Here is a 541439-nt window from a genome sequence, read left to right as displayed (position 1 = left end):
AAAGCCTTAATGACAGTGCTGAGGAATTTACCTCACTCAGGGTATTGTTACTGTGATGTAGCAGTTTTGCTGTCTAGGAGCACATAGATCATCCCACAGCATAAGTGCCACCATCACTCAGTGTAGACAACGAAGCATAATTTACAAATGTCATGGTGTCTGACATGTGGCTCACAACTCAGTGTGCCAATCTTAGGTCAGACTGTCAGAAAACAGGGCAGACACCCCAAACTGATGGTATATTCTATAATTAGATTCCACCAAGCCAGTAACAAATGTGCACTGCTGGAGTACCAGATTAGTTTTACCATGGAGCCACTCACAGTCCCCTTAGGCTCTCCAGCCCGCCTTGCCACTCAGACAAGCTGGACTTCTGTGATGAAAGGTTATTAAAACCAAAAATCGCCACACATTAGGTTACTCCCAGCCCCAAAAGGCCAAGTCCATGGATGCTCTGGATCTCACACCAAAAACAAACACCAATAGCCAATCCTTTAGTAAACTAACTAAAGATTTATTAGCTAAGAAAAAGAAATGGGGGTTATTGAGAGGTTAAAGCAGGTGAAATACATAACAGGTGAGTCAGAGTTTGTAAGTTCAAATGATAGCAGTGATGTGGTATCTACTAGTTTCCCATAAGTCTTTCAGGGTTGCCCAAAATAGCTTGGGGGACCTCTGTCTTGTATCTGGAACGCCTCCCGACAGCATCCAAATAGATCAGAGCTGCAGAATCACTCCCAGAGTTCCCTCTTATAGTTGAAAACAGTCTGGCAAGCTTTTCCATCACAGCACAGGTCCCTAGATTTACCATTGTTGAACACACAAAGACCAACGCTTTGAAGTCGACTTGTTTCTTCATTTACATTTCCAAGGTTCCAATCTCCAATGGGTATACATAATGTAAACACAATGTGATAGCCAGAAACAATTCTTCATTGGTTTTCATGCAGCTTTACACATCAAGTCAATTCACATTTAAACACTAACACACATTTCAATCAAAGACTAATTAAGTACAGGATACAGACAGATGGAAACAATACAATCAACCTCTTGATTTCTATCAGCATAAGTGAATTGTTCTGAATACATATTGATATACTTAACCCTTCTTTGGTATTCATATACAAGTGAATTGCCCTATTGTCATGATCTGAGTTGGTTTGTCTGTGTCACACAGCTGGTAACCTGTTTAGACAGCATCAGAACAAAATAAAGGCATTAACCTTCCTTCAAAATATCAAGACAGTACTTTTCTTGTCCATTAATCTATGTTATAGCAAACCCCATTCAACTATTATGAGTCAAATCCTTGGTCCACAGGGAGCTTGAGTGGCTAGGATGGGTAGGGGGACTCTCTGTGGGACATATGTTTTGGGGGGGGAAGGAATCTTTCCCCCAGCCTGCTCTGCAGACACTACTTCAGCATCGGGGCTCCATTACCTGGGGCCAGTGCATTTCCCATCCATAAGGAGGAAAAGGACAAGTATAATAGTGGGTCTGTATGGGGAGATTTTGGCAAACCAGTAAAGTGCCTGAAACCACTATTGCTTATTGCTTAAAGTAGTCAAGTCAGCAGGCCATAAATTGGCCATGCAGTGGCCTTAGCATAACCAAGGCAGGTGGGAAGGGGATTTGGGGTGCCACAGACCAGGCAGCTTGACCCCACGTCCTTCCTGTTAAGAATGTTGAAATTGCAGATATATGTATTTTAGGAAAACAGGAAGCTTGTCTATAACATACCCTGAGGAATGTGTCTGTCAGGGTCCCAAGGCATGGACACTCTGAAAAAAAACAACAACCCATATCCGGTTAATATCTGGTTATAAGGAAATCTCTTGCTTGACCTTTAAAAATTGCTTGCTAAGCAAGTTTTCTTTAAGGGATATGTCATTGTATTACTAATGTGGGGGGAAAAGTTTGAGGTAGCGGAACTTCTCAGAAGGGGCTCTTCAGGGACTCTCCCTCTGGCTGCATCTTGTGTTCCCCACCAGCAGACAGGCTGCCGCTGTGCCACGGGAAAGCCACGCTCAGCTTCGGTAATTATCGAGGGTTGGGGGTGTTTTACTAACCTGTTGCGGACATGTGTAAGTGCTTGAGACTAAGTAAAGTTTAGCTTTAAGTGAAAGCACTCTTGTGTTGTTCTGTTTGTGCCAGCCATCTATCAGTCGGACGGCCATGTCTGCCCTGATTTATTTCCTGACACCACCTTGCACAGAGTAAAAGTTACCAAGAGCTTTGGATTGAAAGAACCCCAGGTAACAGATCCACTGGCTCTGTCCTCACTCTCCCCAAAACAATCCCTTTCTACTGGGATGCAGGGTTCTCCTGCAGAGCAAACTTCATGTATGATTGCTATTTGTATTACAATAGCACCCAGAGGCTAGGTGAGGGATCAGGGTCCCGTTGAGCTAGGCACTATGCACTCATATATCTAGTAAGAGCTAGTCCCTCCGCAAAGACCTTACAGTTTAAATAGACCAGACAGACAAAGGAAGAATTCTTAACCCTATCTTATCAGATCACAGGCAGTCTGTGACAGAGCTTGGAAATCATCACTTAGGCTCTTGTTCAGTGCCTTATTCACAAAAAGCCAGCCTTCCTCAATTCTTCTGAATCCTCCTACTTCCTTCCTGCAGTGGGTCTGGTGGTTAAGGGCTCTCCATGCCCTCAGAAGAGTAGGCTTGACTGGACATTTGCTATGTAGGGGGTATCCATTCAAGGAATGGGGATAATCAGAATAGCTAGATTAGCTCGACATTGAGGTTAAATGTCAAACTCAGACCTATTGAAAATATAGGGACATAACCATTCCAGTGGGAGAAACTTCAACACTTAGGCTATGTCTATGCTACAGCGTATGTCGGCAGAACTTATATCGCTCAGGGGTGTGAATCCCCCCCTCCCGCCAAGTGTCCGACAGAAGGGCCAATGTGGACTGCACTATGTCGGCAGGCGAGCTTCTCCCACTGACATAGCTTCTGCCGCTCACATCGGTGGTTTTATTATGCCAACGGGAGAGCTCTCCTGTCGGCATAGAGCGTCTTCGCCAGACACGCTGCAGCAGCACCACTACATGTGTATGTGTAGACATGACCTTAGTCTACAGAGACTTCACACCCCATCATTCAGAACTGCTGAATGCCTCCACTGTAGAGCTAGCTATATTCACTGTAGAACTGGCTGTTTTGACTACAGGCCAAATCTTGCAGCCCTGACTCAGTCCGGAGTTCACCAGGAGTTTTACCTGAATCAGGATGGCAGGATTTGACCTTAAAAAAACATTTTCATGCTGTGCTTCTGAGCCATGAAAATATTTTAACAGGGGAAATCATTTAACTGACATTTAAGATGGTTGCTTTGGATGAAACTGTGAAATGAATCAGAGGCAGTTAGGGAGCCCACAGCAAGAGGCCCGAAATAAACAAACATGAGATTAAACAGCTCTGCACTAGGCTATAGAAGATGAAAATGGAATTTTGGAAGGAAAGCAGAGGTTGGGTAAGATGATATTTAACAGCTGGCAGTGAGCACGGAGAAGTGGTGATCATTCATCTTCATTAAGGATAATAGTCACTTAGCACTTCAATGCCACTTTTCATCCATGGATCTCAAGGCACTTTACAAAGAACAGTGATGCCAGGTCTACACTACAGACCTATATTGGTATTACTACGTCTTTCAGGGTATGAAAAATCTATACCCCTGAGCAACGCAGTTATACCAACCTAACCCCCCATATAGACAGCACTATGTCGATGGGAGAGCTGCTTCTGTTGACATAGCTACTGCCTTTCGGGGAGGTGGATTAACTGTGCCAATGGGGTAAGCTCTTTCCCACTGGCATAGGAACATCTTCCCTTAAGCACTACAGCAGAGCAACTGCATCAATGCAGCTATGTGGATGCAGTGTTTTACGTATAGACCTGCCCTTTGTATCATCACACCCACTTTACAGGTGGGAAAATGGAGGCAAGGAGAGATGAAGGCCAACAGTTTCAGAACTGGCCACTGCTTTTCGGTGCCTCTGTTTTTGGGTGCCCAGATTGTGATAGCAGATTTTCAGAAGTCCTTGGCCCCCAAAGCTTCCACTGACTTCATGCAGCGTTGTGCCAGCTCAGCACATATGAAAATGAGGGTCAAGGTGTCTCAAGTTGGGCACTCAAAATGAGTGGCCATTTGTGAAATGTTGGCCTACGTGACATGCCCAGAGTCCTTACTGCACTTAAGAAAAACCACAAATGGGGACCATGAAAGGAGGTGTGTAACTCATTAGTAAAGTGTCAGACTTTCAAGTATCCAGGACAATCACAGATGTTAAGATTAATTAGCTAATTTGCCCCTCTTGAAGTGATCATGTCCATCATATGGGAAAACAATAAGGAAAGTGTCTTATGGTGAAAATGCTAGAAGAGTCTCCAGTTTTTGTTTTAAGTTTGTATTGTGATAGCAGGTGGGAACCCCTGTTAAGGTTGCATTGACTTTTGCACTTAAAGCATCCATTCAACATCTGTTTTATAAAGACATGTTCTTGGTTCTGTTTTGAAACATACCCACAGTTTCAGGGTACAGTAGGAGAAACTAACAGCATGAGTCAAAACTGATTTAGTTAAATCAGTACAAACACCTCTGTAGACACTCCTTTTTCGGTTTTAGTTAGGCTTACCTGGTTTAGTTTACATTGACTAGGAACGGTTTTAAACTCAAGCAAAATAAGCCACTGTGAAATCAAAATAGCAGCTACTCAGGGGTTTGCACCAGCTTCATTAATTGGCTTAAAAAGCAATCTAGTTAAACTGGTGCAACTTCTGTATTTAGACAGAGTCTGAGAAATAGTATGACATTTAATCCAAAGGAATTCCACTGATTAACATGGAGAAGTAGGTGAACTTCAGTTAGAGGAAGCAAATATTAAAATCAAAGGCCAGATTGTTATTTTATAAAAGTGAAAATGTCCCAGACGAAAACAAAACATGATAGCTCAGATTTCCTACCATTCCTAACATCAGTTCAGCTCCACCACCAGTGGTACCAATGGGCCCAATTCAGTAAGATACTTTAGCATATGCATAACTTCAACCATTAAAGTCAATAGGGCAACTCTTATGCTTAAAGTTATGCACATGCTTAAGGACCTTGCTGAACTGGGTCAATGACGGGAGCCCTAATGTGGACAAGACATGTCATTGGAACCTGCTACTTTAAAGAGGTGAGACACAGGAAAATTGGATGCTACTATAAACGCACTTCTAATGCTTATTGGTGTATCTGCGGGAGAACCTTCAGATGAGGTTTCTTTGAGAAATCTTGGTGAGATCTAGTGCACCAGACAAAAGCAGCGAGGTTAGAAAAGAGATGTAGCACTGAATTAGGCACGTCTGACTAGCATATCAGAATCTGGCAAATGGAATGCAATTTCGAAACAATAGCTTTAAATAGTGCCAGGAATTTTGCAAGAGACATTTTACAGATAAGCTCCCCATAAAGGGGAGCAGTCAATGAATTTCACATATGTTTGATAAAATACACCTCAGAGACAGTCATGAAAGGTAACAGACTGCAAAGTAGTAATGTGTATAACAAGAGGTTCTGCCGCAGATGGAAATCCATACACAGAAGGTCTCTGCCCCCTAGTGTGAGTTCTAAGCATCTCTTATAGGATACAAAGGGCCAGATGCAGAGGCTACATCTACACAGCAACTGGGAGGTTGCTTCCTAGTGCCAGTAGACAGACACACACTAACTTGAGCCGAGCTAGCGTGCAAAAAATAGCAGGGTGACCACAGCAGTATGGGCTCTGTGACAGGTTGGATCACAGAAACCCCCTTGGGGCTGCGAACTGATGTGCTGAGACTACCCCTGAGCCCGCTTTCCCTGCCAGCTTGGGAGTTCAGTGCCCTACCTGGTTTGAGCCAGACCCGCTAGTCTGCTGCAAACCCAGACCCAGGTCTGAACCATGTCCCCCAACAGCTGAAGGCCTAAACTGAAAGCAGCTTAAGAAGTGTTCCTGTCTTTAACACTTGGATGCCCAATTCCCAATGGGGTCCAAACCCCAAATAAATCCGTTTTACCCTGTATAAAGCTTATATGGGGTAAACTCGTAAATTGTTCACCCTTGATAACACTGATAGAGAGATATGCACAGCTGTTTCCTCCCCCCCCCAGGTATTAATGCATACTCTGGGTTAAATAATAAGTAAAAAGTGATTTTATTAAATACAGAAAGTATAATTTAAGTGGTTCCAAGTAGTAACAGACAGAACAAAGTGAATTACCAAGCAAAATAAAACAAAACATGCAAGTCAATGCCTAGTACAGTAATAAAACTGAATGCAGATAAAACCTCACCCTCAGAGATGTTTCAATAAGCTTCTAACACAGACGGGTAGCCTTCCTAGTCTGGGCACAATCCTTTCCCCTGGTACAGCCCTTGTTCCAGCTCAGGTGGTAGCTAGGAGATTTCTCATGATTGCAGCCCCCTTTTATAGCTTTGGCACAAGGCAGGAATCTTTTGTCTCTTTAGGTCCCGCCCCCCTCCCCCTTCTATATGGAAAAGCACCAGGATTTAAGATGGATTTCAGTACCAGGTGACATGGTCACATGTCCTGTGAGAGCCCAAGCCTTCATTCCCCCCAGCCTGACTCACTGGAAGGCCTGCAAGCAAACAGAGCCATCCACAGTCAATTTTCCTGGTTAATAGGAGCCACCAAGATTCCAAACCACCATTAATGGCCCACACTTTGCACAATTACAATAGCCCCTCAGTGTTATATTTCATATTTCTAGTTTCAGATACAAGAATGATACATACATACAAATAGGATGACCACACTCAGTAGATTATAAGCTTTGTAATGATACCTTACAAGAGACCTTTTGCATGAAGCATATTACTGTTACATTATATTCACACTCATTAGCATTTTTTATAAAATCATATAGAGTGCAACGTCACAGGCTCACTGCTTGAGTATGTACCCAGGGCGCTGGGCAGGATTGCGTGTGTGGGAAGCCCCTCCCAGCTGCTATGTAGGCGTTCCCCAGAGATATGAATACTAATGGATAACTTGAATTTCTAGGTCCAGACACTCCACTCCATTTCTGTGCGCAGAGGGCACTGTGACCAGACAGATCCCACCTGAGAAGGATGGATCCCATCCATATCATTCCTAAGAACTTTTTTTTGTATAAAGTGTATATTTTAAAACTTTTACTTTCTTTTATCCCAAGGTTGATGCTGCTCCCATTAAAGACAATGGGAGTTTTGCCATTGATTTCAGTTGGAGCAAGCTTGGGCCCAAAATCCTGCTTGCCCTACTCATGTGCACAATCCTGTCAGCTTCACTGGAACTAAGGTACACAGGATTTGTCCTTCAATCAGCAAAGCCAAGAGGAATCCCAGAGCTTCAGAGGGACAATACTGATTTTCCAGTCTATGATATTCACCTCTGAAGGAGTCATCTGATTTCTGACCAACATTCAGACACGCTGCTAACTGGTTAATGTCCTACTAAAGAACAAAATCTTCAAGAATTTACAGAAAGTCTTGCTGTGGGCATTTAAAAACAAAAAATTCTCTCTCAGCCAATAGTTCCCATGAGTGAGCCTTTGATTCTTAGAATCAAAACAGCTGATGGGAATCAAAACAGAAGGGCAAAAGTAACTTGACAACTCCATTTCGCATGCTGTGATTTAAAGGATAGAAATGATCTAGTCGAAGTATTCTTAGCTTTGTTACTAACACCTTACATTAGTAAAACTGAGGGCAAGACACTCTCCTGTGCCCAGATCAACTCAATGCAGAGAGCAGGGTGGGCAGTCAGGGTGTAGATCAGAGGTGGGCAAACTATGGCCCGCGGGCCACATCCGGCCCGCAGGACCATCCTGCCCAGCCCTTGAGCTCCCGGCCAGGGAGGCTAGCCCCTGACTTCTCCCCCGCTGTCTCCCCTTCCCCGCAGCCTCAGTGTGCCATGCCGCCAACGCTCTGGCCCGCTGCTACTGCCGGGCAGCACGGAAGTGCGGCTGGCTCCGGCTGAGCGGCAGGGCTACAAGCTCCTGCTGCTCTGAGCGGCATGGTAAGGGGGCAGGGTGTTGGATAAGGGGCAGGAGGTCCAGGGGGCAGTCAGGGGACAGGAAGCGGTTGGATGGGGCAGAGGTTCTGTAGTGGGGCAATCAGGGGACAGCAAGCAGGGGGTGTTGGATAGGCGTGGGAGTCCTAGGGGGAGTCTGTCAGGGGGCGGGGGTGTGGATAGGGTCTGGATAGTCAGGGGATGGGGAACGGGGGGGGGGGGTTGGATAGGCATGGGAGTCCCCGGGGGGCTATTAGGGGGCGGAGGTGTGGATAGGTTGGGGGACAGGGAGTAGGGGGGGTTGGATAGGAGGTGGGTCCCAGGGGGGTGGTTAGGGGTGGGGGGTCCTGGGAGGGAGCAATCAGGGGACAAGGAGTAGGCGGGGATTGGATGGGTCAGGGATTCTGAGGGGAGCGGTCAGGGGGCGGGCAGTGGGAGGGGGCGGATAGGAGGCGGGGGCAGGCTGTTTGGGGAGGCACAGCCTTCCCTACCTGGCCCTCCATACAGTTTCGCAACACCGATGTGGCCCTCAGGCCAAAAAGTTTGCCCACCCCTGGTGTAGATGGTATTGCCTTGATGGCTCTTATTTAAATGAGAACCACTGAAATGAGTACAGTGCCCCAAACAGCTTGCATTCCATTATGTGAAACTAGAGTGTCTAGCACAGTGGTTCTCAAACTCTTTTACTGGTGACCCCTTTCACATAGCAAGCCTATGAGTGCAACCCCCCCTTATAAATTAAAAACACTTTTTTATATATTTAATACCATTATAAATGCTGGAGGCAAAGCGGGGTTGGGATGGAGGTTGACAGCTCATGACCTCCCATGTAATAACCTTGTGACCACCTGAGGGGTCCTGACCCCCAGTTTGAGAACCCCTGATCTAGGAGGACTGACCTGTGAGGATCATTTAAAGGAACTTGGTGTGTGAACTGTAGCCTGGCTAAAGTACAGACGTGAATGTTTATAAGTATCCAAAGGGTATAAAAACCAAGGAGAGGAGCCTTAGGCCAGACTATACCTCCCTGTACTAGCCTTGCCAGTTGTCTCATTATTCCATACTGGTAAGTGAGGCTTATTCACCTTTGCAAAACACTTTGATATCCTTTGGTGGAAGAAGCTCATGAGTGATAAGTGTTAATTAATGTGATACTGCATTATCAACTCCATGTTGTCTGTTTTCCAATCCATTCTTGCGGTCCTCGTGTCTAAGAACCTTCTATAGCAATAGTTATTTATCTTAATCCTGAATACACTTGCCTCAAACAAAAAGACACACACAAAGGACCTAACAAACTTCTCTGCACTCTGTTTAGTGGCCTCTATTCTCACCTCTGCAGGAATACCCAGCTAAGAGGAGTGGGAATTAGTGGGGAAGTAGGGTTTGCTCCCCAGGCCCCTTCAGAAGAGGCATAGGGCTCTGCCCCCAAACACTGAAATCTCAGGGGATTCATAGTGAACAAGGAGTTTATATAGGGATGAGCTTTGCCTCCCTACTGTTGACTGGCCTCTCCAGCTCACTGAAACCACTGTTCATGGTTCCAGGATTTCCCCAACCACCTGGTGCCTCAGGAAGTCTCTTGGGTGGGCAGGGTCCACAGCATGTAGGGAAAACAGCATAAATTACCACAGACCATCTGCAGCAGTTTGCATAGCTGTGGTCCTCATGTCTGGGCAGAGTGTGAGAATCCAGTGAGAGTTGCAGGCCATCCCTTTCCCTTCCAACTTGGGGAGCCCGGGTCCTCATGGAAGGGCTTTTCCTTCTGTACCGATGTGGTACTTGCCTTTCCTGCACTCCTAAAGGTGGATCAGCAGGCACATTCTCCCCGGTGCTGAGCGGCTGCCAATATGGAGTTCTGTCCGCTGGCCCCTGCCAGCCGGGGTCCTGGCTGCCGGCCCGGGGTTCCGTCCATCCAGGCCAGCACCAAGCTGAGCGGGGCAGGCGGCCGGGACTCCGGCTGACAGCAGAGTTCCACTAAAAATCAGCTCGCGTGCCAACTTTGGCACACGTGCCTCAGGTTGCTGACCCCTGGTGGAGAGGTTCTTGTAGGGGAGAGCAGGAACAGAGGTGGTTCTGGGCTTCTGCAGGGGTCTCCTTTGCCAGGGATACTGTTTGGGAAGAGGGGCCGGGGGAGGAGAGGAGGGGAACAGGACAGATCAAGGAGCCTTAAGACAACAGTGGATGAGGCTCAGACTTTCTAGGTTCAATGCTGTTGCAGAACACTAGGGGGAGCTCCAGCATGCAGGGGATGCTGTTTCAATAGTCTGTATTGCCTACTTCAAAATCAGGAGTCAGGACCCCTTAGCTTAAGCACCACAAGGTGAGTTTTGTTTTTTTAAGCTACAGTTTGGGTTCTTTTTTTTTTGCATTCTGGTTTGAGTCTTTAGAGTACACTCAGGTCATGCTTTCCAGCTTTTCTTCACAACCATGAGAGCCGAATTTTTTTTTCTCCCCAGTGAAAACAGATTCTCACAGTCATATGATTCCAGGAGCTGGTCCTTTAGCAGAAACACCAACTATCATGAGACTTGCAATAAAATTGCAAGAGAGTTGATAACACTGCCTATTCTCATAGCAAAACAGTGGCTTTTGTTGGTGTTTTTGGAGGGTGAGGAGTAGCCTGGAGAATGTGCCTTGAACACAGTAAAACAGAGATTAATTCAAAACATTTAGAAACTAGAGAACACCGGACACCCAGTAATGCCTATTTTATGACAAATGAAATTTAGGAGCTTAACACTTTTACTGCTGGTCTGAGTCCTTTCCTACTGCCATACCAATTCCAAGCATCGGGCTGTAAGTGGGGTTTTCATATTTTGACAGGTTCTGGATAAGAGTAATGTTTATCAGTTCTAAAACATTTTAGATCTTTAGTATCATCAGTTCAATGGGTTGGTCTGAATTACTGTTGGCCTCCCTGGTAATTGGGTATTGTTGCTTATCTTGGATGGGATTACTGCTTTGATACACACATGCAGACCTCAGCCTAAGTAAATTGCTGATCCTGTAATCTAATCTGTGTCAGCTGATCTTTATGTCTGTGCAGAGTCCCACTTAAATCAAACCTCCACACTGGTGCCAATGTCTGAGTGTGTGGCTCTGGTTGTAATACTATGCAGGGGTCTCCTGTGATTAATTTTCTATCTGACACGACACTCCACTCCACCACCTTGGGCCCATGCCACTTCAACTTGGTTTAGGTCTCATATCTTGCTTGGTTTGCTGCTGTCTTTTGACATCCATAACCACAGTATCTGTCATGTTATAAATATGGAAGTCAGTGGAACATTAGGTCCTACCTGGTATATGTATCAGTACAGTGTGGATGATCAGGGAACATTCAGCCAACTGTCAATCAGTAAGTGCCCCTTGAAAGTAGATATGGCCCTGAACAAAGTTCAGACTGAATGCAAATGTCCCTAGAATCTTGGAGTGTTTGAATCCAGATTTTAGTTCTGTCCATTATAATAATAGGGGCCAGCCATACTGTTCAGAGCTGGATCCCAAATTCAGAATGAGGGGTTGGATTTGAAGCCACACAGCAGCATCTGGCATGCATACTAATTCAAGGAAGCAGCAAAGGAATAGGTTTCCTGCTGTATGCCATTCCATGCCTGTCACCTGGTCAGCATCTCAGAGTTTGCAGTTCAAAAGGATGCAAAGTTCTTAAAGTCCAACAAATGTGCAGACCCACCTCAGTGTCAGCCAGTGTTTGTATGAGAAAGATGTGCACCTTGATGTTACATGACTCCCCATTCTTCTCACAGCAAGACCCCCGCTGCAGTGCTCTGCCTCAGTTTCCCCACTACATTCCTTAGCCTACTACAGCTGAAGAGGTGACTTGCTGAAGTGATTTCACCCTCCAGCTAAGTCATTAACAAAAGTCCACCCCTTCTGGGGTACTCCTAGTCCAAAAACCAAAAATAAAAAAGTCTTTGTCTCAGTCTCACACTGACCCAGGTCCTCCTTTCTAATTCCAGGTTTGGCCCTTCCCAGGCTCCTTTCCCAAGCAGCCATACCCAGGTCTTCCTACCTCAAGCCTTCCACGGGCCTCTGCCTGCCTCATGCTTTCCTCCAGCCCCACAGAGCTTTCTGCTCTCCCCTCCAGCCAGCTCTCTACTGCTGGGCTGCCTTCCTCTTAAGTCCAATTTCCAGCACAGGTGTAGCAGAGAAAGGCTAGTTGATCAGGGCTGACTGACCCAAAGCCTCCTGGCCCTTAGATGGGCAGACCACCCTGTTACACTTCAGTAATTACTTTTCCCAGAGGGGTTGCAGGTTTCCAGGCTATGACAAATCTACCAAGGCTCTTGAGCAGGGGTGGCCAACCTGTGGCTCTGGAGCCACATGCGGCTCTGCAGAAGTTAATATGCAGCTCCTTGTATAGGCACCAACTCCGGGGCTGGAGCTACAGGTGCCAACTTTCCAGTGTGCCAGGGACTGCTCACTACTCAACCCCTGGTTCTGCCACAGGCCCTGCCCCCACTCCACCCATTCCTGCCCCCTCACCTGAGCCTGCCATGCTCTCGCTTCTCCCTCCCCCAGCCTCCTGCATGCCAGGAAACAGCTGATCAGGAGGTGCAGGGAGGGACGGGGAGGTGCTGATCAGCGGGGCTGCTGGTGGGCAGGAGGCACTGGGAGCAGGGGTGGGAGAGCTGATGGGGGGGGCTGCTGATATATTACTGTGGCTCTTTGGCAATGTACATTGCTGAATCCTGGCTCCTTCTCAGGCTCAGGTTGTTCACCCCTGCTCTTGAGGAACACGGTCTGTGTATTCTAGAGTAAATGTTCCAGAAACCCACACCACAGACTGATCCTCTTGCATGTCATCTAGGTATCTGAAGAGGCCTTTAATGCTATTCTGATGGATAGTGTTGTGCCTACTGCCACTGGAGAGCCAATGCAGCACCTCACTGTTTCACTTCTGTCAGAAAATCATGCTTCCAGCTGTTATTTATACCTCCTGACATTAAATAGCCATGACTCACTGCATACACGTGGACAACTATAACAGTTTAGGCCAGATCAGTGTGGTCCAACTTTTGCTCTCTCCCATGAGGGCAACCCCTATGAATGTCTCTCTGTGTTTAGAAAAAAGATCAGTCAGCTGATATTAGTTTCTGGAAAGAGAATGTGACCTTCTGTGCTGGAAAGCTGAGGTTTTGTTTGTCAGATCTTCTTAAGAGCCGCTTCTCCCTCTATTATTTATGAAAAGTGCTTTAAGGAAATGACTGCACAGATTTGTTTGTTTAAAAAAAAAAAAGCAGCAGAAAGCCTTTTTCCGGAGTACGCACTAATATGGATTGGGCAGTTAGTAGAAAGGCTTCTTTAGCTTCCCCTAAGGTCAGATGCTTCTCGAGGGATGTATTCAGAAATAGCATGTGAAGGGACTCCCAGGCTGAAAGCTCCTTAGCAGGCACCCTCAAGGAAGGGGTCTGACAGTCCACATTGTCTTAGAATTATTCACTTACATACTGCAGACACATAACTAAAGCAGTTTTTTTCCCCCTGGAAACCAGATATAAACAGACAGAACATATACTTGGAGGGAAGCAGGCTGAGCCTTACATGACCACAGTCCAATAGTGTTGCTAGTTAGGGTTGCCACCCTGCCCAGGTTTTCCCAGGATTGTCCCTTTTTTGAGGTAGCTGTCCTGGAAAAATCTGTAAGGGTGCTCAGCACACACTGCCAGTTGTCCAGTTTTATGGGCTCAGGAAATCCCAGTTTTTAATACTTTGGAGGTGGCACCCCTATTGCCATCTTGCAATTTTATTGTCAGTCTTGCAATATTTGGCATTTTCTTAAAGCCCCAACTCCTGGAGTCATATGAATACACAAGGTTCTCAGCTTTAGTGTAAAAAACAAAGTAAGTTTCTAGTTCTGATAGTTGCAGGGGGAAATATGAAAAAGTGGCCCAAGTGCACCCTAGAGGCTTAAAAAAACAGAAGGCAAATAAAAAGCATCCCACATTTTTATTTTAAAATCTCAATTTTTAAATTAATCTTGTGCTTTTAGGGGGCCTGTCTCATAATTTTTTAGCACTTATATTTGGCAATACTGCAGTAGTCTTTGTTCAATCTCCCTTCTCTCCTGGGAGAGACAGACTAGAGCTTTGGGAGTGCTGGTGTTGGGGAGAGAGGTAGACACCTAGTTTGATATAGATACTCCAAGGTGCTTCCTTTACTCTGGTGACTAGAACCCGACAGAAGAAAGGAAGTCAAAGGGTCAGTTAGTCCAGAAAGATAAGCCAAGAAAGCAAAGGAGTCAGCAAGGGGCACAGTTTTTAAACTGTCAGACAGTACTGTGATCGTTTAAGATATATAGCTAGAAATGGCCCAAGTCAGAAGAAACCAAGAGTGAGGCAAGCAAGGTGACAGGGCTCCGGGTATATATACTATAGTACCAATTACCATAATAGCTAGCAATCATTTCTTATGTAAATTAAATCTGCACAGTGAGGTCCTTGGTGAACTTAATGGAGTTTTCTTCTCTAAGTTCTCACTTCCTAGGATAAGGAGACTGCTTGGGAAATAATCTTTTTTTAAAACTCACTATCTTGCTGATTAGGGTCCAAATACTTTGTCAAGGAGGAGAGTATTGCAGGATCTCCTGAAAGCGGTCAGACTTACTGTAGAGTGAATTCTTCCAGTTCTATGGAAAGTGAGCCCACCTGCTCTAATGGAGAGTGAATTACTCCATCAGTTACTTTTGTACCTGCTAAAAACAAAACAGATTGGGATTGTTTTTTTAAAGAGAAAAGCCAATGCCATGTCACATGGCAACTTGCAGTGCCAAGGAAGATCTAACGTGCTGATACTCTTAATAGTATAGCAGATGCTCAGATTAATGACAACACTGAAGCAAAAGCTTCGGACCACTCCAAAATCCTCTGAACTGCCTGGTTCCTTGCGCCGTCGTTTCACAGCGAAGCGTGAGTCAAACCGCAAGAATTCCTTAGCTGGGCTAAACCACGGGGACCCAACAGCCCGGTCTCTGGAGTTGCGCTAGACCAGGCAAGCGAATAAACTACACAGCTCCAGAGCTCCATCACCCTCACGCGCCATATGACCCAGCCGCCAGCTGGGAAACCAGGGAACTCCGCCCACGCCCGCACGCCGCCTTCCCATTGGCTGGTCCTCGGCACCCTTCCCCTCTATTGGAGGAGAGGCTTCGGGGTGGGAGGAAGCAGGCAGTGGGTGACAGCCGACTCGGCTAATCAGAGGCCGCGCTAATCCTAAATCCGTGTTCGGAAAGGGAACGCGGCGGAGCCAATGGGAGCGGAGCGGGGTCGGGTTGTGCCGGGGCTGGGTAAACAGGCTCACGGAGCTCGTAGTGGTGCGGAGCCGGGCGCTGCAGATGTGGCTGGCGGAGAGCGCTGCGCTGGGCCGGGTAAGGCTACCCGGGGCTGCGGGAGCCTCTGCGGCCTGGGCCGCCCGAGCTCTCCTTGCACCGGCTTCCTGGAATTGCTCCCCCTCGCCCCGAGATCCGCTGGGGCGGGGCAGGGCCGCAGGCGGGTGGGTGCCTGGAGAGCGCGGGCGCTGCCTTGAGAAGCCCAGCTCTGGGGGGGCACCGTGTCTTTGCGCTCCGGATGGGCCCTTCCTCGGACCCCCGCTGAAGGGGCGCGACAGGGACAAGGCAGGCGGGGCGGTCCTGGTGTTGCAGCTCGGGGCCTCCGTGGGTAGCGCCCCCTTACAGCCCTCCCTGCTGAGGAGGGCTTGCGGGTGACCCCTGCCCAGCGTGTCACGGCCCTGCAAGTCCACCCCCTCGCTGACCGACCTGTGTCTCCTGCCTCGTAGCCGGGGCGGTTGCAGTTGGGTTGTTGGGCTCAGTTTTCCAGGCACTTTCCTGGTGTCCGTCCCAGGCTGGGGCTGACTCCTTGTCCCTGCGTGCACACTGGCAACGTGAAACCGCTGCCTTGGTAGGGAGAATGTGGACTCACATAACGCTTAACCATAGGTGCTGGAACTGGGGGTGTGGCAGTCCTCCCTGGCTGGAATTGGTTTCCATGATAGACAGCGTTTACAGTTTTGTTCAATGTCTCTCAGTACCCCCACTATCAAAATTGTTCCAGCACCCATGCGCTTAACCCCCTACGTATTTGCTGTTAAAAGCCCTATTGGAAGGCCCTTACCCCTGGTTTCTAATGATACCTTTGGTTAAGGCCAAAACAACTTTAAAAGTCTCTGACTCTTTATACTGTCAGTTCAGATCTGAAACAACCAATGAATTAAACTAAGCCAGTCAGTTTCACACTGGTGTTAGTTTTATTTTCTGTTTCTGATGCCCTAGTCTTGTGTTATGGTGTTTGGCTTGAGAAGACTGCAGGACAGCTACTGACAAATTGTTTTAGAGGAATTTTTTTGAAAACACTGGAGCTAAAAATTTGTTTTTGCATAGCCCCGTTCTTCCAGAATGAACTGATGTTAACATTGTTCCTTTCTGAATATTCCCTTTTTCATGGACTACCGCTACAGCATACCATCATGTTTGTTCATCTATAGGTCTGTGATTTAAATTGGAGTGAACCTGGGGAGTTAACAAGTTAATCTTCTTGCTTTATAAGTATTTCTTTTCCCTTTTTTTAAGCACTGTTCGTCTGAGGATCTCCAAGCACTCCATGAACGTCTAGCCTCACATCTTCCCTGTAAGGAAGGTGAGCATTTGTCCCTATTTTCTAAATAAGGAAGATGAGTGATGAATCTATTTAGTGGCTGGCTGCTAGGTCCTAGGGTAAGACTGAAGCAGAGCAATGAATGAAACCCAGGTCCTGATTCTTAGTACTAAAACAACAAGGAGTCCGGTGGCACCTTAAAGACTAACAGATTTATTTGGGCATAAGCTTTCATGGGTAAAAAAACTCACTTCTTCAGATGCATGGAGTGAAAATTACAGATGCAGGCATAAATCTACTGACACATGAAAAGAAAGGAGTTACCTTACAAGTGGAGAGCCAGTGTTGACAAGGCCAATTCAATCCTGGGGATGTGGTCCACTCCCAATAATTGAGGAGGAGGTGTCAATACCAAGAGAGGGAAAATTGCTTTTGTAGTGAGCCAGCCACTCCCAGTCCCTATTCAAGCCTAAATTAATGGTGTTAAATTTTGCAAATGAATTGTAGCTCTGAAGCTTCTCTTTGAAGTCAAAGGTGCCATCGGAATCTTTGTTTGTTTTTTTTTGTGGATCAGACTAACATGGCTACCCCTCTGATATTCTTAGTACTGTGACTTAACAATAGGTAACCAAAGCTCATGCTCAAATAAATTGGTTAGTCTCTAAGGTGCCACAAGTACTCCTTTTCTTTTTGCGAATACAGACTAACACGGCTGTTACTCTGAAACTTGCCCATAGTTGTAGAGATGAGCCCAAGATACAGCCTTGTGGTTAAGATACAGGATTATTATTCCTCCTTCAAATATTTATCACTATTACCACTTGGTATTTGTTTGGAATGAACGTTAGTGATCCTCAAATGAATGGCCTAGAAAAATTCTCTGGCACATGGTTCTCAGAATGTTTCATAGTGTGAATCAGCACCCAATACGCTTACTAGCAGCCTGCACATTTGCAGTCACATAAAATGATGTAGTGACAGTTTTGTGTGATAGGCTCTGTTACTGGCTGTGGTGACCAAGCTGTATAGGAATGTTGTATAAACTTAAGGCTTTGAAAATGTTGCTGTGGATCACACTGAGATGACGACAAGTGAGACTTCCTTGGCATTAGAAATCCAGCAATCTTTGCAAAAAGAAAGCTAGACCATAGCTATAGCTAAGGAGTTATTGCACGTCTGAGAAGGGTTTAATTGAGAGCCTGAATTTGGGTATACCTCCCAGAAGGGGAAGGCCTGAAGGGTTTCCCATGATGACTAGTGACAGCTTTACCTGACAACGTCCCCATTCTCTGTAAGTGGTAATTGCAATAACTTTCAGGGAACTATTGTAGATATCCATATGCATCCTCTAGCATCCCTACTTGAGGGTGGACTTTTTTCACCTACATGATCACTACTCTTGCGTTCTGCTCTCATACTGGAATTTCCAGAAATGTAGGGAGAGTGGACTGCCACAGCCGACAGAGTTTACTCTGTGGATATGAGACAGGGATTTTACCCTTTAAAAAATCTACAGAGTGAGGAGGGAGGTAATAGGAGGATGGGGAAAATCTGCTCTAAGTCATGCATACATCATTCATCTTATCAATATTTGAATTCATATCCTATCTGTTGCAGCAAATGTCTGTCAGACTTTCTACCTGAAAGGAAGCATGTTTGGTCAAAGCAACAAGACTGAAGTGTTTAGATTCCTTGGAACCACAGAGCCAAATCCAGGGGTGGATGATGACAAAATATTTTTTACACCTTGGGGCCCTAGAAGGTATTGGAGTCCATTGTACCACAGCAGGGATAGTCTTACTACATGGTTGGCTGCCTGAAGAGTTTACAGTCTAAATAGACAAGACCGAGGGTATGAGAAAGGAAGCATTGTTGTTCCAGTTTTACAGATAGGGAGCAGAGGCCTACAGACATGAAGTGCCTTACCCAAAATCATCTTGGAAGCTCTGTGGCAGAGCTTTGAACTGACCCCAGAATTCCTGAGTGCCACTCTAGTGCTTTCACCACAAGACTAACATTCCTCCCCTAGAGCTGACTTCTTAATACCAAGGCAGATGAATTCTGTACTGTGTATGATTTAATGGCAAGGTTAGGGTGGGGCACCTTTGGCTGAGTCACTAACATTAAGTGTGGTCTTCTCTGCTTGGTTGTTTAAAAATCTTTACAGAATTTCCTAGCAGACACATTTACTTCATTCTAGGCCAAGATTTCACCTCTCCTCACTCTTTAGAAATATGCTGGTTGATAACTGACTATGTTGCTGTTGGCATATGTTTGATCTAGCACTCTAGGTTTCTTGGGATGAAAGACACACTGTTCACCCACAGTATTTATCACCTCTTCTATTAGGGCTCAGAAACAACTATAACAGTGTAACTGAAACTGGGATGTCTATGCCAGTCCATTGAGCCTGTAACAATAGTTCTGAGAGGTGTGAACTGCCCCAGGTGTTAACTCCAATGCCCAGTAGTGATGATTTAAATGTCAACATTAAGGCCATGTCTACACGAGAGAGCTTACAGCTGTACCGATGCAGCTGTGCCACTGTAAGATCTCTTGTGTAGCTGCTGTATGCTGATGGGAGAGAGCTTTTCCATCAACATAATTAAACCACACCCAACGGCGGTGGTAGCCATGCCGGCGGGAGAAGCTCTCAATTTACTATGATTGATATCTCATTTTGATGCCATAAGTGGGTGGTGGTTGGGAGTTGGGGGACACATAGTAGTGTCTCCTAATCAAGAAGGAACCAACCCCAGGGAGCCCAGCAGAGCACATGGATGTAATCAGGCCCTGCTGAAGAGGGGCCCAGGCATCACTCAGTTTCATGCTTTGAATATCTACACAATTTACCGTGAGCCTCCTGTCATTTTGGTGACTTGCATAAGTGAGGCTTATTTTTGTGGGTGGAGTTTGTAAGAGTAACATCACCTCTGTATTTATTTTTCCAGTTATTTTCTAAAATCTAACCCCCCCCCCCCCCCCGCCCCCGGTGTGTTTACCAACAGCAGTGACCCTTGCGATCTAAACTTTAAGGAAAACCTGTTTCTGTTGCTTCAGAGTGGCTCTGCCCCCCCCCCCATCTAAACATAGCTAGAAAAAAAAATAGACCCCTTCACCTAATTACCACCAAAGAGAACTGTATAAGTAGGTCTCAACTTTCAAGTCAATGAGTAAACCTCCTGCCAGTGTAGACCAGCGATTCTGTCCCCTATACATACTGATATTATATTTTAATTTCCAATGGATAAAACAAGGTACAGTACTCTTGTGCAATTCAAGGGAGCTTTAGGATGTGCTCCTGTGGAATAAGCCTACAAGGAAAACTCTACTTGTTGAAGTGGGATAACGTCACAGTGGGTCACATCCTCAGCTCTGTTAAAGTCAGTGGAGCGATACCCAGCTTGACCCACCCTGTGAAATAGATAGGAGAGTTAGAGCCAGGACTACTGGGTTGCATCGCCATCTCTGCTACCTACTAATAGCAATTACTTAGTACCATAGGGTCATCATTCCATTTCACTTTTGTCCTACGGGTCTGCAGGATCAGCCTCTTGACTCTGTTTGCTCTTTTTTTATATAAACTTAGAGAATTGTAACAACCCCTGGCTCCGCAGAGAAGTAGAAAATGATGTGTGATTTTGTAACTGTTAGGATCATATTTAAAACGGGTGTTGGTCTTCCTTATTCACAGGCTCATACTCGAGTTGTTTGAACAATATGAAAATGCAGACTTAGCCTGCATTTGTTTGTTACATTTTTTTTTTTTTAAGCTGCTATCACTAGTGCTATAAAGGAAGTGTGTTTATCTCAACCTTTCCGGCTTACTTTCCTAACTTCCTTTTCTAAAGTGTCTTTCCTTCTTCCAGCACGAGCCTAGGAAAACTCATTGTCTATACACAACTTCCATTTGGTAAAATGGACAAATATATCTGGCTCTATGGAAGAAACTTTCTTTGCTTTCTGTTGAGTGGAACTCCCTTGCTGTACTTGGGAGCCAGGAACCCCCTCTTGGTTCATATATACCTCCTTACAGTCCACTGCTTCCATGAGGCCTGTCAACACTAAACCACCAGTCAAAGTGGTGCAGAAACAAACTCTAATAATTTGACATCCTTTTCCTGGTCAGCTGGTGCTTTGTATCTCCATTGTATTTCTGTTTGAAGTTTGAGCTACTTGAGCCAGGGGCCCGATCTTCCTCTGCTTTGCACAGACTTAAGCACACTGACAATGCTCAACAAATACATGAGAGAGATCAGGTTGGATCCTAAAGTCTTACTACTCCGAGGGAGTGCTCACTTCAACATATGAGATGTGTTGTAGCAGACTCTGCTTGAGCTGCTAGACCTGAAATTTGACAGTCCAGAGCACAGCGTTTTAGAATCTGTTAAAAGAAATAGCGGTGTGAGAGAAGCTGACTACCACAGTCTGTGGAAAGGGAGTGTGAATGTCCTTATTTATCCCCATTTTGGGACTATTTACCAACCCCAAGGGGTAAATTCGCATAAGGAAGATGATGCAGAAAGAAAACGGCTTTGCATGGAATTGATCATCTCTGAGAGTGGTGACCAACTGAAGGGTCAGTTGCTAGTAGGGATCTAGACTAGGCCCTGTAATACTATATTGTGATATCAGAGACTTTACACCAACACACCGTTAACACAAAACTTAATGAACAAGGGAAGGGGGGATTAGTAGAACTATATGGCTTGGTCTGACCTTATTAGCATGATTGGGATAGAATTACTCTGTCACATCTCTGCATTTCTCCATGGTTTCTTTTATTCCCCTTTCAAAGAGACGCTGTCAAGCTTTTTTAAAACCTGATTTAAAATACAAAATGTCCTTCTGTGTTGTATTACTAGCCCTAAGATTACTGAAACTGCCAACCCCTAAGGTTAGTGAAAGTGGAATACATTTTGAGAATGTAACTGTTACTTCTGCTGTTTGTTTAACTTCTGCACTTGGCACAATTTCACTAGTGAAAACAGGCTATTTGGTGTCCCTTCCTGGATCCTGTGCAGTAGCACCACATTGTATTGTTCAGGTTGCAGAAACTGCAGAGGAAAGCTTATACCCAAATAACTGGCTTTCACGTACGTGTGTGTGGGATGTTCCTGACAATATTTGAGCTATGTAAAACCTAAATTTGGATCCAAACTGCTTGAGACTGGCCTCTTGCTCTTCCCTTGGTTCTCTGGCATATACAGAAGCTGTGTGGAGCCACCTCGGGTACAGTGGTCAGAAGGTTAAATATTTATTATGATCTGGGGGCATGTGTAACCTCACCTTGTCTCACTTTACTGATTCAGAAGTATGTAGTGCCTGGATGATTGCTTACACAACATGAGCCTGACTTCGCCTACGCTATACAACACAAGCCTGACTTCGCCTTTAAAGACTCAACTTCATGTATTCATAACTTGCCTGGTTTCTAGAAGCTTGAGCCTAAATTTTCAAGAAATGTGATTGCATATGCACTCACAATTGTCTGATAAGCACCCATCAGCAGGTGACTTGCACATGCAAGATGGACAGGCACAAAAGTGAAAAATGCTCTTGAACTTGGGTCATTAGGTTTTATTCTACTGAGTGAGAACACAGCACTATTGTGAAGCAGATAGCCCAAGACTGAGTGCTTCTACCATCTCTTCCACCTCTGAACTGTATTGCTTTTATTGATAATGCAGGAATTACACTGATACTTCAGGCTTTGAAGGGAAGGTAGGGAAGACTCTTCTGGAAAGAGTATATCACTTGGGAGATGGATTTTCTTTCTGAAATTTCCTCTTTGTGGGGGAATGGACAAAGTGAGTGAAGATCAGGAGTTGTGGGGGAAAGGGAATTGCTTAATTCCTCCTAAAACTAAACACAGTGAGAAGAAAGTGGAATCTCCCAGGTATCTTTCAGGTGACCACGTCTGAAACTCTAGGCTATGCTCTCTCCCAGGAGGTCCCGCTGTTTGGACCATGAGTGTGAGAGTCAGGACTTGTTCTGACTCTTGATTTAATCTGTGACTGTGGCCAAGTCACTGAGCTTCTCTGTACTTCCACTTCAAGTTTAAAAGGGAGACAATATCTACCTCTTGGTCCATGTTGGGCTCCTTTGTCATGATCCTTGGATTAAATGCTCTATAGATGTCATGGGGAATCACATGCTTGGAGCTTTTAAATGAATCGGTACAAACTGTCCAATGTCTGAAAAGTTTGGTTTTGCCCTCACTGAGAGTAGCCTGAAAAATGAATTTTGTCACTTCTGGTTAACTGCCCCTCTAAGCTGAACTGTGAAATGCTAAAATGAATTCTCCTGGATTGAGTTGTCCTGAACCTGATGGAGTGCAAAAGCCTCTGATAGGGATGAGAGGGGCGAAGTAGGTGCATTCTTAGGGTTGACTGAAATCATGGTATCCTTGGCTAATGCAGGCATGCAAGGGCAGTGCACAGAGTCTCTCCAGTGGAAAAAATAACGTTGTTCCTCTTGAATCTTCTCCATGTCACTTGTTATTTCTGAGTAGCAGCGTATGGAATCCAGCCAAAACAATGAGATCTGTGCTGTTAAACTCCAAGTTGTTTCCCTTCCAAGTGTCTTGCTCTTTTTTTCTATGAAACAATACAGCTGGGACAATGCTGGCTAACTTACAGTGAGAGAGAGCTCCTCTTTCAAGAAACTAGTTTTCTTACCATGCTTGGTGTGGGAGGGGAATCATTCCCTAGGAAATTCATAAGGCTGCTAGATACAGTAAAAGCTTTATCTGGCATGTTGGGGGAGTGCTGGTAACTGGAATTTTTTTTTTTAAACTTAACGGAGAGGGTGCGGGGTTGGGGCATGGGAGGGGGGTGGGCTCTGGGAGGGAGTTTGAGTACAGGAGGGGGCTCAGGGAAGGGGGTTGGGGTACGGGAGGGGTTTTGGAGTGCTGGATCCAGGTGGTGCTCACCTCTGGCAGCTCCATGGAAGCAGCGACCTGTCCCTGCTGCTCCTAGGTGTGGCCAGTGGGAGCTATGGAGGCGGTGCCGGTGGGTGGAGGCAGTCCACAGAGCTGCCTGCTGCACCTCTACCTGGGAGACAGCAGGGAGAAGGTCACCGCTTCCAGGGAGCCACACAGAGCCAGATAGGGAACCTGCTGGCCCTGCGCCAACCGGACTATAAACCGAACTTTCTATGAAGATTAGAAATGCCAGGTTATAGAGCTTTCCTGTTGGTACAGGGCCAGATAACACAGCTTTTACTGTACTTACATTTCAACAGATTGGCTTAACTATAGCCCAGGCTCTTAGTGACCAAAAATTTACCGCTGTCTGGCTGCTGCTCATTGATCTATCCTGTGGGCATTGGACGCACTCTCCTTTCGAGCAGACAAATGACGGCTCACGACTGGCAGTTGACAGAGGTGAAGCTTTGGTTAGGCCATGGCAATTGAACTGCTTTCTAACCTTTAGAGGTGCTTCTTCTGTCTCAAAGTCAAGGCACCGTGGCAAGGAGGAGAGAACAGCTGCAGCAGCCATGCATGCTGTGACTAAAGAGAGGACTTTACTCTCACTTGGCTGCTAATTAGGCACTGAATTTCACTTCCCCATCCAACTGCTTAAAAGATGAAACAGGAACCCCCCCCCACCACCACTATCTAATTTCATCTAGAGCATGATGCATTTTTCAATATGCAAGTACTAAGATAAGTAGTCACAACCCCTGCAAGAACATCCCCATTACAATTGCACTTCTTGCCCATATCTCCAATTCTGTGGCTTTTAGTTTGTATCATGACTTTAATGTTTTCTCTCTCTCCTCTTGTGTTTTGGTTCTAGGCACTGTATGAGAGACTGATGATGATCACATTCATGAACAGTTCAGACAGTGAAGAGGAAGCCTGCAATGAGAGAACATCGCTGATATCAGCAGAGAGCCCCCCTGCAGCCTCCTACCAGGATGGGCTGCAAGCACCAGAAGCAGCAGAGACGCAGACGTACAGGGTAGGTCTGCAATGCGTCTAGAAAGAGAGAAAATGTGGTATGATGCCGTTGCTGCTCTGCTGAATAGATCACTTAGTGCCTTCCAGTGTATCCTAGAGTCGGTCAGGCCTCATTTCAGAGGTACTGCAGTGTGTGTATTTCTTAAATAACAGCAATAGTCACTTCTTTCCCTGTCTCTTCATGCCCCTCCCCTCCCAGTTGCTAGAGCTGTGAGTTTTAAGCATGATCTGATACTCGTGACTTTCCTGAGGGATGTTCTCTCTGGACCTTTAATTAAACAACAAGGAAGCTAAAACTAGCTGTCTGAGCTATTCTCCAGAGCTTCCTCAGTACTGGGCAAACAAAACAGATGTTAAATAGGATCTTATACAAGTAATAGTGAAGCAGCCATGTAATGCAAGGACAGGATTGCTGAGAGAACAGATTCAAATGGCTGGGCATCAGACTCTTCAGCTAGAATTTCCTTCAGTTCAAATTGTGTGCACTGCCCCCTCCCCATTTTAAATGTCTGCAGACTTATGCTTTACACTTTATTTAAAAAAAAAAAATCCAGTTCATAGCATGTCTGACGCAGGTGATGTTTGCATCGCTAGTCATAGGGCTTACATGCTCACTTCCATGTAGTGAGAGCTTTCTGCTATTTTATAGGGTGTTACTGTGTGTCACCAGGAAATGAGTGAATGCTTTGCATGGAAAATAAAAAGGGTCTTATGCATACTCTAACTTCTCTTTACAGAAGAGGCATACTGGTGGCAGTTGTAGCCCTAGTGATGCTGACAGCGGTAATTCTGACTCAGGACTTCCAGTAAGAGACATTGCTGTGGACAATAAGGAAGAGGAGGAACTGACCCTGAAATATGGAGCAAAGCATGTGATCATGCTCTTTGTGCCTGTCACGCTGTGTATGATTGTTGTCGTTGCCACCATAAAGTCAGTGCGCTTCTACACTGAGAAAAATGGGCAGTTGTAAGTAGGTTCCTAAAAGCAGCATGTGTGTGTGGCTGTGATCTCTTGCATTACAAACACATTCTTTGTCCATATATGTAGAGATGTGTGCACCCAGAGGCCTTCCACAATGGGATGAGAGAACCTTTACCCACTCAGTTAAAAACCTAACTCTGTAAACAGGCAAAGACTTCATTCTTTTGAACTGGGCTAAAGATACTAAGTTCAGCTGACGGGAATGGACCCTAATGTATCCGTTACAAACCAGTGGTGGGGACGGGGGGGAAGGGCACTGGAAGTTCAGAGTGTCATCTGGGTAGGACTTAAACTGATTTAACTCTGGCTACTTCAGAAATTGTGATGAGGCTGCTTCCCACTGTATTGTAAGAACTCAGGTTGGATTCCACCCCCCCACCCTTTTTTTTGTTTTGGGTTTGTTTTTTTTGTTTGTTTTTTAGGCACCAGCTGGCAGCAAATGTGACATAGCACACTCGGGTGGACGGAAAAGTGTGTCTCACTGCTGAACGATCTCTGTGGCTTTTAAAGACTTGTGTTAATAGGCACAGAGTTCCATCCAGCCCTCTTGACCAGGACCGTGACTGAGGGCATTCTTGGGGCTGGAGGATGTTTCATAAGGGGATTAAAAGGGGACTGGCATTTCCCTTGAATATAGCTGAAGGAAGCAATGTTAGGATGTGTGGAAAAACAAGAGAGACTAATACTCTAGAAATCAATGGTGCAATCTTAACCTTTATCACACAAAACGTACAGCAGAAACAGAAGGGTCCAGAGACAAGCAATAAAAATTACTAGTGGCCTGGAGAGACCTCCGTATGCAGAAAGAATGAAAAGTCTTTTAAATAAAGATGCTGAAGTTAATGGTCTCTTCCCTTATAAAAAGAAAAGGAGGACTTGTGGCACCTTAGAGAACAACAAATTTATTTGAGCATAAGCTTTCATGAGCATTGGATGCATGAAGTGAGCTGTAGCTCACGAAAGCTTATTCTCAAATAAATTTGTTGTTCTCTAAGGTGCCACAAGTACTCCTTTTCTTTTTGCGGATACAGACTAACGCGGCAGCTGCTCTGAAATCTTCCCTTATCGTGATTCATAGGGTTCTCTGCTGTGGGTGCTCTCTAAGCACACTCTGGGGATTAGGGCTGGGATTCCAGTGATCATGGGAGTCACACATGGACATTGGAGGACACAGTTTATCTTGGTGGCGGTGTAATAGCATAGTACGTACCTGTCTACTACGCTGCGTCTCTTTGCTTTGCAGGATCTACACCCCTTTTAGTGAAGATACACCTTCCGTGGGCCAGCGTCTCCTGAACTCCGTGCTGAATACCATCATAATGATCAGTGTTATCATCGTGATGACAGTGTTCCTAGTTGTGCTGTATAAATATCGTTGTTACAAGGTGAGGTATTTATGCTGGACAAAATAGAAGTCCTATAGTAATCAGTGAAGCATCCCAAACTAGTTTTGAGAGGACTTGTGTGTTGGTGAGAGACGTATGGGCATTGCATTAGTTCTTCTCCTAGATTTTACACAGAATAAGAATCTCCTTCTAGAGTAGCCATTACCAGCAATTATGGACTTTATTATCCTCTCTCTTCACAGCCAGTGGGCATTCACAGATAACTAACGTGAGGCTGGCTTTATTTTTTTTTTTTTTTTTTTTTTTTTAACGTGGGAGCTCATAGCTAGATGGGTTTTTTTTGTTTTTGTAGAGAGTAAACTAAAACCTAAAACCACACAGGCCCCATCTCCTGCACTCTTGTGTAACACCTGTGTGACTATGCAACAGCTGTCTGAGTTTTAGTCAGTTCTACACTGAACAGAGACTGCATTTTTTCTGTCTCCATTTCTTGCAGTTGGTTTTGAGATATGGTCAGTCTCTGGAATTTTTTAAGTACTTGAGAAAGTACACTTCCCACGTAACAGAGCTGTAAAAGTGCTCTGTCTAGGCTCCAAGTTAACCTGGAGCCTAATTTATTAAAACTTGTGGATTTTTCTACTCCCCCCCCCCCCCCCCCAGCTATCCTCTCCTATAAGTAAAAGGTCTGTGACTTTTTTTGTACTATAGTCTCCATTTTGGCTTGAATCCTGTAGCTTTGAGTGAAGAGGTTTCAGAGATTAAACTCTGTCCTGACTGATATTAGCAAATGAAGATGTTTTGATATAGCTACACTGTCCCATCAGTTTCCTCCTTTTCAAGAGTGTGAGACCAGCTTTCTGAGGAAGTGGATAGTTCCTGGCTGTGAGGATTGGTTGGAGTTGTCTATGGTGGGTGGGGTGGGGGGAGAAAGAAGAGTTGTTTGAGGAAAAGGCAAATTCAGTTCTTGTCTTGTGTAAAGTGGCAGCAGGCTGCCCAGGAAGAGATGTGAGATTTCATTTATGGGGTAAGCAGGAGGCTAGAAATTGTGTGTGTGTGAGAGAGTGTGAAACTTGAACACACTAGTAGCTGAATGTCTTCCCAGAGAATAGAGAGGGAGAAATCGATCAAAAACAGAACCCTGTGGGGACACCAGCAGGCTATGGGGGAGGAGGGGAACTTACTAAGAGGTCAGGTGTGGAGGCAGGACAATCTGAGCACAGTTGTGAAAGCCCAAGGAGGAAGTGATCAGCTGTGAAAGCAGAAGATAAGTTTATCAGGATAACTGCTGATAATAGGAGCTCTCCTCTGGCTTTGAGGAGCCAGTCATTGGTGATTTGAACCAGATAACCTACCTACCTACTGTATTTTCCACTCCATGCATCTGATGAAGTGGGTTCTAGCCCACGAAAGCTTATGCCCAAATAAATGTGTTTAGTCTCGAAGGTGCCTCAAGGACTCCTCATTGTTTTTATTGAACCAGGGAAGTTTCAGTGTTGTGGAGAGGTTGGAGGTCAGACTGCAGTGGATCCAAAAGGGAGTTGGTGGAGAGGAAGTCCAAAGCAGCAGGGTGCAGGCTCAAAGCTTGGAAAGAAAGATAAGAATAGAGAGAAGGTGAGGTAACTGGATAGCCCAGGGGGATCCCTCTCCCTTCTCTATGGCGTGTACAGTGTATTGAAGGAAAGAGGAAGACTGTCAAAGGCTGGCAACCTGTGGATGTCCCTGACCACACTGGTGCACGCAACAGTACACCATGAGGAAAAAGCTATCCAGCCATGTCAGTTACTCTCTTGTCTTTCCATTGAACAGTTTATCCATGGTTGGCTGATTCTTTCATCACTGATGCTGCTGTTCCTTTTCACCTACATCTATCTAGGGTAAGTGCAAACATTCTGCTTGTACTGTAGTAATTGAAGAATTCATTAAACCCTTGTGTTTGCAGTAGACAGTAAAACTTTACTAATTTGTACCAAGAAAAACAATGGTCTCTCCGTCTCTCAGCAAAGACTGAAGAGTACTTGTAGTGAGGCTGCCTGTTGTTCAGACTTCATTGTCTTTACAAAATGTGCTACGGTCCATCAGCTAGCATGCTGACAAAATATTGTCAAGCAAACTAAGCCTCAGTGGACAGTAAAAACTATGACAGGTTTCAGAGTAGCAGCTGTGTTAGTCTGTATCCGCAAAAAGAAAAGGAGTACTTGTGGCACCTTAGAAACTAACCAATTTATTTGAGCATAAGCTTTCATGAGCTACAGCTCACTTCATCGGATGCATTCAGGGAAAATACAGTAGCTCACGAAAGCTTATGCTCAAATAAATTGGTTAGTTTCTAAGGTGCCACAAGTACTCCTCTTTCTTTTTTTAGTAAAAACTATGGTTGCCTTATCTTTGCTTTTTAAAAATGGTTTATTTTGCTAATTTGCAACAGGTCTCCCAGTCATTAGTGTGAAGTGCTGAGGTTCTGATGTACCCTCCCCCAGAAGGCTCCCTGTTTGGAGAGGGTGCTGTCACTGAAGTTTGCCACTTGAATAGTGAGCTCTCAAAATGGGCTGTTGGTGCAGTAGTGGTACCTGAGAGCTGGGCCTGAGAGGTTGTTGTTGTTTGTTTTTGGTGGTTTTTTTCCCTGATGTGGGGTGTGGGGGATACTCTGACTTGAGAGTGTGCCTTATTTTACTCTCTAACCACATCTCTGCAAATTTTTCTTTCCCCTTAACTTCAGTGCTGGGTCACACCTCACATCTAGCTTGCTAATGATATATTTATTTTGTCTTGAAAATTGTACCTTGCACAGGGCATTTCTCATTTGCCATCTCTACTAAATGCTGTCCACACTGCTGCATTCTTATTTTCAGCTATGTCTGGAAATTTTGCTCACCTGAGTGAGCAATCCAGTCTTTGGTGTGTCTCGCTATCCACCCCAAAGTGTAAGGCAATGCAGTACTTGTGTGCTATCTAGTGTCCACCCTACTGCCATAAAACTATAGAGAACTGGAAGCAGCCATTGTCTGCAAGGCAAGTGGGCAATTAGTGATGAGGAAGCAATGATGGCACCTTCTGCTGTGGGTGAGAGCAATGAGTTTGTGGAACTGTTGCTGCTTCCAGCTGGGCCGTGTGATTACCCATCAGCCCACACTTGACAGCATGGCCTTCAGTTTCTGAGTGGCCAGCTATGGCCCTGTAGAGGAGTCTGATGCTGGGAATGGGGAGACTCATCTTACCAATCTCTCACAGCCCTTCTCTTGGGCAAGTGGAATTTTTTAATTCAGGACCTGACCTGCTTCATCTTAGTCAGGCCTGAGATATGCCTGTCTGACTAGTGCCATGAAGGTGTCTTGCCTGTCAGCTGCATATTACTTAGCTAAATCACCTTTTGGTTTTGTTCTGCAGCGAAGTGCTGAAGACCTACAATGTGGCTATGGATTACCCCACCTTGTTCTTTGTCATCTGGAATTTTGGAGCTGTTGGGATGATTTGTATCCACTGGAAGGGTCCCTTGCACCTCCAGCAGGCCTATCTCATTATGATCAGTGCGCTGATGGCATTGGTTTTCATTAAATATCTACCCGAATGGTCAGCGTGGGTCATTCTAGGAGCCATTTCCATTTATGGTAAAAAAGGCTTGGATGTGACTGTTATAATGTGTCTTTAACTAACATGCAGAACCTGTGCAGGAGGAATGACTGAATTTATGAAACTCCTTGGTGTGGGCAGTGGGCTTTACCAGGAGTAACCTGGCAGTAATACAAAACTCATTAGCTTGTTATTGGGAAATCCCAGATTTTGGCATTAAGTAAAGTGTGGCTGTACCTGCAGAACTGGGGGAAACTTACCCCAGGTGACATTCTAAATGGTTTGGAGCTTTGAAGAGGTTAAGGTGGCTCACAGGAATGAAATGTACAAGTGACATGAACTATATAAAAGACAAAATAATAAGGGTCTTGAACCAATGGATCTTGAAACGTGAATAAAACTATCTGATCCTGTACACCTCAAGTACACTATAGTCTCATTTTAAGGAAATGAAGGCCTGTCTGAGGCCACTTATGTTAGCATGCTGAAAAATCTTATAACATTGAACTGGGAGACTGTATTTCAGCAAAGGGGATCTTCAAGCAGAGACTAATTATGAGATGGTGTTATGGTAATCTTACCAACTTTACATCATGACTGTTGTGCGTGAAATATCTCTAGATGCCATTTTGAAGAGAGATGGGGGGCGGGGGGTGGAAATGTACAGAACATGTGGCTTGAGATTGGAGACTCTGGCCCTTTTCTCTTCACAGATCTGATCGCTGTGCTGTGTCCCAGAGGGCCACTGAGAATGCTGGTAGAAACTGCACAGGAGAGAAATGAACCTATATTTCCTGCACTAATATATTCTTGTGAGTAATCACTTCTAGATTTGAATGCTAATGTTTTAACTGGATTTATATCCATTCCAAGCTTATAGCCACACTGTACCAATGAGCAGCATTTTTCTTAGCTCCTTGCTCTCAAAACTAGTATTTATAAAGGTGTTGGCTAGTTCAAGTTAACTAGTGGTCAACTAACTAAAACTACAGTATGGCCACAAACCTTAGTCTAGACATACCCTTAGAAATCCAGTTGTTTAAATGCTGATTTACCAGTTTTTATCACTTTAAATAACATTGGCATATGTGTTGTGTGGGTTATAGTCAACATCTTTCAAGATAGGAATCAGCCTATTGTGGTATTAAACACAAGCTATGTCAGAAGAACATTAAAGCTGCAAAGTCAAGCACTCCTATTTAGGAAATGTCAAAATAAAGGGTTCAGAGGTTACCTGTGTACTTTGCATTATGTAGCACTTCCTATGTTCAAAGCACACATCCCATTGACTTCAGTTGCAGTTATGAGTGCTCAGCACTTCTGCAAATCCGACTGTAGGGGTCTCAAGTTGGGCATGCAGAAAATGAGGAATATACCATTTAGCTTTTCACAGGTGGTCACTTGGTTTTAAGTGACTTGCCCAGCATGCTGCAGGCACTCTGTGGCAAAGGCACGGATAGAATCCAATTCTACAGGGCAGCATTCAGCTGCCTGAATCATGATATTGTCCTTTCTCTTCCTGCAATCCCCTCCCTCATTCACCACACACCTTCTAACTCTGCAACAAATGAAGCAGGGGTCCTTTGACAACAGGCTCTTCCACTACACAAACCTTGATTCATCGTTGGTGCAAGTCCATCTTGTGCACTGAATGAAGCAGGGGTCCAACAGGTAAAAAGTGATTATGTAATTAAAGACCATATGATGTATATGCACAAGAGGGTTATGCTGTAAGGTGCTGAAGCATGCCCACTGTGCACACAATATGCAGAGACTTTAGCTGCTAAATTGTAAGAAGTCTTCACTGAGCATGTGCAAGCCAAGATTTTTTCAAAAGCTTAAAACTGGGCCAAAATTGGGCAGATGTTCACATGAACAGCAAAATTCACCTCCTTAACACACAGGCTACCCTCTGCTAAATTTCAAGTTCATGCTCCAAAGCACGGTGGTACTAGAACTTCTCTCAAAGGTCACCAGATTTTTTTTATTTTTTTTATTTATTTTTTTTAATATGAGCGAATAACATTTTTTCTTAGCCTCATCTTGTGAACAGCTACAGTCTTTTGGTTGATGCGTTCCAAAAAAAATTTCAACAATAGGCATGTGCCCAGTGTGGAAAATTCAGCTCAAGCTGTAAAGTTTGGTAACGTTTATAAGCAACTGAAAGCAGGGAGTTATGGGAGATGTCAGGCAACCTTTGTAATAGGTGGTGCTACCAATCCCACTTAGAAGATTTCTGCCTTAAAAGGTGGTATGCATGAGAACCAATGTCTCCCTCACAGAATCAGAAGTTCTAGAGAGAAACTTAAATCATCTGATTTGCACTAATATTTTAGCAGGTGACCACTGGACACAAAGGAAACCCATTTATGCCTGTGTTGATCCCTGTATACATCTCTGAACTGGTATCTTTAAGGGTATGGTCTTATATTATTAGCCAGTACAGGGCAATAGCTCTTAAAATAGTCTCCCAGCTACCTTCTTCTTTGTCATGTCCAACGCCTTAGAGAAATTTGGCCCGCATGCCCCAGATGTTGCATTGATATGACCACACCCATGCCTAAGAAACCTGTGTGCAACAGTCCTGACAGCAGAATTACTCTGTAGCATTCCTACAGTCAGCCTCTGTGCTTTTTCTGTCTTGTGTGGGTAAATCTCTACCATTAGCACACTGGTATTTGAGCACCTTTCAGTAGTGCATTAAGCAACATCTGTCACATGGCTGGTTCTTTCTCATCCTCCCTCCAGGGGGAGAATTGCAGGTGCAGTGTAGCTTCTTGTTGGTTGTTACCCACTTTCATGCGGAAGCGGAGGGTAACTTTTTATTGGTGCAGTGTTTTCCCCTGCTCCCCCATTTTTAAAATATATTCTTCAGAAAAGGCACAATTACTTCAAAGGGCTTAGGACCTGTGCTGTTTAATGGTCTCACACCTTAACTAAGACATTAAACCCATGCTGTGGGGTTTTTCTTTAGGTATGGGGATTTTCTTTATCTCTTATTAGCCTACCCAGATTTCCTGGGCTGACAAACCTCTTACCAGGTTCCACCCTAAAAGGGAAGTGAAATGCTTATGTTAATAAATCCCTAAGATAGGGGGCTTATTATGAGAGCAGTGATGCTATGGCTGGTACCACAGTAACATTGCTGCAGAAGTTATCTGACTGGCACTGAATGTATGAGCATCCTGTATCTAAAGAGGTTCATCAGTCTGGCAGGTGGAAATTGACATAGGCTAATATAGCTGCTCTTTTAAGCCTTTTTCTGGTTCATCCTGCTGCCATGGAGTGATTTGGAAAGGACTCCTTTGGGATGTTTTGCCTTTTTTTTTTTTTTTTTTTTTTTTTTTTTTTTAAGCAAGGCTTCTGTTATGCTGGGGGAGTGAGAGAGGCAGGGGGAAAGGTCTGGATAAAGTCGGACTCTCAGCACAGCTAATAAATCAAGAACTTCTTCCGTTTGGAGAAGGAAAAAACACAGAAAACAGTAACTCAACAAAAAGTTTTGCCTGACATCCGTGTTTCCGTTGTAAGCCCACAGTCCGTGGAGGCTTCCTTGCCGCAACTGAGCCTCGAATGGAATCTGTCTTTATATTTGCCTTGGCACTCTCAGAAACCATAAAGAAACCAGAGTCCTAGTGCACATCTCAAGTAAACTTCTGCTTCTTTTCTGATCTTAAAAAGGTCCCTGCCTTCCTTATTTTAGGGAACCATCTCAAAAGTAAACCCCAAACCAGCCGCTGGCTGGCTGCCCTTGGATATTCCCACTTACCTCCCAGGAGGCTCCCAACATCCCCCTTACAGAAAAACAAGAGGGAAGGGGTGGCCAATCAGAAATAAACAGAAAAACCTCTTGCCACCGTAGGTAAGTGGGTTGCAGCATTCTCTCATTACCAAAGAATGTTACAGAAAACCTACCACTATCCCTCCCTTAGTGGCACTATTTCCTGGGCCACCTCTTTCCTTTAGCAGATCAAGTGAAGGAGATGAGGATCTGCGGCCTTAGCTTTCTGAGAGCCATAGAAAACAAAATGGCTTCCTTGCATGCAATAACTTGTGGTCTGAGTACTGATACCTGTAATATGCTGCCTCCTATCTTGCTAAGTAAATGACTAGGTGTCAAGGTTTACCCTTCCCTTTATATTTATGACACGCCCCCCAAATCTCAGCTAGGGTGAAACACTGGCTGGGATTTCTTCCTGGAGCTCTAGGAAAACAGAGTTAATAAGACACATGCATCTCTAAATATACTACCAAGTATATAAAGACTAACAATATTTTCCACATCTCAAGGACGATTTTAACCAGTTGATTCTGGGAAACTTTCACGTGAGAGTGCATCAGCCACTTTGTTAGAAGCTCCTGAGATGTGTTGGATGTCGAAATCAAAATCTTGGAGAGCTAAACTCCACCGAAGAAGTTTTTTGTTAGTTTCTTTGACGGTGTGAAGCCACTTCAGTGCAGCATGGTCGGTTTGCAGGTGGAAACGCCGTCCCCAAACATATGGGCGTAGCTTTTCCAGAGCGTAGACAATGGCGTAACATTCTTTTTCAGTGATTGACCAGTTGCTTTCCCTTTCAGACAGTTTTTTGCTGAGAAACACTACAGGGTGGAATTCTTGATCAGGTCCTTTCTGCATTAAAACTGCTCCCACACCACGCTCGGACGCATCTGTGGTTACTAGGAACTGTTTGTCAAAGTCTGGGGCCCTTAGTACAGGGTCAGACATGAGTGTCGCTTTAAGCTTGTTAAAGGCCTTCTGACACTTTTCAGTCCACTGCACAGCATTTGGCTGTTTCTTTTTGGTTAGGTCTGTCAGTGGGGCGGCGATTTGGCTGTAGTGCAGTACAAATCGTCTGTAATAACCGGCCAAGCCTAAAAAGGATTGAACCTGTTTCTTTGACTTTGGGACAGGCCACTTTTGGATAGCATCCACTTTGGCCTGTAGGGGGCTGATAGTTCCTTGACCCACCTGGTGTCCAAGGTAAGTCACTCTGTTTAGGCCTATTTGACACTTCTTAGCCTTAACAGTTAGTCCTGCCTCCCTTATGCGCTCAAGGACTTTTTGTAGATGTTCCAGGTGGTCTGCCCAGGAATCCGAAAATATGGCCACATCGTCAAGGTAGGCGACTGCATATTCTCCTAATCCCGCTAGGAGACCATCTACAAGTCTTTGGAAGGTGGCGGGTGCATTTCACAGCCCGAAAGGGAGTACATTAAATTCATACAGCCCGAGATGTGTGGTGAAGGCTGACCTTTCCTTGGCAGATTCATCTAGCGGTACCTGCCAGTACCCCTTGGTTAAGTCCAAGGTAGAGATGAACTGGGCCCGTCCCAGTTTCTCTAATAGTTCATCTGTGCGTGGCATTGGATAGTTGTCTGGGCGAGTTACAGCATTTAGCTTACGGTAGTCCACGCAAAAACGTATTTCCCCATCTGGTTTGGGAACTAGAACCACTGGAGATGCCCATGCACTTTCAGAGGGGCGGATTACACCCATCTGTAACATATCCTGGATCTCCCGTTCTATAGCAGTTTTAGCTTGAGGAGACACTCGGTAAGGTTGGACTCTAATTGGGCGAGCATTACCTGTGTCAATGGAGTGATATGCCCGTTCAGTCAGTCCTGGGGTGGCTGAGAACGTTGGCGCGTAGCTAGTGCACAGCTCCTGGATCTGCTGTCGCTGCATACGCCCAAGGGTCATGGAGAGGTTCACCTCTTCCACACCACCAGCACATTTCCCTTCGTAGTAGACACCTTCAGGCCACTCAGCGTAGTCTCCTCCCTGGGCTGTAAACTGACAAACCTTTAATTCTCTGGAATAAAAGGTCTTTAGAGAATTAATATGGTACACCTTAGGCTTTCGGTTGGAGGTGGGGAATGCTATGAGATAATTAACAGCTCCCAGGCGCTCCTGGACCGTGAACGGCCCTTCCCACGATGCTTCCATTTTATGGGCCTGGAGCGCCTTTAAGACCATGACCTGGTCCCCTACTTTGAAGGAACGCTCTCTGGCATGTTTATCATACCAGGCTTTTTGCTCTTTTTGAGCATCCTGTAAGTTTTCTTTAGCAAGGGCTAAAGAGGTTCGGAGGGTGTTTTGTAGGTTGGTTACAAAGTCCAGAATGTTAGTTCCTGGTGAAGGTGTAAATCCCTCCCATTGCTGCTTCACCAACTGCAATGGCCCCTTAACCTCACGGCCATATACAAGTTCAAATGGGGAAAACCCTAAACTGGGGTGTGGTACAGCTCTGTAGGCAAAGAGCAACTGCTGCAACACTAGGTCCCAATCATTGGAGTGCTCATTTACGAATTTACGTATCATGGCCCCCAAAGTTCCATTAAACTTCTCCACCATGCCATTTGTTTGATGGTGGTAAGGAGTGGCAACCAAGTGATTTACCCCATGAGCTTCCCAAAGGTTTTTCATAGTTCCTGCCAGGAAATTAGTCCCTGCATCTGTGAGGATGTCGGAGGGCCAACCTACCCTGGCAAAAATGTCTGCTAGTGCCTGGCACACACTGTTAGCCCTGGTGTTGCTTAGAGCTACTGCTTCCGGCCATCAGGTGGCAAAATCCATGAAAGTCAGTATGTACTGCTTTCCTCTGGGTGTCTTTTTCGGAAAAGGACCCAGAAGATCCACAGCTACTCGCTGAAATGGAACTTCAATGATGGGGAGTGGCTGGAGAGGGGCTTTGACCTGGTCTTGGGGCTTTCCCACTCTTTGGCACACCTCACAAGACTGGACATAGGTAGAAACATCCTTGCCCATTCCCTCCCAGTGGAATGACCCCCCCAAACGGTCTTTGGTCCTGTTCACCCCAGCATGGCCACTAGGGTGATCATGGGCTAAGCTCAAGAGCTTGGCCCGGTATTTAGTTGGAACTACCAACTGTCTCTGAGGATGCCAGTCTTCCTGGTGTCCACCAGAAAGAGTTTCCTTGTATAAAAGTCCTCTTTCTACAACAAACCTGGATCGATTAGAAGAGCTGAGAGGCGGTGGGTTGCTCCGTGCCGCCGTCCAAGCTCTCTGGAGGCTTTCATCTGCTTCCTGTTCGGTCTGGAACTGTTCCCTCGATGCTGGAGACATCAGTTCCTCATTGGATTGTGGACCTAGGCTTGGTCCCTCTGGAAGCGATATAGGGGATGGAGCTGTTTCTGTTGACTGTGAACCGCTCTCCGCTGGTGCACTATGTTGGGGTTCAGGCTCCGGCTGAGCCTCTTGTGTCGGGTTATCGGCTGCTGCCAGTTCAGGGTCGGTGGGGCCCTCTGGTGTTGAGGTTGCAAGTACTGGATTCAGTGCTGGCAATGGGTCTGGTGTTGGTTGTTCGGCTGGTTCCAGTTCTGGGACTGGTTCCGTCTGGGTCTCTGGGACTGGATCCACTACTGCTGTTGCAGACATTGGTCTGGGGTCCGGGTCCATCACCTCTGACCAGGTCCTGATAGAAGTTTTCGGAACAGAGCTAGGCCTCACGGCTTGTTTAGCCTGGCTGCGGGTGACCGTTCCCACCCTCTTGGCCTGCTTCACATGATTGGCCAAGTCTTCCCCCAACAGCATGGGGATGGGATAATCATCATAGACTGCAAAAGTCCACGTTCCTGACCAGCCCTTGTACTGGACAGGCAACTTGGCTGTAGGCAAATCGAAAGAGTTGGACTTGAAGGGTTGAATCGTCACTTGGATCTCTGGGTTGATTAAATTGGGGTCCACTAAGGAAGCATGGATAGCTGACACTTGTGCTCCGGTGTCCCTCCACGCGGTGACCTTCTTCCCGCCCACACTCACAGTTTCCCTCCGCTCCAAGGGTATCTGGGAGGTATCTGGGCCTGTGGACCTCTGGTGTGATTCCGGTGCAATGAACTGTAATCTGTTGGGGTTCTTGGGGCAGTTGGCCTTTACATGCCCCAGCTCGTTACATTTAAAACATCGTCCAGCTGATGGGTCACTGGGGCGAGGAGGGTTGCTGGAGAACGGGGTGGTGGGACGATAAGGGGTCTGGAGGGTTCTTTGGGAGGTAGGTGGGGCTTTGGGCGGCCCCCGGTAATAGGGTGTGGTCTGGGGTTGTCCCTTCTGGTCTCCGCTCCAACTGCGACCAGTTTTTTTCTTCTCTGCCACCTCCACCCATCTGGCTCCAATCTCTCCTGCCTCGATTACAGTTTTGGGCTTCCCATCTAGGATGTATCTTTCTATTTCCTCAGGAACACCCTCTAAGAACTGTTCCATTTGCATTAGGAAGGGCAAATTTACTGGAGATTCAACACTTGCTCCGGATATCCAGGCATCCCAATGTTTCACAATGTGGTAGGCATGTCGGGTAAATGACACGTCTGGTTTCCACCTTAGGGCTCTGAACCTCCGACGAGACTGCTCGGGTGTTATCCCCATTCTGACTCTCGCCTTGGATTTAAACAGTTCATACTTGTTCATGTGTTCTTTAGGCATTTCAGCTGCCACCTCAGCTAAGGGTCCACTGAGCTGCGGCCTCAGCTCTACCATGTATTGGTCAGTAGAGATGTTGTACCCAAGGCAGGCCCTTTCGAAGTTTTCTAAGAAGGCCTCAGTATCATCACCTGCCTTGTAGGTGGGGAACTTTCTGGGATGGGGAGTGGTACCTGGAGAAGGATTGCTAGGGTTTGTTGGTATATTCTGCTGAGCCTTTACCTTCTCCATCTCCAGTGCATGCTTCCTCTCTTTTTCCTTCTCCTCCTCCACATGCTTCCTTGCCTCCATTTCCCTCCTGTGGGCAGCCTCCTGTACCTCCTTTTCCAGCCGCATGAGTTCTATCTGTCTTTCATGTTTCTTTTGTTTTTCCTCAGCCTGAAATCTGGCTAATTCCATCTTTTGTTGTGCTGTGGATTCTGTCATCCTAACCTCTCTGTTTTTAACTAACTTTACACCCGAGGTTTAGAAATAAACAAACAAAACTTGGCTGTAAAATTTTGCTGTGCTGGAATAGAATACCTATTCTCTGATAGTGATTGTCAGCCTACAGAAAAAGACAATTCCCTTGTCTCTGCTCTGGGCCCAAATCAAAGCAAAAACTTCCAACTACTTTGAAACCTGTTTACCCAGCCCAAAGAAAAACCAAGTTTCCTTTTTAAACTTGTGCTCCTTGTAAAAAATCAAAATCCAAAAAAAAAAAAACCCCTGCCACTTTTGTCTCCAGGCAAATGGGTAGAACACCCCCCCTTCTATTTACTTTTAGGGGAAAAAAAAAACTCTGGGTTGGAAGACTGTGAATTTCCCTGCAGGAGTTAAGTACCCTGCCTCCAGGCAAAGAAAACCTGCAATTCACAAAGATAATCCCCTTTTGTCTCTGCTTGGCCACAAAGCAGAGAAAAACAAGCTGCTTTCTGGACTTCCTTTCCAAAGGAAAAAAAAAAATCTCCTTTTTTTAAAATCTGTATTTCTAGTTCAACAAATCTCAACTGGATCTCAAAACGATTTCAGGTTAATCCCACCACTCTGCCACCATGTCAAGGTTCCTCCCCCACTCTGAACTCTAGGGTACAGATGTGGGGACCTGCATGAAAAACCTCCTAAGCTTATCTTTACCAGCTTAGGTCAAAACTTCCCCAAGGTACAAAATATTCCACCCTTTTGTCCTTGGATTGGCCGCTACCACCACCAAACAAATACTGGTTACTGGGGAAGAGCTGTTTGGACACGTCTTTCCCCCCAAAATACTTCCCAAAAACCTTGCACCCCACTTCCTGGGCAAGGTTTGGTAAAAAGCCTCACCAATTTGCCTAGGTGACTACAGACCCAGACCCTTGGATCTTAAGAACAATGAACAATCCTCCCAACACTTGCACCCCCCCCTCTCCAGGGAAATGTTGGATAAAAAGCCTCACCAATTTGCATAGGTGACCACAGACCCAAACCCCTGGATCTGAGAACAATGAAAAAGCATTCAGTTTTCTTACAAGAAGACTTTTAATAAAAATAGAATTAGAAATAAGAAATCCCCCCTGTAAAATCAGGATGGTAAATACCTTACAGGGTAATTAGATTCAAAACATAAAGAACCCCTCTAGGCAAAAACCTTAAGTTAAAAAAAGATACACAGACAGAAATAGTTATTCTATTCAGCACAATTCTTTTCTCAGCCATTTAAAGAAATCATAATCTAACACATACCTAGCTAGATTACTTACTAAAAGTTCTAAGGCTTCATTCCTGGTCTATCTCCGGCAAAGACAAAATATAGACAGACACACAAACCCTTTGTTTCTCTCCCTCCTCCCAGCTTTTGAAAGTATCTTGTCTCCTCATTGGTCATTTTGGTCAGGTGCCAGCGAGGTTACCTTTAGCTTCTTAACCCTTTACAGGTGAGAGGAGATTTCCTCTGGCCAGGAGGGATTTTAAAGGGGTTTACCTTTCCCTTTATATTTATGACACTAGGGAATAGGAATATGCCAACCAGGATGTGGGTTTTGAGTGTGAGGGTGATTTAGTTTCTTTGCCTTCTGTGTAAAATTCCAGATGAAAGTAGAGCCACTAAAATACTGTCTAGCTCCTCTGAACAGTCGGTGACCTATAATTTTCTACACATTATTTCTTTTCCCTACAGCTGCTATGGTGTGGACAGTAGGAATGGCAAAGCCAGACACAGCATCAAGGGACCTTACTCAGCAGACGTGGGATTCAGGTCCGTTTTGCTCTTAATGGAGAACTATGTACTGTAGTTACAGTGTCTTTGGTTTTCAAATTGCAAATCTGTGGCGCAATAAGCTTGTGCATGTTTTGCAGTTTGTTTCTATTGCATGCTAGACAGGACTGTAGTAAAACCTCACTGATTTGTTTTCTCTCTCAAATCCTCACCTGGCTTGTCAATAAAGATTAGTAGAGTGCTGTAGGGAGGTCTGGTGTTAAGGCTTCATTACTTTTTTATAAAAGTGTTTTCTAATATGTATTAAAGTGCAGCTAGTAAAACCCCAATTATCTAAGTGCTTGGGGCACTACTGGATTTTTCACGTAGTTGGGGCTGAATAATTAGTTTGCTTTAGACTGTAAGTTTAAAGCCAAACTACATATCTTAAAAATGAATGAGCTAAACCTGATGTGTGATGTAGTCTTGGGGCATGAGTGGGTTTTACTATAAATGGTTTTCCCAGTTAATCACTAAAAATAGCTGCTTCTGTTGTGCTTCAGAAGCCAGTAGTAGCTCTCTTAAACAGTGTTTCCTTTTTTTAAGAAAGGAAACAAAACAAATGGACCTTAAGGCTTGATAACTAGGAACACTTTTATATTCAGAATAAACCAAGCTAAACTAGATTGCTGCTCTACACTTAGTTAGTACATTGACCCATCACGCCCTGGGTATGATGGCGTCTTTACTATTTCTGATGATACTGTAGGGGGCATGCACTCTCGACAAAGCCATTTAGAATCTGTATTTAATCCAGTCCTAATGAACACTACAGTTTGTACACTGAGACTTCACCCACTCATCCCTGATTTGGTATGGAGAAGCCCCTTCATAAAGGCTGCTTACTTCATGTTTCTCAAAACATGTTAATGTAGATGCCTTCGTTTTGTCTCTTCTTTGTTGTGGTGTTTGGTGTCTTTTTTGGGGGAACCCAGCTGAAGACATGAGAGAGATCAATGACAATCCTGCATACGTGGAGTCCGAAATCTCCGAGGCCAGGAGTCCAGCTCCAACCCATCCAACCACTTCCTTATTAGAGGAGCTGGAAGAGGAGGAAAGTAAGGCAAACAAGTCATGAAAACTTGCTTTTAAATGGCATCCTGCCATACACAGTAAAGAGTCAAATTCTCCTACTCACATTGGGAGCACCTTGCTCTGAGTAGTTCTATTGAAACGAATGGGAGTATCTGAACAGTAAGATAATGACTGAATGTGAGTAAGAAGGGTATCTGAATCTGACTCAAAATGATTTTCATGCTGCAATATCTATTCTAACTATGCTTAGAACAGGAGGCTCTTATACCTAAGGGCTGGTCTTCACACAGTTGTTTGTGTGGTTTTTTGTTTTGGTACCAATTTAATCATATCAGTTTAGAAATTGATGTAAGTATATTGCTTTCTAAATGGCTGTCGTCAGGGGAACGCCCCTAGGGTGGATGCAGTTATAATTAAAGCTACTTTTAGTCATGGGTATTTTTAATAAAAGTCATGGACAGGTTACAGGCCGTGAATTTTTCCTTGCTGCCCGTGACCTGTCCATGACTCTTACTACGTACCCCAACTAAAACTTGGGCCGGGGCGCTGTGGGTGCTCAGGGGGTGGGAGGGCTGGCAGGCTCCCTACCTGGCTCTGACCGGCATGTCCCTGTAGCTCCTAGGGGGAGGGGTGGCTAGGGGGGCTCCATGCACTACTCCTGCCACAAGCGCTGCCCCCGCAACTCGCGTTGGCCAGGAACCACAGCCAATGGGAGCTCCAGGGGTGGGTCCTGCGGGTGCGGGCAGCATGCTGAGCACCCCCCCCCCCCCGGCTGCTCCACCTAGGAGCTGCAGGGACATGCTGGGAAAGCCGGGGAGACACCTCTTCCGCCACACACCCCTGCCCCAGCCCTGAGCCCCCTCCCACACACCCAAACTGCTGCTGCTAGTCCAGGGGCTGCCCCTTAGACAGCACCATCCGCTGCAGATGTCACAGAGGTCATGTAATCCACGACCTCCATGACAGACACGCAGCCTTAGCTCTGGTCTACGCTACAAGCTTAGGTTGAATTTAGCAGCGTTATTTCAATTTTAACCCTGCACCCGTTCACTTAACGAAGCCATTTTTGTCGACTTAATGGGCTCTTAAAATCGATTTCTGTACTCCTCCCCGACAAGGGGATTAGCGCTGAAATTGACATCGCAGGGTCGAATTTGGGTTAGTGTGGACACAATTCGACGGTATTGACCTCCGGGAGCTATGCCACGGTGCTGCACTGTGACCGCTCTGGACAGTACTCTGAACTTGGATGCACTGGCCAGGTAGACAGGAAAAGCCTCGTGAACTTTTGAATTTCATTTCCTGTTTGGCCAGTGTGGCAAGCTGATCAGCACAGTGACTATGCAGATCTCATCAGCAGAGGTGACCATGGAGTCCCAGAATTGCAAAATTGCTCCAGCATGTACCAAACAGGAGGTACTGGATCTGATCGCTCTATGGGGAGACAAATCCGTGCTATCAGAACTCCATTCCAAAAGTCGAAATGCCAAAATATTTGAAAAAATCTCCAAGGGCACGAAGGACAGAGGCTATTACAGGGACCCGCAGCAGTGCCGCGTGAAACTTAAGGAGCTTAGGCAAGCCTACCAAAAAACCCAAGAGGCAAACGCTCGCTCAGGGTCAGAGCCCCAGACATGCCACTTCTATGATGAGCTGCATGCAATTCTAGGGGGTGTCCCTACCACTGCCCCACCCCTGTACGTGGACTCCTGCAAGGGGGAGTCTCCTGCAACAGGGATGAGGATTTTGGGGACGAGGAAGATAGCGCACACCAGGCAAGCGGAGAAACCGTTCTCCCCAACAGCCAGGAACTGTTTATCACCATGGATCCAATACCCTCCCAACCCAGGCTCCCGACCTTGAAGGCGGAGAAGGCAGCTCTGGTGAGTGTACCTTTTGTAAATATAATACACGGTTTAAAAGCAAGCGTGTTTAATGATTACTTTGACCTGAAAACTTGGGATGCATTTGTGGCCAGTACAGCTACTGGAAAAGTCTGTTAACGTGTCTGGGGATGGGGCGGAAATCCTCCAGGGACATCTCAATGAAGCTGTCCCGGAGGTACTCCCAAAGCCTTTGCAAAAGGTTTCTGGGGAGGGCAGCCTTATTGCGTCCTCCATGGTAGGACACTTTACCATGGCAGGCCAGTAGCACATAGCCTAGAATCATTGCATAAGAAAGCATGGCAGCATGTGGTCCCGGTGTTTGCTGGCATTCAAGCAACATCCGTTCTTTATCTCTGTGTTGTCCTCAGGAGAGTGATATCATTCATGGTCGCCTGGTTGAAAAAGGGGAATTTTATTCAGAGGTGGCTGTTCCTGCTGGGCTGTTTGCCTGTGGCTGAAAAGAAATCATCCTTGCTGTTAGCCACGTGGTGGGGGGACGGGTGAAGTGATCATCCCAGCGAATTGGGGGTGGGTGTGTGTGTGTGTGTGTGTGTGGGGGGGGGGGGTTAGTTGGGTTTGTGCTGCACGTTAACCTGAAAACATCAGCCCCTCCTCTTAAATGGCCAATGTCTCTTTTTTTTTCAATTTTAATCTCCCTTTTTTTTTTCTCCCACAGCTGCAAATGTTTCAACGCTGCGACTGGCATCTCTGTCCCAGAGGTTAGGGCAGATAAGAAGGTGAAAAAAACGCACTCACTATGAAATGTTCTCTGAGCTCATGCAGTCTACCCAAACTGAAAGAGCCCAGCAGAATGCATGGAGGCAGACAATGGCAGAGTCCAGGAAATCACAAAATGAACTCAAGGACAGGAGGGACGTGCGAGAGGCCACGTGGCGGGAGCAACAGGAGAGGTGGCGGGATCAAGAGGAAAGGTGGCAGCAGCATGATGAAAGGAGGCAGGATACAATGCTGAAGCTACTGGAGGATCAAACTGATATGCTCTGGTGTATGGTTGAGGTGCAGGAAAGGCACAGACCGCCACTGCAGCCCCTGTGTAATCAACTGCCCTCCTCCTCAAGTTCCATAGCCTCCTCACCTAAATGCCCAGAATGCGGGGGGGTGGCCCCCTCCAGGCACCCAACCACTCCACCCCAGAGGACTGCCCAAGCAACAGAAGGCTGGCATTCAATAAGTTTTGAAGTGCAGCGTGGCCTTATCCTTCCCTCCTCCCCCACCCCTCCCAGGCTACCGTGGCAGTTATCCCCCTGTTTGTGTGACGAATTAATAAAGACTGCATGAATTTGAACCAACAATGACTTTATTGCCTCTGCAAGCTGTGATCGAAGGAGGGAGGGGAGGGCAGTTGGCTTACAGGGAAGTAGAGTGAACCAAGGGGGTGGGTTTTCATCGAGGAGAAACAAACAGAACTGTCGCACCGTAGCCTGGTCAGCCATGAAACTGGTTTTCGGAGCTTCTCTGATGCACAGCATGCCCCGCTGTGCTCTTCTAACCGCCTTGGTGTCTGGCTGTGTGTAATCAGGGGCTAGGCTATTTGCCTCAACTTCCCACCCCGCCATAAACGTCTCTCCCTTACTCTCTGATATTGTGGCGCACACAGCAAGCAGTAATAACAATGGGAATATTGGTTTCACTATGGTCTGAGCAAGTCAGTAAACTGTGCCAGTGTGCTTTTAAACGTCCAAATACACGTTCTACCACCATTCTGCCCTTGCTCAGCCTATAGTTGAACAGATCCTGACTACTGTCCAGGCTGCCTGTGTACGGCTTCATGAGCCATGACATTAAAGGGTAGGCTGGATCCCCAAGGATAACTATAGGCATTTCAACATCCCCAGCGGTTATTTTCTGGTCTGGGAATAAAGTCCCTTCCTGCGGCTTTTGAAACAGACCAGAGATCCTGAAGACGCGAGCGTCGTGCCTTTCCTGGCCATCCCATGTTGATGTTGGTGAAACGTCCCTTGTGATCCACCAGTGCTTGCAGCACCATTGACAAGTACCCCTTTTGGTTTATGTACTGGCTGCCTTGGTGGTCCGGTCCCAAGATAGGGGTATGGGTTCCGTCTATGGCCCCACCACAGTTAGGGAATCCCATTGCAGCAAAGCCATCCACTATAACCTGCACATTTCCCAGAGTCACTACCCTTGATAGCAGCAGCTCAGTGATTTGCATTGGGTACTTGGATCACAGCAACCCCCACGGTAGATTTGTCCACTCCAAATTGATTCCCGACTGACCGGTAGCTGTCTGGCATTGCAAGCTTCCAGAGGGCTGTCGCCACTCGCTTGTGGACTGTGAGGGCTGCTCTCATCTTGGTATTCTTGCGCTTCAGGGCTGGGGAAAGCAAGTCACAAAATTCCATGAAAGTGCCCTTACACGTGCGAAAGTTTCACAGCCACTGGGAATCATCCCAGACCCACAACACTATGCGGTCCCACCAGTCTGTGCTTATTTCCCGGGCCCAGAATTGGTGTTCCATGGCATGAGCCTGCCCCGTTGCCACCGGGATGGCCAAATTGCCGGAGCCTATGCTTTTGAGAGAAGTCTGTGTCCGTGTCCTCATCGCTCTCCTCACCGTGCTGCCATCGCCTCCTTGCCTGCTTTTGCAGGTTCTGGTTCTGCATATGCTGCATGATAATGCACGAGGTGTTTACAATGCTCATAACTGCCACAGTGATCTGAGCGGGCTCCATGCTTGCTGTGGTATGGTGTGAGCAGAGTGGCAGCGGAAGTGGTCGTTCAGTGACGATGGTTTGCAGACCTACTGCACCGTCTGCTGCCAGGACACAACAGCTGAGTGGGCTGCATGCTTGCCGTGTTATGGCGAGACAAGAGCAGCCGAACAGACTTTCAGTGGAAGTGGTCCTGTGAGACCACCAGGAGAGCAGAGTCGCAGCAGAAGCGGGAACCCATGAGACACAACATGGAGAAATTCACTATCAAGACAAGAGCAGGAAAACAGAGTGGCAGCGGAAGCGGTGGTTCGATGACAATGGTTAGCAGTCCTACTGCACTGTCTGCTGAAAGCAGTATGGCTTCTGCACGGAAAAAAGGCATGAAACGATTGTCTACCATTGCTCTCACGGAGGGAGGGGCGACTGACGACGTACCCAAAATCACCTGCGACAATGTTTTTGCCCCATCAGGCATTGGGAGCTTAACCCAGAATTCCAGTGGGCGGCGGGAACTGCAGGATAGCTACCCACAGTGCAACACTCCGAAAGCTGATGCTAGCCTCGGTACTGTGGATGCACTCCATTGACTTAATGCGCTTAGTGGGGACACATGCAATTGACTGTATAAAATCGGTTTCTAAAAATCGACTTCTATAAATTCGACCTAATTTCGTAGCGTAGACATACCCTTAGTTATAATTGGTGTAAGGGCGTTTAAAGTCTGGTAATCATAAGAGATGCTGATTTAAGCACTTTTTTATCCTAGTATAACTGCCTGTGCTAGGGAGTTGGACCCATTTTAACTATATCTGTGTCTAAACCAGTATAGTTAAACTGGTACAAAATCTATACGTAGAGCTGCCCTTACCATGCAAATGTTTCCGATTTTAATGGTGCTCACTGAGCTTGAGAAAGTGTCATGTTGTGTGGGATCCAACAGGCCAAACAGAGTAACGCTGTAGCTGGTTGGAGATTAGGTTTGCAGAGGGTGGGAGAAGAGAGGAAATTCTTTCCAGTTGAAATCTTCCAACCAGCCCAAGATAATTTTGACAGAGGAAATGTCCTGGAGTTTTGTGCCTCTATAGAGGAAAGTCCATTGGCTTCTGTGAAGTGAAAAAGTAGGCTGTCTGTACAGGGAGGATGCAAATAACTGTGCCACGGAACGCTTTAATGTTGTCAGCATGGTGGTCTGAGTTGCTAGTCAAGAGTAGAAACTTTGACCAGTTGCAATGAAGGAGGGAGAAGGGATGGGCGTAAAGCAAGAAAAACAGAAAGAAAAGGAGCATTGATGCAAAAATTTTTCACTTTTAACAGGGGGTGTCAAGCTAGGCCTTGGAGACTTCATATTTTACAGTGTGCTTGTAGGGAAAGCAGCTGCCACTGCTAGCGGAGACTGGAATACAACACTGGCCTGCTTTGTAGCCATCCTTATAGTAAGTAAAACTGTAAAAGTTCTCTCTCTCTCTCTCTCTCTTTTTTTTTTATATATACTTCATGGCATTGTACCATTGATGGACGTATCAGTAACTGGTCAGTGTTAAATATTAAACTACTGCTGTGTAATATAGGGAGAAACCCACACACGAATCTACCCATCGTACTGTATGTAAAGGTGATCAGCATAGGCGGGCACTCTGATATCTCTGGGACAAGAAGGTGATCAACTCTGGACTGTGCCTTTGGGCAAAAAAGTCCTTAAAGAACAAATAAGGGCTAGTCTAACTAAAGCGCTACAGCGGCACAGCTGTGCCTCTATAGCGTGTCTGGTGAGGATGCTCTAAGACTATGGGAGAGAGCTCTCCCGTTGACTTAATTACTCCACCTCTGTGAGAGGTGATAGCTGTGTTGGCGGGCAAAGTTCTCCTGCCAACATAGCGCTGTCTACTTAGGTTGGTGTAATTTACATCGCTCAGGGGTGTGGATTGTAAATGGTAGTGTAGACAAGCCTTAAGATCCACATCAGCTGCCAGGTGGAGACCATGGGGCAGAGGAACAAGGGTCTGGGAAAAGGAGTTAGAATTGAACTGCTGGTGTTCTTGTTTCAGTGCCTAGAGATCAGGGACTTTTGTCACATTTAAGAGTGAGTACTGAGATCTCTGGGCTTGAATGGCTCAAAAAATCTGCCTCTGGACAACAGGAGCTGCTTCATGAGGATAGAAGAGGTTTGTGCTTCTTTTGTATTAGTAACCCCTGACAAGTTGATGAGCTTTGTCAAGATAAAGAACCCTCATCAGTTTCAGGCTATCAGACAGAGGTGTGTTCTGTTCCAGTGTTTGCTGGGAAGCAACAGAAATGCCAGAGACTAACTCCTCTGAAACAGTCCTCTTCATTGTGAAGAAATTACCATATTGTAGCTGTCATAGAACCCAGCCCTGCCAGGAGCTCAGCACCTTGCAAATCAGATCTCTGTGTGTGTTGAAGAGCACTGCTACATGCTCTAATATTGTCACTCCTGAGTCTGTAGGGTGGTGATTTTGAAGCTGTCAACATTCTAACGAAAGGTGCATGCTGGGCAATGGAAATTTAGTGGGCAAAAGATGCAACTAATCCTAGTGTATCTAATGTAAGTGGAGTATGTGAGCCTAGCTTTAAACACAGCTTTCAAAACCTCACAGATGGGGGAGGGGGAAGTCCTATTAGTCATCTAGTCCATCCTCTGGGCTGGTCTGTTCCCTACAGCAAGTGCTCTCCAGAGTCTGCCCATGAGACTATCTGCACTGCACTGTTTTCCCTAAAATGTACTTCTAATGTGTTCTGGTTCCATCTGCTTGCTTCAAGGTCCTGTTTCTCTGACTTTCCAGCTCCAGAATGGTCTGTGGTGTTGTAGTGCTAAGCCATCCTTGTACAGACCTGCAGAAAGAAACCACACCCATTGAGGAGGGTGTGGGGCCTGGTGCCAGCCCTGATGTATGTTTGTCCAAAGACTGTAGAGAGCTTGTGCTATCCATACAGAAGTGGAAGGGATATGGGGATTCATGTGGCTGTAGTAGTGGGCCTTAAACTTCCAGTTGCCTTAGATAAAGAAGTATTTTAGTTTGATAAATGTCAGTATTTTAAGTAGCCAAGCTGAAGCCCCCAAGTACTCCCAAGCAATCTAGATCTAAATTCTGCAATAAAGCTTTCCCTGGTTTCTGTAGCCCTTTGGTATCGGTATAGGAATCCCAGTGTGGCAGTCTCTTATCTCAGTTCTTTTAACACACTTTGGCAGTGCGACAGAACTACATTGCAGAAATCATTGGGGGAAGCTGGAGGTTTTGGCTGCTGGACTGGTGGGGGTGGGGGAAGGACTCTTTGGGGTAGAATTCTCAAAGGAGCATAAGAGGGTACACCCATTTGAGAGTGTTAAGTGTTGGTGCTTTGGTACCTGGGAAGATGTTGAGTTGATTGGAGACTGTAAAAGCACAGTAATGATAATCGCATTAGCTGGATGTTTCTGCCAAAAAGATCAGTAGTGAAGTAACTAACAATGGTAACATTTAAATTTATCTTGGGGTTTCAGAGTGAATGCCACATGGGGATGGATGGGATAGTTCAAACCACCTCAGGAGAACTTTGCCCGCCAATACAGCTACCACCTCTCAGAGGTGGAGTAATTAAGTAGCTATTGTTTCAGACTGCCTGTGGGTCAGGAAGAAAACAGTGAATCAATTACTCTTTTCACTTCCTTCACAACCACAATGGTTAAAATCATATTTTTCTCTCGCTCCTCGTCCATACCCCGCTCAAGCTGGAGAAGCTAATGATCCAACCAGCAGATCAAATTCGGCGATGTATCCCGGTCACGTGCCACCTGAGGCATGTTACGCATACACTAAGAAGTAGTACAAAATGAAAGCTTGGATTCTGGGCTGTGTTTCTACAGCAAGGAGTTGATTTTGTGTGACAGCCTGAGGCATGGGTTGCTGAGGCTTGCAGTAGTGCAGGGCTCAGCAACCTTTCAGAAGTGGTGTGCCGAGTCTTCATTTATTCACTCTAATTTAAGGTTTTGCGTGCCAGTAATACATTTTAACGTTTTTAGAAGGTGTCTCTCTATGAGTCTATATTATGTAACTAAACTATTGTTGTATGTAAAGTAAACAAGATTTTTAAAATGTTTAAGAAGCTTAATTTAAAATTAAATTAAAATGCAGATCTTATCAGTTTAGTGCAGTGGTTCTTAACCTGGGGTGCACGCACCCCCTGGGGGTGCGAGATGCCCTTTCTGGGGGTGCAAGACGTGCGAGATTTTTTTTTTTAGAACGTAAATCATCGAAAACACAAATGAAGCACAGGCACATAAGTACAACTACTTTGTTTCATCAAACCTATGTATTTATTAACATATACTTTTTTTAACGATTACTGTAATATACAAACAAAGTTTTCAAGTTTTTAAGCTAATTGTAGTGTAATTTTTGATGAGGGCTGCAGAGCACTGGGCCCAGGCCAGGAGAAGAGCCCTGGGCTGGCTGCCGGTACCCCAGGCCGGCAGAAGGGCTGAGCAGGGCCGGACTTGAGTGGCTCAGCTCGGTACCGGTCTGGGATTCTGTATGCTGGCTCCTCCCAGCTGGGGTCCCAGCCGCCGGCCCTGCTCAGCCTGCTGCTGGCCGGGGGTTCCGTTCACCCAGGCTGGCAGTGGGCTGAGTGGGGCCGGCGGCCGGGACCCCGGCTAGCAGCAGCGTGCCAGTAAAAGTCGCCTCACGTGCCACCGGTTGCCGACCCCTGCAGTAGTGCTTTACCTGTCTTCACTCCACTAATTTTCATTTAAAACAAATCTTCCCCTAAGGTCTACTTCCTGTCACTGAAGTGAAGTTTCAAACTTGGGGGAAGCAGTGGAAATTTCACCCCACCCATCGCTATATAGTGAGGTGAAATTGTCCTTGCATAGGAGTGGACTTCCCCCAAAGAGCCTGCCATGTGGGTGGGCAGGTTTGGAGCTTTCTTCACTTAGCGATGCTGGTGGTGTGTGGGCCTATTGTAGTTTCGAAGCACTTAGATATCTTTTTTTTTCTCTCCTTCTCTCTCGCTCAAAAACCTCCCAAAACTACAACTTTTGGCTCTGATGAAGATGCTCCAATTAAAACTGAGACCTTGGCCTGCTTTACAGCTACCAGTAGTGTTTACCTCAGAATAAGGAGAGAACTCATCTGAGAGGAACCAGGGTTTTTTTTGGTTTTAGTTCTTTTCCATAGACCGTGGCAGCTGGAAAGGTGTTAAAAACAGATCTACTGTGTGCTAATCCCTGTATGGAAAATGAAGCTTGTTGTTTGTAGCTGACTATAACTTGGACGCTTATCTGTAACTGATCAGTAAATGCTACATAATGGTATCGAGCAAAGATTTGAAATATGTAAATAAATTAACCCTTTCTATGTTAGTTGTAGATTAACAAGGACGCTTGTTACCTCTCGCTTATCCTGGCTGAGAGAGCTTGTGATCGAGATTGCCGAGGGAATCCCATGTCCGCTCAAACTGTGGGTTAGAAAATAGGCTGCCACTGTGTGTGAAGTGGGGGACGACACCCTATCCCCTCTCGCCCAGGCAGACTTCCCTTTCCTATGCAGGACATAACATATTATTCATGTGATCTGGTTCCTACAATGAAAGCATTTCTGGGTCTCTTCTTATGTGTAATGTCTTTGTTCCCTTCTATGGTAGGGTTTGTGTCTGACTCTTTTATTGCTGGCTGTGTTCAAGAAAGCCTTGCCTGCTCTTCCCATCTCCATTACCTTTGGCTTGGTATTCTACTTCTCAACAGACAATCTGGTGCGACCTTTCATGGACACCCTGGCATCCCACCAGTTGTATATTTAAAGATGAAGAAAGATAAGTTGGAAGATTTTTTTTTTTTAAAGCCTTGCCGTGAAGTATGGCATTTTAAATGAGGAAGTTGTATAGTTTTACACTTAGTGCCATATATTTTTAAGAAAACTTTTTAAAACTATCATGAGATACTTAGTAAAGTCTAGTAGCTAACATCTAGGGCTTATTCAAGGGAGTTAGGTACCCAACTTCCTGTGAATTTCAAGAGGAGTTGGGTACCTAACTCACTTGGGCTCCTTGAAAACCCAGCTTTGGCATTGGTACCTGAGCAGTACCTGAATGCACTTGATCTAAATATCGCCTGGTGTAAACAGAGAGAGTCTGTATATAGTACAGGCTGACCTAGAGATGAAGAACCTTACATGTGCATGTAGGGGGAGCCTAGGACCTGTGTTTACGCTTTGACCTGAAGTTGCAAAGAGGGTTAATTGTATTCCAATACTTTGCACAGCACTTTGAAAGTGAAAAGTGCTAACACTAATTACAAGTAAGTCACAGAATCATAATTGGACAAGTGAGGTGGTCAGCGTACATGCAGGAGAGTAAACTAATGTAATTGACTGTGAGTGTTAGAAAGGGAGACTGCTATTCCCACAGGGATGTTTCCAACACTTTGGGCTCAATTCTGGAAGCCTCACTGAAATCCAAATCTGGCCCTTTGTCTAAAAAAGTTGCTCATTAGTACCCTAATGGGATGTGGCAAATGAAGTCTTGCTTTGTAATAAGATGTCCTTGGGTCAGATCTAAAAGCATGAGCCTCTACTGGCTGAGCTAAAAGCTCAAAGGCTGTGTACAAACTCATAAACCCCTAAGCCACTCTGGAAGTGAGAGTTACATTTTCCTATCTTTTTCTGGCAGCTAAAGTGTTAGGAAACGTCGTCTTTGTTCACCATTACAAACCTCAGATGACCAAAAAGGTTGGAAATATGACAGAACTTCAATTAAACTAATTGACCTGTAGCTTCCTGTGTGTATTCTTGGTCTGATTCCTATGTGTAATGTAATCACTATAGGGAGAACTGTTACCTCTCCTTTATAAAGAGATTCTTACACTGACCTAGGCTTGACCTATCTATTTTTTTTTTGTATTGTTTAAATACTTTTTATGACAAGCTTAAAAAAAACTATATAAATATTTAATGTAAGAGTGACTATTTTGGAAATACATTGCTACAGTTTGTATCAAAATGTGGATGCGACTTTTTTTTTTTTTTTTTTGATCTGCAGTCTGTTCTAAATATGGCATGATTGAAACTGAAAATAATTACAAGGCTAACATGACCCCATAAAAACTACAGCGCTTGTTGCCAGCTAAGATCATGTGTCTGACTCAAGCTTTCTGTTAGATGTGTTAATCATTCCATTTTTCAGTGTGTTCTTTTTCTTCCAAAAGTCCATTTCTAAGAAATAGAACTCCTTTTATCTAGCTTGAGTGTCAAGTGCATAAACAAGCTCTTATTTTTCTTCGACAGTTAATCAATGTGCAAAATATACCATTGTGAAAGGCTTGTGTGAATGAATGTGATATGATCCACAGGAGTAAAAATTAATGTCTGCAGATATTCTCTTTAGAAGAGGCACTGGATAATTTATTTTTAAAATTGTTTTTCCAATAGACTTGTTAAATCTAACCTACTTTGATATTTAAAAGAATGCTCATTTAATATCAATATATTAATAAAGATTCATTCAAATTGTTTAAAAAAACATTTTAATTTGGGTGTTTATAAGGATTTTATGTACCTCAGCTTGGATAAACAACTCAATTCTGCTTTTTGTTGTCTGTGTCGCTGTCATTTTTCTCACTACTGCTATGTGTTGGTTACAAATGCTACAGCAGAGTAGCTAATTGTTACTAAAAGGTGTTTCCATGAGAATCTAAAAATAATGAGCATATTTGTTTGGTTTTAAGGTTTGTGTAAGTGTTTTTGGTCTTTTAATAAAATCTCTAAATTTTGGGTCAGATTTGAATGTGATCACATCTAATATTTTTAACTAGATGAATTTTTTTCCTCAGATAACATAGTGTGGAGTGGGTATAAAATTTTTATATACAATGAAGAAAATCCTGTGGGCTACACATGTTTGTGGCCTATTTATGTGAGAACGAACTTATTTTAGGCAATCTGAAATTGTAAATGAAGGAACAAAGGGGTAACTCATCTGGTGTAAATTGACGTAACTCCACTGAGGCTGATAGTGCTGTACTGGTTATATCAGCTGAGGATCTAGCCTTGAATGAGCACGTCTGCCTAAAATCTTTCTTTTGAATATAATTAAAAGGCAACTTATACCAGACTCTGTTAGTTGCACTGACAATATTATCCTGGAGGTGTGGTGGTGGAGTATATTGTGTGTCTACTGTAGAGCAGGTTTAACTGTGCAAAAGTTTATATATAAACTTATGTGTACAACTTTTAAAGTGACCTTGGCTTATTCTTATGTAGTATGAAGTTCTCTGATGTGCACATGTGTGGCACAAAAGTTAAAGTTTGCTCATGATATTAATGTGGTGCAGAAAACTTGAAAAGGGAAAGGAGAATGGATAACCTGAGCTTTTTCCAAGCTGGAAGCTGCAGCACAGTGCCTAGTATGTGAAACCTTTTACCTATGCACTTGCAAGGTAAATCAGTTCTGTGACCCAACATTTTAATATTTTTAAGTAAGTGGTTTTTTTGTTTTGGTTTTTGGTCTTGATCCAGTAAAGCACGTAAGCATGTGCTTTAAGACCCAGCAAAATCAGTGGGATTTCAGCATATGCTTAAGTGCTTTGCTGAATTGGGATTTTAGTGGCCTTGCTAGTCAAGACATGGACTGTCTCCTACACTGTGTACAGCACATGTCACACTGGAGCCCTGCTATGAGTAGGTCTCTGGCTGCTGCTGTGCTATAAATAACTAATATCAGTAGGAGGGAACAGGACTCTACCAGGCACGGCACAGAGGCCAAGATTCTGTATCTTAACTGTGATAACATTCTTAAAGACAAACTTTTAAAAACTAAGCCAAATTTGGGTGTGTGTGGTATAACCGAGCAGGATTTGGCCCATTCTCTCATGAACAAGTTTCAGAGTAACAGCCGTGTTAGTCTGTATTCGCAAAAAGAAAAGGAGTACTTGTGGCACCTTTGAGACTAACCAATTTATTTGAGCATAAGCATAAGCTTTATTTGAGCATAAGGATGCATCCGATGAAGTGAGCTGTAGCTCACGAAAGCTTATGCTCAAATAAATTGGTTAGTCTCAAAGGTGCCACAAGTACTCCTTTTCTTCTCATGAACAAGTTAATCATCCACCAAAAAAAGCAGCCATCAGTAATTCTCTATTCCTTAGATATTTCTGCCAGTGTTTTAATGTGGTGAAATCTTACGGTCCTGGATGATGATGATAAAATCAATCACATTTTCAGCTGCCGTTTCCTCCTCTTTCACCCCAGTTTGAGGATCTTCAGGAGGCACTTGCTGTTTAAACTTGACAGTACTACCCTTTCACCATAATTGTACCTGGGACTATATGTATCTGTAGAAGGCCAGAAGGAGCTTGCAAGCTTACAGTCCTGATCCTGCAAGCTGCTGTGTAACTGGTTGCTTCAGTTTGTGTCAAGCCTTCAGGGAATGCCTTACAGGGTCTGAGCCTTCATTAGATTTACTGCAGGGGAGCCATGCCACTTGCACTAGCTGAGGATGAGGTTGATGGTATCTAAGAGGAAAGACTGTTCCAGGCATACAGCATCTGTCTGAAAGGTGAGAGAAAGGAAACACTAAAGCAAGTGTAGATGCTGGATAATTGTGCATTGGAGGCAGAATGAAAGTGGAGGATGTGGTGAGAATAGCAGAAGGTGGGTTTTGGGTAAGGGAAAAGGATAGGAATGGAGCATGGGAGGAGACTGGTCTAGCTAGTCTATTAGGACTTTGGTAAGCACCCAGTTACCTAGGGCCTGGATTTCAGAGGTGCCCAGCACCAAAAACTGCAGTAAATGGGGAGCTGCAGGTGTTCTGCCCTTTGCCTCCTTACTAGCTGGTATGAGGTGCTGTAATGCTGGCTGTAGGCTGGGTAGAGAGGAAAGACTGACAAACATAGTGACTGGTACTGACTAGTCCTGTCTGTTCCCATGGATGTGATGAGAAATCCTCAACACTAATTGATCCCACTGCATGAGATGCCTTAAAAGGGATCACTGGTTTTATTTTCAAGCTATGAGGCAGAGAGGAGTGATACCTGTACTGAATGTGCCATATCTCAGCTATTCCTATGGAAAATTCCGGTTTCCTGACCACGTGAAGGGAGTGTGTGGGGGGGTATCTCTTTCTTTCTATTCTGCCTCCGATGTGGATTGGGGCATTCTGGTCACTTCTGCTTCCTTCCCCACCTAGCAGAGAGACTGAAGGGTCTGTCCAGGGGAAAACTGCTGGTGAAGGTGGCTGATAAAACTCCAGCAGCTTCACTTGCAGATGTTGAAGGGTCTCCTTGTTACTTGGAGCATTTACCGCATCATTCAAAAGAGGGCGGGAGGTCTGTTGAGTCTATTGACCTGTCACCTTTTACCACTTGCTGCTGTCTGCTTCAGGGACGTTTTGAAGGGCCAGTGTTGCACTGAAATCAGGTTTGTGATGCCTTTTGTCCATGTATAATGTACCTTAAGCAGCAGCAAAGCCATAAACGAAGCTGGCATTGAGGGATGTGTACAATGCTGCTGTGCCACCTCTTAGCTAAGTCTCTCCAAGTACTTTATGACCATACATTCATTTAAGGCCCCTGACAACCCATATGAGCTCAGTGCTGTTATCCCCATTTTCAGATGAGGAAACGGAGGCACAAAAGGTGTAAGATATTTGCTCACTGTAGCATGGTGTGTCACTGGCAAGGCCAGAGAGAGAAGCCAGCAGTCTTGATTCCCACTCCCCTGCTTTAACCACTAATCATCCAGTCTCCCTTCTACTACTACTAGCAGGGATTAGTTTGACCATATAGTTTGACCACTAAAGTAAAAAGTCTACAACTCAAAACAAAGCTCCCAGTCAATTCTGTCTTACTCTTCTCAACCACATGATCTGTAATTTAATAGCACAGACTATTCCTAATATTCTGTTTGCTTCTAATTTCATCTGCATTTTAAATTGAATTTGGGTAAGTTGTTTTCTTGATTTCCTGTTTTCTTCACTTTCTGGACTTAAACAGCTATTGGAACTAGAGATACCCTAGGATCACCACCAGAGGGCAGCACGTCTATAGCAAATAGCACCAACCATTTTAAAAGATCATTTTTAGGACCCTACCAAATTCAAAGACCATTTTGGTCAATTTCACGGTCATAGGATTTAAAAAATTATAAATTGCATTATTTCAGATATTTAAATTTGAAATTTCAGTGTTGTAACTATAGGGGTCCTGACCGAAAAGGCAGTTGGGGGGGGGAGGGGGTGTGTGCGCCAGGTTATTGTAAGGGGCGGGGGTGTCTCGGAATTGCCACTCTTTCTTCTGTGCCCCTGCTGGTGGTGGCGGCGGCACTGCCTTCAGAGCTGGATGGCTAGAGAGTAGTAGCTGCTGCCAGGGAGCCCAGCTCTGAGCACCAGCACAGAAGGATGGCATGGTGTGGTGTTTGTTACCCTTACTCGGCCAGCAGCCACCCTTCTCTGGCCACCCAGCTCTGAAGGCAGCACAGAAGTAAGGGTGGCAATACCATGATCTCCCCCTGCCCTCCACAATAACTTTGCAACCCTTCTTTTGGGTCAGAACCTCCTGTATGAGAAATGCTGGTGTCCCCCATGAAATCTGTTTACTATAAGGTAAAAGCACACAAGACCAGATTTCACGGTCCATGACACATTTTTCACAGCCGTGAATTTGGTAGTACCCTAATCACTTGGCTCTCCCTTCATACAACTTTTTTTTTTCTCTCCTGTTGAAGTTAAAGCCTTTTGAACCTACCCTATTGCAACAAGATAGCAGGCCAGCTTTGGTTTCCAAACATTCCAGAGTTCTGGCACAGCTGGGGACAGATATGTGAGCTGATTCTGGTGGAAACTGTTTAAAATGTGCAGCCAGCCACAGTTCTGGCTGCATGTGCTGGGATATTGCACAGATTTTAATTTTTGGTTGTGGGTGTGGCTTGCTTTTCTTTTTAAGCAAAGCTTGAAGGCCCTGCCAACTCCTGCTGTAAGTTAAAGGAGCCTCAAGTTTTCTAAAAAGAAAAGGAGTACTTGTGGCACCTTAGAGTGCCACAAGTACTCCTTTTCTTTTTGCGAATACAGACTAACACGGCTGTTACTCTGAAACCTGTCAAGTTTTCTAATGTGCATTCTGCTCTCCAGGGGTCCTGTAGGTTCAGGGAAGCAAAACAGTAGCCACAGTGCTTTGTGCTCTGTTCACACCCCTGGCCTGTCCCCTTCTCCTTTCCCCAATATGCCCCATAGGCAGGTGTTGGGGACAGCCCTTATACTAGCTGTAGATGGGCCAGGAGCCCCCCTGTGCTTTTGTGGCTCCTCTATGGAGTGGTGAAAGGGGCCTTTTGTAACTGCGCCTAGGCCCAGTATGTGTTAATGAGGAAGAGTGGTAGTTCAGTTTAATAAGGGCTTTTTTTTACATGTAATAGAGGTAGGAGGTTTTGTGTCCTTACCAAATTTCTCACCTAAGTAACTTACGTGGCTCCCATTACTACAGTACCCAAACACCTCACAATCCTTAATGTCTTTATCCTCACCCCACCCCTGTGAGATAAGGCAGTACTCTTATCCCCATTCTTCAGAGAGTTCCTAAGTGACTTGCCCAAAGTCATGCAGGAAATCTGTGTCAGAGCAGGGAATAGAACCAGTGTCTCAGGCGAAGGCCCTGAAGGCTAGGTCATACTTCCTCTCATGCCTCATCCTTCACTGTGGCCTTACTGTCATGCATCTCGTATTGTGCCCTAAGTCAAGCTGCTGTGCATGCTCTGGGTACTGAAGGAGTTAACCAAGTCTAAGCAGTGGGTTGTTTATCTTCCACAACGTACGGCATGTTTAACTGTTTTGACTGGTGCCAATAAGTGCATGGTTTGTCTGCACGGCTGAAGGTGTCCATGCTCAGCACTATTTATGGTATAATAAAAAAAGATATAAATAAACGGAGGCTTTGAAATGATGGCAGCTGGAGTCCTTTATAGCTGAGCTAGGTACAGGGCTAAGCAGCTGCAGTGGAAGTTTCGCAAAACTGGGAGGTGCATGTGTCAACTTCAGCCTGGACAAAGTAGCAGCTCCCGAGGCCATGTCAGGGTTAAGCTCGTGCAGAAATAGTGTAACCTGCATGATCCCAGCATTCAAGGTATGTGCAAAATGAATGAGCCACGTAAGCCACAGCCATCAGAAGAGGGCACAGCAGGAATAGCAACTAAGCAGAGGCTAACAGATCCCCATGCTCAGGACCTGATCCTTGACTCACTTACATCAGTGTAACTAAGGAGTAACTCCACGGTTGTTCCTAATTCCAATGGAGTAAAACCATTGGCATTGGAACAATTTGTATAGTGGGGGTGCTGAAAGCCATTGAACAAAACTAATTCCTGTTTATGATGGAAACCACTTCAAGCCTGGGGGTGCTGCAGCACCAGAATCATCTCTAGTTCCAGCACCCTTGAGTAAAACCAATGCATGTGAGAGGGGAATCAGGTCATGTCCTTTAACATATCCCACACCATCCTCAACTCTTCCAAGGCTAAACTCAGACCTGCTGCAGCTCCCAATGAAGTCAGGGGGAATTACATCTCTTTACAGAAGGGTCTAATTTTGTTGCCCACAAAATATCAAATTGGTGTAAATCACACACAGGAGTCACCAGATAATTGTGAGTTAACAGGATTTTTTGCCACTTATGCCACCCCGTAATTCATGCCAGTATTTGGTTGTGGGTCAGGAAAGTACCATACCACCTTTTAGTGCTGAATTTATTTTATTCACATTTAAATAATAAAAATCTCTCCAAGGCTCAAGGTGCCCTGAGACCAAATTAGCAGCACAATGAAATCATTAATATAATTTCAAACAGGAACTCAGCCAGCTACCCACAGAGAGTCATTTCCAGCCTTTCATCATGCTAGGAAGCATGCCTCAGCCCTCTCCAAAAACCCTATCAAACATGGCTTTTGCAGTGTGCCTGGAAGATTGACATTGAACCCAAAATAATTAGTAACTAAGAATCATGGATTGTGTGATCTTTTTAAAAACAACCCCCCCCCCACCCTCCCCATGATTTGTCACTGTGTGATTCTGGTGGGTGGGTAGGTAGGTGAATGAGATGGCAAACATATCAGTCAGTTTCAGAGAATGTTTAGTGCTGCCAAGTCAAACTCTGGGTCATACAGGAAGCTAATGCAGAGCAGGAGTGCTCAGCAGCCATGCTCTGGCCACACAAAGGCTTAAAGCAGTGGACTCCCAGTGAGATATTCATTTTCCTGTCTGGAAAGAATTCAAGGTTTTAAAAAAAAAAAAAAAAAGGCTGAAGACCTATAAAGGTCAGTTCTGAAGTGACAGTTCCTTTATCTAGATCTGCCCACTGTTACCAGTGCACATGCAAAGTTCAATGGACTTAAACAAGGCTGGGGAAATAAAGGTTATTTAGGGCATGAAACAATGCCAAGACACCTGACTTTTTAAACTATTGCCAGGAGTTTTGCCATTTCCCCCATGCCCATCCTGTGATTTCTCTAAAGCAATGCTATGATGAATGAGTCCCTTTCCTGGGAGGCTTACTCTGCCCAGGGTTTGAAAGCAGATTTGACCTTTTATGTAGATTAATCTCAAGCAGCCCTATGTGTGGGTTTGTAGTGTGGACAGTGCAGAAATGAACCAGCTTGCAATGTGTAGCCATGGGCTATCTTTTGAGAGAAGTGAGTGCAAGGTGGTACCTTGGGCCTGTCCCACCTTGAGCCATTGGAGGCTAGACATCCAAGATGATCTGTCATGGTCCCTTCCAGTCCTGCAATTATATGATTCTATGGAAAAGTCTGGGATCCATAAGGAGGGTGAAATTACACTATTTACAGGTAGTTCCTCAAACATCAGACCCTGAGGGCAGAGTCTTTTCCAGAAAAGCAACTAGGGAGAGCTTTATGGTTAAACTAATAGCTTGCACTTCCCTACTGACTTTCATCCGAGGCTGTCAAAGCATGTTCTGCAGTTTAAAGGATCAAGCTTCATAACAGCAGTGTGAGGCAAAGGATTATCACTCAGCCCTGTTGTACAGATCTGATAAGTTAAATGGTTTGCTCAAGGTCCCAGGGTGAGTCTGTGGCAGAACCTAGATATGCTGACTCCTATGCTTGTGTCTTAACCTCAGGGCCAGTCATTCTTTTTCAGTGTCTTTAGTTTGCTGTTGAGCTCTTTTTTGGCTGACTGATGTGTGTCTGAGCTCAGCCAGAGATTTGCCACTAGTTGGTCTTTATCTGCACAAATACAAACATGGAGGTAGAGCCCTATGGCTGAACTAAACAGCCTTCCCTGACTGACCTCAGGAATGGACCATCCGCTACCAAACAGCAGTAAAGGGGCCTTGTATAGCTCAAATGTGCAGATATCGCCTATCGTCCACCCCCAAAGGACTGGCTACTGGTAATGGGCCAATCACTGGTACTGAGCTGAATTCTCCCCAAACTGTGAACCCCTGACAGACTAGTGACTTGCACCTGGAGCACGTCCATTTAAATTTAAACATTCCAGCATTTCAGTCTGTTAGAGGGATAGAAGCTCATTTCCATGAAGTTGTCCCCTCTCAGCTGGCTCTGCTGCCAGTATCATGAGAGAAACCCAGACGTTCACCATTGGGGCAGCCTGATTACAGAGAGCAACCTTCAGCAATGTAGAAGAAAACACATTATCTTATGAATAATACTTTCAGATTGGAGTAATGCATCCCCAGTGCTTCTCACCCTCCAGCGGGAATAATTTAGAATGAATCTCTGGGAGTGGGTAGTAAACTACTGAGAGCCAGTGCAGCTGGGGTCTAACCAGCCCCAATTTCTAAGAACCTGGATCCGGTAGGATTGTCCACCTTTTTCTCATTATTGGTAACTGTGATCTTCCCTCTGAACAAGCCTGACACAGAGCCAGAATGTAAGACCTCCCCTTGCTTGTATGTAACTTGGCACAATGGTGGTTCTTCAGTATGCATTAATGTGGATACCACTGTTGATGTGCATGCATCTCATGCACAAGGCCAGGGGAGTTCTTTTACCTACCAGTGTCTGTTGGGACCATCCAAGCTCCCTGTGCTTCCTTGTGCTCTCATATGAGGGCATAAATGACAGGGCAGACACCAGCCTTCCTCATTTCCCTCTGATCCCGCCCCCAGACATGTTGGGTAGGGAGCCACCTAAATTAGCCAGTGGGAGACACTGACACCATTGGTGTGTGCTGTGCTAAGCCCCACCCCAGCTTGGAGATAGGCACCTAAATCCAGGCTGGAGCCTGCCTCTGCTTAGCACTCCATGAATGGGAACCAGCTGCCTAAGACAGTTCTTGTGGAAATGAGTTAGGCACTGTAGGATAAGTATAAAATTAAAGAATTAAAGTTAGTTTAAGTTTGGTTAAGGAAATATATATGTGTTGTAAAGAAAGGTTCTGACTAGCAAGTAGAAGGAAGGCCTTGAAAACAATAAATTATAAGGCCAGATGATATAAAGTAGGGAGGATGTCTGGTTCAAAGATTAACTAACTGGATAAGGGGAAGTTTCTAAAAAGAAGGCCTCTGACCAACAGGGGTGACTACAGATGGTTTTAAATCAAACAGTGAATCTGTCTTAAAATGAGCTAACACAGCCCTTCCAACCCACACAGCAGTGGCAAAGCCTGTGTGAACCCAGGTGCAATGGGAAACTGTTGCACAGCTAAAAGGAGGGGAGTAAATGCCTTGGGAAGAAAGGAGGTTGTAAACCTTATCTGATTAAGACAGGAAATAAGGGTGAATTGTCTCAAATTGGTTGCTGAAGTCAGTAATTGGCAATTACATCACTTGTTAGTTAAAGGGTATAAAAAGTAAACTCTTAAAGGGGTCACTGCTAATATCTGACCACTTTAGAGCAGACTAATATGGGTCTGAGCAGCACCCTTGTGGTTCACAGATTTATAAGTATCTTGATAAAATGCTTATAAATGTTTTGTTAATGTTTGGATGTAGTGAGTTGCTTATTAGTTAGACTTTTTTAGGCATTTTTAGAGTAACTGCATAAAAGTACCATTTGGCTTTGGCTTTAATAAAGGAATTTACAATTTCCCATATTAATAATTTCAAATATTAATAATTCCAACAGGCACCTGCCTTGATCCCATACAAAACAGCCAGCGGGTTGGGAGCCTGAGGAGGCAGCAGGGGTCAGGGATGTCAAAATACAAGTTTGACCAGGATGCCATTTTCCCTAAGGCCACTGAGCAATGGGATATTCTGATGTATTCTCCCACAGTCGCTCCTGTTGAAACTGTTCCACTGTGGATAAATAAAGAAAGAGTAACTGGAGCAGGGAGACAGGACATACGGTCTCCCACCTCCCATCCTAATCCCTGGACTACAGAGTTATTTTCTTACATACATACAAACACACTCTCTCTCTCTCTCTCTCTCCCCACATGCCTATTTTACTACTGGGGGAATTCTGTGCCACTGCGCATGTGTGGAATTCATGTCGCCTCGCAGAATTTTGTTTGTCTCTTCAGAAAATACATTCTGCAGTCACTCACCAGGGACTGCTGTGGTTCCAGAACAGAAGGCAGCTGCTCCTGGGTGGGAGCAGTGAACTGCGGATAGGGAGGAGAAAAAGCTGCATTCCTCACAGCGCCCTGACTGCAGAGCCAGGTGAGGAGATATGGTGGGGAGGGGACAGACAGAGTGGGGCACATGAGGCTGCTGGGAGGTCACAAACTGGGGTTTGGAAGGGCTAGTGGGGGGGACAGACTGGGGCAGGGGCTGAATGGAAGTGGGGGTGTAGGGCCACATGGGGCTGGGGGGAAGAAGGGGCTGAGTGGAGGTGCAGGGCCACATGGGGACAGGGAAGGGGGTGACTGAATGGGAGTGCAGGGACAGAGGAGGAGGGGTGGCTGAATGAGGGTGCAGGGAAACATGGGGACGGGGGAAGGAAGTGAATGAATGGGGGTGCAGGGACACATGGAGACGGGCAGATGTGTCTGACTGAATGACAGAGGTTAAGGGTCTGCATGGGGGAGGCTTCCAAACTCCCTAACAGTCCCTCAGCTTCCCCCACACTCCAGTGATGCAAGCAGAAATCATTTCTTGCTGGTACTGCACTCATAGGAGGGACACAAGGAGGCACGTGACCCTTAATGTGACTCCTCCCCAGCCCGGGACCCCACGCTCTCGCTATCCCCTCCAATAACCCCCCTTACCTGTCTAAAATTTTATAATTGCATCTGTTGAACAGATGCAGTTGTAAAATGATGCTTTGGGCCCCTGGTGCCACCTGTACTTCCAGGTGTCATTGAGGATCCAGCAGCACCCCAAATTGAAAACTTTTAAATGAAAGGATAGGAAGGACAATCACTCAACCAGGCACTAGGAAAGCAAAGTATTGCTCTCCACCAGGCACTAGGAAAGCAAAGATGCTGCACCATCTGGGTTTGATGGAAAAGAGACATAGAACTGTGTGTGCCTTGTACATCTTGATATAACTACAGCCCAAATTGTTTTATTATTTTCCTCAACATGACATACAGGAGGGGCAATCAAAATCAGCCTGGCAGAACGTGCCTGAGAACGGTCTCTGGACAGATAAGCAATTGATTAAAATCACGTTCTCTGATCTCTTGGGGCCAAATCCTGTTCCCATTTTGTTCAAAAGGAGTTTCTCTATTAAGTTCAACGGGAACAGGCTTTGACATTTGGAGAGGAAAGAACAAAACCACTCAAGCAAGGGCTATGTTGCTTATACCACAGGTATCAAAGCCTGCTGACTCATTTGAGAAAGTCAGCAGACCTCTGATCTTTGCAGATTTCTCCCTTGCAATGGACAATCAATGAGGCTAGAACAGTTTCTGTACCATATCCAACTCATAAATCCATCTGCAAGGAAATATGAAGGCTCCAGATTACCTTGAAGTCCACAGTCCCTTGGTTAGAATGCTCCCATTAGTATATGTTCATAGTCCAGAGGCCGGAGCAGGAAAGAGACAAAATGGAGATGTTTCCAGGCCAGGGTCTTTTCGCTTCTGCCAAGTAGAAGGAACATCTGTTCTCACTGTGAAAGATGGTGTTTGGAGTCACATGGGCAAGTTATATGTCCATCACCTCCACCCATATTCTAGTTAGAATGTTCACAAAAAGTCCATTAGGTGTAGACAGGTGTCTTCCAGGGTCCATTGTGTGCTAAGTGTTCCTGAGTGGGCCATTCAATTTGACTTGTCCCTTCATGTGCTGGCTAAATACCTTGTGGGCGTTACCACAGGAGCAAACTGAGTAAACACAGCTAATATTCATAACTTCAGATACCAAGATGAATACACATACATAGAAATAGCATAATCATAAGTACCAGCTATTTCACATACATGACTATTCCCAAAAGAGATTCTGAAAAATCACACCACATGCCTGAGACCCTATGTGCCAGCACCATGCCCCACTGGAGTTTTGTCATCTGTTATGTAACAACAGGGATGGAGCCAGTTACATGACTCTGTTTAGCCTAAAAGGACAAGATTGATTTTTAGCTGTTCAGGTGTCACTGCACCTTTAGTCAGTGAGGGCATGGCTGGCACACAATCAGGTTAAAGGGCTTCAGTGTTCCTTTGCAGTTAACTTTTTAATGTTCATAAACCTGGCATGTGCTGAGGTGGTTTAAAGCATAACACAGGGTTTTAGGCATGCAAATCTGTGAACCTCTGCTGCTTTGAGATTTTGTTGTTTGTTTATTTTTGCTGGTCATAATATGGGAGGGTATCTTCTCTGCCCTCTGCTCATTAGATTATGTATGTGTCTTGTAGCACTCTTCTGAACACCAGTTGGAAGGAATTTTTTTTTTCAGTAAGTGTGGACTGATGCTTTTCTCTTAGAAGGCATGTAATTTTTTCAGGCACACACTGATTAATACAGAAAACAATTGGGGCTATTAAACTTTCTTCAAATTCCTTAGAAAATTAAGTTCGACTATATTTCCCAGTACTTTGATGAAATGGGTGTTTCTATATACAGATATCAACATGCTTAACTACTCGCTTTCCCCTAAAATATGTAGTATTTCAGTCTGTTTATACGGAATATGGGAATTGGGTGAGGAGCCATTTCAGCACATGTATGACTTATTAAAAGACAAATTTTAAGTAGAACTGTATCCTAAACTGCATTATCGTAGGGTACCCAAACATTGCATTTCAATGGGAGATTCAACTTCCTTTAGAGGAACAGAACAGACTCCTGAAACTCTTACCACAAAAGTGGTCCACAGTCATGTAAATAGTCCCATTGTCTTCAATAGGATTGATCAAATGATTAAAGGTTTACAGGATTAGGTTCCAAATTTGTAAACTTTTCTGGATGAAACTGACAATGCCTGAGCTGTCAGATCAGGAGCTTCATTCGAATAAAGGTGGGCAGATGTGTGGTAAGTCTTGGGTCCATTGCTAAGATGAGGAACATATTTTCAGCAAAGTTCCTGGCAGATTCCTGAGGCAGCTGGTTTAAGTCCATCAGTGTCCGGCATTATAATCTTCACTTACAGTTCTCTCACTTACGAAGCTGGAAAATGAGGCATTTGTTTCCTATGTTTTGCTGCTCTAGTTCCAGTTAACAAAATGCATGTTAGACTAGTTTGGCTGCAAAGAAGAGTTCTATGTACACTGGGGACAACACCTGATTCCCATCAGGCTGCAGAATTGGACTGATATCAGAATCCAAACATCCTCTGGTCAGTGCAAGCAGAGGCATTCCTCTAATGATCTGGACCTGATGTGACGCAGTATGAATGTCATGGATAATTCAGACCAATGGGGAGAAACAGAATCAAAAACACTTTTTAAACACACACCCTACCCCCCTCTTGAGGACTCCTGACCATCTTAACAACGCAATACGTACACTAACAAACTTAAACAAAACCTTTGTGCTGTTAAAATCATATAAAGAATGAATGCCCTCCCTAGCCATGATATGTTCCTTTATAGAGGTGGGGAGGGGCTAGCCCCAAGTCTTTCCGGTACCTCCAGTACCCACTAAAAATCTTTTGCCGGTAGTGCATACTGGAGAGTACTGCCCTACTTGCACTCCTCCCCCCCAACCAAAAAAACCCCCACTGTTCCATACTTTTCCCACCCACACCTAACAACCCTTCAAATTCACTCCCAGGTTCCTTCCCAGCAATGACTTCCCTCTCCCTCAGCTCCTGTATTACCCAAGACTCCTTGCCCAAGCCTTTGCACTGCTTCTGAGGGGTGTGGGAAATACATTTCTGTATTGTAGTTAAAAAATGAATTATGACTCAGAGTTCTGTATTAATATGCCTAGTAAGGAATCTATTTGTCAAAAAACATTTCCTGAATCTTTTTGGTTGTCTGTATTGTTAAAGACATATTTGCTGACAGGTATTTACCAAAATAATTGAAACTGGTGTTGTGTTGTTTTGACAAATAAAATATGCAGATTTTTAAAATACTGTGGGCAGAATTTTTAACTTTTTGGCACAGAATTCCTCCAGGAGTACTGTTTAAGTATTTATCCACAGTGGAACAGTCGCTGGGCCAGAAACTCACAGGGCATCACAAAATCGGGAGGTATTCTCTGTGCCTTGCACAATAAGTAAGAAAGATTCTTCAGGGGGAACTCAGATGACATAGGGTAGGCAACCTTTCCGACAAAGGGAGATGCCTCCCTTTCATAGAACTGGCATCCAAATTCAGTATAACAGTAGGCTAAATTAAGATAAATAGCCATTTAAAGGAAGAAATCTGAAATAGATTTATTCTAGGTGAGAGTAAAGAAAATATTTCTGATACAGAAAATATTGTGGAATTAATCTTAAACAAGAGATGTGAGTATTGAAAATAAAAAAAGTTTAGAAATCTTCAGATAGAAAGCTCTTCAGGACAGGGATCGTATAGAACTATAAATCTGTACAACACCTAATACAAAGGGGATCCGGTGTTGATCCATCTGGTTGAAGATGTCATGTTTGTCTACTCAGTTTCAGAGCCACAACTATTTTAGATACAGTCTGTACATAGGGTAGTCTCACCTCTATGGTGTAGTTCAAATCCAGCCCCTCCTGGCACTGACTGAAACTTGTTACCCCATGCACACGATGAGTTAAATGTTTTATAGGTCTCTGTTCAGTTCCTAGTGGACAAAGCACACCAATATAACTGGCAGTCTGAGCACGGATTAACTGAATATACAAACTGATTTATTCTTAATAAACTCAGAGACAATGTGCAACCCTTCTAAAATGCTTTACATGTTCCAAAGATTATCCAGTTAATCCTCATACCACCACTGCCAAGTAGATTTATAAATATAATCCCTATTTTAAAGATGGGGAGACTGAGGCAAAGAGGCCAGGAGCCTCCAAGCTATTTAGGTACTCAGCTCCCATTGAGATCAATGGGAGCTAGGCACCAAACTACCTTTGAAGATCTGGGCTAGAGAAACTAACGCCAACATTTTCTAATATGGATGCCTAAAGTTAAATAGCTGCCTACATGTGGATGAAGGTAATTTACAGAGCTGCTGAGCACTGCATCTCCCACTGATTTAAATTCAAGTACTGATATATAAATTTAGGGGCTTATCTTTATGCAATTGCATTTGAAAATCTGGTCACATAAAGTTGCTGACAAACGGTGGATAAAAACCAGTTATTTTTAAAGTAACAGATTTTAAAATTTAAATATTTAAAATGATTTTTTAATTTAAATTAAAAACATCTCTTTTAAAAAATAAACCTATTTAAAGTGATTTAAATTAATTAAAATACTAAGCAATGTTTGCTGCCAACCAGACTATGAAGAAAGTATTTATTTATTTTTATTAACACCCCCGCCACCCCCCAGCAGTTACTGGAGCCAGTGCTTTGGAAATATTTTGTGTGTGTGTGTGGTTCTATTTGCAATATATATCCACACACCTTGACAATGGTAATGATTCTATATTTTAAAGGTTGACTTTTAAAAAATTGCTATTTACAGTAACGCAGTCAATAGCAATCTTCCTGGTACAGATGGCACCACAAAATGATATTCCTCCTATAGCTTGGTGCTTGCTTGGACAATGGTTGGTATATCACTCCTTTTACAGCTTCTCTGTTGAAATTCATTCTGTTAGTTGGCATGTGTCATGTCTGCCGGTTTGTTTAATAAACTGTTAGCCTCCAGGCCCATGTCATGTATATAGCAGAAATGTTGCAATTCCATGCCCTTCCTTTCCTTTCGGACAGTTTTGCCAAAAGAATTACCTTAGTCTGTCCTAGATTAACAAAGTAACGCTCTCAAAACAAGACAGGCAGAGCAATTCAATTACATCCATGTCTCCCTGGCCGATAGTTACACTCCCCATCCATATAGAGTAGGTGGACATCCCCACTTTATGCCCACTGTACTGACATCCCTAACATTGCCATTTCTTCTCCAGTCCCAGTTAGTCCTTGGTATATCTTGCCTCAATGTCACTCACATGCACTGACATCCCCCTATCACTGCCATTCTGGCGCTGATTTTTACCCCCTCTCCCCTATTCACTCCTCAGTCTTTTTCCCCTCTCCCAAGAGTAGACCAATTATACATGCGAATTTCAGCTGTTTGTACCTCATGATATTACCACAGGCACTATATGAAGGTGTAAGATGAACACAGGTATAAGCTAGGCCTGGTCTACACTGGAAAGATGTATAAGCATTATTCAGCAGGTGTGCACCGGGCTCCATCCCTGCTTCCACTAGTGACACCTGCTTTTTTACCACTTTGCTCTCTCACCCTCGCTGCACTGATCTAGAATAACAGAACTTCCCCCCGTTTCAATCCATCCATAGGCTCTGTCTACATTTCAGCATGTCCCAGGGACCGGCTGACCAGCACCTGTCCTCTCGACCTGGTGCTCAGGGGGGTAAAAACACCAGCAGCGGGGCTACACTAGAGCGCTTGCTACCAGCGGGGGGGTTGAGGAGGGAGCTGCCCGGGCGTTACCGCTGGTGGTGGGGGATCGCCTCGCCTACACACGTAGCCGGAAATGCAGTGCCCGGGGGGCGGGCTTGCAGCAGTCCCCGGCTCCCCCTGTCCGGCCCCACGCCTGTGGCAGGGGCGGGACGCGGTCGGAGAGCGAGCCCTGCACACGCGGCAGCGGCACAGGGGCAGCAGCTCCCGGCCGTGCGGAGGGTTTGGGGAACGAGGGAGTGGGGGTGGGCTGCAGGCGCCAATAGTTCGCAGTTCCATGCGGTGACCGCCTCCGCCCACCCAGGCGGCAGCCCTGCAGCCTCCTGCCAGCCGCCAGGGAGGCCCGCAGCAGAGCGGGGATTCAGCCAGCACCGCCTCCCCATTGGCTGGGGCTGCCCCCGCCCCTTCCCCCTATTGGCAGAAACGCGGGGCGCACGGGCCCAGCACGCTCCGCTGGGAGTGGCTGGGGGCCGCCTCGCGCGCCCCCCAAGCCGCTGCGCCGGGGAGGCGGCCGCAGCGGAGCCAATGGGCGCGCGGGGTGGGGGCGGGGCTGCGCCTGGCCTGGCGCCGCCAAGTTGGTAAACAAGCCCCGCGCCGCATGGGGCGGATGGGCAGGCGCGCGCGGCGGAGTCGGACGTGGCGTTGTGCGGGGGCAGGTAAACGGACGTCACCCTTTCCCTCCGGGGCGGTTGTTTGGGGGTGTCTCCTCGCAGGGGGCGAGCGGTTGGGGGAGAGGAGGAGTTGTGCCCCACCCCCGCTCAGCTTCGGCATCCGCCTCTTCTGCCCCGCAGCCGCGGGGGGAGGGGTGCGTAGGCCCTTGGCTGTGGGGGTGCCCGGGCCGTGCGGCTGTTACCCCCCCGTCCCTCCTCCGGGCGGCCCTCCGGCCGCTGCAGCCGCGGGCGCGCCCTTCACGCCGCTCTCCCGCTGCTGCGGCCGCTCCCCGCCCCAGGCCTCCTTGTCCCATCGGCTTTTTCGTTTCGTGCCGCGGCTTCGCAGCGTCCTGGGCCCGCGACGGCGGCTCTGTGCCAAGTGCACCTCCGGGCTGTGCCAGGCGGGCGGGAGCCTCTGCGGGGAAATCCAGCGTGCGGGGCCGCGGCCGTGAGGGGCCGTGACCGTGAGGGGAACTAGTTAAGCAGTGGGCGGGTAAAAGCAGCAAAGCTCCATCAAGACCGAAAAGGTGGCACCATCATGAGGCTGCAAACAGCAGACTCCAGGAAAAGGGGGGACGGGACCCAAAGCCAGTAATGTACATCCACAGCCGTGGGTCTTCAAATTATATCGAATGTAAGTGGGAACATGTCCTAGCGCTGCAAACAGTCATGGTGGGAAACCTTGAATTCTTTCAGATTCACAGAATACCCTTTCGCAGACATACGTGATTTTTTTTCTCTTCCCTTTGCAGCGGCTCTGCTCTCTTTCCAGTCCTCCTCCTTTCCCTGTGCGCCCCCTGTACAATTCAGTTGGTGTGGGGTGTGTTTGACCTTTGCGTGTTCTGGGGGCCTGATCCTACACATTTCTGACCTCTGTTCCTGGTTCTGAGCACCCTCAGATCCCCTTGACTTCAATACTCTTTGAGTACACACAAGACCTTGTTCTTAGTCTTGATGGTTGTATGAACTGTATTTTAGTGTAGAAAGAAACTTTACCTTACTGGGGCCATAATAAAGTATGACTAGTGTCACAAGTGGTGTTTTGAAGCCTTTGTGTTGTAGCAGCTTGGCCAATTTTGACTTGTTTCTGGGGTTATCCAGTGTGGTACCAGTGGCCCTGGGGCTGGTAGTCTGCAGCTATGTTAAGTCAGTTACAGATTTGTAATGGAAATAAGAGATCTAAGGGTTAAACTTTTTTCTTCTATTGGGTGTGTATCCAAGTAGAAGCAAACAGATTCTGATATGGCTTTATGGAAATGAGACTTGGGAAAATAAAACAAACACTAATCAACATTAGTTCAGAGCTCTTCATTTTAGAAGAGTGATGATTAAAGAACTGGGTTAATGTGCAGCATTAGCAGTATATATATCATTTGCCTCTTTATTAGGTAGAGGCTGAGAAATTATAACCATAAACAGTGTTTAAAGCTATCATTCTTGACTGACTGCTAGTGGTAAAAAGGACCACACTTGGATATTGGACCTTAATGCATAGTGTTGCTTAACATGTAATGCAATTCAGAATTTGCTCAATGTTTGGCTTTTTGTATGATGCATTCTTTATTTTTATATATATATATATATAGACACACACACACACACACACACGCTGTCAAATTGGTTTACGAGGTTAACCTTTGTGTTTGGGGCCCTATCTATGAGGTGCTGACTTCTGTTGCATGTGTTCAGCAGGGTTGGGTGGTGATTTTATTGTAAAGATTCTAGTGAAAAATGGCTTTTTTTTTTTTTCTGTGGGAGATTGTTGTCCAATTAAAAGAAGCTTGTATGTTCAGCCTAATTCCTCACATCTTCTTTTTGGGGAAAGAGGAGAATCTGGTATCTCACTTCATATAGTATATGTTCTGGCACATTACCATTGTCACCACTATAGAAACTTGAACTTGCATCTCTTGCTGTATAAGTGTAACAGGGAGCCTTAGAAACCAGCCTATTTGAGGGTCATGATGTAACTTGATGAAGAAACTGATCCCTCTTTTGAATGATTCAGTGTAACAAGTTGCAAAGAGATGTAAAAAAATAATTACTTTGTATTGGTGTCTGTTAGTTGGTTTAATGTGTCTTCAGACCAAAATGTGAATGAAAATATAGGCCATTCAGTATCTATAAAACTTGCAAGAAAAATAATCCTATTTCATATACAAAGAATCTACATTTCTTTGGGATCTGTTATCTTGTGTAACAAAAATAAGCAGGAATTAATAGACCTACACTGATTTCTTCTGATAACCTTTTCAAAGGCGTTTTGGATATAGATTGTTTGCACTGTTGTTGTATCCATGTTGGTCCAGAATATTAGAGACAAGATGGGTGAGGTAATATCTTTTTATTTGACCAACTTCTTTAGGTGAAAGAAACAAGCATTTGAGCTTGCACACACAGGTGGTGGTCAGGTCACTAATTTGGATGTAGACCAGGGGTGGGCAAACTTTTTGGCCTGAGGGCCACATCAGGGTTGCAAAACTGTATGGAGGGCCGGGTAGGGAAGTCTGTGCCTCCCCAAACAGCCTGGCCTCTGCCCCCTATCCTCCCCCTCCCACTTCCCACCTTCTCACTGCCCCCCTCAGAACCTCCGACCCATCCAACAACCCCTGCTCCTTGTCCCCTGACCGCTCACCCCTGGGCTCCTCCCCCCCCCCCCCCGTTCCCTGTCCCCTGACTGCCCCGACCCCTATCCACACCCCTGACAGGTCCCCCGGGACACTCACGCCTATCCAACCCCCCCTTTTCACTGTCCCCTGACTTCCCCCTGGGATCCTCTGCCCCTTATCCAACCACCCCGCTCCTAGCCCCCTTACCATGCTGCTCAGAGCAGCAGGAGCTCGCAGCTGCCTGGCCGGAGCCAGCCATGGTGCCCAGGGGCTGGGAGCTCAAGGGCTGGGCAGGACGGCCCGACCGTAGTTTGCCCACCTCTGATTTAGACTAATTTTGTTTGCTCAGGGTTTACTTGAACTGTAAACATTCGGATAAATGGATTGAAGTGCTGGCTATATTCACACTAGTTATTGACAGTCTATTCTAAACTGCTGAAATCTATGCTGCTGAGGCTGTGTATACACTTAAAATGCCATGGTGACAGCTGCTGTTGCATTTCAGTGCAGACACTCACTACAGTGGTGGGAGGGGTTCTCCTGTCACTATTGTTAATCCACTTCCCTTAGGTGCCATGTCTAGCACTGTCTACACCAGTATTTAGGTTGGCTTAACTACGCCCCTCTCGGGTATGGATTTTTTGCATCCTTGGGTGACGTAGCTGGATCGACTTAAGTTTTCGGTGTAGACTAGCCTGTTGTAACAAATACAGTTGAGTTTTTTAAATGATTTTTATTTGATAGTCTCTGATAGTCCTTAAAATATGTGTTATACAGTACCTTAAGTCTTCTGCCTTTCAGTAGCAGCCTTATGGAAAGTGTTTTGTACTCTTGGGTTCTTTAACTTTGCTGGGATGCAGTTCTTCAGTATTTTACAGTGCCCAGCAGTGAGCATTGGATTAGGTTTTAAGTATTGAATCCAAGAACCCAAAATTATTACTTTGGTATGGCACGGTGCTTGAATATCATTGACTTCAGGATAAAAGAACTATCAGGTAGACTAGAAACATCCTGAGATGGAAAAGTTGATGACAAAGTGGTATTTGTCTCAGTATAAACAAAATTCAGTGGTGTTTCTTGAATTTGTCCTTGATATAGCAGGTTCTTTGACTGCTGCTGTTTCTGAGAAGATTGATGGAAGGAACAGTTTAACTGAAACTGATATAGTTACCACTGTGTGATTTTAATTACTATCAGAGCAAACAACTCAAATTTCTTTTAATATGTCACAGATGCTGTTTCTTTTACACTTTGTGTTTACTGGCAGTGGTTTTGTAACCTTGAAAGCTCAGATAAAACCTGATTGTAGTAATTCATAGTACATTGTCCTCAGATATGCAGGAGAAAAATAGGTGACCTTCAGGGCTGTAGCACAAAGGGCAAGTGGCAAGTAGTTTCTGCTTTGTTAAAATAGTGTGATAAGGACTAGAAAAGGTCAAAAGAGAAGGAGAGTTCTTTGTTTACCCTTTGACCACTAGTCACTTCGTTTTATTACTACCAAGAAGAACTGTTTGTATGTACAATCAGACTTCCAGCTACTCTGTGCTATGCAATGCAGTAGGGAGTGTTTCATTTGCAGTATTTAAAAGCAGACTAAAAATAGCCGAGTTTGAATGTGTGCAAAATGAGGAGAATTTTTTGGGGGCTTGCAGTCCGTCAAAATAGCCCTCCAAAAGGCAGGTGGCAGTCTGTTATTTCTTATCTTTTATTGGACCAACTTCTGTTGGTGAGAGAGACAAGCCAACAGAAATTGGTCCAATAAAATATATTACCTCGCCCACCTTGTCTCTTGAATATCCTGGGACTAAGGTGGCTACAACAACACTGCATATTTCTTATTATGTCTGTCAGATTGTGTGCTTTTTCTTCTTGTGGTTAACTCTTGCTGAGGATTTGTAGAAAGTGACTGAGGGAGAATAGTTGGATCACTGCATTGTAGCTTCCCCAGAATTACCTAGCTGGTAGTTCACTCAAAATTTGTTAGTAGCTATTGGGTCAAGTTCATTGTGGGTGTCACTCTGACTTCAGTAAAGCGGCACCAAGTATGGCTGTGGTCCAGTGTGTCTTCATGACCTGTTGTGTTAGTGTAGAATTCTTCTGTCAACCTACCTACTACCTCTCAGGGAGGTGGATTACCTATGCCAATGGAAGAACTCCTCCTGTTGGCGTAGGCACTGTGGCAGCGCAGCTCTGCTTCTGTGGCATTTTAAGTGTAGACAAACCTCTACTTTGTAAATGATATGAAACTCTAGCAGATTGCATTTAGACAAATTGACTTTGTCTTGAGCCAAGTTAAGACGTGACATGGCATGCAGTTTTGCCCTCTCTGCCCATAACCATGTGTCACCCGCCCCCCCCTTTTTAAGGCTTTTGTTTTTTAATTGAGGGATAATCAATGAACAGATGCATGTTGATCTGCGTGAGAAAGATATTTAAATTATTTATAGAGCACCTCAAATGTGCAAGGCACTTTACAGAACATAGAAAACAGATGCTCTGGAGAACTGTTAGGTTTTATGATTACAGAACTTCTTGTTTAGAAATGTTATAAACTTAAATTTTGGGTTTTTTTGAATTGTTAGTTCATCCCTGAAACTGCTTACCTAACCAAATCAGAGTTTATAAGTAACTAGCACCTCTAAGAAAGTGTGGAGATCCAACAACTTAATCTAGTCACCCTAGAATATAACCGTTGAAACATAAAAATAAAGGCCTGCACATCACCCTTAGAACATGCAGATTCAGTACATGCAGACACAATGTATATAGTCTGCTTGCACTTGAGACAGTCACAGGGCTGTTTTGTGGTGCTAAAGGATGATGCTGATGTACAGTCAACATAGAGTTCTTCCTGTGTTCACGTCTCTCCCTGCCCTTCCTTTGCCCCTGCTGTTACTCCATTTTCTATGCCCAATTTAGGGCTTAATTTATTCAGTCTCACTGCTGTATTTAGATCGCCTCAGCTGTGTCATCTTCTCCCATCCCTTACCTGGGTCTCCTACCTGCGGCTCTGGCATGCTCTAATAAGCTCTCATCCAGTATTTGTAACTTTCATACAGCTTCTGTTGTCTTCATTGTGGCAAATCCCAGCACACTGTGACATAAGACAGGTTTCAGAGTAGCAGCCGTGTTAGTCTGTATCCGCAAAAAGAAAAGGAGGACTTGTGGCACCTCAGAGACTAACAAATTTATTTGAGCATAAGCTTTCGTGAGCTACAGTTCACTTCATCGGATGCATCTGATGAAGCGAGCTGTAGCTCACGAAAGCTTATGCTCAAATAAATTTGTTAGTCTCTGAGGTGCCACAAGTCCTCCTTTTCTTTTTGTGACATGAGTACAAGTACATAATGATCAGGGCTGTGAGAAAGGTGGAAGAAAAAAATTGTGGTGAGGAAAAAAAACTAAGAGCAAAATGAGAATTTCTTTATATCTTTTGTTTTTAAGGCACTCTCTGGAAATAAAGACTCTCCACAAGAGACAGTCATCTGAATTAATCATATGTTTTATGCATATGGGCAAAGCTTATATTGATTGCAGGTGCATAGAAGGGAGGAGGCACAATTATAAACTCAACCTTTTTGAATATTTTAGAATTACAAGACAGGAGTTTTTCAGTCTTGGCAAATGAGCAGTGAGATTCTGTGCTATGTTTCTTGGAGGTGCAGCATACAACTTGCGGCTCAGGGGGAAGAGGCATTGGAACACAAATGTAGCTTTTTGCCATTTTGGCAGCCTTTGTATTCTGGGCTGCTCCTGGGGCCAAAACAATTCCTGGTGTAAAGTAAACAGCCCTGGAGTTATTCTAAATTAAAGCAGTCCATCCTAGGCTACCCATGTGCAGCAACACTGACCAGAAGTCCTGTAGCCCTACCTGCTGTAGACCTAACTGTTGCACTGGAGCTTGTGAAGAGGCCTTCAGTGCCTGCCATTGGGGAGTTCTCCCCTGGCCACTATAGCGGTTTTACAGCAATATGTAAACTATTTTGGTATTAATACATAGCACTGAAGCTCTCTGTCTTCTAAGTGTTTTGTGCACGCTAATGCTCAAGACGCCCCTGTGATTATATTCGTATAAATGAACAGGGAAACTAAGACAGAGAGGTTAACTAACTTGTCCAAGGTAAATATCAGAGCTGGATTGCCACGCAGGAATTTCTGGTTCCAGTAGACCAGATTTCCCCCTCTAAAAAGACGAAATTTGAGTATTTAGTTGGGCATTAAAACTGTGACTTATTTGACATGCAGGACCCTTCGGGCTTCCTTTTGACATAGCCCTGTATCCTATGCTTATGGTAATAAAGAGAACTTGTAGCAAAAACAGAACTGTACATTTATTGTAGGAGCTAGGACACCAGTTTGCTAACTGGCCTATAAATAGGCAGCAGATCTTGTATGAATTATAAGAGGCTAAATTTGAACTTAACCCTAGCTTATGGGATAAGTCTGGTTAGATATATGTACCTCCTGGATCGATAGTGAGAGGCTGGGGTAGCTGACCTCCTGTTCAGAATCATGATAGGATTATCTTCACCACATGGGCAGAGAATGTGTGCACTCCTATGAGTCCAACGCAGTATGTGCATGTAGGGCAGGTGACTATATAAATTAGTAACGTATGATAAGATGTGTGGCTCTATCTTGTATGTCTCAGGGGTGTAGGCACAAGATCAAAAACAAAGTATCTTCCTACATCTGGTAAATGTAGGTGCCTGGTGCAGCTGCACATGACGTATAACTGCTCTTCATAAGTTACAGAACTCCAACCTGCATAGTTACACCTGATACCTGGGTAATCAGAGCCTTCAACCAATCAGAGGCTTCCTTTTTATAGTACCATTGGTGAAATAGCTAGCAATTGACCTGTTCTGTGGTTAATTTTTTGCTCTGTGGGTGGGTTATTACTGTACATTCAGAGATGTATTATGATTAATCAGTTCACAGAGCAAAAGCTCCTATTTTCTCAGCAACCTATAAATTGTCTCATGTTACAGGGTATTTATTTCTTGGGTCTGAAGAACTCCGGGCTTGCTTCTGAAGTGTGCGTATAATGTATTAGTTTATAATCCCCATCCAGTACTGTGTGCTTTGACAAAGTTAAAACTCCCACCAAAAGAGAGCTTCTTATAGTATAATACACAGCCCCCAAAACATGAATTACCAGCTAATTAAGGAAAAATCCCTTGGTTATAAGCTGTATCCCACAACTTGGGGTTTGAATGGCCCTTCTGAGCTCTTTGCTACATGTTTGGAATTTAGTACTCTGTAGATATGCAACTTTCCGTGTTTGCTGAAGATAGGGAACTGAACTTTGATAGACCCTAAGTAGTTGGTAAAGAGATTTTTGTGGCTGGATAGAACTGATTTGCAAGGGATTGTTAAGCAATTTTTATATGAGAGGTTTGTGCTCTTAGCTTTATTTGAAATGTAGCTCCTAGGGTCAGTAAGCAGATCTTTCTCTTGAAACTTTCATTTGAAACAAAAATTAATTGAGACATTATGGAACAATTTCAATCAGCGGTGGTTTATAAAAAATCATTATTTTTGGCTGTAAATTATAGTGTCTGAAGCCTTTGTTCTCTTAAATTCTAGGATGCATAACTGACAAATGCAGAATAAAATCTTCATTTTTGTATAACTTTGCCTTAAATGTTACTGAAGGGACATAACTTGAAATCTGGTCAGTGTCAGAAAATGTGATAGTTTCAGGTGCTACTCCTGGGTCCCCCTTCAAATCTATGTGGTTTAGCAGTTGTACTTTCCAATTTTTTAATGTATTCCCTTCCCTGTTGCTGCATGAAAGAGCCACAAAAATGGGGGAAACTGATGAAAGACTGTCTTGCAAACACATGTGAGTAACTTTAATCATGTGAGTAGTCCCACTGAACTCATTGAGTAAAGTTACACGTGTTTGCAAAATTGGAGCCTTAGCTTCCTATACAGTGGAAAGTGAATCAGACTATATATATTTCAGCGAACTGAAGAAATAGGAAAAATATGCTGTTTTTTCCCCCCTAATCTTTGGTGCTCTCTACAACAGTAATAGGTACCTAAATACTACAGTGACAGCCATACAGCTACCTAGATAGAAACTTTCAGACCAGAATGTGTGTGTGTGTGTTTTTTTTTTTTTTTTAAATTGGAAGTGCCTGTTTAAAGTGATAAACCTTTCCAGTACCCACACACCACTTCAGTGTAGCTAGAAATTATAGTTCCTGGGTAGGGGAGTAGGCAGTTGATACACAGTAGTGCTCCCTAAGACTTATAGGGACAGACTGATTGCTTGAGAAATTAAATTACTGGCCCCGCTAAGCAATAGAGTGCTGTGACACACAGCCTTTGTCATGTTCTCAGCAGAATTGCTATTTCGTGATTGGGTTAAGGACTGCTTTCGTGGTGGTGGTGGTGAAGTTCCTAAAATGTGTGGTGAAGTTCTGGCTGTTGAAACACGAAATGGTACAAATGATTTTGTTGGTAAACATACAATTACAGTACATGAGGCCAGTTGGAAAGTGAAGTCAGCCCTCCTTAATGGAAGGAATCAAAGCTTGTGAGGCATGACTGGTCGAGATTTCAGGTGCAGGGCTCCTACCTTTTAGAAGGGAAGGGGAATAGATTTCTTGTGATAGCCTCCTATCTTCTTGCCTGGGGAAGCTGCTGCTGCTGCTGCAGGGCCCAACTGATGTGTGAGATTCATACAACTTGTTTTATGGATTCCTGGAGAAACTGGGAATAGCTTCAAACTTTATCTTTGCAAAATAGTCTATTTTAAAATCTTGATTAGAACAATAGAAGCACAGAACTATTCATGTGTCTTCCCAGTGTGAAACTTTGAACTTGGATTGGATTGAACTTTGAACTTGAATTTGGAAACAAATGTGTTTGATGCATGGGCCAAATTCTGTGTTGACTTACACACCTACTGAAATCAAATGAGTTACACCAGATTTGTCCCAGTGGAACTGAGAGCAGGGTTTGGGCTGTAGAACTTGTATTAGCAGGGTACGTGCAGTGTGTCAGGATGTACTGAGTGCAGTAAGTGGCCTATAATGAAGTGAATGCAGTCTCACATTAGTATCTTAATTGATGCAAGTGAATTATTTCTAGATCCCTGACCAGGGTAGAAAGAGGTTTAATCTATTCTGGGCACTTCGACCATGACTATGTTTTTGCATGTCCCCAGACAATGTCTGACCTAATCCGAATGAAGTAAATAAAACCGTCAGTCTAGAACATTCATTTTGCACTGATGTATCTGTGCCTAAAATAAAGTAGACCGCACACTCACTCAGTGTCCAAAGCCAGCATCAGACTTTTTTTTAACCCCTATATTGTGTTTCAAGCCATGTAGGGGGAAAGCTGCTTGTGCAGGCTTCCTAGCCAGCCTATACTAGTCAAAATGAGCACTAATCTTGAAATTTTGGGGAAGGAGAATGAGTTCTAGCTGTATTTGTTGCTTCAGTTTTAAATGTCATTGGTAAATTTGTGCAAGGATGTTTAAAAATGTTCTATAGGTTAATTAAATTGTATGTCTGGGCCATCCTGCAAATATATCATGACTCCTAAAATAGAAGGGACTCGTTGGCTCTAAAACCAGTCAGTTCTTTAAACAAACCTTGTTGGGGGTTTTAGTCTATTATATAAAATCCTGCTCTTTTTATTGACTGATTTGATTCCTTTCTTGAAGAGGAAATGGCCATCCTCCCTTAAGTGTTACTGTTTCTTGTGCTCCTTGTTCATTTGAGATTTGGATGAGTCTGGACACAAGAAAGCCAGTTAATGAGCACACTTCTAAGGAGGGCAGGGTGTTCTGCTTTGCGGGGTGTAGGTGTGCAGAACTTGGCTGTAGGCTGTAAATGAAACTGCCACTAGTGTAATATGGAAGGGTGGACATGGAATCAGATATACAAGGAGAAGTAGAAATAATATTGATATAAAGCACTCTGTAAGAGCTTGGTGGTATTTATTTCCAGATTGTAGCCGGCTACACTTAATTCATGGTCACACAAGGAGTTTATTGATTAAACTACTACTTGTGCATTGTCTCAGTTAGCGTTTTTCTCCAAAATACCTACTGCTGCTACCACTAGTGGAGTTCCAATACTGGTTGCCATTGGGGAGACTATCATAGATTAAAGAAAAGGAGTACTTGTGGCACCTTAGAGACTAACCAATTTATTTGAGCATAAGCTTTCGTGAGCTACAGCTCACTTCAGAAGTGAGCTATAGCTCACGAAAGCTTATGCTCAAATAAATTGGTTAGTCTCTAAGGTGCCACAAGTACTCCTTTTCTTTTTGCGAATACAGACTAACACGGCTGTTACTCTGAAACCTATCATAGATTAGTTTCCAGCATCCCTAGTCTCTTCTTGTTTGGATTCGATAACAGTGGCTGCAATGATGGTAAATTTGGAAAAAAACTGTAATGTAGACCCAGGTCTGGTCTACATTTAAAAATTATGGTAATGTAGCTACTGTGCTCAGGGGTGTGAAAAATCCACACCCCGGAGCTCCATAGCTGTGCGGTCCTAATATCTGGTGTAGATGGAGCTAGGTTGACAGAATGCTACTATCTCTTGGAGAGGTGGAGTTTCTACAGTGACAGAAAAATCTCTTCTGTTGCTGTAGTCTCTGTCTGCACTACAGGACTGCAGTAGCATAGCTCTGTGGCCATAGCTATACTACTTTAGTGCCTGTAATGTGGATGTGATCCCAGTCTGTGAAGTCTTTCACAAGCATGGAATTGAATTCCCTGCCTTATTGCCCCCATCAAACAGATATTCTTTGTCATGTGACTTTTTTTTTAAGGGAGACAGTTACATATAAGCAATGATTTAGGAGGCAGTGTGCTCTAATGGATAAGACAGTAGGTAACACTTGAGTAGTCAGATGGGAGGCTTCTTTACTAGTCATTTCTGAGCCTACAGGTTTGACAAGCACATAGTTTACCATCACATTTTTACCAGGTTTAAAAATTAATTTTGGGTGCATTGCTCTTCATACTGTCAAAGTCAGATTCAGGACTTGCATAATTTGTCAGACCACTCTGTTTATTAGCAAAGCGCTTTGCTAATGCACCCAGATGTGAGCCCCTCTCTAAGGCTCAAGATAACTTATTTATACAGCTAAGCCAAAGCCAATTTAACATAAGAGACAAAAGAAAGCAGAAACTGACAAATATACATACATATCTTATTTGCATACTAATGTTTACCAATCTCCTAGCTCAGTAGGAGCTCTAAGTTAATTAGTTTGAGGACCCATTGTCTCACACTCCTTAATGTTTCTCTTCATGACAACTATATTTCAACAAACCCTTCAAGTAGCATTTCTTTAATGAATTATAATTTCAATATAATTCATTCTACTTTCACAATACAAAAGTGGAATATCTTTCCTCTGGTCATGGATAAACCTGGAATTATGAAGTAAAATTAATGGCACCAAAGTGTCTGCCCAGCCCAGGAAAGGCATTCTTGTGCACCAAGATGCAGCATTTCAGAAAGCAGAAAGCTTCTTAAATATCTCCATCCAAGGGCATATAGACTTCTGATCCTATTGAAGTGTGTATATATACTGGGGGCTGTATTACAGCACTCTGCTGATTCAAAATACTGTTGCCTTAAAATAATGAAAACCATGGAGGGAGGAATTTTACTATCTGAATTTGACTGTGTGGGTATCTGGTAGAACCACATAGGGGTCAGAAGTTGACCAATTGATTCTTTTTTTTTTTTTTAAACTGTAGAAGGGCTGGTATAAATGCAAGAATCTAAGTTGTATCTGATAACGATTCTTGTTCAGTGGTTATACAGCTGGACTTTGATCCCATGCCTCACCAAACACTCAGAGTGCCTTGTTATAACTGCACACTTCTTGTGTGGTACTTGCTTTAAACCATCATTATAATGTTGCAACAACTCCTCTGAAGAAAAAGTTAAAATACATTTTGGCTCCCTGCATGTTCTTAATAGCATGCCATGTTCTGCTTTATTCCTTGGTTTAGCTTGCAAGGTTTCAGCTGGGTTTGAAATTCAGTGAAGAGGCAGGAGAGCAGATTACTCACTGGTGTGGTATGTAGCTTAAAAACAAAAAACCCTACCATGTTCACCTTGTTATATGTCCTAGAGTGACTTGATTCCAGCCTCATCAACAGCATTCCCCCATATTAAGAGCTGTGGGACTTTTTCCAGGTATGCACTGAGCTATAAAAGGTTAACTGACCCAAACACTGTGGCTCTGACTATACTAGGAAAATAACCCATGGTTGATGTCTGTCAGCCAGCCACAGACCCTATTCTAGCCAGGCTAACAAACCATCTGACTGCTAGCATAAAAACAGGACTTGTTTGTCAATACCTTGGATGCAAAGTGTACTAGTCTCTGCCTGCCTGTCCTGACAATGGCATAGGCAGGGTACAATGTGGTTAAAATCGTTTCTGAAAATTTGAGGCTGAAGCCACTCCTTAAGAAAGTTTTATGTTGAGAGTTTGCTAGCACAGTCTTTTTAGTAGTGTAGGTGGAGTCCTAGTGGAACAGAGTCCTTGTAGAACAAAGCCTGCTTGCTGCAGTGGGTGTTCACAAAAGTTTGGCCCCTCTGCTCAATAACTGCCAAACCCTCTTCAACCCAGTGTGGCAGCTTGATGTGCTTCCTCTTTCTCCCCCCCTCCATTTTCAGTTTAACAACTTCGGTCTGTTCTCTTTCTGCGTCCCTCACTTGCTCTCATTAAAATAAATCTTTGTGTTTCTTTTCTTCCTAATTACCTGTTCCTTTTTTTATGATTGTTCTCTTCCATGCTTTCCTCTCCTTGCCCTGATAGTGTCACTGACTTCTGCTTTCCACATCCCTTCTAGACAATGAGTTTTATGTGCTCTCCTGAGCATTGAGCTTGAGTTTTTTTTAAGAGGGGAAAAACCTGTCCTCCTGGGGAACATAATTCTGATGAAGAAAAATTTTAATGTTCTTTGCTTATAACTTCTGCCTGATAGGGGTAGGTGCTTAATTTCGTACCTTATCTAAGCTTTAAAGGGTCATTCATTGCTACAGTGCTGTTTTCCTTTGCCCCGCTGCCCTTACTTTGATACTGACCAACGTGTGGCAAGCAAGGGATGGGGAATGTAATGGGAGGGAGTTTACAGTAACAGTTGTATCAAAATGCATGATGGTGTTGTCTGTTTGAGACCTACTTCTGTCAGCCTTTGTTCTTTGGCCTCCTTAGTACTGATATTAACAAAAGCATACCAGGAATATTCTGTATTCCCTGTATACAGTTAAGCAAGCAAACTTATTTCCAATTTAGCCATGTGTGGAAAAGCCCTTTTCCTTCATATGATCTATTTTTTGATGTTTGTAATTGGATTTAATATAGGAGATTTGGAGCCCTCTTTCAAATCTTGCTTCACAGTGGATTCTGGAACTATTTAGTGTGGTGGCTTCTGATCTGATACCCTAAAAACATTGCACAGAAAAATGTAACAATGATTATTTTAAACACTTTTGTGGCCTTCCTCCCCACCTCTTTACAAAGGTGAGCTCACCATGTCTCTTTAGCAGAATGAAGGAGTACCAGATTTTATGCCTTGCTTCCAGTAAATTGTCCTTCTGCAGCTCAGGACAGGGGCACATCACTGAGGCCTTTGAATTTTCAAATGGCAGACAGTGCACAGAGTGGTGGTAAGGTTAAATTTATTGCAGGCATAAGTGGATGTAATCCCACAGACATCAGTCGTGGTTTGTCAGCAGCAAATTTGGCCCAGTATCTGTGTTCCAGCTAAAACTAAGAAAGGGGAACTGGTCATATTTGCTCATTTGATATATTTAGCTGTGGAGGATGAGGGCACATTGAGCAATATATGATTTCCATTTGTGACTTTAACTTCTCTATTAATTTGAAAATTAATAAGTCTTCCAAAATAAAGTGTCTTATCAGTCACATTGTTTTATGGTATGATAACAGAACCATTTCATGCACTCTTCTTCCTCTCAAATATGGGATTAAACCCTAACTGCTTCATAATGGTGAATTTGTATACTTAGCATTATTGTCCAAATTGAAATACTATAGTGGCTACTTTTCCCCCCTAAGTCTGATTTGCAGGGATAATGCTGCAGATACTTTAAGTTAAGACCTAGCAAAAACTTCCGGTGGTTAAGGATGAAAAAACCCTTCTGTTGGTAAACCTCTTTCATTACCTAACAAGACAGTTTTTAAGTTTAAAAATACATAAAGCAACGTTGCATTAATATTAAGAGGCTGACTTTAAACTCTTCAAAGCAGAGAGATTCAGAAGTCAAGGTTTTATTTGGTCTCTTTTTTTTTTTTAAACCATTCTGAAGCCTATAGACACATCATACAAAGTGACCCCTCCAAAAAATGGCATGCATAGCCTTAATTCTAGTTCTCATATATTGGTTTCATTGTGACACAAGTACAGAGTCAGCACCTATGTTTCTGGCTGTGTGACTTATGCTGTAGTTAGAGCATGGCCCACATAATTTATAATATTTCTTTGTTACTTTGGACTAGAGATAGCTACCCTTTGTCTTAGGCATTGATTATTCTGCTGTGTTAAACAAATACTCCTGTAACTTGAGTTACAGGAACAATTAGATTTCCCTGGAATTCAGCTCTCTTAGTGTAAGGAATCACATGCCACTTCTATGTGATTGATAAATGGAGCTTGCTTACAAGAAAGTTCTTTGCATTTGCTCAGAAAATATCTGGATTCAGTCATTCATGTCTTGCAGTAGGGTGTAATACCATATGTACTGTTGTCTGAGTTTATAGCACTTGAATGTACTAGCCGTTTATAATCATTGTGCATATATATGTGTTGACAGAACACACTCTAAAAATGAAAACGTGCCTTTGCAGTTACCAAGGAAACAGTTTAAATACACAGTGACTCTCGCAGTGCCCAGTGGAGTCTGCAGCCAGAAGTGTTAAGGACATTGTCTGGAGGCCAGTATAGAGAATTCTCCTCCAACTGGGGATCGAGCCTTAGGAGGCATCCAGTGCCCAAGTGTATGTTCTCTGTCAGAGTGGGTGTGTGAGCCAGCACTGGATAGGAGACATTTCAGAGTCCTGAAAACTTGTGGAGGACCATGTGTACAAGGAAGTTGCTGGAGATGAAAGTGCAATAAACTGAAAACACTGTTTTGCCTATAGCTGCAAACCTGCTCGGCACAACACACAGAGAGTAGTGAGTGTCCTGTTTACGTTGCACTCATGGCTCTTCCAATATGAGGAACAGTTATGCTCAGAAGAAATCACTTTTGGCTTATTTGTTTGTATTACTGTAGCGCCTAGGATCCCTAGTCATAGGGCAGGACCCTGTTGTGATAGGTGCTGTAGGAAAGAGTTGCACTAATTGAGTTTATTATTCTAAACTAACATATCTCTAGCAAGCACCCAGCAAATCACTTTAATATGCTGAAATTACATTATCTGTTTGTTACAAACATAAGGCAGTCTGCCTTTCAAATGGACACATGGTCCAGCATTCATTTGCTAATACTCTAGGAGGATTTTGAAATCAGTGTCTTTTACATTCAGAATGCCCTAAGATGTATATCACAATTAGCTGAGCTTGAAAAATCCACTAGCTCAGGGTGATCCATCCCATAAGAACAACCATACTGGGTCAGACCAAAGGTCCATCTAGGCCAGTATCCTGTCTTCTGACAGTGGCCAATGCCAGGTGCCCCAGAGGGAATGAACAGAACAGGTAATCATCAAGTGATCCATCCCGTAGCCTATTCCCAGCTTCTGGCAAACAGGGGGTAGGGACACCATCCCTGCCAATCCTGGTTAATAGCCATTGATGGACCTATCCTCCATGAACTTATCTACTACTTTTTGTACCCTGTTAGTCTTGGCCTTCACAACATCCTCTGGCAAGGAGTTCCACAGCTTGCCTGTGTTGTATGAAAAAATACTTCCTTTTGTTTGTTTTAAACCTGCTGCCTATTAATTTCATTTGGAGACCCCCTAATTCTTGTGTTATGAGAAGGAGTAAATAACATTTCCTTATTTACTTTCTTCACACCTGTCATGATTTTAAAGACCTCTATCATATCCCCCCATAGTCATCTCTTTTCCAAGCTGAAAAGTCTTATTAATCTCTCCTCATACGGAAGCCTTTCCCTACCCCTAATCATTTTTGTTGCCCTTTTCTGAACCTTATCCAATTCCAATACATCTTTTTTGAGACGTGGCGACCATATCTGCATCCAGTATTCAAGATGTAGGAGTGCTTTGGATTTATATAGAGGCAATATTATATTTTCTGTCTTTATCTATCCCTTTCTTAATGATTCACAACCTTCTGTTTGCTTTTTTGACTGCTGCTGCACATTGAGTGGATGTTTTCAGAGAACTATCCACAATGACTCCAAGATCTTTCTTGAGTGGTAACAGCTAATTTAAACCCCATAATTTTATATGTATAGTTGGGATTATGTTTTCCAACGTGCATGACTGCATTTATCAACACTAAATTTCATCTTCCATTTTGTTATCCAGTCACCCGGTTTTGTGAGATCCTTTTGTAGCTCTTTGCAGTCTGCTTGGGACTTAACTATCTTGAGTAGTTTTATATCATCTGCAGATTTTGCCACCGCATTGTTTACCCCTTTTTCCAGATCCACTTATGAATATGTTGAATAGGACTGGTCCCAGTACAGGCCCCTGGGGAAAACCACTATTTACCGCTGTCCATTCTGAAAACTGTCCATTTATTCCTACACTTTGTTTCCTATCATTTAACAATTACCAATCCATGAGAGGACCTTCCCTTTTATCCCATGAGAGTTTACTTTGCTTAAGAGCCTTTGGTGAGGGACTTGTTAAAGGCTTTCTGAACGTCTAAGTACATTGTATCCACTGGATCCCCCTTGTTCACATGCTTGTTGACCCCCTCAAAGAATTTTATTGGATTGGTGAGGCGTGATTTCCCTTTACAAAAAACATGTTGACTCTTCCCCAACAAATTATGTTCATGTATGTGTCTGACAATTTTGTTCTTTACTATAGTTTCAACCAGTTTGCCTGGTACTGAAGTCCAACTTACTAGCCTGTAATTGCCAGGATCACCTCTGGAGCCCTTTTTAAAAATTGGTGTCACATTAGCTATTCTCCAGTCATTTGATACGGAAGCTGATTTAAGTGATAGGTTACAAATTACAGTTAGTAGTTCTACATATTCACATTTGAGTTCCTTTAGAACTCTTGGGTGAATACCATCTGGTCCTATTACTGTTTAGTTTGTCATTTTGTTCCAAAACCACCTCTAATGACACCTCAATCTGGGACAGTTCCTCAGATTTGTCAACTAGAAAGAAGTGAGTGGAAACTTTGTCCATGTGAGCATGGTTGAAGGGCCTGCTGGCCCCTACTTAGGAAGGGGGAGGAAAACAGCAGAATGGTTAAGTGCCAATAGTTTTTTTCAGAAGGCAGGAAAGAGAGGCAGCAGTGCTGCTCCTAGAATGGGTGGGGAGAGAAAGGAAACAGAGCACTGCAACCATACTTCTCATTTAAGAAAAAGTATCAGCGGAATGGCCCACATGGAAAGTTGGAGTTGGGAGGCTGGGTACTTCTTTCATGTCCAGGAGGTGGTGCAGCAACAAAGCTCTGAAAAGAGGTAGGGACTTCTAGAACTCACTTGTTGCGGATGATTGGAGGGGGACAGTTGAGAACAAGTCTATCTTTGTGTGTCTGTGAGCCAAGAATTGACCCACTGGGGTGCAGGTGTTGCAATGGGGGCTAGCAATACTATTTTTGGAGGGACAGAATTAACTGACTAGAGTACTGTGTTAGGGTTTACCTATTGGTGGGGGAGTGAAGATGTGGCCATGTAAATTAATTGGGTGAGATGTGTGTGCAGGTGAGAGAGCATGGCAGTTACAGGTACTCTTCAGTCAGACTAGCTTCGTCCTTGGGGAGGTAGATATTAAGGAAATATTTCAAACCTTGATAATCAGATGTCAAACACATACACTGATGCTTGTTTCAGAGTAGCAGCCGTGTTAGTCTCTAAGGTGCCACATGTACTCCTTTTCTCTTTACTGATGCTTGTGTGCATAGAGTAGGAAGGGAAGTGGGACTATATGCCTAAGGTTATTGGTTGTACCTAACTCTGCCTTCCCTAGAACAGTTCTGTATTAACCTGAAGGTATGCAAGTTCTGAAATAGTGTCCTTTGTGTACATTTGTAGGAACAGGGCTTCTTTCTGGCTGGCTTTCAGGTTGGCTGATTAGCTATTGGATCTCTAAGCAGAGATTCCTAAGCAGAGCAGTTGCCCAAAGGGGGTGGAGGGCAATTTGCTCCTGAGGGAATTACATGCCAAAAATTAAAAATTATGTGCACAATATTTTAAAATTCTGCAAATTTTATTTGTCAATAAATAAATGTGGCTCCAGCATAACAGTGGGGAGCACAGGCCACTGGCTGCATTGAGGTAGATCACCCTGAAGCCCCCACCTCCTCCAGTACAGGGACTTGGCAGTAAGGCTGCACCGACACAGTGCAAGGGCTGGGCCTGCCCCTCTGCGCCAGGTATACCAGGCGGGCAGGCTCAGCCCAGCAGGATCCACGTTGTAGAGGGGCTCAGTTTGGGGGGATCCAGGTGTAGGGTGAGAGGTTTCTGGGTGCGGGCAGCTCAGTGGGAGATCTGCACGCAAAGGGGATGTGCAGGTGTATGGGGTCTCTGCAGGGGTTCCAGGTGAAGGTGGTTGGGGCTCGGCAGGGAGGTGTCTGGGTGCTGGGGGAATGGGGCTTGATGGGGTGGGGGTCTGGATGTGGGGCTTGTCAGAGGGGTCCGGTGTAGAGAGATGGGGCTTGTCGGGTGAGGGTTTGAAGGGCCTGCTTACCAGGGGAGCCCCAGCTGCTGCTGAGGGGACACCACATGCTGGGGCTCCTGCTTCCCCCCCATGATTCCCCTATATCCTCTTCTTCTCCATCCCCCTCCCCTCACTCCCACATTCCCTCCCCCTGCCTTATTCCACTCACTCCCTTCACCACTGCCTCTTCCCCTCACCCCACCTTACCCAGCCCCACAGCAGGCACTCACTGTTGCACAGAAAACAGGAAGGCTCCCAGCACACAGAAGGGTAGCACAACCGGCGCTAGGAACCAGGGGGCGGCGTCCAGCTGCAGTGTCAGTGGAGCCCAGATGCAGCCTCCTTCAGCTGGGAAGCTCTGTGCTTGCAGAAATGGGGGGTGGCACATAACTGCGTGTGCCCCCCATGCCTTTTCATCAACACCCCCCCCCACCCCAAGCTTACTTGCCATTTTCTGCAGGGAAGCACAAGAATTCTGCAGAGGGTGGGAGGGGTGTTTTCTGCAGGTGCAGAGTCCCCCAAGGAATATCAATTGGAACATGACATTGACTCTCATGAGCAGTTTGATAAGTAGTTGATTTTCTCTTACTGTTGCTATATTCCATGATTCTCTGTGTTTTTCAGCGCTGAAAGGGGTCAGTCATGGCAGGTGATGCCATCATGCTGATCAGAGGCTTGGCTAAGCTCGGTAAGGCCATTATAGAAACCCAGGCAGGACAGCTGCGGCAAGCAGTTGTTGGTGGCGATGCAGTTATCGTTGCAAGGACCTTTCAGACCACTGTTGAAGAGCAATTCAGTGCTGCCATGGGAAAGATGCAGGTAAGGAAAACTTTGTGTGTGTGTGTGTGTGTGCGTGTGTGTGCGCGCGCATGTGCCATTTCCCAGGAGTAAGGCATCTTTCTCCCATAGGTTGTATGTTACTTGTCTGTGAAAGGGGTCATCTGTGTCTAAGAGGTAATGGGTGGTTCTCTGCACATAGTGCTCCTGAGGGCATTCTGCACCCAAAAAAAAAAAAAAAAAAAATTCTGCTCACAATATTTTAAAATTTTGCAAATTTTATTTGTCAAATAAATGTGGAGGCTCCAGCATGGTACTGGGGAGCACAGGCCACTGTGCAGCTCCCCCCTGAGACAAGACTCAGTGGTGAGGCTGCACCAAACCCTGACAAAGTACAAGGATTGGGCCTGCCCCAGAAACACCCCAGAGCCCTGCCCCTCTGTGTGGACAGGCAGGCTCAGCAAAACAGGATCCAAGTGTGGACTAGCTTGGTGTGGGTTAAGAGGGATCTGTGTGGGGCAGTCTGGGTGCAGGCAGCTCAGTGGGAGATTTGGAGGTGTGTGGGGGAATCTTGGATGCACAGGTGCTTGTTGCGGGGTGGGGTTCTGGGTGCAATGGTAATGGGATTCTGCAGGGGAGTCCAGGTGAAGGTGGTTGGGGCTCAGCAGGGAAGGTCTGGGTGGGGTGGGAGGGATAGAGCTTGGCACGGGGGTCTGTGTGTGAAGGGCTCAGTGATGGTGTTCAGATGCTGGGGGAGTAGGGCTCAGTGGGACGGGGATCCAGATGCAGCTGGTTGGGGCTTGGTGGGGCTCGGGTACGGGAGGCTTGTCAGAGTGGTCTAGGTGCAGGAAGAGTGGGGCTTATGGGTTGATTTGATTGCCGGGGGAGGGTGAGGCTCGGCGGGAGGGTCTGGATGTACATGGGGTTGGGCGGATGTACATGGGGTTGGGCAGATGCAGGAGTAGCTCCCTGTACAGGGATCCCTTCCCCTGCAGCTGAGGAGTGATCGGAGGGGGGCGGGAGGGAGGGGGTTTGCAGAGCTTCCTGCAGCCAGGGGAGAAATCTGTAGGTGGGTTTGATTCTGCCCCAGATGCTGTGCAGGGGATGAGGAAGTCCCATCCTCCCTAGCCCAGCCACGACTAGCAGCTGAGCCCAGTGCATGGAGGAGCCACCAGCTGGTCTTCCCTTGTCCTGACTCCTGCCCCACAGTGATTTACCGCTCTGATGGCTGCCCTAGTCACCCAAAACATACTGCCGTGGAGGATTGCATGACCGCTTCTGTGATTTTCCCTTTGCTTCCCTGTCAGTCATTTTTCTGCTGGGAAGCAAAGAAAGGGGACATAAATTCTGCACAGAATTCCCCTAGGAGTAACATAGGGTCCTCCCAGCTACTGCAGGATGCTGAGACAATAGACAAGGTCTGCTGGTATTCTGAGGCATGGATTGTTAATGCTACACCATGAAAATTCAGGTGATAGCTTGTAGAATATTGAAAAAAATTATCTTAAATCAATATTGTCAAAACTGATTCTACAGTTTGGGTGGGGGATCTTTTTTCTTTTTAAAACCCTCATTCTTCAGTATTCTTGAAATACAGCATCTTTGACTGACTCACCCACAACCAGACCAGAGTGCTTGGGTTACCTGTCTTTCAGTTGGGTGAATGGAATGGGCAGACATCTTCCTGTTTCTGTGCACAGGTGAAGGGATTGACATATGGATGAGTTATGCACTGTGAAGTCCTTTGAGAGCAATGCTCTTGTGAGCAGGCAAGGTACTGAGATTCAAGCACAAAAGGGCAGCATGGTGCGTTCCAAGTGCGAAGGCATACCTGGGAGGCCTGCTTTTCATGGCTGCTTTTTTGTTTTTCCAGGAGAGAGTTGTGAGGTGAGGCTGAGGATTTAAGGTTTAGAGGACTCTTGAGACTGTGGTATGAAAACACAAAGCAAATGGGAGATCATGTTCTCCATTAGGATAAATATCCAGTAGGAATTTTTTGTTTCGTCAGATAACTTATTTGTATTGTGGTAATGCCTGGGAATTCCGATTATGGACTGAAAGCTTTCTTGTCAAGAGTTAAGGTCAGGCTAAGATTGAAAAGGGAAAAGGTCAGCAGCTTAGATATTTACAAACTTCGGTTGCCAATGGTTACCCCTCTCATTTGGCTGTGAGAATGGACTTGTATAAGGTGAATTTTCTTTCTACCTTTGCACTTAGCCAGTTCTTGTTTCCTCTGTGGAATTCTGCTGCTTTGCAACTCGTCTGCCATACCCCATGGCAGGTAGTATTTTCTGAAGAATTCAGGGCCAGATTTTTAAGTGTTCAGTGCCCACAATTGGGCTGGAATTTCAAAGGTGCCATTTTCCCATATAGGAGCCTAAATAAAGGCCAGATTTTCAAAAATGTTCAAGAGCTCCTATTGTGATCCTTATGGCCAGACTTACATAAGTGCTCCACACCTAGGGTGCTGACATCTCTTGAAAATCTGGTGCTTAGTGCCCTGGGAGGACATGAGTCTTTAAATCAAAACTTGCATGTCTTTCTAAAAGATGTGTTATAGCTGAAACACAAGTTATGGGCACGATGCTGTAATTACTGGATGAGATTCTATGGCCTGCATTACACAGGACACCTGAGTACATGATCATTCATAATAATGGTCCCTTCTGGCCTTAAAATCCATGAATCTGTCATTTTTGGTTGAAGTTTGCCATGATTTTGATGACCTGCAGAGCCCCCTAAGTGTATCTGGTTGTTGGTGCTTGTGGCAATAACTTTTTGGCTGCCGTTACCTTAATCTTAGTTTTTCCTTTTGCCATCCCAGGTTTGCAATATTTATTTTAAAACTTTTCTTCAATCTCTCTGGTCCCAGGGTCTAATACGGCAGTACTTTGTGTTCTGATCAGCTTTGGCAGGAGAGAATTAGGGAGAGCTCTGCTCAAACCATGGCAAATTTCTATAGCATTTTTTTATGCACTTCTCTGCAAAAGTGGAAGATCGTATTTATAGACTTGAAATACAGCTCGCTGTCTGAATCATTGTATTAGTAGCTGCAGCCAAAACAAGAGTATAAGAATGTGTCGGCAGTCTGGGGCTTGTCTGAAGAAGAGAATGTATATTACTAGATGGAAAAAAGAACCTTCTGCAGTAAATGAAACTCTCTCCATCCCTTGCCAAATACTGACTATTTAAGACTTAAGTACGAAGAGAAGAAATTCGCTCACTTCACACCCTGGTGGGAGGTGGGTTGCTGCTGCTGCACTGATTAAACCTGCAGAGATATCCCCCCCCCCCCCCCCCAAATGTTGGTGCTGGAAATTGCATGAGACCTGCCTGCATAACAGGAAGGGCTATGTCCTGCATTTCTTCCTCAAATAATTAGCATTTGGGTAAGAGCCTAGAATATGCTGCTGTCTGCCTGACTGTATAATGATTAAAACATTGATTTGGTTGCAGTTCTCAGCAGCACCAACAGGGTCTATTTATGACTGAGGCAGGTAACGGGAGTCCCAAGGGCACTAGACAGTTCATTAACACTCTGTTTCTTGCTTTGATGCTGCCAATCAGTTTGCGGTATTCGCAGATACCTGGAATAGCAAGGTAGGTATCACAAGACAGGACCCAAGTGCGTTGGTAGAGCTAGGTTGGAAAAGTTTGCCTGGCAACACCTCACATTGAACTTAGCTGTGAGGTCACACCCTTGCTTTAAGCACAAAATAATCATGCTCGCAATGAAATGTACAAATACTATAATAACTTGTTGGCTGGTTAAAGAAATACTATTTTCTTTTGTTCGTGGGGCTAAGCTAAATTGCTCTATGATTAGACATTCAATTAGCACTTCTGAAAGAGTTTAAGGTGTAAAAATACCTAAACTATGAATAATGGGGAAGAGTGCAAGAAGGATAAAAACTGAAGTCTTCAGTGATGTGTGAGGGAGTACCAGGGGAGGGATGATAGCAGATAATTTCTGTCATCAGGTCTATAGAACCCATCGCTGTAGTAAAGTACTGTGTTCAATATAAATGGTCTCCAGAATTCTTGTACCTTCCCATGTACCCAGACTGTGTGTATGATGTGGGATTGACTGGATATACCTAGGAGTACCTCCCCTTGAAATCAGTACGACCTAGTTACACTCACAGGTGAGAGGATCTTTGTTTGGTGTCCTGTGGGTTTTTTTAAATTTCTGATTTCTGACATATTCCAATGTTACTTGCAGGATCTGGGTAAACAGCAAGAAAACTTAACTGATCTCGGTGAGGATTTTGGGAGTGATTACAATTTCTCGGGGCCAGAGTCGTCAAATGCTACAAAGGACTTCTCATCTCCACGTCAGCCCGACAAAGGTAGTGGTACAGAGGGTCCAGCTTACAGCTATGCCACAAACGGACCTTTTAGAAATTTCAGCGAGATTGGAGATGCAAGCCCAGGGCAGATTCCCTTCTCTGCCAAAGTGAATGCAAAGCTATTTGGAGGCTTTAGGGACCCTGGAAATCCTTTTGCTGCTACTTTTGGGCAAAACAGGGCTTTTCACCAGGACCATTCCTCTGTCAGTGGGCTAACAGCTGAAGATATTGATAAAGCCAGGCAGGCCAAAACCGATCCAGAACACAAACCTCACAAACAAATGGTATGTGTTTTTATTAATGATTTCCAGTCCTCTGCTTTAGCCACACAATCATCCTTTCTCACCCTCTCCTACCGCTTCTCCTCCTTTGAATTTGGCTTATTGCTACGTGGGTGGGAAGGGGGATGGTATCTGTTTTTGTTTTTAATTGCAGTCTATGCAATGTTGTTCTGTCACATCCCTCCCGCCCCCCAATTCATCTTCTGTCAGAGGATGGTTAAAATGTGTATGTGAAATTAGAATTGTTCTCTACTAACAGCTGCTCACCTGTCTTATGTGTGCCACTGCATGCTTAGGATAGTTAAGGGTCTATATTTACTCTTAGTTTGCAGACTGAGACATGGAACAGGTGCAGACAGCTGTAGGCTTTGGCAGTGCAAGGAATGTCCTCTGAAAAAATCCATTCTGGTCTGGAGGGGACTGTACTGGCTAGATGGCAATCTCAGTAGGGGTGTGAAAGATTGAGTGGGCAGTATATGCTGAAAACCTCTGAACTGAGAGTGTGATCCCTCCAGGTCAGGCTTGCCCATAGGATAGCATATGGGAAGCTTGCACTTCTACCCCAGAGTATAAACATACCTAGGAGTGGCATAATCTTGCAAATACTGACCGGGTCACCATGCGCTCATGTGAAAGAGGGAGGAGAGACTATAGTGGAATGAGAGAGTGCACAGCAAAGAGATTTGCCATCATTGGTCTGGCTCTCTCCTTCTCCAAACCCACTCCAGATGTTTCCAGGGTTTGCAGTTCATTTAACCCACTGGGCTGCTTTTAGTAAACCCGCTTGTGCTTGTACTACACTTGTAACTGGAGGAGTAGTCTATAGTGCTGTGAACATGGTAACTTTCAGGAGCGCTAATTTCACTAATGCAAGGTGTGTTGGTTTTATGGACCCTACTATATCACGTAGGTCAAAGGGCTGCCTTGTTAGCTATAGACATGGGCTATTTAGACATGAACACAAACCCTTTTATCCCTCTTGCTTCCCTCTCTGTGGCTCCCCCAGTATTTGTCACTGGAGATGTTCAGTGTTTGCTTCAGTTTACAGTTTGCATGATACATTGTGTTCACTTGGAAAAACATGAGCTTCTAGAGGCTATAGGGACCAGTGCCCTAGAAATACCTAGAGTGGAATTTGTGGGATGCTGATTTCTAGCACGGTGAAGGTTTTCAGGCATCAAATAAGTTATGTTCTTATTTTCTTTGGTAGCATCAACCTCTCCTAGCTGAGTTTCACTGTGGATTTTTTTTTTTCTCCCAATCATGCAGCTCAGTGAACGGGCCCGAGAGCGGAAGGTGCCAGTCACAAGGCTTGGGAGACTCGCTAACTTTGGAGGTGAGGGGTGTGTGTGTGAGAGAGAGAATGGAGGTGAGGGGCTGGCACTTGTGCATGTATTTTTTGTATTAGTCAATGGCCATGAGGGTGCTGACGGTGAGGCATCAGGGAAGAGCTGAGTGCTGCAGTAATGAACACTAACCACTTCTGTTCTAGTTAAGGACTCCATTAGCATGTGCCTTACTACAAATGGGTGGTTTGGATCAATGCTAAGCTCATGCTGCTTTATTATGGTTACAGATCTCCTCCACTGATCTCCTCCACTGAGTGGAGTTGGAGCAAGGATGAATCTGACCCACGTGCAGTGGGACGCGTTGCAGAGGCCAAACCCCCAAAGTTGTTATGTGCATGTTCTCAGACCTGGCTCTGTCACTTTGTTCTCTCCTGTATTCTCTGGCTACCATGCAGCAGTCTGCCTCTAGTGGAAACACATGCTAGTCTTAGAAGTTCTGTGTGGAGGATTTGGTAGGGTGCTGCTACTCTTCTTGGTAATACTCTGTTTCTTCACCTTTCTGTTTTTTGTTTAGTTACCTGTTAGCCAATAAAAATGCCTCTGCTCCTGCAGACTTGCATCCATTTTTTTTTTTTTTGAGGGAATCCTTCCTCTGGTTACTTTAACAGCATGAAGTACTCTACAGTAGCTTGCCTTAGTTTGAACTGATCCATACTGTTCACTTGACTGGTGGCCAGATGTTATGAAATGTATTATTCTGGTGGAGGGTGGGGAATTTATCTGCAGAACAGACATGGACAATGTATTTATCTCATTAGTAAAGTACTTTCTAATTGGAAAGTATGAAGGGCCTGATCCTACAAGCTTTCTTTGTGAAGAATTCTCATTGAAATCAGTGGGATTTCTGTGCATGAATTGCTTGCAGGATTGGGCTCATACTGAAAGAATTGGTGCTTTTTAAGATAGACCTCTTTATAGCAGTAATAGCTGGCACTTGCATAACACGTTGCATCTGAGGATTTCAAAGGGCATAACAAATGTTCATGAAACTACACAGTATCTCTGTGAGCTAAGGGAAGTATTACACCCAGATTATAAATGGGAAAACGCTCATGGAAGTGCATGATTCCCAGTCTCCTATTCTATAATCATTAAACTTGCAGCCTTTTTTTTCATTTTGCTTAGATGTGATCATATTGTTTACAGGTAAATGCAGCATAATTACATTGTGAGTTTTCTCTCAAGTAGTGATTTTAGCACCTGTCTTCACATGTGTCAGGACTTCACAAAATCTGCTTGAAACACACAATCTAGACATCCCCAAATATTTAATACCGTGAGGTGGTCTGCCCAATACTGTTCAGACCTGCCAGTGTACAGGAGTATTTCCTTAGCCTACTTATATTGGAGAGTTGCGTAATATGCTTGCTGGAAAGAGCTGGAAAGGAACAGTTCCTTACAGTGTAGCTTTGCTTAGGATAAGCAACGCTTAAATTGCAGAATGCGGGGAGAAGACTCCTACCACCTTCAGGGAATCTGAACTCTGCATTTCAGTGCAGGGTTTCTTACCCACCTCATTCTGCTCTGCCGCATAAAGAGGACAATGCATCACGATCCACTTCTTGGAATAACAGCATCTCTTTAAAAACAATTTTTTTTGAAGCTCTGAGAGCATACAAGCCTCCTCAGATTTGAAGCACTGACATTGGTGCTTCTTGCACCCTAAGCCATGTTTTGAGGAAAGCATGTTGCATTACTGCTGTCTGTTCATTTTCCACATAACCAGATTTATCCTAGCTGCCTGCTGACAGCTGCTTGATGTGAAATGGCAACTGTCCATGCTGTCTGTCTCTGGACTTTCAGTACTGTAGGCATACAGCTCCAGTTCTTTGCATCCAAGACTGTCTCATGAGGAATGGCTGACTCCTGCTTCAAGCTGGAAAGTTACCCTGAGAGGGTGGGGAGGAGAGAAGTGAAACTTCTTTAATAATAAATAATAATAATAATAATTAATAAAAGAGTGGGGGTGGGGAATACGTTGTTTACAGCCAGGGCCATTTGGAAAACATTCTTCTCCATACATCACTCTCTCTTTTCTGAGGTGCTTGAAATTGAGGTCAAGAACAGCTGGGCTGTTGCTTTCAGCCTGTTCTTGGTTCCTGGTTTGCTTTTTTGGATCTTGATGAAGGAACAGAGGGGGTTTTGTTCAGTTTCCCCAGGTTCATGCCTTCTTCCTTGATAGTGTCAGGAACTGATGAGCCTTTTCTGCAACAATAGGGAGAGAAGTATGATCTTGTTAGCCTCTAATAGGTGTCAAGCCTCAGGTGGGTTGATTCAGTACCAAAGCCTCTCCTTTGGTGGCTGGGTGGGATGACTAATGTTTGAAAGGGTCTTTCTCCTCTGAAGTAGTGAATCAGAATCAGGGGAATGATGGATCATCTGGAGTAAGAGGGAAAGCTCTTTAATTAAAGGACCTGGGTATTGGCTGGCTTGAGAGATATAACTAACTTCAGAATACTTCAGGCAAGTGTGAGGTCTGTTATGTGTGGAGACGTGGCTCCGTTTACAGTTAAAAGCAGCTTCTGTACATTATTTACTCTAAGTTTAGAACTGTTTTTGGCCTGCACATGTACTTAATAATAAAAACAGTATACTGTAAATCCATGTCTGGTAACTCTAGACAATGGTCTTACTTGGCTTGCTTTAATCTGATGAGGTGAATGCCCTCTTCTAATTAAAACTTAATACTACATTTTAAAACTCTGGTGCTATGTACACAGCACCATGTGAGATTCCTTGAGCTGCTCCGCAGCAGTAATCACAGTAACTTCAAAGCTCAGGGTCTAGTTATTGGAGGTGCTGAATGCTTACAGTTTCCATTGAAACTGTTGTGAGCTGAAGAATCTCTTCACTTTGAAATTGTCCCTCAGTTGCTTAAGAGAATTGGTACAGCATGTGGCTTTGTGTATGGGAGTTGTGGCAGGAGTAGATAACAAATAGAGAGCTTATTAACTGGCTAGAGCCAGTCATGTTTCTCAGATCTGTGTATGCTCCTATTTAATATCTGTGCAGTAACACAGGTCTTAAGTAAGGGGCAGCTGCCAGTAAGACGGCAAAACAGTCACTGCTGATCCAGGGTAAAATCAGTAGGGAAAACTGTTCACCTACTAATGTGTCTGTTACAAATATAGGCTTTTTAAAAAAAAGATATAGGTAAAGACTTGTTAGTTGTCCTGATTAGGAGTTTTCTTCAAGAAGACATGACCAGCTTAGGGCATGATCCGCTGTTCACTTTTGCCTTGCTTGTAAATGCCACGTCGGCTCCAAACTGTAGATGGCCTTCTGCAGGAATTGTAGTATTCACAGAGCAGAACCAGGCAGAAGTGGCAAGCCAGGTCAGCCTGTCTGCTGTTCAGAGAATTAAGTGTGACCCACTAAACCAGGGGTACTCAATATGCGGACAGCAGGCCAAATCTGGACTGCCAGAAGCTTTTGAATGGACCGTGGAATCTTTTTATTTACTTATTATCATTGTTGTTTTCATATTTTCTCTGGAGTCTGGACCTTGACTATATCTTGACCAAGAAATTTGGACCTTGACAAAAAATTGTTGACCCCTGCACTAAACCTTCACCAATAGCTGAGGTCAGCAAAGGAGGCCCACAGTAGCTGCTCCCATCTCCTTGCACATGCCCCTGTCTCTATGGAGGTTCTGAATGGCTATTACTAGCCTTTGAGGAGAGGGCAGCAAAGGTCTTACATAGCCTTCATCACTAGTACTGGATACCTCACAAGTCTTCTGGATGTCATCTCCTGTCTCACAGGAGTGTTGTGAGAAGTATTACTCCTGTTTTTATATGCAAGGAGCTAAGGCACAGGGCACATTAAGTGATTTGTGCAAAGTCGCAGAGGAAGTCTGTGACTGAGATGGAAATAGAACTCTGCTGAGAGTCCTAGACCAGTGCCCCGTCCAGTAGACTAGCTTTCCTCTCAAAGAAGGCAGAGTAAGCATGAGGCAAAATAAATGCCCCACTTCAGAGCTCAGACTAATAGATCTGCTGAAGAGTTCCTGTAGCTACATAGTGTTGTCTCCCTCTACATTTCCTTTCAGCTTGCACTCTCAATAGAAGATGTGCTAGAGACAGGAAGACTGCACCTGGGGTGATCTAAAGAGAGGTACCAGTTACACTGCTAGCGGTTGGGAACTGCTGCAGAAAGGAGTCTGAGCTATGCTGCAGAACAGAGGCAGGGCAGGAGAGACAAAATGTTGAACAGTGAAGGGGAAGCCCGAGGGTGACTATACCTCACAGATTAAATAACACCACATCTACTTTGTTCTTATATTCCTTAGAATGTTGAGCGATCAAGATTGTGTGAGAACAAGAGTGCAGTGATCTGGCAAAAACACTTGGCACTGGGATATGATCCTTTTCTGTTCCATCAGCTGCCTGTTACAATACTTAGCGGTGGTAGTGGCTTTGCTATCCTTGTATAGAAGGATCATTGGTCTTGTCCATTGGAGTCTAACCTGAATTCTAAAAGCAAGGAAACTATCAATGAGTTCTGAGTTGTTTGTTCTCCCTGAACTTTGAGAGAGGTCTTTACATGGCAATGATCTCATTTGAAGATGCATATGGGATGGGGAAGAAATTTTTAGAGTATATTTTTTAATAGGTTTCTGCTAGAGAGATGAATATGGATTAAAAAGATGTGGAGTCTACAGAGTGGCATTTGACCTTTCTCTAACTTTCTTGAGGAGGGACAGTAGCAGTTTAGTTCTCATTTTATTATGAGATGGGGAAACTTCTGATTTATTAGGGAAAGATGGGTGGGGAGGTAAAAACCTAGGTTAGATTTCAACTCTCCCTAGAGCAGTGATTCTCAGCCTATTTACCATTATGCAGCTCTCTACATAAAATGTGGGCCACATCCACACTATATACTACTTGTATGGCACTGAATATGTCTCACAGGCTGCAGCTGTGTGCTGATTGGGCCGCGGGTTGAGAACCTCTGCCCTAGAGTATACTGAACTGAGTACCGTTGGAACTGCCACTTTTCTTTAGTCTCTTCCACAATAAACCAGACAGGTGCCTTTCTTTTCACCCTTGTGAATTTTTGAACAAGTTGGACATATTCTGGAGAACATACTGGTCTTCCAGCTGTCTTATTGGAGCCCTTGTGCCGAAATGGGAACACTTGAGGTTTCCGTAACAGAGGGTGTTAAGTACGTGGTCTGTTGCTGTGAGCTTGCCTGGAATCACAGCCTTTCTGGGAGAAGAGGTGTAGACTGCCTTAAAGTTTGAGGATTCTTCCCTGCAGTGTGTGCATAGAACGCTATGAACTAATTGGAATTTAATGCTGACTATAAGTAAATTCCTTCATTGAACTTCGGTCTCTCCTTGCATACATTATACATATATTGGTTCTGCTGAGCTTAGTGTGTTATTGAGGCTATTAAATGCTAGAAATGTCCAGTGGAGTCATTCTAGCTGTAATTAGTTTCTGAGCAACTTGCCACAAAGTACAGGTGCAACCATAATATATGGGGTCTGTTCTTTTTATTGTAATACAGATATTTCCAGGACTGATGATTACTTTGTTTACATTTTTGGGGGGTGAGTTTAGTGCTCAGGAAGCTAGTAGGAATGAATGCCAGTGGCTAGATTCGTGCTGTGCAAAGCTGTCTCACGCAGATGGTCAATCTGTCCTGCATTGCAGCACACTGTATAATGCTTGCAGTGTACAACATGACCATACCCAGAGCACATGCTGCTAGAGAGGAAAATACCTTTCACTTTCAGAGCTTGGCAAGCTGTGCATAGTAGTAGCAAACTGTTAAGCATCCATCAGCTTTGTTATGTCAGTTGCTCAGTGAGTGCATTCCTTTTGAACAGACCTGCTTTCAGGATGGCTCATGTTTTGATTTCAGTTTGTAGCATAATGGGAACTAGCAGACACCTGGCAAATGTTTAAAACAATACACTGGTGGAAAAGAAAGCTGTAGGCTGTAGCCCTGAAATTACCCATATGCCTGGCTAAAACATAGTTGACAGTTACACTTTATATTTTTCAGAGTGGAAGTTGCGTTAGTCTGTATCAGCAAAAACAACGAGGAGTCCTTGTGGCACCTTAGAGACTAACAAATTTATTTGGGCATAAGCTTTCATGGGCTAGAACCCACGTCAGCAGATGCATGGAGCGGAAAATACAGGCGCAGGTACAAATACATGAAAAGATGTGAATTGCCTTACCAAGTGTGAGGTTAGTCTAACGAGACAGTTCAATTGACAGCGGGATACCAAGGGTGGAAAAATAATTTTTGAAGTGGTAATGAGTGTCTGAAATGGGTCACTCTCATTACCACTTCAAAAATTATTTTTCCTCCCTTGGTATCCTGCTGTCAATTGAATTGTCTTGTTAGACTAACCTCACACTTGGTAAGTTTCAGAGTAGCAGCTGTTAGTCTGTATCCCTAAAAAGAAAAGGAGTACTTGTGGCATCTTAGAGACCAACAAATTTATTAGAGCATAAGCTTTTGTGAGCTACAGCTCACTTCATTGGATGCATGCAGTGGAAAATATAGCGGGAGATTTTATATACACAGAGAACATGAAACATGGGTGTTACCATACAGACTGTAACAAGAGTGATCAGGAAAGGTGAGCTATTACCAGCAGGAGAGCCCGGTGGAGGGGGAAACCTTTTGTAGTGATGATCAAGGTGGGCCATTTCCAGCACTTTACAAGAACAGTGGGAGGGAAAATAAACAAGGGGAAATAGTTTTACTTTGTGTAATGACACATCCACTCCCAGTCTTTATTCAAGCCTAAGTTAATTGTACCCAGTTTGCAAATTAATTCCAATTCAGCAGTCTCTCGTTGGAGTCTGTTTTTGAAGTTTTTTTGTTGAAGAATTGCCACTTTTAGGTCTGTAATCAAGTGACCAAAGAGATTGAAGTGTTCTCCAACTGGTTTTTGAATGTTATAATTCTTGACATCTGATTTGTGTTCATTTATTCTTTTACGTAGACTGTCCAGTTTGGCCAGTGTACATGGCAGAGAGGCATTGCTGGCACATGATGGCATATACCACATTGGTAGATGCACAGGTGAACGAGCCTCTGATGGTGTGGCTGATGTGATTAGCCCCTATGATGGTGTCCCCTGAATAGATACGTGGGCACAGTTGGCAACGGGCTTTGTTGCAAGGATAGGTTCCTGAGTTGGTGTTTTTGGTGTGTGGCTGCTGGTGAGTATTTGCTTCAGGTTGGGGGGTTGTCTGTAAGCAAGGACTGGCCCATCTCCCAAGATCTGTGAGAGTGATGTGTCATGCTTCAGGATAGGTTGTAGATCCTTGATTCGATGGAGAGGTTTTAGTTGGGGGCTGAAGGTGATGGCTAGTTGCATTCTGTTATTTTCTTTATTGGGCCTGTCCTGTAGTTGGTAACTTCTGGGTACTCTTCGGGCTCTGTCAATCTGTTTCTTCACTTCAGCAGGTGGGTAATGTAGTTGTAAGAACACTTGGTAGAGATCTTGTAGGTATTTGTCTCTGTCTGAGGGGTTGGAGCAAATGTGGTTGTATTGTAGAGCTTGGCTGTAGACAATGGATCATGTGGTGTGGTCTGGATGAAAGCTGGAGGCATGTAAGTAAGTATAGCGGTCAGTAGGTTTCTGGTATAGGGTGGTGGTTATGTGACCATTGCTTATTAGCACCGTAGTGTCCAGGAAGTGGATCTCTTGTGTGGACTGGTCCGGGCTGAGGTTGATGGTGGGATGGAAATTGTTGAAATCCTGGTGGAATTCCTCAAGGGCTTCTTTTCCATGGGTCCAGATGATGATGTCATCAAAGTAGTGCAAGTAGAGTAGGTGCATTAGGGAACAAGAGCTGAGGAAGCGTTGTTCTAAGTCAGCTGTAAAAATGTTGGCATACTGTGGGGCCATGCGGGTACCCATAGCAGTGCCGCTGATTTGAAGGTATACATTGTCCCCAAATGTGAAATAGTTACGGGTGAGGACAAAGTCACAAAGTTCAGCCAGCAGGTTTGCTGTGACGTTATTGGGGATACTGTTTCTGACCGCTTGTAGTCCATCTTTGTGTGGAATGTTAGTGTAGAGGGCTTCTACATCCACAGTGGCTAGGATGGTGTTTTCAGGAAGATCACTGATGGATTGTAGTTTCCTCAGGAAGTCAGTGGTGTCTCGAAGATAGCTGGGAGTGCTGGTAGCGTAGGACCTGAGGAGGGAGTCTACATAGCCAGACAATCCTGCTGTCAGGGTGCCAATGCCTGAGATGATGGGGCGTCCAGGATTTCCAGGTTTATGGATCTTGGGTAGCAGATAGAATACCTCAGGTCAGGGCTCCAGGGGTGTGTCTGTGCGGATTTGATCTTGTGCTTTTTCAGGGAGTTTCTTGAGCAGATGGTATAGTTCCTTTTGGTAACCCTCAGTGGGATCAGAGGGTAATGGCTTGTAGAAAGTGGTGTTGGAGAGCTGCCTAGCAGCCTCTTGTTCATATTCTGACCTATTCATGATGACGACAGCACCTCCTTTGTCAGCCTTTTTGATTATGTCAGAGTTGTTTCTGAGGCTGTGGATGGCATTGTGTTCTGCACAGCTGAGGTTATGGGGCAAGTGATGCTGCTTTTCCACAATTTCAGCCTGTGCACGTCGGCGGAAGCACTCTATGTAGAAGTCCAGTCTGTTTCGACCTTCAGGAGGAGTCCACCCAGAATCCTTCTTTTTGTAGTGTTGGTAGGAAAATCTCTGTGGGTTAGTATGTTGTTCAGAGGCGTGCTGGAAATATTCCTTGAGTTGGAGACGTCAAAAATAGGATTCTAGGTCACCACAGAACTGTATCATGCTCGTGGGGGTGGAGGGGCAGAAGGAGAGGCCCCGAGATAGGACAGATTCTTCTGCTGGGCTAAGAGTATTATTGGATAGATTAACAATATTGCTGGGTGGGTTAAGGGAACCGCTCTTGTGCCCCCTCTTGGCATGTAGTAGTTTAGATGGTTTAGTATCCTTTTTCTTTTGTAGAGAAGCAAAGTGTGTGTTGTAAATGGCTTGTCTAGTTTTTGTAAAGTCCAGCCACAAGGAAGCTTGTGTGGAAGGTTGGTTTTTTGAGAGTATCCAGTTTTGAGAGCTCATTCTTAATATTTCCCTGTTTGCTGTAGAGGAAATAGCTCACCTTTCCTGATCACTCTTGTTAGTCAGTATGGTAACACCCATTGTTTCATGTTCTCTGTGTATATAAAATCTCCCCACTATATTTTTCATTGTATTCATCCAATGAAGTGAGCTGTGCTCATGTAAGCTTATGCTCTAATAAATTTGTTAGTCTCTAAGGTGCCACAAGTACTCCTTTTCTTTTTACACTTGGTAAGGCAATTCACAACTTTTCATGTATTTATACCTGCTCTTGTATTTTCTACTCCATGCATCTGCTGAAGTGGGTTCCAGCCCATGAAAGCTTATGCCCAAATAAACTTGTTAGTCTATAAGGTGCCACAAGGACTCCTCGTTTTTACTTCATATTTTGACACCAGCGAACTATCTTTTTCTTTTCCCTCCCCCCTCCCCGGAGGTGCTGAGCAGCTTCAGCTCCTGTTGACTTCACTGGGAGCTCTGGATGCTCAGCACCTCTGAAAATAAGCCCAGGAATGTATGGATTTTGTTATAGAAGGCTGCCAGCTATTCAGAGGTAAACAGTCATGTAGTGTAGGTCTAAAACCACAGCCTTTGGGGTGGGTGGGTATGTAGAAGTTTGGAAAAGCGAATATTAATAGATTTTCTTGAAATTAGTGTCTTGTTAGGTCTGATCAGTCAATCCCATGCAGTATTTGTAGGCTTGGCAAGATTCAATATTTTTTCCTAATTGTGACTGTTAAGATAAAATTTTTATTTTTTAATATTTACAGTTGCTGGAAATTAAGTAGGGTGTAAGATTGGGGGTTAGGGCAGTGTTGATAGCGGGGTACAGGCAGCTCCTAGTGGCTCCCTGTATGGCCAAGGGGCCCAAGACACCTGGGATGCAAGGTGTTGGGGAGGCTGTGGTTTGGGCATGGCAAAGCAGAGACCCCCAGCCAGGATGCAAGGAGGAGGGTGGGAGCCATCCCTGGGTACTGCTGAACGGTTCCTGCTCAGGGATGGCTCCCACACTCCTGGCTGCTGAGTGAGTGAGCAGGGCCTTCATGGTGGAGCTGCAGAGGCTCTCTGTAGTTGGCTGGTGACATCAGATCCCTGCAGGCACAAGGGGTAGGGAAAGGTGGGGAAGGGCAGCCTGCGCTCTTGGCATGGTAGAGCAGAATCCTAGGGCCATGAGGAGGAGGAGGACTTAGCCATTCAGCACCAAGGTGGCCTCCCCTGTGGTGGGCGCTTTGTCCTCACAGTCCTGGCTGCGGGGTCTCTGTTCTGCTGGGCCAGGACAGTAGCCATGCGCCTGCAGGGATCCATTGTCACTGGCCCTGCAGAAGCTCTGTGAGCCCATTGCAGTCCAACTATCACATGAATGAGGGAGTGGGTCCATGATAGCAAGGACTCTGCACTGCAGCAAGGCCAGTGACACCTGATCCCTTCAGGGGCAAGGAGGGGAGGCTGCACTCCCACCAACTGTTACTGATCCATATCGTTTTGTCGATTTCAGTCTGTCAGCTGATCTTTACCCACATCTATCTGTTTATATCAAATCCTGCCAAGCCCAAATATTTGCAATATTTGCTTGGTCATGTTCCCCATAACCCTTGTTGTGAGCTAAGAAATACCCTAAAGAGCCCGTAAACAATGAATGCTAAATGAGTTTAGTGAAAAAGGAAATGTAGTGTTTTAAAAATAAAGCTCAAACTAGTCCCTAGTGTAATTCTGTTGTAGTCAATGGAGTTGCACACCAGTGATGAATTAGGCCTGTGCTCTTAATTTTTTAATTTTGCAACTTTCCAGTAAATAACACAGGAAGGGGAATAGAGAGAGACATGAAACTGTGAAAACTCAAGATTTAAAAAAAAATGGTGTAAGCCTCAAGGACCAGTGAAAGGCACCAGGTCTTGAGGAGTGGACTGCCTGATGTGCCTTTCATGGGAATACGAGTCTTCAAGTTATTTAAAATATTTTTACTAGGTGGTTGCTTGGCTTGTTTGCTTTCTTGATGAATGGAGTGGGTTTGCAGTACAGTCAGTTACTGACTTTGCAGACTTTGTTGCTGTATAGCAACAATCAAAGCAGCAGGATCCCCCCACCCCAGGGGCACTTTCTTCCCTTCCCCACTGTGTTTAGACCAGTTTTGTATATTGTCTTATTCCCTGTTACATTTCCAAATAGTTCATTTTATCAGCAGACCTGCTGTGGGGTTTTTGCATTGAATTTCAGTATAATGCTCATAGGACAATAACTCAGTCAGGCTCAGACCACCACAGTAATGCTTTTATAGCCTTTAAGTCTTTAGGGGCTGGAGAGGCTGGAAAGAACAGCTAAGGCTTAAGCTTGCCTAAGCCTATGTGTTTTGTTTTTTCCTTCTCCTGTTTTGAGCGGTGGTTGTCTGACACTTGTTAGTTGTTTTCTGCTAGAAAATCCCACAGAATTTTCCAATTTAAGAAGAGCTACCTTTAATAAACTCCTTTTTAATCCCTGGTTTCAGAGTAACAGCCGTGTTAGTCTGTATTTGCAAAAAGAAAAGGGGTACTTGTGGTACCTTAGAGACTAAATTGGTTAGTCTCTAAGGTGCCACAAGTACTCCTTTTCTTTTTTTAATCCCTTGCTCTATACAGTGTAAATCCTTGCAGCCTTTTCGCAGGGTGAATTGTTGTGTTGTACTTTTTAAAATTTAGATTAGAAACTCTTTAGGGTGTGGGGTGAAGAGCACTAGGCCAGATTCTGATCTCAGTTGTACTATTGTAAAGCAAAAAATACTTCTGTGGGCTAGAATTGCTCCTGATTAACACTGGTAACTGACATAGAACCTGGTCCCTAGTCTTTCATTTGAGTGGGATACTGTAGAGACAAGTTAGAGCCAAACTAGTTCAGAATTGCAATAACAATAAAACAGAGCTCTTAATGGGAGTGTTACCAACAGATCTGGTGCTGAATGAGCTATATCTTGGAGCTTGACATCAGCACTCATTCACAACCTAGAAAATTGCCTTTTGGTAAGGACTTTTTGCTCTCTTTAAATCTTCCTGTCTGATTCATTTTCCTTGGTACTGTTCTGTAATATAGTGCTTGCTATTTTAGGTGTATCACCTAGAGAAGGAGGAATTTTTCAAGGAAAGGTTTTATAATCAGAAAATGCTGATTCATCAAGAAAGTTTCTCAGGTCCATGTTGGGAAGGAGGCCATAGCCGATAACTCCCTCTTGTCTTGGACCTCAGAAACCTTCCCAATGAATTGGCATTTTCTGATTTTTAAAAAACCTTTCCTAAAAATTCCTCCATCTGTAGTTGGGAGACCCAGGTTTGAGTCCATGCTCTCTCTGATTCAGAGGTGTCTTTTGTTTGTGGTTTCTCTTGTGGAAAAACTTTGAAAGGTCTCCATCTTGTTCCAGTATGGAATGAAAACAAATTCTGAAACAAGTATTTTTCATGAAATAGAATTCTTGTTTTCTGCCCATCACTAGTGTCTGCACTCTACTGGATGGAGTCTGACATGTTTGAGTGTCTTCATGTTGTCCTTCAGTGGCTCTAATAGTGTTCCCTCTAATTTTTCCCACACCTATATGGAATAAATTTTATGTGCACCAATATGGAAGTGATGTGTCATATTGGTGCAAAAATGTGACACATCACTTCCATATTGGTGCACATAATAAAATTCCTGGGGGTGGGGGGGCGCAAGGGATTTGGATTGTGGAAAGGGGCTCCGGGCTGGGGGTGCGGGTTCTGGGGTAAGGCCGGGGATGAGGAGTTTGGGGTGCAGGAGGGTGCTCCAGCAGGGAGAGAGGACTCCCACCAGCTCTCCCCACAGCAGCACCTGGACTGTGGGGGGAGAGGAACCTCTCCCTGCTGCAGCAGCTTCAGGGCTGGAGCCCACCTCTCCCTCAGCTGCGGCCGGTCTGGGCCAGGGCTGGGGAGGGGGAGCAAGAGGGGTGCCCCTCCCCTGGCTGTGGCAGATCCTGGCCAGGCGGGTTTCCTGAGCGCCTCCGCAGTACTAAATAGGCTGCTGCGCTGCCATGCAGCTTACAGGGAACTTAGGCTCTAACCTTTATTGTCAAGTTGTGCCTGGTCGGGTATGTTTGGTTGTGGGAGCAAAACAGCCTTGGTTTTATTCCCTGCTATCAGCTGCTGAGGCTTTATGGCTACACAGTTATTCAGCATGAGGAAGGTTATTGTCCTGTAACTAATTATCTGAGAAGTTTATTACTGTTTATAGCTTCAAAATGCTTACCTTTTTAAAAACATGTTGAGATCCTCTAAAAGATGCTATTAAGTGCAGAGTTTTATTATTTAACTTACGTGCTTCATATATTATCAAATCTCAATACAGGAGGTTGAAAGTTCAGTTTGAAAGTGAACTGCCTTATCAGAATAAAATATGTAAACAGAAATGAAATCAGTTAAAGAAAAATAGTGACTGCTGGTTAATGTTTAGTAATAAGCCACTAATGTCACTGGAGCTGCTTGTGGCGATGCCTAAACTTGCACTGGTATTTAGGTTGTGGAGAGGTTAATGTGTGAGATAAAGGTGGAGCTGTGTTCCAAGTGGAGAGTACATATGATATCAGTTTAAAATCTTGCAGGGAATTAGAATTAATTGGGAGGAAGGAGAGAGACCCCTTATGCCAAGAGTGTCAGCTGGTTTGTGCCCATGTTTGTTAAACTGGTGCCACAGAACTTTTTTATTTTTGATACACAAGTACCCTCCTTCTCCCAGCACAATCGTATTAGTTGTCCTTGTGTGTCTGTACGTATGTTGTCTGGCTGTTTTGTATCAGTGCATTATGGGAAACTATCCCATGGTGCTCAGCAGGGGCTAGAGTCCTTGGAGGACATGCATATGGAACATCTGCTAGCAGTATGTGGGGCAGTGCATTCTGGGATATTCTGATTTGCAGAGCTGGGATGTAGGGCTGGCTGGCTTGGTTAACTTAATACCATTGGAGTCCCGATTTACGCAGCAAAATAAATGTTACAATCTGAAAGAATGAAGGAAGGAAGCCAGCCTATACCCCTAGCAAAGGTAGTGTGCGGTTATCACCATAGCTCTTGAAGTCCCCCTTAGCTTATGGGGGGGAGCACTGATTTAAGTGCTGCACAAGCTCTTGAGGAGACAATTACAGTGCAGGTGGCATTCATAGATTCCAAGGCCCAGAAGGGACTGCTCTGAACATCGTAGCATGACCTCCTACATCAGTGGTTTTCAAACTTTTTTTTCTGGCGACCCAGTTGAAGAAAATTATTGATGCCTGTGACCCAGCAGAGCTGGGGATGAGGGGTTTGGGGTGTGGGAGGGGCTCAGGGCTTGGGCAGGGGGTTGGAGTGCGGGGGGAGCTCTGGGCTGGGGGTGCAGGCTCTGGGATGGGGATGAGGGGTTTGGGTGCAGAAGGGGGCTCTGGGTATGGGGGTGGTCAGGGCTGGGGCAGGGGTTGGGGTGCAGGCTTATCTCGGGCGGTTTCCAGTCAGTGACACAGAGGGGATGCTAAGGCAGGCTTCCTGCCTGTCCTGGCATCGCAGACTCTGCTGTGCCCCAGAAACAGCCAGCAGCAGGTCCGGCTCCTAGGCAGAGGTACCAAAGCAGCTCTGCACTGCTCTATCCTGCAGCCACCACCCCCGCAGCTCCCATTGGCCAGGAGCCAGTGCTCGGGGTGGGGGCAGCACGAGGACCCCTGTGTTTGAAAACCCGCAGTTTGAAAACCACTGTCCTACATAACATAGGCCAGACCTTGTTAAACCATGTTGATGGCTTGGACACAATTGGCATTTAGACCCAACAATGTTGCTACCTGTTTGAGTGTGATTGGTTGTCTTGTTGTGTAGATTTGGCTTAAGCCTCTGCCGTTACTATTGAAACTTCGCTAGGAACCTCTGCGTCTGAACGTTTGCAATTTCCTTGATGCATGTGAACTGTTATCAAAAGCAGTATTGTAATCTACCTTCTCAAATAGCCTTCCTCCAGGGTGATGTTTTAAAGCCTAGCCACAACTGGAGTGTGGAACCCTACTGCTTCACTCTTCTGCAGCGTGCTTGTGAGCTGAGTATCTTAGAACTCTTAAGTCAATAATAATATAGCTCTGACATGCCAGAGTGAATGAAGAGACCTAGGAGAAGGGTGGGTAATTGTTAGCTTATATTGTCATAAAAGCCAGACTCTTGTAATCAAGTTACTTTTGTACATTTATAAATGCTAAAGTCTTGTCTCCCCTATCTGTAGGGAAAGCTAATATTTCTGCAGTCCATGCAGTCGGGGCTGATTACAAAAGAGCTCCCTCTCAGTATCGTCTGAATGTATCAAATGGCTTAAGCATATACAGATGGCATTTTTGTGCTCATTAACCACTGACTTGTTTGTTTTTTCCTCTTGTTTTAAAGGACTAGCTTTTGGTCTTGGCATTGGGGCCTTGGCAGAAGTTGCAAAGAAGAGCCTTAGACCTGAAGAACGCAATGGTGAGCTCTCTGGTGTGCTTGTTTTGAACAGAAAACCTAGTTGCTTTCTCTTTTTAGGCATTCTCTACTGTGTAGAAGAATAAAATCATGAGGTCTGTAAAGGCTGTGACTGATGCAGTATGTGAGGAGTGGAGTTTTTTTTTCCCCCCCAGTTTCTTTTGGTTGAGTTAATTTCTTTTTAACCTCATAAGGTTTGTCTAAACACAAGTTGTACCGCTTTGCCAACCTACCTTGTATGGACACAGCTAGATGGGTGGAAAGGCGCTTCAACTGATATAGCTTATTCCATAAGGAAAGGGGAGTAAGCTCTTCTGATATAACTATTCAGGTTAAAAAAACCGAAAAAACACACCCCTGACTGAAATACTTATACCAGTACAAAAATGGAGAGTAGACCAGGCCTTAATATCTGAAACCATGTGGTGTTAGTGGTTGAAGTAATAAAGACTTGCTTGACCTTCAGCAATATTCTATCTATTTGATATTCAGGTGATGACTGCTATAAAAAAACATGGGAAAATAATTTATTCAGACACTAAATTGGCATTTCACTTCTTTCAGTATCTTTCTCTTGACTATTCTATAGACATGCACAAAGAAAGGGCTGTGTGTCATACAAGCAAGTTTATACCAGACTTTGCATTTCCTCCTGTCTTCCTTGTCTCATCCCCAAATTTAAGAAAAGGGATGCTGTTTCTGGGTATGTCTCCTTTGCCCACTGGCATTGGTCTGAATTAACATGTTTACTGCTTTTCTGCACCTGTAATCTAGCTGGGAGAGTTGCTGCCTCACGTGATGGTAGGGAACAGCTAGTGCAATCCATAGTACTGAGGTGCAGAAGATATGAACATGATATTTTTTCCTTCTATGGAAAAAAGCAGCTTACTCAGAGCTTGTGGCTAGGTAGATATTCTTGTTGGGTTTCCTATCCACAAAAATTTGGATCAGATGCAGCATCACTTTCCATGAAGTTCCTGCCTGCCACCCAATATCCCTGCTCTTATATTTGATTTGACACAATGGGTGTCTTGGTACCACTCAAGTTAACAGAGTTGATGGTGTAGCCAGTGTTGGAGCTGAGCATCTTTCTGGCTCTTGCCCTTTGGTTCCGACCACCATCCTTGAAATCCTGGCTTTTGTAACTGGAGGCTCAGTATTCCTAGAAGGAAATGAGTCTGTGAGTCTGCTTAGATCTAAGATGCTTGGGCAGTTGCGTGTCATATCAATAAGGAAGTCATATCTATAGTGTGTTTTTTTTTTTTTTTTAAATTGAGCGGGGGACGGGAATGAACTGGACATTGGTTTACTTGCAAGTTCCATTTCATGTGATAGGGAGGGAAGGATGGATGGATGGGGGACATAACTAAGAAAATGACGCCTGATCCGTGTGTGTGCGTGAGCTTCCCTTTGTTAGCTATCAGTGACCTCCTATATAAAACTCATATGCTGGCATAGGGCAGCACCATCCCACCCAGCAGTGAGATGGCCCATTCTGGGAAACCACTCCAAACACCTCTTTATTTTCTTAATCGCCTCAGGAGCTTCTTCATCTCAGATTTATTTAATACACTTAGCATTACAGCAGTGCTCAGAGGCCCCAGTCAGATCAGGGATCCCATTGTGGTAGGTACCGTGTGAACAGAGTAAAAGATATTCCTTGCTGTTAAGAGTTTACAATCTGGAAGACAAGATGCAGCAAGTGAGTGCAACAGTGGAAGAAACAGGGAAGAGGTTCATGATTACAGATCATAGTTATGTAGCTTTGCACTGTAGCTAGTCCTATATGGATTCAGTTCAGTTAAATAGTGGATATTCCTATTGACGAGGTGGTAGCTTTCAGTGGGCATTGTGGCAATGGTGGATCTTGAGGGATTTGGAGGACAGGATAGTGGTGTTATGGATTAATTTGGGGAGGGTGCATTCTTTGCACCAAGGCACTTGTGGGAAGTGGAGGGGTGGTACAAGGAGGCTGCTATTGCTGACTGAGAATTTGATCTGGGGAGGGGGACAGGAAAAGTGATGCAGTAAGAAACTGAGAGCAAATGAGTAGATGGGGACTAAGCTGTAAAGGTTCTTGAAGATGGCAAACAAGAAGCTTGTATTTGTTCCTGTGGTGAAGAGGGAACCAGGGCAGGGATTGAAAGAAGCAATAACCTGGTCAGAACAGGCCAGGATGAGGTTAGCAGTAATATTTTTGAATTGAGTGGGGAAAAGTTAGTGTCAGGAAGTCAGAGATAGGGTTTCAGTAAAAATTGGAAATGAGGACCAGAGTGCATGCTAGTTTTATGGGCAGTGACGAGGCCAGGTATTTAAAGGTGTACCAGAGAAAGATGAAGCCATTTCCAAATCTTCTAGATGTGCAGGTCTGGAGAGAGGATGGTATCAAAGATTATTAGACTCAGAACTCAGTGCCTCCCCACAGCCCTTCTGAAGTCTTGCTTATATGGATCCTCCATGTGTCTTAAACAGTCTCATGAAGCTGAATCTCTTCATTCCCAACCTCAGCACTGTCTGCCTCTTAAAGTGATAGAATTGGAAAGTAAACATGTGATCACGTGGGGGCAGGGAGGTGAGGGTGAAGAGGGGAAGGCTTCCACAACCAGGTTTGATTTATGTTGTTGTTGTGGCACTGGCAGTTTCAATAAGGTAGATTTCTTATCAAGGGCAGTTGGCTGCAGGCTGTCACATGGAAACCACCCACATCCTTGCTGGATTCTGCATGGCTCTAGAAGGAATTATTTTGTACAGGGGATCTACAAACTAATACAGCAGCCTCATGGCCTCTAAGCAGTTAAACAAATTCATACTCCTTATATCTGTTGTTGTGGCTTGTTTAAGGAGTTTAGAGGAGGTCAGATTCATGGTAACAAAACTTTCTTTGGACTTCTCTACCAGTTCTTCCACTTTAACCTTAAAAATATAAGAAATGTCATGTTCTTGTTTTGCCATAAATAGCTCTTTTGTTTGCCTTACCTTGGTGTCTGGCTAACCATCTGTCACTGAGGTGAAGGTTACAGAGTAAGTTAGATATGGGAAATGCTTTTAACCATTGCAGGCTCTGTGCAGCGGGTCACCCCTGGGGCCATATCGTAAGCTCGCTTCCACAATATCTGATCGTTACCTGACCCAAAGGTGGATTGGGTGCAGACTGTCAGAAAGGAGAGATGAGGACAGGACTTGCAAGCCCTTTTATTCTAGGTCCATTGTTTAACTTCCCTTGCTCAGTCTAATTTGAGGTGCTTTGAAACTCCCCATGAGGATGGCCAGGATTGTCACTGTGTGGGGATAGATTCCAATTCTGCCATGTGCCTTGCTAGGATATATGCCTCTGATATTCTTCTATTATAGTCTCTCCCTTCCTAAGCTTTGAGACAACATGGAACTCCACTCTGTCTCCAAAGTTTTCTGACCTTCCTCTCAAGCAGCCCATGAAGTTAGTCACAAGTAGAGTCCAGGTTCAGAGGATTGACTCCCTTGTCATATTTCACTCTTGTGTAGACTATTTTTTGCCCTCCCTCCTCCTCCTTTTTTTTTTGGTTAGGCTGCTGCTTCTGCTTCTCCTTCCAGAGCCTGTTACTTAGGTTGAGAGGCAGATTGCTTTCTCTGCCCAGTTGTGGGGTTGTGAAATTGATAACATGGAGGTGCGGCAAGAGAGACTTTTGATTACAGTGCACACAAAGCAATAGCATTACTTGGATCTTGCACAACTGCAGCCACAATAAACATGGCATCATTTCAGACCCTGCATCCTTTCCAGCTAGTGCTTGATTCCAGTGTTGTTGATGCTGATCATATGCTACATGGATGCCTTCTTTTGAAGAGTGTTCAGATACCACGATGATGGGGGTGAGGAGGGCTTGTAAGCACAGACACGAGGAGTTTCTGCAGTAGCATTTGCCCAAAGCTACATCTAAGAAACAGACCAAATACTTGCCCACTCAGCTGTGACCATTTCTTGTGATGCATTCAAGTGTGTTTACTTTGGCTTTTAAACAGACTTGATCACTTCTTAAATCTTTCAGATGTTGCCATTTCAACTTGGTCTCCACAGAAACATCACTGATGTAGACTGCCTAGGAGCTGCACATTAATCTGCATGTACCCTATCCATAACCTCTCTGGCAAGTGCCACTAATCTTTGGTTCCGTTATCTGGTTGCAAGCTATGAGATAGAGAAGGTATCATGAACTCCTTTGTCTTTGGGCCTTGTACCAGCATATCACAGGGCTGAATCAAGTACAGAGTGTACTAAATGCTTCACATAGCCTAGCTGCTGGGGCCTTCAGCACCTGTTGGTCTGGTTTGGGGTGTGTGTGTGTGAGGGAAGGATGGGGGTAGTGACTTTAATCCCTTTTTCAGGTGGTTCAGTCTAGGCTTTGTCCTTCATGATGAGATTCTCTTGTATCTGAGACTCTTAGTAACTCCTTGTTTCAGCATAAGCTTCTGAAGCTTGTATGAATTGGTGTGGAGGAAAATGTATCTCTTATAGCAGGAGAGACTGCATATAGACACATCGATATGGCACACAATGCCATGCTGTTACGAAGGCCTGGATTTATCCTCCACTCCAGTACTACTGAATTCATCTGCTATGCTATCAGTGTGTTGGGTACAATGGGCAACCTCTCACTACTATATTGTGATTGACTGTAGTGGCATCAGTATGATGCTGTAAATGCTTCTTTCCCAGTATAAATCTTTCTCTCTCCTGCTAGGAGGCACCTGCTGCTCTGCCAGGCATACTCGATATATTCTGATCTCCTACTTAACCCTCTCTCTGATGGTTTCCTCTTAAGCTCCTTAACTGGTAGAATAAGTACAGGAAACGAAGCCAAAGTGCTCCTAGTTCAGAGGCTTTGCTTTGAAGCGCATATTTAAATCTGAGGGCTCTGATTTTTTTTTCATTTTAATATCCCCAAATATTGCTATGCTTGTTGGACCTACAAGGATGTTGATGAGTGCTGAAGATTGAATCCCTGTCCAGTCAGCTGATGCTAAAGTGTGAAGATGGGCCAATCTCTTGGAGACAGAATGGACAGTCTATAGCAAATTTCTCCATGGTATGGTGGTCACTTTCCATCTGTGCTCATCTGTAAATCTCTCATTGCATCCTCTCCTGCTTTCCTCTCTCTATATAAAGGTTTTTTAAAAAAGCAAACACCACCACAAATCAAAAACTAAAGCCTCGTGCAAAGTCCTGAGAGTCCTTGATCTGTGAAAGCAACAGTTGTCTGCAAGGGTTAGTTTTTGGTTGCTCTGACCTACGTTGCACGCAGGCACTATCTGGAATATGTGAACAAACTTGGCTTGGCTTGCAGAATCCTTGAAGGCTTTTGCTTGCAGCACTCATCACCTTGTCCGTCAAGCTGCTTGTATCTGCTGCGAGGTGGAGACTATCTCCAGCTTTAACTGAGGAAGGATTGCACTGCTGTTTGTTTATATTTTTCTCCTTGCCAGGCACCTGCTAGCTGGGCACTTGCCAAAGTGAAAATACAGACATTGCAGAATTATGAAACTTGCTGGAGATAATGAGCTTTGAATCTGTTCCTTAAAGTGAGAAGGGGAAGGGATTTTTTTAAAGAGAAATTGATACTTTTCTGCAACATGCAGAAACTGCAGTTGAGATTTTTTTTGGAAAACTCTAATATTACTTGTAAATTCTAAATGCACTGTCCATAGCCTGCTCTGTAGTTTGAGCCAAGTACTGATAGTTGTAAGAGTGTCTTAAGCTGGCCTTGATGGAAAATGCAGTGATTGAATAAGGTGGTGATACTTAGGCCTGGGCTACACGTGGGGTGGGGGGTGGGTTCAAACTAAGATATGCGGCCTGAAATTGCATAAGTATCTTAGTTCGACTTACCTGGCTGTCCTCATGGCGGCGAGTCGACCGTGATGGCTCCCACGTCGACTCAGCTTACTCCTCCTGCCGAGCTGGAGTACAGGTGTTGATTCGGGATCGATTTTATCGCATCTAGACGAGATGCAATAAATTGATCCCTGATAGATCGATCACTACCTGCTGATCCAGTGGGTAGTGAAGACGTACCCTTAGTGACTAGGGCATTTGGACCAGGCATCGAAGATCTGGGTTTTTACCCTTGGCTCTTCCATAGACCTGCTGTGTGACTTTCAGGAAGTCATTTCACCTTTCTGTTCCTCTTTCTCCTCTTGCCCTGTCTGTCTTACCTTCAAGGCATTGATTATCTCCCAGTGTGTTGACAGTGCATAGTGAAATGGGACCTCAATCCTGGTTGTGCCTCTAGGCACAACTATAATATAAATGATTAATGATCAGAAAAGTGACTCTAACATGTCTCCATGCCTGTTTTCTCGTGTTCCAGGTCAGAGACCGGTACTGCTTGAGCTAAAGATCTTGCCACCAGCCAGTTTGTTTCCTTTTTTATGTTCATATCTTGCTGTGTTCCTACCACTAGTAATCCTGTTCATTTATCCACGTGTTTGGGTCATACATGATCTCTGCCCCCATCCTGATTAATTTAGCACAGTGTTTCTCAACCTATTTGCCATTGGAGGCCTCATTCAGTAATACCTGTGTGGCCCCGAGGATGTCCCATGGGCTGCAACTCTGTGCTGATTGGGCTGCAAGCGGCCCACGGTCTGCAGGTTGAGAATCGCTGATTTAGCAATTATGCTAACCTCTTCAGCAGAGCTGTACTCCATTTTTTTTTCACACCCTTCTCTGTTCTTGGTTTCTGAGCCCCTGTTCCATCACACACACTCTCCTCAACCCCCTTCTTTCCGTGTGTGTGTGTGTGTTGTAGGTTAGGATGTGTAGGGCCTGGGGACTCGGCAAAGGAGTCACTTTTTCCCTCGAACCATGAACTTGTGCTGATAAAGGCACTATCTGCCTCCTGATGCCCAGGACACATACTGATGCTCTCCACTGCTGAAACCCTAGTTATAGGAGTAGACAGTGAGGGCCTCCAGGCTTTAATGCTGCAATTCCTTCAACTTTAAGGGAACCACTTTATAAATAAAATCTTGGCTCTTCTAAAAAGGGAATAACATTGTTATTTCCAGTATGGAGCATGGATGAGTTTCACTGTCTTTGTCAAGCTAGCAAATTAAAAATAGCCCCTTGGGTCACCACTGACCTTCGCAGCAGTCTCACTATCGCTGCACACTGTGTGTATTATTTAGAATGTGTATTTAAAGCACAAGGTTGGCATAGGTGTTGGAACAAAGTTTTCAGGAATAAAAAAAACTGAAACGCTGCCTCCAGACAAAATACCCTCCATTGCTGGCAAAGGAGACCTTGGCTTCAAGGTCAATTTTACCTTTATTAATGGCTTAATATTACAGTGGTGCCTTCATTGTGCTAGGTGTTGGGCAAACAAAGAGCTGCTTGTGGCTCTCTGCGTAAAAGGCTAGCAGTCAGCCTTTCTCAGGTAGAGTCAGTGGTGAGCTGAACTTTGTCTCTGGAAATGCTCTCTTCCTTCAGATGGAGGGAGTGACAACATAGCTAAGTTCTAGGCTGTGTCCCCATGTCCCAAAGCTGATGCAAAGCAGACAGTCCTCCAAAAAGAAAAAAACCAAAACTCCCTGTGCAGTGACTTGCTCTGAGGGAACAATCTGTTATCCATTTTTAAATCAATCTAATTGTAAGGAAAAAATCAGCTGTGATCATTTAGGATGAGAACAGTTATGCAGCGGAGACCAACTTAAATTTGGAGGCAGCTGGGCTAATTCTGGGGTTGGAATGGTGGTTTTAGAATTCTTGGGAACATGTACTCACATGGCTTGCATAGAGAGAAGCTTAGCAGTCAACTTCTGGGGGAGTTGTGTGGTCTCGTGGTTGGAGTACAAGGCTGGGAGTCTGGACTCCATGTTGTCTTCCTGTCTCTGCCCCCAGACTTTTCTCTGCATTTTACCATCTATGAAACAAGGGTGAAGATGCTCACAATCTTCATGACCTGCTTTGAGATCTAGAGATGAAAAGCTGCGTATAAGAGTACAGGGTTATTTCTGTCATTGAGAAGAGCTAGCCTACCTCTTCCATTTTTGCCTCTGTATGAACTGAAGTGGCTTGAGGGTGTATTCCATGAAATGTATTCAATCGTCCCTTTAAGCCTGCTTTTTCCTTTTGTTGTGCCAATGATTGCCTTTCACCTACTGTTCACATAAAGACAGGTTTCAGAGTAGCAGCTGTGTTAGTCTGTATCTGGAAAAAGAAAAGGAGTACTTGCCACAAGTACTCCTTTTCTGGTCACATAAACTATCTCCCCTTTTCAAGTCACCTTCTGGGCTATGTCCATTTTTAGCACAGTGCATAAACAGGCAACACTTCATTGCTAATGACAAGGCTGACTTATGTTCAGGTTAGTGTTTGTGTGGTTTTTATTTGTTGGAGAGAAGCGTGCCAGGAAGAAGTGATGGAGTGCTATTGTTGGGGATTTTTCTTTCTCTGATAAGGTTGTTTTTAAGCTACTAGGGTTCATTAGCTTCTTGAAACCACCTTAATCATTAACTGTTTTCTTAGCCTGCTATATGCAAAAGGGGTGTGTGTATGTGATAAGAAAGGGTGAGATTCAGACACACACAGGGATGATTCAGTTTTCATGGCTCAACTGTATTTTGAGCCACTTATGTGCTGGATTATTTACCTTCTTACCCTCATGGCTGATGATTTAGAAGCACTTTCTGGCAGGAACAGTCAAAAGCCAGTGATCTTTGGGAGGTGGAGGGAAGGGGGAGATATTTCAAATTTATCTGAAAGCAGATCTAAAAAAACTCCAAAACTAATACTAAATCCTCTTGGATTGGGCAGGTCCAGGAGACCCTGCTGTCTTTCAGGAAAGAATCATTGAAACCAGGATCCTGAGCAGTGTTAGATTCTAACTCCTCTTCCTGTGCATGCAACAAATGACTGCATGAGCCCCAATTTAAACCTGAGCCTGGTTTCTCTCCCTCCTCCTCTCGGTTCTCTTTCCTGTTCAGTCTGCTACTCTAGTCACTCCTCTTTCATTCCATGTCCTCCACACGTGCACCCTCCCACACTCTTACTCTGTTGGGGCAGAGGGCTGAAGAAGTCCTTGCCTCCTTTGCTGCTCCCACTTCCATTGGCTGTTTCTGCTGTTGCCAGCTGAGTCCAGAAGAGGGCAGTGCCAGGCACCTTCCATGTGCATGTTGCCTGCCAACATTATGCACCGCTTAGGGGGAATTCTGATCCTGACCACTTGTGCCTTTGTCTTCAGCAGCCACTCTTTGTGGGCCTTAGGCATGTTGACTGGGGCTATGTGAAGGAAAGTAGCTGACTCTGATTGTGCAAGTGCCTGTGTATTTGGATAGCAGGTGCAGGTTTGTGACCTGGTTCTGGCTTCTAAACTGGACAATCCAATGAAAAAGTTCATACCAAACCATGTTAAGTCAGCAGAGTTCATTATGGAACAGCCAGACTTGTCTGGATCTCACCTCTCCTCCAGCCAGCCTGGATTCCCTCCTCTGTCTAGTTACCTTTGCTCGGCACTGGGGGAGAAGCCTCTCACCCTGCTGTCATTATATACTACACTGAGTACATAGTACTCCTTTTTGGCTTCAGCAGCTGGTAAGTCTGTTTTCTCCCCCTTCTCTCCCACCAGTGTCCTCAAGTAATCTTTCTGTCCAAAATTGGTGTGGTGGTGTGTACACATTCCATGTGCAGTCAGTGTTGTCTAAACAAATAGCTCATTCTCAGGGAGGAGAGGCAGTCACATGCACAGACCTTTGTAGCTCTGTGCACAGCCCTATGTTACAAACTTGACTTGCAGTACTTCACTGTAACAAACCTGCCTGTCACTTGGCTATAGGAGATTTGACTGGTAGGTTACCCTTTGATCCTTGTTGGCACAGTCCATCACACTGACAGGGGGCTATGCTTTCAGGGAAGTAGACAAGTTTGGCAGGAGCCGTTGCAGATCCTGTGTTCCCAGTCTTGATGTCCTAGACAGAACTGCTCCTTCTTGGCATTTTTTGGCCTCTGGAAGGAAACCTGGGGACCGTGACTTGAGCCCTTAAGCCACTATCTCCCCCTCCTCCCCCGTCCCAAAGGAGGAGTGTTCTCATGGTTTGTAGCAACTAATTGTTACAAACTGAAGGCTTGTCACAGGTGTCTGTAGGAACCAGCAGTGAGCCTGTCCAGTGGCAGGTTTTGCCTGCTCAGTGGGAGAGCTAGATCATGTTGACATGGGGCCTAATCCCTTATGCTTTAATGCTGGTGTAATTGTGAGAGTAAGACCAACAGGATTTGGCTTATCTGTAGAGGAATGGGTCTTAAATTCAGATAGGACAGTGAGATCTTAACTAGCTTGAGCTGTTGCTCTGTTTAAAAAGCATAGTAGAAGTGACAGAAATTAAAGCTAGAGTCCCCAGTTAAGGGATGGCTAAGTTGGCCCCCATAAGTAAATGCATAAAGGAACTGGCACCATAGTGACTGGAAGACATTCCTCCTCCTACATCATTCTGGGGTCCAGCAGGCCCAGGACCTGAAGACTACATCTCCAGTAGAATAAAATGCATGTTGTAGAGTGAATCAAATGAATTCAAGAATTTTTGAGTCTTAAAATAAAAATCAGCTTGGGGTGAAAAGTAGGTAGAACTGAAACATCCTGCATAGTCACAAATACCCGGAATGATAGCAGGCATCTGACTAAGGAATCCTTTGCAGTGAACATCACTGAGTGAGTGACCTCAATAACAGCATCTTAACCAAACCCCACAGAGCTGGAATTGAGATGCAGTTTTTCTTAGTTGAAAGGAAGTTAAAGCTGCAAGTATGTACATATTGTCATCTGTTGCAAATTACTTGATAGTATAGGGTGGGGACAGACTTGGTTCTTCTGTTGTATCTGATGGCATAATTGGGTCAGCTTGCACGGGCATTTTGTTCTAACCTGGTCTAGGTCCCAAATGAAGAGAAAAGGTTGACAGTCTCTGCTGTTCACTAGTCCTAGCGGATGCCAACTCTTTCTCTGCTCTGTTCAGGATGGCAATATCAGGGCGAGGTGTGCTGGTGAAGTGCAGGTGAATTGCCACAGCTTTGTGGTGTGTGCCTTTGCCTAGCTCATAAAGCACCACTGGACTTTTAACAAGGCCCATATTTGTCTTTGCTCACTTGTACCCTGTGATGTTTTGGGATCACCCAGGCCAGTAAGGGGTTCTGTCACCGCCTGCCTTGTAACTTTGGGTGCCTTAATGCTGTGCTGCTGTGACTCAGCCCTGACTCCAGTAGCCATCCTACAAGTACAAGGTCTCACCCTGGCTTCCGCCCGCTCAGTTACTCCTTGCAGGCTGACCCCAACAGTCCTTCCAGTCCCAACTCTCCCCAAATCCATCTGCCCCAAGCTCTTAACTACCAGACACTTGGAATTTTTCCTTCTGGTTTTTCACCCCTGAAGGTGTGAAAACAGCTCCCAGTTATCAGTTCATTTTGCCATTCACACTTCATGTAGTTTGCACACTGAAGACCTGCTAGGGGTAAAAATAAACAAGTTTTATTTAATAGAAAAATCACATGTTCAAAGATTAAATAATAAGGGAGAGCATATGCAAGTTACACAGAAAAGAAACCTAAAGATGCAACCTCAGGCTTTACACTTGCATATTAAACAAATTCTCTTTTTGAATATAAATTACCTATTGTCTTTGAACAGTTTCCCTCTGTAACAAAGGGCATGCAGGGAATCGGGAACAGCTCTCTGCTTAGAAGCTGCTCCTCAGTTTCTGGATATAAAATCTCTCAAGCCTGTTCTTTTAAAAGAATTTTTTTTGTCTTGGCATGGTGACTCGTGGTTATTCAGAGTGATGGGAATTCCCATTTGTCTTGATGTCTTTCTATTAACACTAATGGTTAACCATTATCTTTTTCTGGGCTGGACAATGGAGGGGTACTTGAAGTTGGTTTTGTGTAAACAACTGGCTGGGGCCTAGGTTACCCCTCCCTGCTTGATTCCTTCACCGCCTTGTGAGATAGTTGCACTACAGTTGGTTTTCCTTTATATATTTACATGCATACATTCATAACCATGACTGTGTAATCTCATAATGACCAGCAAGCTCAAAGCATTAGACTTTCATAAAAGACTGTCCAGATCCCTCTGTTCTCCCCTTGGGGTGTCTGGACCCTGACTGTCACACATGCCTCAAAGCTGCCTCTGTGAGGAGTTCTGGGAATGGCCTTATGCTAGATGGAGGATAAATGGGTATGCTGGCTTCTTGAGAGAAGGGGGTGTAGGTTAAAATAGGATGATGTGGTGGGGTGAAATCACTGGGATCCATAAAGCATTAAAGCATTTTAATCTCTCTTCCCGCCCTCAGGAAAGAAAGCAGTTTTGGATTCCAGCCCCTTTCTGTCGGAGGCCAATGCAGAAAGAATTGTGAGAACTCTGTGCAAGGTGCGGGGAGCTGCACTGAAGCTAGGACAGATGTTGAGCATTCAAGGTAAGTAACAGGTCTCTGGTGCTTCTCAGCTTTTATTTAGTGACACTCACCTGGGGCAGTCCGCTTACTGTACACAGAGGGCAGGAAGGATGTGAAGTCATTGCTAATAAGAGATACTGGACATCAAGATCAATTAACAAGCCAGCAGCACAGCAGACTGTCCTCAGTCAAATAGCTTCAAATGAATGGTACAACAGGTTAGCTGAGCAGTTTTCTCATAGGAGAATGAAGATTTAAAAATTGCACAGTTCACTCTGATTAGTTCAGTTCCCTTTGGTTTCCTGAAGTGGTAGGGAATGTAGTTGTCGGACCCTTCTCCTTAGTACACACATCCATCCTCCTCCCACAGTGTTTATACTGTAGACATGAATTGAGTCCCATATAGCCAAAGTCCAGTAACTACCTGAAGCCTAGTTTACCCTTCTGCAATTGTCCTGAAATAAGATGGCCCTATACCATGAGGATGAGTGAAGGCAAAAATCAAATCCTGAAACTTAACACAAGTGTTAGACTGAGTTTGGTCAAATTGAACAAGTAAACCTACCAGCCAGACAGAGAAGGCAGGTGAGAGCACAGTCCTGCAACACAACACAAGCCTTTAAAGTACACCTCCAAATCCTTGCACTGTGCAAAGGTACAGATTTGTGCAGTGATGGTGTGAGTAGTTCTCCCTGGCTTGTTCACATGGTTCACTGGCTTGTGAACTCTCCTGGTGGCGAGAGACTGCTGCCGATGGTGACCCCAAACTTAGTTGGGTGTAGTAGGGAAATCTGAATTCCTGTCTTGGCAAGAGTGATTGAAAAGTGAATGTTCCACCACCCTGGCTAATACTGTATCTGGGAAATGGTCTTCTGTTTTGTGTAGGGGTGAGTGTGACCTCATTTAACTTCTCTCCATGTACCAAATGCCTGATGCCCTCCTCCAAACCCTTTATTTTGCTCTGTCTTCCTGCATATTCACATGTACATCTGCTATATTGAAGCTGGGTAGTTTTGGGTGACTGGATTGGTAATGAAGCCACAGAGACTTTAACTGTGAGATCAGTTTCTGGGAACATATTCTGTTCAAAATCTGTCTCAGAGCAGTGTTGACAAGCCAAAGGGCATGTCTTGTTGGTTGTTTCTCAGCGAGAAGAACCGTATTCTTAGGGTTAAAATGAGGAAAAGTGGGGACTGGATTGGTGGAACAATAGAACCTTTCATTTTCTGTTTACCAATCAGTTTAGATTGTAGACTGTGATCAGATCACCTCTGAGGGATCTACTTGGGGAGAAGATTTGATAGTAGTGGGTTCTTTAATTTTGCAGACAAAGGCATAATGACATCTGTGGCTGGAGGTTAAAGGTAGACAAATTCAGACTAGCAATAAGGTCTACATTTTAAGTGCAGGTAATTACAATTGGAAGAGCTTTCCTAGGGATTTGACAGTTCTGTCACTTGATGTCTTATTTGGATAGATACACAGTTGTAGCAGCTTTGGTTTAAATTGACAGTAGTCCCTAAAATGCTTATCTTGCTATCTTAATATTGATTTTAAAAATATCAGTAGTAATGTTCCTTTTAAAGGTATTTTTAACTAGTTTTTACTCCCTCTATGCTGTAAAGGCAGCAGCCAGAAGCTGAATGGGTGGTGCCTGTATGTTCATTCTGAGTAGTGACAAAACAAAGCTCAGATGAGTCAATTTAAACCTCTAGAATCTTTTCCCCCAAGTGGAAAGGCTCTGAGTTAACTGAAATGAATCAGCTGGAAACGAAATTCAGGATGTCCTTTCGACTGAATAAACTGGAGAGATAGTGATTGCTCCTAATATGGAGCCACTTGGCTGGTCAGTTTTATGCTGCAGCTCGAACTTTGCAGATGTTGACTTGCAAGGTTGGTTCCCAAAAGAGAGCTAGATACTTCGCATGACTAGTAATATAGCAAGACCAAGGTCACTTCCCCAAAGAGCTCCCAATCTATAGAGCCAAAACAACAGAAAGATGATGTGGTTACTCAGTGAGGTCATGGGCAATTCCAGAGTGCTGAATTACATGTTGAGTTTGTATTAAATAACTGACTTGCTTGTGAAAGTTAGTGTTTGGAAAGATTTGAACAGAAAGGGTAATGGCTTGGGAAAGGTTCTGGGGAACAAGGCTACCTGCAGTCAGAGAAGGGACCCCTGAACTGCAGTGTCCTTGCATCTTTCAGGCAGTGGTCTGAAGTGGAGCTCTGTGTAGCTCTAGCTTGTGTCTCACCAACAGAAGTTGGTCCAATAAAAGCTATTATCTCACCTACCTTGTCTCTCTACAGGTTCCTTCTCAGTTGGGCTTTTCTAGCACATGAATGAGCCATAAACTCATACAAAACTGCTGGAGGCTTTTAAAAAAAAAAAACAAAAGGGTGAAGACATTGCTAACAAAGGCAGCTGAGAGGTGGCGGTTCCTCCTGGGCTTTTCCTTTCCCTGACTTTTACCTTCCAGAAATGCCAGAGTAGATTTTAAAGGGCCTCTGAAGAGAGCACAGGCTGATGGGGAGACGGGTGGTGCTGAACAGAATCTATTTTTATAGAGTGATTCATTCTGAGCTCTTATCTGCAGCAGTTGATTCAATTTTACAGGCTACCATCTGTTTTCAGTTGCCTCACCTTCTGGAAACCCACTACCTTCTGTGGAGAGGTGCCAGGATGGAAGTAGAGTAAAGAATGGTATCTTTCTCCTCAACCTCTGCTCTGGTGCATGTTCAGGAAGAACTCTTTAGCCCTTCGCCTTGTGCAGCCAGTGATCCAAATGTCCAGAGTTGAGTGAACCTTGATTCAGTGCATAGTCCTGAAGCCAGATTATTTGCCGGGGGGGATACGCTTAAAATACTTTATACGTTAGAATGAGTTGCAATGGTCAAGTGCTTAGTCATTGGTCTGTGTGCACTCTGAAATCATGGGGACAAGGGAGGACAGGTGCTGACCTCTGGATCTGAGGAGCAGAAGCACTCTGGATTTTCTTTCTCTTTCCTGCCTTCTAATAGAGTTAAACATTTACTAGCTGACTTAATTACTGTCTTTAATACTTGTAGGCAGTGTAGTTGTAGCCATATCTGTCTCAGGATAGCTCGAAAGCTTGTCTCACCGACAGGAGCTGGTCCAATAAAAGATATTACCGCATCCACCTTGTCTTTCTAATATTTATAGACCTTCAGGCATTTTCATGGAGTGGTTGCTATATTGTTACTGTGGGGGAAGATAGGGCTGCAGTAACTTTGTTGCTGACAATGGTAGTAAAATGTAGGTGCCGCCATCCTGTGATGGATCTGATTCTTGGGCTGGCTGCTGAGATATCAGAGCTAGTGCAATTCCTGCCACCTTGTGGTCTGGCAGGGTCACATGTAAGGGCTAGTAAGCAGATCTACTCTGCCTTTTTTCCTTGATTTTGTTTGTTTTTTTTCCAGGAAAGCATTAGGTATCCCCAGGAGAATAACTTGCATGTATGTCCTGGTATACCACACTTGTTTAAATCCCCTGGCCCTGGTTTTAGAAGTTGGCTGAGTTAGCAGGAACTGTTAGTAGCTCCTCTGAAGATTCAGGTGTGTGTGCACATGTGTTAATAAGCACTTGGGACCACATTGACCACAAGTGCGTGCATTGAAGTCAGTGAGATTGCAGCTGCTTATGCCAGGGGTGAATTTGTCTCCCAGCCTGTATTGCTGGACTTTACAATGGCTTTGTTTAGCTTCTGGACAGTCTCATCAGTTGACCACTTAGTGGCTTAGCCTTGTTCAGCAGCACGTTTGTTAACGTTGTAACATGGTCCTTTTTCCTGCAGTATTGCTGACTTCACTGCTGGCACTGTATTACTCTGCAGTCGTATCTGAGCTGACATCTTTGTTGCATGGTTGACAGCACCATGCTGCTACCACAAGACAGTGGCTATCAAGCAACCTCAACTACAACCTATTTATGTGTAAATGTACAAAAAAAATTGTGCATTTCTTGGACATAAGTAATGATTGTAACACTAATGAACTAGAAGTACCTGTTGCATGTCCAGCTCTCTTCAGGCATACAACTGCTGGGAACAGTGTCAGTTGTATGAAGAACCACTGTCCTCTTACTGCATGGACATCTCAGGAGATGCCAGGATTATTTGGTACAGCATCTGATAAAGTGTGCCAGTGTCTTGTCTTTTTGAAGTACCTTTCTTCCCCCAAGAGAGTGCACTCTTAAGTGACAGAGATGGAATCTCATTTTTTTCAGCCAAAATTTGGTGCTTGGGCTGAGACTGGGTATTAAGCTTTAGTATCACACAAGCCTTAGAGAAGTCCCAAGCAGCCAGTATTACGATTGAACACTTTATGGTGTAGTGACTGTATCTGGAAACACATGCTGTGCTAATTTTGGACATGTGGCGGATGGACCTGTGCAGTACATTGTGTGTTGTGTTAAATGCCATTTCATTGTTTTGGATTTGTCCCGAACTACCACAATTCTTAGTGAGGTGCAGCACCACAAATAATTCCTTCCCGCATTCCTGTAGCAGCAGGATTGCCATGGAACATGCTGCTGATTCATCAGCATCTTAGTGAACAAAGCAGACAAACATTGGAAAACCAATAGTAGAATATAGTGTGTGCCAAGAGATTTTATTCTTACAAGTTTTTATGCTTCAGTTTGTGACTGTGATGGGGGTGGGAGGTGTGGAAAAGTACAGTACTGATCTGTTTCTGCAATGCTGCAGCACAGTCCTGGTCACTTTGTTCTGGTCTGGAGAGATGGGGACAAAATGCAAGCTGTGTTGTCCCAGCTGTTCTGTCCCCAACCACCCTTTGCTCCTGCCACTTCTCTTGTCACAGGATTTGTGCAGGTGTTGTTGGTTTTTTTTTTTTTTTTTTTACTGGTTACCTAACTTCCCAAATGTAATGCTCAGCGTGGGAGAGTCTAGAATGGCATTTTTTTCAGTGTTGGGAAGAATTTCTAATCATAATACTGACAGTGTAATCTTGGATTTGGCTTTTGTACTTGGCAGTACCCCGAAGAGTGGTAATTGACGAGAGAGCTTTGGGCTACAGAGACGTATACACATTAGTCATTAGAAGCATGTTTATAAGTGTGTTTCTGTGAGTGTAGTTCGCTCTTTCTAACCAGCCTGAACTTTCCTCCTGGCAGATAACGCCTTCATCAACCCTCATCTCCAGAGGATTTTTGAGCGTGTACGTCAGAGTGCAGACTTCATGCCAATAAAGCAAATGATGGTGAGGAATATTCTGTCCTACTTAACGGGGCGAGGGTATAGGAGTGGAATAAACACACCCTGTGACTTGCCCCAGGTGAAGGCAGGGACTGATATTTTTAGAGTACTCTTTCAGTAAATATTTTGACTTTTATAAGACATGGGTGCAGCTAGTGGAGCTGAAAGGTTATACAAAACTTGATTAAGTGAGCTTTTCTCTTCCAGTAACTTAAACCATCCACAGGAAATTCAGTACTGTGCTGAGTATTCTCTGTATTAGTGCTGGGACCCACCACCCCCAAAGCTAAGCTGGCATAACTGGGGCTGTTTATGTACATCACATTTTCTGTTTGTTATGCTTTTTTTTCCTCTGCTTTTTTTCCCAGCCTCTCCTAAGCAGGAGTGGGTTAAATTGCCAAAAGCACCTAAGTCCTATTTTCAAAAGTGACTTGGACACTTAGGCGCCTCAGCCCCATGGAAAGTCAGTGGATGAAAGTTGAGAAGGTCAATATGGCAAAATGAAGATTTTAGCTAGTAACTTTTCAAGGTGAAATTTCACCCACTTTCAAGCAAGGTCAAAATGAAGCAAATTAGTTTTTTGCCATCCTTGATTTTTTTTTTTAAACTACAAAGATCAGTAAAGGGGACTGAGGCAGATTAACCCATGAAAATTGTTTGTTCCCCATAAGACTCTGACCCAAGTAAGTTTCCACACGTGTTTGGAGTGGAATGTGAAATAACGGGTTGACCGTGTATCAAAATGCTATTAAGAGTAGATTACAAGTACCGTTCTATATCCTGCACCTCCCTAGAGTGGTTCTGCCTGAGCCTGGGTTGCTCTTGTTCAGACTGGCAGCATGGCAGAAAAGGATGTATAATGATAAAGGGAATATCCCCTTGCCCTCTTCCCCACCTCCCCCTCTTTTTCTGGAAGATGGTGAAAAACAACAAGATAAAAGGCATTGATACCCTGATGATCAACTCCTTCTGTAGCTGTGTGTTTTTTGTTTTAAGATCTTGGCCCTCTACTTGCATGTCTCTAGCTTGAGCAGGACTGTGGCTGTTTGGCTTGAGCCTGCATTTATTTGGAGGCTGTGTTATGTCTGACTAGATTTGCTACAAAGGGAAGATGATCTAGAAAGCATGGGGGCTTTCAGACTCTGAGGCTCTCCGAACCTTGCCAGGCATCTCAGAGGAACCGGGTGGTTTCATCAGAGGGAAGTAAAATTTTGGCTCATATCCTAGCTTTCCTTTATCCTGTTTTTTTTTTCTGTGTCTCTAGAAAACTTTGAACGACGACCTCGGTCCCAACTGGAGGGATAAGCTGGAGTTCTTTGAAGAACGTCCCTTTGCTGCCGCTTCCATTGGCCAGGTTCACCTGGCACGCTTGAAGAATGGTAAAGAAGTTGCCATGAAGATCCAGGTGGGTTTGCAATTTCTCTTAGTTCTAAGATGGGCACCATGAACTCCTGTTTGGGCCCTAAATCCCCTCCAGCTCCATTCCCCTCTACATAGACGTATCACATTTACTATACAAAGAGGGGTTTGAAGTGTTATGAATAACACGCATGCCCAGGGCTGTGTTAATTAGGTGCAAGCACTTTTGCACCACTGCGTGGGTGCAGAAATTCTGTTGTCCACATATTTCTTTGCTTCCCCACAGAAAAAATGTCTCCTGAGGGGAAGCAAAGGGAAGCTGCAAGAGCAGTTGCTTGCTTCTCCCTGGCAGCCCAAAGCAGCCAGCGGAGATATAAATCAGTGTGTGTGGGGGAGGGATGTGGGGTGGGAGGGTTAACTGTGCACATATGCATGGAGAGATGTCGGTCACTGCGGGGAGGAGTAGTGCTGGGCAGGTGTGCAAGCAAGTGAATATGAGACTGTCCCTCTGGCTTGTTATTGCAGTGTGCCTGGTGTGGAGGGACTCTGTCCCCTCAGGCAGAGCATAATGTAGTAGCCTGCCTGCTTAGTTGTTCCCATTCTTAGTGAATTTCCGCAGGAGCATAAAACAAGTATAAAGGTTTTAAGGCTCCTTTACATTGCTAGAGTGGTGTAAAGAAGCATTATTGTAAATGACAATATGGCCATATAAATACTTATGGTGCTTTTAGTGATTAGAACTGGTCTAAATATTTGGACTGAAAAATTTTCCTATCAAAATGTGGTTCCAGGAACTGTTTACTACTGACCTTTCTGAAGATGATCAGTAGCCAACATAAATTGAGTTTGATTCCCCAGCCGTCACTTGCTCTTCAGTTGCCTCTTCTGTCATACTGAGCATATGGCTGTGTATATTTGTTGACTAATAACTAGAAATAAAGGGTCAATACTAGCTACATTACTATTAGATGAAGCGGGGTTGGGGACTTTCTCAAATGCTCCCCATTCTCCATCCATTGTATTGTAGTTTAAATAAAATACCAAAATAATTGAAAGTGGCATGATTGTTATTTTGACTAATAAAATATGCAGAATTTTGTAGAATTTTAATTTTTTGGTGCAGAATTCCCCCAGGAGTAAAGCACAGAGTATTGGAAGGACAGGTTTCACGTCTTAAACCAGTCTCTAGCTATCAGGGATTAGGATGAGATCTTCATAGGGGACAGACTAGCTCACTTCAGTCTGTTGTTTTATACTTCCTCTGAGGAATGTGGATCTGGCTGTTGTCAGACGACAATACTGGATTAGTGGACCGTGGGTCTGATCTGGAATGATAGTTTGTATATTCCTAATAGCATAAATGACAGTTGACTAATAGATCAGAATCCACCTGTAAGTGACTTATCTCATGAAAACAGTCGTCCTGACTAGTGCCCAGTGGCTGTTTTAAAAATCTTTGACTTGTGGCAGCCTGGTTGTCAGTCAGATTTGAAATGGCAGACGCTCAGCCACGTCGCAGCTCTCATGCATATGAACAGTGTCTGTCAGAACAATACACAACATTGTTTACCTATGCACAATAAAACTGTAATTAAAACAGTAAACAGGGGCAACACAAACTCTGTGTGTGTGTTCAAACTGGTTTCAATGTTGACACCAATTTGGTGCTTCTAATATAAATAAATTCTGTTGGAAGCGCTGGCTTTCACTGTCATATGTTTGAAAACCACTGATCTAGATTACAAACTTCGAACCGCGACCTAGTACTGGGTCGCGGAATGCAAGGCACTGGGTTGCCTGGCAGTTGGCCAGTAAAAACTAGTAGTTCCTACCTGTTCTGACACCGAGCTGCATCATGGAAGTGGCCAGCAGCAGGTCCGGCTCCTAGGCAGTGGGGCCACGAGGCTCTGCACACTGCCCCCTGCCCTGAGCACTGGCTCTGCTCTCCCATTAGCCTGTTCCCGGCCAATGGGAGCTGGGGGCGTGGTGCCTGCGGGCGAGAGCCATGTGGAACTGCTTGCATGCCTCCGCCTAGGAGGTGGTCCTGCTGCTGGCAGCTTCCTGGGGGCAGCACAGTCTGCAGTGCCAGGACAGGCAGGAAGCCTGCCTCTGCACCCCGGCTGCGCCGCTGACCAGGAGCCGACAGAGGTAAACCCGTCCCCAATTCCCTGCCCCAGCCCTGAGCCGCCCCCCAAAGCCGGAGCCCCCTCCTGCACTCCAAACCCCTCATCCCTTGCCCCAGCCCAGAGCCCCCTCCCACACCCAAACCCCTCATTCCCAGCCCTACCCCGCAGCCCTCACCCCTGCACCCCAACCCTCTGCCTGAGCCCCTCCCACACTCCCCAGCCCCAGCCAGAGCCCTCAACCTGCCGCACCGCAACACTCTGTCCCAGCCCTGAGCCCCCCCCACCCCAACCCCTCATCCCCAGCTCCATTGGGTCGCGGGCATCAACAGTTTTCTTCAACTAGGTCACCAGAAAAAAAGTTTGAAAACCACTGATCTAGATGAATTAAATGTCCTCTTGATACAGATCTTAAGCCATGTGTGCAAGTCTTGATGTTTCCGTCTGTGATCTGTCTCCACCTGGGTTGGTCGTTGTGTTTGTGGGCTCCTTTTGTAAGCAGGGGATATTTTGTGGATACTGGCTGGCTTAGAGGATTGGTGATGTGACCTAGAGTCTTTCATTTCTAGGACATTTGTTTGAATTCAGGCCAAGTTAATAGTGATGGAAGGTTATCATGGTATCATTTCAACTCCCAGTTGACAGGTGTTCAGATCACAAAAAACAGTGTAGAATTGGCTCCCTTCTTGACAGTCCTGTGTAGAGAAGTGAAATGTTGAACAGGTGAGGAAACTGATCCAGCCTCCGCCAGTTCAGGGTTGGGGCACGTCAGCACACGGCATATTACGCTTACCCTGCTGCTCTCCATGCACTTCTGTTCTGTGGATAAATAATGGACTTCAGTAAATCCTAGCTGGTCATTTTACTTGCAGGGAGATTAGGGTAGAATCTAACATCTCTCTAAGGTGTTTGTTCTGTTGCCCATTGTCATGTGTCTGAGTACCTTCCAGGTAATAGATTTACATAGTGAGGTCCGTAGTGGACTTCTTAGTCATTAGTCTTCTCTCTTCTGGTGTTATAGGAAGGTTTCAGAGTAACAGCTGTGTTAGTCTGTATTCGCAAAAAGAAAAGGAGTACTTGTGGCACCTTAGAGACTAACCAATTTATTTGAGCATAAGCTTTCGTGAGCTACAGCTCACTTCATCGGATGCATACTGTGGAAAATACAGAAGATGTTTGTTTTTATAAACATCTTCTGTATTTTCCACAGTATGCATCCGATGAAGTGAGCTGTAGCTCACGAAAGCTTATGCTCAAATAAATTGGTTAGTCTCTAAGGTGCCACAAGTACTCCTTTTCTTTTTGTTATAGGAAGCTCTGCTTGGGTGTATTTTTGAGGTGGGAGGTATTGGTGGCTATTGTAAGTGATATTCTGGTTATGGTAGAGAGTCCTGCAGTAGCCTAAAGATGCACTAATCCTGGAATGGTCTGACTTCATTGCTGTCCTTGCCTTTCTTCTCCTGCAGTACCCTGGTGTAGCCCAGAGCATCAATAGCGATGTTAGCAATCTGATGACTGTCCTGAGCATGAGCAACATTCTTCCAGAAGGTAAAGTAACTGGCACACTGGCTGAAGCTTTCCAGGGGAGAGACATCCCTCAGGGTCCTGTGAGGCAAGGTTGGGAGGAGGAGAGATGGTTCAGACACCTACTAGTACTTCTCCTTGGTTACATAGTCACCGCCTTAACAATCAGCATCTGTGCTGGGCCTCTTTGCATCGCCTCTCCCCACCACCTATTCAGTGCTGCACCATCAGAAACATCAAGAGCTTGGGCCACTCCAGACCTGTCTTCTCACTGTGGTTGGCACAGCCAAGATCTTAGTCATGCAGGCATACGGTTTAGAGCCCTGCAGCCTGACCCAAACTCGGCTACAAATGCCTAGTCTGGGTCAGGTGGGAAAAGAACCAGGGGCTTTTGGGCTTGGGTTGGTTCTCCTCTTCCTGTCCGTGGGGAGGTGTCGCAGTGCAAATGCAGTGCAGCAGAAGGCGGTGCATGTCAGGAGCGGAGTGTGTATTTGCTGTTGCTCTGACCTCACAAACTGGAGGCGGCAGCAGTGACAGTGACTTGGTTTCACAGGGGTTGGGTTGGGTTGGATTGAAAAATGTGGTCAAGTCCAGGAGGTGGACGTGGTCGAGTCTGTGGCATGGTAAAAACTAAGGTCTGAGCAGACTTCTAGGATAGTTACCCCCCAAAAAAGACTGAGCTGACCTTCACAGGTCATTTTCTTCCAGCATCCTAAACCGATTGTGGGTGAGAACAAACTCTTCATTTAAAGGGGTGCCCTTCCTAGGTCCCTTACGCCAAAAACAGGCCCTGTGGAGCCCTTCGGAAACCTAGCGCTCCCACAATCAGAGCCTTAGCCAAAGAGGCAGATTATGTAAAAGAGAACATCCCATCGAGCTCTTTCTGGGTGGGGAAAGGCCATGGCACGTGGTACTGTTAGTCTCTGGACGCAGATTTTTCATTCTCCAGAGAAACTGCCAATCTAGACTAGGCAGCAACAGCACCTGGGAGGAGGACTCCATTTGGAAATGCTGCATGCTCCAGAAGAGAGCACTGCATGCCCATGTGCAACAGGCATGAGTCATTTCACTAGCATCAGCACAGGGAACTCTCCCTCTGCCCAGCTTTCCTGGTGTGGAGTCTGTGCCTGATGGGTGTGTGTTTGCCATTAAATGCTTTAATAATCAAATACCTATTTGGCTGGGGAGCCCCATGTAGAAACCGTCCCGGGCGGGGGTGCCTGTGCCAGGGGAGGGATGTATGCTTAATAGGGAGTGTACAAGGCCACCCCTTTCTCTGCCTGTTTGTGCAGGGGGGACCTGCTGGGACTCTTGCCTGGCTTGAGCAGTGTCTGGGGGAACTTGCTTCTGGTGACTTCCTGGGCCTGTGTGCGTGCAGCGTAGACATTGGCTTATGGAGTGTCTCTTTAATGCCTATTATTTGCCATCACAAATCCCAGGGTTCAGCAAAATCCATTCTCCTTCATGTCCTACAACTCTGAGCTCATTTCCTGCTCTCTCCAGCTATGGAGGTGAAGATGGCAGGGATGAAAATGACCATGGCCAGACCCTTCTCCTGAACCTGAAATACAAATGTGTGATCCCTGACAAGGGCATATGCATTCCCCCCCACTGTTGCAGTAGGTGGAGAGCTGGGTGAGATTTCTGTACATGCTGCTGCTGTTGCTGCTACTAAGTGTATTTGAAAGGGTTGCTGCTGAGTGAGAGGAATTATCCTGTCTGGCACCTGGGGAACAGGGTCCTGCATACGTGGCCACAATACAATCCCAGCCCTCGCTGGCCTGGTGAACATAAGTTGCTTTTTCTGATCAGAGACTGAGGAATGAGAATGAAAACTTGGTCACTGATTAATCATGGAATCCGAAATGTGAGCCGCTTGGGGAGGCTGCGTTGCCTTGGCTCCAAGCTGTTTTGCCTTGCAAGTTCTTTTCTCAGCCAGTGGCTTGCTCCTTACTGAACCACTAAGCATTTCCTATGCCTGATAGTGCCTAAAGATCATCTTCCTTCTGCAATTCTGTTTCTAGGTCTGTTTCATGAGCACATGATTGAAGTTCTGAATAGAGAATTGGCCATGGAGTGTGATTACAAGAGAGAAGCTGCCTGTGCTAAGAAATTCAAGTGCGTTCACAATGGTGCCCTCCGACGCTTCTCCCCCCGGTGCATGATGTTGGGAGGAGGGGCCTCATTATTTAACTCCTGGTGCTAGGGCTTCTGCAGTGGCCTTGACTCCCAGAAGTTCTTGGGTGTGCCATGGGGGCAGGAGATGGGTGGGCATAGGGGGAAAGGGTAGTTCTTTAAGACTGCAGGAGTGTAAAATGCTCCCAGTCATCCCCAATGTAGCTCCCTGCTTTTGGAGCTGGTTTTGTTGGTTGGACACCCAGTGGTGCCCAGCTAGGAGCAAGGCAGCAGCTGATGCTCTCTCTGATCCAGGGCACAATTGATGAAACTGCCTGTTGGCCACCTGGGGACGGGTCCTGCCAGCTGCTGAGGCAGGACTGAATTGCTCTTTTGCCTGCTGGGCACTCCTGGCCTGGTGGTAGAAATGCGCTCGTATTCTTTGACACAGTAAATGCCTCCCTTCAGACTTCTCAGCCCAGTGCGCATTCAGGTGTTTGATGCTAAGAGCACAGCTCTGCTTCCCTTGTCTCCACCTGCCCTTCTGTGGAGTGCACTCACTGTTTTATGTGGAGGAGAGATGGGAGACAAGCTCCTCTTTCCCTTGGTCCCCCGCTTTGTCCCTGGGAAGAGCTGCTGGCTGGCTCTGCCGTGTACACTGCATTTGCCAAGGGGGCCATCTGGGCTCCTTGGGGTAGCTAAGGTTTAAAGGCTTGTGCCCTCATGACAGTGTCATCTGGTTCTTTTTTAAATTGCCCCTGCATTCCCTGCTCTTTTCAGTCCTGTGCCTACTTGGTACCCCTGCAGGGGGCGCCCTCTCCAGGCACCCTGCTGCGCTACACATGTGCTCTCCTGTTGGTGGGGGGGGGGGGGGCAAGTTCCTAGTAATGAGATGTTTCCATCCCCAGTGGCGGCAGGTGTCACCCTTATTGCCTTCACTGCCAGCCTTGCTTCTGCATGCAGTCTGAACTCTATCAGGCAGAGAAAAGAGAATTTGGTGGGTTCCCCCATTTCCAGGGAGCTCCGAGCAATTCTAGTAACCACAGTCCTGGCTGGGATTAGATGGAGTCTCCTTTCAGAGCCATCAGTGGCTTGAACCAGCTGGAGTGGTTTCTACTGTTGAATGTGAGGGATTCCTCTCTCCCTATCCCACATTGCAGGAGCTGGGGACCCCAGGTGGTGCCGGTGCAGGGCGTTTGGGTGACCTGTAGGCAGCTGGTCTCTGCTTGTAAGGAGACTTTGTATTTGCAATGCTGCAGAAGTGACTGCCTCCTTAGGATCTCCTAACTCTTTCCTTGCTGTCCCCAGGGAGCTGTTGAAGGATCACCCTTTCTTTTACGTCCCTGATGTAGTGGATGAGCTGTGCAGCCAGCATGTCTTGACCACGGATCTGGTGTCTGGGTTCCCGCTGGACCAAGCAGAAGGATTGAGCCAGGAAATCCGGAATGAGGTATTACATCAGCACTACTGTCGCTGGGAGCTGTGCAGGGAGCCGTGTTTGCTTGGTCACTGTCTTGGGGCCTTCGTTTGTGACAGTGACTTGGTCACTACAAAGTGCAAGGTGGAGGGAGAGCTGCTAGGGCAGGGGAACACTGATGACTCTTTCTGTGGTCTCTTGAGAGAGGCAGCTTTCGATTATAATTGGTGGGGCTTGTATGGATTGTAATGGTGATTGATTCTTGCAAGTTCTGTGATTGAGTTTAGGCCCTGTAAACTTTATGCATTATTACAAAGAGAACGGTCCTTCTCTCTGGGCTGGGGGAGTAAATGGCAGTAGAGCCTTGATTGTCCAAGACGACGTCTATGGGCATGTTCTGGCCCCCCAGCTCTTCTAGACTTTCTGTTGTGCTGTGTATCACTATACAGTTGAAGCAGCATGCTGTATTGCTACCCTAATGAGAGGCAGCCCCTCTTCTCTACCTCTCAAGGGGGACCTGACCTTGGGAGAGGTTCCCTGCTTGTTGAGAGGGGCTCTTTGCTTGCAGTTGCTCTCTTGGAACAAGAGCACAGAAATGCATCTCTTCCCACTGCATTAGCAGTCAAACATAGCTTCCCTGGCTGGATTGGCTTGTGTAGCACAAGGGTATTGGAAAAGTACCTTTCAGTAAACAAGCAGAGGGGAGGGGAAGCGAGGGATGTGAAGGCATCAGTGCTGAATATAGCAAGGGATGGAGAGTTACAGCAGGGCAGGCAGCTCTGGCTGCTGCTCAGTTAGCAGAAATAACTGCCCTGGTATTTGGATTGAGTTGTTTATGGGCTGGTGTGAGCTATCAGCTGTTAGCAGGTCACTGAGGAAGTGCACAGAGTATGTTCCTATAGATAAACAGATCCCAGCAACACACTGTACTTGGAGCTGTGCCAGATCCAGTTGCCTGGGCTGTTTGGTTGTTGAGCTTGTCATTCGTGATAATGTGGCTGTTTGGTGAAGGTTTTTTAATAGCCCACCTGACAACAGTGCATTTCCCACTTACAAATGGAGATGATGTGGGGTCTGTCCCTTACTCTGCACAGTGTCTAAGTGGTTGACTTAGTGACTCTCTAACCCATGTCCTCTTGGCCCAAATATGACTGTCTTGCACTAGTTTCGGCTTGTGTTCAGTGTTGCATTATTACTCTTGGATGGGGTGTTTAAAACCTGTTGCCTTCTATCCAGCACTGGACAATAGCTGGATGCAAGTTAAAGATTTTCAGAATAAGCAGGTGGTGATGCTGCCATTGTGACTAGAGGGTGGTTCTCTGTTAAACGGGCTCTGACACAATTGCCTCTTTATAAAAGAATCCTGTAGGATTTGAGAGCGAGACCCTTTCTGTAGGTTCTTTTTGAGCAATTGTATAGAAAACTCTATATTGCAGCATTCGACGTAAGGTTCATAACGCTGATAGTCTCGTTCCCTATTACTTGCCTAGGTTTTTAAGGATAACTTCTTGAGAGCCCTGTTAAATTTCTATAGAACTTTGTAGATTTCATCCTGACTAAGCTCTACAGGATTCTTTCACAAGGATGAACTATAATTGCTGCTCCACTGGCCTCCCCAGTCTCTGCACTGTTGGATCTCCTTGCATTGTGAAGAGCTCCCCTTACTGCCCTGGGGACACCAGGGAGAGACTTCCTGTAAGAGACCGTAAATCCTGTAAAAGCTGGGCAGGCCAGCAGAACTGAAAGGGACGGTCTATTCACGTACCTGCAGTGATGATCGATCTCTCCCCACCCACCCATGTTCATGCCCTCTGGAGGCTGCTGTCTGCAACTACCAGTTAGCAAACTTCCTTCTAATCAGCAAGGAAAGCATAGTACAGATATTGTGTGTGCTGTGTCCTGAGCAAGAGGAGCATATCTCACTACATGGGGACTGGTAGGGGGCTGATGCTAACCTCCAGTCAGCCAGAAAGTCTGTGTCTTACAGTTAGCACTAGTGCAGAATTTTGCATCGAGGTTCTCTGACTCCAGCAGTTAGCAAGGGATCACCACACCTGCGGAAAACGAGGACTTCCTTTCATTGTCTCCTGTGGAGCCTTTGGGACTGGGAGCAGCTAGGTGGGGGATAAATGCTCATGCTGAGTTTTCCATAACTTTATTAAAAGCTTCAGGTTTTTTTAGGAAAAAGAGGGGCCTAAGTAGACAAGAGGGGCCTGGTCATGTGTTGGGCATGTATGCTTGCACATGCTACCTTTGACTCTGAAAGAACAGTAATCGGCACTTGAGGGAGATGAGAAATTGCCATGAGGAGTCAGCAGTAATGGGGCCTCTATCCTCTTGTCAGCAGTCCAGCTAGACAAGTGCTAGTGTTAAATGAGGCATGTGGTTCTGTAGCAGCTTCCTGCACAGAACTCCCACTAGTGGCTTGAGGTCGGTGGGTGTTCTGTGCCTGGGGGAGAATAGGTCAGATGTATCTCAGCACCAGTAGAGGCAGTGGTACCACACTGTTACTCCCTCAGCACCTGCCCTGGCCAGTATGCTGATGTAGTTCCTGTGTGCTTAAATCTGGGGCGGGTGGTGTGTCTGACTTTGATAGCTGTGACTTGCTGCTTTCCTCACCCATTTTCTGTCTTCCTCATTGTGCTTCCAAAGATCTGCTCCAACATTCTGATTTTGTGCCTGCGGGAGCTGTTTGAATTCAGGTTCATGCAGACTGATCCGAACTGGTCTAACTTCTTCTATGACCCTCAGCTGCACAAGGTAAGCCCAGCAACCAGCTAGTCCTATACTAAGCAGGAATTTTTGTTCGACACTCTCCCCGCTCCCAAAGCTAAATAGTCTCCTATTGAGCCTCTTTTATAGATCCTTCTCTTTCAGACCAAAGGTAGGCGCAGGGGCTGTGGTGCCATAGTGGGTTATCTTTCAAAAAGGGGTGTGAGGTCTTCACAACACTGCAGTCTGTTGGGGGAACAAGTAGGCTTATTTCAATGACCTCTAAAGAGCTGGGACTCTGGCCTTTTGTTACACTGTGTGAAGCAATGTTGTACCATGCTCCTCAGTAGCAATATGCTTATGCTGGAGTCTAAGGCTTTCTAGTGGGAGGAGGGAGTAAGATCTTACATACCCCAGTTCCATTGACCACTGTCTCCTAAAAGTGAAACTTCCAGTCACAGTAGGCAGAGGTGCCAGCAGAACCAGCTGTCTTGCCAGCACCCTCAGAAGACCTCTGCATAGGTAGGGCACCAGTTTTTACATGTCCTCCAGCTTCATTACAAACAGGGAAGCATAATGGGCTATATCAAAGGATGTCTCATTTTGCTTCCTCAAAGGGCTGAGAATGAACATTGCTGCCATCCAGCCATGCTGATGGAATGTGCCTCTTTCGTCATTCCTCATCAGCTGATGGTGGGGGGAGAATGGGTTCCTTTTACTCTGGCTGCCCACCCACTCTGCCCCGTACCCAGGACCAGTCTCCTAAGACTCTGGGTCTATTCTGACTTTACTAAAACCTGTCTCTGAAAAATCACAACCATGTGTATTCTCTACCATAAGAACAGTTAAGGTATTATTGAGCAAGGGACACCTCAGTCAAATGCTTGCCATTTGTACTATGCTAAACATATTGATATCTAGTGCGGTGATCCTGTATGGTCAGAATTTCTTTCCTCATGCTCCAGGGGTCTGGCTGCTGCATATATCTGTGCCCTTGTCAGGTAGGTTTGGAAATGGCATTGGTGCTAGGGGCTGTCTAGGAAACGTTGGGCTGGCTGAATTCCACGTTTGTAAATGCTTGAAGCAAGGTTCTCTGCTGATGTGCTCCAGAGTAGAACCCATTGGTATGGGAGGTACAAACCCATCAGATATCATAGGTGCTGCCTCCTCTGCTGTCTGAGCATATGTATGTGCCTAGGAATGACTCTCTAATGTGCCATATGCTGTGAATATGTTACTGGGTTTAATGTTGCCAGTCATAATCAGTAAGGAGGGAGTTAAGTGGAAATTCAGATGCTTTGGACCGACCTCCAGCCACAGGTGACTTGTGACAATTGAGCTAAATGAAACCACTGCCATAGGCTTCCCATGCCAGGCTGCGCTCTTTTGCAGTGGTTTCTAGTGTAATGCAGAAGCATTTATCCATATCCAGGTGGCCCTGCTGGACTTCGGCGCATCTCGTGGGTTTGACGAGGACTTCACTGACCTCTACATTGAGGTGAGGACTCCAGCTGCACACGCTGCCTTGTTGCGCTAGGGAGAAGTGTGTTACTTGCACAGCCCTGCTTAACTCAAGGCTCTGTCGGGTCTCAAGATCTTGCATGTCTGAGGTGCACTTCTGTTTGCAGCTGAATCTACTCTTGGGAGGAAACCTGGCCTGGGGCAAGTTGAAGGAGATCATGACACAGCTTTGCCCCCTTCTCTTAGATTCACCTGTCTCCCTCACAAACCTGCTGATATCCCAGTTGTCCTGTTGTAAGTTTACATCACAAACAAGGAGGCTGAGGCTGCTGCTCTGTAAAGGTCCAAGTCCTGCCCTGGGTTTCCCCTGTGTAACTCCACTCTACTGGGGTTTTCTTGAGAGTGGAATTTGGCCCCACAGGTCTCAGGGAGGAAACAACACCTCCCCATCCCTGTTACTTTGTGCTCCCTGCACTCTTAGTCTTGTCTCTCCCCAGCTTGGGGAATGGGGGAACCTACAGTTGGCTACTGCAGACTAGCGTGGCTGCAGTTGAGCTGCTGTCCTGCTGTGTAATAGTTATGTGATAAGGACTTGGGTGCCACAGTGACTTCTCTCCTGAAGTTCCAGTCTCTTTAATTGATTCCTCAACATGCACAAACCCTACTGCAGTGAATTGAAATACTGCTTTCTGGAAGATCTGAGCAGTAGTGCTTATTTTAAAGGACACGGTACCTTTCTGCCTGCTGGGAATTCAGCGATATGGGTGAAATGCATGGACTTGGAGCATTTCATACTCTGCTCATCTCCTGTAACTTCAGCCTGCTTATAAATTGCGTGACAAAGCCAATTAATATCACTAAGCCACTTTAATTACATGTCCATTCCTTTATCAGAGCACTGAATTCTGTACTTCATAAAATAAGTCCAAATAGCTGGGGCTTGCCATCTCTCCTGAAACTGCTAGTGCCCCAAGCAAGTTTTGGTTCTAGAGTTCCACAGGAAGCCAGGCCACTTGTTTTGTGGGCCACTGAGTCCAGTCCTGCTAGGAAAGGCTTTTTTGCAGCAGATGTGTTTATGCAAATAATTCTGAAACTGGTCATCTTCCAGATTGGTGCCATGCAATCTGCAAAGCAGTTGGGGGAGGGGCAAGGAAGAGCGTGAACCTAATCAGGCTGCTTGATAGCAGATGCTGCTGCAATTGCTTAATAGCATAAAGGCATGTTGAATGCAAGACTCCTGTCTCCTTGTTTGATGGTGTTCTTCCTGTTCAGGTAATAAAGGCGGCTGCAGATCAGGACAGAGAGACAGTTTTGAGGAAGTCGATAGAAATGAAATTCCTTACTGGTTATGAAGTCAAGGTATGGAATGGAATCCTCCCCTATTATTGCTGGCCGGCTGCAGAGCTCTTGGGTCTGATGTTCTGTGGATCCTGTAATAGGGAAAAGCTAGCGACAATCCATGAAAGCTGCTCTCTTGGGGTTGGCAGCGGGAAGGAAAGGATACAGGATTTCTGTGACACCGCTAATTCAGCCTCTCTTCAAATCGAGCTAGAAATGAGGAAAACTACAGCACTGGCTATATAGCCAGGATGTATTTTATCCAAGCTTCTCCCTTCACTTCCTTTGCTGCAGCAAAGCCACTTTCATGTTTTATATCTGTGCACCACGGGCTTTGATAAGAGCCTCACACACATGCCCAAGGGCAGAGTAAGAATCTGTATCCCTTTCCCCAGGGCATGAATACACCTGTAAATAGTGTCCTTAGTGCACAACTCTGCATTCCTCCTGGTGACTCCCTCCCATTATCCCAGCTGAATCCTCCATGTTGCACAGTCTCTTGAGCTCTTGTAACTCAATGGCCAGAGGTCTCCTGTGAGACTCTAATACAGCTGTAAGTGAACCACTCTAGAGTTTCTCCGGGTCTCTGTGCTGGAGACTGAACTTTACCTCAGGCAGGGCACCACCTTTCCCTTGCCTACTGCTGAGTGCTAGCCCCCTGGTCTTTTTTCCTCTTTTCCTCTATGTTAAAAGCAGCTGGCGCTGGAGTCATCCTTGTGTGTTATTGACTCCTCTTTGTTTTTGGGCAGGAGATGGAAAATGCCCACTTAGAAGCTGTTCTCATCCTGGGAGAGGCTTTTGCGTCTGAGGAGCCATTTGACTTCGGCACCCAGAGCACCACAGAAAAGATCCATGGTTTGATCCCGGTCATGCTGAAGCATCGGCTTGTCCCTCCGCCAGAGGAGACCTACTCTCTCCACCGGAAGATGGGGGGCTCTTTCCTCATATGCTCCAAACTGAAGGCCAAAATCTGCTGCAAAAACATGTTCCAGGAGGCCTATAGCAAATACTGGAGCAAGAGGGCCAAGGAGCAGGAGCAGTAGTGAAGATGAACTAAGTGTCTCGTTCTTAAGGCCCAATCATACTGTATCTAGCAAAGAGCAATGTAGTCTGTCACATCCCCACATTCTCATCTCGAGATGTAGCAGCCTGTGTGCTGGAAGTTCAGTGTTTGTTTCACAAGGACAAAGTCTTTCTTTAACACAGCGTCTGTCCTAGACTCTGCCATTAGATTCCCATGGCTTACAGGAATTGTGTCCTCCTGAGGTGGTGGGGCTTAGTCTGCTGTGTTCTTCCACACTGTTCAAAGCACCAGCCAGCTATCTCTAGTGCATTTTTAACATTGATGGTGGCTGCATACTGTGGTTGGGTTTTTATAATGTGTTGGGTGGGGTTGAGAGGAGAGCTAGAACAAAACCAGGACTAGTTTGTATTGAAACCTGTTTATAATTCTCTGAAAATCATTTTAAAAAATACTCCCCCTCACCCCTTTCTTTTTGCTAAGGTGGAATTTGAATGGTTTTCATACTGTGAATTATAGAGTAACATACCTGGTAACCTACAACAGACTCCTGTTTTGTAAGATGAATGGTGGCAGTCGGAGAAGCCTGGATTTTACTGACAGGGATATAATGTAAGATGTGTACACATTGGATGAAATTTTATGCCTTCTGCCTCCCTTGCCTCCCTTTCTGTCTTCGGCTTGCAAGCTAAAACTAGGAAGCAAAGAATTAAAATATCTGATGCAAGGGCTGCCAACATTTATATTTAAATATATCCACAGAGAACGCCTGCTCAAAAGTCAGTCAGTTGTTTTTTAATTTTGAGTTGAATGTATAAGCAAAGGAGCTGTGCATAAGCACAGATAGTGGGAATCTTCCCTCGCTGGTATGTATCAGCTCCCCTGATGGCCAAAGCCCCGACTCTTCTTGGCTTGTTAGAGTCCCAGCAAAGAAACTAGTCTCTTTGCCTTCCTGTCTGTGCCCTCCAATGCAGAGTTTGAGGGAAGGGGGAAACATACTCTGGGATTCTCTTATCCTCTTATGGGCATTTCAAGCTTTTGCTGAAATGTGTACTACATGTTTATAGCCAAATGCACAGTTTTAAAGAATTGGAGTCAGACTAGCAAACTTAGCTTGTTAGGGTTTTGTACAATTCTTGTATCTGTATGACTTACTGATTTCAATAAAAAAGTGCTTGTGCAGAGGGCTTCTGCCTGCAGTTATTCCATCTCCTCTGCTTCCCATGACCAGGGTAAAAGAACAGCAAGTGGCAACATGCAATCAGATAGATAGACTCTCTTTTACAGTATGAATAGAAGAAACTGGGCCTGGAGGAGAAGGGTCAGAGAACCTCTTCTAGTATTTCTTCCATTCTTTCCTGGAAGGGCAATGTCATCTTGCAAAAGAATCACTTCTGTCAGTGCCTATTTCAGTCTCCATGGCCTGGTAATGGATTTGAATGTCACCTTATTACCAGCCTCTTGGAGTGGACACATTCCATCCTTCCTTCCCAGACACCTGGAGGAAAAACTTCCCCTTGTATTAATGCTTTAACTAAAGCCAGGGGTGCAGTTCTGCTGTGTCTGGATGGTATTGGGTGCTGAAAGGGAATTACTTCCAGCAGGATCAAATGGAGTAGGGTCAACACTGAAACTGAACAGCTGTTAGCTCGCTGGTCTGCCCAGGATGGGAAGAGGCAGTGGGTGGATGTGTATTTTAGACTTTCAATACACTCGGCTGACTGTTAAACAGAATTTGGCCTATCTGCTAGTACTTCACAGGCACTAAACGCAGAATTCGTAAACATGAAGATGGAATATGCCCCGTCCCTCGGTTTTGCACTTATCCAGTCTTCTGTAATCTGGTAAGTGTACAAAGTTGACCTCTCCTGCAGACTATAAAAAATAGTGTGTAGGAGTTTAATTCCTATTTGTGTCTAATTTAACCTTTTTTCCAAGCTCACAGACAAAATATGGAAATTGCTTCACATGGAAGTTATAGCCTGCTTGATTTAAAAAAAAAAAAACCTGATAAACCAGTGAGTTTAGAGGACATACTAGAAAAGTGTAAATCTTATTGATTCTGTTGTCTGCTGGCCAGTGCAGTAATCTTCCTGTACACAAGCCAACAGTGATTAACCCCTGCACACTGATATAAACAAGAAGACTGGCTTTTACTCTAGTTCTGTAGCATGTAGTCCTTTTTCTTTTATCACTGATGGCAGCAGCCCTATGTACAGAACAGATATTCCTACCATAGTCTTCTGTACCCCTTATCTCCAAATCTTTCTTCTCAACTGTCTGAATTCACTATATGTGGCTATGCTTGTAGTTTGCTGAAGTGTCAATTGTAGGTGGTAGTGTGTGGAGAGAAGGAGAATTTTTAACTACTGAAGGCTTTAAAGCTCATGGAAGTCGAGACTGGCTCTTCTAATATCAGAGGAAGTGAAATATTTAGATGTTAAAGGCTTATATTAGCATTAAGAAGTACAAAAAGCTCACAAGGAACTAGGACCAGGTGACCTTGTAGAGGAGAATGTTTAAAGCAACATTCAAGCAATACAGTGAGAGCTAATGCATTCAGGTTATGTGGTGAATTGGCTCAAAAGTCAACTGTTATAGGTGATTTCTTTAACATATTGGTAGGTACATTCAGAATGGAGTTTGATCAGATTCTTGTACTTGTGACTGTAATTAGGGACCCATTGTCTATTACTACACGTAATGCTGGAGGTGCTCATGTCTAGCTTAGAGCAAAGGCAGTGTCTCCTGTGGGATACCTGGGCTAGGACAAGGTCAGTAAGTTAGAGAATGCAGGATAAATTCCAGTAGAAGGTGAAACCTGGCTTTGTTGGAGCACTGATGATCAGAGCTCAGGCTCTAGCCCTCCTGGGCTCATTCACTACTCAAGTCCCACAGCAGCATCATGGGATTATATATCTTGACTGTTGTAACACAGTGCCCTGGAAAACCCTCTTGACACAAGGGTGACCCAGTGTTCATGTCTGACTTCAAGCCCTGGCCAGAAGAAAGTCCAGGCTATTTTATACTGATCTGGAATTTGTATTGGTGCAAATACAAATTTGACTGAAATTCAACAAAGACAAGTTCTAAGTACTACACTTAAGAAGGAAAAATTAAATGCATCACTACAGAATGGGAAATAACTGACTAGCTGGTGATACCGCTGAAAGGATTGGGGATGATTAAAGTGGATAAATTGCACACACAAACGTTCTAGAGTGTATTCTTGGGCATGTTGTATGTAAGACATAATTGTCCCACCTATTTGGCACTGGTGAGGCCTTAGCTGAAGGACTGCATCCAGTTCTGGGGACCATACTTAAGGAAAGATGTGAGGCTAGAAGGGAGCAACAAAAATGATAAAAGGTTAGTCTTAATAAACCTATGAGGAAAGGTTAAACTTGGACATGTTTAGTCTTGAGAAAAGAGTGGGGAGGTAAGACTTCAATTATGTTAAGGACTGTTACAAAGAGGACAGTAATCAACTGTTCTCTGTGTCCACTGAAAATAGGACAGGAAGTAATGGGCTTAATTTTCAGCAAGGGAGACTTAGGTTAGCTGTTAAGAAAAATGTTCTAATTACACAGGTGGTTGTGGAATCCCTATTCCAGAGCTTAACTACCTTTAGAAGCTTATCATTGGAGATTAAGTACAGGTTGGACAAACAGCTGTCAGGGACGGTCTAGGTTTACTTGGCCATGGGACTGGATGAATTCCTTAGGTCCCTTTGAGCCCTGCTTTGGCCATATCAGCAATGAACTGTGCCCAGGTGGTAATTTCTGGGAGAGACCCAGTAGGTGCAGGTTTACTTAACCCATCTCAGGACTTCACTAGGGGATATTGATCAGCATTCATGTTGTGCTCCCTGTCAGTACTCACCCTAGGCCAGGGAAGGTAATGATCTAACCAATGGACCAATTCAGTGATGAATCCTCGTCATGTGCCAACTGAGGCTACTGTCAAGATAGGAATACAAGTGTTTAGTCACCAACCTCCACCAGGAACAGATTAGAGCCAACAGGCCAATCATCAGAATCCAGCATCTTCACCAAGTTAACTGCATGAGGATATGGAGTTCAGCATCCTTGAGAAAATCCCCCCACTAAAGGACAGACCTGGTGGGCTGCATGCCAAATTTGCAGCTTTGCTTGAGATGAAGATCTAGAAGGGGCAAATGCCCCCATCATAGATGCAGGTCAGAAAAATAGAACCCTATACCCCTGTTTCCAGGAGCCTGCCAGTTGCCCCACTGAGACTGTTCAGGACACCTCACTGAAAAGCAAGGAAGTTAGTAACTGACTACTGATGAAAACAGGTTTAATTACAGTGGAACAGACTGAACTAATCAAAAAGCTCAGAGGCACTGTAGCTGATGCCATTCAATATACTGAAGTGTAAGGTGGCTAAAGTTCAACAGAACTCAACTCTAGCAGCGAGGGTGAATGTCTAAAGGGAGCTTCATCTGTGTATGTCAATATCACTTAGTAATGGGCAGGTTTACCTGATGGTTATACTCAACAAGAATACAAAATTCATTCCCTCTTCCAAAATCTTAACAGAGGGAGGGACTGGGAAAAAACACAACACGTCAATCTTTCTAACAGTTCCCTGTTTTTATTGCAATACATCAAAGTAGGTTAATATTAAGTGTTACCAACATAAAATATTGGTGTCAAGTCATTTATTACATTGTTGACTGTTCCACCTTAAATATTTCTGTGCAAAAGAATCTACATCATTCTGTAGCAGAGAATCTCTTACAATGTCCCCTACCACAGTGAGGGCATAAAACAAAATAAAATAGTGAGAAGAGGCAAAAAGCAGTCTTTTCCCCACACGCACACTTGTCAGCTTTTCTACTCTAACACAAAAAGTGATCACACCTATGCCATGCAAACCTGTACAATAATATTACCATGAAAAAACCTCAAAAATATTTTTTTAAAAAATAAATGATATGAAACTGTCATACATAAAAAAGCCAGTATAATTGCTCTGAAATACCAAGAGTGGTTTTGCGAGGATTTCTTCCCCATGAATGAAGTTGGTCTCTCTCTCTCTCTTTTTTTTTTTTTTTTTTTTAAACTGTGGCTGGAAAGAAACAAGCTGTGGAATTGCCTCACTGCACAACAAGGTCTTGGAGATCTGCAGCAGATTGGCTCTTTGGGGGCTTTTTTCTCAAATAGGATTTGAGTACACAAGTCCATTTCATCTTCTAGAACTACACTGGTGCCTACAGCCGTCGGGTGAGATTCGGGTCAGAACAGAGCGTCTGTACCAGGCTTCTGTGTAGCAGGCCTGCACAAAGTCTACATACTACTTAAGCCCTTTACACAAGGGTGAACTACTTTTAAAATTTTTCAAATTTTGTGAACATGGTTGAAAGAAAAAAAAAACTTCCAACAACCTAGAAACATCTGGAATTTTAAGAACTCTTGTTATGATCTACCATTCAGTGGCTGGGCCTGTTCTCTTTTCAGTCTAACCCATCCGAGTTCCTTGATGTACAAAACTTGTATTATTAGGGTGCACTCATTTGTCAGAAATTCTTCTGACTGCAGTGTATCCTTCTGAAAGTCTGACACAGTTCTAAGAATGTTTTGCTTAAGCCCAAGGTTGTAGTAGTAAACTACATCCACCAAATACATTATCTGTGCTTTTGTATGCAGAGAACACTGCATCCCTCTGCTGTGTTGTTTCATAAACCATATATCGGCATGCAACACGTGTTTGTAATTTTATCAGAATCAAGATTATTGCTCTTAACAGCACAAGTCAGAACTGCAAAACTGTTGAATAATAAAAATCCACATTTATAACAAACAAGCCAGCCACTAAAGAGACTGAGATGGAGAGAAAAGCGGCCTAAGTGATAGAACTATATTTTAAAACTAGCAAATGCAATCGGTTTAGATGTGGTATGTGAAACAGACAAAGTGCTAAAGCTTGGTTTGGGAATTATGAAATGTGGGAAGTAAGTGTGATTTTCTTTTTTTTTTTTGGGGGGGGGGGAGGGCAGGGGGAGCTTAAATTGATTTCCTGCACCTTTTTTCATTCTGGAAGCTATGGTCCTCAGGGACATGCTTAAATCTATTTGGAGCCTTTCAGTGACTGAAGCAAAGGCATTTGCTTAAGCAGAGTATGTCCTGATAAGTGAAGAATGTTTTCAGTCTTAGCCCAAAAAAAAAAAAAAAAAAAAAGAAGATATATATGTGTACACAGAACATATGCTAATATATTAGTCAAAATTCAGTTGGAGATTATACATTGCCTGGATAAATGCAACCATATATAACTGGAAACTTTAAACAATGCCTAGTAGCAAACACCAAACCTTACAAGCCAACTGCCTCTGAGATCTCAGACAAGAGTCTTATAGTTCAAATGACCAAGGTATTTTTCTTATCTCAATGAGAATTTAAAAAGCACCCTGCAACATCCATGTTTTGTAACAAGTGTTCATAACAACAAAAATTTCAAGTGGCCTACACTTGCATGGACCCATCAGAACCGATTTCTTTTATAACTATAATTCCTAGAATGCTTTTTCTTTTCAAATAATGTATGTGGACAATTGCTGTTTCTCCCTCTTTTAAACAGGTATGATTTGTGTAAAATGTACAGTACCAGATCAAATACAATTATTTTGAAAAAGACACTGCCAAGGGCTAGAGGCCAACATAGGTACTGTATTTAACAGGATAGGTCTCACCTTCTGAAATTCAGCTCTGTAAAGTGAAAAATCTATGCTCCATCTGAAAATGTACATTTAAACAGGTTCATATTCACCATAAGAGGAGAGTAAGCAAATGTACTGGTTTGTTTAGGGTTAATTTAAAAGTAAGCTGTATCTTGGTTCTTTGGTTCCATTTTCAAATGAAGCAGAGATGAAGCAAAAGGAATACACAGTTTGATTCCCGATAAACTGACCCTCCCATGTGGGATTATCACACAGGTTTTTGCTAGCAGCCTCGAATCTTCCCTTTAACAGGTTAACATCAAAATATGATTAACGTTTAAATACAACATACAGTAAATACAAAACTAGTCTGCAACACTTTGAAACGTGTGGGGCCCTGGTGTGCTACACCAGGAGGAGGAGGAGGCGGCAACTGTAGGAAGAGAAGCCTTTGGTGCACATGGAACAATATACAACCTTTAAGAAAAAGGTGACACTGGACTTTAACAAATGCCAGTCCCTCTGACATTTCTATTTGTGTCTCCTGCAAAGACATGAAAAGCTACCATACTGGGAAGGGACTCGGTGTTTGCCTGTTTGGTATAAATTTTACTACTAAATGCTAAGTTTATTTGTGACAATGAAACACACGGCACCAACATGATACCAAACAGGACAGGCAGGATTTTGACATGATACTTTATAGAAATTTTTGTATTCCCCCTCCTCCCGGTCCCAAAAAACCAGCCAAGCAACCAACCTTTGAATGAGAGGTTTATGTGCGGACAATCCATTCAATGCAGAATAAAGCACAGAACTAGCACCTAGGAGACTCTGCATGGTTACACAGTAAAGGCAATGCCTGTGTCTTACTTGTGTTTTGGCTGTGCCTGTAGATTAACCTAATTTGTCTGCACCCTGCTTGAACTTACCCATAAATTCCTTCAGTGAAGGGAACCTGGAAAATTCCCACTCATTTCAGCATCTATTAATGTGAATGAAACATGTTACACTGCTGACTGTAAGCACTTGGAATGGTTTGATAGGAGCCATAAAAAAAATTCCAAATCATAGGAAAACCAGCTTTCTAAATACAAAAAGCCTTTTAGATGCTTGAGCGGGGTCGTGGCGTAAAGCTAGCAATGATCCCACTGAGAAGAGAAGCTCACACTGGAAAAGGGAATGGATGATCTTCCTGCTTGACATTGGTTTGCTTTTTACCTTGCCTCCTCTTTATTCCTTTGATTTAAATGTCAGGCTCTTTGCTGAAAGACAGACCTGCAACTTCTGCTGAGCCTGTCCTCTGGTGGTGTGTTTCTGCCTGCAACCTGCATGGCTGTTGGAATCAAACAGCAGGGTATTGTATAGAAAAAAATTGAAACCACAGTCCAAAATGATGGGGGATGGAAATGATTAACCTCATCAGCATGGCAGCTCTGGGCTACCAGGTGTCTTAAACTGCCACAGCATGAACAGTATTAGGTTCTTCGCTATGCTACAGCAACAATATATTCCACAGAGGCTCTTTTTGGGCTATCAGGACTCACATTTGACTGATGTAGATTGATTATCAAATGTTAGCATACAATGTAACAGCTTTCTAGTTAACATATGGCCAAGGCGGCTCGGAAAACCATTTCCTTCATCATTAAACCAGGTCAGGCACTGACCTTCTTGAGAAATGGTATCCCCTATGATTTCTTCCGCACTGTTCCATTATTGCCGTAGGGCGTATACTGTATCCAGCAGAGATCCATGAGTGCCAAGGGTGTCAAGCTGCACAACTAGTGCCCGCCTCACTGAAAACCATGGTGACAACATGGCTGAATGTTGCTCTTTGTTGTAGATGGGAGAGTGGTTCACTTTCATATCAACGTTATTCTTGCAGATGACAGGCAGGGTCATCTTCAAAATGAGGATTACAGCTTTAGTTCTGCTACTGACAAGAGGAATAAAGGTCACTGAACACACTGTGGGGGATTTCTCCTAAAACAGTGCAGTGTCACCCAAAGGGAACATTCTGCTCCTGCATATATATAGGCCAGGCCTCCAATGTGTGTGTTACTTAGCATGAAAACGGGAACAACACAAATCTTTTTAAATTAAAGGTTCTCTTAAATAGGCATCCATCTTCTTCTGCATACACGATGCTGCTTTTTCTCCTTGAATATATACATACGTATTTAATTCTTAAATTTGCGTATTTATTTAAACTCTGTACTGTAGTAAAATATGCATCGTTTTAATAAGGATTTGCTGGCGACAATCAGATTGACATTCAAACATGGTGGCTAGCTGAAAGCTTTCATGTGCTTCCAACAGACTGGTTGCTCCCCACCAGAAGTGGGGTCTCTGTGCTACTCTTGTACAAGATAATTAGCTCTTGTATAGAAACAATCCATCTGATTTATTCTTTTAATTGATATTGTTCTGGTCTATTTAAGCTACTTTTTTTTCCAAGTTGAGGTGGGGTAAATATATTTATAATATCGGAAGCAGCTGTAGCCACATGAAATGAAACCAGTACTAATACAAATCTACTGCATCTGCTGTTTACCAACACCCTAGGTTTGCTTGTTTGCCGCTGCTAAATCTGGGGAGGCCGAGGCAGCGCTGAATAGTGCTAGAGAAGGCAAACCTTTTATCTTCTTCCCTCCCTTCCCCTCACATCATTTTCAGAGGGAGTGGGCAGGGTGATGAAAGTGAGAACTGGGTTGAGTGAAGGGGGAGCCATGGGAATAATAAGCCGCAGTGATGTTGGATCTGAATGCTGAAGCAGTTCATGAGTCCCAACTCACGTGGTCAGAGCTCTCCAGGGAGAGACTCTTGGTCTTGTGAGGAGAAACTGGGCTGGGAGGACTGCTTAGGTTGGAACTGTTAGAAGCTGTAGAATGCCTTGGAGAATCAGAATCCTGCAGCCCAAAAAATGCAGAAGAATATCAATAAGCAATAACACAACAGGAGTAAATCAGTCAGACCGAAAGGGACATACATTTGACCAGCAGTTGGGTGGAGCTGAAGGTCTGCATATATTTCCCCCCTAAGTTTTCTGTCCAATAACACTCTTAGCTCAATATTTGCTTTTTTGTGCATTCGAGCAAGTTGTCTAAAGCCCACTTCACACAAGGCTTAAGTAATGATGGTACACTGAAGAAGCATCTGCCCTTGTTACTGACAAATGATGGGTATATCACCTCAGTGAGGCTTGCAACATTGGGTTGCTTCTGGACCTCTAGCTGCTCTTGGACTCCCATATAGCAGTGGTGGCTGGAGACATTTTGTTTCACCCCTGGGTTTGGTTAAGTCTCCTTTCTGATGTGGACCTTGCCAGAGTTATCTGTCCCTCTGTAACTTTCAAAATGAATACTGATGCAAAGCACTCTACATAGACTACCCTTGAGATCATGTCAAAGCTTCAGTTAGTGTAGAATGCACCTGCCCACTCTGCAGTCAGAGCTGGCACTTAGTTCACTTTCATCTACAACTGTAAGTGTTGATTTTGATCTATAAAAGCCCTGGCAGCTTCAAAGCCTCCATCTCTCCCTACATAACAATGCAGAGGATGAGATTGGCTGGGGCAGTTTTGCAGCCATCTTCAGTTTGAACCAGCAGGAGCATGTTGTTCCTTGTGAAGGGCTCCTGACACTGGAATTTTCTCTCTGTTAGTCTGACCTTTATGCTCATCTGTTTACTCAGGATTCTGCCTGAGGGGCATGAAGGGGGGGTTGCAGTGAGGTGGTAACTTGGAGAGGTTGTATTTGTACGTGCACCTGGAGATGTAGTGAAAGGCGTGTTTTATAAATGGTGTAACGGATGAAACAATTAACTTCTCTTATCTCCCTTTCAGTATTTTGGTGGAATGCAGATAAAACTTGTCTGAAGAGAAAAGATGATTTTTTGAATTTTTACATATTAACTGATTAATTCTAGGTATTCAATGAACACAAAACCAATGTGTCTTTTTTATGACTTATCTGCTTATGACCTAAAGCTTTCTTGCTGCCAAAAGACAAAAGGAGTACTGTCTCTTTTAGCTACAAAAGGTCAGTATCAAGTTTGTGCAGTTACTTTATCAAGCTACTACATTCATGAGCCTTATTGATTCCAGGGTACTGAGTATACCACCTCAATGCATTTTCTACACATCTGCCCAGATGTTTAAAGCTGACATAGTCTGACCAAAATCCTGTCAACAAGTCTCAAAAGACAAACAATAGAACATTTTGTTTTGAACAATGATTTCTAAGCTTCCTAGGGCCAAATCCTGCTCTGTTGCAGCTGTGTTATTCCAGATTTACACGAGCAAAACTGAGGTTAGAATTTGGGCCCTATCAGTATCCACAGTTTGCAGTTTTCTTCCCTTTGCTCTTGTTACTCACCTCTCGTTCATAGTCCCTTGTTGGTACATCACTGCCTTGGTCTAAACCACCAGAGGATAGTGAACCATCTGATGGTGATGCCATAGGCTGACGCTTGGCTCCATAGCTCCCGCCTGAGAATTCCCGCCGCAAAGCACTGCCGTTCTGTGCAGACGATCCTAAAAGGTGTGGGTGAATAAAACTGCATCATGGATGTGTGTGCAAGACACTAAGAAGTTGGCTAGCTGTTACTTTTAGTTTTGTTTTCCTACAGAACCTCCCTTTACATAATCTTTCTTCCCTGTTTTCCATGTACTCCGGATTAGATGGTGGATGTGCTCATGCACTGGAACCCTGCAATATCTTGGCAGGATGGTGGGAATAAAATTTAACCCTTCTAGGTCAGCAGCCAGATTTCCAGTGCTGTTACATACACAGAAGGCTCCAAGTAGTTAACTCTAACAACAAAGTTAAAAAAAACCAAAACATTGGGGTGAATGGACAATTTGCCTCTGACTTCAATGGGGGCAGGATGAAGCCCTTAAGTAGCGGTCAAGAAGTCATAGTATTGAGGAATACAGTACTAATTCTGATATCGTTATAATACCATAAAGATATATATGTTTTAAGAAACAGCAAACACCATGTGGGATTTTCAGAAGTTCTCAGCATTAGTCCAATTGGTAAAACTCTCTCGTTGGCTTCTGTGGGAACAGAGCTGGGCCACTGCTGAGCAACTCTGAAAATCCTGCTCAACAAGCACAGCTGTAACGTTCCTGCATGGGGCAGTGTGAAGTTATAACGTTTCTGCACAGGGCTTGTGGCAAGCCAGAGACACTCACTTGCTGCCAACCCGCTGCTGGCGCTCATCGATCGCCCTGGTTCTGTGCGGGATTTTGTGATAGATGGGATACTGACAGAGGCACTGAACATGGTCCGACTCTCCTGAGGCCGAAGGTTCTGCAGTGCAGGGAGACACAAAGAGAGAAAGGTTTGTGTTCATTAATTCATTTACTGCTGAGTCAGCAGTGGATACTATAGGGAGGAGGTACCAAGTTAAACAAAAAAAACCCAAATGCCCTCACCTTCCCAGAGCTAATTTTCTGGGTGACAGGTCAGCAAATTTGCAGGATACTATTTTGCACCTAAGTGCAGAGACTGGAAGAACACACAGCATGAAAGTGAAGTTTTGAATTACATGGACATATGTAGACAACTGAAAGAACATTCTAATAGAATCAGAATTTTCTTGCTGATGTTGACAAGGAGCCTGACAACTGGTACCAGTTTAGATAATATAGTCAGTTAAAAAAAAGATGCTTAATGTAATGCATTGTTTCTAGCTATATCTTTCCAAGTAGTATTTCATTGAAATGTATCTCTTTGATGCCATAATTCGTGGCTTGTATATATTTTGTATGACACTGTTATCTAATCAGCCCCTGATGCCTACAGTGTATTTCTTGCAGTTATACAGACGTATTAGGCCAAACTCTGCTTTCAATTATGCGCGAGTAACTCCACTCTAACTGGCGGAGTTACTTCAGAAATTCATGGGAATAGTTGAGGAAACTTTGCCCTTCTGTTTTCAGATTATATTGCACAGACAAGAATATTTTAGTCTGAACGCTAATCAGATGCTTTTGGTTTTCTAAGAGTATTTTCATTTATTGTCATCCCAAATTAGGGCTCACTCTACTGTTTCCAATGTGACTGCCTGTCTCTGGAGCTTTAGCCAAACATAAGCATGGGCTTATCTTGCTCCTCAGATGGTTTGTATATAGAACTCATTCGCATTAATGGGAATTAGGTATATCAAACCTCTTCACACAGAGGTGGAAACACAGCCCCTTTGTAAAAAAAAACAGATGCAAACAATTTATAGCACTGAGCAATTTATAGCACTCATTCCATTTCATCTTTAAAATACACCCTCTCCTTATACTTTTTTAAATCACTAATACCCATGAAATCTTCATTATACTAAGATAACGCAGTTCAGTATGAAAGAAAATTCACAACTGCAGCTGCCTTCTGAAGCAAGAATGTTACTGAAATTTAAAAATGCAATAAAAAGGTTGGAATTGGCTCAGTCCAACCCTCCTATGGGTATTTTCTCAGAGAGAATCAGACATGTAGCCATCTGTTACCGAAATATCCTGTACCACAAAAAATAAGCAGCTCAGCCAGACTCACACCACGTTTATGGCAGGGAAAAGCCTTAACCCAGACATTCCAGTGCTGTCATGCCATTTTCAGGGGGGTTTTTGCACACTTTGAAGCCCTTCCCCTCGTGCACATCATGTTCCCAATATGTAATTTATAACCTTTTATTATTAGATTTTAAAACCATTTCTCTCACCTATACTATATTTATTTCTACCATTACTACATAAGAGACACCTTAGCTGCAAGGGATCTCAAATCTACCTTTAGGAAGAAGATATGAGGAAGAAGGCAGCATTACACTGCCACTTTTAGCCCCCACAGTGAGAGATGTTAAAAAGATCTGAACACACATCTAGTGCCACACCATTTTATTAAACAATACTTTTTTTTTCTTTTATAGAAGAATCATATTAAGTTACGGTTTCTTATTGTCTAATAGCATGTCAGTAATAATACAGGCATATCAAGTCAGTATGTAAAGTCAGTGTACAGGGGAAAATGTGAGCTTGAACTATTTCATACAGTGTGCATCACATCACACTTTGTAGCTCTCATCAGTTGATAAATAGGCGTATAAAACATCTCCATATCTATACACTTATGTCTCCTCCAATAGATGGTAAGAATATGTACAATAATTTAAAGTATCTATTGATTTCTCTAGGTAGGTTACAGCTAAAAAGAGGGTTTCTAGATAATTAATAGATTAAAGTTAGCAATGCAATTAGAACATGTAAAGTGCTAAGAATTGTTTGTTACTTTCCTTTTGTTTGTTTCCTTTGCCATTGTTTCTAATGCTACACTTACAATCAATCCTTCTGAGTTAATAAGAGATACCCCCTCCTCATACTTACATGTGGAGAGAAAAATTCATTTTTAATTAGCAATAAGCAAACAAGAATTGTGAATTTCTTTCCACGATCTCTCTTAGTTACCACCATAAGAGAATCTGAGACGCTAGGGGTGGAAAAGCCCTACTGATTATCCAGTCTGTCTCCCTGCCAAGGTTGGATTGTTCCCAACAGTACTTTAGCAAATATTTGCAGGTTTTAAAATGTGCCTCTCAAATAATTCCCAAGAATATATTATCCTGCATTGTTTGTACACTCTTTTTTCAGAAAGCAGTGAACAAATGAAATACATTTGACAACAATCTTATCTCACTTATCACAGAACATTAAATGGAGTATCTAGTGCTTGTTCTTGTGCCATCCAGCACATGGCAGGCAATTTTGATATAGTTTACAACAACATGAGCATATGGATAGGACGGCAACAGCTAAGACTGCACAGAATGATAAGGTATTAAGCACTCAAGGGTGTTCGGCTATTGAGGTATTCTGAGACACACTAGGGAAAGCCAAATACAGCACTCTGAATTATTATATATTGTGATTAATACATTGGAAATTCAAAAAGGGGCTTTTATGCTTGTCAGATGGTTCTTCAAAGAGAAGTGGTATGTTTAATGATAAGGTGGCTACCCTCAACAGAAACTAAGCAACCTCAATCAACAAAGGGGGTGGGGTTGGGAACAAAACTTTGGTTCTTGGAAAGAATACATTAATTTTAAAGAGATCAGCTGTAACACATTAAACCATTAAAGATGGCAGGCACAAAACTTGAGCACCATTGTTTTCCCCTCTATCTGTTTGGAAAGTCCATGTAATCCTTATAAATGTTTATCCCTTCAGAGCAAATGTTCCACTCTTCTTTCTTCTAAAAAAATCAATGCCAGTAAAGAACAGAAACAATGGTAACAAAACAGCATGCACACGACACAGACAAAGAATTCACATAAGGGAACAAACAGCATCTGAAAGCAGTGGTTATAAAACAGCAAAGAGCAACAAGTTAAAAGTCATTATGAAAAAATAGCTCTGAGACAACCATTTAAACACACAGAGATCAAACAATTCAAATCCCAGCATATAAAATCCATCACCAGCACTGAACCAAGCAAAAATAAACAAACAAACAGTGAATAGACAATATGCCTTTGAAGAGGAAATAATTGCAGTGGAGACCTGCTTGCAGAGCAGTCTGAGTTAATTGTAGTGATGGAAGGTGAAAGTCCCTTAGTTCAGTGCATCAGAATGCAGATCATGATCTCAGTCAGAGAATGAAACAGACGCGAGGAGGGTTGCTACTCTGCACAGATACAATGGTTGGTAGATCTGTGTAATGGTGGATCTACGCATTGCTCCTGCTCCTCTACCATGTTGCCCCTGATCTACCCCCAAACCATACCTCCATGTGGCCTTCCTTAATTCACCTCTTTACGCAATGAAACTACACCAGTCCTGCTGCACATGGGCCTTCCAGAGCCATGGGTGATTGGTGAAATTTGTCTCTATAGGAGATTTCCATTGTATTTTCTAAGCAGCCTCCTACTGGGATTTATATTTATCTATCACTAAACAAACCTTGTTTTACTATTTCCCACTGTACAGGGTTATTTTGATCATATGAAATCACAAAGCAATATGAGAGCCCATGTGCATTACAGACACATTTTTTAACTCAGATTGTTGAATCCATCCTATTCAGGTTCTTATAGTGTGCCCATTGCTTTGGTATTGGCGCAACTCCCGAGTTCCATGAAGAGTACTAGTGTCCTTAGGCTAAGTGGAAAAAAACCCAAACATCCCCTGGTTTACACAGTACCATTTCTCTCCTCCAGCCACAGCAAAGCAGGGAAGATACATTCCTTCACACAAGCCAAGCGTCTTATGCTCTAAGGAGCTTGAGCTGAGCCCCACACAGAGGGCTCCTGAGTCACTGGTGTCACTCCAGTTTTACACTAGTGTAACATCACTGAATTCAATGTAACTGCAATGTTAGTACTGCGGGTGCTCTATTTTTACCAGGATTTTACACAGCAAGGGCCCAATCAAGCAGCCCTCAGTGATTTCAGTGCGGTCACTCACAAGAGTAAGGAAGCGATGTAGGATTGGGTCCTGATGTGTAATCACTTACTGAAATACACCTGCATGTTTTAAGTATGGAAAATAATGGGTGCACCAAGGGGGATAGTCACTGATGCAAAGTGGGACTTCAGTGGGGCATAAGCCTTGGGTTGGCCTTTGCACAAACCATGAATTTCAATCCTACTTAATAAGGATTTTGTTATTTTTGCATTAAGTTGGGTATTCTCATATATTCCACACAACTCTTCACCCAGAAAAAGCCACAAGTTTAAACAGATTGGACAAACCAGATGCAGATGACCACATATAGACCATCTTCTCCAAAATGCTGTTGCTTTGTTTTTGCTTATTTTGTGGTTATGATGGTCAGGACTTTTCTGACAGTGACAACTGACCATGTATTCAGTCCTCGGGATTTAATTGTGCATGGCTGGCCTCTTCTGATTCCCCCAAATTTTCCTGTTGACAGGCTGGACTCTGTATTGCAGTTTCCTCCCCTTTTATGTGAAAAGAGTAACTTTCCCTGAGGGGTCCAAATTCTTGCAAGTATAGTACATAGGCACAGACCTGAAAACCCTATCCAGCAACAGGAATCTGTAGTGAATTCTGGTTTAGGTTACCCAAACCTGCAGAAACACTGCTGTATAAGCCCTCTGCAAAAGAAGCAGTGAAAGGGCATTCCAAGCAGTCTAGCAGTCAAGCTTTTGCATATAGGCGCATAAAGGGCCTGAATCCAAAGCACACTGCAGTCAACAGGAGTCTTTTCTTGGAGTTCAGTGAGCTTTGAATCAGACCCAAACAACCCTGATCAAGCAATGGCATCTATGAACAATCTCCCTTGCAGATTATTCCTGGTCCTACTGGAGATAATCTGGCAGGACAGTGTATGGCAGAACTGTAGGCCAGAACACAGTGCACGGTAACAATATGTTTTGCAATGTATGTTTGTGAGCATTTTATTATTATTCATTATTTGTATTACTGTAGAGCCCAGGATTCCCAGTGATGGACCATGGACCTCTCAGTGCTAGGCGCTATGCAAACATAGTACGAAGTGGCTGTCACTGCCCTGAAAATTTTACCATCTAAGTCAAAGTGTCTATTCATCGTCTCTTGTCCTACCTTAGTCTCGGCTTAAATATAGTTATAGGATTTTCTTTCTCCGTAATGAAGCGCACACTATTTTTGGTTTTTTCCTTAGTTGCTCCTTTTGTCTATCATCCTGTTGTAGGTTTGTCTAATTTAGGCTGTAAACTCTTCAGGGCACAAAATGAGCCTCTCTTTTAACTCTTGTAAAGGGCATACAAAGTTCTTGCACTACAGAAAAGTTTATTTTTAATAAGCAGCTCAAAAGTTTGGCTCAACATAGGTATATCCTGAGCCCTTTTCCAGCTCAAACCTATCAAGAATACAGAATATCTTTCCATTGCTGACAGCTAGAGGATGAACACTGTGGAATATAAAGCTCTATAATTTAATCTTCCACACCCTTTTTAGTAATTTAAAATGGAACATTATTTTCCTAGGAAAAAGGGTCAGTCCAATAATTTTGCTCCTTAATTTTTTAAGTTATGAAAAATTGTTTCTTCATATGTCACCAACAGTGGAAAACATCAGGATGGAATGAGAATACAAAACAGCCAGGGGAGAGTTAAGAGGTGAAAGAAACCATTCACAAAGTTTTGTTTCTCCCATGTTATTAGCTAGGCAAAAGGAAAACCACACAGTGTTAGTACAGTGAACACCCAACTCAGCCGTTCATACCCTCAGAGTCACAAAGGCTGGTGTACCAGGGACAGAACGCAGAGATGGGGAGTATGCAGGGTTTATGGAATCATAAAAGAGGAATTTTTCAGCTGAATTAACAGTCATGTGATAGATGTGCTTGAAGTTGCTCGGAGAGGAGATCAGACTGAAGTGATGATGAGGGGATGGATATGGAAAACACAGCTATCAAAGACAACAGAGAGAAAAAGATTATGAGGGATGGTTTCACTAGTTATACAGGAGGCGAAATGACTAGCAAACACCATCTGCAGGGATAAGCATAATTTGAAAGACTGGATCAAATTCACTGTAAGTATCCTGCTTGCAAGAAAATAGGCAGATCCTTAGATTACCCTCCCAATCCCCTTATCAACTTCTTTACATTGTATCCCATGTCCCTCTGACCTGGCTACTGCCATAAACTTAAAACAAATCAAACTTATAACTCATTGGGAATGGATTCTAATATTTATTATTATTTAATACTTCAAACAGCACCATACTTCAAACAGCCTGGTGCTTTACAGACAAAGGAAAAGCATCAGATCCCTGCCTTGAGGAGCTTACAATCTAAGTTAGACATAACACAAACAAGGGAAGGTGAACAAAGATGAGATGGTAAGGGAGGGAAGATTGGGGAGTACGACAGTGAAAAAAGCATAAGACCTGCTTCTTGTTACGCAGACATTTTGAGGATTTTATTTAAAAAAAAAAACAGTCAGCATAAGGATATATTATATTTATAGTTTCAGGGAACAAAGGGTGTCAGCAGGGCAGGAATGGAGGTGAGCATGGGAAGGGGAACTGGTTAGTTTCAGGCTAGTGGGGTGAAATTTCACCCCACGTGTAGGAGGACAGGGAAAGACCTATGCATCAGCAAAGACCAAAATAAGTCCTATGGGACTTTAGGCCTTGTACTGTCTCTCTGGGCAGCAGTGAATTACACCCTTAGTGCATGAGGCAGAAAGATACTCATAAATGCAAGTATTTTGATAGGTGAACTCAGCATTGTTGGGTGCTGTGCTCCCAAAATGTAAAATATAGACAAAGGAAAAAAGTGAATTAAATCTGCAAATTAGACAAAACCAATTTATATTTAGTCTCCAAAGAATGTGCTGACACAGGTACTTTTGTGATTCGAAGACATCTACATCCAGGAGACTTATTTGAATATTTTTAAGTCTCATTTTCCCTCCATCTACAGAATCATTCCATATGTGCATATTCAGGAGGTCAGTCTGCTTTGGGCTGGAATGGCCAATGGCAAACTAGACCAGTTTTTCCTAATCTTCAGCCCTTTCTCCTTCCCTTGTCCAACTGATCTCACCAACTTTTGGAAAAAAAAGAATCTGAGCAATGTTAGGACTTTAAAAACAAAATATGGTGCAAGACAGCTGCAAATCAATCAGCTGACTTGTCTGCTAAACCTAAGGCAGTACATTTTACCCAAGGAATTTATAGAAGTTCAGGGAAACAAAGTGACAGCCCAATATATATTATCTCCAGTCTCAAACAGTAGTTATTACTGTTCTCTACTGTTCCCTCAATCTGAGCTGCTAAGATCCCAACAATTTGCTTTTTTACATATTTGTGTTGTGAAGCATTGCACGGTCAATAAAGCATCAATTACTGATTTACAGCATTTGGTGTATAATGTATACTAATTGTTATTAATATGGGTAGCAGAATCTAGGATATTAGTACTATCATCAGTGTAAGGGAAGCCACTTTTCTGATAATGGTCTCAAGTGGAAAGCAGAGATTGCTGAGCCATCTGTACAAAATAGTGTGCTTGCTGCAGAATGAAGGTATGTTTTAAAAAGCCAACAAGGAAGGGAAAAAAATCTTAACACTACAAGCTTGGAAGCAGACAGCAGGCCCCCAGCAGACCATAAAAATGTTTAGCTAGCATGCACTAATATGGCAATGCCAGGATACAGCAACACTTTTGGAAACCAATCCTCCCTCCAAGGATCACAGTATGTTTTCAAATGTAGGGTTCCCACTGGCTTTACGTAATACTAAAAGTACATAATAATAATTACTCCGAATGCCTCTGCATGTAAAATTCTACACGTTTCAGTAAATCTGGTTGGTTACTGAAATATAATGATTTATGCATCATGAAATCAGATTTAAGTATAATGAATACAAGTTCAAATATAATGGCTGTCAAGAATAGTCCTGTAAGGAAAATATCAGGCATGCAGAGTATGAATGTAAAATCAGTCCTGCATATCCGATGGACACAGGTAGTTGGTATGTGCTGCAGTAAGTGTAATTCCAGAATTCAGATCTTCACTACAAGGGAGCATCCATGATATAGTGGCTTCAAGAGTCAAGAGGGCAGAAGGGAGACCAAAAAATGTACTGAATTGCCAGGACAAAAGTTCACGTGTTTTTAATTGGTGACAGGCTGCTAGGGGAAAAAAGTGTAAATACATAAGTCTGGGGATACTAATAGGAATGATTCTAAATAACACAAATCAAGACAGTGATCCAGAACTAGGTGTATATAATATATATAATTACAGCTCTATTAGTGGCAGATAAGAACTTTTGTTCTTTTAAGAAAGTGAACCCACTTACCACAAAGAGACTCAAACTAACCATTAAAATATTATGAAAGTATAGTTGTTAGAAACTTTACAGTTTTCATTGCCTTTTGTATTTTCACCATGACGGCTCCAATCCTACACCGAGCTCTGTGCAGACAGAGCCTACTCGGATCCCCACTGTGTATGTCTACACCACAGCTGGCAGAGAGTCTTCCAGTTGGGCAGACAGACTCACACTAAAAATAGGAGTGTGGATGTTCTGGCTTAGGCTGGAGCTCAGGCTCTGAAGCCAAGAGGACTGGGTGGGCTAGAGAGCCTAAGTTCCTGCTCAAGCCAGAATGTCCACACTGCTAGTTTTAACATGCTAGTGCAGGCCCTGTAGTGCGAGTCTGTTGACCCATGCCAGGAGACTTGCTCCCAGCTGCAGTGTAGACATATCCATGGGGCTATGTGCAGATGCATGGGTAAATCCACAGCGAGTACAGCATAGGATTGTGTTAAAAGGCAGCAATTTACTCCAATCACATCCAAGAGTTTGACTTACTCCTTAAACAGGCAACTTTTCAAAAACAGATGTCTGAACTGTGCTCACACACTACATGTAAGCACCAACAAACCTGCAAACTGCACACAGAAAGCAATGACATCTTTATGAGCATATTGTTACACGCATAGGCAAATTCAAAAATACATGGTGTGCATTTCCATGTTCATGTGCTGGCATCTATTTTGGAGAATGTGTCCCACAGTTTGGAACAGCTAAAAACTCTCAATTTTACTAATTATTATTTTATAACTTAAAGGTTTTGAAATTGAAATCTTAAAATTGTAATTCAGTTTTAAATTAGTGCTGTACAAGACATATTTACAGACAGTCCCTGGTCAGAGAGTTTATACTCCAAAAGGAACACACAGATAAAACACTGAGAAGAGGGATTAGCATACAAAACTAAGCCTGTTTCCTCCTCCTCCTCCTCCCCACCCCTCAATTTTTTAAAAGTGCATTTTAGTGCTCATGAAAAAATGGGTACAGCATGGGCATAGACAGTACAAGATTTCCTCACACACTGCCCTGCCAATGTACCTCAACCTGGATCTGGAGGATCAACTCTAGGAGTTTAAGCTCTATAGTTCAGTCAGTCTTTGGCCTTGACACTGAGAATTTCAGTTAGTACCAACTGTGATAGTGGATTTGTTTGTTGTAGGGACAGTTCTCCACTAGAAACTCAACCCATTTGACAGCGGTCACCAAGCAGGTGTTAGACAACAGTTATTTTACATTACTGTCATCGTGAGCTAGATACAAACCGTAGACCCAGAGATAAGTCTCCATATCTCACAATCTCATCTAATCCTATGATTAAATATCTATCCTGCCTCAGGATCTACTGGCAAGGACCCTTCTGTTTGTGCAGCATCCCATTGACTTCAATGAAATCTCATACTGGGTATATGGGTCCATGCTAGCAGATCCTCATGTAAGACTGGGGTAGCTAAGGATTCACTCACGTGAATAGGGTGGAAAATTAAGCCCTCTTTTTCTTCTTCGTATTTTCAGCTTTTGTTTTTTTAACATTTTTGCATTATAACATTTAAAGGACACATTGTTTACTTTAAATATAAAACTGTACAAATGCAATGCTTTGACTTTTCTCAAATAAAAAGAAAAATTAGAGCTGATAAAAATAGTCTGACAAATGCATTTTAGCTGTGAAATGATTAACCTGCACAGTTTGCACCCCCGAGTGGTAGAAACCTTGAAATGTAAAAAGTATTGAGCTTGTCCCTGTCTAGTTCTGCTTTAAAAAGGAGTTCAAAAAATAAAATGTTCCAATCTTTTCCATATTTCATGGAAATAATTTTCATGAACACTATTTTCTAAGGCAGAAAATGCAATCTGAGCACCATGAATATAAAAATCCCAAATCAGAATTATTACGCACTCAGACATACACTCCTATTTAAATTTTCATAACAAGCTGCGAGCTTGTGAAATAATTTCAAAGGCATTTCCTTTCCTTCAAAGAGGAACTATCATACAGGAAAAGCATAGAGATGTATCAGACTAACACTCTAAGTCTCTTCACCTTTCTTTTTATTTTTGTACCTCGTGTTCTAGTTCTTAAAAGTATTTTGTGTTTAGATAATGGCTTGCCCACTCCCAGCCTATTTTCTATTCCCAACTGATCCTTGAGTGAAGTCATTATAAATTATATTTGATTTGTAACATCACATTCAGTTGTATGGTAACAGAGTGTAATGCCAGAAATATGGTATTTGGGCTTCAAAGCAGCAGGGGAAACAGCTGCCTGGAGAAGAATCCTTATCCAGGTACAAATTCTGAAATTATGCAACGGGAGTGCAGAGAATTACTGTCTAGATTTAAATTGCTCTAAGTACAGATGTCCCGTTTTCCTTTTTGCTTCAGTGTGAACAAAATAGACTAATAAAAGGTCTGTCTAGTCCGGTACTGTCTCTCTCTCAAGAGGAAGCTGTAAAAGAACCCCACGTAGTGCAATAGCATTTCTTAGGGGAAATTTTCTTCCTGACCCCAGGTGATTAACATGGTGATTGACATAACTCTTGTCATTTTTATCCTAAGTCGTGTAGCACTGCAGGCACAACTGTAATAACAAATGTGAAATCCAGTCTAACTACAGTAATATATCCTAACATTGAGGTCCATATGTTAACCTATAGCAGTGAGTACTTAAGGCTAACTTCAGTACTAAACTATAGTAGTGAAGAAGTCCTACACTGTATATAAATTTAATGTCCTTTAATCCATTCTAAGTGAAAAGTGGAAATCACACATTTTCTCCAAAATTTCATATTCCCTGGTGAGAATTAGAAAACTAATCCTAACTCTAAATGTGACCATTTAATTAAAATAAAGCCTGTTTAATCAGAATGAGTTTAGAGCTAAAAGTCTTTTAGAACTGGGGACATTGAGGAAAAACAATGGCACTTCCAAAATGTTAATGCTGTATTAATGTATTTTTATAAACTAGCTCAGAAAGGGACACTTCACACTTCCACTCAGTTCAGTTTTGCTACTAGGAATGGGGCTAGGTCAACAGTCTTTGCAACTATTGGCTCCCATTCACTCCCTTTCACTGAGGGTGACTAACAGTATTGCTTTTTGACCCACCTCCAGGAGAAGCAGGTATTCGTTCCTCTAGAAAACTCGTGCTTTTTTTCAAGTTCCAGCTGAAAGTGGAAAAGTCAAAGGAAACGTTCTCCCATGTATAGCTTTAACCCTAAACCCTTGACCTCCAAAAATTATTACCTTCTTTTAAAATAACTGAAGTTGGGATCCAAAACTAGCCCTTTTCCAGCAGTTCTTTATTAGTAAGATAAATGCTGGCTGTTTGCCAAGTTCCCTTAGATCTGCTTCAGGCACTTCACTATCCGGCTTGTTCTTATTCGCCTAATAATTACCTTGTTGTTGTTTATTGCCTATTCTCACTATTAATGCTGTCAATACCAGGATTCTCAGAGTGTTCCATTACTGGTTAGAGAGCCTTTATTCTCTGTACATATAGTTTCCTCAGCTGATGACCAGTAGTTAATGTTCAATAGGCAGGGCTTTATGGTAACGTGCAATGTAAAAGTACCATCAGCTGCAAAACTGAGGTAAAACGAACATCCTGAGGTCGGAAATTATGCCCCAAACCCTAAGTAGCGCAATACCATTGTACACATCCTTTTTCTGCCTTACCACCATCTTCTCCACTTTTTCTCAAGGACCATTAACAGTTGCAAACATTTTCTGCTGCCTTAGGCCCATAAACTTTAGTTAAGAGTGATGATCATTTAGTTTAGAGTGATGATCATGCCCATTGTATTTATGATATATGCCTACAAGTTACACGAACAAATCCTTATTCAGGCCACAGCCCCTCAGAACTCATTCACTTCAGTGGGTGTTTAATTATTTAAAAAAAAAAAAAAAGTAGTTTTCACACAAGCAGCTCTGTTTCAGTGATGCCAGCAGACACAGCAGCCTGGCTAGAGAGAGTGGAAAATGGGAACTTCAGCATGGATGAAACCTGGGCCTAAACATAGTAGAACTGATATGGTTCCACTATACAAGGGGAGCAGGCTGCAGAGAGACCAAGCAGGGGGCTCTGCATATGGCGATGAAACATTGGAGTTAGGAGAAAGATTCACTGGCCATTCCATGCACGAGTCAAAACCAGGCACCACAGACGCTACTGCGTTCTGAGAACACAGTAGCAGTGCCAAAGCTGCTGTGTGGCCTTCAGCGGGGGAACCCATCTCTCTGGATTTCCACAGAGAACCAGAGTCCAAACCCTGTTAATTTGGACCGTGAGCAGGGGCTGTTGTTTCCCCCCATAATGTGTGCTGTATGAACAGCTCATGTGAGTGACTGCGCATAAATTAATGGCGGCTCGTGACTTTCTTGACAGGTGAGACTAATGACAAAATCGTTATTTCCACCTCTGCCCAATGTATAATGTAATAGCTATTAAAAGCTTACCTTACTTATAGTGAAAAAGCAGCAGGTGGACTTGGGAGCTGGAGCCGCTGCTACGTGGGCTGGAGCAGGGGGTGGAGCATGAAGCAGGCCTGGGACACAGCATTGGCTACTTGTGCACATGCATGAGCCCCACCAAAAGGGGGAGGGAGCTGGGGAGGTGCAGGGCACAGGCTCCATCCCCACCTACTCCCTACAAACCCTCAGCAGCCCAGCCTTAACTGCATCACCTCACCAAGCTGTGGTTACCACAGCAATGCCTTCATAAAGTGACTCCTGGAGATGGTAAGTTGCTACAGTAAAAAGGCAGCTTCTTGTGGCACAATTAGCTGTACCAAGACTTGAGCCTCACGCAGCACTTTCTTCAAACTTTCTGGTGTTGCATTTCACTACTGGAGAGAGTGAGTCGTGACATTTAAATCAAATCACAATTTGTTCTTAAAACTGCATATGTTTATCAATTACATAAAAAATACGGAAAATGTATTTTGTAGTTTTTGGGAATTCTTGTTTAGGCTGAGCCTCACCTGTCTGGGCTGACGAACTGGCCTGGTATAAACTCAGGCGTCACCAACGAGCTGCCTCTCCAGTATGTAATTGCACACATTCCACCTTGGACAGTACCACTTTATATCCATTTTCACTAGTTACTTTGCTGCTTGTATGAAAGATGGTAACATTTTGAATATATATTTAACACTAACCAAATTTTAATTTCTCTTTTATATGCAATCGCAGATATATTCATTCATTCATTCATTCATTCTCTCCCACTTGCTTACCATAGGCAGGTCTTTGAGGATCTGTATTCCATCTCCTGGACCCATGTGTGCTATGTGGTTAAAATTAGTTGGATTAGAAATTAATTTATTTCTCATTTCTGGATCTCGTAGCATCTCCCTGTAAGAGAAAATACTTAAGTTTAGATATTTTATACATGAGAAAGATGGACATTAAAAAGATCAAATAAATATAGTTTCATTATTTGTTACTTTAAAATGGAAATTGGTAAATTAAATATTTGGCCATGTTAAACAGAAGGATAACCCTTGCTGATCTATTCCAGCCCCCAGCCTGGGGAAAGGGGGCAGGAAGAAAGGAATGTTATTTTGCAGGCTAACAGCCCACACCCGTGAGAATCAAAATAGTTACTGAGATTCAGAGACTGCACAACCAGTGTGAGCTGAGACAGTACTCAAGAAAAGATGCAGAATCGGGCTCATTGGTGACTTGGTGCTGCAAAGATGGAGGCAGAGATGAAGGACAGAAGATAAAAGAAGAATTAGAAGAATACTGCACTACCTTTCACATTCTATGGTCAGATTTACTTTAAGAGCTCTCTAAAAATGGCACAGATGCATTCATTTCAGAATTCAAAATATTTTTTTTAATAAAAAGACAGAACCTCAAGCAACTTGGAAAAGATAAAGACAAGAACTATGGCATTTTAGCATCACTGTACAACTGCTATTCCTTTTCTTAGAGCCGAACAGGAAGCAAAGTGGAAGGTCAACCATGTTTTCCAGTGGAAAAGTTGGTAGCGAACAAAAACATTTATTTCTTCAGATGTGTTTTAACACAGTTGCTGGCAATCTTTTGTGGGCAAAAGGAACTCAGGTAGCTGAAGTGGCCAGTGACATGAAAGTTAGGTTTAATGTGAACTCTAAAGGTACTTCTGGACTATTTTGATTGACAGTCCTTTAAAGACATTTATATTTCATGTACATGTCTTGAAGCACCACCCTCCAGGTGACTTCTCTTGTGATTTAGAGCATGCTTATGACAGTTTTGTAAGACTCATCAGTTAAGTAATACATTCTATAAAAAAGATGCCTTGGAATACTGTTGAGGATGAGATGGGTATTGCCCTAAACAATAAAAGGCAGAACCAGAGTCTGAAAGTAATTAATCCATATGCATAGCTAGCAATGTAATCTCCTTTTGTAAAATGTTTATTATAGATTTTTATATATACAGAATATGCGCGCACACACACATATATGTATATACAGTATGTGGGGGCATGCATTCCAAATTACAGAAGCTGTTTCACACAAATATTTTATTAAAAAGGAATCAAAGTACTGAAATATTCAGTGCATATTCATATCCAGACTAGTATTAATACAAATTATACATCAAGGATAAACACAATGGTGAAAAGACAAATGTCTGAAAACAACTCTCTCTAACAAATGAAATACTACACTGACATCAGACAGACATTCCTTCAGGGCCTACAGGCATGTACAGAAGACAAGTACAGGTTGAATACCGACCTCCTCTGCTGCATTCTCTCCTCCTCTGGTACTCTGAATGAATAACGACGCTTATTGTTGATGTTTCGAACCATTTGCTTCCGGCTGTTATCTGATGTCTCAGGAACTACCAGTTCATCTCCCTCTAGAAACAACATCAAAAATATCCAACAGGTTGCTTACTTGGTAATTTAATAAACCATTTAGAACAAATAATTTTATTTAGCTTTTGTACCTAAATCATCTGACAGCTGCCCTGTAAGAGAGCATAAAAAGCTGGTGGGTGTTCAGAAGCCCAAATAGGAAAACAGGAAGGTCACAAATAAATTAAAAAATCCTCAGTGGTGGATCAAAATACATTGGCTCTCTGGACACTCGGTCAACTCTAGAGTCACACTGGAGGATTCACCCCAGAAGTCACATCCTCTCAGGAAAAAACAGAATGCAAGTTACGTCTGAGCAACCAGAAATACTATGAACAGAACAACAAAGCTTGTAAAAATGTAGTTTAATCAGTAACAGCCTGATTCTGCAACATTTACAACTGAACAGTCCCACTGCAGTCTCAACGCTAAATATAATCTCATTCTTCCCCCACAAACAGAATACACAGCATGTTTAACCCATGCATATATACGCACGCTGAATATTTGCTAATATTGATCAGGTTGCAATTAAATTTGTGTATTCTAGTGTGGGGGAGATCAATGTGTCATGACTAGTGTGTTTCCTTAACAGTTGGAGGCAGAAGGAAGTTCCTTGTGAAAATATGGAGTTTGTCATTGCCAGTAGAAATGTGCTGTGTGGACAATAGGGTACAGTACAGAAAGGAGTATCCCATGGCTTCATATTTCCTTGCTTTAAGAGTTTGGGGGCAATACAAACTGAAATCCTTTTAAAAGTAATTTTTGTTTATGGAATAACACGAAACAAGTCAGTTTCACATCACCTTGTCCTTCCTTCACGTTCCCCATTTCTTGGTTGTTTCATGTACCGGCCTTTTCTCATATGCTAATTTTTAAAGTCTTTAGGACAGGAACTGCCTTTATTACACGTGTACCCTATCTAGCACAATGGGCCTTGATCGGGGGCTTCTAGGTGCTACAGCAATGCAAATATTGATCAATAATTAAAATAACTGGGTAGAAATTGAAAGAAAATTGCTTATTACCATAATCACTGGGGAAAAGTCTCCTATTCAGACTACCCCAAAAATTTCTTTGTTTCAAACCCTCTTATACTGAATACCCCTAAATGCATGGAGAAAATCTATTGTGTTACTCAATTTCAATGCCTTTCTCACCTCGTTTTTTGGCAATTTCAGATAACCCCCATTTCCTACCAAGGATAAATAAAACTTCTTTGGATTTATGGGGTGTGTCAGATGACAACAGGCTCTTCTAATTTTCACAGCAGAGCTGCAACAAATACACTCCATTCTCAAAATACCTTTCTATAATTATTTCAAATAAGGCACTGTATAATGACAAAGAAAAGTCAATGCCCTTGAAAATCTACAAAATATAGAATTTATTTTCTCCACACCAACAAAATCCACAAGGTTTCATCATACAACTTTTTAGCAAAGAAGGCTAGAACAGCTCAAAAATATTCAGAAGGCCAGAGAAAGGACCTCAGGCCTCACACACTAACTTTCTTTAGCAGACTTTGCTTAAAATCACTAGAACATCATACTCCTGCCAAACATCTAGAAACTCAATGCAGACTGCTTCTCCATTCATATCTTGCTCCAAAGAGACTATTTCTTATGGAAACACTCAAACTCTGATATTTTTTGCCACAACTGTGGGAAAGGGGGAGATCCTCCCACCCCATGTACTGGTCATGCCTAGTCATGTCTTAGTAGAGACTCATAGGTTCATAGACTTTCAGGTCAGAAAGGACCATCATAGAATCATAGAATATCAGGGTTGGAAGGGACCTCAGGAGGTCATCTAGTCCAACCCCCTGCTCAAAGCAGGACCAATCCCCAATTAAATCATCCCAGCCAGGGCTTTGTCAAGCCTGACCTTAAAAACTTCTAAGGAAGGAGATTCTACCACCTCCCTAGGTAACGCATTCCAGTGTTTCACCACCCTCCTAGTGAAAAAGTTTTTCCTAATATCCAACCTAAACCTCCCCCACTGCAACTTGAGACCATTACTCCTTGTCCTGTCATCTTCTACCACTGAGAATAGTCTAGAACCATCCTCTTTGGAACCACCTCTCAGGTAGTTGAAAGCAGCTATCAAATCCCCCCTCATTCTTCTCTTCTGCAGACTAAACAATCCCAGTTCCCTCAGCCTCTCCTCATAAGTCATGTGTTCCAGACCCCTAATCATTTTTGTTGCCCTTCGCTGGACTCTCTCCAATTTATCCACATCCTTCTTGTAGTGTGGGGCCCAAAACTGGACACAGTACTCCAGATGAGGCCTCACCAATGTCGAATAGAGGGGAACGATCACGTCCCTCGATCTGCTCGCTATGCTCCTACTTATACATCCCAAAATGCCATTGGCCTTCTTGGCAACAAGGGCACACTGCTGACTCATATCCAGCTTCTCGTCCACTGTAACCCCTAGGTCCTTTTCCGCAGAACTGCTGCCTAGCCATTCGGTCCCTAGTCTGTAGCTGTGCATTGGGTTCTTCCGTCCTAAGTGCAGGACCCTGCACTTATCCTTATTGAACCTCATCAGGTTTCTTTTGGCCCAATCCTCCAATTTGTCCAGGTCCCTCTGTATCCTATCTCTGCCCTCCAGCGTATCTACCACTCCTCCCAGTTTAGTATCATCCGCAAATTTGCTAAGAGTGCAATCCACACCATCCTCCAGATCATTTATGAAGATATTGAACAAAACCGGCCCCAGGACCGACCCCTGGGGCACTCCACTTGACACCGGCTGCCAACTAGACATGGAGCCATTGATCACTACCCGTTGAGCCCGACAATCTAGCCAACTTTCTACCCACCTTATAGTACATTCATCCAGCCCATACTTCTTTAACTTGCTGACAAGAATACTGTGGGAGACAGTGTCAAAAGCTTTGCTAAAGTCAAGAAACAATACATCCACTGCTTTCCCTTCATCCACAGAATCAGTAATCTCATCATAGAAGGCGATTAGATTAGTCAGGCATGACCTTCCCTTGGTGAATCCATGCTGACTGTTCCCGATCACTTTACTCTCGTCTAAGTGCTTCAGGATTGATTCCTTGAGGACCTGCTCCATGATTTTTCCGGGGACTGAGGTGAGGCTGACCGGCCTGTAGTTCCCAGGATCCTCCTTCTTCCCTTTTTTAAAGATTGGCACTACATTAGCCTTTTTCCAGTCATCTGGGACTTCCCCCGTTCGCCACGAGTTTTCAAAGATAATGGCCAATGGCTCTGCAATCACATCCGCCAATTCCTTTAGCACTCTCGGATGCAACTCGTCCGGCCCCATGGACTTGTGCACGTCCAGCTTTTCTAAATAGTCCCTAACCACCTCTTTCTCCACAGAGGGCTGGCCATCTACTCCCCATGTTGCGATGCCCAGCGCAGCAGTCTGGGAGCTGTCCTTGTTAGTGAAGACAGAGGCAAAAAAAGCATTGAGCACATTAGCCTTTTCCACATCCTCTGTCACTAGGTTGCCTCCCTCATTCAGTAAGGGGCCCACACTTTCCTTGGCTTTCTTCTTGTTGCCAACATACCTGAAGAAACCCTTCTTGTTACTCTTGACATCTCTTGCTAGCTGCAGCTCCAGGTGCGATTTGGCCCTCCTGATTTCATTCCTACATGCCCGAGCAATATTTTTATACTCTTCCCTGGTCATATGTCCAACCTTCCACTTCTTGTGAGCTTCTTTTTTATGTTTAAGATCCGCTAGGATTTCACCATTAAGCCAAGCTGGTCGCCTGCCATATTTACTATTCTTTCGACTTATCGGGATGGTTTGTCCCTGTAACTTCAACAGGGATTCCTTGAAATACAGCCAGCTCTCCTGGACTCCTTTTCCCTTCATGTTAGTCCCCCAGGGGATCCTACCCATCTGCTCCCTGAGGGAGTAGAAGTCTGCTTTCCTGAAGTCCAGGGTCCGTATCCTGCTGCTTACCTTTCTTCCCTGTGTCAGGATCCTGAACTCGACCATCTCATGGTCACTGCCTCCCAGATTCCCATCCACTTTTGCTTCCCCCACTAATTCTTCCCTGTTTGTGAGCAGCAGGTCAAGAAAAGCTCCCCCCCAGTTGGCTCGTCTAGCACTTGCACCAGGAAATTGTCCCCTACGCTTTCCAAAAACTTCCTGGATTGTCTATGCACAGCTGTATTGCTCTCCCAGCAAATATCAGGAAAATTAAAGTCACCCATGAGAACCAGGGCGTGCGATCTAGTAGCTTCTGCGAGTTGCCGGAAGAAAGCCTTCATCCATCTCATCCCCCTCGTCCGGTGGTCTATAGCAGACCCCCACCACTACATCACTCTTATTACTCACACTTCTAAACTTAATCCAGAGACACTCAGGTTTTTCTGCAGTTTCGTACCGGAGCTCTGAGCAGTCATACTGCTCCCTTACATACAGTGCTACTCCCCCACCTTTTCTGCCCTGCCTGTCCTTCCTGAACAGTTTATAACCATCCATGACAGTACTCCAGTCATGTGAGTTATCCCACCAAGTCTCTGTTATTCCAATCACGTCATAATTCCCTGACATCACCAGGACCTCCAGTTCTCCCTGCTTGTTTCCAAGGCTTTGTGCATTCGTATATAAGCACTTGAGAGAACCTGCTGATCGTCCCTCATTCTCAGTATGAGGCAGGAGCCCTCCCATCACAGACGTTCCTGCCTGTGCTTCCTCCCGGTATCCCGTTTTCCCACTTACCTCAGGGCTTTGGTCTCCTTCCCCTGGTGAACCTAGTTTAAAGCCCTCCTCACCAGGCCAGCCAGCCTGCTCGCAAAGATGCTCTTCCCTCTCTTCGTAAGATGGAGCCCGTCTCTGCCCAGCACTCCTCTTTCATGGAACACCATCCCCTGGTCAAAGAATCCAAAGCCTTCTCTCCGACACCACCTGCGTAGCCATTCGTTGACTTCCACGATTCGACGGTCCCTGCCCTGGCCTTTTCCTTTCACGGGGAGGATGGACGAGAACACCACTTGCGCCTCAAACTCCTTTATCCTTCTTCCCAGAGCCACGTAGTCCGCAGTGATCCGCTCAAGGTCATTCTTGGCAGTATCATTGGTGCCCACGTGGAGAAGCAGGAAGGGGTAGCGATCTGAGGGCTTGATGAGTCTCGGCAGTCTCTCCGTCACATCGCGAATCTTAGCCCCTGGCAAGCAGCAGACTTCTCGGTTTTCCCGGTCAGGGCGGCAGATAGATGACTCAGTCCCCCGGAGGAGAGAGTCCCCGACCACCACCACCCGCCTCATGATTATCTAGTCTGACCTCCTGCGCATTGCAGGCCACAGAACCTCACCCACCCACTCCTGTAATAGACCCATAACCTGTGGCTGAGTTACTGAAGTCCTCCAAGCATGATTTAAAGATTTCAAGTTAGAGAATCCATCATTTACACTAGTTTAAACCTGCAAGTGACCCGTGATCCATGTTGCAGAGAAAGACGAAAACCTCCCAGGGTCTCTGCCAATCTGACCTGGGAGAAAATTTCTTCCTGACCCCAAATATGGTGATCAGGTGGACCATGAGCATGTGGGTAAGACCCACCAGCCAGACACCTGGGAAAGAATTCTCGGTAGTAACTCAGAACCCTGCCCATCTAGTGTCCCATCACCGGCTGTTAAGAGATATTTGTTGCTACCAGTGGCAGACTGGCTACATGCCATTGTGGGCAGTCCCATCATACCATCCCCTCCATAAACTTATCAAGCTCAGTCTTGAAGCTAGTTAGGTTTTTTGCCCCCACTGCTCTCCTTGGAAGGCTGTTCCAGAACTTTACTCCTCTAATTGTGGAAACCTTCATCTAATTTCAAGCCCAGACTTGTTGATGGCCAGTTTATACCATTTGTTCTTGTGTCCACATTGGTGCTTACCTTAAATAACCCCTCTCCCTCCCTGGTATTTATCCCTCTGATGTATTTATAGAGAACAATTATATCTCTGCTCAGCCTTCTTTTGGTTATGCTAAACAAGCTAAGTTCTTTGAGTCTCCTCTCATAAGACAGGTTTTCCATTCCTTGGACCATCCTAGTAGCCCTTCTCTGCATCTAACCAGTTTGAATTCTTCTTTCTTAAATGTGGGAGACCAGAATTGCACACAGTATTCCAGATGAGATCTCACCAGTGCTTTGTATAATGCTACTAACATGTCCCTGTCTCTACTGGAAATACTTTGCCTGATGCATCCTCAGTCTGCATTAGCCTTTTTCACAGCTGCATCACATTGATGGTTCATAGTCATCCTGGGATGAACCAACACACCCAGGTCTTTCTCCTCCTCTGTCACTTCCTTCTGATAAGTCCTAGCTTATAGTAAAAATTCTTGTTGTTAGTCCCTAAGTGCATGACCCATTACACTTTGCGCTATTAAATTTCATCCCATTTCTATTACTCCAGTGTTCAAGGTCATTCAGATGTTCTTGTACGATATTTTGGTCCTCCTCAGTATTGGCAATACTTTGTGTCATCCACAAATTTTATTAGCACACACTCACTTTTTGTGCCAAAGGTCAGTAATAAAAATGTTAAATAAGATTGGTCCCAAAACCAATCCCTGAGGAACTGCACCAACCTCTCTCCAGTCTGACACTTCACCTTTCAGTATGACCTGTTGTAATCTACCTTTTAACTAGTTCCTTTCATCACATTTCAATTCTCATATTAATCCCCATCTTCTCCAATTTAACTACTGATTTTCCAAGTGGAACTGTATCAGATGCTTTACTGAAATCGAGGTAGATTAGATCGACTGCATTTCCTTTGTCTAAAAAAAATCAGTTATGTCAAAGAAAGTGATCAGGTTTTTCTGGCACAGTCTGTCTTTTGTAAAACCATGTTGTACTTTATCTCAATTACCGTTTACCTCTATGTCCTTAACTACTTTCTCTTTCAAAATGTGTTCCAAGACTTTGCATACAATTGAGGTCAAGCTAACAGGCCTGTAGTTTCCTGCATCACCTTTTTCGCTTTATTAAACATCGGTACTATATTAGCAATTCTCCAGTGATAGGGTATGACCCCTGAGTTTACAGAGTTATTAAAAATCCTTGGTCTTGGGCTTGCAATTTCATGTGCTAGTCCCCTTAGTGTTCTTAGATAGAAATTATCCAGGCCCCCCGATTTAGTCCCCTTAAGATGTTTAGTTTGACTTCCACCTCGGATGTGCTAATTTCTACTTCCATATTCTTCTTCCCATTAGCTACCCTGCCACTACCCACAAGCTTTTCATTACCCTTATTAAAAACCAAGGAAAAGTATTTGTTTAGGTGTTGGGCCATGCCTGTATTATCTTTAATCTGCACCCCATCCTCAGTACTTAGCAGTTCCACTTCTTTCCTTGTTTTCTTTTTATATATATTGCTATAGAACCTTTTACTATTGGTTTTAATTTCCTTTGCAAGGTCCAACTCTATTTGGCTTTTGGCAGCTCTCACTCTATCCCTATACTTTCTGACCTCCAAGAGGTAGCTTTCCTTGCTGATTCCTCCCATCCTCCATTCTTGGTAGGCTTTCTGCTTTCTCTTAATAACCTGTTTGAGATGCTTGGTCTGCAATTCTTCCCTATGAATTTTTTCCCTTGCTTGGGATGCAGGCTTCAGATATTTTAAGTCAAAGTTGCAGAAGCTAACTCCAAGCCTCCTCCACCTTCAGATCCTTGAATTCTTCAGTCCAGTCCATTTGCATTAATTTTTTTAAGTTTGCCCTTTGAAATTAAGAACCCTCGTTGCAGGTCTGTTTTTGTTTATCCTTCCATTTAGTTTAAAGTGAATATGATCACTAAAACCAAGGCTGTTTCCTACAACCAACTCTTAGGCCTGGTCTACACTGGGGGAGGGGGGATTGATCTAAGATACACAACTTCAGCTACGAGAATAGTGTAGCTAAAGTCGACGTGCTTAGATCTACTTACTGTGGCGTCTTCACGGCAGTGAATCGACTGCTGCTGCTTCCCTGTCGACTCTGCTTGCACCTCTCGTGGTGGTGAAGTACAGGAGTCGACGGGAGAGCGCTCCGGGATCGATTTATCACGTCTAGACTAGATGTGGTAAATCAACCCCTGATAGATCGATCGCTATCCTACCTGGCCTTAGGGATTAGATCTTTAGCAATGTTAACCAAATAACAGGAACCTCACTTTCAAACAAGGCTAAGACTGCTTTTTGAGTTTTGAAAATATGGATCCTACAGACATGTACCATGCATGAACTCATCCAACAGCAACTGCCCACTGTCATACTAGATTTTGCATGTAACTTTGCATATAACTCCTTCTTTCCTTAAGGTTAATGGCTGGTTTCATAAAGCATGGTCTATACTAGTAATGAAAAAAATTACAAATCTTAAAGGAGATAAACTTGCAGAATACCTGCTGCTTGGCAGCCTTTTTTGGAAGATGCTGAGATGTGTAGAGGAGCAAAAAACCTGTTTCGCTCACTTTTCTATTGGGGTAGTTTCGCTCCTGATCTAACCCACAGCCCTCATTTAGATCTGCAAATTCTCTGTACATACTCCCACATATTGTTCCTCTCTACCACTTCTATCCCACTTAGAGTAATTTGCTCGTCAATAACTGGATCTCAATAGATACTTAACTCTCTCTCTAGAAAATTATATTCCTGTTAGTTTAACTTTTAGAGGCCACTAGTGGCTTTTTGGGTGTATAGTTATAAACTTACATACCATGGCAATCATTCTGTTTATTCCGCCTCTTGTGCATTTATATTTTTATACTCACAACAGTAAAATTACTTACTTAAAGTAGTTACTCTCTTTTCTCTCTATGGATCAATTTTATATATTTAACTGTAAAATCTGATGATGATACTACTATAACTATTGTTACTATTACTATTTATATAGCATTTGTCACATTCTATTAATTTTCCAATAAAAAGAAAATTAGAAAAAATCCTCACACACCAACCGTAGAAATACTTTAAAGTAAAATAACAAAAAAAATGTGTCTGAAACATATATTTTAGCTGATCATTTTTACTGAAGAGAGCAACACAGAAACATCTCATAGCAACGTGCTATAAAGCAGCATAAGAAATTGTCAATATTTCAAAGCCAACTCTTTGGCACACAAATGCAGATGGCCTTTGTCAGTATGTTATGAAGAATGGTACTGCACTGCTTTCTGACACTAATAGGTTCTGAGTCGCAGGGTACTGTTTTGGGGGAAAGGGTTGGATATGTGTAAACCTGATTTTAAGCCAGAATTAGAGAGAACCTTATGGAAGCCTACATTTTCCCTATTGCATTTTTAGAAACCATATTTTGGCAGGAATGGATTCTGGATTTTAACAGTTTTTTAGTTGCTCTAATCCTTTACTTTATCACCAAGAAATTAAAGACCATAACTAAGATTGTGGCATTGGGCTCTGAACACATCAAAATACAAGAATCAGATTTTGAAGTAAAACATAATCATGGATTTTCCAAATATTTAAGGTGACGAACCTGGGCTTTTGGTGGGCTCTATTTTCTAATCTCTTTGAAGTTAAGTTTAAAAAAATCCTACTCTTCATTGCAAGTTTAAAAAGAGAAAAGGTTCAACGTAACTAAAGTAGGCTTTTATACCTCTCCAAATCATTGTGGTATCTCAGTGCCTGGTTTGCTTCCAAGTTAATAAATACAGATGGGTTTGAGATATAATAATCCACAACTCAAATATCCAGGCCAGAGCAAGGTGCTATTTCAAAAGAAGCAATAGCAGTTGTAAAATCTGCTCTCTCTTACTTACCTGCCATCTTATTTTTGAAGTATATTAATCTAATTGTCTCCAGCCCTAAAAGGTTTAGTGATCCTTCTGTATTCAATGGTCGCACCTGAAACGATTGAAAACAAATACCTTAATAATAAATCATATTTATATAGTGCCTCTCATCTTGAAAGATTCCAAAGAGCATTACAAACTGTATAAAACAAGCTTTACTAAGATACAGCCATCTCAGAGGTGCACAGGAGGGAGCCAATTGGTGCAGAGTATACAGCACAACAGTAGCATAAAAGCAATTTTGGCCAGTGGCACATGGGAATGCTCTAGGGTCACCAGCTGTCCCGATTTTGGGGTCTTTTTCTTATATAGGCTCAGATTACGATCCCCCCATCCTGATTTTTCACACTTGCTGTCTGGTCACCCTACAATTCTCTGCTCTTGTGAGGAATGACAGTGCATCTTTAATGATCACCCAATACAGAAACAATCCTGGTTTTTAAGGCTTCATCTAAGTAACTTGCCCACAGTAAATTGCATAAAACAATTTAACTAAATGACGGAGGGCTAAATTCCCAGGATTCAGACATATGGTTCTGCAATGAGTCTATTTTTTTTCCAGACCTTAAGCATAGAGAGCACTAAGACACACCTCTGTCAGGGCATTAGCATCTTGAAGATGCTTTTGCAACTTGATGTTGTGCGGCAGTGTCACGACACACAGATTTTTGCAGTTTCAAATTTCAAAAGATGAAAATCATTTCTTACTATATTTAGACTGTATATTCTATTGAAAAATAAAATCTTTCTATCAAATCACCATTTTTGAGTCTCCTACATACAGCAGCTCCCCTCTTGCTGAAAAGTGGCTTCATTTGTTACACTACCATTCTGTGTTTACCAGTAATCAAAGATAATAAATTTCACCTTGAAAAGCAGGAATGAAATTTTTTAGCCGTTTAAAACTGGAGTAACACATTGGTCAATCAAGCCCAAGGTGTGACAAACAGTTTTCAACTCTTGAACATTTGAGTGCCGAAAAATACAGTATTTAGTAATGAAGTGACAGTTTTCTCCCAGCAAAAAGATTTTCTTTGCTGTGTTATGCTGTATTTTTGCAATGAAAATATTTCCTCCTTATCACTGATGTAGGACCAGTGTTCCAAAAAGCATGTTAGCTCTAGTAGTATTTGTGCTGGTCCCACCAAAGTATTTCTAACCATAGCTGGTTATAACATCCTGAAATTCCAAGCGGGGCACGACTTGTTCAGATCTTTTCAATCTGTAATATCTATTAGGTTATGGCAATAACACAGAAACAATCAGTTTCTATGACATTAATATTCTATTAAAAAAACCAACAAGTGCAAAAGACTTTCCTGGGTATTGATTCACCACTCATTTATCTGCAATGATGAAATTGTAGCCGAAGCAGACAGCAGATCAAGGTGCACATTAGTCTTTCTATTAGCAGCTCCTTTCAGTTCAAGTATATTCTTTAATGATGTCCCATATCCCAGCTGCTATCAACTTTTTAGACACATTTGTTAGGAGTATCATAGCCTGGCCAAATTGGTTTGCTGCCCAAAGCTAGTTACCTTCTTGAGTGGAATAGTCTGTATCCATTCCATGGAGTTCACATCAAAGATATCGACCGCATTTTCACTGTATACTGAGAGGCATGGTGCATTGTAACCTGAGAGGGAAGGATTAAATACATTGTCATATGCATTTAGCCAACACAGGATTCATAGCACAGAATTTCTTAAGGATAGTTTAACTACATTCATTGAAATATACTCCAAGTATTACTGATACTTCTGAGAACACTGGGCTAGCATTCCAATTCTAGAGAAACAGAAGCCTTCTCTATAGTTAAGGATGCAACTGACTTTCATCACAAAACTGTATTTTGGCAGCCCTATAACATGTGCTTGGAAAGTCTGATTGACCTCAAAACTGCCGAAAGATTTACTATGAAGGCAAAGAAGAATGATTAATTTTCTTAAGACTGCAGAAACAAACTATTTTGAGCTATAAATCATAAAATATTATTCTGATTTGAAAAATTAATTTTTGTTTAATGTTTCTCTCTCTCTTTCTATGGTACCCTTAATTATTCATTACCTTGCTTTTAAGTGCTTAGGTTTTGTAAATGAAATGATGTGGTAGACAAGTACACAGTGACCTTGACTGGATTTTGAAACCAAGCTGTTCATTTCTGGAACTCTATACTGAGCAGCAATTGGAACCAGGAACTGAGAAGACAGTCCTCACATTTCCCCTGGTTTCGATTTTCATTTCCTATTTTCTAGATTTTAACAGAATTTAGTGCTAGTGAAATGTGCAAGATTGACAGCTCTAGAGAGATAAGTCCTCCATTCATCCACAGATCAGATTCAGCATGGAAGAAATAGCGTACTGCCTCTCTAATGTGCCTCAACTTAGTTCTGCTGGGACTAAATCTAACAGTGATCCATATCCAATAAGATTTGACCTTTCGGCTGAATTTACTAATGAAGGTTTCAATTTGTGATGATTGTGATAGTGGTTTCTGAGACTGGATGTACATTCATTAGGAATTGGAATTAGAACATCAACTTGCTTCACATAGGCAACCAAAAAGTCTTAAAAATGGTAACGACCAGGTTGGGTAGTCTTTGAACTGGTGGCCTATTAGTGAAACTCTCAATCCTTTGCATAGGCAGTCCACATTTCTCCTTGTTTTGACCCATTCATTTTCAAGGCCCTAAGACTGTAGCCACTATCCTTTCGAATGAGAAATAGCTGACAGGTTTCCCTTTGGATCCTATCAGTGCTTCTCCTTCAAGAGCCAAAAAGGGCTACACTCAGGCAATGTGAAACCCTCCTTCTTTCCCGAAGGCTGCGTATGCTGCTTTCGCAGCAAAGAAAGAATTTCAATTATATATTAAAAAAAAAAAACAACAACAAAATCCAACTGGAAATATAATACCAGGCTTATTAACTGGCAAATTTTAGGACTTCTGTATATTTTAAACTAATTTTAAAATGAATTCAGACAGTCTTTTAAAGGCATAAGAAAAGTATGATAGGGTTTTGTGTTTTATTTTGTTTTTTTACTCTTGAAGACTGAAAGTCATGTCCTTGAAAAATGTGGAATAAATATTTAACAGAGTACTTCTTGGAATAAGAAATCTTGACATGTTTTGATAAGGAAGATGATTTTTTCTTAAACTCATGGCATATATGGTCAATACTGTCTGTTTGCCAGAATTTTTTTCTTTTCTTTTTTTTTTTTTGGAGGGAGAAGGGGAAGAGCAGAGGAGTTGGGTGGGGGGGAAAGAGGAGAAAATGGAGATGATGGAAGAAAGGAGTGAAAAGCACAACAATATTAGAGATAGGTATAAACCAAACCACCAGAACTGAATGGCCCTGACAGCTCCAAATGTTGACCAAAATTTTCACTTTTGGAGTCCTAAATTTAGACTCCTCAATAAAAGTGACATTTTTTTTAGAAACGCTGAATGCACGAAAATCCCATGAACCTCAGAAGGAGCAGACAGATCTCAAACACTCTGAATATTAGGCCACTTATTTAGATGATTTTAGGTATTCAAGTTTGAAAATCCTGAGTCTCTACTGTTCTCTCATTAACAGCAGCATAAGTCAGATACACAAGTGTAAAACGAGGCCCTCTGACTAGATTTGGAGACACAGGGAAAATTTTAGGTAATACATTCATGAAGTGCCCCCTGTGAGTGCACCTAGGGCACTGCACATGCAGTTCAAATACAAACAGTAGTAATTAATAATTATATACACACCCAGTTTTTTATATATATATATATATACACACACACACACAGAGACACTTACAGCAAGAGGATGGTGTTGCAGGCCACATCAATTCCTGTTGTCTAGATCTTCGGCCCTGACAGTCAACATAAACCCCAACGCTGCTAAAACACAGCAGATATTCTTTATTTGAGATTTCGACTGCGCAGATGGCATCAGTTGGCTGTTGTGCAATAAATGATAGGGTGTGGTCATCTGGGTGGAGCAAACTGTATGGGTTCCCTTCTCCATGCAAGGGATATTTTAGGAATCCTGACTGGTAACCCACACAGAGCCGCTCACTGAAGACCGACATCCACTGGACATTTCCCAGGACTTGGATCTCCTTCATCTTTTTGTGACGCGTCTTGCTCTGATTCAGTTCATAACACAGGACCTGTCTTTTCATAGCCACACACAGGCAAGTAAGGGCTCCATGGCGTACCTGTCCAGAAACTATTGTCTGGCAGCCTTTTGTCTCTGCCAGCTTATAAAACTCAGTTTCTCTTCCATCCAGGGCTGCCATAGGGAAAAGCCGAACATGACGGTTTCGTCCTGAGATCACTGCAATGAGCTGTTCATTATGGATGAGCTCAATCTGATGAACTTTCTTATTGTCACCAACACGAATAATTTCTACAAAGCAAAAACCTGAAGTAAACCTATCTTAAAATGCATTCTGATTTAAAAAATTCTTTCAAAAAGGATTAATTTAAAGAAAACCCTTTACTGCTTTCTTAGGACATATAAAAACACTGTCTCAAAATTACAACACAAATAAAACCATTTTTCCACTTGTTTTTATATTAGAAATACTAGGTCCTGATTTTCTCCTTCCTCCGCTTGAGGACCTGAGTAGTGATCTCAGTCAAATATGCTGTTCTTCCTCCCAACAGCTATGCGAGGGAGGAGAAGTGGATTTTTCTTGCAAATCGATTAAAGCAAATTCCATGTGAAAACCATTAATTTAAAGAGTGCCTATAGTGCCTCTGATGAAGTGGGTTCTAGCCCATGAAAGCTTATGCCCAAATAAATTTGTTAGTCTCTAAGGTGCCACAAGGACTCCTCGTTGTTTTTGCTTATAGTCAGAAAAGTGACTAAGTAAAAATTTACTCAACAAGAAGGTATGCACCATTGTGGTAGGTTTACTTACTTTACAGAATTTACAAATTTTTATTTCTGTTATATCTGCAGAGACCATTCTGCTTAATGCAACAAAATCTTGCAAATATAGCAAAGAAGCTACATTTCAGTTGCAGAATCTTTATTACCGGCAATGATGCCAGAGGCAGAAACAACACAGAACAGCTTGGTTATCAGCTCCCATGTGGAAGCTACACAGCTGGCAGTTATTAAAATCATCTTTGGAACTGTAAACTTAGAAAATTCGATCTAGGAGATACTGAAAGAGAACAAAGTTTAGAGTGTCATTTTTCTGACTACTCAAACTGAACATTAGTATAATTAATACAATTCATTATATCTTACCATCTTTGGTGACATGCAGAACAAACAACCCTTCTTCATTGCCCAGAGCTATTCTTTCATGATCTAGGATAGTAAAAAAACAAAACGAAACAAAATTAAAAGAAAAACAAATAAAAAAAGGTGAGGCATTTCTCTTTGGACACTGCTTCAAAAGAGGGACATAAAGCAGATACATGTTAATACATGAAGTTCTGTCACTTATAGAAAATCATAAAATTCTAGAAATGTAGGACTAGAAGGGACCTCAAAAAATAATCTAGTCCAGTCCCCCGCACTGAGGCAGAACTAAGTATTATCTAGTATTACCCAACAGGTGTTGGTCTAACCTGTTTTTAAAAACCTCCAGTGTTGGAGATTCCACAACCTCCCTAGGTTATTTGTTCCAGTGCTTAACCACCTGTACAATTAGGAAATTTTTCCTGATATCTAACCTACATGTCCCTTGCTGCAATTTAAACCCATTGCTTCTTGTCCTATCCTCAGTGGATAAGGAAAACACCCTCCTCTTTATAACAACCTTTTACGTATTTGAAGACTGTGATCATGTCAGTCTGCTTTTCTCCAGACTAAACAAACTATTTTTTCAACCTTTCCTTGTAGATCATGTTTTCTAGACCTTTAATAATTTTTGTTGTTCTCCTCTAGACTTTCTCTAATTTGTCCACATCTTTCTCAAAGTGTGGTTCCCAGAACTGGACACAGTACTCCAGTTGAGGCCTTATCAATGCTGAGTAGAGTGGAAGAATTACTTCTTGTGTCCTGCTTACAACATTCCTGCTAATACATTTTTTTGCAACAGTTTTACATTGACGACTCATATTTAATTTGTGATCCACTATAATACCCAGCTCTCCTTCCTAGGCAGTCATTTCCCATTTTGTATTTGTGCAACTGATTATTCCTTCTTAGGTGTAGTACTTTGCATTTGGCCTTATTGAATTTCATCCTATTTATTTCATACCATTTCTCTAGTTTGTCAAGATCATTTTGAATTCTAATCCTGTCTTCCAAAACCAAAACAATTATATGAAGACAAAATACATTGGTAGCCTCCCTTTTTATTTCTTTCATAAGAAAAAGCTGAAAGACACATCACAGCCTGATTCTATTTCTCATGCTAGTAGAAATGTCACTATGTAACATTATACAGAACAACTTTTCAGCACACTTACGCACAGTACTGACTTTGTAGTAAACAAATAAAATATCAAATTTAAATAATCAAACTACAGATGCTGGGCATTAGCATGTAATAGATCCAGACTGAGTCTCTGTCCTAGGTTCTTACTTACAGAGAACAGGAGTGCTAATGGAAGCTGTATCTTCAGTCCTGAGATGATAAAGTGGTGAAGGAAGTTCTGTATTACTCACTCTGTAGTGCTACTTTTGGCTAGGTAAGGAGCTGTGGTCACACAATACAATGTAAATCATGCCCACTCCTTAGCCACAAGGATGTTAATTATGAAAGAGGGTAGGGAGGAATGCTCTTAAGGATTTCCCAGAAACACTGAACATCCTACCACACTTCCCCATAGTACCATCCATACTGCCATATGGCATAAAATACTCAACAAATGTGATTCAGTAGCCAATAGAGAGGGTTATTGACCTCATTCTGTGGGTAATTCTTCTATCCAAACAATATTTCACGCTGTTGTTTAACCCAAGATTACTTTTGTGCTGAACTGCATACATTAGGATCCAGAGTCTGAGCAGGCCTCCTGAAGGGCCAAATCCTAATGTTCTAACTCAGATTTCCTTAGTCCGCTTTACTCTGGCAAATTCCCATTTGTTTCATAGATTTTGCTGGAAATTTGCCTGAGTAAAAACTGAGTAAGGGAGTCTCAGGATTTAGCTTCAATTGCACAAATGGGATTTACAAGCACCGCTATTTTGAATGTGCAAATCCATTATTTGCACATGTGGCTTTTGCTCATGCAATTACTCATTTTGCATGTGCAAAACCAAGTTAATACATGTTGAGGGGCACAATTAATAATAAACATAATAAATGGGAATTAATTATTTGCAGCTAGAATCTAAAATTTTATTGACATTGCTTTTAAGTAAAGTGTATGAACATCTATCTTGGAATAGCAGAAGTCATAGACAGAAGCTTTATTTTTCTTAGATTTTCAGAGGGTGGGAGGAAACAAAGGGACTGAATTGATCTCTCTTTTGTTTAGAGTGAGCCAATATTGCTAGCATTTATGTGTCAGAAATATAGATGGTCACAGGTAGGATCTGAACTCAGCCCTTCACGGGAGAATGCAACCTTAACACAGCACCTTAGACTTTTTGGCTTGCCTAATTTACAAACCAGCTTGCTCTACATTTTAAAAAAAGATCTAGATGCACATTTATGGCTCATCATAATTTCCTGAGACAGAGTTTTGTTGCACTGCCTAGGAAGAAAGGAGAGTACAGGAAGTGTTAACATTGTAAACTGTGTCCAGTAACACCCAAGATGTGTTTATGGCAGATTATCAACTTCATACCTATGATTGCTGCTGACTGGGTTGTTTTGATGAGAGGGAGTGTGCTGTCATAAGCCTCTTTGGGAACATAGACTGATCGGTCTTTGAGCTTGTTCTTCTTCAAAATCCTATGCAATTCATTCAGCACTCCCACCCATTTGCTCTTTTCATTCTCACTGTCTGCTAGAATCAGGATCGAACACTTATTACTGGATGCAGAGAGCTGGGAAGCTGTAACCTGAAAAAGTTTTAAATGGATATGTTTAAGAAACAAAGGAAAAGCATTAGTTATTGAAACACAAGTCCATGGCTATCAATATCCTTTTCATTAGATGCTGACTTGAGTTGAATTCAATCAACTGAAAACCTGGGTTTCTGCATCAGAAATCCATGCAAAAATAACCTAGTGAAGGTGACTGAACCAAGAAAATTTCATTTTAAGTGGATTTGTTGCTAGCGATATAATTCAGAGATTTCCACTCTAAATTATTTAGGGTATCTATGTCTTAAGACATTTTATAAACGAAAAACATGCTTACCAAGTATTTCTGAAAGTCTATTCTGTACTTGGTACACACCTACAATTTTTGTTAACATTAATGTAATGGGAACGATGCATGAGCAACCCAGACCTGTGAAACTTTTCAAATAGCTAGACCACTTGATTACATGTAAAAGTGAAAAACCATCTCTGACTTGAAACTGCACTCAGTATCAAACTCAACCTTTTTAAGAATTTAACTTCTTTAATGCCAGTGGCTGTTGATCCAGCAGTCGAATTCTAAATTATATTAAAATATTCACTATTATTTGTTTTTTTTTTCCTGCTTTGACATGCTTTCTGTAAATGTTTCCCTGTAGAACAAATCCTATTGTCACTCACTAGACTGAATGAGAGAAAGTTCTGGAAGATCTTTTCTAAAAAGTATTTTATGATTCACTCTATCTAAATCACTAAAAAGTCAACCGTGAGAATATCACTGACCCCATAGAAGTATGGAGTTGCTAGTTTACTGCTAGAGATTGTGACTTGAAGAGACATTGGAGAAGACAAGGAGACACTAATAAAAAGCGTGAGAGTAGAGATCTCAGATAAGCAAAGTATCTTGTATTTCTTTATTTATTTTTGTTTGGGGTCGGATCAGCTGAAAACTTGCATTTGACATGTTCCGTTTTAATTGGGCTGTTTGTAATGGATTTAGAGTAGCAGTTGTTGATGTTACTTTGTGAATTGCTGGAGAATAAAGTAAGAAAAGCCCTAAGAAAAAGTCTCCACAGAGAAGTATACTTTTGTTTTATGTTTTTCTCTCCCAAGGAAGTGGGTTTGTTTAGGAGACAATGCCTGTGTGTAGTCTTCTGTGATTCCTTCTGAATAGCTGAATCTAACTTGATTATTTGTTACCCTAATCTAGCTCATTTTATTTATTTTTTTCTTCTATTTCCTGGTAACACTTTCTTTTTTGTATTGAATAAGAGTACTTGAAAAGAATTTGACCAGCCTCAAAGAGAAATATACTTATTTAATTCCTCTACATTCCCAGTAACTGTGAAGTTTAATCCAAATGATACTCACGTAGTCATGAGAGGGAGAATGGCAAATGTGGGAAGGACCCTGTAATGTATTACCTATCTTTACTGTGTTTTTCATGTTCTTTTTCAGTTGCTAAGTACAAGCTTTCTAAGAAGGACTCTCCGAAAGTAGGCCGGGAACCATGACATAATGAGGGGGGTACTGAACACGTGTTATTGAAAACTGAACAATAAAAAGGAAATGTTTTACTACCAGGAAGCAAGGGGGAAAAAAAGGAAGGAGAGGAAAAATGCAATGCTTCTGTTAAATGCATTCTCAATTGAGGGAGAAATTGGATTTTGACAAAGTCAGCCCCATGACAAAGGGTAACGAAGTAAAGCCTTATGGCACCATGGAACACAGCACAAACCACGATGAAGGACAGAGAACGGGTCACAGAAAAAGGGCAGACAGTAATGCTGGGTTTCAGTACTTAGAAATGGAGACTGTACAGTGTTCAGTCATGACTCTGAATCTTGCATGGTTTGTTGCCTTCTGCATCCCACTGTAGGTGACATCACATCCCAGGTGGACCAGCTGCTGGTAAAAATTGAAGAGCAGCTCGTAGTCTTGGTCCATGCTGGAACCAATGACACAGGTGGAAGCAGATTGGAGCTCCTGAAATTCACGTTTGAAGATTTAAGTAGTAGGATGAAGTAACAGAATTTAAGAGAAATATTCTCTGAAATACTACCAGTGGCATGATCAAGGCCAAGTCATTCAGTGGCAGATTAGGAATCTAAGCATCTTGTTGACACTTTAGCCCTGTGAGACATGGGGGATGTTAAAATAATAAATACAGTAACTCCTCACTTAAAGTCGTCCCGGTTAACATTGTTTCGTTGTTACGTTGCTGATCAATTAGGGAACATGCTCATTTAAAGTTGTGCAATGCTCCACTCTTACTTTGTTTGGCTGCCTGCTTTCTCCACAGCTGGCAGCCTCCCTACACCCCCCCATCCCCACATGCCTCCCGCCCCCCGGCAGACCCCGTGGTTCAGCACCTCCTGCCCGCGGCAATCAGCTGGCTTGCGGCGTTTAGGAGGGAGGGGGAAGAAGCAAGGACTCTGCGCACAGGCTCCCCATCCCTCCCCTGCCTCCTGCCCAGGGCAATCAGCTGGCTTGCAGCATTTAGGAGGTAGGAGGGAGGAGGGAGGAGCGAGGACTTGGCTCGCAAGCTCTCCCTCCATCCCCTGCCTCCTGAACAGTGCAAACCAGCTGACTGACCCGGGCAGGAGGCAGGGGAGGGAGGGGGAGCCTGCATGCCAAGTCCTCGCTCCTCCCTCCTGCCCTGCAAGCCAGCTGATTGCCCCGGGGGGGGGGAGGGGAGCGAGGACTCAGCATGCCTCCCCCCTCCCTCCTGCCCACGGCAATCAACTGGCTTGCAGCGTTCAGAAGGGAGTGGGGAGGAGCGAGGATGCAGCATGTGAAGTAAAGGGGGAGGAGGTGGGGAGAGAAGAGGAGGGTCAATGGTAGGGGTTTAGGGGAAGGGGTGGAGTGGGTGGGCCGAGGGCTGAGCCCCCTGCCCCCGGCAAAGTCAGTGCCTGTGCTTGCAAGAACAGCAAGAGGAGCAGCCGGACAATCCATGCTCTTCCACCATCTGACTCCACCATCTCAACCAAGCTTCATACTCAGCAGTAATGACTGTAGTATTAAATTGTTTCTTTAAAATTGTTTAAAACTTACACCTGTATTAAATTGCTTGTTTAAAATTATTTAAAAATGTATATAATGCCTTTTGTCTGGCAAAAAAAAAATTCCCTGGAACCTAACCCCCCCTATTTACATTAATGCTTATGGGGAAATTGGATTCACTTAACATCGTTTCACTTAAAGTTGCATTTTTCAGGAACATAACTACAACGTTAAGTGAGGAGTTACTGTAGAACTACACAATGGAATGGGCTACATTGGACTAAATACTGTTTGGTCCAATAAAAGATCTTACCTCACCCACCTAATCTCTTTAATATCCTGGGACTAACACAGCTACAACACTGCAAACAATGTACTGATTGATAGGGATGTGAGCTTGGGTGAGAGTTTTAATTTGTAGAGAGATGGCTAGAGACAGAGACCAGCACAGAAAAGAGGAAGCAATTTAAATAAAACAGGAAAGATTATTAGGTAATGAAAAATATTAAAGTGAAGAAGAAGTGGGCTAAATATCCAGACAGTCTGACGATGGCCACATTAGCAAAGGGTCAAGTTCTGCAGTCTTTTATCAACCAAAATTCTGACTAAAGCCAACAGGAGTTTTGCTCAGTGAAGGAATGCAGAATTTGGCTCAAAGTTTTAACTGCAAATTTACAAATTAAAACATTATATAAAATAGAAAGAGTAAAGGAATATGTACATAGATGAGAATTCAGGACCAGGACCATGATTAAAATGGACTGAATATCAGGAGAGGCTAAGTACAGAATCACAGATAGAGGGCCAACTCCCACCCAGACCATTAACTCATTTAGTCTAGTCCCATGCATTTTACAGGACCACTCACTATAGTATTTCCACTAGCACTAAGGAATCTAAACTGTTTAGAATTCAGAGACTGAGTAGAAAACAGCTGGAGAGGAGTAAGGCACTCATCCAATCCTGAAGTGATCTCTGCATAGATGCAGACTTCAACAGGACTCCATATGGGTGTGGGGGTCTTACCACTGGGAGGTCACTGCAGGATCCGGATCTAAAAAGGAAGATTATAAAGGAAAAAGGGGGCACAATCATTATGCCCTGAAATCAAAGACAACAAAGGGAGCATACTTTTTAAGGTATGAATCAGACTTGAATTGCCTAATTAGAAGGAGCCATGAAGCTGAGGAGGTAGCTGAATTCTAAAAAGTTTGGAAAAAGGCATAACTAGCAGTAATGGGAGATTGCAGCTCCTGGTCACAGAGTGAAAAGTATACATCTAGCAAAATGTTTCTTGCCATGGCATGGGACTGCTTCCTTCCATACTATGCAAAAAGGAAATCAGAAAGGAAGAAATTCATTACTTGGTTTTGAATTAAAGAAAAGACTTAATTTACTATGCGTACAGTAAATGGGCCAGAATGTGAGCATTGAATAATGATAATGTAATCTGTTAGCACTTGGAGGACCCTAAATACATGGAAATGTAGATGCTGAGTTTCAGCAAGAGATGTACCTTTACGTCCAAATCTGGGATGAAATCCTGGGGCCACTGAAGTCAATGGGAATTTTGCCATCAACTTCAGTGGGCCCAGGATTTCACTCCTGATCTTCCCTATAGTTCTGGATCCAGTGTTGTGGTTCAGGCTTCTCTTTTGTTCCAGCACAATGAACAAAAGAAGAGGAGAGAAAGCATGGAACAAAATGGAATGGAACAACAGAGCAATGATTAGGAAGTTAATAAGAGGGGAATCAGACAGGCAACAAAGATAAAACAATGCATTGTCGAAGTTTGTGGGAACCATTTAGGAAAAAGGGTAAGAATATAAGAAAAAAACAATGAAGGTAAGCTCCTACTTTCAGATCTACAATCCAGATCTCATGTGTATATTTTGCACTCAATTCCTATCCATTGACATGAATGGGAGTTTGCAGGGATCAAGCCCATATGTTCAACGGAGATATGCACATATACAATAAATGTATGCATTATGGTTCAAGGAATAATATGAAATACAGATGTGGGGGAAGATTAAGGTCAGAAAATGTAAATGTAGAAGATCATTGCAGAACTAAAGAATAACAAAGAAAGAAAAGACACTTCAAGAAGATTAACAAAAATAAGAGCTCAGTGAAAGGGAGACCATAGAACCTCTAAAAGGTACCAAACGTAGTTTTACCATGAGAATAAGGTGCAAGTATATTCTTGAAACATTACTTAGATTGTAATCTCTTTGGGGCAGGGACCATTTTCTTCTCTTTTACAGTGCCTAGCACTCTCGGGTCCTGGTCTATGGCTCAGGCTCCCAGGCACGATGGCAATACAAATAATGAATAATAATTCTATGCACCACTGCTACCACGGTGGAGCTGGATCCGTGTTAGCAATGGAGAAAAAAGTTCAAAAATGAAGGGCAGTGTGTGTGGCTCAATCCCATTGCACCATACTAACAAAGCTGCGCCTAGACCAATCAGGTTTAAACATACATACTTACTCTAAAGATACAGGGAATATCTTTTCGATTTGCATGGATGACATCAGAGGCCAAGACAGAACTCACTGAGAATTCTTCATCCCTTACAGAGACAACAAATATCATTTAGAAGGGAGCAAAAGCCTGACATTTTACTTGTGCTTGCACAGTAAACGTAGAGCTATTGTCTGAAGCACACAATAATATAGCACCCAGACCTAATTTTTAAAATAGCTTGATTTTCCATCCTCCAGTTAGCATCAGCAGAAATAACTTACAAGTGTGTTGTAACCAATTTTTGGCTACACAAACAATCACAGAGATAAATCTAGCCAGCTATTCTGCATTAGGTTTCTACTTAGGTTAAAAAACGCCAACAAAAACCCAATTTCCCCCCTTCCCCTAACCCCGGACTGTTGGTGTCAGAACAAACTCTTGGGTATAGAGATATAACACCACACTGGATTTTTATACAGAAACGCATACACTGGTTATTTATACAGCCAAAGAGACAAAGTTTCAGCTACAGCCACTAATCACTATCGGTTGTTATAACCACATTTGGTATAAGAACAACAACAAAAGGTTTATTTAGCTCCCTGGTTGAGACCTTGTGTGGTAAGTTTTATACCAGAACAAATTTTTGTGGTGTCTTAACTAGAAGTTTTCAATAGCCATGAAGTTTACTGGAAAACGCACTTCAGTTTAAAATACTGCTCAGGGATACAGAACCTTCCTGGATGTAACCTTCATTCCAAGGAACTCAAAATGAAGAATTTGCTGTCTCTTGTTTTCCACAGAAAACCCCACTCAGCACTAAACAGCTTACCTCATGTCAATAACCTGACTCACTACCACGCTGGGCTGGGATGCTTTTCCTTCTGCTATATCATACAGGAAGAGTTTGAAATCACAGACCACGGCCAGTGCTCTCTGCCAGCCTTTCTTTACTCCAGCTGGTTTAGGAACCTATAGTAAAATAAATAGCACTGATTAGCTTTTCATGAATTGGTGTTTTCAAAAGAGCATAATGCAAGTATTGGGTCCGTCAGCGACAATGAAGAGTAGCATCAATAATAGAAGAAGCGTACAGTGAAAGAAATGAGAGCCAGCCCAGCAGCCTGTCCAAGTGTCAGATGTGAGCGCTACACTATATTACAGAAAACCTGTAACATCCTGGGTTCTGTCCCTATCTCACCCTTCTACACCCACAAACTCATAACAAAGGAACCGAGGGACTGATACAAGAAGAAACAGAATCTTGTACATCTCTAGTTCACCTGCTGGAATGCAGCCCAGATAGTGAAGTAACATTTGATGGCTGTTGGGTGATCTCAGTACAATGCCCACACACCTCAGAAGAAACCAACACCACAGCTGACACTAGTCTCAATAGAAGGGCTGAAAGATTGACTGGACTTGTAGCTGAACTAGCCTCTTACTCTAGAAGCAGTCTCTCCAAAACAGGTTCAAAGTACATTGGCGTAGCAGAATGAGAGGAGCTTGATTGCCGCTACCAATGCTATAACTGTTCTGTGAATAATCAGAGGTCTTCAGTCTCCAAGGCTGTAACTTTAAAACAAAACAATATACAATAAAACAATTCAGAGCTAGACTTTAATTCCCTGACAGATTGGGACAACAACAAAGTTAACACCAGGCTACCAATTCCAGTTTCCTGATACTTACTCGAACATGACCTTCGTATGCAGTTCCTATGCCTTTCTGTGGATCTATCCCCAGAGGGCCTTTGGTCTGTTCAGGAGGGATTGGGCACACTGCTGGGGCCTTGTCTGCACAGGTCACATGGCATGAGAATCCACATACTTATCAGAGGAGAAAAAAGGCAGTTAATATTTCATACAAAAATCTTCTCTCTTTTGTAATGTGAAAGCTGTGGTAATAATACATGGAAAGCACATTGAAGTGTACTCCATTGCCAATAACTGAATTATTTCAATAAAACTTGCTATACTGAAAGAGGGGGAAATAAAGTTACTCATAGGAGCAGAAAATACATGGCCTTGAAAAGCCAGATTCTGATATGAATTCAAACTTCTTCAAAGTTCAGAGTGCCCGGTTCCAACACTCTGGTTTGGAATATAAAGGAGAAAGAGGTGTCAGTTGTGAAGTTAGGACTGAGGCACTTGCAAACTTCAGATCTATTATTTTGGCATAAAATTGGGGTTGAGCGTCAGCTTGCCTGTCATTTTCCCCAACGTCAGGCTGTTGTCAGCACACCTGACAACTACCATGTTTCCTCGCTGCCATTTTAAATCTAGAATAAATGACTAAACTGTCTTCAACTATCAACCATAATATTCTAGATATTTCACACCATGCCATTTCCCCAGTTACACAGTTTACTGTAGAATCCTCTGTGTGAGATGCCCAGAATGCTTAGCCCCCACTGTTACAGGCTGCAAGATGAAGAACACAACACAGGAGTTAAACATTAGAATTACGGAATGCATTATTTCAACATAATAATGCTGCTTGTATAGTTTGCATAACACCTTCCATAAGACTCTAAGCCCTTCAGCTCCCATTTACTCGTCACACTCACCTTCACAAGTGCAGCCCTGTCTTATTAAACCAACCATCAGAGATGTGCACTGATTGCATTTTGTAGGGGTATTAAAAGATTTCACTACAAACTGGTGGGCCTTAGGCTGTGAAACAAATGGACACAGATGTTAATTTCTGGTAACATTTTTCACAAAGAACAATTACTTTTTCACATACCATACGTAAAAGAGCATACATGTGGGTTTAAAAGCTCAGCTTATGTTTATTAAAAACAAGAGCTGTGTACAAGACTCCTTGGCTGAAAATTTACCTTGCAGTCCTTATCAGGTCTTAAAACAGCTCAATTTTTATGGATTGCTGCTATCACCCTCCGTAAACTAACTATGGAAACTTGGACCATGTCCCAGCATATGAGTTTGCAGCCACTGTTGAAAGGAAGGTTGTCAAGGTCAGTAGTCCATAAATTGTCTCCTGTTGCAATAGTATCCTTCAGAAGTTGCAGGCAAACTTTTTTTTTTTTTTAAATGCTGGTCACAGAAGCTTTATGTTAAGGGTAGTGGGCGTGAGTGGAAAAGGAAAGTTATATGTGGGTGGGTCACTATAGTTTAAAATTCTGACTTAAATACTGGAATGGGTGATATAGTTCAGCTTTACAGTGCTAGGCATGGGTGGTTTCATAACGTCAATGGTAAAATATTTAAGGTAAGAGACCACATAAGGCTGATTTTGAAGGGGAGTTCCCTTCTCCGGGACTCCTGAGAACATGCACTGTCTGAACCAATGCATATATTCCTTTCCTCCACAGGGGGAAATATGCTGCCACAAAGATAGCAGAGACAAATGACTGTGTCTGTGTGATGAGTCTGTTTTGATTCATAAAAGGTTCTACATGATGCCCAGGAAGCTGCCTCACATATTTCCTGCAGATAGATTATTCCCGCTCTGCCCAGGAAGAGAGTCTCCTCTAGAGGAGTAGACTGTGGTGGGAAAGGGAACAGAACATTTTCCTACAGTACATTTCCTGAATGCAAAATATCACATCCATCTGTGTAACATCTAGGATTTGAGAGAGGGAGACCTTTGTTGAATATTTTTTGATGGCTAGGAATATTATAGTTACGCTAGCTGTTTAAGATATTTACCAGTTAAAGACTCTGACTGCATCCATCTTTATGACACAGCCTGTTTGGTTCATATGCAGAGAGTTTTCTGACTACAGACTGAAACTGATGAGAAAATAAGTCCCATTTTAGAAAGCTTGCGGCACAGCCTAATGTAAGATGACCGTTTAGGCAGCTCCAAGAATAGAAGATCACTTATTAATTAGTGCAACGGTGAACTGCTCACAAAACAGGCGAATTTTCTAGGAAAAAAAGCTTGTTTCACAAGATTTCACAGGTTCAAAAAGTTTTTGTTAAGAAACTTAAAACTGGCACTTGAATACATGAATGAAGTGGTTACCTCTGTTTCCCATCTGTGTATAAAATGCTGACATAGCCATGGGAGGAAACATGCATTTCTTTTATCTAATATTTCCATATGGGTAAACTTCTATTAACCATTTCAGAAATACAGCTAACAGATATAGGGTAACATTTTCAAATGGGACTTAGGTCCCTAAGTCACTCAGCCACTTTTGAAAATTTAACCCTTTGAGTCTTTCCTTTCAAAACTGTCCATACAAACTCTTCTACCCTTGCTTGAATACATGAAACTATTCAGCCAAGGGTGAAATTAATTCCAGTGACTGGCATAAAGTCCAAATATAGAGTTTCTGTGCAAGTGGAGTGCAGGAAAGCTGGAGAACTGGAATTCATTCTCTCAATCAGAGTCAGAGTGCCACCATGTGCTGATTACAAAAAAGATACTGAGGTTCCTGGATCTGCACAGACAAATCCATATCTCCTCCACTCTCAGCTCGCTCAAATAAGGAACTTCTATGCTGGGCCTACATTGGCCAGTGAAGTCAGTTTCATAGCATAGCGCCCCTGCACAGCTGTTCAGTCGACAACCCCGCAGCAGTGTCCCTGTGCAGTGGTTAAGTAGTCAGGAGCTTCTTGCACTATCATTCCTTACCAGTAGTGAATTTTATCCCCAAATCTTCATCTCTCAGTCACTTTGAGCAGAAGCTGAAAGTGTCTCATGCTGCGTGCCAAAGACAGAGAAAGGGAGAATCTTCCCCTCAATTTTCTCTGGCATTTATTTTCCTGCATTATCTTCTAGCTCCAAATCTCCCTCTGTTCTTTTTAAATGGCCCAAGTTGGCACTTTTGCTGTGACCAGATATGCAGAGCAAATGATCAACTCCATGTACTCTTGCATTAGGCAATCAACTCCAATCTTTTGCATCTTGTTGGGGAGTTTAATTTAAACACAAACCACCCAGGCAACTCTAAGAAAAAAATTCTGATAAACAAGTTTCCTGAAGCCACTGTTAAGGAATGAAATGTGCCCCCCTTTATACAGAATTTTTGAAGGTGTGACTGAGTACCTTTGGTGCAGAGAGTCCTGATCCAATATATGCTGTCCTCATGGCTGGTGTATGAACCGAGCGTGGAGGATGATCTGTAACCTGAACACAACCACCCCACAAAAAAGTAGTGAGATATCAAAGGCACATTATCAAAAGCTGCTTGACTAAAACAGAAAGGCCAAAAAAAAAACCAACAGAAAAGTAACCAAAATGGGGGACACGGACTAATATAGGAAAAAACTCAGCAAAAATTAATCTTAAGATGCACAGCAGAAAATGTCAAGAAAATGGTCTGCTGTGTTAATAAAGAAAAGACTTATTCATTTAGTGTGGTTTAAAACTGCTTGGTCTGTACTGAAAGAATCAGTCCTAATTTCCAACTTTAAATTTTCCCCTTCAAAAATCAACATTCTAACAAGGAGATACAGGCCACATTATTATAGTTATTTAATACTTTGCCCTAATATGGTTATGCAAGTGATTCAGAATGAGTTATTAAAGACTACAGTATAATGTAATTTTTAGCACAGACTTTTTAAATATATACCATGACTAAAGAGGAGTTATTAAAAGAGACAGTGTGCACTTAACAATTCATTCCCTGCATACTCCCCAGCCCAATCAGATGTATCCCGGGTAAAATTTAACTTGCTCTAAAGTGGAAATTCCCTGCGGTGTAGAGAACTCATGTTTAAAGGCTTAAAATGGTGCACAGTCCTTGATGGGGCCTCTGCATGTGAGTGAATTTCAGCCTAAACAGAAGGACAAACTCTGTTTGCAGCAGTCATTTCTGTATAGAACAAACTCTTAGTTTGTAAGTAAAACGTCAAAGCATCAGCACAGAGATTACCTCAATTGGTTCAATGTCACTAGCTGTGGAAGGAGACCTAGATCTTGAATGGAGGCGAGACTTGATATCTTCATCCCGTGAAGGAGTATTAGACAATGTAAAGTTCTCAACTGAATCAATCTATAGAAACATGACAGGGAAAAATAATTGAAAAAAAATCACTTAATAATTCACTGTTCTTCTCAAACCAAGATATGGAAACAGCAGAGTTCCAATGAGAGAACAATACACTTAAAACGTTAAACATTTTTGCAAGAGATATACAACTCCAAGAATTAAATTTCCTTGTATGTGAGTATTTGCAGACTTCAGTTGCACTATTCACATGCTTAAGTATAAGCATGTTCCTAAGCATTTGCAAGTTCAGGACCTTAATGAGTTCTTGAGAAGGCTGACTATGCAGTCCTTTCAAAGGCCAAATCAGGATATTTTCAAACACTACTCTTTCTGGTCCATGTAACGGAGTGGTCACCCCACTCCGGCCCCTGCAGGGGTTAAACGCAGCCCTGGAGAGGGCTGGGAAAAGCTGAGTGAGTAGCTGACCACAGGTGTGGCCAGCTCAATCAGGGCCCAGCTGGCCCTAAAAGAGGGCTGTGGGCCAGAAGCAGAAGGAGGAGTCTCACTCTAGCCCTGGAGGGAGAAGGGCTGGCTGCCTGGCAGGGGCAGGGGCAGGGGCAAGGGCAAGGGCAAGGGCAGCTCCTGCCTGGTAAACCCCCAGGCTGAGGCCTTGGTGAAGGCCTAGACAGGTACTGGGGTTGCAGAGGTGCAGCCCAGGGTTAGGCAGAGGCAGCTGGTCCTAACCCCCCTTGCCAGTGATGAGTGGCCATTAAACTGCAGTGTGCCCCAGTGAGTGGGGGCTAGATGGTGACTGGCAGTAGCCACTGAGGCAAGGTGGGTATAGAGGGTTGGGGTTCCCCTGGGAGGGGAGACCCAGAGCGTGGTGGGGTACTGCTGGGGCAGCACCCAAAGGTAAAGGGCACTGGGGTCCAGGAGGGACACAGGGCCAGCGGCAGGTGAGACACCGGCCTGCAGAGGGCGCTCCAACACTGGAAAGAGCTAATTCCCAGACGACCAGCAGGAGGCGCCGCATCGGTGAGTTGTCGCTTCGTTACAGTCCAACTCCTGTAACTAGATTTGCTTGTGTGGGCCCTAGATATTTGAAATCCCATTGACAGCAGTGGGTTGCTGCACAGATACAGAGAATCCAAGTGAAGGATTGGGGCTCTAAATGGAAGGAAGAGCTAAATGTTTAAAATTGGAAAAACAGCTGAAAAAGAAAACGCAACTTTTCTAAAGAAACACATTTTAGACAAAGATGTATGAAAAATTTGTAATAAAGTATATTCTAGAGTATTTCACTTTTGAGGATTCTTCAGGTTCTAATTATTCACAGTATTTTGAAAGACAATACAACAAATTTGTCTGTTACTGCAAATGCTGCTAAATTATATGAAAAAAATCCCCTGCCAAGTAAACTTAGTAACTTACTACAAAATTGCTAAATACTATGTTTAACAATCAGAGGAAAAAGACCGAGCAAACTACAAATTTCCTTTGCTAGGGAAACCACTGTTTCTACAGAAATGGCTGTTTTTTGAGGATGTAGGTGTATATAATTTGAACTGCAGGAAAATAAAGCCATCCCGAGTATAGATGCAGCTCGTGCAAGGGGGCTTTTTCTTGATTCTTAATATTGTATGAGATGCCGACACTCAATCCTAACTGAGCTACCAAGGTTTTCTAAGGAGATGATTCTACCGCCACAGGGCACAGAGGCAAGACTACAACTCTCTATTGTGTAGCACTGGACCTTAGTCAATTTACCTGAAAATCTTAGACAGAAGCAAGTCCTCACTGAAAAATGAAGGTTACTAGCCTGTACCCAAAGTTAGTCGAGATGGAGCTGCATACTTACACTTAAGGGTACTGCACCACCTTGAGGTCCTTGCAGTAGAACCATCTTCTAGCAGTGTCAGCTAGAGCACTCCTGGCACACCTAGGGTGAGACTATGTCAGGGGTTGAGTGCCCTCCCCACCTCAGTTTCTTTCACTGCAAAGCCAGAGACCCAGAAAACAAGGACTCTGACAAAGGGGAAGGCAGGTAGCAAGTGTGAATATGCAGAGCCATTTCAAAGAACTCTGATTACTGGTAAGTAACCTTCATTTCTTCTTTGAGTGGCTCTGCATAGTCTCACTTATGGGACAGAAATAATAAGCAGTGCTGAAACAAACCTGGAGGCAGGAACAGAGGCCTACTTGAATAGAGACTGAAGCACCGTCGTGCTGAATCCTATGTCCACCCTAGAAATCAAGTCCAGAGCATTGTGCTTGGTGAAAATATGCACCAAAATCCTAGGTTGCAGCTTTGCAGATTTCAACAACTGGCCCCTGCCTAAAACAGGTGAAGGACATAGCCACAGCTCTAGTGGAATGCACTTGAATTGCAGCAGGTACGGGGCCTTTTGCTTTTGTATACCATTCAGCGGTGTATTGTTTAATCCACCAAGAAACAGTCTGGGAAGAAACCATATGCCTCATGTGGCTTTTGGCATAAGGCACAATAAATCTGTAAGATTTATGAAAACTTTTAGTCCTCTCTAGGTAATAGGTGAGGGCCCTTCTGGCATCCAAAGCATGTATGACAGATTCTCCTTTATTAGAGTGAGGCTTAGGGGAAAAGACTGGCATTGTCTGACTGATGTGAAAATCAGACACCACCTTATGTAAAAATCTATGATCAGATCTGAGAACTACGTTGTCCTTAGGGAAAGAAATGAAGGGTCCATCAGCCACAAGGGCATTCAATTCACATACTCTCCTGGCCTTCATGATAGCTATAATATCTGTTCTTCAAGTATTCCAGAACACAAAGCCAATATAGAGAGGAGTCAGAATCTCCCTTCATCCATGCCTGAAATCTGGACCACTTTAGATGGTAACAGTTTCTCGTAGATTGTTTTCTAGAGTTAACTAGTATGTCCTGCACAGATGGAGAACACAAGTGCTCAAGAGCAGACCAAGTCAAAGTCAGATTGCTCACACTATCTTGTGAAGAGACTGTGAGCCTGGATGAAAGATCCTGTGTCCTGCTGGGATAGGAGATCTGGGGATAGTGGAAGATGCATGAAAACTCCGCCACACAGTTGAAGGAAATCAGTCAACCACTGCTGACATGGCCTAGCCGGGCCAATCAGTATCATCGTTGCCCTGTCCTGACATACCATCCTTACTACCTGGATCAATGGAGGGGAGTGGACCTTCCCCAGTGTAGAAGGAAGGCATCTGACAAAAACTGACTGTCCCAGCCTGCTCTGGAACAGAAAAGGTGACATTTTTTGTTGTCTGGTTGCAAAGAGGTCTATGGCTGGTCGACCACAGCTGGAAAACAGTCTCAACCAATTGATCCTCTAAAGACCATTTGTGCACCGGGGAGTTGTCTCTGCTGAGATGAACGGCAAGTACATTGCTTTCCCCTGCTGGATGCAGAGCCATAGGGTAAATGTTGTGACGAAAACACAAATTTCACAGACTTATCTTTGAACACAGAAGAGCAGAGTGAGCACCCCCCTGCTTGTTGATTAATTCATTGCTGATGTATTGCCTCTAACCACTTACACAACCCTCTCCTGCAGGTGATGGAGGAATGATTTGAGAGCCAGACGAACAGCTCTTAATTCCAATACATTGATGTGCAGGGTTTTCTCCTGAGCAGACCAGTGCCCTCGAACTGTCAGATGTCAGAGACAACTGTCTCTTGGTCTCTCTTCTGGAACCAGGGCTGTGGCATCCAACCATATGGTCGTTGCTTTGGCCCTGTGCAGCCTCACAGGCTTTATTGAGGGGGCCTCGGGAATTGGATTTGATCCCAGTCAGGAGTGCTACTTCTTGGAACACTTCAGTCCTTTGTTGGTGGGAGCAACAGGGGCCAAGGCTGGTCTTTTTGACTCTGGATCGGAAGGTTACTTAGAACTACAGGGTCTGGCCTTGAGGGCTTCCTCCAGGAGAAGGAGCTGCAGGCGAGTCTCCCTATCCTGTTGGGCTCTGAGAGAAGAGGCCTTCAGATTGAACAATCAGAAGGTGAATACCTGAGGCACAACGCGTGGTTGTTGGGTGTTCGGAAGACAGCTGGGCAGGAAAGACACCTTTTAAAACCTGCCTTTTTCTGCTTCTTCAGTTCTGCCATAACACAGAACCGAAAAAGAATCACTAACTGACTAAACTAATAGCTAACACTATCTAAGAAGAAAGAAGCTCCGGCTCTGAAGAAACCAGAGAGGGTCGCATCTGTTTGTGGCATGCAGTTGGAAGGAACAGAGGTGATGATGGTGCCCCACCCCCTATATAGCCTTGCCCTCAAGGGGCATGAGAGTTCTCTAGCTGACACTGCTAGATAATGGTTCTATCTCTAGGCACCACAAGGTTGTGCAGTACCCTTAAGTGGGAATATGCAGAGCCACTCCAAAAACAAGATGTGTCCACTGAGTTGAACTTTCCTGTATAAATATATTTTTAAAAAGTAGGCTGACTAGGTAGCTGCTTTTCTCTGTTAGCAACTAAACTACTACACTATAAATAATGGGGAGACCAAAGGTGTTTGCACTAGGCTAGATTGTTGACTGTCTTTTCTAAAAAAAAATGTTATCAAATATCACAATTTCCCCATCTTTCCACCAAATAATGCCTTGCTAGGTCAGTTGGGAATGGCCACCCTGGTAATCAAAAAAATAATTGCCCAGCAACAATAGGATGGAGTACCACAAACGAGAGAACCCTTCAGGAAACATGTTACATTTCCAAGCTGCCCTTCTTGAACATGGATAAATGGTCCTTTCCATCTAAAAATATACTCACAGTAGTGAACAGGTGTAATTGTAGAATTTTTTTAAAACTAGTATGAGGGTGTGCTCTGGTTTGTAATTTTTACAAATGCTTCAAACTGTTTTAGAGAACTCTTGGTGGAGAATGTTCTTCATCTTAAACTCAAGATGGACAAAGGTTTCTACCAGTTATGATGTATGTGTTCTCTTTCCATACTGAAAAGTAAAAATTCCTACTTACCAATATACCTGTTCGCTACATGTAAAAAATATATTTCCAGCATTATGGCAACAATTAGCAGTAAGCAAACTTTTTTGTGCTCAGATTTACCAGGTGCAAATTATAACTCCAAATCTTCACTAATGTCAGAAACTAATGATACCTTTAAGTAATAATATCCCCAGCCATATGACAATGGTGCTATAGGCATTTTAAATTATTTTGCAAAATCCAAATATGAATTGCTTGGGTCTCACTCAATCCCTACCACTGATATTTAAAAACAAAACAAAAAAACCCAGCAATTAATTGCAGGAGAAATTGGCAAGAGACAGAAATGCCATCCTTTTTGTAGTTAAATTTGGAGATCTAATCTGGAGTTTCATAAATATTTCAAAATATTCAGAAAGAAAGGAATATCTACTGGAGAGATAAGGTTACCTTGCAACCTAATATTTGCATGCAGAAGAACATCTTCAGGGTACATCCTTAAATGATAAACTATTTGCCACCAATGTAGTAGAATTTATGAAACTTTTCTGGAAAGGTCTACATAGTTTTGTATTTAGGAAGTTATCTACTGTGTTAAAAGAAATGTTTATTACTGCACTTATGAAATTGAAAAATTAACTTAGGGCCTGATCCAGCACTATGGAAAGTCAGTGGGAGTTTTGCTATTAACCTGAATAGTGTAGAAGCAGGGTCTTAGTTTGTTGGATGCTGCAGTATTTCCAAAGTTTAGTTCCAAACAAAGTGGATTCAGGGCTTGTCTATATGGTGAGGCAACGTGCACAGCAGGAGTGTGTATTCTAAAGCACAACAACTTATTGTGCACTGACTGGCTTGCATAGAACCTGCAGGTGCAAACTAAAAGTTCCCTCCTGTGCTGAAACAGTATTAAGTTAAAATACGCTAGGGAACTTTTAGCGCATACCAGAAGGGTCCACATGGGCCAGTTACTGTGACATAAAGTTCACGCCCTCGTAGTGTATATTGCCACATCGTGTAGAAAAGCTCTCAGTAATGTCTAGGCCCGAAGCTGGCCACATTAAAATTCTTCAAATTAGCCCATAAACTCTATTAACTATTAGATTATCTAAAGCATGTGTTGTATCACCAAACTGTGCAGCCCTTAATCATGCAAGCAGTCTTGCTGACTTCCACAGGACTACACATGTTTAAGGGTTGCAGGACTGAGCCCGTGGGCCCCAATTCTGTATTTAAGTTTGTATTTAAATCCATCCATATCCAACAAAGCACTAAAGTACATGCTGGACTGAGATGGACTTCTAAATCAGAGCCATAGTGCTTAAATAGTAGATATTGTACCCTGTAACGGGGTTGGGAAAAATTCTGTATTTTTAACTGCAGCTAACATATTATTTATTTTATTATTATTATTAAAGAGATCAAAAATCATTAGCCTAATCATCAAATATTAATATAGGTGGTTTTTCCAGTACTCTATGACATATTTAATCACAAAGTGGAGTGAGTTCAGGACAGACATATTACTCCTTGTTGGGTAATGCACCTATCCCGAACACATTCTGACAACACTTTGATAGGATACAATCGTGTGTGTTATATAAATTTTCAGAAATGTTTATAAATCCACCAAAGGCTTTAGATGCACCTCCGAGGTTGAAGATATTTAGCATCACATATTATCATGGATGTGAGTTTCTGCTTCTACTGGCTATTACAATTTACTTAAATTATTACCTGCTTAGAATTCTATTTTTTTTTTTAAAAGAAAACATCTCTGGGCCATGATAGTTCCTAAATATGCCCCCTGACTGCCAAACTTCTGCTTTCTATGGGAAATTCCTGTAAAATACCTCCCAAACACTTTCAGAATGCAGTGGAAGCAAAGAGGCTCTCATTTGAATCCTGCTCATCCTCCTGTGCTGCTATCTGATCAGTTTTCACAATGAGCTTTAGTGACTTTCCCTTTCGTATCAAAAAAGAATTAAACCCAAAGCACCATCTTTAGTTACTGTGGTATTCTGGTCACAGAAATCTTACCAAATAAAGCATTCCTAAAGCTTTGTACTCATAGCTTTAAAACAACAAATAGCGCAGCAGCAGCGGTAACAGCAGCACAAGACATGCAGTAAGATAAATACACAAGCTGTAAATAGTCAACATAGGACAGTCTACATTAAACAAAGGCATGTACACCACAGGCAAAAATAAAGGACCACACAGAGTAAGACAGCATCTTACACGTCTGCCTTTGTTAGCTGGAATACAGGAAGGAGAGCGCTTCAACAAAGAAAGGAGGAAAATGTGTTACAAAACTTAACACAAGGGCACACGCTAGCTCAGAATTTGTCACTATGTTACTAGACAAACTGTAGACATGTACAAATATTTTTTAAAATAAATATTTCTAAGACAAATATTTTGTACATATTTTGGGGATGTTACTCATAAGGGAGAACAACACGAGGAAAAACATAGGAAAGAAACAGTTATTTCAAATCCTGTAACTTTACGGCAGACAATAATGCTCTACAGTGTACACTACATTAGACAACATATGCATGGCTTCCACAATAAATACCTTTATCATCAGTAAAAGATGGATAGTTTCTTCTCTTGAAGGCCCAATGTGTTCAGTTTAAAATACTATTAAGAACCACAATTCTTCCAAACCTAAGGAATTATCAATGTGTGGGTGCAGCCAGGGTCCTCACTACAGAATGCGGCAAAAAGCTATTAAGTAATTAACTATGAAAGTTGTGGATCCAGTTGATACAGTGGAGGCTCATGAGTGCCAGAGTCAATGTTCCATGTGTGGGAGTCCAACTGAAGCCAAAGGGTATTTTAAGCAAGGATTGATAGAAGGATAGGACTTGAAACACCAGCTTCAGTCACTCAGGAGGCAGACACATTTCATTTACAATTATTTAAGAATGAAAAAAATATCTGTTCCAATAAGTAGGGCAAATGCTTGCAAGGGCCACAGTAGGTTACACTTAATATGAAATATAAAAGTGATCACAATCACTACCCTTAAAACATAGCCCAAGTTGCTATTTGATATGGGGAGGGGCATAGTGAATCATCAGCACAGTGAGATGTTTCTCTTCCTCCTGAAGCATCTGCAGGCTCCAGTCATAGGCAGCTGGAGCGCAGACATCTATTTTGATTTTTCTCCAATAGAACTAGGGAAATTATAGTCTTCTTTGTTGGTACAATTAGAATAACTACAATCATTCATAGTTTGCTATAAACATTTCAATTATTTGGATGGCAGAGATTCAAGCAGAGCTCTGCCCGTGTATGTAAATAGATAATTTGAAAGCATATATTTAGTGAGTCAAATTCTAAAGTGATTTACACCCATGAAATTACATGGTCTTCAGTGGGCTTTCAAAGGGTGTAAAATGGGAGTAAAATTTAGCTCAGTATCTTGGTCCCTAAACTATTACCAGCATTTTAGGGGGAGCATGGGGTTACTGCATGTCTAGGGAGGAGATGATACAGGCCCTTAGCAATATCTGTTGCTGGTCCTACTCAAGAGAACACCCCATACGATACTGCAGCAACTGCAATCTCCTGAGGAACTCTAGCTAGCGGAGTTGATTGGGTAGGGGGTGGTGGCAGGTGAAGGTCTTTGGTTTTGGAACTCACACTCCTTCTTGGTTTGACAGGGTTTAAATTTGATTCCCTTCAAGTCATGCTACAAAAACCTGCCATTGTTCTTCCAGGCTATTGTCAATCAGGGAGACTGAATGGGGAATGGAGGCCATGTCTAGGGTGATAGTGGTATTTTACAAGACTCCTATTTTACTTATTTAAGTTCTGTTTGATATATACTGAGATAAAACTCGTTTAATAGGCCTAGAGCATGGAACTGAGCTACCTATGAAGAATAATGTATTTATTTTCTGTTTAACCTTTGTAATTCAGAGAATTTTTTAAGGGTGTTGCTTGATAAATTAGATAGCATATTTACCTTGTGCAAATTCAGATATGCCCCTCCAATTAACATAATTAAGTTATTTAATGTATGACACTTTTGTTGTTGGCCCTTTCCCACAGCAACCTCTAGGCTACCCTCATTCATTATTAATTCACTGTAGGCAATGGAATATGAAGAGGTACCTGCTACATTCAGCAGCACAATAGGTTGGTTCTGTCTGGGCATAACTGGAATGTTCAACTTCAGCAACAATCCAGTAGTTTATCATATGCATTAAAAATTAACTAGAGGGGCTAATAAAAGAGAGTGGGAAAATGTTATGTTCATTCTATGGTGAATTTTGACTTTTTGAATTCTGTTTCCATTCCAAATTAGAATGAAAAATCACAACTTTCTGCAGAACATTCTGAAAATTTTTGATTCAGAATCATCAAGCTGTTTGTTACATTTATATTTAATATTTCAATATTATTGTAACTAATGTCAATATTTTAATATAAAAGTTGAAATGATAAAGTTAAAATGAAAAACTGCAACATTAGCAAAATTAAACAAGAAAGTCAAAATATTTTTTTCAACTTTTTCCCCACTAAAAATTTTGGCAAAATCTGCATGTTCCTGCAAAACATTTAAATTCTGACAAAACTGCATTTTTTGATGGAAAACTGTTCCCCTAAATTTTTTTTTTGACCAGCTCTAGCTAATAACTAGTTGGTATACAGGATAATGGCAGGTGAAATTAAGTAAATATCTCACTTGTCTGCGATGGCTTCTATCCTCACTTGGAAAGATGGTGACTTCTTTATGCTTCTTTGTAGAGTGAGAAAGTACTCTCTCTCTATGCTACCTACATTATCCTCTGTCCCTCCTAACTACTGTTCTAAACTGTACTCTTGTCTACTGTAGATTGAGATGAGAGAACCTCCCACTGAACTGAGCCTGAAGACCCAATGATGAATGTCTCATGTTTTGTATGTTAAGCATTAAAATGTTAATCCATCCAACTTTAACAACATATACAGTGATATCTAGAGTCCTGCAAAGCACTGCAAGATCAGCATTAGGAGAAGGTTAAATCTTGGTGGACCAATCAAGAAGACATCTTCTAAGGCAGTGGTCACCAACCAGTAGATCGTGATCAACTGGTTGATCCTGGAGCCTCTGCTAGTCAATCGTGATCTCCAGCCACTAAAAGTCTGGCGGCGTGGGGCTACCTGCCCAGGCCCCGCACCACTCCCGGAAGCATCTGGCATGTCTCTGTGGCCCCGGGGGGGGGGGGGTGTCAGGCAGCTCCACATGCTGCCGCTGCCCCCCAGCACAAGCACCCCGGATCCCATTGGCCGCAGTTCCCAGCCAATGGGAGCTGCGGAGTCAGTGCTGGGGGGGCAGGGGCAGTAGCAGTGTGTGGAGCCACCTGCCGCCCCCCCCCCCCCCGGGGCCACAGAGTCATGCCAGCTGTTTCCGGGAGCAGCGTAGGGGCCAGGGCAAGCAGGAAGCCTGCCTTAGACACGCTGCACCACTGACCGGGAGCCGCCTGTGGTAAGCGCTTCCTGGCTAGAGCCTGAACCTCGCACGCCCTCCTGCACCCCAACCTGCTGCCCCAGCCCGATGCCCCCTCCTGCACCCAAACTCCCTCCCAGAGCCCGCACCCCTCATCCCCTCCTGCACCTTCACACCCTGCCCCAGGCTCAGCCCAGAGCCCCCTCCCACACTCCGAACCCCTTGGCCCCAGCCCAGAGCCTACACCCCCTCCCTCACCACAGCCCACTGCCCCAGGCCGGTGAAAGTGAGCGAGGATGGGGGAGAGTGAGCAATGGAGGGAGGGGGAAATGGAGTGAGCAGGGTGGGGCCTTGGGGAAGGGGCGGGGTAGATCCTGGGTTGATCTTAAAGTCAAAAGTGATCTTGTGCGTAAAAAGGTTGGAAATCACTGCTCTAAGGCAAGTTAGCCAACAGTGGAACACACACAAACTGTACTCATTTGACAGTTGACGCTGCACATGCCACAAGATCAACAGCTTGGCATTTTGCACTGTTGTTATAATGTTACAGCTGTGATGTGAACCAATGGATAACACACCCAAGACTTTGCCAGAATTATGCTGGAACTATTGTAAATGATTATTTTTTCTGAAAGATGCATAAAATGCCTTTTTGCCTGCATAAGGGGAAATAATATATTTGATTTGGTTGCAGTATTTGTGAAAAATACACAGTCTCTGCTTTAACAAATATTTTATTTATTTATTGATGCCTTTCAGAACTAAGTTTACAAGCCCAGCAGCAGATTTTCGTTTTCTCATCTCCTTCCTAAGGTCGGCCATATTAAATGTGCTCCCAAACATTTATTTTATTACCCTTCTACAATGTTTTGAAAAGGGAGTGGTGTGTTTTTTTTAAAGATCATGTTTCTCAGTCTATATTAAAGAGCAGGTTGAGCTGGGCATTTTCATAATGCTCTCCCACAAAGTAGAATGCTTCTTTAACCCAAACATAGAACCATAAACAGTCAGGATAAAAGTTATCATGACAAAGATTACTTTGGTGTCTCTAGGCATAAGGATATTTCTAAGATGTCAGAAAAGCAATCTTTCTGGTTTGCATAATGATAATATAGACTACGGTCTAATACTTCTAATGGGGTACCACAAACATACACTCACACAGTATGTGCTCTAACCATAGGAATAAACCATATACAAGAGAAGAAATATTTTTAAGAATTTCTGTTGTGAAAAGGATATTATCAGGATACGATTATACACTACATCCTCTTTCTTTCAACATTCTTCATGGACTCCCACTTTCAATTTTATAATGGTGTTTTTACACCACAATTAATTATTAGGCATTTTAATGCAGCTGAGACCATAACCTTATATCAAACAGTGTTATAATGTAGAGTTCTATAAAGAGGGCAAAAGGTGCCTATTTTGATACAACACTTCTAAGTATTTAAATCTACTAGCCTACTACTTGGGTCTGGAAAATAAATAATGCAGTCAATTTACAGCTTTTAAAATGATTCACTAGCTAAGTTTGCCACCAACTAGTGTACATATTTCAATGTTTTCCTACATTAAAAACATAAATTCCAAACAACAAAAACAGATTGCTATATTCATTCTGGTTATGGTGAAATTTGACACAGTTACCGACCCAACCAGTTTGAATAGCAAGACCATTCACTAAAAATGCAAAATCTATTATTTATTTGAGAAAACTAAAAAAAGAAACTTCAGAAGTCATCCGGACAGAGAGAAAATCTTCAGCAAAGTGACTAAAAACTGCTAGAAAGTAATTAGTGAAAATGGGTATAATATGCAACAACATACTGAAATTAATTATATAACATCACAGATGATTTCAGAACTGTTGTCAGAGGACTGTGAGAGTAGATGACAATTTAGTAGATTAGCTCGGACAAATTGACAACATTTATAGCACCTTCCCATAATACAAAAGCATTTTGCAAAGAGAAATCTCAACACCTGCATTAAAGAGAGAAATATATTTCTTCAAACTGTTTATCTATATAGTATATATCTATCTATACAAAGATATAGATATATTCGTGCAGGAGAATTTGGTGCTCTCAGATGCATTTGAAATCATACAATTCTTAAATTGACTGCATTATGTTTGAATTTGCCAGATCAATCCACCAATTTCTTTTATTGAGGGATTTACTGATTTGAAGGTCAAAGACTTACATCATCCATAAAATCAATCAATGAGGATGAAGAAGAAGAAGAAAAGGAATCCTATTTAACGAACACAGCAGTAAAGAAACAGAAAAAAATGGATGAAGAGAACTATTCTGTAAAAATAAATAATGATACAGTGTTGCAAAAACAATTAAAGAAAAACTGTGAATGACTTTAATGCCAAGTAACAATTACATCAGTTAAAGTTGTGAACTCTTTGTTAATTGCCTTTTGGTTTCTTAGACAGTTAATCCAAAATCCATCCATTAAAAAAAAGCAGACTAATGCTTTTTCTACCCTTCACTCAATAAAAACACTTCCAAATTCTAACAGAATTTTTGTATTAAAACCACCATCTGATAAATCATTAAAAGCAAATTAAATATGATCAGATGTGCAGAATGTATCAGAATGCAACGACTTTAGAAAATAGTGAATATGCATTAAACAGGAGAGTAAAATTTTCAAATGTAACAATAATTATTTTCTTAAACTGTAGGGGTCAAATTCTGCTATATTAAAGATAGTCATGTGCATCTTCTGTTGACATCTGTGGGAGCCATGAACAAATTCTAGAATAGGATTTGACCTTAAGGGTAGCATCCTGACCTATCTGAAGTCAGTGGGAATTTGGTCATTGACTTAAATAGAGCCAGGATTTAAGCCCTAATATTTTATAGAAATTTTACATTGTTTACTTTAGATAAATAAGAGAAGGCGTGAAATATGTTTCCATTTTACGTTTTCTCCTCCAGTTTTTCTATTTACCAGGACTTTGATCTACAAATTGCAAAGGAATTAAACAGTTTTACTTTAGTTTTACTCCGATTTTCTTGGACACACGCATGGTACCACTGATCTCAATGGTAGTGAGTACATCCGAAGGCAGTATTTAGCTCTTGGTTTACAAATTCCTATAAAAATGAATGGAGGATATGTAATCTGTGTTAGCTAAGTGGTTTTTTTTGTTGGTTGTTTTTTTTACAATGAAAGGCCATTTTAACTTCATCTTTCTTTTAGACTCTCAGATTTCACCATACATGATCTTTAAAAAGAATGGACCATGATTACAACTATTCAAGAACAGGAAGAAGGCATAGTAAATCAAACAATTATCAAATTATTATTGTAACCTAAAATGATGTCCAAAATGTAGAAGGACAATGGGATTAAAAGACAGTATTAACTCCTAAGCAAGTATGCACACAACCTGCATGACAGCAAGAATAAAACATTTCCATGATTGCCAAAGACATTCAAATGGCTGCACACTTACTTCAAATTGATCCAGAGCAGAGGTAGGAGCATTCAAAAATGCCAAGAAAGAATTCTGTGAGTCTTGGTGCTTTACACCTAGAAAACAGCAGCAAGTTTTTTAAGCTACAGAAAAATGACTGTTTTATGGAGGCCCTTTGTCTTGCTGAATCTGGTTATAGGTGAATCATCTAAAATTTATTATGGACTGTCACTTCTGGTCTGCTACTCAGTATGAAAGAGGTACCTTTTTAACATACTGCAGAGAGTATACAGCATATGGTTAAATGTTCATTTCCCCGGATGTGTGTAAAGCCAAGATTATACATTAGATATACTGCACATATGTATATAGGCTGTGTAATGCACAGATATCTAATGTGTATGTGTCTCTTTACAATGCGTTAATACTGATTCACATACATGCATCTACCTGGCTCATTTCACACCTTGCATCCGTAGGGTTTCTATATCTTAGGAGAGGTGTACCCCTGGGGGAGAAAGAGGGTGCAGGTAGCCTTTGCACTGCTGCCCTTCTCTAGAAATTCTGTCAGGAAAAAGGCAGCTTAAACTTGTGGGTGAGGTTCCAAGGGAGATATGCCAGTGTTGATTGTTAAGGAAATGTGCTGAATCAGCACTTAATCTGGGTTCCTTGACAGTACCCTATGCCCAGCCAGCACCACCCACTTTTAAGTATTTGAGGACAGTTGAGCACCTAGTGTAGATGTTGCAGATGCTTTAGAAATGCAGTTCCACTCCTGGCAGTCTTTTCACCAGGAAGAGTCTAAACCCTATGAAGATGCAGGGATTGGCACAACCTATAGGTGAATCAAGCCCAGTATGTCTGATGTCTCTTCTTGACATTATTCAGGTCCTCAATATTGGGATAGTTTAATCACAAACACATAATAAGCTCTAAGAGAAATAAGATGACCACAGAGAATGCCTGAATTGCTGTTTCCCCAGAAGATTTGTCATTACATCAGAGCTTCTCTTCTAAAATGGGTATGGGAATGTGGGTGTGTGTGTGACAGAGAGAGAGAGAGAGACAGACAGACATTACAGTTCCTTCTCTAACTAGGATGTCATCCTGTCTACTCCATATCTATCTCACAATGAAAAATTAAATGTTATAAGGAGGATTTTTCCTTCCAAAATATCAAATACACATTACTTCTCTATCAAAACCCAGACTGAATGCATTTCTCAAAGGAGTTGTCATTCTATAGAATTAGTTTTTCCCTGTGCTATTTTATCACCCTCCCAGGTTTCAGAATATCAAGTGCACAGGATGAATCTACTAATCTAAACTACCCCTTCTTGGAAAACAATACTCAGGCACAGTGAGTTAATCTGCCACTATCACATGAAGTATCAGAGGGGTAGCCGTGTTAGTCTGGATCTGTAAAAGCGGAAAAGAGTCCTGTGGCACCTTATAGACTAACAGATGTATTGGAGCATAAGTTTTCGTGGGTGAATACCCACTTCATCGGTGGGTATAAAATGAATGCACTTGAATCCTCTGCAATGTTTATCTTTTAGTCATCAACATACTTCTACTTACAAGAGACAGTCAAATTAAAATATAAAACAATCTGGATTAAAGAGTGTTTCTCAGTAGTTAAATATTTAAACAGTCCACATACAATGTTATGAATTTGCTTTTGGCAAAAGGATACTAATTACTTCTGACATTTTTTTTTTAATCCAGAAGTTTTCGAAGTAAGTTTTACAGTCTTTTCAGAAGTACAATTAAACTCTTATCTCTATTAACACAAAAATGTAATACTCGAAAACACCAGATTTGGTAAACTATTAATTATAAATTCTTGTTTATGACTAAATACTGCAAGGCAGACTTGTTCAGCAGATTGATCATTAGTTTTTTGGGAGCATAGTACTTTTGTACTGTTCATGAAGCTATAAATGGAAGGATAAACATATGGAAAAGAAGCATCAACAAGGACAAGTTTTCAAAGGCAATAAGCTAGCCCCGAATTCCCATTTTGCATCTCCATAAATATCAAGATATTTATTCTGAATATCAGTGTGAAACATCATGGTGAGCAAGTATCAGTATTATAAATAATTTCCTCTTGTCAGCTAATAAGCACCAGTCATTTCTGAATATTGTGTAGTACTTTTGGGCTGTCATAACGGTCACGCTGCACTCAGAGGCCTGTCTACACTAGGTGAAAAGGAGTTGCAGCAGACTACTTGTTTGGTATGCCTTGAGATTGCAAACCCTATAAAATGCTTGAATCTAAGCATAACAGTTGTCCCACAAATTTTTGAGTTTTGAGACAGGTTTGAGTTCTAACAACTAGTTGCTGCACCTATGGAAGTGACACAAGATCTTTAATGTGTCTGCCTGAAACAGTGCAATCTGCAATTGTTTCTTTTAGCCTGGATGGTAAGACACGAAATGTTACAGCTACACCAGGTCAGCTGATTCGCCTAACTCCATCTCCCAATTACTCCTGGGGTAATTCTGCGCTACTGCGTGTGCACATATTTAATAAGCCCTGCAGATTTAGAATTTTTCGTGCAGAAAAACGCTTCTGCCAAAATGTTGCTGCAGTTCTGCCTTTTGCCCACCAGACGGTGCTGTGGCAACAGAACAAAGTTGCAACTCCCCCCAGTGAGGGAAAAGAGAGCTGCCTTCCCAGCGCATGTCAGGCCAGGTCAGGAGACAGGGGCTGTGGGGTGTTGGGGGTGTGTGTGTGGAGGTGTCAGACAGGGGCTGATAAGGGCTAGTGGGGAAGGACAGACGGGGGCAGGGGCTGAATGGGAGTGGAGGCACAGGGCCATATGGGGAGGGAGGTGCAGAGACACATGAGGACAGGACAAAGGGGGCAGAGCTACATAGGGACAGGGGAGTGGCTGAGTGAGCGCACAGACACACATGGTGATGAGGAGGGGTGCAGAGCTACATAGGGACGGGGCAGATGTGCCTGACTGAATGGGAGAGGCTAGGGGCCCGTCAGGGTCTGCATGGGGGAAGCTCCCTAATAATCCCTTCTTGGCTGTCCCTCCCCCCCCCCCACAAACAAACAAAAAAAAAACCACCCCTGTTCCTTACTTTTCCCACCCATACCCAACAACCCTCCAAGTTCACACCCAGGCTCCTTCCCAGCAATTTACTTCTCTCTCCCTCAGCTCCTCCATTACCTCTGACTCCCCCCAAGCTTTCCTCTGCTTCTTAGGGGTGTTGGAAATACGGTTCTGTATTGTAGTTTAAATGAATTATTACTCAGAGTTCTGTATTAATATGCCTAGTAAGGCATCTGTCAAAAAACATTTCCTGAATCTTTTTTGTTGTCTGTATTGTTACAGACATACTTGCTGACAGGTATTTTGAAATAAATGACCAAAGGTAATTAAAACTGGTGTGATTATATTGTGTTATTTTGACAAATAATATATGCAGAATTTTAAAATATTGTGTGCAGAATTTTTAATTTTTTGTTGCAGAATTCCACCAGGAGTAGAGTCTCAATGCTCCAGCTTGTATTTGGAAATCACAAGAGTCTTTGCTCCCAGAAACACTCACAGTAAGGCAAAAACTAGTAAATTGATTCTGCATTGCTTTGTGTAAGCAGTAATCTGCTGCAGGAAAAACAACCATTAAATGTTATCAATGCCCCGCTATTGTTTCCTCTCTTAGTGTAGACGTAGCCAGATCATTCAGAAATGGAGAGTACCGACTGACTATACTGAAGTGTAAAAACCCCTGTCTACCAAAGAAAAAATGTTTATTGAATATTCTGTACTACTAAGGGTTATATGGTTGTGAATTCTATATACAAGTTGAAGTAAAAATAATTTAGTTCAAATCAAAATGACTCTTATGCTTCAAGTGCACCAAGAAAATTCCAGAATAATATACAACAGATCTGCACATAATTGATGCGGGTACATTTTACCGTGCAATAGCTGTATTAACATTTTAGATGTCAGAATCTCTCAGCAGCATGGTTCTTGCATTTGCATCGCAAGATGACACTCTTAACTGATAAGATGTACCCGCTACTGTGCAATATGTTCTCATTTATTTTGACACCAGTTGCCATACCCTTTTCTGATCTAAGGTCTTCTGTCTCCTTTTTCAGTTTTTCAATTTCTGACAACAGTTCCAAGTTCTTCTTCTCTGACTCTTGAAGTTTACTTTAAAAAAGAAAGAAAAACAAAGAAACAAAAAAATACAGTTATTGAGAGCCAGCACTGCAAATTCTCCCTTTTTTGGTCCATCTTTGCATGTTATTTGGACTACTGTTTGGTTAAAATCAATGCCAGCCAAGTTGCGTTGTCAAACAAAGCATGTCGTCATCAAATGGAAGGCTGAGTTCAGAATTCTGTTATGACTTGTTTAGTATGGGACCTTGAAAAAGGAGTGAATAATTGCCTTTGTTTACCCTTTAGGTTGACCCATGCCTCTAATTTATGAACAACTGTGTGAACCCATGCCCTGGGAATGAGAAGAAAAGACCACATTTAAAAATAAACATAAAACAGATAATTTCATTTGCTAATTCATTAAGTTTGTGCTGCTCAGACACTGTACATTGAAAGTTTCTCTGTTCAGTTATTCACGACAGAGACCATAAAAACATTTCGGTAATATAGTGCTCAGCTTAGTTTGCTCCTTACGAATTCTCTGATTTACAATCAAATAAATATTACTACTATACAATTCTACAGCACTTTTCATGCAAGGAGCTCTAAGCACTTTTCAAATGCTAGTTATTCCTCTATCTTAATGGTTTTATACTGCTGCTTTTTAAGATAGGTAAACTAAGGCTCAGAGACATTGATTAGCCCCAAATCACACAGTGAGTCAGTGGCAGAGTCAAGGATGGAACTCCGAAGCTCTGCTCCCCAATTCTAGTCACTAGATTGCACTGCCTAAACATTCAAGGACTTTTTTCCTTCTATGAACAGGTTGATCTAAAACATTAAGAGGTCTAATTTCAACTTGATGTGCAGGTTTTTACTCCTTAACTATCATTAATGTTAATGGGAATTGACATTGCTAAACTCCTTGTACAGTGAGTTGAAGATATACACTCAAATCTCCCCATCACGCACATTAAAAATAAATTTTGCCACAACCCACGTGACTTATCATCTCCAACCTCCCTATCAGATCCAGCTAAGACAGAAAATCATCACTTCTCTCTCATTTTGCAATTCACACATCAGTTCTTTATTCCATTCTCCACTACTGGTCCTTTCCATGTCTTATGTCTACTGTTTAGGTGCCTAGATACTGTACTACAGTGACAGGCATATTATGGTATAAATGCCTTATACAGAGACTTCCGCAGACAGGTTCATGCACATGTCTAGTCTCCTTGTTTAGAGAAAGGGAATTCAGAGGCTTCTAAAAGTTACAGTAATGTACCTTTACAACACACCATAGGGCATTTTTTCCAGTAGGACAGCCCAGGAAACTGAAGTCTGCTACTTTCCAACAGAAGAGGGGCAGCATGGATAGTGGCAGAGCACATTTCTCTTACAATGAGCTCAGTCCTGACTTGGAGGGATCACTTTGAGGGATAAAAAAAGCTGTTCAGCCCTCATACTTGCGCTGTCTTTAGCCTCTCTGCTCAGGCTACCAACAAAGGAAATAATCAGTACCAATTTCAGCGGTGGATGTTGTGATGCGAGTGTTTGAACTGGACTCATGCCACCAAATTTATTTTCACAGGCTGCCAAGAAACCTTCTATGGTACCAGCATTCGGTAACTTGGCTGGATTACAACTCATGACCTACAAGTGAAATGCCCCATTATTCCCCACTACTAATCCTCTGCTTTGACCAGTCCCCCTAATCAAATGAATTTTGAAATTGAAGTAAAGAAGGGATCAGTGAAGTAGGGAAGAAAATAATTCTTAAATCTCAATAGGCAGGCTTTATTCCTGTACAAATCAACATGCCAAAATTGATTTTGTCCATCCAATCCAATAGACCTGTCAATGGAGTAGAAAGGAATATATGTTTTGAGATAGACAAACAACAATTGTCTGTTACTCAGCCCCAAAGTTGTAAAATGTTTGTGGAAGAAATTATTTGATTTATGAAAAAGTGCCACCTGAAAGTCCAGAGAGAGTGCTCCAATTTTTCATAGTACCTTCTCAGTTACTCACAGTATACAAAAGAGTATGGTCTTGTTTTTAGGTACAGCTATAAGAAACTAACATACCATTCATTATCAGATTTTGACAGACAAGATATTTAACATTTATAACTAGATGTTCTCTCCCCAAAAGGTCTTTGACAAGCTACCACAGCGAAGTTCCATCAGAACCATTCAGTCTCACCATTCTGTTGAGATGCTGGAAGCTTTAACTTTATTTAACTCATCTTGAATGGCCTGTTTGGCTCGGATTTCTGCATCAAGGGCTGACTGCAGTTCCAGCCTTGCTGACATATCCAGTTTTGCAAAGCGGCGCATCTTCCAGGGCATGTCCTAAAAAAAACAAAACAAACAACCCAGAGAGAATGCAATTATTTCAATATTATTAATTATTATTAGTAGTAGTACCTCAGCCTATTATGTTCTTGACGTGAGAGCTCATCAGTCCAAAAAGGATTTTGGAAAGTCCCCAAATACATCATCTCTTTTTTCTCCTCAAGTTCTAAAAGAGGAAGATGACTGTCCCATGCTTTCATACTCTTACAACTTTGTGAACCATAATCATTTACATGCATGGATTCGAATGGCAACTATGATAAGACTCACAGAAGGGAATGGCTCCTTCAAAGAGAATACTTTCCATGATGTGACAGGGCAGATCTTTTTCACCTCTGCAGTTTTATGCAAACATCCTCTCAATACATTAATACAAGATTATCTGTAACCATCTAAACAAAATTACACATAAAATCCCATTATAGAAGGGTGCCATTCTATTAATTGACAACAATTAAATTGTGGTGGTCACTTAATAGGAAAGAAAAGTTCCTAAATTTGCAAGATCTCATGAGGCAGACTCTTTAGATAAGTTAATATTGAAGGCAAAACTGACAAGTACTGACACAAAGTCGTCATTTTTTTTTTTTTTTTTACAAAATGTTATTTGGTATGTTAAGTGTGATCCTTACGGTTGCTCTTGCACCCAAACTGGAGTTCCTCAGAGCCTCTAGTTCTTCTGTCATTTTAGAGGCCAAGGCTTGTAGATACCCTCGAGCATCCTTTTCATCACTCACCCTAAGGAAAAAAAAATTAAATGAAAAATATAAAAGCAAGGGAACAATTAATTTAAAATAAACAAGGCAACCTCAGTAATTGTAAAGGCTAAATCCTTTGCTACTTTGCACAGTTAAATTATACAGTGTATGCTACAAAGACAAATGAAGAAGAAAAAAATCAAATATCAAAGCTTAAGAAAGCAAATAAAAAATATTTGTCATGACCAGCATCATCTGACCAAAATACAGACTGTAACAATGAAATGTAGCAGTTTATTTTTAGACAGTAAGTTAAAAATTAAATATGCTACCACAAATTAACAGTTAGAGCATCCAAGCAACATCAGGAATAAGAGTTGTCTTTCTAATCCTTCTAGGTTGTTATCATAACTGACTGCAAAACTCGTGACATTAGACGCTTCCCCCCAGTTCCTATTTAATAACTGTTTCTTACAGTAGTTTATTAAACAGCCTAAGCAAGATGAGGGCATCTTATTCCCTGAATTTGCCTTCTATAAAGACATGCCTTCTGGTTCTGATCATGTGAACAAGAGTCTCCAAACTTCCTGCTCTTTGAAGACAAGAGCCTCACTGCATCTTCCACAAAGACAAGGTTGTATTTCAGACTCCATTCTCCACAGCCAGGTGCATCAAATTCTGTATCACCAAAGCCTACCCATGTTGTAGATAAGCAGGTCCCAGAAGGGATCAGAGCTAGTTTGGCATACCCCAACTGGTAACCTGGATGGAAAGGGCCAATGACTTTGAACATACAAATATATTTTGGCAGGAACATCCCCCAGGCAGTGGTCCCTAAATTCTGTAATTATAGTAACTTTTAGGGAAGGAGGAAATCTTATTTTTCTATCCTACTTATCTCTCCGTTTCTCCTCATATTACTGTTTATTACATCCCAAGTATTTTGGACCTGGAGAGAGACCGTGATCTAGAATGGTAAATCCGTTACCTGGCAATTTCATTTCTGTGAAATCTCTCTCCGCCATCCATCCAAGGTAAGTCCTTTGGGTACCCACACAGTGTCTTCTTCAGGGTTCATGTACATGGTTAATATGGTTGAATAAAGAATTATTGCTAAGAATTATTATTGCTAAGAATTAGTAGGTTTATCCTACTAATAAGAATTTAGTGTTTCAATACAGCTTTGGAAGTACTCGTTAGGAGTGAGGAGACAGAAGGGACAAGTCCTGGAGTGCCATGGACAAGTCTGAGCTCCCTCCAGTATTTGCAGGAATAGAGGTGCAACTCAAATGTTTTGGCCTGAGAGACAGGTCATGATCCACAACCTATATAAAAAAACACCATGTTTTTTCCCCCTCAGGTTATTTGGGGCATGCCGTTCCCAAGGTGGCGTGTCCAACCCTGTTTGCCATGTCCAGTGAACAAAGTCATGAATTAAGTGAGACAGTAATCATTATGAGATTTTCACATGTGACCTTGGAGTCCCATCGGGCTTGATATCAGCTGGGTTTCCAGCACCCTTTCCTCCGCTGGCAAAGTTGGTAATGACATCTCTGGAGTATAGCAAAGCTCTCTGAGCCCTGGTCTACACTAGGACTTTAGGTCGAATTTAGCAGCATTAAATCGATGTAAACCTGCACCCGTCCACACGATGAAGCCCTTTATTTCGACTTAAAGGGCTCTTAAAATCGATTTCCTTACTCCACCCCTGACAAGCGGATTAGCGCTTAAATCGGCCTTGCCGGGTCGAATTTGGGGTACTGTGGACACAATTCGACGGTATTGGCCTCCGGGAGCTATCCCAGAGTGCTCCATTTTGACCGCTCTGGACAGCACTCTCAACTCAGATGCACTGGCCAGGTAGACAGGAAAAGAACCGCGAACTTTTGAATCTCATTTCCTGTTTGGCCAGCGTGGCAAGCTGCAGGTGACCATGCAGAGCTCATCAGCAGAGGTGACCATGATGGAGTCTCAGAATCGCAAAAGAGCTCCAGCATGGACCGAACGGGAGGTACGGGATCTGATCGCTGTATGGGGAGAGGAATCCGTGCTATCAGAACTCCGTTCCAGTTTTCGAAATGCCAAAACCTTTGTCAAGATCTCCCAGGGCATGAAGGACAGAGGCCATAACAGGGACCCGAAGCAGTGCCGCGTGAAACTGAAGGAGCTGAGGCAAGCCTACCAGAAAACCAGAGAGGCGAACGGCCGCTCCGGGTCAGAGCCCCAAACATGCCACTTCTATGATGAGCTGCATGCCATTTTAGGGGGTTCAGCCACCACTACCCCAGCCGTGTTGTTTGACTCCTTTAATGGAGATGGAGGCAATACGGAAGCAGGTTTTGGGGACGAAGAAGATGATGATGAGGAGGAGGTTGTAGATAGCTCACAGCAAGCAAGCGGAGAAACCGGTTTTCCCGACAGCCAGGAACTGTTTCTCACCCTGGACCTGGAGCCAGTACCCCCTGAACCCACCCAAGGCTGCCTCCTGGACCCAGCAGGTGGAGAAGGGACCTCCGGTGAGTGTACCTTTTAAAATACTATACATGGTTTAAAAGCAAGCATGTGAAAGGATTACTCTGCCCTGGCATTTGCGGCTCTCCTGGATATACTCCCAAAGCCTTTGCAAAAGGTTTCTGGGGAGGGCAGACTTATTGCGTCCTTCATGGTAGGACACTATACCACTCCAGGCCAGTAACACGTACTCGGGAATCATTGTACAACAAAGCATTGCAGTGTATGTTTGCTGGCGTTCAAGCAACATCCGTTCATGTGTTATCCTCAGGAGAGTGAGATATAATCCATGGTCACCTGGTTGAAATAGGGTGCTTTTCTTCAGGGGACACTCAGAGGAGCCCATTCCTGCTGGGCTGTTTGCCTGCGGCTGAACAGAAATGTTCCCCGCTGTTAGCCACAGGGAGGGGGGAGGGTTGAGGGGGTAGCCACGCGGTGGGGGGAGGCAAAATGCGACCTTGTAACGAAAGCACATGTGCTATGTATGTAATGTTAACAGCAAGGTTTACCCTGAAAGAGTGTAGCCAGTGTTTTATAAAATGTGTCTTTTTAAATACCGCTGTCCCTTTTCTTTTCTCCACCAGCTGCATGTGTTTCAATGATCACAGGATCTTCTCCTTCCCAGAGGCTAGTGAAGATTAGAAAGAAAAAAAAACGCACTCGAGATGAAATGTTCTCCGAGCTCATGCTGTCCTCCCACACTGACAGAGCACAGACGAATGCGTGGAGGCAAATAATGTCAGACTGCAGGAAAGCACAAAATGACCAGGAGGAGAGGTGGCGGGCTGAAGAGAGTAAGTGGCGGGCTGAAGAGAGTAAGTGGCGGGCTGAAGAGAGGGCTGAAGCTCGAATGTGGCGACAGCGTGATGAGAGGAGGCAGGATTCAATGCTGAGGCTACTGGAGGACCAAACCAGTATGCTCCAGTGTATGGTTGAGCTGCAGCAAAGGCAGCTGGAGCACAGACTGCCACTACAGCCCCTATGTAACCAACCGCCCTCCTCCCCAAGTTCCATAGCCTCCACACCCAGACGCCCAAGAACGCGGTGGGGTGGCCACCGGCCAACCAGCCACTCCACCACAGAGGATTGCCCCAAAAAAAGAAGGCTGTCATTCAATAAATTTTAAAGTTGTCAACTTTTAAAGTGCTGTGTGGCATTTTCCTTCCCTCCTCCACCACCCCTCCTGGGCTACCTTGGTAGTCATCCCCCTATTTGTGTGATGAATGAATAAAGAATGCATGAATGTGAAGCAACAATGACTTTATTGCCTCTGCAAGAGGTGATCAAAGGGAGGAGGGGAGGGTGGTTAGCTTACAAGGAAGTAGAGTGAACCAAGGGGCGGGGGGTTTCATCAAGGAGAAACAAACAGAACTTTCACACCGTAGCCTGGCCAGTCATGAAACTGGTTTTCAAAGCCTCTCTGATGCGTACCGCACCCTCCTGTGCTCTTCTAACCGCCCTGGTGTCTGGCTGCGCATAACCAGCAGCCAGGCGATTTGCCTCAACCTCCCACCCCGCCATAAACGTCTCCCCCTTACTCTCACAGATATTGTGGAGCACACAGCAAGCAGTAATAACAGTGGGAATATTGGTTTCGCTGAGGTCTAACCGAGTCAGTAAACTGCGCCAGCGCGCCTTTAAACGTCCAAATGCACATTCTACCACCATTCTGCACTTGCTCAGCCTGTAGTTGAACAGCTCCTGACTGCTGTCCAGGCTGCCTGTGTACGGCTTCATGAGCCATGGCATTAAGGGGTAGGCTGGGTCCCCTTCTAGGATACATATAGGCATTTCAACATCACCAACAGTTATTTTCTGGTCTGGGAATAAAGTCCCTTCTTGAAGCTTTTGAAGCAGACCAGAGTTCCTGAAGATGCGAGCGTCATGTACCTTTCCCGGCCATCCCACGTTGATGTTGGTGAAACGTCCCTTGTGATCCACCAGAGCTTGCAGCACTATTGAAAAGTACCCCTTGCGGTTTATGTACTCGCCGGCTTGGTGCTCCGGTGCCAAGATAGGGATATGGGTTCCGTCTATGGCCCCACCACAGGTAGGGAATCCCATTGCAGCAAAGCCATCCACTATGACCTGCACATTTCCCAAGGTCACTACCCTTGATATCAGCAGATCTTTGATTGCGTGGGCTACTTGCATCACAGCAGCCCCCACAGTAGATTTGCCCACTCCAAATTGATTCCCAACTGACCGGTAGCTGTCTGGCGTTGCAAGCTTCCACAGGGCTATCGCCACTCGCTTCTCAACTGTGAGGGCTGCTCTCATCTTGGTATTCATGCGCTTCAGGGCAGGGGAAAGCAAGTCACAAAGTTCCATGAAAGTGCCCTTACGCATGCGAAAGTTTCGCAGCCACTGGGAATCGTCCCAGACCTGCAACACTATGCGGTCCCACCAGTCTGTGCTTGTTTCCCGAGCCCAGAATCGGCGTTCCACAGCATGAACCTGCCCCATTAGCACCATTATGCATGCATTGGCAGGGCCCATGCTTTCAGAGAAATCTGTGTCCATGTCCTGATCACTCACGTGACCGCGCTGACGTCGCCTCCTCGCCCGGTAGCGCTTTGCCAGGTTCTGGTGCTGCATATACTGCTGGATAATGCGTGTGGTGTTTAATGTGCTCCTAATTGCCAAAGTGAGCTGAGCGGACTCCATGCTTGCCTTGGTATGGCGTCCGCACAGAAAAAAGGCGCGGAATGATTGTCTGCCGTTGCTCTGACGGAGGGAGGGGCGACTGATGACACGGCTTACAGGGTTGGCTTCAGGAGGCTAAAATCCACAAAGGGGGTGGCTTTACATCAAGGAGTAGTTCAGGCAGGACTTCACGGAGGGTTCCAATAAGAAATGGTGCACCTAAGTTATTGTTCTTATTGGAACAAGGAGGTTAGCCTGGCCTCTGATTGATACATGGCTAGATCTACCTCGCAGCACCTTCTCTGTGAGTGACTGCAGTGTGACCTAGAGGAATGAGTCCCCTAGACAGGGCAGGAGGCAAATGAGTACAAAACAAATCTGGTCTATTTCTTGTTTTGATCCACTCCATCTATCTTTTACATCTTTGGCTGGCAGCAGACGGTGCAGAAGGACTGCAAGCCATCCACATCTCATGGCTGCTCGGCAGAAGATGGCACAGTACGACTGCTAGCCATCCTCATCTCTTGCCTGCCTGGCAGAAGATGGCACAGTACGATTGCTAGCCATCGTCATCTCTTGCCTGCCCGGCAGAAGATGGTACAATACGATTGCTAGCCATCGTCATCTCTTGCCTGCCCGGCAGAAGATGGTACAATACGACTGCTAGCAATCCGTATTGCCTGCCTGCTCACCATTAGACGGTTCAATACGACTGACTGCAGGACTAAAGAGAATGACCTGGTCAAGTCACCAAAAATTTAGTCCCTGCGCCCATGTCTGCCCAGGCGCTCCCAGCCGACGTGGCCAGGAGCACCTCGGACATGACGAGGACGGGTACCAGTCATACTGCACCGTCTGCTGCCAGAAGGCAATGGGTTGCTGCTACTGTGTAGCAATGCCGTACCGCGTCTGCCAGCACCCAGGAGACATACGGTGACGGTTACCTGAGGTGGCTCCATGCTTGCGGTGGTATGGCGTCCGCACAGGTAACTCAGGAAAAAAGGCGCGAAACAATTGTCTGCCCTTGCCTTCACGGAGGGAGGGAGGGAACGGGGGCCGGACAATATGTACCCAGAACCACCCGCGACAATGTTTTAGCCCAATCAGAGTGCTCCATTGTGACTGCTCTGGACAGCACTCTCAACTCAGATGCACGATTGTTTGCCGTTGCTCTGACGCACGGAGGGGCGACTGGGGACACGGCTTACAGGGTTGACTTCATGGAGGGTTCCAATAAGAAATGGTGCACCTAAGTTATTGTTCTTATTGGAACAAGGAGATTAGCCTGGCCTCTGATTGATACATGGCTAGATCTACCTCGCTGCACCTTCTCTGTGAGTGACTGCAGTGTGACCTAGAGGAATGATTCCCCTAGACAGGGGAGGAGACAAATGAGTACAAACAAATCTGGTCTATTTCTTGTTTTGATCCACTCCATCTATCTTTTACATCTTTGGCTGGCAGCAGACGGTGCAGAAGGACATATTGCCTGCCTGCTCACCATAAGACGGTTCAATAGGACTGACTACCGGACTAAAAAAAATGACCTGGTCAAGTCACTAAAAATTTAGTCCCTGCGCCCATGTCTGCCCAGGCGCTCCTGATCGACCTCACACAGGCGACCAGGAGTACCTCGGACATGACGAGGATGGCTACCAGTCGTATTGTACCGTCTGCTGCCAGAAGGCAATGGGTTGCTGCTACTGTGTAGCAATGCCGTGCCGCGTCTGCCAGCACCCAGGAGACATACGGTGACGGTTACCTGAGCGGGCTCCATGCTTGCGGTGGTATGGCGTCCGCACAGGTAACTCAGGAAAAAAGGCGCAAAACAATTGTCTGCCCTTGCTTTCACGGAGGGAGGGAGGGAAGGGGGGGACTGACGATATGTACCCAGAACCACCCGCGACAATGTTTCAGCCCCATCAGGCATTGGGATCTCAACCCAGAATTCCAATGGGCAACGGAGACTGCGGGAACTGTGGGATAGCTACCCACAGTGCAACGCTCCAGAAGTCGACTCTAGCCTCGGTACTGTGGAAGCACTCCGCCGAGTTAATGCACTTCTGTGGGGACACACACACTCGAATATATAAAACCGATTTCTAAAAAACCGACTTCTATAAATTCGACCTTATTCCGTAGTGTAGACATACCCTGACTGAAGTCTAGCAGCTCGTTCTTGCCTTTACTCCTACATCCCGAGATGCAATAAGACTTGATTGATGGGGAAACCATTTGGTTCCCATCAATTTTTTTATTTCCTTGGCAGATTGATAGTATCTGACTTCCTCTGTTGCTGCTTCATCTGGGAAAACTTTTTATTTGTATTCAAAACAATCTGTGATATTGACCATCAATGCTGTCCCATCCGTGGCATATACAAGGTCTGGTTTTCTTAGTTCACCTTTAGCAGTGTGCAGTTTTGTTTTCTGATATACAACCGACTCAAGCTTACATACTTCTTTTACCAAAAATCTTAAACAATTTATTATGCCTTCTTATGTGGACATTGTCCCAAAGTATGAGATAGAGATTCATATTTAGCAGAACAGTGTCTGCATTTCATGATTGAATAATTTTCCCCCCACCCTGGATATTCCCTGTTGGGATATATGTTTGCCTTCAGTTTCAAAGCCATTAGGAACTGGCGTTCAGTGAAACCCTGGTGATATCTCATCCAATTATCGCTGATCGGATCACTGTGGAAATGTTCAATTCCACTATCTTGGCATGGTGGTTCCTTCCACTGGGAAAATTCTGCATCTGACCAGTTACAGGGATTGGCTACTTGAACCTGGGACCTGGCCTCTCCCACTCATTTAGCGTTTCATGGATGCTCCGTGGCATTCTGTTATTGTCAAAAAACAGAACTGGATCTGTTATTGCAAGTACCACTTCTACCTTCCCACCTGCTGCCAGGCACAGTTTACTAAATTCATTCTGAATACCACTAGTCAATGCAATGCTCCGAATTGTCTCATCTGTGGAGTGTGAAATTCTATGTAACTATCTTGCCTGAATAGATGATATGAGGCTAGCAAGACTCGTCACTCCCAGTCTTCCATTTCTGGATTTGGCATAAATGAATCTACTGCAGGTAGATGAAGCCACCAAATGATGGCCCTCCTAATGCTGTCACTGAGGGAAAACCATAGGGTTCTCTTACAATTGGTGTGGTCTGCCAGATAGATCATTTGTGCTACGGTGAAGATTTTCAATATTTCCAATTTTTGCGAAGGCCTGAGAAGTGCCCTGTCGATCCTCTTGAGCCAGGTGCCAAATTTATTGGATAATGCTGGTTTGGAGAACCCAAGCCATGGATCAACCTTTAGCCGCAAGATATTTCTCAGACTTGCCTGGTCTTATCATGTTCAGCCCGCCTGTGTCAATCTTCCATGCATTGGTGGCAGGTGAACTCCCGCTTTGGGGAGGCTAGCCCGCCGGCCCACCCCTTCCACCCAAGGCCCTGCCCCCCACACGCCGGAGCCGCGAAACCCCATCCCCCTAACAGGAGAGGCTCTGAGGGGCCCCCCGTGATTGGAGGAGCCCTGGCCCCCTCAGCCCAGCTACACTGGGCCGAGCTGCTGGCCTCCCTGACCCACCGCCCTGCTCTCTAAGCACCAGGCCGAGCTGCCAGCCCCCCCGAGTGCTGGGCCAGCCCCAGCACCAAGTCGGGCCATTCCCCCCACCAGGCTGAGCTGCCGTTCCCCCCACCCCTGCCGACCTCCCCAGCCGAGTTACCCGACTCCCTGTCAGCACCAGGCCGAGCCGCCAACCCCTCCCCCTCAAGGCATTCCCCAAGCCGAGCTCCTGTCCCCCACCAACAGCACTGGGCCAAGTTGCCGGCCCTTCAAGCACCACAGCCCCCTGCCCCTGAAGGCCCCAACATGGCCGAGCAACCGGACCCAGTGCCCAGCCAAGCCTCCTCATTTCCCTGCCTGCTGCTGGCTCTTCGCTGGCTTTCTGCATCCCTCCTCACTCTCCCGTCACCAAGGAGGAGGGACGTGGCAAGTGTCATTTGTTTGAATCCCTTAAGGATTTTGTTCTGTGGTATGTGGCAGAACACCTCTGTCGGAGATCGCCAGGGATACGTGAGATTAAAAATACACAGATTTTAAAGGTTTCAGAGTAGCAGTCGTGTTAGTCTGTATTCGCAAAAAGAAAAGGAGTACTTGTGGCACCTTAGAGACTAACAAATTTATTTGAGCATAAGCTTTCATGAGCTACATGCATCCGATGAAGTGAGCTGTAGCTCACGAAAGCTTATGCTCAAATAAATTGGTTAGTCTCTAAGGTGCCACAAGTACTCCTTTTCTTTTTACAGATTTTAAATAAGCACGTTTTCTTATTTTTGTTACTAATTTAAAACAAAGACTTTAAAGACCCAGTTTGCTTGTCACTGTTTATGAAGTCTGTTTACCCTATGCATTTCCCTCACTCAGACAGTGAAAAGTATTTCAGTCGTTTATTTTATGTTGACTGTACTTTCAGGTTCTTAGCGTTGCAAAGTTGGGACTGAAAAAACTGCAGGAGAATATTTAAGAGAAAGTGTTTCAGTTGAAGCTTAATTGTTTTAAAATTTTTGTTTTTAGAAAAATCTATATTTGAGGCCAAGGTTTGGTGGACAGCATCCCTTGTATCAGAAAATAGCTATGAACAAGTTAAAGAGGAAGATAAATATGAACTATTTACTCCAATCTAGTGCCCTGCTATCCCTCTGATAACCAGTAGGTGGCAAATGGCTCACAATGATTCGACCGTCTTCAAACTAGCGTTGTCTGACCTCAGAAGCTCTTGCACTTGTTTTAGGCATAATAGAGGCCTGTCCAAGTCTTAATCTCCCAGGTCTCGCATTCCTTCTCACAGTCCCTTAACAAATGTAGCAAAGGGTTTGAGGATCTCAGAATGCCTTGGATCTACTGAATGCATTTTCTTTCTTTTACTAAACAATTTGATTTTCAATCTTTTTTCATATATAACAATGTCCCTTTCACACTGCTTGGACCTGCAAGTCTTTTATTTATTATTTAATTTTCTTAAAAGTAAAAAAAAACAAGGGTTTGATTTATACCTATCAATCCAAGAGACTTTGGGAAAACAGGGAGAGAGTAAAAACTCTTGTGAGGTAAAGTTTCACTTCTTACCTCAAAAATAATACATCTGAGAAACTGTTTTCAATAGTGATATTTTAAAATTCTATTATTCTTACACTTTAAATCAATTGACAAAACTTCTGCTGAGATTCAATTTCCATTCAGAGTCCTAAAGCCTGTTCCATAATGCATGCATGCTTTCTGCTGAGAACAATGGGGTTTGAGATTCAAGTAGTTGCTTTGGGACTTTTTTCCTTTTTATTTTTAACAAAACCTTTAAAAGTCCTGAAAATACTCATTAGGACTGAGTGCTTGGCAAGACATCCAGACTGCACCAGAAATATCAGGTAAATCTTCTAGTTATTATTTGTATTACAGTAGTATCTACACACCCCGACTGAGACCCCATTGTGCTAGATGCTGTACAAAGAGTAGGAGACACTACCCACCTCCAGGAGCTTACAATATAGACAGACAAGATAGACCAAAGGTGAGACAAGTATTGTTCCCATTTTACAGACAGAGAACTGAAGCACCAAGAGATTAAGTGACTTGTCCAAAGTTACAAAAAAAAAAAAAAATTTCTGCAGCTGAGCCAGGAATTGAGCCGAGATTTCCTAAGGTTCAATCCACCTGCTCTCTCTTTGATTGAATGTGTTTTATGAGAAATCAAAGAAGTCCTGAGCTGGGTGAAGTAAACATTTAAATACAAGTCTTATCCTTCTTTCCAGAGCATATCTTGAGTTTCAATGAGAGAAAATGAATGAAAAGTTTGACATTCTAAAGTCTCTGGTCTCCTTCAAATATGATTTTATGAGTCCAAAGATACCTTTTAAATGAGGTAACCTGTCCCTATACTGAAAGTGAGAGGCTTAGGACAAAAGGCTTCCATTTTAATTTCAGAAATAAAGAAAAGGCCACTTCTGATATCCCAAAGAACAGATTTATAGCAGAGAAAGTTTGCGATGTAATATTATGTGGAAGTTGATATCTAGCTTTTGTAAAAATCTTTGCACCATACCTACATTTTTCTGAAATAGTGCATTTTTCCCACTTCTTCACCAAGTACAGTGGAACCCTGATTATCCAATCTAATTGGGATCGGGGCAAGATCATATAACCAAAAAACTGGATAAACTGGAGAATGGTTGGCAGGGCTCAGGTTGTCAGACCCGTGCTGACATCGGGAGCCCCAGCTGCCCAGGGCTGCCAGCCTGAGCCCTGCTGCTGTCAGCCCTGGACGGCTGGTGGTTCGGTTAATACGGAGAGCTGGATAACGGAGGCTCGGATAAACGGGGTGCTACTGTATTATTACTGATAATGAATACTAAAAATACTCTCATGCTATACTGTACAGCACCTTTTATCCAAAAGGCTCAAAGCACATTAAAAACTTCACATTAGAGAATTAAGCCTCTCATGCCTGTGAGATAGATACGATACTCATGTTACAGGTGAGCTCACTAAGGCACAGACATATTAAGTGCCTTGCAAAGTCACTCAGTGAATCAACAGCACAGACTGCTGTTCATCTCCTTTCTGCCACAGGCCTGAAGTATAGTATCGCTGGCTATTTGAAAGTGTGGTGTTTAAATGGGACTGTATTAGTATTAGATGTAATGAGTCTTTTTCCTGGTACCTAGGGGGAAAATTTATACTTTTCTATATAAGTCTCATGTTTTCTTATTCTTGTCAAGGGTTGGAGTGGTTTGGATAATTTTAGCTTGTCAATCTAAGAACTCCGTTAAGATGCTGGATGGTCTGCGAAGGTCTGTCGCCAGCATGTTAGAGTAAACAGGGGCAGGGGTGAGTTACAATTATTTGCATGCTATAACTATGGAGAGAGGGAAGAACACATTAGGATGGTTCAAGGAGGTATTAACTGTGTAAAGAGGTGACATTGACAGAATAAATTGTGAGTGCAGTACCAGAGCAGACTTCCTGACAGTGATCTCTATTAAATTGTGGCAAAGTGTCTCAAGGGAAGTGATGGAAATCTAACTGCTTGTGCTATTTAAAACTGGGCTGGAAATAATCCTGTAAATATTGTAGGGAGCAACAATGTATTGGCTTTGGAGATGGTCCAGATGACCAGATAGGTGTTTCCCATCTCTAATTTCTATGAATCTGTCATAACTTTAGCATTGAAGAAACCTGCTGGTTTACACCTTTTATTGAGGGGTGGGGAGCATGCACGTAATTTAGACAGAAAACTATTAGATTTGGGGAGGAGCCAACCACCCCACCTTAACTTCTGTCAGCTATGAGCTACTGCGGTTGCCATAATTAGAAACATGAATATTTGGATTGAAACTGCGAGTGCCTGAGAAAAAAATTAAGAACTTGCAGATAGCCAAACTAGAAATATTCTTTTGAATATGAAGTGATTACTTGATATTTTCCTCTCAAAACACATACAACTGCCACTGAAGTTCAAGAGGACTCCAGGTATGCATGCAGAGGGATATATCTCCAACAGAGCATCTCATTTTAGTATGCAGCACAGAACTCTAAGGAGAAGAGAAGGATGCTACAAGATTATTTGAGTAACAAATGGAAGAACAAAGGTACAAACAGCACAAATTGAGTAAAGACATGGTGGCTGAGCACTGCTGAATGAATGTTGTTGGGTGTCCTCAGGATGGAAGAAAGAAAAAGACTAGAAGTTGTGTAGCAATTAAGAATATGAATGTAGACAGTCTACCTGGGCCTCCTTACTGTTCACAGAAATGTAGAGCTGAAAGGGACTTAAAGAAGTCAAGTCCAGCCCCCTGTGCTCTGGCAGGACCAAATAACCCTTGACCATCACTGACAGGTGTTTGTCCAACCTGTTTTTAAAAAACTCCATGATGGGATTCCACAATCTCTCTTGGAAGCCTATTCCACCTTAACTACCTTTATAGTTAGAAATTTTTTTCTAATACATAATCTAAATCTTTGCTGCACATTAACCCATTACTTCTTGTCCTATCTCCAATGGACATGGAGAACAATTGAGCACAGTCCTTTTTATAATATCCCTTAACATATTTGAAGACGGTTGTTGTGTTCCCCCTCAGTCTTCTTTTCTCAAGACTAAACATGCCCTGTATTTTTTTTTTTCATTCCAAAATGCTCTCTGTTCCTACATAACTCCTTTTGTATTTTTGGAAAGGTTATCATACCTTTGTGTAGTTTAGCAAATAGGATGTCTAACTTTGGTTCTCAAAGTGTTACAGTTTAAATACCATTGATGTTTTGTTTTCCTTAAAAAAAACACTTTCAGACCACACACAGTTTTCTTTGGGCCTTACCTGATTATTTGCATTCATGCCATCATCATACGTCTCAACAAGAGTGGTACTTCTTCAAAAACATTAACAGTCAAAAAAGCCAACAGAGAAGGACAGGAGGGAGGAGAGGAGAAATAATGGCTTGCTTGATAATTATATGCAAAAGTTTTATCCATCTAAATGGTCAAATGAAACAATACACAACTATGGCTGACTTGTCTTCCTTCACAGCTCTCAAGTGTTGGGTTATGAAGGCTTTGGATAACATGCTAATCCCCTATTGGGTTTGGTTACTCTGACCATTTAACTAGATCACTATACCTTTTATTTAAAAATAAAAAAAAAAAATGACATTTTACTTATAATGACCAAGCTTTTTCTTCTTCTGTTTTGATTTTAACTGTACAAATAGTTCTGATCAATCCTAAAACAACAGACTTCATCTGAATGGTTTTATTGTATTTCTGGTTTCTGTAATTCTGGCATAGAGTCTACTACACTCACATTTGTGTGAGAGAATTGGAAGTGTGACAAAGTGTTTGAAAAGAACATCCTCAAATTAGGCTGATTTGATTTTTTAATCTCTACCTCTGTGAAAACGATGCCTTCAGAGAGTATGGGCCTGACTACATGGGTCTGAATTATGTACATTCATGAAACAAACTACATTGCTTGGAAAATGTCCAGAGTTCTAGAGCCCAACTTTTTTTTGTATGCATTGAGTGGCCATATTCAAAAACCAAAGCTTTGTCCAAATATGGACAATAAATTACAATGATGTCAAAACACTGTCAACCTAACCAGGTTTCCTTAAAAAGACAATGTTTACCCATTTTTTTGATGCCAAAAAAAAAAAAAGTCCCATTATTCAGCTGCTACAAGATGAGACAAAATGGGGGGGAAACAGCTTAAGAAATAACAATAAAAAATTAGCATAAGATACTGAAATCCCCTCAAAGTGACCGATATGTAGAAATGTTTGGATACAAATTGTTTTCACACAAGTTAAACATTACAATGGGCCAAAAAGAAAAAAAAGATTTTAAAATAAGTAATATCCAGTAAAATTTCTTTCCATTAACAGTTTAAACTCAGACTTGTATTTTTCCCTCAGTGTTCTAGAAAGAGATAGGAACCATTATATATGCAACATGACAGTTTGATGACGGCATTATTAGGGAGTTCACTTCAATGAAACTTCTTACTTGTTAACCCTAAGTGCTTGAGCTTTAGGAATTGTTGCTCTCTTGTAAAACCGCATATGAATTACACTGAGTTTGTTTTACTCTGCCACACATAAAATAGTCCACAGTAGTCAGTATTGAAAAAGAAATTATACAAATCTTCCCAGCCTCCTTAGCCCCTTTTTGGAAGAGTGAGCTAAGCACATGATTCCTTTCAACATTCTCCCAAAGCCACAAGTCACACCCAATGGCTATGATTCTTTGGTGCTTAAACAGTTGCAGTTGTGAGGACAACTTTCGCTCTTAAGGAGGAACAAGGTTTTCTAAACCCCGAACATAAAGAAACATCCAGTAAATAATCTAGCTCAAACCTAGACAGTTGTGAGATTTTACCAAGAGAGTCTGGGTTTCTTGATGCAACATGCTAATGAAAATGCATTAGCAGCCCTACCCCACAACTGCCTTGTGCCAAGGAGCTCTGCAGTGACACTAGAGCTGGGTACTCACCACTGGATGATCTCAGTAATTTGGGCCTCCCAGTGTGCCACAGATTCCTTTTTATCTGCCAGGTCTCTCATTTCTTCTTCTAGCTGTCGGTTGTTCATACTTAGCCTCTCAAACATCGTGGTGAGCTGAAAGAGGATTTAAAAACGCCATTTAATCTATGAAGAGCTATGACTTAACCCTCTTGCTGACCTACCTGATCAAGTTTTGCCTCCCCCTGGGTGCCCACTTTAAAAATCTGTATCACCTATCAGAATAAACTGCATATGACAACAAAGGCTGAAACATTTTCTTCTCATGTCCAAACTTAGACACCATGAGAATTACAATTTTGTGACATTCCTGACTATCTTAGGGCTTGATGTTGCACAGTACAGGTGTGTAGTGTTGCATGTAGAAGCACACAATTAAAAGTGTTGAGCAAGACAGGGAGTGCAAGAGAGTCCGATCCTGTGTTACAGCTCTGCTATACAGCCACCAAGTTACTCCTGCTTGGTAGTGTACCAGGAGTGTACCACTGTGTCTCCTCAGACACTCCCATTCTCTGCTCACCCCAATCCCTTTTCTACCTTGCACATTTATAGATAGAGAGTGGAATTCATCTTGCAACTTACTACAAGCTTTTCTACACAGAGCCTCTGCCACTACAGCTGTGCTGGCATAGCTATGCCAACAGAGGTCCTAGAATAGCGTAAACCAGCAGGAGTTCTTCTGCCAACATAGCTACACATCACCTTTCTGAATGGCATTAGCTATGCTGACCCACCCCTTGTCTGTTATCATAGTTGTGTCTACACTGGGGATTTTGCCAGGATAGCTAATGCAGCTCGGGTGTGTAATTTTTTCACATTCCAAGCTGACAGCTATGCCGGCAAAATTTTGTGGTATAGACCAAGCCTAAATAGAGGAATATATCCAGTGGTTAACCTTCCTTGCAGCCACACAGGTTCTATTCACATGTTCACACCCTACAAGATCAAGGCCAGAACTGGTTTGTGTTAATATCAGGGATCAAGGACAAATTAGACTACATAATTATTCGTATAGGTCAAATTTGGACCAGAGACTATGCAGGCTTGAACATGAAGCCCTACTCTATCTACCATACAGTACATGTATTTCTTTAAATACTGAATTATAACAGCAAATTGGAATGATGCAAAATTTAATCTGTTTTGCTCTTTTTTCCCCAAATTAAATTGTATATTTATCAGTAAAACGGGTCTCCTCTATGGCCAACATCTGTAATTATATTTAAATAGGAGTCCCCTGAGCATTTTTCCAGGTCCTAATGATCTGTGATTATGAATATTAATAGGTCTATCTAAAAAATTCACAAGTCATTTTGCAAGGCACAATGAAAATCTTTAACAGAATAAGGCAAAGTACAGAAACATCAAAGCCTCTAATCTTATAGTACTTGAAGCTACATCTGTATAAATGTCTACATTGTTATGGAAATATTCTTAGTTTGTACAGTATGGTAATTTAAAAATGTCTTCCATTATTTTTTAAAATACATATAAAAGCAATTTAAAAATCAAGTGAACTTCTTGCTTTAGGTAACCTTTGCCAACCAGCAATGAACTGGAACAACCCAGGGAAAAAATGAACATTAAAGAGATAACCTAGCTTAATTATTTTTTGCTCAATTCTTCTTTCATTGTAATTACATCCTCCACTCATCACATGGTAATGCTAACACAGCCGCCTTGTAATTTGTAGCTTTTTAAGATCTCAAAGTAACACTTCATCTTCCAAGGTAGAAATGACCAAGTACAATTTCATAGTAATCTACATGAAAGTACATGTAAAGTAATCACATTATTGGTCAACTACATGGTTATTTGGGTCATGCAAGCAAATCATTATTGTTTTATTTTGGCTTAAAGAATTGTCAAGAGTTTCTGTGAAAAAGCCATAAAATCAACATAATTTAGTTCTTTTAAAAATACATTTAGAAGATCAGATAAGACTCGATTCTCTTCTCAAACCGAATGGGAGACACTCTTCTGTGCAGGATCAGTTGAACTTCTGATATATCCTATATTGGAGATTACATGTTGGATTCAGTTACCTAAAATGGGTCTTATACATTTCTACTAAGATCCTGTATTGTTGTCTTCAAACTCTCTAGCTTCAGCCAAGCAACGCTCACCTTATCAAGCTCATTTGAGAGCTTTTTGTTTTCCTCTGTTAGCAGAGTCTTCTCCCGTTCATACTTCTGTTTGAACTCTGTTTCAAACTCCTCTCTTTCACTTTGGCTAAGGTATAATATAAAATACAATAAAAAGTTTCATATACTGCAAACAATCTACTATATTGTTTGATTAAACAAATACTAATGTGTAAGTATGTAAAGGCTCTAAAAATTAATATGTACAGCAGCTGAAAGTAAAAATATTAAACATATTATTAAAAATATTAACCCCCCTAAAACGTGAACAACATGATTATCTTCTTCGTCTTAGGACAGCGAGTCAGTGTGCTTAGTGTTATCGTTAGACAAAATTAACCTTCCTTCACTGCAGGACTGCAGAGCCTTAGGAAACTAAAATTTCTCAGTCTACTTATGAGTACTTTATTCTTTGGGTAGATCTTCCAAATGCTCAGTAGTTATAATTTTGCAGAATAAAAGATAGGAATGTATTATAGTCTCAAGGCAACCCCACAAATTCAGACACTCACAGTTAAAGGTAAAACCTTCATATACACTACTTTGTTAAAATGGCATTTTAATTTCTATATATCTCTGCACTTCCGGGTCCCAGGCAGGATTAAAGGCAGAACTGTCAGAGATGAAACCTCGCCCTAATAGATTGCCATGTGTGGAACAGTCATTGGGCTGGCAGGATTAAACCAGTGATGAGAAAAGCTTCTGCTTACAATATTGCCAGGCTAATTTAGCAGACCTAAAAGGCCACTTACTGACGATTCACCCATCAGTATCAATAACAAGAGAATGGATCAGTTGACCAACAGGGACACAATCATGACTGAACTGGAGACATCAATATCAGCAGATTCTCAAGTCTGTTCAGATTGCTCATTCCGTGAAAAGCCTCAGGCTAGCTCCTGCTCCCAACCCTTGCCTTCTCAGGTGGGTTTTGTTCACCAGAGAGGGAACACGTAATATAATGCTGAATTAATCAACATTATCCTAACTGAAGGAATCCCTGTGGATTTGCAGATGAATGATGATGCTGTGGCCCTCTCTCCCTGCCAAATGGAGCACAATTCTCTCAGTCCATGGGATCAGAAGAAGGGTAACACAGTGCAGCAAAGCTACACTGCCCCCTACTCCCCTTGCACACACACTACCACCTCCACCTCAAATCCACCCTTTTTGGATCCCCTACACTTGCAGAATTTCAGGAAGACCGCTTTATAGCATTTTACTTTCACTAATGGTAAGTAACAAGGATGGACTTTACCAGTGGGCTAATTAGGCTGTGCCACACATACAGCAGGTGCAGGAATACTAGTTCAATAAATATCTTTGTTCAAGTATTCAGATGCTTAGTAGGTACTCACTAAAAAGCCAGATAAAATAAACATCAAAAACCCGGTCCTGAAGTGTGTGAATTTAACTGCAAACAGGTCAGTGTTTCAGATTATGTGATGGGGAAATTATATCCTGGTTTTACTCTGTCTCTGAGAAAGAATTTGGCAAAGAGTTACAACAGTTCTGCAAGAACATCCTTAAAAGCTGAGAGGCCGTTGGTGGCTATGCTGAGCCCATTTAAGAGTATTCCTGGTTTGAATTTCCTATTCCTAATTTGAAATTCATTTAATGTTTCAACCAGACTTTGAAATATAGTACACCATATTAGGATAATCTGTGAAATCGTTTGTTGCTAGGCATCCTTTGAAACATAACACTTCATTCTACCAATGTACCATATTAATCATTTCTGTTTAAACTCTAATTCTGAAATCTACCACCAATCCTTTCCCAGACTAAGAGATTCCATGCATATGATGAACAGCCTGGGCAATAGCCAGAAAAAGATTAAAGCATTAGGGGAATGGATAATGAGTCTCACTGCCATGTATGAGGAGCAGAATCAAGACTAATTTCTCAAACAGTAGATTAAGCCTTAAAAAAAAAAAGTTTGGCTAACTCTTTTTGTTTAGTTTTGTGTGTTTATTGTTATGATTTGTTTTGGTTGCTATGAATTTTGTCTAATATTTGCTCTGTAAAGCCTTGATCATCACAGCCACTGTGTTGATGGGTTTTTAGGATTTCTGCCAATTCCTGTTTCTGTGGAGGGGAAGAAAAGGGACAGGATACACACTTGACATGTTTTTAGTATTTGTTACTGAAGTTCTTAATTGCAATGGTGATAGTTAAGGCTGCGAGTCTGTCACAAAAGTCACGGATTCCGTGATTTTCCGGGATCCCCATGACTTCTGCAGCAGATGGTGCGGCTGGTCCAGGGACCCCGCCCCCCAACAGCAGCAGGAGTTTGGGTGCATGTGGGAGGGGGTTCAGGGCTGGGGATTGACCGCGAGAGCGGGTGAGGGCTCTGGGCAGCACTTACCTTGTGGGGCTCCCCGGGAAGTGGTGACATGTCCCTCCTTCAGTTCCTAACTCCACGCGCTGCACCGCCCGCAGGCAAGCCCCCACAGCTCCTATTGGCAGCAGTTCCTGACCATTGGGAGCTGCGGAGCCGGCGCTTCGGGCGGGGGAAGCACGTGGAGCTAGGAGCTGGGGAAGGGACATGCTGCTGCTTCCATGTAGTCACAAGGAGCTGGGTAGGGAGCCGCGAGGAGCTGGGTAGGGAGCCTGCCAGCCCAGCCAACACCCCCCACCTGCACCAGCGGGGGACCCAGGCCACTCCTCCCCCCCCGCACAAGCACCCATGGTGCTCCTGGGCTGCCCCCCCCCACAAGCACCCGTGGCACTCCCCAGGAACACCCCCCCCACCCCCGATTTAGTCAGGGGTATATATTACAAGTCATGGACAGGTCATTGGCCAGGAATTTTTGTTTACTGCCCGTGACCTATCCATTATTTTTATTAAAAATACGTGTGACTAAAATGTAGCCTTAGTGATAGTCCCTATACCAGTAAATCAGACTGATCAGGAATGAGGCAAGGGAAGCAAAGGGAGGAGATAAGGAAATTTAATGGGGGAAATGCAGCCTCAGAAATAAGAGGTAAATGGAAAGATCCACCTACTGCCCTCAAGTATCTCCTTGACAAGCCTTGAATCACTGTCTCAGAAAAGTGATGAAATCCACTGGCATACACCCTGGGCAGGGAAGAAGATCAAAATCTCTCTCTCCCATCAACTTTTTATTCTCCTCTAAACCTTAGCCATCTATCGGCTCACAAGCTATAGAAAGCATACACATACACTAGATTGTCTTTTATTCTCAAAATAATTGTGAATGAGCCACAATAAACCAATATAAAATCCATCTTTTAAGACATCGTGTAACCCTTAACTTTACTACTATGACTGTGGGGGAGGGCACAAATTATTTTATCTTGCTATTTTGAAACAACAAAAAGGGGCCCTGAAGTCAAACTCAAACCTCCAACATTTGACAGACCTGTGTCACACCCTGTACAAAATTGACTTATAAACCTCTATGCTCTGTAAACCATCCATTAATTCACAGGTTCAGAAGAAACTTCTCCTAAAGACAGTCTATTCCATATTGTCCAATGCAGGTTTCTTGTAGTTTCCTCTAAAATATTTGGTACTGATAACTGTCAGACCCAGACAGGGCCGGCTCCATCGTTTATGCCGCCCCAAGTGGCAAAAAAAAAAAACAACTGCCGCCGAACGGGGCTGATGGTGCAAAAAATTGCCGCCGAATTGCCGCCGAGTGCAAAACACACTGTGACGGAGCAGCCGCCGAATTGCTGCCCCAGAGCCCAACGTCCTGCCGCCCCTTTACATTTGCTGCCCCAGAAACCTGCTTGGTTCGCTGGTGCCTGGAGCCGGCCCTGGACACAGAATACTGGAGTAGATGGATTATGGGTCTGATCTTGTATTCCTGTGTTCCAATGGTATAAGGCATTTCTTTCGTGACCTGGTAAATCACAAGTTATCACACCTTAGCATATTGTCCTCAGTATGGAAAAAGTAGCATTTTTCTCTCCTTCTGAGACCTATGCACTTGGACTACTGGTACTAAGAAAACCTTATCTTTAGCAGTGGAGGGATATGAAAAATAGTACCAATAATTGTTTTTAAAAACTATGACTTTTCGAAAGCAGTTTTTCTGAAAACACCTAACATATTCAGAATACTATGGTATAAAGCTCTTATTAGCTCTGGTGTGGAAGAACCTACATAACTTGCTCTTTTCTTTGCCACTTGTAAGTAATGCAGATGATAAAACCTTTCAATCACCTCTCAGCTTTTTGTTGTTTTTTTTTTAAACACACACACACACGATCACATACAAATACTGACAGTTTTTCATTTTTATGCAAGACCTGTTTTTTAATTTCCATTTTGGTATATGCTATGTTTTTAGAAATGTCTTTGTTCCAATAATCGAGATAGGGTCAGTATAAAACTTCCCAGGTATTTCCTCACCCTTTGCAATATTGCTACCTAATGCCCCTTTACTATTGGCAGAGGCTCAGAAAACTTTTTATGTCTGGTTATGAAAACAAAAAACATTGCAGGTAAAGAGAAAGATGCAATAAAGTTTTATAAACTAAAACAATGTGCTCTAGAGACGACTACCAAATACTTAAGGTGGAGCAACACTTTAATTCTTCAGTTTGTAATATTTATGCTTCACTCATAAATCAGTGAGCTACTTCAGATCCAAGTCAGGTCATCTTTTTTTCACTTACTAAGGCCCCAGTCATGCATTAGTATCTGCTAGGGTAGATTTGTGTCTCTTTGTATCTCAGCGGAGTCCCAAAGACCGCAATGTGACTCTGCACATGCCTGTTCTAAAAGAGCCTGGTGCAAGGTCAGGCCCTTATAAAGAAAGTTGTCTATTCTTGAGGGCTGATCCTGTAAGATGCTGAACTCTTCCTGTACTATGTGTCTTTGACTCCCACTGAACGGTCAAGGCCCTTAATTTTGGATACTTGATACTTTTTTGTTCATGATTTTCACAGTCTTTCCTATATTACAAACATTATACACACACACAATACCATTATATATATATATATTATACATACTGTCCCATTCATGCTAGACTCAATTCACGTTCACTTTTTCTTTACAGAGCTCTAAAAGATCCTGTTGGAACTAGATTTGTAAACAGCAAACATGAAACAGAGTAACTTTATGAAACTGTTCAGCTATTATATTAGAATTGGAAATTTGATCACCTTTTGACTTTTTTCAGAGTAACAGCCGTGTTAGTCTGTATTCGCAAAAAGAAAAGGAGTACTTGTGGCACCTTAGAGACTAACCAATTTATTTGAGCATGAGCTTTCGTGAGCTACAGCTCACTTCATCGGATGCATCCGATGCTCATGCTCAAATAAATTGGTTAGTCTCTAAGGTGCCACAAATACTCCTTTTCTTTTGACTTTTGTAGCTACATGACTTTGGGTTGTAACCCGATAAGTTCTCATAAACCATGTAGAGTCGGGGCTGGTCAATATTTGGATGAGAAAGCTCCAAGAAAAACTTGGACAGGTTGTGGTGTTGTCAATTCATTATACGACACTCTTCTCACTGAGTCAGTACTGAACTAACATGCCAGCATGGTGTTAAAGGGTCACTGTAGTATTCAGGTGACATCCATAACTCTATTTCGAATCACTAAAAATGTGGTAGCCTTTTTTGCATTTGTAGGATTTCTGACCCCAGTATTTTGTCAAAACTTTAACTGTGATAGTGATAACATGCTACTATGGAAACTACCTCTACCGTTTCAGCTGGATTTTATTCTTCACTTCCTGTCCTAAAACAAAGGTATAATGTATTGACACACAATGGGCTGCTGTCCCAAAGATGGCTGTATTCCAGTAGTAGTTGAAGTGATTCCTTTGCACATTTCCCTCTTCTTGCATAAAACAATGCATTAGGGAAGAATTTTCCCCCCACATGTGTCGCCCCCCCTCCATTTAAAAGACTTTTTAAAAAGCCATTTTTCATTTCATCCCACCTTCTACTATCAGCAGCAGATCAATAAAGGTAGGAGAAATATCCAGTTTTTATTAGAACAGGAGAATGTCCATAGGGACAACAGAGCTATTTCCTGTGGATCCCAGCTGTCTATACTTTCCTGAAATTAGCAGTCATCTCTGCTATCCTAAAAATCATTTGACCCCCTCCCTTCCACCCCATCTATTTAGACATCAGAATATGTTAAAGCTGGAAACAAGAGCTACCATTGCTCAGGACAACAGAAATCTGCAATGTAGTCTGTTCTTTAACTTTGCTGTGAGAGGGGAAAAGGAAGGTTACTTAACTTTTAGTAACGAGTTCTCTGAGATGTGTGGTCCTATGGGTATTCACCATGGGTGCAAGCGCATATGCTCTATGCACCTGAGACTGGAAGATTCTTCGCTAGCAGTGTATGTTGGTCCACACTTGTGCCCTGCGCCTCCTTGTGCTCTGAACCCAGGGCATAAGGGGTGGGGCTGACTGACCACCTCTTCAGTTCCTATTCTACCACAAATCAACTAGGAAGTATCAAAAGGGGAAGGAAGGCAGGTAGTTTAATACACATTAGGACCACACATCTCAAAGAACTTCAGTTACTATAAGGGAAATAACCTTCCTTTCTTCTTAGAGCACTGGTCCCTATGTGTATTTCACAGTGGGTGGCTCACAAACAGTACTCACTGAGGAGGAGGGTGCGAGAATCCATGCTGCACCACAGATTGTAGGACTGCTGTGCCGAAGGACGTATCTGCTGCAGAAGCTTGGACCAGTGTGTAATGTCTGGTAAATGTATGCAGTGAGCTCCATGTCACTGCTCTACAGATTTCTCTGAGAAGTATTCACTGGAGAGAAGCTATGAAAGTAGTATGTGCTCTATTTGAATGGGTGCTCATATCCTGAGGAGGAGAGGTTTCCATTTGTTCATAAAACAGCAGCACGCAGCCCAAAATCCATTTCCAGAGTCTTTAATCTACTCAGCAATAAAGATGAATATTTTAAAGGGATTTTTAAAGGGTTTCATCCTTTACTGATAGAAAGGGCTCTATGTATGCCCAGAGAATGGAGCTTCCTGTCCTCCTTGGTGACATGAGGTTTTGGGTAGAATACTGGTAGATGTATGGTGGAATTCAGAGGGAACCTTTGGGATGATCTTGGGGTGCAACTTCAGGGACTTTAGCCTCATGAAACCACAAAGGGAGAAAGTCTGCCTTAAGTGATGCAAGCTCACCTACTTTCCTGGTGGAGATGATTGCCATCGGGAAGGCCACTTTCTCGGGTATATGGAGAAGGGAGCAAGAGGCCAAAGGCTCGAAAGTGGATTCATAAGAGCTGACAACACTTGGTTAAGGTCCCAATTAGGAGTTGATGCTAATACTGGAGAAAAAATTCTGAGAAGACCTCTCAAAAAACCTGGTTGTAGTGTAGGTGATTACCAAGAAGCTGTCTATCAGAGGACAGAATGCGTTAATCACTGTCACATGTACACAAAATAAACTAGTGGATGGGCTGGTGGATAAACTCGATTACTTCAGCAACAGGAGATATGCCAAGATGGTAGTGATTGCAGAGTACAGCAAAAGTACATGGTGATGTTGGCACCAGATGGAGAACCTCTTCCATTTGGCAGCATATCATTTTTTTCTAGAAGCCTTTCTGGTGTTAGTGAGAATGGATTGTATTTCTGAGCACAAGCTCTCTAAGCTCACTGCCCATCCAAATACCAGGCTTTGAGGTGGACAGATGTTGGGTTGATATGGCTGGTTTTACCTTTGTCTTGAGTCAGAGGGTTCAGCAATGGTTGTAAGCTGATATATGGGTGTGTGGACATCTGGAGGTTGCTAGTGAACCAAAACTGTCTCGGCCACCAAGTTGCCACTAGGATCATTGTTGATTTGTCCTGTTTGATCTTGTTAAGGACCCAAAGTAAGAAGGGAATAGTTGGGAAAGCATACATCAGTGGTTTTGACCATTGTACCAGGAATACATTCCCTCTAGTATTGTGCACTTGAGCAGTACAGGAGCAGTAGGCTGCACTCTTCTTGTTTACCTGTGATGCAAAGTAGTCCCATTACAGGGACCCCGACTTCTGGAAGACGTTCTGTAGCATCAAGCTGTGAAGCTCCCACTCATGGTCCCTTTAGAAGTGTCTGCTGAGGCTGTCGGTTAAAGTGTTCATTACTCCAGGAAGGTGCACCTGCCAAAGGGTGATCTGGGTTTGGATGCACCAATTCCATAGTCTGACTACCTCTGCACAAAGAGGGGTGGACCTCACTGTCCTCTACTTATTTATGTAGAACCCTGTGGTCATGTTGTCCAACATGACCAGAACATGTTGGGAATGTGCTAAAAACAGAAACCTTCTGCAAGCCTCATACCTCCCTTGAAGCTTCAGTAGATTGATGTGTAGCTGGGATTCTTTTTGGGCTCAAAAATTTGGTGCCACTTGGTTGCTCTGTGATGATTGAGATTGGTTTGTCTAAGGTATCTCTGTTCAGAGCACAAACCATGCATAACCACACCTGAAGGCAATAAAGATGGAGCCTTATGTAGGGTGTTATGTATAACAGGTGGCTATGTGAGCTAAAAGGATCCGATCGGAACAAGCTGTCAGACAGAGTTGGGCAGTGAGGTTCCTCATTGCGAGGAACCTGTCCAGAGTTAAATAGCCTTTGGTTGAAGTTGAGTCCAAAGTCACTGCAATAAATTCTGCATGGGTGTCCATTTGCTCTTCTTTTTGGGAAAAAGGAAATATCTCTAATAGAAACCCTTCCCCTTGTGTTGAGGGGGCATGGGATCTATGGCTCCTAGCTGAAGAAGGCAATCTATCTCCTGTCTGACAAACCTCTCATGAAAGAGGTCCCTGAAGAGGGCTGGGGAGAGGGATTTCATGTAGGGATGGAAAGGAATTCTACTGTGTAGCGATGGAGATGATCTCTGGGACCCATCTGTCTGGTGTAATGTGTTGATACATTGGAAAGAAGCGGAAGTGGGTATCTGGCAATGTGGAGACTGGCTGGAGCTCTTGAAGCTCCTGTCAAAATGACTTCTTGACGGGGTTGCGGGTGAAAAGTGGCGAGTATGTTGTCTGCTGCGATGTAACTTCTGGTGTTTCCTGGTGGTTTGTAAGTCTGTTGATTGACAAGGAGCTGGGGGAGGGATGCTGACTGTAAGGAGACGGTTTAGAGTACTTCCTCCAATGTGCTGGAGTATAATTCCACAGGGAGAGGAGGGTCATCTGGGAACCTTTGAGAGAGTGTAATGACTCATCCATTTTTTGCTGAACAGAATGTTACTTCCAAAGGGGAGGTCCTCCACCATAGCTTGGACTTCCTTAGAAAACCTTGAGGGGTGAAGCCAAAAGCCCACCTCAAGATGACTACTGAAGTCACCATGGTACAGTGTCACATTAAGTAACACTTGCAGGGACAACTGCTATGATCTTTCCCTTATTGAGGACAGCCTGAAATTGGCGACAGTCTTTGAGTGTTCTCGGCTCTCAGTACTGATGGTACTGGCCCATGCTCCCTGGCAACTCCAGACACACTCACACCAAGGTGCAGAGTCTCACCTGACTTAGAAGCTGTAGGGGAGGCAATTCTCTTCTTAGAGGGACTAGGTGAGGATTTCTCCCACTTCTTATTAGTGTGTTTTTTCTTACACTCTTCTTGTCTGTGCCTGCTAGAGCCTTTAAGTCTGGACTTGGACGATATGGGACTAAGGTAAACCCAGTCCAGATGGCTAGTAATAGGTGGATCCTGTTGATGTACAGCAGGGTCAGAAGACCCAGAGTTGGGCTGTGGCCTCATGGAGAGCTCCATCAGATGCATCCTAAATCAGAATTTGCAAGAGCGTCATGTACGAGGTGGAAATGAACAATAAGTCTTGCACTTGGATGGAATGTGAGCTTCTCCGATGCAGTACAAGCAAGAGGCATGGGGATTACCAACCAGGAAGATCCTGGGGCAGGCCATGCAGGATTTAGGGCATAACAGGTGACCTGAATGGTGGGAATAACGGTGGCAGAACTCCTAATCCCAAAACACTATCTATTGTGACACGGTCGGGCCAGATGGCTATAAGAGAGTAATAGAAGGCAGATACACTAGCCCCAGGCTAAGTAGGTCCCTTTTCCCTGGGTAAGTTAACAGGGAAGGTTCCAGAACAATCAGGAACCTTCTGGAGACAATTAAGACAGGCTGATTAGAACACCTGCAGCCAATCAAGAAGCTGCTAGAATCAATTAAGGCAGGCTAATCAGGGCACCTGGGTTTTAAAAAGGAGCTCACTTCAGTTTGTGGTGTGCATGTGAGGAGCTGGGAGAAGAGGCACTAGGAGCCGAGAGTGAGAACGTGGACTGTTGGAGGACTGAGGTGTACAAGCATTATCAGACACCAGGAGAAAGGTCCTATGGTGAGGATAAAGAAGGTGTTGGGAGGAGGCCATGGGGAAGTAGCCCAGGGAGTTGTAGCTGTCGCACAGCTGTTCCAGGAGGCACTCTAGACAGCTGCATTCCACAGGGCCCTGGGCTGGAATCCAGAGTAGAGGGTGGGCCTGGGTACCCCCCAAATCCTCCCAACTCCTGGTCAGACACAGGAGGAGTCGACCTGGACTGTGGGTTCAGAAAAATGGCCAAGCTGAGGGCTGCCGTGAAGCTCCAAGGTGAGCAAATCTGCCAATAAGCGCAAGACCCACCAAGGTAGAGCAGGAACTTTGTCACACTGTATACGCAAAGTAAAAACTATTTACAAGAAAACCTGAGCAGAAGACAGGAATTCTAGCAAAGCTGCGGATACTGTTGGAGTTTTGTCTTGGACCATGAGCAGTAGATAGGAACTGGAGAGATGGTTGGTCTGGGCCACCCTTATACTTCTGGTTTGGAGCCCGAGGAGGTGCAGGCATGGACCAAGGGCACTGCTAGTGAAGAATCTTCCAGTCTCATGTATGCACACTCACAGTAAATACCTATAGGGACCAGCACTTGAAGAAGAACACAACATTAAAGTTGCTGTTCCCTGCCTCTTGCCTTCTCTTTCACTCTCCTGCTCAGCTCCCACTCTGTGGTCATGGAAGTACAAGATCCCATACACCTGCCTTTCCCCTCGCATGAACTACACCTTTGAAGTCCTTCTATCTCACTTCCTGCTGTGAGAAAGATTACGGAAACTGATGGGCCACTGTCTGTAAAGCACTTTGAAATCTTCATCAATGATGGTGCTACATACCCTCAAGCTATTATTACTACGGCTATATTATCCAGTTAGATGGACTTGCCTTTACTGATGAATACCATTCAGTGAACCAGGGCCGGCCCCAGTGAAAACTGTGCCCTGGGCGAACTTGTATTTTGGCGCCCTCCCTCCTCCTCCCACCATCACCCCTGGCTCCTATGGGCTCCCGCTCCTCCGCCATCACCTACCTACACTTCATATGGAATGTCCACAGGAAAGTCCATTCAATGTAGATGGGTGTCTCCCATGGTCCACTGTGAGTTAAATATCCCTTGATGAGCCACTTACTTTAACTAGTCCCTTCAAGATGTGCTAGCTAACCACCTTGTGGATGTTACCCCAGGAGCCAACATTTGAAATACAGGTATAGAGCCAGTACTCATAACTTCAAATACAAAAATGATATATGCATACCAATAGCATAAACATATTCAGCAAATCATAACCTTTTCATAGACATCTTACATGCCACATTTTGTGCAAGATTTGTTGCAAATATATAATAGTGGTTGCAACAATGATCTACATGGTCATGTTTTAATCAGATAACATCACAATGAGTAACTGCTACAACTAGCAAATTCCTATTCCTAGGCCTCTGTCCGCAGAAGTAAGGGTGGCATGGTAAATGGTGTAATGCCACACTTACTTCTGTGCTGTTGGGGTGGCTTGTGGTGTCTGGCACTTGGCCTGCGGCTCAAGGCAGGCTTCGCGCTGTCACATGGGGCTGCATCTTGCCAGAGCCCACGGCCCTCCTGCAGCCCCTAACCACTCCTGGCTCACCACAAGCATTTTGACAGGAAGTACCAAGCAGTAATAATAACAATAATAATACAAGTGTGTGTGTGTGCGCGCGTGATAGAGCCTGTGTGTGAGCTTGGGGGATTGTGTGACAGAATGTGTGTTGGGGAGTGTGAGACTCTGTGTGTGTGACAATCTGAGTTGGAAGACTGAGAGGCAGAGTGTATGCGGGTATGAGAGCCAGTCTGTGTATGAGAGAGACAATGTGTGTGTGACAATCTGTGTTGGGGGATTGTGAGACAGAGTATATGTGGGTGTGAGAGCCTGTGTGTGTGTGTTTTAGGGAAGTTTGAGAGACAGTGAGCACACTGTCACTTTAAGTCCCCCCTCTCCTCCCGACTCATGTGGAAATTTTGCTCCTCCTGGCCCCGGCCCAGCGGGCCCCCACCAGAGATCGAGTGGCGCAGGGTCGCAGGCAGGGAGGGACCTGGCTCCGCTCCAGGCAGCGAGCGGTGTGCTGTGCCGCCAGTGACTGCCCCGGCTGCGCCACTTTGGGCTCCCCGGGGCAGAGTTGGAGCCCTCAGCCGACTGGCTGAGGCATGAGTGAGGGAAGCGGGAGGGGTCAGGGAGAAGCCTGCTGGCCCAGAGCAGGGGAGGGGCCAGAGAAGAGAGGAGTCCAGCCACAGCCAGCCAGGGGAAGCCCAAGTCCCTTGTGGTGTCCCCTGGATACAGCGCCCTGGGCGTGGGCCCCGTTTGCCTGGCCCTAAGGCTGGCCCTGCAGTGAACATTCAAGGAAAAATGGAAGTTCCCTCAAGTGACAATAAAAGCAGGTCTTTGACAAATCACCCTTTCAGTACACATGACTAGGCTTGTGTATACAGTGGCATGGTGACAGATGTTAGTACTGAATAAAACCAGTGCAGATCAGCCTCTGGCCACCTTAAACTATTGTTACCTGGCCAGCAGAAAGTGTAAGCACTAGTTGATCTCCAGTGAAAAGATGAAAACATCAAACAGAGAAAAATGCTAAAAATTATTTAAGCTACAATGGGGCAAATTCTTCCCTGATTTACAACCCTGCAACTCCAGTTACTTGAATGGGGGTCGAAAGCCAGTGCACAATTTGACACAAGGAAGAGTAACTGTTCCATCTCATCACATATATTTTTGAAGATGGCTAGTATAGGGTGTGACACCCTGGCACCCCCTTATCCACCACTGTCATATAATTAGGATATGTTTTGCACAAAGCATGCCTTGTGAGATATCATTCTAAAAGTCTTGATCTGCAAGACATTAATATCTTGTTGGATTGTATGTGCTATTAGGTATGTGAAGTTATGAAGTTTGGCTAAGTATGTGTTACTGAAACATGTTGTGAGGTTGAAAACACCCAGAAGCCACCTTTCAGGTACAAAGGTAAAAAGGTCAAACAATGTTAACGGCTTATTGTGGAAATGCACACAAACATAAGGATTACCTCAGGAACCGTGTACAACAGAAACCTCTCAGAGTTAGCACTAGACAATGGGAACTGTTTGACCCAGGTCACAGCAAAAGAGCTTTCCAGCAAGTGGGAAGATGATTTAAAAGGGGGAAATGACATCATGATGGTACCTCACTCTCCCTACAACAACACACCTGGAAACACCTGACGCACAAAGACTGAACTAGAGGAAGTGATGGTCCCAGGCTAAAGGGATTTCTAGCTTATGTATGAAAACCTGGGAAACCCAAGCTGCAAAGCAAAGGCAGCTTGTCCCTTAAGAATCTGCCAGCCTGTTTATCACTCAGGGTGAGAATTTGCTAATTCATCTGGTATGTTAAGAGGAGTTTGCATTTTTGTTTACTTACTAGGTAATCTGCTTTGATCTGTTTGCGATCACTTATAATCACGTAAAATTAGGGCGGTCAATTAATCACAATTAACTCGCGATTAACTCAAAAAATTAATCACTATTAATCGCACTTATAACAATAGAATACCAATTGAAATTTATTAAATATTTTTGGATGTTTTTCTACATTTTCAATATTGATTTCAATTACAACATAGAATACAAAGTGCACAGTGCTCACTTTATATTATTTTTGATTATAAATATATGCATTGTAAAAATGATAAACAAAAGAAATAGTATTTTTCAATTCATCTCGTTCACATACTGAAGTGCAATCTCTTTTATCGTGAAAGTGTTACTTACAAATGCAGATTTTTTTTGGTTACATAACTACATTCAAAAACAAAACAGTGTAAAACTTTACAGCCTACAAGTCCACTCAGTCCTACTTTTTATTCTACTAATCGGTAAGACAAACAAGTTTGTTTACATTGACAGGAGATACTGCTGCCTGCTTCTTACTTACAATGTCATCTGAAAGTGAGAACAGGCGTTCGCATGGCACTTTTGTAGCTGGCGTTGCAAGGTATTTACATGCCAGATATGCTAAACATTCGCATGCCCCTTCATGCTTTGGCCACCATTCCAGAGGACATGGTTCCATGCTGATGACGCTCATTTAAACAAATATGCATCAATTAAATTTGTGACTGTACTCCTTGTGGAGGAAACTGTATGTCTCCTGCTCTGTTTTACCCGCATTCTGCATATATTTCATGTTATACCAGTCTCGGATGATGACCCAGCACATGTTGTCCGTTTTAAGAACACTTTCACTGCATATTTGACAAAACACAAAGAAGGTACCAATGTGATTTCTAAAGATAGCTAAAGCACTTGACCTAAGTTTTAAACATATGAAGGGCCTTCCAAAATCTGAGAGGGATGAGGTGTGGAGCATGCTTTTAGAAGTCTTAAAAGAGCAACACTGATGTGGAAACTACAGAACCCAAACCACCAAAAAAGAAAATTAACCTTCTGCTGGTGGCATCTGACTCAGATGATGAAAATGAACATGCATCAGTCCGCACTGCTTTGGATCGTTATCAAGCAGAACCCATCATCAGCATGGAAGCATGTCCTCTGGAATGGTGGATGAAGCATGAAGAGACATATAAATCTTTAGGTTTCAGAGTAACAGCCGTGTTAGTCTGTATTCGCAAAAAGAAAAGGAGTACTTGTGGCACCTTAGAGACTAACCAATTTATTTGAGCAGAAACTTTCGTGAGCTACAGCTCACTTCATCGGATGCATACGATGAAGTGAGCTGTAGCTCACGAAAGCTTATGCTCAAATAAATTGGTTAGTCTCTAAGGTGCCACAAGTACTCCTTTTCTTTTTTCTCTTTATATAAATCTTTAGCGCATCTGGCACGTAAATATCGTGCAATGCCAGCTACAACAGTGCCATGTGAACGCCTGTTCTCACTTTCAGGTGACATTGTAAATAAGAAGCAGGCAGCAGTATCTCCCGTCAATGTAAACAAACTTGTTTGTCTTACCGATTAGCAGAATAAGAAGTGGGACTGAGTGGACTTTTAGGGTCTAAAGTTTTACATTGTTTTATTTTTGAATGCAGTTTTTTTTTACATAATTCTACATTTGTAAGTTCAACTTTCATGATAAAGCGATTGCACTACGGTACTTGTGAATTGAAAAATATTTTTTTTGTTTTTTTACAGTGCAAATATTTGTAATAAAAAATAAATATAAAGTGAGCACTGTATACTTTGTATTCTGTGTTGTGAAATTAATATATTCTAAAATGTAGTAAACGTCCAAAATATTTAAAATAAATGGTATTCAATTTTTTTAATCGTGTGATTAAGCGCGACTAATTTTTTTTTATCACTTGATAGACCTACTTAAAATCTATCTTTTGTAGTTAATAAACTTATTTTATGTTTTAATCCAAACCAGTGTGCATTTGACTAAGGTGTCTGGAGATAATCTCAGCTTGGTTACCACAAGTGTGCATGGTCCTCTTCACACTGAGGGAGAGGCTGACCGGGTGAAACCCATATACTGGCCACATTGGACCAAGTAGGATGGTACTGCTCTGGGGTCCTGAACTGGGAGGCTGGTGGTTAGACAGCCTGCATGTAACTGCAGCTGGGTGTGTTCCTACAAGTGTGAATGCTCATGAAAGTGCAAGCTTGGAAGGCTTTGCAGCTTGTCACAGCAGCACAGTGTGAGAGGGAGCCCAGGCTGGTGGGTCAGAGGGCTCAGTGGTACCCCAGATCCAGGTGGCACACTGTGGGAAACCTGTCACATAGGGATTTCAAGTTTATTTATTTTCAGCTATGACACTAGATATACCAATATGTCTCTGATTACAGCCAGAACCCTGCTGTGATGGTGTGGTCTGTAAATACATTTGAAGATATTAAGATATCTAGAGTTCACAGGTGAGCTGCAGGGATACACTTACCTCTCTCTCCTGGTCTTTTCTAACTTGTCTTTCAAGATCATGATCTCTTTCTTGAGGGCAAGCTGTTGGCTCTCTGCATCCCGCAGTTCTTTCTTCAGGGATTTGATTTCATTAGCATGTATTATTTCTCGTTTGGATAGTTCCTCTTCATAGAAAACACTCTTTTTTTCCAACTCAGCCTTTAATTTGGTGATCTCTTGCTGATGTTCTGTGCTGCTCACCCCTGGTGAGCGACCAACTTGCTTTTGCTATAAAAGGAACATCTCAAAATTAGTTTTCTTGCACTACAGATCACCGCAAACATATGCTTAATAATAACTCAATCTTGATATACATTGTCATGTTTATAGAAGGCACACTGAGAGAGTATAATTTATACCATAGACTACAATTAAATATACACATTTATCTCAACTGCATAAAAGTCAGTGTCAAAGCAGAGTCAGGACTGATACTCCTCTCTTTACCAGTGAGCTACTCACTTAAATAGAGCATAATTTTCAGGTCCTTGTATAATGTGGTTATACTGCCATTTTAATGCAAAAGGCCACATTCTGGCATTCATATATATGCAATCAGAAAAAGATCACAGGGTTCAATTCTTGTATATCGCAGTCCTGGTTCCCCCCTAAATCTTTTGAGTTCACATATCTGGAAGGTTTACAGCATGAAGTTCAGTGACATTATGGAGTAGGAGGGTTAGGGTCCTGGGTACAGAGTCCACATATTTTAGTATGTCCTCCTCTGAATCCCGACACATAAGCGCCCTCACTTGAATTCCTAGAACGAGCGATTTGTGGAGGCAGTGCAGAAACTCCAATGCTGGTCAGAGTACTGATGCTAAGTACCATTTTGATTGCATCATTTTGTACCCTTGAGTCAGGAAAAGCAAAAAGCACCAGAACATGGCCCAGCATATTTCATTTATCATTTCTATCACAGCATAAAAGCTAAACAGCTAGCACTACTTCATTCTATGTCAGTTTGAGTGCTGGAGAGCTGTTTGGCAAGATATTCTGCTACCTGAATGCTCCTTAAATATTGCTTAACTTAGTTTCGAATGCAAGAGGTTAGTCCTGCACCCACTGAAGTCAAGGGAAGTTTTGCCATTGATTAGTGTGGCAGCAAGATCAGGCTCAAAATCAGGTGTGGCTTATGTGACTGGCACTATTAATAATCTTCTGCTATTTTACATTAAAACCCAACACTCATTTTTAGCACAAGAGTACTTTTTAAAATAAAAACATGTACTAATTCTCTTTTAAAACCCCCTGAAAACTGTTTTTCTTATTTTTAAATATATAAAAGAAAAAATATTTAATAAAGCAAAACTGGGCTTCAGGAAGTGCAATTATACTAGAGACCTGTTATTTAGGGTGACTGAAACTGGCCTATGCACCTGAGGTGTTTGGGTACCTGGTTATAACCACACTTTGTATCATGCACTATTACAATATTCTCAATCAGCTTGCCTTTTGTATCTTTACTTCTGCTGATGCTTAAACAGAACTTGCTAGCTGCTTGCTGTGCAAGAAAGTCCAGATGATTTGAATACAAGGACTGCTGGAGACCTCCTCAAGAAAAAATGAGCTTTGCAACTAGTGTCAGCATGGGAATGCAGAATCCATGAGCTGTGCAGTTCCAGTTTATAGCATCACAAGATTTTATCTAACTCAGCCACAGCAAAACAAAAATGATGTATTGTGATGTTCTAGCTACATGGGGACACTCAGGAAAGTTAATCTGAATTCACAAACTATGTTCATTTAAAGTTGATTAGTTAAACAGCATTAAACCCCTGTATCGTCACTCTTACTCAGAATTAAAGTGGCCTTAATTTGGTTTTGATTAATTCATTTGTCAAATTCTCACTTCTAGTTATTTCAGAGTAACGTTCCTGGATATCCCTGTGTAGACAAGCCTTATGGGTGAAATCGTGCCCTTAGCATGTGGAGTTTGTCTGGGGAATGCGAAAGTGGTCCTGCTTAAACATGGCTCAGGGTAGTCTGAGAGAAAGTGGGGAGACACTGCCAGGCAAAAGTCAATAACCATTTAACTGCTTTGGTGCTGCAGAACATGCTAATTTAGCTTCAGGGCAGCTGCACACAGATATGGCAGGAAACATGCTCCTCCATTGCAACCTCATGTACCAGGTACATAAAATTTTTTTACTGTAATTTCAGTGATATACTGGAGCACCAAAACAACACTGGACCCACAGCACAGGTGCTGTTGTGAAAGACAAAGTGGAGTCTGAACAATTATGTATGTAAGCAGAGTCTGAATGAGCTCTCCCCTGACATCTAGTGATGAGCTGTGGAAGAGGACTTCAGGAGCTGATCTCATTTGCATGAGAACATCCACCTTGTCTAGTGCTCAGCATGATAGAATTGCTTGCCCAAATGGTCATTTTTGGCTGGTATTTAATTCTCAGTCTTCTTGTTATTGGGGCAGGAGTAATAAAGGGCTGTTATCCTTGTGTGAATTCAGGGCAGTGGAACTGTACTTGGCATTTTTTGATTGAGGGACTCACCCTCAACTAACGGCACTCGCTAGGCAGGGGGAAATGGGTTCCAAAGCCCAGTGAGTTGAGAGTGGGTGGGGACAGGTACTTGTACTTGGTGGTGTGGGCATTGCCTAAGGGTCCCAGACACCATTTGACCCTTCCTCTCTCCCCTGTGTAATAATAGAGCTAATTTAGACTCAATTGAGAGTCTTGTTACACACAGCAGAGCTGAAATCACTGATACTCATAGACTCAGACTTTAAGGTCAGAAGGGACACTTATGATCATCTAGTCTGACCTCCTGCACAACGAAGGCCACAGAATCTCACCCACCCACTCCTGCGATAAACCTCTCACCTGTGTCTGAGCTATTGAAGTCCTCAAATCATGGTTTAAAGACTTCAAGGTGCAGAGAATCCTCCAGCAAGTGATCCGTGCCCCACGCTGCAGGGGAAGGCGAAAACCCCCTAGGGCCTCTGCCAATCTGCCCTGGAGGAAAATTCCTTTCTGACTCCAAATATGGCGATCAGCTGAACCCTGAGCATGTCGGCAAGACTCACCAGCCAGATACCCAGGAAAGAATTCTCTGTAGTAACTCAGATCCCACCGCATCTAACATCCCATCACAGGCCATTGGGTCTATTTACCACTAATAGTCAAAGATCAATTAATTGCCAAAATCATTTTATCCCATCATACCATCTCCTCCATAAACTTATCAAGCTTAATCTTGAAGCCAGATAGGTCTTTTGCCCCCACTGCTTCCCTTGAAAGGCTGTTCCAGAACTTCACTCCTCTGATGGTTAGAAACCTTTGTCTAATTTCAAGTGTAAACTTCCTGATGGCCAGTTTATATCCATTTGTTCTTGTGTCCACATTGGTACTGAGCTTAAATAATTCCTCTCCCTCCCCGGTATTTATCCCTCTGATATATTTATAGAGAGCAATCATATCTCCCCTCTGCCTTCTTTTGATTAGGCTAAACAAGCCAAGCTCCTTGAGTCTCCTTTCATAAGACAGGTTTTCCATTTCTCGGATCATCCTAGTAGCCCTTCTCTGTACCTGTTCCAGTTTGAATTCATCCTTCTTAAACATGGGAGACCAGAACTGCACACAATATTCCAGATGAGGTCTCGCCAATGCCTTGTATAACGGTACTAACACCTCCTTATTTTTACTGGAAATACCTCGCCTGATGCATCCCAAAACCGCATTAGCTTTTTTCATGGTCATATCACATTGGCAGCTCATAGTCATCCTCTGATCAACCAATACTCCAAGGTCCTTCTCCTCCTCTGTTACTTCCAACTGATGCGTCCCCTGCTTATAACTAAAATTCTTGTTATTAATCCCTAAATGCATGATCTTACACTTCTCACTATTAAATTTCATCCTATTGCTATTACTCCAGTTTACAAGGTCATCCAAATCTTCCTGTATGATATCCCGGTCCTTCTCCGAATTGGCAATACCTCCCAGCTTTGTGTCATCCGCAAACTTTATTAGCACACTCCCACTTTTTGTGCCGAGGTCAGTAATAGAAAGATTAAATAAGATTGGTCCCAAAACCGATCACTGAGGAACTCCACTGGTAACCTCCCTCCAGCCTGACAGTTCACCTTTCAGTATGGCCCACTGTAGTCTCCCCTTTAACTAGTTCCTTATCCACCTTTCAATTTTCATATTGATCCCCATCTTTTCCAATTTAACTAATAATTCCCCATGTGGCACCATATCAAACGCCTTACTAAAATCAAGGAAAATTAGATCCACTGCGTTTCCTTTGTCTAAAAAATCTGTTACTTTCTCAAAGAAGGAGATTGGGTTGGTTTGGTATGATCTACCTTTTGTAAAACCATGTTGTATTTTGTCCCAATTACCACTGACCTCAATGTCCTTAACTACTTTCTCCTTCAAAATTTTTTCCAAGACCTTGCATACTACAGATGTCAAACTAACAGGCCTGTAGCTACCCGGATCACTTTTTTTCCTTTCTTAAAAATAGGAACTATGTTAGCAATTCTCCAGTCATATGGTACAACCCCTGAGTTTACAGATTCATTAACAATTCTTGCTAATGGGTTTGCAATTTGATGTGCCAGTTCCTTTAATATTCTCGGATGAAGATTATCTGGGCCCCCCAATTTAGTCCCATTATGCTGTTCAAGTTTGGCTTCTACCTCGGACATGGTAATATCTACCTTCATATCCTCATTCCCATTTGTCATGCTACCATTATCCCTAAGCTCCTCATTAAAGACTGAGGCAAAGTATTTGTTTAGATATTGGGCCATGCCTAGATTATCCTTAACCTCCACTCCATCCTCAGTGTTTAGCAGTCCCACCTCTTCTTTCCTTTTTTTCTTCTTATTTATATGGCTATAGAACCTTTTACTATTGGTTTTAATTCCCTTTGCAAGGTTCAACTCTACATGGCTTTCGGCCTTTCTCACTTTATCCCTACATGTTCTGACATCAATAAGGTAGCTTTCCTTGCTGATCCCTCCCATCTTCCACTCCTTGTAGGCTTTCTGCTTTTTCTTAATCACCTCTCTGAGATGCTTGCTCATCCAGCTTGGTCTACAACTCCTGCCTATGAATTTTTTCCCCTTTCTTGGGATGCAGGCTTCTGATAGCTTCTGCAACTTTGACTTGAATTAATCCCAGGCCTCCTCCGCCTTTAGATCCACAAGTGCTTCAGTCTAATCCACTTCCCTAACCAATTTCCTTAATTTTTTAAAGTTAGCCCTTTTGAAATCAAAAACCCTAGTCGCAGATTTTTTTTTTTATCCTTCCGTTCAGTTTGAACTGAATTAGCTCATGATCACTCGAGCCAAGGTTGTCCCCTACAACCATTTCTTCTAGGAGGTCCTCACTACTCACCAAAACCAAATCTAAAATGGCATCCCCTCTTGTTTGTTCAGCAACCACTTGATGAAGGAATCCAACAGCTATCGCATCCAGGAAAATCTGAGCCCTATTATTACTACTAGCACTTGTCCTCCAGTCTATATCTGGGAAGTTAAAGTCTCACATGATCACGCAGATCCCATTAGTATTTACTTCATTAAAAACATTAAAGAGGTCTCTATCCATATCCAAATTAGATCGCAGAGGTCGATAGCACACCCTAAACACTATCCCAGGGGAGGCTCTAGTAGCTTTCTTCCCCAGTGTGATTTTTGCCCGGTATTAGACCTGCTCTGGGACAGTGTCTCTGATGCAAGAGACTACTCAGTGTGCACCAGCAGTGAGGCTCTCCCACTAACAGCTGAAATCACTGAGCACTGTGTTAAGTGGGGGGCCCTGAAGACATCTAAGCGTGGCCAGCAGGGTGGATGGCGGAGAGGCGTGGCAAGGGGCCAGCAGGGCAGCTGGTGGAGAATGCCAGAGCAAAGTCCCGCAGAGAGCGGCGACAAGTGAGTGTCTGAGCAGCAGAGTGCATGAGGTGCCTCCTTACACTCCCCCCCCTCCACCCAAGGTAGGAAGCGAACTCCGGGTCTGCACTGTCCAAGGTGGTGAGTGTGGTGCAGAGAAGGGACGGGCACATTAAAGGGACCTTTGGGTTGCTGGACTTAAAAAACTGAGGGGAAATGGATACTGCCCAACTTACTTGGTGGTGGATTTTTTTTGCTCATGGTTTATGTTTATAAACCCTGCTTGCGGTGTTTCCCCAAAATAATGCCGCAGTATTTCCCTCCTTTTATTAAATGCTTTTTTTTTGCGACACTCAGACTCTGTTTGCGAGAGGGGAAGTATTGCCTCTTAGAGGTGCCCAAGGGGTCGTGTGTAATTGTCACTGGGTGAGGCTTGAGCCGGATTTGTGTTGTATTGTTGAAAAGGAACCCCTAGAAACTGAACCCGGCCCTTGTTGCTGCCAATTCTGACTAGCAGAAGGGTTACATGTATTTTTCAACAGCTTAAAATTAAACTACAGCTCATCAGTGAAATAAGTAAATAGAAAATAAATTTTGGGCTGGCCTGAGCTTGAGCTCTAGCTATGTATGTGTAACTATTTTTATATACATTTGTTTGACTGCACAAATGATGTAACTGTGATGTATCCATTTGAGCAATAAATCTACTGTATTTGCACATAGATGTTTAGAGGCCATGTTTGAGAATCTGAAACAGTTTCCATCTCTCAACTAAGGCAAATAATACTTCCTTATTCCATCAAGATGTTGTGAAGCCAACAGATTCAAAATGTTATCAATATTATTAGCAATGTTACAAAATGTATTCAAGTATAAGGATACTATGGTGTCTCTGATTGCAACTCGATAATTAAGAATGCATTGAGTCTTGTACTTAAGCATAGGGAATGTCACAAAAACTGCAGTATTGTTAAGTAGGAACAGTGGCAAAACTGTAAAGATTTAAAGATGATCACTTAATGTCAGGGTCCCTTTCCTTTATTTTTAAACACTGTGTTCAGTTCAGATAATCTCAGATTTTCTGCTTGGCTTCAGAGAGATTAGCCGTTAGTGACACTGCTATAGTTTGCTTGGTTTGTTTCAGGGCATGTATATCCCTTTGTAGATGAATCATCACCATCATCTGTGGTGAGAAAAAAAAAATCAAGGATCTTATCAGACTTAGTTATGTCAAGAATCCAAACTTGTGATACAAAGTGTTTTAAACAAGCGATTTAAAGGTTTTACGGTTATAAAAGGCTGGCTGATACAACTTGATAGGGAAGATGAAATAAATGCATTTAAGTTGAATAGGTATACATACAATTTTTGTTTATATTATTATTTTGCTTAATTTAATAATCTGTTGTTGCTCAGGTAGGCAACAAAAGGGGCATGGGGCTGGGAATTTCAGTATAAATACAGTCTAAATATTTAACATGCCTAGTTTATTTATTTTAAATTTGTTTACAATGTTTCCATCCAAAAGGTCTGGGAATATGCACAAACATATTAATAAAAAATTCATGCAACGCGCAAATGGGACTGATGTCCAAAAACGTCAGTCTCCCAACTCAGACTCTCACACCACATCCTTCTCTTCACTTAACCCTTCCCTTCCCCTCCCCATCCCAGAAAAATAATTTGGGATAATAGAGATAGTTTGAAATTCTGTTGAGCTTCCTTTAACATACAAAATCCACAAAAATTATTCAGCAATATAATAAATGTGGTTTTTAATTTTTGTTGGAAGAAACAGCACTAGATATTTGCATTTAAGTCTAGTGCAATAAACAGGAAGTGGAAGACCCTATAACATGTATATAGAAACACACTGATAATAATAGTGGCAATACAATTAAATAATTTGGAAATCAAGAAATGCTTCTTGAATACTATTTAAAGAAAGTTACATTTGCCCTTTGATGGGAATACAGTCCTTGTCTTACTATGTTACTTATATTGCTACTATTTTCAACAATAAATTTTTGTTATGATTACAAAAACAAATAAAAATGGTAACCTATTTCTGCATGTATCTTCTCTCTACATGTCAGCAACGTCATTATCTGCTCAGTTTACTAACACAAACGAGTTTTCATTACTGTCAGCACTACAGAACCCATAGAGGTGTTAAAGAGTAAACTATGTCTTATACAGCCTCATGCCTCATCCACAACTGCCATCTAAATTCTGATGCCAGACTCTTTATTGCTGATGAAGATATATGAAGCAGAAGGAACACAGCTTCATTTCCAGCTGGTAGGCTGGATTTGGAGCACTAGCAGCTTTATGAATCCTGTGTTTGGGACAAACTGATTCTTTTAAGGCCTAAGTTCTGTATTCTACTTAGGGAAGGAAGGCAAAATTAATCCAATAGAACCTCAGAGTTACAAACACCTCAGGAACGGAGGTTGTTCGTAACTCTGAAACGTCTGTAATTCTGAACAAAACATCATGGTTGTTCTTTCAAAAGTTTACAACTGAACATTGACTTGATACAGCTTTGAAACTTTACTATGAAGAAGAAAAATGCTGCTTTTCCTTTATTTTTTTAGTAGTTTACATTTGACACAATACTGTACTGTATTTGCTTTTTTTTTATTTTGGGTCTCTGCTGCTGCTTGATTGCATACTTCCGGTTCCAAATGAGGTGTGTGGTTGACTGGTCAGTTCATAACTCTGAGGTTCTACTGTAAATATGCGCAAAACAGTTTGTGAACAGTCTTGTGGATGCTAAGGGTCCCACAGAGATCAAAGGCAAAACTATTATTCATAGATTTTAAACCAAAAAGGACCTTTATGATCATCTAGTCTGATCTGCCTAACACAGGCCATAGAATTTCATGCAGCAATTCCTGTATCAAGCCCATAACTTCACAGGGAACTACTGCATATGTTTTGGGAAGATGTGCTATCTTGATTTGAAGAGTTAAAGTGATGAAGACTCCACCACATCCTTGATAAAATGTTCCAGTGGTTAATTACCTTACTGACTTAGATAGGAACATGGTTTTTCCCTAAATGCACAGTCACCTTCACATGGAAACCAGAAAACCAATTTATTTCTAATCATCAACTCTGAGGCATATATCTTCAGACAGTGGAACATCTACAGAGCATGCTACCACAAGAGAACATTTGCGCTTTGAATAAAGTCCCTGATCCTGGAAATACTAACACATGTGAGTAATCCCATTGAAATCAGTGGGACTATTTAAACGCATAAAGTTACTCTCTCACTTAAGTATTTGCAGAATTGGGACCTACACCCCCATGCTTGGCTGAGCTATGTAATGATACATTCAAAAATTTTCCTTTATAGGGACATCAGTTATTAGACATTTGGTTCTATTTAGACTCAAATATAATTAAAATATGCAATCATAAAGTAATGTTTAAAACATCTCCATAGAGCTCTGAATGTACTGATTAAGTTTATATGCAACTACTCACTCATGCTGAAAAATCAAACATTACAAAACACTTCTTTGACTTGTAAAGTGAGCAAATAGTTATGAAAGTCATTGATCAGGAATAAATACAGAAAACCCAGGTGTCACTATGATAGAGATGCTCCTCTACACATAGCTAACGTTTAGCATGAAAAGAATGTACTGGTTAATAGTTTGCGATTGTGGGAAGTTTTCGGTTTTCACATAGCCTTTCGTAGAGACAATTTGATACAAATTTGCCTTTAAGTTCAATACAGAGTGAGGTCAAAAATTCACAATACCCTCTTGGTACTGAAAGCAATTTTATAGCTCAAATCCAAGCTGGCTATTAACTTTAAAGGCATTGAACCAAAAAAGACTAACCTTTAGTCCTTCCAATTCACTCTCCAGCTGTTTAGAGTACTGCTCACTTCGCTCACGCAATTTCCTGTCCTTGGATGCCTCAGCAGCTGCAGCTTCAGCATGGACTTCCAGCTAAAAAAAAGGGTAACAAACTCTTTTTTTTCAAAACAAAGTTATATTTTTTGGTGTAAGAGTTGAATTTTCAATACTAGAGTGAAAAATTCAAAGCCCTAAAGAGAAATTAGATTTTATATAGGAAGTAACAATCAAATGAATAAAGAGTTAAAAATGTACAGACTACGGCTTGAATATTTTTTTAAAAGGCAGTGAAGTAAGCATGAATTATTTGTATGTAAATCCTCCACATATAATTACCTTAAGGGAGTCTACAAACTCCTTTTCACTACTTACTTCTTTTTTGAGTCTTTCTGTTCTCCGTAACTCTTGCCTTAAGATTTCCACCTTTTGCACCACCACGTCCATCTCTTCCTCTTTATCTCGGACCTGGCGGGTAAGTTTCTGTTTTTGAGAGTGCAAGTCTGTCAGCCGCTCATTCATCTCTGAGAACTCCTGCATGGCCAGTTTCCGCTGGCTGTGTGCATCTTTTAGCTCTTTGGTTTGGGATTTTAATCTCTCACTAGACTCCATTAGTTCCTACAGTTTAAAAAAAAAGTTATAAACCTATAAAGTATTAGGGCCAAATTCTTCCTTTGGATGTGTGCATGAGGGTTTCACTGAAGAAGTGAATGGGAGTCACATATATGCATCCGAAGATAGAAAACTGGTAACAATATATGACACAGACCAGGAGCTTGCAGTGATAGTTCTTTGTAAAGGTAGTGGGCCAGATTATGATCAGTTGAAGTAGGTGGAATTGCTTCAACTATACCAACTCTAAATTTGGCCATTATGTAGATCTAAAGCAAAGGCTTTCAATACTTTTAAGATCTAATCAAATACATGATCTTTGCCTTAGGTTTCCAGTACCACTTAACCGAAGTAAAAAAAAAAAATAATTGCATCATTAATTTATTTTAGCTGTCAAATAAAAAATGCAGTGTTAAGTGAATAAAAACAAACCCTTTGGAAGTCAACCTCCTCCACACAGCCATTATAACTCCCATAAACTTAGACTTGGCAGGATTCAATTATCATCACTACACATCAATAAACGATGATTTCACTGTACACTCACAAACCTACAAAAATATTTCCATTTATAATGATCGAAATTTACAGATAGGCCAAGTAACAAAAATGCTGCTTGAGAATTTATTAGAGTTTAATTTAGGGATATTTACTTTGCATAGTTTGACATGTGATGTTGCAACTTGTGTTTTAATGGTTACAAAGCTTTAACTTTTTGAATCTCACCATCTACTGTTGTTAAATAATTATTGTGTGACTGCCTTCCTCGCATGTATGTGAAAATGTAAATCTATAACAATAAAAAAATCTGCTTAAAATAAACACTGATATTATTGGTTGAAATTCTAAAATAATAAAAATCAAATGCTACTAAGCCTACATATACTACACCATAGTATCGAATGTTGCAGCAAGTAGCACCAACACAAGTGAATTATCCCTTTAAAGGAATACGGGAATATAGGGAAGTCTATCTAAATTCTGTGGATAACTCTCCAGGATAACAACTCAGCTTGACAGAGTTTAGAATAAACACTAAGGATAATATACCTCAGCTACTGGGGTAAGACTGAGTCTCCACAACAGTTTGGCTAGATGTCATGAAACAATCAAAGTAGACCAGTGCAGAAGAAGGAGTGAGGAAAAGAGAGCCTGCGTATGCATGCAACAGGGAGTAGAGGAAAAAATAATTTGCAACTTTGCTGGCTACACAAAGTCAAGAGCATTTTCCAAATTTTCTAGCATGTCAAAGGAACCTTAATGCCCAGTATTGTCATGAGGAGAGAGATGGTCTCTCTGGCAGATATGAAGACACACTAAAGGCTTTGTAGGTCAAAACCAACATCTTTAACTTCACTTAGTAAATTAGCACCCAAAGCAGAATCAGGGCACTAATTTAATGTTTTCATGGTGAGAGACCCTGTTTAACGAGCATGTTTTCATATTCTGCACGACATCCTGTTTCCAAGTTGATTTTATGGCATAGCCCCATGTAGAGGTCATTGTGAAAGCATGTATTTATGGTAGCAAGATCTGCATACAAGAGGGAGGATTGCAAGCGCCCGAGCAGATATAGAAAAATAAGGGGACGAGGAGAAGAAATGGCAATGGTGAAAAATATTGATTTTTTTCCTCCCAAATTATTTCTTTAATCCTCAGATGTGCAGATCTTCCTTCTCCCTCCCCTGGAAGTGTCCATAACCACAAAGTCAATGTTTCTTGAATAGCTGGAGCAACATTTCCCACTATGCTTACCAGACTTCAGATTAAATCATTACTCTTTACTTGTTCATCTATGCTTTGCCTGCTAGCCTTTATAATTATCACCTTAATCTGAGGTCAAGAAAGGCTTTCTGTGCACCCAACACAGAAATCACTTCATGGATCTGTTTAAGGTCTGGAATCAATTTGCTAGGAACACCCATATGACAGTATACATAATGCTTTAAGTAATCTCTTTGTGTCAAAAAAGGAAGTCAGAATGCAGAAGATGAGTGATACATTTGTATCACCTTCTAATTAATTTTACTCTGCAAATGAGATGTTAAGACAACTCTCATTTTAAGAGAAATATAATAAAAGTAAAACTGGTTTTATTGTCTAGAAAGATATCTAACAAAGCACTTTGTACCTTATTAAGATCCTCTCTATCTTGCTTCAGTGCTCTAATTTGTTTCTCAAAAGCCTTGATTTGTCTAGAAGCATCATCTAATTCTCGTCGGGCAGAACTGGCCTCCTCCAGTTGCTGTTCCAGCTGACCGGAATCTAAAAAGAAAAGGTAATGCTAAATATGTTAAGAGGAAATCATACTTACTATCCATTAGCATAGAGTTTGGATGGCCTAAACTGTTTTCATTTGCATTCCCTTATGCAGGTAGTATGACAAATATAATCTCAGACTAGGGTTGGTGTTTCGGGGTCTCTTTAAAATCTATGGTTTTGATTACCATGTTTGTTTTTAATGTGATGGAACAGACACAGTTACAACATGTTATAGTGTGACATGCCAAATGACATACATTGTCATTTTATTATGTGATATAATATGGCAAATACCACCTCATTTCATAATTTAATACAGCATGACATGTGAGTTTAGCTATTGTACACTAGGATGCAGCACATTACCTGACACATTTCAAATGACACTGTATTCTAAAATGTTTTTTCTTCCCCCTTCAAGCAAAAAGCAGCAGCAAAAAAGTGCTGGGTTACTCAAGAGCTAACAAGTCGTCTTCTGTTATTGATATCCAAATTATTTTCAGATGGTTTTATTTCTAGAGTTGACACCATTTGTGTTTATGTGACCTGCTTTGTTTATTATTATTGTAACTACAGGAAGGCACATATTTCTGAAAATGGTTTATTATAAACTGTTACTCACTTAGAAAACAAAAGTAATTTTCAAAGCATATCCAAATTATGTCAAATATAAGTATACCCAAAAGATACAACTTCAAAAGCAGAATTGCAGAAAGTATAGTAGACCACTGAGAAGTTTGTGAGGGAAAGGAAAATGCATCATAAGTTAATTCCTGTTCTTTGCTACCTCTTTTCTTAAAAGTGTGTATTTGGATATATACACAACTGTGGGTTAAATCCTGTCCCTATGAAATCAATGTGAGTTTTGCCTTAACATCAGTGGGGCCAGGATATCACCCCATAGGTGTGTATCTACATAGTACAAACAGAAAAACATACACACTTTTAATAAAAATCTGAAGACCTTACTTTTACTACATTTTCAGAAGTGCAACCTTAACAGCCTGGCTCTTAAAGCAATCAAATACAAATACCATATGAATACAAATACACATACGTACACACAATTTTTAAGAGCTGCAAGTTTTGGAACACAAGGATTTTATAGGCAGATGAATAACTATTAACTTTTATCCCTATAAACACTCTCTACTGTTTTAATTTGTTGACTCTTATTTTAAAACCTTAAAAGAATGTGCTTAAACTACAGATAGAGCTCAATGCCAGAAATTATTAACTGCCTGTCTCATCTTTCTGCTCTGAAGTCACCAGCAGAAGAAAGTTTATATGTAGTTATACTGAGCCAAGATAAATCTCTCTTCTATGCGTGAACTACTTTCTTCCATAGCTTTATTTTCTTTCTTCTATTGCTATCCTTTATATATTTGGCAATATGAAGGATTCCTCAAAGTTTTCTTCTATGGGACTTAGAGAACTATATATATATATATATATATATATATATATATATATATATATATATATAAATAACTTTAACCTCAAAAATTGAAAGCATATGTTTGGTTGTCATTTCCTGGAAGACTGGATAGACAAAAATGTCATGATTTACGAAGGTCTCATTGGGGAGAGCCCTGAATCTGACACATTTCTAAATTCATTTTCACTATCTTCAACAGGTGCTCATTATTAGACTAGTCAAGAAAGCAGGTAAAAGACTTGAACCAAAAACTGGTAGCTACATTTTAATGACAAACAATAAGTCTTCATCCAGATGCAGATATCTATGGATATAAAGCAAATATCCGTAGATATGCAGGGCTCTAATTATAGGCTTAATTCATTAGTCATAGGGATGGGCCCAAACTGCAAAACGTGAATCTGAACTTTCTTAAAATTCAGAGGGCCTAGGGTTTGTGTTCAGAGATAAGGGCCAACCAGAATGTTGGCTCAAGCTTCTGGTCTGAACTCCCCCAAAGTTTGGAAGCGTTCAGATATGAGTATTTGGTTTGGGCCCATCTCTTCTCAATAGCCAAGTTTTATAATATATGTTGTAAAAAGCATATGAAAACACCTACACTGCAACATTCCTGTTCCATCACAAACTTTTATTGGATGGGATCAGATTAGTCAGAACATAAGAAGCAGCCCAGAATGTTCTATAATTCAACAGTTGGACCAGACAAAGCATTCAAGTATACATTGTGGGGAAAAACCATGCCTTGGCAGGGAACAGATTAGGTAACCGTACAGCTCTTTTTTGTCTCTTATTTCTGTAATCATACTCTGCTCATAATAAGTTAGACCAGCAGTTCTTAACCGGGGACTGGGGCACCCTGAGGGGCCTCAAACAGGTTTCAGGGGTCCGCCAAAATAAACCAGAGAGCAGGGCCGGTGCTAGACTCGCTGGGGCCGAGGGCAGAAAGCTGAAGCCCAAGCCCCGCCGCCAAGTGCTGAAGCTGAAACCCAAACAACTTAGATTTGCAATTGCCCTGCTTGCTACCCCCTAACGCCGACCCTGTTTTTTAATCCACTGGATATGCAGAAAAACAGTTGTTTGTGGCACAGGTGGGTCATGGAATTTTTATAGCATGGTGTGTGGGGTGGGGGAGGCTCAGAAAGAAAAAGATTGAGAACCCCCTAAGTTAGACAGCTGGTTTGCCTCTCCTTTTGTTAATACCTTTAAGTTTTTGCCTGAGCACTTTAAAAATGATTAGTTTCAACCAGAGAGAGGAGCACATAATGTATGTACAAGTAAATACACACCATGGTTACTTAAGTGATGTGCATAATGAAACTGAAAACTATTAATGGATATTGATTTCAATTACAATACAGAACACAAAGTGTATACTGCTCACTTTATATTTATTGTTATTACCGATATTTGCACTATAAAAAAGTAGTAATATTTTTCAATTCACCTTATATAAAAGTACTGTAATGCAATTTCTTTATCATGAAAGTTGAACTTACAAATGTAAAATTATGTACAAAAAATAACTGCATTCAAAAATGAAACAATGTAAAACTTCAGAGCCTAAAAGTCCACTTCGTCCTACTTCTTGTTCAGCCAAACTCTCAGACAAACAAGTTTGTTTACACTTGCAGGAGATAATGCTGCCTCCTTCTTGTTTACAATGTCACCTGAAAGTGAGAACAGGCATTCCCATGGCACTATTATAACTGGCGTAACAAGATATTTACATGCCAGATGCGCTAAAGATTCATATGTCCCTTCATGCTTCAACCACCATTCCATGCTCATGACAGATTCTGCTCGATATCTAAAGCAGTGCAAACTGACACATGTTCATTTTCATCATCTGAGTCAGATGCCACCAGCAGAAGGTTGATTTCCTTTTTTGGTGGTTTGGGTTCTGTAGTTTCCGCATTAGTGTTGCTCTTTTAAGACTTCTAAAAGCATGCTCCACAACTCGTCCCTTCAGATTTTGGAAGGCACTTCATATATTTAAAACTTGGGTCAAGTGCTGTAGCTATCTTTAGAAATCTCACATTGGTACCTTCTTTGTGTTTTGTCAAATCTGCAGTGAAAGTGTTCTTAAAATGAACAACATGTGCTGGGTCATCATCTGAGACCGCTATAACATGAAATATATGGCAGAATGCAGGTAAAACAGAGCAGGAGACGTACAATTTTTCCCCAAGGAGTTCAGTCACAAATTTAATTAACACATTACTTTTTAACGAGCGTCATCAGCATGGAAGTATGTCCTCTGGAATGCAGCATTATCTCCCATAACTTGTTTATCTGAGCGATTTGCTGAACAAGTAGAAGGACTGAGTGGACTTGTAAGCGCCTCAGTTTTACATTGTTTTATTTTTGAGTGCAGTTATGTAACAATAAAAATCTACATTTGTAAGTTGCATTTTCACAATAAAGAAATTGTACTAGGGTACTTGTATGAGGTGTACTGAAAAATACTATTTCTTTTGTTTATCATTTTTACAGTGCAGATATTTGTATTCATAAATAATAATATAAAGTAAGCAGTGTACACTTTGTATTGTGCTGTAATTGAAAACAATATATTTGAAAATGTAGAAAAACATCCAAAAATATTTAATGCATTTCAATTGGTATTCTATTGTTTAATAGTGTGATTAAAGCTGCAATTAATTGTGATTAATTTTTTTTACTTGCAATTAATTTTTTCTGCGTTAATTACGTGAGTTAACTACAATTAATTGACAGCTCTAGTTGCAATTCTGCCGTTTACCAGGCAGCAAAAAAACGGACAATATTAAAATTCCAGCAGCTGCTTTGCTGCTACCACTCTGCAGCTACAACTAATGCACCCACCCAATACTTGTATGCAGTGTAGTTGTAGCCATGTCAGTCCCAGGATATTAAGAGAGACAAGGTGGGTAAGATAGTATCTTTTACTGGAGCTCTGTGTAGCTTGAATGCTTATTTTTCTCACCCACAGAAGTTGGTACAATAAAAGATCGTATCTGCCCACCTTGCCACCCACTACTTCATGTATATCTTTAGGATAGGTTTTAGCTTTGTTAGACAGGAAGTATTGTGAGGTGATGGTAGCTAAGTAACTTAATTTCACAGCCCAATAGAGGAGTGGATTTCATATTTAAATCTATTAAATCAATTATGCAATTTATGCTACAGATCTGTAAATTTATACTAACTGTGTTGCCAGTAAATTATTTATATCCCTGACTAAGAAGCATGCCAAAGAAATATATTACCCTACTTATTTAGAGCCATAACATTCCCTCTTGTGGAAAAACCCATAGATGAGCTAGTTACTTGGAAAATTCAGCAATAATTTGAGGGTTTAGTGTCATAGATGTAAGGGTTACAGAGAACCAGGAGCTGTCCTCTGCAGGCTACTAAAGGAGCACAGAGTTCTGTCAGGAACCCTGCAGAGGCCTAAAAACTCTTACATCTGAGGAGGGGAGTGATGGTAAGGGGAGCACAGAACGAATGCCAGTGGACCACCTCAGACTAGTCAACAGCTCTTAGTTCTGCTCTCAGTCTCACCTGTCCTTTATATAAATATTCACTGGAGCAAGGAAGGGTCTCTCCTCTCCCAGGTAAATGCCCTGAGAACCAGGTTAATCCCAGAATAGCCTATAGCCTCTCCCAATCTCTCCTGCTGAAGCTGTTCTACGTTGTATAACTATATAAATATTCACTGGGCCAATGGGCAAGAGAATAAGAATGATTCTATAGCTTGGTGATTAAGACACTCATCTGGGAGGTAGGAGATGTGGAATCAAATCTCTCCTCTTAATCTGGCAGCCACCTCTCCTGCCTTCCACATGAGTGCCTTAGGGTATGTCTACACTGCAAAAAATCCCCACAGCAGAGAATCTCAGAGCTCGGGTCACCCAATTTAGGCTCATAATACAGGGCTAAAAAAGGCTGGAGCTGGGCTCTAAAACCTAGTGGTCTGAGGAACGGGGGTGGGGTGGAGGGGGCCTTGAATAGAGACTGGGAGAGGATGGGTCATTACACAAAGTAAAACTATTTCCGCATGTTTATCCCCTCCCCCCTCCCCCCCCCGACCGTTCCTCAGACGTTCTTGTCACCTGCTGGAAATGGCCCACCTTGATTATCACTACAAAAAGGTTCCTCCCCCCCTGCTCTCCTGCTGGTAACAGCTCACCTTAAGTGATCACTCTGGTTACAGTGTGTATGGTAACACCCATTGTTATGGTTAACACCCATCATGTTCTCTATGTATATAAATCTCCCCACTGTATTTTCCACTGAATGCATCCGATGAAGTGAGCTGTAGCTCACAAAAGCTTATGCTCAAATAAATTGGTTAGTCTCTCTAAGGTGCCACAAGTACTCCTTTTCTTTTTGCGAATACAGACTAACACGGCTGCTACTCTGAAACCTGTGGAGGAAAGGGAGATGACGACATTGAGGAGCTGAGGGATGCAATGTCCAGCTCTGCCAAGCTGCTGTGCTAAAAACAGAGCATAGCCGCGATAGCACAAGTGGCAGGAGGGCCTAGCTGACTAGCCTCTCTGACTTGGGAAGGCCAGCCCCTTTTGCCACTTGCGCTACTACACCTACACTCTATTCTTAGTGCACCAGCTGGATGAGAGCTAGTGTGGGTATGTCTCCTTGAGCTGGGAATCACACCCCCAGCTTGAGGTCTAGACATACTCATAGGCACAGCCCTCCTCCATCTAGCAGCTTTTGGGACATTTGAGAGATTTTCTGCTCATTCCACCCTCTCAAGAGCTAGTTTTACAAGTGGCTGTTTGGCCCATAATCCTTGTGCATATGGTACATGTTAGTAGTTATTTTTACCTGCATTTCTAATAAAGCCAAAGCCAACATAGTTCCTTTTTCTTTGCACACCAGCCTCACAGGTGTCAGCAACAATGCACAGAACTCTGTGTTTGTTAACTTACTTTTTTAAAGTCACATGAAGCTAAAAAGAATTAGATGATGAAAAAGTTTAGTGACTTTCTGATGGAGCTGCAGATGTGATAGAAAAATTAAGATCCAGTGGTTAACCCTACATGCTATCCCATTTAAGAGATTAGACAAAATGTGGGCCAAACAACTTGACATCATGTCCCAAACTAGGAAACTTCAGGATGTAGAAACTTTATTCACAGCCACCTCCTTACAACCAAGACAGAGGAGGATGCAGAGACATGTCATGAAGAATAAAGTTGTCTAGATCTCCATTGTCTGTTTCAAAGCAATCATCTTTCATGTGCAAATTCGACACAGACAGATCATTAGAATGTCTCATTGCCACTGCGGATGACTCACCAAGTGCAATTGTAAGCGATTCCATTTTTCAGACACATGGTCTCAATCTCAAAACCCTGTATTTACAGATGGATCTGAATTCTAGAGTTCAGCTCAGGCGCATTTCTTGGAACAAGTGGTGTTTTCCATGCAACAGAGCACTATTAATAAATTTATGCTTAATCCCTAAAACCTGGATATGTGTTTTACACAATATGAAATTTTAACCTTCCCCCCACAACAAGGCTCAGTTGTCATAGTTATTTGATTCATTTGTCTCCACTTGTTTTGGCCAGAAAAAGCCTTTCTGCAGAGTTAAACTCTCAGAAAAAAGTAACTACACATTAGGATATTTCAGATAAAACAAAAATCTTATCTTTTAATGTCATTCCACTACTGCAGCCAAACTGCTGGATGCACTTTAAAATGGTAAAGAAAACTATGAGACTGCATACTGGCTGACACACTGTTGATTTTAAACATATTTTAAAGCAAGTATGATTATAATCAGAATTATGATCATAGCCCATTATGCTTGAAATATCAGGTGCAAAATTTAACTCACTCAAGAATTTACCGCACGCTCCAATGGCACCAGATTACTCAGCGAGAAGGATGAAGTGATATAAATAATGCTTCCTTCCAGTTTTTAAAATTTGCTAAGGCTGGAAGGACACAATATAATCACCCTTCTTGGGTTCACCAGTTTCACTTTATTGCTTAAATACGATAATACAGCAAGGGATGGGACAGTAAGAAGTACTATTGTGCATACATGTATGCCTGTGACTTTGCAAAAAAAACCTGCTGTACGTTTACAACAATTAAGGCAAGTGAAAGACTTAATCTGTTCTTGAGAACACTGTTAGAAAAAATTACAGCAATGCAAATTAGAGTTGAGGTTTCACGGCTACTCTTTTAGGGCCTGATTCATAATCAGGTAAATTAGGAATAACTCAATTTACGTCGAAGGAGTTACAGTGGGCATAATAAGTAAAGGTGAATCAGGTCCTCAGTGATAAATGTGTACAAAATGGCAGACATATACATGTAACAGAATGAGAAGGAAAATGTTTTTCTCAGTAGTTACTGCTGAATGGTAAATTTAAGATGGGACATCAAAAAGTAGATGCTGTCAATCTTATGAAATCAGCATTACTTTGAAAAGGAGTGTTTTTCTCAATAACAGTCGTTTTTTCCCTTGTTCATGATAACTTTGTAAGTGCACCTTTTCCACTGGAAGATTGTATGTAAATACTTGGGACTTACCGGTTACCTGTTTTCTTAACTTTTCAATTTCCTCTTTTAAGCTTTTAATTTCTAGATCTTTGCTTGCTGTTATTGGACCATCCACAGTTGAATACTGTAAAGCCTGGACTGTCTGGGTGGATTCTAAAAACAAAGAAGAGTACCATGAGATAAGCCTTCCACACTTCCCCAATATACTCTTTAAGATGTCAGAAGAAAGCGACACTATTGATAAGTAGAGAATTGCACAAAATTGTCTCTATACCAATGGTAGAAGACTGGAAAAAAACAGGAGGAACTGAAAATTCATACTGAAGAGAAGAAATTTTACATACTTGACCTTACTGATTCCAGCTGCTTTAACTGGAATGTCAAAAGCATTGATTATTGATTATAACCTGTTCAGGAAAGATAGCACAGGTGGAGAAGTGACACTCTACACTAATGGCACAATTACAAGTAATTGGTAACTCAGAAGCACAGGATTTTTAATACATATGGATCAAAGTGTTAACCAGCAGACCATCAAATCAAATTAGAGATCAAGATGAGTTACTCCATAAACACCCGTCTTTAAAGCGTGTGTGGGGGGAAACTGTGGTGTTACAAGGCACTTCAATTTGGTAAATGCATGCTGGAGGTCTCATGCAGCCAGTAGTAAAAGATCAGTAGAGTTTCTAAAAATTATAGATAATTTTCTAACACAAAAAATATTACAACCAGCATGAGGGAGGGACATCATTATAATTGATAAAGATGAATTAATCACTGGACCAAAAGTTGGTGGTTGCCTAGGGACCAGTGATTATGAACTGATTACATTCAATATGGGCAAACAGAAGACAGGTCCAACCAGTAATATACATACTTGGTACTTCAAAAGGGGTAATTCCCCAAAGCTCAAGAAAATTATGAGTGAAACTGATTGAGAGGAAAAGCTTAGACAAAAAATGTAAATGAAAATTGGGAGATTTTTTAAGCAGAGTTTATTAGATGGCTAAAAAGCCATGATTCCACAATCTTCAACTAAAAGCCCATCCTGGTTGGGGGTGAGGGAAGACAGAAATTATAAATAAAAAACAATATATACTAAATTGAAAAAAGGGGGAATAGATAACAATTGATATAAATTAGAAGTTATGATGTTCAGAAAATTGACAAGGAAAGCTAACATCATCAGGAAAAAATCCATAGATAGCAGGGCTAAGGACAAGAAGTTTTTTAAAAGTATACTAGGAACAAAAAAGATGGTAAAATGTTAATCATGAAGAAAAGGCAGAGTGTTCAATTAATATTTTTGGTCTGTATTGGAAAGAAACAGGACGGTGTGGTTGTATCACATGGGGATGATGAAGTAAAGGAAGTTACCCAGTCTAATAGGGTGCGACAGAGTGAACTGTCACATGGGGGTGGGAGGAAGGAAGAAAACCAAAAACAAAATACCCAAGCAGCTGACTCTAATTAGTAGTCCTCTCAAAGACTGCTGGGAGTGGAAGGGGTATGGGCCTATATAAGTTAGATCCAGCTCAATCCAAGGAGGAGAGAGAAGGATGAGGCAGTGCTCTGGAAGACTGGAGCTGTATCTAGACGTGCCTAAGGAAAAGAATCAGGGGCAGGAGATTGAACAAACACCCGCTGAGCAAAAACTGGGTTTGGGGAGAGTTGGGCAGAGGCTGGGGCTTGCCTCCACAGGAAACGATGGACTTACTGTGGAGGTAAAAAAACTGTGGAGAAATGGAATGAAGTATTTTGGGTGCAAATGATGATGATGATAATTAAACACCCTTTTGTGTCTATCACTGCATTATCTCTAGCTCTTTTCTGGGGGGAGGTGAGGAGCGTTATCTGGCCCTGTGTTTTGTGGTGGTCAGGTCATCCTGCCTCAGAAAACCTGGATAATTTGCATTCAAGAATCCTAAAAGAGTTGTCTGAGGAGATCTCTGGCCCTCTGATGTTAATTATGAATAACGCTTAGAATATCATGAAAATTCCAGTAGACTAGAAGAGTGCTAATGTTGTGCCATTATTCAAAAAGGAAAGCGGAATGACTTGGGAAACTACAGGCCCATTAACCTGACATAAATCTGGGCCAAAATAATGGAAAAGCTGATTTGGAAATCAATTGATAAAGAATTAAAAGATAGGAATATAATGAATGCCAGTCAACATGGTTTTATGGAAAATAGGTCCTGTCAAACAAACCTGATTACATTCTTTGATGACATTACAAGTTTGGCTGATAAAGGCAACTGTATAGGTGTACTATATTAAGACTTCCGTAACGCACTTGACTTAATATCACACAACATTCTGATTCACAAATTAGCGCTATACAATATCAGTAAAACACAGTCAATGAATTAAGAACTGGCTAACAGATCTCAAAAAGCAGTTAATGGGGAAATCACGGATTGGTGTTGTTTCTAATGGGACTTCACAGGGATTAGTACTAAGCCTGCTGCTATTTACATTTTTCATCAATGATCTGGAAGTAAATATAAAATAATTGCTGATAAAATTTGCCAAACCTGGATGAGTTTTGGCTCATTCAAGCAAAATGTGTTTTAACACAGTCAAATGCAAAGTGAGACATCTAGGAATAAAGAATGTGGATCATACTTCGGAAACTATATCCTGGAAAACAGTGATGCCAAAAAGAATTTAGAAGTCATAGTGGACAAGCAACTAAACATGAACTCGCAGAGTGATGGTGTGGCAAAAGGGGCTAATAAAGTCATTTGATGTATAAAAGGGAGGAGGTTATTTTTTCTCTGTATATGGCATTGGTGAGATCGATATTGGTATTCAAATTTTAAAAAATATATTGAAAAAACTGGAGAGGATACAGAAACGATCCACAAAAATGAGGGCTGGAGAAAATGCCTTACAGCAGGGGTTCTCACCCCCAAGTGGGTATCCACCCCATTTTAATGGGGTCACCAAGGCTGGTGTTAGACTTTCTGGGGCCCAGGGCTGAAGCCCAAGCCCCAGTTCCTGGGGCTGAAGCCGAAGCCCTAGCCCCACCACCCAAGGCTAATGTTACATGCCTTCAGCCCAGGGCAGAAGCCCTGGGGCTTCAGCTTTGGGCCCCTCGCCCGGGGCAACAGAGCTCAGGCGCGGGGCTTGGGCGGGCTCGGTCTTTGGTCCTCCCTCCTGGGGTCATGTAGTAATTTTTGGTGTCAGAAGGGGGTCATGGTGCAATGAAGTTTGGAGAACCACTGCCTTACAGTGAAAGACTTAAAAAGCTCAATTCATGGGGAGAAAGTACAAGGTACTAAAGGGCTCTTTAATATAGCAAAGAAACGCATCACAAGAACCAATGGCTGGAAACTGAAGTCAGACAAATTCAAATTAGAAATTAAGCACAAATTTAAACAGTGAGAGTGATTAACCACTGGAACAAACTACTCAGGGAAGTGGTAGATTCTCCATCTCTTGATGTCTTCAACTCAAGATTGGATGCCTTTCTGGAAAATATGTGTTAGCCAAACATAAGTTATGCTTTAGTCAAAAACAAGTTATTAGATTCAATAAAGGGGTAACTGGATGAAAATCAATGACCTGTCAGACTAGATGATCTAATGGTCCATTCTGGCTATAAACTCTATGGACCTATGAAAAGAGTTTCTGCTGAGGTATATTAAACAAACACATTGGTTAAGCTTTCAAACACTAGTGCCTAAATTGTGGTTACAATAATGTGTGTGCGCTCACAAAAGCGGGAAATGAGAACAAAATAAAGAAACAAGGGATACTTCAGAAAATCCAAACAATCCATACCATTTGAATGCCTCTAAAGAAGAAAGAACAGCATACTGTACCTTACACTTAAAGATGAGCCTTGCTTTGTGAGCTGTACACTAATTTCTGTATTATAGCTTTCCCTGCCTCTCTGTAAACGGACTAAGGGTCAATGCTGTAAAGACCTACACATGTGAATATCCCCACTGGCATCAATGGAATTACTTGCATACATAAAGTTAAGAACAAACTTTGCAAATGTTTTTGTAGGATGGGGACTTTAAATCATACAATTTCCACTTGCAAAGTGCCAACACATCTTCAGTAGGTGCCAAATACACAAATCTAGATTCTCCCCCCTCCCGCCCCCCAGATTATAAGTATGTAGTGTCCACAGCTGGAGTAATAACGAACCCATGGCTTCAGTGAATTCAACAGATTGTAAGTGGCATTTATGGGATGCTTTAGGAATTAAAAAAAAAATTTAATGTCATTTATCAACAGAAATAATGAAGCGGATTAATTTCCAATGGGAAGCATTCCAGGAAACATGTTTTAATTTTTTTCCATAATATTAAAAGCACTTCACAAAAACTACAGCCTAATCCAACTGAAAGTGACAAAATGGTCTTTTTAATTGCTTTACCTTGCAGTTTTCTACTGAGTTCAAGTTTTTCCTGCTCCAGGCGCCTTATTCTCCTCTCATAAGCTTCTGTTGCTAAGCTATCCTCCAAAGTCCTTTGAACACTGGCATCAAGGTCCATAGAGGGTGGTCCAGCTGTAATTCTTAAACAACTGCGGTCTGAAAGCACACTGAAAAAAAGGATTTTAAATGTTAATTTTAGAAAAATAAATAAAATTAAATTAAAGCAGTTGGCCAGACCAGTATATGATTGTTTTAAATTTTTCCATCACAGTAAAAAAAAATGAACTTTCTAACCACTGTAGCAACTCAGTTAGGGAAACCAACATTAGTACTTTGATATCAATTGTTAACGTATTATTATTAGATGGAAATTAGTGTATTTTGGTCGTCTCCGCTGTAATTAATTTCTCCCAGATTTCTAACTTAATTTCCCCTTTGTAATGTTTGTTTTTGAAAAAATGACAGTTAAGAAATTTCAGAATTTAAAATGGAGACATTTCCAGATCCTTCTCATGAAGACATGTATGTAACTATATAATGAAAGTGCTAGGAACCTGATTTTGCAAGCACTTATGCACACGCTTAATTTTATTTAGATGAGTAGTTTATCTGAAGTCAGTGGAACGTCCCATGTGAGTAACATTAAGCACACGTTTGGCAGAGCCTTGGCTTTTTGGTACATTAGTATTTATTGTACCTCTAGGTAAATACTGACCGAAGTTAAACTCAAAACTTGCATCAGTTGTCACATTCATCTCAACAGTAGCTAATGTCAGACACTACCAGTAAAAAGTGAACGAAGACCCTACTCTCTTCTTCAGTTCCTCCAAAAGGCTCGCTTCTTCTAAGAAAACTATAAACTCTAGCCAACACAGTTAAACAACTTCTTGATTCCGTTAATATTTAAGGGGCATGAAAGGACAGGAAAGAAAATAAATTTAAAAAACAGTTAAAGCTGATACTTTCTCTGGGTCTCCCAGTGCATCTTATCTTATCTCTGTGTGTCTTTTAGGGTGAAATTCACATGTTGGCTGGAAGCTAGAATAAGATCTTAAAATAGGCCTTATGTGGGGCACAGACCTTGTGCCGGCTCTCTGCACAGGACTAAATTACGCCCATAAAGTATGTCTACACTGCATGCTTCTTTCAGCAGCATGTAGAATACATACGTACACAGCCCTCCTAGCACGGGTATAAACAGCAGTGTAGCCAGTGAGGCATAGCTTAGGCAAGCAGAGTAAAGACACGCCTGAAGGGTGTGAGTATGTATGCAAGTACGTACCCTATGCCAGTGCTGAATTTGTAATGAAAGAGGTGCTGGGGCTCAAGCAGTATTTTTACTTTCATGACTGACGGACCAAGCCCAGAGGCGCCAGAGCGAAGAACTGCCAAGCCTAGAGGTGCCAGGGCTTAGCCATGACACAAATCAAGCACTACCCTAGGTGCTCTATATTCACCCAAGCACTGTCCCCCTCGCTACACTGTTATTTTTAGCAATGTAGCATCCTGTTACCTCCCTGCTACTAGAGTCTTTCCCCATCACAGGAAAAGACTCCCCCCAGCAGAGAAAGGCTCTGGGAGGGGAAAGGCTTTGGCAGCTCCACCACTAAAGAGCCTCTTCTTACTGCAGGGAAAGGCTTTGACAGCTCCCTGCTGCTGGAGCCCATCCTTGATGCAGGGCAAGACTCCGGCAATGGGGAAAGGCTGAGCCTTTCCCCATGTCTCCCCACCTGCCAGAGTTTTTCCTTGCCACAGTGAAAGGTTCCAGCAGCAGTGAGCTGTTGAAGCCTTTCCCCAGCACTTCCCCTCCGCCAGAGTCTTTCACTATCTGCATAGCTTTACACTGTAGCATTGACACAGCCTGCTTTTCACTACAGCATGTAGCTACTGGTACACTACATGTCACCACCAGTGACGTGTAGTGAAGACATAGCCTGAAGCTAGTTCTGCACTACAGTGGCATTGCTGCAGTTCACCGCTGCAGTGTAGACATTTGCTACAGTGAAGGAAGAGGTTTTTACGTTGCTACTCCTAAATCTAGAGGTGGTAGCTAGATCAATAGAAGAATTCTTCTGTCGACCTAGCAATATCTATACTGGGGCACAGGTTGGCTTAACTACTTCTCAGGGGCATGAATATTTCATACCTTTGAGCAATGTACCGAAGTCAAGCTAACTTTTAGGTGTAGACCAGGCCTAAGAGAATTGGCTCCAGGCAGGGTCTGATTTTAGATGTGTCCTACACAACTACTGAGCATATAATAATCTGCTTAATAAAACCATTTTCCTCAACAGCCAAGTGCAGTTGTTTCTTCATGCTCTTTATTTTATAGGTTTGCATAAACTTGTGGCACACAGCAGATCAGAAGTTTAGCACATTCATGTATCCACCATACTTTGACAATTGAAGAACTCTGACTTACCAGCTACTTGTATATGTAAAACCCACAAATGGCAGATGGTGACCAGAAAATGCAGTATGTGTTGGTGGAGGCATTGTCTCCTAGGAGATAAAAGAACATCTGGGTAAGCTGAATTCTACCAATTTGGAAAAACATTACTGGATAGTGTTGAGTCGTCAAATGTTAGTGCTGCTATTTCACTAACCAGATCCACAATGATCTTTATTTGAAGATTAAATATGAAATAGCAAAATCTAAATCTGGCTTTGAATTAAAGATACAAATAGTTTGCAGGAAGAGGACTTTTTATTCAAATGTGGTATCATTAAAGGTTATTATGGAAATTAAAAGCTGGTTCATTATTTTCTTTCTCCCTAAGGATTCCCGAAGATGCTGGCAGAGCACAGAATAGCATCTTGTATTCTTCCCTTTACCTTCCCTACCTCTTGAGTCAACTTGTTCTCCCTCTCTGCAGTCTGTCAGTCCAACTCCTGAGATAGCCTAGTGATTCTCCTAGAAGGAATGTCACTCAGAGTTGTTGCTGGAAAGAATGACACAATAGGATGCTCAAACTCCATCAATGGACTGACCATGCTTCCTTCACAGTGCTTCTAGCTCCTGCCAGCCCAGAAACAACACATCACGCTCAAGCCTTGAGCTCTGATCCTCCGTGTGCTAACACTATGGGCTAGTCTACACTAGACTGTACAGATGTACTGAGCCGCTGTAGTGCTGCTTGTGCAGACACTCTATGCTGACAGGAGAGAGCTCTCCCATCAGCATAATTACTCCACCTCACTGAGGGGCAGTAGCTAATGTTGGCAGGAGAGTATCTCCTGTTGACATAGCGCTGTTCACACCAGCGCTTAGATCAGTGTAAGTTACATCACTCGGGGTGGCTTTTCCATACCCCTGAGCGACTTAAGTTATACTGAAGTAAGCACTAGTGTGTACAAACCCTAAGATATCACGAGGCCACACAATTGCAATCACTATGGGGGGGTGGAGAGGGGTACTCCAAATGCCGTAATATCCTCTTCAATAACGGTGCAAGATTCATGCCTTTATACTCCTGTTTACCTCCCAGATTTTCTTATGCAGCTGCATCCTATTACATCACCTTGCTCACCAGAAAAAACTCATTTTGAAGAAGAATATCGACTTGAAAGCTCTAAAAGGGCCTGTCATTTTAAGAAAGGGTCAAATTTTAGGAAAAGATGAACAAATGTAAAGGTGGAAAGCAACTCTCTACATGTGTTTTTTATAGTTTTGCATGCTAAATCAAGCAGGAAAAGATTGAGAATAACATGTTCTTCAAAAAAACCAAAGCCATGTTTTAATGACAGTTTTGGATAGCATTACAGAAGAATCTTAACACCTTGACATTCGGAGTCAAGAATTTCTAGCCTAAGTACTGTAATAACTTTTCAGAGCTACAGCTTAGTACACAACAGTCCACAGCCTTTTAGTGATTATGGATGAGTCCTTGTGGTCATTGATCACCAGAAAAAAAATTATTAAAATTAAAATGTGTGAACTATACAAATTTTAAAAATGAATGTCAGTTCATACTATACAGTTCAACTATACAGTACTTTCTTAATTAGCACAATGGGCACTGTAAAATCTAAAGGATGGTTGGATAGAAATAGGCAGTCAGAAAAGAATTCCTTGATTTCTGCATTCTTTTCTATCCTCATATTTAGAAGATTTACATTTGGAAAGCACTTTATCTAAATAAAAATTTTAAAAAAATAACTAATCCATATTTTTGGGGAGTCAAATAACCTCTGATTGCATCCCATGTTTAATATCAAATTCTAGTATGTGACATCTAATTAGAACACTCATTGGTATGTACAAGAATTTCTATGACTATACATGCATGTTTGCTTTACAATCACTATTGCAGATAGTCTTCATATGCTCTCAGTCCCCTTCTGGGGTTCATAGATTGTATTTGGGGTAGAAGAATCCCCTTCCAAAACTTCATATCAGCTGAAGTAACAGTGAACAAATCATTCCCACTGATATATGAAAATTCACCAATCAGGGAGTAGTAGAACGAAAGAAAGCGAGTTCAAAAATTCCTATGGAAGTGAAACATTCTTTTGGTCATGGGCAGAAATTTAACGATGGAAAACATACTTCAACATGCAAAAATCAAATGGTTGAAGACATTGCCCATAATTTGTCAGTTCCCAACTCCCTGCAATCCCAGACCATTTCTCCTTACTCTCATTTGGAAACCTTTATACTCAGATAACAGAAATAGTGACAATGGCATTAGATCATTCTAGAAGATACTCTTCCAAATTAAACTGGCAATCAAAATTTGGAGAAGCCATGTTTAACAGGAGATGATCTTTTACTATGCAAGCAAAGAGATTTGGTAAATGGTTCAGGAAGCATATCAGAAGTTTGTAAAATTGGAATTAAGATTCATAATATTAAAATTTGAATTATTCCACTTACCTGCACACAACCCCTCACAATAATGACTGTACCTACTGAGTGTGATATTTTATTTTTTACTGTGAAGCGACATATTTTACAAAAAACAGCATCATAACAACCTCTTGAGTGGAATATAAACTTAATATAAACAAGCCTCAAACATTTTAGTCTGGAAAGTACCAACATAATGCACACTAGAATTTAAAGGAACACATAAGTAATTTAGGACTGAAATTAAGGTTTTGCCTTAAAAATAAATAAAAGGTGGTTACAAAAGGAGATATTCATAGATTTGTTAAGAAATTATTTTGTTTTAATTCAGCAAATACAGTTTTAGGCCTCATCCTGCAAACACTTATGCACATGCTTAATTTTAAGCATAGTCTACTGAGGACTAGAGTGACCACGGCTGATGGCGTCGCACCAGGCATCAGATAGTGAAGTTCCCAAATCTGGCTTAAGCCTTTAAATCCATGTTGCTCTAAGATGGCCCTGCAGGCAGTGCCATGCAGGGTCAGAGCAAGCACCCCTTTGTGTATTGATGGAGAGTTTCAGAGCACAGTGTGGATTTTTTATGCATCCTGATGATATAGCCAAAGAGCAGGTAATACAACTTTCAAATGTAATGAATGACTGAAGAAAGCCCAAACCTCTACAAGACTGACATTTCACACAAAGTCAAACCACGTTATGCTCAGGATTTGGCTCCTGACAGCACATATGGAATGTCTTTACACACTCAAAGTCTGCCTGTGAGAGGGTCCAGGTTTCTGACCAATACAGCCGTACAGGTAGGATATCAGTTTGATAGATGCTAAACTTTGTCTCAGGACAAAGACGTTTGTGTCTGTAAGCAAGACAAGGACTTCATGCAGGAGGAGGCAAGACCTATTCATTGAAGAACATCCAATTTGCTATAACCATTTAAACTCTACTTGCAGTCTAGGTAGATGATAGCCTAGTCAATTCTCTTCACAGTCCTTGATCCCACCTTTACCAGAGATTCTTGTGGCCCAGCTCCGAGGTTCTGTACCCTGGTCTTCTGCCATGAGATGTTCAACTCTATCACACGAGTGGCATCTTGGAGATCTTGGCGAGTGACTTCTTCACAAGCAGGAAAGCATTGTCGACATAGTCTTGATTGGTGAATACTTCTTGACCAACCTTGATTCAGATGTGCGGCTCAGCAAGTCCGAATATCCAGGCGATAACTCGACAGAATAGCACCGGGACAAGAATGCATCTCTGCCACACACCAGTTGTTGCTTAAAAGTGCCTCGGAACCAGTGGACATTGGTCTGCATCAACTCTTCCTAAGTGTGGGAATCAGGCAAAATACCAGCAGAATGGGAAGATGGCATCACAGTGTCCCTGTAGAAGGGCAAAGGATCTCACACTGAGCGTGGCAACTATAGGCGGACACCATTATCGTCAGTCCTTGAAAAGGTCTTTGCTCACGTTTTGCTTGGTAGGATGCAGCCTCTCCTCAAGAGACGTTGTCATCTTCAGCAACCAGGTTTTGCTGTTAGGCAGTTGACAATAAATGCTGTCTCTAGAATTTAACCACCTGCTTTGTGTGGTTTATATCATCATCATCAAAGCGGCTTTACATTTGGTCCACAGGTCACTGCTTTGGCTCACATTGAACAGAATGGAGTTCCAGATGATCTGGTAAATGTGGTGCACAATCTTCACTCTGGTATTTGTGCAAGACAGCATGTTGGTTCACAGCTTTTGCCACATTTTTACCCAGTGAGAATACCAACATACTTAAAGTTAAGCACATTTGCAGAGCCAGGGCCATAACGTTTTGGAGGTTTTTTTGGTGGGCGGGGAGGAAAAAGACGGAGGTGAGAGATGGACTTTGGAAGGAAGATATATTTGAATGTTCTCAGGTGATTTGGGGAACCCAGATACACTACAGATGTACTACTGCACAGTATCTGAAAGGGTAACTGATTGGTCTTATCTCACAATTACTGCAAAATAGCTAAAAATACATTGGATTTAAAAAAAAAATCTTTCAGATCTAGTAATTTAAGGTTGTATTATTAACAATTTCTTCATTAAAAATTGTACATATTATTACCGCAATCTTGAAAGGGTCCCTTTTAAAAATAATGTCAACTTAGTATAAAAGCAGAATTGAGTGGAAATTGTCAAGCTTTGGCCCCAAGTTCTACAATGGGATACGCTAGCACAGACCGCTGCAATGTCCCACTGAGGTCATTGGGACTCCACAGGAGTGCAAGAATCCATACTACTAGACCACATTGCAGAATTGGGCCTTTGTTTCTACTGTCACAATAAAACAAAGTTCATTTCAAAGCAGAAAGGGGTGGCGGAAGGATTAAAAGAAGCGATCACAAACAGTCTAATGAAAAGATGCCATAAAGGAGATAGGATAGTTATCTTCAGTTATGTAGCTGCAAAGTGATAGATGCAGTTTTAAACCCTTGCAGGGTTTCTGAAGGCATACACTGATGTTTTGTGGACTGCTGCAAAAGGATCAAGATATAAATTTTCTGCAATTTTCAATATACTTATGCTGACAGTACCATAAATTTAATCTAAACATATCACAGTACATACAAAACAACTATATTAAACAAATGTTGTATGAAGGTTGTAGAGTCAAGCACTCAAAAGCTAGAAAATGCCAGAATTAAGGTAGCTGTGCAACCTTAACTTTACTTCCTTGTGCATATGCATGAGTATACAGTCTCTAATTACATCATATATTACTTTTCCATAGGTTCCCTGCTTCATTCAAATGTACAAGATGGACAATTATCAGTAAACATGGCAACTACTTAATATTTCCTTTTATCTCCAGGATTGAATGTGTGGTCCCTTACCTCATTTACTGCACAACATCCAAATCCTGCACCGTATAAAAAAATTATTAATGTCCTCGTGGACTTTACTATGGCATGACCATAGTATCTGAGTAACTTACAAACATTAATGAATTTTTCTGAGAACACCTCTGTGAGATAGGGAGGTATTATCATTCCCATTTTGCAGATGGGGACTGAGGCAAAGAAATATTAAGTCCAAAATTTGCAATAACATTTTTTAAAATGTCCATTAATTTTCTGTCAGATTTTTCAGAGGTTCCGAGAATCCACAGATGCACTTCAAAAGGAGTTGGAGGGCTCAGCACTTCTGAAAAGCAGACCTAGGTGTTTCACATTAGGCACCCAGAAAATGAAGTCTAAGCAATTAGTGTCCATCTGTGACAATTTAAGTGACTTGCCCAGTATCACATCAGATGTCTCTGGAAGAGCCAGGGATAGATTCTAGTTATATTTGGTTAGAGTCAAATGACAATCAGAGGACCACTGTTCCTTTCCTCCAGAGATCCTGCGGAAAAAATTGTATGTGATCAGGTACATGAACATATATCCATACAGGTAACCTTAATTCTGGCACTTCTACTTTTGAGTGCTTGACTTTGGAACCTTCATGTTCTTTTAACATATATCTTTGTATGTAAGTTTAAAAAACTTAAGAAAAATGAAAAAACAAATAATCAAAAAAACTTATGTAAAACTGTAGACATTCCCTACACAACCTGACTCTAAGACCTTCAGCTATGTAGCACAGATTTCTACCACTTGAACTGCAGTAGGAAGGGCCTTTCCACATTCCATTATGACAAAAGGTATGTTGATACAGGAAAACAGCAGGAGCAGGAATTAATTTGTCTCTGTCCTACCTGGAGGTTCATGTCAGTTTGGCTGCATCAGAATAATACAGAACACTCAATGGAGCCTGGGAGCATATACAGTGCAGCTGGCATGTCCAAAAATTCAGAAGCAAGTGCTGAACAAGCATTACTGCACATGTGCAAACAGCAGATTTTTGTGGCTTATAATAAATCTGGGTGTATTCTCACAGGGACAGCTAGAGGCATCTCTCTGATGCTAGGACTGACCCCTCACCAAATTTCAAAGTTCCTGTTCAAAACCATGGAATTGCTAAAACTATTAAATAAATGACTGGACATTTTTTTTTTAGCAGGGGGTTAAACTACTTATTTATTATCTTTCTTCTTGAAAATAGCTGAACTGTTTTCACTCAAACATTCAAAAAATTCAACCTGAGGCAGAGATCAGGCACGGAAAATTTCAGTTACAATGATTAAAAATTGGTACAATTGTGAGTCATTTTGAGTGGAGGGTTATAATCCACAGTGACAGAATAATAAAATTACGTGGACATTATTCTTTATTATTCTGGACTAAGGGTATGTCTACAGTGCAATTAACCACCTGCGGCTGGCACATGTCAACTGACTTGGGCTCACAGGGCTCAGGCTATGGGGCTCTAAAACTGTGGTGTAGACATTCAGCCCCAGGCTGGAGCCAGAGCTCTGGACCCCCATGACACCTAGGCTCTAGCATGAGCCTGACCATTTGCACTGCAACCTCACAACCCTGCAGCCCAAGCCCAGCAAGCTCAAGTCAGCTGACACCTAGGGGTTACAGTGGACGAGAAGCTGGATATGAGTCAACAGTGTGCCGTTGTTGCCAAGAAGGCCAATGGCATTTTGGGATGTATAAGTAGAGTCATTGCCAGCAGATCGAGGGAAGTGATCGTTCCCCTCTATTCGACATTGGTGAGGCCTCATCTGGAGTACTGTGTCCAGTTTTGTGCCCCACGCTACAAGAAGGATGTGGAAAAATTGGAAAGCATCCAGCAGAGGGCAACAAAAATGATTAGGGGACTGGAACACATGACTTATGAGGAGAGGCTGAGGGAACTGGGATTGTTTAGTCTGAGGAAGAGAAGAATGAGGGGGGATTTGATAGCTGCTTTCAACTATCTGAAAGGGGGTTCCAAAGAGGATGGATCTAGACTGTTCTCAGTGGTAGCAGATGACAGAATGAGGAGTAATGGTCTCAAGTTGCAGCGGGGGAGGTTTAGGTTGTATATTAGGAAAAACTTTTTCACTAGGAGGGTGGTGAAACACTGGAATGCGTTACCTAGGGAGGTGGTGGAATCTCCTTTCTTAGGAATTTTTAAGGTCAGGCTTGACAAAGCCCTGGCTGGGATGATTTAGTTGGGGATTGGTCCTGCTTTGAGCAGGGGGTTGGACTAGATGACCTCCTGAGGTCCCTTCCAACCCTGATATTCTATGATTCTATGACACGGATCAGTCGCAGGTGTTTAATTACATTGTAAACATACCCTAAGTGTCTAATCCCGTAAACATATAAGTATATGTGTAACTTTCTTCAAGTACCCACACTGACTTCTACACAACTTGAGTAAATTTATTTATCTTCTTAAGTGTTTTCAGGATCAAGCCTCATTCCTTGGATGAGCATTTGTATCTACTTAGTATACAGCATACAGCACCAAAGCATTCTGAAATTTCAGAGCCAAATTTTGGAAATCTCTGTAACAAATGAAGAAAATTAGGATTTGGAAAAATGTCAATCTTAGACTTACAGAGTTTTTTAAACAATCGTCATCCACATCAAAGTTTGATGTATCAGTTGGACTACTGACTTCAGGGATGTAAGGTGCTTCACAGTTCCGAATGTTATCCCATTCAATCCCAGCAAAAAATGGGTGGTTCTTAAAGTCTTCTATCCCATTTTGCCCAAGTCGATGCTCCCTGCTGCAAATGAGCCTTCGAATGAGGTCCTTGGCATTTTCAGACACATCTGTCACTTGTGCAGGAAACTGAAACCTCTCCTTAAAGGATAAAACAGGAGGAAATAGTTTATTACCAAGAAAATGTCACAAAAGTCAGGTTCCTTCGTGATTGTTTCTGTACAGAAAAATAGGGCTTTGCAAATACTCAGGCTCTTACTGTTAAATGAATGCAATAAGCTTCTAGGAAAAAATCTTCCCCAGACGATAAAAAGTATTGAAAATGCTATAACTGTCTCCTCCTTTTTTTATTTATTTAAATGTCTCATGTACATTTTTGGATTCTATCTTTGCCTCCAGGTGGAAGAATGTTTAAGGATCTCTTTCCTAAGCCAAAAAATGGATCCACCAGCAAAAAACAGAACAAGAAGATGTAGCATAGCCAAGACTTACTCCTTGGAGTGAACTAATAGCCACCATTGTATATCCAGGTTTTTAGTTTTGGACTATCTTATTCAAAAGCAAAGCCAGTTGCAATTCATAACCACAAAATGTACTGTATGGAAACCAAATTTATATTTAAGATTTATGAACATGAATACGATCATTACATAAGAACTCTCTTTATAAATAGACCTTTAAGCTAACCCTTTTTATTCACTAAAATTAGTTCACAAAAAATAGAAAAAACACTAACTTTGTGATTCATTATTTTCCCGTAGGTCTCCACCAATGACTCTGCATAAAAGGGTGTCTCTCCATAAAGCATTTCATACATGCAAACACCTAGGGACCACCAGTCACACTCAGGTCCATACTTCCCTTTTCCATCTTCCATGGCCTGCAGGATTTCTGGAGAGATGTAGTCTGGAGTTCCAACTGCTACCGAAGACTGGACCTGGGGAGTTAGCATTTTCATGAGTAAAAATGACATACACAGTTACAGACAGTAGCGCCGGGGGTGGAGAGAGAAGTTGAGGGATATCACGTGCATATGTAAGTTTATAATTCAAATTATAAACAGTGAATTCTAATACAAAAAGGGGGTTTCTAAATAACAATTGAGAAAAAATGTTCTCGTGTCAAAGCCACTTCAGTGTTTCAAACCTAAAGTTCTGAAAAAATTTATTGGGTATTCTAATAATTTACTTTTGCTGTGAGCTGTGATGAATGCCAAAAATAAGGCAGTTTCGAGCTTGCAGTTATTATCTCCCTGATAATCGCACACGTTATTAATTCAGATGCTTTGTAACACTTCAGGGCATGACTATCACACTGGAACTACATTCTTGTCAGATACACCACACATTGTATAAGTTTAAACACAGCACTGCAATAGGATGAAGCGATATCAATGGTACCTGATTCTGCTTCTGCCAAAGCCCTGATCTGAGTCCAGTGAAATCAACGAATGCTTTGACTGAGTAATGATTATGGCATGAGGCTCAAAATTGAGTCTTACACCTTTCCAATGGATATGTATTAATTTTGATTATATGCCCTCCCTTTATTAACTTTTTTAATGAAATTAAATAAAAATGCATTTAACAAAGACAGAATTTACATAGAATGCAGATACATTCTGAACTGAAACCAAATACTGTAAATACTTATAAAACTGTACAAATGCTATCACTGTCATTAATAAAAATGTGCACTTAAAAATGACATTTCCTTCACAAATAGGACTTCTTTGCGAGCATAAATTTCACTGGCAAGTAGAGGACAGAAAGGAAAGGTGGTTGAGGGGAGGTCAGAGCTGTATCATTCTTTCTAATTTACCGTTCCATCTTCCATCAGTTTCAGACAAGAACCAAAATCTGCTAACCGAATATGTCCATTCATATCCATCAAGATGTTGTCTGGTTTAATGTCCCTGCAAATGAAATGTATTCAATAATTAGCATGAAGAAAAGCATAATGCATCCTCCTGGGCAATAACTTTGAAACTTGTTTTTTCATTCACTGACACTGCAACATCATTAGACTGAGTGTAGTGGCTCACTACATGACTTTATTCATAAAATACTTGCCATCCAGTCATACATACAGTTGGAATTTTTTCAGTGAAGCATGTGGGGATTTAACCATGTAACTCCCATTAATCATAATAATCATCATGTGGTCAAATTCCATACATCACAGACAATTTACACCAGTATACGTATAAAGAAACCAATGGCAGAATGTCTGCATAGTCTTATGCATTCCTTATACTGTGCTATTATCTAATACTTTACTGAAATAACAGAGATGTCTAAATCACTTCAAGATGTCTAGAGGAGTACTCTTAAGTGACATACTGGCACTAGGCTAAGAAAACATCTCCCATATGTAACTGTGGAACAAAGTTACAACAAATAATTTGTGCAGTATTACGATTTAGCATCTTTCATCTATACATTTCTGGATTTCTACTATGTATTCCTACACCTAACACACACACACTCTTATTCTAGTTCATATTATCCACTCATAAGGCTAGGTGGACATTCAATCTGGAATTTGTGACAATGCCATTTCATAGACCTGCTGAAAGGTCTCTGAAGAATCCTGCACTAGCTTACAGCCTGCCCTGTTGGTGATACCCTTGTGAGTAGTCAACTTGTGTTGGTTTGAGAACCTACATTTATTTTTGGAGTCATGCACATTTAAAAAAAAAAAAAAATCTATTCACACAAACCAACAAACCACGAGCACACAGAGCTACAGCTCTGCTGTAAGAAAGCAATGGTTTTACAAACCCCACATGAACTCTGAGAATATGTCAGGTTTCAGAGTAACAGCCGTGTTAGTCTGTATTCGCAAAAAGAAAAGGAGTACTTGTGGCACCTTAGAGACTTAGTCTCTAAGGTGCCACAAGTAGTCCTTTTCTTTTTGAGAATATGTCATTCAACATTTCTTAAGCATAAACAATTAATTCAAGAAACCTGATGACCTGCCAGCCTAGTGGTGGGACTCGTGTATTATATACTGTAAGCAGCAGGATTGTAGGAACAGATGTCTTGTCTAACCTGACAGCCAGAACTTGGCGGCCATAAATAAATAGGGCCATGTTCATCATTGGCAGCTTCATGGAGCTCAACCCACATATGTCAGCAGTGTCTATGATTCTGTGTGTGCTGCTTCTGTGACACCACCGGCCACAATCATTTCATAGGAGTCAGCTTAAGTCAGTGGTGATTTGGGATCTCTGGACCAGAAGTGTAACTCCATTGCTTGAAGTGGCATTGTAACAGATTTACCCCAGTGTAATTAGGAACAGACTTTGGACCTTCACTTCCAAAGGTCCTAGTTACAAAAGTACTCCCATGAAATACCTCTAAGAGGGAAGAGTGTGGAGAAAGAGAGGGCCATAAAAGAATAAATAACTTAAGGAATTTACACCATAAACTCTGTTAAAGTACTGAGTTTATCTCAAAACTATGAAAGCCATGGGATTTAGAATTATGATTGACATTAATAGATTTCAGGAGTTATTCCTTACAATTTAGTGGGGTTTTTTGTGGGGGGATTTTTTTTAGATTTTTGCGGGGAGAGGGGGAAGGTGGAAGAGGAAAGGTTGTGGGGTTTTTGTAAAATGTTAAATTTAAAACAAGTTCAAAATATTTTTAAAATATGTATTAATTGTACAGCTCACTTTGTACTTAAGATAAATTTTTAAGAGTAATAAAAACTGTGATTAGCTGTTTGTGAATTTTTATTTCACCAAATTAGGTTTTGGTTCCGTGAAGGGATCTGCATAGGTAGAGCCCTGCTGGATATAAAATTTGAGTCCACACCCATCCGCGATTTGCAAACATGGTTCACGGATATCCGCATCTGCGGATATCCATGGATATAAATACAATATCCGCAGATTTGCAGGGCTCTGTGTATAGGCATAAGGTCTATCCTTGCACATAGATTTATACAGTAAGAGCGTAATCCTATAAAGGTGACAGTTTTTCATCTGAGGCTTTAATGTCTCCCAGGTAACTGAGTACACAGGGAATCTGAAATTCATAGATTAATTGGGCCCAAATTCTGCAGCGGACTGTGTGAGGGCACACCCATATGGAGTCAAGTGCAGAACTAAGACCTTGGTGGTTAGGCATGTGAATGAGGTCCAAATGTAATATATCTTTTAACTAAAAAATAACACAATACAAATAAATAATAATTAAAACACAATTATAGCATTTGCCCATTAAACTGCATTTCTCAAAAATATGACAAGGGTATTAAATTCTCATCCTACTCTGACCCAAAATATTCAAAAGGAAGACCATGAATTGACTGCCACAGCAATGTTAGCTTTCAAAGATTTGAGCTGTTTATGAGGCATAAGAACAAAATAGGAAATATTAGCAACTGAAAATACTAACTTTATTTCATTCTTATAACATATAAATGATAAACATATAAATTAGAGACAAGGTGGCTGAGGTAATACAGTATCTTTTATTGGACCAACTTCTGTTGGTGAGAGAGAGAGGAACTTTCAAGCTCACACCGAGCTCTTAGACTTCTTAGCTCTACTTAGTCGAAGAAGAGCTCTGTGTGAGCTCGAATGTTCCTCTCTCTCTCACCAACAGAAGTTGGTCCAATAAAATATATCACCATACTTAACTTGGATCTCTAAAATCCTGGGACCAATATGGTTACAACAACACTGCATTATTCACAGGCTGAGACCTTGGCAAAAAGTAAACTGAATTATTCACAGGTTGAGACCTTAGTAGGCTATGCTATACCTCAGAGAATTTTTTTAAAGACTGATTTATAAACCTTTGTAATTAAAGGTTTATAATGGAAAAGATGAAAGACTCTATAGCACTAAGGGTAAGATGTCAAGCTTTACACACTTCAGAATAATGAAAACAGTACCAGTAAGTTTCAGGAAGCTACTGTACATGAATAATACATTTTATAATTTATATTAACTTGTTAACACAATTGTTTATTGTTTGTAACAATAAAAATCGGGTTAATTTATTTTTTTGAGGGGAATTTATTTTGTCAAAAACTGTTTGCTCTTTAGGTTCTGATACTGCACCATTAAAGTCAATGGAAGTATCTTCCACTTCAACAAGTGTAGTATCAAGCAGAAAAGAAATCAATGTAGATTTATACAGATGCTAACATTTATTATGGTTGAAATTGACAAAAGTACATGTTTTCAGTTTTCTGTCTACTTTCACAGATCGAAGCTCCTGACTAAATCATGACATACATTAACAGAAACACTTCTGTAAAAAGCAGAACTGTCCCTAAAGCTCATTCCTCCTGACTGTCCCTTTCAAGGAAGTCTTTTGATTTTCACAAAGTTCTCAGATAAAATTATTACTGGACGTTGGTCCACTGAGTCCCCTACTTCACAAAAGTACTTGGAAGGGAACTCTCACTACTGAAGCTGTGAAGTTTTCACATTGTTTATGCCTAAACCCTGCCTGGTCATGGAGATTGGTAGAAGTGCAAAGAATGGAGCAAACAGCATGCAAAAAGACAAGACGACGGTGGACATCCAAGGGGATCCCAGATCTCAGACAGCTATGCAAACCTGCAACTCCCTTGGCCACTGCCCTTCAAGCTCTGCTTTGACTCAGAAAAAGGATACCACAGAGTACAGGGTGGAGAGTTAATGTTGCCTTAAATATACTCAGTCCAGTATATTGCAAGTATAGGTTAATACTGTGTTATCCTGGGTACTGCTGCCAGTGTGGGTAGCTAACTTTTTAAAGTATAATTGGTAAAACTACAAAACAGGCACTTCTGACTCAACTCAAATTTAAAAACCAAACAGTCTTAGATCAATAGTATTTAGATCTTACTGTGTTTGTTAGTCATATGCAGAAAAACACTGACATGGAAGTAAAATACACAAAGTAAAAAGCTCTATTTTCACAACATTTAGAAACAGTCACTGGTTTGGGTGACTCACTAACAAAGAGCTCCTGCCACTCTAGAAACACAGCAAATGCATTTATCAAAGGCAAGCAAGTATTATTAGATTTCAAATCTCAGAAGAGGGCACAATAAATAATGGCTAATTCTTAGAATGTAAACTGAAAGAAGCATTTGAGCATCCATTAAGCAACATTCTTCAGTCCCAGTTTTGCAGAATGTTGTTGACGCTACATGTCAAATAATTACTATTGCCAGTTTGAGATTTTTTTTAAATGTATTTATTTTTACATTGTCCCATCAAAGTACATTTCAAATAAAAAAACAGAAACATGCTACTAATGTCTTGGGAACCATAATTCTGGTGTGAAATGATCTGCAAAAAGTAAATCTAAAATCAAATTGCATTTCAAAATCTGGACCAAGAACAAGATAAACAAAAAACAGGAAGTACCTTTGAGGCACCGTTTACCCAAGTCATCTGTCTTTCAAGATATACCCAAGAGTATTAAAAAAAAAATATGGACAGCGAGTTCACAGATTCCACAAAACAGAACCAAGAAAAATCTTGCTGTGATCGTCAGTATTACACACACTCACACACACACACATTACAGAGGGCACCGAAAATACTGTGGCTAAATACTTATTTTTAAGAGCCATTTTTGACACCAGGCCAAATGTTCATGTCCCACAGGAAGGTGAGGAAAAACACAATATATTTCAAGCTTTTTCTTGTCACATCTCTGCTTCATCATCGACACACTGAAGTAGAGATGGCAGCCTTGCAGAAGAAGCAGGAGGCAGAGTCTATACAAACTAGAGGCCAAGAACTGTGGATGAAACCTTGGGGGAATCCCAATCAGATACATGGAATGGTTGTCCCTTCATGAGCCTCTTGCCCTCCTCTTCCCTTGCAGCAGGGCCAACCACTGTGCTGTGCTACCATTGCCTACTCCACCACAGAGATTCCTACATAATCCATGGGAATCTAATGCTGTGAAAGAGGAATTAAGACTGGAGTGACCAGATGAATCCAATTTTTAAAATTCTTTCCATTTCCTATTAGTCACATGGGTAAGAATGATTATTTTTCATAAATATAGGTAGCCAGATCCGCAACTTCAGTAAATCTGTGTAGCTCCATTGACTTCAATTGACTTCAATGGAGCTAGGCCAGCTGAGAATCTGGCCCAACGTCTTTTGGGTGCTTGACTTTGCAACCTTAATAATGTTCTTTTAACACTAATTTTTAGACTAATTTCCTAGGCTTTTAAAAAAATCAAACTAAAAAGAAATTCCATCAGGTTAAATCACATTGACAACCATATATGTTAACAGCAGGATTGGAACCTTTAAATCCACCACACGGATCTCTGCCACCTGAACTAATGGAGTAAGTGATAGCAGTAGTAGGTTATCACCCTCTATGTGGACTAGTACAAGAGGAGGAAGATGCATACGCTTTGCCAATAGGTTTCACAGATATTTGCTAACAGCAGAAGAATATTGAGACTCAGGATTTTGAGTATCATTCTTGGTTATGGAGTGTGCTCCAGTTATTACAGATCTTTCTGCTCTTGTTTTCCCCAAGCCTGACACTTCTGACCCAGAGCTCTCTCTCTCTCTCTCTACCGCACCCTCCCTGACTGCTCATCCCAGTCGCATCACCTAGCCACTCCTCGTCTCCAGTCTCCATCCCATTCCCGTCTCCCCTTCCAGGCTTCCCAGCTCAGTCCCAGTCTTCCCTCCACCCAGCATCCCCTTCAAGGCTCCTTCTTCCAATTTCCTTACCCACTCAGGTCCAGTCCCTCTGCCCCTTCCTCAACCAATCTCAATCTGCCCCGCATCTCCCACTGGCTCCTAGTCCTCTGACCCCTGTTCCTTACACACAACTGGCTTCTGGTCTTCTTGCCTGGCCCGTCCCAGCCTCCCCTCGCACCAGCTATTCATCCAATCTCAGTCTTCTCCTCTCTCAGTCCCCACCTACTCCTGTTTCCATATCCCCCATTCCCAGTCCAAGTCTCCTTGCTCAGGCAATCCCAGTGTCTCCCCCAATCTTTTGCCAGCTCCCAGCATCTCCTCCTGAACCAGGTTTCTTGTCCTTAACTATTCCCTCTACACCACTCACTGCGGTTGAGGTTTTGGCCTCTCTGCATTTGAGTCAAGTGGCTTCCTCCTCCATGGTACCTGGGGACTGGAAGGGAGAACATTCAGCACAGAACAGACCATCTCCCTGCTCTCTATTCTGGTGCCCTGCACTACTGCTGACTACAGCAGCCAGGAGCAGCAATTACAAAGAAAGTCCCTCTCAGCCCCTGCAGCTCTGGGATGGAGCCTACCCAGTACCGAAAGAATCTTTGGAGAATGTAGCAGTCAAGTTCTAAAAAACATGTGCAAACTGAGATAGTCCGAAGACTTAAGTCTTGGCCAAATGTGGATGTTTTTTCATGAGAACAGCAAAAGGCCATGAAATGTTGTAATAATTTTTTTTTATCATAAGCAAAGAATGTAATTTTTTCTAATCACTTCTTTGAAAATGGCTGAGCCATTTTTGTTTTAGGCAGACACCTGGGATGGAAAACTTCAGTCCAAATGGTTAACGTTGGCAAAGATATAAGCAACTGAAACAAGGTCTTACAGCAGGAGTGTTCAGCGCTAACAGCTCCCCCTATATTATCACTTGGGGGTGCTCCCAGGATCCTTCACAACAACAAAACTGAATGACTCTTCACAACAGATATAGAAGGTTTAAAGAGAGAGGTTTCATTTGTTAATATTTATAAAACATTTTGAGATCCTGCGATCAAAGGTGCTAAAGAAGTGCAAAGTGCCAATATTACCTAGGTAGTAGGCTACATACAGAGCACCTGTTCCTTACAAACCTTTCAATCCTGTCAGGGGCTTCAAAAGAGAGATCACATGCTACTCTTAAACAGGAAAAAAACCCATTTCAAAATAGGATTTATTTGCAAACCCATTCTGTAAATCACATTTATAGTGGGAAGAGATGCTGAATTCAAGAAGTTTGATAGCATAGTGCTCTATGGAATCCGTAACCGACTCTTGAAGAAACCACACCCTGTTCAAGAGCAGAGCAGCCCTTTCCCACCCAGTTGCATGACACACTGTGCATACAGGCTTTAGGGGTTACTTTGTTATCTTGAGTTGCTACAAGTACTTCAAACTGACAGCAAAGTAAATTAAACGGCATGCATGCTCAAACTATCAAAGGAAACAGTACAACTTTGTGCCCTTACTTCCGCTTCACAGCAATGTCATCTTCGGGTGTGATCTGTGAGTAAAGTCTAGATTTCTATTTGGAATGAGTGATATATGAAACTCAGAAGACCCAGAAGTTTGGAGCACGAGACCACCCTTAAGTACAGATGCTTATGTAACGTGTTTGGGTCTGCAACACCAGAAACAATCACATGACCTACTGAATGCCTTCAGCTCCTGTCAATTGCAATGGGAGTTGTAGGCACTCAGCCCCTTGTAGTAGAAGCTTGGCATTGCACAGGATCAGAGTCACGGCTGGAAACGTTGTCGGAAGCGATTGTCCATGCGATTTTAGGTACTTCCTGTTTCTGGTCAGCCTGGAAATACTGGGGGAACACCTGCTTTCATGAGTATTTTGTAAGCTTGCTTCCAGAATGAAAATAAAAAGCACTGAGGCTTGTGAAAAAAAATATTTAAAATATTAACAGAACATTTTTCAAACCTCATAATAGAGTCTGGTTTAATTTGTGATTTGGGCAAAGCTTCAGATTGAGGTTTGTTTCTCCGAATGGGTTCACCCAGCTCTCTTTAAAATGAGTTTTTCTTTAACCACAAATAAAAGATTAGTCATTTTGAATGCTGTGTTACTCTAACAGTGTTCTGATATGAGATTATAGTAGGTGTTAGAGAAATCAAAATGAATGGCAATAATCCTACTAATGAACCAGACAGAAATTCTGTTTGTTTACTAAGGCTCATGAATAAACTGTTCCCTATGAAATTTGGTAAATCTGTAGCAGTGTTTTATATCAGTTATTAAAAAAAAAGCCTAATTTTATGTTCTGAAGCCATTTGACTAGGTTCATTTCTGAGACACAAAATTACTACAGAAACACTAAGAACTTAGCAAATTGGAAATATGTATTATAATTGAATTTTAAGTAAAGTTAAAATTTGTACCAAAATTGATTGCAAATGCTGGCATGTAAGACCCAAAGGAAAGCATATCTGTCAAGAAGACAACAGCAATTATGTAATGATTGTTTTTCAAGTATAGCTTCATTATGGGGCTGGGACTATTATTTCCAAATGCAAACAGCACACCAGGTAGTTTATTTTTCTGTGAAGCAATAATGAATAATGAATATTGAGAAATAAAATATATTTCTTACAGCTCACATATTCGTTTTTCTGGGTTTTCTAGAAAACCAGAAATCATGCAGGTAGCAATTTACTCCTGCTACTGTTATGTTTACTGGACTCTTAAATCACTGAAGTTAAGTTTATTGCATAATTATGCTGGTGGTATCAAAGTCTGCTCAGGTATTGAGGTTCACCTGCATCACTCTACAAGTAATTGGATAACAGAATCCACCTGGAGAACTGCAATAGGAAAACAAAGATTAAAACAGCAAGAATCTTAATGAGTTTCATCTCTCTCTCACTCCTGGAACAAGCGTCCCAGAATGGCTATGAAGAAGCACTCAGAGAGCACTATTACAAATGATTATGCCATTGGGCCAGCTTGCAGACATGCATATTAAATTCACATGCTAAAAATTATTATGAAATTAGAAAACCTGAAAAGATCAGGAAACAATACTGTGTCTTTTAGCACATGAAGGAGAAGCTCTAGGTTTAAACTCCGTGACTTCAGTGGGAGTCCTGCATGAAGAACGATTGCAAGAAAAGTCCCTTTCACAGTATTACTCTATATTTAGAAATATAGACAAAGCTACCAGTTTATTTTAGTCTACTGGTTAAATGCATAGAGTGATCTCATGCATAAGCATTATTTCATCTTCATGTTACGAAAATATATACATATAATGTAAATGAAATCGTATTTGATTTTATAAATTACCTGTCTCCCACATAATCAGAAAGAGTATGTCAACACTGCAATTAAACACCTGTGGCTGGCCTATGTCAGCAGACTTGGGCTTGTGGGTCTTGGGCTACAGGGCTGTTTAATTGTGGTGCAGACATTCCGGCTCAGGCTGGAGCCTGTGCTCTGAGACCCCGCAATGGGGGAGGGTCACACCCTAAGGGCAGGCCTACACCTAAAATGCTGAAGCAGCACAACTACACAGATGCAGCTGTGCCAGTGTAGCGCTTTGGTGAAGACACTACTATGCTGACGGGATAGCCTCTCCCACTGGCGTAGTTAATCCACCTTCATGAGAGGCAGTAGCTAAGTTGAAGACGTCCACCCACCAACATAGCGCTGTGTACACTAGGGGTTAGGTTGGTATAACTGCATCGCTTAGGAATGTGGTTATACCAATGTAAGTTTATAGTGTAGACCTGGCCTAAAGCTCAAGATCTACTATCATTGCTAACCATAAAGTAAAAAAGCATGAATTGTATCTGGTATTAAACAGTTTTTCTGTGAATTCTCCAAATTCTCAGTATTTTTCTCTATGTCCCTCCTATCTGGGTTATAAAGTTAAAACCAAAACACTGGTTTGTGGAAAAAATAGTGGTTTTAGGTATAGTTGCTAGACATTAGCACAGGGAAGCTGATCTTGATGGCTTAGTGCTAACTGAGGGTCCTACAGAACATCATTTAATCATTATACATGTATGTGCATTCCCAACAATTACAATCCAAATGTTAGAAGCAGACATTTATTGGTTATAATTATGCATTTTTTACAATAGGCAGCAATTCTCTTTGCCAAGCTACCTGCCCTAGGAAAAAATGCTAGCACAGATCTGCCTACCATAAAGGCTGGAGCTTCACTCCAGAATTCCTTCCGTACCAAAGATTTTCCCCTACTAGGACAGAAGGTGGGTAAACTGTGCCTCTCCCTTCTGCTGTTTCAGAAATACTTTTCTTCCCCCACTGCCCTTTGTTTGGTGCAATAAAACTACACCCATGCCAAAAATAAATAAATACATAAATAAAAATGAAGACACATTTATGTTTGGCTACTTTTCAACTAAAGAAGACAATTTGTTGCTTACAAAGGTTTTATTGAGTTAATACATTCAGCAATGCAGAACTGTGAGCCCCAAGAGATACTCAAAGCACTACATCTGGTGATCTTCCAACAAGTCTGGGAGTCACTTGATTTGGACTGGTCACAGTTAAACATACAGCAATTTAAGTGACAGAATCTACTGCTATTTTCCATTATATTGTGCTGGGTTATATCAAATGCTGGAGTTGCCATACTCTGCCAGTTTAAGCTTATCTCAACTCCAGCAAACAAAGCTAGAAATAAATCCCACCTGGCAAAAACAGCAGCACGCACTGCAGCCAGATTAGATTTGGGTAATCGGCAGCTACGCTTTAGTAATCCCAGTAAAATAGGCTGCTCACGATAGCAGCACAAGAAAAATGGACTTTGTTACACTCCTTTGACCAAGCCTCTTATCAAGGCTCCACTGTATCTCTACCTAAACAGACACTCCCTCATCCCATGTGTGGGACCCATAAAAACTTATTTCACTTAAACTCAGAATCACCTTTTGATCAAAATATATTTACCTGTATTAATATTATTCACACAGTGCTCAAAACAACACCATTATGTTTACATATAAATCAGACTCTGCCCTATGAAGCTGACAACAGAAGGATTTGAACCTGCAAAGGTGTAAGCATGTGAATAGTTTTGAAGTCAATAAGACATGCCAAAGTTTGCAGGATTGAGCCCTTTATAGGCAAAATACAATCAACAGGGGATAAATGGAACAGATTCTACACACATTTTTATTTATATTTTTGTAGGGTAGATTTATAATTTTCATTTTTTAGAAAAACTTTATCCTATGATTACTTGTGGCACCTTAGAGACTAACCAATTTATTTGAGCATAAGCTTTCGTGAGCTACAGCTCACTTCATCGGATGCATACTGTGGAAAATACAGAAGATGTTTGTTTTTATACACACAAATCATGAAAAAATGGGTGTTTATCATTACAAAAGGTTTTCTCTCCCCCCATCCCACTCTCCTGCTGGTAATAGCTTATGTAAAGCGATCACTCTCCTTACAATGTGTATGATAATCAAGGTGGGCCATTTCCAGCACAAATCCAGGGTTTAACAAGAACGTCTGAGGAAGGGGGTGGGGTGGGGGGGGTTAGGAAATAGGTTACCTCCCCTTGTTTTCCTAATCCCCATCCCCACCCCCACCCCCTCAGACATTCTTGTTAAACCCTGGATTTGTGCTGGAAATGGCCCACCTTGATTATCATACACATTGTAAGGAGAGAGATCGCTTTACATAAGCTATTACCAGCAGGAGAGTGGGATGGGGGGAGAGAAAACCTTTTGTAGTGATAAACACCCATTTTTTCATGATTTGTGTGTATAAAAACAAACATCTTCTGTATTTTCCACAGTATGCATCCGATGAAGTGAGCTGTAGCTCACGAAAGCTTATGCTCAAATAAATTGGTTAGTCTCTAAGGTGCCACAAGTATTCCTTTTCTTTTTGCGAATTCAGACTAACACGGCTGTTGCTCTGAAACCTATCCTATGATTGTAAACTCCACTCTGTTTTCTTATTAGCGGTTACCCAATATAGCCTTTACCACCCTCAGTATCACCCAAAAAATTCACCTCTAGTTTAGAAGAATCCCAATACTTTAAGCATCAAGAGCCCAATCTAAACTCTCATTAAAGTTAATGGACAGATTCCCATTGAGTATAATGAGAGCTGGATCAGGCCTCAAGGGAACAACTCCCAAGCCCTTGGAGACTGGCATATTTACTGAAAATGGGTATATGATTTTACAATGTATATAGTTTTATACCCAACAAATTAAGATTATTATTGGTAGTAGTATTACAATGGTGCAGACAGGCGCCAACAGAAATCAGGGCTCCAATGTACTAGGCACTATATACACACAGTAAGAAAGAGACCCTGAAGAGCCAACAAGTTAAACAGACTAAAAAGACAAAGGGTGGGAGAAAAGCAGTATTATTTTCCACACTTTATTAAGGTACATATACCTCAATCAAGGTTGCAGAGTCAGGAGTTGAACCCAGATCTCCTGAGTCTCAGGATATACATAATCTAGACCAGGGGTTCTCAAACTTCATTGCACCATGACCCGGCTCTGGCAACAAAAATTACTACACAACGCCAGGCGGGGGGACGGAAGCCTGAGCCTGCCCGAGCCCTGCCACCCTGGGGGGGGGGCAAAGTCAAATCCCGAGCCCCACCACCCCGATGGGGGGGCCAAAGCCGAAGCCCAAGGGCTTCAGTCCCACGCAGGTGGCCTGTAATCTGAGCCCTGCTGCTCAGGGTTAAAGCCCTCAGGCTTAAAGCCCTCAGGCTTAGGCTTTGGCCCCGGCCCCAGGCAGTGTAGCGCTCGGGTTTCGGCCCTAGGCCCCAGCAAGTCTAAGCCAGCCTTGTTGACCACATTAAAATGGAGTCACGATCTACTTTGGAGTCCTCACCCACAGTTTGAGAACACCTGATCTAGACTTAAAGAGACCCTGGTATTTTATTTTTCATTATTAAAAAAATATCCTTCTCCAGAGACTTACACTGTTCTTTAAACTAATTTCTGCTGTTCAAACAGCTATCCAGGAAAGGCCAAACTATTTATCTTCTGGTATCTGGTTTTCTTGATCAATTTCAAATGTTAATAAAGTAAGCAACAACACACAAAAGGGCGTGTGTTCACCAGCCAACTTATACACACTTTGGGTGTGCTCAGACATGGAGGTTCATTCCTGAACACACATACTGTGTGCACATACTGGCTTATGAATATATCCTGGTGTTTTTCAAAGAACTTACAAAATGGTCTTCTGAAAAATCAAGCAATTTAAAAACATTTTACTATAGCATCTTAAAAACTAATCTGCCAAAGAAAATTGTTACATTGTTGTATATTTATTTGCTGTAAAATATTTGGATGTTGTAGTCCTAGAATTAGGGTTAATTAAAAAACAACAACCCTGCTTTGTGTCTGAGTGTGTGCTGAAAACGCTCATTCTTACTTAAAAATAATGCACCATTGAGACAAGCCCTAATAACTCAAAAAAAAAAAAAAAGAGCTATAAAACAATGGTTTATCTCCAATCATATTCAGTTTCCATGGCATCACCCCAAATCAGATTAACCGAAATGGAAATGACTATGGCAGTGGCTTCCATATATCACCTTAAAAATTGTTGTGATGTGACTGTATGGAACATTAAACTCATGTACCAAGAGCAATACGTGTGCCAGAGTTTAGGAAACCCTGGACTGGGGTCTGAGCCAAAGCCCACTGAAATCAAAGGATGAGGCAGTGGAGCTCAGATGTCCGTGCAGTTCCTGAATGTGATGTACAGAGCAATGTACTTTCGGAGTCAGTTTCCCCACAAACACCACTTACAATCAAATAACTAGATCAGAAGGATTTTGTGTGAATACTATCTATAACACATGAAAAACTATTGGCAATATTATGCCTGCTTTAATATAGAACAGCCCCTAATATTTAATTCAAACAGAAATTACCAGATTCAAGCTAATTTTTTAGACTAATATGGACGTACTTTAGAAAACTCAATCAATTAAATTGCTTGTCCAGGGTTTTAAATTCATACTGGAATCCCACTGACTGTTCAAGACTGTGTACTAGTTTGTCTGTCTCTTTCAACATGTTTATACCATGTGCTTTATTTTAAAACGCAACAACCTGTGGGAAACAGAACACACTTAAAATATTTGGGGACAAAATCTCTCTTTAGACATGCACATGACTTTGTGGACCTCGTGTGTGTGAAGTGCACAGCAATAAGTTTCTGATAGTGTAATAATGCAGATATAAAAAAATGGTGGAAGGAATACTATATAATATATATATATGTTATATAATTACTTATGCTATCTCCACATAGCTGTGTGCACCATTTGGCATATATTCATTTCTATTGTTTAAAATAGCTGGGCTTTTTAAATTTAAATTTGGCTTTTTATTTGGCATTTTTTATCAGGCAAGAAGCCCTATGGCAAAATAAAATAATTAAAATAAATAAAAAAGAAAAATTATGGTGAGTGATTATGAAGGTTAACAGAATACAAAACTGAAGACAACAAAATTTTGGTAACCTTGAAGGTTTTGCAAAAAAGGGAGGTAATAAGAAAATTATTCATTTTATTAAAAATAAAAGCCATTTTAAGACCACTGTTTTGGTCTGAAAACTCCAACCATCATCAGGGGAAATTAGTAAAAATTGCTGCTAGCTGGATTCAATTTGTAAAGCTCAAGGAGGAAACAATCATGAGGAAATGAGATAAATAATCTTCAGCTGGAACAAGATAAATTGTGACATAATTACAGAACAGTATTCCAGGGCTCTGGAGGTACCATGCCATTCATTAATCAAAGCTAATCCAGGACTACAATGTTTAATTATTTGCAAAGCTTCTTTTTCAATTTTTTGTCTCCACAAGAGGATGCTGGTTTGATATAACGCAAACTCTCAAAGTTCAATTCTCAAACACATTTAGGACAAGATTTTATATATTTAGTTGCAACAGTATTTATAGTTTCTTTGGCCAGTGACAGAATTTAATTTCATCAATGTAAACCACGCCATAGTAACTGGTGGTCTTAAAGGGTATGTCTACACTGCAATAAAAGACCCACGGCACCAAGTCTCAGAGCCTAGGTCAACAGTCTTAGGCGCATGGGACTCAGACTGTGGGGCTAAAAATTGCAGTGTAGACATTCGGGCAACTACAGCCTGAGCTCTGAGACTCTTTCCCCTCATAGGATCTCAGAGCCCAGGCTCCAGTCCAAGCCCGAATGCCTAAACTGCAATTTTTTAGCCCCACAGCCTGAGCCCCGCTAGCCTGAATGAGCTGATCCAGGCCAGCCATGGCCAGGCGCGGGTCATTTATTGCCGAATAGACATACCCATAGATGTCATTTACACTCTAATTGGAAGTTACCGTTGGCATAGTTTCAACCACAGAGTATACAGGGTCTTTACCTAAATTCACAGGAATATGATTTTTAGAGAGTCAGCAGGGTTCACTGGCAGTACCCACATTTAAAGTAAAGAGCATTTTAAAACTATTGGCAAAAGGTCCCAAAATGACAGCCCTGCAGACTGATGGCCTTTATATTCTCACATTACCCAACACAATGCAACTGAACCTTAACACACATAGATCATAGAATATCAGGGTTGGAAGGGACCTCAGGAGGTCATCTAGTCCAACCCCCTGCTCAAAGCAGGACCGATCCCCAATTAAATTATCCCAGCCAGGGCTTTGTCAAGCCTGACCTTAAAACCTTCTAAGGAAGGAGATTCCACCACCTCCCTAGGTAATGCATTCCAGTGTTTCACCATCCTCCTAGTGAAAAAGTTTTTCCTAATATCCAACCGAAACCTCCCCCACTGCAACTTGAGACCATTACTCCTCATTCTGTCATCAGCTACCACTGAGAACAGTCTAGATCCATCCTCTTTGGAACCCCCTTTCAGGTAGTTGAAAGCAGCTATCAAATCCCCCCTCATTCTTCTCTTCCTCAGACTAAACAATCCCAGTTCCCTCAGCCTCTCCTCATAACTCATGTGTTCCAGTCCCCTAATCATTTTTGGTGCCCTCCGCTGGACTCTTTCCAATTTTTCCACATCCTTCTTGTAGCGTGGGGCCCAAAACTGGACACAGTACTCCAGATGAGGCCTCATCAGTGTCGAATAGAGGGGAACGATCACGTCCCTCGATCTGCTGGCAATGCCCCTACTTATACATCCCAAAATGGCATTGGCCTTCTTGGCAACAAGGGCACACTGTTGACTCATATCCAGCTTCTCATCCACTGTAACCCCTAGGTCCGTTTCTGCAGAACTGCTGCCGAGCCATTCGGTCCCTAGTCTGTAGCGGTGCATGGGATTCTTCCGTCCTAAGTGCAGGACTCTGCACTTGTCCTTGTTGAACCTCATCAGATTTCTTTTGGCCCAATCCTCCAATTTGTCTAGGTCCCTCTGTATCCTATCCCTACCCTCCAGCGTATCTACCTCTCCTCCCAGTTTAGTGTCACCTGCAAACTTGCTGAGGGTAAGGGTGAGAGGAAAGTTCTGGAGTAATAACTTCCTGCCCCAAACTGATGATCAGTTCAACCCTATGCATGTAAGCAAGAATTACCATGGTTCAGCACCTAAATTTCATTTATATTCTTAGCTCTATATTCACAAAAGGACATAGGAGCCTAATTGGCACTTGTGATGCCTACATCCCAGAATCAGGCCCGACTGGGATTCACACAACCCATACTCAACTACTGCCGAACCCTGTAAGTATCTAAACTCACTTGGTGCCTTCATTTTTGCAATAAAAGTTCCCTAGGCACCTAAGTTTCTGCATCTGCACATGAACACTGCAGCCTCATGCTAGGCACTTGGATACCTCAGCCCCAATGCGACACACAGGAACAGGGGGAAGGCAGGTGTTCCGCTGTGTAACTCGCCTGCAGGGCCTAATCCAGTAGGTGAGATCCAAGCATGTTTACTGGATCGGGCCCCCACAGGTAAGCTCACACTACGTGAGCGAATGTCTGTGTGTCGGAGGAAGAGAACATAGGAGACCCCCATTCAAGTCCTGTCTGCCTGAGAGGGAGAAGGGATTTGAACAAGGACCTGCCACCTCTCAGACAAGTGCTCTAACCACTGTGCTATAGGATATTCTGATGTGGAACTCCCTCAGTCTCTTCTGTTGAAGCTGTTCAACCGGGGATAAAAAGTTATAAAAAGTTATAGGAGCAGGGGGAGTGGATTCTTCACATCCTGGGTGAGTACCCTAGCCACTGGGCTAAAGGTTAACAGGGAGGTGGTTCCCCCCTCCCACCAACCCCTTGCAAAAACAGCAGCAAGGAAGGGTTTGCAGATAAGAATCCCAAGCAGAGAGAGGTGTCTCCCTCCACCCCAAGGATAGGAGCCAACCTCTGTGAGGGGGCGGGGCTTGGACATACACCTCACTTTAGCATCTCCCACTGGCTAACTTTGGTGAGGAGCTGCCAAGCGTGCTGACTTTTGTGAATCTCATTCTTAGGGCTTATCTCCCTCCAACCATTGTTTAGGGAAGCCAAGTGCCTCTTTCCAGCTTTGTAAATACCAGTGATTTTTTTTTTAAGTGCCTAAAAGTTACGTGTGGCAAATCTGAGCATTGCGGTGCCTAAGATCCTTTGAATCTAGCCCTTAGGGTCTTCTAATGTTATTAGGATTTCTGCCATTAGAGCTCTTTAGCAAAAGTTGCCTTATTCATATCACTCACAACAATAAAGTCTAAAGCACAGAACTGAAAGAGACTAAGAGTCACTCTGCATGCCCCAATTTTTTGATAGTTTCCCCACCACAAAATAAAGGAATTTTATATATACACATTTTTATACATCTACCAGAAGAGCTGCTGAGAAGCTGTGAAAGAACAGAAGACTCCATGGACTTCACTATGCAGATTTAATTTCCTGGTGCACTACTTAGATACTATGGTGATGGGTAAGAAGGATGGTCTAGTTAGGCGCTGTAGGGGAACACAGGAGTCCTGATTCAGTTCCTCCCTCAGCCACAGATTTCCTGTGTGACCTTGTGAAAAATCACTTGATTTATCATGTATCTCATTTTCCCATCTGCAAAATGAGGATAACACTTCCCTACCTCACAGGGTGCTGAGAGGTTAATATCCATTAATGATGGCGATGGCTGGATGCCTCACAATGAGAAGGACCATACAAATACCCATCTAAATGGACAGGCGAATGATACTGAAAAGTCTAAGACACAGGAGATCTGTGTTTCAATTCCTGATGCTGCCATGGACTGTGTGCATGAACTTGAGCAACTTATTAAATGCTCTGTGCTTCAGTTTCCCTATCTGTAAAATGAGAATAATACATATTTCACAGGGGAATTATGAGATTTACTCCGTTAATGTTTGTGAATTCCTTTGAGATCCACAGATGGAAGGTTCCATAGAAATGCAAATTTTTATTATAACACTAATATAAGCTGCACCATTACTCAGCTTTATACACTGCCTTTTAACTGTTTCCTTTAGATCCTTATACATTGAATCAAGTTATTAGTAACTTTTGGCCTGATCCTGCTTCCATTTTAAGTCAGTGGAAAAAATCCCACTTCTTCACTGGGAGCAGATTCAGGCCCATTATTTACTAATTTTCCTTAAAGATGGTCCGAGCCTGCAGACTAAAATGTTAGGCTTAGAATAGCTTTTGGTTTTGTTTTTAACAAAAAAAAACGTATGTAGTTCTGGATCACTTTCCTCTAACATCCTTTTGGCAAAACCTCAGAGGTAAACTAATTATTTTTTAAAGTAGTATTCTCATTTTATAAACAAAGAAGACACTGTACAACAGATTAGTATCTTAGACAAGCAAACAATGTGGAGCACCATGTCAAAACTGAGCAAAAGAATGTGTATGCAGCTAAGCCATTATAAATGAAACAGTCTCAAAGCCACTGAGGAGTGTCTGTAGTCTACCAAACCAGCTCAAACACTCTTTCCTTTCTTGTTGACACTCTAGTATTGGGGCAGTTTAGGACACACACTCAACCAACTACTTTTTTGCCACTTTCAACTCCCTTCTTAAACCATTCCCGCTCCTCCCTGTCTGCTTAGGACCTTGCTGACTTTTTCAATTTAAAAGTTGAAAAGATCTGATAGGAACTCCCTTCACCTTCCACTATTTTCCTTCTCCCTACTCTCCTTCACTGAAATTACAGATTCTCCTCCGCTCTCCTCCTCTAATCCTTCCACCTGTCTCAGCAACCTCTCCCATCCTACTTTCTGATTTCCCCTATTCCCATGGTCATGTCTTCCCCACTTTCTCTTCAACCTCTAACTCTCCTCTAATTCTTTCCTCTCACAGCACCCAATTGCTTCTCTAACTGCTGCTCCGTATCCTTTCTTCCCTTAATTTTCAAACCTACTCAATGCACTGCCTACACCTGCTGTCTGGCATGCCTTTCCCAGACTCTCTTCAATACAGCTTTTGACCTCTATACTCCACTGAGACTGTTCTCAAAGTCTCCAGTGTTTTTCTGACCAAACCTCACCTCCCTCAACCTACCAACTGTACCCTTAACCCTGAAATCTTATGCTCCACTGGTGTACGTGACTCTGTCCTCCCCTGCTTCTCTTCATACCTCTCTAATTGCTTTTTCAGCGTTTAATTCAGAGGATCCTTTTCATTCCCCTCCAACTTTTAGTGAGGGTCCCACAGGATACTCTCCTTAACTCTCGCCTCTCCTCCTACACACTATTTCTGAGCAATTTCATGAAAAAGCAAAACTTCAACTTTCATCTCTACGCTGTCTACTCCCAGATTTTCCTCTCCACTCCAAGCCTGTCCTTCTGTCCAACTTACGATCTCTGCCTGTCCTCCTGACATCTCCTTGTGGATGTTCAACCATCAGATTAAGCAACCCATGGCGAGTTGAGCTTTTAATCTTTTCCTTGCAATCCTCCTCCTTTTCTGAGTCACTGTGGACAATCCTGCCTGTCACAAAGGCTCATAAGCTGGCTGCCATCTTTGATTCAACCCTATCTCAGACCAGCAAATCTAGACATGTCTAAACCTTGCTGCTGCTTCTTGCACAATATCCTTAAGATCCGGCCTCTCTTCTCAGTCTACCCAACTAATAATTGGGTCCAGGTCCTCATTATCTTTTGTATTTAATACTGTTACCTCTTCCTTTCTGGCCTTGTCAAATGCTATCTTGACCCCCTTATATCCATTCAAAACACTGCAAGGATCATCTTTCTCTGGTATCAATCCAATCAGGTCATCCCTCTCTGACTTGCCTATCTCTACCACATCAAACACATACTACTTGCCTTCATTTTTAAAGTCCTTCACAGCTTAGCCTAGACCTACTTATCTTCTGCACTTTATTGACTTATCAACTCTCACCTCTGCTCCAATACTGATGCCAGCCTTGATTGGTCATTAGTAACATTTTCTCACAAGCATCTTAACTCTTTCTCCCATGTTGCTTGTTATGCATGGGAAAAAGCTTCCTGTAAAAATCCACAAAGCCACTACACTTTCCTTCAAATCCCTCCTTAACATACTGCATCTTCACTGTGACGCCTACAAAACACTTGACAATCACTTTGTTACCTTGAGCTCCTCCCATTTATTTGTCAAACCCATGTGTTGTTTCTCAGTTTATACTTAGATTGTATACTCTTTGTGGCAGAAACTGCATGTCTATGTGTGTACAGCGCCTAGCACAATCCCTGATTGTGGCCTGTAGGTGTCACTTCAGTACAAACAGCAGTAAATACTACTAATAATAATAATGCTGTTCAATAGCTGTAATCAGCCTTTCTACAGGCTCTTCTGAGAAATAATCAACCATGATATGTAACTTACATGATAGTTCGTTATAATAATTTTCACTTTTTAAAAATCACTCACATAGTACCAAAATGTATGTGGTGTTTTACACAATAAGAACGTTCCCTAACCCAGAGAGCACGTTTACATAGGACCTTTCCTTCAATTATCTCAAAGCACAGTATAAATATTAATGAACTCTCAAACATGTCTATGAGATAGGTAAATATCATCACCATTTTACAGGTTAATATTTGGAAACACAAAAGGCCAAATCCTGCTCACTTTATGTAAGTAATCCCACTGAATTCTTACTTGTATGATGAAAGCGAAAAGATTTACTTACAACTGTACAGCAATAGGGGCTACTACATCTTGGAAGTTACTGAAGCTACACGTGAGTAAAGTAAGTGAGCTCTGTCTCCAAAGCAATGGCAGAGCTGTGAATTAGAGCCCTGGTGGCCCCTAGTCCTCTGCACTAACCCTCTGGCCACACTGAAATGTGTAATATGAAGTGATCAATAGTGAGAAGTATCATTGAATTGAAATTCAATTTATGGGCTTTTATTTATTTATGGGTTATTTTTTGAAACAAATAATGTAACATTCTTAAAAGGCAACAGCCAGGCCTGCCGATGGGGAGGGAGGAAGGGGGGCAAAAGGAGCAATTGCCCAGGGACCCAAGCGATTTAAAAGGGCAGTGGCTGGGAGCCCGGGGTCCTTTTAAATTGCCAGAGCAGACCACAGAGCTCCTAGGCATAGGCGCCGAGTGGGTACTGAGCACCCACCGGTGGGCCCCTCCTCCCCCCACAGCACCTTCCATCAGCGGCGAGCCCCACTGATCAGCTTTTCCTCATCCCACCCTGTTCCTCCAGCCTGAGTCAGCTGTTTGGCGGCAAGCCGGAGGTGCTGGGGGAGGAGGGAGGGTGGGAAGAGGCGGGGTGGGCCTGGGCGACGCATGGCCCAGATGCCAGGAGTGGAAGGGGTGGGACCAGCCCCTTCTAGCCGCTGAGATGCTGCTCTGCAACCCTGCGCGACGGCTGCCTGAGAGAGACTGGCTGGGGAGGTAATTTCTGCTCCCTGTGCGGGCTTGGGTTGCCGGAGTCCCCAGTAGCCAAGCCAGGCGGAGAGTGGCAGTCGCCTCCTCCCCAGCCAGGCTCTCTCAGGCAGCTGCCAGGCAGGGCTGCAGAGCAGTGACTGGGAGGGGCTGGCCTTAAAAGCGGCTCCCTTCTGCTCCCTGCCTCAGCTCCCATCCACCAGGGAGAGCGGCAGAAGCAGCGGGAGGACAAAGCGCCTCCCCACAGGTAACATGATGCAGGGAGAGCATAGTGGCCCTGGGCTGGGCAGGGGGATGGGACACATGTGACCTGCCCTTTAGATCGTGCCCCTCCACTATGGGAAGGCAACAGTTGTATATGGGGGTGCCCTCAGGGGAGAGGGTGGAACAGGGATGGGAAGAGGTGGGGCGGGGGTGGGGCATTGGGGGGAAGGGGCTTAGGACAGAGTGGGGGGTCAAGCACCTCCTGGGAATCTTGAAGTCCTAGCAGGGCAGGCATGTGGAAACCCTGGCTGTGCCAGAAGAGCATGCCCAGCAGTGCAGCCAGCAGCTCACTGGGCTCCAGCAGGGGCCTATTGACTGTTCTGCCCAGGGGCCCAGAATTATCATCGGCAGGCCTGACAACAGTAATAACCTGAAAAAGGGCGATTGACGCTAATTACACTTAATTTTTATTCTAAGATGAAAACAGTATCTGTTTGTTTAAACAAATGTTTTAAAAGCACAGGAAGTGATTTCTTGGATTTTGTATCCTTACTCCCCCGCTTTGTTCTTCCCATTCCCACATACTTCTAATCGATAGAGGACTCATCAGAATGCAGAGGATATTCTTGCATCTATTCCTTGCCAGACTGCCCAATGCTTTTGTTTTTGATTCAGCCATTCTACTTGCTGCAATTCAGGGCAAGCCTTCACATCCCTCAAAAGAAACTTAACACCAGTAACATGCTATACAGAACTCTCCCGTTTGTTTCAACACTTTGGAGAATTATGGCTTTCAGGTTACAGTCCCATGCTGCAGTGTGGATGCCAAAACACTAGCATTTATAAGCTGAGCTTCTATATTAGCTCAATTCCCAAGGACTTAAAGAGAGTCACATGATTGCCATACAATGGAATTTGTACATGATTCTTTAACATTGACACTGCAAATAGCTGACTGGTCTTGCAGTGGGAACCCAGTATAGAGGACTGGGGGAAAAACAAAAACAAAAAATAAACTAATTTACATTAATGAGTAATGATGAGTTTAGCTAACAGCCAAAATATATTGTGGGTGTGTTCTTGATAGAACACTATCTTGTTTCAAGGTTTTATATAATTAGAAGATAAAAAAGCATGTTGCTTGAAGTCTGTGAGCTGTAGCTGACAGTTATTTATAGGTTGCTGAAATGTGTTTACTTGCAGTTTTACCTACAAAATGACTCACTAAAAACATTACCCCAACTGGCCTGACAGTGACCAAAAATGAATATATACTATGAAGTTGTATTGGAATGTTAACTATTGTTCTGATTCCATTTTGGTTACTGAGACCTTAAGTAGACAGTTTAACAACTCCACAAACCACTACCCGGCAGCATATCCTAAAGATTAAAAAATTAAAGTCTGCTAAGTAAGGCTAATTCATGTCAAAGCGTTTACATTTCTATGGTGCTATGAGTTACTGGTTGGGGTAAAGGCGTAGAGGGAGTAAGCTTCTTAAGAATGTCATGTCCATCTGGGGGTACCATCTGTCAAAGAAATCCTGAAAAAAAAAAAAGGCTAAAGAGGAATCCAGAATATGCTCAGCTGTTCTAACATAAATTGTTCCCTGATACTACAACCCCAGTATATACTCTTAGGTAGACAAATGCCTTTTTCTGTTTCAATTTTCATTTAATATAGCAAAAAGAAAAGGAGTACTTGTGGCACCTTAGAGACTAACCAATTTATTTGAGCATGAGCTTTCGTGAGCTATAGCTCACTTCATCGGATTTGGGGGTGGGAGGGGTGGCAGCACTATATGTGGAAGAAAATGTAATATCAAATGAAATAAAAATCTTAAATGAATCCACATGTTCCATAGAATCTCTATGGATAGTAATTCCATGCTCTAATAAGACTATAACAGTAAGGATCTATTATCGACCACCTGACCAGGACAGCGATAGTGACGATGAAATGCTAGGGGAGATTTGAGAGGCTATCAAAAGAAAGACCTCAATAATAGTGGGGGATTTCAATTATTCACATACTGACTGGGTACATGTCACCTCAGGACAAAATGCAGAGACAAAATTTCTCGATACTTTAAATGACTGCTTCTTGGAGCTGGTACAGGAACCCACAAGGGGAGAGGCAACTCTCGATCTAGTCCTGAGTGGAGCTCAGGATCTGGTCCAAGATGTAACTATAACAGCACTGCTTGGAAATAGTGACCATAATATAACAACATTTAACATTCCTGTGGTGGGAAGAACACCTCAACAGCCCAACACTGTGTCATTTAATTTCAGAAAAGGGAACTATGCAAAAATGAGGAGGTTAGTTAAACAGAAATTAAAAAGGTACAGTGACTAGAGTAGAATCCCTGCAAGCTGCATGGACACTTTTCAAAGACACCATAATAGAGGCTCAACTTAAATGTATACCCCAAATTAAAAAACACAGTAAAAGAACTAAAAAAGAGCCACCATGGTTTAACAACCATGTAAAAGAAGCAGTGAGAGATAAAAAGGCATCTTTTAAAAAGTGGAAGTCAAATCCTAGTGAGGTAAATAGAAAGGAGCATAAACATTGCCAAATTAAATGTAAAAATGTAATAAGAAAAGCCAAAAAGGAGTTTGAAGAACAGCTAGCCAAAAACTCAAAAGCTAACAACAAAATGTTTTTTAAGTACATCAGAAGCAGGAAGCTTGCTAAACAACCAGTGGGGCCCCTGGACGATCGAGATACAAAAGGACCACTTAAAGACGATAAAGTCATCGCAGAAAAACTAAATGAATTCTTTGCTTCAGTCTTCACGGCTGAGGATGTTAGGAAGATTCCCAAACCTGAGCCATCTTTTGTAGGTGACAAATCTGAGGAATTGTCACAGATTGAAGCGTCACTAGAGGATGTTTTGGAATTAATTGAGAAACTTAACAGTAACAAGTCACTGGGACCAGATGGCATTCACCAAGAGTTCTGAAAGAACTCAAATGTGAAATTGCGGAACTATTAACTATGGTTTGTAACTGGTCCTTTAAATCAGCTACTGTACCCAATGACTGGAAGATAGCTAATGTAATGCCAATATTTAAGAAGGGCTCTAGAGGTAATCCTGGCAATTACAGACCGTTAAGTCTAACGTCAGTACCAGGCAAATTAGTTGAAACAATAGTAAAGAATAAAATTGTCAGACACACAGAAGAAAAAATTGTTGTGCAAAAGTCAACATGGTTTCTGTAAAGGGAGATCATGTCTTACTAACCTATTAGAGTTTTCTAAGGAAAAATTGGAAAGAGTCCAGCGGAGGGCAACAAAAATGATTAGGGGACTGGAACACATGACTTATGAGGAGAGGCTGACGGAACTGGGATTGTTTAGTCTGAGGAAGAGAAGAATGAGAGGGGATTTGATAGCTGCTCTCAACTACCTGAAAGGGGGTTCCAAAGAAGATGAATCTAGACTGTTCTCAGTGGTAGCTGATGACAGAATGAGGAGTAATGGTTCAAGTTGCAGTGGGGGAGGTTTAGGTTGGATATTAGGAAAAACTTTTTCACTAGGAGGGTGGTAAAACACTGGAATGCGTTACCTAGGGAGGTGGTGGAATCTCCTTCCTTTGATATTTTTAAGGTCAGGCTTGACAAAGCCCTGGCTGGGATGATTTAGTTGGGGATTGGTCCTGCTTTGAGCAGGGGGTTAGATTAGATGACCTCCTGAGGTCCCTTCCAACCCTGATATTCTATGATTCTATAAGGGAGTCAACAAATATGTGGACAAGGGGAATCCAGTGGACATAGCGTACTTAGATTTCCAGAAAGCCTTTGACAAGGTCCCTCACCATAGGCTGTTACGTGAATTAAGTTGTCATGGGATAAGAGGGAAGATCCTTTCATGGATTGAGAACTGGTTAAAAGACAGGGAACAAAGATTAGGAATAAATGGTAAATTTTCAGAATGGAGAGGGGTAACTAGTGATGTCAGTCCTAGGACCAATCCTATTCAACTTATTCACAAATGATTTGGAGAAAGGGGTAAACAGTGAGGGGGCAAAGTTTGCAGATGATACTAAACTGCTCAAGATAGTTAAGACCAAAGCAGACTGTGAAGAACTACAAAAAGATGTCATAAAACTAAGTGATTGGGCAACAAAATGGCAAATGAAATTTAATGTGGATAAATGTAAAGTAATGCACATTGGAAAAAATAACCCCAACTATACATAAAATATGATGGGGGCTAATTTAGCTACAACTAATTAGGAGAAAGATCTTGGAGTCATCGTGGATAGTTCTCTGAAGACGTCTATGCAGTCTGCAGCGGCAGTCAAAAAAGCAAATTGGATGTTAGGAATCATTAAAAAAGGGATAGAGAATAAGACAGAGAATATCTTATTGCCGTTATATAAATCCCATGGTACGTCCACATCTTGAATACTGCGTACAGATGTGGTCCCCTCATCTCAAAAAAGATATACTGGCATTAGAAAAGGTTCAGAAAAGGGCAAATAAAATGATTAGGGGTTTGGAATGGGTCCCATATGAGGAGAGATTAAAGAGGCTAGGACTTTTCAGCTTGGACAAGAGGAGACTAAGAGGGGATATGATAGAGGTATATAAATCATGAGTAGTGTGGAGAAAGTGAATAAGGAAACGTTATTTACTTGTTCCCATAATATAAGAACTAGTGGCCACCAAATGAAATTAATGGGCAGCATGTTTAAAACAAATAAAAGGAAGTTCTTCTTCACTCAGCGCACAGTCAACCTGTGGAACTCCTTGCCTGAGGAGGTTATGAAGGCTAGGACTATAACAGGGTTTAAAAAGAGAACTGGATAAATTCATGGAGGTTAAGTCCATTAATGGCTATTAGCCAGGATGGGTAAGGAATGGTGTCCCTAGCTTCTGTTTGTCAGAGGGTGGAGATGGATGGCAGGAGAGAGATCACTTGATCATTACCTGTTAGGTTCACTCCCTCTGGGGCACCTGGCATTGGCCACTGTTGGTACACAGGATACTGGGTTGGATAGACCTTTGGTCTGACCCAGTATGGCCTTTCTTATGTTCCTGTCCTTTTAATGGAGTCAAGGTCATTAAAGCTATCAAGTGACAAATATACATGGAAGGCAGAAAGGACTACTGATATATAACATAGGACATGAAGGCATGGTTCTTTGCAAACATGTCTTCTAAATAAGTATGCTCCAATTTACAGTATATAGGTTAAATGCTTACTAGGGAGAAAGAATCATCCATAGTTAGCAGATAAAAAGTAGAACACTATAGAGCAAAGAAGCCATGTATCTCTGGTGATCAAACTAAATTTATGATAGCCTTCTTTTCCTGCTGAAACTTGATGACTTTTTTTTTTTTTTAACTGTGCTGCAAATATGGCATTACATTTATTAATTTTCCAGCTATTAATGATTCTTTTTTTGTGAATAACTAGATGGTGGTGTTTTGTTTTTCTTTTTAGTTACCTTTCACCTAAAAGCAACAAAAGAAACAGAAGCTTACTAACAAACTAGGCAGCTAAAGAAAAGTAAAGCTACTAAATTAAAAAATATATAAAGTATAGTGAACATAAATTATTTCACATTTAAAACAAAGAAGTTTATCTTTTTTATGGATTCCATGTGAAACATATGAATTATTAAGAAAGTCTAACGCCTAAAAGTAAAATTCTCCATTGTCAACATGGAGTTGATCCAGGCCTCTTGCTTCCCAAGGCAGAGGAGAAAGACTGCCTTTCATTGCTCAATGCCCATGGGTCCCTCTTAAGAGTCCCACCCAATAGAGAGCAACATGGCCATGACATAAGAACCCACAAGGGAGAGGGTAAAGTAAAAAGAAATGAAGAGCTCCATATGGAGTATATACTTTTCCCTAGAAACAAAGTTTTCAAATGAACAAAGTAAATGACATATCTCCATTTCTGTGTCACTACACAATTGGAAAAAATGTCCTTGATGAATATATTCACCACTGTTTCTTTACATTTCATAAACTACCAAGTTAAAATATATTCCAAGCTTCTAAATCTTCTGTACGGGATTTTCATTTATTTCCCCATCATCCTTCTGAAAGCTTTTCATATTAGAATTTACAAGTCCATTCCCAACTCTGAGCCCCAGGCTATCCAAATCACTGCCTGACAGATGTTGAAAGGTTCATCCAAAGTGTATTTTAAATGTACTACTTAAATAGTCTCTAAGGCAGTCAATATTCACTAAGAATGTCAAGATGTCATATCTCTAGGTAAAAGAAAGTGAGATAAGGTATACAAGAAAGTGGAGAAAAATAATCCATTACTTTGTTGCCAGTTCTGGATTTTTAACCCAGGCCTAATCATGTAGGTCACAAATCTATGCTTCTTGGAATGTAATACCTATAATCTCTAGCAGGTTCTATAATACTTACCTATTTTTAAATCACTCATATAACGATCTTTGCTAAGAAAACCAAAAAAGTAGTTTAAAAAAATCACTCAGCTCAGATATGTTAAGTCACTAGACACAAACACATTGCCTTTCAAATCTTTTGAAACAGTGTTACCCAATCTGTGTGTTTGTTAAAGGGGAACCCCTGGGCTCTGTGAAGAAAACACACTCATCATTAGCAATTTGACCTCTCAAAATATCTGAACAGTCAAGCAAGAAGTCACTGAGAAGCAGTGATGCAATTTTCCAAACAAAGTCAAGGAGCAGAGAAAGATCTAGGAAATATATTCTTCATGGGGACCACTCTTTCCCTGTCTCTTGATTGCTCTGGATAATTTACCACAGGCAAAAAGCAAAATGGATGCATTTTTCAAATGAATATGTTTAAGGTGATTGTAAAGCTTCGGCCAGCTAAAAAGATTGAGCTAACTCAGTTGAGCTAACACAACTGAAAAGCACATCCCTTTTGCCAGTCCAGACAGACCTGTCAGCATGAGTCAGCAGAAATAACAGAAAGTAATGCCATTGTTTACAGTTCTAACACTAGATGTTAGGGTGTTTCAGCAGAGAAGCCTTGTATTACTAATGCAGGGTCCTAGAACTTGCTGCCCTGTTAAAAACCCTACTCTTGCAAGAAGAGCTCTGAAATACTAAGTGGCCAAAAGGCATCAGGAATTTGATTTCACCTTTCATCAGTTACAATAAAAACATGAACAACAAGGTGAAGTTAAAAAAATTAAAAAGCACTTCCTGTACTTTATCCTTACAGGCCAGCTCCACACTCCAGAAATGTTTTCTCCAATAGACACACGGTCACTAACAGTCCCTGAAGCAGCATCATTAAAAACAGGAGCCAAAGAACTTAGACTACTGGAGACCTATGCAAAGAAAGGGTAAACGTTTCAAATGCCTCATGTTCTAAATGTCATTTACTACTGAGATTACTGGGGACATGATTTCACCCAAGTTTCACCCACAGTCCAATTTTACCAATCCATGTTTGATTTTTGTGCTTTACATTCACAATTCATGTTTAAGCAGTCTTTCCAAGTTGTCATGAATATTTACAAGTCCAAGCACAAAATCTACTTGCTCACCTTTTACTATAATGATGATTATAAGGGGAAAATATACCCATTAAAAACAGCTTCTTCCCCTGGACAAGTAGAATTGTGCAAGGCTGTCCTTATGTAACAGGATGTAAGGAGGTATTGTAAAAGGAGGAACAAATAGTTTAAGAACCAATGACCTGAAGTTAAAAACAAACAAACAAATAAAACAACACAAGGATGATGATTTCTTTGAGTCTTTAAAATTCTGAAAAAAACCAAAACATGATGATCGCCTAGTGGAAAAGGACTAATTAAGTACAGTAGGTGTGGAAGGCATTTTGGGTAGAATTTTCAAAAGCACTTAAGTGACTTAAAAGCATAAATCCCATTGACTCTCAAGTCACTAACGTACTTTTTAAGACCGTGTGACAGAATAAATATTGGGAAATTTTAAAAAAAATCTGAGAAAATGTAGTAGGCGATACTAAATTACTAGCATTACTAAATGTTTTGTAGAGGATTAATACATAGTAGATTTGAAAAGTTTTAGTTAGATACCTGTGTGATGAATGTCGTATAAAAATGGGAGAGAGAAAATATGAGTGAGGTTGCTTAAAGAGACCCACACTACTACTCAGTACTGCTGAATAGAGACAGTATTGAATGAGTATTCACTAATATTGTAAAAGCAAAAACAGAAGTTTAAAAAACAATTTATGAACATTAAAATAAACAAAAGAAATATTCAAAAGAACAGGAAAAAAAGACATTAGTGTCTAAGTAACAGGCCACTCTTAGGATGAAGATGCTATTTTCAGAATCACTTAGCCTTCTGTTAATCTCATTGTCGTTGTTATGTTTAAGTAGAATTACTTGTCTACTACATTTCTAATGACAGAGACACAGAAAGTGTCCTCCGCGATAGCAGTAGGTAATTCTGAAGTAGGTGTGTTTCTGAACTATTTTAATAACCATAATTTTAGCCAATTGCTTTTATAGGGTTGAGTGATTTTTTTGATCCATCATCACCTGATGGATTATTGGATTTGCCATTATTCACTGGCTGAGGTTTGAGCATTGCTCTGCCCCCCTCTCTAGAAATTAAACTGAGAAGTATCTTCTGCAGGGCCGGGAGGAGCCATTTTCAAGCTTCAACCTTATAATAAGCACAGAAACAAGAAAAGCTAATTAAAATCAAAGCCCACCCCCAGGCCACATGTGTTGTATTAGCAGAGCTCTAGATAATGTTTAACTTTTAGAATTTCAATAATTAGAAACTTCCCTCCTGTTTTTAAGGTGTGGAGACAAAAATCATATTCAGTGCCTCCAACTCAGCCCCAGTTGTGATACACACTATTTCAGAATTCACTACCAGCCAAATGGCTGCCAACAGGTTATTGCTTGTTAAAAATAAAAATGCTTCTTACAATTCTTGTATTATGAATCCAGTGATCAGAATATTTGGTGGAGAAAAAGAATATTTCTGCATAAGTGAGAAAACATTTCCTTTAGGCCAAATAAAATACTTATTTTTATAGGTTTAAAGAAAAATACACATTTTCCTATACACTGTCTCAAGTTCATCTGAAATTATTATTTCCTCTTTCAGTGTGGAATAGCTGAATGTTTAGAAAATAAATGATGGTTATCATCAATATGTCACAGGCATGGGAACAATTAGATATCTGCTTTCATTAAACAAAACCACAAAGATTAGTTAATCTAAAATGCCTGTATGAATTATCTCCCTTCTTCTAAGGCAGTGGTTCTCAGACTTTTGTACTGGTGACTCCTTTCACACAGCAAGCCTCTGAGCATGACCCTCCCTTATATAGTAAAAACTTTTTTATATATTTAACACCATTATAAATGCTGGAGGCAACGCAGGGTTTGGGGTGGAGGCTGACAGTCCTGACCCCCAGTTTGAGAACCCCTGTTCTAAGGTATCAATGGATCTGAAGCTAAAATGGATCTGAAGACTAGAGCAAGGTAGTAGAGGGAAAGTGCAGTTTGGCATTTGGGGGAAGAACTCTTTTACAATGATTTGTTTTTTAAAAAATGAATAAAACAGAAATGCCCACATTCTTGTCTGAATTATACACCTCGCAACTGTAGCCAATGGGTTTACATGGCACGTAAAATCATGTCTGGATCAAATTCAGCTACGGCATTAAGATGCACTGCTAATGGGAGACGCACCTACTTACGCCAATGCTGAATTTGACCTGAACACTGCAAAAATATACTGACTTAACATTAACATGAAACCCTCCTTTGGCACTATTTCAGTTAACTACCCTGCACAAAGTTTGCCTTTGCAAGGCATATAAAAAGGGACTTTGTCTTTCCTTTTATAAAATGGAATGGATCTATTTAAAAATACTAAAAGCAGAAATTTAGGGGAGAAAAACCCCCCAAAATTCTCAATTGGGTTAATTTTGTTAAAGATTTTATTTTGAGAGCCAGAAAAATTATAGTGCTAAATGGCAACTATCATCTATTTTCTGCATTCTTGTGATAAACCCTGTAGGGGGGGGAAGGAACAGCTTTCAACAAAAAAACAAACAAACAAGTATTTGCCAGTTGTTGAATTCTGTTTGAGCTAATCATGTTTCTTCCCTAAGCTGCGTTCTGTTCTCTATCTGCCTGTTGTCTGTCTACTGTCAGCTTTCAAGCCTTCTCATAAAGCTAATTTAAGTGACTGGCTCTGACCTTCTGTGAAGTAGCACATGGCAGCTGATATACCCAGGGCTCTTATATTTAATCTATTATGCAAATGTAATTACAAACCCCGATAAGATGAACTATTACTGATGAAATCTGAATACCACACAAAACAAAGGTCATGCAGTCAGAGACATTTAACCTAAGAATTCCCATTATGGTAAAACACATACACAGTAGAAACCTTTAATACACATAAGCCTGCAGCATAAACAATATATCTATAACATGTTATTTCAGAATAGGCCTTTTACCTCTTTCATTTTTACTCTAAATGCACACACTTGGTCCTCACTCACTGCAATGCTTTAAAAATTCTGTACCATTTTCTCTAGAAACACACATGGTTTTTATTTTCTACTCAGAAGATCAGAAAAATGTTTATTAGTTATTCTTATTATTCATAAGATTCCAAAAGATGCTGTATCAAGCGGTTGCTATGGTCATCCAGCTAAACCAAACCCAGATATATCAGTAAAATTAAGATATATTACAGACATGGCAAACAACTGAAAAGTAAAATAGAAGGTTTGAAGTTTGGTGAGACTGTGAAGGAAAGCGGCTTGGTTTGCGGAGGGTTCCATTGGTAACAAAACCATAGAATTAAACCAGGATTAGCCCACATTTTCCAGTTTGATCCCAGAATCATCTTTATCCTGGCTCGATGTCCTTTTGGTTTTCTGTGGTAATAAACATTGCTTCTGTGCCTTTTGACAACTACACTATTATTTCATCATTACTGCAATGCGCAGCAGATTTGGGGGCTCCTGAGTGCTAAGGTACTGTTGGTACTCTTAACCTAAGAGTTATACAAGTTACATTATAGAAATCAACCAAAACAACATTAGGGAGTAACATATTCAAAAGTTGTGCCGGGAATTCCTATTGATTTGAATGGCAGATATGTGGTCAAAACTTTCACATTGCTTTTTAACATATAGGTTTCAGAATAACAGCCGTGTTAGTCTGTATTCGCAAAAAGAAAAGGAGTACTTGTGGCACCTTAGAGACTAACCAATTTATTTGAGCATAAGCTTTCGTATAAATTGGTTTGTCTCTAAGGTGCCACAAGTACTCCTTTTCTTTTAACATATAGGGGCTCAGTATTAGTAGTCAATAAAAAGGAAGGAAATTCCGAGTTAAGGCTGAAACTCCAGACTTTTACAGCAGGCTCTTTGCAATACACATCTAGACACTGCAATGATGGTGATCTTACATTAGTTTCACCACAATAATACCACAAAAACAAACAAGCAAACAAAGGAGTGCTAGGTTCATGCAGACTGGAAGGAAGAGAGAAATAAACATACCTGTGAGTACACTTCATAATTATGGGAGGTACTAAGATAGAAAGGTGATGGCACTGCATAAGAAGGATAGATAGGCAGACAGATGCACTACTTTTCATACAGCTGGATCCCAACGTGTTCTACAAATGTTCCTATCCAATTTACAACTTATGGGGGAAATTCTGGCAGATGATATGCACGCAGAAAAATGACAGAGTAGGAAAAAACTGGATATATTGATTCTGCCTCTCAGGAAAATTACAATGAGACTGCTCTACAAGTGCTCCATGCCTGACATAATGGAAGGGACGCAGCTATCAGTAAAGTATGGTTTTTATGTACCATATTTCTGTGTTAATGCATTGTGGTTGCCCAAACTAAACAACAGCATACTGTATGCAAAGCTCTCCCCACATTCCAATCCAATGCAAATTATTCTCCCTTGGAGGAATTAAGCATGTGAAGGGGTTGTGCTCAAAGCTTATTTTAGGCCAGATACAGGGGCACACTAATGCTACTTTTGCAGCTTCTATAAATGCTTAGGATCTGAGGGATTTTTGGTGGTGAGGAAGAAGTGTATGCCACTTGTTCCATATGGTGCCCAAACAGAAATCAGCCCAGGATGTTTATTGCTACGAGACTTGATTTTCACAAGTGGTTAGGAAATCAGTGCTGCAGAGGTCTCAGAACAATGCTATGTATAAACTACAGTTGAGAGACACAATAGGACGCGCAAAAGGTTAAACGTCAGCCTGGAGTTTCAACCTTATCTCCAAGTTTTCTTGTTTGTGCATGTGATGTTCTCTGTTACTGTGAAACAGGTTTTTGTGGTTTAATTTCCTATCTTTTTCTTTATGACAGTAATAAAAGAGAAAACCAAATTGCTCCTGTAAGTGAGCTGATATAATGGCTTATTTAGACCTATTATGTTCATTAGTATAAATAAGTATTTAGACCATATTAAAATTCTGGATCATTTACTCCCTAGAATATAATGGACTCTTTGGAACCACTATGGCATATATCATGTCAGTATGGATGCATGTGAACACTGAAAATTATTTTACAAACTTTTCAATAAGATTTTGGTCCAGGTCCACAGCTGGTGTAAATCAGACAAACTGTTAATTTGCACGAGCTGATCTGGTCTCTTGCTTAGAATCATGTCAAGAAGTTGACAGTAATTATTATTACTGTATTTTTGTCTCCACATTAAAAAACATCCTAAATAGCTAAGAACTGGAAGACACAGGGAATAGTGGAACAGAGACTAGAGGTTCTGATTCTCATTTACACCAAGACCCATTTACACCAATCTAGCAGTGTAAAAGAGCCTTATAGTGGGTGCTGACATTCTTTAGGGTTTCATCCCTAGAGGCACTCCCTTCACAATAGGCCTGAAGAACACTGGCAAAAAGTTTATGCTGTTTATGTTGTATCTGATCTATAGGGAAACAGAAAGCGTTCCATTGTCAGACACCTTTAAAGAGCACTAAATTCACTCAAAATAAATACAAAATAATAAGGGTCAATCAGCCAGTTCATTACACATGTAGAGTTCTGTTTTAAATTGTAGAAAATGGTAGTGCTTCCGGTTAGTCCAACGTGAGAGATGTTATCAAAGCAATTTGCTCTTTGCATAGCAAAAACGTTATAATTTGTATATTTACTTTACATACAATTACACCTACATAAACATATATACACACACACACACACACACACCCCACACACACTTATGCACATACTTAAAATATCCTTACATATGTGCATATTATACACAAACACCCTTTTATTAAATGTAACATACCACTAAAGTAGGAAAAGGAAAAATGAGCCTGTTAAAGCCATTCCACTTTTTGTAAATAATTAAGTATTCATTGAAGCAGGTACTTGAACCGGGGTCACTCACCTCCACATAAGTGCCCCAACCAATTGGCTATAGAGTCAGTGTCTCTCTCTTGTTCTCTCTCTCACCCAATAAATATTTAATTATATATAAAAAGTTAGACTGATACACCTTACCCTAATTTGAACCCAGAGTAAGCCACTTCACTTCTGTGTGTCAACAGCATGGATTTGCACAACGTGCAGCTAGTCAGTGAACAAACAAACAAAAAATCTCACAGTGTAGACAAGCCCTGAGTCAGAGGACTGATTGTTTTGCTAGCCATAATCCAACTTTTATTAAAAAAAATTCTTAATGGAAGTGCTGGTTCTTAGAAAGATTATTTGATATTGAATGATCCATAAAGATGGAAGTAAACAGGCCAAAACAAATGACATCTGTGATGAAAAACACAGTCTGAGTGGGTTCTGGAAGATGGGGAGTATAACCAGACTTGCAAAAACCTCCCTGGAACTCTCCTGCTGGATTTTGCTTAATAAGAGGTTAACTTTAAAGGTGCCTCCCACTACACACCCATTTCAATGGTCAACCCTAAAACGCACTGTCTAGGTGTTGAAAACCCCCCTCCCTACCATTCCATATGTCAATGGAAACAACCTTCTTGAGTGCATAGCCCGATTCAGAGCAACTTCTAAGACTCTTTTTATCACTCAAACTTCAAAAACAGTGCCCTAACCCCCCGGTGTAATTCCAGCTATACCAGCATAACATTCCACAATATCAGTGTTGCATGTCACACAAGCAAAAGGCTTTTCTGATCACAAATCCTGTGCCACCATGTTCTGCTAATACATAAAACAAGTTGAGATTCAAAGATGTTTTACAGAATAAAATGCTGATTTTTATTAAACTTATTTGGAAGCCAGAAGTGTATTGAAAAGTCTGTTTAAGGCCTGATCTTACAGTCCTTACTTAGGCAAAACTCCCAGTAACGTTAACTAGAGTTTTGCGTGAGTAAAGAACTTCAAGACTGGGCCCTCAGAGGCAGTATGTCTTCTGTATACAAGCCATTAGTACAAATTCAATCTCCAAGGGGGAACAATTTTGCTGACCTCACTAGAATTACACCAATTTTTAATTTGGCCCATAATATAGTTCTTTTTCTAGCTGGATTTTTCTCCCTTGTTGTTGTTGTTTCCCCCCAGCCTTTATTTTTAATTGAGTGGGTTTGAAAAGCACCAAGTTATAGTGGCAATAAGATCAGTTTCCTGCTGGTCAAGGAAATACTAAAAGTTCCCCCCAAATTTTCTTTATTAAGGGCTGAACAGCGTAAACATCGCTGCACTTCAGTCAATAAAAGCCTTTGATATAAAACTTTTTGGATAAAGCTGCATAAAACCTATCTTCACTGAATCCAACCACAAAGCCTCACTTCATCGAACCAAGTGTGACCTTATAAAAAACATTTCTCTTCATGTGCAATATACTAATTTACATCATTTCAAATCATCTGTTTTTCTAGTCTAGCACATTAAAAGGTATTAACATGCTGTCATTAGAGAAAAAGGACATTATGCAGGATCTTTTGAGCATGTAATCCCAGGGAAATGCTTACTACTGTTTGGATTTCTCCAATACACTTCTGACCATTTGGACTGACAGCTCCCTGTCTTCACTTTTAGCAATCAGATTCTTTTGCTTCAGAGCCTCCATATGAAAATTCTCCAGAAGGATACAAGGAGGAAACATTTCAACTAACAACCTACTGTGGAGAAAAGGAAGCAGGAGGATTTCCTATTAAAGGATTTGAGTAGCAGCAATCCAAAACACAGTTAAAAAACAAACTTTCTGCTCATTATATCTGCCAGTCAGGGTTGGTTGACTCTAGATCAAAATGTCCTCATGAACACTGGTTGGAAGGATGCCACCAATAGCAAAGAACTAGGTTCAGTAACAGACTGCTTGACTTACTGTTAGGTTTCAGAGTAGCAGCCGTGTTAGTCTGTATTCGCAAAAAGAAAAGGAGTACTTGTGGCACCTTAGAGACTAACCAATTTATTTGAGCATAAGCTTTCGTGAGCTACAGCTCACTTCATCGTACTCACTGGCATCCTGTCTTACAGTAACATAGCACTGTATTACCATAGGTAATATATTTTAACCCAAACAATTTTTATTTATGTATACAATATCTCAGAATTTTCACAAACATACAGGAAGACAATGCCCTGAACAACTTCCAATCTAATCTAGTCAGATAAAATAAAAGTGAGTTTCACGTACAAAGATAGGAACAAACAAAGAAGAAGCCTCCTGATACTACTGAGAAAAAGAAAGGATCTTAAAAGAAGGATTTAAAGAACAGCAAGGGTGTGAGGTAAATGAGAAGTGGAAGACAGTAGCATGAAAAAAGGTACAGTGCCCAGAAAAGGAGAAGAAAAAGGAAGCACTAAGGACAGAGGACGGGGAGAACAAAAGACACTGGGAAATGTAGAAATCAGAAACAAGAACAGAGATATACAAGGTCAGCTGTGCAGGCGCATGAAGATAAGGATAAGGAGCTTGAACTTTATGAAGGGAGAGCCAGCCATCGAAGGAATTCATGGAAGCAGGTGAATTCTAAGAACAAGAAGCCATCCTGAGTCAACAGCTAATGAACCAGTTAGAAGCAAGGAGAAAATCATGTGCTTCAGAATCACACTTAGAAGGAAGAGAACATTTGTCCAGGCCTGAGAGAATCAGAAAGGAAATAACGTAAACGAAGTTTGGCTTATAAAATTACTGCCTATAATGGGAATATTTTGTCTTTATCTGGAAGAACAGATATGACATGACATCGTGAAGACCCAAGTTTGAATGTCCTGGTGATTTAAGAATCCTCACACCAGAGTCATAATATTCCAAATGAGGATAGCTTATTTAAATAACAAAAAAAACCAACAAAAAGGATGTTGTATAGTCCAAGGATGAAGAACAGCCCTCAGGCCCAAATTAGCTATACCTCTGAGAGCAACATCCCACTCAGCTACTAATAAACCTTGCTATAACTGCTATTACGTGGAAGGCAAGGCTAGTTTTTTAAATGGTCCAATTCAGTGGAAGTTCCATGCAGATATCAGGGTAGAATTGGTCCTTAAGTCTCTCCAATCAGGACACAGGACTAACAGGCACCTTTCTTAGTCAAAGAAAAGTACTTCCTGGTTGTATCTTTCATCTTCACCCAGGGCAATGTTCTTCATCCCTTTGTTACAAAAAAAAAAAATCACATTAAAACCCATTCTAAATGGGAATATATTTCCACGCTGCCTGACAGCAAATCCATTTCTCTGCCTCTTGAAAGATGCTGTGTACAGGGGATTTGCCAAATCTATCTGCAGTGAGAGAGGGAACAAGTGTAAAAAAATAATAATAAAGAAGGGGAAAATGTGTCTTTTACCTGAAAAGTTCTTAGCTTGCTATGGGTTTTCTTCTTCGGATTATAACCACCCAGCCCAAGGGGTTAGTAAGTTTATGAGCAAAAGACTCATCAGAACAGATAAAGTAGGAGAGATTTTGCCTTGCCGGCCTCCCACACCTTGACCACATTGTAATCAAGGATTTTCTCCTCTAAAGCTGGGTATCCGAAGATGAAGGACGAGGATTTTAATATTTAAGCACATCTTGAGGGTTTTCTGGACAACTGGGTTGCTTTTTCTTTTTCTTCTAGATGTACCAGTTCAGGGCAATTCCTGTGACTTGCAAAAAACCTTGTTTAATAAAAACCAGATCTCAAGCACCACATATCAGTGTGGAATAAGCAATACTATGGTTCTGTGACTAGGGCCTCCAGTTCTGAGTTTCTTCTGACCAAGGTTACAGCCACTAGAAATGCAACCCTGAGCAACACAGAATGTAATAGTTTAAATGGGTATTTAATAAGAACATTAAACTAGGGAAGGCCCCATAATGGAATGCTGAACTGGTAGAGACAATGATCTAAGAAATCTTTTGATGTCTGGATGAGACTAGATCTGGTCTACTGCAGAAGCTGTTGGACAATCAGTATCCCGGAGTCTGGTAGTTTCAGAATATTTCCATCCCATCCCAAACTCCTCAGAAAAACCTGGCAGCAACAGTCATTGGTCATTGGACAAATCTGTGTCAAGGCACCATTAGCTTGCACAGACTGGAAATCTCCCTGAAGGGAGACTCTGGGAGAAGATGCCGACATCTGTAGCCAAGGCGCCTGGAAGAAATATGGAAGCCCAGAGACTGTGGAAATTTCCTTGATTTCCTGCCCTATTCAATGGAAGAATGGGGAGGAAACTCAAGAGCTCAGAATCACAGCATTTTTTTATCTTTACAAAGGAATAACTTATATAGGGGAGCATTAGCTTTATGAATTATCACTAAAATGAATACCAGTCCTATACTTGTTAATGTAAAATTAAATCTTACAACAATTCAAAGCAATACAATTTCACTAGACTACTAAAATAATCTATGTTATTTTTTCCTTTGCAGCTCTGCCTGTTTCCTTCACTCTCAGCAGTCTTGGTAAGTACATCTTCTCATGTGTTTTGGACATTATGTCTGTTGCAGAGTCTGGTAAACATGCTTAAAATATGCAGTTGTGATCTTTTAAAGCCACAATTATGGTTCACTTTACCAAAAGCCAGCAAATTTGGCTCACACATGTGTCGACTTGACTCACACATACTACTCAATGCTGCTTACTTTTTAGATGTACCCTCCACTCCAAAATTTTCCACTTAAGCAAATTAATGATCAAGAAATACAGGACACACCCAGAAGACAACAAACTCCTGACTCAGCACATCAAAAATAGATATACTGGCAACAAAGTTTATAGTTGAAAAATGAAGGGCATCTTGTGAATGATCTTAAATCCTAAACTCTCTGCTAGCTGAAAGGAAATATTTCAGGGATCACAGAATATCACAGTTGGAAGGGACCTCAGGAGGTCATCTAGTCCAACCCCCTGCTCAAAGCAGAACCAATCCCCAACTAAACATCCCAGCCAGGGCTTTGTCAAGCCTGACCTTAAAAACCTCTAAGGAAGGAGATTCCACCACCTCCCTAGGTAACGCATTCCAGTGCTCACCACCCTCCTAGTGAAAAAGTTTTTCCTAATATCCAACCTAAACCTCCCCCACTGTAATCTAAGACCATTACTCCTTGTTCTGCCATCTGGTGCCACTGAGAACAGTCTAGATCCATCCTCTTTGGAACCCTCTTTCAGGTAGTTGAAAGCAGCTATCAAATCCCCCCTCATTCTTCTCTTCTGCAGACTAAACAATCCCAGTTCCCTCAGCCTCTCCTCATAAATCATGTGTTCCAGTCCCCTAATCATTTTTGTTGCCCTCTGCTGGATGCTTTCCAATTTTTTCACAACGTTCTTGTAGTGTGGGGCTCAAAACTGGACACAGTACTCCAGATGAGGCCTCACCAGTGTCGAATAGAGGGGAACGATCACGTCCCTCGACCTGCTGGCAATGCCCCTTCTTATAGATCCCAAAATGCCATTGGCCTTCTTGGCAACAAGGGCACACTGTTGACTCATATCCAGCTTCTCATCCACTGTAACCCCTAGGTCCTTTTCTGCAGAACTGCTGCTTAGCCGCTCGGTCCCTAGTCTGTGGCGGTGCATGGGATTCTTCCGTCCTAAGTGCAGGACTCTGCACTTGTCCTTGTTGAACCTCATCAGATTTCTTTTGGCCCAGTCCTCTAATTTGTCTAGGTCCCTCTGTATCCTATCCCTACCCTCCAGCGTATCTACCTCTCCTCCCAGTTTAGTGTCTCTGCAAACTTGCTGAGGGTGCAATCCACGCCATCCTCCAGATCATTAATGAAGATATTGAACAAAACCGGCCCCAGGACCAACCCTTGGAGCAGTCCACTTGATACCGGCTGCCAACTAGACATGGAGCCATTGTTCACTACCCGTTGAGCCCGACAATCTAGCCAGCTTTCTATCCACCTTATAGTCCATTCATCCAGCCCATACTTCTTTAACTTGCTGGCAAGAATACTGTGGGAGACCATGTCAAAAGCTTTGCTAAAGTCAAGGAACAACACATCCACTGCTTTCCCCTCATCCACAGAGCCAGTTATCTCATCATAGAAGGCAATTAGATTAGTCAGGCATGATTCGCCCTTGGTGAATCCATGCTGACTGTTCCTGATCACTTTCCTCTCCTCTACGTGCTTCAGAATTGAATCTTTGAGGACCTGCTCCATGATTTTTCCAGGGACTGAGGTGAGGCTGACTGGCCTGTAGTTCCCCGGATCCTCCTCCTTCCCTTTTTTAAAGATGGGCACTACATTAGCCTTTTTCCAGTTGTCCGGGACCTCCCCTGATTGCCATGAGTTTTCAAAGATAATGGCCAATGGCTCTGCAATCACATCCGCCAACTCCTTTAGCACTCTCAGATGCAGCACATCCGGCCCCATGGACTTGTGCTCGTCCAGCTCTTCTAAATAGTCCTGAACTTCTAAATAGTTTCTCCACAGAGGGCTGGTCACCTCCTCCCCATACTGTGCTGCCCAGTGCAGTAGTCTGGGAGCTGACCTTGTTCGTGATGTCCACAAGAGGATTTTTACTGAGGGCAAAATTGTATCTTCCTACTAAAAGCAAGGCAGAGGCAATCATGATTGGAGAGGAGAGAGCGCTTTCATTCTTTTAATAGATTTATTCTTACATTAGGTCTCTTTCAGAAAGGCTATCAACTCTGCAGAGAATTCAACTGCTCCATTTTAAGAGCTCTCTGATACAGTCCAGCTAAAAATTACATTTCAGAACAGAAGCTGAAGTTAAAAAAAAAAGTAGAAGATGATCTGATATATTTCTGGTTTTAAAATGTCAAAATACATTCCATTACAGACAAAATATAGGAACAACTTTTAGGAGTTCAGAAATAAAATAAGATTGAGCAGGGTTGTGGGCGTGTGTACTTGTTCAAAACATTCAGGAATTACATGTGTTTATCATTTGCATACTTAATCTTTTCAGCTGTAAGAATAGGAAAAATTTATGAATAGCTAGAACTTGACAGCTCACATCCCATATTTAGCTGCACTTCTGTAGCATTAACCGAAAAGGACAAAGATGTTTAATCTTTCAAAAATATTTTCTTGATAAGGATGTAAGTGAGGATTTGTCATTCATCACAAAGAAAAATGTCCAATTTATGCTGGCACACGCCAGTATGTGGATATTATTATGTTTATAATCGCTTTGTGACAATCTGGAGTATCATGAGACTGGGAGTTGAATATTCCCAAATTCTAATATTGGCTCTAACATTCACATTCATACATTCCAAGGCCAGAAAGGACCACTGCAATCATCTAGCCTGACCTCCTGTATAACACAGCCAGAGAACTTCCCCAAAATAATTCCTAGAACAGAGCTTTTAGAAAACATCCAATTTTGATTTAAAAATGGTCAATGATAGAGAATCTACCATGACCCTTGGTAAATTGTTCCAATGGTTGATTATCCTAACTCTCAAAAGTGTATACCTTATTCCCAGTCTAAATTTGTCTAGCTCCAACTTTCAACCACTGAATCATGTTACACATTTCTCTGCTTGATTGAAAAACCGATTGTCAAGTATTTGTTCCCCATGCAGGTACCTACAGACCAGTGGTCCCCAAACTGTGGGGCATGCCCCCCCACCCCAGGAGGGCATGTAGAAATGTTCAGGGGGCAGGGAGGGAGCACCACCCAGCCCAGCTCTGCCCCCAGCCGCAACCCTACTTTGCCCCCAGCCCAGCTCTCCTCTCAGCCAGAGCTCCAATCTGTTCCCTGCTCTGTCCCCAGCCCAGCTCAGGCCCAGCCAGCAGCCCCAGCCCAGACCCACCCCCTACTCTGCTCTCATTCCCTCTCCGTCCCCAGGCCAGCTCTGCCTCTAGCCTTGGCTCCTCGCCCATCCCCAGTACTGCCCCCAGCGCTGCCTTCAGCACAATCCCCTCTGCTGAGCCAACTGTGCTGTAATGGAAGGGGGCATGGACAGATTCCATTACTGGTAAGGTGGGGCAGGACAGGAAAAGTTTGGGCACCACTGCTATCAAGTCACCACTTTTATCTTTTCTTTGTTAAGCTAAACAGACTGAGCTCCTTGAGTCTGTCACAGTAAGGCATGTTTTCTAATCCTCTAATCTTTCTCATGGCTTTTCTCTGAACCCATTCCAATTTATTAACATCCTTCTTGAACTGGGGACACCAGACCTGGACACACTATTCCAGCAGCAATTTCACAAGTGCCAAATACAGAGATAAAATAACCCCTCTTTTCCTACTTCAGATTCTCCTGTTTATGCATCCAAGGATCCTATTAGCCCTTTGGCAACAGCATCACACTGGAAGCTCATGTTCAGCTGACTGTGCAGCACAACTGCCAAAAATTTTTCAGAGTCACTGGGTCCCAGGATAGAGTTGCCCATTCTAGAAGTCTGGTCTACATTCTTTGTTCCTAGATATATACATTTACATTTAGCTGTAACTTAAAACGCATATTGTTTGCTTCTGCCCAGTTTACCAAGAGATCCAGATTGCTTTGTATCACAGACCTGTCCTCTTCATTATTGATCACTTCCCCAATTTTTATGTCATCTGCAAACATTATCAGTGATGATTTTATGTTTTCTTCCAGGTTACTGATAAAAAATGTTTGCTAGTGTAGGGCCATGAACCACTTCCGATCAGTCAGCCAGCTTTTAATTCATATAATGTGTGCCATGAGTCATTGTGTGGCCTTGAACCTCTAAGAGGCACAGAAGTTGCAGCCCAGGAGGAGGTGAGAGCTAAGGTGGATTTAAACCACCTTTGTACCCTCCTGATGCTGGGCTGCTCTGGGAGCTGAAGACACTTCTGGTGTAATTTAGAAAGCCCTAGAGGCCTAAATTAATGGCAGCTCCATGAACCACACAGTGCTGCCTGAAATCTCCACAATGGTGCAGCCCAACCTCAACCCGCCCCTAGTATGCCCAGCCCCCGACCCTGGTATGTCCCCTATGGTAGAGCTTAAGAGGGATCCTCACGCTGTCTTCTGCAGTGCCTGGGAGAACTGTATTCCAAGGGGAGCCAGGGCGTTAAGGGCCATTTTGCCTGACACAAAGGGGCTGCAGGTGTGTGTGCGCACGCACGCATGTGAAGGGTCTGGCTGGGGTGGGGCACGGGATGAGAGGCTTGGGGTACAAGAGGGGCATTACTACTACCTTTGTGAAGACTCTGTATTGGTAGTGGTCTAGGTCAATGGTAAAATGCAGGGACCTCTTGTGTGTGGAGCAGATATCTACATGGAAATAAGCGTCTTTCAAATCATTGTCACTGAACAGGTTATTTCCATTAGAGGGCAGATCCTCCACAGGTAATTGGACTTCCCATGCAAGTCAGCATCCACTAACTCCTTTGCTTTGCCAGTATGGACAAGTGTCTTGCCACTTCTGTGGATGACAGTCCTGAGGCACTTTTGGGTCCTAGTGCTGAGGAACCAGTAACATGTTCCTTTTGAGCTCCTGACACAACCCATACCATGGCACAGAGTCTCACCAACTTAAAATGGGTCAGGGAAGAAGTTATCTTCTTAGACGAGGACTTAGAGGGGGGTTTCTCATGTCCGTCCTTGTGAGAACGCTTACTTTTAATCCTCCTCCTGTCTGCCTTGTTTACTGCTAGAGTCCTTAAACTCTGCTCTCTGAGGTCTAGTAGCCAGAGCCATCATGCTTGAAGAGGCACTTCTCAGTGCCTCTGCCTGATGTACCTGGGTTCTGATGGGCCAGGGTCCAACTTTGGCCTCATCGAGTGATCCATCAAGAATGTGTGAAGTCTGAGCTCTCAGGACTGATTCATTCAGTAAGGAAAGGACCATTAGATATTACACTGGGAGGGGACATGAGCTTCCTTGAGGCAACACAGACAAGTGTTGTGGCCATCGCTAACTGGGAACGCCCATGGGCAGACTACACAGGTCTTGAATCCTGGGGTCCTAGACATTCTAGGTACCTTTACAGGGAGATTGTGGGGGTACCCCAGCCTCTAAAAAATTCACTAAAAAGAACCCTAACACTGAAATCAGAATTTTATCAGGCTAACACCATTTACAACTATTTACACTAATAAAACAAAGAACGCTAACTAAAGCTGCGGGTGCTAGCAAAGTTCTGTCTTAGACCACTGGTGGCAGAAAGGAACTAGAGAGATGTTCCCTGTATCCTTGCTTTAGAGCCCAAGGAGAAGGGAGTAGGTGCAGATCAATGGACCCTGCTAATGAAACATCTTCCAGTTTCAGGTGCATGGAGTGTATGTGTACCTCTAGTGGAATACACACAGGGACCATCACTCAAACAAGAAGGTGGTATTGCAGGAGTGTACGCACAGTGTATCTATACACAAGACTCTTCTTTTAAAATGTCAAAAGAATTTCTCCTAGGCACATGGCCCTTGTTCCCTAAAACTCAAAATTAACTATGTTCTGGAACAACATTAACGGGTATCAGAACTTTCATAAAGGTACAAGGCCTCTACCAGTAAGTCTAGGTCACAAAGGAAAACAGCATCACAAGAATTTCATAGCTAAAAATGGAAAGTTCTTAGAGCTATAAAAAGAGCATATTCTGCTTGAACTTTTAAGGTTATAATAAAATCTGTTTTATTTCCATTTGGGACATCTGCCTTTTTAAAAGTCCATCAGTGTCTCATATGAGCTAACTGCCCATAGCACTATACACCAGGAAGTACAGCACAGTTCAAGAGTTGAAGTGTTAAAGTAAGATTGAAAAAAAGGACATATGATCTTTTAATGTTGCTTAAAAAAAAAGTTACAGAAGTTAAGAATTGTCAAATGGAAGTAAAAATTTGAGCCCAAGCCTGCAAGGTTATGACTGCTCTGAGCTTTCTTTGAAGTCAAGGAGAGATGGAGCACTCACCTTGCAGAACCACACACCCTGTTTTATATTAAATACTCCAGATTTTTGCATGAAGTGGCTAGCTAGAGAACTCTGCTCTAAAATATTTTTAAATACAAAAGAAGAGGAATGAACAAAGCTTTGATTTCAATATGTCTAACTTGCTGAGAATCCTCAACTATCTTTAGAGTCACTGGGAGTTGAGGACCCTCAGCACCTCTCAGAAGTTGATCAGCACCTCACAGTATCAGCCCTGATGTGGCCAGTGAAATGACATATATGAGCTAAGTACTCAGGCTTTGATACAGCAAAGCATCCCTATTCAGAAAGGATGCTTAACTGAACACTTAAAATTAAGCAAGTTGCAATGTTTCCATATAGCAGAGCCTCAGGAAGAAAATCACCTTTGTAAGACAGAGACCTTATCAGACATTGTTTTGAAAAAGCACAAAACAAACTCCAGGTAAGTGTCATGCAGATTACATTTAGAAATATCAGCTGGAAGCTGATGGATGTCAGTGACACAACTTCATAACTGAATGAACTTTAATTGAGTCTTTAGGATTCAGTTGAGCTAAAAAACTGCAAAAGGAAATTCAAAGAGACAGCCATCCGGCCACGTTTTAGAAAAAACAACATTGACTTAATATGTCAGGAGCATACAAAACAGTAGACCTCCCCCAACCCCCAAAAGATGTCCTTGCTGCAAACAACAGCCATCTATTTTTTGTAGATTGCCTAGCCTAAATCTCAAAGAGTTAAAGGCTATATACAAGCTGGTTGGTGACACAAAAAACATTCCTATTTAACAGGATCTAGCTTTAGTTACTTTTGAAATTTGAGCTCAGAGAAGAGGGACCAAACAATGCAAAAATGTCTAGTCGTGGGCCCAAATTTTGGGTTTGTATGCATAAACAATTCCTAATGATCTTCATCATGGTCATGTAGAGGCATCTGATGACACAATTTGGCCCCAAGAGGAGTAACAAACAATGCTGAATTTCTGTCCAACAAACTTAAGTGATGGAAGAACAGACATTCTAAAAATCTATAAGCTATTGTTTCTCTCTAAAGAATGGCTTTAGTTGTCAGTCATGTTTACATAGTGTAACCCTTTGAAGATTTAAAGTATTTCATCATCAACACTCCTTTACAATATTTTTCAGTGTTATCATATTTACTGCTCAGAAAAGTAAGCTTATTGACAGAGAGTTTAAGTTACTCACTCATGGTCAAACTGCAAGTCATTAGAAGAGCTGAAAAAGAACCCAAAAACTAGTCCTCTTCTCTTCTCTCATCACTAAGCAACACAGTTGCTTCAGAATTATCTTGTTTTGCTATTTGACAAATATCAACTTAAAAGGTTTTTTTATTTTATCCTTGGAACCAGAACTGTGGTTTTACAATTAAATGAAAGGTTTTATTGTTCAAAAACTCCAATTTAAGATGTCAAACTCTTCAATGGAAGTCCCATTGGGTACATTCAGAGAGCTCTCAGTGCAGTCAGTGGAATATACATGCATAATTCAAGTGCTGAATTGGGACCTAGGGATAATAGCTATTCTTCAAGGGGAGCTTTAACCACCTACAGTGAAGAACATTTCTCTTAAAAAGAAACTTTCACTTCTTGGCAAGTTACTATAGAAAAAGTTTGAACACATTTCTACATACTGTATTGTTCTAATATGAATTGTTGCAAAACAGCTTGAGTGCAAAGAGAAGAAAAGCTCTAGAAATAAAATTAATTGTTATTGCTATTATGGAAGTGTCCATTAACTTTATGAATCTGTTTTAGCATCTGCTAAACTGGCTTCTGAGCTTCTATCTACATACAGTAAAAGGCTTCTGCAGGCCACCCAATAAGCATCCATAAATTAGCACAAACTAAGGAGGATACACTTGAATTATGGTTTTAACCTTTGCCATTGCTTAGTTTAGAATAGGACACTTTCCATCTTGTAGTGGAGTCTCAGATTATGTGACTATAATAATTTATCAAAAAATATAAACTAGCAGTAGGGAAATGCAGAGTGTAATGAAAACAAAATATTAACAAATGAATATTATCATGCAATATTAATGGACAGATATTTTTATTTTGTTTTTAGGCCAGTATCAAGTGAGTGGATTTTTAAAAAAATGCAAAACACACTCACTCACAAATTCCTGAATGTTATTCAGTGTAAAAAGGCTGCTGACATGTGTTAAACACAAGAGAAGGCAGAGATTTATGTCCTTTGTACTCAGGATGATCACCTATATCACTATTCTCCTGCAAGGTCAGAACATGGTTCATGGAATATACAAGAGGTTGGATTACAGCACTGCCCTGTCTCTAACTGTACATAGCAGTCTTTCAACCCAGGTAAAGAGCATCATCAAAAGTAACATCTATCCTCAAGTGAAATCTTTGATATATATTACTGTAATATGTTGATTTAAATAACTCAAGTCAACGGCTCGGCATTAATTTAAGCAAAAGGCTAGTTTAAAATCTCACAGGAAAAAGAGACACTAATTCCATGTGTTAATGACATGATGTCAGCCATATTGCTGTACATGCAGTAATGAAGACTAACTACCTAATTCAAGAAGACTAACTACCTAATTCAAGACAAAGATTGTTCAGATATGGGTTAGGGTCAAACTCTCAATGATGCATGGAAGCAGAGCCTGGCAATGCATATGAAAGAGAATGATTTACTCCTAATCACAGTGGAAACAGAAAAACTTTTTAAAACCAAACTAGCATTAATACAAGTTGAGAAATTTCACCAGAAACATAATGAAGATGCTATGATTCTTTTCATTTTCCTCTTGCTTTACAGTGTTTCTGTTGCCTACATGTAAAACCATATACTGTACAGAAAAGTACAGCTTACACACAAATGGCACAAGGCAATATTCAACCTTGGCTTACTACCAAAAGAACATAATTTAATAATTTTTTAAACTAATAAATTAAATGGGTACCACTGGTAAACACAGTCCTTACATGAGCTCCCAAGGAAGTCTTATTTGAGTAAGGGCTGCACAATCAGGCAAGAAGTATATATGCAACCATGTTCAAGTAAAGGTAATTCATATAAACTAATCTTTCCAGAGTCAGTCATGGAGCTCTCAATGCCATTGGTTAATGCAAAACGCATCAGTGACTTGCACCAAGAATAAAGTAGTTAACCTATGTATTACTAGAAAATGCAGTTTAATGATTATTAGAATTTATGAGATTGATAAAACAAATGGGTAACACACCGCACAATTTGTTCCCTGAAATTCATGAGCAGAAGTGAAATATCATCATGTAAGTTTGAACGCAGCTCTTTTCAGATGTTTAGAGAGAGTGCGCAAGCATATATACACACGTGTCTATCTGCACCATATATACATATATAATGCAGATACACACACACACACCAGCTAGCTATATATTAGTTAACACCTACCATTCTCTAGACTTTACAGCCTTCCAAATAAGGGTTCTGCAATCCAGCAATGCCCGCTCAGAAATTGACTAAGGGCTTGCAGCACAGCAACACAAAGCTGAGGAGTTCTGCAATAGTTTATAGTTTCAGAGGTGCATAGTTCTAAGGTTGCTTGTGTTTCATGTCCATAAGCTCTCCTGACAGTCCATTATGGAAGGACAACAATGGCTTGGGTGAAACTCTTGGGTTATCTTGCAGGATAACTATCATGGTGATCAACACCATTCTCCAGAAAAACTTCACTCTTCTACAGCTAGAATACAAAAGCAATTACTGAACAGTAGAAAAGACTGGAATGGATGAAGGATAAAGATAAAAGGGATGAGGAATAAGGATAAAAAAAGTATATAAGAAATATAGGCAGGAGGGGGAAGTGCTCTTATCACAGGCTATGAGACTAGTTGTGGTCAATGTGAAAATCTGTCCTTAAAGAGCTGGGACACCAAAAAAGCAAGACTAAATATTCAAACCCCGTAGAGTTCTGAATCTTGATAGCAAAATAACCTTGAAAGAAAGATGTATGACATATGATGTTTCTAATTCACCAGCTACACAGTTCAAATCCCTATGCATACTGCCTACCCATCAGAAGTATTGGCACAACAGATATTACATTATCACTTTCTATAAATATATGTTCTCTTTTGCCTTTCCCCTGCCCTCGACCTCCCACAACAATATTTCCCCCTCGCCAAAGGAGGAGGCCACCAGGGTTATTCTTTCAGGAAAGAGCACTGCTGGCACTTACAAATGTTTTCCTTTCTTCTGCTGTAACAGCTGCAAACATCTCAATAAAGTAACAGGGAAATGGATCACATTTCAAAGGCTGATCAGTTAACACTTACTCAAGGCCCTTTTGAATTTTTCATCTTTTCAAAAAGCTTTTTTCCTTATAAACACACTTTGTGTTACTTCTATTTGAATTATAAAAAGTGTCGTTTTTGGACTGACCTTAAAGAAAAGATTTATGAATATGCTACATGCAGCTCACTGGCAAAGCTACAAATAATAATACAAAAGGACCAGGAGTCTATTTTGAAATAAGTATGGTAAGTTAATATGTCCATACACTGATTCCTACAAGCATCTATCTTAAAATCTAACAATTCTGTTGCTGTAAAGCTCCTATAGGATGCCATTTAATTGTGTATCACAAGTTCACATGCAAACCAATTTAACATTGGGGATATAAACAATCTCAAGATGGAAATGTCACCTATGTTGTGCATTACGTATTACCAGTACAGGAATGACAAGATTGTCTTCTGAAAGAAACGTCTTCAATTATTTTTCTGAGAACTGTAGCTACTCTACAGGCTGACTTAAGAGAAAAAGTTTAGCAACCTAGCTAGCATCTGAAATGCTCTTTCACTGCCATCAAAAATAGTCAGTCAGCAGGCTCAACAATTCACACACAAGTTACTTTTTAAAAGCCTGATCCAAAGCCCACTGAAGTCAATGGCAGTCTTTCCATCAACTTCAGTGAGCTCTGGATCAGGTGCAAAATGATTTAAGAACACATACCTTCTCAAAGACACACACTTGAAATCATTTGAATTCACAAAGATCATAAATAAGATACTTTTAATGGGTCTTTTCCATTAGGAAGTTTCACAAAGAGCTCCTTTCCACATAAATTCAGTCCGTTGACAGAACAACTAGCTCTTTTCTCCCCTGGAAATGGTGAGTCACAAGACTTCAAACACATTTCACATGAGAAATGAGGAACCTGACAAACCCCAACTCCAATGATGCCTACTTCAATGCTTAAGCAAGACAAATCAGAGCTTACCAATGTAAAAATCACAAGGTGCTCCTAGCTAGAACCCTTTCATGAAGAGCAACCTCAAATCAAAATAAAATCAATCATTAGGACATTTCTTCATACCAAACTCATGCTAAACTGAAATGGATCCCAAGGGCAACGTTGTGATCACTTCTGGAGAGGAGATCAGGCCAATATGAATCACCACTAGTGTTGTTTATGCTCAAAAGGAGTCTTAGGTGGAATTTTCAAAAGGGCTTATACGTAGTTAAATTAACTCTGCTCCAACTGAAGCCAAGGGGAGTTTTTTTATTAACTTCAGTGGAAGCAAAGTTAGCTCAATGTTGAATCATTCTGGACAACCCACTCTCTCTCTTTAGGCAGTATCCTACTATCATTTTGGAACTGCCCCTGCCATCATTATGAAGCTGTTACTGAAGTCAGCAAGAGCACTGTGTTAAAAGCAATGGCAGGAAAGAGCCATTTTTATACATCAAACTAATGCACCACATTTGACATTACATTTAAATTAAGTTCAAATGCTTTCAGTTATTTGCACAAATAACTTAGTCACTACCATAAAGCCATCAACAGTCGATTGCTAGAAATGTTACTAAATCCAAAACAAAACGTTAAAAAAAAAATCAAAATTCCAACACTTAATTTTGTGCTTTGAAATATTTATGCACAGAAGAAACTAATCAAGAGACACATTCCAAGCATAAGACCTGATCCTGCAATGTGACCCACCCTCCAGGTATCTGCACAGATGCCTGGTGTCCAAGTTAGCAAATCACACAGCAGCCATATTTTGTGAAAGATCTACATTTAACAAATAAAAACAAGCATATTGATTTAGAAGATGCCAATGACAAATATTTTTTTGAGAAATATCTTTAAGCTTGTTGAACAAGCCTGGCAACAGTTCTGAACATCTAAAAAATGAAGCCACATATACAGTGGCCACCATTACATTCAATATTTGCCAGTTGCGCCCACTCTAACTGACCGCTAAAGCAAAATCTTGCCCTCAGGTAAAACTCCCCTTAACTTCAACAGGAATTTGGTGAAGTTAGAACTGCAGGAAGTGGTCCATAATGCAGTGTTAAAGTCATCTCTGTATTTCAGTGCTGGATTTCCTTACCTGTGGACGTAGTGTAACTGATGTACAGAATCAATCGCTATCACCATTTCAGCCAAATAAAAACGAGCCATATCTTCAGGTAACCTGTCCTCAAACTTGCTGAGCAGGGTGAGCAGATCTCCTCCAACATAGTAATCCATAACCAGGTACTATGAGTAAGGGGGAGGTATGGGAGACACAAAGAAAAAAAATTTACACAATGACTCAAAGACCACTACAATCCAAGTACAGCTAAAGAACTGTAGACTATTATTAATACTTTAGATACCACTGAAGTGCTCTTCATGACATTTTCTTAAAATGGAGACAAAACATTAAAAGAAGCATTTTTAAAAAAAATAGCCTTCATAAATTTACCTTTTCAAATAACCTTTGATATTTCTTGTTATCCTACAAACCATAAACTTGTTTTTTTTACGCAAATCTTTTTTTTGTAAAGATTTCATATTTACCTATGTCCAAATAAATTAAACAAAAAGACAGGGAAATTGTCTGTCTAGTTCACCATTCCAGAATCAGACAAGATTATGAAATTAAGTTCTCTCAGTTTATTATAAAAATCTCCTTAAATGGAATACAAAAGTCTTAAAGTATTAAAAAATTTAACTGAAAAAAAAAGTTGGGTTAGCATGGGATCTTATTTAGGGGCCACACATTTCCTCTAGTTTGACGCAATTTCTTCCTGCACATCTACCAATATGATATATGCCATCATGTGCCAGCAATGCCCCTCTGCCATGTACATTGGCCAAACCGGACAGTCTCTACACAAAAGAATAAATGGACACAAATCAGACGTCAAGAATTATAACATTAAAAAAAAAAAAACAGTCGGAGAACACTTCAATCTCCCTGGACACTCAACAACAGTCTTAAAAGTGGCAATTCTTCACCAAAAAAACCTTCAAAAACAGACTCCAATGAGAAACTGCAGAACTGGAATTAATTTGCAAATTGGACACCATCAAATTAGGCCTGAATAAAAACTGGGAGTGGATGGGTCACTACAAAAAACTAATTTCCCCTATTGTTACTCACAACTTCTTGTCAACTGTTTGAAATGGGCCACCCTGATTACATTGGTCTCATTACCGCTACAAAAGTGATTTTTCCTCCCTTGGTATTCTACTGTTGAGAATAGCCCACTTCCACTTCCACTTTAATTGAATTGTCTTGTTAGCACTGACCCCCTCATTTGGTAAGGCAACTCCCATCTTTTCATGTACTGTGTATATATACCTGCCTACTGTATTTTCCACTCCATGCATCTGATGAAGTGGGTTTTAGCCCATGAAAGCTTATGCCCAAATAAATTTGTTAGTCTCTAAGGTGCCACAAGTACTCCTCGTTGTTTTTGCAATACAAACTAAACACAGGTTCCACTCTGAAACCAGAAAAATAAATGCTTTACCTTAAACCAGTCTTGGGATAGGGAAGGACCAACAGATTCCCTGTTCATAGTACTGGCTCCTGGTAGAATATCCACAGACAGTGGAAGGGATTACCATTTTGTAATTTCAATCACAGAGAAAAGCAATTTTTGAGTTTACTGATTTAAAGTTAAGTAAATGTTTCCCAATGAAACATAAAATATGATTCCAACTGGATGTGATCATAGATTTTGAGAGACCATAACCCCTCTCTATTTTCCTATATTATGCAAACTAAACTCTGAAAATGCATTCAAATATATGGTCAAGATGACCTGAAACAGATCAAACAAGGTAAAAACTTTTGAGACTATGAGTACCATATTTTTCTGTAATTGAAAAAGTCCCCCAAGGGCTTGTCTACATAGCAACATGGTGAGGACTACTGGGGTGTGAATTGTGGAGTGCTCTAACATGTTGCACCCCAACTGCTCATTGTACACCCCGCTGGTGAGAACAAAAAGATGCCTAATTCATGTTGATGGTAGCATCAACACAAACTAGGTGCCTTTTAGTTTACGCCAGCAGGTTTTACAGAGGGCAGTTAGAGTGCAACATGTTAATGCACTCTACAGTTCATACCTCTGTAGTCTTTACTGCTTCCATGTAGAGAAGCTCTAAGACTCTGGACTCAGGGATAGCAACTGAAAAGGCAAAGCGGAAAAAGAAAAAAAAAAAGCCTTATTTTCTGGAATTTCATCAGCAGCTGAACAAACAAAACTGGCACTGTCCATCACTGTTGCTAAAAAACCTTATAATGTCTGTGACGCTAGCAGAGCCCGTGCCTGCTCTTGCCAGGGCCCCAGGCCTCACTGAACACTGACAAATGCACAGCTGGAAACCAGACTGGCTTACCTGTGTGTTAGTATTCTTAAAATAGCTATTAGAATTATAAGAATGCTTTTGTGTTTAGACTTTACGGAGTGCTTGTAGGATGCTGCATGTGTTAATCCTACTTATAGTATCTATATCCAATGTTATAAGGCAATGTTTAAATGTTTGCTCTGTAACTATGAAAATGTTTGCACAGCCCTGGTCTACACTAGGACTTTAGGTTGAATTTAGCAGCATTAAATCGATGTAAACCTGCACCCGTCCACACGATGAAGCCCTTTATTTCGACTTAAAGGGCTCTTAAAATCGATTTCCTTACTCCAGCCCTGACAAGTGGATTAGCGCTTAAATCGGCCTTGCCGGGTCGAATTTGGGGTACTGTGGACACAATTCGACGGTATTGGCCTCCGGGAGCTATCCCAGAGTGCTCCATTTTGACCGCTCTGGACAGCACTCTCAACTCAGATGCACTGGCCAGGTAGACAGGAAAAGAACCGCGGACTTTTGAATCTCATTTCCTGTTTGGCCAGCGTGGCAAGCTGCAGGTGACCATGCAGAGCTCATCAGCAGAGGTGACCATGATGGAGTCTCAGAATCGCAAAAGAGCTCCAGCATGGACCGAACGGGAGGTACGGGATCTGATCGCTGTATGGGGAGAGGAATCCGTGCTATCAGAACTCCGTTCCAGTTTTCGAAATGCCAAAACCTTTGTCAAGATCTCCCAGGGCATGAAGGACAGAGGCCATAACAGGGACCCGAAGCAGTGCCGCGTGAAACTGAAGGAGCTGAGGCAAGCCTACCAGAAAACCAGAGAGGCGAACGGCCGCTCCGGGTCAGAGCCCCAAACATGCCACTTCTATGATGAGCTGCATGCCATTTTAGGGGGTTCAGCCACCACTACCCCAGCCGTGTTGTTTGACTCCTTCAATGGAGATGGAGGCAATACGGAAGCAGGTTTTGGGGACGAAGAAGATGATGATGATGACGAGGTTGTAGATAGCTCACAGCAAGCAAGCGGAGAAACCGGTTTTCCCGACAGCCAGGAACTGTTTCTCACCCTGGACCTGGAGCCAGTACCCCCTGAACCCACCCAAGGCTGCCTCCTGGACCCAGCAGGCGGAGAAGGGACCTCCGGTGAGTGTACCTTTTAAAATACTATACATGGTTTAAAAGCAAGCATGTGAAAGGATTACTTTGCCCTGGCATTCGCGGCTCTCCTGGATATACTCCCAAAAAGCCTTTGCAAAAGGTTTCTGGGGAGGGCAGACTTATTGCGTCCTTCATGGTAGGACACTATACCACTCCAGGCCAGTAACACGTACTCGGGAATCATTGTACAACAAAGCATTGCAGTGTATGTTTGCTGGCGTTCAAGCAACATCCGTTCGTGTGTTATCCTCAGGAGAGTGAGATATAATCCATGGTCACCTGGTTGAAATAGGGTGCTTTTCTTCAGGGGACACTCAGAGGAGCCCATTCCTGCTGGGCTGTTTGCCTGCGGCTGAACAGAAATGTTCCCCGCTGTTAGCCACAGGGAGGGAGGAGGGTTGAGGGGGTAGCCACGCGGTGGGGGGAGGCAAAATGCGACCTTGTAACGAAAGCACATGTGCTATGTATGTAATGTTAACAGCAAGGTTTACCCTGAAAGAGTGTAGCCAGTGTTTTATAAAATGTGTCTTTTTAAATACCGCTGTCCCTTTTCTTTTCTCCACCAGCTGCATGTGTTTCAATGATCACAGGATCTTCTCCTTCCCAGAGGCTAGTGAAGATTAGAAAGAAAAAAAAACGCACTCGAGATGAAATGTTCTCCGAGCTCATGCTGTCCTCCCACACTGACAGAGCACAGACGAATGCGTGGAGGCAAATAATGTCAGACTGCAGGAAAGCACAAAATGACCAGGAGGAGAGGTGGCGGGCTGAAGAGAGTAAGTGGCGGGCTGAAGAGAGTAAGTGGCGGGCTGAAGAGAGGGCTGAAGCTCGAATGTGGCGACAGCGTGATGAGAGGAGGCAGGATTCAATGCTGAGGCTGCTGGAGGACCAAACCAGTATGCTCCAGTGTATGGTTGAGCTGCAGCAAAGGCAGCTGGAGCACAGACTGCCACTACAGCCCCTGTGTAACCAACCGCCCTCCTCCCCAAGTTCCATAGCCTCCACACCCAGACGCCCAAGAACGCGGTGGGGTGGCCACCGGCCAACCAGCCACTCCACCACAGAGGATTGCCCAAAAAAAAGAAGGCTGTCATTCAATAAATTTTAAAGTTGTCAACTTTTAAAGTGCTGTGTGGCATTTTCCTTCCCTCCTCCACCACCCCTCCTGGGCTACCTTGGTAGTCATCCCCCTATTTGTGTGATGAATGAATAAAGAATGCATGAATGTGAAGCAACAATGACTTTATTGCCTCTGCAAGAGGTGATCAAAGGGAGGAGGGGAGGGTGGTTAGCTTACAAGGAAGTAGAGTGAACCAAGGGGCGGGGGGTTTCATCAAGGAGAAACAAACAGAACTTTCACACCGTAGCCTGGCCAGTCATGAAACTGGTTTTCAAAGCCTCTCTGATGCGTACCGCACCCTCCTGTGCTCTTCTAACTGCCCTGGTGTCTGGCTGCGCGTAACCAGCAGCCAGGCGATTTGCCTCAACCTCCCACCCCGCCATAAACGTCTCCCCCTTACTCTCACAGATATTGTGGAGCACACAGCAAGCAGTAATAACAGTGGGAATATTGGTTTCGCTGAGGTCTAAGCGAGTGAGTAAACTGCGCCAGCGCGCCTTTAAACGTCCAAATGCACATTCTACCACCATTCTGCACTTGCTCAGCCTGTAGTTGAACAGCTCCTGACTGCTGTCCAGGCTGCCTGTGTACGGCTTCATGAGCCATGGCATTAAGGGGTAGGCTGGGTCCCCAAGGATACATATAGGCATTTCAACATCACCAACAGTTATTTTCTGGTCTGGGAATAAAGTCCCTTCTTGAAGCTTTTGAAACAGACCAGAGTTCCTGAAGATGCGAGCGTCATGTACCTTTCCCGGCCATCCCACGTTGATGTTGGTGAAACGTCCCTTGTGATCCACCAGAGCTTGCAGCACTATTGAAAAGTACCCCTTGCGGTTTATGTACTCGCCGGCTTGGTGCTCCGGTGCCAAGATAGGGATATGGGTTCCGTCTATGGCCCCACCACAGTTAGGGAATCCCATTGCAGCAAAGCCATCCACTATGACCTGCACATTTCCCAAGGTCACTACCCTTGATATCAGCAGATCTTTGATTGCGTGGGCTACTTGCATCACAGCAGCCCCCACAGTAGATTTGCCCACTCCAAATTGATTCCCAACTGACCGGTAGCTGTCTGGCGTTGCAAGCTTCCACAGGGCTATCGCCACTCGCTTCTCAACTGTGAGGGCTGCTCTCATCTTGGTATTCATGCGCTTCAGGGCAGGGGAAAGCAAGTCACAAAGTTCCATGAAAGTGCCCTTACGCATGCGAAAGTTTCGCAGCCACTGGGAATCGTCCCAGACCTGCAACACTATGCGGTCCCACCAGTCTGTACTTGTTTCCCAAGCCCAGAATCGGCGTTCCACAGCATGAACCTGCCCCATTAGCACCATTATGCATGCATTGGCAGGGCCCATGCTTTCAGAGAAATCTGTGTCCATGTCCTGATCACTCACGTGACCGCGCTGACGTCGCCTCCTCGCCCGGTAGCGCTTTGCCAGGTTCTGGTGCTGCATATACTGCTGGATAATGCGTGTGGTGTTTAATGTGCTCCTAATTGCCAAAGTGAGCTGAACGGACTCCATGCTTGCCTTGGTATGGCGTCCGCACAGAAAAAAGGCGCGGAATGATTGTCTGCCGTTGCTCTGACGGAGGGAGGGGCGACTGACGACATGGCTTACAGGGTTGGCTTCAGGAGGCTAAAATCCACAAAGGGGGTGGCTTTACATCAAGGAGTAGTTCAGGCAGGACTTCACGGAGGGTTCCAATAAGAAATGGTGCACCTAAGTTATTGTTCTTATTGGAACAAGGAGGTTAGCCTGGCCTCTGATTGATACATGGCTAGATCTACCTCGCAGCACCTTCTCTGTGAGTGACTGCAGTGTGACCTAGAGGAATGAGTCCCCTAGACAGGGCAGGAGGCAAATGAGTACAAAACAAATCTGGTCTATTTCTTGTTTTGATCCACTCCATCTATCTTTTACATCTTTGGCTGGCAGCAGACGGTGCAGGAGGACTGCAAGCCATCCACATCTCATGGCTGCTCGGCAGAAGATGGTACAGTACGACTGCTAGCCATCCTCATCTCTTGCCTGCCTGGCAGAAGATGGCACAGTACGATTGCTAGCCATCGTCATCTCTTGCCTGCCCGGCAGAAGATGGTACAATACGATTGCTAGCCATCGTCATCTCTTGCCTGCCCGGCAGAAGATGGTACAATACGACTGCTAGCAATCCGTATTGCCTGCCTGCTCACCATTAGACGGTTCAATACGACTGACTGCAGGACTAAAGAGAATGACCTGGTCAAGTCACCAAAAATTTAGTCCCTGCGCCCATGTCTGCCCAGGCGCTCCCAGCCGACGTGGCCAGGAGCACCTCGGACATGACGAGGACGGGTACCAGTCATACTGCACCGTCTGCTGCCAGAAGGCAATGGGTTGCTGCTACTGTGTAGCAATGCCGTACCGCGTCTGCCAGCACCCAGGAGACATACGGTGACGGTTACCTGAGCGGGCTCCATGCTTGCGGTGGTATGGCGTCCGCACAGGTAACTCAGGAAAAAAGGCGCGAAACGATTGTCTGCCCTTGCCTTCACAGAGGGAGGGAGGGAACGGGGGCCGGACAATATGTACCCAGAACCACCCGCGACAATGTTTTAGCCCAATCAGAGTGCTCCATTGGGCTGCTCTGGACAGCACTCTCAACTCAGATGCACGATTGTTTGCCGTTGCTCTGACGCAGGGAGGGGCGACTGAGGACACGGCTTACAGGGTTGACTTCACGGAGGGTTCCAATAAGAAATGGTGCACCTAAGTTAGTTCTTATTGGAACAAGGAGGTTAGCCTGGCCTCTGATTGATACATGGCTAGATCTACCTCACAGCACCTTCTCTGTGCGTGACTGCAGTGTGACCTAGAGGAATGAGTCCCCTAGACAGGGGAGAAGGCAAATGAGTACAAAACAAATCTGGTCTATTTCTTGTTTTGATCCACTCCATCTATCTTTTACATCTTTGGCTAGCAGCAGACGGTGCAGAAGGACTGCATGCCATCCACATCTCATGGCTGCTCGGCAGAAGACGGTGCAATAGGACTGCTAGCAATCCATATTGCCTGCCTGCTCACCATAAGACGGTTCAATAGGACTGACTGCCGGACTAAAAAAAATGACCTGGTCAAGTCACTAAAAATTTAGTCCCTGCACCCATGTCTGCCCAGGCGCTCCTGATCGACCTCACACAGGCGACCAGGAACACCTCGGACATGACGAGGACGGCTACCAGTCGTACTGTACCGTCTGCTGCCAGAAGGCAATGGGTTGCTGCTACTGTGTAGCAATGCCGTACCGCGTCTGCCAGCACCCAGGAGACATACGGTGAGGGTTACCTGAGCGGGCTCCATGCTTGCGGTGGTATGGCGTCCGCACAGGTAACTCAGGAAAAAAGGCGCGAAACAATTGTCTGCCCTTGCCTTCACGGAGGGAGGGAGGGAACGGGGGCCGGACAATATGTACCCAGAACCACCCGCGACAATGTTTTAGCCCAATCAGAGTGCTCCATTGTGACTGCTCTGGACAGCACTCTCAACTCAGATGCACGATTGTTTGCCGTTGTTCTGACGCAGGGAGGGGCGACTGAGGACACGGCTTACAGGGTTGACTTCACGGAGGGTTCCAATAAGAAATGGTGCACCTAAGTTATTGTTCTTATTGGAACAAGGAGGTTAGCCTGGCCTCTGATTGATACATGGCTAGATCTACCTTGCTGCACCTTCTCTGTGAGTGACTGCAGTGTGACCTAGAGGAATGAGTCCCCTAGACAGGGGAGGAGGCAAATGAGTACAAAACAAATCTGGTCTATTTCTTGTTTTGATCCACTCCATCTATCTTTTACATCTTTGGCTGGCAGCAGACGGTGCAGAAGGACATATTGCCTGCCTGCTCACCATAAGACGGTTCAATAGGACTGACTGCCGGACTAAAGAGAATGACCTGGTCAAGTCACTAAAAATTTAGTTCCTGCGCCCATGTCTGCCCAGGCGCTCCTGATCGACCTCACACAGGCGACCAGGAGTACCTCGGACATGACGAGGACGGCTACCAGTCGTATTGTACCGTCTGCTGCCAGAAGGCAATGGGTTGCTGCTACTGTGTAGCAATGCCGTGCCGCGTCTGCCAGCACCCAGGAGACATACGGTGACGGTTACCTGAGCGGGCTCCATGCTTGCGGTGGTATGGCGTCCGCACAGGTAACTCAGGAAAAAAGGTGCGAAACAATTGTCTGCCCTTGCTTTCACGGAGGGAGGGAGGGAAGGGGGGGACTGACGATATGTACCCAGAACCACCTGCGACAATGTTTCAGCCCCATCAGGCATTGGGATCTCAACCCAGAATTCCAATGGGCAGCGGAGACTGCGGGAACTGTGGGATAGCTACCCACAGTGCAACGCTCCGGAAGTCGACTCTAGCCTCGGTACTGTGGAAGCACTCCGCCGAGTTAATGCACTTAATGCACTTCTGTGGGGACACACACACTCGAATATATAAAACCGATTTCTAAAAAACCGACTTCTATAAATTCGACCTTATTCCGTAGTGTAGACATACCCTAAGACTGTAAATCCCCCACAGTGAAGAGAGAAGCATTACCAAGTGTAAAATGCTAGTTTACCACAAGAAGTGTTATCTCCTCCCCAACAACAGAAGTTATGTGCACAAGCTCTCGTCCCATCACAGCATGAGCCCTGGAGGAAGGCAATAAAAGTGCCTGTTAAGGAGAAATTGTTATCCCTATACTGATTGATCTTGGAAAGGCAGAGATTTCTAGGCATAAGCAAGGGATCTCCAACTGTGTTTAGTTTGGGTTAGCTCTAAAGGACATAGAAACTTCTATAATAAGTAAACTCTATATTATCTTTTGAAATCTAAGACAAAGTCATTTATCTGCTTTAACCTTGCAAATAACAGTTCTTTTTCCTAGTTAATAAATCTTTTGATAATTTATTACAGTATAGGCTACAAGCATTTTCTTTGGTTTAAGAGCTGAAATACAGTTGACTTGGGGTAACAGACTGGTCCTTTTGGTACTGGGAGTAACCTGAATATCGTTATGATTTTTGATGGAAGGGACCATCTATCACAGAGACAAACTTGCCTGTGTGGCAAGACAGACTAAGAGTAGTGTCTGTGACTCCATGTTAAGGCTATTATAGTCCTTTAGGAGTTCACACTTGTTACTTTATTTGGTGAAATCTAATTATAGAACATACAACCATTTGTGGGTTTGTGTCCTGTTCCTGGACAGTCTGCCCTGAGTTTGGAACTCACACTCATGAGCCACTCCAGATAGCATGATGAAACCTTTTCTGTGAAACTCAGAGGCAAATTTGGATTAATTACACACTGTGTGTGGAACAGACTATCTGGACCAGTTGAGGGTAGGAAAACTATTTATGGTTGACAAAGATTGCTAACAGTATGGGTCCCCCTGGAAAAACATCCAGCTGGATTTGAAAATAGTCTGGATAATCTGCATAGGACCAAACTTTTCAACACCTATTACAGAAAGCACATTATGATAATATAACCTTGATCATCATGATGAAAGACTAATTAATTGATCAAATTTTCCACCAAAATTCACAATAATACTTGAAGGTCTCTTTCTCAAGTTCATTACTTTATTTACTATTTCTCTATCTTCAAGGAAAATAGTGTATATCCACGTTTCCAATCATCTGTCTTTAGAGTAGGATATAGTGATGTAGGAGTAATATAGCACAAAGGTATGGTGCTGTATATTTTCAATTTGCCTATTTCTAACTTCAATGCCAACATTTTGTGGATAGTCAGTTTCATGGATGTTCCTTCATAGGAAGTCAATTTTCCTTTTTGTGTGTGTGTGTGTCTTTTGAACAGCAACAGAGGAATGAAAAACATTTAAAAATAGGACAAAATGATTGCCAAAACCAGAATAATTTGGCAGGAGAACTCAGGACAGGTGGGGAATCGTGTGCCTTGCCCGACTAAGAGGTGAGCAAGGGAATGGGACAGGGGGATCTCCCCAACATTAGAGTCTACATCTGTGAGGAATAACTTTTACCCCTCCATATTTGGTCACCTTTAAGGTTTTTTGTTGACAGTTTTTAGACACTGTTTGAAGAGGAAACAGATTCTGCTGAAAAGAAAAGTAGTTTTGGATCCTGTGTTTTAGAACTCCACTGACTGTAACAACTTGAAACAGTATATTGTGACATTCTCCTGGGAACCATTTTTAAATTTACCAATTGTTGTGGAGAAATGAATAAAGTCTTTCCACAAAGTCTTCAAAATATCGATAATCAAAATGTTACTGTGTTGCTGTCTGCCATTGAGTTGCAAACCTGCTATGCTGCAAGATGTCTTGCCAGCATGCCTTTCACAAGGCAAATAAGCTATGGTCACCACTGCTCTGAAAAATCCCAGTGAAATCACAGAATATCAGGATTGGAAGGAACCTCAGGAGGTCATCTAGTCCAACCCCCTACTCAAAGCAGGATCAATCCCCAATTTTTTTGCCCCAGATCCCTAATGGCCTCCTCAAGGATTGAACTCACAAACCTGAGGTTAGCAGGCCAATGCTCAAACCACTGAGCTATCCCTCACCCTCAAATGAGATGTGTAATATCGGATAGCCTTCCAGGTAATACTTTTTAAAAGCTGACGTGGTTGTATACAGAATGTGATGATTATTAACTGATTTGCTGTGTAGTGGTTTTGCTCTCATCCATCCATGCTTTAGTTATTGCTAGGATTAGATTGTTATTGGTAAATGTCGGTAAACATCAATTTTGCTGTACACACACACAAAGAATATTTCCACCTTAATAACAGAAATTTACAGACAGGAAAAGAAAGAAAAATGCTGCTTGAGAACGCAGAGTTTGTATATTTTGACATGATCATGACAATTTGTGTTTTAACTGTTATAAAGCTTTAACTTTTTGAATCTCAACATCTACTCTCATTAAATAATTATTTTCTGACCCGCCTCCATAATTTCCCACAACTGTGAAAATTTACATCAATCAAAACAGAAAAAAAATGCTTAAAAATAAACATTGATATTATCCATCAAAATTATAAATAAACATTGAATTCTGCCAAGCCTAGTTATTGCTGAGAAAGAATGCAGGAAAAAACTGCAACAGCATTCCTTTTTCTTCACTGAAACACGATCTTGTGTATTTGTCTATAGCGATCATTCACCTTTTTTAACACAATATTTTTGGAAGCCATTAAAAAAAATTTAGTTGATGCAACCATAAATACAAAGGGATTTTTTTTGTTTGCTTGTTATACAGCACTTTTATATCTTCATTCTACTACAAAATAAATTTTTCCAGGTGTAACAAAAGCAATAAAGTGATGATAAAATATCATCTAACACCCAGGCCTGGAAGTAGTCACATTGAAGTTATTGGGACTATGTGCTTGAAGTTAAGGGTGTGCATGAATATTTTCAGGATCAAAGTTAAATTTGTAAGGTGAATTTTTAATGCAACAATGGAGTGAATTCTTTAGACAATAGACAAACCACTGCCCCAAGTATTATCATTCATTCACATAAATGCATTATTTTTTTCTTCGAAGACCAAGATCATTAAGACGATCAAAAAAAGAACATTACAAAGAGGAGATTTCTATTTTTAAACTGTTCTTTATCTATACAGCAGTAACGTGCAGTTCAATGGATTTCACGAGTTGGTTGGCTGGTCAGTTCTCATGTCAGCTGAACAGTATAGAGGTCACCAAATGTCTTATGTGCCTACATCATGCTCCATCCTGAGCGAAGTAGAAGAACTAAAAGCTGAACATATAAATTCTTTATATAGCAAGTATATACATCTTTCTACCCAATATAACTCTGAGGAATTCTCAGATATGCACATAAATTCCTTGGTTCTCGTTTGGCAGACGAAATAAGAGTTAGCCAAGGAATCTTTCAACCAAAGATGATCTGATTCTCTCATTTCAAGTCATAGAATCATAGAATATCAAGGTTGGAAGGGACCTCATGAGGTCATCTAGTCCAACCCCCTGCTCAAAGCAGGACCAATCCCCAACTAAATCATCCCAGACAGGACTTTGTCAAGCCTGACCTTAAAAACCTCTAAGGAAGGAGATTCCACCACCTCCCTAGGTAACGCATTCCAGTGCTCACCACCCTCCTAGTGAAAAAGTTTTTCCTAATATCCAACCTAAACCTCCCCCACTGTAATCTAAGACCATTACTCCTTCTTCTGCCATCTGGTGCCACTGAGAACAGTCTAGATCCATCCTCTTTGGAACCCCCTTTCAGGTAGTTGAAAGCAGCTATCAAATGCCCCCTCATTCTTCTCTTCTGCAAACTAAATAATCCCAGTTCCCTCAGACACTCCTTGTAAGTCATGTGCTCCAGATTATTTTTGTTGCTCTCCACTGGATGCTTTCCAATTTTTTCACAACGTTCTTGTAGTGTGGGGCCGAAAACTGGACATAGTACTCCAGATGAGGCCTCACCAATGTCGAACAGAGGGGAATTATCACGTCCCTCGATCTGCTGGCAATGCTCCTACTTATACATCCCAAAATGCCGTAAGCCTACTTAGCAACAAGAGCACACTGTTGACTCATATCCAGCTTCTCGTCCACTGTAACCCCAGGTCCTTTTCTGCAGAACTGCTGCTTAAACGCTCGGTCCCTAGTCTGTACCGGTGCATGGGATTCTTCCATCCTAAGTGCAGGACTCTGCATTTGTCCTTGTTGAACCTCATCAGATTTCTTTTGGCCCAGTCCTCCAATTTGTCTAGGTCCCTCTGTATCCTATCCCTACCCTCCAGCGTATCTACCTCTCCTCCCAGTTTAGTGTCATCGGCAAACTTGCTGAGGGTGCAATCTACGTCATCCTCCAGATCATTAATGAAGATATTGAACAAAACCGGCCCCAGGACCGACCCTTGGGGCACTCCACTTGATACCGGCTGCCAACTAGACATGGAGCCATTGTTCACTACCCGTTGAGCCCGACAATCTAGCCAGCTTTCTATCCACCTTATAGTCCATTCATCCAGCCCATACTTCTTTAACTTGCTGGCAAGAATACTGTGGGAGACCATGTCAAAAGCTTTGCTAAAGTCAAGGAACAACACATCCACTGCTTTCCCCTCATCCACAGAGCCAGTTATCTCATCATAGAAGGCAATTAGATTAGTCAGGCATGATTCGCCCTTGGTGAATCCATGCTGACTGTTCCTGATCACTTTCCTCTCCTCTACGTGCTTCAGAATTGAATCTTTGAGGACCTGCTCCATGATTTTTCCAGGGACTGAGGTGAGGCTGACTGGCCTGTAGTTCCCCGGATCCTCCTCCTTCCCTTTTTTAAAGATGGGCACTACATTAGCCTTTTTCCAGTCGTCCGGGACTTCCCCCGATCGCCATGAGTTTTCAAAGATAATGGCCAATGGCTCTGCAATCACATCCGCCAACTCCTTTAGCACTCTCGGATGCAGCACACCTGGCCGCATGGACTTGTGCTCATCCAGCTTTTCTAAATAGTCCCGAACCACTTCTTTCTTCACAGAGGGCTGGTCACCTCCTCCCCATACTGTGCTGCCCAGTGCAGTAGTCTGGGAGCTGATCTTGTTCGTGAAGACCGAGGCAAAAAAAGCATTAAGTACATTAGCTTTGTCCATATCCTCTGTCACTAGATTGCCTCCCCTAATCAGTAAGGGGCCCACACTTTCTTTGACCTTCTTCTTGTTGCTAACATACCTGTAGAAACCCTTCTTGTTACTCTTAACATCCCTTGCTAGCTGTAACTCCAAGTGTTATTTGGACTTCCTGATTTCACTCCTGCATGCCTGAGCAAGATTTTTAAACTCCTCCCTGGTCATTTGTCCAATCTTCCACTTCTTGTAAGCTTTTTCTGTGTTTAGGATCAGCAAGGATTTCACTGTTAAGCCAAGCTGGTCGCCTGCCATATTTACTATTCTTTCTACTCATCGGGATGGTTTGTTCCTGCAACCTCAATAAGGATTCTTTAAAATACAGCCAGCTCTTCTGAACTCCTTTCCTCCTCATGACAGGTTTCAGAGTAACAGCCGTGTTAGTCTGTATTTGCAAAAAGAAAAGGAGTACTTGTGGCACCTTAGAGACTAACCAATTTATTTGAGCATGAGCTTTCGAAAGCTCATGCTCAAATAAATTGGTTAGTCTCTAAGGTGCCACAAGTACTCCTTTTCTTTTTCCTCCTCATGTTATTCTCCCAGGAAGCTCTGCCCCTAGTTAGTTCCTCCAGCACTTGCACCATGAAATTGCCCTCTACACTTTCCAAAAACTTCCTGGATTGTCTGTGCACTGCTGTATTGCTCTCCCAGCACATATCGGGGTGACTGAAGTCCCCCATGAGAACGAGGGCCTGCAATCTAGTAACTTCTGTTAGTTGCCTGAAGAAAGCCTTGTCCACCTCATCCCCCTGGTCTGGTGTTCTATAGCAGACTCCCCACTCAGTTCTCTAAGATCTAATTCTCATGTGTGAATACTCTTGTATGCAGAGATTAGGTGGAAAAAAAAGAAGAAGCATACTCCTAAAGGGACTTAAAAATACTCTAACCTCCAAATGATGACTTTTTTCAAGCACTAACAGACTATCCTTTGAGTGACAACTGAATCAAATCAGCAAGTGTGCACATTTATAACCACACTCATACAAGAGTCACAAGTCAGCATAAAGAATGTGAAATAGGAAACAGAGCAGGTCCAAATATTATTATTAATTTATTCTGCAACTCCAGCAAGGCCACTGTATCTACAATTTTTTTTTTACTGTCTTTTAATGGTGAATAGACAAAATAATACAAATACCATGATGAAAAAGAATTCACTCCACAGAAGTTGTTAAATTGATATTTTGGACCAATATTCATTCATCTACACTCCAACACAGAACAGTAAATAAAACAAACTTAAAATTTACATTTGTATTAGTTTACAATATTAGTCGTTCAAAATATTCTCCAGTTTCTGAGTAACTTTATAGCAAATCTGAAAAATATTGTAACCCGATAACAAGCAGCTAAAACACCCTCAATTTTTATGATAGCAGTAAACCTGTACATGAGACATTTAGAAGAGACTACAATATGCTGAAAGAGAAACTTAGATATCATCTGCAGAAATAAATTAAGATGCCACTAGGACACAGTAACCCCAACTCAGTTGTGCATATTTATATTATGTCAGAGTCTTCTTCACAAAAATGTTCCTTACATTTTTTTTTATCCTTTTGCTTTCACAGTTGTAACAATAAAAAATAAAGATATAAGGAAAAACTGAGCTGATTAAGCTGCAGATTGAAGTTTTCCATTATAATAAAAACTGCACTACCAATAAATTGAGCAACATATCCCTTTTTTAACGTGTGCAGACCCAACATATCTATTACAGTATATACTCGTTCATTAGCCCATTCGTTTATAAGCCGACCCCCCATGATGGACAGGTAAAAATAGTAAAAACTGTATGACCCTTTCATAAGCCAACACTATATTTCAGGGGTTGGCAAACTTTGGCTCCCAGCCCGTCAGGGTAAGCTGTTTTGTTTACCTGCAGCATCTGGTGGCATGGAGCCCCTCAGCTCCCTGTGGCTGCGGTTTGCCATTCCCAGCCAATGGGAGCTATGGGAAGTGGCACACCACTTCCCGCAGCTCCCATTGGCTGGAAACAGTGAACCGTGGCCCCAGGGAACTGAGGGGCTCCATGCCTGCAAACGCTCCAGGTAAACAAAACAACAATGTTAGATATTCAATTCAATGATTTCATAGAGTTTAAAATCATCAAATTTTGGTGTAGACCCATTATTAAGCCAACCCCTGCTCTTTGATGTGTCACTTTTTTACCAAAAAATATTCGGCTTATGAATGAGTATATACGGTAATTATTTTTATATACTGCACATGTCACTACTGCACAGCATCACAATGCTTCCACAATTAAAAATCAAACATCAATTTAAAAAAAACCTGTTTAAAAGGGTAGAAGTGCAAATTAAGACTGTTAAACTCCAGCAATAAATACATATTTAACACAAAGGCATTCAATTCAGGTCATAGATCTGCCTAAATTCTGTATCACAGGTACTTTTCAAATGTATATTTTATCACAAGAAAGAAATAACATGCTCAAAGCACATATTAAAATACTGAGAATCAGACAGTTTTCCTACCTTTTTCTCCCAAATGAAACACAATTTGCAAAACTAGCACATGTTAACAAACCATCAGTGATAAAGAATGGAAGCAGCTCTGTGCTCAACGAGTATATTAAGGAAAGAGGCTAGATTAAAATTAGTTCTGGCAGGCTGCAACTGAATATATAATGTTTTCTTCGTAATACTGCTAGCAGTCAGAACACATTTATAGTTTTTACTGGTCCATATTACTCAATCAGGAAATAGAAAACCTGGGCCCTGATCCTGTTAACAGATACACACAAAGCAAGCCCTGAACCTGTGCCAAGACCAACTGAAGTCAAGGGAATGCTGCAAGATTGCAAAAGGCTGTGCTAGTGCATTCAGCTGCAGGATCATGACCAAAAGCCCCAGTTCTGCAAGTCCTACATTCATGAATTTCCTTTACCTTAAGGACCAAATCATACATGCTTTACTCCAGTAATTTTACTGAAGTTAATGTGATTTCATCTGTGAAATGACCAGGAAGTAGCCTTTAGTTGCAAACTGGGACTTTTTATATATAAACACCTACTAATGACAATGCTAAACAGAAGTAAAGGTGTAGTAAGACTTCAAAACTACCAATTTATATGTATCGAGTGTACTTTACAAAATAGGAAAGTAAATATGATAAGGTTAGCAACACAATTCAAGTATGCTACATTTATTTTTTAAAATGACAAAGATTTAGTAAAATCTGATTATCCTTTATTAATTTTCCTTCTTGAATCCTATATATTACCTAACAGTTAAATGTAATATGAAAGATTAGATTCTTTCAATGAAATTTATGATGGACATACATTTTAGACATGTACATCAATTTAAGTTTCAGCATCAGCATGCAATAATTCATTTTTCTATGAAGAGTACCAAACCACTCCCTTTTTAAATGACTAAGAAACATAACAACCCAAACTTTTCAGAACAAAACCAAAAGGCATTCCAATTACATTTCAGACATACTTCTTAACATAAACGTATTTAGATACTTTCATCTGCAATTATAATCTTCAGTTCTATGCAAATTGATTTTTTTTGAAAGTGGCTTTTCTAAGTTATACAGTGGCTTTCTGTTCCCTTCTGGGACTTTTGTGGTTAAGCCCCCCCAACCAGCAGGAGGAGACAGTTCAGAATTGAAATTATGCCTCTCTACTCTTTGCCAGAGCCCAGTTGGGTGAATTTCAAATCAATAGGACCATTCCAGTGCCAAAATTTAAAAACAATAATCAAGATTAAACAAACTTTATATCTAACTCTAATTTCATAGTAGGAAAAAATTTACTGCTACTTCATTCTGTGAATCAGACCACGATTATTGAGACAAAGTAAATGACAAGATTATAGAAAAGGTACAGTAATATAATTGCAAGAGCACTCCCAAAAGAAGAATAGTTAGATTACCTGATACCTACTGGTCACAGAAGTCTGCCCAATAATTGCAGACTCATACAGAGATAAAGCAAACTAGCATCTTGAGATATTCATGGCCAAATTCACTAAACCCCCTGCCTAGTTTCCATACTATAAAACTCTATGCACAATAATGCATTTGACAAGGTTTTGATGCATATGGAGATTCAATTTCAAATAAAGGGCTAACCACTGCACGCACACACACTATATCTGTATTTCAATATCAGACTAAAAGCCTAAAATCACTTTAATAGATATATAAAGGAACACTCACTAAATAGTTGTCATCCTGGAAGGCATAGTGCAATGTTGTGATCCACTGGTTATCTCCATTCACTAGTACATCCCTCTCTTCTCGAAAACAGGCTGTCTGAAGGGGGCAAAAGAATATTTTAGTTACAATAAATGTATGTCATGAAATGGCAATCAAATACATAGGATGACATTACAAGGTACATTTATCCCCCTTCAGTAAAAGGCATTTAATCCACACTCCTGACATGTTGGGAACATGGGGCCAGTAGTGTATCAACACTTTACATCTATTTGGAGTACAACTGTACTTCCCAGTTATTGTTCTTGGGATGAAGACAGAAAAAACAGACTCTTCTGCTCACTGTCTCCAGATCACAGGTCAAAATCTGCTCTCTGACCTGTTCATGGGGAAGTCAATGAGATTATATTATGGTATCCGAGGGCAGAACTAGCCCTACATGTGCACAATTTCTTCTGTGAGCTATATATGTTTCTATTATAAACACTCATTTTCAGGATTTATAACTTGTCCAAAAAATTACAGCCCACACAACTGTACTGCAAGATTGTTTGATTCAGTACAAAACAGTGCTGTCTTATCTACAGCAACAAGACAATGTCAGATTCTCACCCCAACCTCTGTATTTGCTGCATTGAAAAAATACAGCAAGATTCTTTATTTTAATCAGAGCTGCTTCTCTGTGAGACTATTTGCATTATAAAATTTATAAGCACAAATATATTTATATAAGTACCCAAACACAATGACCCCTATAGTAATGCAATTGAAGTCCACAGGAGTAGGATCTGGCTCTACATATTATGGGCTTATTTCATAGCACTGTCACTTCACGTTTACAGTGGTACAGTCATATTTTATATATGCAATATTTTTCTAATGATTATAAATAAAGTAACCTCCAGCTACTTCCATCTTCCCCTCAATCTATTAGTCAAACTAGCTGATTTCTTTTTGGCATCATATCTGAGGGTTTGGCCATGTTAGAATTAAGTTGATGGTGAGACATCCAGGAGGACATGTTAGAGACAGGTTGAGATGCAAGATGGGATTGAAAGAAGCAGATTTGCAAGTCATTGGTCTAAAGATGGTAGTTGAAATCATGTCAGCAGATGAGATCACCCAGTGAGAAGGTATAAAGCAAGAAGAGGAGCAAGCCAAAGATGGAGTCCTCTGAGATCCCACACAGGGTAGGAAAGGGGAAAAGGAGAAACCACCAAGAGATGCTCAGGAATCACTGGAGAGGTAGGAGAACCACAGGAGCACAGAGTTGTAAAAGCCAAGGGAGGAAAAAATGCTGAGAAGGAGAACAAACAGTGTCAAAAGTGGGAGACAGATCAAAGTGATTAGAGTCCTTGAGACTTGGTGAGGAAAATGTCAGTAGCAATCTTGGAGAGAGCAGATTTGGTAAACTAGAAAGGAAGGATGCCAAACTGAAGAGGATCCAAGATGTAACTGCAGGACAGGAATTCCAGACCATGGTTGTAAATGATCTTCAATGAATTTGGAGTGAAAGCCAGAAGAGGGATAGGATGATAGTTGAAGAGGTAGATGGGGTTTTTTAGTTTTTGAAGATGCAGAGACCTAGACATTCTTGGATTTTGAGTGGGAGCTGGCTAGAAAAGGATGAAAGCGAGAAGGAGATTAGTGGATAGATGGAGATTTGGAGGTGATGAGAAACTCTGCCAAGATATACTGTAAATATTCTGCTACTCCAGATACACATTTAATCAGTTTCAGTCAATTTCATCATCTTAAACCATACCCTGTGTCTTCACATTTAAGCAATAGCTTAAAGAAAAATCAAACCTTTTCTTCCTTATTATTTTTTCAACCTCATTTCCAAAAACAGCCAAATACCAAAATGAGTATGACAGGTTTCAGAGTAGCAGCCGTGTTAGTCTGTATCCGCAAAAAGAAAAGGAGTACTTGTGGCACCTTAGAGACTAACAAATTTATGTGAGCATACGCTTTCGTGAGCTACAGCTCATTTCATTGGATGCGTTCAGTGGAAAATACAGTAGGGAGATTTATATACACAGAGAACATGAAACAATGGGTGTTACCATACGCACTGTAACAAGAGTGATCAGGTAAGGTGAGCTATTACCAGCAGGAGAGCGGGGGGGGGGGGGGGGGAAGACCTTTTGTAGTGATAAACAAGGAACGTCCGAGGAACAGTGGGAGGGGGAGGGAAGGGGGAGGAGAAGAGAATAAACATGGGGAAATAGTTTTACTTTGTGTAATGACCCATCCACTCCCAGTCTTTATTCAAGCCTAAGTTAATTGTATCCAGTTTGCAAATTAATTGAGTATGGTTATTGTTGGCAGTGAACTTTGGAGAGGAACAAATGAAGAGTGCAGCTTAATGATTTTTGCGCAGAGCTGAAGCTACACTTATAAGAGCAACCAAAACACACCAAACCTTGTTTTGACCACTAAAATGAGCAAATGTGACACAGAGGTCGGAAAGAAGAAACACTTACTCACTTTTTACACCTGAAGAGTAACACTATGCAAGAGAGAATAGGAATGACTGATGCAAGATTCAGTAATAAAATACACTGCACAATAAACAAAAGATCTTTATTGGGAGTCAAATGAGAAATAGCATGAGGACAAAAAAAGAATTTGGGGGAAGAGTGGTTTGGTTTTGTTTTGTTTAAGTCTTGCCAGAAATAGAGAACAATGAGAAACTAGAAACTCTTTGTTGTTCCCACAACATAATGACAAGTAAACAAACTGCATGTTAATGCACAGATGCATGGAGCTAGTTTCTACAGTGAGTCTATCTAATATTTATTGTGCCATCGTATCTGACACAAATTCACAAAAGATCTTACATTCCTTGAGCACCCAAAAGACTCCTGGATGTGGAGGAGAATGCCTGGAGCTGGCAGCAATTTTTACTACAGTAGATCATATTTGAAATTTTAATAGCCTGGCGGAGAAAGCTGGAGCAGCTCTCTCACGAGTACCACTTTGTCTTGGGCTCCTGATCTTCTCATATTACTCAACCTCTCCCTGGATCCTCAGCCCCACTTCATAGGTTCCCTCTGGATGAAACTTTTCCAAGTACACAAATCCTGAGGCTTACAGTGTGGATTCGTTTTTAGGGAAGATGTGTATCTAAGTCTCTTAGATGGCTTTGACAATCTCAACATACACACATCAAAAGTAAATGTTTAAAATGTATATGTATAAAAATAAACATTTATTTTAGATGTGTGAAATCTGCTTTAACTTGTAATATCCCTTGGGTTCCTTCTAGTCTAGATAGAGTAAACAATACTACTGGGTGCCTCTCCCCAGCCTATCAGGCCAAATTTTCTTGTACTTCACTTTTTCCTTGACCTGTCTGGCCTCCACTCGGTGGACAGCTTCTCTTGGACTGCCAATCCTTCCCTTCCCCACTTCAAACGTTCCCAATGCTTTCTGTGGGTCTACTACTGAATTATGTAGGGCCATCAACAAATAATGGGGCTCATTATATGGTAAATTATGCAACTGCATAAATAATAGGCCCTTGAAGACTGTTATCTACAGGATGGGTCATGCAGTGCTCCTATCTCCCAGCTGATGAGAAGGCCAACAGGACTGAGTGACAGCCAATTAAGACAGATTAATTTTTCCACTTAAAGAAAGGAGGAGTAAGCAAATTTAGTACTAGATTTAAGACCCAAGGTAATATGACAAATATGACTAATAGCTTCAGTGTATGTTACCAAACACTTGATAACTTTTGTAAAGTGCAAAATTATTTTACCTTAATCTTAATCAATAGATCTTCTGCTGATCTATTGATCAGAACTATTTTATGAACTGTTGGATCTTTAGCACTCAATGCTCTAAAACAGTTAATCTCTTCATATTAGACAACACCAAAAACTTGTTTTAGTTAAAGTTCTAGAATGAAATGCAGTATAAGTAAGTCACACATGATGGAATTCAGCTGCATTTTTTGCATTCCACTTTATTTCTATCTTGGTGTTTATATTCTGATGATCTCCAATGCGCTCAGCCAACTGTTTAATAAGTAAGATTGATGGGAAATCCATTGTGTTTCTAGAGAGCATTTCCAAAGAAAAATTAAGACCAAGTGTTGATTTATATGGTTCCTGCATGTTTTATGAAAATTGTATCATATTAAACGAACATAAATGACAGAATCATAGAAATGTTGAACTTGAAGGGATGTAGAGAAGTAATCAAATCCAGTTGCTTGTGCTGTGGCAGGACCATGTAAACCTAGACCGGGATAGGCAACCTTCGGCACATGGCCCATCAGTGTAATCCGCTGGCGGGCCACAAGACATTTTGTTTACATTGGCCGTCCACAGGCATGGCCCCCCGCAGCTCACAGTGGCCACAGTTCGCTTTTCCCGGCCAATGGGAGCTGCGGGAAGCAGCAGCCAACACATCCCGGCAGCCCTCGGGTTCCCACAGCTCCAATTGGCTGGGAACTTGTTTGAAATCTAGCGGTGTTTCCCCGCAAAGTTAGATGAAATTACAGCATGTAGTATGTTTCATTATTTCAGCATGAAGCAAGATCAGATAAATCAAAACTAGAAATAAAACTCCATTCTATTTTTAAATGTACCCTCTTAAAGCCAGTTTAAAAATTGTATTTCTTTCCATTAAAATGAGGTTATAAATAGTTTTGAAATATCTTCTCTATGCAAGGTATTTAAAATACCCTTCCCACAGGTCCCAGTGGGTTTCTTGAAGTCTGCACAACCAGTCTAAAAAGAACTACAGCTTTATTTTTCCACTGGTTTGGTGACCAGACGACAAAAAATGGAAACAGAATCTTCTGGAATTAAACTGCATTACACAGTGTGACCTTCAATGCCCCACATACCTGCAAATGTCATTCTTTTCCATTTTTGCAGTGTGTGCCTGCCCTATTATTATAATAACAACAATAAGATTTAGTAGTGTCTACAATATATTGCACAAATACCAAAGCACATGTAAAAAGCTTATACTATAAAAATACAACACAGAGATGGAGGATGGGGAAAGGAGCACAACAGACTAAGAAAGCGATCAAGGGGTAACTACCATGTTTTGATAGTCTATATCTCCCAAATACACCGCAATCTAGGCACAGTCAGCCAACTGATTTCTTGTATGGATCAGTAAGCCAATAGAAGGCATTTGTCAAACTAAGTAACATTACATATAAAAAGTGTTAAAAGTATTTAGGTTGCAAAGGCAAGCATGCAAGTTAGAAAATGAGAGATTTATGATTGCTCTTGCAACCTTAGTTCAGCATCCTGGTGTGTCCAACCTGTTCACTGAATTAGGCAGGGGCCTTGTGGAAAAAATTGTATTGGGTCATGTAATTAAGGGTCATAACCATACATAAGGGGCAAAATTAAGGTTGCATGGGCTACTGTTAATCTGACATTTTCCTTACTTTCAGTTCTTGATTTTGCAAGCTACATAACATCCTTTTAATGTAGTTTTTTGTATGTAATGTCTTAGGATGTTTTAAAGAACAAAAGTAAACACAAATTCTGTTATGCAGAACTGCAGTAAGCTCTTCAAGGTTTGAACCCTGAGTCTTCTGCTCTGTAGCACAGACGTCTACCACTTGAGATACAGGACTAACTACATTAGCTGGAAGATATTACGCCAGACTTGGGGGGGAACTGCTGGCACCATGTACAAGGGTTAACTTTTACTCTATGCAATTGAAATGTTACACAAGCACACATATTTATAGAACATACTATGTTAAAATAATTTAAGCCCCTAAAATAAATTTACAACAAAGCTGGTTTTACTGCTATAATTTATCCTTTCCTACTTTTCAATAAACTGATATCTGTGGGTTGGTCTACACTGAAAATTTACATAGCTATGTCTCTCAGGGGTGTGAAAAATCCACACGCTTGAGGGACATAGCTGTCGACCTAATCCCCAGTGAAGACAGCGTTAGGTCAATGGCAGAATTCTTTCGTCAAACTAGATACCACCTCTTGGGGAGGTGGATTAACTACAGCGATGAAAGACCCCAACTGTCACTTTAGCAAGTATCTACAGCAGTGCAGCATTGCAGATGTGATGTTGTAACGTTTTAAGTGTACATATTCCCTAAATCAACTGTATTTGTATCAGTATAGTTAAAAAAAGAAAAAAAAAAGAAAAAAGAAAAAAAGAATCACATAATAAGGGCTGCATTCCAAACAGGAAGAAAGCACCTGAAGGATAATAGGGTTATAAGGAATAGCCAGCATGGGTTTGTCAAGAACAAATCATGCCAAATCAACCTGATTTCCTTCTTTGACAACGTTACTGGCCTAGTGGATAGGGCGGAAACAGTCGATGTGATGTATCTTTGTTTTAGTAAGGCTTTTAACATTCTTTCACATGACATTCTCATAAACAAACTAGGGAAATGTGGTCTAAATGAAATTACTGTAAGGTGGATTCACAAGCACAACTGATTGAAATACTGTACTCAAACCCAATAAGGTTCACTTTCCTTTTGCTTAAAAAGAGGAGAAAAGCTATACAAACTTATCCAGATACCCAAGACATGAACTTGGTTCCATGGAATACAGACTGATGTTATATGCAGACAATGTCCTTTTGTGTATATCCAAACTACAAATCACTATTCTAACCCTCCTATCACCAATTCAAAAATTTGGAACAATAGCTAGTTAAAAAATAAATTGGGAAAAATCAAAAATATTACACTGTCCTGGTCATGTCGTGGGGCTTTTTCTCAATGGAATTTCCATAGGCAACCTGATGTAATTAAGTATATAAGTATAAAAGTACCAAGAAACTTTAACAAACTAGTGAAGGTAACTTTAGATCCTGTACTCTTTCAAATAAGTAATGATACAAATAAATGGCACCTTCTCTCCCTGAGCCTATGGGGAAGGTCAATCCAGTAAAAATGAATATTCTGTTTAGGCTCCTCTATATTCTAAATGGCCTACCTATAGATACCGCTCTTTTCATTTTAAAAAATTTACTAACATTATTAGAGCATTTCTGTGGGGCCCTGGTCAACACACAATTATCATTTAAAAATCTCCAGCTCCCTAATGTCAAAGAGTGGTTTGTGCTCCCAGACCTACAAAATTACTATTATCCTTTTCGTCATGTCACAGATGTCAAATTGGTTCCAGCATGCTAACACCATGATACCTACATGGGTGGAAACTGAACAGATATTAATGCAGCTAACTCCCCCAGCAGGAAAACGAGTTTTTCTTTGTCTGACAGAGAAAAACAGGATGCCTGCAGCAGAGACTGTGCAAAGGGTCTGGGTTGTCCGAGCTAAGAGGTACTCGTTTCAGCCTTGCTGTGCTCCAAAAGTACGTATCTAGGGTAACCCAGACTTGAAAATTGGGAAAAAACCTGGAGAAACTGGCTGAACAGGGGTTCATATAGATGTCTAAAATTAAAGAAACAATATAACCGGCCACCCTTAGTGGAGTGACTGTACTAACAACTAAAACGCTTGCCAACTTATCAGTTTGATCTGGATGCCCTAGGACTGCCATAGGCCCCAGAGTTACTAAGAACCCCTGGAATGTTCATACATTCCCCAGACCCATGTCCACTATGTATGCTTTACTAATGAAGAGGAACTCCAGCAGCCTGAAGTTCTTTGTGAAAGCGTGGGAAAGGGAATTATCACAGCCCTTAAAAGTACCCCAATGGCAGAGCATATTATAGAATGTTAAAAATGCTTGTGTGGATCTCAGGCTATGCCTGATGCAGAAAAATATTTTATTCATATGTATTGGACTCAACAGAGGTTACACAAGCAAGCGGTTTGTTGACGCTGTAGTAAAGAAAATGGAATCCTGATATATATGCTATGGACTGTCCAACAGCTAGGCAGCTGTGGAAACAGGTGGACACAAGAGTGAAATTAGTTGCTGGCTTCTGCAACCAAACCTCAGTTGAAAATTATAGTCCCAGGTTACATATCTACATGCTGGTTTTATCTCCATCACCAAGATTTTGGCTCAGAATTTAACAAAAGTGGAGGAGTAGGCTTATGCCCAGAATAGAGCAGTGGTATTCATACCTTCTGCATTAGCAACAAAAGAAAGAATAGCTTATTGAGACGGAGAGCAATTATATGAATTTAAGAAATTTTGAACCTGATTCTTGATACATTTGGATAAAGAATGCTGAGATAGCTCAAATAATGCCAGGGTCCCATTGCACCTACCCTTTCTGCTTTTTCCCCTCCCTCTTCCTGTACTCTCCCCCCCTTTTTTAAATTTTTTATTTATTTGGGGGGGGTGGTTACCCCCAACCCTAACATGTTAGGCCTGTGTAATACTGTCTGATTTTGAATTGTATGGTCTTTCAGCTTTGACCAGTTGTAAAGTTGTGTAATTGTGTATATTTATTAGATATCCTTGGAAAATGTGGTTTTGGGTAACATATACAAGCTGTAAATCAACTACCTTTTTGTATTTTTATTGTTTGTTTCTTTATGAAAATTCATCAACTTTTTTTTTTTAAAAAGAAGAGTAACTGAGTAAAGTCCTCACAAGCAAGTATATAAACACTAAAAACATTTCTGTAGTCTTACCTCAGCTCTCTTCAGCATCTCCCATTTATTCAGTATTTTCATGGCAAATACCTTATCTGCATTTTTCAGTTTTACTACTGCAACCTGGAAAACATAAATTGCAGATGAATAACGTAAAATAGGAAAATAAGTGGTTGCCAGAATAATCCTTTTTTGGAAATATGTAGATGGCTGAGTTGCTTTAAAATTTATTTTTGTTTTGATAGGATTTTGGACTCTGATTTATAACTTCACTCTGCATACATGATGCCGTACCAAGCATTCATCATCACAAACCATGAAGAGTAATTTCACAGCTGTCCAGGGTATTTGTTCTGTAAAAGTTCTTAAATTCCCCTTAAGCCTCCATTACATAAAAGTATATCCTTCTACATTACAATAGCTGAACACAGCTGAAAGATGGCACTTCTATCAGTACAGTACTTCCTTCCCCCTCTATCCTATTACTGCCATATCATCACTGGATATGTTCCCAAAACTTGGAATAGTTATTGAACCCATTCTCTTCTATCACTGAACTAAATGGCTGCAGCGACAAACAAAAAAGAGTTCCTGGTAATGTAGTAGTCAGGTCCCAAAACCAAGAAACATCAGAATGTCAGCTGGTACAACAAATTATTTACTGGAGATTTGCTACAGGATCAATCTTCTAGACCCATTTCAAAGAACAGGGGAAGCTATAATAAATAAAAATAATTAAGCATAATACTATGCACTCCTATACCATCTTCCATATGAAGCTTTCAGTGAGGTCTCTTTACACCCCCATGAACTAGGAGAGTATTATCATCCCCATTTTATGGATGGGAAAACTTAAAAATAGAGAAGTTATGACTCTTACTTAACATTTACATTAGGTATCAGAGGTACATTTGGCAATTTACCAAGAGAAAAAAACCCAAACTCCTTGACCTCAGGATTTTACAATCTAGATTAGATACACTATGACAAAAGCCAGGATGGGATCGTATCAAGAAAGAGGCAGGGCAAGTGGGAGGTGGGGACGTTTATACAAAACAAATTTATTATTTTTCTTGTTTTCACAATGTAGACATCATAGGTACAGTCCTGAATTCCCTAGTTCGGATAAGACATAAAAACAAAGGAAGTCTGAAGCAAAGCTAACAACAGAACCCAGGACTCAACCTCCTGAGCCACAAAATTAACCTTCAAATATGAAAAGCTCAGTGCTTTCATAAATTTTAAAATCCATACATCAATCTACTCCAATTCCCATTCGCTTGCAAAGAAAGGCATGCTCCCAGGGCCTAAGGAGAGAAAAGACTGTTTTTGTTTTGGTTGCACACCAGGATGTTGTCTCACAGATTAGCATCATCTTTACCCTGCAGGCTAGTGACAACATACATACATACACACACTATATTATATATGGTTGAACTCTACACTTTCTCCATCTCTTTCATATTCAGCAACTTGGCTACATGCCAGAGAAGTAATAACAGGAAAGAAAATGCAACAGATGCTGACAGCTTGATGAAGGAAATGTCACACAAGGCTCTTTTCAACCCTTCTTCAAAGGTGGCACCAGCTGAAATAGCTTCATCAAGCTAGTATAGGTGCATGTTAAACTCCATTTACAGTTCTTATAGATGTCTAAAGCAGAAACACTCTCTTTCTCTCGCTAAACTATAAATTGGGTGGAACAGCTATCAACTCCCAGAGGTGCTGTGGTACATTAATCAGCCTGCCCTCCATCACATCCCACCCCCTTCTGAAAATAAAATGCAATTCAAGAAGAAATGAAAAGAGGAGAAAATACAAGGCTATCAGACCTAGCTGTTGAAACTAGTTTCCAAACTAAATTTTTAAAGGCTATCCCCAATAAAGATCAGGCACATGAACCTAGGTTCCCATACACAGATTCATTAAAAAAATATAGATTCTAAGGCCAGAAGGGACCACTGTGAACACCTACTTTGACATACTGCATAACCAGGAATAGAACTTCCCCAAAATAATTCTTGTTTGAACCACAGCAGTTCTTTTTAGAAAAACTTCCAGTCTTGAGTTAAAAATTGCCAATGATTGAAAATCTGCCACAGCCTTCAGTTTAGATTCATATTCATAAAAGACTTTCAGGTCCAGACTTGGGATTTCTCAAGACTTGCTCAACTTTGGTACTGAAAAAGATTTAGATTCCTTGTCAGTTTCATAGCTGTCCCAAGGTTCTAAATAGCAGTGTTGAAACTTATTTGTTTCAGTTTCACTCTGTTGTTGCTTGAGAAATCTATGAGCAATTCCAAAGGTAGTGGAGCTGGATGTCTCACTCAAGAGACAACACTGCATCAGTTTATATTTTTTTCATATTTGGAAGGTGACCTTTACAACCATAAGGGCTAGAAAGTTTTTCTTTTGTTTTAAGAAGAGGTTAAATTCTGCAGAAATTAACGACTAAAACCCCTTCATTTACCAGGGAACCCTTCTGCTTGGAACTAGTAAAGAAGTCAGTGGACTTTTCAAACTCTGTCAAGGAGTTAGGTATTTTGAAATTGGCCCATAGTGTTGGACGTGGCTGTTAATGATCCAAGGCCTGAGCATGTCTGCTACAATTTTCAAGGAAGGCTAAAGGAGTTAGGTCTCCAACTCCCATTGGCTTTCAATGGAACTTAGGCACCTAACTCCCTTTGATCCCTTTGAAAATCGCAACCATTGCATGCAGAGTGATCTCTGGGAAACAAGAGGGCATATATTGTCAGTTTGGGTTTTTTGGTAGCTTCTGTTAGAAAAATACTTGAGGAAGCAAAGAGAAACATGCTTACATATAGTGTAGAGATGAGAAGCCTAGCTAATAAGGGGCAGAAGCAGTTGGACAGCATGCCAGGGAGAATTGCTGTTTGTGGGAAATATGTAAAACTGCTGGAAGAATGAAAGGGAAAATAAAATCCAACTAAAATCAAAATGTTTACATCAACATATACCAAACATTTTTCAGTGGGTTACTCACAGAAAAAAAATAAATTTAAAAAAATTTAAAATGTCCAGTTTTAGTAAGTTCCAGGAACCAGACTTTTATGATGAATAGAGGGGAGTGATTATCAGTTCTTCCTTTCTTTGACCATTCAAAACATTTTTTTGAGGATAGCAGAGCATCAAAAAGGCCCCCTGTGTACGTGTTTGTGTGTTTATCTACACACACACACACACACACACACACGTTAGTGTCTATATAACGTTTCAGAATTTTCTTTTAATTTTGATTAGAAACAATAGCAGCCTTGTTGATTACTATTTAAGTAGCACCATTGTGGTTCATGTTGCACAACGCATAGTAAAAGCAAACTCTTTAGTCCAAAGAGCTTACTATGTAACTAGATAGACAACACAAAATACAGTACACCCACAGGAAGTTACTCTCCATAGCCAACACAGTTTTAAACATGACTTTGTATGGGACGTAGACAGAATAAGTTTTATTTAGGGACATGGTAGGTGGTTTACATAAAATAAAGGTTACAAGGTTGCTTGGTACAGATTGACCATGTCTAGTAGAAAAAATATGTTGCGTTTTTAAAAACACGTTAGCTAACCATGTTTTAACTAACACAATTTTAAACAGGGCAATTTATGTTTTAAAACATGCTATCTGGTTGTGATCAACCCTAGGAGTTGATCACAACCCGATAACACATTTTTAAAGACGACTTCATAGCTTTTAAAGCCAGAAGGGACCATTATGGTCATCTAGACTGACCTGCTTCATAACACAGGCCTGTGACACTCTGTGCCCCAAAATGACACTCTGCATCCCATATTCACCATTGGTGACATAATTATATGTTTTGTCCAAAGTATGCTTGTGAGGTATCATTTTAAAGTCTTAATCTGTTGAACATTAATATCCTGTTAACCCAACTATCAGCCTTTCAAGTACAGTAACTCCTCTCACTTAACATCATCCCGATTAACACTGTTTCGTTGTTCTGTCGCTGATCTATTAGCGAACATACTCATTTAAAGTTGTGCAATGTTTGCTTATAACGTTGTTTGGTTGCAGCCTGCTAGCGGGTAGGGGCTTGGAACCAGGGTGGGCCGGCAGCCCCATCAGTTCCCCTTCACCCCACCAGCGAGCCCTACGGATCAGCAACTCCCCCCTCCCTCCCCGCACCTCCTGCCCACAACAATCAGCTGTTTCACGGCATTCAGGAGGCTTGGGGGGTGGGGAGGAATGAGGATGCAGGGTGCAGCCTCCCCCGTCCCTCCCCATGCCTCCTGCCCACAGCAATCACCTGTTTCGCGGCATTCAGGAGGCTGGGGGGGAGGGGAGGAGCAAGGGATGCAGCACGCTTGGGGGGGAGTGGGTTGAGTGGGTGGAGTGGGGGCGGGCCTGGGGCAGAGCCAGGGGTTGAGCACCCCCCAGCACTTTGGAAAGTTGGTGCAGCCGTGCACGCGCCGTCCGGAGGACGGAGTGGTGCACTCCAGCAGGATAGCATGGGTTCATCATCATTTTCAGTTTCTGCAGGAAAGTGTTTGCAGCCGCTGCTGTGCATCAATTTGTCTCCTCCCTCCTGCCTCTCTCAGTGCTGCCGTGTAAAGTGTGTGGCTACATTAACAACAATGTGTTAACCCTTGAGGGCTCAGCCGGGTACTAGTTCATCATTTAGCAGCAAGACATTCCCTGGGAAATATCCCACCTGATATCAACACGGTTGCTTTAGGAGAACCTCAGGGAGCTTATGACCAGGTCCCCAGACAATCCTCTGATTAGAACTTGTTTAAAACTTATACTGTATATGTATATAATTTCTGTCTGGTGAAAAAAATTTCCCTGGAACCTAACCCACCCCACTCCCTATTTACATTAATTCTTATGGGGAAATTGGATTAGCTTAACATCGTTTCACTTAAAGTCGCATTTTTCAAGAACATAACTACAACATTAAGTGAGGAGTTACTGTACAACAATAAAAAGGCCAAATGGCCCATTCAGAAGAATACAAACACTCACAAGGATTACACCAGGAACTGTGAACAATGGAAACCTCTCAGAGATAGCACTCCACAATGGGAACTGTTTGACTCAGGTCACAGCAAAAGATCTTTTCAGCAAAATGGAAGAAGCTATAAAAGGGGGAAGTGACATCACCACTCGGCCTCACGCCCCACACAAGGGAACACCTGGAAACACATGACGGACAATGACTGAACTGGGGGAAGTGCTGGTCCCAGGAGGGAAAGAAGGAAGCCTGACTGTGTATGGAAGTTTGGTGGACTGTTTGTACTATTTAGGAGGGTGTACTATTTAACTGCTTGAGTCAAATCCAATCCAGTTTAGAGAATTTAGATTGCACTCTTGTTTTATTTCTTATGGTAATCTGTTTTGACCCGTTTGCTATTACTTATAATCACTTAAAATCTATCTTTCTGTAGTTAATAAATCTATCTTATATTTTACCTAGAAACAGTGTGGTTTGAGTGACGTGCTTGGGGAAAAATCTCAGCTCATCTAACAAAGGTTTGTGCATTGTCCTCTCCACTTTGAGGGAGGGTCGGACTGGGTAATAACTCATACACTGGTGAGGCTTTTGACCAGGGCAAGACGGTACAGCTCTGGGTCCTAGGCCGTGGAGCTGGAGGGTGAGATGGCTGGAATCGCTCTATTATTAGTTCATGCGTGGTGGTGGAGAAGCCCTCATGTAACCGCAGCTGGGTGTGTCCCTGCCTATGTAAAGGTTTGTACGAGTGCAGGACCAGGAGCGGTCTGCAGCTTGTCACAGCAGCACAGAGTGAGAGGGAGCCCAAGCTGGTGAGACAGAGGGTTCAGCAGCACCCCAGTTCCAGGCTGCACCCCCGGGGTGGGGGTGGAGGCAACCCATCACAAGGCTATAGAAACTTACCCTGTGTTTTCTGCATCAAACCCAATAACATGGTATTTATGCATCAGGTGCTATGTAAAAGTGTTAAATAACAATAGTTTATACACAGTTGTGGCAGCACCTATAAAAGTATGCAAGGAAGGCTTAGTTTTTGGGGGGGTTTTTTGGGGAAAGCGTAGCATGAGTTTCTTCCTGCTTCATGCCAATGAGTGCCTGTCATTTATGGTAAGATTCAACTGGAATGCTGAAGGTTGGTTGCAGTATTAGGGCCCTGTTCTGCTGCCATTCCACAACTAGAATTGCTACAGAGATGGCTCATCACAGAGTTTCTAGGTTATCATTCCAGTCTGCAACGCAGAAGGAGGCCCACATGTCAAATTTACATTGTGGGTTATATTTTGCCATGGGGATTGAGCCCTTCCATTCCATTAATATTACTGGGAGTTGTGTCTGAATCTTAGCGCTCCATGCTAAAGATGTACCCTATGGTGTAAACATATTTTTCTCTTATAGACTAAGAGCGGATTATAGTCAGATGTAAAATAACATGTCAGTTACACTCTCAAACTGCCTGGAAGAATTAGAAGAAAGGTCCTAAACAACAAAGCTGTTGCCCACGGGCCAGTGGCAATATCCCCTTCCTTTGTGTGATCCACTGATTCACGGTTTTAAAGACCTTTGGCTAACAGGTTTCTGGTAAATTTTTCACACATTGCTGCATGGGGCCAGCAGTACTAGGGCACTTATTGGCCGCATCATGAGCTGTGCCAGGATAAGAACAACTCCTACTACACAGGCATGAATGAGTTCCTTGGCCAGAAGATATTATCCCAACACAGGACCTTGCATAAACAAGTGTATGTGGGAGCTAAACTGAACAAAAATGGAAGGATTCTCAGGGCTACATCAGGGAGGGCAAGGACTTCAAGAAAAACAAAAATAAACTGTAAACTTTTACAATTAAAAATAATAATTAGTTCAGACTGCCTTTGTCTGTACCTATCCTGTTCAAAAGTAACGAAAAAGAGAGCTAGTTAATAAGAAACTATTCCCGAATGTATACATTATAAAAAAAGGAACCATGTGAGTACAGAGCCACTGTATGAACAAGTGTTAGCTTGTGCCAATGAAAATTTGCATTTGCTTATTATGCAGAAATATTCAGAATCATGAAAGTCATGAAATTTTTGCAATGTATTAGTAACTTAATTTAGGCTATCTTAAGCTGCAATGATGTGTGGTTTAGCAGCCTTTACCATTTTTTTTTTATTTTACATACCTAACAGTTAAAAGGATATTTTAATGCACAAAGGAATGTTTGGTAAGAATATGTTATTCCAAATCCATTTTTTAAAAGGGACAATATCAACCTTTACAGGATTTAAAATGTACCTTCCTTAAACAATGGTAAAATCATAACTAGCATCCTTGAAGGATGCCTTTTAGCTATTTTAGAACTCTTATTTTAAAAAAAAACACATTGGGTTTTTACCAGTTTCAGCATAGATTAACATTTCTTTTTACTGAAGACCAAAACATTAAAAAAAAAAAAAAAAAAAAAGACAAATTCCAGAGTCTTTTAAAAAGACACTTTTATGCATTGTTCTCCAGGAACATGGCATGGAGTTACCTGGTTACTATCCTTTATGGAAGACAGGTGTCAGGAATTAAATAGGTTGATGGTATCCATTTAAGGCAAGAGGATTTTTTTTTTTAAATACTAAAGAAAATCTAAAGCAGGGGTCAGCAACCTTTGGCATGTGGCCCATCAGGGTAATCCGCTGGCAGGCCGTGAGACATTTTGTTTACGTTGACCGTCCGCAGGCACGGCCCCCCGCAGCCCCCAGTGGCTTTGGTTCGCCATGCTGGCCGCCGCTTCCCATTGGCTGGAAACGGCAAACTGCGGCCACTGGGCGGTGCGGGGGGCCATGCCTCCAGAGGGTCAATGTAAACAAAATGTCTCGCGGCCCACCAGCGGATTACCCTGATGGGTCACGTGCCGAAAGTTGCCAACCCCTGGTCTAGAGCCACCCATTGTGCAGAATCTCAGTATTAGCTAAAGCTGACAGTAGATGAGGGTGGGGAAAACTATGCTTTAATTATGAACTGGAGAGGGTAGTCAACTGAAGCAAGAGCAAAAGGGAGTAGAGGTGAGCATCTCAAAGTTGGGCTCCCCTTGATAATATCTTACAGAAGAAAAATTACTTTCTGTGCATCAAGCTGAAAGGTGTCTGCAAAGAGATATTGAATACAGCTCCCTAGATCTCCTTGGATGCAAGAATTTATAGGGCTGAAACACCTTCCAGTTCTTCAGAGGTAGAGTGGAATAGATCACCCACTCTGGGAGGGAACTCTGACTCCAAATGCAAAATTTCCTGATCCCACAAAGATAGCCTGTGTAGCAGATGATTTAGGCTTCAGTACATAGGGTCCCGAGAATACTTTGCAGAGAATAAAAATCCCAGTTCCTTTAACATAGCCAAGTGGAACAACAGATTAAATAAATGCAATGTACTTGCTCCTGGTAGCACTGCAATGGGTATCTGCTGTGTGATGGTTCTCATACTTTAAACATGTATATGGTGGTGGTGATAGCAATAGTAGGGACCTACATTAAAGTAAAAATCACAGTTCCTTTAGTACAGCTACAGAAACTAAGCCTTCCATGACTCTAGACAAGCACAGCCTAATTCTTACTCATGAAAGAAAATAAATGTCCTTGAACCTGCCTCTTCTCTGCCACCCAAATATGATATATGCTCTCCAGAGGAGCCATCATACAGACCCCAAATCACATAATATTCTGAAAGTCCTTAAATTCCATTGGCAACAGGAATATTCCTCAGACCCTGCCTCAAAAAAAAAAAAAAATTGGCTTTCTGTTGCCTAAGATTTTTTTTCAAGGCAATAAGGAAAGTTTTCAGCTGAGGATCTACCATGAGGTCCTGTCCCTAGCACATTAGGCTGTCAAAAAATTCAAGGCCCCGTTTGCTCACAAAACTACCCATTCTGCATGTGCACTTCTTGTTGGTATATGGAAATCATGAGACATGTTCACTTAGTGGATCTTAAGAAATAGGGGCTGAAAGCCAAGGTTTCTTCAACCTGGAAACTTTCAGTCTCTGCTACCTCCACAGGCTGTTCAGCTCCTTGGAAGCCAGTGACTGGTCACCCTGTCCGACAAGTTCAAACTGAAGAGGGAACCTCTGATCTAGACTGTTAAATGAGCAGGAGCAGAAAATGAAAGCTTTACAACTCCATTGTACGTGCTACCAAATGAGGCATGACAAAACGCTGGTATAGTTTTAGAACAATAATAATGCAAATATAATCAAATAACCATTCAAAATTGGAAGCAAAATGGGAGGAACAGAAAGGGAATAATTCATGTTTTTAAAATGCTTGGATTAAAACATATACCGTAACAATTAAAATTCACAGATTATATCTATTCTGAAAAAAGAGATAACGTGAGCCATAAATATTTCCATCTTTCACGATGCCTTTCAGGATGGTCTTGGAAGTGTAACATGATTGACCTTATCTACCATTAAACACTAAAAATTGGGGGAAAAAACACCTTCTAAACAAAACATCATTAAATGTTTAGTAAAGTGCTCATTTGACAGACTCAGTTCAACAGTACAGCTTCAGTCCAAAGGACCCTCAAGTTCAGTGGAAAACCAAAGAAATCTGTAACAATTTCAGTAGAGTCCATCCATCATCGTCAATGTTTTCTACGCACAAAATAAAACTGGGAAACCCCTTTTTCTTGACAAAACTATAATTTAAAAAAAAAAAACCTACACAGATCATTGAAAAATTTAATATCATCTGTCTCCTGAACAAGGACTGGGCTCTGCAAGCACAAAGACCATGATGTTTCCACAGCTATCCACAATGGAAAGCCTATTTGAGTGTGGGCAGAGATCTTTTTGGTGAAAAAAAAAAGCAACAGTGAAATTATCATTTATCCACATCTATTCCCATTTGCTCATCAAAATAAGAAATGTAAATTAAAGACAGACAGAAGACCAATGACTTGCTGTGTAACTTTTTCAAATCACTTAACCTTTCTCTGCTTAGTTTCCCCATATGCAGAATGGGAGTAACACTTATTCAACTTTGTAAATCACTTTCAAATCTTCAGATAAAAAGTACAAAAAGACAAATATTCCCTACCCTGTAAATTTTCTGTTTTTGAAATCTTCTGTACCAGATCAGATGCTTGGATTAGTGGCCTTAATACAGATTTTTAAGGTGATCTTCTGGGCACCAGCCTGCATCTTTGCCAGACATTATGAAATAGATGTGCATGCTTTCACAGATATGGACTTTGGCAAACAGTTGCTGCAGACAGGCACTAATACCTCCTATATATACCCAAATATATGAACTGCCTTGGGAGGTCACAAGTGGAGGTGATCAGAATTTTTTTTGACAAATGCAGATTTGTGGAACTTGAAATGTTTTGTGAAAATCCTTCAAGTTCAATCAATTTTCGTCCCTGCCTCCATCCCTACCAGCTCACTAAGTAGTATTTCTGTGTACTTCTAGAGGACTTGTATTTCAATATCTTGGTACCAATAAATTTTCTGACTGCAGAAGATTTTCTGTAGTACATTTAACGTCTCAAAAAACCTTACCTCTCCAAAGGCTCCTCTACCAATCACCTTCAAGATTTCAAAATCTTCTTTATGTAGTCGCATCTGTTTCACCTTAGATGTAAAAGGTTTGGCTGAAACAAAGGAAAATGTCAATCATTAAAAAAAAGGTAACATTAATAAAATAAAATATTAAGTTATAAGAGCCCTGAAAATAATAGAACATTTTTCTTATATACATCTATTCCCTAAAGTAATATTACAAAATATAAAGCTGAAACTAATGACCAATAAGAGCTAAGCCAAACTTTCTGTCTGCTCTGAAAGGAATTTTATGGAGTACATATTTTTTACAGATAGAATCAAGCTGCCTATATCCTTCTATATTTCTTATAAATCCACACAATGATTTTCAATATAGTAGGTTTCCAAGTGTTATAGATTGGTATGTCTGGTTGTGAAAGTACAGTGTGGTAAAATTATGACATCACTCTGGACAGAAATATGCTAACTTCTACACCAGCTCAATATTAATGATCAATATTTTACTCTAAGGAAAATTAAAGTGCTGATGAAAAGGTGCTGGACTGATAGCACTGTCCCAAGAAGGTATATCAATACATACTTCCTGAGAGATCACTACTTTATGTGCAAGGGTTACTAAATTAACCTTTAACCCTTGGTTTAGTATGTTTGCTTGGGGTTTTTTGCTTTGACCCCCATTTCCCTCCAAAATCTTTTTCTAAGCCATATATTTTTACTCTATATTTTATTTTAATTTGGTGACCAAACTTGAACGAAACATTCCACACACAGGTAATTCTAGTGTTTATATATAATATTTTCTGTATTTTTTCCAGAGTCAAGTTTATAATAAACAGCAGACTTTCTCCAAAAGAAAATTTGGTGAACTGAAATGTTTTAGAAATAAATATTTTAAAACCATTTAGATCCCAAATGATTAAGAGCATACGTGCAGACAAACATTACAAATATATTTAAAAACCATTACCTAGTATGCCTCAACCCTTATTTATAATTTTGCAAGTTTTAATTCTGTAACAGCACCTACGGCTATGGAAAGGCAGGGTAAACATTGCCATGAGAATGAAGTAAAAATGACTATTTTAAATCAAGTCTACCTTAAGTTATGTGCCAAGACTCATGTTTAGAATTCTGCATTGCCCCTCTTAAGTTGAACTCAGCATTAACACAAAGAGAATGCAGGGAAACATTTTGGTCTGCATTCTTGTTTGAGATTAACTCTTCCAAGAGAAACACAGAAGTCTAACTTCACGTCTTGACAGGTAATAATAGGCCAGCCTATTTATCCCCTACATCCATGTGCAGAGGGGATCCTCTGCATGTGGAACACCTCCTTTCTAACTTGGAGTGCTAAACTCTCTCCCCCAAATCCCAGGGGCAATAAAATGAAAAGGTAAATTCTCAGGATGCACTGCTAAGAGCCATGGAACCCTCCAACTGAAGGACAATGCCCTACCAAATAAAAGTTCTGGGGAAAATTCCCTGGAGGGGAACTTCATTGACCCACTGACATTTAAACGGTTTCAGAGTAGCAGCCGTGTTAGTCTGTATTCGCAAAAAGAAAAGGAGTACTTGTGGCACCTTAGAGAGACTAACCAATTTATCTGAGCATAAGCTTTCGTGAGCTACAGCTCACTTCATCGGATGCATTCAGATGAAGTGAGTTGTAGCTCACGAAAGCTTATGCTCAAATAAATTTGTTAGTCTCTAAGGTGCCACAAGTACTCCTTTTCTTTTGACATGTAAACACTCATCTTCAAAGGACTTTACCAATATTAGTGTTACGATTCCTCAAGTCTTTAAAAGCTGAACCCCAAGTCAGGATTATGAAATCAGAAGAATTTTAGGAAATCTGATATTGTCTCTCTTTCAGTCCCACACCTTGTCAATGGCCTACCCATCTAATTTTTACATCTTCCGCACCCAAATCTGGCTAACCATCTGCATGTCCTCAGGGAGACATGAGCCATGTCTCTGAGAAACATTATGTAAATGAATTAACTTATTAAGGTAAAAACAAAAACCTTGTTTTGAAACATTTTGTTTTATAAAGCAATTATTTGACATTCTTATCAATTCATACAATGTAAATCCTATTACTAATGCAGGATGTATTATTTAAGAGGAGGAAGGGTGATCTAGAATATAGGGAACTGGAATGGGATTCAGGAGAAGTAGGTTCAATTCCCGGCTCCACCACAGACTTCTTATGTGATCTTGGATTAGTCATTTAAGATACTTTGATCTAGATTCACAAAAGGACTTAGACACTGGGTCCCACTGTGATTCACAACCCCACCCTCTGCCCCTAAGCTGCCACCGAACCCTGTAGGGAACTAAACTCACTCAACTCAGAACTCACCTACCAGACTGGACACCATATAAAAACTCTCACAAAACTGCCAGAGGACCTCCCTCATAACTTTTAGGGTACTCACCTGGAATCTGGGAGATCCTTGGTGCAAGTCCCCACTCTGCCTGATGCAAAGAAGGGATCTGAACAGGGATCTACCACCTCTCAGGAGAGTGCTCTAACCACCGGGCTACAGGATATTCTCCCTCAATCTGTCCTATTTAGGCTGTTCCACTGTGGATAAATAACGAAAGAATCACTTGGCTAGAGAGAGATTGAGTAAGCATGAGAATGACCCTGTAGCTTGCTGATTAAAGCAGTCTCCTGGGTAGTGAGATACCCAGAATTCAGTTCCCCAGCTCCCCTGACTATTTGAATTATTCATCCATAGTGGAACTGTTTCAACAAGAGAGACTAACAGACCTCCCACCCCCCATCAGAATATCCCATAGCTCAGTGATTAGAGCACTCACCTGAGAAGTGACAGACCCCTGTTCAAATCCTGCTCAGGTGGAAGGGGACTTTAACTGACGGTCTCCCTAACCACTGAGCCACCCATCATGCTGGCTTTTGTGAATCCTATTCTTAGGCACCAATTTCTCCCCCATTCAGTGTATAAGGAGCTTAGGCACCTAACTCAATCTTCATGAATCCCAGTGATTTTCAGGTGCCTAAATGTCGGGCATGGTGACACTGACCATCACCACACTTACATTTCTTTGTGAATCTAGTTCCTCATGCCCCAGTTTTGCTTCTGTAAAATGGGTTTAGCACCTCCATACCCAAGTAGTCCCCTACCTTACGAGTGTGTCAAGAGGATAATGAGATGCCTACATACTAGAGTGACAAGGACCACACAAGTACCTGGACAGAGAGGGGGAAATGGCACGTTCCTCCAAATCAGATAAGCTATCTTAGTTGTACGCATACAGGGTGTGAACATGCAGATAGGTGGGCATGTAAAAATGATGGTTAAGATTGAAAAGGGACATTTGAAAATGTGGCCATAAAAATCTTTTCAGATTGTGTGCATTCAAGGGCATATGTGGGCAGATTCATTTGCAGGATCAGGGACCAGAACTGTGAAAAGAGTTTCTAAGTGGAAACAGTAACTGCTTCTTCGCTACAACAGCAATAATGGTACAACAGGTACCACTGGATTCTCCTGGCATTAAAATGAATTTGAATTCTCCTGGCATTAAAAGTTCTGGCTTTCTGAAAGAGATTTTTTTTAAAAAATAAAGCACTGGTATGAATCAATCTAGATGGAAAACAAATATTCAAGTGTCTGGCTAATCATTTCATTTTATTTAAAATTAAGACAGATAGAGATTATACAGATATAAAAACGTGCTCCAGGGCTTTACAAAATCCCTCTCCAAAATGAAGTAGCACAAAACGATAAGCTAAGAAATTCGGTTTTAGATACTTTTCCTTCTTGAGAAAAAACAGACACAAACTTCAACCGAATGAAAAGTCACAATTCTGAGATTTGATAAATAAGTGAGACAATTAAATTCATAAGTGCTCCAAATGTCATCGGATAAACAGGACACAGACCTGTTAATAAAATTAGCTTGTTCAAAGAAGAGAAGCTCCCACTGTATTCATCAAGTAAACTGATGTCCATGCACAATATCAGTGAAAGCATACCGCAATGAGTGTCTTGTTACAGAACATAATACATATTATAGGGATCCATGAACCCATAGCAGCACAGACTTTAAAATGTGACTCTATTACAATGACAACATCAGCAACTTCTAACTAAAATTCAAACCATTCAACTTCAAATGCAGTTTAAAGTTTTAATCTGAGAAAGTTCTCCACAAAGCTCTTAGTTAGGCTCTGATATTAAGGGTTTGGCATTAGATATAGGTAATTTCATAGCCTCATAAAATTTCTTACCAAACTGGAGTGATTTTCACAATTAAAAAAAAACACCCAGTGGAGACAGCACAAAAAGTTAAGGTTAATTATATTTTATCCTGTGAATGCCATTCTTTTTACAGGCAAAATTACTTTGCTCATTAAAGTTAGTTCCTTTTTCGTTCCAGAAGGATATCAACTGCTTTAGAATTCTGTTTTTAAAGCACTAACGGCCCAAACCTGCTTTTCTTACTCTGACATGTAGTCCCACTGAAGTAAATAAGAATATTTTAAGACAAGGGGATTTGGTTCTACAGCAGTGGTCCCCAAACTTTTCAGGGTCACGCCCCCCCCCTTATCCCTGTTCACGCCCCCCTTAAATTCTACAAAAATTTCTAAATTATTATATATATAGTTACATACATACACACACTCTCTAGGACAGGGGTAGGCAAACTTTTTGGCCCGTGGGCCACATCTGGGTGTGGAAATTGTATGGTGGGCCATGAATGCTCTCGAAATTAGGGCTGGGGTATAGGAGAGGGTAAGGGCTCTAGGGTTGGGCCAGAAATGAGGAGTTCAGTGTGCGGGAGCGGGCTCTGGGCTGGGGCAGGGGGTTGGGGCACAGGAGGGCATCAGGGGTGCAGACTCCGGGCGGTGCCTACCTTAAGCAGCTCTTGGAAGCAGCAGCATGTCCCCCCTCTGGCTTCTATACAGAGGTGAGGCCAGGTGGCTCTGCGCACTGCCCCGTCTGCAGGTGCCGCCCCTGCAGCTCCCATTAGCCACAGTTTCTGGCCAATGGGAGCTGCGGGGATGGCGCTTGGGGCGGGGGCAGTGCACACAGACCCCGACTACCCCTAAACGTAGGAGCCGGAGGGGGGACATGCTGCTGCTTCCAGGAGCCTTGGCATGCGCACTCAGAGTGGCCTCCAATCCCGCTCCCTGGCTGGAGTGCGGGAGTAGGGTAAGTCCCAGACCCCGCTCCCCAGCGGAAGCTTGAGGGCCGGCTTAAACAGGCTGGAGGGCCGGATGTGGCCCCCAGGCCATAGTTTGCCCACCCCTGCTCTAGGACTAGTAGTAAGGTCTAAGGTCCCAAGCTTGCAAAGACTTACACATGGGATTAATTTTAATGATGTGAGTAGTCCCCATGAGTTCAACATGTACTTGCCTTTGCAGGTTCAGAGCCTAAAAGGGAAATTTAAAGCTAAGTATTACACCGAAACTCATATTTCCTCAGACATGCCCACTTTCTGACCTTAACTCTCCTTCATCCTGCATTCTTGCAAGTGCACAGGGGGCTCGTGACTAACTACCACACAGCACCACAACTTCTAAATGCTTAATATTACTTGCATCCATGTAGAACTTCCAGTTACATGAACTGCAGAGCAACAACTCTGCACACTTTACTGTACACTGCACAACTAAGTCCTCAAACAAAAAAAATGACTGAATTTTCTGTTTGAAGACAGAAAAAAAAATGCAGCAGTTGTATGTTGGACTACCAAGAGAACAACCTCCACGAATAGCTAGGTAAATCCTGACAGTGCATTACTTTTTTATTATGAAACAATTCTATCCCAAAGGGGTTACAATACTATCCCCTATTACAAAGCATTGCATTGAGGAATCATAATAAATATTATTTTAAAAATGTAGGCACATCAGCTTTACTTTCTCTTTCTGTTGAGCTCATTACATTGCCACAATACAGGGTCAGGCCTCTGGGAGCCTTCCCTGTTTCAGGGTTTGCAGAGTCTGAACTTGTTGCCAGGTCTTCTAAAGCCAAGGGTACAGTAGACAACATACATCTTCCACCCACTCTGTGTTTAAACCTTTTTATATCTTAAACAATTTTTTGAATAGTTGAGCTGAAACCAAAACATGATTTCTTACTGGCCAAGCGTAAATTATATTATACTATGTCATTTGAAATATTTTAACCAATGTAAAGATGTCGATATCATTGTTCAAATATTTTTCAATAAATAAAAAGCACGCTACTAAGGGGAGGGGGCTTTTATGTTGAAGAGCGACAGACTAAAAACAAAGGAGCAGCTCGTGATATCAGTGGTTTTTGACCATTATAGGCATGGCTGGAGTACAAGGTAAAATATCTTGTTAACAAGCACCAACATAGCTGTTTAAACGACCAAACAATTGTTCACTTTTCACTGTAAGGAAAGGCCTGTCATTCTTCAATTATTATATTTTGGAATCTTCCAGGGTTTCCATAGGGATACTGGAAAAATAAACATCACTAGGTCTACTCATGTAAAAACACAAACACAGACAAAAATAGGCTAGGGCTGTATATAGTGATTCATATATAGTGGAAGGTTTGTAAACATTTTTGGTTACTTTATTATCTCAAGAAACAGACATGGCAATGTATGGCCCAAGGGCTCCATAAAGAAAGATAATTACTTGTCCAAGAAAGATCAATTCCGTAGGCAAATTTATTTTAAAATGGTTTGTACCATAGAAAGGTCAATTTGCTTGGTCATCAACATTGTTTGTTATGCATACATCTGCAGCTTGTGGCAACATAATAATTTAAAGTACAGAAAATGGGTCCTGGTCCAGGGCCGGCTCCAGGCACCAGCGTTCCAAGCAAGTGCTTGGGGCAGCAGTTAGAAAGGGGAGGCAGTGTTTCCGCGGTGGTGGCAATTCGGCGGCAGCTCCTCTGTCCCGCCGGCCGCGGCAGCAATTCGGCGGCAGCTTTTCCCTTTTGCCGTCCGTGGCGGCAGTTTTTTTCACTGCTTGGAGCGGCAAAAACTGTAGAGCCGGCCCTGTCCTGGTCAAATGTATTGGAAGGTATATCTTCTGACAGTACTCTCACACATTGCTCTCCTGGCTAGGAGGTTGGGGGCAGATTTGATACCACTTGTTTGACAAGGTCATATGAGTTATTTCAAAGGAAGCAAACTGTGAGGTCAAGAGAAGGGTTTAATAAAATATCTCTAACTGCATCCCTTGAAGGGCTGTCTATGCTAAATAGATTGGTAATAGGATAGGTTTAGTGATAATAAATCATGCACCCCTCCTCAGAGCTAAAACATCTGGAATACGTTTTTCTTGACAATACTTTGGGTGATACATTGTCATTCAGCAAGATGAAAGATTTGTGGGAGCAGAGGATTGCGCATGTGACTTTCCTTCAGTACCTCAACTTGGTGATAGCAATAGCTGAGGCAGTAGATTTTTCCACTTTATTTTCCCCTTTTTTAAAGAGCACCATTGTTTTTGCCCTTAGTGCTGTGAACCAAATGTGATATAGATAGGCTTCAGAATTTGAGTTTTATTTGTTTACAATTTCAATAGATATCAATGTTTATTTTTAAGCTTCTCCCTCCCCCCATCTGTATCAATTTAAATGTTCATAGTTGTGCAAAATTATGGGTTTTAAGCATTTTTTTTTCAAATTTTATTAATTTTTATGGTTGTGGGAAATTATGGGAGGGGTTGGACAATAATTATTTAAATAGAATAGACACTGATTCAAAAAGTTAATGCTTTATAACCAACACAAACTGTCAAGATCACACGTTAAAATATACAAATGTAAATATACAAAAATAGATATCCTTAAATCAAACTCTAATAAACTCTCGAAGATTTTTCTTACTTTGCTTCTCTGTAAATTTCTATGGTCATCAATGAAAATATTTTTTCATCAGTTTGTACAATGAAATCAACATTTATGGACATGTACCAATAAAAATCTAATCCTTCCAAGCCTAGATGTTGAGTATTTAGAGTAAGTTCTTTTTAAAAAATGTTCCATTCTGCTCTACCTACCATTATGACTTAGACAGACTAGTTAGGCCTTGATCTGCGGCAATGAATTGTGAAAACAGGCTCTTTCAAAACAAAAACACAAAACCAAACAAACAAACAAAAAACCAGCTACAATTATGTGATCCTCAAAACCCAACCAGAGCAATTCTTTTCAGACTTGTCCCTACCTAGGAAAACTGTTGACATTGCCCTCTTGGAAAGATTTCCTGCTGTCATTCAATCAATTGATCACAGATAACCAGGAAAACCAATCTAAACAGTTCATCCTAAGGAGAAGAAACTATCTATTAACTATTTAAAATACCTTAACTTGCTGAACAATGTATCCCTAACATGTCTGTTTCTTCTAGCCATCCTCTAGTTAAATGCTTCTTTTCCTGCCTTTTATTTTCTACCATTTCAGTTATGCCTCTAATGGATCAGAGCAATAAAAATAAGTAAAAAGGGGGAGCAATATAAATCTGTACGAAATGTCTACTTAAAGCACTGGAACTGGAGCTCCAGCCGCAGCAACTATATGCTTAGTAGCATGGATGCAAAGAGAAAAGTAGTAGTAATCAAATCTTCATCGGCCAAGCCATCCTGACCGCCATCCAGGAGGAGGACAGTCTCCACCCCAAATAGAGAGAGAACTATAAAACTTTCCAGAAGAAGAAAGGCAAAGCAGCAGACACTGAAATATTACATTAGATTGCAAGATTCCTCTACTCTGCCTGATGTAGTCAGAGAGATGTGCATTAGTTTATTACTATTATTTACAGTTTATTTAGCACCAGAGAAGTGCAGGGTGCTTTTCAAACAGATGCAGATTCTGTCTTGTCTTGTTCTGAAGAGCTGACCATATAAATTAAGATGAGAACAACCTCTAGGAAAACTGATGAAATGTCATGGGCTTAAACTTCAAAACATACAGAGGGCACACAGCTTTTTCCATCTTTCACAATATAAAAATCACAGTATCATAGAAATGTAGGGCTGGAAGGGATCTTGAGAGGTCTTCTAGTCCACCCCCCTCCCCCCCCCCCCCCATGATAAAGAAGGATTAAGTACACCTAGATTATCCCTGACAGATGTTTGTCTAACCGGTTCTTAAAAACCTCCAACGACAGGGACTCCACAAGCTCCCCTTCGTAACCTATTCCAGTAGTTAACTATCCTTATTGTTAGAAAGTTCTTCACAATATCTAACCTAAATCTCCCTTGTTGTAAACTAAGCCGGTTGCTTCTTATCCTGCCGTTGTTGGACACTGAGAACAATTGATCACTGTCTTCTTTATAACAACCTTTTACATTTTTGAAGATTGTTATCATATTCCCTTTCACCCTTCTCTTCTCTGAACTAAACGTGCCCAGTTCTTTCAACCTTTCCTCAAAGCTCAGGTTCTCTAAACCTCTTATTTTTGTTGCTCTCCTCTGACCTCTCTCCAATTTGTTCATATTTTTCTTATATGACAACACCACTGTAACCAAGCTAGGCCAGAGCCTGGGTGAGATAAACCCAAGTGAGACTGGGGTCAAGCTGATTGGCAGGGGTAAATATTTTGCAGAATCCGCAGCAACAGAGCAGCCTCCTCTGATTGAAGATTCACATGCACAATTGGTCAAGTCAGCCCACAGTTAAGGAGTTCTAGATACTGATTCTTAGCTCTTCCACAGTAGCACTTCTGAATAAGACACTTCCCTCTCTAGCTAGCCAGAACAGGGATTCTCAACATACATTTTTTAATGAGGGACCCCCCTAAACTTAAATAGGCAAATCCGAGGACCCCCAACCAGAGGTCACACACGGGGGGGAGGGGCATGTGCGGTCACGTCCCCCCCTCCAGATTTCTGCCTTTATTTGGCCATGCTCCCTGAAGTGCTGGTGTACCAGAGCAGAGCACTGGTGTGTCTCCTTGACTAGCTTCTGCCTGCTTGTGGAGTCAATGGCTGTGAGGCATCCCCCTTCTGATGGCAGGGGGAGATCTCTCTTTTGCAGTGATGCTGCAATTTTTGGGTGCACTGCCCGAACCCAGATAGGCTGGGTGGCCCACTGAGGTGAGTCAGGGAATGGGGGAGGTGCTCCCTCCCTGAGCTCTGCCGCTTGGGACTAAGCCCAGTCCTTGTCGGACCCCTGAAACCTGCTCATGGCCCCCCAGTTGAGACCCTGTGAGCTGTCTCCCACCCTGGAAGATGATGATCTTCGATTCCCTCCCAGTGGAACTACATCAATGCAAATCTACATGGACAAGATCCATGCAGCCCTCAGGAAAATGCGGGGTGCCTCCTCACCAATATGAGTACAACAAACCTACCCTCTGCTCATTACACTGGCTCCCTGGAAATATCATATCAAGTTAAAGCTGTTGGTCCTTATCAAGGGATTTCGTGTTCTGGGGCCAGGATAAGAACTGTGCTCCTTCGTCTACTGCCAAGGTAAAGCTCATTCATGCAGCAGATACCACCTTTCTTGGGGGCAGGACCAAGCCTGTGGAACAAACTCCCGCAACAGTTATGAGCCACCACAAATTTCATCACCTTCCATTCTAAGAGGAAGGCTCTTGCCTTCGCTAGCACATAGCATATTAAATAAAATTTCAAAAATCCACAATCATTTTACCATGGGAAGAGGAAGTACATGTGACAGCTGTTAGTCACCTTGCTTAACACACCACTGGAAGGGACTCAGATAATACAGCGATGGCCACAGTGTAAGAGATTGAACAGAACAATTATGCAGTATCAACTTTTCCTTTAATAGGTCATAAGCACTTTATAGTTTGGTAATTTCTGCAGAAGGACCTTTTCCCCCTCTCCCCAACTTGGAAGGAAAGAATTTAATGTTTTATTTTAGGGGTTAATCCAAACCTATTGAAATTAAAGTTTTTCTATTGTCTTCCATCAGCACTGAATCAGGCCTTTAGTGATTCTGAAATATGTTAGTGGTATTTTTGAGGTTTTAGCATAGGGTTTAACCAGAGGATTAAAAAAATATATAGAATGAGGTGGGAATGGATGTTCAGTCATGGGAAGAGGGACCCTTCATGGGAAGGGAGAAACCCCTGCCTTTGGGAGGGGGGGCTGAGTTAGGAAATATAGAAACTATACCCTGATGAGGAGCACACAGAGGCTCACATTCTCCTTTCCCCTCTATGCAGTCCATCTTTTATGGTGGGCACACAAAGAGTTAGACTCTAGAACAACTATGGAGGCACTAAAGACCTTGTTGATCCAAGAGACTGCTTTGAAGTACAGAAGTTCTGACCTAATCGGCCTTGAAAAGATGGTCTCGTTTGGGCAACGCATTTCCTGGTTTCCTTTTGACTCTGCTGCTAAGGAAGGAGCGATGAATACTTATTAAGGGCACTGATGGAGCTCAGAACCTCACAGGATTAGTTCCTAAAAACTCTTCTAGGAGCCTGGTATGGGCAGAGCAGCCCATATACAGTACAGGTGCTATAGCATCAGCTTGAAGTGAAGTGCTGCTACAGTGTACATTTGGTGGATTTTTGTTTTTCTTGCCTTCCATAATTCTTTCTTCTTGATCTGATGATGTGCAGATGAAAAGAAAACTTAAACCACTGTAAAAAAAAACAAAAAACAAACGTCTCCAGTAAGCACCACTTCAAAAAACAAAAAGGGGAGGGGGAGCAACTGAGCAAGAGGGAGCTGTCTAAAACATGACAAATTTACTTGAAACAAGAAAACAAGTGGGGAAAAATAAAGGAAGCCCTGCCCCCAGGATAGCCCAAAGGCACAAAAAAAGCTTTGTTGGAACTGGCTGCCAACTCCGTTTAGCACATGAGATGCAAAACCCTGCAGTCAGCAGTGATAGAAGTTGGATTACAGAATGTTATTTAGACGAAGGTAAAATATAAGCCACAAAATTCTTCTCAGTTTTAACAGTTAAGACTCTGTTTTCACTCTTTTGGAATTCTTCTTAAAATATTTTTCCTGATGAACAGTAAGTGCCAACATCTGTAGTGCAGTTTAAGAGAAGCTGGCATTTCCTGCGAATATGAAATACACCCACAAGTTCCTGTACTGTAACGGTATAGTTAGACACACAATATTCTAGCTCCTATTCACATTGAAAAAAAGTAATGTGTTCCCAGCTAGGTCAATTGGAGATCATCCAGCCATCTTTGGCTACAACTTATCCCCAAAAATTCTTAACCAGGGAATTTCAGATCAGGGTAAGAAATGAGATTTCACTTTCATATAAAAACAATAATCACATGCAAAACAACCCCAGTGTTAACAAAATATCCACTGCAAAGATGGATAAATGCATCTCTGTCCCACAAAAATAAACCATGCATTATTAAGGATGCAAAGTCGAGCACTCAAGCTTTTGTGTATGTATTATGATACAGTCTTTAATTACATGATCACACGCCATTTTTTCCACAGGACCCCTGCCTCATTCAGTGCATAGGATGGACCTGCTCTGGGGATGAATCATGGTCATAGTAAAAGAGGCTGTTGTCTGTAGGATCCCTGCCTTATTTTTGCAGAAGTAGAAGGTGTACAGTGAGCAAGGCAGGAGACTGCAGGAAGAGAAAGGATGGCCAAATGTTAAGGCAGTTGAATATCACCTTAGAAAACTGGATTCTATCTGCCACAAAGTTCCTGTGTGATGCTGGGCAAGTCACTTTTCACAGGTGGTAACTAATTGTGTGTTCTTCCTTTTTGGGATGCCTGACATGAGACCCTAAGGTCTGATTCACAGAAATGTTCAGCACTCACAGCTTCAACTGAAGTCAACAGTAACTGTGCTTTGAAAATATAAAGTGCTATTTAAGGTTAGTTGCTCTGAAAAATCAGATCCTAGGTGTCTCACATTTGGCACCCAGAATTAGTGGATACTTTTGACCTTAATCTCTCTCTCTGCCTCAGTTCCCCATCTGTAAAATGAGGATAATACTACTGCCTCACCTCACCCGCATATTGTGAAATAAATCCATTAATGTTTGTGAAACATTAGAAACATGAGCATCATAGATAAACCCAAGGAAATTCATAATTCTGTCTTCAGAGCAGAGTTTGAATAGTGGGCAGTAAATAAGGCACAGGGTCAGCCACTGGACAATAAGGGAAAAACAAAATATTGAACAGATGCTCATTAAGTGAGCACAATCCATTCTGTGCACTGATTGAGGCAGGAGTCCTTTGGGAAAAATAGCATGTGGTCACGTAATTAAAGACTATAAACTATATCATAATGCATATACAAAAGTGGCAAAGGTTTCCTTATGTTTGATTGCTTCACTTTGCAGACAATTATATTCTTTTAACACAGTGTTTTGTGTATAATTCCCTCCGTTTTTCAAAAAGAAAACAGAAAAACAGAAATTCCATGATGTGGTGTCATACTGACACCCACATAGTTTATCAACAAGGCTGCAACCTTTAGATCCACTGCATAGCCCTCTGACCCGTGAGCTAATGAAGTAACACATAGCAATAGTCAATTGTCATCCCCTATATGGGCCAGCAATAGTGGGGGATAAAATACACAATTTATCAGTAGGTTTTCACAGCTCTTTGCTCACAGTAGAGAAATGCTGAAACTTAGGAATCTTGGGCTCCACTTCAGGCTCTAGAGGGAAGTGGGCTCTAGTGGTCACAGATTTCCCTGCCCATTTCACCCCTCTCAAGTTTAACTCCTACTGCCTATCTCCTCCAACCTGTCCCATTCCTGTTTTTTGGCCCTCACCCATCCCAGCCCCATTCCCCTCACCTAGTCAATCCTAGTCTCTCCCTCCAAGCTCCCCATCCCAGTTTCCTTGCCCAGCCAGTTCTAGCTGTCCCCACTATACTCTGTCTCTGCTCCTAACATCTTCCCCTCTGCTCCCTTCCTTCTACAATCTGCTTTGCTGGTTTCTAGTCCCAGTCCCTTACCCAGCAAGTTCCAGCTGCCCCGGCCAACTTCTCATCCAATCTCTGTCTCCCCCTGCCCCTCTCTAGCCCATAGGCTCCCAGTTCTCCCCATTTCCATCTCTAGCTCCCAGTCTCCTTGCCCAACCAGTTCCAGTCTCCCCACACGGTGATTCCAGTCTTCTTGTCCAATCAGTCCCTGCCTCCTCTCCTCCACTGGCTTCCAGTCTCATTGGCCAGCCAGCCTCAGTTTCCCTCTCCCTCACTGCCAGTCTCAGTCTTCCCAGCCCCCAATCCCCTTTTGTCTCAATCTACTCCTCCCATTCCCAGCACTGGGTCCACCTCTTCTCCCCTTCAGCATTTGAATTAAGCAGCTCCCTCCTTTTCACTGCCTGGGCCTAATGTGGGGAAGGGCATTGAAAGCACAGGAGAGAGGCCTTCTTCTCTTAGTTCTGGCACCTGGACCAGGCACAGCCCACAATAGCTGGGAGCAGCAATTGCATGGAAAGCCTCGGGCAGGACCATGCTTAATGTAGACAGAATCTTCTGAGAGTTTAGCTGCAAAGCTCCAGCAATTCTCTCCTAAGCGTATGCAAACTGCAGTTTTTCAAAGGTTTATAACTTGGCCAGATTTGGGCAGGTTTGCAAGGGGATGGCAAAAAGCACATCCTTGACACAAAACACCCTCCTCCCTTTGCCAAATTTCACACACCTGCTCCAAACATGGGGCTGAGTTTCTCAATAAATGGTCTCCAGAATTATTTTATAATGGGCGAAACAATGTATTTTTAATCAGCCTCATTCTCAGAAGTGGCTGAACCATTTTGCATGACATTTCCCAAAAATATGCAGCCTAAGGCAGAAACCCAGCCTGGAAAATTTCAGAACTGTAAAAATATTGTGGTTTGATTCATTGCAAGAACAATCTAAAATATCAAATAAAGCAAAGAGAGGGCTTTGAACAATATTAAAAACTGTATAGCTCCTTACATTGAATTAACAGAAAACCTAAAACTAAACAGAAGTATGTGCATCTAAAAGAAAAAAGATCACCTACACAACCTTGGTCAGGTCTCCTTTTACTTGCATCATTTTTAGAGAAGTTACATATCTTCAAGCATTTGCTTATAGTAAATGTATTAAGTTTAACAGTTTGATTCTTACATCAGGCGTTGGGAATTTCATTGTATCTTATGGGACATAAGGAAAACAGTCAGTATCACACATTTTTACACAAGACATATTTCCTGTAAAAAAAACAAAAACAACCAAAAAAACGCCTATGGAAAGCTGCATAAGCCTTTTGCCCTCCAGTCTTACAATTCGCTACAGAAAATGCTCTAAGCCCAGGGGGAATAAAACATACAATCACTTTTCTTCTGATACAGTTTTTTTGGATGCGTAGCTACGTACTTATTTACATTTCAGCACAGAACTTGTCTAAATGTTTTGCTTCACTTCTGAGCTCCATATTACTTCATTAAATATTATTATTATTATTTAAAAATGTTCTCTGGTAACACCTAAATATAAATATAAAATAAAAGGTATGGCCCTCGTCCAAATGAGCTTCAATATACAGTATCTTTCATTGTTATTTCTCTTTCATATGTCCCAGCAATATTGCTCAAGCTGCCATTATAGGTGCTCAGCTTGCAAAGGGATCTGTGCAGGCAGATCCTTACGCCCATGCATACTTAATGGAAATCCATGTGGGCACAAAGGCTTGAACAGGCAGTTCTGTTTGTATGATTGGGACCTCAGGTTGTAACATATATAAATCTTTTCTTGGAATTTTAAAAATATTTAAATGCTAATGTATAATAAAATAATCTTTAGTATCACCTGTCTAGAACCACACTAAAAGTCAAAAATCTCCATTTAACTATACAAATGTAAACTCCATAAAAATGCACCACTCAATGTGAGAGTAAACATAATAAAATAAACATTTTTATTTAGTATAAGTAGAGAGCATGGTTTTAAAAAACCAGTTATCTATTAACACACTAAATTAAGGGATTTCTCATTACTACAGTATCAAAAAGCCATTATACCTTACAAATTTATAAACAACTATTTTTGATCAACTTAGAGAATGAATGCAGTTTACCGTTCTTTACAATTTTTCAAACACCTTCTGAAAAATGGAGGTGATTGATGTAATATATTTCAGTAGTGAATACAAAAAGCTCTAGTGGTTTTTGCCATAGCAGGGAGAGGAAACAGGGCTGCCAGATGTCCGGTTTTCGAAAGGTTGGAAAGGGACCCTGGCGGACGGTGCTGACCAGGCCATTAAAAGTCCAGTCAGCGGCGCAGACTGCAAAGAGCTACAAAATGAGCTACAAAATGATCTCACAAAATGATCTCACAAAATGATCTCACAAAATGGGGTGACTGGGCAACAAAATGGCAGATGAAATTCAATGTCGATAAATGCAAAGTCATGCACATTGGAAAAAACAATCCCAACTACACATATAAAATGACGGGGTGTAAATTAGCTGTTATCACTCAAGAAAGAGATCTAGGAGTCATTGTGGATAGTTCTCTGAAAACATCCACTGAATGCGCAGCGGCAATCAAAAAAGTGAACAGAACGTTGGGAAGCATTTAAAAAGGGATAGATAATAAGACAGAAAATATCATATTGCCTTTATATAAATCTATGGAACGCCCACATCTTGAATACTGTGTGCAGATGTGGTTGCCCCATCTCAAAAAAGATATAGTGAAATTGGAAAAGTTTCAGAAAAGGGCAAAAATTATTAGGGGTATGGAACGGCTTCCATATGAGGAGAGATTAATAAGACTGGGACTTTTCAGCTTGGAAAAGAGATGACTAAGGGGGGGTTCGATAGAGGTCTATAAATCATGACTGGTGTGCGGAAAGTAAATAAGGAAGTCTTATTTACTCCTTCTCATAACACAAGAACTAGGGGTTACCAAATGAAATTAATAGGCAGCAGGTTTAAAACAAACAAAAGGAAGTATTTTTTTATACAACACAGAGTCAGTCTGTGGAACTCTTTGTGATGGGATGTTGTGAAGGCCAAGACTATAAGAGAACTAGATAAGTTCATGGAGGATAGGTCAATCAATGTCTATGAGCCAGGACAGGCAGGGATGGTGTCCCTAGCCTCTGCTCTGTTTGCCAGAAACTGGGAATGGACGACAGGGGATGGATCACTTGCTTACCTATTTTGTTCATTCCCTCTGGGGCACCTGGAATTGGCTACTGTTGGAAGACAGGATACTAGGCTAGATGGACCTTTGGTCTAACCCAGTATAGCCGCTCTTATGTTCTTAAGAAACACTTTCTCAAAATATATTTGAAAGCTGCATTTTTCATTATCCTCAGAAACACCTGCTAACAGTCATCACAGCTATCTGAAATAGCACATTTGTACTCTGATTACAGGGGAGACCACTGTAAAAGATTTTAAACCAGTTTTTACATGCTTTAAAAAAGGAAAGATTCTGCCCTTACATGTGTCCTATGGGCGGCTTCACTGAAATCAACTGGTCCATTTTATTAAAGTTCTGCTTCTGTTAAACCACTACTGAAGTACAATGAAAAACAATTTTTAATCTTTAATGGAGGGTTCCAATACTATTGCTGTCAAAGGCACTCACTCATCTCATGGTCTACTATAAATATTCCTACAGTATATGCCCTGATGTAAATAATCTAATATGGTATGGTTTTTTGTATATACTTCAGTCAAAATGTGTAATTGCATGAAAGTAATACCTGGTTAAGTGGATCTATTAATTTATTCCTACAATAAGTCCGCTGCACTTATCAAAAATGCTCCAGGCCCATGAACAATTCATAATAAAAACTCATTTTACAAAAAATATAAATCTAGGCTGTCACAATACTAACTAAAAAAGAGTTACACTACACAAAAGTTTGCATCCTTCCCACTCACTAAAAGCCTGAGTGAACAGATACCCTTTGCAGCATAACCTGAAGGTTGACAATTCTGAATATTTTCAAAACTGAGGGCCATAAATAAAGCCTCCAGAAATAAAAATCTAGGTCTTGCTACCTTGAGTGCCACAGCTAATCTTTTCTGCCACAGTATAAGGAATCCGCCCCACCCTCCCAAATGAGGAATCATACTGAAATTAATAGGATATCAAGCAGTAATAAGGGTCTGCACAAAGGGATGCCTTTGCAAGATCAGGATCAAAGAAAGAGGTGGTCTCTCTGCTATACACATCACAAACCTGATTATTAATTAATGGATGCCTATAATTATAAAGATCATATATTTTACATGTCCTCACCTTGGTTATTAGTAGGGCGCTACCAAATTCACGGCTGTGAAAAATGCATCACGGAGCGTGAAATCTGGTCTTTAGTGTACTTTTACCCAATACTATACAGATTTCACAGGAGAGACCAGCATTTCTCAAACAGGGGGCCCTGACTGAAAAAAGGGTTCTGTGTGTGTGGGGTGGGGAGGTCACAAGGTTATTGTAGGGGAGTCGCAGTATTGCCCCCTTTACTTCTGTGCTGCCTTCAGAGCTGGGTGGCCGGAGAGTGGCAGCTGCTGGCCAAGTGCCCAGCTCTGAAGGCAGTGCCCCGCCAGCAGCAGCGCAGAAGTAGAAGTGGCAATACTGTACCATGCCACCCTTACTTCTGCACTCCTGCCTTCAGAGTTGGGTCAGGACTCCGACAGTTACAACACCATGAAATTTCAGATTTAAATATCTGAAATAATGAAATTAACAATTTTTAAAATCCTATGACCGTGAAATTGACCAAAATGTACCGTGAAGTTGGTAGGACTCTAGTTATTAGCACCACCTTGGATTATCTGAACTGAAACACTTTAAAAATGTAATTTACTTTTCCATATTGATGCTATATGCTTACTTCTTGCATTTCTCAGCTTGAATAGTGTAATTAAACAGGTCTTTTTCACTCTCTGATTTTCACAGACAAGCACAACGATGATGTATTTGCATTTTTAATATTTATTTAATAAATACTCACCATTAATGAAATTAAGAATTTTCCATTTCATTAAATTTGAGAAAATTCATAAATTCATTCATCTTAGTACTTTTAAAAATATAGTCTTTAATTTTGGTAAAATAGCAAGGTCCCTCCACACAAAAAGTTATCTTAAAAGAATGTTAGTTTGGTTACAAAGTCAAGCACTTGGAAGATAGGAAATGGTAATATTTAGGTTGCCTGTACAACCTTTATTCAGCCCCCTTGTGCATATGCATTATGATACAACAGGGGTGGGCAAACTTTTTGGCCTGAGGGCCACATTGGGGTTCCGAAACTGTATGGAGGGCCGGGTAGGGAAGGCGGTGTCTCCCCAAACAGCCTGGCCCCTGCCCCCATCCGCCCCCTCCCACTTTCCACCCCCTGACTGCCCCCCCCAGAACCTCCAACCCATCCAACCCCCCCTGCTCCTTGTCCCCTGCCCGCCCCCTCCTAGGACCCCCTAGCCCCTAACTGCCCCTGGGGACTCCACCCCCATCCAACTCCCCCCCCCCCATTCCCTGTCCCCTGACTGCCCTGACCCCTATCCACACCCCTGCCCCCAGACAGGCCCCCCCGGGATGCCCATGTCTATTCAACCGCCCCCTGCTCCCTGACTGCCTCCTGAGACCCCCTGCCCCTTATCCAACCATGCTGCTCAGAGCACCAGGACTGGTAGCCGCACCGCCCAGCTGGAGCCAACCGTGCCGCCGCGCAGTCTAGAGCGCCAGGGCAGGCCAGCAGCTCTTGCAGCCGCACTGCCCAGCAGGAGCGCAAGGCCCCGTTGCCCAGATCACTGGGGACATGGCAAGCTGAGGCTGCGAGGGGGGGGGGAAGCAGGGGAGGGGCCGGGGGCTAGCCTCCCCGGCCGGGAGCTCAAGGGCTGGGCAGGACAGTCCCACGAGCCTGATGTGGCCTGCAGGCTGTAGTTTGCCCACCTCTGTGATACAATCTCTAATTACGTTACTGTTCATATGATCAGGCCTTCATTTCTGAAACCTCTACAGCAGTCACAATCTTGTTTGCTGTTTCCTTATTAAATGATCACTATAAAATAAACTTTAAATATTCTATGCCTTCCTTCTAACTCATTTTATTTTCATGGGAATGTTAATCATTCAAACAATTTTCATTAATTTGGATGGATATGTTTGCATTTATAATAATATATAGTTGCTGAATTACTAATTCCTATTAATTAGTGTTTCTAAAATTAATCACCCATCCTTTCATTAATGCAAATAGACTGGAATTCACTGTGAAGATGCTGGTTCAACTGACACTGAAAAATACATTTTCTTATGCCCATGTTAACTTTGCATTCTGTAGTTTCCATTAACAGTTGGCTCTCATATAAACTAAAATAGATTATGCTCTCATGCCACATCTCCATGCTTTGGTACACAATCTTCTTAAATAAAAGCAAGGATTTTATGATGTCTCTAGCAATTCATTTGTAAAGCATAGTTTTGGACCCAGGATGCTAATTTATAGATTCCTGATGGAACCAAACATTGTAATCAAAGTTAAAATGTACTTAATTGGAATTTCTTTCTTCACCTTTTAAAAGGAGACCCTCCAGGTCCTCATGTTGTCCAACTTTACTAACCCTCCTCCCTCATTCTACCCTCAAAGGTTCTGTATACCTACCCACAGGACAAGATGCTTCCAACTAAGACCTTCAAAATGTTTTAATATGTTAGCTGGAAGGGTTCCACTCTCAGCAGCAATTCTAATTACTGTTTCACAGTACTAAATACATCACCACCATGGCATCATTCCTAATCACTGCTGGCTCAGAAATAGGAGATAAAGTCCCCATCTTGCAAACTCTTATGTGTATGTATTTGCAGGGCTTGGTGTAAATGAAGAATCCAAAACTTGGATTCCCTGCAATGAAGCAGAGAGCTGTTATCTATGTGACTACATAAGACAGGCTAAAACTAAGTTTCAGAACATGTATTTATTAATACATTAATTATTACATTGTCCTGTATAATTAAATAATATACTGATAATGGTAAATACAGTATGCTTCCTCATTTTGTTTCTATATTTCAGTGCATGATAAAAGATAGTGAGATTGACATTGCTGGTTTACGTCACCGGGTTAGACTAAAATACTACTATTCCAACCGAGTACAAGGTAGTACCTTCACACTAGTTAAGGCAAAAACTTGCATTCCATTATGAACCCAAATTTTCCCCCTCCATCACATCTCCAAATCTTCATATAAGGACTTTTCCCACTTAAAATGTTTTAGGCCTTTTGCATGCATGGCTAGCAGAGATCTTTTTGCTCATATTAGAGGTGACTTGAATAACCTGTTGTCAAAGATACGCTGTCAGGGGGTAAAATACCACATCATGCTTTAAAAATTCTTCTACTGCATTTTTGCCAGGATTTATCTCAAAAGGGGATTCTTATAGAAACTTGCCTTAAACTATAGTTTATTTTGAAAGATCTTGGCAAGATATAGTGCACGCAACCAATCCGGCGACAAGTAAAGGATTATTTAGGAAGTTGGGGCTAGACTTTCAGCACAGCTCAGCACCCAGCAACTCTCATTTAAGCACCTAAATATGCGGCCTGATTTTCAGGGCTGTTCAGTTCCCATTTAGTCACCTCAGTGAAGTGCTCAGTTTTTCAAAAGTGCTCAAAACCTAGCAGCTCCATTCGTTCTTATCTAGGTGCCTAAATGAGAACTGGGGTCTTATAAAAATCTGACCTCAGTTATGGGTGCTGAGCACTAGTGTTTAGAGTCCTAAGCTTTCATTTTTAAATAAAGTAAATCCTCAGCCCCATTTCTGGCAAATATAGAGATAGGGTTACATTTTGAATATTATGTATGTAGAATAAGTATGTCATGGTGATTAAAATATTTTTTAAAATATTTTAAAATTGCACAAAGACAATCTCCCCAACAGTCCTCTTGTTCAACAGTCCATAACAAAAAAGTTATTAGGGCAAAATAAAAATAAAAAATGACAATTTCAAAAGAAGTGCAAAATTTAAACTACTTAATTAGCAAATTATTCTCTCAGCCATATAACAAGAGCACCTAACACAACAAGAATGCCTAAATCAAACACATGCACCTGGTGTCTTCTACTTCCTATCTACATTTTTGTTGAAATTTTCTTACCAGCACTATTAATTACTTAATAATTAATTCATATAAGCACAATAAGGTTGCAAGACTGTCACACTACATGAATTTCCCTCTGAAGTATGAATGTCATAATTTCTCCCCATACTACATATAGGGAACAATGCGGAGATGCCAATGCAAAAAATAAAAATAAAAGGAAAAGTAGTCATTAAGATTAGATTTTACATGCACCCACGTTATAGATGTGTATGTATGCATAAAATCTATCTTTCTGAATTAAACATGTAATATATATTTTTAAGTAAGATCCATAAAATCCATTACTGTTGAAAGGGACTTCTAATGGGTCAAACAGTCCTCCTTTCTACAGCATGGCAAAATTGAGCTAATTGCTTTTAAACTATTCTTGATAGATGGGTCAAGCCAAGCCTGGACTATTTCCATAGCAACATGTTCCATTGCCTAAAGTTTTCCTTAATAGTTGGGGATACAATTTCCCTGCAGCACTTTAAACATATTTCTTGTTCCCGTCTCCCATCACTATTTTGATTCCTGTATTAAAACATAATTCTACATACTTGTAGACTGTTATTCTGTATTCCCTCTGGGTCCTTGCATCTAAACTGAACATTCCCACTGCTTTTGCCTCTTCAGTTTTACTTTCCTAGAACTTTATTATTTTGCTGCTGTTCTTTGTCTATAACTTATTTGATAGAATGTGATTATTAAAACTAAATACTGTACTTTAACTAAGGGCTAAATCACTCCAAATACAAGAGAATAATCACCTCCCTTATTTACATGCAATATTCAGATTTATGAAACACAAAATAGCATTTATTGTCCCCCACCCCCCCAACAATTTAAGACTTTTGACTCATTAAATTTATTATCCAATACAACTCACAAATCACCACTTTTTCTTTCTAGATGTATTTGATTAGTCCTTTCTACACACATCATTTTCCACTTTGTCATAAAAAAAGGGCTCAACTGTTCATCTAAATTCAATTAATCTATCTTCAAGTGCATTCCAAAAAATCTATACAATGCGAAACACCCAAATGAGAATACAGAAGTAATTCAATTAAAAAAACAGAACCTAGTGTAAGCAACTTCAGTAGTATTAGTTCACAGGAAATGGGTTGCTTATCTAATTGTTTTAACGAACAGGGCATTTTTATACAATCTGGTCTCCTGGGATTACTTTGTTGTTGTTATGTTTTCAAAATTATTGTGGAAAAAATAAAAAGTTATTACATTCACTAAACTGAAAACAAATACAGAAGTCAAAAGAAATTTATATTTAGGATAGCCATTGTGTACATTTTCCCCCAGATAGCCCAAACAAAAAAGGAAGCATAGAACTGGATTGCTTAAAAAGGAATTGAATTGGATTGGTGTTCAGGCACCTGTTGTTTTTTTAATCCTGCAAAATTACAACTGACTTCAGAGAGCAATTTTTAAAAATGTTTTTGAATAAGCAACTCAACAAACAACAACAAAAGTTTAAGATGCTAAAATGCTTGACTCTCAGGAAAGACACGAAGAGGAGGATCCTATTATAGATTGAGAAAAGGTAACATTTATTTACCTACCTGTAACAGTGCTTTCTTGGACGTGATCACCTGCTATTTTGTTATCCATTATAAGTCGGTTCTTCTCCTTCATCCTCCACACATGGATGTTTTTTTCCTAAACTTCTCACTCTCTAGCTTTCCAAAGTACTGCCAGTGGGAAGAGTTGTTCAGAGAACTAATTACCACTCTAACTCCCTCAGCCAACTGCCATAGCCAAGAAGAGACTATAAATTCAGATTAATAAACATTGTGTAAGATAAACCATCTCCTGATATGATCCCTTAACTTTTATCTCCTTCAACAGCTCCCAAACTTTATTTCTTCACGTACCACCTTCTTAAATAATTCTTGTGAAGTAAACTGATTGACTATCAAGCTCACGTACCACAGTCTGGGAACCCCAATGTACTTCTTAATTTATAATACAAAAAACAGCAAAGACATCTTAAAGCAAGATCCTAAGAAGAGGAAATCTAAAGATTTCTTCATCTCTCTCCAGGAACATGTCATTAGGGAAAATGGAAAGACTGAGATATTTCCTTTTCAACAGGAATTAATGCAAATTAACCAAATTAGGCAACCTCATAGGTGGGGTTTCACAAAGCACCAGTTGTCCACTTAGAGAAAGCAAAATTATGGGTAGGTAAGTAAATTTTACCATTCTTTCCCACAGGCAGCTGGGACTCCATTACAAATGGGGAAAAACCAGCAGTAAAACAAATCTCCACAAATGGAAGGGAAACTTAAAAACATCACGAAAACTGAGCCAGGAAGCAAAACAGGTCTTATTTTAACCCTCCTCATACCATCATAAGGGTTTTAATGGAGGAAAACCAAGGGAAAGACTGAAAAACCATTTGTCACAAGACATACACTGTAAATAAGTATCTGCCTGGAGAAAGAGGAAAGACCTAAAGGAACCTTCTCTTTCTCCAAGTAGAGGTGAGACTCTCAGGAATTAGCAAGGCAATCTGTTCTCTGAATGGCTCTGCCTGTTGTCAGTACACTATGAAGCCAGAGAGGAGAGTGGCTGGAAGTTGAGGGGGAAGAACCCAGCTGTAATGAATCATGGAGCACTAGATCCCACAAGGAAGAAACTAATATTTAGCAAAATTTGAATAATTTTTTCTTTTCTCCATCTTGTTTCCATTTCTTTGTATTTGTTGCTTTTTTACCTAGATGATAATTAGGAAAGGAGATTAATCTATCAACTACTACCAGAAAACTTTCTACAGCTTTGTCAGGCTTGAGAAAACATTCTTTCTTATAATTAACTGTGGGTTGTTTCTTCATGTTTTAAGGCATTAGATATACGGAATAAAAATACTGTGATATAAAATATAATGACCAGAGATCATAATGTATTTAAAATATATCAATAAAATCAAATAATGTTATTTTAGTGATAGCTATGTGATATATGAACCTGTGTTATGGAATTACTTCATCACCTACCTCATATACAATTACTTTAAGGCAGGGGTCTCAAACTCAATTTACCTAAGGGCCAGTGCCAGTCCTCAAATCCTCCCAGTGGGCCAATAATGTCACTGAAGATGGTGTTCAGAAAAGAAAATGTTTATATTGTATTTTTTATTTCAAATTTCTTAGAAATAATAAAACTGTCATACAACTTTATACAAGTCTTGCCTGCCAGAGAGTTTTTAGTGTTTGCAGGATACCTGGCAACGCTTCAGTTCTGTCAGTTTGTTGATGTTTGGCCTCAGTGACTGAGCAGTTGAAACCTTCAGGATTGCAGCAAGGTGTGCATCAGACAGTTGTGTTTGGTATTTTGACTTGTTTATATTAATTGTGGAAAAAAGTGACACTGCCTCCATGGCTGACTCTGCCCAGCAACTAATGATGCTGACTCTGTGATGGTATCTCTGTCCCTCTCCCGCAGCCAATTGGAGCTGCGGGGTGCAGCACCTGCAGCAGACAGAGCTGGCAGCGTGGCGGTTCTCGGGCCACAGATGGCCCGCAGGCCAGGACTTTGAGACCCCTGCTTTAAGGGGAAGGTTAGTTTTAGGTTTTCTGAATATTTCCAAATACATCCCACATAAAACCTCTATCATTCCAATCATCATCCACTTATGCATACATTCCTAAATTATATCAAAGCTGGTTGAGAAACAGTCCAGGCCTAGATTTCGAATGCCAAGTTTCAGCCAAGATGGAACATTTTCAGACAGGTTATAAAACACCAGCATAAAAGGTGTTTATATTGGAATGAGCTACTGTATGTTCTCTTAACAACTGCAGTATCAGAAGGTTCATCTGAAATAAATTCACATTTTGAGGAAAGAATTTTCCCTTACTAGAATTATTCACTATTTCTATGCATGAGAAAACTGCCGTGACTCTTATTCACTGTATCAACCTACAAAGGATCAACAGCCATTGAAGAGATGGAATCTCATTGCTAGTAAGTTCCAAACACAGAATGAGCTATTCTGTACTGTTTCAAATGCTAACAGGATCTCTAGTGTAATACAGCCTTTTGAATCAGAAAAGTGCAAAGCTATTTGATTTAAAACTACTGAGAAAGAATATACACACATTAGCAGAGCTGGTCTAACCCACAATTAATATTTTATTTACTTTCATTCACACACAAATCTGTTAATACTGTTAATCACAGTAAAATGCTGTCAACATAAATAAACTTTTCATCTACATTCTGTTAAAGTTGAAGTATTTCCTGGCAAACGTAGAGGAACTGTATACATTAATATAAAATTCCTTTTGAATATTTTAAACATGAACCTGACATGAAACTCAAGGGATAGAGCTTGCTCTCTGCAATGCTTATTTAATTGAATTAATACCCATGAAAATAGACAATGTCTGTATGGGTTTAATTTACTCAGTGTTTCTTGTTCATAGAACACTTCATCTAGACTCCGGCTGTGAAACCAAGAAGAACCAGACTAGAATCTCTGTATACCTAAATGCACAGCCATTAGCTTGAGCACTGACCACGAGCCAAATCTTGTTCACCTAGTACCACTGATGGTAGAGTGATTACTGTATTCATGTGAGTAAGGCTAGCGAAGCGTGGCCTTTAATCTATATAACTGACAATTAGAGGTGATTTAAACACAGCACTTAGAAAGAAATGATAGATTTAATTTGAACCATGGAGCTATGACTATTGCTCCCTAATTAAAAGGTCAACATTAAAAAACAGGTCTTGGACTAAATCAAGCTTTTGCGTTCTCACCTTACCTTTGCACAGTAATTTTTTTAAAAGGTATTTTTGTATGCAAGTGAATTTAGTGCTTATGAAAAGCAGTGGACTGAGCCTTTGAAGCAGGTCAACCCTAGTGGATAGCAGCAGGTCAAGTTTCCCTACACTGTCCTCATGAATATATTCTGATCACAGTTTCAAATGGAGCGACTCCTCTAAAACTGATGGGATTTCCGTCTCCATGACCCTCTTGGTCTCTGTAGAAACTAGCAAAAATGCTAACAATACTTTTATTACTGATTCTACTCTCCCCATCCAGGGCACCACAGAAATATCCAAAACTGTGTTAAAATTACACCAAATAATTAAATGGTTGGTATTAAAAGCTCACTCATTACAATTGACAATTAAAACTAATTTGACAGAGTCAGATTTTAAAAATGGGGAGGAAGTGAGTGGGAGGGAAAGGTAGTATACAGGCAGCCAACACTGGGTCATTCTAGAAACCTCTATGAGAAAAGTGCTTTTAGATGCTTTTTAAAAGGAAAATAGTTGAACCAAGATGTTTTTCAGAAGAAAGCAAGTTATACACCTATCCACAATATCAAAGATACAATAATTTGTGGATGTAAGACACAATGGTGGAATTCTTAAAAGTTTACTTATAAATACCAGTGAGGATGAAGCTTAAGGAGAAGTTCTTGAACATAGCAGGGTCTGCATCATAAGGGCTTCAAAAGTAAATACTGCCAGCCAAAAGTCAATCCACCAATTTCTAGTCAGGCAATGTAAACACTACACAGCGACATAATGTGCTCACAATTGGCTCAGTCCCAATGAGCAAACAAACTGCTTCACTCTGAATGAACCAGAAGTGATGGCGAAACCATGCTGTAAATCCTACAAAGACAGAGTAACAATAATCAAGCCTCCTGATCACCATATGTGTTGCTTTCGCAAGGTTGTCATGGGATAAACAGAGGTGTAGCCTGTGTAAACTCAGCTATTAAGACAAACACTTTTATATCATATCCAATACATGGAGCTTTCGTGGGAAGGCCTTGCCTGAAGTTAATGCCAAGTTTCTCAGCCAAATTCACTATCTCCAAGTAAATCACCTCAACAAATGGAGGCACAAAAGAGAAGGAACTTGCTCTTATTGAGGAGTTTTGTCAGTAGTACCACTTGTTTTCCCAGGGAGGAGGACAAAGTAGTTTAGAAATACCCAAATGGAAATGTTTCAGAGTAGCAGCTGTGTTAGTCTGTATTCGCAAAAAGGAAAGGAGTACTTGTGGCACCTTAGAGACTAACCAATTTATTTGAGCATAAGCTTTCGTGAGCTACAGCTCACTTCATCAGAAATGGAAATAGCATTCAAAACATTCCTCCAGATTACAGACAGAATTGGCAGAGTCATAGGGGCAAGTGACATACAGCTGTACAAAGTTTCAAATCCTTCAGTGATGACCACACAATTGCCCCAGCACCACCGAATCTTGCAGGTATGACTGGAATCACAACAACACACCTAGTCTTTGAAGCAACAACCCCTGTTCATTCACATGAATGAGATCCAGCATGACCAACCTGCCAGCTGACACCAATATAAAGCTAGCTGGAGATCATTCATGATCCTGAACAGTGCCAACCACACCAAAAGACAGGTCAGAACACAGAACCCTATAACTGGATGTCATTGATCTCCAATGCACCTAGATTTGAATTAGTTCCAACAGTTACGGTATTTTTTGTGATGTGATTCTTGCTAACTGGGAATTGGACAGAGACCATTAACATCCTTTCACACAGGCCACCAAACAGCCATCAAATTTTGAACAATTTAACTCACTAAGAACCCTGGACTAGTTTCAAACGTGAAGCCGCAAAACTCTCTATATACCAATTACTAAGCTCCTGAAGCAATCGATTGCCCACTCAGATTTCTTAATGTACACTGAAAGTAATGCAATGAGGAGTGCAACTTGTCTACCAGCTTAACCTGGCAACCCTGACAACGTTTTTTAAAAAAAATTCAAGTTTCTGACAGCACCACTTAAACAATATATCCTGAGTATTTTAAAAAAATCATTTAAAAAAATTATAAGCAATTTAATGCTTCTCTGCTGATCTAAAGATTCTTTTCAGCAAGGGAAAGTGTGTGGGACCAAGCACACAATCACCAAACATACCCAAGCGAGGCTCCTATTGTTCTTTGACCCTCCGCACAATTCTAGGTAAGGACGAAGAGACTCTCTGCCCCTTCCCAAGGCAGCTTTTTCTCCCTAGTCCTGTACAGAAGTTTGGGGGAACCCCCTTCTTCACTCCCCTATCATATGCTAGCTTCTTGTGTTCCCAAACCCTATGCAGAATTCCCAGGGGAAAAAAAGGGTCTTCTTTCCCAAAACTCAACATCAGCAATTCTGATGCTGACACTGGTAAAAACCCTCTTGCAGAACATGCATATGAGATTCACCCCCAGTGCCTAAGACTGACATCTTCATGCATCCGATGAAGTGAGCTGTAGCTCACGAAAGCTTATGCTCAAATAAATTTGTTAGTCTCGAAGGTGCCACAAGTACTCCTTTTCTTTTTGCGAATACAGACTAACACAGCTGCTACTCTGAAACCTATCTTCATGCTTGTACATGAGATAGGAAATACACTTGATCATGATAAAAACAGTGAAATTACATAAAGCATAAAGTAAGTTAAATGAAAATATAGGGAAAACTTTTTTTGCTAACCTCTTGTATCTCGGATGAGTGTAAACAAAACTTGAAATAGCCAAGATATTTCCAAACAGAAATGTGATTTTTCAAGTTGACTGTGTCCTCTTTAAATGTTCTCTCTCAAAATAGGACACCCAATCTTTCCTCTTACTTCTAAAGGCACCAGTAATTGAGAATGACAGAGCATTTTTTCTCCAAGTTAGCCTGCTATAACGGCTCTGAAAGGCTGTGCATGTCAGCAATGGTGATCAACATATCAGAGGAATTCAAGAAAATAAAATGCTGCTGAGTCACAAAGTGGGAGAATCAATGTCAAAGCAATCTGTGCTTCTTCAAGGCATGGTGTCAATGAACAACCTCAGAGCCCTTTGAAAAAGGTGAACATGACAAAAATGCTGTAGTGCAATTATTCTCAAATGGATCACACAAATTCCACACCATGTCTGCATAAGTCTTAAACTTTAACAGTGCTTGAAAAGGTGAGATAAAATGCAACTGAAAGGTTAAATGAACTTTGTGCTACTCTTAGCTTTTGGCTGACAACAGATGAAAAAACAGTTACTAACCTTTCCATAACTGTTGTTCTTTGAGATGTGTTGCTCATGTCCATTCCACATTAGGTGCATGCATACTGCATGCGCTGTTGCCGGAGATTTTTCCCCACAGTGGTATACTGTAGAGCAGAAGTGGGCAAACTCCATCCCGAGGGACTGTCCTGCCCGGCCCTTGAGCTCTCGGTTGGGGAGGCTAGTCCCCGGCCCCTTTCCTGCTGTCCCCTGTTCTCCCGCAGTCACACCGCCGCACAGGCAATGCGGCTGGCTCCGGCCGGGCGGTAGGGCAGTGAGCTCCTGCGGCTCTGAGCGGCATGGTAAGGGGGCGGGGGGGGGGTTGGATAAGGGGCAGGGGGTCCTGGGGGGGCAGTTAGGGGACAGGGAGCAGTTGGATAGGGAGGAGGTTCGGGGGGGGCAGTCAGGGGATGGGGAACGGGGGGGTTCGATAGGGAAGGGAGTCCCGGGGGGCCTGTCAGGGGGTGGGGGTGTGGATAGGGGTCAGGGCAGTCAGGGCACCGGGGGCGGTGTTGGATGGGGGTGGGGTCCCGGGTGGGAGAGAGGGGGGGTTGGATGGGTCGGGAGTTCTGAGCGTGGCAGTGAGGGGCGGGGGGGGAGTGGGAGGAGGCCAGGCTGTTTGGGGAGGCACAGTCTTCCCTACCCGGCCCTCCATACAGTTTTGCACCCCGATGTGGCCCTCGGGCCAAAAACGTTTGCCCACTCCTGCTGTAGAGCCAACTCTAGTGCCCTCTGGTGCCATGCGCTCATGCGCCACTGTCCCCACGCCCTCACAGTTCCTTCTTGCCGGACATCTCCGACAGAGGGGTAGAAGGGTGAGTTGTGGAATGTACACGAGCAACACATCTCGAAGAACAACTGTAACAGTTACAGAAGGGTTAGTAACCATTTTTCTTCAAGTGCTTGCTCATGTCCATTGCACATTAGATGACTCACAGGCAGTACCTGAGGAGGTGGGCCCAGAGTTCATGGACATGACGACTGCAACACTACTCTCCTGAACTTGGTGTTGTCTTGAGACTGTTGGGCGATGGCATAGTGGGATGAAAAGGTAGGTACCGATGACCAAGTTGCGGCCCTGCAGAGATCCTGAATCTGAAACTGCATGAGGAACGCTGCTGACGAGGCCTGAAATCTTGCAGAGTGAGTGGTCAGGGTGGCTAGAGATGGGACATTTGCCTGCTCATAGCATGCCCGAATACAGGAAGTTACCCAGGATGACAGTCTCTGGACTGACACTAGAAGGCCTTTTATCCTCTCTGCCACTGCTACAAAGAGTTGCGTGGATCCGCAAAAGGATGTAGTCCTTTCTATGTAGGAGGCAAGGGCATGCCTAACATCCAAACGAGTGAAGCCGCCGCTCTGAGTTCTTGTGAAGCTTTGTGAAGAAGACTGTCAGAAAAATGGCCTTGTTGCTATGGAACTGCAAAACCACCTTTGGCAGGAAGGCTGGGTAGGGGTGCAGTTAGCACTTGTCCTTAAACAACATGCACGGTGGCTCTGACGCAAGAGCCTTAATTTCAAAGACTCTTCTGGCGGAGGCGATCGCTACCATGAAGGCGACCTTTCAAGAGAGAAGCAGCAGAGGGCACGATGCTAGCAGCTCAAAGGGAGTACCCATGAGCCTCGACAAAATCAGGTTTATGTCCATGGGGAGACTGGTTCGCGGCCCTGAGGATAGTCTCTCCAACCCTTTAAGAAAGTGAATTGTCATCTTGTGAGAAAACAGTGACCTGCCATTCACTGGTGGGTAGAAGGCCAAAGTTACTGCTAAATGTACCTTGATAGACATGAGGGCCAGACCTTGTTGTTTTAGATGGAGCGCACAGTCTAGAATAGACTGAAGGGAAGACAGTCAGAGAGAAGTCTTGTTGGGACGACCATGTTAAGAAAAACTTCCATTTAGCAAGATAGATAGCCCTTGTGGACAACTTCCTACTATCCTGTCAAAGGCCTGTCAAATTTGTTCCGAACAGTCCTGCTCCTCCGGGTTCAGCCATGTAACATCCATGCAATTAGGTGAAGGGAGTCAAGATTTGGGTGGAGTAACCGACTGTGGCATTGTGAGATCAGGTCCAGGCGAAGTCAGAGCAGTAGCAGGGTTGCTACCAATAGACCTAGTAGCCTGCCGAACCAGTGTTGGTGTGGCTACACTGGGGCTATAAGAACAACTCTCTCCTTGTCCTTCTTGATTTTCAGGAAGGCCTTGAGAACCAGAGGAACTGGAGGGAATGTGTAGAATAGGAACTCTGTCCATAGAAGCAGAAAGGCATCGGAGGGGGACTGCCCACATAGCAAGCAAAACTGAGGCATTTCCTGTTCTGCTGGGTCACAGCAGGTCTACCTGGAGAGACCCGCCACCTTTGGAAGATAAACCTGGTGACCTCTGGGGGAAAGGGAATACTTGTGGTGAGAGGAGAAGGATCTGCGGAGGTGATCAGCCAGTGCGTTCCAGGCTCCCAGAAGATGCGAAGCCTCGAGATGGATGGAGTGCTTCACACAGAAGTCCCATAGATGGACGGCCTCCTGACACAGAGCAAAGGATCGAGCTCCTCACTGCTTGCTAATGTACAACATGGCTGTGGTGTTGTCTGTCAGTACTTGCAGTACCTTGCCTGAGATCTGGGGAAGGAACACTTGGCAAGCTAAGCACACCACCCTGAGCTCCCTGACATTTATGTACAGGGAGACTTCTTCCCGGGACCACAGGCCCTGGGTCCTGAGGCTATCGTGGTGGGCTCCCCAACCTAGGTTGGATGTGTCTGAGACTAGGGACATTGATGGCTAGGGAGCGACAAAGAGGACACGCATCATTACTGACCATAGGTCCTTCCACCAGTTGAGGGAGGCAAGGAGTGGGACTGGAACAGTAAGCACCAAGTCCAAGTGGTGTCCATTCAGAGAGTAAACTGATGCTAACCATGTCTGCAGGGGCCTGAGGCATAGCCTTGTGTGCCAGACCATGTAAGTGCAAGCAGCCATGTGTCCCAGGAGATTGAAGCAAACCTGGGCTGTCATGACTGGATGGACCATGACCTTGGATATCAGGTCTGACATAGTCTGGAACCGGGCCTCCAGAAGGAGGGCTCTGGCTTGGGTCAAGTCAAACCCTGCACCGAGAAACTCTATTCTCTGAACTGGAAACAGATTCAACTTCTGCTCGTTTATACACAAGCCCAGGGCTCGGAAGGTAGCTTGGTACATGCTCATGCTATTCTTTACTTGAGCCTCTGAACAACCCTTGATCAGCCAGTCATCGAGGAACGGGTAGACTTGAACACAATCTGAGGAAGGCAGCTACCAGCACCTTTGTGAAAACCTGCAGGGCTGCCAACAGGCCAAAGGGAAGAAGGGTGAATTGGTAATGAGTCTGGTTTATAATAAACCTGAGGAATCTTCTGTGACCATGGAAGATGCAAATGTGAAAGTAAGCATCCTTCAAGTCAGGGGCAGCATACAAGTCCCCTGGATCCAGGGAGGGAATGATGGAGGCCAGAGACACCATGCCGGACCTCAGTTTCTTGAGATAATTGTTGAGGCAAGGCAGGTCCAGGATGGGCCTAAGGCCCCCCCTTTGGCCTCTGGGAATAGGAAATATTGGGAGTAAAACCCCTTCCTTCTCAAGTTTTGAGGTACCTCTCCATGGCCCCTGTCATAAATACAAAGGGAAGGGTAAACACCTTTAAAATCCCTCCTCGCCAGAGGAAAAATCCTTTCACCTGTAAAGGGTTAAGAAGCTAGGATAACCTCACTGGCACCTGACCAAAATGACAAATAAGGAGACAAGATACTTTCAAAAGCTGGGAGGAGGGAGAAAAACAAAGGGTCTATGTCTGTCTGTGTGATGCTTTTGCCGGGGACAGAACAGAAATGGAGTCTTGGAATTTAGTATGTAATCTAGCTAGATATGCGTTAGATTATGATTTCTTTAAATGGCTGAGAAATTAAGCTGTGCTGAATAGAATTAATATTCCTGTCTGTGACTCTTTTTGTAACTTAAGGTTTTGCCTAGAGGGATTCTCTATGTTTTGAGTCTAATTACCCTGTAAGGTATTTACCATCCTGATTTTACAGAGGTGATTCTTCTTTACTTCTATTAAAATCCTTCTTTTCAGAAACTGAATGCTTTTTCATTGTTCTTAAGATCCAAGGGTTTGGGTCTGTGGTCACCTATGCAAATTGGTGAGGATTTTTACCAAACCTTCCCCAGGAAGTGGGGTGCAAGGGTTGGGAGGATTTTGGGGGGGAAGACGTTTCCAAACAACGCTTTCCTAATAAATAAACCCAGATAAACGTTTGGTGGTGGCAGTGGAAGTTCAAGGGCAAAGGGTAAAATAGTTTGTAACTTGGGGAAGTTTTAACCTAAGCTGGTAAAAGTAAGCTTAGGAGGTTTTCATGCAGGTCCCCACATCTGTACCTTAGAGTTCAGAGTGGGGGAGGAACCTTGACAGCCGCCATCCATAGGAGGGTCTGCACCTCCTGGGCTAGGAGCTCCTCATGAGAAGAATCCCTGAAAAGAGAGACAGGGATAGGAAGGATGAAAATTGAAGGATATGACCGCCCACCACTGTATTTAGCCCCCAGTGGTCCGATGTGATGAGGGACCACCCCAGCTGAAGTGAGACAGTCGGTCCAAAAATAAAGGGGAGGCAAGATCCGAAGTGGGAACTGATATAGCAACCTTGGGCACACCTTCAAAAGGCCTGCTTGGGCCCACTAGAGCACCTATGCAACGCCAGCTGGGAGGATGATATGGATGGAAGCAGCTAACAGTGCTTGTAACCTCTACCCTTTCTCTTGTAGGGGTCCTGTCTCACAGGCAGAGCTGAGAAGAGTGGCGGCTGTTGAGACCAGTCTTCCCTCTCATTTTTTACCTCATTTCATGTGAAGAATGAATTTTGTTATGTGCACCAATATGGAGGTGATGTGGCCCCATGTGGGTCGCACTAAACTGCCTTCCCCCTTCTTGCCTTTCTTCGGCACCAGCAAGTGCACTCTGTTGATGTGCTGTTTTTTATGCTTCTTCCTTGGCACTGGAGATGGAGAAGTGCCAGGAGGCGTGCAGTGCCGCAGGAGGGCGTCACATCTAGGCCAAAGTGCTTGGTGTCGAACCTGAGCAGCTTGGTTCCGAAACCAGCCTAAAGAGTGGCTTCCATTAGGATAGCCTTCAGTCTGATCACGGTCTTTCTTTGTGTAAGGCTTACAGTACTGACAAATATGACAGCAGTCTTTCACATGAGATTTTCCCAGACACTTCACGCAACTGGAGTGCAGGTCGCTCACAGGCATAGGCTTGCCACCGGAGGTACAAGCTTTGAAGCCCAGGGACCAGGGCATGCCCAGCCCCAGAGGTGAAGAGAGCCCCTTAATGATAAGGGGTGGGGGTACTAACTATCTACATTCTCATTATTTAGAATGTATACACTATAACTGAAATACATACTAAAATTACGATATAGAGAATAAAACCACTGAGAAGAACGTTTTGCCGAAGCAAGAGGAGAAGTTCCAGCAACCATGACAGGAGGTAAGAAGGAACTGAGAGTGTGCGGGGCTGGCAGCGCCCCTTATACCAGAGCATAAGCACATGGCACCAGAAGGCGCTAGAGCCGGTCCAATGGATACCACAGAGGGAAAAATTTCCGGCAACAGTGCACGTGGAATGGACATGAGCAAGCACTCAAAAAAGAACAATAAGCATAAGGTGGTGTACGCTAAGTTCGGCTTCTTCATTCTGACTTTAACGAACAAGACACAACTTCAAGTCTGAGCACCTATGGTGAACACTGTCTTATTAAATCTAAAGCTGTCTGTTTTTGCAGCTCTTGCATTCTGTGTTATGACCTTTTCCAAGACACAAAGCAAGAATAGAGCTCATAACAGGTATCTTCATGTGAATCTATAATAGGCATTTTCCTGGAAAATTTGGAACTCTGCTTGACAACACAGCATTAGTTTTTAAGTCTTCTAAAGTTCAATTGCTGCATTAAGATGCTAAAACAATAACTGAACTAAAGTAAAATTTTGTTGCTCAACAACAATGAACAATAGCAAATTATACACTATCAAGAAAATGACTGAAAAAACTAAGGAAACTAGAAGCAAAATCCTAACATGTAAGCCAACCTACTCTACACAAGGCAAGTCTACACTACAGCGCTACATCGGTGCACCTGCACCGATGTGCGTCTTGTGAAGACGCACTATGCCGACGGAAGAACGCTCTCCCATCGGCATAATTACTCTACCTCAGTGACAAGCGGAAGCTGCATCAGCAGGAGAGTGTCTCCTACTGACATAGCTCTGGTGTGGACAGCACGAAACTTGCGTTGCTTGGGGTGGGAGGGGACTTTTTCACACCCCTGAGTGACATAAGTTATATCGACTTAGGCTGGAGTATAAACCTGCCCACAGCAAGGTCAGAATTAGAAAGCCATTTCCCACAAGCAAGTTCCAATGATGCTAATGAAAATTTTCTCTGATTCTTTATCAGAAACGGTGGAAAGAGGCTATGATGTTGTTTACACAGAACCCCTAGATGCACAAGAACAAACTTCCTAATGCATGAAGACTACCACGTGCTACACAGCACCTCATGTCCCTACAAATACGAACAAAACAAGACTGGTATGAAAGATTTTGAGAATAACTTGGAAAAACTCTATCCGCTCTCCTGACAGAGAACTGTTAATAACTTTTCATATGACTAAGGACCAAACTGTTCCTTCCTCTTCTCTGGAACTCTGCAGTGATGTGGGGCAATATAAGCAGTGTGGAACTGAGGTGCTATGAGATACTCTGCTTTTTCAGAATGAATGGTATCGGCATGCCTCAGAGAATTGAAGGGAGCACAATATGTAGTGCTATTTAGAGCTCTATGCGCCTGTTCTCTCCCCAGCACTTGAAGCCAAGTCTGAGGGTGGACAGCTGGCCTTGGTCTGTTGGGACTATGAGGATTTATTGGATGAACTATCTAGACTCCTCTTTCCCCACCAAAGCACCCTAGGGGCATTAATTATGGCAGACTCCTAAATACTGCATGTGAGCACTCACGGATGATGATGGTGCTGGAGAAATGGAAAGGTTCCCTTGTGAATCTTTTCTCCAGCCCTCTCCCACACACCTAGGTAGAACAAGCAAAAGTTAGGCCTGGTCTACACTACAGGGTTAGGCTAATGTAAGCTGCCTTGCATCAACCTAACTGTGGAAGTATCATCACTTAAATTTGGCTCCCGCTGACATAAGTGTCTTTCTATGCTGATTTAGTAACATCACCTCCCTGAGCAACGTAGAGTCACGGTCAATATAATTAGGTTGACACAACATCAGTGTAGACAGTACGTTGCTTACATTGACTGCTATTGGCTTTCAGGAGCCATCCCACAATGCCCCATACTAACAATGTAATTGATACAAGTGCTCCTACTGGGGACGCGCACTGCCGACACAAGGAGTTAAGCAGGCACACACACATACGATTTAATAACTGTGGTGGCTGCATGCTGACATAAGTTAGGTCGACATAATTTTGGTAGGCTAGATATGGCCTTAGTCCTACACATACTAACTACTTCCGCAAAAGGTAAAGCTAAAACATTTTTGACTTGTTCAGAATTCCTTGGCAGAATTTTTGACATTGGCAACATGAGTCTTTTACTTTGTTTACTTAACACCAAGGAGGCAGTTACTATTTATTTTAACCTATGCTGTCAAGTGGATATATTGTTGCAGTAACATGTCAACAGTTCTACAGATACTAAGAAAACAGATTCAATTATACAGGCATTTGAATTTTAGGAATTTTTGACTAAATGGAAATTTTCACAAAAAAGTCTCCTTTTCTCACACATTCTACAGGAGTCTTGTAAAAAAATGAAAACTGAATTTTTTTTTTTTTGGTTTTCAGAATTTTCAATACCCTGCCTCATCCCCCAAAATAATTTGGTTTTGTACATACTTTTTGAGGAGGAAAAAATAATTTCCTTACCAGCTCATTAAAAAATACCAGAAACATCCCTTTCACCTATCTAAGGGTATGTCTTCACTACCTGCCGGATCGGCGAGCAGCGATTGATCCAGCGGGGATCGATTTATCGCATCTAGTCTAGACACAATAAAATCGACCCCCAAGCGCTCTCCTGTCGACTCCTGTACTCCAGCGCCGCAGGAGGGCACAGGCAGAGTCAAAAGAGGAGTGGCAGCAGTCGACTCACCGCAGTGAAGACACCACGGTAAGTTGATCTAAGTTATTCATGTAGCTGAAGTTGTGTAACTTAGATCGATGCCCCCAGTGTAGACCAGAGCTAAGAAGCAAATACTCCTGACATCTGTGGGAGGAACTGATTGTTCTCTCTTCAGATATTAACACTACGTATACACTGAAATAGGCAGAATGAGTTATTACTAATTTGTTCCCAGGCTACTTGAACAATAAACTGATTTTCTCAGTTCTACACAAATCTCAACTCCAATATGCTCATGAGAGCTCTGTGCATAGGAGTAGAGATGAGTAATAAAACTGATCCACCATTCACATCTGAGAGGAGCATTTTGACTTCAGAAGATAGCATATTTGAATATACAAATAGAATAAAAAAAGAATTCCCATCCCATCAAATAAATCTAAACGTCTTATATAACTACAATGGCACAATTCTAACAATAAATCCTAGGAGTATAATACAAAAAATACGCAAACAATTGTCTAAAAATAAAATTCAATATCAAACTTCACACGTTATAAAATATATCCTCTATTTTTGTCCTGCTGGAGAGAAGATTTTTTTTAAATACACTAACTTAAGACATTAGAAAGTTCTGTGTCTTCCAAAGGCAAAAAAATAGGTTACTTATCCAACTAAACTTTGTTCACTGACTCTGTGGCTTCCACAGAGCCACATGGCAGTGTGAATGGCCAGCAGCCAATGCAAAGGCTACATCATGAAGAAGAAAAAATACCCCACCCATCTTTAGCAAATGGCATCAAATAGGAAGGTTTCAGGGCTAGCTAGATTATATAAAAAGGAAGATTTCTTCCCAAAATCTTTTGACCACAATAGCTGTTCCAGTAAACAATTTCCTCTCCTGCATTTATCCAAACAACAAGGAAATACTCTTCTTGATTTGTGAAACATTACATAGTTTAAAATACAGAAAAACTGACTTCTCTTCAACACCAATTGAGAATATTTACTGACAGGGCGGATATTACATATTCTTAGAGGAAATACAAGAACTGCCTAAAAGATCTAGTTTCTTCAGTCCCTTCCTTCATTCTTTTCCCAAATCAAGAGGCTCTTGCCACTTATTTCCATCCCATCTTCAAAGCTCCTGACTATCTCACCATTTCCTACTTTAAAAAGAAAATGCACCTGATTTCCACTATTTCCACCTTGTTGTGTTAGCTATCAAGATTATAACACACGTGACTGCTCTGTTCACAGCCTTCTCTGTACGACGACCTCTATCCATACACAGGACTGCTGTTGCATCACTGGTATCATATGTGTGAAGACCGGAGGACAATATATGTATGGTTCATAGATTTCATTACATAAAAGTTAACAGTAGTTTTCCTTCCTTGCTTTAGTTTGACTTTTTAAAAGGTCACCGATGATATCTTTATCTACAAAGAATATTTACTTAAAACAAAACACACTGCTTCTATGTTTGTATGACCCACTGAGATAAATTTATTAAAATGTGAGTTTCATATGGTCTCTGATGAAGCATACACTAATAAGAATCATAGATATTTTAACAGCTAATTTAAACTGAATTATCAAATATACAGGACAGAATTTATCCAAATTAAAAATCTAGTTACTTAACTGGCTTTCCTGATTTTATCTGCTTTTTCATGGCCAGTGTTTTTAATCCATAATTTTTATCAGGGACAGTACAAGGCAAATATGACAAAAGCATTAGGTATGAATTTAAGCTCCAAATCTGTGCTAACAGGACAATTCTTTATTTCATCTCATCTTGTAAATACCATCTTTTATGAATATTTATATCTCTGAATATTTTAATCATGTAGAAAACGCAAAACTACAGTCTGTTCTTTCAAACAAGGTATGAGGTGAAAGCAATCCTGTTAATAAATACAAAGAAACACACATACTAATGCTTTTTATGAGGCTGTGAACAAAAATGACCAAAGCAAAGGTGAAACATTCTAGGAGTCTAATTCTCCTCTATAATACTGATTTTACACTAATATAACTCCAAAGACCTCAAAGGAAATTATTTGATTTACCCAAAATTAAGGCCTATATGTTCTCTAACTTAGACACAATAAGACACAAGTACATATGGGAGCAGAATCGGATCCTGTTTTGTCAAAATAATTAACAGTTACTAGCAGTTATTAGCAAATATATATTGTATGCTGAATACCAACACCATCATGTTACAAAATATTTGGAAACACAACGTCAGGCATAATAATGTTTGTTTAATATGTTCTGAGAATGTTTCTGCCTTTTGACAGGTAAGCACAACTCCCATTGACCTGCTGCATTTGTTGTAGTATGGCCAAATGTATCCATGTTTACCTGAAAATTTCTTTTTCTCCAAGTATAAGATTTACAGATCAGCTTCAGCCTGTCTGTTGCTCTGGGGGCAGAACCAGACTTAATATCACTGGCAGGAAGGATGATAATCCAGCCTCTGAAGACACAGCCAGTTTGAAATAATTTCCACAGAAGAGGACAACTGCCTGGTCAATAAGCTGAAAGATGAGCTGTTCAGACATTTTCTTTAAGGGGCTCAAATGGGTGTTTTGTGAGAATGTTGAGAATCAGATACAGGTCCCAGAAAGGGGTCTCAATCTAAACTTGCCGGGGAGGGGAGAGGGGAGCTGAGAATATGTTTGATGAGTAGGAGAGATGAGGGCCTCTTTTTGCCTACTGTTCTATGTACTAAGATCAAGTGACAACTTGTCCTTCAGTGGAAACGTTGATGCCCTAGTAACGCCCTTCTGCAGGAATTCCAAAACATGGCCGATGCCAGAGAACTGTTATGGTCTGTATGTCATTAGCTCTGAATGTCAGCCATGTTTGCATATACTTAGTGTAGGAAGATTCTTTTCTTAAATCTAGCAGGGTGGAGATGACCTTTTCAGACCTTCCTCTTTCTCAGGTGATACACCACTTAAGCAAAATTTAATCTATCTGGTTTGGGACTTGAAACTAAAACGTCTCTCTCCTTCATGGCTGATTTAAGGGAGGTGATACCAGAAAGATGAGTAAGTTTAGAAAACACAGACTCCAGTGCAATACCACTAAGTTTACTAACATATTTATCTCTCTCTTGATCTTCTGAATTGAGCTTGATAGAAAAGGCATAACAGAGCTCTTGACCAGAAATGAAAAAGGCTGCCACTTACTTTAGGCCTCCAGATCCACTGATGAGCATAAACTACGAGTGCCCTGAGACTGAAGAGAAGCAAACGGGACCACTTCTGAGTGGATTGATACTGCGATCTTCTATATTGTCAGCTATAATTACTGCTCTCCAGCTTGCATATGAGCAGTAATTACAACCTTCCATTCCCTCATGTCACTTCTGGGAATTATGGGGTTATGTATAAATTTTCTCCAGTGGGCCCCAGGCTTCCAAGAGCTCCCTCTAGAACTTCTTTTTGTCTTTTCCACAACCCTTTATGTCTTTTCTAAATATCAAACATGCAACTCCTCTGAGCAGTACTGATGTTCCTTCTCTGGTGTCTGAAGAGCTGTTCTCTCTGCTCTTGAGTTCTTCTCTCTGGAAGCCACCAGAAGACTGCTTGGCCTTGCTACAGTATTCTCTTGCAGGGGCCAGTGACTTCTTGCACTTTTCTGCCACAAACCACACTGTCTCTCTCAAACTTTGGGCCTCCACACTTCAAGGCTGACAGGACCAGTTTAGCCTGTTTATTCATCTCTGAGTTATGCAAATACCTATGCTGGTAACCTACTGTACATTTTTAGGCGCATCCTAGGCCATGATCCTTCTTCGTTTTGAGAATGATGCCTAGCAGACTATCTAAGGAAGAACACATAGCGAAAGTATATTTTTAAATATATTAGCAACAAAAGAAATTATGGCAATGGTATAGACCCATTACCAGATAGACATGGTAACATTGTTAACAATACTGCAGAACAGGTAGAAGCTTTCAATACATAGTTTTTTCTGCATTTGCAAAGAAACAGAATGAGGTACTCATATCACATGTGGATGGCTGTTCTTTCCAGATCATTAGTAATTAAGCAGGTTATTAAATAACTTCTATTAGGGTTATACATTTTTAAAGCAGCAGGCCCAGATAAACATACACCCATATGTCCCAAAAGAGTTGGCTGAGGAGATCTCTGGCCCACAGATGTTAATTTTTAATAAAGCCTGGAATACCAGGAAGATTTCTGAAGATTGGAAGAGTGATAGTGTTGTGCCAATAGCCAAAAAGGGCAAGTGGAATGACCTGGGACACTACAGGCCCATTAGCTTGATATAAATCCAGGGCAAAATAATGAAAAGCTGACATGCAATTCATTTGATAAACGATTAATGGACAGGAATACAATTAATGCCAGTCAACATAGTTTTATGGAAAATACTTCTTGTCAAACAAACATGATTTTATTCTTTGATGAGATTAGATATATTAGATTAGTTAGATATATTACACCTACTCAGTTTAGGGTTGCCAACTTTCTAATTGCACAAAACCGAACAGCCTTGCCCCGCCCTGCCCCCGCTCACTCCATTCCCCACTCCCTCCGTCAATTGCTCTCCCCCACCCTCGCTCACTCACTTTCACTGGGCTGGTGCTGGGGTTGGGGTGCAGGAGAGGGTGAGGGCTCTGGCTGGGGGTGCAGGCTCTGGGGTGGGGCCAGAAATGAGGATTTCAGGGTGCAAGAGGTGGCTCTAGGTTAGGATGCGGGGAGGGGGCGCTGAGGGTTCCGGCTGGGGGGGGGGAGGTGCCGTGGGGTGGGGCCAGGGATGAGAGATTCGGGGTGCAGGAGGAGGCTAAGGGGTGGGGCCCGAGGGATTCGGGGGGGGGCTCCAGGCTGGGGAAGGGGATTGGGCTTCATGAGGAAGTTTGGGTGCGGGAGGGGACTTGGGGCTGGGGCAGAGGGTTGGGGTGCGGGAGCGGGTGAGGAGTGCAGGCTCCGGGTGCTGCTTAGCTCAGGTGGTGCCCAGGAAGCGGCTGGCATATCTCTCCAGCTCCTAGGCATGGGGTGGCCATGGGGGCTCCGCGCACTGGCCCCACCCGCAGGTGCCGCCCCCACAACTCCCACTGGCCATGGTTCCCGGCCAATGGGAGCTGCAGAGCCAGCTCTTGGGCCGGGTCAGTGCGCAGAGCCCCCGTGGCCACCCCATGACTTGGAGCTGGAGAGACATGCCGGCCGCTGTCAGGAGCTGCGCAGAGCCGGGTAGGGAGCCTGCCAGCCCCACGCCAGCTGGACTTTTAACAGCCCATCAGTGGTGCTGACCGGAGCCGCCCGGTCCCTTTTTGACCAGGTGTTCTAGTTGAAAACCTGACACCTGGCAACCCTAACTCAGTTACCTGTGACTTTTAATTTTACTTAATACTGCATGGCATTTTGGTTTAAAACTTGACACTATACAATATCAATAACACACACATTAAATAAATTAAAAACTGGCTAACTGACAGAACTGAAGATGTAATTGTCAATGAGAAAAATCTCTGAATGGGAGTGTCTCTAGTGGGCTTCCACAGGGACTGATACTAGGCCCCATGCTATTCAACATTTGCAGCAATCATCTGGAAGCATATATAAAATTACTGCTGATTAAATTTGCAGATGACAAAGATTGGTAGACTAGTAAATAAAGAGTACAGGCTAGTCATACAAAGCCATCTGGATTACTTGGTGTAAACTGGGCCCATTCAAACAAACAACACGTGTTTTGATACACAGCCAAATGCAAAAACTAGACATCCAGGAACAAGGAATTCAGGCCACACCTACAGACTGGAAGGTTGTATCCTAGGCAGCAAAAGAGCTATTGCGATCCTTTAATGCAGGGGTGGGCAACCAATGTCACGCAAGCCGATATTTAATGGCATGCTGCTGCCTGCCGGGGTCCCAGCCGCCAGCCCCGCTCAGCCCGCTGCCGAACCCCGGCCGGCAGCGGGCTGAGCGGGGCTCGCAGCCAGGACCCCGGCAGGAAGCAGCATGCCATTAAAAATCCTGCCCGCCCCGGCCCGCTCTTCTCCGCTCTCCATGCAGGAGCAGGGTGAAGAAGCTTGGTCTTGCCGGCTGCTGCTGCAGGACAGGCGAGCTCCTCCCTCCCCCGCCTCTTCCCCCATCATGCGGGGTTCCTGCCCCTCCTCCTCTCCCTCCCTGCGGCCGATCAGCTGATGGCCCTTATGAGGGAGGGGGAGAAGCGGAGCCGCAGAGCGCTCGCTGCTCTAGGGAGGAGGCGGAGAAGAGGTGGGGATAGGGCCTTGGGGAAGGGGGGTGGAATCAGGGCATATACCCTCCAGCCCCCTGCCGTGAGCCGCTCTGGGCAGGGAGTTGGGAGCACCCCCACGACCCTAGCCCACACCCCCAGCCCTCTGCCCTGACCCCTGCATCCCCCCACAACCCCAGCCCTAACTCCAGCACCCCGCACACATACCCAGCCCTCCCATGCCCTGACTCCTGCACCCTCCTCACACACACACCAAGGTAATTTGGTGAAATTTAATTAATGGCTTGTGATAGACAGGAAATCAGAGTAGATGATCTAATGCTCCCTTCTGAATCTATGAACAACCTATGGGAGAAAAAGAAAGAAATAAGTGAACTTAGATTCAGAATCTCCCAGGGAGGGAAGGAGAACTCCTGCACCTGTCTCCTCTCTCTCCCTTTTGGGGACTGGAATTGTCCCAATCCCTCTGCTCTGTAACAGAAAAGAATGGGAAGGGACTATGAAAAGGAGGCTACTGGGATGCTTATTCTTTTTTTGGGGTGCCATCTCTGGCAGCATATCTTTTTGTAACCCATTTTACTCAAAGGAAGGGTCCAAGCCTCCACCTTCCTGGGGAAGACAGCCTCAACAACAGTACTTGTTGTTACCACAGCAAAGAATATTCCCACTAATGGAAATCCAGATTCCAACCCAGACTATACAATGGATAGCATGGAGCACACCACTGCAGGGTGAATCCCATTTGGGCTCAGTTTACTGAAAACGAAGACTGGGAGGGGCACTGCTACAAAAGCAGGAAGGGAACAAAGAAGCTAGAGGATTGGGTCCAGGTCACTGATCACAGTCTCTCCATTCCTCAGCATCTGAGCTGCAATCACCAGCCTCCCTTTGTATTGTCATCACTGCACTGTAATTAGTGACTAAGACTGGCATTTGGGCACTGTCTGTCCATGTCCTGTGAAGGGACTCCCAACAGTGCTCCCTGCAGAGAGGTGAGTAGGGAACTGTCATGGGCTGTCAGTTACTCCCTCTACTTCCTTGTAGTTTTTGATGGTGGAGCTGGCTCCTTATTATATTAATGAGAAAACACCCCCTGGAGAGTAAACCCACTACTATCTCATCCTTCTGCAGAAGCAGTGATCCAAGAGAAGCAAAAGGGTCTGAACTTCACAGGGCAATCAGTTTCCAACGCAGTAAAATCTAATGGGTACCCTAGGGCACTCTAAAACTTAACAACTGAGAAGCCTAAGAGCTGAAGATGACTCTGGAGGAGTACAAAGTAACCTGGAGATACTAGCTTGACTGAGATCTAGAAGGTTAGTCAGTCTGGTCCCCTACTGCACAGTCCTAACTTTCTGTCTGGCTGTTCAGAACTGTCCTCCTTCCACAGTCACTTGTGAGGATGCAGGAAATCTACTCAGTGGTCAATTTACCTCTGTTGCTAAAATGAAGTTTTCACTATGTACAAACCATTTAGAATTAAGACTATATTGTCTACGGCAACAGTTACTGAGTATCAGAAAGAGTCATTTTCCTGCTAAGGGCATATTTCCCACCAACATTTAGAATCAACTTCCAACTGAGGAGAAAGGAGAAGTGAAGAAGCACAGTACGTTCAACAAACTACAAATATGATTAATCAACCCATGTTGGAAGCAATAAGCATGGAACTTTACTACAAGTTTAGAAGTACACATATTTAAGAAACCCACTGAAATAAGTGTGTATTTGTACATTGCCTAGCTCGAGACCCTGCTTCTGTTAATGTCTTTTTAGTACTACTACAGTACAAATATTTTCAAGTCCCTCACTCATAATATTCTGAAAATCAGAAGGAGACCTTAGAAAACTAGGTAGAAAGAGAAAGAAATGCAGGAGCTGACGTGATGCTAGATTGCGGAGCTGAAACTAAAAAAAAAAAAAAAAAGCACAAATACTCCCTCTTTCCCTTTCATCACTTATCTAGGGGCTAACGATTAAAACGTCATAATCGATAATACATCACACAAGAAAGGGGAAATTAACACAAAAAGGAGCAAAACCTAATCAAGGGAAAGATTTACAGAGGGTCAGCAGCAGCCCACAGAATTCTTCTATAGAGAGAAGAACCGATTATTCAACTTTCACTTATAATATTGACGAAAGGCATGAGAGTGGCTGTCAAATAAGCCCTACTCAAGGAGATGGTAGAATTCCCTGGTATCCCGCTAGCTGTTGCGCTGCACTGACAAAGCCACCATGAAAATGCCTAGAAAGTTTCTTTCCCGCTAAGGATCGTCTGAAAATTAAACACATTCATATGCATTTATTCTTATAGCTACAAGCTGCTTAGACGCAAGAAGTGCGTTTTAAGTCCTTTATTTTTAATCTGCTGGCACAAACTAAGGAATTTATGAGAAAAGACATTCAAATTAGTACACGCTCTGTGCAGTTCTCTAGCCCCACCAAAAAAAACAAACAAACAAACAAAAAAACCCACCTGATGAGGCACAAACAGAAAGTCTACCCTTTATAACAGTTCTAATAGTGATACCGAATAACCATTTGAAATGGCATGCAACAACACATCACACAAGATCCAAAGATTAAAAAATGCTCTTTCACCAACAAGTTTTTAGTAGTCTATACATACCTTCTAATTCAGGCCTGAAAGATTACTACTACTTCTAGCGCAAATTATAGTTCTTAGTACTTATATATAGCTGTTCATGTTCAAACAGCTATACAAAAACTGACTGCTCCCCATGAAATCCATGGGGAGGGGAGGGTAGAGGAGAGGTATTACTACCTTCATTTAATAAAGAGGATAAAGATCAACTGGATAAAACTGAACCCAGACCAGACTGAGATTATGCTTGTGGAAAGAGCACTTCGAAGTGCTTCCCTCCTGTGTAAAATCTGAGGACATCTGCCCCCCGATTGTCAAATCACTCCACAGCCCTGGAATCCTTTGGGTTCAGTGCTACAGGATGCTCAAATAGTTACGATAGTAGATATACCCACTTTAATTTGTGAATGGCCAAGAGATTGAATCACAGACTTCAGACACAAATCTACCATCAGTGATCCAAACATTCATGATCTCCAGCTTGGATTACTGCAACTCATATCTAGAGATTAAAACCTTAACACCGCTCCAATTAGTACAAAATGTAGGAGCCCTTCTGCCTACCAGCACAGGTCACTGAACATATCACCCTAGTGCCTTGCTCTCTGCACTGGTTCTCGGCTCACAGACACATCAGTGGAAGAGGTATGATGATAATGCAAGAGATCCTGGCTCCCCTTCTCCATGCTCATGTCTCTAGACTATGTTGCATCATATGATCTCATCCACCTTTAGCTTTTCCTTTTCTGACTACAATTTCATGATGTGACTTATATTAACTTTAATGCTCATACTCATGACAAATTATTGGGTCAATGGAATTATGACATTGCAGGTAGCTCCTGCCCTCTCCTTACTTCTCGCTCTGCTTCTCCTTTATGAGCAATTGATTCCTAAGTGCCATTCCAAAGATAAATCACCTCTTCTCTCCACACGTCCTCCTGAATTGATTTATATTTGCTTTGGCAATCCTGTTAGTTGAGTTCAGATAGCAAATAAGCCAAAAATAGAAGGGGTATACTGAGAGGAAAAGCTATGGTTACTTATACATGTAACATGTATATATGGTAATATTATTACAAAAAATTACATTAAATTATTATAAAAATTACATTAAAGAAATATTAAGGTTGCAATGACAGCTGGTCAAAACAGAAACTTTTGTTTTGCAGGAAATTTTGAAATGGATTTTCATTCTGCTTTGGACTAAAAACAAATGTGAAACATTTCCCATGAAATGGAATATCTGAAAAAATTTCATTTCAGAAAATTTGTTTCAGAATTTTAAAATGTAATTTGAAATTTGATATAATTTTATTTTATGGGGTTTTTTTAAATTTAATATTACTTCATGATACCAGTGCACTACTACTACTACTCATGGTATATCAGAATATTTCAACTACGTTGTCGTATTACATCACTTTTATTTTATTTTTAAAAACATTTAGGACAACCGTTACTTAGTACTGATTGAAATATCTTATCTTCTAGATCAAAGAGTCTCCTGTTTCTGTAGTAATGAAACAATTTAACAGCCAATACACCCTAGGGGTAAGAGCAATCACCTGGGAGGCAGAAAACGCAAGTTCATGAATCAGCAGAGCAGGGCCTTGACTTGGGTCTCCCACATTCCAGCACCCTGGTCATCCCTGGGGGTAGCTGGAGTTTCTCTCTCTCTCTCTCTCTGCAAAAAATTTTGAAAGGGCTCAGCTCCACCTCAATGTGGAGTGGGAAATTTTTTGAAATCTCAAAAAGTTTCATTGGACAGGAAAACTGTTTCCTTCCCAGCTCTACTTCTCACCCTCTGCATACCACCCGGGCTGTTTCCATTCTTCCCTATACTGCCTAAGTACAGGCAGAGGGAGCACTGTGAGCATAGGGAAAAGAGCGTCTCCCTGCTCTCAATTCTAGTGCCCGTGCCAAAGTGGCCTTCACAGCAGTGAGGAGCAACTGCAGCAAAAATCCTGCTCAACCCTGGTCTGGAACCTGCTCAGTGAACTCTGTGGAGGTAAAGCATATTCATTGACGATGGAATGTTCAGAGAATTTTGTTGCCAGCTGCTGACAAACCTTTTCTGAGTGATTTTCAGAAGGGTATAATTAGGCCAAACATGGGTAGATTTTCACAGAGACAGCAAAATGCATCTCTCCAGTTCCTGGGTCTTTATCTTGCCAAATTTCAAGTCCCTGTCTCCCTGCTTTGGAATACTAGCTCTTCCCACTGAAACACTTGTAAGAATTTTTTAACATAGGTAAAACAAAAGTATTCCCCCTGCTCTTCTCCAGTCTCATGCAACCACAGGAAACAGTGAGAGCTGTTTTAGCAGAAGTTTCAAAAATGAAATTTAAAAAATCAGTGAGAAGCAGACACCAACATGCCCAGTTTTAGCCTTGTGGGATGAAGTTTTTCAAAATTTATACGCAAGTTAAAACAGGCTCTTATAATGGAAAGCATTAGGCAACCTTAAATATAGATGTCTCTACCAGCTCTTCCTATAACAGATATCAGACCAACACCACTTTGAACAAATTTATATGGGTATCCTTTGTAATATAACAACTTCACCTACCTCTGATGATCTCAAGCATATTGTCAGAATTGAACATCATATAAAGCAGTGGTTTTCAACCTTTTTTCATTTGCGGACCCATAAAAAATTTCGAATGGAGGTGCGGATCCCTTTTGAAATGTTAGACATAGTCTGCGGACCCCCAGGGACCTGCAGACCACAGGTCAAAAACTACGGATATAAAGGATAAAGAAGAGGCTCCTATTTTGCCAGAAGAAGAAGGAAAATATTTGAATTACAACTGTGGGAGTCAAATAGTTAAACTGCTCCTTGAAAGATTGCTGTGGGTTAAAGAGTGCAAAGGATTTTATACCCATTTCCTTCTTGGGCCCCTTTCTCATGCTGTGAAGTGATCCCATGAAGGAGCTTCTCCACTAGGATGTTATTCCTTGGTTATTGTGAGAACTTCTTAGCTTGCTTCCTGCGCCCCAGGAGATCTCACGATTAAACTGGGTGTCTGAACTGGAAAATTCTGCATCATCTGATAAGTTAGAGTTCTCTTCAGATACAATGGCCATACACACTAAAACTGAGGGTGGGGGGAATCAAATCTCTGAATAGGCTTTACTATATCTATTAATAGTTGAAACTCAGAGAAAGATGGGGACAGACTCCCCCACCCCTTATTTGAATTCACTGAGCTGGTATCGACTTCCTCTTCCCTATTCTCCCAATCCTTTGGGTCCTCACAAATCAAAACCAAAACAGGATCCAGCTGCCCCGGGTTGTTGTTGAAACCCATTCACTACCACTAGAAAGTGGAATGTATTCTTGCATCAGTTTCCTATGGGACACTTATTTAAATGAATGAAACATAAGGACCAACTGGGTATATTCAGCCACAATAAACAAATACTAGATATAGTGGCAACGTAACAGTGAAAACATTTAAGTTATAATAAACCAGCAAGAAGAATACATTTAGTATTCTATATTCAACAGCAGCAAAATAATTAATTTATTGATTGTTAAAAGCAAAGCCATTCAAAATTGCTACAAGGACAGTGCCATATTGTCCAGCAATTTAGAGTTAAAGTATCACTGTCAGGTGTTTAAGTCCAAATTTTAGGGTCTGTAAAACAGGATTCCACATTTTGTCATTCCAGTTTGATATACTGAAGTTGATTGTCTCTGTGTGCAGGATAAATAGTTATTAGAAAATGTATCTACTAAAATCACTAAATTTGTGACAATCACTCTGAATATTAGAGATTCACAGAAATTTTATGTTTGCTAACCCTTTGCCACAGGGTAAAGGAATATCCACAACTACCCAAAAGTCTGACAGTTACAGAACAAAGAGGACGAGAAAGACATCACTGTTTGTCTCTGAAGAGGTTGTACTCCCATCCACAAACTAAGCCTCATTTGAAGAAACATTTCTCTCCTAGAAATGAAGTCTAGTTACATGAGTCTAGACCAGTGGGAGTTTGAATCCAACTCTGACCACTTTACTAATATCTGTGGTCTATTCTGTGTGACCCCGAGATACCCTAGAGTTTAAAATAGTGTGAACAATTGTCTCAGATTTAATTTGAAGTTAGTCATCCACAAGACTATTTTATGGAAAGAGCAGTCAGATATGCTGAGAGATCTCTTTCCCCACACTAACATACACAACAGCAGCACACTTATAAGTCCAATCATTTTGGATTCTACTAACTAAAATTCTGCATATTTTTATCTGGTACCAATAACAATTTGTCAAATAAGCTAATTGGATTGCTAAGAGTTATTGGTGCTACTTTTGACATCCAAAGTACTATAATAACTGGATTTTTTTTAGGGTTTATCTTCGTAAAATATTGCCACTCTCCTTTCCCCTACACACAAGCCTAATCCTCCACTGGCTCATGTCTATGATATTTATGGCATAGTACAAAGTAATAACACTGGAGTTAAGGTACTAAATAGTAATTGTGAAGAAATTACTATACTAACAATGTCCTAAGGGTCACAATTGATTTTCCTATGGAGGTGGTTAAAGCTAATCCACCACCAATTATTATCCTTGTGAAATGTTAAGGATCAAAAGAGGAAAGAAAGCTTGGGATGCCAGTTAAATAAGAGTAGTAAACAGCTTCCTAGCACAATTTACCTTGTCTCAGATAATAAATTACTACAATAGGTTTAAATTTAACTAAAAGGACCCTGGTCACTGTGACTTGCAGACAAATTCAACAATTATGCCTTTAAAAAATACACTTTGTGAAGACTTTCTAGGAAGAAATGTATTAAAAAAAAAACAACAACAACAAAGAACACAAAGTTGAAAGAGTCCTTTCTGGAGTTACGTTAATTCCAGATGTGGACCAAAATAAGGTTTAATGAGAGTTTTACAAAAATATTAATGGCAGAAAGGGTTCCATTCTTTCTCCATGAATGTTATCAGTTTCCTATGTTTGTAGTATCCTCTTTGAAATTGATTTTTGTCCTCTACATAGCCACTAGGAGTCCTCTTCCACTTGGCTGACAATGAAGAGTTGATAACAAGTCAAGTTCTCTGATGGGATGTTCACCACACACTTGTCTACAAGTGTGGGGTTTACGAAGACTAAGACAGAGACTATTTAACTCAACAAGCCACAGCTGAGGAGAATCAGATGGCTAAGCAATCCCCTGACTGAAGGCGGGAGCCCAGGTGGGGAGGAAAGGAAGACAGGAAATTGGCAGCTGAGGTGGCTGCTGGAAAAGTCTACAGTCACTCCCTGGGAGCAGGGAGGAGTGTTTGGAGGCTACAGGAACAGGTAGCCCACAGTTACTCGGGGGAGGCCAGCAAACCCCAGAGAGCAGGGAAAGGGAAAGGCAGTAAGGTCTAAAGGGGAACAGACCTTGACTGCTGGCTAGAGGGTTCCTGAGCAGGAACCTGGAGTAGAGGGTGGACCTGGGTTCCCCTGCCAGCCACTGAGGCAGCAGCACTATGAGGAAGCGAACGGGAAGACTGCCCAGGATTGTTGAAGGAGACTTTGATACCCTGGAAAAGGAAAACAACTAGTGACCTGGCCAGAGGGCCAAGTCACAAACAGGCAGCAACAGCTTGCGGAGCGGTGCTGCAGACCCAGAGAGGCAGAGAGATGGTATGCAACCACAGGTGTCAACCTCATGAGCTATTCCTTAGAACAACCAGGAGAAGGTGTCATCCTAACAGTGACTGAAGGCACCGCATCACCAGCTCCACCACATAGTAGGGCAGCTCAGTGATGCCACCATTAAGTGGATCTATCAACATTACTTGCCACAGAGCTTGGAAAGACTGGCTGCCCCATAACCTGGAAGATCACAACGCACAGTCCATTACTCAGGATGTGCACTGATTCTCAGCATTTGGGCCTCTTTAGGGTTTTCCAGGGCGTTTTATGGTATCTAAGTAATGTTCCACTATATATGAGTTGCACATAACCATCAGTACACTTTTGATTATTGTTTTTCATTACAACTTATACTGTAATTAAAAAACAAAATAAAAATGCAGAATGGCTGAAACAGGATACATTAGTACCACAGAAACATATTCCCCCCAAAGACACAGAGCAATGTAATGTTTGTACAACATTATGTACATGTATGGTGTTCAATAATGAATAATAAGGATTCATTAGTTCCAGAGCAGCCAAAATGAAATTAGTTACACTGCAATAGGTAAATAACAGCTGCAGAATCCTTTAAAAGAGAAGGTCAGATGGTGCCAAAATTGGAAAACAACTGCTTCTCCTGCAGACCACAATGGGCATTTCCCTGCAATAGCTCTCAAATACAAGCAATTTTGAGTAAAATTTAGAGCTGAAGATATTGAAGATCAAAGCAAGAGTTCCCACAGAAATCAAAGCTGCCATGCTGAACAGTTAATATAGTTCAATAGTAAACGTATCTGTCTGTCACTACTTGCAACCCTAACTTCACAATAATTAATTATATATATTAAGTTTAAGAAAAGCATTATGGTGACAACTAATTTATTATATCATCAGAGATGTCAGAACACAGCTGAAAATTTTCTAACAATATAACTGCCACTTAAAATATATGAAATACCCCAAAACCCTGTATTATATGTTAAAAATGCTGTGACTTAAATAAAAAATACATTCTAAATCAGAGTTCTCATCTTAGATCCTGAAATTAAGTTTTTGTACATTTTTGCAACAAAATATTTTCCACTGTATTCTTCTATTTATGATCCTTCTACTATCCTCTCCAAGCAAGCCTTTAGCAAATATTTCTTTTGATGGAGTGACTTTCTTCTCATATCAATGAGGATTCTAATCTGTAAATTAATTCTGCCTCCAAGTATGAGAGTTTATGATAATTGTCTGAAACAAGTCCCAGGCCTCATTATCACTCTTACCACACCACCACCACCAAACTAAAACATAAAACTGAAAAAACAAATAGCCCATGACAGATCTGTGTTGAAATTCCAAGAATCAAGATAGCTGAAATTTTTAAATCAGGCTAAACTCCTCCAGCAGGGTTTCCATTTTGAACTCAGCGGGACCTGTGCTCCCACGTCACATAGGTGTTTTGACAATCCCACTCTTAGGTGACTAAATATGGGTTTAGGAGCCCATTTAGAATTTGGTCCTCCATGTTTTATAGTTATACTAATAATCTTGGTATTTCGTTTGTTTTAAAATTCTTATTAGCTATAGAAATCTTATGTCACAATAGGCCTCACAGCTGTAGAGAAATCTTGGATGGCACCCAAAAAACAGTTTTTATGAGGACTAGTTTGTCCTTGAGTTAATATCCTTCACATGAGCAAGCTGCTCCAATAACTCCCACACCTCTCTCTCAAACCTCTGGCGATGACAGACCCTCTCACAAGTAAGTCTCAGAGACAGAGCAGAATATGCAATTCTGGGACTAATGCAAAGGCAAAGAGTGACTTAGTGGCAAATAATGGGGCAAAAGTCAAGAACTGATGGAGTGAGGAAGTAGTTCAAGCCCTCATCTCCTAAAAAAATTTCAGCTTACCTCTGTACCTGCCCACAAAGGACAAGGAAAAAGATATAATCCACACATCTCCTCCCAAAAGCCAACATTCTCAATAATGCCATAGGAGCCAAACTCTAACTGCCTCCCATTCTCCCGGTGCCAATAAAATGTTATACAAGATCAGTTTATTTGCTTTCGTTGCGGCTATCAGACACTGGATTGTCATATTTTAATTTCACGTTAGAGTTTGAGAGGGCTCACGCTGAGGTTTGGGGGGCTTAATAAAGATTAGCTATTATCAGATTCAGATACAATAGTTAGCGAATGTTAACAGTCGTACAGTAGAACCTCAGAGTTACGAACACCTCAGAAATGGAGGTTGTTCGTAACTCTGAACAAAATGTTATAATTGTTTTTTGAAAAGTTTACAACTGAACATTGACTTAATACGGCTTTTGAAACTTTACTATGCAGAAGAAAAATGCTACTTTCCCTTTTTTTAGTAGTTTACGTTTAACACAGTACTGTACTGTATTTGCTTTTTTTTTTTTTTTTTGGTCTTTTTTGACTCTGATGCAATCAGTCAGCAGACTTCTGGTTCCAAATTAGGTGTATGGTTGACTGGTCAGTTTGTAAATCTGGTGTTCATAACTCTGAGGTTCAACTGTAAGACAAAACCAGAAAGCTCAGAGGATTCATAATAGAATACAGACCCTTTCACTTCTACAGTAGGTCAGTAGTTTGAATTTGGACCAAGTCAATATTGACTTATCTTCAACAATTGAAGGCTGTTCAATCATCTTTGTGAAGTGATTCTGTGGTGTCACCCTGGTTTCTAGTGACTAGCATTAATTCACACCACTGCTAACAGTCTCATCAGAGGGACCACGGGCTGAAAGGGCATGGATATTGAACTATTCACTCCCCCAGAGATGACCCCCAAGAGATGTTTGGCACATTATTGGGACAGCCTGTACTGTACCTGTTCTGTAGATAAAAGACAGGACTTCAGTATATGGGGCTGTCGATCTTGCAACTTGCACCAGCACTAAGTTCACATCAATATTTTTAAAGAAGTAATTACAACAGAATCCCGATTTATTCAATTTACCAAAGCTAAATATGACAACAAATAGCACACAAGTTTAAAAACGTACAAGCACAATTAGTACACTATCTGTGTACAGTATGTCACAAGGAGACACTTACAATGAAAGATCAAGCGTCAAGTCTGTATGGCAATACAATGCATTTGAAACTGGGACTAAAACAAAAAAAGATCGTTCCTGGAAGAAAAAAAAAGAAAGACTTAAATTCCTTTGTTTACAAGGTGACTACAATTGTTACAAGACACTGAATGGCAAAGGGAAGATTTGAATTTCTCGCTGGACAAAGATTTAGAAATAAGTTATTTATAGAATAAAAATTTGTCAAATGGTCAATAGGTTTATATTTAAACTCTGACATACTATACAAATATTATGTGCCTTGGATCATAACAAAATTATCTCAAATAGATTCCAATGAATTAGATACATTAATATTGATACATATGTGCATCTGTGACAAAATATGGACATTTTGGTCCTTTGATATCAATAGCAGTTGAATTCTATTACAATCTTGTACAGAAAGGTAATATATAGAAATTAAGAAATTCTGCAAATGGCTAAAACCCTGGGATGTAGAGAGTCTGCTATGAAGGATTTAAGATATAACTTCTTTGTTGTGCTGTATAAATGATGTACTGATGTTATAGGCAGGGCTGGTAGTACCACCTATGATTAAGGTTGCCTAACACTTCTCAGTATAAGATCCTGTTTTCAATTGCTTAGAACTCTGCCAAACTTCAACTGTTTGGGCTGAAATTTTTCATGCTGAATGTCTGCCTTGGGCTGATTGATTGGTTGAAAATTTCAAACCAAACAGTTCAGCCATTTCTGAAAACAAGTGTAGGGAAAACCACGTTTTTCATTGTTAAAATTCTGGAGATTTTGGGGGGGAGGCGGGGGGGGGGAGAAGAGGAGAAGAGACTGGTGGAAATTTGGCACAGGGTAGCTTGAATGTCAGGGACGTACCTTTTGCTGTTCCTGTGACAATTCCCCCAAGTTTGGCCAAGTAACAAGTCTTTGAAAAAATAAAATCACACATTGCACATGTTTAGTAGAAAGACTTAAACAGCTAAAACCTCCTCATATACCATCCTCACTGAGCATATGCAAGTTTCACAGATCCCAGTACTAACCTGCTGCACGTGCACCATCCCCATAGAGTGAATGAGCATGGTCCCTCCAGCCTAGGACTATAGGGGTGAAGCTGGACTTTCCCTATAACGGCTGTGCTTCCAGATGCTGCAGGGTCATAGTAGGACTGGGCACAGGAACTGAGACAGGGAGAGCCTGCCTCTCCTATACTCTCAGTGCCACCTCTGCTGGCACCCAGGCAACATGAGGGAGGAATCTGTATGATTCAAATGTAATGGGACAGAAGCCAAGTCTAGGGCATTGCAGGGGGGAAGAGGAGACAAGGGATGGAGACTGGAACTGAACAGTGGCAGAGGGGCAGAGACTGGGTCTGGCTGCCAGCGAGACAGTGAATTGGGGGAGAAACTGAGCTCATGTGAGGACTGGGAATCAGTCAGGTGGGGCAAAGGGGAGACATAAGACAAGAAGGCGGCAGGGGAGAACTGGGACTGGTTGGGCAAAGACACTGGAACAAGGAGCTGGACGAGGTGAAGAGACAGATTGGATAAGAAACCTAGGAGCCAGTGTGGATGGGGAACATGGGCATTAGGGTGATGGAAGCAGGCGACTGGAGGCCAGAGGGGAGAGAATGAGAAAGATTGAGGAGTGGGGGAGGGAACTGGCATTGATTGGGGAGACCAGAGGGGGTGAAACTAGGACTCACTGGGCAAGAAGACTAGGACTGGGCTCAGAAGCCTGAGCAGAGGAGACCAGGACTTACTGTGTGAGTTGATAATCTCAGCTCAGTAAAGGCCTGATCCAAAACTCACAAGGAAAGATAAGTCTTTCCATAGGATTTCACCAGGCTTTAGGTCAGGCCCTAAAAGTGCTCTCTCTGCTTAGTCTAATATTTAGTCATTTAATTAAGGGTCTGAACCTGCCATGTGGAGGGCACTCAACATCTCCCTGGAGGCACTTAGTGCCTCGTAGAATTGTGCCCTAAAATGTTCAATACAGGGCTAAATGGTTTAAAAAAAAAAAAAAACCGCAAAACCTAGCAAACCTCTGTTTATATAAAACTTTGCAATTATCACATACCTATCCCTGATGAGTGGCTACTCATACTTTTATACACTGACAGTCTCCATGAACCCTGAAGTAAAATAATTTGTTAAAGCAGAAACATCTTCATATCCTACAGTTAAGTTGTGTTTCTCAAACATAGCTCACAAATTTCCAGGTACTCAATGGTGGGGAGGGGCGGGAATTAGTCTACTTGAACCAGATTCCCAATACTATTATATGGCAATCTCTCTGTAGGAGGATTCTGTTATTCAATCTACTCATGAAAATGACATACACAGAAAACAATTTCTAGAAGAAAATATCTTGAAGACACAGTTCAGAGTAGCAAATTAGCTGAAGGTTAACCTTCAATTTAGCATGGTCCATTTCTCCCAAGGAAGTGAACAGCTTTCTTATTAAAGTAGTATGCATATACTTCCAGTACCTGCGCTTGCTGCTTTTTACACTACTAACAGACTCTGTTGCACATCATACTACAAGAAAGATTGATTCTTGGGTCAGTTTCTTCAAAAGCCAAGAGCACAGTTGTCCACGTCAGTATAGCTATTTCAGGGGAGAAGGGGAGGGCGGTGATTTTTTTTTTTATTTTTAAAGTGCAATAGCTATATTGGTACAACCCATAGCGTGGTACAAAAGTGCTTAGACTGGAGTAGCTTATTTCTCTTCTCACAAAGGATAAACTGCATCGGTATAAGCAATTTTACACCAGTAAAACTGCATCCATACCACAGGGTTTGTACTGCTTTAACTATACCTGTACAATTAAAGCAGTACAACTTGTGCGTGTAGTCAAGGGCAAAGTCACTTACACGAAGTTTATTGCCAGAAAAGGATTTTCTCTCATCTTTCACTACATGTATATCATGTTATCTAATTGTAGGGTTGTCTTTCTTAGCATAAAGGAGAACAGATTAAGCATATATGTCCTAAAGGTTGAAGGTAGGAGCAGAGGGACTATAGGTCTTAGGTCTCTGAAAGAAACTAAGGCCACCATTAAAGGCCAAAAAAATCAAAATCAATGTATGTTTAACTGTTTTATTAACATGCAAGCAAAGTAAATATACAGCTGCAGCCTCCTAATTAAAGAGTAAATTAAATTAACATCCCAAGATCTGTTAATCCTAAAAAGCAGCTCTGTATAAAATTTCTCCTTGTGCTTTCAGATATCACTTGTTTAAGCTTTTTCCTCCCAATGCACTTATTCTAGTTGCATAGTAGGTGGGAGTAAAACATTTGTTTTCTGAATGTTTGGATGTAATCTCCAAGACACTTACTAGCAAAATATATTGGCACTGGTTTGTAATTCTGTATTAGGAATACTTCTGAAAGTAGAACTGCATTCTCATCCCATGTATAGTCAAGAACTGTACTGCTCACTCTCCCTGCCCTCCAGCCATCTCTGTCCTACAGTTTGTCAGACACATGGGAGACAGATATCTTCTACATCAAAGCAGAACAATGCTACAAATAGGAATATAATCTTTCCAAACTAGGATTTCTTGTTTCTTCTGCTGCGGTTGTGCCCCATTTACTGACATTTGCTTGGCCTTATAACCACAATTACAGGCTGAGAGGTTTTTCCTCCTTTCTCCATATACATTCTTAAATGTTTCAACAAAACTCAGCTTTGAGAATTTTTTTTTTTAAATGACGGAAATGGGAGAAAGAAGGAGCACAACACCTTCCACAACAAGTGAATACGTCCTCCTACAATCTTAAAAGTGGACAGTCGCATAAGGCGAAACTGGAAAAGAAGAAAATATTTATGAACACGTTATTTATATTGCTGGTTGTCTTCCGTATCTCCACTTCTTTACCCAATACTAATATAAACCATTTGGGTTTCAATAAAAACTTCCCCCCAACCATCCAATGTTAAATTCTACTGTATCCCACACTGATCTCATAATCCTTTGTTTAGGACAACCGAAAGATGGGCAAATGACAGTGATATCCAAAATTTCAACTTCCTAATAAGACTATAAAAAGAAAAGGAGTACTTGTGGCACTTTATTTGTTAGTCTCTAAGGTGCCACAAGTACTCCTTTTCTTTTTGCGGATACAGACTAACACGACTGCTACTCTGAAACCTGTAATAAGACTATGTAACTTATGCCTGCTTGGTGTGGCACTCTGTCCCCCTCTGTATAAAAGAGGAGGACATGGGCAAAGAGAAAATTATTTTAAAACAAAACAATAAGCAATTATTGTTTATATACCATTTTCCACCTCTAAAGTACCAAAAAATCGACACCATTTTTCCATCAACTGTAGCAAAAACAGGATTATTTGGGGAGTTGGTTTCTTAAAAACATACTTTCAACTTTTGTACATCTGTAGTTTCCTCTGAGCTTATTCTATGGAATAGATCATCATCATTGTCAAATTATTTTTTTAAATCACTTGGGGAAAGCACTGAAAGTAAGGTAATTTTAGATAGTTATTTCAGTAGAGTTATGCCAATACGCACCCGCTGAGGATGTGGCCCATTTTTTTTTTAAATGGGCAAGTAAATGTATTTGTGCTTTAACTAACTTAGGTCTCTTTAGGCTGCAGTCATCCTAAAGTTTTGCCTAAATTAGGGAAATGTGGAATACTAACAGCTGTAGGGACAAAATTAGAAAGGCCCAGGCACAAGACGAGATTAAACTAGCTAGGGACATAAAAGATAACAAGAAAATATTTGACAAATACATTAGAAGCAAGAAAATGCCCATGGGGAGAGCAGGCCCATTATTCAATAAGGAGGGAAAGACAACAACAGAAAATGCAGCAATAGCCAAAGTGTTAAATGCCTTTTTTATTTCAGTTCTCACCAAAAAGATTAGTAGTGGTGATCGGACGATTAATATAGTGAACATCAGTGTAAATGGGATAGGATCTAAGGCTAAAATAGAGAAAGAAAAAGTTAAGAATTAGGCTCTTTACCCTACGAAGTTAAGTTGACTTAAGTTACGTCGACGTTCAGCCACCGCTGTAATTAAACCGCTACTGCATGTCCACACCATGGGCATCTTACTAGGTTTCCAGCTGCTTTTCAACTGCCCTTGTAACCTGCAAGCCACCCACCTGTGTCAGAAAGCATGTATCCTGCGCTGCTCCTCAGTATTGTGCTGTACGTTTTGAACACAAGGCTATCAGCAGAGCTCAAAGGGGGAGCTATTAACCATCACCCTGACCCCTGCCACCTCCTTGTAGAAGCAACACATCTGCAGTTCTGCACCAGAGGCAACTATTTGCTTCCCTTGCCTTCTGCTATGCCTGCTGCAGCTTTAAATTTTACACAGCACTGCTCCAAGTCTCTATCATAGCCCTTCCCCTCCGTGCCCCGAGCAAGTTCCTGCAGCTGGATTGGAGCTATGCCTCCACAGCCTCCACTCTCCATAGACCCAGGAGATCCACCATCTCCCATATGCTGGAGTGCATTTGCTGTGTGGAGCCAGCGTGCTCAGCTGGGCAGTTGCTATGTTAGCTATCCACACCAAGCAAACAAAGAGCAACTTCAGAACTTCCGAGGGCTTTAACAGGGGAGGGAGATTCACCTGTGTACCTGGCTGCAGGGCAGTGGAGTTCAAAACAGTGACCAGAGCGATCATGGTGAGCATTGTGGGATACTTCCTGGAAGCTACTTAGGGCAACATAAGCAACACAGTGTTTACACTGACTCGGTGTTGCTCTAAACTGCCCTAAGCTCTACGCCTCTTGTCAAGGTGGTTTTATTATGCTGGTATAACAGGTGAGTTAAAGCAGCGGGAGGAGCATTGCAGTGTGTACACTTCCACTGTTAGGTCGACGTAAACTGGCTTATGTTGACAAAACTGTGTCGCGTAGACATTACCTTACTTAGACACGTTAGAGGTCTTCAAGTCACCAGGGCCTGGTGAAACATATCTTACAATACTTAAGGAACTGGCTAAAGAGATCTCTGAGCCATTAGCATTTATCTTTGAGAACTTGTGGAGGATGGGAGAGATCCTGGAGGACTGGAAAAGGACAAATATAGTAACTATCTATTAAAAAAACAGGGGGCGGGGAGGACAATCCAGGGAATTATAGACCAGCCAGCTTAATTTTGGTACCCAGAAAGATTACGGAGTAAACAATGAAACACCTAGAAAATAAGGTGATAAGTAACAGTCACAAACAAATTATGTCAAACCAACCTAATATCTTTCTTCAACAAGGTAACACGCTTTATGGATTGGGGTAAACAGATGTGACACACCTTGACTTCAGTAAGGCTTTTTATATTGTCTCACATGATCTTCTCATAAGCAAACTAGGGAAAAGACAAACCCACTATAATGTAGGTGCACAACTGGCTAGAAAACTGTACTCAAAGTAGTTATCAGTGGTTCACAGTCAAGTTGGAAAGGCATATTGAGTGGGGTCCTGCAGAGATCTGTCCTGGGTTCAGTTCTAGTCAATATTTCCATAAATGATTTGGCTAATATCATACAAAGTACATTTGTGAAGTTTGTGGATAATACCAAACAGAGGGATTGCATGCATTTTGGAGGACAGGATTAGAACTCAAAATGATCTTGAACTGGAGAAACTGTCTGAAATAAACAGGATGAAATTCAATAAGGACAAATGCAAAGACCTACACTTAGGAAGGAATAATCAATTGCACAAATATAAAGTAGGAAATGACTGCCTAGAAAGGAGTACTGCAGAAAAAGACCTGGGAGATTATAGTGGATCACAGACTAAATATGGGTCAACAATGTAAAACTGTTGCAAAAAAAGCTAACAGCATTCTGGGATGCATTAGCAAGAGTGTTGTAAGCAAGACACAAGAATAATTCTTCCACTCTACTCAGCACTGAGAAGGGCTTAACTGAAGTACTGCATCCAGTTCTGGGCATCACCCTGGAAAAGAGGAGGACAAATTGTAGAAAGTCCAGAGGAGAGCAATAAAAATTATTAAAAGGTATAGAAGACATAACCTATGAGTAAATATTGAAAAAACTGGGTTTGTTTAAATCTGGAGAAGAGAAGATTGAGCGGGGACATGATAACTGTCCTCAAGTATGGAAAAAGGTTTCCATAAAGAGGAGGATGATAAATTGTTTTCCTTATCCACTGAGAATAGGACAAGAAGTAATGGGCTTAAATTGCAGCAAAGGAGATTTAGGTTAGACATTAACTACCCTTACAGTTAAGATGTTTTTCCTAAGTACTTGAACAAATTATCTAGGAAAGTTGTCAAATTTCCATTGTTGGATGTTTTTAAAAACAAGTTAAACCAACACCCATCAGGGATGGGCTAGATAATACTTAGTCCTGCTTCAGTGCAGGGCTCTGGACTAGCTGATCTCTCAAGGTCACTTCCAGTCTTATATTTCTATGATTCTGTATGGTCCCATTAGCACCCCTGTAGTAAGTTTGTTTTCTGCACTAACTGCCCCCATTTGGATCAGACATGCTTTGATCAAGGTTAACTACCTTGTAGTCCTAAATTGTGCCAGTGTGGAGCAGGAGACACAAGGAGAAGAGAAGAGAAGAGAAAAAGAAAAAGAAAAAGTCTCCCTTAGCTCCAGTATTTATACTCTGTGTAGTTCTGACATCACAGGAACCTCACCGGCTTCAAAGGAACACAGGGAAGAATGAGCACAAGATAGTCCACGTCTCTTGGTGGGTTTCAATCCCTGAAGTGGGAGGCTGTGCTCATTCTTAACATATGAAAGATGCACATACATTGTCAAAATCATCTCTTTCAGAAGTGCAGAAATTACGGCGGGCTAAGTAAGAGCACTGAGGAAATGGAAACAAGAAACATCCTGGGTGTCTGTTGATGGCTTCCATGTGGTGATCTTATAGACAAGATGCAGCCCTTCAGAAGCAGACCTGTGGAACTTGCAGTCGCAGAAGCTCCCTTTGTACCCTAGAAACTATTAAGTCTGATCCGTCCCCTATAATAAATTCATGAGTGAGTTCTGATTGCCTTATAACTTCTCTAAAGCATTAACACACAATGGGCCCTATTCTGTAAGGTCTTCAAAATGACATCATGGTGCCCAACACCTTGCAGGATAGGGCCTATTATGGCTGTCTTGTCCCGAAGATAATCACATGATCAAAACTGTTCATTTCGACACTTGTCCTTCCCCCCACTCCTATGAATTTTAGAGCCAACATAGCATAAAAGAGCTCAAATCAGGTGTGACATTAGGACAAACCTTCTGTCATGAAGCCAGACCAAGTTCAAAGGTTTCTCGGAACCAAACAATTTGGCTTGCCCAACGAGCTACAACACTAAGTTAGATAACTGCTAATCATGAACCTGCTCTCAGCACTTCTCAAATAGCACACTCCTTTCCACAATTTACTAATGATGACCGTAACAAACAATGGTAACTTTAGGGTTCAAAGTTTTTTAATTCTTACTTATTACTAAATTGATTAACAGTCTTTTGCAAAGTCATATCTTAAATACAAGATTTTTTAAAAATGTTAATTCATTTTCTGGCAAACAACCAAAAAAAACAACCTCCCCCCCCCACACACACCCCCAGAAAACCCAGCCTTAACTTTTTTTTCTACTTACAGCTATTTTGAAACACTGAAAACACTTCCCTCAAGCCATCCCACAGAATGTTCAGATATTAGCAGCCTCTTGAATTAACCTACATTATTTCTAAGTTTATGAATTTCATTTTAAAACCTGCAGTGCCTGGGCATGAGAACAATTTATTAAAATATGAAGGCTTACTTTAATGCAGATTGTAAGTACTGTTAGTATTACAATTAAAGGAATATTATTTTGTTTGTAATTTGGATAAATAAGTTATTCTGCCCTTACATATTGGTACAGCATTTTTTTCAGGCTGTGTGTACTTTATGGTATTTCGTACCATGCACTTTATTACTAGGAGAGAAGAATTTAAGATACCCCTCACCGTGTGTTGGTCTCCTTGGCTGCCCGCGAATTTTATTTTGAAGGCGGTTTAAAAAGAGGAGAGAGAGAGAGAGAGAGAGAGAGACTTTATACTAAATGAAAGATAAGACAGGTACAGTAGTACCATTTGTTAGCCTTTATTTTGACTGATACTTTTCCTGAGCCAGCAGCATAATTTTCTTTAGCCCATTTCCAATCACAATAATTTCCTTTAATAACAGCAATCAAGGAAGAGTAAACAAATATATGCACATTACAATGCTAGGAACAACATACTTAAAACTATTTTATCCTTCATTAATAATATGCCTAGTTTAAAAAACAACCACCACATAATGCATGAGCACAGGCATGTGCAGGAAAGAAGGCAGATGCATTCTGTTTAACTCTGCCAGTCTGTATCTATTCCTTCGTTTGGTTATCTTAGCAAAACAGCTTTTCAATAGAACTTGCACTGATGCAGCTGAAAGTATAAACAAACATACAAACAAAAAAAGCCTTCAATTCCTATGGAAAACTTCTTTAGACAACAGGGATTGAAGCCCAAAAATGGTGGCACTGTCCACCAAAGCAGCTGAAAAGTGGACCCTGAGTGGGATACAGAATTGTGGGATATGAAAACTACAAGCATCAGGAGTTTAACAAAATGCATTAATGATTGAACGGGAAATGATTGAATTTAATACTGTTAAAGCAAAGTGGAAAATATTTAAATTACTAGAAATGGAAACTTCTGTAACATATCTTGAAAGTAAGGCTTCAGGGCAAGATGTAATCTTGCCAAGTTTCATGGCATACAGTAAGACTTTACAAACAAGGACATTGAAGAGAATAAAATGAGAGCCATTAACTTTTGACTGGTCAGTGTTCCTGGGAACGCTGCAAATGTTTGTGTTGTAAAGTATGAAACATGACTAAGTGATTTATTAGCCCATATATTTTAACAACAATTAAATGAGTTGGAGTGTCTTTAAGGTAAAAGGTCTTCCAATTGACTCTAGAACAATTCTAATTTTGTGTGCACAAACAGTAGTCAAATATATAAATGTTTAAGAACAATCAGACTAACAAACCTGAATATGAAGGGCCCCATATTGGGATATGCTTAGATTACTTTCTCTCCCTGCCAAAGGTTTGTCCGTCTTGCAAGATTTAGTTCCATTTTATGTTCCCCAAGTATACTAGTTAATTTCTTTGATATTATTTCAATGTGCAAAATATCACAGAACATTCAGAAAATTTAGTATGTGTAGTATTAAGTTTAAAGTATGATCCCAGTTTCCTACTTTGAGTCGAGGCCATAGACTCTGCCCCAATGCTGAGGGCCCAGGTCACTGCTGTACAAGTTCCTCATTCTGTAGGCATCACCTGCATTTCTTGTTCCTGGATGTAAAACTTTGCATTTGACTGTATTAAAATGCATTTTCTCTGAATGATCCCAGCTTATCAACTGTTCCAGATGGCTTTGTATGACTGCTCTGTCCTTCTCATTAGTTACCACTCAGTCAATCTTTGGGTCATCTACAGAATTTATCAGTAGTGATTTTATATTTACTTCCAGATGATTAATGAACATGTTGAACAGCATCAAGTCTAGTACTAGAAACACCCCATTCAATGAGGATTTCCCACTGGCAACTACTTTTTGAGGTAAGTCAGACAGCTCTTAATCCATTCAACGTGTGCTTTATTGATATTGTATAGTGCTTTTTTAAAAAAAAATCAGAACGTCCTGCAGTCCTAAGTCAAATGCAATATTTTTCAATCACTGTATTTTTATAATAAAAATAAAAAGGCACATATCCAGTCTTTTAGCCACAGGATTTCCTGAGGTTGTCTCATTTACCACACAGTCATATAGTCAATTAAATGTGACTTCCTATGACTAGGAGGAAACCAGAAGGAACTTACTCATTTGACAACAGGCATTGCCTGAAGAAATAATATTATCTTCCAATGATAGCATAGATTATAAATATTCTACAATTCAAAAGTATTGTTTTAAGAGATTCAGTTTTGTGTGTTCATCAAAATGCAATACACAACCAACTACTGAGGAAACAATGGCTGCAAGTCAAACAATGCAAGAGTGTTGTGTAACAAACAATGCAAGTCATGAGATATCAAAACATTAAGAAATTTTGTTTATTTTTAATACAGTACTTATCTCATCTAACAGACTGAGGTATGACTGTTCTAATTATGTAATTTGTAACATAAGGATGTCCTGTTGATTCATTCTATGCACTTTTTAAAATAAAATCAGTATTGCTTGTCAGTATTGACAGCAGATTCAGATTAGAAGTATGTATAAATTTTGGCTGTGTGTATACTAGTATCTTTCTTGATATATCCCAAAGTTGCACTGGCACACAGCAATGCCGGGAATGCTGGTGTAGACTCAGTCACTAGCATTTTAATCAAATCATCTAAACCTGCTCTAAGCTCCAACTGTTGCTACCACAAATGAAGCTGCACCAGTAATAGTACAATAAGAATGTTTAAGAAAGAAGCTTGTGGAGACAAAGCCTATTTTTAAAAAGTAGATATACAGGGCAAAGTTCTCTCTGATCCACACAGTCTATCTCTAGTGCATATTCTGCACATTAAGAACTTCAACTAGCAATAGTGATATTTTTAATTGAGGAATGTACAGTAGAAATCCACATTGTATCCATAGGAAATCAACAGAGCAGAATGGGAGGAAGAACTTTGTTTACAGATGAGGTGAAATGAACACCAGGGTATCGCAGTGCTGGCATTAGGACAGGTCTTATCTAAGGCCTTGTCTACGCAAGCTGGGGTCTGAATCTACTCTGCACTAGCCTGCCATGGACCAATTGTCTGTATGGACTATGACGCACAATAACGGTTCGTTAATTCAATTCGATCTAGTTGTGCGAAGAGGACTAAATCAAAGCACAATAACTAACTGCTAATTTACGGAGTTCACATGGAGCAAGTGCACGACAAGCTAGTAAGGGGTAGATTCACTTGCCTCAAACTAAGTGTTTGTGTAGATCAACAGAATCAACATCAACAGAAATGAAATTCACAGAGTATATTAAACTGGAAGGAATTTCAAACAGAGGACAGGAGAGTAACACAAATGGCAGAAAACAACAAAATGAAATTGACTCTGGAAAAATAAAAGGATAACACATATGAAGTGAAAATATTCCTCAACTTATACTAAATGGGAGGGAGCAGTGAAGAAGCAACCCTGAAAGAGATTGAGGAGGGATGATGTCCCTGAAAGATGACATTTCAAATCCAAAGTGGATGGGGAAAAAATATTCAATGCAATTTTGGGCCTTGTCTTCAGTGGTTAAAAAAAGGTGTGCTTTTATAATGGGGTAACTAACACACATGAGCTTTCTCGCTGTAAAAGACACAGAGGAGACAAACCACTTTAATTTTACTGCGAGGTAAATTAGACAAAGTCAGCACTATAGTACTACTAGACATGTGACATTAACAGTCTTCCAAAGAAGCACACACTATGAAATAAGTAGCAATCAAAGCCATAAAAATGTCAAGTCTATTTTCACCACCACAGATGAAGTTTTAAAAAATGGGAGGGGCAAATAAGCGTCTATTAGTCACAAAGTATAATCAGCCTGTAGAGCGAGCTCCAATCCAATTTCACAGTTCATTACCTAGGATAGATGTCTGTATCAGCTAGCGTCAACCCACACCAGATGCACTTTTTACAGGGCAATGCTGCACCAAAATTTAGTTTAAAAAATACAACTATCAAAATTGATTTAAAATTCACATAATTGGTATAGTCTTTTCAATGTGGAGAAGCCCTGTAATTCATTTAAATTCTACTATATTGTTACATGAAAAAAAAACATTAGTAGGAGACGCATATGGTTTTACAATTACCCATATGAACTAGTGGAAACTGATCTGCTAAGAGAATATAACATGTTATCATTACCTCTAGGTAGATGTTTAGAGTAGACTGACACTATGTTAAATATGCAAAGGCAATACAAAACAACATCATCCCTGCCAAATGCTCCTTGTTAATCATTCTTTTTTATGCACCATGATGTATTCAATACAAGGCCTCACATCAGAACTGAGACAAAGCTAGGCTGATCTAGCAGCCAAGTGACCGTGCTCTAGCCAAATAAAGTGCATTAACAGACTCCAAAAGGAGTCCTCATCCAGTTTTCCTCTGACAAAAAGCTGATGATTACAATGAGTAACTTCAGGAAAACACGGGTAGACAATCTGGTGAAAAATCTTTCATTGGCAGGGAGGATGCACTAGATGACCTCAATCTAGGCCTTTTCCATTTTTAATTTTTATGGTTCTAGGAAAATGAAAGGGCTCTGTCAAGGATGAGTAAAACCTGCACAATAATTGGGAAGGGGGAAGAATTAAACACAGACTAAACACTGCTGTGGATTTTTTTAAGCAATACTTGAAAAAAAAAAAACCTTATTTTCACACTAATGTGGACATAGAAAAATTACAGTTTGCACTTTTTGCCATCAGAATTTGAGTAGAGTTCCCATCCTGTCAAACTAGAATTCCTGGGAAGAAATTTTAGCCTTTAGTGGAATACCTTCCCTTTCAGGATCTCTCCTAAATGATTTCTTGTATCATGCTGAATTTATTTTTAGGCTTGGAAGGATTAGATTTTTATCAGTAAATGTCAATTTCACCACACACACACACACACACCCACACACCCTAACAACAAATATTTCCATCAATGATAATAGAAATTTATGGATAGGCAAAGTGGGAAAATGTTACTTGAGAATTTATTAGAGTTTGATTTAAAGGATATTTACTTTGTATATTTGACATGTGATGCTGACAATGTGTTCTAACAGTTATAAAGTTTAAATTACTGAATCTCAATGTCTTGGCATTAAATAATTATTGTCTGACATTTCCAAATTTTCCAGCAATGGTGAAAATTTAAATTGATAATCTAAAAAGAAGTTTAAAAATAAATACTATCGTCAGTCAAAATTATAAAAAAAAATAAAATTTTGCAAAGCCCATTTATTTTATTTTAAAACTCAAGTTTATGTTTCGCAATGGAGGTCAACAATATCTTTTTGCTGTTGACAATAAGAAAGGGTCTCTGAAAATAGCATAAGCTTTCTATATTGGTTTCTGGAAAAGATCCTATAGCATGGCTACAACTAATATTGTGTGTGTTATCTTAACTGAGTGACAATCATAAATAGGATCTTCGCCCTAGATTCAAGAAAGCACGTAAGTCTATCCTTATTTAGGAAAGCACGTAAGCATGTACCTAACTTCACCCATATGCTGAGGTCTCACTGGCACTTTTTTTGAAAGGAGTATCTTTGCATCTCAGTAACACAGAATCTCTCCTTGATATATCCTCATCTGGTTGGTTAGATTGTGATCAATCAGGAAAAGAGTGAGTTTTTGTCACACTCTATACTGGAAACACTTCTGTGTTAGCTACACCAACGTTCAAAGATGGCTGTCTGCCAGAACCATGTTTGACAGCTATTTCAGAACATGGCAGTAGCGAACAGTTTCAATGCCTTGTGTTGATGGGGATTACTTAAGACAACTGTGCTATAAACACTGTGGTGTATTCTACTCAGCACAAATGTGTTAGTAACAAAGTCTAGGTGCTGAGTGTGGATTGAACTATAATTGTAGCAGCGTATGAAAACTGTGTATGAAGTTATAAGCTCTCGTGCACAAAATATTATAGATAAAAATCTTTACTTACCTGCTAAATTACCTTCAGGATTCTGTATTTCCCACAAAACAGTTGATACCATCAACATAATAAAAGCTATTTAAGGGAGGCAGGTTTTTTTACATTATTTTAACTGTTACTGAGGCCATCAGCCATTCTGTGGGAGATAGAACCATGAACTTGGGTTTTGACAGGTACAGTGTCCTTCAGTTCACATATAAAACCGATTTACCTGGAATGTTTAAGTTCATACATATATTCTGCTCATGATTTGGGATCTCAGACTGAAATAATTCTTTTGGACAGCCATTTCATTAATGCTGCTGCCCAATCTTGTGAGAACAAAAGTGGCAACCCAGTGAATTGGATCTGTGGATCTGAAAGTGCAGAGAGGGATCTAGTGAAAAAAAAATGCCAGTGTAAATTCTAATTAAATTGTTGCCTCTCCTTTACAATTTCACATACTAGCTCTTTGTTGTTTTGTACTGTTCTTGATCTCCCATGCCTCCCACAGTTAGTTTACATCACCATCAATTTAACACCTTCAAGTGGTGGGAAATTAACAAGAGGTGCTAAGATCAGAAGCAGGGAATACAAACTGAAAAACACCTAGTAAACTTGATTTAATAGTACTAGTGCTATATTCTGAAAATTATAAACCAGACTGTCTTAATTAATTATTAATATTTATTAATAGAAAACTTGAAACCTTATTTTTTTCCAGTAAGGTTTCCAAACTGGTAATCAGCTGATAGGAAAATAAACTCTTCTTTCTTTTCTTTTATTATAGGTAATGATTCCCCCACAGCTGGTACAAATTAAAATAATGGAGAGGTGGATAACTACCTGGTGGGAGAGGTAGTCACAGTGAGTACATATTTATATTTTAAAATAACAATGTTTTTAAAAAACAAATTTAAAAGTTTTTAAAATTCACAATGGTAAACTATCTTAATTGGCCCTACTCTACATTGCACTTACTTTCCACAAGGCTGAATTTGGTTCATTTTTTAAAAAAAATGTTGTAAAGTTCTTAAATTTCCTTGGGCTATTTTTGGATGGTAGGCTTCAGAAATACCAAAAAATGACTGAAAACCCACTCCAAAAATCACAAAGCCAAATCGCTGAAAGGTATGTCTCTGGCTTACAATTTCAGACAAATTCCAACTCTCAATAGTTCAATGCACATGTATAGGTATCATTATTTTCCACTATGTTTGAATGGGCAACGTGAATGTCACTCAGAAGTACTCATTAAATTAACTCATTTTTATTTTTAATAGAGTGAAATATATTAGAGAATGCTCGATTCCCCTTTATTTTTCAGTATCGACCTTCTATACGTCATTCTCTCACGAGGATCAGTCTATCGGACTCAATTCTCCTCAATGTGGAATCAGGTAAATCCAACAATGGTTATCAAATGAACTTGAACAATTTCCTTTCTGTTCCTTACGGTCAATTAAATCAATTTTTGTGTCTCTTTCTGTCTTAGCAGCTATTAAATAGGAATTTATCTTAAAGACCACTAAAACATATTAAAAACATGGCCATTATTTTATTTATAGGCTTTCTATTGTGCTATCCACAGTTGTATCTGAGAACCTACAGTGCATCTAATTTAAAAAAAGTCACAAGAGTCAGGCAATTCAATACTAAGAGCAACAATCCACTGCTTATCAGGACTCAAAATATTACCTTTACAGACTGCCTTGTTAAGTTGCTCTCTGATGTGAAGAAAAGAGTTGGAGTGAGTAGCATAAAAAATGATAGCACTTCCCTATTTCACTACAAGAAGCCTCATGTAAATTTGTATTACTTTATAATCTTGACTCCTTTAGGGCTGAACCCTATCCAGTTGCATATTGATTCACAGATGCTACAGAAAACAAATAGTCTCGCTTATATATGATCAGCACCAATGTGGTTACTATAAGATGCCTTTTAAACTAGAGTTATGGTTCATTAAGATTGCACAAGATTTTCAACAAAAACTTGACATGTTGTGTACAGCAACACCCTTTCCCCTTCAGTGACTATTCATGGAGCAAACCAAAACGTAGTTGTTTAAGAGAGGTAGCCTTTCAATCAATGTGGAGCACAACAGTACTTTACCTTTGAGGATACTTTGGGGTGCTCTTTTAAGACAGAAGTTGCCTTATAAGGGTGGACTCTTGTACAGGTTGCACTGTTTTTATTTCCTCATGAGGAAACAAAGTGATAACTCACCATGTCAAAAGGAAAAAGGCATAAATTGTATCTATCAATATATTAATAAACCATGCAGAGCAGCTACGTCTGTGCATCTTTTAAAATATAGTAATAATTAGGTTATAAGATAGAAAAGCCAGAGATTTCAGCAGCAGATCCATTTCAAGTTTCTGTTGGATCCTGGAACTGTGCCACTTCTCACATTTTTGCCTGAAACTGGCTCATGGTGCTAGTGAAAGGAAACAATTTGACCTCTTTACTGAAAAATCAGAGTGTGACTCTCAAGTGGATTTCAATGGATTTGCCTGGCCGATTATTATTGCATAATTTACAGCCATAGGACTCTGCTTTCCTCACCTCCATAGGTCATAAATAAAATAGGTGAAGAAAAATCCCCCAAAGCAATAAGCGTGGCATACTACATCCTTTCCTCTGCACCAGTGAAAGCCCAGCCTCTCCATCACCGTGCTGTTGGGAGTTCCAAAAAATTTGGAGAGAGGCACAGTAGTGGCAGAGAGGGCTAAAGCTCTGCATAGCATGTTTCTCTCTCAACAAGGCAGACAGCAGCAGTACATCACACTCCATGCGCAAACCTCTGAATGAAAAACACGGACATTGTGCAGGCACAAACAGGAATTATGGCAGCATGGCTCAAAGAACCTAGAGTGCAGGGGAGAGAAGGAGTTAGAGAGCACCTGAGAGCTGTGCAGAAGACCAGCTCCCTCTGTATGTCTGGAGTTTACTTCCCATGGGAACATGGGATTCAAAGTCCTCCCTTCTGAGGAAACCATTCATTGGAAACTATGAGATTAACAACAATTTTCTTTGATCCTTCGTTCTCCTCTTGAGGATCTTGCCACAGAATGGCATGATTCAGACCAAAATTAAATTATTCAGTTGTAGGTTTTTAATACTTAGCCTTATATTTCACTTTACCTACCATTTTCAAAGCACACCACAAACATTAACTAATGAAGCCTCCCAAAATTGAGAGATGGATAACAAGTGCTGTCCACAATTTTTAGATTGAGAAACTTAGAAAAAGAAAAATGACTTTCCCAAGGCCACCAAGAGAATTAATGGCAGAGTTAGAATTAGAAATATAATCTGAGGACTGATCTGTTCCTGTCAGACTCCTTTGCGACCAGGAATGGAACAGAGTAATGGCATTGGCTATATCATTCCATTAGGCAGCAGATGACAGATCACCTTCAGTTTGTTCCAGTTCTTTTCTGGATTGGGTGATGATGGAGACAGGATAAATCTGTGCCTGGGACTTGGCTAGATTTACAAAATATCCCTTTTAAACCATCTCTAAAATCCATTTGCCTGATATGGAGAACAGTCCACAAACTGAAAAAGATTACCACCTTCTCAGGGTTTCAGTCCAGACTAGGTTGCAAGGAACTTTATCGACTGGTTAAGTGATCATGTGGATCTATTTGGAAAGTAGCCTTCATCTTCCACTGAAGAAGCTTCTCTTTCTGATCTTGAATTTTCCTGACTGGTTCTGCCAAAAAACTGGTATTCTCTTCTATAGCATCTAGCGAGGATCAGTAACTTCACAGCCTTAACTGGCAATTCCACCACCACCACCACCCTGTTCTTCAGGTACCCCAATACTTTTCCACCTGAATTCACAGAGGCTGCCAGGAGTAGTTTAGCCTGCACATCCAATTCCCAGTGGCACAAACACCTATGCCAGTGAGTCACATTATTGAAGCCCATTATACTGCCTGAATTCTGAAATGCATCAAGGGCACTGCAGACAAAGATTGCAGCCAGAGAAATCTTCAGTTAGATGGGGTGGAGAAAGGCTTCCAAGCCTTAGGCCTATTTAAGCTTCAGAAAGATGTTTGCAAACTAAACACACAGGAAAAGAAGGACTGCATTTCCTAGACTGAGACCTTCTGTGGGCAAGAGAAGGGAAGAACAGCTGAGTCTGTCTGACTTTCCCCTTTTGGGGACTAAGATATCCTCTATATCAGCGGTTCTCAAACTATGGGGCGGGTCTCTAAGGGAAGCACGGAAATGTGTCAAGGGAGGCGCAAGTGTGTGGGTTTGTTTGGTGTGTTGGTTTTTTGTTTGTTTTTAAGAGCTCTGGCTGTCAGCCCAGGTGGCTGGGGCTCGTACAGAAGGGTCGTGCACAGCTGGGCAGAGGGAATAAAGGGGACAACCAGAGCCCCGTCATCCGGACTCACTCCTGCCCAACTCTCTCATCAGGAGGCAGCCTGGGCTCAGGCTCTCCTTCCCCCCTACACCAATCCCTAATCTAGAGGTGGTGGGGCTCCAACTGTCAGCCCCAAGGTGTCAGCAGCAGTACAGAATTTAGGGGGACAATGGCGTACTAAGTCTGCTGTGAAAACTGATATTGATGAATATCACTTTTCATACTGCCACCCTTACTTCAGTGCTGCTGCTGGCAAGGTACTGCCTTCAGAGCTGGGTGCCTGGCCAGCAGCCGCTGCTCTCTGCTCTGCCTTCAGAGCTGGGTGGCGGTATATGTACTTGTGGAGAGGTCAGGGGGCATAAATGACTACAGACACAAAGGGGAGCCCAAACAATTAAGTTTGAGAACCACGCTCTATTTTGTTCCAACCTCCCTGCTCTGAATTAGAGATGGTTTGTCTTCCTTCACACAGCCACTTCCAATGGGGTATTAACTCTTTTCTTGGGGTGCCTGCAATGGGAAGACCTCTTTTTGTAGCCCCCTTTCCCTCGCCTTCCCATTCACTTCAGAGTGAAGGAACTCACTCTGGAACTCCCTGGAGGAATCTTCGGATTGGAAGGAGAAGAGGGGAGCACTGTTTGCTCCTCCCATGGCTGTGTATTGGGTTCTTCCAGAGACTGTCCTCTTTCCCTGCAGCTCACCAAGCAAGGTTCCTTTAGGGGGCCTGCAGGAAGAAGGCATGAGATTTCTCATGGGGGTGTGGAGGCATGAATTGAGCCCCCTGAGGAAGATCCCATGGCTCCACTCTTTTAGAGAAGATAACCTAGCAGGTGCTACAACTAAAAGTTTTGTTACCTCTACCCAGTGGGGAACCTGTCTCCAGCTCTACAAATCTAGCATGTACCCTGAAGTAGACCACTTCAGAGAGCAACCCATTTGGGCTGTGCTATCTGAGAATATCAACTGGGAGACACCCTGTTACAAGAGCAGAAAGGGTTGTAGGGTACAAGTGAATGTACCCAAAGGCCCTTTACTGTGTTCTCCCTGTTCCTTGGTATCTGACCTGAGATCAATATCCTCCTCTGTTTTTTCTGAGGCAGTAAAGGAGGTGATGTGGTTTTGCTGCAATCAATGGATGGAGGCTGTGGGTGCAGGCTCCAGTGTTTTGAGCATAGCCTTTCCCTTGGAAAGAGTCTGATGATTGTTCTTCCTTAAGAGTTATGGGGAGTAGAGCACCACTGGATGCTAACTACTTTTACTTCCCTGCCTTTACAATGTGCCCCTGACAGGGTTGACTAAAAACTGGGAACATCCTATATTTTTTATCTTGTTTCCCACAGCAGCCACTCTGCCTCACTGATTTCTCTAATACTCACTATGTCATGTCTTTAAGACTGAAAGTTATTTGGGGCCAGGATTGGCACATATCTTTGTACAGCACCATAGCAAGACAGGACCCTGATGTTGTTGGCCTCTAGGAGCTGGCTTCCTGCCAATCACTATATTTGTGAAGACAGCCTGGAGGAGGACAGAGCCCAAGCAGTAGGATCACACTATTCTACCCTTATGCAGAACCAAGGTTCTGAGGAGAGTAAAGGGAGCTGAACCTACCAGGGTACCAAGTTTCCATCCTGTAAAACTACAGGGAGCACTCTGCTAGAGGGAATAGGCTTAAGGGCTTTGCATTCTTTCAGAGCTGCATCAGCACTGGACGCTCTAGCCCCTTACTGCACTGTTCTGGCTCACTCACTGGCTCTTCAGGGTCGCCTAACCTTCACAGTCATCTTAATGAAGAAAGAGAAACAGGAAATCTGCTCTGCAGTCAGTAAGATTGAGATCCTGAGCATGGGCTCAAACATCCTAGAGCTGGACTTCTTCTGGCTCATCAAAAGGGAATTTAGGCACTCACCTCCCTGAAGAATGAGGGGAGTCTGCATCTCCTCACCAGAGTTTGTGCTAACAGAGAGACGGACTCAGACAGACCCTCTCACAGTAGGATCATCAGTGAGGGACCCAGCTTCCAACTGGACAAGACACAAAAATCTACACCCACATATTCTATGAGAGGAGCAAAGGAGTCAGAACAGTACAAGCTTGGTTTTCTTTCTAGTTCTGGTTTCTTTCTGGTTCATCTGCCATGTTGTACTCTGAAGGCAAGAAAGGATACTAACAGGATTTAAGGTTTGTCTTCCATGCTGAACTACATGAAGAGGAGCTCAAGCTACTGGAGTCTCAGGTGAATAGAAAGGAGGGCTTTCCCTTCTTGCAGCACAACTCCAAATATTCTGGGGCTGCATGAAGAACCTTTCTTTTTGGTTTCAATTTCTGTCCTATAATAGTGAAATCTGGAACTGCCTCCCTGAAGTTCTGGAGGCAGAACTCAAAACTAATTGATTGGTTCTTCAGAGGCCGGGCTGAACTCCTTCCTGCCAATAACTGACAGTTCTACTTCTGCCACCAAATATGCAAGAGGGCTAAGGAGTCACTGTTACAATATGTGAGCCCTTACTATGATAAAGAAATGCCTGGAACTTCGGCAACAAAGTAGATGTTAAACCTCTCTCTCCAGATCTTAAGAAGAGGAGCATTTCCAATATACACAACCCTGCCACTTGCACAGGAACAACAACATAGTGCTCTGGCCCTGAAAATGGTTAACCAGAATGCATAGAGAACTTCCATTATCACTGGAGCTGAATATTATCTTTTGGCCACAACAGCTGAAACAGTACAGTTCAGAGTAAGTGGTTGGAGCTGGAACTGAGATATGGCTGTTTTTCCTATTGGCTCTGAAGCATGTTACTTTAAATGGTCAAATATCATGCCTCCTGAAGCAACTGTGGTCCCCCATCAAAAGTAACTTAAAAGTCAATGATCAAGGAAAACATTTTGGACTGCATCACTAGACCTGAATTATGATCTTACAAAAGGAAAGACAAAAGCTGTAAAGCATCAAAGTAGATTGGCAGACGCCTTTCCCAGAAGTAGAGTATGTTCATCTATAGATTGTTACAAAGCCATGTCAGGAAGAAGTTCTCATGTGAAGATTTCTAAGAGTTCACTGGTAAATGCTGACATCAAAGAGGGAGAAATAAAACCCAGAATCCCGCTGTTTCATTTTATTTTTGGGGGGCAGACTCCAGATGGTCAAATAGTTGGTTCCCCTCAATCCACTCACTTGATTTCAGTCCCAAATGACTGCTTCTTTATCTCTAAGAAGGTGACTGGGGAAAACCTGGGTGATATTTAATCTCTTCCAAATAAAAAACATTCTTCCCAAAGAAATAGTTCTGAGAAACTAGCTGTTCAGATCTATTTTACATGAAAGAATGATGAATGGATTGTAACATGGCAACCATACATAAATAGTCTGCATGCAGTGCACAGTTTATGCAGATGATTTAGTTTGGGTAAATAAACAAAGGATCATGTAACTTAGAAGTGAATTTAAAAAAGGAATTTATGACAACAGTTAAAATGATGTAAACAGATTTTTGTTTACATTGTTCTAAAATCTATTTCTAAATAGAGACAAATTAATTGAAGATTGATAATTTCTCTTAGTATCAAACCTAATAACTTGAAAAATATTGTACACATAGTTTTATTATATGCAGGGCTGGTAGCACTACTTATTATGAAGGTTGCCCAACACTTCCCATTATAAAACCCTGTTTTCACTTGCTTAGAGCTTTACCAAAACTTTTACTGTTTGGGCTGAAACTTCCCATGCTGGGTGTCTACCTGAGGCTCACATTTTTCCCCCCTAGCCAAAACGGTTCATCCGTTTCTGAGAATGAGGCTAAAGACAGACATTTTGTTTAGCCCATGTTAAAAAATTCTGGCAACTTTTTCTTTAAGAAGCTTTAGTACCCCAATGCTTTGGAGCAGGTACTTGAAATTTAGCACAAAAGCAGCCTGTGCTTTATTTATTGCCGTTCCTGTGAAAATCTGCCCAAGTAATAAGCCTTTGCGGAAAACACAAAACAAAAAAACAAAACAAAAACAGTTCACGCATGCTCAACAGAGCCTTGCTAGAGACTGACAACTAACCTTCTTCAAAACTTCATCCACATGAGGCCTCAGATTGAGCAGGACTTTCCCTGAAATTGCAGCTCTGGCCTGCTATGGGCCAGGGATGAAGAAGAGACAGGACTTGGACATGAATAGTGGGAGGAAATTGGAAAAAAAAAGGGTCAAACATGGGGGTGGTGAGGTAACAAACAGAAGACTGTGCCCACTGGAGCAAACTCCCCTCCAGAGCCTGGAATGGATCCCAAGATTCCTGAGACTCACCATTCCTCTGCTATCGGCAAATGTATGTGAAACCCACTAGCAAAGCAGGGGTCTTACAGACAACAGCCTCCTTCACTGCACAACCCTGTTCCACTCCGAGAACATGTTCACCTTTGTGTGGAAAAAACAGTATGCAATCATGTAATTAAAGGCTGTATTATAATACACATGCATAATGGAGATGAATTAAGGTTACACAGACCTGTCTTCTAACTTTTCAGTGCTTGACTTTGCAACATGATATTTATAGATATTTATATTATAAAACAAAACAAATAAAATGTGTTCAGTAGAAAAAGAAAATTACATTGCAAAAGGTGCCTTTTCAAAGCATCCAAGTGACTTAGGAGCACAAGACCCACTGAAAGTCACTTAGGGGACTTTAAAAATGCTATTCAAAATGCACATTTATTTAACATATGGATTCTAACTGGAAGAGTCAGGGGGAGATTGCAAACAAGTCCAAGAGAGTCATGACCACCCTTCCTCTCTTTATGGCTATATGGCATTCCCTGAAAGTTTTTTCACTTGTAACATGGGGTCACAGTATGGAAAATGTATGGAACATTAAATTATAAAGGTCCTTAGTGTCCCGCTTTAATAAGATCATTTTTAAAGCATTTCAAGAAATACATACTAAACAGCCAAAATCCTATCCGTATCTATTTTTATAGCTCCTTTATGGAAAAATTTGATTTTTTTCAAGCTCTTACATGGTCAGAAAATTTCTTAGCTGCAGCAATAGAAGCTGCATATAATATTTAGAGAGCAATATTCAAAGCACTGCCTTTTTTTCACCTAAGGAGAACTAGTACATTTTGTACCTACAAAATCTATTTCCCACTCACCAGTAGCATGTGGAAGTATTCACTGGCAATTCAGACACCTAACCATCATCAGTTTAAGATCTCTTTTTTAAAAGTTGCTAACCTTCATGACTAGGGCCCTACCAAATTCACGGTCCATTTTGGTCAATTTCACAGTCATAGGATTTTAAAAATCGTAAATTTCATGATTTCTGTTATTTAAATCTGAAATTTCACTGTGTTGTAATTGTAAGGGTCCTGACCCAAAAAGGAGTTGGTGGGGTCACAAGGTTAATGTGGGGGGGGTTGCAGTGCTACTACTCTTACTTCTGTGCTGCTGCTGCTGGCGGCAGCTCCCTTCAGAGCTGGGCAGCTAGAGAGCAGCCACTGCTGGCCAGGAGCCCAGCTATGAAGGCAGAGTCACTGCCAGCAGCAGCGCATGGTATGGCCACTCTTACTTCTGCACTGCTGCCTGTAGAGCTGGGCCCTCAAATCAGCAGCCACCTCTCTCCGGCCGCCTAGCTCTGAAGGCAGCAGAGCAGAAGTAAGGGTGGCATGGTATCGTATTGCCACTCTTACTTCCCTGGCTGCTGCTGGTGGTGCTGCCTTCAGAGCTAGGTGCCTGGCCAACAGCCGGTGCTCTCCAGCCACACAGCTCTGAACATGGTGCAGAAGTAAGAGTGGCAATACTGCAAACCCCCCCCCCCAAAAAACCTTGCAACCTCCCTGCAACTCCCTTTTGAGTCAGGACCCCCAATTTGAGAAACGCTGGTCTCCCCTGTTAAATCTGTATACTACAGGGTAAAAGCATACAAAAGACCAGATTTCACAGGGGAGACCAGATTTCACAGTCTGTGATGAGTTTTTCATGGCCGTGAATTTGGTATGGCTCTATTCATGACTGTAAAAATAACCTGCCACGTGAACTGATATGCTACCACCAACTAGCTACAGGGCCACTCAGTGGTGCTGGAACAATTTTTATAGTGAGGTTGCTGAAAATGGAAACTATGTATTTGGGTTGTTATTACTACTACTAAAGTCTATGGCATTTTTGAGGCATTGTGACATTCACTCTGCACATCAACCAGTAACAGGCGAACAAACCAGGTGGCGCAGGAAATGGATTTGAAGGACAAGAATATAAAGCCATTACTCTTGACTTAATCCAGAGCTGACCTCACAAGTGGGGTGGGGAAAAAACATTAGATCCAACACACTATATGGAAGGAAGCCTCTGCTGTTACTAGAAAAAGACAAGAATCCTCAGGAAAATAACTTTTCAGCGGGGGGGGGGGAGGTGTGTGTGTGTGTGTGTGTGTGTGTGTGTGTGTGTGTGTGTGTGTGTGTGTGTGTGTGTGTGTGTGTGTGTGTGTGTGTGTGTAAAGAATACACCAAAGAAATGCATGATAGCGTTGTACAAAGGTTTCCTCAGCATGAGATGGGGATGACTGCTTTACTCATAACAGGCATTATCAAGGTAATCCAAAACAAGTACCAACATAAGGTCTGATTCTCCACTTGCTTGCATCTTGTGCAGTCATTAACTTCTGTGCAATGTGAATATAAAATACTGTCATTCTGATCTGATATCATTTTACACAAAGGTAAACGACTATAAAATGTTTAAGGTACTGAAGAATCAGGATGAAAATCTTTACACCATATCATGTATTTTGTTTACATCATACTTTCAAGAGAATTACCTTATAATTGTTTTAAGTAAGCTTTCATGTTTTTATTGTAACTATTTTCTGTATCCATCCACTTATAAAAGCCAGGTTGAATTAGTATCATGGGTTCAACTGTACAGGAAGGAGAGAGAAATAACTAATTTTACTCACTCTCAAGATTTTCCAAAGCTAGATACAAGTGCTGTATCCCACTGCAAATGTGGAGAGAGAGAAGATTCCCAGGTCCTATTCCCAACCAGAGACCAGGACCCTTAGGCACTACTGTAATAAAAATAAATGAGGAAACAGTGGGGTCAGGGAATAGTCACCTCCACAGCAGCATTCTCCATCACCCTAGAGGACTTTCTGCACAGTTCTGGAAAATATGCATGTGGGATGGAGGAACAGAACAGAGCAGATGTGAGGAACAGGCTGATAGCAAGATCAGGGAGGTAAATGCCAACCTCCCACTTCCCCAGAAGAATTTGGTGAAAACCTCAAAGGACACCTGCACACTAACTCAGCTGTGTAAGGGCCAGAAATTTCCAAGCCATCACAGAGTATTTATTTATGAACACTGCTTTTGCAATTAGAACTAGGAAGACTGATCAGAAACTTTAATAATTGTGGAGATTCGAATTTACCATAAAACAAAAATCTGAAATGACTGCAAGTTTTTCTAACAATAAAACCAAAATCTATTTTTTAAAATCTTAACTGAAAAATAAATCCATCTCCCTATTAAAGAGATCATCATTTTATTTTTCAGACAAAAAAATCACTGATGTTGTTAATGTACTATGCAAGATACTTTGTATTATATAAATTACGTGGTGCCTGGAAATAAACTCCACTTGTGTTGTACAGTCTCATGAATAGTTCTTGTTTTTAACGGGACTATAAAGCAAAATTCAGTGTTTCTATCCTGGGCACATTATGAGTGAGACACTATAAATATGGACAGACATACCTCAGGGCACCATATAAAAGTATTTAAAAATCCTTAAACATGACATACCATTACAAAATTAACTAAGGTCTAGTGTACCCACTCCCATGCGGAGGATCCATGGGAAGAAGGCACAGAGGCCAGGAAACAACTTGGGTTCACCGTGTACAGTTTCTGTAGAATCATTTCCTAAAGGTGAGATATTTCAGAGGTGGTGGGAACGGGCAAGAAGCAGACTCCTGGAGACAAGCAAGGAAAGCCACTTCCTAGTCGACAGAGGCAATCACATAGAGCAATTGCTCTTCTGTGCTGTCCTACTGCCTTCACTCGCCACTGGCAGCAAGACTCCTTGAGGAGCTGTGTTATCATCAAGTAATAACTCTTTCAGACAGTACTAACGCCCACAAGGATTTCCAATGGGTAATTCACTAGGTTAGCTGAAAACTATACCAAGAAGAGTTTCTATCATCAGAATTGCCTTCCTCAAACTCCCTCATCTCTCCATAGCTTCAAGGGAAGAGCTTCCAGGAAATCCCAAGGGGGATTGTATTATGGTGTAGAGCTACATCTTTCCCCTTTCCTTCCCTACAGCAGTTAGCTCCACAGCACAAAAACAGGTTACATGATTTAGATTTCAGCTAATTCAATAACCTGATTACCTGAACATCTCCAAGAATGTGGTCCAAAACCCACTGAACTCAACAGGATTCCTTCCATTGACTTCAGATCAGATTTTATAATTACTGTTCACAGATCTTCTGAAATAACTTTTCTTGGTAATATCACTAGAATATTATTAGCTCCTTGGGAGACTAGAAGAAATATTTTCAAAGGTAAAGATGAAACCATTGTAAAAGGAGGAGGTCCAATTCAAACCACATGTACAGCTACTCTGAGTATAATTGTTGCAAACATCCTCCTGACTTCTGAAAGACATTTTTTTCGAAGTACCCCACTGATTAAGAAAAACATAAGCACCACCACTGTAAACTCTGCTATTCTGAAGCAGAGAGAGACTGCAAAGAGGACATCACAGCAACAAAGTCACAGAATGATGGCTCCAAATCTGTTAGGCAGACCTCTCTAGTAAACTTTATTACACTGAGAGGAGAAACATCATATAGTTCCCAAATGGTGAATTGAAGAGTTGTTTGTTTGTTTTTTTTAAAATCTCTAGTTTAAAAACACACACACAAACTTTCAGGTAGTCCTGTAGTAAATAACCCTGTCCAAACCTTAATGCATACGAAGATACATCAGATGAATGAACCTAATCCTAGGCACTATTCTGCCACTGGATTGCTGTGTTTTAACAAATCATAGAACCTCTGTGCCTCAGTTTCTCCACATAAGATAATACTTACTCACCTTTATAAAGTACTTTTTGATATTTAGCAAAAGGCACTATACTCAAGTGTAAAGCATTATCTGTCCACAGCTTTCTCCCTGACAACTTCTCTAGCTACAGAGAGCTCAAGAATGTATACACAACTCACATAAGGACGTCAATTAGTATCAAAATAGCGTGGTTCATAAGTGACTCCTCTGTTTCTGTTTATTTGGTTTAACATAGATTTTAAAGAACTAAACTTCTTTACATGATACTAATACTACCTTAGATTTAAAATAAATTCTGTTTTAACAACCTGATTTATTTTCTGTGTTATTTACAATGTTTGTTTATACCCTAGCACTTTGCTTGGAAACTAAATTAGTCATTTTCACCTTCTGTTTCCAATGTTGTTGCTGTTTCAGTTCAGAACATTTACAAATGAATGTTTAAAACTTCTCCCCAAAAAATGACTTTCCCCCCCTCCAAATGTAATGACATTTCTGTTCCTATTTGGTTTTGTAACCCCCACTTTATTCCCCTCTTTTATTTTACCAAGCAATTTAAATTTAAGGTTTGCAACTACTGATAATATCCCTTTCAAAAAATTCTCTCTGAAAAGATGCCAAAATAATGATGTACAAGAATTTTTGCATTGTAATGCAAATGAGCCAGGCCAAATTCTGCTTGCATTTACATCAGTTTAAATTCAGAGTAACTCCTGTGGAATCAATGACGTAACTCCACATTTACCTCTATGTAATGGAGAGCAGAATTTGGCTCACAGATATTGCCTTCTTCTTACCAATATGAGTCACGATTTTGACCCCACAGCGGTATGTCACCTCATGCTATTTAAACTATAAACACGAAAAAATTGTCCCAATTACTAGCATATATTTTCACACAGTCCATCTTTTCTACAAAGTAAATGAAACTGGCCTCTAAGATCCACTAGTGAGCCTAGCTACACTATAATGCAGTACTTCAACGCCTGTACTTCCTTTAGTTAGTTGTACTGATTTTTTAAAATACTGATCAAAGGGGGTAGAGTACACAAGCGGTTATTACTCAATGCAGAACATTTATACTGTAAATTTTTAAACACCAAAAATTTGCAATAGTCAATGGGGAGCCTATCGTGTTTAATACTGAAGACATTACTGTAGTTTGGTGTGCCTGAATTGGCTCCCATTGAAGCCTATGGGAGTTCTGACCCAGACTTCAATGGGAGCAAAGACAGGCCCCCTAAAGGATTATCAAAAACAATGGTTAGCACACCATGAAGAAGAAATCCTTGTAGCTTTGCCAGAATTACTTCATTCACCATACTCTCCCTGGTGCCGTTTTCCTCTGCCCTGTCCCACAGGAAATGATTTTGTACCCTTGACGCTATGATAGCAGTACAGATTGACCTTCCCACCCTGCCACAGCATTCTTTTCACAGCGCTGATGTTCTTGGAGACTGAGAGGAAGGGAGGGAGAGAGAAAGAGAACTGGACAAGACAAGTTTAAGAGCACAAAACTGAAAAACTAAATTAAAAAACAAGCACAGCTGGTAGTTTAACATTAGAAAACTGTCATGAACATCTACCAGCTCAGATTACTCAACTGTCCGTACTAGAATGGTTAAAATAATGCAAAAACTATTTTACTTTCCCATAAAAAAATTACTGGCCCCTGCAAGTGACCTAGTCTACCTTTGACAGACACGCAAATGTTCTGTTACAAGAAATTATTTCCTTAAACTTGGGAGTGGAGGAGAGAACCAAGAAGCTGCACCATACCTCACAAGTGAGCCAAGTTGCTAAAGAATTTGTTGATAAAACACAGCTATTCTCGTTTATTAAAAGAGAATAGTTTAAATAGCTCTTAGATTGTGAGAGCTAATACACCTCTACCCCGATATAACGTGGTCCTCGGGAGCCAAAAAAATCTGACGGTGTTATAAGTGAAACCGCATTATATCGAACTTGCTTTGGCCTCGAGCATTTCCGTTATTAATAGTCACTTCCTGCCCCGACTGACCCCTCAGAACCGCCGACCCATCCAACCCCCACCCCGCTCCCTGTCCCCTGACTGCCCCGACCCCTATCCACATCCCCGCCCCCTGAGAAGCCCCCCGAGACTCCCACGCCCTATCCAACACCCCTGCTCCCTGTCCCCCGACCGCCCCGAGACCCTCTGCCCCTTATCCAACCCCTTGGCCCTGGCCCAGCACCCTTAACACACCGCTCAGAGCAGCGTGTCGGAGCGATCTGCCAAAGCACGCAGCCCCGCCCCCCGGAACACTGCTTTACCACTTTATATCCGAATTCATGTTATATCGGGTCCTGTTATATCGGGGTAGAGGTGTATTTGATTTTGCTGCAGAAGAGCGAGTTAAAAGTGATAGTCTAAACATCTAACAGTCTTACTTCTTAAATAACAAGATAATATACAAATAAGTTAGGCAAGTTACACAAAAATCACATTACAGTTTATGTGATATGAAGTTTTTATGGACAGTTCAGTACTGCAATACTCACAAGTTCTTTGTGCTTTAGAATCTAATGCATCCTGCTTGTGAGATACCGGAGCAATTTACTCCATAGTTTGCAGCTTATGCAGTAGTTGCAGAAACAGAGGCATTTGTGATTAATATCATGACATCTTTTTTACACTCTTGACAAAACAGACTAACTGGCCAGAACAAGGACATGCGATTTAAAACAACTTTGCACGATTGCCTCTATTTTGCCAATAGTTTTGGATTTAAACCAACTAGTCACTGACTCGGACAGGGTGACAACCACGTGATCAACAGTAGTCAATTCTAAGGATATGTAATTCTGCAGCAGTAAGAGGGCAAAAGACCCTGGGGCTGTATCACTCTCTTGTATGGAAAACCTAATGGGGAGGTGAACATAAAGTTCAAAGGATTAATCTCAAGGTATTTCCTGGAAGATGTGTCCGCTCAAGTGGGAATTTTAGGGAGCACAAAATAGATGGAAATATGGTCACCCAGCTCTGTGGCTCCCCAGGAATCTCATAAAGAGGAGACCCTGACATGCACGAGGGCAGGATGGGGCAACATGAAGGTTCAGCATCTCCATGCTTCTATTTGGTCCTTCCCTCTTCTCCCCAGACAGTACAGCTCCAGCACAAAGATGCTGCTCTTGGCTAAATCGGTCAGCTTTACAGTAGGAGTCATGGAAGCAGGGCCAGAGACATGGGCGAGTGCCCAGGGTGCTGTGGTCAGGGGCAGAACAACGTGGTCAAGAGGCTGCAGAAGGCCCATGCCCACCTGGGGGGCAGGAGCCAACTCTGCCACCACTCTACCTGCTGCCGCTCTGCCTGCTGGAGTGGCCACCCATTGCTGGGTGAGTAGTACATAAAGGGCATCAAAAGAAAGTTCACCCAGGGCACCATTTTCCCTAAGGCTGGCCCTGCATAGAAGAGACTTTGCAGTGGTTAATGCTGGCTCAGGCAGAATTAATTCTCAATGGGATATCTATGCAGATATTCATGAGGGAAGCAAAAGATGATGTTACAGAGAGCAGCTGGTCCCCAGCTTCCACCCCCCTCCCAACCTAACACATTACAAGTATATACAGCTAATGTGAACCAGCATCATCATTAATAACACTTTTGACTGTAATTAGGTGAGTCAACCCCAACAGGAAGCAGAATTTTTCTTCATTGTCAGGTTACCAGAATTACTGATGGCCACCAACCAAAAGCCATATCCTTTCAGAAATTACTGAGAAAAAAAAATTGGAAAAAGCAATTATTTAAAGTTTTATGCAGACAATGTTATTTCCCCCTCCTGCCCCCATCCCCCCCAAAACCCCTATGTTTCAGAATTAATGCTCCCTATCCAGGTGTTTAAACAAGCGTTTCAGCTAAACTCATAAAAGGGAGATTTTTTAGTCATCTCCTCACTCACTTCACAAGAAAAGCTCTACAGCGATTGCCTAAGGCAGTGCATGATCCACACACAGACACGAATTTATCTACTTATGTAGTTAAAATTATTGCAAGACAATGAAAAACAATACAAATGAAAAAAGTCAACTTCATAACATGGTAACATATACCATACATTGTTGTTTCTTAACAATCCCCTATATGAAATCATGGCTGCTTGTTTGTTTGTTTGTTTGTTTTTAATATCTGAGTCTGAATTTTCATCCCTGACAAGATTTCCATCAGTTTTACAGACAGGTGTAATGCAAGAAAGCAGGTAAGGTACCAAATTTTTGTTTAAACCCACTAGACAATTTTTAAAGATAGTTTGGCCATTTTTTTTTCATAAAGAGTTAATAAATAACTTTGGCAGATGCCACTGAAGTTTAAAACAGACCTACTATTTCTCTAGCCAAAGGTGGTTTTCTAGGCATAGGGGAAAAAACAAATGCAGTTTAAAAAAAAAAATTTGAAATACGATGCCTAAAATGACAATAAGAAGTCTAGCTAGAATGAAGTTACATTTCTCCATAAACTTCTCTATTTGTATAAGAAAGCTGCTTCCATAACTTGCCTCTGACAGATCAAATCATGACAAGAACAACAAAAATGCCTTTTGTGTCAGACACTGCTGAGATTATAAAAGACACTCTTTCAAATTATCCCAAGACAGAATGGCATAGTTCATCAAGTGCTTTTCATGGGCTGGGGGAAATAACACAGCTGCTCTAAGTCTGCCAAGACAAGAATCAATGTCTTTCAATTGAGCTATATCTACGGCAAACAGGCTAAAAAAAATGGTCTTATCTCTGCACAACTGCCTTGTGGCACTTTCCATCTGAAATGCTAAAACTCAGATTTTTTGGGTGTGTTCAATAACTATTTTAGGTAATTACCTTCGGGCTACAGAACACATGAATACACAGACTCTTATTTGCAAGAAATATATATTATTGACATGAAATAACCCTTCTTTGGACTTCTATCTATACTTACAAAGTATACCATTTATGGAACAGAGGGTCCAGCTATTCCTATGGGAATCTGAAAACTCTCACTGACCTCAGTCAATATGGACATGGCAAAAATTGTGACTCAAAAACTGTATGTAGCCTGGTATAGTTCTCACAATGGCAGAAAAAGCAGCTAAATCAACACTGCGCTAGAAAGCTAGAATAAGAATGCCAGTTTCTATTTGTCCCACTTGTTGCCATGAATGTGAATTGGCACAATATTTAAACAGAGCATTTCACTACAAAAGAGAGTGTGGTAAATGGGGAAAGATCTATAATGAGGGAGAGTTGCAAGTACCATGGGACAGTGGTGTCCCAAAAGTACTAACGTTATTATCTGTAACCATTGTGCAACCCAGATCACAAAAGTGTTCTGCCACCACCTTCCTCATTACAATGCCGATTTCTTTAACTAATAGGTTTTTTAATTACCATTTCTCTCTGGTCTCTAAAAACCTGAACATTTGGATAATGATGTCCACATCGACATACCCTGAAATCAGTTTTGATTTTAATAAGCTCTTGTCATAAATATAAAGGGAAGGGTAAACACCTTTAAAATCCCTCCTCGCCAGAGGAAAAACCCTTTCACCTGTAAAGGGTTAAGAAGCTAGGATAACCTCGCTGGCACCTGACCAAAATGACCAATGATGAGACAAGATACTTTCAAAAGCCGGAGGGGGGGGAGAAAAAGGCTCCCTCTGTCTGTATGATGCTTTTGCCGGGAACAGAAAGGAATGGAGTCTTAGAACTTAGTAAGTAATCTAGCTAGATATGTGTTAGATTCTGTTTGTTTAAATGGCTGAGAAAATAAGCTGTGCTGAATGGAATGGATATTCCTGTCTGTGTGCCTTTTTGTAACTTACGGTTTTGCCTAGATGGATTCTCTATGTTTTGAATCTAATTACCCTGTAAGGTATTTACCATCCTGATTTTACAGAGGTGATTCTTTTACTTTTTCTTCTATTAAAATTTCTTCTTTTAAGAACCGGATTGCTTTTTCATTGTTCTTAAGATCCAAGGGTTTGGGTCTGTGTTCACCTATGCAGATTGGTGAGGATTTTTATCAAGCCTTCCCCAGGAAAGGGGGTGTAGGGTTTGGGGAGGATTTTGGGGGGAAAGACATTTCCAAGCGGGCTCTTTCCCGTCTGTCTGTCTGTCTGACGCTTGGTGGTGGCAGCAATAAAGTCCAAGGGAAAAAGGAAAATAGTTTGTACCTTGGGGAAGTTTTAACCTAAGATGGTAAAAATAAGCTTAGGAGGTTTTCATGCAGGTCCCCCATCTGTACCCTAGAGTTCACAGTGGGGAAGGAACCTTGACAGCTCTGAAGACATTTCAATCAGTTTTCAGTTCTTAAAACACCAGAATTCTGTAGGGAAATATAGAGATTATGCCGCATCTATTTAGAGATGCTTCCTATCTAACACTAAGAGTTCTCCGAAAGTAGATATGGGATTTTGGAGCAGCGTTTTAAGCTCTAGTGTCGATAAGGAAGCTCGGCAGAAGCACCTAGACTTGGCAAGAGACAATCAAAGATTTCAGATTATGAGTTAACCAGCAGAAGTTACTTTTCAAATACCTCTGGAAACACTAAAAAAATTTAAAATGGCAAAACCTGAAGTCAAAAGAGACAAATGATGGAGCAATATAGCAGCAAATTTATTGGCAATCAGCACAGGAGAGATGGAGACTTGTTCAGTGAGTTATTGGACTCAAAACTGAAAATACCAAGTAGGTGTGCACAGACCCATACAAAAACTGGTATTATTAGTAGCATATTTAGTGAAGTAACAGCTAAAAATAAAAACCTAATGGGAGAAGCATTCATAGATTCAGAAATGGCAACATTCTAAATCAGCCTAAGCAGACTGAAGAAGTCATTGTTTTGCCTGAACAAAGGACTACAAAAGACTGATCACAACATCTCTCCTACATGTTAGGAAACTAATTGTTCCTATCCACTACACACCAAGAGAGACCATTTTCTTAACTTTTACAAAAATGGAACAGATGTTCCCTGGCACATAAGAATTTCAGAATGTACTTATCTATCTTTACATTAGTTATATTTAAAGGCCTCTGTCACCATGACATCTAAACAGTGACAATTTTATCACTTTCAAGATATCTGCAATACTTATATATTTGTATAAACATAAGGAGAGCTATGCACTATAATTTAATTCAACACTGAGTACAGATAGTGTTTTGATGTATAAACACCATTCAGTATCTCCTGCCACAATTGCAATGTACTTCTCCTTGCAAATAGTGGCAAGAAGATTTAGACATGCCCTGGTTGTGTGGCTCTAAGGAAAGTGCCAAGTCAAAGATGAGGACCAGGTTACAAGTCTGAGTGACAAGGAGGGAGGTGCTGCTGTCCATGGTGACTGAGAAAGTAGAGAAGGCCTGGGGAGGGGGAAGGGAAGATCAAGAGCTCAGTTTCAGCCACATTGAGAAGGAGTTGACAGCTGGACATCTATCAGAAATCAGGAGTACAGGCTGAGATTTTGGTTTGGATGGAAGAGTGCACAGGTATATCTATGAGCTATCAGCTTACAGATGATAGCTTAAGCTATGTTTATGAATGAAATTACCTACAGTGTATGTAGCGGGCATTGAGAAGGGGCCAAGAATGAAGCCATGTGCCCCCCTCCCCCCAAAGTTTGAGCAAGGAAGAGGAGGACCCACTGAATGAATCACTAAAAGAAGCAATCAGAGAGGCAGGAGAATAACCAATAGTTAGAAGACAGAGTCACACAGCCTGAGGGAAGGCAGAATTTCAAAATGAAAAACGTAGCTGACTGTGCCAAAGGTAACTTAGAGGTCAAGGAGGACAAGCATGAACTACTGGTTCTGAGCTTTGGCAAGGAAGGTGTTATGAGAGAGTTTGGTGAGAGTCATTTCAGTGGAGTGTAACGTGAGGAAGCCTGGCTGGAAAGGATCTAAGATGGAGCTGGAGGAAAGGAACTTGATTCAGCAACTGCAGACAGCATGCTCAATGAGCTTAGAGATGAAGAAGGGGAGAGAATGGGGCAACAGCTGGAGAAGCAAGTGATGTCAAAGATGGTTTTTGTTTTCATAAAGACTTAAACATGCTTGTATTATGAAGAGAATGAACGAAAGAAGAGGGACACATTACGGAGAGAGAGGTGAGGGATGAGGTAAGAGTGGGGCAAGCAAGATCAGATGATTGAATGGGGTTGCTGATACATATGGGTTATAAGAAAGCTTAGCCTCAGTGACTGGGGAGGAGGTGGTGATGGTAGTAATGGTGGGGAGAGGCCCTTTCAATGGGGATTTTAACTTTATACCAGAAATACTAGAGAAACTGCTGTTGACCAGGTCCAGTAATGAAAGTGTACTTCTCAGATCCTGACCTAACAAGACACTGATTCTAATTAAGGCCTCAAACTACTTAGAATTTCACAGGAAAAAGAAAACAATAAATCAGGAGCACTTTAAGCATAACCACTACTATAGACAAAATTTGAAATTGAAAATAAGAAACAAAAATGGTTGCACAACATCTTTCAAACACTTAATATTTCTTCAGCAATTTAACATGTCCTCCTCTCTCAACAACCAGTAATACATTATGGGAACAGTTGCCATAAAATTCTAGTAATAAAACTATGATCAAATTACAGCTGAAATGCAAAAATTACTATTTCATGTAAGGTTTTAGTTTCAATATGGCCTAAAAAAATAGTTTTCGATATAAGTAGGGCTGCAATTCAAAACCTTTTAAATAGGTGCTAAGAGCTGCGGAGTACTATGTACCTTCTACCTATCAAAAAGTTAATCCTCGAGAATAAAAGAGGTCTAACTAAGTTGTGTAACAAACTAACTTAAATGAAACTGCAAATCCGGATACGGATAAGGAAGATTTATGAAACAGAAAGTCTTAAGAGTCTGGGTGCAACTCATGTGGATTTTATCCATGGTAACTGCTAGTAAACCTTATTAGACTGTATTACTAGGAATAAAGTAAACTGACCTGTCTGAAAAGAGGGTTTTTGCACCTATTAAGTCTAATGTCATCTTTAAACTAGTTGAAATAAAAATCCTGCAGTGAGCAAAAGGTTGCACATGACTGACCTAAATCAGTTGCAGTTTTTAAAAATTTTTGTCCCCATCAGTAACATTCCCAAGCTCAATTAGGATTTTAAGAAAACAAGTATGTGGAGGTAACTTGGCCAAGAAAGGAACAAAATATTCCATATGTTCAGCCAGAAAAAGGAAATCTGTTTAAACTAATGTAAATAATATACTCATGGAAGTTTTTCCCCCAAAAAGACAAAACCAAGGCAGTGTTCTAACATTACAATCTTCAGAATACCATATAAGATTTCTAACCCACAGTCTCAAATACCTACTCTACCCAGCACTGAAATAGTCCATTCACTATCTACGTTTTGCTGCTTGGCAACAGCAACTAATTATTTCTGGTTTCAGAGTAGCAGCCGTATTAGTCTGTATTCCCAAAAAGAAAAGGAGTACTTGGTGCCACAAGTACTCCTTTTCTTTTTAATTATTTCTGGATGTTTCCTATACAGATTGACCATAGTTATGGCAAAATAGATAACTGCTGTTTTTAAATATAATTCAGGATGTTAAAATATTGGCTAATACTATGAAAAGAACTAGCCTCAAGGTCAGGGGTGGTCAACCTGTGCCTGAGAAAGAGCCAGAATTTACCTATGTACATTGCCAAAGAGCCACAGTAATACCTCAGCAGCCACCCCCGCCCCCACCCCGGTATGAAACTGTAGAAAAACCTGAGTGTCTCTGGATTAAGTTTAGAAGCGTGAGCAACAAGGGTGATGTCGTGGTGGGAGACTGCTATAGACCACCGGACCAGGGGGATGAGGCTTTCTTCCAGCAACTAACAGAAGTTACTAGATCGCAGGCCCTGGTTCTCATGGGAGACTTCAATCACCCGGATATCTGCTGGGAGAGCAATACAGCGGTGCACAGATAGTCCAGGAAGCGTAGGGGACAATTTCCTGGTGCAAGTGCTGGAGGAACCAACTAGGGGCAGAGCTCTTCTTGACCTGCTGCTCAAAAACTGGGAAGAATTAGTAGGGGAAGCAAAAGTGGATGGGAACCTGGGAGGCAGTGACCATGAGATGGTCGAGTTCAGGATCCTGACACAGGGAAGAAAGGAGAGCAGCAGAATACAGACCCTGCACTTCAGAAAAGCAGACTTTGACAACCTCAGGGATCTAATGGGCAGGATTCCCTGGGAGAATAACATGAGGGGGAAAGACGTCCAGGAGAGCTGGCTGTATTTTAAAGAATCCTTATTGAGGTTACAGGGACAAACCATCCCGATGTGTAGAAAGAATACTAAATATGGCAGGCGACCAGCTTGGCTTAAACAGTGAAATCCTTGCTGATCTTAAACACAAAAAAGAAGCTTACAAGAAGTGAAAGATTGGACAAATGACCAGGGAAGAGTACAAAAATATTGCTCGGGCATGCAGGAGTGAAATCAGGAAGGCCAAATCACACCTGGAGGTGCAGCTAGCAAGAGATGTTAAGTGTAACAAGAAGGGTTTCTTCAGGTATGTTAGCAACAAGAAGTCAGTCAAGGAAAGTGTGGGCCCCTTACTGAATGATGGAAGCAACCTAGTAACAGAGGATGTGGAAAAAGCTAATGTACTCAATGCTTTTTTTGCCTTGGTCTTCACGAACAAGGTCAGCTCCCAGACTGCTGCACTGGGCAGCACAGTATGGGGAGGAGGTGACCAGCCCTCTGCGAAGAAAGAAGTGGTTCAGGACTATTTAGAAAAGCTGGACGAGCACAAGTCCATGGGGCCGGATGCGCTGCACCCAGGAGTGCTAAAGGAGTTGGCGGATGTGATTGCAGAGCCATTGGCCATTATCTTTAAAAACTCATGGCGATCGGGGGAGGTCCCGGACAACTGGAAAAAGGCTAATGTAGTGCCCATCTTTAAAAAAGGGAAGGAGGAGGATCCGGGGAACTACAGGCCAGTCAGCCTCACCTCAGTCCCTGGAAAAATCATGGAGCAGGTCCTCAAAGATTCAATTCTGAAGCACTTAGAGGAGAGGAAAGTGATCAGGAACAGTCAGCATGGATTCACCAAGGGCAAGTCATGCCTGACTAATCTAATTGCCTTCTATGACGAGATAACTGGCTCTGTGGATGAGGGGAAAGCAGTGGACGTGTTGTTCCTTGACTTTAGCAAAGCTTTTGACATGGTCTCCCACAGTATTCTTGCCAGCAAGTTAAAGAAGTATGGGCTGGATGAATGGACTATAAGGTGGATAGAAGGTTGGCTAGATTGTCGGGCTCAATGGGTAGTGATCAATGGCTCCATGTCTAGTTGGCAGCCGGTATCAAGTGGAGTGCCCCAAGGGTTGGTCCTGGGGCCAGTTTTGTTCAATATCTTCATTAATGATCTGGAGGATGGCGTGGATTGCACCCTCAGCAAGTTTGCAGATGACACTAAACTGGGAGGAGAGGTAGATACGCTGGAGGGTAGGGATAGGATACAGAGGGACCTAGACAAATTAGAGGATTGGGCCAAAAGAAATCTGATAAGGTTCAACAAGGACAAGTGCAGAGTCCTGCACTTAGGACGGAAGAATCCCATGCACCGCTACAGATTAGGGACCGAATGGCTAGACAGCAGTTCCGCAGAAAAGGACCTAGGGGTTACAGTGGACGAGAAGCTGGATATGAGTCAATAGTGTGCCCTTGTTGCCAAGAAGGCCAATGGCATTTTGGGATGTATAAGTAGGGGCACTGCCAGCAGATCGAGGGACGTGATCGTTCCCCTCTATTCGACGTTGGTGAGGCCTCATCTGGAGTACTGTGTCCAGTTTTGGGTCCCACACTACAAGAAGGATGAGGGAAAATTGGAAAATGTCCAGCGGAGGGCAACAAAAATGATAGGGGACTGGAACACATGACTTATGAGGAGAGGCTGAGGGAACTGGGATTGTTTCGTCTGCGGAAGAGAAGAATGAGGGAGGATTTGATAGCTGCTTTCAACTACCTGAAAGGGGGTTCCAAAGAGGATGGATCTAGACTGTTCTCAGTGGTAGCAGATGACAGAATGAGGAGTAATGGTCTCAAGTTGCAGTGGGGGAGGTTTAGGTTGGATATTAGGAAAAAAATTTTCACTAGGAAGGTGGTGAAACACTGGAATGTGTTACCTAGGGAGGTGGTGGAATCTCCTTCCTCAGAAGTTTTTACGTTCAGGCTTGACAAAACTCTGTCTGGGATGTTTAGTTGGGGATTGGTCCTGCTTTGAGCAGGGGGTTGGACTAGATGACCTCCTGAGGTCCCTTCCAACCTGATATTCTATGATCAGCTGCCCCCCACCTGCCAGCAGCCCTGATGATCAGCGCCTCCCACTCCTTCCCCATGCGGCATGCAGGAGGCTCTGGGAGGGAGGGGGAGGAGCGAGGGCGTGGCAGGCTCAGGGAAGGGGACAGGAAGGAGCGGGGGCTGTGGCAGAGTCGGGTTGAGCAGTGAGCACCGTCCCCCAGCACACTGGAAAGTTGGCACCTATACCTCCAGCCCCGGAGTTGGTGCCTATGCAAGGAGCCGCATATTAACTTCTGAAGAGCCGCATGCAGCTCTGGAGCCACAGGTTGGCCACCCCTGCTCAAGGTAAACAATGTATAGATCATCCTCTAAAAAACAAGCACAGCCATACAGTAATTATAGAAGTAATAATAAAACAAAGGGATAAGAAATTGATCGCAGAACACAAGAGACCTATAGGCCTAAACCTGTAAGAATACTTTAAGCAGTTAGCATAAGTATAAGGCCTTACAGCCTGAGTAAGAGTAGTTGCTCAATACATTGGCATAAGTAAGCAAACAAACAGTGACCTAAAGTTACAAGATGACATAAGACTTTGTTTATTGTTTTGTAACAGTCAAGTGTTGCAAGAAGGCAACATGTACCAGTTTTAAGAGTATTTTTTGGAGGAAACATTAGCAAATGCTTAATCGCAGGTAACCATAGTAATACAACTGATATATATGTTCATGAGTTTATCTTCATTACTATACTAACCTACAGGATAACATTATGTGAGTGAGCAAGTTAAAATATGGTAAAGGAGAGATGAGCTATGCATACATATGCCTGTGAACCATCAAGGTCTATAAAACACCCTGGTCTCAGGTACAGCCATTGGGAGTTCTTCATCGGCATGCCCGACTATGATCTGTCTCAACTTTTAGAACTCTTCCCAAGGATAGAGTGAGTATATACCTATAATGGTACTGGCTGTATTAACAGTGTTGTATTACATCACTTTACTTGTCTGGATTGGTTTACTTATTAGACTAATCGTTTTAATAATAAAAATTTTACAATTACAGAAGGTTTTCTCTGAGTGAGAGTATTATTGTCACTGTCATGCCCCCATGGGGTTCCCAAAGCAGTAATATTGATAATACTGGGCCTAATCTTAGGTCAAGAACCTACTAAATTTCAGAGTGTTACTTGGGGATTCTAAATCAATAATCAATCAATAGATCAGGCAAGACAAGGGAGAGGGGTAATCTGCAGAAGGGCCTCCATCCATTTTGTGTTTAGAGTTTTGCACCTCCATCTGAATAGCAGTAGCAAGTTTGAACAGTTGCACCTATAACTACCCAACCGTGGGTGGAAATCAAGTGGCTAGAAGTGAAGTTACTCATCTTTGCAGCTGCAGTTCATATTGCAGGGGACAATATGTGAGTGCAAATTGTATCTGCAAACAGGAAAGAGGCAGGGCCTCTCAGTCTGCTGAAAAACATAGCCCAAATTATTTAATATATTGAGCTAAATAAGCTCATTAACCTTATAGCACTATATCTTTGTGAATTATTTATGTACCATAGGATATAAAAGATGTAGTTTAGTATAATTTATATTTATTTATATTTAGTGTGTGGCGGGAGGGGAGAAGAGTTTAATTTTGATACATATACTGCATTGTAAATTAAACTGCACCTACCTCACACTGAGCTTATGGATTTGTACAGAGATCTTTAAGCAGTCCAAGCAGAATATTTAAAAATCAAATCATGATTTTATACCACAAATAAAATAACGTATTAACACTTTAGCCTGAAAAATGTTTTATCCAGATTAGTTTATTAATCATGGCATGAGGATTATGCCACAGTTAGCATAATATCTCAGATAATTATATTTCTCCTTTCATTTCTGTTAAACCAAAGCATGCTAAGAATTTCCATATGGAATAAAAGAATTCCTAATTCCTGAAGATGATGTGCTAAATGTTAGTGTGCTGTTCTCATTCATCAAACAGCACTGTACTCCTTTCAAATCAAATCAAAACCAATCTACACTCCCAAACTACACAAAAGCGCCAAAAAGAGCCCAATGGTGCAGCCCATGAATAGCTGCAAATGCAGATGACCTGCTCATAAATTCTGATGGATTTTTTAAACAAATACAATAGTCTAAAAATTAAAGTCTTGGGATACCTTGAGCTTGAATATTTAAGAAACTGACTGACAGCTCAGTGGGTTAATACATTACTCTTTGGCAGACTGACTTAAAATCCTAAACTAAGTAAAATGGAGTTTGGTAGTCTCACAGTTCATTTGACCACACAGTAATTATTGTCTTGTTTACCATAATTGGTAATCAAGACAGAAAAAGGTGTGCTAGAATCTTACATGGTTTATAATATAAGATGGCTCAAGCTGCTATTATTGTTCTCACTTTCATGTACACTAAATTCACTTATACTTTATACAAAATAATTTGGTATAGAAATTCACAAATTACTCTGATAAAAGATACAACTGCAAGACAGAAACCTCTATTTGGCAATACAAGAGACATTTGAAATTCCAAATGTATAAAAAATACAATTGAACCTTAATAATTCATATGAATGACTGGTGAAGGGACCCATCAGGAATTATGCTCCAGAAATTTGTGAATTAAGCTCCAATCCTGCAAGGACTACACACACATAGCCCCCATACTCAGCCCCTACCCCCCAGTCAATGTAACTACTCATGATTAACTACCTGTTTAACTACCTTGCTGAACTGAAGCCTTAGCTCTTCTTAGCTAATCCTGCTCTCACTGAAGCTAATAGCAACATTTTTATTAATTTCAATAAGACTAAAGACTAGGTCCTAAATGAATAAAACATATTCTCTCAGGAATTGTCCTGGTGTGTGTGTGTAATTTATTTTGAAAAGTGTAATTTTTAATTATTTCTAATACCTGATATACTACCAATTATATTGGAGAATATTTTATAAAATCAATGAACTCTTAGTAACAGAAGACCTAACTAAAATGCTCAGCTAGTCTGTGTTTGCAGAGAAGTGCGGTCTGACTAAGGGGTTTGTTTGGTTTATGTTGTTGTGGGGTTTTTTTGTTTGAATTATCAGGTTTGCTTATACATACAAGCACAAACATGACTAAACTGTACCTGACAACTCCTGTTATTTTTGCCATGACCTACAAAGGATTGAACAACGGATCTGAGACACAGAGTGTAGGTTTGTTTTTTAAAAAACAAATGATCTAAAAAACTAAAACAAAAAACAAACCATTCATTCTCTCATATTTCTATGTGCATTTATGTTAAACTATTCAGAAATTTAAACCTTTAAAATTGTCTTAGCAAACAACTGTAAATTACAGAACTGTTATTTTTACAGGACTAAAAAATAAAAAAGATACATGTCCCTCTTCCAGTCTCAATGGCAACAGTTACACTCTAAAAACTGGGCTGCCATCATCAATGATGCTGATGCACACACAAAAAAAGACACACAAAAAAACCCATAACTGTTTCATGCCATTAAAAATAAAGTGAGGAAAATAAACTTCACCTATCAGAAACAGAAAAAAAAATGGTAGTGAAAGTCATTTTATATTTCTCATACAAGTTAGAGATGAAAGAGTTTTACACGGTCATCTACTTCATTCCTCTGTTAGTGCTTTTTTCCTCCTCCTGTATATTTTGGAAGGCTTTCTTTGATCTAGATTTAAAGTTTCCTAAGCAATGTGACTCTCTTCACTTTTCTTGAGACTATTCGAAATCAATCTCACTATAAGAAAGTATTTAAAAAATGAAGAGCAAAAAAATATTTATAAACCTGAATTTTTTTTTTAAAATAAACACTTCCTCTTTACTACTATTTTTCTTCTTATAATCCCCTGCATCCTGGCCTGCACCCCCCAGGCTTGTAAGCATCAATGAAAACCAGTGCTGTTGTAGAAAAGAAAAACAACATGCCTGGCATTCTCAATCTCTCCTGCTGGCAGTCTCCAGTTGCTGCAACTAGAGAATCTCTCTATTCTGAACCAGAAATACAACTGACCATCAAAATTAAAACCAGTTTGCACACACAGTACACAGAGTGGGACCAAGTCTGGCTATATCATTTATTTCCAAGATTCATGCTGATTAACTCTCAGAACTCATTCACACTGACTGTTTCCATCAATGAGTTATGTAATGTATTTATTATATATTCATCATTTATTTCTGACAGGTAATCAAGCCATATTACATTGTATGTCATATCATTGATAAAATATGAATACATGGGGAAAAGAAGTTTTATTTTAAGTCTAACCTAGGATTTAAAACAAAAACAGATTCTTAAATCACAAAATAATTAGCCTGATACTTCAGGTTCTTCTAATGTCTCTTACCATGATGAAAAAAAGATGGAAAGCTAAATAAAACACATGCTTGTTACACTGAAATGAGCTTCCCCTCCCGCAGTTTAGCAAGTTACATTCACCACAGCAATTCAAAAATGAAAGCTGAAAAACCTGGTTAAGATGTCCATCATTACTACGTTGCTTCACTTTATAAGTAATCATAGTATTGAATAAGAACAGATATCACAACATTCTTAACTAAATATAGCTGTAGTAATACTGCTATTGCTAAGGTTATGTCAACTTTTCCATTCTAAACCTCCTCCTAACCCTTTTCCAAGAGTTTATAACTCCACTATAAATATTCAACCTGGCATGAAATTTAACATACAAAGACTCGTTCCTGAAGCAATTTTTTTAAACCCAAAATCCCAACTCTTCTCCCGACCCTCTCCAAAAAAACAAAAATCTATTCACATGTTTTTAACTTATAGGAGTGCACAAAAACTGGAAGTTCACTGACTATTCCCCCCCCCCACACACACACACACACTGTAACTTAGTATACTAAGATTTTTTTAAATGAAATTTGAAAGACATTATTGAAATCTTCAAACATGATGGTACAACTTGGAGGAGGCTTTTTACTCTTTTTTTTTTTAAAGTATTCATAGCTTGTGCTCAATAATAGGCTAAAAATATACAAAGCTTTGATTCTGCAATACACATGCGCTTAACTTTATAATCGTGAGTAGCCCCACTAATTTTGATGGGACGAGTCACAGGGCCATAGGTCCCAATCTTGCAAAATGCTCTTTGCCAATAGATTTCTGCACCCACTTCCAACGGAAGCAGGATCTGGCCCCTAATCAATTTTAGTCCACTGATGAAAAACAGATTGAAATGCTTTGCATTTGTTTAAGACTTTTTATCTGAGTAGCTCTAAGTGATTTACAAACTGTAGCTCTCTCAACTCCCCAGGAGAAAAGTAGATATTATATTCGCCATCCACAAAACGGGGAAGCTGAGACAGAGATGTGAAATGACTTGCATGTGTCACTGACAGAGCCAGAAGGAGAATGAGATTTCCTGGCTGCCATCCCTACGCTCAGACCACTATCCCAATGGTGCCTCTGACATTAAATACATGTGTAACTGCCCCCACCTCCACCCACTATCACTGTCCCTTTTCTGAACTGATAAGTGTGTGAGTGTGACTACCTTACAAAAAAAGAAGCAGGTAACTCTTTATTACACATTCTAATACCTAAATATAATGAGACATCTCAACAACAACCCAACCCTGCAAACCCTTACTCATGTGAGTAATTAGTGAAGTTAGTGGGAATACTTGCTTGAGAAAGCACTACTCACATGCGTATGGGTTTTCAGGGTAAGGGCCTCATTCGATAAGTCACCTCCCTTGTGCCTCAGTATCAGAGGACACTGTTGCAACTTTTCATTCTTAACCAACCCTTGACAAACCTATTTGAAATTTACAAGTTAAAAATCAGAATGGCAAATGCTATGGCAGACCCTTGCCTATAAATGATGTAGAAATTCACCCTCAAGTGGAGAGAGTCTTTGGTGTGGAGCTCTTGCAAGAGGAGGAGAAAAGGGTGGTAAAGCAGAAAATAGTTCCAGAAAACGGGCATACAAGAGTGTTTATTGCAGTCTTTCCAAAATAGCATTTGATTTGTGTTTGCACTATTAAAAGTAATCTAGTAGATCCCTCACAAACTTAATGTAAAAATCTGCAATCACTGTCAGAATCTTAGGATGACAGAGTCAGATGTCAAGTGACTATCACCGCATGATGTAAGTACCAGCAATCAATGTGGAAAGTTCTAAAAACTCCATTATCCCGCTCCCATTGATATCTTTAACCTATTTACAGGATATCAACTTGCCGAACCAATGAACCCTTGTTAGCACAATAAATTCTCCAATGTAAGACTTCTTTGGAACCACTACATTTTAAAAAACATTCCGTCAGAGAATATGGCAAACATCTGTCACAGTACTAATTTTAGAGCATGAATTCTTAAAGTATTAAAAAATTACCTTTTCAGCTTGTCAAAATGTGTTAAATTCTGCTATTCAGCTTAATAAAAGCACAAGACCAATATAATTATGAAGAGTTCAAGAATTTCAATTATTGAGTCAGAGATTCTTTCCATGTCAGTATGAATATAGGAAAGAGCACACAAATAAAATTAGCGAACAGTGCAGAACTGCTTAGTATGTTTTGATAACTGACCCAACAATAATCTTCCTTCAATGACTTCATTATGAAGACTCCAGCTAGCTGTTTAACATATATAATGCTAATTATGAAGATTGGAAAGGTGTTCTTAAAGACAGCAGTTTGCTTATGTACATTTTGTGAAATATAGATGATAAAGATTTTATATTCAATTTAAAAGTACAGCATGACTTTGAAGCTTGAAGGTCACATACAGTAACTGTCCTCATCAGGATTCTTATGTGAGACTGTATCTTCTGTGCTACATCTATATTTAGAAGAAGAAAAAAAACAGGACAACCTGCCCTATCATGAATTCAGGAAAGTTCAGCCACTAATTATCATCATTAATCTATTTCATTAAAAATTCTAAGCACTCTATTATTGTGCTAAATCTCAAAATAGCAAGAAAAAAAGAAGACAAGTTGACTCTGGACTCTGCTTTCCAACTTTATTTTCCCTACCAGAAACCAAACATTATATTCAGGTCAGCAATGACCTTAGGTAACAGATGACATATTTTCTCTATTTTAACAAATATTTCAAATGCATATATCATTTAAGAAGGTTGGCTTTTTCCACCCCTCTCTCCTATCAATGCTTTTTACTTTAATAGACCATAAATTTGATTGCACAGAAAAGTTACAGAACTGTGCACTTGTCTTTTTTCCTATCAGGGGATCTACCCAGCATCATCCTAAAAAGCTTCAAATGCAAAAAATTACATTAGGTGGCCTAAAACAAAAAAAACTCCACATGCCAGAATCCGGTGGTGTCAAAAGATGAATTCTCATCTTTAGTGAAAACTTCACCTGCAATAACTGATGTGAAATTATTGTAATAAATACGATTAAAAAACTGTAAAGTACAGATATTATAAGACTCTTGAATAAAACATGGGCTATAAACAGACCCCAACTATACATGTATACCATAGTGACACACTACAAAGCACATGTGAACATGTAAAGGATGCAAACAAAATAAATATGTTTAGACTTACCCCATTCTAGATACTCAAGAATATTCTTCTCTCTCCTCAGGGGGGAATTATTACATTCATCATAAAGGCAGATGAGTATATCCAGCAAGGTTTCCACACTGAAGCACTGCCCATTAGTCCGAGTTGGCCCATCCAAAATAAACTGTTCCAACTGCCTCAAACGCACCTCTCCAGACATGGTTGTTTCAGTTTGTACTGGGGTTTCTTTTTTAATTATTATTATTATTTTTTTTTTTTAAAAAAACTTTTTAATGGATTGTTAAAAAAGAAAATCAACAACGTATGTTTTTAAAACAAATGTCAATGTAGCAAAGGTGGTGCTGAATTTACAATCCACCTCAGTGTTCCTAGTCTGAAAACTGAATCTCGGTCAGTTTCACTAATATACACACACATATACAGTATATACACATTTGAATGAAAAGAGTTATCCTAAAAAAAATATTTTAATACTTTTAAAAAGAAAGAAAAAATATATCGTCACTCTTGACATTTAAATAATAATAATTAAAATGAAATTCAACCAAGACTGACACCAATTTTATCATATATAGAGCAATAGATATATTTATATATTTAAAAAGGTCTTCTTCATTCAAAATTCAAATCATGCAACATAATCCTGAAAAGAATCCCACTGCATCACTAAAGTGTAAAAGCCCCATTCAGTTTGCATCAGCAATTCACTTCCCAGGAAGGAGCAGCAGAAGGAAAAATATATAAAAGGAAGGAGAAAATTAAATGCATAGAGGAGGGGAGGGAAAGGGCTACAAAATACCCACCACCTCCACCTCCTCCTCCTCCTCCAGCACCACTCGGTAAATGCATCAGTGGCAATTTCTTCAGAAGGGTGGGGGGAACAGGTCGCTGGAAGCAGCCCCTCCTCAGGGCTCAGCCAAGTCCTGTCTGAGGAAGGCTTTTCCTTTCTCCTCCTCCTCAAGGAGTCTCCTTTTAAGGCTTTTCAGTGATCCCCAAAAATAAAAGGCTTCATCCCCCACCTTCTTCTCTGCTGTGTGTGGAGTGGGGCGCTAACCAGCCCCCGAAATACCAGCACCACCCAGGGAAGGTGGGGGGCAGGCTAATAACCCTGTCAAATCCTTCCCATGTCTGTGCGTGTCCTCCTGCCGGGTGTCGGCCCGGGGAGCGGGCTGCCCCCCCTCCTGCTGGCGGAGATTAGAAGACACTGGACATGTAAGGCCCCCGGGTGCTAGGAAGTGCTGCTGCTGGTGTTTTCAATCCAGGGGATGGAGAGATGCTGCCCCGGTTTCGCCCCACCGGGCTAAGGGCATCTTCCTCCGGCGGGGGGCAGGGAGGGCTCACAGCCTGCGCCCCGCTTTCCGCTCCGCCGGCTCCTGCTCCTCCACACGCCCCCCCTTCGCCGGCCCGGCTCCCGGGTCTCCCCCTCACTCACACCCACAGGCGGCGGCGGCCGCTCCTGCTGCTGCTGCTGGGCTCTCAGGATCCAACATGGCGGCCTCCCCAGCCCTAGCGGACGGAGCAGCCGCGGCGCACAGCTGCAGAGAGCGGCGCTGAGCCTGGGAGCTGCTGCTACTGATGGGATTCAGGGCGGGGGGCGGCGGGGGGAGCCGTTGCTGCAGCAGGGAATGCAGGGATACAGGCGGACTGAGGGAGGGGGGGTAGGAAGAGGAGGAGAAGGGGAGACCAGGATGCAACGCCCCGAGGGCTACTGCAGGAGCTGCGAGCTCCTAGTCGCTCCTTGGTGGAGCTGGATGGCTTCCCTCGCTCACCCCCGCATCATGGAGCCCTCCTTGCTGCTGTGCCACTTCTTTCCCATACCCCGTCCTCTTAGTCCCCCCCTCTCAAAAAAAAAAAAAAAAAAAAAAGAAGCGGTGGGCGTGGGACCCACCTAGCCCCAGCTGCGCCACTGGCTCCCTAACTTCTCTCCCCATGGTCCCTGCCCTTTGCTGCTACCTGGGCTCTTTCATTGTCCTCTTGGTGGCAGTTTTGTCATTTCTCTAATTACGCCCTTCCTCCAAAAAATAAAGAAAGGATGCCCTGTTTCACCTAAAGGGCCAGAGGGCAGTGTGAGGCATGCTACTTGTCTAACTAGAAGCCGTGCCTCGTTATTAGAAATGCTTCAGGTGCTAATACTAATACCTGTTACATTCAAAAATCTTCAAATTTAGTCTCTTAACATATACCTGGTCATTCATGGTGAGAACATCTACATGTATACACAACACCTTCCACCCCAAAGGATCGCACAGTGCAATGCAAGCTAATACGCACCAGGGATCACTTTCCTCAGCACTGAAATTCAGCCATCTCTGGGGTGGAAAATGGCAGCTGTTTAATAGCACATGGCAATGCCATTCAGTGTAAAGATGCCATGTGAAGAATGCAATATCTAATTGAAACTCCAAGGGCGGGAGGGTTAAATAAATGTCATCTCCAAGAAACATTGGAGCTTAAACTAACCACCTTTCCACCAGAAGTCAGAAGAGCAAGGAAAAGAAAACACTGTTGGGGTTTAGACCCATCCAGCAAAGGCTTAGCAGAAAAGGTGAACTTGTACTATTCTCTGAAGGCTAACTAAGTAGCTCTGTTGGAGTTCCAGAGGTAAGGTCCCTCCAGTGACAACGCCCTTCCTCCTATCCTTGGGTGTGCATGTCTGGGGTTGGACTGTCAGCAAAAGTGCTTCAGCTGGTCTCGGCCACAACTATGGTCAATACAATACTGGCATTTTCTACCTTAGCCTTCCTACCGGTTAACATAAAACACTAAGGGTTTTATTTGTACCGGTATGTGCAAAAGAACAAGAAAACACAGATAAAGATTAATTATTACACGATCAAGATTCAAAAGAGAAACTCCAAAGCATTTTCCCTACTTTTACAGAAAGATGAGTCTTTTCAGTAGCCTAAAGTTACTTAAGGCAGCATCTTATCTGTAAACCCTGTGGCCTGAAGCTATAGAGGGTAGGGATGGGAGCTCCCTAGTCCCTACTATCATTTGCTGGTGAACAGGAGAAACAGCAAATGGAATAAGCTCCATAGGAGAAAAAGCTCTTTGCCACCATCTGTTGGTGAACAGAGCTGCTTTATAAGCTGTTTATCCAGAACTTCAGATAGAAGTTCTATAAGGAAGGAGTGCTCTACTCCCAACTATCCGTGAACAGGGGAAAGTACAATTACAGAGAGAATTAATTTGTATAAGTTTCCTATCCAGAAATCCTCAATCCTCTTTGCACTTTGAGAATTCACCAACACTGTACATGAACTCTGAATTGCTGGCATAATGGGACTGAACTGAAAAAGAGAGAACAGTGGATTCAAGTTTGTGGTAGGGAATGCATCCATCATGGCATGGACTCTGTTCAAGGGTCCTATAATGGAAGACAGAAATCAGAGGGCAGAGTGCTGAGATCACTCTGTTGAAGCTGTAGAGGGCAGCAATGGAGCTGAGTGAATTCTGCTGAAAGGTCTCCTACCCACCATCACTAAAAACTGTATTAAGTGGTGGAGCCTCAGGTGTAAATCAGGTAAGTACTTCCCCAAGGGCCTGGAGACAGGTCTGCCTCACAGCAATCAGTCTCTGGGACTGCACGATCTACCAATGCCAAACTGTGAGTGGGATGTAGCAGTCGAGGAAGGGAGGACAGTGACATATTTAAGAGACATTTGCATATGAGATATTTATGCTGATGAGTGGAGAATGTATTTAAGGGAGTACTGCTAAAGACACCCTGGTGGTGTGGGTGTTTCACTTATTATTCATTTATATATATTGTTGCTGTGTTTTGCTACGTTAACGCTATGTTCCCTTCTTCCCAATAAAAAATTTCCTAATTTTATACTGAGACTTGTGCTTGCAAGTGGGGAATTATTGCCTGTTAAGGTGCCTACTGAAGGTATCTAGTTTTCCCCAGGTTTCTGAGTGGGGACTTGAGCGGGTAGTGTTTGTTAATTTTAAGAGGACACGCATGACATTTGAACCCAGCCCTTGTTGCTGCCGGCAACACCTGGCAGAAGGTTACAAATCATACCAGGTCTTCTTGAAGTGCTTTCAGTCAAATTCTTCCTCCTTAGAGCTCAGCTGAAGGCAAAATGTGTCTTTCTCTGATTCACAGGTTGCTCTATTTCACCCCCAGCAATTATTTCCTCTTTCCAGGCAATTGCCTATTCTAGAATTCCTACATGCAAAAGTATACAGGTGATTTCCATTACAACCCATTACATCACCTGAAGAATATCTCTAGTCACCAGTCTGTCACACAAACCATGAGGAATCTAATCCCCCTATAACAAATGAATAAGGAGCAATACTTAATATTTGTACAATGGCATTTTTCATCTTCACAGCATTGCCCATATGCTAACTGTTTAATTCTCACAAAACCTCTGTGAGGTAAGAAGTATTAACATCCCTGTTTTGCAGGTACGGAAACAAACAATCAGAGAGGTTTGGCAAAGGCCACATAGCAAAACAGGTAGACCACGGTGCCTCCCAATGAAATAAGATATACAAAAACAAATAATGCTGACATAGACTCATACAATTGAAGGGTGGGAAGGGACCATTTCTGGATTGCAGTATTTCTAAAATAATCATAGTGTGTCAGGTTTTTTCCCAATCCTAATTTTTACTAGCACCAGAATAATATTTAGCACTTATGATTTCATAGTGCCATAGATGTGTATGGTGCCTTATGAAAAAACTGAAGAATAATGTATATATTGGGGCTGGTCAAAACATGATTGTTGGTTTTTTTTGCCAACTATTTAGAATCATAGCGTTAGAAGGGACCACAAGGGTCATCTTGTCTAACCCCCTGCCAAAGTGCAGGAAAAAAGTCATTTACAAAAAATCATCCTAATTTTTTATTAAAAATTTAAATTTGGAAAATGTTAATCAGTTTTAATATTTTTAAAACAAAGATGATTGGTTTTGGACTTTCCCAGGTTTTTTCTTTTTCCTTTTATGTAGTTAAGCTGGGATCATTTTGTTAAATGTATGGCGTGGAGGACATCATCAGAATATTGAAATTAAAGGAGGCAATGACACTGACAAAGCTGATAATGACTAGAAACGAACCAATTCCTTAGTAATTTTAAAATTGTTCTGTGGAAAGAATTGACCCATCAAAGCATCCCAGAATGTTGGTAAAAGTCATGGAAGGTATTTGTTGAAAATACAGGCCTTTGCCACTCAAAGAAAATTTCTGTTACTTTTGTGGTATAGAAGGACACTTATGTTCTTTCTAAACTGAAACCAGCTGATAGAAGGCAAAATGTTACGCAGTTGCATGGAGCCCAATCCTGCTCCCACTGAAATCAATAGGAATTTTTTCCGTTGACATCAGGGAAAGCAGGATTGGGCTAGAGTGACCAGACAGCAAGTGTGAAAAATCGGGACGGGGGTGGGGGTTGGGGGGGTAATTGGTGTCTATATAAGACAAAGCTCCGGATATCGGGACTGTCCCTATAAAATCAGGACATCTGGTCACCCTAAATTGGGCCCATAATTACCTCTGAAACTAATTAAATTGGTTTAGACCCAGAATTATCCACAGAAAAAACAGTTGTTAACTTTGCACAATTCCAGCATGTTTTCTCCATATTATAGCAAGTGCATGCATTTTTAAGGAGACTTAACTATATGGAAAATTTGAAGGTCTAATATGAAGTCTTTCTCATGAGGAGAAAGACAAGGCCTTATTTACACCTACCTGGTGAGTTGCACTGGTTTAACTAAATCAGTTTAAGTGAAGACAATGGCAAAGAAACATTAGTCAAAAGCAATGTTCCCTCTAACTTTTTACATCCGTGTGCGGAATTAATGTTCTGTGCACCAATATGGAGGTGATGTGTGGCGGGGGTGGGGCCAAGGGGTTTGGGGTGCAGGAGGGGGCTCAGGGATAGGGCAGAGGGTTTGGGTGCAGGAGGGTGAGGGGTCTGGCTGGGGATGTGGGCTCTGGGGTGGAGCCGGGGATGAGGGATTTGGGTGCAGACTCCCCTCAGCCCTCTCTCGCCGCAGCAGCTCGGGAGGGGCTGAGGGAAAGGCGCCTCCCCCCGTCGCAGCAGCTCCAACGGGGCCAGGGGAGAGGCACATCTCCCTGCTGTGCACCTGTGTGGCCCTTAATAGCCTGCAGCTTAGAGGGAACTCAGGTCAAAAGAAAAGTTTCAGATCAGGGTGCATTTTAATAACCTGTAACTCAAAAGCTGATTGGCTGATTTTCTTCCGTTTTTGCAGCTGCAGTCACCTTTGTCTTTACATGTATGTGGCGATTTTCACACTAAACCATTTTCCAAGTCAAGGTTATGAGGCAGGCAGGAGGAATACGGTGTTATCATGGAAGCTGGTTTCAGTCTTAACTATGGATAAGCTACTGCCTCTCTATGATATCCTAAAATCTTGCCAAAGCATACAACAAATGAAATAAAATCACTGCTTATAATGGTATGCTTGTAAAACTTAGTATAATATTCTATTTACTTGCCTCAGAAATATTAAGCATAATAGACCTACATCTCAAACCATTTTCCCCCAGATACCAAGACAAAATCTGAACTTCACAGTGTGCCTGAAAGATTGACAAATAGAGGTTGTGGCGGCTCAAGAGAGGAGTGAATTCCAGTGCTAGCTGGATGCCCAATGATCATTGTGAGTTCTTGACTGTCTTCTGAAGAAGCATCTTTCATTTCAAATGCTATAAAGACTGATTTTTTATTGAAGCAATAAAATGATCTTTAAAATCATATCCCAGAGGAAGGAAAATGGTTGTTTATAATATCGAATGGTAGTTAGCTATTAGATATGCATTATCAAAAAAGACAATGATGGCTTTGAAAAATATTTGTTCAGCCTTTCCAGCAGCGTGAAGCTGTACAAATGTGACTGAATAATGAGGAAAATAGTTGATGATCTAAAATTAGCTACTGCATTATGTATTCATGAGACACTCTTTCTCTGTCTAGTTAAACTTAGGGCCAAATCTTACAGTCCTTAATCTCAGTGTGGCAATGGAAGTTCTCCTGAATCAAGACTGAAGGATTTGGCCCATAGTTCTAGAACCTACTTTTCCCTTTGGTCAGGGTTTCTCTGACAGCCCTAGAGGACAAAGTCTCCAACTATGCTTTCATTTATTACTCCCATTCATTTCCTGCTCTGAAGGCATTTCCCCATATTAACCTGAACCCAAAGTAATAATAATAGCAGAGAGTTGCTGATTCAGAAAAGCACTTAAGCACATGCTTAAAGTTAAGTGTGTTCTTACGTGCTTTGCTGAACTGGGGCCAAGGACAGATTATCTAGTAGTTGGAACAGGGGACTGGGAGTCAGGGCACCATTTCCATCTCCTGCCAGTTCACTGTGTGACCTTGAGCAAAGCATTTAACCTTTCTGTAGCATTATTTTCCCATATGTAAACTGGGAAATGTTAAAGGGTTCACATTCTGATGAAAAGAGACTGCAATAAAATAAAAATAAAGTGTGGAGAGGGAAGAGAGAAAGGCACCTTGGGACACCTTGCAAATGAAAACTGCAATATACAGGAAAAAACAAACTTAATTCAGATCTAATGTAAATTGTATTCTCAAGTAATAGAATCATTGAATTGTAGGACTTGAAGGGACCTTGAGAGATCATCTAGTCCAGTCCCCTGCACTCATGGCAGGACTAAGTATTATCTAGAGCATCCCTGACAGGTGTTTGTCTAACCTGCTCTTAAAAATCTCCAGTGATGGAAATTCCACAACCTCCATAGTCAATTTATTTCAGTGCTTAATGACCCTGACAGGAAGCTTTTCCCTAATGTCCAGCCGTAACTGCCCTTGCTGCAATTTAAGCCCATTGCTTCTTGTCCTATCCTCAGAGGTTAATGAGAACTATCTACCTTCCACCTCCCTGTAACAACCTTTTATGTACTTGAAAACTGTTATCATGTCCCCTCTCAGTCTTCTCTTCTCCAGACTAAACAAACCCAATTTTTTCAATCTTCCCTCATAGGTAATGCTTTCTGGACCTTTAATTATTTTTGTTGCTCTTCTCTGGACTTCTCCAATTTGTTCACATCTTTCCTGAAATGTGGCACCCAGAACTGGACACAATACTCCAGTTGAGGCCTAATCAGTGCCAAGTAGAATGGAAGAATTACTTCTCACATCTTTCTTACAACACTGTTGGTAATGCATCCCAGAATCATGTTTGCTTTTTCTGCTATAGTGTTACACTGTTGACTTGTATTTAGCTTGTGATCCACTATGACCCCCAGATCCCTTTCCGCAGTACTTCTTCCTAGGCAGTCACTTCCCATTTTGTATGTGTGCAACTGATTGTTCCTTCCTAAGTGGAGTACTTTGCATTTGTCCTTATTGAATTTCATCTTATTTACTTCAGACCATTTCTCCAATTTGTCAAGATCATTTTGAGTTTTAATTCTATCCTCCAAAGCACTTGCAACCTCTCCCAGCTTGGTATTGTCTGCAAACTTTATAACTGTACTCTCTATGCCATTGTCTAAATCATTGATGAAGATATTGAACAGAACCTCCAGACCCAGAACTGGTCCCTGTGGGACCCCACTTGATATGCCCTTCCAGCTTGACTGTGAACCACAGATAACTACTAGCTGAGAACAGTTTTCTAACCAGTTATCACCCACCTTATAGTAGCTCTATCTAGGTTGTATTTCATTAGTTTGTTTATGAGAAAGTCATGCGAGACAGTATCAAAAGCCTTAATAAAGTCAAGATATACTACACTTACTGCTTCCCCCATATCCACAAGTCTTGTTACCCTCTCAAAGAAAGCTAAAGCTACTAGGTTGCTTTGACATGATTTGTTCTTGACAAATTCATGCTGACTGTTACTTATCACCTTATTATCTTCTAGGTGTTTGCAAATTGATTGCTTAATTATTTACTCCATTATCTTTCTGGATACTGAATTTAAGCTGACTGGTCTGTAATCTCCTGGGTTGTCCTTATTTCCCTTTTTATAGATTGTCACTATATTTTCACTTTTCCAGTCCTCTGAAATCTTTCCCGTCTTCCAATAGGCTTAAAGTTTGTCATACTTTCTTGTTTATATATGAAAAAAAATCATCTTTCAAGTCTATTAAATTCATTATCATGGACAATTATCAGGTAACGTGTTCAAATGGCAGATATTTTTAAAAGTTAATTTGCATTCTAGACAGTAAGGGTGCAGTCCTCACCCCACTGAAGCCAAGGGAAGTGATACTGTCTGCAGCACAGAGGAGTTGGAAGGGGAGGGGAAAGCAGGGGCTACAGTGCTTTTGAACCATCTTTGTGTCCTCCCAATCCTGGGCTGTTCTGGGAGACGCCTCTGGCATATTTTAGAAAGTCCAGGGCTGTCCTGCATGCAAGAGCGCTGCCCAGAATCTCCGCAGTGCAGTTATCATGCTGCAGGCTTGCCTTGATATGACACTCTCATGCCCAGCTCTGCCCCAACATGCCCCCATATCAGGGCTTGCAAGTTGTCCTCACAAGACAATCTTAACACTATCTGTACAGTGCCTCTGCTGACCAGATATGGGGCTTTTCAGGCCCTTATACCAGACCTAAAGGGGTCAAAGCAGTTTGGAGGACCACACTTTAGGAGTTTTGCCATTGATTTCAGTGGGGCCTGGACTTCACCAAAGTGCTTGCAGGATCAGGCCCTAATTTCTTCTGTTTTGATCTTTACTCTGAATCTTGCAAGGTTATAATTTACTGTGCTGTCTTGCAAGAATGCTGTCCTGAATACATATGCTTACTAATTTTTTCCAGTCAATTGAAAACACATTTATTATGCATATAGCAATTAGCATGACAACTATGTAGTAAGAATAGATTGTAACTGTAATTGGATATTAGTTTTGTGGCTTCAAAAAAAGAAACTAAAATTATAATCCATTCTATGCAAAATGAAATACAGAATCTGCTTATGTTTAGTTTACAGGTATGTTTGTGCCTTTAGAGTGATATTCTCTTCTGTTTGGTCTTGGTCTAATATATATCACATCAAAATAGCTAAAATTACTCTCCTGATTAACTGTTGCCTACTGACAGTCATGTCTCATAAGCAAAATTGCTAGCAAGATCCAGATTTTTTTAATATTACAGTGTCAGCAATGAAACTAGAAAACAATATGGTGAACAATTTATATAAGTAATATATTCGTTGGATTTTGCTTCACCTCTTCCTAGGAGGGGAAAGTAACCTATTCCTCTTATAGCAAATTAACATGTACCCATATTCTTGAGCAAGAATTATAGCATGTTATCCTTTGCTTTGACCCTACAAAAGCCCTTCTGCAGGTGCTCCCCAGGTTTTGGCCTCTAGATGGAAATGGATTTGGGGGGTGGCCAATATCTGTATTATTGTTCCTCTCCTTACTACAAAATCCATGGGCCAATCTAGTATGAGTTAATGCAGACTGACCATAAAAACCTTGTTTGAGTTCCCCTTCTGTGGGTACAATACTGAGAGACAGGAACTGCTGAGTTCTAATCTCATCTCTGATACTGCTGGTGTCCTTTATGACACTGGGCAAGAGATAGCTAGAAGTAATCTGCAGGCACAATCTCTGAATCTGCACTTGAGTGGCTTCTATATCCCTGTCTTTTCTGTGGGGAGTGGAGGAGGAAAACCAAAATTCAGAGGGCCAAATTATCTCCCTTATTATGGTCTCTTTTCACTGCTCCTTCATGCAAATGGGTCAGAATTGAACCTTATCTAGCCAGTAGAGAATTCTCCTGGTGTGGTTAGCCCCTTATTTCACTGCCTCTTACCTCTGTCTGGCTACATGCAGGGGATAGGAGGAGGCATGGCTGAAGGGTTACTGCAGTTTGGCTGTTCTCAACTGGTAGACAGACTTCGTCAGTCCTTTACTGATTGGCATGGGTTACAGCAGCCTGGAGGCCATCCTAACTTGTGCCAGGGCTCGGGAAAAGCCAGGCAGAGAATCAAGGAGCTATACATTGGGTCCTTGACAGCCCCCCAACACTTTTGCCACAATAGAGAATGGCTCAGTGAATCCAAACTCAGTGTTTCCCCAGTCCATGGGTGGGAATAACCCACATGAGGGAGTACTTAGAGAAGGCTTACCAGGTAGGTAGATCTTGTTAGATAAGGAATAAACTGCGGAGAGGTGAAAAGGCTGATATTAAAGCAAAAATGACTGAGTAACATGTAGAGATTCAGTTGGAAAAAAATAAGCTGCAAGGATAGGAGGAAACAATAACCACATTATTTAAGCTGGGATGGGGATAGAGCTTGGATCCAGTGACAAAAGGTGTGATTCATTCCTCCTGGAAACAACTCCAAAGTTTCACATGAGAAGATAAAAACCATCAAGACATGAATTACATCAGTGTAGTGTCTAGCTCAAGAACAGAGCTAGAGAAGAGTACATAGTGTGTAATTACAACACCAATTCAGAATATAGGATATGTATATAGATATTTCCCAGCTGTGCAGCTGTAGTTAAGTATCTGTCAGCATACCCACTAATTTATATATGATGTCCTTATATCATGCCTATTTCTGTATGCACAAAGTGTGTATGCATATCTATGCACACATAGGTATGATATAAGCACATGTTCATTCAGAGGATTTTAATATGGTTAAAATACTGTGCCAAAAATGTGCACCATCTGTTTTCAATCAAAATATCCTATTTTAGAGGAAGGGAGTGTTGTCTGATGATTAGAGCAGCGGATTAATCCAGGACTCCTGGATTCCACTCCTGACTCTGCCAGGGACATGCTGTGTGGTTTAGGGCAAGGCACTCAATCTTTGTGCCTCAATTTCCCCATTCATGAAATGGAACTAATAGCATTTAGCAACTCCCAGGGATGTTATGAGGGACGGCTTAAGTCATTTATGCTTGTTGAGATCCTTGTATCTCAAACAGTGTAGAATTGAAGAGTATTATTCACATCAGTAAATAAAATGAGATGAACTATATATGCTAAGTCATATACACCCAGGGGTCTAATTTTCACAGTGATTAATGCTACATCTCCCACTAAAGTAATGGGAAATCAGGGTGCTCAGCAAACTGAAAGTCTGGCCAATACAATGCAGCAAGTTTCCGCAAGCTTTGGAGCCAGGCCCCAGTGGGGGACATGGGCACCATCCGAATGGGGACTGAAATCTGCCCCCTGCCCCCCCACACACTTATTTGAAAAAGGAGAATGCAAATGGATGCAGGGGATTTTCCTTCACATTCCCTTTGGTGAAATCCTGGGCCCCATAGAAGCAAATGGCAAAATTCCCATTGGGATGGCAGCAGGGCCACGATTAAACCCCAGCTTGAGTCTCTCTCTCATGAAAGAAGCAAGGCTGCTGGGATTTGATCAGCATTTCAGCAGTGATTTCTCATAGGACCCTGGGGCCAGGTGTAGCACCAGCATTGAGAGCATGGAAAGTGTCTCTTCCTCTGTTCTCCATGCTCCTCTGCTGGTGCCCAGCCAGGATGTAGGGTGACCAGATGTCCCAATTTTATAGGGACAGTCCTGAAATTTGGGGCTTTTTCTTACCTAGGCTCCTATTACCCCCCACCCCCTGCCCCGATTTTTCACACTTGCTATCTGGTCACCGTACCAGGGTGGAACTTCTAAAGACAAGAAAATGTGGAGGAGGATGAGGTGGCTGCAGCACCAGCAGGTAAGAGGGGCAGAACCAAGGGACAGGGGCAGAAGGGGGAGCAGGCTGGAGAGACGAGATGTGGAACAGGGAACTCAGGAGGGGGGTGTAATGTGAAGCAGGGACAGAATGGGAGAGGCTGCTCCAGGGTCCCACCCAAGCACCTCCCCAAAGCTCCAAGATCCCTCTGTTCCTCAACAACCCTCCCAGGCTCTCCCTTCCCCATGCAGGCTGCCCATGACTCCCTGAGGTTCCCCCGCAACACACACACACACACACACCCTTCCATGTATCTGTGGGGTGTGAGGGATAGCACCCACAGATCAAACCCCCAGAGGTACATCAGATCAGAAGCTGTTTTCATGTGGTGAGAAATGTCATGCATGGAGTTGCACAAGATGTGGCAGCTGTGGGATTCAGTGGATGAGAGGGGAAGAAATGCATAGTACTTCTGGCTTTCTCGGGTTGCACATAGAAAAGTGGCAGTGATAGAAATCAATCATGCTGACCAGGGTTGATATATTTTAGATACTTTAGTATTCTAGTGTTTCATTACTAGTTGATACATACATGAATATGTATGTAAATCTAACCCATTTTCTGTAGCACACCATCAGATACAGCCTGAGCTAATTTGTTTTGCTATCCGTGGGTCATGATGATAAAATGTTTGACAGCCACTGCTCTTCAGGATTCACCCTATGTATTATTACTGTTTTATTATTTGTTTTAAGTGTGGCCCCAGCAGTGTGCTAAGAATATAACTATGAATACTTATAGAGAGAGGCCTATTATTGTTTATCTTTGTGTGGATTGAGTTTTTTAAACAAGGACAATCCATACAAATATAAAGAAAAAAGAAAAGGAGTACTTGTGGCACCTTAGAGACTAACCAGTTTATTTGAGCATGAGCTTTCGTGAGCTACAGCTCACTTCATCGGATGCATAGCATATTGTGGAAACTGCAGAAGACATTATATACACACAGAGACCATGAAACAAAACTTCCTCCCACCCCACTGTTACGAGCAGGACAGTGGGGTGGGAGGAAGTTTTGTTTTATGGTCTCTGTGTGTATATAATGTCTTCTGCAGTTTCCACAATATGCTATGCATCCGATGAGGTGAGCTGTAGCTCACGAAAGCTCATGCTCAAATAAACTGGTTAGTCTCTAAGGTGCCACAAGTACTCCTTTTCTTTTTTCTTTTTACGAATACAGACTAACACGGCTGTTACTCTGAAACCATACAAATATGGATCTGATAGCTGTTGCATGTTTACTGTACATATAATTTTGCCTTGGATAAAAGCATTTCTTATAACATGGAGCACAGAGACCATGTAACTGAAGGCTATGTTGGAAAGAGAGAATAATTGATTTGGACACAATTTGTGGGAACTGTACTCCCACTTCTAACAACATAAAAAACATTGACTTCCCTTGCCCTTAGTAAAAATACCTGCTCTTTGGATCCCATCAATTTCAGAGAGAGAATGTGTTCTTAGCAACTATTCACGAGCAGCTAGAATGTGCTTTGCAAGCCTATAGTCTTTCTTGGAATTTGCTAGACTTTCCAATAATAGAAAAGCTCTATCATGTATACACATCACATTCACTTTCAAATGACCTGAGTCAGAATGCTGAAGGTTACAGATTTGCTGGCCGGGGAAAGTCACTAATATGAAACATTTATTTTTCTTCAGTTCCAGGACCTTTGTTGAGTTTAATTCTTTTAAAAAGAGATAAAATTACTTGCCAAAATGAGGCAATGTGTTGCTTTTAATTTCAGTGATGGCAAAGCAGGTCTTCTTAAACAATTTTTTTAATGTAAACATTTATGTAGTAATAATGAAAGGGGCCACATTAATAACATTGGAAATTGAACTCCTCTATCACCAAAGTAGGTATTGTTGTAATATGCTGGGTTTATGTGTGTGATTAAATTGTCCTCTAATGTCAAGGTCACAGAAAGGATAATGGACCGTCTCCTAGTGACACATACACCAGATCTTCTTTAGTTCAGTTGTAGGAATCTTGTGTTTTGAAAACTAAGGGACCAGGGTTTTGGATACAGCTCTGTGTGTACGAGAGAGAAGAGAGAGACACATAGGAATTGTATCTGTTCTCTGGACCATATAGATTCATTATCTAGGACAACTTGGGAAGTAAATTTACACACACATCAACATGTCCTCCTGCAGTGGTTCTCGACCAGGGGTAGGCATACCCTAGGGGTACGCAGAGGTCTTCCAGGGGGTTCATCAACTCATCTAGATATTTGCCTAGTTTTACAACAGGCTACATAAAAAGCATTAGTGAAGTCAGTATAAACTAAAATTTCATACACACAACAAAGTGTTTATACTGCTGTATATACTATACACTGAAATGTAAGTACAGTATTTATATTCACATTGATTTATTGATTTGAGACCTATCTGGCTTTAAGATTAGACTCGATAAGTTTATGGAGAAGATGGTATGATGGGATAACATGATTTTGGCGATTAATTGATCTTTAAATATTCATGGTAAATAGGCCCAATGGCCTGTGATGGGATGTTAGATGGGGTGGGATGTAAGTTACTACAGAAAATTCTTTCCTGGGTATCTGGCTGGTGAATCTTGCTCAGGGTTTAGCTGATCGCCATATTTGGGGTCGGGAAGGAATTTTCCTCCAAGGCATATTGGAAGAGGCCCTGGAGGTTTTTCGCCTTCCTCTATAGCATGGGGCACGGGTCACTTGTTGGAGGATTCTCTGCTCCTTGAAGTCTTTAAACCATGATTTGAGGACTTCAATAGCACAGGTGAGAGGTTTTTCGCAGGAGTGGTGGGTGAAATTCTGTGGCCTGCGTTGTACAGGAGGTCAGACTAGATGATCATAATGGTCCCTTCTGACCTAAATATCTATGAATCTTTGAATATGGTAAAAATGAGAAAGTAAGCAATTTTGCAGTAATAGTGTGCTGTGACATATTTTATAAGCTAGTAGTTTTTAAGTGAGGTCAAACTTGGGGATACACAAGACAAATCAGACTCCTGAAAGAGTCACAGTAGTCTGCAAAGGTTGTGAGCCACTGTCCTATTCTATTTGGACCACCTCTAGGGGTGGGATGTGATTTCTATGGCCCATTCATTTCTTTATCTGTCTATTGAGACTCCCTTTAGAGATGCTAGAAAATGTCAGTTGTGTTGGTTTGGTTTTGTGGACATTTGTCCCCAAGGAACAGGATTGAGACCACTAAACTCATTGGACATAGACCAGTAAACAGTATTAGATGAAAATTGTATTTGCTTACTACTGGGCTGCAGTTGAATTAGTGACCTGGAGATGAAAGGCTCTGTGTGTTTTTTTTCTTTTGAATCCGAGGCTGATCTCAGTAATAATTCCCACACTATCTGATTTTCTCCCTTGCCCCTCCCTTAAAAACCAGAATTGTTAAGCAGTTCATGGGGATCATAGTGTTCTGAGGCAGTTATAATTAAAGGGATTTCTGTTTTGTAATAGCTTTTCACTATGTGCAGAAATTACTCCTAGCAATGTCAAGAAAGACCAGATGCCTTTGTCACATTCAAACAAATCAGAGGAAGAAGAGAAAAAATACAAGTTAGCATATACAAGTTGTTTATTCAAATTATTTGTGTGTGTGTGTATGTGTATATATATGTGTGTGTGTGTATGTATATATACATATACACACACACATTCAATGATATTTTTTGTAAATTAATGAAAATTTATGGACATTCCTAGTTTACAGTTTTAAGATATCATTACTGAGATATGTAATCTGTACTTAGCATAGTTATAGTTGATCTCAAAAGAAGGGCAGATGTTCAGCCTGGTGTTTTATACACAAATATACTGCATTAGTTGTATTTGCTTACATTAAAGTGCACCATTCACATGTGTGGCCTAAATGACACAGTGACATGAACTACCTGACTAAATCTGAATGTCAAGATGTCCTTTGAACACAATGAAGTTATTGTGATATGCCATAATATATTTTTATCAGAAATTGATTCTGACTAGTATATGTTGGCATGGCATATGGACCTTTTTATTCTAGACCCTTCTCCATTCCATGTTTGAGCAGAGCAAGAATGTGAATTGATAAGATCTGTGCAGCACATATCTCTTGCCAATGTTACTTTGCTGTTTTTGTTCACCCCTGGAGCAGAATAGCAGGCATAGGGGCAGGGCTGGCCCACAACATTTTGGCACGTGAGGCAGGGAGCTCAAACCGTCGACGCCCCCATGGCCCCTCGCTTGGGCCAAAACTTTGAAGGCTCACCGTGAATATTTGTGTCTATGTATCTCAGGAGAGTTCCTTCCTGCTTAGATAGAAAAGCTTCCTTTGCTTTCTTTCTTTTTCTGAATGCTGCCCCAGAGGGGTGTTTTCTTCTTTCACTCAGGACTGCTGTTCTGTGCCAGCTATAGTGGCTCTCAACATTCAATGGAAAGGGACAAATAAGCAGGCTGGTAGCAGGGCCTGAGTGAGGGAAGATATCAGCGTCTTAAGGGCCTAACTGGCTCCTACTACTTCAGTTGACTGCCTGTTCTCCACAAGTGGGTTCAGGGAAGCAGCAGGAAACAGGAAGCTCCCTGAGAAGCTGGTGTTAATCAGTCCAGGCTCCTGGGGGTGCCAGAGAGGTACATAAGAGGCTCCTCCTCCTCCTCTCTCTCCCTGCAGCTCCTGCTGCTTTCTGTTATTGCCTCTCACCTTTTCTCCTGCCTACCTGTTATGTCTCTTGTGCCCTCCTTCCTCCAGCACAGCACTCCACCATCTCTGTGCATCTAGAGCAGAGAGAATACATATGCACCAGCAGCAGACACAATTTTCTACACTCTGGGTCCTAGTGGCATCTTCCCCCCCACACCCCGCCCCCAGTCTGGCACCTTAGGCGGCTGCTTCAGTTCGCCTCATGGTAAGGCCAGCCCTGCGTAGGGGCAATGCTAAGGTCTGAGGGTATAGCAAATGCAATAGCCTGAGACTGTTGATGTCCCTTCAACCTCAAAGATAGTTAGCATCTGTATGCCTTGTCTGATAGATTCTTGTGATAGAGTCTTCTTACTTGTGGATAATTATCCACCTTCATCTTTCACTGTATATTAATTTCCTTAGCCTCTGGACTGTGACAAACAACCCAGGTAAGACTAGCAAAGACTGCATACATATGTCAGACACAAGAGGTTTGCTATTATTACAAAGACGATGGAACAATGTGTGATTAAATGTCTGAACATTCCAAACCACAGCCTTTCTAAACGTCTCATTCTTCCAAGTCTGATGGGGATCCAGATGCAAAGGAAATTTTCCAAAAAAAAAAAAAAAATCGTGGCTGTTTAAACCTGCAGAGCATATAATACAGTTTCTGAATTTTTTCTTTAAGAACTTTTTTTTCCTGCCACTGTATTTCATGGATCCAATTTCCTTTTTCCATTTTGTTCACAGTTACCAGTATGTCTATTTTCATAGTCAGGCATTAGAAAACAAAGTTATTTTTTTCTCACTAATCCTTTAACCCGCACCCAAGCTGTGGGTGGAAGCCAAAGATTAACATGTAATTTTGGATAACAATTCCTTCCTGCCCTCTTCACCCCCACCCCAGACCCACACTCACTCACAGCGCACTTTACTTGTGCCTTTATTAGATTAGCAATACAGAATGAAGTGCTGATGGCTGTTTTCTAACGTCATAAAGAAACGTTGGCATGATTTAAGCCACGTGCGAAAAAGAATGTTGGCTCAGGTAATGGAACCCAGAACCTTTTACCTCTATGCCTAGGTTTGAATCTAGCCCAGCTCAGTAATAGCTGAAATGGTTACCAACTGATGGCTGTTTGGTGGCCTAAGTGGAAAAAGTCGGTGTTCTTAGTCCAGTTTCCAGTGTCCACATCCCAAAAACCAGGAGACCAAATAATACTGCACCATCATGTGTGGTTCACTGTTGGCAGTCTTGATGCATAAGCCAAGGACTGAATTAGCATGGTAAAAACCTACCCTCTCAGTGCACCATACCTGTGGTGAAGAGGGAGTCATGGGAGAGTTGTAGGGGGCCCTAGAGCCCGTGCAGAGGTAAAGGGCCTGTGCAAATGAACAATGCCTCCAGGAGATCCCACTATATCTGCGTCTGAAGGGTTTTGGGGGGCTAATTGCCTGCTGGGAGATGTCTGAAAGGAGACTTCTGTCTATGCCATTTTATGGTTGATGTTAATTTCCGCTTCAATAAAGTTTAATAATAACCCCTCTCACCAACACCAAGATAGAAGAATTTGGAAGAAACTCTCACAATGTTCTTTCCTGACATCTCCTACTTTTTTTGCATGAAGGAGTGATTGGATCCTAAGATATTACACCTAGTCTAAGCCAAAAGATGGACATGAACTGATAAGCACACACACCAATAAAGCAAGTACATTAGTGAAGTTAGCGCTCATGAAAGGTATTTGATTCACAGCCTGACAAGCTGATGTCTTCTGTCCACAGAGCTAGTACGCAGAAATGCAAGCTTCAGTAGTGTACTTTGCTATTGTGTTCAGTCCCTGACTTGCAGGTGTCTCCTGTACAGATGTATAGACTCATGCATGGACATACATATGGATGGATCATAGATCATGCTTACCAGGGACCCAGTCCAGTGAGGTGTGTTGGGCCTGTTGCAGTATACTGGTGCTCTCAATGCCAAATGATTCCAGAGTTGAGGATGCTCACAACCTTGCAGAAATAGGCAGAATAAAGCTAAAGAACCCTTAGACCAGATCCTCCAGTATGATGGCCACTTTGCATTACTCATCCAGCATAATTTGCCCATAAATATGAGCTAAGCAGCCCGTAAATATGAGCAACAATAGAGCTGACCCCAGGTTTTCTTATGTCACATACTTATTTCCTTGTTGCCAGCATAGCAGGAAAAGTGGGTGTCACTGAGGAAAAGGGGCCTGGCCTGCATTTTTGGTCCATTGTGGCTATTACAGCTTGGTGTAAGGTCATACACAGAGAATCACCAGGATCAAGGGAGAGCTTTGTATCACCTTTGCACAACATCTCAGCCCTGCGCTCTGTGCATGTTGGCTACACCTGAGGATGTGGCTTCTTGTATACCAGAGGCTCCATAAACACATCCCCCCCAAAATCTATAATTGTTCTTTCTCCTTTTTTCCCCAAAAGGACAGAATTTCTTTCCACCTTTTTGCAGCACTTGAATGTAGGACAAACTATTGATGTTTTTAAGAGTGGCATTCTGCTCCCCAAGGCCAGCTATAATTAAACAAAATGTTTCCTCTACATAATGAAGCATCAGCAACAGTAATTTATCAGTATTAACATTGAGTTTATTTCCAGAATTGATATTATAAAGTGAGATTAATTTTCAACAAGATTAATATAATTGCCTGTAACATTTTAGCAGATTTTTCCAGGTGATAACAAATTTGTGAATGTCAAATTACCATCATAGTTTTAAAATGCAGTCACATGTTGTTTTCACAAGTGCTGAACAACTGGAGATAAGAAATGTAAAATGTCAGTGTTAACATCCGTCAGAACCAAGATTCTTTTAAAATGTCATTACACATTCTCTTAAACTCTTCCAGTAGATCTGGCCACAGAGTCCTTAGTGATATACAGACCCTCAAATTTGTAGAAATGTCATAATGCCAATGTGAGTCACTGGCTTGTGTCTGTTACAGTGCACACCATGTTCCATCTACCATTTATTCTGCAAACTCTTTTATGACATTTTTACTACTTGGTAATCTAATTCTGATTTTATGAGTCCTTTTCTCTCTTGCCTTGTTTATGAAATCATACTCCTGCCGGTAATGTAGTTCTTACTCATTTCTCCCAAGAGATGACATTCACCATTTCAGCTGGATTTCTTACAGGAAGAATATACAAAAAAGATTTGGGACCCATATTGGCGGGTAGCCTTACATTTCAGATGCATTGCTTTCCTTAGGCCACTGCTAGTCATTTACTGTGGGTTCCCAATGACCCATGAGGTTTTCTCCACATATAGTCTCCAGAAATAATCCTCCTACCAATCCCACATTACTGGCATCACAAAAAAGTGAAAAGGAGTTGAGGCATCTTTTTAAGGCACATGTAATTAAGGGTGTGATCTTGCCAAGTCTAGAGCACCCTGAACTCTAGATGACTTCAGTGCAATTGCAACTCTCAATTCCCATTTTTGTCAGTTGACTCTTTCCTCTTACCATACTGATCTATGTACTTGATAAAAGCCAAAATCTATTTCTGTGTCAAGCCCATTAACTTGGCTTTGTGTGGATGGATTCTGTAGAACTGTTGCGCACCTGGTCTGCAGGTGCTTCATGGTCACATACTGGCTCATCAGGGCTATGTTAACCCCAGTGGCTGCTGCACTGTCCTCTCCAGGCAGACCTTTGCTTAGCAGATTTGCATAGAAATGGGCAAACTTCATGGAGTCTGAGATTTTCCTTATCTCTTTTTGGTGACCTTTTTCCTGACCTATTTTTGCGATTTCCAAAACTACAGTGTTCTGAGTTCACAAACTATTTTCCCCCTATAATGTCACCCCGTGTGTTTTGTGAGCTATTAGGCAAGCTTGAGTTATTTTTAAGGGAGAGACCCTACCCACTCCACACCTCTACCTCCAACAGAAAAAGCTAGGCTTGTACAAATGGATGCCTTGAAATAGTATGTGTACCATGTTCAGCTTTTAAGTAGGGTTTTTCATTCTTCCCCCATTTTAGACTCTATCTGTATTTGTTTTCACTCTGCCCAGTCCCAGCTTTGTTTACATCCTACATTTTGGATGGTCTTCTTTTCTGAGCTTCTCTATCTCTTATTTTATCTCCAGCCATCTCTACTAAGAGCTTAGCAGGATCTAAAAAACAATCAGACATTTATATGGAGAATGTTACCTCCACAGTTACATTAGAGAAGATAAAATATGATTGGAAGGGATATCTCATGTTTCAGAGTACAAGTTAAGGCTACCTCTAATTGATGGGTCATTATTCCGTAGCTATCCTCTTTAGGTTTTCTTTCACCTTCCTTTGCAGTGGCTGGTACTGGCTACTGTTGAAGAAAGGGTACTGGACTATAGGAACTGACCACTGGTCTCACCCAATATGGCAATTCTTATGTTCCTATGTATGTAAACTTAGCAGCATTTCAGAGTGAGCTGCACTTTCAAATGCATGGCATTAGAATAGGGTTAAAAATGAGATTGCTATTCCCCACTACAGAAACGCATTGACATTTGTTTGCCATAGAGAAATGGCTAGTGGCTTGTACAACGTAGGAGGTCTCCAAGGTTTTATACTTGCTGTAATGAACACTGAATTCCATTATGAAACTTGGAGCAACTGGACTTTTCCAGCTTTGTTTCTGTATGAGATTATATAAATAAAAAAGACATTCTAGATCATCTAGATCTTGTGGATTTCCACATAAAGAAAAATTAAACGTATAGACCACAAAAAATACATTTAAAAGTGTATTTACTTTTTTTAACTTAATGCCATACATGGATTCATTAGAATGTGCTTCCTTTGAAAAAAAAACAATGTCACTAGGCTGGGCATGCCAATATATTCTTAAAATAGGGAGTTGTTTCCGTAGGCACTTAGCTAGCTTAACTGGAACAATTGCTTCCTTTCTTCCTGTATTTCCGCAGGGCATTTTATAAGTCAGAGCCTTCGGGTTTCTGTTGACCAGAGCAGGAAACCAGAACGATGTCCATTCCACAAGCTGCAGCCAGATTCTAGGGACAAAGCTGATTAACGCTGGTGAGGCACTAATGCAAATCCCCTCCCATTTAATTCCCCAGCCCCTCCTCCACATTTTATTATGCTCCCCTGCAGATGCAGTCACATCCTACCAGGTCCCATAACACCAGCAGCTTTACATTAAGCTTACAGAGCTCTAGGCTGCCAGATTCAGTTCACAGGCTTTTAGGGTGAAATTCGCCCTTGTGCATTGGGACAGAATAAGTCCTGTGCTTCACATAAGTCACTTAAACCCATAAATAGTCTATAGAATTTGTGCCAGTTTTACCCTTGGCAGTCTGCATGCTCAGTCTAAGTTTACTTTGTCATGCTATCTGCCAGATTAGTAATATAAATATTTATCAGGTGTGCAGTACTGTGATATCAAACTCTATTTTGCATAAATTAGAATGATACCAAACAATGTATTCTGAAAAAATAGGAGGCCTATATTTTGATACTGTCCAGGGGTGATAACATATGGTAGGTTCCCTGAAGAGATCTGTTGTGGTGGAGATGGAGCAGCTAGTAGATTGAGTCAGATCCAGGATAACCCTACTGAGGTCAATAGAATTCCACTGGATTTGCATCAGTGTCATAGAGATGAGAATCCAGCCATAAGTGTCAGAAGATTACTAGGCTTGCCGTTAGTGGAAAGCCTGACCAAAGAGCTGTCTCTTACATCTTGCTCTGGTTTTGGTCAGATTCAGGCAAATACAGTATCTGGAGAATTGAACTTGAAAGGCATGGCCTCATTTGATGGGGTGTATACCCCAGACAGCCTTTGAAAGGGTTAATGTGGGCCTGTGAGGCCAGTTATGCTACTTGGCTGCACCTGAAGGGTGGGCCCAGTTTAAGTAAAGATGGTTTCTACAAAGAGAGGAAGCCCAGAGTGGAAGGTGGTTGCAGGGAGAAACGGTGTAGTCACTCTCTGGGTTGAGAAAGACAGGGTGAAGAATTGACGCTGGTATCCTTTCCTAGATAGAGAAGACTGGCAGCAGGCCAGGAGGGACACAGAGCAGCCCAAAGGCTCTGGTGGTGAGGAACCATGCTAAAAGGGCAGGATCTGGACTTCCAGGGGGAGAGCCCTGGGAAGTGATCAAATGAGGAACAAAGAGAGATGAAAAGATCAAGCCTAAGGAGGGAAAAGTTGGTTTACATTTCTACTGTTAGTTTGGCGTTTTGTTGGGGGATTCCAGGGGGAAAGCCTCATGAGTCCTGGCCCTGAGAGAAGGATGAAGCTAGTGAAGCTGTGGGAGATGCCAGATGGCAGTCTATGGTAGGAAGAAGTCTAGGGAGGCAGCAGGAAGGAGTCTGACAGAGCAGACTTTGGCTGCTCATCCCTAGATTGGAACCTAGTGTAGAGTGTGAGCCCGGGTTCCCCTAACAGCAACTGGGGAAGGTGGTGTGAGGCTCATAAAAAAGGTATAAGGAGGACTCAGAGCCCTGAGAGAAGAGCCTGGGGACCACAGTGCCCAGCGTTGGGGCTGAAGACCATTTGTAAGGACACTGGACTGTTATTTGTTGGGCTCTTGGTTACCCTGAAAGGGGTGGAACTTAAGTGTAACCTGTCCAGAAGCAGACCACTGTAAGACCAGAGCAGCTGTTGACAGAAATGCTAGATGAGGAAAGAGTTGCTATGCCAAGCCCAGGTGCGAGGGGTGAGTCCACCCTACTAAACCCTGCCATACAGAGTACTTGTCTATGAATAGCAGATGCTTTGACCTCTTCCCATTTATACATAGGGTCTAAAGCTCTGGAGGTTGGCTACAACTAGAAGTCTGGATAGAAAGGTAGTCAATACTTTTGGGCCACCAAACAACAAATGCAGATGCCCATCTCCCCTCCTCTCTCTCGTTTTGAATTTTATTCAAACTGCCCTGAAGTACAAACTTGTCTTTTTATCATAGGTTCCCTTCAGTGTAGCTATCTTGGCTTTCAGTGAGTCAACAAAGCTACTAAAGGTTTGTCAGTCATTCATGGATAACCAGATGCTGGAAACAGGATGGTGTGTCATCTCCATGAACAAACATTCAGGGCATTTATGTGTTTCCTCCCAAGTATGCTTTTTTTTTTTTGGTTTTTTTTTTTTAAATAGTAAATTTAGTGCTGATGAAAGTGAGGGCCTGGGGGAAATGTATTTCTATGGGGTTGATAAGGGGCTGTAGGACTTTTCACCTCTGGTTTTCCAGTTCAAACCCAGCCCATGTCTAAGTAGTGAAATAAATTGTTGCTACCTAATGGATATGTGGTAGCCTCAGTGAAATGAGTTTGGTGGTTTCATTCTTGTTCCCTGTGAACAAGTGTCCCATCTCACAAAAAGCACCACCAGAATTCACACCTAATTAATCTCTGCAGAGAGGCCAAGCAATAAACCAACATGGACCCTGAACTTCCCACTGACAAAGCTTCGCAAAACACAAATTCACCTTCCTCAGCCCATCTCTAGAAATATAACAAGAGTTATTAAATACATTGTCTGACATTCAAAATGATTTCTATGTAACATTTAGAATGCAAAATGATTCAGTGTAATTACTCAGCTCAGAATCAAATGCACCATTTCCCTCCTTTAAAATGCCACTTCTTCTCTACAGATTATTAGGTGGGTTTTAAAATGTACAGCGTTGCAAAATTAGGTATATTCTATGGACTGGCTAATGTAATAATGGAATCCTCTATTCTAATGCAAAATTTCTCATTTTCTGCTGGACCTTCAAGGCATGTATCAGCCATAACACAGAGTCAAGGACAAAGCAGAGCATAGTTTAAGTGATAACAGTCTTTGTGAGTATTTCTCCAACACACTGTTTTATATACTACTGTGCTTTAAAGTGTTCATGTCACAGTGGTTCCAGCCCACGAAGCCTAGAACATCTCAGATTAATGAATCCATGACAGCCTCTAACAGCAAGTGGTGAGAGAGGAGGGAACTAAAAGTTAAATTCTGTCCTCTGTTACACTAAGTAACAGATTCCATCAGTGTAAGTAAGGCCATACTTTGGTTCTAATGGTTTAAGATGCTTTTATATATTTAAACAGCTCATAATAGTCACCTGAAAGAATTCTATGTGGCAATCCATATTAAGGACTTAGTCTGCTCTTCTGGTATGTAAAATACATATTCTGAAAATTCCTAAACCATTAACATGGGCCACTGTGCATGTACAGATTCTCTTCCTCTGGTCTAGTGGTTAGTGTAGGGAACTGGGAATTGGGATTCCTTGGTTCTATTTCTGAATCTGCTGTTGATTTACTGTGTGAAATAGGTTCTCCTACCTCACAAGGATGCAGTGACGCTTCATTGATTTGAAGTCTTTGCATGAGGCATGCTATATAATTGAATAATTTTATGCCATTGTGATTAGCTACCAGTAGCTCTACATACTGCTGTGTGTTAGATTCTCACAGAGGAAAACCAGTAGCTGAAATATCTTATTACTACCATTAACTGGCTCTGTTCACAGATTGTTTTTAAAAAAGCTTCTGCTTGGTATTCCTTCTGAACAGGTAAATGTTAGCTAGTTCCCACTATCAATGGACTCCAGGTTGACCTGGAGTCTGCTTGTAGCTTTCCCAAGTCTCCATCTCATTATTAGATCTTCCTGTACATTTAAGGCTCCGCTGCCCTCTTCTGTTCACTCATGTGCCTACTAAATCACCTATATACCTCAATATTCAGGCCCCCACCCTTCCTATTGAAATCAATAGGACTGGTCATCCAGTAAAGACTGAAGGATCAAGACATTAGTGTCCACAGATTTGGTTTTTCAGCCATGTTTCGTGATCCCGTGATGACTGAAGCTCCTCCATAAGCAGAAATTTCTAGTTCTTGTATTTTTGTCAGACTTCTTGTATTTACACAGATACAAATTGGAAATTTCCACATGGCAGCTATTTTATTGCTTTCTGTTTTAATTCCTCTACTTTGTTTTTGTCTCTGTTAACATTCTTCCTTTTTCCTCGCTATGCCTTATGTCTCTTTGTTACTGTTTATTTTCCATCTGTTCACTCATTTGCTTGTTTTAGCAGCTTCTTCCTTCCTCTGGGAGCTTTCCACATATACTCACTCAATAGACCTGGCTAGGACAACTTGGGCACTACTGTGAAATAAACAGTTATTAACAATCACTGACAGTCACACAAACTCTACTTCAGTTATACTTGTGCCACCCCACTGATTAAGTCCCAGAGATTTACATTTGGCTCAGTAATTACAGTATATCAACCCAGACAGCTCCCTAAAAGATCCCCTCAGGATAACGCACCATGCTTCAGGAGCAGGGGCAAATCTACACCTAAAATGACAGGATGGAAGTCTAGAGAAAACAAAATAATAGTACAGTAATAATAATAAACAAAATAATAGTACAGCTTTTATACCAGTGGTGCGTAAACTTTTCCACTCAGGCCCCCCCGCCCCCCGTTACCATTAATGGAATTTGTCCACAACCTCCTTCCATTACTGCACAGACAAGGCTGTCTCAGCAGTGGAGCTGGGGTGGAACTAGGGATGAGGGAAGAGCTGGGGCTCGGGTGAAGCTGGTCTGGGGGCAGAGAGGGAACGAGGGCAGGGCAGGGGTTGGGGTGAAGCAGGCCTGGAGGCAGAGCTGGGCCTGAAAGTGGAGCTGGACTGGGGGCTGAACGGGGTTGGGGGAAGAGTGAGGCTGGGGGTGGAGCTGGTCTTGGGGTGGAGCAGGGCTGGAAGTGTGGCTCTCCCTCCCTGCTCCCAATGCGGGCTGGCCCAGGTCTGGAGACAAAGCAGGAATGGGGGCTGAATGGAGTTGGGGGAGGAGCGAGGCTGGGGGTGGAGTAGGACTGGAAGTGTGGCGCTCCCTCCTCACCCCCCCATAAGGGCTGGTCTGGGCCCTGCCACCCCCCGCCCCCGAATGTTCCTCCGCACCCTCTGGGGAGGGCACACCCCACAGTTTGGAGACCACTGTCTTATACCGTTCTTGACGCTATATTGCCCACTCCATAGTTCTGCACAGCTGTGTTTGGGGACTATGTGTATCTATTGCATTTGTTCTAAGAGGAGCCTTAAGGGTCCCACCATCCTAAACAACTCCTGTTTTCACCCACTTTTTAGCCTCACATTCAGGATCTCAGTTTGCTACCATCTCTTTGGCAATGAGCTATGCACTGCTAGCATTTCTAGGAACTAGTTCTTTAGTCAGCTGGTTTCCTAATATCCCCAAATCAGAGAGTGGATCCAGTGAGGTACTGAACATCTCTGGCAAAGGTACAGAGCACCCTCAACTCCCAGTAAAGATAACAAGGGTTATTGAGGAAGTACCACTCCTAAGGAGACTCTCAGCTGTTTACAGAGTAGGGGCCCTGGTTTGTAAGTTTTCCAGTTTGTTTTTCTTTCCCGGTAACACGTTGACTCCAGTGTGGATCAAGGCTACTGGCTCCTCCCAAGTTCCTGTGAAGAGACTGGTGCACAATGTCTGATGTTTTTCTTCACTACCCACAATATTTTCTCACCTTCAAGATTCTGCAGAAATGAGTACTTGTTTGATAGTGTCACTGTGTGGTTTTCCTTCCCTTTTGGGTATCTCTGTGTCTTCCTTTTCTTCTTCTGTTTACAATACCCATCAACCTCTATGTGCCTCTCTATATTTTATATTGTGCAAGCCAGTTTTTTCCTGAGCATAGTGCAGACACTTTCCTAAATACTTTGCCTATGAACTCTTCATTATCCTGAAGCACATACAACATTGTACACTACCTCATACATTCACACTCAGCCCTCAGTCTTGCTCTTGAAGTGCTCAGCAGTCCAACAATACATGCACTCATGCTTGCATCTCAAGGTGTTTGGTCAAGAAGTGCCTGGTCCTGCACTGCTCAGGAATCAAGGAATTTCTCCCACCAGAATCATTGTTCTCGAGACTCCAGATGGGAAGCTGCAGAGGAAGAAAGGACAATGAAGCATGATGTCCAGGCTGTTTGTCACTCAGTGAGTCATGGCCACCAAACAATTGGCAGGCACCAGCTGCAGCCTACCTGAATTTAACAGTTCAAAGATGCTCATGTGAGATGTCACATACAATTTAGGCAAACAATTCCACCTTTAACCTTGTGAGAAGCCTTGGTGTAGGCAGGCAATATTTCCTGAGGACAGGTTTCTTTTGTTCTCTTTCAGCAAGCCTTTTCCTGATTCACTGGTGGAGATCTGTATTGGTAACTGTTAGGATCGGATCCAAAACCCATTGAAGTCAATGGGTAGCTTTTTATTGACTTAAGTGGGATCAGGCCCTTAGTGTCTGGCCATATGTCCTTATTTGGTCTGTACCATTTTGCAGAGCAGATACTAGAGCATGAAATGATAGAAGAGGATGGACAGGGCAGAGAAGCTAACTACATAGTTTATTGCTGCCCAAGCTGAGAAAAATATGAAAAGCAAGAAAATAGCAGCTACGGTAAAAAAGATTTTTATTTTAATAATCTAAGGTGCTTGTATAATATAAGTAAATAAGTTTGGGGTTTTTTTTATATGATTTTTAACTCAATAGCGTCACTTTAAACATTCCCCTTTGGCGTTGTCAATCCACACATAATAGCATCTTGATGTATATGAAGTGTAGATGTAAGGGTACACAGACATTTTCAAAAAGAAAAGGAGTACTTGTGGCATCTCAGAAACTAACAAATTTATTTGAGCATAAGCTTTCATGAGCTACAGCTCACTTCATCGGATGCATGCAGTGGAAAATACGGTGGGGAGATTTTATATACACAGAAGACATGAAACAATGGGTGTTACCATACACACTGTAACAAAAGTGATCAGGTAAGGTGAGCTATTACCAGCAGGAGAGCAGGGTATGGGGGGGAAAAACAACCAAAAAACCCCCCAACCTTTTGTAGTGATAATCAAGGTGGGCCATTTCCAGCTTGAACAAGAACATGTGAGGAACAGTAGCGGGGGGGGGGGGGGAGTAGAATAAACATGGGGAAATAGTTTTACTTTGTGTAATGACACATCCACTCCCAGTCTGGGGGAGTGGCTGTGTCATTACACAAAGTAAAACTATTTCCCCATGTTTATTCTCCGCCCTCCCCCGCTACTATTCCTCACATCTTCTTGTCAACTGCTGGAAATGGCCCACCTTGATTATCACTACAAAAGGTTGTTTCCCCCCATCCCCCACTCTCCTGCTGGTAATAGCTCACCTTACCTGATCACTTTTGTTACAGTGTGTATGGTAACACCCATTGTTTCATGTTCTCTGTGTATATAAAATCCCACTACTCTATTTTCCACTGCATGCATCCAATGAAGTGAGCTGTAGCTCACAAAAGCTTATGCTCAAATAAATTTGTTAGTCTCTAAGGTGCCACAAGTACTCCTTTTCTTTTTGTGGATACTGACTAACACGGCTGCTACTCTGAAACCAGACATTTTCAAGTACATGACAGATGAGGCTCAAGCCACAAACAGTTTAGTCTAGCTCACGCAGTATAAGCAATGCGGATCACTATGTGGTGATGGATATATCACGTATATAAAAGTTTTCGTAGGCGGCCACTGTGAGTTCCTCATTTTCTGGCTACTCAGTTTAAGAAACTTGGAGTCTGATTTGCAGAAGTGCTGAGCGCTCCCAGCTGCAACCGAGCTGTGCTCTGAATGTGTGAAGTGCTGTAAAATACTAAGTATTCTGAAAAATCAGGCCCTCTGCATCTCGGATTGGGCATCCAAAACTCCTTAACATTTCTGACAATTCTGACTTTAATTTCTGTGCCTCAGTTCCAATGTATAAAAAGGGAGCAATAACACAACTTCATCTTGCAGGTGTGTTCTGGAATGAAATGTATTTGTCAAGAACTAAGAAAGTACAATGACTGGCTCATAGAAAAGCCCAGGAGGAAATGGATAATTTTGTATTCAGTGTTGGGTTTGGATGGCATGTAATAAATAACATAGGACCAGTCATTAAATGATAAGGATAAAAAATTATGTATTGAATAACTACCCTTTCACTCAGTGAGGCAGGGGTCTTATGGGAAAAAATGTATCTGATTATGTAAGTAAAGATTTTTGTCAAGGATATGCACCAGGAAGCCAAATTAAGCTTGCCTGGGCAACCTTAATTCTTGCATTTCATAATTTTTGAGTGCATGATTTTTCAACCTTGACATTCCTTTTCATGTAATTTTTTGGATTTACTAGACACATAAGATACACCAAATAGCAATTGGAAAAGAGCACACACCTCGTTAGTCGATGAGATCATTCTTTGAAAAATAGTGAAGTTTCACAGAACAAGCATGAAGGATGAAAGAAATATCTGGATAGTTGAAAAGTGGGTAGGATGCTGTGTGAAAGATGTGGTGTGAAACCAAGTGTGAAAGGTGATGAAGGGAGTTGTGAGAGAAGCATAGGGTATGAGTTAGGGGCATAGGAAGAACTGGGAGTTCAGTTTCTGGTCATATCATGTGCCTTTGGGCAAGTCACTCAATCTCAATGAGCATTTGTGCTGGCTTTCTCTTCTGTATAATGGGAATGATATTGCTTCCTTTTAACATCTTTTCTTTGTATTGACTGGTTTCAGAGTAGCAGCCGTGTTAGTCTGTATTCGCAAAAAGAAAAGGAGTACTAGTGGCACCTTAGAGACTAACCAATTTATTTGAGCATAAGCTTTCGTGAGCTACAGCTCACTTCATTGGATTCATCTAATGAAGTGAGCTGTAGCTCACAAAAGCTTATGCTCAAATAAATTGGTTAGTCTCTAAGGTGCCACTAGTACTCCTTTTCTTTTTGTATTGACTGTTTACTGTAACCTTGAACTGCATGTTACACTTTGCAGTGTTGGAACCGTGTTGGTCTCAGGTTATTAGAGAGATAAGATAAGTGTGAAAGCTTGTCTCGTTCGCTGACAAAAGTTGGTCCATATTTCACTGACAAAAATTGGTCCGAAGATATTGCCTCACCCACCTATGTATTACAGTGTAATGCAATGGGGCTCTCATCTTGGTTCTGGCCTCTAGGGCCTTCTCTACTACAAAGTATAATAATAGCAATAATTGAAGTGAAGTAAGGCCGTCAAAGAAAGGATGAGGAACTTGAACTTCATGTGGCAAAAGAAAGGTAGCTAGTGACGGAATTCAAAAAGAGGGGAAATGAAGTAGTTGGCATGAGAGTTTGGACAGAGGGGGAAGTAAGTAAGGAATCCAGGAGGCCACAATGGAGGAAGTTGATTAGAAACTGAAACTGATTTGTCCCCACTGTCCAAGAGCAGAAAAATATAAAAAATAAACAGCATAAATGGTAAAAGGTAGATTGATTTTAAAAATTCTTACCGTTCTAATAATCTAAGGTGTTAGCAGTAACTCAAGTAGGGCAAAATACTTCTGTAAGTCCCAAATAACTCACTTAAATGGGCACTGCTCCACTTATGCCAGCTGGGAATTTGATCCATGGTTTTGAATCTGACGGAATCCTCTGACAAGTTTAATTTTTAAAAAGAATTTCCTTGTTTTTTCTCTTTCATTAAATAAGACAGCATCATAAACAAATTAACTTTTGAAAACCAGACAGATAAAATTCCAACATATTCAGATGCATTTTTACTATGTGCTTGAAAGCTTTTTACCTTAAATGTATTGGATGTTGGATAACTGGTTTTAAAAGCTTAAGCCCATTCCAAAAACACCATGCATGGTTTTCTGAGAAGGAAAGACTATATATTACATTTGGCTCCTCTCCAAGATTAGTATGTCTCACATGAATACTCCTCTGTCTCCTTCTGTGGTGACATTTCTGAGATCAATTATGCCAACAGTAAAGTCTGGAATTTTTATGGTCAAACACTTTACGAGAATTTTCCTAGGAGAACTTATGAAGTTTGAGGCATAAGAAAAGCCCAGACTGTGTCCAGTAATCCTGGCCTGTTATCTTCATTATCTCCAGTTTTGTGTCTTTTCCTCATCAGACAAAACCCCTCACTCTTACACATACATACACTCCATTGTGATTGGCTAAACTGTTATGTATATATTTGTGCCGAGAGTCCCATTGATTGGCATCTCCCCAGTGCTTGTGTCATGGAACAATGGGCCAAGTTCTGCCTATACTGGATGGAGTCCCTTTCCCCCTCTCTTTCTGCTTTATCCTTTTTTTGTCCATTCCTCGCTTGCTCTCTCTTTCTGTGAATCTTCTTTCTTGCTCTATACAGGGTTATTCTCCCCAAAAGCTGTTCACACAATATTCCTTTGGCCAAATCCTTATCCTAAATTTGCTTTTATTCGGTCCTTTCTCAGGAAAAGTCCTATTGAAAATCAGTGAGAATTTAGCCTGAATATGGGCTCTGAGGCAGATTCTGATTGCTTTGGCTATGCTGAATAGCAGCTTGTTCCCATAAGTGATGTTAATGAAATCATGGTGTAAGGTAGTATTTAGCAGGATCAGTCTCTAAGGCTCTGTCTACACTGGCAAGTTTCTGCGCAGTAAAGCAGCCTTCAGCGCTGTAACTCCCGAGATGTACACACTGCCAAGCCACTTAGTGCGCAGAAATTGCGCAGATGCAGTGCTCTAAAAAACCCACCCCGATGAGAGGTGTACAGCTCTCTGCGCTGGGGCCACAGTGCTGCGGTGCCAGTGTAGACACTGTGGTGATTACAGTGCTGCAGTTGGCCTCTGGGAGGTGTCCCACAATGCCTGTTCTCACCTCTCTGGTCATCGGTTTGAACTCTACTGCCCTGCCCTCAGGTGACCAACCGTCAGCCCCACCCCGTACATTCCTTTGCAAATTTGAAAGTCCCCTTCCTGTTTGTTTGGTGATGCATCCAGTGGTCTCAGCACATCTTTTGAGGTGGCCATGTGATCCCCCGCTTGGAACAATGCCGAGCTGCTGGACCTCATCGGCATTTGGGGAAAGGAGGCAGTGCAGTCACAGCTGCGCTCCAGCTGTCGGAATTATGATACCTACAGACAGATTTCTAGATGCATGATAGAAAGGGGCCATGACCAGGTCACATTGCAGTGCAGGGTCAAAGTGAAGAAGCTGCGGAATGCCTACCACAAGGTGCCTACCACTGCCGCTCCGGTGCTGTGCCCACGAGCTGCCAGTTCTACAAAGAGCTGGACGTGATACTCGGTGGCGATCCCACGTCTGCTGCGAAGCACCCTGTGGATACTTCATTGGCTCATGTGCCAGTTGAGAGTGGACCAAACCAGGAGGAGGAAATCTTGGACGAAGAGGAGGATGGGGACCCAGAGGCAGAGGATGACTCAGAGGCCAGAGATGCATGCAGTCAGGAGCTCTTCTCTACTCCGGAGGAGCCTAGCCAGTCACAGGAGTTGGCGAAGCACAAACAGGAGAGGAGGCCCCTGGTAAGTGGGTCTGATTTTGGGAATTGCAGAAGAGAGTTGTTGTGGGCAGGAGGGTTGCAGGAAGCAGGCTTGTCACCCACCTAATGCCTAGTCTGAATGGCGGAACAGGCTGTTGATACATTCCCTCACTTCATGGGAATCTCTCTCAGAGATCTCCAGGAAACTCTCATGGAGATACTGGGCAATCTGCTGCTGCAGGTTCCTTGTCAGAGCTGCTTTGTTTCTTGCCCCATTAACGGTAACTTTCCCATGCCACTTTGCCATGATCGGTGTTGGTCAGTGCAAGCAGCATACTGGTCAACACCTTGGGATCCATTCCTGTAGCCCGAAAGAGGCAGGGCAGAACGCGCAGTACACAAACCATTGAAAGATGGTGCCAAATGCGGATGGAAGCACAGGGATTGCTGGGATGCGAAACAATGCATCACGGGGCATTGGGACTGGACCCACGATGCCCCGCAACCCCCTCCGCCTTCCCACAAATCTTAGCGGCAAAAGAGAAAGAGGTGCTTTGTGGGATAGCTGCCCAGAGTGCACCGCTCCGAATAGCACCACAAGTGTGAACTCGCTATTGTGCAGGCAGCTGCCAGTGTGAACACACAACAGCTGTTTTCGTTCGGTGCTCTCTGAGCGGTGCTGTAACTGCTGGCAATGTAACTTTGCAAGTGCAGACGTGCCCCCAATAAAAATCTAAGGACTTCAAGATTTGCCCCAATGTTTATTTACTTTTTGCTGGTTTTTTTTTCAGGCCAGACAAGAATAGACTAATTGGTTTCATTTGGTTATAATCGATTTTCCCTTTCATGCCCTAATTGAACACTGCAGCATTTGGGTTGCAAATATTGCAGGGGAATGCTTACTGGTTAAAAACAAAAACGTTTCCACCGGATTCTTAAAAAAAAAAAAAATTAGTTCTTGGAAACATTTCTCTTGGTCTTAGATTTTGATAAAACTTATTTACACACAAAATCCAAAGTGTGTCATGTTCACTCACATTGAATAGTCCAGAAATAGTCTTATTGGATATACATTAATAAGTGTCAAAAGCCACAAGGAAGCAGACTCTGTGCTCCCCCAAGTGTGGGGACTGCAATTTTGACAGTCTGTGATGGGGTGTCTACCCCTCCAGGTGGTGAAAGGGTTAATGTGTAAGTTGGCCGCTCAGCCCACCCCTGGTCACACCTGGAGGGAGGCCAGGTCTAATTTAAGATGAAGCCCAGAGAGGGAAGACTGGTGGTGCTATGAAGCAAAGCAATCTGGAGCAGAAAAGAGCTTCAAGGAGAGATTGAAGGACTATGTAGTTGCTCTCTTGGTAGTAGAGAAATTGGTGGGGGACAGGAAGGCTCCTGCAGGGTGAAGAGGAAGCCTGCGGGGGTGGGGGAGAGGAGATACCTGGAATCCATAGGATTGGAGCAAGCACCTGTGGCTAGGGTTGCCAACCCTCCAGGAATTAAAGATCAATCTTTAATTAAAGATTATGTCATGTGATGAAATCTCCAGGAACGGAACCAACCAAAATTGGCAACCTTACTTATGGCTGACCCTGTCACAAGGGTAGGAACTGGACCTCCTGGGAGAAGCCTGAGGAGGTGTTGCTCATTACAAATATGCCAGGAAGGAGCTCAGGGAAAGGCCTGAAGAAAGGCTAATGGTAGGAAGAAGTCCCTGGATGCAGTGGCAAAGTGTCTGACAGGGCAGACTCTAACTGCTTGCTTGTCTTTGGGTCCCTGGACTGAAACCTGTTCTTGAAGGTGGCCCTGGGTTCCTCTACCAGCCACTGGGAAGGTGACATGAAGCCCATGACATTAGGGGAGATGGATGATTTAAAACCTTGAGAGAAAGGTGAGAGGACCATGGGGCTGAGGACCAGATGCAGGGATATTAGGTTTGTTACCCTGGAAGGGATGAGACTAAAATGGGATCTGTCGGGAGGCCCAAGTTGAGAAGAGTAACCACCACAGGGCCAGACCAGCTGTTGTCGGGGGCTGTAGCGGGGAAAGAGGTGTTATGCTAAACCAGTGATGAGGGGATGCACCAGCAGTGAGTCCTTTCATGTGTTTGCTTTCCCAGGGGCAGGGAGGCTCTGTGGGCTAGATACATAATGAGACTTAGGGGCCTACCACTTTAGATGCTTAAGTCCCAGATTTAGGCACCACTGGTATTCACAAAACCCCTGCTTGCCTGCCACCTAACCCTGTAGGTGCCTAAACTCACTCAGGACTTACATTTTTGCAGTAACGATTCCCTAGGTGCCTATGTTTCTGCTTGTGGGCACATGCGCTGCTGCCTTACTCTAGGTATCCGGACACCAAATCCCCAGTGCCATTCACAAACCAGGGGAAAAGAGGTGATCCTCTGCCTAACTTGCCTGAGCATGCCTAACTCCTCACAAAATGAGCCAGGAGCTGCCTGATAACTTCTAGCCTAGTGATGTTAAGGTACTCACCTGAGATGTGGGAGACCCCTGGTTCAACTCCTTCCTCTGCCTGATGAGAAGAGACTTGAATAGGGATCTGCCACCTCTCTACTGAGGTGCAGTAACCACTGATATATGGGATATCCTGGGGTGAGGTTCTCTCAATCTCTCCTGTTGAAGCTGTTCCACTTAGATTAAGCAAACAGTTATTGAAGTACGGGGACTGCATCCTGGGTCTCCCACATCCTGGCTGAGTGCTCGAACAACCAGGTTACAGAGTCGTTCTCATGCTTGCTGTCTATCTCTAGGTGGCCTAGTCACTCTACTTGTTTTAATCCAAAGTGAATGGTTTCAACAGGAGAGATTGTGGAAGCCTCACATCAGAATATCCCATAGCTCAGCAGTCAGGGCACTCACCTAAGGAAGTTTCAGATCCCTGTTTAAATCCCTTCTAGTCATGGTGGGGGGAGGGTCTCCTGCATCCCAGGTGAGTAGCCAAACCACTGGGCTATACGTTTTCAGGGAGCTCTCCTTCCCACTCCCTCCCCTGGCTTCTTGCAAGAAAGACTTTCAGCGCCTGAGTCCAAGAGGGTTCACAGATGAGAATCCCAATCTGAGAGAGGCGCCAAACTCCCTGAGGGGCTTAGCATGCATTCATCTCCTTGGTATCTCTCATTGGCTAGCTTAGGCAGGGTGCTGCCTAGCATGCTGGCTGTCGTGAATCCCATTGTTAAGCACCTATCTCCCTACACTCATTCTGTAGGAAGCCTGAGTGCCTAGCTCAGGCTTTGTGAATCCCAATGAGTTTCTAGATGCCTAACAGTTAAATGTTACAATGGTGAGCGTCACAACATGTAAGTCCCTTTGTGAATCTGGCCCTTTGCACACTCTTCCATCTATGGACCTTCATAGGGAGCTGTCAATCTCCCTCTTGTGTATCCATTCTTGAAGACAGAAGAGTTTTGTCCTTATACCAGCGAAACTCTCATCAGATTCTATAGTGGCTCTGTTTGTGCTCCAGACTGCATTCTCAAAGAGTCATAATGTAAGGTGAGGACTTTGGATTTGTCAAAATGGTATCTTAGCGTTCCTCATTGGTCTTGACATGATTTCCAGATCCAATCTGCTCAGTTTTTATTAACTGTCTGTGCCGGGAGCTCTACTTGCAACCTTACAGTCAAGCTGGGTTTTTGTGGATTGTGCATCACCAGCAATACAATCAGCAGCTGGAATTTAGGGTGGGATTTTAAAAAGTGCCTGACAGTACCTTTACCACTCCATGTTCATTGCAAGTCAAGGGAGGTTAGGTGCTCATCTCCGTTAAGTGCTCTTGAAAATCCCAGCCTTAGTTGATAACTTTGTCTGAGGCAGAACAGAAGCCAGCTCACTTTCCTATAGCTCTGTTGGCTGTGCAGGTCTAACAGGAATAACAAAGAGTATAAACTGATTTTTGTCTGTTAATAAGCAGACATAACTCTGAGTATACACAGGCAGCAAGTATGTGGGGGAAGAAGGTGCCAGTTTTACTTCTAGAACTTTCGGCCTTCAGATAGTTTTGAGTTATCTGTAAGAAAATATGGACATTCTTTCCTATTTTTAGGACTAGAGCTATGTTTCAGCCTCATGTAATTAAAAATTGACTGAACACAACTGGCTGAAAGCGTTCAAAAATTCACATTTGGACAAAGACCAAACATGGAAAATTTCAGCCCAAAAGAGAATGTTTTTGAAAGTTATGAGGAAGTGAATAGAAGATATTAGCCAACTTTTTTGGCTTTGTTCTTAAAATCCTACATTTTGGTATTAAACTATCACTTTAAATAAAGACTGCATTCCTGTCAGCTAGACAAAGCCCAAATATGGGACAGAGTCTTAGAGAAAAACGTTGAATAGTGCCAAGAGGTTTAAATTAGTATGGGCTTCATTTCTGCATAATAAACATCCTTACTATAATCTCTGTGTGCTAATCTAGCACCCCAATGTAAAGGATTAAAAGATTAAAGGATTAAAGGAGAAGTAACCCTTGACTTGTAGAGTTGTAATAAGGCAAATGTGACTCTAAAATGGAGTTTGTGTGGATCAGCAGGGAGATATAGGGCGAAATGGTTTAATAGCCTATTTGTGTTGATACACTGCCACCTTGTGCTGAGGTTGATAAAGAAGATTTGTCCACAGACTTGTAACTGTTGTAAATATTACATGGTGTAACTAAGGAGTTAAGGCTCAATCTGATCTACTTGGCTCAACACTGAAGAATAGCAATGTAAAAATGACATTTTCCTACTCAATGCATCCATTTCCTGCAGGTGTCCTGAGAGTTATATCTGCTCAAATAATGGTTAAATGAAGATTTTTACTATGTTTTACATGTGTGAGCCCTGGAAAGCCAATACGCCTATAGGAAAGTGAGCTGGTTTCTGTGAGTGTTAAATAAGAGCCAGTTTCTGCCCCCACTTCAGTACAAACCTGATGCGGACAATGGGTCAATAGAACAATACTTGGGCCTGGACAAGCTGTGTTTAGTACAGGATCTGAGGGAGGGGGAAAAAGTGGCTCTAAGCCATCTCTGTCCTTTCTCAGTCCCAGAGGCTGCCCTGGGCTGCCTTGATCTCCAGAGGAAGTTAGAGCAGTCTTTGTAACGCTCTAACTTTCACCACCTGATACTGTCCCCTAGGGGCCGTTCTGTCAGCTAGGGATTGCTGGAGTGCAATGTACTCTTGCCACCTCCCCAGCTAGGGTGACCAGATGTCCTGATTTCATAGGGACAGTCCCGATCTTTGGGTCTTTTTCTCACATAGACACCTATTATCCCCTACCTCCTGTCCCGATTTTTGACACTTGCTATCTGGTCAGCCTATCCCCAGCACACTTCTGACATGCCCCCATGGGGGTGTACCTTGTGCTACACCAGCTCTACATCAGCCAGGAATTTCCGCCTCTGATGGTGGATTCCTCACCTGTTCACTGAAGGCAGCTTTACGGCCCTTTTTCACAGCTGGATCTTAAGATAAAGGCTTAAGTGCTCAAGATAAAGGCTTAAGTGGCCCTCTATCCAGGGTGAATTCCACCTTATATTTAATAAATAATCCAAACTGTGCTCCCACCCTCGAAGCTCTGTGTCCATTCATTCCCCTGCCACCATGCTCCTGTGGATGTCTTTCTCACTCTCTTCTCTCCCTCTCATGAGGGTTGTGACATTGCACTCCATATGTTTTATGGAAATATGTTTATAAGTGTGAACATCATGCATCTGGAATATGCTTCATGCAAAAGGTCTCTTGTAAGGTATCATTACAAAGCTTATGATCTACTGAGTGTGTTCAGCCTATTTGTTTGCATGTATTATTTCTATGTCTGGAGTTAGGCGAATAAGATATAAACTTGTGTTACTGATGTAAACATGTTAAGTGGAAGCCATTAAGGGTGCTTCAGAATCAATGAACTGTGAATGGGTTTGTTTACCCGCAAGCCTTCCTATGTACCTGTCTTCCAGCTACTAGGTAATGAAGAAGGAGGTCTTACAGTGACATATGATCATGCCACCTGAACTGGAATCCATCTTAAACCTGGTACTTTTCCATTTAGAAGGAGGGGTGGGGACCCAGAGAGACAAAAGCTTCCTGCCTTGTGCCAAAGCTATCAAAGGGGACGGAACAGAACAAAGGGGGCTGCCAGTCATGAGAAATCCCCTAGTTACCACCTGAGCTGGAACTAACAAGAATTGTACCAGGGGAAAGGATTGGGCCCAGACTAGGAAGGCATCTAGTCTGTGAAAGAAGCTTATTGGAACATCTCTGAGGTTGAGATTTACCTGTATTCAGTTTCTTAATGTATTAACCTTAGACTTGCGTGTTTTGTTTTATTTTGCTCGGTAACTTACTTTGTTCTGTCTGTAATCACTTGAAACCACTTAAATCCTACTTTTTATACTTAATAAATTCACTTTTGTTTATTAATGAACCCAGAGTAAGTGATTAATACCTGGGGGAGCAAACAGCTGTGCATATCTCTCTATCAGTGTTATAGAGGGCGGACAATTTATGAGTTTACCCTGTATAAGCTTTATACAGAGTAAAACAGATTTATTTGGGGGTTGGATCCCATTGGGAACTGGCTGTCTGGGTGTTGGAGACAGGAGTACTTGCTGAGCTGTTTTCAGTTAAGTTTGCAGCTTTGGGGGCATGGTTCAGACCCTGGGTCTGTGTTACAGCAGGCTAGCATGTCTGGCTCAACAAGACAGGGTTCTGGAGTCCCAAGCTGGCAAAGAAAACGGGCTCAGAGGTAGTTTCAGCACATCAGGTGACAGTCCCAAGGGGGTTTCTGTGACCGAACTCGTCAGAAGGCTACCTCTTTCTTTTCTCCCACACTGCTTGGGAGTTGTTTTTCCTCTCTTGTTCTACCTGCCCCACCCCTTGCAGAGACACTCTCTTATTCCACTCTGTGGGTGTCTTCCCCCTCCTTCAGGTGGTCACTTAATTCCTTTGAGAGTCTCCTACAGAAGAACGAACCTCCAATCAGCTCCTGGCAGCCCTTCCTCCCTCCCTCCCTCTCTCTCTCTCTGTGGCCTGGCTCTCTTGACTGAGAGACTTGTTCTGTATTCAGCTTCCAACTTGCTGCTGGGATTTGAACTCAAGCTGCAGGAAAAAAAACTGACCAGCCAGCGCCTGGCGGTTCAGTGTGCAGAGCCACTGCATCAGCTGGAGACTAACTCTTTATTACAACCAGATGCACAAACAGTCCGGCTGCCAAGAGTATACTTGGTGCTTCATGAAACACTATCACTGAAATAGATTAGTGTCAATATAGCCAGGAGCAGCTTTCAGGAAACACATCAGGAGGGAGGAAGCCTTTGCATGTATGAAACCTCCATAACATGAGATGGATTTACTTTTGAAAACTGTCCTTTTGTTGGTTTATACATTTAAAAAATACAGAGGAAGAAAACAAACAGAATGGAAAGTTTGGTAAGTGACCCTCACCAAACCCAGATTATAAATTGAATAAGAATTGAACTCCCTCTCCCCCAGGCTGTAGAATCCTCTGTCAAACCTCTCCCTGCACAACACCCTTCATTTCTAATCCTGGCTCTCAGCTGTGCAATTTCTTTAATTCTGCTTCTTCAACTTGGAATGGATTTACAGTTCCTTTCTCCCAAGTGCCCCCTCCCATCCCTGTGGTCCCTCCTTCAGGCCCACTTCTTCGGTGTACCCTTCTGCTGATCATCTCTTCATTCAGGATGTCCCTAGTGCTTTCCAAATCTGAACTGGTACCCCGTCTTCTGTTTTTTGTCCACGTTAAAAACTAAGGCTTCTATCCTTTTATCACTTTTCCAAGTGGTAACACTACTCATGTGAGTAAAGCATGCGTGTAAGCATTTGCAGAAGTTGGATCTCAACTCGTAGGGTCAAGGATCATAGATTATTTTTAGCTCTCATATAATGAATGATAAGTTCTATCATTACTATTGTTAATAAAATATTAATAGTATGGTTAGAGATGGACTTGGTCAAAACCCATGGATCCAAACACTCCCCACATTTGAATGGTTTGTTGGAAATCTGAACCCATATCTGTAGCCACATATTTTCAAGTTGTCTCTAGCTTTATAGAGCGTTGCTTGCCCCAGAAATTCAAGCTTGGATTCAGTTTTTGCATAAAACAGTCCTGCTATGAACATGCTTGAATTCTGGGATATTCAAAATCCAATCTGAATGTTGAGGCTTGAGACCACCTTTATAATAAAGTCAGACGTGTCTGAGGCTCTAGTTATCCTTTGGCTAAGACTTTATCCAAGAGCTGCTGCCCTCCAGCAAAACACATAGAAGAAGATGCTGTGTTACTCATGCTGGAGTGATTTGTTTCAGACCTCCAGACAGGGCTCCAGCTATATGACCATGCCCTTATCCTTCTCGCTACACAGATGAGATCTGTGTAGCAGGGAAGGACTGCAGGGAGATGGGAAAACATGCCTTTGCCCTTCCGCTTTGCCAGGCAGTGATAGAGGCAGCCACAAAAACTGCGCTCCAGTTTGTGCTGATATGTATGGGAAGTGCTCAGGGCAGGCAGTAGTGAGAGAAGAAAAGGTCCTACCTGGCTGGGGGCTTACTGAGGATATATTGTCAACCCTGGCCCTCACCAGTTATAAAGAGAGAGAGAAGATTAGCAAGACTCGACCTGGTGCCGCTGGAAGGAAACTCCCCTTTTGGAGAGAAGTGTCACTTCCGGAGCATGGGGGTCCCAGTTAACATCTTTGGTGGAGCAATGTGCAGCGCACACACACATACGCACCGACACGTACAGACAACTTAATAGGAGACTTGTAAGTGGAGATGTACGCACACACACGCAGACACACACAACTGAATAGGAGACTTGTAAGTGGAGATGTCCAATTTAGTATCTGGCCACTAGGGGGAAAATACCAGGCAAATAGAAAACTCTCCATTATATATGAATCAGGAACAGTTAATGTAACAGCTATGAGTTAGTTCCAGCAAACCTGATGAGAACACAAATACCAGTCAGTAACAGCCAGACATAAAACCACACAGCATACGGAAGATCGATGAATTTAAAGCATGTACATTCCAAGGGCAGCGTAGAAAAACAACCCAGTAAATTTTTAAACATTTATAGCTAAAGAGGAAAAAAACCCAACCCTGAGATCTAAGTCAGCAAAATATGAAATAGTGTAGAATGTCTGCCAAAGGCTCTAGTTCTATTATTAATATTAAAAAAAAAAGTAAAAGAAGGCATGAAAAGAGACCGGATGGTTCAGAGGATTAATAATGTGCTGCAGACCCTTTCATTTCTCAAATTCATAGATTTACATCCAGGCAAACTAGATAGTGAACAGTTATTGCCCTCTGAGGGCTGTTTGGTGGCCCATCTAAGAAGAACTGAGGTCCAGTGGACAGTCGTCCACCTCCTGTTACTAATGGGCACCTCTACTGGCTCTATCAACAGAGAGGCCAAGAGCTGAATGGGCCAGGAAGCCTGAACTGTCTCCTCATACAAGTGGTCTTATCAGGTGCCAGCGGAGACATGCTGGCAGGTAGAGTTGGGAACGCTTCCCTTGCTACTGCCTGTGCTAGATGGATTCTATGGATCGGCAAAGAAGTTTTGTCTTTGAAGCAGCTGTTCTCACACCATTCAGCAGCACTAAATTTATTTGAAATTTTTCTCTGTCTAATTCACTGAGTAGCCTCCCTCTCCTTCTTATGCAAATCCTTCTTAAACTGGCCACACCAAGGTTAGCCTGAAGTGCCTCCCACATCTGAACTGTTGCTCCAGGTGTTGTTTCGAGTCTGTTTTCAATTTGAAAAAAACATTGTCTTCATCTTTGTTTTGTGAAATACGAGGATCATTTATGGGGCCATCAACTAACCTACATTAATAATTGACAATTAATCAATTAACATTCAACAATATAATATCCACAGCTGAAAACTAGTATTCTTGGTGTGGAATGTGATCTAATGGACAAGTGTGTTGATGCCAGGTCCTTGTGGAAAGAGATGGATGGTACCAGGATAAGTAGGCTGTAAACTAAAAGGGGTAAATAAAATCTCTCTGCCTTGACAAGCTGCCTGCATTCTCCTGGATTTCGCATGTCTGCATGCTGCGAGCAATGTAAGGAATGCTCCAGGCAGTGTGTCTGCAAGCTGGGATATTAAAAAATAAAATCTTTGCATAAGCCAATAACTGTTTCCTATGTCCGCTTTTTGTCCTTTTTTCCTTACCCGACAGCAAATACTGGAGATTGTTCCCACATGAAACATTCCCCCAAATCTTTTGTCACTGCTGCTGAATCACTGGCATAACATCCCATTGCTCCAGAGAATCCATGAGCAATTACTGTATTGCCTTTGCCAGGGCTCTTCTGTCTTATTAAAAAATGTGGCTTCATTTAACTCCTTATGAAGCAATCATTTGCCAGAAGAGAACTACAAAAACGTTCAGGCCTTCAGAGTTGATTTAAGATAATTTCTTGAGCAGCTCTTGCCATCTTGTGGGATTTAAGAGAACTGAAGCTTTACTGATGCTTGACATTCTAATTTTCCTTGCTGCAGTTTGATTTTATGTATGATTCATACCGGCCAATTAATGCTAGAAAAAGAGATACTGAGCCAAATTCTGCTCTCTGTTACACCAGTATAAACCTGGGATAAATCCACTGACTTCAGTGAAGCTACTGTGGATTTATACTAGTGCAGTTGAGAATAGTCTGGCCCATTATATATTAGTTATCTAGATGCTATTGGGAGAAAAGGATCAGAATATGTAAATACTGTATTTTTATTGCTCTCCTTTGTATATGATGTCTGAAGAATCTTCACCTCCATTGGGTGAGTACATTAGGCAGCATAGGATTCATATCCAACAGAGTTATCAGAGAGAAGTTATGGTCTAATGGATAGGGCTGGATTAATGCCATTGGTGATTGCCAGTAGCAAAAATCCCCAACTGCTGGAGACAGGACACTAAATGGCGAGGGCTCTGAGTTACGACAGATAATTCTTTCCCAGGTATCTGCCTTGCCCACATGCTCAGGATCTAACTGATTTACCATATTTGGGGTTGGGAAGGAATTTTTTCTCAGGTTAGATTGGCTGAGACCCTGGGGGGCGTGGTTCATCTTCCTCTGCAACATGGGATCCAGGTCACTGCAGGTTTAAACTAGTGTAAAGGGTGAATTCTCTGTAACTTGAAGTCTTTAAACCATGATTTGAGGACCTCAGTAACTCAGCTGGAGGTTAGGGGTCTATTACAGGAGTGGGTGGGTGAGGTTCTGTGGCCTGCAATGTGCAGGAGATCAGACTAGATGATCATGTTGGTCCATTGTGTCCTTAAAATCTGAGAGTCTATGAGATCGGAGGCCCAGGGCTAATGTTTTTTGGAGGCCTCCTTTTCAGGATCTTGGTATTAATGAAAGCAAAAAAGTACTGTATCCGGCTTATGACAGTCAACAAGTCATATGTATTACTGAAGGAACACAAAGAGAAAATCGAAGACAGTGAACAGGTTATATACTGGCTGGGTCAACAGAAAACATTAAGAGTCAAATGAAATTCTGCATGATTAAACTGGCATATTGCAAACTTTAAATGCTGCAAATTCAGTTATTGTGTCCCCAACAACAGTGTGTGAAGTAAATCCCATTCAACTGACACGATAACAAGAGCATTAAGCTGCATTTCTACCATAGTTAACCAAAGACTATTTTTTTAAATTAAGGCAAGCTTAGAGAACAATTGCTCTGCTTCACTACTGGCAATGGGTACAGTCAAATACAGTCTCAATGCCATGAAAGTATTTGGAAAGATGTTGCTCAGCTGTCGGTCATGCATATATTCGATGATTCCAGTAGCAATGCCCAAGGGCACGTTTTCATTTCCTTTTCACTTTGTACTTGATCAAGAGGCATAAGAAAGCCAACCTTGTGGATAGTTCAGCTAACTTCTTCTTTTTAAAAATATATTTGTTAGTCTCTAAGGTGCCACAAGTACTCCTTTTCTTTTTGCGGATACAGACTAACACAGCTGCTACTCTGAAACCATTCTTCTTTTTTAGTTCCTTATTTTGTTGAGGACAACATAAAAGCTTTCAATCTCAAATTTCCTTTTTCCTCATAGTGTCATTTTTGCTATCTGAAATTTTTTTGCTTGACAGCAATTTTTTTTGCTTGCTCCTCAAAATTGTCAATCTGAGACTGTAAGCTGTAAGCTTGTGACAAACTGTTGCATGGAAGTCAGCAAATCAAGAGGAAACGACAAAATCCACACCCAGGTCCTATGACCTAAGGCTATGAATCTGTCATGGATTTCATGATTTTATGAGATCTCTGCGACTTCTTGAAAATTCCAACAATTCAGTCCCGGGCGACGGGGCTAGGGCTTCCACCCTGGGTGATGGGGCTAGGACTTGGACTTCAATAAATCCATGATTTATTGTTTGTTGCCCACGTCCTGTCCATGACTTTTAATAAAAATACCGGTGCCAAAATTGTAGCCTTGCAGAGGTGTTAACCAGCCACTCTACTTTGAATGGTCCCTTACAGCATGTGCTAACTACTCATGCTAAACAATCTGTTCCACCTTGCATTTTGCTCTGATGCTGGGAGTGCCTTTCCCAGACCTGAAGAAGAGCATTGTGTGGCTCGAAATCTTGTCTCGTTCACCAACAGAAGTTGGTCCAATAAAAGATATTACCTCACCCACCTTGTCTCTCTAAAATCCAGATCTGACTTTTAAAGCTTTACAGTAATTTTGGCAAACCTTTCTGGTTTCACATTCCATAAGATATTCATAAATACAGCCCTGGTCTACACTTGGAGTTGAGGTCAAATTTAGCAGTGTTAAATCGATTTAACCCTGCACCCGTCCACATGATGAAGCCCTTTTTTTTGACTTAAAGGGCTCTTAAAATCGATTTCCTTACTCCACCCCCGACAAGGGGATTAGCGCTGAAATCGGCCTTGCTAGGTCAAATTTGGGGTACTGTGGACACAATTAGACGGTATTGGCCTCCGTGAGCTATCCCAGAGTGCTCCATTGTGACCACTCTGGACAGCACACTCAACTCAGATGCACTGGCCAGGTAGACAAGAAAAGGCCCACGAACTTTTGAATTTCAATTTCCTGTTTGGCCAGCGTGGCAAGCTGCAGTTGACCATGCAGAGCTCATCAGCAGAGGTGACCATGATGGAGTCCCAGAATCGCAAAAGAGCTCCAGCATGGACCGAACGGGAGGTATGGGATCTGATCGCTGTATGGGGAGAGGAATCTGTGCTATCAGAACTATGTTCCAGTTTTGGAAATGCCAAAACATTTGTCAAAATCTCCCAGGGCATGAAGGACAGAGGTCATAACAGGGACCCGAAGCAGTGCTGTGTGAAACTTAAGGAGCTGAGGCAAACCTACCAGAAAACCAGAGAGGCGAACAGCCGCTCCGGGTCAGAGCCCAAAACATGCCTCTTCTATGATGAGCTGCATGCCATTTTAGGGGGTTCAGCCACCACTACCTCAGCCGTGTTGTTTGACTCCTTCAATGGAGATGGAAGCAACATGGAAGCAGGTTTTGGGGACAAGGAAGATAGCTCACAGCAAGCAAGCGGAGAAACCGGTTTTCCTGACAGCCAGGAACTGTTTCTCACCCTGGACCTGGAGCCAGTACCCCCCGAACCCACCCAAGGGAGAAGGGACCTCTGGTGAGTGTACCTTTTAAAATACTATACATGGTTTAAAAGCAAGCATGTTTAATGATTAATTTGCCCTGGCATTTGCGGCTTTCCTGGATGTACTCCCAAAGCCTTTGCAAAAGGTTTCTGGGGAGGGCAGCCTTATTCCATCCACCATGGTAGGACACTTTACCACTCCAGGCCAGTAGCACGTACTCGGGAATCACTGTAGAATAAAGCATTGCAGTGTATGTTTGCTGGCGTTCAAACAACATCCGTTCTTTATCTCTCTGTGTTATCCTCAGGAGAATGATATCATTCATGGTCACCTGGTTGAAATAGGGTGCTTTTCTTAAGGGGACATTCAGAGGTGCCCGTTCCTGCTGGGCTGTTTGCCTGTGGCTGAACAGAAATGTTCCCCGCTGCTAGCCATGGAGAGGGGGGAAGGTGGTGGTGCTAGCCACGTGATGGGGGGAGGCAAAATGCGACCTTGGAATGAAAGCACATGTACTATGTATGTAACAGCAAGGTTTACCATGAAAGAGTGTATCCATTGTTCTATAAAATGTATCTTTTTAAATACCACTGTCCTTTTTTTTCTCCACGAGCTGCATGTGTTTCAAGGATCACAGGATCTTCTTCCCAGAGGCTAGCGAAGATCAGAAGGCGAAAAAAACGCACTTGCGATGAAATTTTCTCTGATCTCATGCTGTCCTGCCACACTGACAGAGCACAGATGAATGTGTGGAGGCAGACAATGTCAGAGTGCAGGAAAGCATAAAATGACCGGGAGGAGAGGTGGCGGGCTGAAGAGAGTAAGTGGTGGGCTGAAGAGAGGGCTGAAGCTGAAAGGTAGCAGCAGCATGATGAGAAGAGGCAGGACTCAATGCTGAGGCTGCTGGAGGATCAAAGTAATATGCTCCAGCGTATGGTTGAGCTGCCGGAAAGGCAGCAGGAGCACAGACCACCGCTACAGCCCCTGTGTAACCAACCGCCCTCCTCCCCACGTTCCATAGCCTCCTCACCCAGACGCCCAAGATGCCTCCAGCCACCCAGCCACTCCACCCCAGAGGATTGCCCAAGCAACAGAAGGCTGGCATTCAATAAGTTTTAAAGTTTTAAACTTTTAAAGTGCTGTGTGGCCTTGTTCTTCTCTCCTCCACCACCCCTCCTGGGCTACCTTGGTAGTTATCCCCCTATTTGTGTGATGAATTAATAAAGAATGCATGAATGTGAAGCAACAATGACTTTATTGCCTCTGCAAGCGGTGATCGAAGGGAGGAGGGGAGGGTGGTTAGCTTACAGGGAAATAGAGTGAACCAAGGGGCGGGGCATTTCATCAAGGAGAAACAAACAGAACTTTCACATCGTAGCCTGTCCAGTCATGAAACTGGTTTTCAAAGCTTCTCTGATGCGCACCGCGCCCTCCTGTGCTTTTCTAACCGCCCTGGTGTCTGGCTGTGCGTAACCAGCAGCCAGGAAATTTGCCTCAACCTCCCACCCCACCATAAACATCTCCCCCTTACTCTCATAGATATTGTGGAGCGCACAGCAAGCAGTAATAACAGTGGGAATATTGGTTTCGCTGAGGTCTAACTGAGTCAGTAAACTGCGCCAGTGCACTTTTAAACGTCCAAATGCACATTCTACCACCATTCTGCACTTGCTCAGCCTGTAGTTGAACAGCTCCTGACTACTGTCCAGGCTGCCTGTGTATGGCTTCATGAGCCATGGCATTAAGGGGTAGGCTGGGTCCCCAAGGATAACTATAGGCATTTCAACATCCCCAACGGTTATTTTCTGGTCTGGGAATAAAGTCCCTTCCTGCAGCTTTTGAAACAGACCAGAGTTCCTGAAGATGCGAGCGTCATGTACCTTTCCTGGCCATCCCATGTTGATGTTGGTGAAACGTCCCTTGTGATCCACCAGTGCTTGCAGCACTATTGAAAAGTACCCCTTGCGGTTTATGTACTCGCCGGCTTGGTGCTCCGGTGTCAAGATAGGGATATGGGTTCTGTCTATGGCCCCACCACAGTTAGGGGATCCCATTGCAGCAAAGCCATCCACTATGACCTGCACATTTTCCAGGGTCACTACCCTTGATATCAGCAGATCTTTGATTGTGTTGGCTACTTGCATCACAGCAGCCCCCACAGTAGATTTGCCCACTCCAAATTGATTCCTGACTGACTGGTAGCTGTCTGGTGTTGCAAGCTTCCACAGGGCTATTGCCACTCGCTTCTCAACTGTGAGGGCTGCTCTCATCTTGGTATTCTTGCACCTCAGGGCAGGGGAAAGCAAGTCACAAAGTTCCATGAAAGTGCCCTTACGCATGTGAAAGTTTCGCAACCACTGGGAATCGTCCCAGACCTGCAACACTATGCAGTCCCACCAGTCTGTGCTTGTTTCCCGAGCCCGGAATCAGCGCTCCACCGCCTGAACCTGCCCCATTAGCACCATGATGCCCACATTGCCAGGGACCGTGCTTTGAGAGAAGTCTGTGTCCATGTCCGCATCACTCTCGTCACCGCGCTGACATCGCCTACTCGCCCGGTTTCGCTTTGCCAGGTTCTGGTGCTGCATATACTGCTGGATAATGCATGTGGTGTTTCATAGAATCATAGAATATCAGGGTTGGAAGGGACCTCAGGAGGTCATCTAGTCCAACCCCCTGCTCAAAGCAGGACCAATCCCCAATTAAATCATCTCAGCCAGGGCTTTGTCAAGCCTGACCTTAAAAACTTCTAAGGAAGGAGATTCTACCACCTCCCTGGGTAACGCATTCCAGTGTTTCACCACCCTCCTAGTGAAAAAGTTTTTCCTAATATCCAACCTAAACCTCCCCCACTGCAACTTGAGACCATTACTCCTTGTCCTGTCATCTTCTACCACTGAGAATAGTCTAGAACCATCCTCTTTGGAACCACCTCTCAGGTAGTTGAAAGCAGCTATCAAATCCCCCCTCATTCTTCTCTTCTGCAGACTAAACAATCCCAGTTCCCTCAGCCTCTCCTCATAAGTCATGTGTTCCAGACCCCTAATCATTTTTGTTGCCCTTCGCTGGACTCTCTCCAATTTATCCACATCCTTCTTGTAGTGTGGGGCCCAAAACTGGACACAGTACTCCAGATGAGGCCTCACCAATGTCGAATAGAGGGGAACGATCACGTCCCTCGATCTGCTCGCTATGCCCCTACTTATACATCCCAAAATGCCATTGGCCTTCTTGGCAACAAGGGCACACTGCTGAGTCATATCCAGCTTCTCGTCCACTGTAACCCCTAAGTCCTTTTCCGCAGAACTGCTGCCTAGCCATTCGGTCCCTAGTCTGCAGCTGTGCATTGGGTTCTTCCGTCCTAAGTGCAGGACGCTGCACTTATCCTTATTGAACCTCATCAGGTTTCTTTTGGCCCAATCCTCCAATTTGTCTAGGTCCCTCTGTTTAATGTGCTCCTAATTGCCCAAGTGATCTGAGTGGGCTCCATGCTTGCCGTGGTATGGCGTCTGCACAGAAAAAAGGCGTGGAACAATTATCTGCCGTTGCCCTGATGGAGGGAGAGGCAACTGATGATATGGCTTACAGGGTTGGCTTACAGGGAATTAAAATCAACAAAGGGGGTGGCTTTGCGAGAAACTGAATGGCCCCCTCAAGGATAGAACTCAAAACCTCAGGGATAGAACTCAAAACTGGGTTTAGCAGGCCGTTGATTTCACGGAGGGAGGGAGGAGAAAATGAATACAAAACAAATCTGGTCTATTTCTTCATCTATCTTTATACATCTTGCTGGCAGCAGACTGTGCAGTACGACCGCTAGCCATCGTCATCTCCTGGGTGCTCGGCAGAAGACGGTGCAGTAGGACTACTGGCCATCGTCTTCTGCTGGCTGCTGATTAAAAGACAGTGCACTGCCAGTAGGACTCTATCTCCATGAGACGAAACTTAAAAGGGAAATGACCTGGCTGAGTCATTCCCATGTTTGCCCAGGCACCCCGACCTCATCGAGATCAGTTAAAAGAGCACCCAGGACTACGTCGATGACGGCTACCAGTCATACTGCACTGTCTGCTGCCAAAAGGCAATAAACTGCTGCTGTGTAGCAATGCAGTACTGCGTCTGCCAGCACCCAGGAGACATACGGTGATGGTTAGCTGAGTGGGCTCCATGCTTGCCGTGGTATGGCGTCTACACAGGTAACTCAAGAAAAAAGGTGCAAAACGATTGTCTGCCCTTTCTTTCACGGAAGGAGGGAGGGAAGGGGGGCCTGACGATATGTACCCAGAACCACCCGCGACAATGTTTTAGCCTCATCAGGCACTGAGATTTCTACCCAGAATTCCAATGGGCAGCGGAGACTGCGGGAACTGTGGGATAGCTACCCACAGTGCAACGCTCCGGTAGTTGTCGGTTGCCTCGGTACTGTGGACACATTCCGCCGACTACATGCACTTAGAGCATTTGTGTGGGGACACACACAATCGACTGTATAAAAACGCTTTCTACGAAACCGACTTCTATAAATTCAACCTAATTTCATAGTGTAGACATACCCCAAGACAGTGAGAAGTTTGCATTTGAACTGGCATTCAGCTGGGAGGCAGGGAAGGGGGGGAGAAGTCACACTGGGAACTTATGATAAGGGCTAGACAGAGCTGCAAGATTAAGCTTTTGTGGAGTCCTGGGCCAGAACAAGTGGGGGCATACTTCCTTGTACAATGATCATGCTTCCCTTTGAGTTTCACCATTTTCCTTGGCATGTTAATTATTTCTTTCAAACTACATGGAATGTCCTCATAGTTCATTACAATTGTTTTATAAGAGTCATCGTGACAGGACTATCTTGTATCTGACAAGGTTTTTAGGACAAGGGAAGTTTCTTGTTTACTCTTGGTGAGATTATTGCACAGAATCTGTCATCACTTGCATGATGCTGCCAACAAAAGGCAAGACAAAACAAAACTGACAAAGTTTATGGCTTCCATGCAAAACTCAATGCTGTAAGTTCCAACTAAATTCAGAAACTTAGCTGTGCAGGGCACATACGTAGCTAATGGGTTTAATCCTTTTATCTGAACTTGACGACTTTATACTTTCCTGAAATGTTACTTGCGTTATCATAAGACTGATCTCTGCAGTTTTCAGTAGCAATGTCATTTGCATCCAAAAAAGACTTCGTGTCTGGAAGGGTGACTTGCCTATGTGGCTTTCAATTGGTATAAACCCAATGAAATGCTAATATACAGCACCATGTAAGCAGTATCATAAGATGACCTATAACTGCTCAACATGAGCGACATCAGGAGTTGAATCTACTATCAGAGTAGTATTTCAACTGTTTGACTTCAGTTGCAATGAATTCCAAAACCTCATATCCCATTAGCTCAATGAACTCATCACAGATTGTTTTTGACAAGTGGATGGGTGACCTTTCTTTTTGTTTCCATAACTTTTAATATGCTTACTTAGAAGTGGATCAAATTCAGCACTCGCTTTAAGAATAGCTTAGAATAATTTCTGTTCTGAGGAGAGCTGATAACTTCTTCCCTTTCCCTAAAAGCTAAACCATGTTCAACAAGAAGCTTAACAACTGTCACAATGCAGCTTATTTATTTAGCGTGTGCATAGTTGTCTAGCCAAGTGATGGCATCTTCAGTGGCATGATGCAGTTCTTCTAGGCCACCGCTGAACCTAGTCAGCAGGCGTTCATCGACAATGTGCATCATTGTCTGTGTTGCACCACAGCTACACAAAGGGCTGTCACGAAGGCCCCAGTGATACTGGTTGGCTGCATAGAGACCTTGCCCAGTCTGAAACCTGTGCAACAGGGACCATTGACGACGGTGCAGGTCAAAACCAGGCGGGCAAATTGTGACGTCGGCGATGAGGGACTGATTGGGGATTATAACAGATATCCATTCCTCTCACCACACTAACATCCTGGCATGGCAGATGAGACCATAATGGGCTACATGACAGCAAATGCGCAGCTGGTGGTTTAAAAAGGTCATTGTGCAGCGGCAGGCTTGAGTTGGCGTGTACTTTCTCCAGTAACTTGCCAATGCACCTTATAACGTCCTTCCAGGAAACAGTTTGCATTAGCAGTGGCTGGAACATCTCCCTGTAGAGGTGATTCTAGTCTCACATATGTG

General features: G+C 42.1%; 5 protein-coding genes across 12 annotated transcripts; 4 read left to right on the top strand and 1 right to left on the bottom strand.

Annotated features, from left to right (window-relative positions):
* The first annotated feature begins 15385 nt into the window (after window positions 1-15385).
* Window positions 15386-54824, top strand: PSEN2 (presenilin 2). 3 transcript variants are annotated; one of them, XM_074949156.1, is made up of 12 exons: window positions 15386-15459; window positions 16657-16723; window positions 24484-24648; window positions 25385-25614; window positions 26873-27014; window positions 28782-28849; window positions 30360-30580; window positions 31256-31354; window positions 41111-41188; window positions 42124-42246; window positions 48118-48236; window positions 52441-54818. In XM_074949156.1, exons 3-12 carry the CDS (start codon window positions 24502-24504, stop codon window positions 52594-52596), a joined length of 1383 nt encoding a protein of 460 aa, XP_074805257.1. In that variant the 5' UTR covers window positions 15386-15459; window positions 16657-16723; window positions 24484-24501; the 3' UTR covers window positions 52597-54818. The 3 variants fall into 3 exon arrangements, with proteins under 3 accessions (XP_074805257.1, XP_074805258.1, XP_074805256.1); XM_074949157.1 differs by lacking the exons at window positions 15386-15459; window positions 16657-16723; window positions 52441-54818 and adding exons at window positions 23957-24068; window positions 51851-52370; XM_074949155.1 differs by lacking the exons at window positions 15386-15459; window positions 16657-16723 and adding an exon at window positions 23958-24068 and having other exon boundaries at window positions 52441-54824.
* A 16417-nt stretch (window positions 54825-71241) lies between these two features.
* Window positions 71242-146947, top strand: COQ8A (coenzyme Q8A). 2 transcript variants are annotated; one of them, XM_074949165.1, is made up of 15 exons: window positions 71242-71366; window positions 91431-91625; window positions 95806-96216; window positions 97483-97549; window positions 113017-113091; window positions 125404-125526; window positions 130661-130746; window positions 132007-132147; window positions 135691-135772; window positions 137773-137866; window positions 139172-139313; window positions 141933-142040; window positions 143425-143490; window positions 144726-144812; window positions 145541-146947. In XM_074949165.1, exons 2-15 carry the CDS (start codon window positions 91449-91451, stop codon window positions 145832-145834), a joined length of 1953 nt encoding a protein of 650 aa, XP_074805266.1. In that variant the 5' UTR covers window positions 71242-71366; window positions 91431-91448; the 3' UTR covers window positions 145835-146947. The 2 variants fall into 2 exon arrangements, with proteins under 2 accessions (XP_074805266.1, XP_074805267.1); XM_074949166.1 differs by lacking the exon at window positions 71242-71366 and adding an exon at window positions 71973-71994.
* Window positions 146948-151969: 5022 nt separating this feature from the next.
* CDC42BPA (CDC42 binding protein kinase alpha) lies at window positions 151970-488492 on the bottom strand. 5 transcript variants are annotated; one of them, XM_074949164.1, is made up of 39 exons: window positions 487981-488492; window positions 384194-384285; window positions 373714-373797; window positions 365136-365231; window positions 346723-346871; window positions 294165-294258; window positions 293080-293280; window positions 292236-292484; window positions 284340-284419; window positions 281918-282084; window positions 277552-277674; window positions 269431-269564; window positions 267063-267305; window positions 266673-266783; window positions 256933-257180; window positions 240686-240791; window positions 238531-238655; window positions 223252-223357; window positions 222468-222616; window positions 220219-220310; window positions 216166-216242; window positions 209480-209518; window positions 202214-202333; window positions 201382-201462; window positions 198929-199034; window positions 198052-198188; window positions 197192-197331; window positions 196384-196465; window positions 190705-190921; window positions 188207-188269; window positions 186761-187354; window positions 184501-184598; window positions 182930-183014; window positions 173057-173180; window positions 171560-171677; window positions 163716-163901; window positions 157695-157812; window positions 156874-157031; window positions 151970-155406 (listed from the first exon to the last, which is right to left on the bottom strand). In XM_074949164.1, the coding sequence occupies exons 1-39, from the start codon at window positions 488156-488158 to the stop codon at window positions 155275-155277; spliced, it is 5502 nt and encodes a 1833-aa protein (XP_074805265.1). In that variant the 5' UTR covers window positions 488159-488492; the 3' UTR covers window positions 151970-155274. The 5 variants fall into 5 exon arrangements, with proteins under 5 accessions (XP_074805265.1, XP_074805261.1, XP_074805262.1 ...); XM_074949160.1 differs by lacking the exon at window positions 163716-163901 and having other exon boundaries at window positions 487981-488491; XM_074949161.1 differs by lacking the exons at window positions 163716-163901; window positions 209480-209518 and having other exon boundaries at window positions 487981-488490.
* On the top strand, window positions 225088-226954 carry LOC141983892 (uncharacterized). The gene is made up of 2 exons (XM_074946867.1): window positions 225088-225833; window positions 226413-226954. The coding sequence occupies exons 1-2, from the start codon at window positions 225251-225253 to the stop codon at window positions 226952-226954; spliced, it is 1125 nt and encodes a 374-aa protein (XP_074802968.1). The 5' UTR covers window positions 225088-225250.
* Window positions 349653-351243, top strand: LOC141983886 (uncharacterized). Its single transcript, XM_074946865.1, has 2 exons — window positions 349653-350120; window positions 350702-351243. The coding sequence occupies exons 1-2, from the start codon at window positions 349715-349717 to the stop codon at window positions 351241-351243; spliced, it is 948 nt and encodes a 315-aa protein (XP_074802966.1). The 5' UTR covers window positions 349653-349714.
* Window positions 488493-541439: the final 52947 nt, after the last annotated feature.

Source organism: Natator depressus, chromosome 3 (genome assembly GCF_965152275.1).
Source record: "Natator depressus isolate rNatDep1 chromosome 3, rNatDep2.hap1, whole genome shotgun sequence".
Lineage (NCBI taxonomy): Eukaryota > Metazoa > Chordata > Testudines > Cheloniidae > Natator > Natator depressus.
The sequence above is the reverse complement of the archived record's forward strand: the minus strand, read 5'-3'. Positions and strand labels throughout refer to the sequence as shown.

Bases quoted from the DNA above. Each gene is read 5' to 3' on its own strand.
- PSEN2 (XM_074949155.1), top strand. From the start codon at position 24,039: ATGACGGCTCACGACTGGCAGTTGACAGAG. The intron at 30,581-31,255 runs GTAAAAAAGGCT...TTCTCTTCACAG, and splicing joins AGGAGCCATTTCCATTTATG to ATCTGATCGCTGTGCTGTGT. The intron at 41,189-42,123 runs GTCCGTTTTGCT...GGGGGAACCCAG, and splicing joins TCAGCAGACGTGGGATTCAG to CTGAAGACATGAGAGAGATC.
- CDC42BPA (XM_074949164.1), bottom strand. From the start codon at position 488,158: ATGTCTGGAGAGGTGCGTTTGAGGCAGTTGGAACAGTTTATTTTGGAT. The intron at 201,463-202,213 runs GTAATCTCTGTG...GGTTGTGTTCAG, and splicing joins GTGACATTGAACCAATTGAG to GTTACAGATCATCCTCCACG. The intron at 163,902-171,559 runs GTAAGCAAGTGG...TGTCTTTGATAG, and splicing joins TCCTCAAAGACCTGCCTATG to CTGTGTTTTCCATATCCATC.
- LOC141983892 (XM_074946867.1), top strand. From the start codon at position 225,251: ATGCAGAGCTCATCAGCAGAGGTGACCATGATGGAGTCTCAGAATCGC. The intron at 225,834-226,412 runs GTGAGTGTACCT...TTTCTCCACCAG, and splicing joins AGGTGGAGAAGGGACCTCCG to CTGCATGTGTTTCAATGATC.
- COQ8A (XM_074949165.1), top strand. From the start codon at position 91,449: ATGGCAGGTGATGCCATCATGCTGATCAGAGGCTTGGCTAAGCTCGGT. The intron at 125,527-130,660 runs GTAAGTAACAGG...TCCTCCTGGCAG, and splicing joins ACAGATGTTGAGCATTCAAG to ATAACGCCTTCATCAACCCT. The intron at 143,491-144,725 runs GTGAGGACTCCA...CTTCCTGTTCAG, and splicing joins TCACTGACCTCTACATTGAG to GTAATAAAGGCGGCTGCAGA.
- LOC141983886 (XM_074946865.1), top strand. From the start codon at position 349,715: ATGAAGGACAGAGGCCATAACAGGGACCCGAAGCAGTGCCGCGTGAAA. The intron at 350,121-350,701 runs GTGAGTGTACCT...TTTCTCCACCAG, and splicing joins AGGCGGAGAAGGGACCTCCG to CTGCATGTGTTTCAATGATC.